The sequence below is a fragment of the Lathamus discolor genome, chromosome 2 (assembly GCF_037157495.1).
Source record: "Lathamus discolor isolate bLatDis1 chromosome 2, bLatDis1.hap1, whole genome shotgun sequence".
Classification (NCBI taxonomy): Eukaryota; Metazoa; Chordata; class Aves; order Psittaciformes; family Psittacidae; genus Lathamus; species Lathamus discolor.
In genome coordinates this window covers 91,077,643-91,618,405 of record NC_088885.1, presented here as the reverse complement: position 1 = coordinate 91,618,405, position 540,763 = coordinate 91,077,643, and the positions used below count along the sequence as shown (strand labels likewise).

The following is a 540,763-nucleotide window of genomic DNA, read 5'->3' as shown; positions in this document are numbered from 1 at the left end:
GTTGGGGGCCCTAGGACATGCAGAGCAGGAGCAGGCTTAGGGGCCATTGGTGCAAAAGTGCAGGTATAGCAACATGTTGCTCTGGGAAATAACATAAAAAACATAACATAAAAAAAACATAACATAACATAAAAAACATAACATAAATCCCCAAGACAATCCAGGCCTGCCAGTTTCTGCCATAGCAGGTTAACAACTCTGACACTGCGTGTGCAGTATTACGTATTTGCAGGTGAATGTGTACTCCACAGATGTGCCTGGCCACATTCTTAAAAGACTTTATTTTATTTCTCATTTATGGCATTGACAGTATCATGACAATTCCGCTGTTCAATGATATGTTTATGTGCAAAAATACTGAGTTGTTTCAAACCTGTTCACTCAAAGCTCTGTTGAATCCTTGCTACTCCTGCTGTTTGGGCAGTAGCAAAGAAAAATGGTTCTCTGCTCATCTTTGCATTCTCTCATAGGTTTTGGCTTGTATCATCTTAAGTAATTTTTCAATTGAATGATCCAAGTTAGTTCTTAGATGGAAGGTGCTGTATGCTGCTCAGCATGAGAGCATTTCTAGTGTTTATGTGAGCATTTCTGAGGAACAGCCTCACGCTCACAGCCCCTTGTTCTCATGGGGGACTTCAATCACCCTGACATCTGTTGGAGCGACGGTATGGCCCGGCACAAGCAATCCGGGAGGTTCCTCGATTGTGTGGAAGACAACTTCCTCCTGCAAGTAATAGAGAAGCCGACAAGGAGAGGTGCCATGCTCGACCTCGTGCTCACCAACAGGGAAGGGCTGGTTGGAAATGTGACTCTCCAGGGCAGCCTTGGTTGCAGAGGTCATGAAATGGTTGAGTTCATGATCCTCAGGACAGTGAGAAGAGCGTGCAGCAAGCTCACTGTCCTGGACTTCAGGAGAGCAGATTTTGGCCTCTTCAGAAACCTACTTAGTAATGTTCCATGGGTTATAGGCCTGGAGGGCAGGGGGGCCCAAGACTGTTGGTTGATACTCAAAGATCACCTACTGCAAGCTCAGGAGTGTTGCATCCCAATTAGAAGGAAGTGCAGCGGGAGGGCCAGGAGACCTCCTTGGATGGATAAGGAGCTGCTGAGGAAAATTCAAAGGAAAAAAGAGGCTTATAAAGGGTGGAAGCAAAGACAGGCAGCCTGGGAAGGCTAGTCCAGGAAGCTAGGGACCAGGTTAGGAAAGCTAAGGCCCAGTTAGAATTAAACTTGGCTAGGGATGTGAAAGATAACAGGAAGGGATTCTATAGGTACGTAGTGAATAAAAGACAGACTAGGGACAACGTGGGCCCCCTCTGGAAGCTATCGGGAGAACTGGCTACCCTGGATTTGGAGAAGGCTGAGGTTCTGAATGACTTCTTTGCCTTGGTCTTCACTGGCAAAGGCTCTGACGGCACCACCCAAGTCTTGGAAGGTAGATGCAGGGGCTGTGAGAATGAAGACCTTGGGCCCACTGTAGGAGAGGATCTGGTTTGAGACCATCTTAAGAACCTGAACATGCACAAGTCCATGGGACCTGATGAAATCCACCCATGGAGTGCGCCCTTAGCAAGTTTGCCAATGACACCAAGCTGTGTGGTCCGGTTGATACACTGGAGGGAAGGAATGCCATCCAGAAGGACCTCGACACACTTGTGAGGTGGGCTGATGACAACCTTATGAAGTTCAACCACGACAAGTGCAAGGTTCTACACCTGGGTCGGAGCAATCCCAGGCACGGCTACAGACTGGCCAAAGAAGAGATTCAGAGCAGCCCTGCAGAGAAGGACTTGGGGGTGCTGGTCGATGAGAAAATGAACATGAGCCGGCAGTGTGCGCTCGCAGCGCAGAAAGCCAACCGTATCCTGGGCTGCATCAAAAGGAGCGTGACCAGCAGGTCGAAGGAGATGATCCTGCCCCTCTACTCTGCTCTTGTGAGACCTCACCTGGAGTATTGTGTGCAGTTCTGGTGTCCTCAACATAAAAAGGACATGGAAGTGCTGGAACAAGTGCAGAGGAGGGCCACGAGGATGATCAGGGGGCTGTAGCACCTCCCATATGAAGATAGGCTGAGGAAGTTGGGGCTGTTCAGCCTGGAGAAGAGAAGGCTGCGTGGAGACCTCATAGCAGCCTTCCAGTATCTGAAGGGGGTCTATAGGGATGCTGGGGAGGGTCTCTTCATTAGGGACTGTCGTGATAGGCCAAGGGGTAATGGGTTAAAACTTAAACAGTGGAAGTTTAGGTTGGATATAAGGAGGAAGTCCTCTACTATAAGGTTGGTGAGGCACTGGAATGAGTTGCCCAGGGAAGCTGTGAATGCTCCATCCCTGGCAGTGTTCAAGGCCAGGCTGGACTATACCTTGGGTGACATGGTTTAGTGTGAGGTGTCCCTGCCCATGGCAGGGGGGTTGGAACTAAATGATCTTAGGGTCATTTCCAACCCTAACTATTTTATGATTCTATGATTCTGGCCTTCCTGCTGCTGTTCTAGAAAACACCTAACATCATTTCTTATTTTAAACATCACCAACTCACTGACATTTTCAGAGAACTGAACTGCCCACCTTAACTCCTACAGGTCAATCCTGAATCATGTTTCTGTAGCTAATAATTATGACTGCAGTTAGTGTCTGTCTCAGATAATATTTTTGATAATTCCATAAAATTATGCCTGTATTAGAAAAAATATTCATTTACCATACTCTTGGGGCATCCTGCAATGGTTATCCACCTTTAAAGTATCCACCTTTAAAACAGAGTATTCCTATAACCTTTCACACATCCAGTTTGTCCTCACCCAACAGCAGAAAGCTTGTTATGAAAAATAATCCTTTTAAAACTTTACAAAGATCTTTCTCCCTATGTCTGGCATTCAGAGAAGATGTCCCAGAGGTTTGTTTTCAGGCAATTTTCTTAATATTGGTTCTTAGCGAACTCTTCACTTTAAACATAAAATATTGGTGAGGGCAACGTATGAGTGTCAGGAGGTTTTTACTTGGATTCTATTTGTAAAATCACTGTACCATGAATGATTTTGGGGGACCTAGGAAGCATTTTGCAGAAACGCTTTTGACAGATATTAAGTGAGAAGCTGCACAGATCCCTAGAGAGTCTCTTTTTCTATCAGTTCATTTTGATCATTATGAGTGAAAGAACCTGTAATATATTGCTATTTTTGCTATGTACAGCAGAGGACAATGGCATTAAGTAGAACTGGCCAGTGAAGTAAAATTAAGACAGCTAACATGGATGCAAACATTAGAAACATGAAATATGAATGGTAATCTTGTAACTAACATTCAAATGCCATTTACTAGAGGTATATATTCTGATATTAGGAGGAGAAGCTTGTGAGCAACAATGGGAAAAGAAACATTTCTCTTATGTAGAAGAATAGATTACATGAAATTTTGGTGTTAAATCAAAAAAGATAAGGAGAAAGACCAGGAAATTGGTAGATAATTTTAGTAATGATTGTAGAAATTTTCATTACTGTTTCCTCTGCATGTTTCATCCCGTATTATCAGGACATTTTACAAACAAGAATAAATTGTCTGAGATAGATTTTTTCCAGTAAACAAATATACATTGTAATACTAAGAGAGTGATTTATCATCTGTTCATAACATCGTGTGTAATATACAGCAAAATTGAGATGTAACTTTCCCCATAAATCTTTGTAGCACATTTTAAATTTGTGATTGTAAATGTTTACATCAGTAATCTAATTTTACAAGCTATTCTTATCCAGTCAGTGAATGGAGATTTACCCTGAGACTTATTCAAAGTGAAGTGACTGTCAGACAGGAGGTATGCACAATGAAGGGTTCATTTGCTGTGGAGCTTTGAAAACCTTGGCTTTCATTCAGAAACAATTCATACATTATTCACCTGCCTTTAAAAAATTCACCCATGTCCACAGGAGTGGAGGTGCCAACAAATGGCAAGTTTCCTTCCACTCATTCCTGTGTACAAACTGAAATAGCATCTTTCCTAGGATTTCCAAAGAGTAAAATTCTGCACTGCTTCCCTTCTATCTGGCCACCATGGGTTAGTGGTAGTGCACTATGTTCTCCCACTCCCAGAGGACAGAGCCCAATGCGAGTGTAAAAGACAATGACTACAAATAAATTACATCATCAGTATTTTTGTAGAACATGGGTCTGGGAAGCTCTAGGTAGTTTAAAGATGTAATTACATTTCAGATTCTGGTCACCAAGAGGCTGTACCCCATCCTTACTTCATGTGCTGGTCACAGATTTTTTGTTTCTCTGTTCCCCTCTCTCAAGGACATCCAAATAATTTTTTTCATAAGAGGGGAGTTTATCCCTAGTAGCAATTGGAAGTTTAAAGTTCTGTTACCTTGAGGGAGACATGGAAAGTATTAAAACACGAGAAGGGCTAGTCTGTGTCTGAACTAGCAATGCTTATGGTGCAACGTAGGAAAGGTACAAAAAAACCCCCAACGAAACCAACAAAACACTTCAGTCCACATCTTTGCTTTTTCTCCACCAAATATCTGAGAATTTCTATTATCCAGTTTTAATTCACAGAAAAGGCTTGCTTCTACTGAGGTGTTAAGGCACACAGCATCTTGACTCTACTATAGGTCTTTCTCAAAAGCAGCCATTCCGAGCCATAAACCTGTATGTGTGCCTCAACCCCTCCAGCTGCGCATCACATTGAACCCTGTTTCTTAGACTGCCTGTCAGCAAATCTAGCCTCTGGTACTCTTGGAGGCGTAATCAAAATGAAAATGCCCCAAGACAAAGATCATGATTTTCTTATCAATAAGCGTTTGAAAGGTAAGACAACAAAAGATAATACAGGTTATTTTCTCTGAAACTGGCAAGAAAAGGAAAAACTTAAAATGAGATCAGCGTCAAGACAGATAAGGCAGATTGTCCCAGATAGGGCCAAAGGAATAGCAAAAGTGGCAGCTTGTGTTGGTTAACAGAGTCCCCAAAGAGGGAAAACAGGCAAAGCCACATGAACCTGGCCACTGTTTGTACTCCAGTGATCGTGCAGTTTAATGGGAATAGGCTGTTATGCTCTACAGAAAAGCACTCTCCCTGCCAAAATCAAGAGTTGTAGACTATGTCAAAAATACACACCATCTCACTACTCTGCTATTCACCAAGCCTATGTATCTCATTGCATTGTTTGTTGGTACGAACATGTCTTGCTCTCTTGAAGTACTTTTTAACTTTGATTGTTTCCTCTAGGGCACTCCTGATGCAAAGGGTTAACTGATGTACAAGGGAGTTAGGGTTAAGCTGCTTGCTTAACAATGTTACTGCTTACTGGTGCTTACTCAGCAAATGCCTGCTCAACATCTCAACCATGCTTGCTGGAACAGGGTGGGAAGACCAAGGCTATTGATAAGAGGAAGGAACAATAACTCCTGCTCTCTGGACCCCTAAACCAGCTGAAATCAGCTTTGCAGTTTGGACAGTAACTAAAACACCAGGGAACATGCACAGCGACTAGAGATGAAAAGTTCAGGGAAGACTTGTTTACTTCATCTTGAGACCCTCGCCCATGACCACCAGGAGACACTATGCAAGCAAGGACCTTTTACCTCATTATAATATGAAGCGGGGATAGGTCATGAATATGTATAGACATGTTGCATAACCTCATGAATATGTAATAGTTTAGAGGATAAATATGAAGGAGAACAACGCTGAGGTGCGCATGCCTTTGGAGGAGTGATCCCCCATGCGCCTCAGTGCTGAATAAAACATACCTACTTTACAACTTTAACGAGTTGTGGAGTCTACCTGCGTATCACCTCTGCTTCACTAAATTGTTTAGGAATCCTTATTTTACACTACTATACAGAGTAATCAAACAATCTATGTATACATATACTGGTTTACCAGTATGCATTGTTCGTCAGCCATGTGGGATTTGAGCTGAAACAAGCTTTTGCACCAGAATAAACCAGAGCTTTCTCTGTATGAGGCTGACCTTCAGCATTTTTATCTTTGTTTTACAGCTCTTTCTCAAAAAGTCCCACCCAGGAGATGCAATAATATTAAAGGAGAAATTAGATTTCTCTATACTTGTTTCCTGCCTGAGAATTTATGTTAGCCAGCATACCTACTGCTACCTGCATATCAGAAATACAACCCTGGCATATCAGTTCTTTCTTATTGTTCCAATGTCTGATCCATTCAGTGTAACAGTTTCTGAAGTTTCATGCTTAAAATTATTTTTCCGCCTGTCACAATATGCTTGTGCATCTCACAATGCAATTCTATGTAAATGATCCTACTACCCATATCCCAGTAATGGCATGAAAAATGGAGAAATGCAAAAAGAAGATGTAATTCCTGACTGAGAAGTGGTTATTCATCTAGGTAACTTCTTCAGAAACATTAAACCCTATTTGTTAGCTGTATAACAAGAAGCATATCCCTGTCAGAAATTATTAATCAATCAATAAGTAAATACTAATTTGAAACAGTGTGAATTCCTGCAGGCAGAGAGTAAAAGAGAGCTTTAATTGAAAGAAGCCCACTGAAGTAACTTACTTACAGGAGCTGCTTGCTGGAGCCAAAAAACCTCAGGGTGAATAATTATTCTTTTACATGAGTTCCTGCCACTAAGCACTTCACCTTTTAATGTAATTCATTAAAGGCAGAAATTATTTGCTACTTAGGAGATTAACAAAACCCACTTACTGTGACATATATATATGATCCAGCAAGGCATTCCCATATTTTATGGAGAAAGATAGATTGTACAATTGAAAACAAAACAAAACAAAACCTCTCTCGAATTTCTGTGATTTCTTTGGCCCTCTGTAGAGATGTAAAAATGTTTGTAGAAAGCCTTCCTTTTTTCCTCAGTCAGGCATTCAGCCAGGCAGCTCTGTACATCCAGCTTCTTCATCATTTTGCTATTAAGTGAAGTAATACTGTATAAACATACACTGTGATTAATATATGGATGCAATCAAGTCCCAGTTTTCCTTAGTAGAAAGAGTGCTGTAGCTATGCAAGAAAGCACTCTAGGGTATGTATTAATTCAGGTGTGCAGAAAGGCATGAAACATTAGGCTAAGTAATTTTAAACATCTGAGCAGTATATTAATGGATCATTAATATGTGGCCTAGAGTGTATATAGATCTTAGTCACAGAATAAAAGTTATAAAGCACATTCGTAACAATAAATAATGTTGTCTTTGCGAGGAAAAGGAAAATTCTGCAATGTATTGATATACTGGGTGAAGAACCTTCTTCAAACTTCTGAAAATAAAAATTCAAATTAGACTTCAAATCAAAGGAACTAGGCTGATTTACCTTTGTGATCCAGTAGAGGATGTGATGTACCAGAAACCATTCAACTGTAGGAAGCAGACACTGGATTTTTGTTACTGTGTACTCAGCTCATTGTTTTGGAGGTGGTGGCTGCCAGCATACTGTGCTGTACTACCACAAGCATAGCCAGGGGGTTCAGGGAAGCACTTATTCACCTTTACTCAGCACTCATTAGAACACATCTGGAATAATGCATTCAGTTTTGGCCTCCTCTAGTATAGGAAAAATATTTATAAGCTTGAGTAAGTAAGTCCAACAGAAGACCACCAAGATGGTCAGATGGCTCGAGCATGGAACCCAGGAGAGACAGAAGAAACTGGCCTTGCTTAATCTCACAAGTGGAGGCTTTGTCTAATACCTCTGAGAAAATAGAGTGATTCATGGACATGCATGATGAGTGGCTGACAAACAGTGGGAATAAACTGAAATGGAAGGTTCCAGCTAGATATAAAGAAAAAGTTTTTCAACACAAGGACAGTCAGACAGTGGAACAGGTTGCCCAGAAAGATTTTGCAGTCTCCATCCTTGAAGATTTTTGAGACTCGGCTGGATAGAACCTTGACCACCCTGGTCTGACCTTATATGTGACCCTCTTTGAGTGGGAGGATGGTGGAGTAGTACTCTAGATAAGTCTTTATACTATACTATTCACATTTGTTGAGCAATATACGTGTACAACTTGGTCTGTACTTGTATAAGTTCAAGTACAAATCCACACTGTAGGGCTTAGGTTGCTTAGCTCATATTAGTTGGATCCTTTAGTACAGAGGGTACTTGTCTTCTGGAGTGTGCTTACCCTCAAACTCCTACTGATCAATGAGCAGGCTGAGTGGGATGGAAAAGTCTGCTATTAGAATTGCTACTGCACAGCCACCAGCCAAATCTTCTACCTCAGTTATGTTGCCAAACCCATGAATTACTTCAGTAGCCACAGTTTCCCCTTATGTATGGGGAGTCCGTAAACAAAATCCATGTATTTTTTGATGCATACTAGCTCTTCTCTCTTTCTTACACTGAAAGTATACCTGAGAATTGCCAGCATGCTAGGTGGCTGTTCCCAAGGGATGTTTTTTTTTGTTCAGCCTAAAACTGTATTTTTATGCCCACTTTTTGAGGAAAAAGTGATAAATGAAGAGAGGATATGTAGAAAGGAAGATTGTGCAGGCAGTAGAGGTTCTTAGTTTGCTCTTGCAACATCTTCAGGAGCACGTCACAAGCACAGTAATTTTGCCAGTATTCGTTAGTGACACAGTCTTCTTCTGTACGTGTTTTCTGTGCCATCATTTTGTCATACCTGACTCAAAATGTAGTCAGAGTTGGTGATGGATAAGCAGGTGTGTGCAGGAGTCAGCTGTGAATGCAATGGAAAGTCCATGTTTCTCCAGACATCTGTGATTTATAAAGTGGTGACCAGACATGCTGTCATTGTCTGGTAGTGGTCCAGGCTACCATATGCTTTATCACTGTGTGACTCTGCTGTCCTGTCACATCTAGCCACAGCTGCTGCCCAGTTATAGTAAAACCTGTGGAATACCTATGGAAGTGGGATTCTTATTTCTCTTGGGAGATGGTGAGCTGGGGGCAGGAAAATTTGGAAGCAAGGTAAGGATACTGTAGCTGAGAGTGTTGTAGCAATGCTGGGAGACTGGCTGCCCATAGGCATTGGCAGACATTTCCCTTCTGGCTGTAAGAACCTTTATGCTATATCACATAGAATCATAGAATAGTTAGGGTTGGAAAGGACCTCAAGATCATCTAGTTCCAACCCCCCTGCCATAGGCAGGGACACCTCACACTAAACCATCCCACCCAAGGTATAGTCCAGCCTGGCCTTGAACACTGTCAGGGATGGAGCACTCGCAACCTCCCTGGGCAACCCATTCCAGTGCCTCACCACCCTAACAGGAAAGAATTTCCTCCTTATATCCAATCTAAACTTCCCCTGTTTAAGTTTTAACCCATTACCGCTTGTTCTGTCATTACAGTCCCTGACGAAGAGTCCCCCCCCAGCATCCCTATAGGCCCCCTTCAGACACTGGAAGGCTGCTATGAGGTCCCCACGCTGCCTTCTCTTCTCCAGGCTGAACAGCCCCAACTTCCTCAGCCTGTCTTCATATGGGAGGTGCTCCAGTCCCCTGATCATCCTCGTGGCCCTCCTCTGGACTTGTTCCAACAGTTCCATGTCCTTTTTATGTTGAGGACACCAGAACTGCACACAATACTTCTGTCCCCAAGAAATAGAATTTCTAAACCAACATGCTTGCCAGAGATTTGCTCTTGTCCCAAAAAGGAGAACCCAACCCTTCCCTGGACAGTCTTCCAGGGCCCAAAGTGTCCATATACTTGGCTTTTGTTTTAATTTGAACTGGGGCCAGTGTGACGGAAAGGAGGCTCATGGCCTTCACAGTACTCTAATGTCTTTGGAGTGCTGTAAGCAGAGCAGCGCAAGACAGAGCCAGCTCAATTGCACCTCTGTTAGCTGTGAGAGTAGGACTTGCGTGTGAGTAAGCTTCCCAAGAGTTCCCATCTGAGGAGGCAGATGGTAGCATTTTTAAGGTTGTCTCCATGCCCAACAATATGTACAGTGTGTGGACAGTCAGGGAATCAGTCCTCAATGAGAAATGAATGATTTAGCCTGACAGCGCAGACACACTTGGAAATGTTTCTTACAGGTTACAGCATCTGTGCCTTCTACTGAGAGGCCACACCTCCAAGCTCTGTGTCCTTTATTGGAGCAGAGATCTAATTCATATATTTTTATTATAGAGGTCTATTAGCTTGGTGTTTTGCTATCCAGAAACTTCAAATTACTGAACCTGTAGCATCATAATGGAAACTAACACATTTTCCTAACTTGCAGTGCTGATATAGCTACTGATATTTTTCTTGGAAACTAGGTGTCACTAGTGGTTTAGAAATAGCAGATACAGTTTCATTCCTATCTCCTTTTTTCCCTGCAGCTCATTTATAGCCTCTCAGCCTCTCCCTATGCACCTCCAAGAGAGCATAGGGCTGCCTTCTGTGTAACTGAAGACTGAAATTAGATCTTTCTGTAACCTTCTTTACATCAAGCCAAATAAACACAGGTCCCCTGTCTGCATGTCACCTTAACTGTACTTTGTGACACTTTATGAGATTTTCCCAGTGTTTTGCTTTTCTCTTTGTACTGAGGAACACAAAGCCAGCCACAGTTGCCCAGGCATTGTCTCATAAATAGAAACAGAGGGCAAGAACCTCTTCTCTTGACCTGGCTGTGATATGATAATACTGCCCAGTACAAGATGATCCTCCATCATCACAGGGGCTCAATACACATACATGTTCCACTTTCTGCCACTAGGACCTGAATGTCCTTTTCTGCAGAGCTTCTCCTCAGCCAGCCTAGCCCCAGCCCCACGATTCTGCAGCGCCTGCATTGCAGAATCCCAGCACTTGGCACTTTTCTCTTTAGAGCTTCATGGTGTTTCTGGCAGCCTATTCAGGCCCATCCAAATGGCTGCTCTGCCCTCCACTGTATTGACTGCCTTCCACCACTTCCCCATGTGCCCACCAATGTGCTGTCAGCTGCAAACGTGCTGAGGATATGTGCTATCTCCTTGCCTAGGTTATAAGTAGGCATTAACCATTATTGATCCTTGTACTGGCCTCAGGTCTCTCCTTCAGGACACACCTCATGACTGCCCATCAACTGGACTTTGTACCACTGACTGCAAACCTTGAAGCCTGGTGATCCAGCCATTGTTCACTAACAGTCTGCTTCTCTAGTTTGTGTCTTGCTTTGTTTGAAGAATTATATCTAATATCCTGAAATTTCCCGGATTCTTGCATCCTGTTGTGTTGCCCTTTCAGCAGGTACACAACAATAGCAGTACTATACAGTGCTGAAAATAAAAAAAAAAAAAAAAAACACCCCTCCATATAATGCATTCTTATTTTCAAGGTAGTTTATTAAAGGTCATTTAAAAATCAGAATGTGGAAGAAATCCAAGACCTGCATAGTCCTTTTAAGTAAGAAACTTGCCATGTGATCATTATGTACTTCGCTACGTTTCATAGTGTAGGTAGAAATCTGTTTTTTTAACACTCCTCAAAGAAAATGTGCAGAGTCAATAAAGTCTACATGATAGTGCTATGGACTGGATTATTCTTCTGTATGATCAAGGGGTGGGTGCACACTAGTGATTCACACTGTTAAGATATGTATAATCCGGTTTTTTGTTTGCAGAAAGGACCTCCACTTCTATGAAGTACCTGAAGTAAACTTCTGTACCTCCCAACAACTTCTACTATCACCTGGCTGTGATAATACCACTCTCTGGTCCAGGCAGAAAATGGCAGAAAGTATGTAAATTTAAGCAGTTCCTCACGTTTTCAGCTTGCACAGAGCGATGATACTGATCATCAACAATTCAGAAGTAATTTATGGATAGTCCTCTCATCTCTGTTCAGAGCTGAGATAAAAAACAATAAAAAAATTTAAAGCATATTTTAATAATTTAAAAGCAGTTCCTCGATGTATACTTCTTGGTTACTGCCTGGTATTTTGAATCAAACCTATTTAGCCTTGATCAAAGTCATTCTTGTTTCATGAATAAATGAACAAAATATTCCAGCTGTCTGACCTAGGAATCACTCAAAGCATTTTAAGAAGGAAGGATGACCAGCTGTATGTTTAAAGACAGTCTTTATGACCCAGATAGATAAGATTTTCTGCAAATACATATTCTAATAAGATGAAACAAAATTTTAGCGTAATATTGTTTTCAAAGTGCAACAATTGATCACATAAAACAGGTTATTTCTCCATGTTAAGACAGATCTCAATTTGCTTGTATTCAATAGAACATCTTTTCAGCATCCGTTCCCACGCTGGATATTCCAAAAAGCTCAAGAAAGTCATCTGGGCATTATGAATATGAAATGGCATCAGAAGAACTTGGCAGGACAGTGAGGTATTGATTGCCAGAGCTGCCTGTATTGCTTCTTTTATAAGGAGGGAGCTCCAGCACCTTTGAGCTGTGTCAGTTCCATTGGTCTCGTAAGGTACCTGGACTATGGCAATAGACTTCATATGATATGATGAAGAAATTTGGCTCACCCCAGGCAATCAATGCTTGCTTCCAGTTAGTGTATGATCTGTACTGAAAATGACCTGAAATCCCTCTCCTCCCCATTCAAGTGACTGCAAGCCTTTTTATGAAATCTGAAGCTTGTTATGTGCACTGAAGGTAACCACACACCATAGATAATTGTCCTGAGTTACTATCTCCCGTACCTCTATGATAAGCACCTCATTTTACTGCATAATACCTCTCATAGCTGAATGTGTGGCTGCCAAATGTTGTCATTCTGATGTGCTTGTCTTTGCCATCTGCAGTCACGGCATTTACTCTTTACCATTCACCTGTCAGCTGCACACTTGCACAGCTTCAAAACTTAAGGGGCCTGCTAAAAATTCCTAAGGGTCAACTCCTGTTCAGCATGAAAAATACCAGAAAGTTGATGCTGCCCTCTCTGTCTTCAAACTTTGAACTTTTAAAGTGGAAGATTTACCAGCCTAACCCGAATTTGCTACTTGGAGAGGGAATCACTCAGGCACTGAAACACGACTTGCAGGTCCCCTTTTCACCCTAACACACAGGAATTAAATTAAATTTAAAAAAGTTAATAAAGGCTGTAAATTTTATAAATCCTTTTGATGTTCCGATGCATAGCCAAATGCTTTTAGTCTTAGTAACTTTGAGGGCTGGTAAACCACTGAAAACAGCATTTGGTATCAAGAGACCATCAAGCTTGTGCCAGAACAGGGAAGATCTGCATTGTAAGTGAAATTTTAATCCGTTCTCAGCATGTCAAGGCCAGACTCAGGTCCCCGGTCACTTTTCCCCCTATCCACTTTTTAAATTGTAAACTCATTTATAGCAAAAGTGATTCTTATCCTTCTTATATTAGTACCAAGGAGGGTATATACCATCAGTGGCCTCAGCAGGCCACCAGTATGTAGCAGTCCTGCAGCAGTATTTGGAGTTCACCTTCAGTTTGTTCAGTCCATGCTTCTCTCAGTAATACCAGTGTACAGTCAGTCACTGGCAAGTGTGACTTAAATGCATATTCTAACCCATGATATTTCAGATAAAATGGAACTCAACCAACGTTGCTGGAGTTTTCCCTACACCCAAGATTATTATGCTGATCTGGACATGGATAAGCTTGTGATGCTGTGAACACTTCAGTGCAATGAACTGCACATTGAGGCACACTAAGTCTAGCTTTTGGTTTGGCTCAGGGCAGTACCTTCAAGGAAGTAGAAACAAGCTTTTCTAATGAGCCCTGATTGGTTTGAGTGATTCTTTTCCCCCTATTTTGCAGTTTCATTGTGCATAAACTAAGAAATACTTTCCAGAGGTCCAGATTACATAAAACTAACATTCTCTATTTTATTTTTTGGTCTTGATTACAAACTACTCTCATTTTAAAATATAGCTTTATTATTACACTGTCCCACACCACATCCTTCTTTCTAAATTTGAGAGATATCAATTTGATGGATGGACCACTCGGTGGATAAAGAACTGGCTGGATGGCCGCACACAAAGAATTGTGGTCAATGGCTCGATGTCCGGCTGGAGACCAGTAACGAGTGGTGTCCCTCAGGGGTCAGTGTTGGGACCGGTCTTGTTTAACATCTTCGTCGCTGACATGGACAGTGGGATTGAGCGCGCCCTCAGCAAGTTTGCTGATGACACCAAGCTCTGTGGTCCAGTTGATATGCTGGAGGGAAGGAATGCCATCCAGAGGGACCTTGACACGCTTGTGAGGTGGGCTGATGCCAACCTTATGAAGTTCAACCACGACAAGTGCAAGGTCCGACACCTGGGTCGGAGCAATCCCAGGCACAGCTACAGATTGGGCAAAGAAGAGATTCAGAGCGGCCCTGCAGAGAAGGACTTGGGGGTGCTGGTCGATGAGAAAATGAACATGAGCTGGCTTCAGTGTGCGCTCGCAGCCCAGAAAGCCAACCGCATCCTGGGCTGCATCAAAAGGAGTGTGACCAGCAGGTCGAAGGAGGTGATCCTGCCCCTCTACTCTGCTCTTGTGAGACCTCACCTGGAGTATTATGTGCAGTTCTGGTGTCCTCAACATAAAAAGGACATGGAAGTGCTGGAACAAGTCCAGAGGAGGGCCACGAGGATGATCAGGGGACTGGAGCACCTCCCATATGAAGACAGGCTGAGGAAGTTGGGTCTGTTCAGCCTGGAGAAGAGAAGGCTGCGTGGGGACCTCATAGCAGCCTTCCAGTATCTGAAGGGGGCCTATAGGGATGCTGGGGAGGGACTCTTCGTCAGGGACTGTAGTGACAGGACAAGGGGTAACGGGTTAAAACTTAAACGGGGGAAGTTTAGATTAGATATAAGGAGGAAATTCTTTCCTGTTAGGGTGATGAGGCACTGGAATGGGTTGCCCAGGGAGGTTGTGAGTGCTCCATCCCTGACAGTGTTCAAGGCCAGGCTGGACTATACCTTGGGTGGGATGGTTTAGTGTGAGGTGTCCCTGCCTATGGCAGGGGGGTTGGAACTAGATGATCTTGAGGTCCTTTCCAATCCTAACTATTCTATGATTCTATATATATTGTCACAGGATCATTGCTAGCAATATGTTTCTTCCAGTTTGCTGTAAAAAGATATACTTAGCTCCATAGTCTCTGTTTGGGCTGTAAAATATATCTGATAACATACTGAAAAAAAGAAAGAAGGAACAGCTGTCAACATGCCACTAATTATATTGGTGCCACAGAATAGATTTTAAGCCTTAACTTGGAAATAAAAAGTGACATAAAGGTCACAGTGAGAGAATTTCTGAAAAAAAAAAAAATATTAAAAAGACTGTGAAACAAATGAAGAAGTTGCACAGAAGTCAGAGCTGGTATCATCTTAAAAATGAAAAGAGAGAGAGCAGAATGTAAGCCAGGCAAAACAAGATTATATTTTGCAATTGTTTTCCCAGCTGATAAGAATAAAATCTGCTTTCCTGTTAGGCTTTCAACAGTCTCCAGAATAAATCTTCCCATTTCTACTCTTATTTGTATAACGAATGCTTTTTACTTCTGTGTGGGTGTGTGGTGAATGAGTGGTTCTGATGACACATCTAAAATTAATGCTGTGTGTCACCAGGTGCTACGCAGGTAGAACCTCAATTGAATCTCTGAGTTTCCATTTGATAAGTTAGATGTGGCCACAGGATTTTATTTTCATTAAGGAGTGCTGGATAGAAAGTTGATGTCTGTAGCAAGACTAGTTGGTGTTTCACTTTGTTCTGAAAATACTGGGTTTATAGATTGTAAATTTTACCCTTTTATCAATTATTTACCTTTTTTCATTTATAGGAAAATGGATCTTTTCTGGGTTGTGAGTGCTTTTCTATACTGAGAGAAAAAAAAAAAAGCATTGAAGAAAAAGCAATCTGCTTTATGCTTTCACAAACACGTATAAGAAACCAATGACCCTGAGATTAAATCAATTCCAAACTATAATTACCTTCACCAGTAAATTCTAGACCCTATCACAGCCATCCCAAAGCTTAGGCAAAATCTTGCAGCATACCTAGAAAGTCAATCCTGAATGCCTGTTCAGTCCAAGAGGAAAGTAGGTGACAAAACAAAGCATCCACCTCAAAAAAGCAGAGAAGTGAGCAGCTCCTGTAGTGGGAGACCACCTCTGCTTCCTACAGCTACCTGCATTCACAGCTTCACTAGGATTACAGCCTGTCCATTAATAACATCCTCTGATATAAACATCTCAGGTACAGCTCTACCAGAAGGTGTGACTTCGTTTCGTCCATCCTGTTCCAGCGGTAGCCAGTGCCAGTGGCAGAGTGACTGGGTGCCACTTCCATAATTGGACCTCAGGGACTCTCTCAACATTTGTGTCCTGGGCAGAGCAAAGCAACATTATGCTTTAAGAAAGGGAAAAGCTATTCTAGGGAAAAGATTTCATGCTGAAATGATAGAATAGTGCTCCTGAAAGCAGTCTTCCCTAAAGAAACAAAGAGCTTCCAAGCAAAAACCTGCTCTGGAGTCAGCAGACTGAAAAGCAAGGTTTTTTTTCTGTATTTTTTGAACCAGGGCTGTAATAGCTGAAGATACGTAAGGAATAACCATTCAGTTGAAAGCTTAAGCTACTGACTATTCTGTATCTAGGTTATTTTTGGACTATTTATAGAGATTTCTATGTTAAACTTCACTGGAATTGTGGTGGTGGAAGACCCAAGGGCTAGGCCAACAAAAGGTAAAAATTCTCAATTTGAGGTCTCTGTGATAGGGCTTTCAATTTATTCTTCCAAAAGGAACCACCAGGATAACTTAAAATTACAGTGAGGTAGCAATGCTGGCAAAGATCATGACAGGAAAACATCAAAGACTTCTTCTGCCATGAACACCAACTGTCAAGACTTGGTGGCATGTGATTGCCGAAAGGACAGCAAAAGTGCAAGAATTTTTGACATTTCTAGTTTTGGGAAAGGGTTACTATAAATGTAAAACTAAGCCTTTTTATTCTTTCTCCCAACCCTGGGGCAGTAAATCAGACTTTGCCTTTACCTAGCACGGCAGTGTTGTTGTGGTTTCGTACCAGAGGAGTAGGTCTGTTGGCTGGCTGTCAGTAGAGCACCTCAGGTTCTGCTCTGCCATTTCTCTGCCTTACCCTTCACTTGCCTCAGGAGAAAATTTTGCTCTTGCCAGAGACAAATATTCTCTGGCAGGACGGTGCCCGCCTTAGACAGGGCATGTGTAAAGTTCACTGTTTTTTCACTTCTCTTGAGGGGTGCAGTTAGCTACAGTATGTTTAGTCTTTGTTCCAGACAGAGCCTTCTCCACCAGTTCCCCAGCTGTTTTGCTTTCTTTTGCCTGGACAAGCTTCGCTGCTTAGTTCACTCTGGTCTGGATAAAAAGTTTACCAGGAATTTTAATATAAAATGATTTTTAGAAGAAAAGCCATGTGCTATATGCCAAGAGAACAATTAAGGAATCATTGTTAGACTGCAGCTGAGTTTGATGCTGTGAACATGGAGTGCATTCGCTTTTGTATGTCTGCAGAACATCATTAATCATGGTGTTTCTGGCTCCTGTGGCCCCATTCTTGTGGTGTTCCTCCTCTGCCTCTTCTGAGCAATATGTTTACTAATGACTAGCTACAGTGTGAGAGGTTTAAAGGCTGAGGGGCCAAGATCAGGACCCTGTCAGGTCACAGACTTTTATCATCTTCTCTGGGGGTTTGTTTTGCTGACTGTGTCTGTCTCTCCTCTCCTTCTCTGTCAACAACTGATTGAGCTATGAATTAGGCACCTCTCTTCTGACTGCAGTTAGGAATGGTCCGCTAGGACTTTCCCCTGACATCAGTATGATTGTATTTCATTTCCACTGTCATTTTCTTCAGCTTTCTAAAAAACCCCCACTCACACAGCTACCACCCACAGCTGCCTTGTGGTAGCTTTTACAAATTTCTGGGAAAAAAAATAAAATAGCCCCCTCCCAACCCCAAACCAAAACTAAGAATAAAGGGAATAAAATGGTAAAAGTCAGAGAGAAGAAAGAATAAGAAATATTTTTCTCTTTACGTTCAGTAGCAAATATGAAGAAAGAAGAAAGTAAAATAACCTGTCCCCAACAGGCAACTTTAAGATATATCTTCTATTAGATATTAAAAACAGTGATCTATGGAAATGTATGATACAAAAAACCCCATATCTAGCGTGAATTTTAGGAACAGCTATAATCTAGTCACAAATAAGAAATACATTTTCTTTATTAAAATAGTGTGTGCAAATACCATTTCAGTAACAAAATATTTCCTGTCTGAAGTTATATGCTTGTGTTAGATGCATTTCCTTCATTGAATTTTTCTAATTCCTTTCTAAATCCAATTTTACTTTGATGTCCACAATTATCCTTTAACAGTGGATTCCTGAGTTTAGTTTTACTTTCTGTTAAAAATTACTTCCTTTTGTGTGTTTCTAAGTTGCTGATAAATTCAGTTAATCACCCCTATTTTTTGGATTGCAAGGAACCACAAATAATCTCTTCCTACTTGTTTTCTCTCTTTCCACTGCTTGCAGTTCTGTTATCGCCACTCTGTCATCACTTTTCCAGGCTGGTAAATCCTGGCCTATATTCATCTGGTACAGCAGTTTTTGTCATAAAAACTAAAATGATACTAAACTTCTGTAACCTAAATAACTCACACTGCACAAGCCACCTGGAAGACTAATTCCAACTCATTTACACTTGAGACCCTAAGTTATTTTAAATAAGTCACTCCCTTTAACAGCTGCAGTTATTTAACCCCTCAGAATACGACCTTTTCTGTTTAAAAAAATGCTAATGCCAACATTATCCCAGGCCTGTAGTTCATTCCTGAACAGTAACATCATTTTAGATGCTCACACTTGCTCCCATGTTGCAACTGCTAGTACTCAAGATGATGTACACTGCAAGATATATCTGTCAACTTGAAACCTAAAGGTACAGGATGTACACTACAGTTATTCCAGAACAGTCAATTTGAGAGATAAATCTTGTCCTTGCTCCTAAGACTTTATGTACCTGAGTGGATAAAAGTGTGGCACAAAGAGGTTCTGCAGGGTTAGCATTGCTAGAGAAACTATCTTGGTAAAGAAATTTAGCATTAGCTTTCAGCTGAAAATATATATAATTTGGTAATGATGTGTTGAGTAATCATTCTTGTAAATATACTTGGCTGGATTTTTCTCTAGAAAAACAACAAGCAAAAATGTCATAGTTTTAAATGAACAAGGGGAAAAAATCCCTCCAAATTTTAACATACTTTAAAAATTGTAACTGCTTTAGATTAAATACTGTGTTTTGACTGGGAGAGTTAATCCTCTTCCTCTCTCATTCACAAGATATTCCTCCTTGTGATGCTGTAGTCAAAATATTCTGCCATTTGCTTGTGTGCAATTTCCTTTCATTTCAGTGAGACTACATGGAAGTGAAAAAGAACTACCTTTAATGCAGGAAATTTTCTGTTACACGCTCTACTTTCAGTGAGCACATCCCATCCTTGTCAAAGGCACATGTGTGCACAGGGTAAGTTGCAGAACATATTCTGCTGAACCACATTACTCACTTACAAACTTGGTTTTACCTGTACAGAAGATTGAGTGCTAGATCCTGCTAAGGTTACTTATGTGAATTGTATTACTGATTTTGTGGGTAGCTGTACAAAGAAATCTGGATTTAAGCTACTGTATTTTTAATACACAACCCCCCTCCCCGTATTTATCCACTCCCTATTAGTTTTGTTTTAATGTAAGAAAGCACAATGAAAAAAGAGCAGATAGTTTTTAATTGTATTTTTCAGACAGTGTTCCTCTCACATTTGAGGAAGAGGAGTAAGTCCTTTTCATTCCACATACCATGCTACCTGGTTCTCCCAGCACGTACCTATTCCATTGGAGGGGGCAGAGGTAGGTCAGGTCTCATTTAGCAGTGCTTTCAGGTAGGACTCCCACCCATGTGGTTACTATCTATGCTTCCTTGTTTTTCCAGTGCAAACCAGGATTGTCTTATGAGACAGAGATGGGCAGATACCATGCAATTCTCCTTTTATGTGAACGGTGCCTTCGGGTAAAGCTCAGGCAGTGACACAGCTTCACACTAACACTCTGGCTGAATCGTGGTCCCATCACATGCTGCTTACAACAGCTGTGGTTCTAGCACAGTCTTAACACTGGTTGTTAGCTATTACATTGAGCTAGGTAAATAAGATGAATCGTTGTGTTCCCAAAAAATGCTCTGGCACAACATGTGTTGTCACAAAATGACATTAAATGGACACTCAGGCAGTTTGAAGCTGTCTGCTAGGTTCATTGGCTGTGACTGATTTCAAAACATCACATTGATTAGCATTTACAAAGTAATTTGCAGAAAGCATTACTCAAAATAAACAGGAATGAGTCAAAATTACCTAGATGTGTAAGGCTTTTCATATAGCATAAAATTTAAAAGTAAACATGCTTTCATCTTATCTCCCTTCCTATATTTCCAAAGTATTATAATTATTCTTGGATAGCTGCCCTATAAACTGGGATAGGACATTTTAAACAACTTTTCTCTTTAAAAGAATCACGTTATTTTCATGCCTTGGCATGATTTCTCACATAGTGACTGGGCCAGGTGTTTCCAGTATAAAGGTCCAGCTGATGAGCTGACAGAATATTATCATGTCTTATTGGAGTCAAACATGGCTTGCTGTTAGAGCTCTGTATCAATGGAAATCCAAATCCTACAAGTGTTAGAAATACGTTTATTATTTACAAGAGAGAAAGAAGATTACAGCCAAAGTTATTTGCACCAAAAGCCAGACCATTTGTTTTGATTTCTAGAATGTTCTTTTATCATCTTTTCCCATAGATTTTTTTGTGTTAGACATTGTATTCAGAATTGTTTGCCTGTGCATTCCTATCAGGAATAATGATAAGTAACTGCTAACAAATTATTATAATTGTTATATGAGTTTTCAGTTTGTCCTTATGGGATACTACTGCCTGATGACCCTTCTGAAATGGCAGAACTCCAAAATCCTTTTAGCAATGAAAATACATGATTAGAGGCATTCCTGCCATCATATATACATGTAGCTTAAATCAAGCTAGAAATTTAGCTTGATTTAATTCTGGTGTTCATTCATCTAGAAAAACCTGGTTCTAACAGATGAAGTCTACACACATATTCTTTGGACTTTAATGGCACAGTTAATAGTACCTTTCATTCTTCATCCATTTCTCCGACTGTGGACCAATTCACAGTCATGAACAGTTACATTTTTGTGCAACTTTAATACAGTGAGGCTCCCTGATTCCAAGTGCATCTCAGAGTGAAATTCTTTCTCATTGGAGCACATAATAAAACGTCCACTGATTTCTTTCAGGTTCATGGACGTCACCTGTGTTTGTTTTATTAGGCTTGAACTGTGTAATTCAGATCTGGTTCCGGATTTCAAACACTGCAAAACTGAGGAAATCTAAATCCCGGGTTTGACAATTGCCCATCTTGCATGAATCTGTGCTCGTTAAAAAGGACATTTTGGGACTGAACACACACAATACTATTTTTTCATTAATATCTGGCTGGGAAGCTTTTTTTCTTGGATAGGACTATTCAGCTTACTGCTGTATCTTTATAATTTAAAGTAAGAGTATTTTAACATATCATCCACTCTGAAGTCCTGCTGGCAAGCTACACAAAAGATATCATACCAGTTTCCGGACACTTGCCCCAGCATCCTATTAACTTCTCTGCACGTAATAAGGCATAAATCATAGTATGATTCATACAAGTTCTCTAACCATGAAACATTACTACAGTGGTTGATGTGAGTTTTGTCCAGAATTGAACATTTAGTCCTGACCTGGTTCAAACCATGGAAAAGTCATTTTGCAAAATATGTATTGCCATTCTGAAATATCTTTTATCCTGAAGCCTTAAGAACAGAGACTTTAGTTTTTCCACCCGCATGTTTGTGACCTTTCAGAAAAGCATATTCAAATAGTTATTTTTTCCTGTTTCTACTTTTCTCCATTAAGTTTATTGAGTAAAAAATGAACAAAGATCAGGGTTTACTTGGGGTTGGGGGTGGGGGTGTGTTTGTTTTATTTTGTTGGTGGGTTTTGGTTTTGGGGTTCTTTTTCCCCAAAATACTTTTATTCTTTGCTATTCTACAGCTCTTCAAACTTGCTCCAATTCTAAAACAATTATCAGATCTGCACTCACATATTTTTCCAAAGGTATGAATGTGCTGAAAAATTCCCGGCACAGCAAAACATTGTGTAAAAATGAATCAGCAGAAGGAAAATGGTAGGCAATGATTTCTAGTATGAGGAGATAAAAAGAGGGTGAAAAAGAGAAGAAAAATCTTCTTGACAAATTAAATTTATTTCTGTGAAAATTAAAAAAGGAAAAAAATGAAGTATATTTTTCATTAAAAAGAGATTTTGTAGTGACAAGTTTGATGGCTTTGCTCTTGAGGCTGATGTTAATGAATCAGTTTCTCTAGAGAGAGTTAGAAGACCCTAAACCAAGCTTTGGTAGAAATCAAAACAAATACTAATAGTTTATTTTTGATATAAAATATTTTCTACTTAAGCATCTGACCACACTGTCTCTCCAGGATTCCTTGTCCTTTAGGAGAGAGATGGAGCTAGGAGGGTGATCCTCACTTGCCTGCTCAAGGCACCTGTACCCTACTTTGATTACCACAATGAGACTTGAGAACACAGAGGATTTGTTTCAGTGTTTAGTGGTTGTACTGGGAATCAGGAAAACTAACACCACTGTTAGTGACAAATTGACCTCTCCATATCTTGGATTCAATCATCATAAGAAAAGTTCAATAGCACTTATCTATGGTTACTCCTGTTACTGTGCTAAAACAAATCTGGAAAGATCAAAATTATGTTCTTATTTTTTTATAAACATGTCATTAATAATAACAATTTTCAAATTTGTTGTTCAAATCATAGAACCATAGAATAGTTAAGGTTGGAAAGGACCTTAAGATCATCTAGTTCCAACCCCCCTGCCATGGGCAGGGACTCCTCACACTAAACCACGTCACCCAAGGCTCTGTCCAACCTGGCCTTGAACACCTCCAGGGATGGAGCATTCAGAACCTCCCTAGGCAACCCATTCCAGTGCCTCACAACCCTTACATCTTCCTTATATCCAATCTAAACTTCCTCTGTTTAAGTTTGAACCCCTTGTCCTATCTCTACAATATACAAATCATTTATGCATTGTTATTGGATTGCATTAGAAGGATTATGCAATGCAATAGTTGCATCAGTCATTCCTCACACCTCTCTGTATAGCCCTTTTCCAGGTGTACCTTGCTGTAACTTTTTCCAGACACCTGGATACAGTGAGGAAGTTCAGCTTTTCACTCCTGCTTCAGAACATCACCTTGGAGATGAGGTGTTTATCATTTAGACAATGGCAGAGATGAATGTTTTATGATATTCACTCAGCAGGAGTAAAGTTAGTAAAGAGTAGTGTATGGGTTGTCATACCAGCTGAGTAAACCTATTAACTGCATAGGATAACTGCATAATACTCCAGTCACTGAACTGCTTAACGATACATTTATATTAGAAGCTCTCCCAGATGTCTATGTCTTAAAAATTATGCTTAAATACCAGATTTAATAGGTTTTGTGTTTTTACGCAAAGATAAAAGAAAGGAATGGAGGAATATAGTGGCTTAAAGTCTTAATTTAGCATGATACTGAAGCATATGCCAGCATAAGTATAAATAGCTCTGTCAAAATCAGTGGGAATTTAGGATCATTGTGGAATTGCTCTTACTCTGGAACAGCATGGATGCATCTCACAACGATGTAATCAGAATTCAGAAAGGAGAAGGGATGGAACAAATAGTATCAAAGGATAAGCCTGCTGTAACAGTACCCATTCCTTGGGATGAAGTATATCAGTGAACGATAAGTAAGCCATATTGCTTAATAAAGAGCAAACAACGTGTTTGCAAGGACATACAAGTCCAAATAAGATGACTTACTGTCTCAGATGCCCTCCAGAGTATAATGTGAGATGTTAATTTGATTCTTTTGCATACTGATGATAGTCTAGCACTACCACACAGATGCTGTGTGACAGAATATGGACGTGCCTTACTTACGCTGTTTCAGAGCCCAGAAAGGAAAGAATAGAGTTGGAGATTACTAAGACTGTTTAAATTCCTCTGTGCCAATCCTTCATAATTATGTTCCTCTGAAGTTTCTTTAAATCAGAAAATAAACTCCCCAAATTCTGAAATTAGACAATGCAGGGATCATCCTGTTTCCCCCAAATTAGCAGTGAAATTCTCTCTTAATTATAGTCTGAACAAGAGCAGATCCTAAAATGGCTGCTCCTGAAAGCGTTTAAGCAGGGAGTTCAGCTATACATATATATATTTTACATCTATGATCTTGAGTCACAGCATTCAGATTCTTTTCAGCTGACCCCAGAAGCTGGCACTGTATATGAAATTGCTGTTGCAAAGTTATGATGCCAGCCAAAAAGGGCGTTAGAAGGCTTTCAAACAAACAAGGAAAGGACAAAAGGTAAAATCAGATATGAGTCTTGGAGAAATAAAACTCACAATAATATCTGGATTCTGCATCTGCCCAGCATATGTAATTTCTGGCAATGAGTAACTACTGTTGGAGAAGTAAATAAAGAAGGATGACAAAAGAATCAAGCTCAACACCACGGCTGTTAAAATCAGACAGGGCCAAGTTAATAATGAAATAACATTGATGGGCAAAGACTGTTACAGGTTTTTTTTTGATTCTTCCTGTTTTTTAGAATAAGATTCAGCCTGCACATGCTGCAGACAGGGGAACGCTGGTATGCCACAGTTCACAAGAAAAAATGTATTTTTGTTTCACCAGAGCTAATTTAGCGTAGATATAAGGTGTCAAAATACCCAGGTAACAATCTCTTTCGCTCTGCTTAACAAGTTGTCATTTTAGATTGTTCATTTCACAAAAGCAAAAATGCTCTCTAGACTAAAAGGCATGTGGAAGCCAGACAGTGCCAGAAAAGTGTTTGCATTTGACACAGAGATGCAGTTCTTTCTTTGTCATGTGTATGACGTAAACATTCAGTTCAGAAAGAAATGCTGTCCTCTTGATTTATCTTTTTATAAAATTCTTCTAAAATTAATCTCAAAGATATTTTTCAGAGTATATCTGCTACTCTTTCAAGGCCCAGAAATAGCATTATGGGATACTATGGAACAGTCACATTATATTTTCCTAGTGATAGAGGATCATTTTGGCCATTTAATACAAACTGTCATTTGGGAAAAGGAAGAATTGCTTCATCCCAGAGGAGCAGTTATCTGCTAGATCCAGTCCTAACTGAGACTGAAAGAAGAGTGCCTCAGTCTTTTCTAAGACACTTCCCAAGTGTCCCACTTGAAGTCTTTTCTAAGAGAAAACCAAATGAAAGGAGTATGTTGTAGTCCAGATTATAATGACCTCTTTTTCTTCTGTATGGGAATAAACTGCAGAAAGTAGCTTCAGCACTGTGTGAGACATGCAGTGCACAGCAAGGATGCCGAATGATCATCTGTATCGTTCTGTGGTCATGTTTCAGGACCTTCACATCTTTCTAAGATGTTTTAGAGAACACTCTTAGATGCCTGAACAACCTAAGAAAAGATGACAGTAGGTAGCCAGGCACTTCATAATATTATCAGCCCTCATTCACCTAACTAAGCAGGCTCGGAGATGCCTGAAAAAAAAAAAAGCAGCAACTTCAGATAGATTTGCTATCCAATCCCCTCCGCGGCCCCAGGGTTTTGAAATTTGTTATTGCCTTTTATGCACCATCTTTTCCGAGACCAGCAGATGCTGATAACAGGAAATATGTTGTCCTAAACGTGCAACAGCTTCCAGAAACCCAGATCTGTCTTAACTTTTGCTATGTGAAACCTGCAGAATGTGTTTCTAGCTAATATGTAGTACACAGCATCGTAGGAACTATTTTTATCTTGCCATGTTCCTAACCTTTAACTTGTCCTTGCTGGGTATTTGTGAATCCTAACACCCCAGACACCTGGGAGTACAGCCAGCATAGAGCGTATTGGGGAATTTGCCACCTGTCCAACTGAGAAAGGCTCATTAAGTGCTTGGAAATTAAGAAGGCAGATGAAAAGATAATGTAATGTTATTTTAAAAAAATAAATATTTTAAACCAATCTGATGGGGTTTTTATATGATCTGGGGGCAAAAGAGGTCTAAACTATTAATTTGGGGCTGACAAAGCAGGATACAGCACATTCTATTCCAAACAAAACCAACACTAAAGCAAAGCAAAGACTGTTAAGTAGGAAGGAACAGCAGACTGAAGTTTGAAAACTCTGCTTTAATTCCAACCCTTGTATTTATGCATTAAAATAAAGCTATGCTTTATGTATTTTAAATTGAAATCAACTGAAACCAAATAGTAAGACTCACAATTCCCTGCAACCTGTAATTGTTTATAGAATCTCTCAGACAGCAGCTCTGAGTCCTCTGGGCAACAGCTGCACTTAGCTGTGAGCAAAAGCTCTTCAGTCTGAAAAAGTGACATTTTTGAGAAATCTCTGCATTTCCTGTCCTGGGCCTGCTGAAGAAGGTGTTAGGTCAGGACAGTCTGCTGGAAGAGAAACATTCATATGCTTTCCTTGGAGGAGGAGACGGGAGGAAGCTTTCTGAAATATCCTTGAGAAATTGAGGAGTGGGGAGGGAAGAAGGTGTTGAGTGTGTGGAAACGTTTATGAAACTCCATATTGATTTCACTCTCTCAGTTGGAATTTCTTTCACAGTTTTCATTGCACAGAGCAGCAGTAGAAGAAAAGTTAGTTTAAGCTCAGTAGATGTCAATCAGCTCATCATCTATGATCCTTCTGTAGTCAACAGAGTAAGGTGAAAAGTCTTCCAGAGCATGGCACTGGAGGAGCTCATTTTATGCACTCTGGGTGTTTCCTCATTGACTGAAGCACCTGGGGACTTCCTAGGCTACTAATTTTGGCATCTAAGTTGATTATCTAAGTTGATTACTTCATCAACGGTATGAAGTATGGAGGCATGATGTTGCCACAGAAAAATGTCTTTCCTGGAGGCTGGAGAAAGTTAATGGGTCTGGGTCTTTCTGTGATGCTCCATGTGGCCTCTTCCTTGCCATGTTTCCAAGAATTGCTATTTGTCCTCTGGAAGACAGTGTTACCTTTTTCACTTATTTGAATTGATTGGTTGACATAATCTGGATGGGTGCCAGAAGATGAACCCTACTGTCTGGAACTGGCTCCAAAGACATGTCTCTCCCCATTTCCCTCATACACTGGAGAATATGGAGGATCTTTACCCCACTGAACTCAGCTCTCATCCTAGTTCTTATCTGCAAACTCTGAAGCATCAAGAAAGCAGTAACTTGAGGTGTTCCATAGTTTCTGATTACAAATGGAATTTGCGAATCACTTTTCATCTCATTCTTATTTTGTCTTACCAAGGGCTTCTGGTGACTTTGGATTTTTCCCATGTCCATGCAGCCTTTGTAGAGGAGTCTTTTAATTTTGGAAAGCCGCCTTGTATAATTTTGTGTCTTTCCAATTTATTGCAGTAAAGGAGAAATGCTGGGAAAGGCTCAGCAGTACATTTTCAGTCTTTTCGTTGTTTCCTTAAAAAGTCTTGCAGCAACCTGACAGAGACATTGAGGAACAGAGCGCTCTCTTTCTCTGCTAGAATCTCCTGACCAAATGCCTGAACTCACTGCTCAAGAGTTTTCCATACTGCAGTCCCTCTCTGGGAAACTCTCAGACTCTTAAAGGTCCTTTTAGCAGGTTGAACATTAGCATGTGTTCTGTGCTGTGTTGATTACCTTCCACGTACAGAGGCATCCTAACAAAGCCAGTCAGCTGTCAGGCTTTAGGGTTTATAACTATTAGAACCAACAACACCCTCCTTTTTATAGAATTCAACCGTAGGAAGCTGCAAAGGAACAGGCACATGTACAAAAAAATTCTCATGGATGTAGTGTTTTCATGGTATTCGTGTTGTTGTTGAGGGCTTGTACTGATACATGCTGCAGGCTTTGCTATCCTGGCAAACAAGTCGATATGGAGATTATGGTAAATCATTCCTGATTTTTATGCCTGTCCCCTTCTTAGTTTGAAATCTTGTTTCATGAGAGTATTTTTCCTCCAGATAAAAGCCTCATCTGAGATTCAGACATATTTGGGTTTGAATTCCAGACACTGACTTGGAAAATCTTGCACTACACATGGAAAAAGTGATACCTGATTCTAATGGTTTGCTGTAGCTTTAGCATGCTCTCATCTAGTGGCAATGCTTTCTTAGCATACTGTGCTAAACAAAGCCCTCTTTAATGAGGGCCTGCAAATGATTTGCAAGCCTTGTGAGGAGAAGAATTCAGAAGTTTGCTTTAAACAGTTGCTATCAGAGCTGAACGCTAATGTGCTACAGTATGAAAAACTACTTTTGTACTTATGTACAGGGGTGTGCATGTGTGAGTATAAAGAAATTGATTCCTATATTCTGCGGATATTCCAAGCAAGACTGCTTTTTGGCCAGACTGCTGAATACATGTATAAATGTAAGCTATCTACCTTTCCACCTCTGTGCTTTTTAACATTCACCTACCCATCTCCTGCCTGCTTGCCTGTTGCTTTTCCAGTCTGGTTTCAATCAGGCTTGTAGCCAGTCAGCCATCCTTGGCGTGGGCAAAAGAGTTCAGAAACTGATGCATTTGCAGAAAATCACTTAGCAATCTTAATGGCCCCTGAGTGTCATTGCCCTGTGCGCTTTCTGGTTTTCCATATCCTAACCAGTTAAATGAATAAGATTTTCAAATGTTCTTAGAAATGACTTAAAAATATAAGGAATGGAGGTCATTTAAAGTGGCATGTGGAGGAAAGGAGAAATCATTAAATGAATGCAAGCCTAAATTTTTAGTTACTGAGGCCACTGCTGCAGTGCAATTTTTGGCAAATCAAATTTCTACTTAAAAATGTAAACAAGCGCTATCAGGACTTCACTCTTTGGATGATATTTTTCATGCGCAAAATGGGTTCTGCCAATATCTCTCTCGCATTATTATGGAGGTTTGAAGCAACATGTTCAGTTTGGAGTGGGGTGTCTTTTCTTTCCAATGACTATTCCAATAGATCAAAGGAAAAATCTCCCACAGCACTTGGTTTGGTCCCATTTAAAAGGAAAAATCTACAACCTTTATTTGCAATTTGTCATTTTGATCAGTGTCTTCCTGACAGAAAACAATAGCTGTTGGCTCAGGTGTCTAATGCTGAGGCCAAATGAGATTAGGGAAGGTATTATTAGCCTGCATATCCCACAACAGTTCATGGTTCATGATAACCATTGAATAACCAGGGTCAAATCAGTGTTATGACGCTACTAATTTACTGAAGAGCTCTCACAAAAAAACAGTTGTGCCAAGCCTATGATAAGCCACGTGTCTCAGCATTGCTGCCGAGAGAAACTAGAGAAACCTGTCTGTGCCTAAGTTTATACATCAATTGAATGGAAAAAATAATGCTCATTTATTGATTTTATGAGCCTTCTGCATGTTTAAGTGGTGAATATTTCTAAAGGATTAAACAACAAGAACTGTAGAATCTTTCCATTATTGTGACACACATTTAATAGTTTTCTTGGCTTTACTGGTGACTTTTCTTCCTGTAACCAATCACTTTGCTACAGGTATTCTGAACAGTTACATGCAGTAAATCCAGCTGTATGCACCTTTAGCATCTCTTTTTGAGTTTCATGTTGTTTGATTATGGAACCAAGTGTCACTTTAAATTGAACAAACACATATATTTGTTTTTAGTTTGAAGACAACAGTTTCTATTTTGCCGTCCTGTCTTCAGAATCTCAGACAATAGCTGAGGCTCTACTGTCTACAACAAAGTTCTGTCAAGGCTGTATTGCCTATTTCTGGCTCTGCTTGATCTCTTCAGTATGGCTGGGAGATTTCTTTGAACTTCAATGTTTTGTTAAATTTCACTTCTAAGCTGATGGTACTGAGTCATTGATTGCTTTTCATGGATTTGAACTATGTTCCAGTTCAAGACATGATTGGAATTGCTTTCTCACACCTACTAAATATTGCTCACTTACGGATCAACAACTTCTAGACTCGAGTTACTAATCTAGGCATGCAAATCCTTTAAATGTGGCTATTATTCTTCTTTTCACCATCCATATGTAGGTTTTTATCTGATGATTGCAGGCAGCCAAAAATGTCTGCAGCACATTTAGAAAACCTTTCCAAAACTACACTGTGATTCTTCCTCCCATTGCTATTCAGGTGTATGCTCCATTCACTTTGCTTTTTCAATGGCTTCATAGTCAGTCCTTCTTAACTTTTCCCCTCTACAGTTTGATAAAATGCCTACTAAAATACAGGGGCTCTGTATTCAATAGGATTATATTCCTTCTTCATTTTTCAGATTTATCCAGCAAGGTGCTGAACTGCTAAAAGCCCCTGTGTTCTGTACAAAAACTGTGCAGACAGAACACTTGAGTATCATCCATTACATCTTACAGTTTTGATGTACTTTCAGTCAGCCATTTTTGGATCCTGTGTTTGAGTCAAGACCCAGAAAGTCAAGATTTAAGTCTGGAAGGGAAAATAATGGCTCAGTTAATGTCATTGCAAATGTTTGCTTGAGTGATTTCACCAGTGGCACCTAAGCTTACATATGCTTTTGCTTTTGCTTTTGCTTTTTTTGTTATTGTGCAAAAGCAACCAAGAGGCAAGATGGGAATTATGGAGAGACTAAGCACTGGTATATTTATACAACAAGCTATAGTTGGGGAATAATTTATAACAAATGTATCTGATCAAAAAATCTTCTTTTTTTTTTTTTTTTTTTTGCTGCAGCATAGCAGTGATCTGTTCAGATCAGTATTTGTCAGCTCAGCCCCTCTTCTCATCAGAAATGTAGTTAGTGCTTTATAAAAATAATGAAGTGACAGAACTCTGTGAGATAGGAAGACGATCCCTTAAATCTATTTGTGGCTATCAAATACAGGCAAGGTTGCTAGTCATATTTTCTAAGATAGCAAGATTCTTAAAGATTCAGGAAGACACTGCAGAATTGTTGGATGCACATGGACACTTAGCTCTGTAAGATGAAGGTGGGCATAGAGGTCCAAGTCTATTAAAGAATGTGGGTGCTAACAGCATCTGCTACAAGAATACCCTCAAGCAGAACTGTAGTTCAAGCTGTGACTTTTCACTCATTGCACAGAGTTGGGAGCTTAAGATCAAGAAGATAATAAAACTTACCAATAATAAGGCATTCAGGCAGCAAGCCTTAAGTCCTTCCTTTGATGAGCTGCTCTTTTCTACTTTAGATTTATTAAACTGCAGTCTCTTTAAGACTGGTGTGTGGGGTCATATTTCAGAAGAACCGAGGACAGTCCCTCTTTTCTTCCAGAGAACGGTTATTAATTATGCAGGTGGCTTTCTGGGTACCTGTGAAGCTCACCTATCAGAAACCTGAGCACTGACAGACTTTTAAAGTCTAAACACCTACTGAGGATTTTGAGAACCTATACTTTAGACTCGAGTGCCTAAACCAATCTTTACATATCTCAGTCCTTTAAGGACCTAAACCTGAGGGGTATATTTTAATTTTTGTTAAAGCTTTGGAGTTCTCGTTATGTGCTTATGTATACTTTGAGGTAACAAAAGACTTGCAATGCTGGGTATGGTTAGCGTGCGCAAGTACTGAGTTGAAGCAGGGATGTGAACCAAAGGTCCTTCTGATCTGCCTAGTTACATATGCAGTCTAGTTTTCATGAACACTAATATGTTAGTATATATGACCTCGAAGATTTGTTCCCACAAACGTAAGTGCTGCTAAAACTCCATCGCTTCTATGTTTCCAGAGAAGTGAATGTAAAAGGAGTGTGAGATTGACCCATACACCATTTAAAACTTTATATGGTTATTTACATTAAAAATGTTCAGTATTTGTCCAACTGTAACTGTAAGTGTAGCTCTTAAAGTATCTGAGACCCTGGACTAGTTATTTATTGTTCTAGGAAATGACTTTTATGAGAGCAGCACAGAAACTGAAGACTTTTGATTCTAAGTCTAGACTAAAGCTCAGCAAATAGTCCAGAGACAGTGACTTTCTGACTTAGTGCCCAACGTGGAGAAACAGGTTCAGTGACAAAACGGCTTACCTCAGATGAGAAAGTTGGCTGGCACCTCTATGGGCTCTATTCTCAGAGGAAATACATGTACTGTAATGTCAAGCAAATTTCTCTGAGGTGGCTGCTGCCAGATTTCCTGATTTGGTGGCCACTATGTGCGGTATCGTTTGAGAGCTCCTTACCAGAAATGTTGCTTTTATCCTGCTTTTTAGGTTTTTAGCACTATGGAATTGCCAGAATCAAAAAGATGATCCACAAACAGACAACACTGATTGTTTCTCCAGTCCTTGAAAGAAATGGAGCAAGACATGATGTTATAAAAAGCAGCAAAGCAAACCAAAATGAACATGGAAGACAGAGCATACGGCTGGTGGTACAGCTTCCTTATGCAAGAGGACTACCATAACAGTGCCTGTCTGTGAAGGCAGGTAACATAAGACCATCTCTATCACAGCAGACCAGAAATTTGTCTTTTCCAGTACCCAATCCCTAATAGTAGCCTCCAGTGGATGCATAGAGAAAGGAGCACAAGAGCAGGACAAACACAGTGCTACTCCCTGCTACACTTTCTCCACCTCCTCTGGTTTACAGCTGGCTGCCCCTTTCTTTGGACTTCATAGCTTTCCATGGATCTTCTGCACATATTTCTTCAGTTATGTTTTCGAACTCATGCAGCCTTTGGCAGTCAGGATTTGGATTTTGAAAGTCAAAACCAACAAAAAAGCAAGTCATGGCTCTCTCAAATTTTGTGCCTGTTGTGGAGCAGGAACATGCTATCTGCTTAGAGTAGTACCCTTCAGTCCTATTTGATTTGCAGGTTCTCACACATTTTCCAGTGGAGCTGCATTTTGCTGTATAAAAAGTATAATCCTACTGATAATAGGCTTATTGTTCTTAGTTACAGCTTTTGGCTTAATGACCAATAGTCTGTGGACTCTCAGAAGTCTATGAACCTCTGTTTTTACTTTCTAACATCCCTAGGACATCTCTTATTAAAAAAGCCTGTTAATCTACCTTACAATTTTTTCAGAGATTTCTTATCTTTACATCCCTGGACCTTTATGTTGGAACTATTCATGTTTTCAAAAGACATTCCGGTCAAGCAATAATGTATTAATTAGCATTATCATCATGTAAGAATGTTATTCTTAAAAAAAAATAGTCCATTTTAAACTGAGTTTCTTAAAAATAATGTAACTTTTCAAAGCAAAGTTAATTAGGAATGAGCATGAATTTTCCAAGTCAATCTTCAAGCAGGAAGAATGGAGAAAGTCATTAGATTAATTTAAGAAACCTGTATTTTATTTATGATCTATAACAGCAAAAGAATTGAGTTGTTCCTTCAAGTTTTACTTTCTATATCCATAAATTTCAGTTGGAAAGTATTTGGATATATTAATAAAATGTTTTATATGAAGACTGAATACTGTTCTGCTACTTAGTTGGCAAAGGCATGTTCTATAAGCGTATCAAAATATAGGCATATAACACTTTCTATGGCAGGCTGAATCATAGCATAAAACTTATTTCTTAAGAAGGTCCCTACCAAATACTTTAGACAGAAATAAATTTCAAATGCAGAGGGCAGAAAAGCCTGCTCAGTGTTCCACAGCCATTTTCTGAAGTACCAAGTATTTTTGTTCCCATAATGTCTGGATATAATACTGAAACCATTCTTCTTGAAGTGTCAGTAATATGACAGTGACTTCCACAGGTTAATTAGGCATTGTGAAGATACAGGATTTCTTGAGGTCAAATGTGTTGCCTTCCCATTCATTGCCTTTCTTCATGTTCTCATGATGTTCTCCAGCAGGAAGCTGGAGGCATCCAGTGTACAAAGAGCATTCATTATTTTCTAAACAGTTTGTAACAGTTATCTACTGGAGCTCTTTTACTTTCATACTTGTTTGCAGAGTGAAGCCAAAACCAATATCCTGAATAGCAATAATATGTTTGGTTCTCTTCTGTAACTGAAACCTTGTTGTGCGGTTACAATCTAAGTTCTGTGTAAGTTGCCCACGAAGTGGCTGGGCCAAAGGGACTTAAACTTCACATTGTTTAGAGGAAAGCTCTAAAAGCTGCACCAGAAAGGGTTACTTTTGGTACTAAATAATCTGTATACTGTCTTGGTACTAGCAATTGTTTAGTGCTTGATTATCCCGACCTGGAAAGGGGAAAGATATAATCTCTGAGTGGGCCAGTGAGGTGGTACTGTGCCCTGGTAAGGAAAGGACAAACAATAAAAATTAAATAAAAGAAAAAAATGTACTAAACAAATGACTCAAAATCACATCATTTATTGGAAAGCCCTCTTCATTTCAACAGGCACATACACCGGCCAGCTATAACCTTCAGGAGAGGTAAATCAGCACATCCTTCCATTAACATGAGTTACCTAATGATGATTTAATTTATCTGAGGATCTGGTCCTAAGCATTCAGCTGCAGATTAGATCTGGTTTTGTCAGTTTTGCAGCCTAATTTTCCTGCCTGGATAGTTGGAACAACTTTCCTCTAAGTACATAGCGTTGTCTGTGTCATCATTTCAAACCAGCCAGCAAGTTCTGTATGGCACCAAAACCAGTACTGGAATGAGGCACAAGCCAGAGATCCCAACTCAGACAAGCAAATGCTTCTGCAATCATGAGCTCATTGTCCAGAGTTTGTGCTAAAGAACAAGCCCAGAACACCTGCCAAAAATCACAAGACACTTGTAGCAAGGAAAAGAGAAAAAAAATACCCAAACCCAAACCAACCCAAACCAGAAAACCCAACCTAGACCAAAATGAAACCCCGAATCTTAAAACTGTGCTGAAAACATTATTCTAAAAATGACACCAGCTTCAGGCAAAGAACCAGGATTATTTCTTTTTTCCCATCTAAAGCATCTATTTAAAACACACCAGCCCTCTACAATATTGTCTTTCATTATGACCTCTCTCATTTTTGGGCCAAGAAGCTTGAAGAAAAGCATCAAATCAGACAAATGGAGATGACTCAGTACTGAATGGGTTGCTTCCAAAGTGAATGCTCAAGGGTATTTCATGACTGTAAATTGTTTTGCTTTTAAACAAAGGCCTGGTGAGAATTTACATGACAGCAAAGCTGTTTTCATCTTGGACTATCTTTTCTCACTTCAAGTACTGTCATTTCAAGCTTATTTAGTTTAGAGCAGCTAGACAACTGCTGTAACAGTGCTTGCTTGGGCAAGCACCAGATACTGTGGCATCAGGTTGAAAGTGCTGGTGGAAGAAGGCTGGGAGTAGTGCCTCAGGTTGCGTCCTCCCTCTGCATGCAGCATGAGTGAGTTGCAGAAGAACAACCTGGATAAAATATGCTTACACATTATGTAGGAATTGTGACTGTGCAACCCTCAACGCTTTGTGGTCCTGCAAAACGAGGAGGGGTTTGGGTGGAATATGACAGTTAACAGGCACTTGGCCTTTGGTTGTGCAACACTATCTTCAGATCCCTGTTGGGCATTATATAGAGGGTTATAATCAATCAGCCTTTGACTAGGAGGCACTTTAGTATGATACTAAATAAGAAAGCCAGCCTTACTCTACAGAGGATTGTAGGCACTGTGCCACTACAAATTGCAACATCTAGTCTGGGTTTCTCAGATATTTAAATGTGTTATTCCCTTTTGACTAACCTCTTTCAGTGCAGTCCCTCAAACAGTGTAATTGCTGCATAGTAGGGAGAGGAAAGAAGCTGTGATTATCATCTGTAGGTGTGGATATTTTTCCAGGTGGGAGAACTGAGCAGTGAATAATTAAGGACAATTTGTAGCTCCCTGTTCCTAAGAAACATCATGTGTAAGAAATGCTAAATGTTTTTTAGGCACTAGATGTCAGAAAAATCTGGAAAACCAAGAGGACAACCGCCCTAAGCTAAATTGTTGAGGCCAGTCTTGTGAAATTAATAAATAGTGAAAAAGGAATTCATTTATGAAGGTAGAGACAAAAGATGGAACATCTCAAAGAGCCATCAGAAACCTATCAGTGACCTGCATCCATTGATGTGTTGATAGGTCAATAAACATAACACATCTAAAAGCTAATGATGAATGGAGAAGATGTGTCTGGAATTCATCAAGTAGTACAGGAAAAGCATGAAATTACACAAAACAGTACATTCAAACAAAATCAGCAATTCAGAGCAAGAGAAAAACTAAGACTTGTAAGTTTTTTAGAGAAAAAGTGATATTGATAAATGCCTTGCTTTTAGGTCATGTAACTATGGCAACAGAAGCTGTGTCAAGGCTCACCAAAAGAGAAAATTTCAGGATGCTGTGGGTTTTACTTGTAACTGATGGGAGTGAAGTGCAAAGTAGCACATCAAATGGTTTTTAAAACAAACCAGGACCAGAGGCAAAGAAAGATGAGAAGACAAAAATGAGAACACTATGTCTGGCAGAAACCAGTGCTAAGGTATAAAACTTGCCCTAGAGTGCAACAGGCATGTCCAGAGTAGAAAAATACAATTTTGCAAGATAGTGTTTACAAAAGAAAAATGTGATTGGAACCATTCAAGAAGAAGAAATGATATAAGGAAGAGAAGATAGGAAGCTGTTAAGAAAGCAGAGTTCAGAAGTCACTGCTAGTTGCTGAAAACACCTTCACTACAGACTACTGGTATGGTAACGCCACAGCTTAGGAGCAGTGAGGAGCTGAAAGAGGAATTAATTTATGAAGGCAGAGAGCAAAGATGTGACATATCAAAGAGCCATCAGAAACCTCTCAGGTTTTATCCAGTTAGCTTTGTGACATGAAAATATGGTGACAAGAAAGGAAAATGAGATTTTCATGTGATAAAATCGATACATAATACAATGTGCATAGCAAAGGTCAATATAGGCAAGTTTCTGCACAGTGGTTGTCAGGAATGTTAGAGCAAACTACATAAAGCAGATTTACAAGAGCTCATGTCCATCATATTGGCATAACAGCCGGACAGCAGGAGAGAAGCCTTGCTGACTGCCTAAGGATATTGAACTCTTAAGAGAAACCGAGTGTCCAACATAGCATCATATATACAAGCACTTGTGTAATCATATCCAGATCACTGGGAAGAGGAACTAATTACAGAAATACCTTGAAAGCCAGCTCAGAGAAAAGAGATTCTCACCAAAGCCAGATGCACTATCAACTCTCCAAATGTGATCAAAGCTGATCAGGGTTGTTATGTGGGGCAATGCAGGCCAACAGGCAGCAGAGAAAATCCAGACCAATACATCAGAACACCCTGCCTCCTTCTCCCCAGAACACACAGCATTCATAGCTGGCTTTGAACAAAAGTGAGAAATCCTCACTATTAATGCACATATTTAAGCTTTGGGGAATTAGACAAGTTGTCAGACACTCCTGCAGCTACCACTAAATAAAATATCAAAGCTTTTCAGCCGCTAAAGTAGCCCAGAAAGCAGGACCCAGAGGAATGTAATTCCAGTGAATTTGTACAGCTTACCTGTGAATGGCAAATCAGTCGCATCACATCACCAACATGCACAGATGGTCAGAAGGCCAAGGTGAGCAGACGGTTATGATTGTTCCTATGCTGTTAATGAGTGCTGAAGAAAAAAGTATCAGCAGCACCTCCAACATGGAGAAACATTCCCTCCCAAGGCATTAGAAGCAGTATGATACAGCTCATCATGTGAAGACATACATATAGCTTGATGCTTGTACACCAACAAAAGTACACAGGTACAACAGAAGCCATGCAATTAAAAAGCAGTAGCAGAACCTGCCAATCAGCAAATGAAAGACTTCAGCTACTACTAATGGGGCAGGGATAGTCTGAGTTGTGTTATTTTCACAGATCAAGCCATGCAATTGCATGGCAAATAGCTACAGAATTAGCTGATTATCATTATTATAACATAAATGATATTGTATGTATTTCCCTGGAAATTCTATCCTGAAAATACAAGATTAAAAGCACAAACGGGAAGAATGTTGAACAGTATGCTCCATCAAGCCTGGACAGTGAGGTCTGGAAGGAACACAGCATTGCTAGATTCATGAAAGAGTACAGTGGGAAAACAGGGAGAAAAAGGAAAACCCAACCTAAAAAGGTCTTTGGTCAGTATAAGGAGATTTCAACATACTCTTTGGAAGGTATACATGATATTTTGCATGACATTGCAGTGTGTACCTTCCAAAATTCTCCAGCAAATGAAGAATTAGTTAGTAAAGTTCATTTTCACCTTCAATGCTTCCAATCAATAGCTATATAGAATGTAGATTTAAAGATCTACATTTATGGGTTGGCATATTAAATTTACCATATATGACCACCATAACCCACTCTCTCAGGTAATACTGCAAAGAAAATGTGCTACACACAGATTTCCAACAGGGACTCTTGCCTATGACCGCATGGGGGACCTAGGAAGTGCTGGGTGAGAGGGATGTGGGTGAGAGGGTTGTGTTTATGGAAGCACGGGGCCTGGGGGACTGCTATAGAATTTTGAACTCAGGGTTGGTGCCAGATGAGTTGTGTTCACCTTGCTTTGGTTTCATCCCCTCCATAGGGGCTGTGTACAAGGGGGAGGACTGAGAATTGGGGAAAAAGTATGAAAGGGAGCAGATGGGTGGAGGCAGAAGCAGCATATGTAGAAACTGTGACAAAAGGAAACAACCTACTGAGCAGAACTTTTGTAGTAAGGTATAGAATACCAGTTTGGTCAGGGATGGAAGGTTAATGCGATGCAGAGCATAGTGAATGGAGTTTACTGATCATAATGTGGGCATATGGCATATAATCACATCCTATTGCTTGTATGAAACACAAATAGGGGTGCCTACACACTTTTTATCTACCTCCACAACCTTGGAGTATCAGCTGTGGCACTGTATGCCAAGTCTGCGTTTCCACATGCCACCGTGCCTCCAGGTTGCCATAAGCCTGCTGCCTATTTGTCCTAACTGAGCACCCCTGACTATTTGTGCAATTACCATGAAGTGAATCCAGGCTTGAAGACAGGCTGTGCTGAACTGAGTGGGAAAGTCTTGAGCTGTGTAACAAGAACTACAGAGCATCAAGCATATTGAAAAGTTATGAGAAAATGAAAGTCCCATCTACTCCATTTATTTTTGGCTAGTTAAAATCTAACTGTGGAAAAGTCCAGAAAGTCTAGTCCTGACCCAGAAAAGGGTAAATAGAGGAAATAGCTGGTTTGGACCAAGAGCTGAGCTTCCTGTGGAATAGGACTTTACAGCCTGTTTTTGCTTTGTAGAAATAGAAAGCCTGATTCTCTCAGTAAACTTTCTTGTTAGTTATTTAAAAATTAGATACCTTCATAGCAAATAGCCATGTTTGTATGTAGGCCAGTGCCATCCTGCCTTTGAAGAAGGTTTCATGTATATTAGCTCCTTTGCTGGGTTATCTAAAATGGCTCATGGAGGAACAAGCCAGTGTGTTTGATCAGAAAATATTGTGTGGGTTTTTTTCTGTTGCCCTATGTCCTATCCTTGGTTTCTGGTGAAGTGTTATCCTCTCTCCTGCTCGTTCTGCAGATGCAGTTCATTACCTAAGCTCTGGCAAGCCTGGCAAGCTTTGTTTGCTAAAACATGTTTTTTGCTCACCACACGGATTTTCCCAGGCTCTCTTTGCTCTAGTCAAAATATTTGCAGAAAAGCTGACTAGATGTCACTTCTGGCTCCCTTTTACCTTACATGACCTAAATTAGGACCTAGCTATATAATTCTTAGTGGTATAATGTGGTGAAGGCAATTCATGTGCCATTTTCTAGAATGTCTGGTTTCCATTAAAGAAACTAAGAGATACTAAAAGACCTCCAACTGGAGACATGTAATTTTATCAAGGAAAAGACCAAGAATCCTTGAAATTACATATATATATGTAAGCTGTTGCATATGGATGCATTTAAGCTTTTAGAGGACTAGTTCTTTCTTTACGATTCATGTGTTTCTATGGCAACAGCAGTACTTATTCTGGTTCTTTTTGACATTCTTGCTTTGATAGCCAAAATCATATTGAGTGAGTAGTTGGGTTTTTTCTTCCATACATCAGTTTGCTTTGCTGATAGCATTGAAAATTAAGAACTGAGTCTGGTTCTGTTCAGGTTTAGAGAGGTGCAAACTTTTTCTCCGCTGAAGGATTGTGTAATGCCATCAGTAGCAAAAATTGGCCTGTCTAAACGGTGTTGGCAAAATTATCCAGTGAAGACGAGTCCTTACCTTGCAAGCTTTCTGAAATGAGCAGCACCAGAGAGCTAAAAGATAAAAGTTCTTTAGCTTTTCCAGAAAACACATTTCTCTCAGTAAAGCAAAGCTCAGCCCCCCCTCTCTGTTCTTTGCAGAATGGAAAATAGTTTATGAATACTTGATTGAAAATGCTGTTTGGTATCACAATTAGATATTATCATATTCACCATTTTGTGGATAAGAACTTATGAATGTTCAGAGGTCTAACTAAACAGTTTGGGAAACAGACAGATAATACTTGGCAGCACTTGGTGATTAACCCAGAAAATAACTATTTGCCCCTGAAATGATGTTGATGAAACCAATTTGGCTATAGTGACTGTAATAAGCTGTCTTTCCATACTGAGAAGGTTTAGCATTCACCTAGAACAAAGAACAAGCTATAGAGAAATGCTGTAACTTCTACCTGTGCATATTTTCAGTGTTTGTGACAGATTTATGCAGCAATACTACACTTATAGTTTACCAAATAGTAATAATAAAAAAATCTCTAATAACAGCATAGAAAAAGGCATCTTTAAACATATCAAAACAATACCTGTGCATGTTTTTGTGTAATGTAATTTATAGGCCTTTTATTGACAACACAGTAACTCTTCATGTTTCTGGCAGAGCTTTAAGAATGCATAACGCATTATAGGAAACAGGTGGGACTGTAATTTAATATTCCTAGTGGCATACTTTAATATCAGAAGAGGCCACTGAGAGTCTTCAAGGAAGTCTCTGAACAAGAACCATTTACTGAGATCATATGTAGTATCTACTGTATTTTGCATCAAAGGATGTTTATAGAAGAGCACTATAAAAGAGGAAACCCCACCATTTTTATTGAGAAATCTATCTGTACAAAGGAAAAAATCCACCATTATTGCATTATCTAGGTAGCAGTGAGGAAGCATTTCAAGATCTGGGGTAAGTTTACAGAATAGTAGGTGAAGCATTTAGCCACATAGTTCACGTTAACACTGATGTCTGACAAGTAGCGCAGCTACCTACCAACTTACTGGAAAGTGATCTCTAATTCTAGAATTGTATTGAAAATCTTAAGACAAAAAAATGGTGAATTATTAAATTAATGGATGAGGAGATGGATACCAAGTTCCTGTTTAAAAACAGTGGGAGCTGTATGTGTGATTCCCTGCTGTAGTAGCAGTGCCACCGTAATAACGATGACTGAAGAATCTAAGTGATCCACATGTCAAAATAATATATTTGTAGGCTGTGAGCCATAGCTAGGAAAAACATAAAGGCTTTCGGCCTTTCATGCGTGCCTGTGTGGGACACAAATGCTAATGCTGCCTTTCAAGACAATATGCTTCCTTTCAACTCAGGAAAGTTTTACTTCAGCCTCAGTTTATACCCCTCTATTTGTTCTTCCCCTAAAGGAGGCCAGGGTAAGGACTCATTAGGGATCAGGGCTTTTATGAAAGAAATACACAGGATTTGTATCAGATACCCAGCTGAAAGGTGTGGTGGGATTCCTTTTTTATTTCCCTTCATTTCGTTCTTAGTCAAATATTTTCCATTTGCTTAATCAAGGCTCTAACCAACCCTCTAACCATTGACCAGGAAATACAGCTCCCAGTCAGCTCCCCCCGCTTAAAGATGAAGTAGGTCTGCCACAAACCCAGTAGTAGGATAACTGTTTCTGTGGTCAGTGCCTGTTACTGTCCTTTTTCCTTGATAAACAAGCATTTCTCTTGGTTTTGTCGCAGAGCCTTGCCTCATGCTGAGCGCTAAAACAGCCTCACTGTTACCATCAAGAGGGTTTGTACAGAGCTGCAGAAGCCCAGTGATAAATGTGACATTCAAGCATTGCTACTTCTCATCAACAATAAAAATTCTGTGACCAGTGAGTAACCATGAATTGCCAGCACTTCTGCTGCTGATAGGAAAATTGCTCAGCATCCCAAAACTGTGTTGCTCTTTTGCCAGATTAACAGGCCCATCCACTGTTACTTAAGCATTTGAAAAAATGTAGCTGCTTCTGTGAATACATAAAATAATAAATTATGGGAGAGAATAATACTATTTTACTCTTTAGGTTTCCTCTTTGGGTTTGAGCACAGCTTTAAAAGACAATCAGCAGCTGAACATTATCTCTGTTAAAAGCTTAATATACACAAAGTTAGGGCACAGCTCATCAATTTTATTTAAGCTCTATGGCTCCATGGTCCAACTAGTTACAATGGATCCGCAGACTGTAGCACTGGAGTATTATAGCAATCTCTCAAGCCTTCTGTTATTAAAATTTAGTATATACTTTTGTTCCATAAAAGCTTAAAGAGTTTAAAGGCAATGCTACAATTCAGGTTCAGTATTTTGTGGCAGAAAGGGGATTCCTACTCTAACTCTATATGAAGTTGGTAGAATTCACTTCTGACTTTTAGCAACTTCCCTTAGAAAGGCACATTTGCCAGTGCTGCATGATACCAACCACTATGGAACTTCAGAAATGTCGTTTTTTACTGGATATGTAATGCCATCTTGCTGGGTCTCATCTATGTCTGCATGGTACCTGCTAGCCAGTGCCAAGCAGATCCACAGCTAGTGCACGTCAAGGCTGTGCTGTTCATACTAGCTCAGTATCTGCCCTATTTGTCATATTTTTAGCCTTCACAATACAATAATGGTTTCTTTATCACCAATTTGTCAACTGGCCTTGGCAGGGCGTGGCTGTGGGAAGCTGGAGACCAACCTTGCTGCGGCATCACTGGGGAAGGGACTGATGGCTCTGGGGCCTGAGATGCGGTCCTGGATGCTTGGCAGGATGGGGGGAGCCCCAGGGGACAGAGACAGTAGGGTCAGCAGTGCCCTCTGGGCACAGTTTCTGGTCCATATGAAGCAGCAGAGATCTCTGAATCCAGGCTGACACACAGAGTTCAGCAGCATATTTGAGGAGTTTCGGATTTAGACTGACTGTAAAGAGAAAATCAAAAAAACCTGAGGCAAAGGTTCATTTTCAACATGATAGCCTCTCTTGCCAGACAGGATATTCTAATGATGTTCTTGCACTGAACAATAGGAAACATCAAACAAGTTGCTTTACAATAACATGGATGGATCTAACCGTCTCCATATGCACATTTTTAAAGCATCATTGTTCAATTAATGCTTCATATGGTTAAAAAAAAAAGTAACAAAAATATTTCATCTGGGAATATGATCAAAGATCCGTGTCTTGCTGCTGAATATTGTGAGTATATAATACAGGACATAAGTTAACTCTTTTTCCAAATGTCTTTTGGTTTAATACTTTGAAAGTCTTATGGCTTTTATTGCAAAGGCTGCATCAAATGCCAGGGAGAGGGAAATATATAGACATACATCTCAAATCATCCTGAAATGCTGCAAAGAGGGAGGGAAAAAATAGAAAATCATATTGCAAGATTGTTCTCAGCTTTAGGAATGAAATGAGCATGATGTCATATTGAATAGTTTATAAGGTTACTGTAGTAAAAAAGTGATTTTAAAGGACAAACTCCTGGATTTCTGGACTTTCAGCTGTTAAAATTATACCTTCCAGTAAAAAGTGGGAATATTCTATAGTCACAACAATAATAAGCCTGTATACTGGAAACATGAAAGTGCATTGTTAACATGAATTTTCGGCTATTTGTATTTCAATGAGGCAACATTGATGAAAATTATGGCAGAAAAACAACTCTCCATGTAGAGTTTCTTATACTACGTCACATTTCACATATACTTAGAGTAATACCCAGCTATGCTAGTGAATGATAAGGTTATGGCTATCTATAACTTCCAATGATACTGCAGCAGAGACAGTATTGGCTCTGTGTTCTTCTTCCAAGTGCAACAAAGACCTTGTGGATTAAAGGCTGTCCTGGGATTCCAGATTTCTGCATTCAATGCTCAGCTCTGTCATCTATGTGATGTGTTACATACTTTCTAACCATAAGCTGAAAAAAAAGATAAATATTTCTCTGTGTCACTGTGGTGAGATATAAAAGAAATAAAATATCATGCACTGGGAAAATGAAGAGCAGAGAAACAGACTGACAAAACATAACTGAACTTTAGCACATCCAAAGGCTGTGCTCACCTTTAGATGGTTGTAAACACAGAGAACCTGCTGCCTTCCTTACAGCTGCTGAAGCATGCATCACTACCTAGGCAAACACACTTTTTCACCTCACCCCACAGTTTACCCATAGAGCTCTGGGCTGTGCAACTGAGAGGTAGCAATAGTTTATGTCTCTTACACCTTCCTTTGCTGTATGAGGGTTCTCTGCTATGCCAATATAGGACAAAAGTTGTAGGAACTGAAAGGTCAGAGTAGCACATTAGACCTGGGCCTACCGTCACCCCTCCAACTCATCCTTTTCAAGTAGGGAGAAGAATTGCTACAGACATGTCTACTCTGGATTCAGTAAATGCAGGCATCTCCTTTAACTTGAATTAGTTCCTTCCAGAGAGGGACAAACCCATGTTTGAAATAAAGAAAAGACCATAGCTTTACAGTGCCACTTTTTTCCCTCCTGGAAGTCCACACAGTGGGAAGAAATATGGTGGGCTCAACAACTCTGACATCAACAGAGCAAAATAAGGATGATTTATCCAAAATTGTATCATATGATTCTATGATGAAAAGTCTCACTATGGTGAAAATGAGACAATATCTTTTAATATACATATGCAGGGAGTATATCACTACTTCCTGTCCCACTTGGTGTCTGTCCCTACTGAAGATTCATGTTTCTCAAAGCTTTTGTTTTCTTCTCTGTGGTTTTATAATTTTTAGTTTAGTACTTTTGGGGGTTTCATGTAATTCCCATTTATTTTGCCTAAGTCACAACTGAATTTCTTGTAACAAGAAGTGTTTTTTTGATATGTTATCAAAAATGCAACAGGGAAAGTTTTATGTTCTAACCACAAGCAAGATGCCAGATTTTAGTCTGCTGCAGACAAAAAATATGGGTCTAAACAGACCTGAAGAAACATTTATTTTCTTCTCCTAGCAAGCGTATGAATTCAGCTACCTATCATTTAAAGCAGTAGATTTGAGGTACCTTGGAATATAGCCATTTCGTGACAGATGCCATGTTCAGTACAGAGGCTATGACGTGCAATTTAAATGTCCCTTTACTGTGCTCATTCTAGACATATCCAACACTGAAACAAGGTCAGGGTGTCTAGAAACTGTGTGTATTCAGGATTTTTCATGTTTCACCTGAAAAAAAACCCTGCAATGCAAGAGCAATGCTCTTTCATTTCTCACCTTAGAGTAAGGTGAAGCAGAGAAAAAAAACTATAGCTGAATAATAAGAATACATTTATATGCCAAACATTTTCTAATTCAACTTTCTCTTGAATATTTCAGTATAAATTGAAAATTTATTCTCCCCTCTGAACCTTCTTGTGGTGAGCAATTTACAGTATGTGAGATATGCACTCCTCAATGCATTTCAAAATGAAGATTATCTATCTCTACTCTTGTGCCAAGCTTTCTGGCACACAAATCTGTATTGCACCTGTGTAGACACTTTCCTGCTGCCCATATCTGTCTGCATCTCTATTGCAGTAAATCTGGTAGCGTAAATCATGAATGAATGTCATGCATTTGATCTGCTTTTCAGCTGTGCATCCTTCAACTGTGTAATGAACACAAAGGTCATCAGGAGGAGACTGCAGCAAACTAGGGAAGAAGGAAGGTCTATACCAGTGCAACAGGCAATCTACTGTTGGCATCAGGTTAAAGAAGCCCTTCTAAAGGTGCCCAGCAGAGTGAGACAGGTGGGCAAAAATGAAAAACCTACAATCAGCATCATGCCATCCTTTCTTCTCCTTCAGCAGAGTCAGGGCTTACACACTGAACTTTAAAAGTTTGAAGACTTTAACTATTAAAACATCCTTAACTCAGCTAAGTATGGAACGTTATTCTTTAATTCATGCTCATCGTTTCATTTCAAAGACGGAGCAGGTAATACAAGTGTAATTTAAGTTTTGATGTTTTAAAGACTGAATACTGGGTTTTGCATCACCGTTGAAAAAAATATCAAGTCTCTGGTAGAAACTGAAGAGTGGCATCTGGTGTGACTCAAGGTGATCAATGACTTTCATTAATGACTAATGATCTTTCTAATGGAAAAGCATGCTTGAGCTTCTTATACACCCTGAATGAATGTAAGCACACAGGGATTGTCTGGCAGGTTTTGCTGCCGTTTTTCAACCCTTTTTCACACGTATGGCTTCAGATGAAGAAGACTATAGAAATCTTTTGCAATACACTATACAATAATCACAGAAGAAACCACAGTTTTCAAAGCAAGTATGATCTTAAAGAAAATATGTTGTTATTTGTTAAAAACCAAGTCACCCCTGTAATAATAACAGTTTCAACAAAACAGAAGTAGGATTTTTCCCATAACGGCAAGTTCTTCTTAAAGATAACAGCCTGAAGTGGAGTGGCAGGGAGCATCTGGACCACTTGAGGGATGTGAGTCTTTATTGACATTAATTTAACTGCTTAGTAGAATCAACCAATACTCTTTTTCTCTTTATGTTATTTTCTCCTCATGTTATTCTTATCACTTAAAATCAGGAGTTTCAGATATAGATTTTTTTTAGCACTTAAAAAATGAGACTCCCTACATACTGATAGAGTAGAATGGCCTTTGATGACCCTTACCAAATGTAGCAAAGGAAGTGGAGCAGCCCTACGGCCCAAAATTTGGTCAAAGCAGCTCTGAAATAATCTGTTTTCTGGATGAGCACTTCTTGCAAATACTTCCTTCATTATGTTGCTGTACAACTTACTTTCCAGATGGGGCTTGTCAAAGCAGAAAAAATACGTGGCTGTGAACTCCAAATGCTGTCATTCTAGCTCTGCTGTTAGTGAGAAGCAGAAAAGATGGTACATACAAATGTATATACAAATGGTTGAGCTCTGAAGCAATCTACTGTGTTTGCAATATTTCCCTTCAGCAGAATGAAAATATTGCTCTGCTGGGCAAACTTAACTAATACTAATTTAAATATGATTCTCCAAGGCCAAGCTGGAAGGCAGCAAGACCTTTATTCTTCTTGGTCTAGTCGTGTCATAGTTTAAACCCACAGCACTGTACCAGCTACCAGAAGGAAAATTAACTCTGCCCCAGCCAAAACCAAGACAAGCACCTCCCGTATGAAGATAGGCTGAGGAAGTTGGGGCTGTTCAGCCTGGAGAAGAGAAGGCTGCGTGGGGACCTCATAGCAGCCTTCCAGTACCTGAAGGGGGCCTATAGGGATGCTGGGGAGGGACTCTTCGTCAGGGACTGTAGTGACAGGACAAGGGGTAACGGATTAAAACTTAAACAGGGGAAGTTTAGATTGGATATAAGGAGGAAATTCTTTCCTGTTAGGGTGGTGAGGCACTGGAATGGGTTGCCCAGGGAGGTTGCGAGTGCTCCATCCCTGGCAGTGTTCAAGGCCAGGTTGGATGAAGCCTTGGGTGGGATGGTTTAGTGTGAGGTGTCCCTGCCCATGGCAGGGGGGTTGGAACTAGATGATCTTGAGGTCCTTTCCAACCCTAACTATTCTACGATTCTATGATTCTAAGTAACCTACTAAGGTGGTTTCCAGTGCTGATCTACATCCCCTGTTTACTTTAGACAGAAGTATGATAATTATTATAAAATAAAAATAAAGATGTAATCCATCTCTGAAAATATTTTTTGATGTTGCATTTTTATGGTGTTTCATACATTGCATACTGCAACTTTGAGTTACAGAAAAGGGCTAACATTTAAAAAAGGTTAGTTTTCCTGCACAGTATCTCATGTTATTTATTTTCAGATCTCTTCAGCTATAGCCTGTACTACAGAAGTGAAGACTTCCTTATCTGTATCACTCACAAGCACTGGCATGCCTTAATCCTCAAGAATTCCTCACCAGAGAGGTAAAAAGGAATTTAAATCACTGGAAAAAAATCCAGATCATTTGTTGTGTAACTACGGAGTCTCATTCCTAGCAGAAGCAAGGAAAATTGGAGGTGAGACTTTAAATCAGTTCTTTAGCCCTAAGTATATAAAAAGAAATGTCACTTCTCTGGAAGTGATTCATTCACTCACACGCAGTTTGTCCATTTGGACGAATGTGCTCACAATATCCACTTGATTGGAGCACTATCTAAAAGTTAATCAAATTGAACTGTGATTTTTGTGTATGCATTTTGTTGTCTTTCTCTTACTTGACTATTTCTTCTAATGTCTAGCTGTCTTTATTTCTCAAAGCAGCACTTGAAAGAGAAAAGTTTTAAAACATCTGAATCTGAGGTTCTTTTAGACCTACCAACGCATTGCTACACATGTGAAGACTCAACACGAGAATATGGCACAGAGTTAATGAAGCATTTACAGCATTTCCCTACCTTTGGAGATTTGAGACGCATATGGAACCATATGTACTACTTCTTCATTTTTTTATTGTGCAAGACAAAGTTTTCCTGTTTTCTTAACATATCCTATCAAAAACTACTGTAGACTTACAGGCCATCTGTATACTACAATATGAGCCTGTTTAAAGAGATGTTTATGTGCAAAACCAGTACATACCAGATTGTATGTGGGACGGACTTCAAATGAGCCTTCACCTTGTCCAGTGCAGCATACGGCTGACTTACAGCACAAAATAGCAGGTCCCATTGTTTGAAGTGTAGCTTTCCAGAGCTTCCACCAACTCTATCACTTATGTGCTTTTCCTTGATGGCAGGGCTAATGAGAAAAATATTGGGGTTTCTTAGTCCAAGGAGAGTGGTCTTTAGATACTGAGGGGAATGCACCATCTTCATCTTGACAGCAAATAAAGGTATAATAATGTAAGTTTGTCACTGGCATAACCCTCCAACTGAGAATAAGAGTCTGGAAAGACTTGTTTGGGAGGCTGTGACATCTCTTGAGACATGAGAACAGACTAGATACATTTCTGCCATGGATGGCTGAGGAAAGATTGGTCCTTCTGTGGGGCAGAGGATTAGTTAAGATGGATCTGAATGTTTTTTCCTATTTTCTGAGATTTCGTCTCCTGCTTTTAGACACTAAATCAGTTTTCTGTATGGGCACATAAAGGTATCTGAGTTACTTTGGCTGCATCTTGGTTTACTTCATACCACCATCCTACAACAGGGTACACACAAAAGAAATATTGAGATGAAACTTCACAAACTTGTTTTGTTAATCAATTGCTCATCTGGTGCCTCACTTCTACAAAATAGTGCTTCAGGTGCACCTTAAGTTACACTTCCATCTCTTTTCTCCCCAATTAAACTATAAGTTCCATGCAACTACTGCTGCTGTCAGATCTGTGATGAAAGTACCAAGAAGATGAGTTTACCAAATGCTTACATCTCCTATCCCGAAGTTTTCTAAGAAAGAAAACTTGTCTGTCTACAAATTCAGGAGGAAGCACACAGGAGGTTTAAATGGGAGAGAGAGATTTTGGGAGCGTTTTTCAGATTTTCAGTCATTTTAAAGAAACTGAGCAAATGATAGAGGGTACAAGTGTGCTGAGGTGTGCCTGAGCATCCCCGTTTTATCTCAGAGCTTTGAAGATACAATATGAAAGTGCTAAGCAAGGTTCCAGAAACCGCTGGCAGCATCCTGCGGTGTATTTATTTCCTTTGCATGGGTTTATTACCAATTTTGCACATAACTTGTGACCTGCTGTTTCCCTTCACGGCAAGCAACCAAAGGGAATGTAGGTCCTTAATGAGAAACAATCCATTTTGCAAATGGACTTCAGAGCAGCTTTTACAGGGAGCAGGATCAGAAGTGTTAATGCTGCGAAGATACCCAGGAAACGTGCCCCACTACATATTTTTGGGTGTTAAGTACTTAAAAAAAAAAACCCAAAAGAGACATTTGGGCTGTCATTAGGTATGAGCCATAATAAGGTTGTTTCTGCCATTTGTTGCTAGACAGCACCCTAAAGCTATTCAGTGAGATTATCTGAATAACTTTGTCTTTAGAAAGCAGCTGTTCACCAGATGTTGTGCAACCCATACAGCAAACTTACAGGTAGTTGTATTCCTTTCTTTTCAGAAAGAAAGATAGAGTACTGACAGATTTGAAATCTGGCTTCAACTATGCTCTTAATGTTGCCTTCTATAGTAAAATACAAAAAAACCCCAACATCTACAGCATAGTATTCATAAATGGTCACATACAAACACATATGATGCCTGCCCACGGCAGTGGGGTTGGAACTAGATGATCTTAACATCCTCTCCAACCCTAACCATCCTATGACTCTATGATATGTATACTAATTACTTTTAAATATGTTATGAAGATGCCTTTCATGATGTACAAGCTACTGTGAACATGGAACTGATTAATCTATGAAAACTCTTCTATGATTCCAGGAATATCTGCCTACGACATCAGGATTCATTCTCTCAATTCTGTAAAAAACCTCACCTTTGCTGTGTATATTTTTATTATGTACTGCAGCATAATTTATTTCCAAATTCTAACAGAAAAAAATGTTGAAGACATGCAAGTGACCTGAACACTTTTATATGGGTTTGTTTTAAAATAAATTAATGATTTATAAACAATCACAAGAACTGCGATTGCTAATTAGAGCAGTGATGCAGCATATAATATTAAGAAGGGTTTTGTAGAAGACAAAAGCCTGGCAGAAGTGGTTGGAGAGATGATTTTTTAGAAACAGAAGCTACACACCATACTAAGCTAAGAATATTTTACCCAGCACAATATATAAGGAGTGTTAGGAAGACATATTTGTTTGCTATGATTCAATTTTCCCCCTTATTTTATCTTTCTTAAGATTACTGCTGCAAGTCTGAAACTTCAAAGTACATCTCCAGCAAAAAGAAAGATCTGCAGCCTCTGAAAAGAGGCATAAAAAGTTGAGCAGTTCCTTGAAAAGGAAACTGAGAAATATGGAAAGGATAATTAAGCCAAATAGACAGAGATATCTTGTATCAATGAATGAAGCTGGCAGGAGGCTGAAGCAGATACAGGTAAGAAAAAGGCCCAAAGGATAGTGATCAACTCGAGTTGCTTATGGACTCATTAGGGACATTTCTGGAAGAATATCTTGAAACTGTTCAGAGAAAACTATTATCCTTACGGTGGGATGACAGATGACAAAGTGTCCTCCTTAGTAAGTCTTATGACAAGTTTCTACCATACCAGTCTCCTCTTTGTCTCCATGTTTTAGAAGTCAGGGCAGAGGGACTGACACCAGCAGGCAAAATTAGGCTGGCTGGAAATTTCTAGTTCAGAAATTCGCAAGGCAACCATGAAAACTAGGTGTCTGGTGGAATATGTTTGTTAACAAGAGTCCTGCAGGTGAAGCTGGGGGGAAATATACATTGCATGGGAAATCAAAGAACTCTCAGAAAATCTTCAGTCTATACTGACCTTTAAAGTGTTGAGCATGGAAAAAACTTTTGCTCCAAGGAAGTCTTGGCTACCCACCTGACAGAACCTGATGCAGCTTGAATGGGGTGACTACAAGGCCTACTTCTCTATACTGCACAGGTGTAGCTGGGAATCTTTGTGTAACTCTGTGTGTGTGTATCAATTTTTCCTAGAGGTCTGCAGTACCCAGGCATAACGTGTCATCATCTACTTACTGCCAAAAATAAGAAAACACCATAACTTAAAGTGAACGAAGTATAAAATATAAGGGGAAATCGTGGACCTTATTCATGTAGACCTCAAGATCAAGAAAACAGGTGCATGTCCATATTTACATCCTAGCTTTTATACAGGTCTGTTTTGCCACTAATCATGGAGTAAGGATTTGCCCTTCTGTTGCTGAAGTTACCTCCCGACCTCAAAACAGCCACTAACTTTACGTGAGGCATTAACTTCCTCACACAAGTAGCATTAAGCTGGATCATCTAGTGGAATGTGCCTCTACCCATGGTAGGGGGGTTGGAACTAGATGATCTTTAAGGTCCCTTCCAACCCGAACCATTCAATGATTCCATGATCTGTGGATACATTCACCATAGCCTCAGCTAGCTTCTCCTTTGATGGCTTGGCCCACGTGTACTTTCTTGTGGAACCTGGGCCTGCAGTCAGTTTCAGTAATAATATCAACAGAAATAAGCATTTGTCTGCGATCTACTAACATAGCAAGAACCAGCTTGTATGTTTGTCTGCCATCCAGAGAGTTAATTTAGCACCAGACGTTGGCACTATGGACAACCCTAGTTAAATGAGCAAGTCTAGCACAGGCTAATTCAGTTTCACAAAAGCCAAATAATAGCAGAATAACTAAGGACGTGTTTACTTGCTGAAAAGACTGCATTGAGATCATCCATCTGTTCTCTGAGGAAATTTCAAGGCCATCTTTCAGGCAGTTGAACAAATGGAAAGCTAAATCGACTTTTACATTCATTATCTGTTGTTACTGTCAAAATAGCAGAAAAAGAACATTGCAATATAACTGAACATTTGGAAGACTGTATACATGCTCTGAATTTCAGTATTCTTTTCCTGGTATTTTTTCTTCTTTGAGTGAGAATTTTAATAAAATTATTAGAAGGATGTAATAGAGTTTGCTGAAGATTAACGAGCCCTGGTCAGAGTGTATCACAACACAACTGTAATTAAAGAGGATTCCTGAAAAACTCCCAGATATCTGCTAGTCCCCAGACTTCAGGAACTCAAGGTTCTCTATATCCCTAGCATAAACCCAGAAGACAGTTGTAGGCTTGTACTTGTTTTCTGCTCTGAACAGTAACTAATAAAATGACATTTTGTGAAGCTCCTGCTTCCTTTCACAGTGACTGCTGTTGCAGACATGCTTGGTATTTTTCTCTCCAGCTGGGCTCTGAGGTGCAGACTGAGTTTTTTCAGTCTTCTATATTGCTACGACAGGAATGCGTGCGCTGCATTGCAGGGGAGGTTGCAGATGTGAAAACTGGGATGAGTCAAGGACATGTGCATGGTGTAGATCAGGGACCACTGGCCTTTCTCCTAGCAATTGTGCAAAAGAAGAAACTCCTGATTTTGAGCCTGATCAGCTTGTCAAAGAAGGAGATGCAGGCTGTAGCTCTACCTTCAGGACCCCTTTAGACATCCTCATAAGCATGACAATGCTTCCCACAGCTTCTAATGAGGTAAACAACACCCAGGTGCACACATCTGTAGTAAAGGGAGGTTATCAGGTGTCAAGCTTTAATGCTAGGAATACATACGACCAAAATGTCATTATGTCATGTATAACTAACAGTAAAAAGATAATTAAATACTTGTGTTACCTGGATAACTTCTGGTGGTCACTATAACAACCTGACAGAAGAATTACCATACAAAAAGAGGAACCAGTTAGAATATTTCAACTTCCAAATTTTTACCTTAAGTATAGAAATATATTGTCTTTAATGTGAAGTTTAGCAGGAGGTTGAGATGACAGCTTCCAGGCTACACAGCAGAGCTTTTTAAAAACTCAGACTTCTTATGCCACTAAATACTGATGCAAACATACAGAAGGGACAACCATAGTTCAAAAACATATAGTCTTTAGGGGTTAAGTTCCGTAATGCTTAAGAAATATGAGTTTACAAGTGGTGTATGTAGACCATTTTAAGTTTGTACATCTAAGCAACCATAAAAGAGGGGGAAACACCTCTTCAGTGGCAGGCAAGTAAGTGGATCGTGCCACTAATGTGCTGCAAATCAACACATGGGAGTCACATCATGGCATTGTTGTTCCAGAAACTCCTTCAATTTGCTGGGGCACTGCAGATAATAATCCCAGCAGCTTCATTACAAACAAGATTTACTACAGGAAGGGATAGAAAATAGTATAAACTGAAAGGATCTGCTTAGAGGTCACAGCAAATTAGAGACCTGCATAATGCTGCCTTAGCTATGACAGAATGAAAACAAACCCCACAAATTGTTTTAGAACCAGCAAAAGAGTGCATGAACATTTATTTTAAACACAGTTCATACTACATTTACGTTCATCTTACCAGCTGTTTATAACAGTCCTCCTTTCTACATATGGGGCCTTGCAAGTCTTGAGATCAGTATGATTTCCCTCTCCAATAACCATTTCTGCTCTGGAAAGAGGGACTCCTTTTGTTTTTGTCAGTTCTTGGGCTGTTGCCCTTCTAGACAAAATCAGTCCAATAGTCTCAGCAGGAAATCACGCCAGTGCTCTTGGAGCCAGTTGGTCTCATATTATTCTATTCCTGTGGAATGGCTTATCTTGAGTCATTGTTTCCTTACAGCCTCTTTTTAGATTTAATCAATGTACTCATACAGTGACTACCCTATAATACGGTCAGCAGTGTATTTGTACATTATTGTGACCCACTCAACATTCATCACAATAGCTAACTTGTCTGATTTCTGTCATTGTAGAGATGGGCCTTAGGCCCATAACTTCTTGGCTGGACTAAAAAATATCTTTTAGAAAGATACCCAAAGCTTAAACATTTTTTTTGGAAAATATGATCAAATACTTCATGAAAACAAATGTGTAATGAGGCAAAGAAATACAACTAGGAGAAAAAAGACTGGGTAGCCTTTTTTTCTTCAAGAGATGGGAATGTTAGATTTGAGACAATAAATAATATTAGAAAACAATTTCAACAACAAAGTCATAAAAAGGATCACGAAGAATACCCTGGAGATTGTTTTAGTAGTATCTGGTTTCAACATCAATTCATGAGTGCACTGTTACTACTCACTCCTGTCCTAAAGTTGCCCCCACCAAATAAGATGCTGCTCTGTGTAACCCAGTAATCCACCATATCCCCTCTCTGCTGATTAAGTAGCTTAAAGACGTTTATTTAGTCTCTCTAGCTTTCAAGATGAAAGGCTTGTTTTCTGAAATACTCAAGACCTGTAGATACAGAAGGTTCAAGCTTTGCTCCGTATGTTAGCCTGGAATATCCTTGGCCAAGCACACCCTCAGAATACAATCATCAGTGCAATGGGAAGTGCTAAAATGAGAAGGGACAGGATGAGGCTGCTTACAGTAACAGATCTTCAATTCAGGTCACAGTGTTTTGCTCTTGCAATACTGGACTCCAAGACAATGAACAAAAAAAAAAGAGGGGGAAGAAGGCAAAAGACAGCAACCTTCTACTTGGTTTGCCAGCTTCATCCAGTGTAGGTGAATATACAGTGGGAGATGCCACCCTCAGCTAAGGTTAAATGTACTAAGTGTCAGGGCTGGTTAGTATTTCAGTAAAATGGAGGTAATATTCATCCAAGAGCCAAAGAAGACTTTAAAGGCTGTCACAGATAGGAAATATCCTTTATTATGCATGTGTATTTCTCCAGCCTTGCGCTTTCTGGAGTACCTAACTCCAGAGATATAAGGCTGCCATTAAGGCAGAAAGATAGCCTTCAGTCTGCTCTGGCAACCAAGGAAACAGTGAGAACAAGCACCCTCCTCCCTCAGAGATGTTCTTTGGGTCATATGATGGAGGTGGACACCACCTCTGAGAGCCACAAGCTGAAAAGCCCAATCCTATGATTAATGTATGGGATGGATCAAAAGTCAGCAGGTTGTTATCAGCTGGGTAATAAGAAGTATGTTTTGGGCAGTCAGTGTGGTCAAAGGTAGGTGAGACAGAGTAAGTATTCCCAGTCTGGTGGTCAGAGGTGCTCATTTTCTGTTTGGACGATTTTGAGTGAGTGTGCAGACAGAAGGAAAGGTACAAAAGCAATCAGCTTATGAGCCAATTTATTAAATTGGCTGAGTTGCCTAGCTTGCCCAGAAGCCAAGAAATCTACTTGTCCTCAAGTGTTTCAAACTGCTGAAGTGTTCACTCAAAAAATTCAGAAAAGGAAAGGCATTTCAAAGCAAGTGGTAGAGTCAAGAGGGAGCTTTCAGCCTGGCAAGAAGCAAGAGTATTTGTCATGTTAGTCACTCCCCAGAGAGGTGCGTACATGAGCTGGCTGGCGTCCTGTGCATGCTTCCCACTAATGTCCCCACAAGAAGATGCTATTTCTCTTCCAGTTGAAGGCAAGATGTGCCAATTACCTCTGACAACAGCCAAAAGCTAGGAAAGAGTAAGAGAAGGGAAAGATGAAGGAAGCGATAAAAAACAGAGTGTGACAGAAGGAGGGGCAGGAGCAGGGAGCCTGGTTTTGTTTAAACAACAAGCAATGGGGCTTGGGAGCATGCAGTGGTCTGAAAGCACCTTAACTGGTGGTAGATGAACTCCCTGCCCTCCTTGACTGCAGTTCAGCGAGCAATGCAGGTTTTATTCATATTTCCTGTCTGGGGGCTCTGAAGCAAGGAGTCTACACCTGACCTGAGTCTTTCTCAGCGGAAAACCAAATAAGAGAGGAGGCAGCTACAGCTGCTTATGGCAATTGTGGGTCACTGGCTGGAGCAGGATTCTCAGCCACCATTTTATGGACTTTTCAGGGTATATTAAAAGGTTTTCTTAGGGTTTCTTTTTTTCTTTGAGTGGTTAGAAAAGTAGGAAGCTCATAGACACTTCCACATTAATAGCAAAATGAGTTCTAGGGTTCTAAATTTCTAGGAGAAGGAGGCTTAGACTAATCTAACCTACCCCAAATTGTTAAATCCCTAAGTCATAAGGAGAAAACTTCCTAAAGGTTCTTCCCTTTTATAGGTAATTTACAGATACAGGGATTACCAATGGAATAAGAGTTCTAATGAGAAGTGTTATTGAAGTAGTGATATGAACAACTCACAAAAATAAAACATTTTGGATTAAATGTGAAATAATCTAAGTTAGACTCTAGGATTTGATTTGGGTAGGTACAGTGCTCAAACATTAAGACAATATTTTATCTGGAGTTCCCTGGTCTGGGGGTCTGGGGAATGAGATGAGTGGCCTTCCCTAGTACACATGAATTTCTGCATAGGCAAACCTGGTCTATACCCAACAGGCTGTGTCCGAAAGAGTGTTCTGTCCTTCACTGGGCAGAAGCAAGAGCCTTACCTTGATGATAAGCACTGCAGTGGCATTTTTGAAGCAAAGGCAAGAGTGTCAAGCTTTAACTGCCTGCGTCAGCTCTAACTTATACAAAACTGCTACACGGAAACAGAAACTTGCTTTTAGCATGACTTTAACCATGCCTTCATCTGTTAGCAAGTAAAGACCATTAGAAACAGTTCTACTGTTCTGTGAGGGCACACTGGTACTCCATGAATCTGCTAAGCTTTTACTTTTGTAATTCACCTTCTCCCCAAGTCAATAGTCACAGAATGTATGGATCTAACTGGCAGGCTTGCAAATTGACTGGATGGAAAAAATGTGTAGTTACAGTGTTTATGATAGACAGGATGTATGTGGAGCCATATTCAGAAAAAGTGCACTGTGATTACTGACATTTTTATAATTTCACATTTTACCCAATAAATCTCGTAGTAGATAAGTATGGGAATTTGTTCAAGAACCTTGCCATGTCCGTTATTTATGACCATGAGTTTTTTTGGATTTTCACTGTAACTGCATTCCTCTTTGCCCCTATAACTTTCCAACACTTTCTAACTTTTGAACATTTTAATGACAGATAAAAATACATTAAATCACTGAGATCATAACCAGCTTCTGCATACAGAGATAATAGTTCTGTGTAATATTATTTTTGGTATTTAAGTCTGAAAAATTTCAAAGAAGGAAAAAAGTTACATGGAAAATTTAGGGAGAAAACTGTGAATGAAAACTTGAAGCTCTGTGAGAGCTGTTCGTTAGATAATCAGGTTTCCTGATTTTCCAGTGAGGAAAGTAGATAAGTTTGGCTAAAAGCTCATAATTTTTCTAATTGTAAAGTGAAATCTGTAAGGTGATAAATGTCAAATAAAAAGAAGATGACGATAGAAACAGAAACGATGACTAGCAGAGCTATAAATGTTAAGAAATTTGCATAGACTAGACATTAATCTTTGCAAAACTGTAGCTTATTAGCCGTTAATGTAGGAATGTTGATGGAGAAAAGGCAGAAGCATGTCATTAATATTTCTGTTCTGCATTTATAAAGAAGCAGAACGAGCTATACATTTTATAAGAGAAAAGTAAGTTTTTAACCACTCTGCTAAGTGGTATTCAGTAAGAGAAACAAGAAATAATCAGGCCCAAAAATGTGAGTCACAGAATCACAGAATCACAGAATCCCAAGGGTTGGAAGGGACCTCAGAAGATCATCTAGTCCAACCCCCCTGCAAGAGCAGGGTAACCTACAGTACATCACACAGGAACTTGTCCAGGCGGGCCTTGAATATCTCCAGTGTAGGAGACTCCACAACCCCCCTGGGCAACCTGTTCCAGTGCTCTGTCACTCTTACAGTAAAGAAGTTCTTCCTGATGTTAACGTGGAACTTCCTATGTTCCAGTTTACACCCATTGCCCCTTGTCCTATCACTGGATATCACTGAAAAAAGCCTAGCTCCATCATCCTGACACCTACCCTTCACATATTTGTAAACATTGATGAGGTCACCCCTCAGTCTCCTCTTCTCCAAGCTAAAGAGACCCAGCTCCCTCAGCCTCTCCTCATAAGGGAGATGTTCCACTCCCTTAATCATCTTTGTGGCTCTGCGCTGGACTCCTTCAAGCAATTCCCTGTCCTTCTTGAACAGAGGGGCCCAGAACTGGACGCAATATTCCAGATGCGGCCTCACCAATGCTGAGTAGAGGGGGAGGAGAACCTCTCTTGACCTACTAACCACTCCCTTTCTAATGCACCCTAAGATGCCATTTGCCTTCTTGGCCACAAGAGCACATTGCTGGCTCATGGTCATCCTCCTATCCACCAGGACCCCCAGGTCCCTTTCCCGTTCACTACTTTCCAGCAGGTCACCCCCCAACCTGTACTGGTACATGGGGTTGTTCTTCCCCAGATGCAAGACTCTACACTTGCCCTTGTTAAATTTCATCAAGAGTCCTGACAGTTTTTGCTGAGGAACTTTAGTTCAGGGAGATGGACTTTTAATAATACTTTGAATACCACCAGGGCAACAGAATACAAACACTGTGCAGGAGTCAGGGACGGTGAGGGGTAAACCTGGTGGACTTAGGAAATAAGTTTATTTAAACAAACTACAGATCATTGCTTGATGAGAAAAACAAGATTTGATTATAAGAGTAACGAATCAGATATAATCTATCCTAGGCATTCTGGAAGGCATTTAACTCTTTAAAATGCATTCTATTTCAATACCAGTGGATGCTATAAAGTATCAACCTAGCACTTGAAACACATCAAGAGCTGGTTTTCTTATGTGTCATATTCCAACAGACTGGGATATCAATGCAGCAGTGATTGCCACATTAGTGGCAAAATGAGCGTATGGATCTACACACGACAGCAAACCATTAGAATAGCATAGCCGTACCTGTAAACAGTGGTATCTAAAGCCACTGTCCTACCCACTTTGAATGTGAACCCTGTGATATTCTTTACTACATCAGGTTAAGGTGTGGTTGTAACATGCAAGTGAATTGAACCATCCCCTCAGTGCTCCACATCCAGTAACTGTTTTCCTAGGCTTTTCTGGTACAACGAGGGCAGCTGTAGTTGTTTGATTTCTATGATTCTGGTCTATTATGCAAAGGAACTGCATTATCAACTTTTTTCAACACATCAAGGCAAGAACCATCTTTGCCTTACTTACCTACACAGTGCCAAACCCCAAGTGCTGTTGATGCCTATTTACAAAGGTGGTTTTATGCATAACTATTATCTGCTGCCACATGTTAGAGGTTGAGTAGATGCAAAGAACAATATGAATCATAGAATCATAGAGTGGTTTGGGTTGAAAACGACCTTAAGATTATGTAGTTCCAACCACCCTGCCAAGGGCAGGGATGCCTCACACTAAACCATGTCGCCCAAGATTCTGTCCAACCTTGCCTTTAACACTGCCAGGGATGGAGCAGTTAGAACTTCTTTGAGCAACCCGTTCCAGTGCCTCACCACCCTCACAGTAAAGAACTTCTTCCTTATCTGTGCTAAGTGATGATTACCTGTTCTGACCTGGACTTTGAAAGGCACTAGTTTTGCCTTTCCTTCAGATGTGCATTCTTTGATTTTCTCAGGTCTTTGTGAGCTACTCATGTAGACCCACAGCAAAATTTAGTCATCTGCTTGTTCCTTGCCAAAGTGTGATCTGCATCATAAACAAGAGGGAGTGCTGCTCACTTTGTGTGAAATGCCTTTCAGCTTCATAAAGCCATGCTGAAGCGCTCCAGCTTGTCTCTATCAGGTGCTCCTCCAAGTGATGTCTGGACAACTTGAGATGTCCTGCCACCAATGTGAGATGAGGCATCAGCTCTGCTTTTAAGAAGCCTCCTTGATGAGTAGTTAATCAAACGTGCAGTATACTACAGTGTGAAATCAACCACAGTCCCTAGGAGAGCTTTCGGGACCTTCTAGAATCATTTGGTTTGGTTGTGCTGGGTTGGTTTGTTTCTTCATTTCAGCTGCACTGTATGAACACCTGGGCAAACAGGTGCTCAGATAGTCATTAGCATATTGTATTGAGATGCAACTGGCCTACAATTAAATACTAAACCCCTTGTTTACACACACAGTGAAACTGTAGCAGTTGCAACTAATGCAGCACACAGGTCAGCAGCAACCAGATCATCATAACCTAAAAGACACATATTTTAGATGGCAGATATATTTTGTAGCCTCATATACAAACTTTAAAGCTTTGGAGGTGACAGCTAGAGAATACAGTCATTAAAACATTAAAAAGGTCCCCAAAGCCTCATGATCTACTTCAACTCGAGTTACCCTCTGGGTATAACTGTATTCACGAGGTTTATCACAGCCAGAAACTTCAGCCAAAAGTTCTTTCCAAAGCTGTGGATGATGTTATTTCTGCCAAGTATAAGTAAAGACTTTGAAAACACATGCCACAGGGCAGTTATCCTGCAACCACTGTCCTCTCAGTTAAGAGACCTGAATTGGTTGGTTGCAACATTTGAAATGTTGACAGGGCTGCTCTTCAGGATCATGTATTTTTTAAGAGGTCAATTTCTATGATGTGGTACAAAGTAAAAACATCTCAGAAGAGGATCTATAGTGGAAAAATCCACTTAAGGATAATGTAGGCTTTAATGACAGCCTGAAATTTTCTGACATCAATGCACTCAAGATTGCATTCACATTTTATAATGGGAACAAGCAAAGATTTCTTCTTCCCCTTCTTGCTGTACCAAAGTGCCATTTTATACTGTAGTTATACTGAGCTCAAGCACAAGTCTGATTCAACATCAGGCTCTCTATCAGTAACCATGTCTAAGGGTTGTATAAACAATTCTGTATCTAATGGTGCTACAGTCTACTATGACATGCATTTACAGCTCCACATTGCAAAGATGTGGTTCAAAGCAGAGGAAGAAATTCTCTTCTCCACTGATTTGTTCTGTGAGGTCAAATATCAGCTTAAACCTGTAGCTCATAAAAGTGCAAGAAAATCTTGCTTGATATCAGAATAAATGAGTAGTAATTGAAACTCATATTATGTTTTCTGCTTATCTGCCAAGTCATCAGAGCTGAGTACATATAATTGCCTGCAAAAATTAATCCATCAACTATTCAAAAATTATGCATCCATATACATAGTCCAAAAACACTATGTCAGAGCAGAATGTTTTAAACTCCCTTTCTCTGAGCTCCTGAACTCTTACCATGAGCACTAGAATCTGATCATACTCTTTGAAACAGTAGTGTTACTTTTATAATTTTCTGTTGTCCCTGTTTAAGTGAAGAGATGATTTATGTTGAATTAAGATAAAGTTTTAGCCTCACTTGATTTTGATACTGGATTTCAACATCTGCAGTCTAGTGAACATAGACTTCTAATTTTGACGTCTTTTTCTTCCAACTCGAGTTTTTCTAGGTCTCAAATTCCCAGTGACATGTCAATAAGTAAGCTGCAGATAATAAGTAATTATTAATATACATGAGCAATTAATATTCCATTATGTCCTTATATCAATATTGACTTGGCTTTCCAATTTATCACCTCCATAACTTGACAGAAAGTGAATTTTCATTAACACCTTTGAGGTATTAGGACAGTCTCAGGGTCTTAATTGGTACAAAGAAAGTAAAAAGCTTCCAATCTTTTGAAAATTAAAATCTTGATTGTTTTCCAGGTTCTTAACACTTTTACATCAATCAGAATTTCAATACTAATCTATTTTCTGAACTTTAAAGCTGTAAAAGTTTTTATTCCAGGAGGGTCACCAAGACTGGACACCTTTCCAAACAGTGCTGGTTTTTGTTTCCTCATCAAGAAATACCAAATCCATTCTAGTTAATTTGATTTCCCAGACTGGATTCCATAATGTGTGTTGCTTCCCTTGTTTTATCTTCTGCTCCTTAACATTTCTGATGACTCTTACACTCAAGTTCTCCTTTTCAAAGTCTTTACATTTCTCTGTGGCAGTAACCATCGAACCCAGCCAGAAAATTTTCTGCATGAAATAGAAGAGAACATCATCTTATCTATCTTCATCACTTGATATCAATAGTTTCTGTATTGGATATTAAGCTGACATTAGAAAATGAGCATTTCAACCCAATGGGCCTGTATGTGATTACTTATTTTTGGATCCCAGGAAGGCAGCATAAAAAGGGATCATAGCGATATTACTTGGGACATTGAATGTTGTCAGGGGTCTGCTCTGAGGAGTCTGTTCTTGCTCCTGGGTCAGCACACTAGCGTCAGAGACCACACAAGGAAATTCATAGATCATGTGCAACGAATTCCTGGAACCTATTGTCAAAAAAACCCCCCAAAACCAGAAACAAAACCATAGGACAATGAATAACTGGAACCTTTACACTGATCAAAAAGAAAGCCAACCACTACCTACCTGGAGTTAGAAATGTTTTCCAAGGACTTCCCTTATTCTCTTCAGACTCAGACTTTGCAAGAAAACTACCCCTGAATACTGTAAAGACGGCAGTGTTGTCAGGAACAACATATCTTCTGTAAATTTTTTTTAGAGTTTCCTGCAAATTGTGGTCTGTATATGCAGAAAACATATACATTTTCTGCATTGGAGTAAGCCAGCTTTCTCTCCACAATTACACCCTTTTCACTGCCAAAGAGAAAGTTAAGCTGCTAACAGTCCGACTGGGGAGACCACAGAGCTTCTTGACTCGCATCTTCCTATTTCCTCTGATCAGTTTTGGCAGCTGGAGATGAATTGTGTTAATCTCTGCCTGGTCTCTGCTGACCCAAATGGTTTATTAGGTGAGATAACTTCATCACGGGGGCCAAAGAGTGACTGATAAAGGAGAAAGCAATCCCAAGTTTAACCAAAGGTTCTGTAAGTGGTATTTGTGAGATCCCTGGCTACAAAGGGGAGCAACCAACTGCAAGGTTTCATTGAGCATTCAGAACCGCCTCTGATTTCTGCTTGCATAGGGGAGGCAGTCATTTGCCAAATCCTCCCAGCTGATGACTGAAATGTTTCTTACCAAGGTCTTGCATAATTCAGCCGTCTCCACAATATTCAATTCCTTTGAAATGAGAGGCCTCTCTGTGCTTTCTTGGTGAGGTTAAAAGACTCTTTGGCATTTTGTCTGCAGTCTCCAGCTTGTTCTCTTCCTTGACCTCATCAGTTCTAGTAGCACTTATCAATATTTTAGTCATCCTAAAGGTACAAAATGTACTTGAAGGTGCCATAAGGCTACTTGATGTAAGAAAAGGGAAGAGTATCCTTTATCAAGGAGAATAGCTGGCCATTTCTATGCCCACTGCTGCTTAATAATAGATGTTGAAAACAGGAGAGTCACAGGCATAAAACTGACGATGATCACCCAAGGAAGAGTCCTGTACACTGATGCCAGAGGTTGAGGAATCCAAGCTTCTTTTGCCAAATACAGATGTGCAACACCAGCTGAGCCACAACTTACCCCATGTACCCCAGTCAGGATTTTACTATAGTTCAACAAGAGGTGATACCCTCACTGGCAAGCACTGAAATAATTTGTGATTGTCTGAAGGTAGAAAGGTCCAGAATGGTTCCTTTCTGTGACCGTTGCCTCATGTCGCATTTATATTCTTGGTGCTTACTGCAAAAAAGAAATCTGTGAAATTATCAAACTCTTTTAAAACAGATTTTGGATAGCCTCCTTAAGGCAAATTAGGAAACATATGATGTCCCCTTTCTTATGCTCTCTTTTCATGCACAGTGCCCTTGTCTCCTTAGAGTCACACAGCTCATAATCCATCCCCTTCTTGGTTTCATGTAGTTTAATTGATACACAACTTCTCTAAAAGTTAGCCTTTCTATCTTGCACATTCAGCTAATGCCTTTCCCAGCCTTTAGACTTACTACTGCATCTGGGCTTCACACAGTCCAACATTTGAATCATCTCTTCACTTTTCTTTCATGGGTTCACCTGTTTATCAAAATAAGAATCTTGCCTTTGTCATGAAGGCTTTCCCACTATAGGAAAGAATAACCCTTTTTAAAGATGGTGTAAGTTAACATTGCACGGAGGATGCAGGTTTGGAGAAGCAAGTATGACATCAAGGAAAATTGCATGGCAAGAAACTTCTTGTACCAGTTATTCTTAAGACCAGCCTTGAAGTCACTAGTTTCTAGTAACCCATCTACCATTGTTTGTCTGCAAAGGCATGCTAAAGAATTCTGTGACAATGATAGAGTTTCTGCTAAAATTTTATTTCCCTATGAGGAATTTTAATGGTTGTCACGTCCCATAGTGAAAAAAATAAAATACTGCAATTGACTGCTTCAGGTTGTTTTGTTTTCAGGCTTTGCAATTCTTTGGCTTCTAAAAAGACATAGAATTTCCAGACTATATAATTTTGGATGATAGCTGTGTTTCATCCCACATGCTTGTAATCTGAACACATTTGAGATAATTTCTCTGGAAACAAGGATTCACTCTTGTTTTTCAGGCTAGAGCGTGCTATCTGTACTTGAAAGAGAACTCCCCAGTGAAACGGGTGAGATTGAAATGATTTAGGGCCTTTTTGTCAGAGAAAAAATTCAATATTCCATCAAGTTTAACATTCTAATAGTTATCTTTGGGGGCTTGATTCAATCTCACTGAAGTCCATCAGGCTGTTTCCACTGCTCACAGAGCCAATAGCATTAAATTTTCATTTGGCTTCAGTCACTACTGCCTGATATTCAATATACTTTCTTTATCATTATACTCATATACATATAGAGCTAGCTTTATATAGATCATCGCTGCTGACACTACGATTATTTAGATTTTTGTTTATTAATCTGCACAGCTATACTACTCCCTATAGTTAAAGCAGCATTCTTGGGAGGTGTTCCAGACAAATCTATGTCAAAGCAGTCTAATTCACGTTCAAATAGGTATCTTGGCATTTTGCAAGGAGTTTCTTTCTTGACTTTGCTATGAGGTCAATAATTTTCCATAAGTTTATGTGGGGAAAAAGTTTGTTGAAATGATATCCAGGGCCTCTTTTTAACAATAATTTTCCTTTGCTGTATCTTGCCAAGATTATTTAAGCCTCCCAGTGCATATTTATAGGAAGCTTGGACAAGGATGGAAGGAGGATTCATTTTATTTTTGAGCTCTCGTTCAAGAGTCTGAGTATTTCATTGCTTTATTAGAAAGGAGAATTTCCACCCTCCAGTACCTTTTGGATACCTGCAAATGTGTTTTCACAGGTTACTCCAAGGGTTTTAGTACAAACATTTATATTCATTAATGCCAGTCATGGTGCATGCCTTCGAGGTGATGGATATGCTGCAGAGCCTTTGCCACCTGTCGGCCCTTCAGCTGAGCTCTGCCTGGTTCTGGAAGGGCTTTTGTGCTCCCTATACCAGGGAGAAGATTTTGAACCACTGCTGTTAAGCAAATGTGTGGCTCTTCCCAAGACAAGCTTAGCTAATGCTGCCTTGAGAAAGATCCAGTACACGATTTACTGGAGGCTATGACGTGGTTTTGACCTCACCTTTGCCTTCAAGTTTGTCCAGTTTCAAGTGCCGTTGGATCTCACTGATGTTTTCTTCTTCTTTGTTGCTTGTTAAATGCTTCTCTTCTTGTATTACCTTAAGTATGGATCAAACAAAGGGAAATCTATACAAAAGCTAAGACTAATCATTTTGTCTGTTGTCTAGGCAGAGAGAACTGAACACTCACCAAGAGAGGGCAAGAAACTTATTTTCAAGATTTTAATGTAAGCTTAAAGCATTTCTGGTCATTGGTGCAGAAATAAAAGTGCAGGATGATCCTGGGAGTCCTCTGTGGGACTCTGGAAAGGTCTCACCCTCCCCAGTGCTGGTACACATCTTCTGTACACTGCTCCATGGTGTTTTCGAGATGGAATAGTAATAAAAATAAACAGAGGGCTCTTGGTTCAGCTCAAATGAGAGAGCAGCTTGGTAGAGCAGTGACAGAAGGATGAGTGCTGGGAAGGAGAAAAGCCCTCTTTGATTCCTGGGAACTGGAAAGCAGTATCATACACCAGAATACCTCTGCAGCTGGGTAAGTCCTTCTCCTGCTCAAAAATCACTGAGGAAAGGCTGGGAAGAGAGGCCCTCATTGGCATGACACCTCACGTAGACTGTGTTCTGTCAGGATTTGCAGCAGAGGTCCATCTCATCAGACAGTGGACTAATGGAGTGCAGCCATCATTCCTCATTTCTCATGAAGAAACTTGCAAGAGGTAAAGCTTCAAGAACAGCCCTCTCCCTTTTCCAAACTGCGTTCCCATCAGAAAACTTGGAGAACTTATAATAGGAAAAAAAAAAAAGTATTTTTTTCTTCAGTTGTGTGTTCTCAGACTGTTCTGAAGGGTCTATAAACCAGGGCATGCAGCTGTGCAATGGATAATCTGCATACTTACTCGTTCCCTGACTACAGGCCAGAGGCTTCTCTGTGACAACATATGAGTTCTGACTGGGCACCACGTCTGAAAAATGTATGTACGCATTGTCATTGCACATCTGGAATTTAGAATTGCTAATGGATATGCTGTGATAGAAAAGAAAAGTGTCTGGCCAATAAACTTGGTTTATATATTTATTTTAAAAAGCATTACCACATTTCTGGCTAGTAGCCGTTCGTCCTCTAGACTTTACACCAGTGCATCTGGAATGCTAAGCAGCTCTTTCAGGGATGCAGCCGTATTGCAAAAGGCACCTTTTCAATTTGAAATAACTTTAGAAGCTAATTAAAAAGAAGGAAGGTGGCATTTTCCCCTATGGAGGCTTACATACCTAGCATTTTATATCAGCTCTCACAGTCTCATAAATCACAGACTAAAATCTCTCTCGGACTCTCAGTTAACCTACTTTATCTTCCAGGATGCTGCTATAAACACATGTAGCTGTCTTCTAATAACGTATTTTGACCTTATGTGCAATTCTAAAGAACAATTCCTTTTCGAGTAGCTTGTAGACTTGCAGTGATGTCCTGGGTTTCTGGTCAAAATCTGATCATTTTGAGTTTCGACATGTCACTTTGACAACCTCTCCTCAAAGTAGTTACTGAACCTGTGGGCAGAGCAGATGCAAGAGTCCCTGTGCTCACCCTCCACAGGGCCAGGGTTGTCAACTCGGCCTCCCTCAAGTGCTGGGATATTGTAAGAAAAAGGAAGAATCAGACATCAGCAAACAGAGAAAACTGCAAGACCGCTGCTTGTCCAGGTGCACTCATAGGTGCCACCAGAAAATTGCACACCACAGTGATGCAAGAAATGCATTTCAACCAAGATAAAGGCATGTTTCGTTTACTGGTCACCTTTACATTTATGAAGCCCTAGCAGGTATGGCGAGTGTTTCATGTCTTGATGCAGAGGCAATCCAAAATGCTCCCCTGCACACAGGTAGTCTTTCATTTTATTTGTATTTGCTTCTACAAATTTCATACCTTTCTGCAATGTGCTCTGTGCATGGAGTATTTTTAAGGCAGGAACCAACTCTGAGCCAGTGGCAGCAAGCAGCAACCCTGTATATTTAGTGAGGATTTGTAGTGTTGGATTACTGAAATCCTAGGGAACCAGAGACACGTTTTCATTTTCTTCACTCGAGGAATTATGCTCAAACTGTGAAACCAGGGGTAAAAGATCAGTATTTTATGATCAGACCACCCAGATGGTTTAATGGCAGCTGTTTCATTGTCCACATAGTGGCTTTGCAGGTACTTAGAGCATATGAAAAAGCACAACCCATGACCTGTTTTCCCACCCATTTCCCACCATGATTGGCTTCATCAACAAAACCAGAATCAGCCCAGTCAGTGCTTTATAAAGCTTTATTGCAAGATGTGTTTACATAATGCTGTAGAGGTGAGCTTTTTAACTACTTATATCAAGAAATTTTGGACACAGGTCTGTGGTCAGTTTCCCATATTGACCCTGCATGGCACAGGAAAAAAAAAGGAAAAAAATAAAAGAAAGGAAAAAAGAAGCGTGATTGCATCTTTCCAGACAGTAAAGTGGGGAGAGTGGGGGCAGAAAAGGCAGGTGAGAGGTGCATTAAAAAGAAACACACACCACTGCCACCTCCCATTTACACTAACTGTGACAAATGGCAGATGAGCTTTGTGTGTAATAAAACCATAAAGAGTAATTCAAGTTCTTTATGAAATAAAAATGAGAAACAAAAAATGCAGTTTCATGGACAATTAAATTTAACATAAAACAAATTCAGCTAAAATGAGAAAACAATAAACAAAACCAAAAACTCAACCAGAAGGACCTGTAGGCAATATCTCTGACCATGCATGGCTTGTTTTTTAAATTACAATTCACAGAATAACACTGCTGGAAAGCCTATTTTACACTATGCTACACAGAACATGAAAAAACCCCATGAGTAGTGACATTTACACAATTTTACAGTATTTCTCCTTCGTCTAAGAAACACGTCCTTTTCTACTTTACATTTTTTTTTACAATTCCCAGCTCACGAAAAAGGACACTATATGCGCAAAGACAGTCTTTAAAAAGGAGAAATGCTCCCAATGCTACAAATAAACCTTTTCTTTCACAGAAGCCTCTGTATTAGATAGTGATTAAACAAAATATATCTCTATCTGCCACTCAATGTGAAATGGACTAGTTAGAAATAATTTTAATAGTGTTTTTTTCTTTGCGTAAACATAAAACTATACAACATCTCTGAAACTCCTCGCATCACTTGCTATGTAACTTTCAAACCGCTTGCCAAAAACTTTTTGGGATTGCATCTGCAATGCTAGTTAAGCCAGTTGCTGCCCCAGTTGAAAAGAAGAAAGGTAGGCCTTACCTCTTGGTCACATGTTTGCAAATGATTTTCAACAGTTCCCTATAACCAAACATTTTTCTCTTTCAAAAATGCTTCAGTTTATTTTCTTTCAGAGCCTCTAAGTACCTGGCAGTTTTCCCTGCAGAAGAACATCAACAGTCATAGTCCTTGCAGCTTAGGCAAGTGTTTCTTGCATCCCAATGCTGGAAATACAAAGACATCATCCAAACACAGCACAGAGCCAGGCTTTGCCTATGCACGCACACACAACCCGCCATGAAGATGAAGTGGTACACGTGTAGTGAGCATAGATGAATGAAAAAGAGAGAGGAATGTGCTTGTGCTTCTCTCTGACACCATGTCCCTGTACATCCTTCAGATAAAGGCAGGCAGCATGCACGCTTACTTATCAGTGGTAAGGGGACGATAAAGGATGTGAAACTGGTAGGTTAGCACCTTGTCCCCATCTCATCTCAGTGAAATCAAAGCATTGTAAAAACAATACCTACACAGTATTGTTTGGTACACTTAAGAGCATAGCACACTGGGGATTTAAGGTGTCATACTGCCACATTGTCTAGTACCTTGAGGGAGAATGGAGCACTCTTATCCAGATATTCATGTGACTTTCTATTAAGCTAAAGCCAATGTCTTGTCTGTCTATAAAACTGATGTCTTATTTTGCTGACAGTCAATGACTGCAAAGATTCACAATAAAAGGCTGTCAAAAGAGAAAAAGAAATGTATTTTGAAAACTGCTTTTGATGCTCTTTCCAGTATTTATTGGAGCAAGAAAGACCCTCATTTAAAACAACACTTTTTGTTGATTTTGGATTATGGACAGGTAACTATCAAACAGAAGGGTCACATGCAGCAGCCAAGGGGCTATGAAACATCTGGGATCCATAAGCCTGGTGCTTGGCCTTACTGAAAGGTGAAGAGCGATGAATGCAACTTTCGTGAGAGATCTTTCACTCTCAATTGGGGCACACAGCATTCCCTAGGGGTGTTTCTTCACCGCAGCCACATAACTGCTACTGAAAGTTATCCCTCAGCTGGGAATGAGGGAATACAAAGTATTTGTATGCAGTCTGCTTTTAAAAACCAAGGGAGATGAAAAGAAATTAGGATAGCTTCCCTTTGGCAGTCATTTCATACGCTAAAGTTTACCTCAGCATCCGAATCAGGAAGGCGTTATGGTGGCAGATGGACAGACAAGTTATTGGCAGCAGATGGGTGTTGAAACGAACACCAGCAGCAACTCTGAGAGCTTGGTGGAGGTACAAAACTCCGGGCACTAAATTTGCAACTGACTGGTACTATGACAAAGAGAAGGGAGGCAGTTATTATGGGCACAAGTGTTTGAAAACAGCCTTCATGGAACTATAAATGAGAAATGGGAACATGTGTTACTACATCGTGTTTCCAATACCTTTATATTTGTCACAAAACCAATCTGTATCTCACACACATTTAAAAACAAGTATTACATCCTTACGGTGGGCTCTTTTGATGATGGAGGGGCAGGCAGCAACTCAAAATTTGAAGGTTACAACCTGATTAGACAGAGTCATGCAAATGTAACCAATTCCTCCATTTCACCTGGAATCCACTAGTTAAGTGAAGGGGAACAAATATTGTTCCCACAGGTAGGACCTGCTGGGAAACTCTGGAGGAAATCCTGCCACCTTACAGATTAGCATACCAGGCCACTGGCCATTTTTATCAGGAACCCAAATAGACATCTTTTCTGTAGTTATTGCAAGTTACTGTGTTTGATGATCTGGTTGCAATAAACGTTGAGGATGGTGGAATTAATCTGAGCTGTACACTACTGCAAAAATAAGACCAAGTTACTCTTCAGAAAAATGGGTATCAGTTTCACAGATAGAGAGAAGCACTAGAAAACCAAGCAAAATGGAAAAATAGACAAAGAAGAGTATGCTTCAGATGTGAGACACTTGCATCAAGGAAACAGGCTGTTATTTTTTTCCCTGAACTTATTCTAACACCATTCCCCAAATTGCATTTTCTCCTCCATGAAGAGCATAAGAAGTTTTGCAAAATTTTTGCACAATTCTTGGAAAATACATATGGCCAACTGTTAGTAATTCATCAGCTATATGTTATATGTCATATTTCAAACACTGATACTGTACTAATGAAACACAGATTTGTTTTCTGTTAGCAAGTGGTCACCAAGAGCCACCCACTTTGTACATTCAGCATATTTTAAAATATTCAGTTTTAAAAATGTGTTTGATTTTCTCCTTCCAATCAAATATAGGACCTCTGTCAGCATAGATGTGTTTTGTTGCCTTTTTGTTTCTTTTATCATTCAGCAAGTATCACAGTTTAACATAATCGTTACATTCTGGGTGTCTACCTGTCATTTCAGACTTCAAAGACCTCCACAAACCCCCATAACCTTCATTTCCTTGCCTTAAGCACCCTCTCTCTTAAAAGAGATTTAAAAAGTCCATAATGGTAAGCAGCACATAAAGATCCACTTTAAAACCCAGATGCTCCTCAGTCTTGCTTATTTTACAGTGAAATTTATTATATGCCACTTCCTTCTGTATCTTAACCAGCTTCCTCCTTTCCACAGCTTTCAAATATACATTTTATTAATTACACAACTACTGCCTTCTGCCTACCTGCAAAATCGACTTTTTAACAAGTTGAGAGGAAAACTATATCAAACTCATTGCTGTCCTTAAGAATCTTTACTCATCAGTGACCTTTTACCCCATGGACTTTGACATGTGAAGATCCGAGGCATCGGCAGATAAAGAATGAAATGTTATGATCAAAAAAATGGACAGCACAGATAGGATGTTCAACCACAAATCTCACTGCAGTGTTTTCAGCTACCTGATTCTCTCATCACTTGGATGTTATGATCAATGTGATGTGATGGATGACCAAGGTTTCAAAGTTTTATAGTGTTTGGTTTAACTACCCTGAACAACCTTCAGTGATTTTCCTCTCTTTAATGAGAGCTGAATAACTTGAAGTATCTGACCTAGCTTGGGTGCCAAAAGTAACACAGCCATGGCATTAGGAGCCCAGCATAGGCTATTAAACAGCCCTACTTTTCAAGTGTCTTTTGCAGCCAAAATCAAACCCTGTTACAATGACTAAACTGCTGCAGTTCCCTGGTTAACTAGCTTGGAGGAAGCCTCAGCTGTTACTGCTGTGCAGACATACCCTTAATCTTGGAGGCTAAAGCAATGGAAAGAGAATCGTGTGCACCCTTGAGGATCAATTGGCCATATACAGACTTTGGCTTTAAAAGTTCCCTTTTATATTGCTGTTGTTTGCAGTTCTCTTCAAAATGCTTCAACACTGGCTAGGGTGACTGTGTTCAATCCACTTTCACTGCTGTATCTGTCCCTCCACTTAAAGACAGATGAGTTGACTAAAAGTTCTTCAAATACACATGCTGAGGGAAGTTATAAAAGTCATTTATAAAAGAGCGAGATAAGGGCAAACATATTGGAGTGTTCACTGTGGTACCCTCTCCACTTGCATCAAAAATAGTCACAGAAATAAAGAACAGCAAAAACACAGCAGGCTTTTAGCAGGGACATTTCATATTCAGATCCATTAATTTGAAATAAAATCACCACCACATTATCTTGCAGCAGAGAAAAGCAGCATGAAGGGCACAGGCAAGTGAACAAAACTTCTTGATCTTAGCATCTGAGTGCATTTATCAAGTATGTAAAATTGTTGGCATAGGTCTCTTTGAAACTGTACAAATGCACAGTACAGCCATAGCTCAACAGGAGAGAGGCATACCGTGTCCTCTCCTTCGTGTGCATGCTGCTACGTACAGTATGAGTGCGTATTATACATATGAATTCAGGATCCTAAACTTTGCCATCTCCTGCCCCACAGGGTGAATCCCACTGAATAACACTGAGTTCCTATGAAAAGACATTCTTTTCCTCCTGTCCAGGTGGAACAGTAAGGCCCCAGAGTGAAAATCATAGTCCCGCTAGCTTCAGCAAGAGCACGATTTCACACCACGACTGTATGTGTATAGATACTTGCACATATATGTCCACACATTCATTCTGTACATATACAAAGGTACACATACATTTTTACATTCTTTGGTGGCAAAATAATAAAAAAAAACAACAAACCACAGGGTTGCACAGACTGTGCATCTTTGCTTAATGAATCTGCTTCAGGAAAACCGGGGTTGCTGTAACAGGACTTATTTTGCCTCTTTAAGGACTGTTTGTTGCATTGACAAAATGTCATACATTTACAATGACTAAAACAGGGCACAAGGTAAGCCAACATAAACACAGCTTAGATAATGACAGACAACTTGGAGGGAGCCCCCTCCTACCCACACCAACATATCATGAGAAGAAGCCGCCATATACTTTCACCTGCTTTCACCTTTCACTCAAACGTTTCCTCAGTTACTGTCCAGATGTTGTGCTGAGCTGCGGCACACCCTTCTTCTGCCCTGGCTGTGGGGTTTTGCTTCTTGTTGCTTATTAAAATCGAACACACAGAGGATGGGATGTTGGGAGCAGCAGAGGAGGCTGGCAGGTCAATGCCACACTGAAGAGCTGTCAGCCTGTGTGCTTCAGATGAACGGCTCTTCCCGTCACCACCTCCGGGATGTCAAACCTGCATCTCCGAGGTGCTGATGAGGCCCAGTGCTTTGGCTTCTTCTGGTGTTAGTCCGCTCTTTAGTGTCCTTCTCACTAGATAGTCATAAATTCCAAAAGAAGACAAAAAGAACAAAACCAAAAAAACACAGAAAATGCAATTAGAAGTGATTTTTATGCAAGGCTTTCAGATGGAAAAAAAACCCCTCTGTTAACATGCAAGCTGAGTCAAATCAAAAGTTGCTATGTACTCAGGGCTTTGAATTCAGAAACACTGAGTAATGCCCTATGCCAAATCCATGGGAGCAACAAGTACCCAGCAACTCCAGTCAGGAGAAAAGACATTTGTCATTTGACATTTAATCAACCACAACATTAAAGAAAATATACCACAGCATTTTAAGATTTCTTTTTTTTCCTCTGAAGTTGTATCAGTTGATTTTCAGTCCATAGGAGGTATCATTTGCCGTATTATTTTACAGTTTTGTATAGATTTCTAAAAGAGCTTTTGAATCTTTATAGGGCTCAACTGAATTTATCACTATTAAACTCTATGTGACCCTTTAAAGGTGTAAAAAAACCCCAACTCTAAAAGTTGAGAGATTAAAACTGTGACTAATTTTATAGTAAATTCAAATCATTAACACTACTGTCTTCATACATGCTACCCTTTCTTTCGTAAGTTTGCCCTGTCCTAGTCCCATGTACCTCATCTGCATCTGTAGTCTGCAGCATTTAAGTTGAATTTAGATGACAGATCTAGTCTATAGCCTTGCTTCTTAATTTTCTATGTGAAGTGTTCTGAACACCAGCCCCGACATAAAACTTTTTACATTTGCGATTGCCTTTTTTATTCAGAAACAAGTGACTACGTGACTGCACGCAATAAGCATTAGTGTCTTCCTCATTTTACGAGTGCCATGATTCTCAAGTGGATGGGTTTTAGTTCAAGACACAAATGGGGTGTTCACTTCACATACTGATGCTTCTGAAGTGCAAAATGCACATTCAGAAGTTTAAGCTGCATGCAAAGCATAAACAATAAATTTATGTTGAACAAAATATATTTGGAGCCCCAAAATAATCATAGAATCATAGCATAGTTAGGGTTGGAAAGGACCTTAAGATCATCTAGTTCCAACCCCCCTGCCATGGGCAGGGACACCTCACACTAAAACATGCCATCCAAGGCTCTGTTCAACCTGGCCTTGAACACCGCCAGGGATGGAGCATTCACAGCTTCCCTGGGCAACCCATTCCAGTGCCTCACCACCACAGAATCATAGAATAGTTAGGGTTGGAAAGGACCTTAAGATCATCTAGTTCCAACCTCCCTAATAATGAAGTTTAGAGGAAACTCTTTGAGAAATCATCTGCAAACAGTGGCTAATGACTTCTTGCACTGCTATCGTCCAGCACAATTAAGACCTCCAACTTATTGAGATATTCAAGTCCATGTAACTGAAACTGGGTGGTCACACTCAAGGGTCCAGCAGGAGGGAGAAGAGAGAATAGATCAGTTTAGAAAACAAGAGGGTAAGAGAAAAGGAAAACATGGTGTAGTTGAACATTTGAAACCATGCAGGTAGGACAAATGTGATCTATGTTTGACAGTCAAACCACTTTCAACAGTTACTGAGGTTAATCAAATGAGCTGGGAGTGACACAAGTATAATTGTTCCTCCATTATTAAAACCTTACTTTTTCTTCAAGGCTCACTCCTTCCTCCTGTTGTATTTGCATACTTATTAAACACCACTTGGCGTCTGAATGGCAGCCTTTTATGACATCCCTTTTTCCTACAATACTGATCAACAACATCTTCCAAGTTTAACAATGCTTAGCTTAAAGCAGTACAAGGTTAAATGCAACTGATAAACTGAGATTAAGAAAGACTAAAAAAGTCCTACCAGAAGGCAATACACTTCAAAAAAGGCTCTAGTGTCCATGATGCAGAATACCCAACATGCACTTCTGAGTCAGACCTCTTTGCATATTTCTCAAATTTGACATCCAAATGTCCATAGTAACAAAAGTTAATTTCTAGACATGAGCTATGAAATACCTTAGGGTCTTATGGTTTCAGTGAATCACCCAATGCTTATTTCTGTATCAAAATGAATTATATCAGGAATGAAAGAACAACTCCAAGAAAGCTGAAATAGAAATATTTCTGTCTTACTAACAGCAATGATTTTCCTGTGCAGTGCACGCACTTAGCTGCCTGCACTGCCTCTCCCCTGAACATGTTTTTTCTGTACCCTCTATCACACACGGCCAAACATAGCTAGTTTGGCCACCAGACAGTAAGATCATGTTAAAAAATACCCATACAGGAGACCAAATTTTCATAGGATGACTGCCTAGATGACCTTACATCTTCCCACTGAAGGAAAAAGTGAACTGGAAAAATGAATGTAGAATAAATTCCTACATTTTAGACACTTTTGCAGATCAAACCAAATGTATTCATAACTACTTTTAGACATACCCCAAACTCTTTCAGACCACAATCACTCGCATTTACAAAGTAAGCACAATAACCACTGCAAAACAAAGCTATTTTTCTTGTCAGATAGTAAGTCAGGAAGAGTGAGGGAAGAAGCAACTGCTATTCCTGTCTGTAAACACTTAATAGGAACTGGGGTGCTCTGCTAACACTGGTCAGGTACTGGAATAAGCAAAATTCTGGTCTTGTTTATGATAATGTAAATCTGAAATAACTTTCTTTAGGTCACTACAATTACTACTGCACAAATAACTGGGCTGACACTTCAACAACTGAAACGTGTGCCTCTGTCACTTCTACCAAGCAGAATACATTTGTTTAAATTCCTCCATCAGCCTCACTGACAGGATTACTAGTTTACTAGGAAAAGCTGAATGGATTTACAACAACATATAGGTCTCTTTGAAGAAAATTACAGGAGTTTATATTCAGAAGTCATAATCAGGAGTTAAAATACCACGGTAGAAACCATCTTCATGGAAAAACAAGGAGGAAAACAAAGGAGTCTTTACATAAGCAAGATTTCTTTCTGAATCTCCAGATGCCCACCTATCAAACATACTAAAGTCTTAATCTAAGGACCTTGTGTATTAACCCTTGGATGACTGAAAAATTGTAGACAGCACAAGTGCCCTGTTCTGGGTCTGCTGTCTGACTCACACAGTGGAGGCCAGCCGTGGGTTTGTACTTTTTGTGCCACTGCCAAATAAGTAGGAATGAAAATTTTCAGTGAATTGCTGGGACAAATGCAGCTGTAATGAAACGAAACAATCTCTTTGCAAGCCTCTGTTGATTATTCTGACTTACCTCAGCCCTCCTATAACACAGAGAAAGATAACTTGGATTTAAGATACTCCAGTCACCCAAGCTTTTAAGGCCAGCAGTTAGGAGAAAAGGACTCCAAACAATGTGGAACTTTGGTAGTCATAGCAAGATTGTCAAGAAACTAGTTAATAAAAAGCAAAGATGCTAAGAATCTTTTCAGTGTTGGAATGGCTCACATAAACACTGATGGCTGCTGACTTGTACAAACTAAGCATGTGAGGCAAAACACTGCAAAGTACTGTGACTACTGGAAAGATTAAAGTGGTCCACTATCAACACGCAACCGGAAGGGTAACAGCTGACAGAATCACAGCCCAGACTCAAATGAGTAACTTCTTGCCCCTACAATGCAACAGGCTAGTCTGACACAGATTAATCCACTTCTAGTTCAACATATTTTGTACTTATGGAGATGAATGTGGCCTGATAAAGGATCTCTATATAAAATTTATATCTAGTATATGAAAATTACAGTAGATTTCCTCATCTGAAGATACAGTGGATGAATGCAGCATCAGCACTAACACAAGAACAAGTTCCAACCCCACTATGTAGTGGCTTATGAACTATAGAGGCTTGTGGGTGGTGAAGCCGGCAGAAAGTTATTTACAGGAGCAGGGACTACTCTGGGAGGCTAGTGAAACATGTCTTGACATGCTGTTAAACAGATGTCCTCAGACATTTGTCTATTTCCTCATAAAGCACTTGGTAGGGGACCACTACCTTAGGAAAGGTCATGAACATGTTCAGTCATCAAAATTGAATGCAGAGAGATATTTTCCTTCCATGTTTTATAGGCATTGCAAAATTACATTTCTTAAACTAGATCTTCAGTCTCCCCTCCTCACTGAACTTTGTCGTGTCTCTAACTGGACTAGACATAATATCTTGGCTTGTAAAAATCTTGGCTTTCTGCAGATCACATTAAACTGAGTTATGGAATGTAATTTGGAGGCAGTGACAGTAAAAATAGGACTTTCAAATGACCTTTTAGGTTCTTTAAGCAATTTTTAAAACATTTGGTAAAAAAACACAACATAGAGAGAAAATTACTTCTACTCTTGTCACAAGCAAAGCCTGCTGAGACCCCATAACCAAGAAATTAAATGTTGTTTTTCTGGGTCATAGGGTATGATATTCTTTGTTAATCGGGATATCTAGAATTCTATTTGCTATATTGTTGGAATACAGTGTGCCTATGATGAACTCGATTAATTTGACTTTGCCTGCTGGGTCAAAATCTACACAGATACATAGCACTCACAGTACACTGGGAATGTTTTTAAAGACAGCGATTCCCTAAGTGTAGCTTTGTCAGAGAATACAGTGACCTGGGATTGCTTCTTAAAGAGCAAATAGCATTCCTGATTTCTACTACCCCACTTTTTTTTTTTTTTAAAGGTTTCAATAAACAGTAAAGATCAGCCTGGCTGGCACCATTTATTTTAGCATTTGCAATGGCTTTTGGCATGTGTGCCTACACTTGTATGGATGAGTCACTTGAAATGCAGAATAGCTATGGCCATTCTCCTGCTCAAGAAGTCACAGAATTAGTGTCATTCCTATTACAAAGATGTGGCACCCACAGAACTTTTTGTTCTAGCTGCAAAGGTAACGCAGCTGCTAGTTGCTGATTTGGAATGAAGAGAACTCCAGGTAGCTGTAGATTACACAGTGAGGACAGTCGGAAGGGCAGATTATAAGAGGCAATACAGGACAGCTCCATCACCTCATTTCTTTTCAGGTATCTCAGTTTTATTTTACCTATCCACACCCAGCTTGCACACTCAGTCTCTTTTCTGATATATTTACATTTAACATATTTTCTTGGACTTTACTCCAATGAGTCCAGCAATGGCAATTTTCAACTCAAAAGTTTAATTCAGAGAGTCTTGTTCATATTCTCTTATTTTACTTCTTTTCTGCATTTGTGTTTTTATGTCACTAGCTATATACGTTATGTTTAATTATACATATATCATTGCTTAATATGAGTAGGCCTAAATACTTGATAAAAATACTAAACCATTATGTGTAGAGATTTTCTTATGGGAACTTGTAGGTGAAAATTTGGATTTCGTCACATACTTCTCTGAAGAAGCAGGGCCAACTGAAATGTGGTCTTTGTCTGGGTCAGCCTCACAGAAAGCTCCATGTATTATTATTGCCATGCAGATTTGCTTTGAATTCTGTTAACACTTCATAGATGGCATAAGTCTCTTAGGAAATTCTGTAGCTCACAACCATCTCCAGGTGTAACTTACAGGGCTGTGACATAGACAGGAATTGAGCAGTGGAAAAGGACAAAGTGGCATTCTGTAAGGAAATCTTGTGTTTCATCTCCAGATGGCTTATGTTATAGGGAATAAAAGTAACATTGCTTTCATGCAGCCCAGAGAAGCTGGGCTGCATGAAGAACATACGGGTTGTAAAGTAATATTTAACATGCAATTGAAATTGTTAAAGTTTCCAATTTTATGTAATCCACAGATCGTAATTTACACAGTCCCAAAAATAAAGCGGAAAAGTAGATTTAACTCCTTCCTTGAAAACCTCCTATGACATAAACCCTCCAATTTTCAGGACTTCTGTGAGTTCCACTGTAAAAAGTTGCTACTAAAAGCAACCCTGCTGCCATCATTTCTCACACTTAATTTCATTAGTCAGAAGTGATTCCACTATTAATAGGTAAAGCATCTAGAGCATAGAGCTCACCAGCAACTGAGCCTGCATGTAAGCACTATTTTCAAGACCAGACTATACATCAACAATGAAAGTAAGCCATCTGACACAAGCGTTTTGGACGTGCAGCCTTTACATTCTACCTGAGATTTTAAAATGTCCCACTAAGGAGGTAGTTCAGGCTTATGAACACACAGAGCTGTCTGTTGGAGAGTGACTCGGAAGGGGAGTGTGACCATGTTTGACTGCCCGGGCTCTGTGGAATACAAATTAATTTTCCCCATTAGGAATCTGTGCTGGAAAATAAAGGCATCACTCTACAAGCCCATCAGATTAAAAATAACTGTGATCAAACCAATCTTGTAATTATTCTAATCAAGTGGTGCTATTCTGCCTAGAGAAAGCCATATATATACATACATATATTATTTTTTGACATAGTGCTGGGGTAAGATAAATTCAGAACAGCTCCCTGTCAAACATTTATGTTCATCTTGTAAGAGAGCCTTCCCTCCAAACACATTTGACACTAGGTGCAGTCCAATTCCTGCCTTCACAGATCCTGGTGCTAAACTCCTTCGTGGCAGCAGAGGGCTCTCTTTGGCAGCTGTGACACTGAGATGCTCCTCTGGAAAGCCCCAGAGGAGACCGCTTTTGATATTGCACTTCTTTTGTAAGGCAACTGGAAAAGCAACCCTGTAACTTCCCTGCCTTTTCCTGCTCTCAAATGAAGTGCTTTCCATCACAGCTCTGTGATCTTGTCAGCCAGCAACTCACTGCTGCTGATTTCTTACTGAGATGCTGAACATAATCATCTTTCACAGGAAGGAAGGATGATGTAAATAAGGAGTAAATTACTAGCAGGAGATAAGCCTGAAAACCCACATTAATACAGAAAGAAACCAAACAAAATACATATCTTATCAGCTTAGGGCTAGCAGTGTATAACTCAACCACATGTATATTAATGCTTAAAACTTACATATGCTACTTTTTGGAATGAATCCTGTGACAGACATTCAAAGCTTTGAAACATATATTTAAAATACTGCAACTACAATGAAAACAGAGGCCAGTGTAAATGGATTCACTGACATAGTGAATGGCAAACTGGTAGAATTGAAATTGAAAACAATTATTTGTATCTCTTGTAAGCTGCAAACAAATTAAGTAATTAAGTAAAATAAGTTTTTTTCTACAGAACTACAGTTGAAAAAGTATCAGAAGTATATACCATAATAACATTATTTATACAGAAAATGTCACTTGGGAATATGAGCAGTTTTGTTTCCTACTTATACTGACATCACTCGCTCTTTATCAGCTGCTCATCTCCTGCCAGTTTCTCTCACATTACAGAATCACAGAATCACAGAATCCCAAGGGTTGGAAGGGACCTCAAAAGATCATCTAGTCCAACCCCCCCGCAAGAGCAGGGTAACCTACAGTACATCACACAGGAACTTGTCCAGGCGGGCCTTGAATATCTCCAGTGTAGGAGACTCCACAACCCCCCTGGGCAACCTGTTCCAGTGCTCTGTCACTCTTACAGTAAAGAAGTTCTTCCTGATGTTAACGTGGAACTTCCTATGCTCCAGTTTACACCCATTGCCCCTTGTCCTATCACTGGATATCACTGAAAAAAGCCTAGCTCCATCATCCTGACACCTACCCTTCACATATTTGTAAACATTGATGAGGTCACCCCTCAGTCTCCTCTTCTCCAAGCTAAAGAGACCCAGCTCCCTCAGCCTCTCCTCATAAGGGAGATGTTCCACTCCCTTAATCATCTTTGTGGCTCTGCGCTGGACTTCTTCAAGCAATTCCCTGTCCTTCTTGAACAGAGGGGCCCAGAACTGGACGCAATATTCCAGATGCGGCCTCACCAAGGCTGAGTAGAGGGGGAGGAGAACCTCTCTTGACCTACTAACCACTCCCTTTCTAATGCACCCTAAGATGCCATTTGCCTTCTTGGCCACAAGAGCACATTGCTGGCTCATGGTCATCCTCCTATCCACCAGGACCCCCAGGTCCCTTTCCCCTTCGCTACTTTCCAGCAGGTCAACCCCCAACCTGTACTGGTACATGGGGTTGTTCTTCCCCAGATGCAAGACTCTACACTTGCCCTTGTTAAATTTCATCAAGTTTCTCCCCGCCCAACTCTCCAGCCTGTCCAGGTCTCGCTGAATGGCAGCACAGTCCTCTGGTGTGTCAGCCACTCCTCCCAGTTTTGTGTCATCAGCAAACTTGCTGAGGGTGCACTCAGTTCCCTCATCCAGGTCATTGATGAAAATATTAAACAGCACCGGTCCCAGCACCGACCCCTGAGGAACTCCACTAGTCACAGACCTCCAGCTAGATTCTGCGCCACTGACCACAACTCTCTGCCTTCTTCCTTTCAACCAGTTCTCGATCCACCTCACTACTTGATCGTCAAGCCCACACTTCTTTAGCTTATCTATGAGGATGCTGTGGGAGACAGTATCAAATGCCTTACTGAAATCAAGAAAAACTACATCTACCGCTCTACCATCATCCCTCCACCTAGTCACTTCCTCATAGAAGGCTATAAGGTTGGTCATACATGACTTCCCCCTCATAAAACCATGTTGGCTGTTCTTAATGACCCCCTCATCCTTGATATGCCTAGTGATGGAGTCAAGAATAAGTTGTTCCATCATCTTTCCAGGGATGGAGGTAAGGCTGACCGGTCTATAATTACCCGGGTCCTCCTTCTTGCCCTTCTTATAGATTGGTGTGACCTTTGCCATCCGCCAATCCTCAGGCACCTCGCCCGTTTCCCACGACTTACCAAAGATGATGGAAAGTGGCCTAGCAATGACCTCCGCCAGCTCCCTCAGCACCCGTGGGTGCATTCCATCCGGACCCATCGATTTACAGATGTCCAGTTTGCATAGCTGATCCCTAACCCAATCCTCATCTACCAAAGCAAACTCCTCCTTTGTCCTGACTCCTTCTGGGGCTATAGAAATCCGGGGCCCTCGGGGAGAGTCTGCAGGAGTAAAGACAGAGGCAAAGAAGGCATTCAGCACCTCTGCCTTCTTTATATCCTCTGTCTCCAGGGCACCCACTTCGTTCAGCAGTGGGCCTATATTGCCTCGTTTTAGTTTTATTTGCTATGTATTTGAAGAAGCCCTTTCTATTGTCTTTAACCCGACTAGCAAGATTGAGTTCCAAGGAGGCCTTAGCTGTCCTAATTGCCTCCCTACATCCTCTAACAACTGTCCTATATTCCTCCCAAGCGGCCATTACCTTCAGCTTGTTCTTTCCTGCAATAAAGAAAGTACCATTCGGCCAAGAAGAGATGGCCAGAGATATTCCAGCACTCATAAATCCTTGCTAGAATGGGAGCCCATGGGAGACTGCAAAGCACTCCCTTTTTGGTTCTCCCAATGCCAGAGACACAGCACAAGATTGTGCCCAATGGTCTGTAGGATCCTGCTGGGACAAAGTAATCACCTCCTACAAGGATGCAGTCTTTGCTGAGTGCATCTGAGCAGTGACAGTTCTGAGCAGTGGACACTTCTTCCTCCACAGAGCAGCACATCTGCATGGGCATTTAAACCCATGAGGTCACAGCCACTATAAACGGACAAGCCATTACAGCAACAGTTTTCTCCTTGTTCCTACACCATGTCATCTGGGCTTGGATAATTCAAACATACATGTGCATGTGAATGTCTGTGTGATGTTCAACATCTCTGTCCTTCCTCTGTGCACTGAAATAAACAGCGATAAAAAAAAAATATGGACTTTCTATAAACACCACATACTTAATTCTGACTTCTCAGACCAATGCAGTGATTTCCCACCTTTTTTCAGCTGCTGTATTAAAACAATGCCATTCAATTTTGAGTAAATACTAGATTGCACAGTATCTCTAAATACTGGTACAGGAATCCAATGCAAAGTTAAGGAACATAACCTACTTAATGGTGCAGACTGGGTTAATTTTATATCTGACTTCCCTTACATAGAAAAGATAAAACAGTTTCGAGCAGAGAATTTGAGGATAGGAGTCCCAAAACAAAGAATTTGTATCAGAATAAAACTCATTACAGAAATGACTCATTGATTCCCCTAAAACAGTAACTGGAAAATGAATTTAACCCTTTTTTAATGAGCATTTTTTTAACTGGATTTTTAAAACAGGCTTTCAAAATATCTTTTGTTTTGAAGGCTACATGTTGTAAAGCTGTACAGAATGATGGCAACTTCGCTTTCACAGTTCTAGGACCAGGCAAACATTCTTGAAACAGAACTTGAGATATGAAAGCTACAGTTTGAAACTCATGGAGACTGCCAACAAAATACACAGGTACTACGCAGTTGAACAGTTAAAAAGAATGCCCGCCCCTGTCTGTGAAGATCAGTTACTTAAAAGAAAGCTATAAAATATAACATTGCAACATGTAACAATGTAATGCAACATTGTAAAGTAGAAACTGAACACTTAAATACATACCTACTTAGAAATGGTATTAATATCAATAACCACAATTATATGTCGTCAATTACAATTGACAAAACTGAAAACATGGAACTATCTATTTAGCCTTCTGCTTCAAACAGATGCACTGAATTACAGCTATTAAAATGCATGATGAGACCTATAGTCTACTCAACTTATCCTACCTCTTCTGTGATTCTCCTACAGCTGCTGATGCTGGCATATGGCACAGATGAGACACGGGACTTCCCAGATCAGGTACATCAATTTCCACAGATCACTGTGATCAACTGTATTTATTATTCATTATTATGACTATTTTTTATTTATGATTTTATTTTATGTAGTGGAGATCATGGAGTTTAGTTTCATCATTTTATTGCAAAGATCTTGCCATCCTAAGGATGAAAGAATGTATTACTTGAAAGACATCCAAAAGACATTAGCTATCTTGGCATCTAATGGAGATAACCTTCCAGCTGCCAGAGTTTTAAGTGCTTTATCTCACGCTCTGTTTTCATTCAATAATCAGATTTTTATTAACTGAGTATTGACCTTTTGAAGGCTCAGTACTTCGTGTGAGGACAAACAGACTTTGATAGTGAATCTCATTTGTGATATATTTACTTTTTCTAAATGCAAAGAACTGTTGCTAAATGTGCATCACTAACCAGATTGCTCCCTCCTCTAACTTCTGATAGGAGCTACTCAAATTCTAAGTGAAGTTGCTTGCCTTTAAAGCATTTTATATAGACTTTCTGTATGTAAGGTTTTTGTTTTTTTAAAAGCATAATTTCCATTAACTCCTGCTTTTAGTCAGGCTATAAATACCAGAGGAACAGTCTCCCTCCTGGTATTTTGGCACTTCTGCATCTTTTCATAGCCAGAAAAAGTAAGTGGAGAGACATGAAAATGTGAAAGAATGAAAAAAAACAAAGGAAAGAAGAAGAAAAAGTTAACCAAAACACCCTATGAATGCCAAATAAAGATTACACACCTTTGGATTCAAATAGTCTCCTGTGTAGCATTTTGTTTACTTACAAACATGTTTATTCCAAAACAGCACCGCACATGTTACTAAAACTTGTCTCCAAACTTGTCTAAAGCTTGTCTCCATGCCTGGTCCTTTGGCAGAGCTCTTTCCCATGTTTTGGCACCTGATGACAGTGTGCTAACTCCTATTTCACTTTGACTGAAGGTGCAATTTCATATGAAATAGCCAACCTGGGATGTTCTGTTGTTAAGTTTAATCCACCGGCCCTGAGCGTGTTTGACTAGGATTCAGGTAATCCGGACTCAGTTCCTATCTCCTCCACAGTGTACTTGTATGAGCCTGACAGACTTCTTGGGAGGTGCCTCCCATCCATTTCTGCTTAATGACTATATGAAGTTTTTACTCCCTGCAAGTCATCATGCAAATATATCAATAAATCCTTATGAGATGTTTCCATATCTCAAGGGTCAGTCAGAAGATATATTATTAAGCTCACATGTGATTCCAAAGCCTAATAGAAGAACAAGGAATAATCACGTCTCTCCTCTCTCTTTTTTAAACATCACAAATAATTTTGATCGTCTCACTTGAATAATGGATAAAATTCTTATTCAATTATTACCTGCTCCAAACCCATTTCATACAGTCACAGAATGGCTAGGATTGGAAAGGACCTTAAGATCATCTAGTTTCAGCCCCCCTACGATGGGCAGGGACTCATCCCACACTTCTGTAACTCACATCTAAAGCAGATTTTCAATGTTAATAAAATATAAGATAAATTAAGAGTGCACACAGAGAGAGAAACATTCTGAAAACAAGCCTCTTAACTCTGCAACATCCACATGGAGTATCTCTAGCAAAATCCAATACAACCACGACTGTGCTACTCACCAACAAATGCTAGTCATGCCTGGGCCCTACCAGATGCAAACAGTGCTGTATAGTGAAGCCATCTTCAAAGAGCTATTTTCTTGGTGCAGTTATCTGGAATTTTTAAATTCAGCTCTCCGTATTAAATAACCTCCTTTCTTGGCTGTTTTTTGAATTCTCAGTGGTATCTCGTTCAGAGAGTTTAATATTTATTTTCCCACTGGTGCAATGCCTGTAAAACTGTTCTGTAAACTGCTAAAATTAACTTCAGCAATTTTATTAATTAGAATTTGGACTATCAAATAGAGTGATTCTTAAAACTTCCATATCCAGATTTTCCTTTGCACTCATTGTTTATTATGGCATCATTTGTGAAGGTCATCCTAACCCTATGGGAGAACCAGACAATCCTAATTATATTATTCTTTCTTTTCTAAGTTGATGCTATAAAATACTGTTATAAAAACCTTTCTCACAGAAAGCTGCCCTTAGTCTTGAAGAACAGAAACAGCGTGTTTTCAATCTAATTTGTATTTTATGATTTTAAAATATGCTGAACTGACATCTCCGGAGGCTGGGGTCCGTTGTATACACACAGAATAAGGACATTAGAGTGAAACAAAACAGCAGAAGCTTCTCATGGCAAAATGCCTTGAAACTGTCTTTGAACCACCACCTCTAGGGGTGACAGCATTTCAGTTTCTGTGGCTAATTCGATCCTGTGGCTTTCTGATGAGGCTTCTAATGAATGAATACAACTGTAAGATTGTTTTCTCATATATAACACCACTCCAGTACTTCTGGTAGGCAGGGCACTGACCCCCCATCATGAGGTAATGACTTCCAGTTGGTTACTGTACTTCTAAATGTCAAATTTTATCCTTAAAAACCTCCACTGTGTAAAGGTCTAGCACAGAATTAAGTTCTCTCCCTGCAGATCCTCACAGGAACTCAGTTGTTATGCACTTACTATCTACCTTAGCTTTCTGTAGTCCATTTCAGCTCCCACTGAGCAAATTCCTCCCTACTAGGTCTCAACTGACTTCAGTCATATCTGGATATATCAGTGACCCTTCATATCTTCAACAAACAGACACGGATGTTTCCATCTGCCTTGTGTTGGATCATTCACTGCCTTATTCCTCTTCCAAATTTATAGTTCTGCTGATTACTCTGAGAGTTCAAACTCTTCTATGTCATTAAGATGTAACTAAGCTCTCTGCATACTGGATAAAGTCATGCTGCTCAACAGTTACAAAAGGTAAAATGATTCAAATGATCACGTCAAAATGTCTCATTTTCCCCACTATTTCTTGAACTTAACCTTTTCCATATTCCTGTTTCTGGTTTCCCCTAGTTATAAATGCCCTGAGCATCCTTCTTCACTTCTGTCTTTTTTTATTATGGCAAATATATCCTTTGCCCATGAGAACCTTCTACTTGAACCACAGAAAATGTTTACAGTGCAATCACGTATGAATATTGTGGGTTTCTGAACATGTACCTCTGGTCAGGTTCACTAATATCTTTGCTAAATGCTAAGTAAGCCTGATAAGATTTCCAGTTCTGCACTGAAAGCAATGAGACATATGAAATATGACGTATAGTGAAAATCATCCCTTTCAGCTGAGTTGTGCTTTGGTGTCCGTGAATAGATTGACTACCAAACTCAAGGCGAAAGCCAAAGGATGTGTATGAGAGCCTGAAGATTGCAGGTGGTGAATCAAGCCCATCAGATAATAGGCTTTCTTTGCTCTGCAGATAATATATAACTGCTAACCTATATCATTGAATTATGCCTAAAAATTGACTTTCTAACAGGTTTATGGAGGACCTGTGTTGTATTTCTACCTGGAAGATCTGCTTGTTTAATTTGCATCATGCATTGACAAGGGCCAGCCTCTGTTCATTTCTTGGAGATGCCACATTATCAGTCCATTTGAGTGTATTTTAGAGCTAAACTACTTAATTTATTCATTATCTAGGTATACTGACAACCAGAATGAAAGAGCTCAGTCAAGATACTCTCTTTTCACACTGTCTTTCACCACACGTCAGCTGAAAGGGACACTAAACTACTGAACTTCATGTTTGTTTTGAAACTGCCTTTTAGTCCAGTTAAAAGTCTCATCCAGATCTTGAAGAACAAACAAGCAAAAGAACTGGTTTCTGTCACAGAATCATAGAATAGTTAGGTCATGATTAATTACAATGGAAATCAGTCCCAGCCTAAACATTTACTGAATGCTTAATCCCCATTAATGTTTTTACTGAATGTAAAAGCCAGCTCCATGGAAAAATATATCATATTCACGGAAAAATATATCATATTTTTATTATCATTATCCTGAGAATATATTTTTTTTGGTTGGTTGGTTTGTGTTTTTTTTTTCTGCAGCAAGTGGTTCCTTGGGAAAAAGGTACCTGGTAAAAAACAGAAATAAGACTTTTTGGTGTGCTTGCATGAATGTAGCACTGCTAACAGAAGAAATATTTCAGCATGGGATAAACCATGGTAATAGGCAAACATACAGGAGGTTTATTTGATATGCACAAGCCAACTAGGGTAGTCAGCCCATAGAGAATGCCAGAACTCTCTGGGGAAGTGGGTAGCAGCAGAAGGTGATGCCACAAAGAGGTACAGCACAGTGTGTGACAGAAAGACAGACAATCCAGTGTCAGCTCATTTTCCTTGCTTGGAGTCTGGCTTATCCAATCAAAGTGCCCACGTTGCTTTTGCTCTTATCACATGCAAGTTTCTTTCTTAGAATGCTGGGCAAAGTAAATATGCTGTCAGCACATTCTAGTTTATAGCAAACACTTCTTACACCAAACGCTTTTGATCACCCACTATGTTAGAAAAATTCCACAAAAAAAGGAAAATCTGTGTGATTTTTCACTCACTGTTGTTGTCTCCTCTTTGTCCTAACTTCCCAGAAATGCTAAAAAGATGGATGGAAAGGCAGTCAAAAAGCCACATATAGTGAATGACACTAAATACTAAAATCTTATGTTCTTTAGATACTTATCCTTCTCACAGTAACGGCAGTAGTCTCTGAACATAAGGAATAAAAAACAACCAGAAAGACCATCACTTCTTAAACACTGTATTTACCAAAGTGTGAAATTAAATTGCTAAAACTTGTGTACCGTAACTCAGCCCTGTGGACACTCTACCCTGCTGAAAGACCACCTTATAAACATGCTACCTTTTCTTCCCTATGATGGTTAACCTCCTTTATAAACACTTTTCATCCAAGCAGCAGTGGACATTTTGTTTCCAGGGCTGTGGAAGGATAGTACACAGCATGAGAGAGAAAGATTTTAAAATGTGAAATATCTCAGAGTACTTTTTGCTTTATGAATAAATTCTACTAGAGATACAACTAATCATCTTTATGCCAGTTTACAGTACCTTAAAGTATTTTAAGCCGTCTCCATTTGATGTCCTAATCTGACTTCTCTAGGTACGAGTAAGTACCGTCATCAGCTACAAAGCACCATAAACTATTCTTCTTCTTTTACTGCTATGGACATTTCAAATTCTGTAGAAGACAGAGTTACCCACTGCATACAACATAATTTAAGCAACAGTAAGAGGAATACACACCAATCATAAGTATACACTCAAGTTACTATGAACTACCAATATGTCTGCCTACTAAAAGCCTGGTCCTTACATGAATACACATAAATATTTGCACACTTGCTTATTTTGTGAAATTTAATAGCTGCATACTCACATGACTTCCTATTTGCTCGTGAACGCTTCCTCTCTCTAGGCACCGCTCGCTGGCTTGGCACTTGGGTGGCAGACTTCACAATGCGATCCATGATCTCATCTGCTGCATCATCTGTTGCATTAGGTGAATCGTCATTGCCAGCATTCCATGAACCAATACGGCCTGGAAAAGTCCAGCAAATTAATTGAGGGAAAAGAAGACACAGTCTCTTGCGTCACTTTGGTTTTGCAATTGGGTTTTTTTGGGGAATTACAGCAGGAAGCTCAGTCATCACTACTTCAAATTTGCCAAAGGAGAAGACTCTGCCTAACGGAGAACATTACTAAATAATACCCTAGAATCTCTGCTGTATCAGCAGAGAACAGAGAGCTCAAGTGCAATTATAATTTTCTATTCCCCTCAGCCTCAGAGTCTTATTCTTGACCAGACTGGCAAAGGTCTGCTAGAAACTGACTATAAACCAAGTTTTGCTACTGCTGTGTGACCAAGTTTTCTTCCACTCCTATTACAGAGAGACTAGCACACATGGCACATATTAGAGATTGATGCAAATCAGCAAGACAAGTCCTATGCACCAAAAGAGAGAAAGAATCAGTTTCTGAGCATCTGTATCACACAGCCTATGGCAAACACAACATGAAAAGGGCAAAAAGCATGTTTTGACATGTCTCATTGTCCTTTCCACAATGAAGAATTCACCTTCTCATCAGAAAGCTGTATGTGTCCTGGCACAACTGCGTGTGCTCTGTTATGAGCAGAAGAGCAAGAGTCGTTGGCAAGCTGAAAAGCTAAATAAGCAATTTTGGTTAAAACCACAAACAAACAAGTGAGCCATGTCTCCAAACCGAAGGCTCTGGCATTCCTCACTCCAAAGACACATCTTTGGGTTCCTCCACTACAGGCTACTGTTGCATGTGCTTTTTGGGTTTTTTTTTAATGTGAAGGCTAGTATGCAGTGTGAACACTGACAGTGAGCTTTTCGAAAGACTGGCTGTGGCAGAATTGCAAGCAGATAAAAATTCATTTGCAAGGCCAGTCTATATCAGGTCCCTGATACCAACAAACAACAGCCTTGATTAGCACTCTCCTGCTTGTCTCCTGACTCTCATCAAGAGCAGTTCTGTTATGACAGTGCTCATGACAAACTTCTGTCTGGCTCACCCGTCCTCTGCCTCTGCTGTTCTTCAGGTGAACACAAGCTGACTCTCATTATCAGGACACACTGCCTGTTAGCATTCAGTGGATTACTTCAGCTATTCAGAATGTTGCAGTGCAGTCTGAATTATTTCATCTTTGTAGTTTAAGTAGTTGACTTGCTTCTTAAACTGAGGCTGTGAAACCTCTAAATTAGACAGGATTGAGCCTTAATAAATTATACACACAGATTCAGTGGTGGACGGTCTGGTTGTGCTATCAGTGGTACCAGAAAAGAATCAAGAAAGTGTAAGGTCTCCAAATGCGAGGGAAAAGAAATACCAGAAGAGAAAACTTAAGACTTGGGGTTTTGTGCATCACATTTACTCTAAAACCATCTTTCTGGTATCATACGTATGGGAGGAGGTGAGGGGAAAATGAAGGAAAATAAACTGGTGAACCCACTGTCTGTAAAATGATTTAGCATAAAGAAAGCGGTTTAGTGGCTGCTTGAATGAAGAGGTGTACCAGCAAAATTATGTCTTGGACAAAACCCAAATCTATCTCATTGCCAAGAATGATTGTACCACAGTGAGCTCAGGTGTTGGAATCGGTGGATTGCTTCAGGCTTTCATTTCTTCCCTGTCATGCTGTGCCATGCTGACACTTGGAAACTGCAGAGCACTGTGGACCTCAGAGAAAGAGGCATCAGCCACGACAGCAAAGAGATGCAGGGCTATCCACCTCAGCTTTTTATGCTCCTAGTCTCCACTTAATCCACTACCTCTAGAGTTTAACAGGAAGGTGATTAAAAGATTCATCATCTTTTTCTTACCCATTTTCCTCTCCCCACTCTTTCCTAAATTGCAGCAAAGCCCTTTCACTTCAGTTTGAATTGGTACTTTTTACTTGCTTCTATTGAAAATAAAAAGAAAACCACACTGCAGATTCTCAGATGCCTCATTTTGCCTTCTTGATAAGAACAGGAATATATATTAGGGTGTTAGCTGGGAGGCATGCTCACAGTGGGTCGAGAGGCGGGAATTTCCGCAGTCTTGGACTCCCAATGTCCCCAGGCACCAACTGAGCTGCGAAACACATGTTAAAACTTCAGGCAAATCCTTCTACCTCCCTGTGCCCCATATCACCACTTCCAGCATGGAAACAGCACTGGTGTGTTTTTCCTTCCCCATCGGCCCTTTCTGCTGCAAGTGCTATGCAAGACAGCCATGACCCACATTTGGGCCACTGTGTGGCCACCATGCCACAAGAAATGTGGCCAAAGGAAACTCCCGGCACTTACCTCGGCTGGCCCGGCTTCGAGTGCGGACCCCAAGTGTTGTGGTGCTTTCCCCACCGATGGAGGAGGTCTTCAGTACAGCCTTCATGTTCTCATGCTCTGCAGCATCTTCAGCGTACTGCAGGCCCTGGGGCTGGCTCTGGCAGGTGGGTGAGCTGCTGGAGAACTTGCCGGACTGAGGGAGAAAACAGGTTTGTTGTTTTAACAGAAAACAGCATGGAGAATAGGCCAGAGATGTCATTGTGAATTGCAAGGAGTAAAGTGTCCCCCTGGGCTTGGAGTGCAGCTATTCCCCAAACACTTGCTCCTCTCCCAGGGCACAAACCCTGAGCAGAGATAAACTGGAAAACAAGGCAACAGCAGGGAGCAGATACAATCAGAGGAAAAACAGATGTATTGGCTTAGGCTTTAGAATTTTGACCTTCTGACAGTGTAAGGTACAAAGCAAGGACTTGCTCTGAAACCTTTCACCCAAGCTGGACCCAGTCTGGGGTCAGGTATGACACCGAGGGGAATAGCATGAGACCTGACACACATAAGGAATTACTTTTTTCTGTCCAATCACCTTTCAGTAACAAGGCAAAATGAGGAGAGTGGTCTAGGAAGAGACACCTTTTCCTCTCATTTCTCTGCAATGCTGCACAGAAAATTCCCAAGCTGTTCTAAAACACAAATATCCACAAGTAACCTTAAAATACATTACCAGTAACGCTGAAAAAATCCCCTGTCGCAAATCACCCAGCCAAATTATTTCATGGCCAACACACAAAAATTGCAGTCAGCAGTTAGAAGAACAAACAAAACCTTACAAGAGATTTAGGAATCTGCCCTCTGCTTCCCCAGCCCCCCCGTGAATTCACTGTCACCACGACTACGTGAACAACAGCAGCTACATTATCTGGGCACACATAGTCCCTGGATGCAGCAGCTCCACTGCTTACTGACAGCAGCCGTCTAGAAATGGATGAAAACAGCAGAAATGGATACTTTCTAAGGAGAAAAGCTTGCACTGCTGGGCTGCTGTCTCTTCCCGGTCTCAGCCTGTAAAGGGCTGTGATGTTCGTAGCTGCTTCACGGCTCTTAGCTACAAGAAAGGCTGAAGCATGTTTAAAATACAGTCCTGGCTGCAGAAAATACCATCTCTGTCAACAGTAAACAGGCATCAACAGATAATAATTCTCAGTCAATCAGTCCAGCATCAGAAACTGAAATATGTTTTCCTTTTGGTTTTAATCTTTCTCACTCTGGCCAATTCAGCACAGATGAAAGAACGTGTGCAGCATTCTGTTTTTTCCTTGCATAATAAACAACATTAATTATTCTCTTGATGGTACTGAGCCAGTCAGGTGAAGGGAGGCAAACTTGCAGAGCCTTTCTGTCTAACAACAGTAAATTGGAAGAAAAGACTGGGCCCTATATTCCTAGCTTTGCTTAAATCCCTGGGGCTGTCAAGGCTACAAATTAAAACTACTTAATCTGGAAAACAATGACAGGGTGATTCTATTTTAACATTATGACTTTTCCGGGTAGGATAGCAAGTTAACTGAGTAGCAAAACAATAATCCCTACAAGGCACTAAGATAAATATACCAGTGTAAGATTTATTTGTTGATAGTGAGAAGTTTGTTTTCTTCTTAAAATATTATCTTGCAACATTCTGATGCGGAAAGCAGGCAAGTGCTAGAACTTCATATGTGAAATTAAAAGAAAGAAAAACATTAGAGAGAAACTTCTATGAGAGTGCATGCCATTTTTGCATTAAGAATACTCTGTTATGCACCATGGGTTGCAAAGCTAATCAATACCATCTCAGGAAAAAAAAAAAACCCAAACGATAAAGCCTCCACACAACTGTTAGTTACTATTCACACAGGTTAGTTAAATATTGACATAAACCAGCTAATTCATGTAATTTTCTTCCTACGCCCCAAGCTATACTCAAATCATCACTGTGGCAGAAGCTCTATAGCTAGCCCTTTTATTTCATTTCCTTAATATTCAGATGCTGTAGATTAATGCCCAAACCCCAGACTCTTGAGCAAATGACTGCCATTATGACACAGTGAGCATTAAACCACATTGTTTATGTTTGGCGAATTGAAGAAAGCTGCAATGCTGAACAAAAAATGCATTGCACAATAGATGCTCCTCAAACCAATACATTGTTTTATTATGAATATAGATACCACATTATAGTTCTTCAGTTATTTATTCACTCCTTTATTCATTTTCAATATCACCTGCAGGAACTATTAGTGATAAAAGCATGAACTACTCCATGGCTCACCTTTATCATTCATACAAAAAGGATAACCATTACAGTTTGCTTTGCATCCCTATATCCTGAGGCTTTGGAAAACTTTATAAAATGACACCATTTTGACTTCCACAGCTTAATGATGAGTATGAAAATATCATGGTATTCCATGGCCTGAGGTAACTAATGATCCCCATAACATTTAGACCACTGTTTTGGGTAGCAGGGATGCTTTGCAGTTTTGTAAACAGACATTAAGGAAAAGAAATGAGGAAACTTAAAGTTGTTAAGGCCTCAGAGCAGGATATCCTTATCCAAGAGAACAGGTATGCTTATGGTTAAAGGTGACTGTAAAAATGCATTCTTATGACTGAGCCGAAAAGCTATGAGAAAAATATCATGGTTCCTAGTTGCAGTCGAGCAGATGGAGTTGAGCAGTCCATATTATCTGTGTTAGAAATTAGGTGTCACAGCACACGGGGGACATGGAAATGACATGCTTTTTCAGAGAACCATACCTCAGCATCCTCTTCTTCATCAGTCTGCCACCGGAAACAAAGGACAGGGTAGAGAAGGACAAATAGGAAGATTTAGGAAAGACAGTATGGTCAAACCACGACAGAGTAAGAGGTAACCATGGTGCTGTTTATGCAATTGTAAGAGGACATAAAAATACAAATTGTATAAGGAATTAATTCCTGAGACAATCAGCTTGCTTGTTTTTTTTTTTTTTTTTGTGAACAGCATGTAGAACAGCCTGTGACTGTCAGTAGGGTATATAAAAAATTGCTGATTTTTCTTAGAGAAATTATGAACTGAAATTTCCCCTAACCCATCCTATAGAGAAATGATGAACTGAAACTATCTTAACCCATCCTATTTCTTTCCCTTGAGTCATGAGGTTGCTTGCTCACTTTCTTCCCTGTGGGAATCAAGAGCACTAGGAAGGGTTCAGTCTCCTTTTTTCCAGCTCTATTCAGCACAGGGAGGTCTTGGCTGCTCTTCCTCCCAGTGCAGAGGTCAGCTTCTTGGCAATTCTTTTTCTCTACACTTAAGTACTTCTCCTAATTCCATTTTAAGACATGGCTTTTCAACTTCCAATTTAACAGAGCACTCAAATCAAATGCTTAGTAGTCTCTGAATAGTTGCTTACAGTTTTTCAGTAGCTGCCCAGTATCAGATCCTGGAAATTAGAGAGGTGCAGTTATCCTTTGTCATTCAGGGCTTTCACCCTCTGTGACAGCAGGAGTGTGAAACTATCTTGACAGTTACACTGCATAATGCAATGTACATGCCAAAATATTGTGGCATATGGAGTGCTCTTACATTTGGGGATTTACAGGGAATTAGGAAGATATTTAGAACTCTGTTCCCAAACGCCTGGGGAACTCTTCATTGGGTTATAAGATGCCCCACATGGAAGATTCCCAAAGTAGAACAGAGTTTCCCAAGTATCTGAGCTCCTTGTTTCCATAATTTTCATTTTCATTGCTTGTGAAGTACAAACATAGGCCAGAAATTCGATGCATTTTATATTTGTGCTTTTGTTTGTTTTTTTAGAAGAAACATTCCACCAATTCTATTCCCCTCCCCAGTGTTACTAATACATTTTTTTGACCTTATCTCCATCTCAACTATGATTTCTGTCTGGGCTTGATACATTCTGTTCCAGAAACATTCATCATTAAAAATGAAAGCCTGATTTACTTTGGCCCTCAGCTTAGTTTCAGCACAATCTCCATAAGAAGATTAGCTGCGAGAGTGCTGAATAGTACATTAACATTACTTTTTAAGGGTATGTTTTATCCAAAGAGTGAGATGCTTATTTTTCTTTGGACACAGTGGCACTGACAGAAACACGGGCAGATGTTTTGCAAAGCAACCTTGGCAGGTATGTTCCCTTTATATTAAAAAGATCCATTTGTTTCTTTCCCAGGTGGTAGGAAGTCACACCATAAAACAATTCTTCTTCTGAAGGCCACTGTTTGCTTTTTCGCATGAACAAGAAACAGAAGGGAGAATAATAGGAAGCAAGAACATGCTTGTACTCTAATCCATATGTACATCAATATAATTAATAAAAGACAGGAGGAGAGCAAATTAAGCTAAACAATATGCAAAAGGCACTCAAGGAAAGGTGAAACAGCAGAGTACACACAGTACAAAGAGTGTGCTCCAAACAAAAGTGTACGATATTATTACTTTACGTCAAGCTAGATTTGTACAGAGAAAGTTCTTATCTGCTGGCCTTCCTGCCCATTTAATTGAGCTAAAAGTGCTATGCTGTGGACTTAGCTTAGGGCAATGTGCTCCTCTCTGTAATATTACCAAAATTACTCAAAGAATACTGCTATAATGAATACTCTCAGGCACAAGATGTTAATTCTAAGAAAAAAAGACTGCTTGATTCTTCTGTCATCCAATACTGGATATTGCAGGACAATCTGAGATCTCCCTCCTTCGGTCTTATTTTTCCTTTAGGCTAACATTTCTATGCAGTGGATTTGCTGTTTCAAAATATTATTTATATTACATAGCAATTTTGGAAGTGAAACGCTTAAGTATCATAAAAAGCAGAGCTTCATAAATCTGGGATACAGATGCTTATATTACCCACTATTATTAAAATTCATTACAAAGCTCAGACTTATATCTATAATTGTGTTTTATCTTATTTTGCTTGATTGTTATTTTTAGTGTGCCTGAAGTGAGTGCTATCATTGGCCAAAGCCAGATATGAGGTTGCAGAGGCAGACTATTTTCCCTGTGAAACTGTGGCAACTCACTGTTCTCTTTTTTCCCTAATTCCCCCTATCTTTCTCTTTTGCAGACAACATTCACCAAGATTTAAACTGACAGTGCTCCATCCATTTCAGCTATAAAAGAGCACACAAACATACAGATCTCTGTGGTCAAAGGCTGAAAGACTAGAAATATTCCCATTGTCTTTCTCCCTACTCCATGTGTACAGTTGCTAAAGCTGATGCAAGTTCTCCACGCATGGAGCCAGCAGAGTCTCTCTACACAAAGAGCCAGCACCCCTCTGCCTTCCAAGTCTGCAGGGGGGACCACGGTTTAGGAGATATGCACTTTCTTGTTAAGAACTAGCATGGTTCTGGCTTAATCCTTTCCCATTTTTGCTAAAATCCCTCTTCTTCTGCCTAAAAGCCATGTACTATAAGGTGACAAAAATGAGATCCTGAGGAAACTTTCTAAAGGACAGGGAGGTAAATATCAAATAACCATGCAATCCTTCTAAGTTACCAATAGCAGAAATAAAAATTACACAGGACTACTTCTTATCTTATTAGAACTACTTTTTACTAAGTTTCTTTCCAATCTCAAGATCGAAAGTTTCTTCTACCAATGTTTTACAACTAGTTGAATATACTGCCAGTGCATTACTGATATCTCTTCCCTTTCCAATGTCTTCAAATATAAAACACTAAGAAAATCAAGACCAGATACAAACCACAGCCAATACAAAACTACAATAAAACTCCCCTGTATCATCATTCTTCACACATAAATATCTTCCATCCTGCTGAGTTGGAAACTTGTTTTGAGGTAGATCTAACTTTGAAGTTCACAAAGGAAGCTGTGACAAATAGTCTGATGCAATTTTAATTCTGTTTTACCATGCACTGCAATCAAATGAACTGTAAACGAGACCATATTGCTGGGCTACAGTTAAAGATTTAGGAAGTCCTGAAATAACCATACGGCCCATGAATAACTCCCTTAAAGAACATCTCCATGAGGGGAATTTTAAAGAATGTGTAGCAAAAAACGTGGAGCTGCCTTTCTGGGACCTGCAGGATATTTTTTGGTGGAACACTACCTTTCAGATGACATCTAATTATTTTCAAATCTCAACACTATGTTAAGACTGAACAATACAACTTCTTCCAACAGTATTTTTTTCCTGGGGAAGGCCTAGCTGTCTCCTTCCTTACATTTTCAGAATACAGCCGCTTTCCTGGCTCCGCTCCTCACTGACTCGCTGTCAAGCCTGAGCCTTGTGGCCTGAAAGGGTCCCTTCTCTCTGCTTCCTGAACTCAAATGCCAGTGATCAGATTTCCTTTTCCCTCCACATTTCCTTCAGCAACAGGACAGAGAGAAGCTTTCTGTCCTGCCACAGCCAATTCTTCTGTACAGGTAATACAGAAAGACTACATGATATGGTAGGAAAACTGTAACTCCTTCTCAGTATTGTTTAAACTAATACTTATTGTTTAAACTAGTAAGTATTGAAGCTATCTGAGGAAATGAAAATTTTAATTTATCAATGTCTTTGGTTTAATGCTATCTTTTAGTTCCTCTAGAATATGTCAGGAAAACCAAGAAATAATTGAAGAAAGTGATCTCAGTTCCCCACTGGTAGTTTTGAAAACTTGTATGACTATATTAGAAGTTTCACATAAAATAAGAGCCTCTTCCTTAACCTGAGGCTAGACCAAAAGGAAAATCTTCTGAGATAATAATACAGGTTTAATATTTTCTCTAGATGGGGCAGATTTCCAAATTCAAAGAGGATATTGCCAGGAAAGGTCTACAAATGATCGTGAGTCAATGGCTTAAATACAATCTCAATTTATATCAGTTTCAACACATATATATTTTTTTGACCCACACAGCCTGAGCCATAAAATTGCAATCAGCGTAGAGCTTTCCATGCCAAAGGCAGGGGTAGCTTCATGTGCAATGAACCACTCACATCTAATTGAGACTCCAGATTTGGATTTTGAGACAGCTGGAAACTTTTATTAAGTACTGGCACTTCTTAAAACTTTATTTGGATTGAGTCAAACTACATCAACTTAAAAAAAAGATAAAAAAATTAAGGGGATTTTAAAGTTTACTGTGCTGAGAAAACTAATCTTAGTTTAATTTATTCTAGCAGCATGCAATCATACTTGCAATCAAAAAGGTCTGCAAGGTAACATCTACTGTGGACATAAATCTGTTCGTTCTTTCAGAACCCCAGAGTAGTCTGTTCTCATAAAATTGGCTGTTCTGTCCTTTAAAGTTAAGAAGAAAATTGCTGTGTGTGTGTATGCACATATATATACACGCGCACTAAAAATAGATAAACCACTAAGATTAAGGATTATATTACAATATTCAAAATCAGAGAAAAAAATCCATTCAAATTCACTTGTAACCACTTAAATGGCTACAATGGTATAATCTAAATGCTTTTTGTTTTTCTTTTTCGTATTCTTGGTTGATCAGGTACACACAGCTCCTGGTGTCTTTTAGATATTTTGGCCACTGTCTGTGCAACACACAGAGATGCACTTTTTGGATGCTTAATTTCAGTTTACTCTTATTCTACAAATTGATAAGGAAGCAAAAAATATACACAGTCAAGGACTTGAAAGTTTTGTCTTCTAAGAGAGCAGAGTTCATTATTTACAGTAGCAGAACCTTTTAAGAATAAAAGAATAACAACATTTCACATATGACATTCAGTGAAAGAAAGTTTTAAAACCCTGTGCTGGGGGAGATATATTTTGCCACTTACATCTGTTATCATTTTCCCTCTGGTCTTGTTTCTTTCCCTGTGGTTTGCTCGTTTCTGTTTCTGCTGCAGAACTCGCTCCCTGGTGGTGCGGTATTCCAGGGCAAATTCGCTGATAATTTTGCAGAATTTATTGATGTTCACTTCACGTATTGCATAGGGAGGATGGCCCATAAATAACAAAAATGAGTGAAACCTGGAAAACAGTGAGTTCATAAATGCAAAGGGAAAAAATCTTTACTGATGGTTTCTGGAAAATAAATTAATAATCAGCAAATCATTTATTACTTTTTTAGCTCCCATCATTTCTTCTGTGCTACAGAATGTTCATGGATGCCTTGCATAACACTGGTATGTTTTATAATTAAAACCATGAAAGTCTAGTCTATGATAACTTCATCCCAGTCCACTTTCCCATGCTGATGCAGGAGATTAAGATGTTTATGGAACTCCATCCACTTTACATGACTAATTTGGCATGTGAATGGCCAATTTCATTTCAGTTATAGAAAAAATATTTATTAAGTTTCAATTCTATTTATTTGTATTAAACAACTTCAAAGAGGCTGTTAGGATGTTGGGGAAAGTCTAGACAAGAAGAATGCAGATTTACAGGCTAGCAAACACAAGAAGGAAAGAATTTCTGGTTCACAAAACCGACCATAAAATTATATTATCTACTAAGTACTTTAGTTTGGGATACTCTCAATTCACAGTTTTACTGCTTCTGTGGAATTCAGAGATTTCCACTATTTGCCACTTTTACTATTGCTTCTATACTGCATAATTTACAATAGCGCACTGAATGTTTAAAAATGCATGGGAATTCCTTTTAACTGCATCTACATCCCTGATAACAAAATGTCTTCCCAGTCCTAGAAAGATGCAAGTACATGGACACATTTTTTGAGAACTATAGTAGTAGCTTTAGGACATAACAGGAAAGTTAATTTTTTTCTTGTTTGTACAATGCATATATAGTAAACAGAACCAAAACCTGGTGAATTCATTTCCCTTTCACTGCAGTTGGGATTTCTGCTTACTTATGGTATAAAAACTAAGTCATGAAAATAATAAGGAAGAGCTGATTCAACTTCTCAAGCATATATCCACAAATATGTCCAACTGTGTCCAGTTCTGGGCTTCCCAGTTCAAAAGAGACAAGTTGCTACTGGACAGAGTCCAGTGGAAGGCTATGAGGAGGATTAGGGGACTGAAGTATCTCTCTTACGAGGAAAAGCTGAGAGAGCTGGGCCTGGAGAAGAGATGACTGAGAGGAGATCTTAATGCACACAAATATGTTAAGGGTGGGTGTCAAGAGAATGGGGCCAGACTCTTTTCAGTCATGCCCAGCAACAGGATAAGAGGCAGTGGCCACAAACTGAAACACAGAAGTTTCATCTGAATTTGAGGAAGAACTTCTTTACTGTGAGGGTGTCGGAGCACTGAATAGGCTGCCCAGGGAGTCTGTGGAGTCTCCCTTTCTGGAGACATTCCAAACCTGCCTGGACACATTCCTGTGTAACATGCTTCAGGTGAACCTGCATTAGCAGGGCTGTTGGACTAGATGATCTCCAGAGGTTCCTTCCAAGCCTAATGCTTCTGTGACTCTGTGAAATCTGGGATCATTTGGTATCCAGATCCTAATTTTGACCACAGCAATTTAGAAATTATTCAGAAGTTGGAAAATCTCTCAAAATGTCATTAATAAGCAGGTACATAGATACATACTCATAGATACGTACATATGTACGTAGGTACATACTCAGTTGACTTAAGCTATATTTGGGAATCTGAAAATAAAAAGCTCAGGTGTATTGCAGAAGTATCATGAGTATCTACATTTAAAGGCACTACAATTACTGTTAACTCCACCAGATGAAACTAAACCCAAGGGCAAGTTCTAAGGAGAGGAATCTGCTGTGTAGGTGTAAAACACATAGCTGTAGATCTTACAAATAGGTAGGAGTGGTGCTGCATATAGAAAAATTCATTACACGAGACTCATTTCAACCTCTGTATACGACAAATTTGTCATTAGAACTTAATTTTTTTTTTTTTTTCTACATCCTGATTTTGTGTATCACACAGTAAACCAAACCCCCATTACAAGTATTCAGGGAAGGACAGAAACTGTAGCAACCATAAAGCTGGTAGCTTCTGGAGTTAAAAGACCTGGTAACATTACTTGCTGGAAACACTTATACAAAAGCGTATTTATGATGTCATAATTTATAATTTTAGCAAGTCATTTTATTATCAAGATATTGCTGTCACTAATCTAATTCTGTACCTGTTAATTATTCTTCTATGAACAATCTTCAGGATTATAATTCTTTCTGCACAGTCTTTAAGGAATTCGGACATTTTTTGCTTTAGTGTTGGCTTCATTTCATGCTTTGCTATAGCCTTCAGGTGATCCCATGATGCTTTGCACCGCCTTTCCATCTGACACAAGTTTTCCTGGAGTTGTTCAAAGTCAACCTGAAAAATAAATAAAAGGAAAGAAAATGTAGCACTTTAAGCAAAAAACACTGTGGTAGCATCCTTGGGTATCTGTACAATGCAATACATGTATAAGAAAGTGTCAGCGCAGTGGTAGCACAACATTAATTCACATTATTAATTACTACTACTAAATAATTAAGAAATGGCTTTCTCCATTGCACTTGTCTAGACATGAAATGCTAGTAAGAAAAACTGAAAACAAATAAATACCTATATGCGTATAAATTTGGTTTCAGTCTTGGAGCACTAAAGGAAGAGACAATAAAATATTGTGATACGTTTTTTCCTTGGCTAATAACTTCATGCCTGTACCAAGCAACTGCATGACTCAGTTATTTCTGAGGTAATACAAATACTTTCTTTTTTTGTTAGTCCTTTTCTCTACTACTCATAGCTTTTTATACCCTGTTTACTGCTCACTGTTGTTCCCAGCCAACACTTCTCCAATTTAGGAAGCACTTGGATCTCTTCCCTAGCCATGCACTGACTTGTTAATAGATGATCTACTTCTAATCACAAAATTCACAGGCCAGAATTTTCTAAAGCTCTACTGAAAGTGTTGTGTAGTGATCTCAGCACTAACTTTCATCCCTTGATATACAGTACAAATTTGCTGGCTTATAGCAAGATCATATAATGCCTTTGAAAGCCTCTCAACACAGTTAAAATGAATGACTGCATCCAACAGTAACATTCATCAGTATAGAAGCCAATGCATTCCACAGAAGGTGAGAGAGAGCTTCTCCTTTATTTATCAACCAAAAAAGGTGTTCAAGTTGCAGCGGTCTACAGAAGACATTCAGGATGCGCTGCTAACAACTGGACAGAGTGCATTAATGACCCAGCCACAGCACACAACGGATGAAATAGTAAAAGTATTCAACATGTTCTTGAATTCTGAGGAAAAGTTTATTTTACAATACCACTTCACAGTTCAGATGAACTCAAGCTATAAAATACAGATTTAGCTCACAGACTCTAAACACGTCAGTGTTTGGGATGTTAGTCTGGTACTCCAGCTAATTCCTTAATGCTAAATGAAAATCAGTGTCAGAAACAGGTTTTATTTCACTCTTTCTAGCTGTGTGCAGCATCCACTGCTGAGACCTATACTGAGGCTAGCCATAAGAAATGCATTATTATTATTAAAAAGCTCCTGGTATTGATTTGATTTGTTTTTGCTGTGATTTATAAAGTGATGAATTTTTCCTCTTCACAAGGAAATAAAAACATCCTTTGATCCATTCTGCTATCCAGAAAAGCCCTGCAGGCGGAGCAGCTGTGGGGTTTTTGTTTTCCTTACATCCATATCAATGCATATGGTGTTTTCCAGGTCAGTATTTTCCCTGTTGATGACAAACACATTGCTGCTTTACAGATGGCTTATGTATATATACACATATAAAACACACATGGGGAAAAATACTAGCATTCCTATTAAGAAAAAAGAGCCAAGAGGAGGTATTTCTAGGTCTTAAATAATAAGGATTATTCAACCTGGTTGGGGAAGTCTCTCAGCCCCTACAGCACAGAAATGTAATTTTCTGATATTTTTTTTCTGACAGCTTTCACTGAAAACAAAATGGTTTTTAATCTATTAAAAAACTGTTAAGTTCAAGAGACATCGCTGGAAAACAACACATCTGCAGGTAAAAGATATGGCAAATTCCCTACCCCTTGAAATCTAGCAGCCAGAGCATTCCCAAGAGTGGGCAGTTCCAGCAAGGACTGGGGATGGCAGGTCGGGCTAAGGGATGCACAAGAATGCTCTGAGCACAGAAATTCAGATCTCTGGGGAAGTCCTAAGGAGACTGTAGCAAGGAGGATGCCAAATTAGTTCCCCTGGAACTGAGCGTTCCTCTGTGGAACGCAGGTTTGGCTGTGCTTGAGCAGAAGTTGTTAACTCCTGGAAGGATTAAAGTAGGAAATCCAATATAGGATAATGTACCTGAACATTCCCCACATGTGAAGTATTAAAAGGCAAATTTTTTCAGAGACAATCAGATACCCCACGTGTATTTCATGAAGTGCTATTTCACCAGTGCAAATTTTGCAGGTAGACACAGAATCTACTGCATTTCAGTCTGCTCCAGGTCTTACATGCAAGGAGTTAAGCGAAGCTTTTTCACATGGATATAACCATAAAACATCCCTGCCCTTTACCCAAGGTGTAGAAACTGCCCCCCCAACAGAGCACCACGCAACAAAGCTAAGTCTTCAAATCTTTCTAAAAACCCCCTAAGCAACCAAACAAAAAGACCAGCATTTATCAGCCTGCTGACAAGATTTTTCCTACTAAATCTTGCAGAAGTGAGATTTTCCAATGTTCAGGCTCGACTGGCTCAAAAGGAAAATTCTCAAGTTAAAAATATTTGGACTCTCTTAGCAAACATATCAAAACATTTGATAGCTTGCAGCTTGAGTACTACCTGCACGACTTTCAAACCACAGAAAGCAAGCTTCTGCCCCTTCTTACAACACCAATAGCACTAATGTGAAGCTCTCCAGTGGGAAACAGTGTTATGTGACAAGCACAGTCACCCTCACTGTATCTCTCCTCTCCTTAATTTACATGCCTTGCCCTCACGTTTCCTTTGCCAGCCCCTTTTTTAGTTCAGTGTTGATGCTCAGATAAGAAATTAGCCAAAAACCTCTTAGCACATTAAAGCCAAAGATCCACTGTGTGACCACTGATCTTCTAACTGGCCTCTCCTGCAATTGCAGACACTTGTACACAGCATCCAGATGTAAAAGCAATCACATTGTTCTGCAATATCCTCCTAATTTCTTTTTTAGTAATTTTTGATGTTATTGTTGTTCTGTTTAGAACGTCTTCTAATACTTAAAGACGTCTTCTAACATTTCAAGTGTTATATACAAATATAACAGTAACGATGATAAATGATCCCTCAACTAAGTGTTCCTGTGATTAGAAGAACTTGTGTGAAGCAATAATGACAATTATTATATCTAACATATACAGAGGAAACAAGAAAATAATACCATACTAACATAGATACATAATACCATACCAACTCCCTGCCAGTCCATACAGCATCCCCAAGGGATCATGGATTGCACCTTTTTATTTACGGGCTTATTTCCAACAGTTTCCTAAAAGAATGCTGCAAAAGGGTAGAAAGACATGATTCCTTTTAATTTTCATTCTTTCTTGAAAGGAAAAATGCACCAATCCTTGCCTGCAGCTGTGAGGTCACGCTGGGACTAACACAGAATTCAGACGAATTGTGGCTCCTCACCATAAGAGGTGCTCGGACAAGAACTGCTGTGGTGTTACTCTGCTTTGTAACAATGCTAAACTGAGTAAAAGGAAGTGCTGGATAGCAACGTACAGATACTATGTCTGGTCCCAGGATTTGGAGAAAGGTGGAAGTACATATTCTTCTTTTCCCTCAGTGCATATGTGTACAAAATACATGCAGCTTGCTGGTCCTGCTTACAGTTACCCTCTGCTACAACTTTAAAAATAAATCTCTTCTTTTTCCTCAGGCAAAAGAATAAGCACTCTTAGGCTGCTAAGCAAAATAAAATCTCTTTTCTTTCAGACACTATGTAATGTTTATTTTCATTTGTAAACCGATTTAGAAAAAGAAACTTTCTAAATGCTCCTGGGATATATTTGATATGTTCCTCCTTTCTCCTGCCAGGTTCCTCTCCATTCACAACCACACCAGCTGTAAAATATTCAGAGCTCTTTGTTATCTATCTGTGAGATCTTTTTCTAGGCCTTCTGAGAAGGGCCTTTGTAGACACTGCTGCATTGGAGTGGAGTAGCCAAAGACAGTCTATCCAAGTAGGATTTAAAGTCTAGTTTACAAGACACAAGCCCTGCAGGGTCAGCCTCCTTCAGGACACCACTGCTGTAAGTCACTAATGGGCAACTCTAAAAATCAAAATAAAAATCTGTGTTTCAATTTAATGCACCACCATATTTTGCACAAATAACATTCAGACCAGCAATGCCAGCACCCACTTTAATCCTTTTATATCATTATTTATTGCTTGCTACCATAGTAACAAATGACTCTGCCATAAACAACAACATGAAAAAGAGTTCTACCAAGTTTTCCACTTAACTGGGCTGAGAATCCAATATTGCACTATAAACCCATTGCCTAAATGACTTCTGTATGGCTAGTTTTCATCTGACTCAAAAACTACCACCACCATCAAACAGCTCAGCATTTACTTCCCTGCCCATTCAGGTGCCATGAACACTGCTCCTTTAAAAGGTCTGTTTGTTTCAAGTTCAGCTCCATGCTGTACATCCAGTATCACAGCTGCGTATACAAGTTAAAAACTTTCTAATTCATGAGATATTAGACCATGCCCCTGTCATTCAGGCATGACATATATCAGAAGCCTTTCTGGTCTTCGAGATGGGGTGTTATTTCTCTGTGTGGCCACAAATATCTGATGGCAACGTAAGAACTGGACTCAGTATTTGCTGGGGGAAGAGAAAGGGCTGCTTTGAGGTGACATTGGGAATTAAATGCATAGGCTCAAACCTTTTGCTATGTATTCCCTAGGGCACCATGTACAATTCCAGGTGTGCATGGATATAAACAGCAAACAAGTAAGCTGCTGTGAGATAACAGATCATTTAAGGTCATTCAGCATTCCCTTATCTGGAATGTGCTTTACATACTAGATCTCCTGCAGTCTCTGGGCTAAGTTCTACTGCTACTCATAGTACAAAACTGTCCTAAAGTCAAAGATGCTGCACCTGATCATGCTCACATTTCCAGCTGCCTGTATTTTCATTCAGCCCTTGAACAGTTTAAAAAATGTTACAATTGGATGGAAGCAAAAAAAACCAAAGCAGATAAATGAAACTGGTGAAGTTGAGGTTTCTGCTTAAAAAGCAATTCTTTTCAAAATCACTGTAAATTATCCAAAGTTTTGCTCTGAAGGCCAGTGAATAACTTGTAGCTGTAGCCTCAGTATCTTTGTATGAGTTTTCCATTGCCTGATACTATATTAATTATTTACTGCTACAGCTTTCTTTTAGGGCTGAACATATCAAATCCAGATATTTTCTAAGACCTGGATGTCTGCATTTTTATCCTGCCCACAAGGTGCATTAAACAGATGGCTGATGTTTTTACAATGGCAAAAGTTGCCTTAACTTCACAATAAAATGACAACTGTTTTATCACACATCATAGAAAGATATACTTAATCACAGACAAAATCTTTCTCTCTTCAAAGTTCAAGAGAGTTTCTGCAGCAGACCACAGCCGAGTCTGAACTGTTTATAATGTAGGGTCAGACCATTCATTCTCACATTATTACAGGGATGTGCTCTGGCAGGGAACACAAAATCTTCCTCTTTTCCTGAGTTGGTTCAAAGCCAAAGGAAATTCTGAGAATCGCTCCTTGCAAACACACTGTCATCTGAGTACAGCAACCTTCTGTGGCATATGTTCAAAACACTGCCTCCTCCAGCATTTCCACACTGCCTTAAGTCTTATGACACTCGGTGAAGCATCCCAAGACCAGTGTCAGTCCTGCTTGCACACTGTTGGTCACACATTTTAAGTGAAATAGATGCCAGCTCTCGAAAGCAAGCAAAATATAAAGGAGGCTCTGTCCAGACATTTCTAATTGTAGAGTAAGAGGTGGCATCCTGCCAAAATAATTTTGGAAATAAGAACACCTGCATCAACACACTAATTAAAAACTAAAGAACAGAGGTGTGACCAGATGAGTCTACCCAATTATATACACATCCCCACTGCATTTTAGTTCCTTAAGCTATCTACAATAAACATACCAATATGGAATCTTTCTGCAGATGCTGTATGAGCTCCCACACTCTGGGATGAAGAGAAGCCATACCAGTTAAGTCATGATATAGGTCCCTTCAGATGGTGTTATAGCACCTGCGACACTATTTGCAGTCATTTCACCTGGAACATTACTGAACCATCACAGTGCAGTCAGGCACACATGCTAAACTTCATTTGCCCTCTTTCACATAAAGCCTTGAAGTCTCATTTGCCACTGAAGCTCTTTCCCCTCACCCCAGTCTTCCCTGTAACTAGCAGGATCTGCCTTATCCTGCTCTGTCTTCATCTCTGCACCTGCTAGCTGGTGCCAGGAACTGGAACAGCTGTAGCAGTCCTTGCAGCTGGCACCACAAGGAATGATACAACTGTAAGAAACTTGCATCCCCCAACTTTTTTTTTTTTTTTTTTCCATGGAAAATAATTAGACTTTTGGCATTTATTTCTGTTTGAATTAGGGAAACATAAGGAAAGCATACTTGAATGCAAATTGCACACAAATACTTCCTGTGAAGTAAGACAAATCCTCCTCAATCAGCACAGGAGGCAGCATGATCTTCCCTCCTTTCTCTGATTTCCAGTGTACCAAGCAGAAGCTACAGCATGCCAGAATGGCACTTCTGTTTCAGACACTTCCTTGCTACCCTCCACTCTTTGCCAAGCACCTCAGAGGGCAGCTGCAGGCTTCCTTCTCCCTTGTGTATATCTTAGTCTTGTCGGGACTTCTTTTCTGCCCACAGACCTTGCCCCTTCCCCTGCATTGTTAACATTTCCTACTGCTTACTTTCAAAAGCTGCCTGCTTCTCCCCTGCCTAGTATCTGCAGATAATCAAAGCGTTTTGCTGCATGGGTTAAAAAAAAGCCAGAAGTTTGGTATCTTTTAGGTAAATGAAAATTAGGTTAAGAAAAGGACAATTACTAGTTTACTCTATGGAGCTGGTCAGCTTTCATATGCATGGGAAGATACTTACGGGGTAGAGAGAGATGAACTTTTTGAATAACAATGTATTTTTTATTATCTAACAAAGAAGAGACTAGTGCTGATGCAACCCCTCCTTGACTACTGATAAGGAAACTTCTAGGAACAATACTGCGTTTAACTGCAGAAATCTGGGGGTCTGCTTCAGTATTAGGTACATCAGTTCTGGTACAGCTCCAGTGAAAAAGCAACTTGCAATATGTTGGGGGGAGGGAGGGAGAGGAAAAGAAAAGAAAGAGAAGTGCTTTAAAACATGGCAATGCTAAACAATCAGTGCCCTGCACGATCTTATATACACTTATACAACTATGAATACTTTTTATTTATCTAGAATTCTTTTTTTTTGGTAATTTTTCCACTTGTGTCTGCTTTTCTTTTGCCATTTATGAGTTCAGTCCTTCAACAAAACCCATAAGTTTTGCAATAACTGTACCATTTTGTTTCTGGCCTAACTCCTTTCTGGTGAAGCAACCTATTTATGTTTTTTTTTTTTTCCATAACCTAAGACTCAGGAAATTCTCATATGTTGCGCATCTCAGGGGAAGGGGCATCTCTATTTATCTACAGGATGGAAACTGTTTAGCCTTTGTGGTTTCTGAAAGATGTTTGTAGACAAAATGGAGCTCAAAATACAGCCTAATCCACAGTGAAATATTACTTCTCCCTTCCTGTCAGCTTTCCTAAACCAAGATTTCGCCTCGTCTATGAACATTCCCTTGAAGAGGACAGCTTGGATGGCTTCCATGTCCTAACAATTTGATTTGTGGCAGTTAAGATCAAGTGGGAATAGAGTTTGTTACAGTAATCCATCAGTGGTATAACACATGCAGGAACATCCCAAGGAGGGAGACCTTGGGCATCAAGGGGAAGGTTAAGGCTATAATTTCTCTTAATGTGATTTTGTCTGGCCTTTTCAGAGTTTCATCCACTTTGGGCAGGGCCACTAGATCAGCAAACCACAGACTGAAAGACTGTGCTCAATCTTGCATGCTCTTAGACCTAAAAATTGTTTATAAGTGACAGCATTAGGTTAAGCTTTCTTACACTAAGAGTGAAAAACACAAGATTCACTTGAGAGTACACCATACACAGTGGTATGGATTTTGGAAAACAAAGGTTCTTCTTTTTTATGGTAATTTTAACGATTAACTTGGTCCCAATCTAAAATTAAAGTGAAATAACTTCTTAACAAAAAGAAGAAACAGGAAAGTAGAAACCAATATAGTGAAATGTTAAGAGAATAAGAATCACTCAAAGGCAAAAAAAACCCCACAAAACCACCCTTCCAAACATGAGAGAAACCAACCACAGTGAATGCAATAAAACAGAGCCTAAACATAGGCTGTGCAAGAGGAAAATTAGGCGAACAGAGATGGAATCCAAAGTGCAAATATCTAAGGATATAAAACAAAAGCCACAAATTCTTTTACAAAAAAAAAAAAAAAAAATATGCAGGGGGTCCTGCATCACTGGGGACAAAAAAAAAAATGAAGAAGACAAAAGACAAAAGACAGGGAAGGCCAGGTTGGATGAAGCCTTGGGTGGGATGGTTTAGTGTGAGGTGTCCCTGCCCATGGCAGGGGGGTTGGAACTAGATGATCTTGAGGTCCTTTCCAACCCGAACTATTCTATGATTCTATGATTCTATGATGTTGGGGAGAAACTTATTCTGGTACCTGATTTTTCTATATTTTATTTTTTAATAAAAGTGAACTAATAGCAAGGTTTGAAGACTTGATAAAAACAAACATGTTGGAGAAGGGTATCTTACAAAGCACTAAACTAGCAGAAGACAAGAATTCTGACATCAAATAACATGAAGAAATTGAACCGCTGGCTGAATGGGCATGCTCTCACTACACTTAATAACTTTGAGAGTCAGAGAATAACAAAGTTTCATCTATCTTTACAAGAGCAGCAAGTTTGATTCAGGAGACTGCAGAGCTCCAAGCTTTATCACTGTGCATGGTAACCTGGATGAATAACAGGAAATTAAATACATCAGTCACTACATTCTGAGTATGTTTATAAAATAGCTGACAGGTAAGAGCAAGTAAAGAAAATCAGACTTCTAAAATTTTACAAGACCTTCATGGAAGGCAACCTATGAAGTGTGAGGTTAAGAGAGCAAAAGAAAAGGAATACATATTGATTCTAATCTGATGACAGGGTGAACAGCAGGTGTCTCATCGTTTGTACTTTATAATTCACAATTATCTGGAAAACAAGGAAGCAGACTGAGAGAGTAAAATGTACAGATGGCAGGAAATTATTTAGATTAGCCCTGATTTAAGATTATTAGGGAATTGAGAGAGAAGCAGTAAATCTGCTTCAGCAGATCATGTTTGTTACTGTAGATCACAATGAAGAGCACACTGCAGGCAGTACCGAACTCCTTTGTGCATTGGCCTAAGTTCTGAATTGCCTGATCAGCTCAGAAGGCTGCCTGAATGTCCTTGTGAACTGCCCAAAGACAACTGGTGTCAAAAGGATAGCAACAGTCAAAAACCACAAAGAAAAGCTCAGGACAGCTAACAAAACATAGCACAAGCAGAACGGGACAATGTAGTAAGCATACAACATTTATTAGAAGAGGGTGGAATACTGTGTTTGCTATCGTTTAACGCATTCTAAAGAGTAAGATGGAGAAGAAGTGTGGAAATGATCTCAAAAAGAAAAAAAAAGGATTATTTGATATTCAGACACAGATCTGAGCAGCCTGGTTTTATTTCATCTTGCACTGAACAGTATGATGGAACAGATGACTTTCAGAGGTCCTTTCCAACCTAAGTTATTCTATGAAATAGAGTGATAAAAACCACTTTTGACTGTTCAATATATTCACACAGTAAATCCTGGAATTGGCAAATTCAACAGCAGCCAAAATTAGATTATGAATTCACTGTCATAAGAACTGTGCAAGGAACCAAAATAAGAATTAAGTTTTTACATTTTTAAAAAAAAATGTGTTATTCAGGATCATGCTGTTCCTCCTTTTCCCCCTAAAGCCAAACAAGGTGCTAGGAACAGTAATAAATCATCTGCATACAAAGCTGAGCCATTGACCAGCCATATGTATTAGTTCAGGGATTGCCACTTCTTAAAAAGAGGTGCTGCTACAAGTTTCCTTTGCTTTCATTTATCTTCCCTAACTCCTAATCACAGAAATTATTGTTAGGAAGAGGACAGAAAATGAGTTAAAATATTTCAACGGCATTTTAATTCCAAACCCAATTTTATTACCAAAAAAGATCATTCCTTCCACTTAGAATACAATTAGTATCTGCCTTAAAAAAAAGATCCCCCCAAACCACAGAATAAATAAATTTGAAGATACTGGACAGATAAAGTTTTAACCTGAAAATAGGCCCTAATAGTTACATACATTATTAATAATGTATATAATATTAAAAGGGCTGTAATAATGAGGCTGCCTGTTAGTGTATTGTTAAGGAAACTACCTGACAGAGAGAGATGAAGCTCAGAAGAAAGAGTGCTGGCGTCTTTGAAATTCAGTGGGAACAACACAATGAATCCACATTCATAAAAAGTGCTGTGACCAAAAATCAAAGATTAAAATAAAATCTTAAATATTTCACTTTAAAGTGTTTTTCTTAAAAACATATATATATATATATTTACCCACTAGACATACCTTGGCTGACCTAGTAATGGCCCCGATCTCTGAATAAAGATCAGTACTGTCTGGGAACTTTTCGACCACCATAGTGCAGACATGGTGCAGGAGGGACTGCTTATGCACTGTGTCCTTGACTTCTGGAACCTTCTCGAGGTAGCTCAACTCAAAAGCTTTGGCCTGTAAGGGGGAAAAAAGGAAGAAGTGAAAAAGAAAAATATTTACTCCTTCTCATGCAGATTACTAGACAAAAATGATTACCGAGTAGGGGCAGAGGGGAAGAAAGAAGAGGAAGAGTCTTACAGGAGAAGGAACTTACTGCTTTTACTTATTTTTAAGTTGTTGAAGAATAGGCCTAAAATCAGACCATCTGCAGTGAAATGACTCATGACACAGCTCTCACAATTAAAATGGGAAGCATCAATATTAAACTCAAGGGAGTTACACCAGAAGGGTGCCTAGAGCCACATTTCCTTCAGGTTATACTAAAAGAGGCAAAGAACAACCTGACACACAATAAAAAGACAAAATAGATTCTTTTTTCTAGACTAGTTTTTTAGTTAAAAATAAATACTGGGTTGCAACTGTCATAACGGTTTTGGCTTCTGTTTTTCTGAGGGATAAAGGTGCGGGTGAAATGCTGGGGTATCAGACTTACGTTGGTTCCATTCAAAAAATTGCCAATGGCTAGCAGAGTAGAAAGGATAAATCCCAAAGTTTTATTGTGCTCCAGTTGGTCCATTCCTTCCTTCAGGTCTAGAAGTGGCTCTGCAACTTCCTGCCATGAAAAGAGAAACAAGAAAGTGAAGGCTGCAGTTGGCTATAGCTGCTTTAAGTTTTTAATTCTATGGTTTAGCTTAATTACTGAAAAAAGTTCTGAATTGGTGTCTTGCAGAGTGCAATCTGGCCATGTGTGCTGGCTTTCTTCCATGTTCCAGCTAATAGATCACACACAAGGACAGACACCCTCTCCACCCCCCAACATAAAATAGTTTCCTAATGTTTTTTATGTATGCAATTGCCTTACTTGTTGTGGGGATTATTCTGTGATTCTAAACAGGAAAGAAAATCAGAAGGGGCTGCTGCATTGGAGTTTCATGCATGAACATCCCCCTGCTCCAACTGATAAAAAAGCTTCATATAAATATGGTTTCTAATCTTTGAAAAACTAATAAAAAAAAGTTAAACTTGGCATTTGTAGCCTGACCCTAGAACTTTCTTCCAATGATGCCCACCTCTGAGTTTTAGACGTGTTTTGTGCTTGTGTGACTTTAAAACTGAAAAAACCCCAACCCACTACTGTAAACATCAAGCTTTACAAGTCTTCTCATTTTAATCTTTGAACTCAATGCATCTTCCATTCACACATGTTATCTGAGTGTAGGTATGTAAACTGATAAGGCTTGAAAACATAAATTCTGTTCCATTACCTCGGGAAGTGAACTACACACCAGAAAGTTCAAAGGAAGAGAATAAGGGTAATTGAGTTGACAGAGCTTATTTCCATGTCTTTGTGTGAGGCCCAGGGTTATTTATTCTGTATGCACAGTAACAGTTCACATTGCTTCTATCTCCAAACACCATCCTAAGCATCCGTGAGCAGCATTCTTTTCCCAAATTGTTACACTCTTTATGAGCCAAGAAGCCAAAATTAAGCTGTCATTTCAGACCAAGAGGCAAAATAGCCGAGAACTTCACTTTCTTAGAGAAATACAGCAGGTCATTCAACAACTGCAGTGCTATTTTACCATAAATAAGAGCACAAAGATAAAAGAAACAGACATTTCAAGTCACTAAAGAACAATGCATTCCTTGAAAAGAGAAAGAAATATGGCATATTCAAGACAAATTAAGAGATGGCATAGTGAACAATGTAATTCTTATATCAGAGAAGAGGTACTAAATAATCAAAGACTTTATCAAGTTAAAACTAAAATCAATAAACTATTGCACATATTTCTTTGAACAGGTTTAAAGTCAGGGTTGATTTAGTTGTTTTGTTCATCACGGAGTTGAATCAAACTGTTCTGCATTTGTACTTTGAACATAGGCTTTTGAACTATTTTACTTGTATCAATTTGTAACCTGTTAAAAAAATCGCTCCTAAAAGGTTAATTTCAAATATTCTGAAGGTCAATAAAAAGATAATATTGAAGGCTTCCAAAGCAGGCTGTAGCCCTTCATTTAGCTATTTACATGCAAGTTATACAAGCTTAGACTATGTTGCATATAGTACACATTTATAAATAATCTTTATTTTCTATTTTATCGTAGCACTAAAACCCAACACAAACCAGTGTATAATCGGATGCAATACCTATTCTTGCTTCCTATAAAACTCACCTTCCATATAAAGAGGGTAGATACATACTGCAGAGCTACTGCATATCCTTAGATACCACGTATCCTTATTTATCACATATTTATTTTTCACCTAAAAATTATACTTGAATGAAATTTGAGGATTGGTGCAGAATTTCTGGCTGCAAGACATCTGATAATACCTGATGAATGCTTGATGCACATGCACAAATGAACTCAACCATATGCATGCAAAGAATCCACTGGTCCTGGGACAGGAAGGATGTAGCACACATGTTCTGCACAGCTGATTTGACATATGCACTGTTAGCAACCTGCTACACTAGTATAAAGTTCAGCTAACTACACCTCTATAACTTCATGTCTTGCTTTTCTGGAAGGGTAAAATCTTGGTTGGGATGAGAACTTTGAGATGACCAAAATGTAACTTACCATGTTTGCGTTTAATTAAGTCTGGCCTGCATAAATTATCGTACCCTTTTTAAACAACATAAAGTATCAGGATGATACTGTAAAACTTAAAAAGCTCTGATGCACTTAACAAATTTTCAGACAGTTCAAGCATCACCCAGAAGTACAATCTTTTTGAACACTTATTTCAGACCAAGAGGCAAAATAGCCAAGAAGTTCACTTTCTTAGAGAAATACAGTGGGTCATTCAACAACTGTAGTGCTATTTTACCATAGAAAAGAGCACAAAGATCACACAGCACACTGTCTCTAGGGAGACTGGAGTCAGGAATAATCTTTCTGCTCAAAAGAGAAACTGAAGCAAGTCTTTTTCTTTACAATTTCTACTTTTCTGAGTTCTACACCTGCTTATATTAATTTATGATCCTTTAAAGTTGTCAGCAATAAGGATATATTTGCTCACAGTGACCTTAAGAAAAAAAAAATCTGATTTAGGACAACTAAAGATTCTATTCCTTTTTCTAAGACCCTTAAATTCCCTTTGAGATAATGAAATTTGACATCATCCACATCATAAATAGTTTAGTACAAAGAACTAGTAGTAATAGAGTGTAAATTTTCACAGCAATCAAAAGTCTCAAAATGAAGATTTAAAATTTAAGCTCTTTTTGTCTATGCCTATAGCAAGAATAACTATTGTGCCACTGATAACCTTCAGTAGGCATACAGCACCTTAGGTACATATTAACGTTTTAAAACAGTATATGCGTTATAAAACAGATGATTGGAAAAGAGCTTGCTTTATTTTCTGAAAAGACCAAAGAATAACCATCCATTCAGTTCAACCCCTCACAGTCTGAGGCTGCAAATGTACTCTGACTTACTTTAGTTAATTAAATTCAGTCCAAGAAAGATTACTCCATTATGCACAGAAAGTTTTTCTGCAGACATGAACAACATCTCACTTAACCCTTTTCTTGAACAATTTCATGCTGGTTTTCTTTCAGGTTGATAGAGATGGAGCTAAGACCTGCTTAGGCAAAACTCTGTTCTCGGATGATGAGCAAAAGAGTCTCATGACTGAGAACTCTGGCCTGCAATCAACAACTCAGGTATTTCATGGTGTTGTCCATCTAAAATTTCCAGCTTCACAGTAATAATAGGAAGGTTCATTAAATTCTTACATAAAATATATGTGTGACTCAAGAAGGACTATGAATGCATTCTGAACTGTTTTGAATTTTCCTAATTTTAAAATAAATTTAAAAAAATCAAGCAGATGCTGGATAAAAAATTACAAAAACTGTGAAGCTGAGTGATTTGCACCTAAGGGTTTGCCTATTTGCAGATGGATCTTCTGCAAAAATGTAGATTCAAGAACAGAAAAAGTTAGCAGACCACGGGACTCTTTTATTATGATAATCACTAATGCAGACTACTTCATTTTTTAATTGAGTATGCTCATGGTACCTTATCTCAGTCTAAATAATGCTTAAACTTATTGGTTACCTGGAATTTAAACTCTGACTTTAAACTTTTGTTACTGGAGACACCCAACTGCACACTCTCTCTCTCTCTCTCACCTCTGATGTGTCATATCTTCCTCTTCACTGAACTAAAACCCAAGCTGTCTGTCCTATGTATACTTGTCTGCTAGGCTTCTTATCACATGCTCCTCTTATTGTATCACAGCTATATGCTATTTCTTGCACCATTTTATGGTAAGTCCTGTACTTTGGCCTATCTACCTTTCAACATGGTTAAAAATACTGGTGAGGCACTGGAATGGGTTGCCCAGGGAAGCTGTGAATGCCCCGTCCCTGGTGGTGTTCCAAGGTCAGGTTGGACAGAGCCTTGGGTGACATGGTTTAGTGTGAGGTGTCCCTGCCCATGGCAGGGGGGTTGGAACTAGACGATCTTGAGGTCCTTTCCAACCCTAACTATTTTATGATTCTATGAGTCTGTCTTCACTCCAGGTATCACTTCTCTGAGTAATTTAGGTATTTGAGACATTTTATACTAGCATCCATTCTACATGGATTTTAACTGGCAATTCATTAACTTTGTGGCATAAACATTATAGGATAAGCAACAGGAAAACTCAAAATTTCTTTGGCTTTTAGCAGTGTTCCAAATGTTATTTTCAACTGGGAGGAAGATAGATATTGTAGGTATACACACAGATTAACACCTACAGCTAACTCAGCTTATATGAAAGGAACACATTAGCCTTGTGGTAACTTCAAAGCAGAACAAATAGCTGTAGCAGAGTAAAAAACCCAACCATCCCCCCCCAAGCCCCTAAAATAGCCAACTGACAAAAAATACCCTAATGACAAAAAAAGCATTCAGGTTAGATACAAATATTTTAAGTTTTACAAGTCAGAAATATAAATGTCTAAGACGAAAATGTCACAACTGAAAAATCCTGAGTATTAGTGTGACTGCGTTTCCTAAAATCTAAGAAAATTAAGCAGAGGTTAAGTAATCTTGACACTATAGTCTGTGAGTCAATTCACTGTTGTATACCTTATTAAACAACAGTGGCGAGGTAAATATCAGGCATTTTCAGAAGCGAGTTCCACCTCTCAGAAGCCATATCACATATAGTTATACTGATTTCTTAATATGAACATATGTGCACAGACACACAAACAATATTACTATATACAGGAAAGAGCTGCTTGAAGAGAATGCATGGGCTATGCACCAGAAGTGCAGCCAGATGAGGTTCCTGTGCTAGACTGCTGAAAGAGCTTGTGGAAGTCAGCAAGCAGCTGAAATTGCATCAAAGTTATACATTGTCATTTTGAAATGTTTATCTGGGATTCATCATTCATGACAGACAACACAATTACATTGTTATCTGAACAAATGCCATGTATGAAGAAGGTGGCAAAAACTGTCTGTGACTTAACAGAAGACTCCTGAAGGTTGTCTTATCTTTTGTTTATAACTTTGATTGTGGGTTATAAGCAGAAAAAACTTTAATGGATGATGTTTTCCTTAGTTCAAATGGATGTAAGGTCAATACTCTCATTGTACGATATAAGCGTGAATACTGTAGTCCTCATTCAGTCTTTATCCAAAGAAAAATTCTTACTGCCCTGAAGTAAGAATTTCCTGAATAACAATATCTGGAGAAGATGTGGTAAAGATTTAGCCCTCTACTTTGTTTCGATGTCATTACTGAGAAATTAAAGGAAGGAAGACATAATCTCTGATTTTCTTTTATAAGAGGAACAGGTTATGAAGGATCATTTTAGCTGTTTCCTGGTTGGCCACTGAAACAGAAGTGGAAATTTACCATTTCCTCAAAATAACAACATTTCCTCATACAACAACAAGGTCAGGGAAAGATTAAAGCAAAGCCTCCAAAGAGTCTCCACCCTTGCCTCCCCACTTTTTTCTCACCTTTTCCACTATCTCGTAGTCCATCTTGAAAGCCCAGAGCTGGAGCCTGGCAGAGAGTTCACTGATGGAGGAGAGGGTGAGAAGGAATTGCTCGGCGCTGCCCAGGGGGACATCGGGGTTTGCCAGCTGTGCCTCCTGGATCTTTTGCTTCTCCTCCTCAGTTGGGATCATGGTCAGGATTTTCTGTGAAGGGAGACAAAAGGCAGGTGTTAGTGGAAGGGCCAAGGAGTGCACAAGGGCTGGACACTGGGTGACTTCATAGCAATAGCTTTAGAAGTCTTCAAGTCCCTGGCTGGTAAATTAGGACAGCGCTGTAGTAATCAAGAACTAAACCACTGCACAAGAAAGCAGAACAAGGCCTGATGTATCAGTCACCTGCAGTTTGCAGAAAAACACATCTGTATTAAAAAGCTTTTTAAAAACATTTGTGCTCAGTAGCATAATCATGGGATAAAACATGGAAGCAGACATAGGGAGACTGGTTGGGATTTCTCCCAATGCTTTCATATGTTTAAGTCAAAAGTGGCCACATTTCTGTAAAGTATATATGAAAGTGAAGGTAGGAGGAGTGCAACTTTGTGCCTTGTGATTTACAGTAAGTCAGACTAGGTATTAAGGTCCATTTTAGCCTCAATATCTATGACTTTCACTGCACTTGTAGGCATACAGAAATAACTCAAAGACTCCTGTACCTTGCTGCTATCAACATCTATTACTTTTTGTTCAACCTGTTTTGGGTTTTATGAAGCATAACAACTATTGCAGCTTATTAGGTCCCTCCCAAAAATTTCAGCTGAACTGAGGACAACTTCCCAAGGAACACACACTGAATTTCAAGTTGAATTATGCATTGCATAACATATGGCTTCTTTTGATCTGAGAAGCCTAAAATATTGACGAAAAAGGATCTCATTCTTTTCAGTTTCTGCTGTTGGTATGGCTGAAAACATTCAAATTTTCCCTTTCACTCTTGGATTTTGCATGCTGATTTACATGTAGCAGCTTTCCTCCTCAAAGTATTGCTCTCTATGGTATTACTTCTTAACTACGTTTTAACATAATAAATGCATTTAAAATAAAAAAGAAAAGCAAAGCATTATAAAGGTATCAGACAAGCGGAGGTCTTTACCCTGCTGATCAATACCTCATTAAAACAAAGCAGGAGATTTTCAACACAACTTATGTTTATTCATCTGAGGAGTGACAAGTTTTTGCTGTAGCCTTGCATAATGATGGCAGCTGTTTTGGAGGGGAGGAGAGAATAATAAAAATATAGCCAAAGACCTGCCAATCCAAACTACAGCCTTGTTCCAGAACTGGACATAGCCAATTGATCAAAGTAGCACAACTATTCCCTTCCCTTACTGCTATTCATCTGGCTGCTTGTGCAGCACTAGAGCTAAGCATGGAGAGCAAGGGACTTTTCCTGGTCAATCAGGCAAAGAACAAAGAGTTAAGCTAGCAAAGAATATTCAATTTGTTGAACTAAGACTTATTTAATTTCAGCCACAGCATTTGTATTGCTGTCCATCTTCTTACGCTGACTTCCATAACATAAATAAGCCTTTCTTTCTGTTAATGTTGGCTCTGCCTTTCAGTAAAAAAGAAAATTTAAAAGCGTCTCCTTGTTTGGATACTGCAAGCTTCTACCTTAATAAATTAACTTTCTAAGGAAAAAAAAAGAAGAGGAAGAAAATCGTTCAATATACTCTGGTGCTTTTCCTTCCCCTGTCAATGACTGTTTCACAGCACTTGATAGCTTTTAGTATGTGCTATCCATCCATTCATCCACCAACACGTGCTGAAATCTGTATATTAGGAGACGCCTAACATTAAACTAGATTTGTAAGTAGCTGCTTTAGGGCACTTCTCAGTGCTTGACCAATGCTCATCTAAAAAATTCATACAAAAGAGAGACTGAGTCTGAAACTCATAAGAAAAGTGGTTTTGCAGAGTGTCCTTTGAAGAAGTCAGGCCTCCTACTGCCTAATCCTAGCTTCAACAACAAGAAGCTGACACCCTTTCAGCTGAGCCTATGCAAATAGGATCATATGAACATCCATACATGGGAAGTTTAGCAGTAGGCATGTGATGGATGTAAAAATGCTTCTGATGCATTTTTGAAGGCTAACACTTCAGCAGTAATTCTCAATTACCTCCTACAAATAACCAGGACTTTTGGCAGCTACCCAGGGATCCCACAAGTATTTTGTGGTGGTGCAGGGCCTTCACTCTAGAGATATTGCACTGCTTTCAGGCATTTTAAAGTGAGCAGTGAAACAGCAAGCTTTATTTCCAAAGGGACTCTTCTCCTCCCTGAGCTTTATGTAAACACCACAAGCCAGATGGCAAAAAAAGCATTCAAGTCCAACTGCTGCAAGGCTGCTGTGCTGCATACTGTAGTATGTGAAACGTAAAATGCCAAGTGAAAGAGCCTGTACTTGTGCCAGCTGCCAAGGATCACCCCTGATGCTGAAAGCCCTGCTTCAATGGGACCAGCGCTGCTGGCAGTTCTCACACCATCCAGGGTGCAAACTCACCCCATAACAATGACCTACTCACTGGCACTTCTAACCAGCTCAGGGAAATAATTCTGAACCTGCTGGTCATCATCTTTGGTGTACAAGTGGCAAAACACTCCTATTCTTGATTTCCAACCTGTGACTAATTTAAGCCATTTGTTCAGTGCTGGAAACTGATGAGTACACCGACTGCCAGTTTATTATTATTATTTTTTAAACATCACTGACAGTAAAGTAGCATAAAACCACAGCAGGGCAGAAGGTTACTGGCACTTGGTGTGACGATTAAATCACAAATGGCTTTGAGTCTAATCATTAGTTCATAATGCTTTCCCATGTACAGCATTCTTAACACCAATTAAGAAAGAACTGGTTATCAACAAACTCTATGCTCATATCCTCTAATATGTGAGATATATGTATTCCATCTCCATTCATTCTCACACAACCATTTGGGCCAGAGATTAATATTCTGAAGAAAACCAATGCAGAAATCTTTTCATGCAGAAAAAGAAGCAATTTTTGGAGATCCCGTTTACATGAGATAATGGATCCTAACGCTCCTGGACTGCTGGACCCAGCCACTTGCTTGATCTTTCAACAAAGGGTTCAAACTGCTTATTTCCTGGACTCAGCCACCCTGATATATGATCTCCAACAATTTCTAAGAGGAAAGCCTTACAAGTGTCACAGGGCAAAATTTATAAACCCCATATGCCTGAGGGTTACAGGCCCCAGTGTGGGGTGCAAAGAAGCACCTAACCAGAGACTGCAAATAGGCTGGAGCCTCTGCTGAAATTAGGTGCTCAAGTTATCTCTTTCAAGAGACAACGGTGCTTCTCAGTGATGATGAGGCTGCAGGGGTGCCTTGGTTTTCATATTTGGTTTTCATATTTGGTTTCAGCTGACCTTACCAGGTGAACAGGAGCCTGAAAAAAATTAGTAAACTAAATATCTGACTGTTGTTGGGTTCAAAGCTTTCTGCAGCTTGAGGCCCATAACCAAATAAATACACCTTAGTGGGTACTTTGCTGGATATCTGATGGGCTTTGGCAGATGATTTCGCTCCAAAAAGGCTCTCACACTTCAGCTTTCCAGGCAGCTACTGAGACATGAGTGTCTGCAGAAACTCTAACAAAATATAAAAGTATATGAACGTCAGGACTCATGGCAAGTGAGGCTACCTGCACTAATTTTATTTCATTTCTCACGAATTCCCAGAAGGAATTTAATCTAAAATGCCTGACAGCCATCCCTGTAAATGGGGAACTGGCAGCTGTTGCCTTGGTCAGACTATTCCACTTCCTCAGCTCTCTACTGAAATACATGAACACACCATTGCTGATCACAGAAACTGTAGCAGATGTTTTGGTTTGCTGCAAGGAGTGCAAGTGTAGCTTTTTCCTTTCAATAAAGTCTGAAACTCGTTAGGGTAGGGATACGCTCACCATAGGTGTACAGCCAGCAAGGCACCATTGAGACCCCATCACACTTTATAAAGCTTCATCTAAACAAACTGGAAACTGCAGTTGCCAGCATACCACAGTGACTATCAGAACAAAACCTTAAATAACCATAACAGTTTCCAAAAATCAAATTTTGATTTATGTTAATACATGCCACCAGCTGCCTTTTTTTACCACCAGGCTCTCATTTCTTACCTTTTTTTCCATCTGAGGGCTACCTAGTCACTCCAGACACCTGGGCCTCAAACTACTTAACATGGAGGGCCTAGCATACTTGTCAAGGCTTTAATTTCAAGTAGTTTTACTAAAAGCTATAGCTACCTGTGCATCAATACTATGTAGGATCTCAAAGCTGTTAAGAACAAAGCAATCCACTTTAATTTCCTCACGGCATTACCCCAATTTTACTCTGCTAAATCAATCGTACCCTTTGGTATAATTAATTTGGACCCACATTCCCTGACTAAACAACACTCTACAGAGGGACTCTCTCGTTTCCTTTACTAAAGACAAGCGCTGAAGACTGGTTTGGTAGACCCTATTCTTGCTGTTGCCCCTGATACACTTCACAACAATTAGGTACCAGGATTTTAAGCTTGCCTCTTTTGTTTAGCTCACAGAATGCCCTCATCCATGCTAAGCAGGCAGTCCTTTCTCCTGCAGCAAGCTCCAAGTTGTTTAAACACAATGAATGCCAAGCTTTCAAAGAAAGGAAAACACAACCACTTTGGCAAATATAAGGTGGCAAAAATTTTTTAGTTGAATTGATGCATGCTTGCAGACACACACTGTGTATTCCTTTGAAAATAGGTTTCTAACAGTGCCTGCTCTGCATACTAAATGGACTACATCTGCCTCTCTAGCACCATGCTCCCATTTTCTGCCCTTTTTCAAAGCTACGGAGTACCTAACCACTTTAAACACATGGCCTAAAATTACACAACATACTTAGGTATAGAGGGCTTTAAAATACCTGGAGATTTTTTTTTCCTCCTATTTTAGTTATATATTTGAACTTAAAAAGCAAGTATGGATTAATTATGAGTTAAATGTCTAATCACCAAGGTCAGTCTTAAGATACCATTTAATATGAACTTATCCACCAAGGTGCAGACCTAAAGCCATGTGCACACTAACACGACAGTGGCAATGCTCCTTGGAAAGAGACATAGCACAGAGCTCACAGCTGAGGAAAAGGATGGCTCTGGTAACTTGCTACTCTGCTGGTGTCCTGCTCCATGTTAGATCTGCCAAAAAGCTTCACCCCTCAGGATGCAGAGTACATTGGCTCTGCTCCACCTACCCTTTCTCTTGATTTTAAGTAACTGAATAATCACATCAGGATTACTCACATCCTTGGCTTCAAGCTGTAGACTCAAAACTCAGAAACCCATTTTCTTTAGCACTGGGCAAGTATATCAAAAGCGTATCCTTTCCTGGTTTCTGAATTCTTCAATTTGAAAGCTACCTGCATACCTATTTTAAATGAAATTACAGGCTTTTGGCAGCTAATGGGAAGGCCACCCAAAACAGGGTGTGGTGGTACAAGGCACTCACAACTGTGGACATCACAGGTGGTTGACAGATGAACAGCCCAGCTACAGATGTTGGTACTAGAAAGGGTGAGCTGGGCAGAGCAGCTGAACTTCTGTTAAGCATGAGGGAGAAGGACACAAATCAAAAAAGATAATGCATGGAAGATGTATCATCCATTTTATGTTGGACTTTGTATGGCAACACCACCTACAGCACTGAGATCTAACTGGTGGTCTGTGAGTTGGGCTTGGCTGGAGTGGTACTTCTCTCCAACACTTTAGAGCTTGGTACTGCAAACTGCACTGGTAGGCATATGGGCTGAGTTGTGAAAAGCTGCTTTTTTAGCCTGATGTGTCACCTTGATAATATGAGTAAAGTATATATATAGCCAATAAATAATATAGCTCTGGGAAGAAACTATATTCTAGCAGGGATAAATCAGGCCTTGCCTTCTAGCTAGAATGATCTTTTTGCCTTAAGTACTTCTTTTGCATGTAACTGTTGGCAACTCCATTTCCACTCTAGCCAGCTTTCCTCATTTTCTTCTATAGTCAGCACAGTGAAGGTAGAAAGGGAGAAATCATGGAGCACAGCGCCAAACCACTGAAAGGTGACTATGAATCAATACACAACCTCTGCACCTCAGCTACTTGCTGAGATCTATAGTTGTGTAGATTACCCTTACTAGATGATATAGGCTTATAAAAAAAAAAAGATTTGACATGAATGCAACTACAATGAAAAAAACCAGGGGAGCAGCAGCCTTCTTTTACACTTCATAGAAGAAAAATGTTTTGATAAAAAAAAAATAATAAACAGAGCTCATCTTGGATCTTGTTAAGAATATCTGCAAAGTCAAAATGTAATGGTAAAAATTACATCATCTCTAATCTTTATACCAACTGCTTTTCTTCAAACAACAGTAACACAAAAATGCTATTTTGAGCAGAACTAGTCACTGTATTTGTTTTCCATTAGATATACAATCTAGAATGACTCCAACAGCTAGCTGGGCATGAACTTTATTAAACTCTGTACCACTTGCATCAGCCCTAGTAACTCCCTGCCTATTCTTGCTGCTATTTCAGTCAAGCTTCAGAGGAAGAGATAATACTCTGAAAATCCTGACAGGAATTAACACCATTGTTACTCAGACACAAACAGAGCAGACAGTCTGTGTTTACAAAGCATGCACAATCTCAGGTGAATACAACATGCTTCTGAGCACACTGCATTGATCTGACCAGTTTCAACGCTCAGTCATGATGTAATAAATCCCCTTTTCCCTCTTGCAAGAAAAGTCTGGCCTGCATCATGTACAACAAAAAAAAAAAAAAAAAAGAAACATTGAAAATACAGACTTGAAGATATTGACTATTCTTCCTTACCTCTATTCCTTCCTTGTTTAAGGCGTATTCGTCAAAGTTCAATATAGCAGTCTTGATAGTGCGGGGAGGGGGCAACACAGTCAAGCCAATATTAATAGCATTGCTTCGTTTTGAGTCCAATACAATGATCTCCTGTCGCTTCCCATCTGCAGCAGTTTTCTTGGTAAAGAAGAGAACAAGAATATTATTTCTCCAGCCTGTTTTAAGAAGAAAAAGTCACTTCTTTCACTAATGAAATCACCTACTCAAAGGTGATGATACTGGATGTAAAACTAATTCATTTATAGCCATCCAAAAAGCTGAATTCTTCTACCACATCCTTACTGTTACCAGCATGAGCTGCCAGTATTTAACCAGAGTGCTGAATGCAGTCTTGGATGCTGTGCAAAGCAGAGCTAGCCTGAGACACAGGAGTGCGTGCAAGGGCTGGGAACACTGAAGTTTGGGGCAGGAGTCTGTCTGAAAAAAGCCTGAAGCTGTCTCTGATGGGCAGCAGCTCTGCCACAGGGTCAGTACAGTAGTAGCTGGACAGCTGATGGGCTCTGGGGCTCAATTACCCCTTGGATGAGTCAACCCAGAGTGGCCACCGATCCTCTCTCGCCTGTGTAGCTGGATGGGAAACAGACAGTGTGGCTCCTACCCGCCTGCCAGTCATCTCCTCTGTTATAAATCCAACCTGGGCACTGGCAAAGGAGCTGTAGAGGCCTTTCTGGAGACATTGGGATGGTTTTCTGACCTCTGGCTGCCAGAGGAAAGGTATTCTACATTATGCTCCTGATATGTCTGTCAAAACCTTCACAGGTGCAGAACAGTTTCAACCCTTCTGCTTTTTTCAAAGTTCTATTTGAGACTAGACATAATCTTTGGATCTTACCTCCAGTATAAGCAACAATGAAAGCACAAATTCTCCACTTGTGCTAAGGATTGCTTTTTAGACTACGAAACGTTTTTCTCCACGTCCTTGGGGTCTGCACAACAGTCACCAAGTCAAAACATACCCTACTGTCAGGTCTACATGCTGTTTCTGCATTGGAAGAACTAAGGCAGCAAATATGATTCAACCAAAATACCTCCAGATGTGGGTCAGCTCATTATGGGAATGATGTTCTCTCATTAAAAAGATGCCTTTTTCTGGCATAGCTCAGTTCCTTGCCTGCACAGGAAGAGGTTTGCCCACCAGTCATAGCACCCTGCCCAGCATGGTGCGTGGCACCACAGCACTTTTATCATACCTACATGATTAATGTGGTACGATGCAAGTTCTGTGTGCAGATGAGACTGACAACAAGTGCACTTCACAGGAGCTGGGGACTACCACATGGCTATGATCTCTGAAAGTAATAACAGGGTTGGGTTTTTTAAAATTAAACACTTCTGCTGTAAACTGGGTAAGTTTTAGGAGAGCAAAGATAAAATTTGTTTTCAATTTTTATATTTCTGTTCTGTCAGAACTGCTCTCTTAATTCCTTAAAAGCATTCCTGAGCCTTCTTGAACCTTCCCTTCTTTGGGTAAAAAAGCCCTCTTTTTCTCAGGAGCTACCTGAAGGATCTGAGATGCAACTTCTCCTTTAAAGCAGTCACGTCTACTTTCAGGGCCATTAATCACATTTTCAGGACCACAGTTAGAGGTCAAGGCCACATAAAAACAAGTGGGGCTCACCAGAGACTTCTTCCTCTTGAGTCTGTGTTACACTAAGCCTTTTTCAAACTACCACTTTTTACCTTGTCCTTCTCAGCACAGAATTACACATCTCCAAAGAATTTATGCAGAAGGGAAAAGGCTGGGGAAAGGAGTTAAATTTAGGCTTCCCACATGTGGTATGGGTAAGTAAGCCTCAAATCTGCAGCTCTGTTTTTAGGTTCACAAGTCTGACAAGAGAGACATTCATTTGGGGGACATATGATGCTAACCACTGGGATCACTAAGATTGCAACAGCGCACTTGCTATTTAGCAGTGAGTTATGAAAGACAGATGAGCTGTACAGGGGATGTATGCATGTAGGTATTTTCCAGAGCTATAACTGCATAGGGAATATAAGATTTTGGGGTAAGTAACTCTTCAGAAACAGGGGCAGAAGAGATTTTAAATCCATTCTGGGGACAACGGCTAAGTTACAAAAAAAATCCTTTCGAAATAAATAAAAGGAAGAAGAAACGAGAAAGATTTTACTACTATGAACTTTATCACCCCACCACTAGGAAAAGAACTGCTTTTTGTCTGCAATTAAATTGCACACATGTAAGTGTCTGTTAAAATAAGCTACACCTATTAATTTCTATCACAATATTAGGTGACTTCAGACTGGGCTTTATAAGTTCATTAACAGAGAATGACTTCAAGTGCTTGAGGGAATATTGCACTAGTGCCCTTGATTTTATATTTTATTGTGTCAGTATGTAACGTAATCCCTGAACTTCTGAATATTATATTGTTAACTGTAAATGCAAAATGAATTACAAATATATCAAGTGGTATAATTTGTGGGAAACGAATGTTCCTCCAGCGCACTAACAATTACAATGAATCTCGATCTTTACAAGACCTAACTGGCCAGATTCTGTTCTGCTTGCCGGGTAGCCCAAATAGGTTACTTAAAAACTGCTATCATCCCACAGAAGGTGATTTGTGGTCTTATGAGCACATGGTCTAAAACAGGCCTCTTTGCTTTAACTAAAATAGGAAAATTTAAAATGCTTTTCCAGTGATCATATAAACCAAGTAATTATATATAAGCATCAAGTCAGAAATATCTCCATTTACATTTGTAGAACAACCTGCATCTCAGTAGTGCAGAAAAAAATGGGCAATCCCTTAATAGCCAGATGGCATTTTTTCTTTAATTTCTATCTCAATGAACAAGGATTTAGCACTATGAGTTTAAAATGGAATCACTCAGCTGCCACTGATTTTGTCCAGGATACATATATATAATCTTTTTCAGAATTTCTTGTCCACATTTATGACTTGCCGTGTCATTTATTCAAATTACAACAAATGTTTCCAAAAGGAATAAGTATCAAGACATGTATATACATATGCACATGAAAACATGTGTCTTAATTTTTTCCTTCTAATAGTTTCTATGTCTGTGGGCACACGATGGATCACTATATCCCACAGGGTATAGATGAATCAGCAAAACTTTCATGCACAACCAAGTTCTGAACAACCAAGGCTGATTCAGTAGTGTCTGTGTGTTTTCATTTCTCCTCACAGAAAAACAAACACTTTGAAGTGCTTTGTTTGGTGGAGTGAGAAAGAAAGAAATGCTAGACTGGCTTGGAGGGGATACCTGATTACTCTTCCTATTCACAAGCATAATGTTGTGGTCCCGTATTTAGAAAATAAGTGTTCCGCAACTAAAGGTGCTCCATTAACTATAATCATTGTGCAAGTTGTCCAGTGTGGCATAAGTTTTCCTAAAATCAAGAATCTCCCATCCCAGCCCTCCTTCTCCCCAACTCCCATATTATATCCTACAACTTAAAACCCTCTTTATTTTATTGCAGTCTATTGTGTTTAATGAAAAACTTCTCATGAGCCAGGAAGTAGCTGTTTATAGCTGTGTGTTGTGGAAATCACAGTGAAGGATTAGAAACTGGAGTAAAATTGGTTACAGCTGTATGAAAGACCATATGCGTAACACAGAGCCACCCCCACCCCCCCCACACATACCCCCTGACTTTGCTTTTCCTCTCATCCTTCTAGACTGTTACTTTTCCGTGCTCCTAATTCCATCTATTGCTATGAAAACTGGAGATTTGACTTTTGATTTGTTGCTCTCTGCTCTTTTCTTCAGCTGAACTGAGCTGTGAGTCAGACTTTACAATATTATAGAATAAACCTGTTTTGGATTGCAGCCATTGGACAGGAGAAACTAGACACAACGGGGAATGTACTCCCTGGAAATAAACCAAGCAGTCTGGAAAAAGCGAGAGCTATCCTAATTTGAGTGCAATATTCGTACCAAACCTCAAGTCTTTTATGGATCCAGTGGTCTGCTTAATTACTCCTACTCTCATTTGACCTAAGGATCATCTCCTACCCTTGAAGATTTGCTTGTATTCTCTAAAACCAGGCAGGAGTCTCAGAAGTCAGGGTAAACTTCCACTATGGTATTCCTTGGTCACCATTGTCTTCCCTCTAGAGACAATGAGACTTCAATGTCTGTGTAATGGGACAGGGTGTAAAGAGAGCCAAAAGCATAACGTCTCATGCAGAGAGCAGTTATTAGTCTCCGAGAGAAAAGCAGTCACCTAAATCATTCCTCAGACTTGCACTAATTTCAAAGAAACCTGCTCACTCATCTTCCAGCCAGAAGCCAAAAGCTGTGCCAAAGCATCAGGCAGGTTTGCGAAGCAAGTGTGAGGGAGGGAAAATGGCCAAAAGTAGTTTGGGAATGTGCACAGTTAATGACTGCAAAAGTGAATATGTCAGAATTCCAACAATTTAACATTTTATCAAAATCTTGGGTGAGAATAAAAGATTAAGAGTCAGCCAGAGAGATCCATTACAATACTGGCATTTAGCACAAAGCTAAACCTTGGAAATGGCAAATATGTCATCATTCCACATTCAATTCAAGGAATTAAATGTTTTATGGATCTAAGAAAATGCTCTCATTCCTTCCATCTATGAACCATCTGTGGCAGATTTGTATTTACAGGGAGAGAGATGAGGAGTAACACACCACGATGTCACCAGCATTCCTTCCTCAGCAGAAAAGGAATTAGAGAAAGAAATTAATCTCAGCCAAACGAACTATATGTGTTTTTAGAGCTGCTATGCCATACGTTTCAGACCTACATGCATCTATGTCAGGTAAGAACAACGGTGGCAGGATCTATGCAAGCCATCTATGTATGTACCTGTTGTTTGTCAGGTACTTAATGAGGGGCTTGATTGTTCAAATTACAATGTTTCCACTTGGCCAAGAAGTTCAAGAAGGACTATTAGAAAATTTTGAGTTAATAACCCACACAAGTGACATGGAGAACTTTTACTGTGAGACATCCAGTCTCCCTAGATGACAGCAAACAATAATATGCAGGATGGGTAGGACAGATAACAACTTTGCCAGCCAAAGAGAAGAAAAATATGCAAGGTGCTGGTGGGTTTTTATGTCACTATAAAACATACAGGCATACAGAGAAAACATATAAGTGATTTATTTAAGTAAGAGAGATTGACATCTTTTACTAGCATTTTAATTGGAAAAAAAAATTGCTTCCTTGATACTGATTATTCTGCTCAGAATTTTATGTAGCCATGAAAAGCAAACTTTAAGCTAATAACTTTTTAAATGCTACTTCAAATTCCTAAGTGTAACTATAAAAGGCTCCCTTTTGTTGTTGAGTCTAATGTTAAACAGCCATGTCACCCAGCCTTTCTGAATTTATTTTATAACAATACTAAGGAAGAGGGAACCCTAGCTACAGAGGTATTTCCTGTGCCAGCTTCTATCCTAAAATTTGGAGAGCCACATTGTACAAATTAAGGATCTAAAATAAGCCTGTCCGCCAGTATAAAACAAAAACCCAACACCCCTGCAGAGTTTAGCTGTAAACTTTGTCCAGCTGATAAATCGATCCCGCTGAACAAAGCACATGTGTAGCCTCTTTGCAGCAGAGCCAGTTTGGTATTCTAACCTTTCCACATAATGATTAGGAAAATATTACCAAGTGAGGAACTGTCAAATTCACAGATATGAATCATCATGCCGTGACCTTTACCTGACTGTAACAGAAAATATTTCAGATTTCAATACCTAGTTTGGCACTCAGCCATAAACAAGCTAAAAAAGAATGTGTTGGTATTCCCCACCTGAATTAATGTCCCCAAACCGACAGACCTGAGACAGGATGGCAGCTTGGCATGTACACCACCCTAAACTCATCTCCTAGTTTCAGGCCATGGAATATCATCCATCATAGGCCAAGTGAGAACCAGAATTTTCCATCATTTTCATACAAACAATATAAATCACGGAGATCTAACTCAGAACGAATACCAATACAACAGCAAAATAATAACAAGCTGAATACGCGCCGTACCTTTGTGACAGGCAGTTCCTTGGATTTAGACTCAAAGAGATGCTCCAGTTTGGAAGTGTCCACCTTAATGGGTTCCAGTTTCGACCACAGGAATTCTCTGCAGCGTTTGTTGTTTTTACACTGCCACTCAAATGGCCGTACCTCATTCCAAAACAGACGAATGGTTTTCTTCTTCTTTATAAATGCTGGCTGACCCCTAGAAACCTGGGGTGACCCTAAACCCTGAGGAGTGCTGAACAGCGGAGGAGGAGCCAATAAATTAGCAGAGGGTGGAGGTGGAGGCGGACATCCAAACAGCGGGGGAGGTGGTGGAGGAGGCAAACCCAGAAAGGAAGGTGGAGGTGGAGGAGGGGGAACAAGGGAGTCCCCGGGACCCATATCCATGTCCAACACATCTACATCGTCCTCCTCCCCCAAGTCTGTAAAATCCATGTCTTTGATTTTAAGTTCTCTAGGATTAGCCATGAGCTGATCCCAGATGTAGTCAGATTCCTTCTTCGGCTGTGCTGGAGTTTTCTCAGGGACCTGTTCACTGATTTCATCTTCAGGCACAGCTGTCCCCTTGGCCAGCTCACCACTGTTGAATTTTTCTGCAAAGGCTTTCACGCTGCCTTGATTGTCCAGATTTCCAATCTCCATCTTTTTGACGCTTTCATCTTTGGCCTGCTTTGTGGCCTGAAGGATAGAGATCCTACTGGCTAGGCTAGTGAGTGACTCCTCACTTTCCTCCGTCTCCTTTTCCTCCTTCGCCTCCAGCTCCTTCTCCTCTTCATCCTTGGGTTTTTTGTTATGCGCATACAACATGTCCAGCATAAACCGCTTGTTGTTGAGAATGTTGCTGCACTGTTCATTCACACCAGCATCCTGAATGGTCTGTGACCATGGACCTGCAATCACACACACACAGACAGAAAGAGTCAAGGGGAGGGAGCCAAAGCACCAAGAACACTCTTTAACCCACCAGAAAAAATGGGAGGACGCATGCACAATTATTCTGAAAATGGGCAAGCAGTAGCTTTAAACATCTTGAAGTAAATGAGAGTGCTGATAGATGGCCCAATATTGATGGGCTGGGAGTAATTCTCAACAAAGGAATAGGAGCTGAAAATAACCAGCATAGCCTGGGAGGGATTTGAACCCCAGAGCAGGCTGCATACCCACGGTATAGTTCTCAGGGCAACTTAATAAGTGTAAGCAAGATTTAAAAAGTTACTTCTAGGAACATGAGCACCTTTACAAAAGAGCTTTGGAAAATGCTGCTCATCATCAACCACTGTTACCCTCCCTGTGATATATAATGGCATTGAAAGCCTAATGGCCGTCTTCCCACATCACAATCATTTAACATCACTGTAATGAAGCTTCATCTTTCTGACTACTATTTTTCTCAACAATAATCTGCAAAATACCATGTTTGAGACAGCACCATAAATAACAAAGTATAGTGGTCAAATTGTAAAAATAAATGATGTAAGTGTCTCTGTGACTAAATTTCCTTTAATATAATGCTGCTAACCAATGTGGATAGGGTGTCTAAAAAGTATGGTGCTTCTTTTTCCAGTGGGCATCATATGAAATGATTAAACATGAACAAAGATAATTCTTCACACTTACTGTATTTCCTGTATGGGATTCCTTCTGTTCCCCATAGTCTTTGCACATTTTATTAATGTATTTTTTATAAACTCTATTTCTTAAACACATTTCATTTTGGTTGTTAGCCTGCCTTCTTTTTGGCCCCTTGTGGTTAAACCTTTTCCTTTATACCTATCAGTTGCCCTTTTTCTTAAACTTCCATTTTACCTGTGTTTCTCCTCTTTCTCCCCTTCTTCACCTGTTTTAATACTTTAGAGTTTTAAACATCTTTTATGGTTTCCTTCAATGGAGTTGTTTTTTTACTATCTATTCCTGTGCTCTGAGAAGTGTCCCCTTGGCGAGATCCACATCCAGGGCTCCACAGCTCTCGCTTACCCCTTACACCACATTAAGATGTAGGATGGGTCTCACAGCACAAAGCATATGGACAGCAATGACTCTCACCTAAGCCACATTTTAAGATGAGTCCAGAGATTTAACCCCAAACAAAAGAAAGACTCCTTTTTCAGCAATGGATGCAATCTCCAGAACTGTTTCTTTCAACTTTCCTGAAGAAGGATTGACTGCTTCCATTACCTGCTTATTCTTCTTCCCACCTTACCTATGGGATTGCTTTTTCACCAAGACTTGTCACCTGAGGTAGTTTCTTAGATTTGTCTTTGATGTAGTTTCGCTAGACAATGTGACAACTCCTTCCCCACACCACAAATTTTACCTGCTAAGCCTCTCCAAGGACTTCCCCCTACTCCCAGCTTTTCCTTCAAATATCCGTTCTTTAGATCCCTCCTATAAATCCCTCATGACCTACCTGCTCTCAGTTTCAGCCGCTGGGATCTTTCATGATTTAACCCCTTTGCAAAACTGCTCATCAAAATTCCCCCAGACAAAATCTCCAACTTGGGCTCTCCAAGACTCCTCCATGTGCCCTAGCTGATCAAAGATCAGTGAAGACTCTGGCTACCTTGCTCACCTCTTCTGCACTCATCTCCACAGGTAAAGCTTTGAAATATCAGTGGAGAAACATGGCATGTTGGAAGCCAAATTCAGCAGGCTAGCTAATGAAGGAAGAGCCAGGACCGAAGGCTTTACTCCTTTGCCCTTAATGCATCTGGGCAGAACAAATGGGCCACCTCATAAATGGCAAACTGCTTGTTGGAAATGTGAGAACTGCTGAAGAATGTGCTTTCTTTTGCTTTCTGAATCTCCTCACTTACTAGACAGCAAACAACCCACTACATGAGACCTCCTACATAGCACAAACTAGTAAATCTTTGGTCTACTGGTAACATAGGTCAATTTTAAGATGTTGATTTTTCAATAACAGTGTACATTTCTTAGCTTTTAACAAAAAACATGTAAGCACTTAGAGTAGTAACAGCTTGGTACCTGACAAGATGAGGGAAAAACCCTATAACCTCTTCTGCCTTATTTGCGCTTGGACTATCTTGGAACATGCCACAGTGTAACAACATCCTTCACCTGTCATACATCCCTTCTCTTTCCTACATACATATCCATCTACATTCTTTAAGACTACAGTAGCATTCTAGGTAACACAATCTCAGCGCTGGTTGAAAAAAAAATCGCTCTTAAATTTAGAATAAAATGATGGTATTAATTGTCTGTGCCATAAAATTTTTCCCAGGAAAGAAAACCCGACACCACCAGCAACAAAACCCCTCAGAAGTGATGGGGTTTAAACGTGAACAACACAATCTGACAGTTTATTTCTGTGAGGTAATCCTTGTGATTCAGAGTTATCCCTCTTCTTTCAGGAAAGATCAAAACTATTTCAAACTGTGAATTTTTGTAATTCTTGTTTTCTTACCTAGAATTTAGAAAACTTTGAACAATGCACTCAACTGTCCAGCCCTAAGAAAACTTGGAAACCAAATGCCCTAACAACATTAAATTCCTTCACCTCCATAGAAAAAGGGGAAAAGAATAATTAATCAAAGGTTCAAAATCTGCTTTTCACTCCCTCCCTGCCTGAGTTGGATGTCAAGCTCTAGTTGTCATTATCTCTCCAGGCAGAAAGCTGGCTCTTAAGATGACTTCTAGGCTGGACCTTTACAGGTGCCTGGTGGCACACCTGCACAGAACAACTGTTCACTGCAGAAATGGTCTTTTCCAGTCGAGGTCTACTTCATGTGCCTCCTCCACACCATCTAAAGATGGCCACATATCTTTAGCAGCTCCAATGTATCCCTCTCTGCTTTCTGAAACCTAACCAAGATGGGAGAACTGGAAGGAAGGAACAAACACTCCAGTCCTCATTGCTCTTTCTCTTCCACAAAAAGGATGAGAAAAAGTATCTGGAATCTCATGACAACTTATTTCAGCACAACCCCTTGTCTTACTGTCTTATGTGTAGAGGATTCTCTGGGAGCCAGAGATGCAATTTGCTGCAACACGATGATTCCACACTTAATATATTACCTTATGAGAAAATTGTCTCAAATCAAAGGAAACCTCATTTCATCAAGGTGTTACAGTCTCTCAAACATAGAAACCCCATTCCATCTGTGATTTCCAAAGAGAGAGTAGACCAAACTTGTCCAGGGTGAAGAAAGTCTTACATAGGTGCAAAGGGTTTGTTAGCTAATTTACACAACAACAGAGATGCTAATTAAACATTTTGTTACACCAGAAACCCTTCATTATTGAAAAAACTTCACTTTACCAGTTTCATTGTCACTGGTTAACTTGTCCTCTCTCTCTTCCCTCTCTAAAGTGCTGCTTGCTGAGGATATACTGGATGCAGAGCAGTTGTCTTTTTCATTCACTTCCTCATTCTGCCTCTCTTTTTCACTGAGTATTGCACTTTCTTCTGGCTCTCTTTCTCGTCCTTGCTCCACCTCACTCTCTGGTCCCACCTCTGTAGTCTCTATTTCCTTGGGTGTCTCCGTTCCCTGCTTGGCCTCAGCCTCCTGTTCTGGTTCTGTCTCTGTCTCTGGTTCAGGTTCACTGGCACTCACTGGTGAAGAGAACAATGGGAGAAAGATATTCACTTAACAATGGAATTATCTCAGGCTCACCCCTCTAAATGAGAGTGACTTGAAAGTTGTACAAGTGCTTCACAGAAAGAAAATAAAAAGCAAGTCCATGGCATGCTGAACATTAAGAGCAACAGACTGATGAATGTTGTGTGACGACAGCATTGCACGTGAGAGTGGCCTGGCAAACCCCGTTGCTTGCCAGCCTGCTATTTCTGTACATACTTCCACAGCTGGAGTGTTGTACACACATAAGGATTTGAAGCAACCAGCAGAAAATGGGCATCCCACCTGAGCGTGACTGACAACTCAGTGCCTAGACAGAGCCAGGAAGGAAGAGATCTTTTAAAAAGGGAAAGGAGGGAGAGTGTGGCTTTTGGTTGAATTTTCTTTGGGTTCTGGAAGAATTCTTTTCTCACCTGATGAGGAACACTTCAACGAGAAAGTACAAATATTAGTTTTATTAACACAGTTGAATGGCACAGTCTGGAAATGGCACTGTCACACTTTTGGCTGACAAAACCCATATGTTTTTCATGCACATTTACTTCAGAATAGCCACATCAAAAGTGAACAAAGTTTCCAACTGCTTGGCATATAGCAGAAATTCAGTTTCCAATTGGTTGCCATATGGCATACTTGGCTTTTTATCAGTTGGCACAAAGCAAACACTGTTGGTAGTAAACTTGGTTTCTTCTTCCCTGCTTTATCACTGACATTGAAATTCATTCACTTTTAGGCCTTTGAGCTTTAACAGCAGATTTTCACATGCAAATATTCTCTGCATGCTGCAAAGAAACTGAAAAGCATCCACACATATTCATTTCAAGCAGCTCACAATTTTCTGAAAACTGAAATGGCCATGCGAGAGTGATGAAAATGGGCATGCAAGTTAGTTCTGCTTACTTCCCAAATTCCTTCTATACTAAATTGTGTTTTGGGTGGCTAAACTACAATGACCAAGTCATACTTGTTTTTTCCTTCTATTAACTGTTTCATGCTGTGTGCCTAGACTCTTTTCTGAGACATCCCCACAAAGAATAATGATTTCTAGCAATATTTGTGCCTATCTTTACAATAACACCTATGTCTCTAAGCCAGCTTTCAGTAATGCATCTTCAGTACCATATTATTCCACTTCATTTCATATAATTTAAGTGTACAAAATTGCAAAAGCTTCTTTTGCCACCAATTTCACTGGAGCTAAGCTTCTACACTTTCACAATTGATTTTAAATGTTTAATGTTTAAATATTTAGATAAATAACCAGACATGCGTACCTATAATACATTTATATATGAGAAATGTACGTTTAATATACAGTTCATTCTCACTCAAATCCCTCTTAAGATGTTTTGAAACACTCCCAATTTGAAGCCTACCTTTCTTATACATAAAGAGCATCTAAAAGTCTAATTTTAGAAATGCAAGCAGCTCTGCACACACTTTGTCTCTCTAAATGTACCTTACCTATGGCTATACACTGGACACTGCCTATGAGAAAATCAAAATTATAGAGAGCTGGCAAGAAGCTGGCAGACACCCTGAATCCCAGTGGTGGTCTTCTGACCACAGCTGTCAGCGTGTAGGTATAGCACAAAACCAGTTTAAAGTCAAGCCAAGATTTGAATATAACTGAGATGGAAGCTTAGGAATCCTTCAGGAGTTCATGGAATTAACATGGTACTGTAGCATGAAATGCTGAGCTTGCCATGTTGTGATGGTCCATATATACTACTGCCATCATTTCATCCTGGAATAATAATGGTTTCATATGAATTTTATATGCTTCTCTCTAGAAATAGTGTCATGCAATAGCCAAAAACGTTAACTGTAACAGCTCAGGTGGAGAAAGAAACTGACTAAAACATGGTGAGGACTGTTAATGTTTGTGGCACCTTTATTGTCAAGAAGCTACACTGAAGATTCAATAGGATAAAGTAGGGGAAATGTAAGGAATGTTTGAGAAAAATAAAATATTCAAAAGAATTCTGGATACTCCTCAAACAAGGAATATTCCACACATACCAGAAAGATACAGTATCTTAGCAGAATCTAATATATAACAAAGAGTAAAGAGCAATATAGTGACACAGGCTGCTCTTTTGAATTCAAGGAGTATCAAAATCAAAGCACTTCTATAACAAAACAAGGATGTGTTGACACTCATTTTCATAGAATCATAGAATCAACTAGGTTGGAAAATACTTTAAGATCACAGAGTCCAACCATTATTCCATGTCACTGAGGTCCTCATCTACATGTTTTATGAATGTCTCCAGGGATGGTGATTCCACCACTTCCCTGAGCAGCCTGTTCCAATACCTGATCACCCTCTTGGTGAAGAAATTGTTCCGAATATCCAATCTAAACCTTCCCTGGCGCAGCTTGAAGCTGTTACTTCTTGTCCTATTGCTTCTTACTTGGGAAAAGTGACCAGCCACTTCCTCTCTCCATTTTGCCAGTCTCTCTCTTTTTAGGGATAATATCAAGCAACCCACCTATAACCCAAGTAACTTATAAATAGTGAGCTAAGTCCATTAGCGTTTCCCTTAAAAAGCAGTTGAAAAATCAAATCTGTCAGCAAACACTAGCAGAAGAACCAAGCCAGCAATCAAGACCTGTGTCCATTACTTGCAGTTCCACTTTGTAATCCATTGTGATGTGATAAGGACTTCTGAAGATGTTAAAAAATACAGTTCTCAGTGAATGTCTGGTGGTGGCCTACTGAAAATGAGCTGGGACTTTTAGTCTCTTATCTATGGGATCCATCTTCACACCAGACAAAAAGAGTTCAATAGTAGAGGCAATCTTTCTTCACCTGCAAATGCCATTTTTCACACTTCTCCCAAGGCTTAGTTTCTCCCCCACCTTAAACCAAATAATCAAAAGTTTCATTTGCAATTGGATTAATCAGGAGGAAGAAAACTGTATGTATATTTAAGGACTAATTTTTGACTTATATGCCCTCTTCTTTTTTAGCCAGAACTTAATCTCTAAAAATGCATAATTGGAAAAAAAAATGGAAAGACTTCTTGGAAGATTGAAATCTCTCAAGCACTTCATCACTAAAAGAGACAGTGTAAGAGAATGTGTAAAGACTTTGTTGTAAAAGAGACAGTGTAAGAGAATGTGTAAAGACTTTGTTGTTTTGAGATGTGGTGCAATCTGCATCTTCTGACAGTTTCAAGACTTGGTCATAAAAAGCCCTAGCAACCTGATCGGTTATGATCTGATCAGATGTTGGTGACAGCCCTCTTTTGAGGGAGAGGTTAGAAATGACAGTAAGCTGCTCTCTTCTGAAAAATTTGGCTACGGGCTTACATTATACAGGGACATGGAGAATAGTGACTTTCCTTTTGATACTCAACTACAAATAAACTTTGAAGCAGACACAAGATGTTGCATCCCTAGTACCTGCAGGTAAGACCTCAACCCCATAGTCCTATAAGCCCCTCAGAGAGAACAAACATTCGTCTGTGTCTACATCTAATCCCCTGCAAGGGTAACAGTAATTTTCTTAGCTCTCTACTTGGAACTGGGAGGTACATAGGCTAAGTTTCTCCTGAGGATACATACACTAAGTCTGAAGATGGCTGTACCTACCTGAAACTCTCTTGGTTCAACTGTTTTGGCATTGCTTAAAGTCTTGATTGTAATCTCCCTTCAGTTCCTCCAACACAGGAATCCTCTTGCTATGAATACATCACGGACTCTCTTTTTTCCTCCACCCCCACCCTTATCTTTTCTTCCCATTCCTTGTGATGATAAAAGCTAGCACAGAGTGATTACCAGTAGGGAACTGGCTCTTTCTTCATTAAGTCAGAAATTATGTTCCTTTGTCTCCCACCCAAGTTCCTTCTCTGACTTCCTGTACTCTCGCTCCTTTGGCTCTACAACTGGGGCTGCAATGGCCTCACTGCACCCTCAGACCCTGGTGCTTCTCCATTTACCGAAATGTTTTCACCAGTCATACTGTAGGCAGTGTTTAAGCTTTGCTCAGCTACTAATATGTTCAGAAGGCTTCCTACTGTCCACAGTGTGCGCTTGGGTTGGCCTGCTTACTTCCTCAAGTGCTAAAAAATCTGCTTTTCTGAGAGAAGGGTTCATCTCCAATTCCTTCGTTGACTGACTTCAGAGATGTCTTGGTTATTGTGCTTTGCACATGTGCTCTTCATAAAATATTCTCCAATGAAATTACAAAAGAGGAAGTAGCTCTCACAAAAAAGAAACCAACATTAAGTTCCACTTTGCAGTTATGGGATTGCCTTCATTTCCTCTGAATGCCATACCCCAAGTTTTACAAGAGTAAGTCTTACAAGGCTTGATAACTTTAGTGGAACCAATTGTTTTATACAAGAAAACACTTCAGCTCAGTAATTCCAGATTTTTATATTGGGTAATGATAAGGAGATGTTTCACAGCATGGGACAAAGTTCCACAGCCAAAATCCATTTCCTTCTTAAGTCCAGTAGATACTGGATGGCATAAAATAAATTTGACTCTGAAATTTTGCTAGTAAAGAACACACTTCCCGTTTGACTTCAGGTTCTGAATTCTGCAGATGAATATCACATACCCATTAACACCATTCTTGTAGAGTCTTTGGAGGGTCCTATGCCCAGAACCAAGGAAGTGTTTTGCTTGTGCAGTTTCATCCTTTCTTGGGAAGATGGTGACCCCCATGTTCAAAGCAACTGCTTCGGGTACAAGTAATCTCGATTCTGTCCATGGCTGTATTTCAGCTTTCCTACAACTTCCTTAAGCAAGTTAATGCCTCAGTTTCTCTATCTATTAAGTGGGATTCATAACATTTCCTAAAGACAGTAAAAGTCAAGATTTTAAATCATTATAGAGCATAAGGAACTTGGATAATAGTCTAGAGGCTATGGTACAAAATCTAAAAATAAGCCTGCCAGCTGTTGGCTGATAATCAAAAATCTGGTCACCTCCAGATGAGTGAGCCTGCCCTGCCTACACACTCATTACTTCGTATGTTCCCAATGGTTTTGGTAGGCCTGAAACAGCATCCTTCCTCGTGCACAGCTCCTGCTGAAGTATGCAGATTTCACGACCCTGTTCTGATGCCAACCTGGCTATCTGCCTGTAGCTGCCCTTCGCTGAAGGCTTACTCTGTCCTGTCCATACGTTCTCTCTTTGCTGTCAACTTGCAAGGTGCTGCCCTCTGATGCAGCTGATATTGCCAGGAGTTTTAGTAGTGATGTCCTGTCTACCCACGTGTTGAATGGTTTGCCATATTCTGGCTGCCTGAAGTTGCCCTGTCCACCTGCTCTAAATGCATTCTCCAAATGGATTGTGCTGCTCCATTTCATGCTGCATTTTTATTTTAATGTTTCCAGGAGAAATATGTTTAAATAATCATCATAAAGGAGATATTTGCTCCCTACCCAGCTCTGAAACCCTAATGGTGGAAAAATCTAGCTTATTTGCTTTAAAAGTAATATTGTACTTAAAAAAAGAGTATCTGGATGTTTCTTAATATCAGTATTACAGAAAAATGCCCATGTTTTTTAAGTTCAAATGATTCCACTGAGACTTTTAAGGTGCCAGACAAGAAAACTGGGAATATAATTGTGAAAATATATAAACCTAAATTAAATAAACTCCACCTACTTAGTACAGTGAGGATAAACATATGCAACATTCGGTATTTGTAACTTTTTTCTTAAATTGCCTTGCTTTATAGCATGCTACCAGCCATAACACTCAATAAAACCAAGCAGTGCAAGTTACAAATGCATTAATCACCTATAGCATGTAGCAGGAAATCAAATCAAATAAAAATGAATGATGGTGATAATTCACCCTCAACATGCATTCTAGCTCCCAATGTTAATGCAACATCATGTGGTGCAAATATAAATCTGTATGGTGGGTGTTTCTTGAGGACTGAAGGAGGGGTACATGATGCAAGTAGCAGAATGACGTGCACACACAAAAAGTATTGCTCTGCACACCAATAAATTATATGACAGCAAACCAACCATGCAAGCACTAATTATATATTCCTTTTTACTAATTGTCTGTGGTCTCTTTTAAGTCCGTTACTACTTGTGCTACAATTTTAAGAGTTTTTGTTGGTGTTAAAAATAACCAACACACCCTCCCTGCCTTCAATTCAAGACCTTCAGTTTGTCCCATTCAGCTTTTGCTCTGCTGGAAGGTTATTATAATCTTGGCATTCATCTGTTGCATTTCTTTCAGAGAATCCACATAAGCAAAATCTGTTGGCAGGAATATTATTGGTCTAGTATTCAGTAACTTCTAATATACAAGGAACATGATGCTAAAATTAAGACCCTCTGTATGCTCTATTTTCCAATTATTCCATTCTAATAGCAACAGACAATGGTAATATAAATCATAGCCCAATTAGCAGTGTGTTCGCTGCTTGAATAGACTAGAAGATATCCAAATCTATGCAAAAAACAGAGGAAATTAAAAAAGACAGCATGAAACAATACAAGATGACCCTTTACTCTGGTATCTCAGAGGTTATATTCTTGGACTCATGCATCTAAAAGCACTGCTAGCCCAAAAGAATCTGTGATAAAATCACTGCTCTTTCCCCTGCCCTCCTTTTCACTTACCTTCTGAAGGCTGAGGGGTCCCACAAGGGGTAGAAGGGGTCTTCAGCTCTTCCTGGGACTCTATGGATGCTGGGCTGATGCACTTGGGTACAGGTGAGGATGGGGCAGGTGAGGATGGGGCTGAAGGAGATCTCAGGTTCAAGGACAGCTCACTTCTGCCTCGGCTTACGCTCCGACTCTTCAGCTCCTTCTCATACTCCTCTGCTGCCAATCTCTCCAAGTATTTGTATCTGAAAGTTAAATTCCAGAGGGTTTCCGTAAAGAAAAGAAGTCTGTGGCTGATGCTTGTTTATGGATGAAACACCTGCAGAGAATGAGCTGACTTCCTGACACAAGGGGTACAGTACTAAACTGCCTGCCTGCTCTATCTGCCAAAGAATGCACACCAAAGCGGAGACTATTTCCCTGAAAAATGTTAAATTGCTCATGACAAAACAAAAGCAAAACCCAGCAGAGTTAAAGAGCCTTTAGATACAGTATTGTGTCTGCATAGTCCTTCTGCTTTTGGAAGCATTTGCCTGTCCTCCTTTTCACCCTCCTCCTTCACCCTCCTCCTCCCAGCCCTCCCTTTCCCAAAACAAAACGAGAGGGAATAAAATCCAAAAGAAGGAAGAAAAAAACAAAAAACCAAAAAAGGGCAAAAGAAAAAAAAAAAACCCTCCAAAGCCAGAGCCCCTTAGTACTGATGCAAACAGACAAAGTCTGAGACTTGCTGCAAGGAGAGGGTAACAGTTTAGTTTAGTGCAGCAGACAAAAACAGATCTCCCTGGAAATAATACCAATAATAAATGTTTGGATTGACTATCTAAAGTTTCTGAACCTGCTTCTATTTGCTCTGAGAGCAATGCACTGGAATTCACTTTGTTCTCTCCAGAGTCTACAATGGAAAGTTTTCTTTATTTTTTTTATTCTAAAAAATTTCTCTGCCGGACTTAGACATCCAATAGCTTGTACCTGACGTCACATGTAGTTTATTCATCAAAGTCACTTTAAAAGAACAAAGATACATCTGTTTTGCATTTTAGGCAGGCAGAACTCACTAACTGTTTATTAAGACCAGCTACCAATCATATTCTTCATAGTGTGCTTTATACATTTCGACTAAAATAACTTTGAAATATGTGCCTCTTCCAGATGTCTGCTAATTTTATCCACCATTATTTGCTAAGGAATAAATTCATGACTACAGCTGGATCGGGCTTTAGACTGTTTGTGTTACCCACAAGTGAACTGTTAAACAGGTTAATCAAGACTACTGCTTATGTCCCCAAAACACTGTAGTCATCCTCCTATAACCCACCATTGTAAACACTTTGTAACAGGGAACACCACTCCTCCCCCCTTCTGCCTCATTGACAGCCCAGATTAGGGTATAAGGGTGCATTAAAAGCAGGCAGGGAAAAGTCAGCCATATGTGGTAACAAACATGCTTAGTGCATATGGCAGCCACACACGCATGCACACTTGCAAACATCCATATAGAGCATAGAAACGTGCCTTTGAAGAGCACTCCTTGTGTTTTCAGAGGCAATTTGCTTTATTGCAAACAGCAATAATGAAGAACAAACTCATTTTCTTTTATTCGTCCAGAGGTATGCACAGGCTTTGAACAAATTCGGCAAGAAAAAGAACCCCTACAGACTCTGGATGAATATATAACAAGCCACATACTTGTATGGTTATAAAATAGGAACTGTTTACAGTTCTAACATGGAGCCAATTCTCTAGAATGATTTCTTGCCTTTTCAGTAGAGGAAAAAGCCTTTCACTGGCATCAACTTAGGGTTACAGTTCATGAAGCCAGTCTTTCTTTTAACATTGGTCACTTAAGTATTGTGTCTTCCCCCTCCCCACAGGTAGAGCATATGGGACTTCAGACTCATAAAGAGACATTCAAATCAATCACTTAGCTCCAACAGGTACAGACCAGCTGGCTGCCGCTGAGGAGGGTTTTCCAGTTTGCCAACAGAGTACAGCAGAAATCTGGATGGATCCTTCCATAACAGGGGGAGCTACAATGTTTTATAGTCCTCAGCTCTTTTTAATCTGATTTAACATTTTAGCTTCTGCAGCTGTATGCTGCACAGCCAACCAGCAAAGCATAAGTCTATCATCAAGATGTGCCTTCTCAAAACATATCTGTTCATTATACTGAAAGAAAAAAGGGAACCAGAACAGCAACTCTCATAGCAGCTCATCAGCAAAACTAGTTATCAAATGGACAGCCTAATAAGCAAATATAGCAGTATAGCCAAGAAATAAAAACAATTCAAGAATCATCTATTAACACTTCACACTTGATAAATGACATTTATTTAGGTTACTTTTTGTTTCTGCCTGATTTCTCTAACAATGAATGAATGCCAGCATCAAATACACAAGGTCTCATGAAGACCAAAACCTGAAGGAGTTGAAAGGATGAGCTACCATCCTGTACTGTGGATGTAGTTCTCCACTACAGGATTGACACATTGCCTGTGTATATACTGCCATGATCCTTTAAATCTTAGAAATCTGTTAACATCATCACAGCTATGCTGATTCTTCTCTAGAAAAGCTGGAAGTCTGTGGGCTATCCATTTGGTATACCTCATGAACACGGCATTCCACTTGTCATCTTCAAGTGGATGAAGATACCATCGTGAGATCTCTAGGTCTCTGAGGAATACCCTGAAGGTGATTCATAATGTTTATTTACTGACATAGTCACGGGGCCTAGAGCATCTGAGCTGCAAATCACACTAGGGAGTTCTTGGGAGATCACCTTTCTTGAGCTTATTTTTAAATTACCAATGGAAAACACCCAACCAAGCAAAGCAAAAATGGCCTCAAATCGTTGAATGTCAAGAACATGCGGAACAAATGGTGCTGAGTTACACTCAGACCCTTTGAAACTGCAAGAATCTTTCTCCCTCATATCAAGACCACTCCAGAGACACTGGGAAAGTGGATTCCTCTATTCTGGAGCTCCAGGGTGATGCAATAGCACACAGAATGCTCCTATGTGCTCAAAATTATCTCCTTCCACTTTTCCAAACTGATTCACAGGAAATGTGCAACCCAGACTTTAACTAGGTTTTTAAGACTTTGGCTATAGCGTTTTTTTTATAGTTCATATATTCTTTTAAGACAAGTCAACATGCAACTTGCTATAGGAAATGAAATTTCACTTGTGCAAAGGTGTGTGCTAAAAAGATAGCTGCAGAAGGCCAATGTCATGGACAATACGTGCAAGACTTCTGCAACTTGAAGAAGGTTTCTCCAATATATATGTACTGTCAAAGCAAATGTGTCTTTCTGCTTGCTGAGGAAGAACTGATAATTTAACTTTTCGGTTCAAAAGAACCCTAAGGATAAAGACACATTCCTACAGACCAGTGAAATTGCCTCACATTGCACAGCAGTGTTGTCTTGCTGGTGAACACTTCCTCAAAAGTAGTCCAGTTTACTTGGCATGTTCCCTTGCAACTGGAAAGTGCTGGAGAGCTTGTTTCTCATTTGTTTCAAATCTTGCTGACAAGCATGTTTGCTGTAAAAGCTTTTACTCCGCTATGATCTGTGTATGATGCTTACGTGCTCGGACGCGTTTCATTTCAGAATATGTTCTAAACTGTTTGTAATTGTTTTGGCTGGAAGGACAAAGGAAAGCCCATCCACTTATTGTTAAGAGATTTCAAAATCATTTTCTAATATTAGCTACTTCAGCCACAACAGACCAGACTTCAGTGGACAGAAACCAACTGCCTCCTGTATGAGGATTTTGTAGGGAAAAAAAAAAAAGGAAGAAAAAAATCCCAAACACAAAAAACCCAAACCAACAACCAAAAAGCCCCCCCAAAAGCACAAACTGAAAAACCACCCAAACCCAAACGCAGCAACACAATGATTTCTGAGATGGCTGCTCTCATACTTCGATAATGCAATTCCAGTTTTTTGTAATCCAAAAGTATCTCCAGAGCAAAATCTCTAGAGAACCATAAAAGCAGAACTGAAGCAATCTGGACGATTTTCATCTACTGTTTATTCAGTAACGCACATACTTTCCAGGTAAAAACAAGAGCTCCCTCCAGGGTGCAATTACTAATGGAGGTAGAGATGAAGCTACTGAAAGGCAAAGGTCTTTTGTCAAGTATTCCTTGAAAAATGTGCTTTCATAAGCACATAGTTCCCAGTCTAGTCCAGAGTTTTTAAACCATTTAATCAAATTTAATAAAAGGAAAAGAATACCCCAAACCCTCAGTCCCTTTAAATATGTTATTTAAATAAAACTAAAACAATACCCCAATGATAAACACTGCTAAGCTTTGCAATTGACTCAGTGTTGTTTAGAGAGCTTGGCAAAGAAAAATTGGCCCTGAAAGATAAAAATATACTGGGAGAAGGTCAGAACCATTTCCATCAGCTTGTGACTGCAGTTTTGCAATGCTTGTGACCCTAATTTCCTTTATCCTCAGCTGCCTTTTCTGACCCTCCAGAAAGCTTGGGATCCACTGGGTGAGAAAGACATGCTTATTCAATTTATAACGATACTAAATTTTGGCAAATTTCTGAGGCAAATGGAGTAAGCTTTTTTTTCCCCACACAAATAGATAAAAGATAGATCGTCAATCATTCTTATGCACTCCAGTCCCACTGCTCTTCATTTATTGCTGTGCTTACAGCTGGACTTAATTTTTCTCTTTAATGAAGAACTTTAATGAAACAATTGCTTTCTTATAGAAGTCTTTTGGAATAAAAGTGTTCTGTGCATGCAGAGTTAAAAATGTAAATACATGATAGCTCCACAGTAAAGAATACAGAAAGTGCAAACAACCAAAGGGAAGGATGGATGAATTATATACAAACCTCTCTTCTCTTGCTTGTCTTAGCTCTTCTCTTTTGTCTAAATAATCGCGGCTAGAAACAGAATTGCAGTAAATTGCAGAGGAAACCAGCAGAATAAGCTAACGGAAGTATAAGTACAGTATGAGAAACAGATCAATACAAACAAGCTGATCAGAAACAATGAAGACTATTGCTGATAAAAATGATTAGTTTGTTTCTGTAAAAGAGGCTGAAAAGTGTGTGTATACACTTATCCATGCATAATTCACAGGTATGTGTACACCAAATATGTAGTTCAGAAGATCTTTACATACAATTCTAAAAGAAACCCCAAAAGTGAAGAACTTGAAGTACATTTTGAACCCTAGTAACTGAAAGTTGATATAATTAACTCCATAATAAAATTAATTAAATCCATGATGAGCAGGTACTAGTGGCTATAAAATCAGTCCTCATCTGCTCTATCTAGAATGCCCCAAAACAGTGACCACAGCACTTGGCAAGCCAGACCAAGGCAAGGAGCACACCATATCAGCCTCTTTCTAATGTAACTTTCCTCAGTGTGTTTTAGTCGCCATGGCTGGAAATAGGACAGCAGACTGGCATTACCGAGTAGGACAATTCTTTGCTCTTACAAGGTGCATGCAGGATCACTGGACAGGTAACAACCTGTCACTTCTTTATTTTTCACCCTGAGTTTCAGATACAAACATCCCCGCATCTCTGGGAGGAGCTGCCCTTCTCTCAGCTCCTCAAGTAATTCATATATTTGGCTTTTGCCAGGTCAACTTTTTGGAAGCCTGAGCACTGTGATCTCAGACAGGCCTGGCAAATCCACAAATGTGGATGCAAATTTAACTTAGAGCACAGCAGAATCCCATGAACATCCAGCCTCCCTCAATATCACAGCAAGATAGCTCTTTATAATGTATATTTAATATTTTGTTGAATCTGATAGACAAAATTGATGAGATTTTTCGCCGTGTTAGATTCCTCCGCACTGTAACCTGAGAGTACCAGAAAGATTTTCAGAAGTATTCCATTTATGAATAAACCACTGTTTTTTCTCTTTAGATTCTGTCATCAAAGGAATTACTTTTCATCTACCATACCAAGAGATATCAAACATCTGCTTGCAAGTGCTCTTCAAAAGTCCGACAATAAGGAACATATATTACCGTTTCAGGCTACCTCCACATTCTTTAAATCCCTGACCTGGTTATACTTTTATCATATTTTCAGAGTATTCTTTGGAATTACAATAGCTATGGGAATAACTCCAAGATAAAAAAAAAATCTAGGAATTTTTCAGCAGGCATATTTTAACATTACTCTTTCCCCTTTGACAGCTTTCACCCTTCCCTACAGCTGAAGAAGAATGCCTGTATTTTAGGGCATTCTGTTCTCTACATGCAACAGGTAAAATGGTCCTTTTAGTGAGAAAAATGCTCATTATGTAAAGCATTCCTTTTTCTAGTAATAGCTTATGAAGCTTTTTGATACCTCTCCTAAACCAAGCTCTTTCACAACTGGTGATGCTCTCCTTTAAATTATCTTCAATTTGTCCATAATGGTGCCAGAAACTAGAGCAATGTTCTTGAGGCAAAGTTGGAAAGAATGAGATAACAAATGAGTCATGAGGGTAAATCTAGTACTGCTCACGAGTTTTAAGGCTGTGAATTGCAAGTGCTATATTTAATCAAAAAATACATCTTCAGAGACTGGTTTTCTAGCCAGACTTATATGATACTGTAATCCCAAGAACTCTTGCAAAACTGCCCATGACTACTGTGGCTTTTCCTCCTCCTGCCAGACTGTTTAATCAACTGTGGGATGCTGTCTGCCTGTCTGTGAAGTTTGGTGGCTTTAGAGACCTTCTACTCAAATGCAAGTTATAAGTTTGGGTGACTATGGAACTCAAATCTAGAAGATGAAAACACTGAGCACTGAAAAACTGTAATCTTAAATATGCAACACAGTAATGAAATTTAGTTAACCAGTTTCTGACTCGGGATTAATGTTATGAAGATGTATATTTAATTTTTTTTTTTTCTGACTTTAAGGGATCTCTTTTAGTGACACAACAACTACTGTACCCAATCTCAAGTGAAATGTGCAGATCTGTTATTCAAACAGGTCAAGCTGCCAAATGTCCTGGTGGCTTTTTTGGTCTGGAAGTTTCCTTTCTGAAAGATCATCTTGGCTGTCCATGGCACACTGTTGCAGCCTGATGATACCACTTAGAGGGAGATTTTTTGGAAGAGCCTTTAAGACTGAGACCTGATTGTTTGTTTCAGGAGAACATGGGCAGCTGTTGGCTGCCAAAGATCCTATTATGGTGCTCTCCCACCTTCCCTCTGCCTCTCATTTTCTTCTAAACTAGCTATCTTCTGGAGCCAGGAGAGTATCTCCTTCAAGCAGCCAACCAACCAACCACTAGTAAGTTACTCCTTTTTCCAAATTCACTACGACACAGACCATTTCTTACCAAAGAGATGATTACAGTGAAAATAATCCTGCATACTAATAAGGAAGCTCACATGAAACTCAGTGCCATGTTTTCCATAAATACCAGCTCTGAGGCTACAAAACATTTATCCTACCATTCTTTAGATTACTACATTATGTGTTCCATGTTTACTTTTCACCCTGTTTATAAGGAAACAAACTGGTTTCTTAGTGTGCACTCTTCAGGCAGTAGGCAAACTACTTCAGATACGGGCTCCTTATCTATCCTAAGACCACAGTAGTGTTAATGCCTGTGAAGGGATTTTCAGGCATGGATTTAACAGGAGGAGTGGGCTTGTCTCTTACTATCCTCAGGCAGCACACCCTGGGATCCCACAGCACACAACATACTCTCAGATGTGAAAATGGAGAATCCTACATTCATCTGGGGCCTTTGTCTGGCCACAGCTTGAGCAATGATTTGGATAATTGCCTTCCGTCAGTTGTTGTTTCCAGGAAGATGCATGTTCAGAAAAGTGAGAAAAAAGAGTAGTTTAAAAACACTACCATACATCCCAAGACAGCAAAAAGTTCTACTTTGCAGAACCCAAAAAGTTGGCTCAGTGTTGTCCCTTCCTTCCTTTTTGATACCTTCCTCCCACTGTTTTGTCTTCAAACCCTATGCCTCACTGAGATTTACTCTGAGAAGTACACCAGCTAATAAAACCTGGCCTCTGCAGATAACCACATAGTATAACTGGCAAATACAAAGCTGTCCTCAAAAAAATTGCTGGTTTACTAAATGCTGGTTTATTGTAATGTGTCCAATGTATCAGTTCTTAAGATACTTAGATCAAGAAAGGTATCTAAAGAGACACACAAACTATTCATCAATTCAATTATTTTGCAACTGGATGTCTCAATGATTTACAAATCCATCACACATTAAAGCAACAGACTGACAGCAAATTTGGTTCCTACTTGAATTTGTTTCTTTCTTCACGTTCTATCCTTTGCAACCTTTCTTCTCTCTCCTTCCGTCGTCTTTCTCTTTCTGCTGCCAAGGACTCCTGGTGCAGCCGAAAAGATGATGTAAGAAGACCACCCAAAGCTGGCCTGTAGAGAAGGAAGATCGGATTTCTCAGTGTCACTTTTATTGATTATACTGGCAAAAAATGAGTAGCAATCATTCAGCATGTAACACAATCCCAACCAACAGAATGACATCGCAATATTTATGTCTGGATGCTTCAAAGCACTGGCTAAGTGTCTTCTTGCTGAATTGATTTGAGATACTGTGGTGAGCTTAAGAATGACAGATAGGGTAGGCTTCTTAAATTGCTAAATTTCTGACAAAGTACATGTAAGAATTCTTCAGCCTATTTCAACTGCAATATTGTCTCATTATTTTTTTCTTACTGTGTAATCCCATTAACTGAAAAGCTAAAAGAAAGGCTTATCTACTGTCTAGCCTATATTTCTGTGGTTTTTTTTTGCCATTTAGACCCATTCATTCTGTCCACACTGAACAGAAAGTTTACTGCCACCTGCGTTATGGCTGAGCAAGAATCAGTCCGGACAGTCAGGGACTTTCTGTGCAGCCCTCTGACCATAACTATAAATTGGATGCTCCATGGTAGATTACTATGATGAAAAAGGCTCAATGTTCCCCTCAGCAACGTATATCAAACTTCCAGCTGCTGCTCAGGAGGCTGTTAAGATGCATGAGAGAAAACGAGCAAATGCCCAGTCAAAAAAAAGGCAGAACTTTATTTTGTCAGAAATGGCAGCCTTTATAGTAAAGACTTCTCAAATATGTAGATTATTTTTTTCTTTGAGATTAAATAGCTTCAAGTAGCAAATACACTTTTAAAAAGCTACGTTTTTATTCACTTACAGTTTGGTCTTGACTTTTTACTGCAAGGTCTTCTTTGTCTAGGAGAGTGGCTTCTCTCTTTCCCCAGACATGGTGGTATTGTACCACCAAGCTCTCACATGGCAACCAAGTGACCTCAGAGTAAACATGTCTTTCTTTCTGTCTCTTAGACAGGAAAAAACTGCATTGTACAGGGTAGCTTTATACAGATGTAAATGTATCCACACTGATTGAATTAGACTGATAAAATCAAAAAGACATAACACATGCAGAGCGGTTTCTGTGCATTGTTGTAACATGAGTTTTGCAATGAAAGGATTAATAAGAGAAATATTGCCTTTTCTGAAAAGAAACTAAACCCAGTCTAAAGGAAGGTTCCCAAACCAGCAACACAAACCTGAATAATGTTTTGTTATTTTTAAGAACTCAGACCCTTTCCCTTATTTATTTACATGCCTATGACCACACAATGTAGGCACTTAGTGTAATGGCACCAGTTCACCAGTGAAAATAAGTGCTGGAGAAGACAAAAACATTAATGCAAACCTATCTTCCCCGAGTATCTATGTCTGTGCAGGCAGGAATGCCACAGAACAGAGCTATTTCAGCCCCACTGGCAGTAAGGCAGTATGAATATAATTTCAATAATTTCAATGAATTGAATTTCAATATGTCATATCCCACCCGCATAAACATTACATAAGATGGTATAAAACTTGATATTCTGTAAGCCTCCCTGCTGGCACTCCTCCAGAGCTACAGTATCAATGCTGGATTACACTCAAACCCATAAAAATCCGTAATACGTCTCAGCACTAAGAAAAGCAAGAAAAAAAAAATCCTCAAGCCCCGACAGTCAAGTACGTGTGGTGAATTTTCCCTTGAACATATTTCACATTTATTTTAACTTTTGACCTTTTAGTGCATGTTGCAAGAGAAAGCTTTTGGCAGAAACAGTAGCACTGCTGTACTTAAGATTCCAAAGCTAGCGCTACATCCCTGTGGTAGCATGAAAATCTGCATCCATAAGGCTGACTATATCATCAGAAAGTGCTCTTGGAAGGGGAAAACTAGATAGTGCCTTCACATGAAGACTCTTGGGAATAAACTAGAAGAGATGGCAGAAAGAAGGTAACTCATACCTGCTTTGTGTATTTAACTTCCTATCCATCCTGACCCAACCCATCCAGCTTACCTGAAGTCTGCAAGCTCCATTTGGAGTCAAAGGAAGTTCTGACATAATAAAACCTGAAGGAAAATCAAGGGGAAGGATGGGGTGATGATGAGAGGCCAAAAGAGTGACTTCAGTTCTGCACAGCATCTAGCAGGTTGGAAACCTTCAGCTCTGGCTAAGCTTTCTGGAGTTCCACAGTAAATACACATTCTTATCCAAGGGATTACAGGGGAATGACATGGAGATGTGCAGCTCAATCCTGCAGACAGGATTCTAACCTGACCGGTAGTATAATGTCTCCACATTCCAAACCACCTTGTTTGGAGGTGTGATCTAGCAGTTTGGCTAACATTGCTCACTTGGCTAAAATCTGCAGATGTCTGAACAGCAGCCTCACAATCTAAATGAATGTTCCACAGCCATATAGCCAGAAAACAAGCCAATGTCCAAGAAACTGAAAATGAATATCCATGCACCATATTAGTTTGCCACCTCTTGGGAACTAATCAAACCAATAATAATTAGCCAAAACTTGGTATTTCCCACTGGTTACTTTATGAAACCATATTTCAGCTGAGTTACAAGCTATAGTGCAGCGTGCACACACATACCTGATCCAACTACTTTACCCAAACACAGTCAGTTATGGACTGCCAAATTGCATACAACAGTTTATTGCATGAAATGGTCAAAACTAACATTCAAAGCTGCAAGAAAGTTCTGTTGAAACCAGTCATAAGTGAACAGACAGGAATATGATCAACTGGATCCTTGTGTGGCACTGACTTCTTATAACACCAATAGTCAGGGTTTCGGTTTTCAGTCACATTTAGAAAAGGACAGGCACAGAAACAGAACTTCTGTTGCTGAGCTAGTGCTTGCTTAGTGGTTAGACCCTGCAGTGTCCAGCCCACGCGATTGGACACATCTCCCGTTGGTGAAGACCACATCTCACACCAACTGCTGAGACTGTTTGCTTTGTGAAACTTCATAAACTTCACTGTTACTATCAAACTCTAACTCAGCTGGCATCTGGGTGCATCAATACTCTTTTTAATGTGAACTGCACATGTAAATGAGCAGATTTCAGTATCTACTAAATTCTATCCTTAATTTTCTACTTGTGTATAAACTAAATCTGGAGGAAACAGGTGTTACTTTCAGTGTGTGCAAACCTGTAAAACAGCCAAAATGAAAAGCAAGTGGTAAGAGGTATTCCTCCAATACCCTAAACAATTTGAAAAGGGATTGGTCTATGTTTGGTTTGTCTTCAAAATCTGATTTTTTGTCTTTTTATTCCCCTGGCAATAATGATTAAACATTCCCTTTTGCTGAACTCATACTTGAATTGCAAATAGCAGTGGGACTGGCCAAATCAGCTAGTGGGAAGGCCTGACCTGAGCCTTCAGGTAATTTTGGTGCTTTGATGCTGTTAAAAGTGACAGTACCTTCAGGTCTCAGGAATATTTAAGTCTTACTGCCACAGGATGCATTTTAAAATGGGTAAGCAAGGAAAAGGCTAAAAAAAATAAAATCTGGCATTGAATCAAAGATGGTAAGAAATTTTAACAGAAAAGAGTATGCGAATACTCAATGAAAACATAATAGAGTGATCACTCACAAGACGGCATTACAGCTAATACATGCCAGCATTTTAATGCTGGTGTCATATGTTACCAGCTGGTAATATCAGCCATTTGTTCAATTCCACAAATACAATCCAGAAGGATGCTTACACTGACTACTATTTTTAGTCTTGCAGAGAACACAAAGCTATTAACAATGGTCTGCCAATATAAAAATATTAACAAAAGCTTTCTTCTGCCTGCTGTTAAAACCAGCAAATGCCAAACAAGCTATGTTATTACACTCGTTCCAGAAAGAAAACACATGAGAAGAGCACGTTTAATTCTGGGGATTTGTGAATATAGCCCCACACCATGGCATTAGGACCTAGGGTGAAGCCAAAACATTGATTGTAGGCCAAGACATTTCTCAATCAAAATTCAGCTAACCTCATCTAATGCATTTAACACAGCACTGAATTAGTAATCATTATTAAAAGCACAAGATCAGGGAGACACAAGATATGTTTCACCTTTTTGCAAGTGTTTGTAGTTTTCTGGCAATATACCTGTCACAGACTATATACTGTGATGGGGAATGTGTGACCTGAATGACTCAGATCTTGTTGAAACTGAAGAAAATATTTCATCTTACTCAAAGCCACTTTGTTCAGCAAAATTGTAATCATGAAATTCAAACATTCTTCATTCATGTTAACTATGAAATACTCTTCTTTTATTGCTGTGCTTTCCTCTGTTGAATTTTGAAAGTTTGCTAAACGGAAATGGATATCTATAGCAAGAATACAAAACACAAATGAATATTCTTAGGAGCTATAAAAAAATTAACATGACTTATGAGAGGAAATCCCTTTAGGTCATAAGGTTAATATTCAGGATTTACTTTAATATCGCAAGGGTCAGAACCATTAGTAACCTTAATAAGGAAGCACTAATTGCCCATTTTTCCAAAGTGCTCCTGCCCCAGCAGTCATGGGAATGCTACAGAGAAGGAACAACAGTCAGCAGCTCCTACTCAGGCCTTAAGTAACTCTAAATGTCTCTTGGCTTTAACAAAATAAATCCACTTTCCAACTTAGAAAGAGACAAAAAAGGAGGCAAAGTTGCCAAGAGCCATATTGCTTTTCACAGTTAAAGAAACTCTCTGTGTGTTATGTCTCCCTACATGACACGGCAAATTCAAAAGCATGTTGATATAAGATTTTGCAAACAGACTAAACATTACTTGAGGAATCTTTACAAAACTTCTCTCAAAAATAAACACAAAATTGAGAGATAAAACTACTGACTAATGCTTCCTTTGAGAAAGAAACTTGAGAATGACCGAGAGAAGACTGATTAATGTTAGACTGAGGGGCTACACAAAATAAAGCTTATAGTGGGGCAGAGCTGCGCAGAGCTAGGACTTTCCACATACACACTCCTCTCACAGCATTATGTGTACAGGTTTTGTGCTGTGTTTCTGTCTTTCTCCAACCCACAGCTTCTCATGCTTGTACGAATCACAATTTGCCTGGTAGTGGCTTGCAGAGCCTGCCTATGGAACCAGGCTAAGGTACGTGTCCCCTGAACATCAGCACTGCACACTGCATGTTCAGCCAGCAACATGTTGCGATCAGAAACCATAATAAGGTTAAGCTTTCTGTTTAAACACATGCAATCAAGAATACTGCTTGCACAGTAGTTCAACAAGCAGCTAAGCCAGTGTAAACCAGCACTGCTTCCCAAAATGTAAATCATCGAGCAATTCCTAAGGTCGCTTCTCCTCTAAAAATCTCAGCAGTAAAGTTGAGGCTTTTGCACTGGGCCACCATTATCAACTACTAAGCTATTCTTCCTCATCATGTAATTCAGAGTAAAAGGTGTGCTTGGCATTCACCACAATTAAAAATGGCCACTGTCTCTGGTATGAGAGCCCAGAGAGACCAGTCAGTGGTGGACACTAAATTCGCAGTGACTGCTCATGAGGACTCAGAAGTGGAGCTTTGCAGGCTGAACTTTCTGGTGTTTGATTTAACAGCTAGAGTAAGAGAATGGTGACCATGAAATCCTGCTCCCTTGGCATACAGTGCCCTGAGAAGACAGCTTTTCTACCAAGGCTAAGTGCACTACTGTTTGACTATTAAGCCCAGTGGGAACTGTCTCCTGGCAAATGCATTTGAAGAAATGTAACTTGGCAAACACCAGCAGGATTTTTTTTTTCTGGCAACAGAATGAATTAAAGCTGGTGCTGAATTCATGAGCTCTTGCCTTAGAAGTTAGACCCCTTCAGGGTCTCCTCTAACTATGGCCGTGACCACCAATGCATACACTTCACCACCAAAAACACACTATGAGGGGGTGTGAAGCTTTGCAAGTAATGAGATTGCTGTCCAGCTACGGACAGCTCCAGGCTGCAGCTTTCAATTTGAGTGACCATCTTATATTCAGAGTCTGAGAAGACAATCTTTGGCTAAATAGAACTAGTCTACGTGTGAGCACAAGCCATGGAAATATAGAAGAGTCTTAAACTACCTTCTTCTCCTAGGCAAGGAAACAACTTGGAGGTACAGAAAAATGCTTTCTCCCTGGTGTGCTCCAGCCATGTCTTGCTCTTCCCCTTTGTTGCCAAAATTTATGAGGTTAAGAAACCGAGATAGATTTTTTATTTCTTCTTTAGGAACTGAGAGAGAGTTATTAGTGATTTAAGTCATAAACAGTGTGAGCAGTGTGTTTATTCAGTAAAGCAGTCTTTAGCAGCTGAAAACAGGACTGGGTTATCCTTCTTATGCATTAGGAACAAATTCCACAAGCAGAGACATATGAGAGAACCAATATCCTTTTTTTTTCTCTCCCAATGAAGAGCTGAACAGAAAGTGCCCTGCAATTTGCCCTACTTCAGCAGGATTCCTAAGGCTGCAATATGCACTTCAGAAACATGCCTCTCCACAGGGGACCCAGACAAATGAGAGAACACAACAGTATTGCAAGAAGTTGGCAAAAGGCTGAAGCTGAATTTAGAAACCAAGGAAGAGTCAAGTAAGCCTTTTCTTCTGCTGTACAATCAGAAGTATATACATTATGTGGATTTCAAAGAATAAAGTCTAGCTACTTTGCACTCAATTATACTGCTTTTGGATTCCCTACTGATTTTAGCCAAAGAAGGTTTTAAAAGTATGAACATCAAAATGTCAACCACACTGCTTCTTTCCACCTAAGTTCTACCTCTTGTTTACATAAGCAAAATGCAGCCAAGAGGTTTGAAAGGCCTGTCAGGGTAACTGAGTGCAGCATGAATCATTTTGCTGGGTACTGCTCTAAATGATGCTTCTTCCTTCCTCCTCATTCTCGAAGGTCAGATAAACAGTACCAGGAACTGCATCTGAAGCTGTTCCCTGCATGATAAAAGACAGGAATCTTTCTGCAGAGGCTTTGGATAACTGTAATTGTTTACTGAAACCAGAAAACTCACCTTGGAGCTAACCATGTATATGCATCTGCTTCTTATCAAGTGTCTTCTTCCCCACTTTTAACTATTTTTTGTGTTTGAATCCATGTAAATTTTTACCATGAGGAGATAGGAAATAATGTTTACATAATCTAAGGGAAGCACCATTAAAAAAAGACTGTGAAAACTTCCACAATACTAATTAGTGCCAAGCATTGCGTCATGCACTACACAGCCTACTCCAATGAGCAAAAACTCTCCGTGGACCTCTGCATAGCATTTCTGCAATGCATGTCTTTCAGGAAGATGAAATAAAAGCAGGCTTCTACTCTTCAAAGCAGTCACTCCATTAGAGCCTGCTGAACTATACAACAGCAATGTCAGCGTATTCAAAAAAAACAAGACCAAGACTTGATGTAAAAGGGCATCTGAACCTGCAAATTTGATTAACTTTCAAGAACTGCATCTATTCTGCAGGCAACATGCCTGTGGCGTACACACATATTTCATCTCAGAGACTAATGTACAAAAAGCATTGGGCTGTAACATCCCCCAAATACAAAAATTCAGAAATCCTGGTAAGTTAAACCACCACGAACAGCAAGCTGCACATTTAAACAAGAGTGCAGATTTCTAGTCATGTGAGGTGGAAAGCGGTAAACGTGACCTGAAGGAAGGACAAAGATTCAACTCTGACCACAGTTTTCAGACACTTGAAATGTACGAGGGGTCTCATAGTTAAAGGCAGAGCTCTTTCCAGTTTCACAGAGTAAAGCAGGAGTAGGCGTAATGGCTCGAAGATGCTGCTAGGCAAACTGGCCTCAAAATACGAAATATTTTTCTAGCAGTGGTGTTGAACACAGGAATGTTTACTGTGAGAGTTCATGCACTGTCACTTGAAAATACATGAAGGTACGGGGTCTTTCATTTAGCTTCTGTGAGACACACAACAGCTGATTACAGAGCTCCCTTATGACCTGACTTTCCATAAATCTGTGAATATTACAGCTCAGCTTCATCCTGCGAGGCCAAGCATTTGGGTACCAAAGCAGCAACGCACTTCTGCGCATGCTGCAATGAAAGCTCGCTTCCTTTACTGGAGCAGGGCTAGAGAGATCAATCTCTTGCAGGACAGGCCCAAAGATCTTTAACCATCTCAATGTTTGACCACTTTGGGGTTTCTTTGTTGCAGCAGCAATTAGAAGCCTAAGATAGAAGGGGCTTGGAAACCTGAAACTTCAAAAGCAGAAGGATACTTTAAATCCTTGCTTATCTTGCATCTAATTTGATGAGGTAAAAGAGGTTGAAATGAGTTTTTTATTATGGTTTCACTATGCAATAATGTAACTCAGATAAGGAGAGACAAATCGAGGCAAGTTATTCTAGGAAGATGAGCAAATGAAAAACAATGCCTTTATCCAAAGATAAACTTAATGTAATTACTCACTTAAAAAAAAGGGATTAAATCAATACCTCATGGCTACAAATACAAGCATGCTGGAACAGCCTACAATGAGTAGTAGACTGGAAAGAATGTGAGGCATTAGGTAGGCTCAAACATATACATACACACACAAGCACATATAGGTGTATGTTCTATAAACAGGTAGAAGTAATAATAATAAAAAAGAATAAAAATTAACTGTAATACAGAGAAGGGATCCTGAAAAAGTCTTCAGTTCTAAAAAAGGGTGGGAGATGGTATTTTTATGAATTAGAGGCTAAGTCAGGAACAAACAATCAAAAGCCCATCTGGTCTAACTGGAAATTGTTTATTTAAGCTATTATATTAAATTATTTAACTAAAAACTTCTACCTTTCCTCCGTAAACTCAGCATGGCATCCTTTGAAGCCATCGTTTACTTTCAAGTTGTAACACTGAGCTCATTTCTGATGGTCCAAATTTCTTGTCAAGAAGAATTTCTTTCATGTATCCATAATATTTTCCTATCTTCTGTCACTAGCATCTTACATAATTCAAAAGAGTATTCTGATTCTTCTAAATACTACATTTTTGCTGTTGATGTGGTGTGTGTCCCCCCCCTTTTTGTATGTTTTTTTCATATGTTGCTGTTTATTTTGTTTTGGTTTTCCCCCAAATCAGTTATCACTGAGCTGATAGCTGCTGGGTTACTGTGAGATTGCCTTATTTACAGCAAGAAACGTTTTGCTCTTGATAAAATGCAATTAGATGTGTCACGTATTTTAAAGAAAGGACAAAATTATGGCCTAGGAAATTCTGAGCTAAACATATTTCTAAGATTTTATAGCTGATTTCAGATGATAGAAGTGAAAATAGATCTGTCTGAATGCATTTATTTTAATGGAAAGAAATAAAATGTGCTTTAATTCACCTTTTAATACTTAGCATACATGTGAAGCAACTCTGTTTTACTGATTGAAGTGAAAGAAGCAGAAGTGGGGCAGAAAAACATCCAGCCTTTAACATCAAGTCAGAGAAAGGCTTGAATGGGACATGAACACACCTAGATTTTTGTCCATTTTCTTTCCAATGTTAGAAAAGATCTGGCTAGAAGATATTTCCAATAAACATTCAGAACACTTCTCTCCTGTATATAAAGGAACTGTTGTGAAAACACTGATTAATTTACAAACCTGTCAGATTTGGTCTCTTGAGGCGGTGAAAGAGTTGTCCCATAACGAGAAGTGGGTGTTGCAGGAGCGCTCACACCAGAGTAAGGTCGCGGAGAAGAGTAAGAGCTGCTGCCATAGCTATTGTATCTGAAAAAAAGGGAAGGTAGGAGAAAGGGAGAGACAGAAAGAATCCATCAGCAAGCAGATATACAACAGTAAATCTTGTTAGGGGATGGCAGTGATTCCCTACCCCAGAATTTCTTAAACCTCCACCTTCTGAAAATATTGCTCTAATCCTAGCTTCAGAATATGCAACCTATCATCTCATTTTAGTATCAACCATGTCATGGACATACCTAATTCACATAGTGAGCTATTGGTATGGAGAATAATGAGAGATTATAATGGTTGTCTCAATTGACAACTCAGAACAGGAATAATTAAATCACTACTCAGTTACTCAAAATTATTAGCTGCTTTGGGAGCCGATACTCAGCTATTAGAAAAGGGATCAAACCAGTCCAAGTCAGCAGTATTCATAGGTAGTGAAATTAAGGAAAACAGCGGCATTCCCTAGACATGATCTGAACATTGACACCCATTGTTTGACAATGTTTGCATTATAAAGGGAAAGCATCTACATTCTTTTCAATTAAAGCAGGCAATATATTTGTTCCCCACCCCCAGTATTGCGTAGCTTGTGTGCCGTTTCTTACAATAGCTGTAAAAAATTACCACCATGGTTAAAAAGGCGTACCTCTGGAAGCCATTCCCTCCATTAAAAATAACCCACCATAGCCTTCTTGACTTTAAGCTTGCTCATCAAAAAGAAATTGTTTCCACAGCTCCTGGAACAACCACCTCCCTGGAGTCCCTTGTATCAATGTTTTCACCCTGGCTACTGTACTGAATAGAAAAGGTAGTCATGCTGCTTTGCTGTGCCTTCTAACCATTGTACTTAAATAGCAAGTCAAGAGGGATTCCTGATTTGGGAAAATGTTAACTTGTCTATTCACATGATATGCAGATGATACTGTTTTTCACATGGACAGCATATGATGCTCTGTAGGTGAGTACTCTGCAAGGCCAACTTACCCAAACATCAAAATCCACTTCAGGAAAAGGAGCAACATATTTTTTTCTGATTACAACTCACAAGATATAATATACCCTCCTTCACTGTATCTTTTCTCGGCTGCTTCTTTTCTCATACACATCAGCAGTCAGTAATTTCAGCCAGCAAATTTCTTTGAAAAGGTTGGTTAGTTTCCTTCAGCTCCATTTAGCACACTCATCTAGCCATGCAAAAATTCATTCAAAGTTTCAAGCTTCATTCCTTAGGGTACAACAGCACTGCTGCCTGCCAAGGCCCGTGTTAAAATCAAAGCAGATTTCAGTTAGGGGGTTTTATAATGGAAGTATTCATCCTTTAGAGAACATGCTGCCTTCGGCAACAATTCCTGGCTCGGGTTTTAGAAAACACCTTACCACCACCATCTGTTTTTGAGACACCATGTTGACTGCCCAGGAACAGAAGAACAATTTTGGAAAAAAACACTAATACGCCCATTTCTGAGCTAGAAAAGGAATTTTGCAGGAAATAATTGCCCTCCTCGCATTCCTGCCCTACAAGCCCCACTGCCTAGTGGCCCTGTGGAAGGCTGTGTAGATGGACAGCATGGGGCTTCTCTGGCAGCACAGACCTGGCATGGGTCTTCTGTATTCTGGCTATGCCAGTACTGAGTGAGCGATGAGAAAACTGCTGTCCTGACAACAACTCTGAGCTCATTTGGTATGTTCCTGACACTAACAGAAACCTTGATTTCCATTTCAATCAATGAAAGGAAACCTTCTTATCAACCATTACATTTGCCTTTCTTCTCTTCCCCATGAAAAAGCTGAAACAGCTTTTTCAGAAGAAAAAGAATCCTTTTTCAGACTGATTTCAATTAGTCCAGAGATAACTCTCATTCAAATGGAGAGAACATAACTTCTATGGACCCAGACTACGAGTATTAACAAAATCAAATTCAGAGGGACTAGCCTGGACATGCCATCACTAAATATCAAATTTAGAGGGAGACAAATGCTGGAGGAGTAGCAAGGCAAAATAAGCACAACAGGTAAGTCAGTATCCTGTACACGATGTTTATCTTTCTAACCTTCCTCTGCTAGTGGTTATCATTTCCACCTTCCCTTCTTGTCTCACAAACCAATGCAGATGCAATGGTCTTGTCCCAGGACACTTCACTCTGAAGAAACCCCAGGGATTTGCCTCTTTTATGAACACATTACTGCTCAAACTGTGCAAGCTTTGCTCTCCTGTTTCTTCAGGTAGCCCCAGCAAAATCCTCCCCCACACCATGCCCTCGATCCTATGTGGTGACTGGAAGCACAAGGATGGGCAGAGGGAAAGAAAATCACTGCAGAAATACTAAATATTGCAGGAACAGGAGCTATTGCAGGAACACGAGGTATTTATAAATCTACTCTAAAAAATATAAAGTGTCAATGAGAGCAATAAATGAGTGTGGAGGCCTAAGGGAAAATTGCACTAGGAAAATGTAAATTTAGAGGAAACCCAGTGTTCAAGCTGCAGGTAAGGCAAGATGTGCGAACTAAGTCCCTTGCCAACATCTACTTGGATTTACAGGTTTTCCAGCAGAATGAAAAAAAGGCACAAACCACCCACCTATTAGAAGAGAAAGATCAAAAATTAAAAGGATCAGAGGAATCAAAATGTTTGTTCACATGCAGAAATTCAGGACTTCTGGAGAGAGGAAGAAATAAATACGCTCATAATATACGTGTACCTTTTCAGCATGCAATTCAAAGAGCTCTGACCACTGGGAAAGACAGCTAAAAATTATCAACCTCTTTTTAAGGTTATTCTTTAGCATCATAGGACTGAGCATACGTTGTGGAGCGAAAACTGTCTATTCTGAGTGCTATATTCTCTTTATAGGGTTTAATCTACTTCTTTTATTACAAGCATGAGTTGAAATTGCACATGACAGGGATATGCACTCTAGACAACAAATTCAGGATCTGGCAGTTCAGTCTTTGAAGCCAGGATTTCACCTCTGAATTCCAACTGATGATCTTATCTCTTTTTGTTTTATAGCAGAAAAGCTCCATTAATTTTCATGAAATAACGCCTGCAAATTACATTGCTGTAAATGAGAGCAAAATGGTGCTCCTTTCTGTGATCTTCCAAAACACAGGTTATTTATCTACTGCTGTATAAAGGAAGCCAGAATGCTTATTAACTGTAGACCTTTTAAGAGGAGTAAAATGAAATGAAGGCAACAAAGGCAAAGGGAGAATATCAATCATAGAATTAAAGAATAGTTAGGGTTGGAAAGGACCTCAAGATCGTCTAGTTCCAAGCCCCCTGCCACGGGCAGAGACACCTCACACTAAAGCTTGCCTCCCAAGGCTTCATCCAACCTGGCCTTGAACACCGCCAGGGATGGAGCATTCACAGCCTCCCTGGGCAACCCATTCCAGAGCCTCACCACCCTGGCAGGAAAGAATTTCCTCCTTATACCCAATCTAAACCTCCCCTGTTTAAGTTTTAACCCGTTACCCCTTTGTCCTGTCACTACAATCCCTAGTGAAGAGTCTCTCCCCAGCATCCCTATAGGCCCCCTTCAGAAACTGGAAGGCTGCTATGAGGTCCACACAGCCTTCTCTTCTCCAGGCTGAACAGCCCCAACTTTCTCAGCCTGTCTTCATACGGGAGGTGCTCCAGTCCCCTGATCATCCTCGTGGCCCTCCTCTGGACCTGTTCCAGCAGTTCCATGTCCTTTTTATGCTGAGGACACCAGAACTGCACACAATACTCCAGGTGAGGCCTCACAAGAGCAGAGTAGAGGGGCAGGATCACCTCCTTCAACCTGCTGGTCATGCTCCTTTTGGTCAGCCTGGGATACAGTTGGCTTTCTGAGCTGCAAGCGCACACTGCTGGCTCATGTTAAAATACAGGCGTACAGGACTAAAACTAATAGAGTATGTTCTGGAAGTAATACAACACAAAGTGCATTATTAACACTATAAAACTCTTGAAAGGCATTATTAATTTATCTAAAAATTAATGTCAGCTGTATAAAATCTACCTGTTTTCCCTCATCACTTCTGCTTCCTTTTCCTTCACAGATGCTGGAGTCTCTTCAAAGTCATACGAGAAGAGGTGAAAAGGAGTATGTGGTACATAAGGTAATTTCTCCACCGTTGGAGATGCCTTTGGAGTAATGGATGCTGATGAATTTTGTGAAGAACTTAACAATGCTGCTGCAGGTGAAGGTGGTGATGAAAGGACAGAATTATGATGAGAGACAGATGAGTCAGGCACAGAAGAGGAGCCGCTAGGAGAGCTCTTTGCTCTAGAGCAGGAGAGAGGCCTCTCAGCTGGAGAAATGGCACTGGAGATGGCTGAAGAACCAGAACACCATGAGAGGTTTTCATTCACAGCCTCCCACGCACCTGGGACCCCACTGCAGGAGGAAAACATTGTGAGAAAGGGAAGGGAGGGAGAGAAAAATGGGGAAAAGAGAGATCAATAGATAGTACCACTTGGAGGAAAAACCCTAAGGTCAAGGAGAGTCTGAGAAACAAAAGCTTCCAAAATTTAGACAATCATCTCTTTTTAAATAAAGAAAACTCACATCTTTGTATGCCAGCGGGATTCTTCTTCGAGTTGGAAATACTGAGGAATGGAAGCAATTGAGCTTAAAGAGAAGGAAGGGATTTAACCCACAGACTTCAGAACTAATTTTCATGAACCTTTTCACAACCATTTTCTGAACGATTTTCAAGTATTTCAAGTTAGGTTGTAAGCATTGCCAGAGCAGTTCAAAGCAGTTTCAACACACAGGAGAACATGGTCCACAGAGTATATATGCCTCAAGATACAATCTGCATGTCTGCCTCTTGAAGGCCAGATATCTGATTATCATCCTCCCTGATGAGCTGATATTTTTACTAAAAACGCTCATCCACCAAAGATGAAAATAAAAAAATACTCAACCAGCATTGTTCTGGCAAAATTAAGGTTTAGCATTATTTCAAAAGCAAAGCCTTACGAGATTATTTGTCTAGGTATGAACACACTAATTTCTCTGAGTGTCAGCATCCCATTGTTAGTGACTTGAGCTGCATCAAGTGCAACAGAAAACACATCCACTTTGCTCTAGTGAAGGCAGGTGCTGGTGAGTGACAGAAGCAACAAGGCATGTGAAAAGCCATGGGATCTGAACTCTGAGATATCTGTTTTCACTAGCATCTCCAGCATAAATTCTGTGCATGGGCTCTGGGCTGGATCACTCGCAGGTGGCTGATTTCATTCTCACCTCTGCAATCCATCTACAGGCATGAAAAGCACGGCCCTTATCTGAGGACTGTGGGTTTGGCACAGCGTATGCAACAAAAACATAATGCATGTTATAAGCATAAGGATATTATGAATTTATTCATCAGGTATATACCAGGTAATCATTCTCAGAACAGAAACACCATGGGCAATCTGGAAACCTTCCTGTATTGCACCAGCTGTGCATGACAGAAGTCACTGAAGCCAGGTTAGTCCTACCAATCCTGACAGCATCTAACACAACCAGGGCACAGATCATTTTTGTTATTCTATGGTGATAATGAAAGGAGTATTTAGAAAAGCCATGGGAATATCACCCACTTATCTCGAAGTGACTGTTCTTTTAAAAGTTCAATAACCTAAAAGCACATCACACCCTTTATACAACTCTTCCTTGGTTTTTGGTTTCTTTTAACAGTATTTAGCATGTTCATGTGATCTAATAATAAGGTCTGTCTTAGCTTTGACTGTTAGAGAATTGGTTTTGAGGAAATTATCACTTAATTTCAAAATTTCAGGCAGCCATTGGCAAGATTTGCAGACTGGAAGACACTAATAACAACAGCACAGTATTTTCTTTGGAATTTGCACATTAAACAGTTTCCTTTCTCCCCTCCATGCTGTACAGTGTCTGCATGAATGTGGTTTACTTAAAACAAAAAAATCCAGTTTCATTTGCCGAGTTGCAAAGCCAAACAATTTAACCTAAATCAAACGGCTGTCTGGAAGAAAGAACATATTTTCTTTCTTCCAATTTATTAGGATAAAGTTGCCAGATGCCAAATCCATATATACCTCAGAAATAAGTGGAAAATTTTACATTAGAATACGTTTTTGAGAGGTGGTTTGTTTATATCCATATATACACAAATAGGCAGGTATGTATAAAATGATATATATGCATCCATCAGCTTTCCCTCAAAGTAATTATTTCCTATTAAAACAAGAAAAAATTGATAAAAATCATAGGCAGCATTCAAAAAAATGTCACTCTTCTTTATAGTGACAGGTATTGTTAATAAGGTGGTATCATGAATCTAGGGACCCAAACCTAAGAAACCAACCAACTACCTCAGCAAAGAGGTTTCGGTTTCACCTTTGCCTTAACTGAAAAGATAAACTCAATTCATGCTTAGAAGTCCTGCTTTCAGCTAAACCTTTTAAGATTTGTAAGCATTACTCATTTTGTACAACGGGAGTGACTGGAGACGATTCTTACTGCATGAAGTCTATATAATTAAACATTTTTCCATGAACACACACACCAACGAAGCTTTAAATTGCAGAAATATATCCTTGTGGGGTGGGCCTTAACAGGTGATACAGGAACGTGAGTGAAAGGCAGATGCTGCTGCACACGGTGCTGGTGAGTTCATGCCAGAGTCCAACAAAAAGGTGGAGGGACAATGCTAAATCCCAGTACCTGGCTTTGACCTGCCTAGAGGCCTCTTCCTCCCCCTCATCCTCAGTATTGGGTTCTGTGACTGGCTGTTCTTCATCCTCCTCTTCATACTCTTCCTCCTCTCTGAGGTCAGACCAAGTAAAGAAGCATGCAGTGGGATGGAAAGAGAGAAGGTGGAAGAGAAAACAACATGAGTCCCCAGAAAAGGAAATGCAATGGAGTTAGAAATGGAAGGAAAGCAAAGCATGGCAGGGAGGGGGCAGTTATGGCCACCCGATGTTAGACAAAAAGCCACCTAAAACCTCCTGCTAACTATTTGTTGGTGCAAAGGTAGCTACCAATACAAAATTTTTATCCTTTCCCCTATTTACATTCTTCATTGTGAGTTTTTAAGGCCCCAAGGATGCCATTGTTTTTTCTTGAGCTTGACTTTCCATTTCCTGCTGCCCTACCTGCAGAGACATTAATGGAAATATTCATGACAGTACCACCTCATTAGCCATTAAGCTATGCCTGTTTCGCTTAAAGGACAGTACATGTTGTGCTGGCATGGGAGAGCTGGCACTGACCATCACACTTTCTAAATAAACACAAATAAAACATCCCTGTTAAGCAACCGATAGCTCAAATGGAAAACAAAACAGGGTGAACCATTAAGTTAGAAGCAACAGAGGCACCAAATCAGTTCAGGACTATTTGCAAATAGCAATATTTAAATTATTGATGCCAGTACATGAATTATTTCAGTAAAGAATAGTTAGTATGGTCAAAGCAGGATTTGGTTCAGCAGTAATTCTGTCAGAGGGGAATTTTAAGACATGCATAAAGCCTCCATAACCTACAAACCACACAAGTAAAAAAGAAAACTGTATTGAAACAAAAAAGGCTACACTGCCTCTTTTCATTTACGCTTTTTCCTCCTCAAGCAAACAGACTCATGGAAGATTTAGAGAATATTCTCTCTTTGGACTTATTTTGCATTTGCAGTTGATCCAGTTCTCCACTGATACAACAATGAGATACAACACTGTTACAACACTAGGTTATTCTCCAGACAAAAAATGAAACACACAAACATTATTAAAGTTTGTAAGACACCCATATTCCTTGCATTTTCCTGAAAGCTGGTTTTCTTTTCCCTAATTCTGAAGTGAATCTATGTACATTTTTCTTCCCATTTAGAAATAGTTTCTGTGTCATAAGAATAATGAACAGTGATCAATGAGATCATGAACTCATGATGTAAAGGTCAACCCAAAATTTGTTGCATTTGTATGAAGTTAGTTATGAAATAATCAGGAAAATGGCAGCACCTGGAACTTTTCCAACACTCTGGCGAACATCTACAAGGGTTTTCATCTACATCCTTTCAACCATTCCTAAGGCATCACAGTGGCACGACTATCTCAGCATCTCTCCACCTCCCTGTCCTCTCCACAAATATATACCTCCTCTATAGAGACACACTTCCCAGCTTCCACACATATAAGAAAAAATGAAGCTGACCAGGGAGTATTCACATCATCCCTTCTCCTTACATGTGAGCAGCTCAAGACTATCTTTGTTATTCTTTCGTGTAAAGGGCAAACGTCTGCATCTGCCAGTCTCACAGCAATTACATTGAGTAAATAACTCATGAAGCTCTGTGAGATCATGGTTCTCCGATAAGACCATAATGCTGACAGCATGGCTATTACTTACAGGAACAAGAATGGCCCTGCTATTACTACGCTTTAAGCTTCAATCAAGTTTCCAATTTGATGATGTCAAATTCCTCACTGACCTCAACTGTCTCAAAATGCTCAAAACTGTAAGTGAAATACTCATCTGATATAGTGGATCTCATAAATTTGGAAGGGTTCTTTGAGATTTTACTTGTTCACACAAGTGTGTGGTAGCAAGGTCAGGAGTTTATACAGTACTGGTTGAACTGGGAACCACCGAGTTCTAATTGCATTGAACAGAAAGAGAAGCTGAAAACAAAAAAGCATTCAGAATCAAAAGAATTAGCTCACATTTAAGGACAACTTCATAACACAGGATCATCAGGTGCCTAAACTAACAGTTGCCAGGTGAGCAACCCATCCAGGATATTTTCCTTGAGATTTTTCCATCCCATTTTTACATCTTGTGTTTATAATCCCGAACCTATGGTCTCCAGTCTTGATATCAAGTCTTTCATATACCAGCAGTGAAAGCTGTTCCCTTCCTCACATTTCAGAGTTTTCATAATCAGTGTTTATCAGATTAGGATCTTTAATTGGTGCCTGAAGGCCTGAATCTACTTTTTCTATACAATCTATTTCCCTAGAGCCATCTGAAGCTTGGAACTAAACAGAGACTTACTATTCTAATTTTAGGTATCTATTTTTTTAAAATGCTGGGCTTCAGCTGTCAAGTGAACCACATATCAAATACTACAGCTGTGCAGCAATCAATTAAAATACAGCCTTCTAGGGGTTCTTACTGTTGTGCAAAGTATTGTTCTAATCCATTACTGGGAAAAAGAGATTCCCATACAATTACCTTAATTATCAATACAAGCACACTCTAAATTAAATCTACATATAATGGCCTTCATAAAATTGGGATATATGACCAGTGTCTCACAAAAAATTTACTACCCTGGAAGAACTAGTTGTGTGCAAAAAGTCTTGAAAAACAAGGAGGTTTTAGAAGTACAACAGAAACATCCATATAAGCCCAGGTTAACAGTTGAAAAACAAACCAGTAAATGGAACTGTGATATATCAACTTCCAGAGCTATCAATGACATATTTTCCATAAGCGCTAGCATCCCCTTAAAGCATATGCATATGCTTGCACTAGCATATGTTTAAAGGACATTAGCTTTTTACATACATGCTTCTTTCTGGTAAGATATGAAATACATTCGTGTGCTGATATTTTAATCTTTAAGTCAGTTACTGGACTGAAACTCATTATCACCTGAAGACTAGTCTGGGACATGTAAGGTTTTGCTTTCAGTCTATAGGTAGAGATGCACTCCGCCTATGAGAAACAGAACTTGGACCAGGAGGTGATTTGACCTACGTGGACCTGAATGGAATGTTTACCCCTTGTCCTCCTTCATGATGGGTCATGAACTATTAATAATGTCACATGAAGGAAATACTTTTGTCTGCTGTGATGTTTATCTGCAATTTCATCTCAGGAAGCAAAAAGTGAAGAGCCTGCTTCTCAGATGTTATGACTTGCTGATCTCTAAAGGAGCAGATCAAGAGTAACAGCCCCTTAATTTGTATATTATTTGAGAATATTATATTTCAAAAGAACTATGCATGTGCAGAAACCCTGTGTGGCAGACTTTCTTCAACAGTTTATGATCAGACATTGACACGACCAGGATAGGCACTCTTTCCAAGCTGAATATTTTGTTGGAAGTTAGTCTCTTACTGGCTTTTGCACATATATCTGAACTGTGGATAATAACAAATAAAACTGAATTAACTGGGTGGGCCCTAAGAATTGAGCGTATGCAAACTACACAACCCTCTGTCTGCTAAGAGCTCATGGGAGTACACCAAACATTAGAGTGACACAGCTATCAGAGTGACTGCCTTGGTGGACTGGCACTTCCAAGGCTGCTAACAGTAGACAGCAGTGCCTGCTTGACAAGAGCCAGCTGCTGAGATTCGAGATGGAAAAAATAATGAAATTTAGTTTATTTACTCCTGACCCCAAAAGAGGACCTCTCTAATCACCTGACAGCTTTTCTTATGAAAGGCTGGAAGTTAACTGGCACTTTTGCATCCCTAGGAACTGTGAAGCGGCTCTGTGCATCCATTGCTTTACCTTAACTGGTGGATTAATTTCAGAGATTCCAGCAAGATCATTCTCATGTCAGGCCAAGGACTCCTTCCTCAAATCTCCTTGAATTCTAGATCAGAAGCTTAATAGAAGCTTTGATTGAAAAGCTCTCTTCCTCTGCTAATATTAATTCTAGCAGGCCAGCAGGCAATTGGTTGGAAAAGGCAGGAGCTGGCTGCACATGTGCTGACTGCAGAGGTGACTGGTGCTGTGCACAGAAGCAGCACGCTCCCCAGCCTGGGGGAACCAATTTGATCAAGGGAAACTTGTACAATGGAAATAAGTGTGTGCTTGGAAGAGATGCTCAATGCTTGGAAAGTCCTCTTTCATTAGCTTAACTCACAGTTTCAGACACCTGGACTCTCCCCAGAAAGTGGATCAGGCGCAGATCAGAGGAGAGGGGGGAGCTCAGAAGCAGGAATCACGTGTGCTACTCTCAAGTTGAAGAGACACAAACACAGACTGATAAAAGGAAATGATAATCAAGGGACTTATCCACAGGTTTAGCTGAAGGCAGGGGCAAAATCCATAATTCATGTAAATGATGGCATTAAGCACACTGAAGACAGCGACTCTCACTCCACAAGTACCCAGAGCACCACGAAATGCTCTCCATTTTACTGGTCCCTAGAGCTGAACAATGTTGTGCAGTCTCTGACCTCTCCAGGCTCTCCCTAACCTCTTCCCTTTGCAGAGTTTTGATGAAGACAGCTTGAAAACACTCTGGCTTGCTTTCTTCTATTTTGTAGCCCAGAAACACAAATTTCCCACTTCCGCCCCCTCCTCTCACCCCCTCTGAAAAAAACCCCAAAACCCAAACCAAACAAACCCACAATAAAAAACACCGAAGGTACAGCCAATAGAAAAATCAAAGGCTGTGTTGAAGCAACAAAACCCCCCCAAAGCCAGAAAACAAGCCTGAGCAGAGAAATCCATTCTGCTCTGCTTGGTATCAAAGGAAATTTTTAAAGTGCAAGATGTGTTTTAAACCATCTTAATTCAGGAAGAATTTGACCACTAATGTTTGAATATAGAACAATAAAAAAAGTGATGGTCTAAGCCATAAAATTAGGCTACCAATGTTTTCGTCTGCACATACAATGCACATAAAAGTTAATTCATGAGATAAGAGCACATTAAAGTGTCTCCCTTTTGGTATGATGCCAATTTGTATAGGGCTCATTTAACCATTACCAAAGTCTTACTAAATATTTCCTTTTTAATTTTGCAGGTTATTAGACAAGGCCTTAAGTGTACTTCTGGGCCTTTTGTGACCATCCAAAGAATTATACAGAAATTGCCAAGAAATGTGAACACATGACTTCAGTGAAAAAAGGGTCCTAGGAGTTATGCAGTGACTCAGAAATTAAAGGACTGGGGAACTATAAAGCTATTGGCCATTATTTCCACACTCTCTGAAAATCACCTTATGCGCTGTTAATTACTGATGAGGAATTTTCTCTCTCCCTTTCTTTTTGTAATTAAGCCTGTGCTTTTCAGTTTAGCTTCTTTAAATTACTTTCAGTTACACTTTCACTGCCTTTCAGTGGAGCAGCTCCCAACTAGGAGGCCTACAGGCCACATTTGGTGAAGTTAGACCATCATTAGCCGTTCCACAATATTATTCTAAATGAAATACTACTGTTTATCTCACAATTTTTTCTTTCAAGGTTTTTTTTGTCCCCCCTTTCAAACCTGTGTTGCCTCTTGAATAACACTTTGAAAGCTGCTTCCCTGAACCCCTCACAGGTGAACAAACAGAAAATGAAAAATGTTCCATCAAAGAGAGATCTTTACAAGTCACAGTGGATGTAATTTTGTTTTCTTTTTCAATCGCTTGCCATTGTCCTCAATTTATGAGTGAATTTCTACTTTCACAGGTTAGACAGTACAATTCATAGCCAAATTCCTAAGTCCTTGTAAAGCAAACAAATGCTTTGGTACATTTCTGCTGCTTCACCTTTTCTTCTATCCTAGCTGCCAAAACAGATTCCACTAGTCTTTTATGTGAAAGCCAAAAGTGGTAAAACATTAAATTTATCATTCATTATTCTGTATAAAGATACAGCAATGTACTTTCCTCCCCTATTAAAAACAAAACTAAAGAAACCACCTATCAACTCCCCTGCTCATTTCCATTCCACTGCTACATGTGATAGACCACTGTATTTGGTGCAATTATGTGAAGATGAAGATACATGAATTCATATGGATAATAACTTGCTTGCAAAGCCTCAAAACTGGGCCTTCTGAACTGAAGGGAAAATAATTTGCTTAATTACAAAGGACAAAAAGCAAATTATCCTGGTGTTTCTGCCCTAAATAAAGAAAAATGTTAAGAAAATATGTTGAGGAAATGACAAATAACGTGAAGCACGTGTACTGACTATGCCTTCTTATTATGCGGTTCTTGAGGTTGTTGTTCTTTTCTTATCCTTAAAATATGATCACTAACAACATTTCACACCTAAATAATATCTAGGTAACACCTCCACGCTTGTTTCATTGCTGCAGTTGGTTTATATAGGACACATCAAAGCAGAATAAGACAGCAGAGTCTTGCTTAACATATTGGCAAGTCTTTGCAAAAACTTCCAGCTTCCAACCAAAGAATCCCAACTCTCTGATCATTGAACAGCATCGCTGTTGATACATTTGTATGAGCAGAAAGGTAAAGAAACAGAATCATGATGTAGAGAGACTTTAGGAGTAATAAATATCATACCAAAACATATACAGAAAGAGAGAAGAAACAGTGTTTTCAGAGTTTGGAACTGCATACTGGTTGACACTTGAAGGTCACTGTGATTGCCCCTTACTTCAAAGGGAAGGATCAGGAAATGGCATCCTGCCAAAATGCTCTCTTTTTTTCCCTCTCATCACAGGGTATATGTAAAAAAAAAAAACCACTTTCCTGGCCTCAGAGGATCATGTTTACAAATACTGGGAACATACTGTGGAGGTAAATTTTCTATAGCATGTATAGTCCAGTCCATAAGACATTAACACGGACCTTCAGAGAAATGCATTCACATCTTGGTTTGACATTCTGTTTTCTCAGGTAGTTCACCAAAGCTACAAACACAGTGGGAAAAAAGTAAAAAACTATTAGGCTAAGTCAGGCTGTGCTTTGATTTGCCATGCAGCTATAATCTCATTTACGTTTCAGTGCTTTCTTCATTCCTCTTGAAATTCAAACTGTGAAAATCTACCATTGCCTTTACACCAGTATACAGTGCTGTCAATTGGATTCTGTACATATACCAAGTGTAAAACATTTCCTTTCAGCAAGACCCACTACCAGCAAAATGTATCCCTACTACAAAACCTTACGTTTCTACAGAGATATTTTAATTCACATTAAAAGTGCTTATACCAGCCTGAGGCAGTACTAGGACTTGTAACTCCAAGTAATATGGAAAGCACTGAAATGAAATAAAATAAAGTAAAATAAAATAAATAAAATGAAATAAATTGAACCCCCATCCACCACTGTAACCAGCACCTTGATTTATAGCTAAAGTATTTACATAATAGAAACATTTCACACAGTGTAGTGGAAAACCATTAGAACTTGAAACAGCATGACAAAACCCAGAATTTTGCCACAGTAAATGCTAGAAAAAAATCAAAAATCAGTTATGGTTTGGGAAGCTTGAAAACATGGAAAATCATAATAATAACAAAAAAGTCTTAGCTGTATTTTAGACAAACCACCCCTGCAGGCCTGGCTCTACATGAAGCAATTTGAATAATCAGTTAATGGGGCATAATAGCCAAACTAAGGTTTCTGCTGTTGGTTGTTAGAAACTTGTCAGGAATCTGAACTTAAACAGAAAAAATGCTTAGCATCAGAGGCTCAGCTGTGTTCATTGTTTTCTGGTAAAACCAAAATAACGTCACAATCTCTTCCTGCATCTTGACAATCCTCAAGTATCAGAAACATGTATTTTCTAACAAACAGATCCTTACGACTTCTCAGTACAGCTTTCCTTTATATAGACAATAATTTTCCAATCCACACTGTAAAGGGTGTGAAAGCCCCTGAGCCCAGTGTCCAGCAATGTTCAATGGCACTGTGTCCAGCCACCTGTGAAATTTGCGGGGAACTTTGGAATTCCCTGTGCTACTCTTTGCTCAGAGGAAGAGTCGTAACAGCCTTCCAGGCAGGACTCTTAACAAAAGCACAGTTCATGCGTACATAAATCCCTGCTGTGTTTTTGCTCTTCTGCTGCTGTTTTCCTTATCACCACAGTTCTGAAGGTCAAGTTTCTTCGTCTTCTTCATACCTTTTTAGCCCCATGGTCTAAAAAAAGAGATAGCTTTTGAAATCCAGATTTGGTCTCTGATTCAAGATACATGCCCTGCTCTGATGTGTTCTTAAGAAGAAAGTCAGCTCTTCCACTTGTTAGGTTTCAGACACAGGAATGCTGACAAGTTGTAACCAAGGCCTTATTATCTCTAGATGAACATGTATAGTGTTATATGATCAATCTTAGAAATTCTTTTGTAATGTTTGATGATATAAAGCATATAAAGCAAATCAAAGCTATAAAAAAGCATAAGAAAACAGACCCTAGTAAAGTGAGGTAGATATCTAACCCTAGCTATTCAAAACTTTATAAACCTCAGTCTTCAATTGTAACTAATTCCACAAAGCTTTAACAGAGCTATTCACTCAAATGGTGGTACGAGGCATCAATGTAAATCTCATAGATGGGGATGGTCACTGTGCAGTACTGAAGAAAGGGAAATGCACAGCAAAATGTGAAATACATTAATTCAAAAAACTCAGAGAAGTACTTGTTTCTGGTCTGCAAGCACAGGGCTCCTGCAGAGTACCAATTCACTGTCAAGACAGCACTGAGAACTTCTGAATTACCTGCCTTCTACTCCCTTGAAGCCAGACATGACAAGACTGAAAGACAGACAGGCAATTTGGTTTTTAATGCTTATATAGCCAGAAATCACTGCATAAAATAACACTCTCGATCTAGTGCAAGTTCCATGCCACTCCTTGCATTTTTCCCTGACCCTATCCATTGTGTGGTTTGAAAAAACTAGCTTTACTTAAACAAAAACAAAAACAAACAAAAAAACCAAACCCCAAAACCATTGAAGAATTTGTTTAAAAGTCTATCACTTAAGAAACAGCATGCTAGACCACAGACTGAGAGCACTCAATTTGGACCAGGGCAGAAAACCTTAGGAGATGCCATCAGTGAAGCATTTAAAACATCATGTTAACAGGACTGATGCTCCCACCAGGCTTTTTGGTGCTCTATGCCACCATAGTAAAAGAAAGAAGTTTTGAGCAAAGCAAACCTGCTGGTGGTCAGGACTGGCATTTTAAAGTACCCTGCAGCAGCTACATACCCTTAAACCAATCTTTAGCCTTTCTTGGTCAGGAGCTGTTATCAACTTACTTATTTAGTAATGGACATATAAGATTGCGTTTCGCTCTCCGTGAAAACTATTTTAACACAAAGCAGATTTGGGTTCTTATTTGTTTTGAACCACAGGCAAAAAAGTAATACATATAGTTTGAAAGAAGTTTGCCAAATGGATGAAAAAGGCCTGCAAGTCTTCCTTTTGGTTGCCCTTAGCATTTACGGTCAACTTTTCCCAGCTCAAAACCCAAAATCTGCTCTCAATTAGCTTGGCATAGATCAGAGCAGCTCCACTGACTTCAGACAGCTTTTCTGGATATAGAGCATTGTGAGACAGAACAGAATTTGGCCAATATTGTCCTTTTTTGTTTTACCGGCATCATGGATTTTAGTCTTTTTGGAAGACCTATCGGTTGACAAAAAGCAGATGACTGTGGACAACCTGTTTGATGTGGTAAACAAAAGCAAAGTAACTGCCAAACCAGCTGACAGAGTTAGAAAGAAAAGAAACATGAACATTGTGGGAAGGAGAATGTTGAGGAAGAACTCAAACCTTCCTTCTACTGATTTTGGCAGTGAAGTCCAAAAATAACCAAGAATATTGCCCTAAATAAAATTTAGTACAGTATAAGAGTGTGACTTTAATCTCTAAGTATGTCCATCAAAAGCAATTCCACTGAACTTGATGGTGCTGATCCACTGTAAAACCAGACACAGGCATCTACAACCACACACAAAGTTTAGATATCAGGAGGAGAAACACAGTAAGATTATCATATTAATAGAGTTAAATGTTTTTTATTGGTAAATAAAATGTAGTGAAGGAATAAAGAGACTGAAACCCATTTTACAGACTATTTTTTATAAAATACAGCACTGCAAGGACTTATTGCAAGCTTTTCTCCTTCCTCAAGAGGGACTAGGATTATGGGCAAAAAGAAGAAGGTCTTTAGGAGAAGACAAATCTTTCCTGGATAAAGAAAAGTTACTTTCAGCTCAGAGAGGTAATAAGTAATTTTTATCCATTTGCAGGTTCCTCTTTACAACATTAACAATGGAAGATGATGGGACACAACATGCATTTCTTTTGAAAAAAAAAAACAAAAAAACAGGTGATGCCTGCATCATATTTCAACATCTGATTTTAAAATTTCATTAGAAATTGCACTAATTCCTAAACTTATGATGTTCTATTAAAATCCCTTAAACCAATCAATATGTTGCATCACAGACCAAATGCTTCAATTTGAAAATGTAATTCCAGTAGGAATTCTGCAGAGAAAAAAACTTCTTTCCACTTAAGACTAATGGAAAATTTATAAATATGTAAAAAACTCATATGGATAATTCATTTTCACTATTTCTCTGTTTAAACATCAATGAATGGAAGCCATGAAGCTTTTACTTTATTTTTTTTGTCCCAGTTTAGCTATTGGGTGTCGAGATACTGTTGCATTCATCTGGACTATTTCACTGAAAGCTGAGAGACTCACTGGGATATGATAAAGCAGGAAGGCTGGTTTTCTTCTTCCTACCACAACTACAGATTTGGGCAGATAATGAGACTAAAAATGTGAAGGATGGAATCTGCTTTTCTGAAACGCTTGTTTACCAGAAAGCCAGTGGGATTTATAGAAGAGCCAACATTTAATTAGCATAGAACTTGCATCTTTGGGTACCAAAATATATTGTGTGGTCTGTAATCTCCGATAGGAAAACACCTGATTTGTTACCTGAAAGTAATACTGCCTTGTCTTTACCTGCTGAATAATGAGGAGGCATGACATGTACAAGATTTTTATTTAACTAATATGTGAAATAAAGATCAGCGCTGCATACATTACTAATTGAATGCCTCATTCCTTACAGAGACAGGTGAGCAAGTTAGAGATTCCAAACGGAGTTGAACAGAATTTAATTATTTTCCTACAGAAGATTCCAAGAAAAACTGCAACTTGAAATTAAATTTGACTGCTTAAATGTAGACTTCTTTCCTGGTTTTAAACTTAAATTATGCTTTAAATTATGTTGCTGTGAAAGAGGGTGTGGAGCAGAACTGGATAAATATTTCCCCTCCCCCCAAAAAAGTAAGATAATTATTGAAATTATGCTATGTTGCTGAAAAAAATGTCAAAGAACTTACAAAACTAATCTGACAGGGTTCTACTCCTCTGATACTAAAAATCAGCTCAAACACAAATTCATTAGGAGTTACTGAAGACTGCAAAATAAAGCTAATAAGCAAGCATTAACAGTGAGAAAGCATGTTGGTATAAGCTGTTGTCCTGCATGACTTGTTTTTGATTATTACAGTAAGGGAATTGACAATTTCTGTTGAGGTGAAGCGTTTCCTCACTTCTAGTACAAATTAATCAGTTCTAAAAAAAACAGTGATATTTGCTCCACATCTATGGATACAGATCTCCATTCACACTGGTAAGTCATGAAGCAGGGCCCAAGATCATGCACAAGGTATCCCACACACAGCAGCTGAAGCTCCCAGCTGTACTCACGCTGAAGATGCTTTAAACTCAGCCTCAAATGCACTGTCATCCATGTCATCCTGTGAGACCACAGGGCTCTCAACCTCCAGCCCACTAAAGACCCGGCAAATAGGTGGTGATGGAAAACAAACATGAATGGGTTGCTCAAATGCAAGAAGAAAAAAAAACCAAACCCAAAGAAGCCATTATGTAGTATACAATATGCCAGTGGTGTTTAAATTATCTGGAGTCTTGTATTTCTGTACCGCCTGAAGCCATTAAACTTTTAGTCAACTCTGCTTTGCAAGAAGGTCTATTTCACATGTAATGCAGGATCTGAAGACTCACATCTAGTGTTAACCAGCAGAAACTTCCAAAATGTTATGCTAAACACAAGATATGCTCTTCATGGAGCATGTTTTGGTTTTGCAAATTGCACCTTCAGCCATGGGAGGAAAATGTCCAGATTTAGTTATCTGCAGCTTGTGCATCTCCACCTGAGCTAGCCAGCCAGATTCCCTTTATAGTCAACAGAGAGAAAGAGCTAGTTTCAGAGCATGACTCATCTTGGTTGAAATTTCAGGCATGTAGGATACGTTATCTAACTGAAGGCCTACCAGCACTTGCTGCACTCTATGGACATCAAAGGGAGATGAGCTGATCGGACATCTAGCTTAGGCAAAATTAATTCCAGCCCTCTTGTGCAGTAGTCAGACATGCTGAGTATCTGCAGCTCCCTTTTTCTTAAGCATGCATGGCCCAAACCAACTATTATGGGACTGGCAAAGACACCAGCTTTGACTGACTCCACTGCTAGAGACTGCTGCTTTACTAGTCTCTTTCACTAATTATAAAGCATTAGATATATTCACTACTACAGTGTAGCCTCAAATGAAAATATGCTGGAATGCCAATTGCAAAGGGAAAACAAAACTGAAAAAAAATAACTGTAACATATACAGGACGAACAGCTCTGCATGAATGTGACTATGCCCTTGTTACAATCTCTTATAATGTGGGTATACTGATTGTAAAATCTGTCAATAGATCAAATTATACTTGGTTAGTTCCCACATTAAATGCTCTACGTCATGTGGTTTGGATCCATTTACTTAGGGTAGATGGTGCCAAAGAGCTTAACTATGTAGGTAAGTCACCTACAAATCAATTTTTTATTGTTTGTTTTTTGAACCCTAACAGAGGGAAATAAAGAAAAGTGTGTCAGATTAATAAACTACATAAAAACAAACACAATGGAAAGTAATAGGGGAAAAGGAAGGAGTATTTCTCCAGCTTACGCACTTACCTCTCACTGAGATCTTCAACGTGCTGTCCATGGCCTAGCATGAAGCTAGTGTTTGCCTGACTGCACGGGCTCGCAGGGGCTGATAAAGTGCTTTTGACGTTCTGTACCGAGTGCCTGCGGCTCCGTCTGCGTTCTAGCCCCCTTCGCTCATTAGTACCAAGACTGGCCCTTCTCCGGTCCTTGCGCCCACTGGGAGGGAGGTCAGCACTTTCATCTCCATCCTCATGTCTCAGTGTCATCTGAGAAAGAAAGGAAGAAAGGTGAAGCTTCTGACACAGTTCCTTTAGGTAGTACAGGTCTTCAAGTCTAGGCTTTAAAAGTTAATGGATCTCAACAGGACTGACTTCTATTAGCATCATAATTTCTGTAGCTAACCCTGTAAGTTGCTGTCTATCCATTAGTACAGTGTAGCAGCTCTAATAATGGAATTATATACTGATGCTTTGTACAGAACACTACAGGACCTGTAACAACACATGTATATATCTTCTAATTTGTTTGGTGTTTTTTTTTAACTTAGGACTTAATTTTCAAGGAAACTGAGCTGTGTTGGACACCTAGCTCTATTTCCTTCCAAAATACTTAGGTGAAGTCTTGGCTGTAGTGAAATCAACAGAAAAACTCTCATGCACTGAATGATTGAACATCTCTCCATGTTCAGACATGACACTTGTAAAGTTTGAGTGGAAGTTGCTGTCTGCTACTTTAGAAAGTGTTTTAGAACAGTGCCATCATTTGTTCCCAGCCAAGGAAGAGATCAGCAGATGTATACGTAACTACATTCTCCTCTAAAAATTTCCATTCTGACAGATCTCCCTGCAAAGAAAACAAAGGAAAAAACCCTAACAAACAAAACTATTTCTGTGCACTGGTACCACAATGAATTAAAAGAAAAAAATGCAGACCACACATCTCCTCTAAGCCTCCCAAGTTTTAGCTGAGTGTAACTACTTTCACGTATGCCTTTCAGTGGAAAATTCAATATTTCCTGCCAGTTCAGAAGCATTGTCAATACAAAGGCACATATGTATAATATCAGAAAAGAGTGATGTTGACAATAGCGTGGCCACGGTGACATTTGGCATTAACTTCTGACACAGGCTCATCAGTTGGAAATAGCAGAGAAGTAAAATACAGGTGACACACCCAGCATCTTGAACTACGGCACACTGCTGACACTCCAGTGTGACATACCTCTAGCAAGTGCCTACCTCAGGGTATACGAGGAGAGATATTACTGGCAAACACAACAAAGTTACTAGTGGTTCTCATCTTAAATGCAGCATAACATCCAAGTAATCTTTATATGAGAAAGTTCCAAATAGACAGAGTTACGGAAAAGGGCAATGTGGGTGATCAGAAGAATGTGGATCTCCTTGTTTCTATTAGTCTTGTTACTTTGATAATTCTTGCCAGAAATGACTTTAACAAAACAAAGGCAGGGGAAGTGTGATATCTCCCCTCAGGGCATAAAATGTATTTCAGGGGGAAGAAAGATTTTTCAGATAAAAAACATTGGCAGAAATAAAAAAAAAAAAAAAAAAAAAAAGGAAAAAAAAAAAGAGCATGAATAGGCATGTCTAAAATCAGTCTGGTCATCAAGAAAAAGCTGGTACCCAACTAAGCCTACTGCTGATTCTGCAACCAAGTCTTTCACTAGACACAGCATGAGCAAAAAAACCCCTGCTTTTAAGATTAATGACCATCTTTTAAAAAGGATTTTATGAGCTGATGCCTCTGACAATAAAAAGAACATGGAACTCTCTCATTCTTATGTTCCAATTTTGGCCTCAGTCTTCCTGCAAACTGCTATATACAAAACTTAACTGCCGAAGTTAGTGAAATGACATTGGTAGAGAGTTAATGAAGAAAATGGAGAATAAATCTACCAAATCCTTTGCTGAACCTAGACAGAGATACAATAATTTCATTTCATCACATCAGAACATGGATTGACATATACATTACATTAACTTCAGCCTACACCTCCCTGCTCCAACACTTACCAAAGTCTGAAAAAAGGCTGATTATTAAGAAACGGATATCCTACCCTTACATATAAATACTTCAGAATCAGTTGCTTTATACCTAGGTGGTGAATGTAGTCTCACTCATTACTCCACTGCTGCAAACTGTATAGGATCTGGTCCAGTGTAAACTCTTAAACAAGGACTTGCTGGGTATTCAGCTGCAGAATAAGTAGCATTTGTGAAGCTGAGCTCAGCCGAACCTTTTTCATGAGCTGAATACTTCTGCATATGGAAAGAACTTCTACTTACTTCAGGATGTGTAACGAGCAGTCTGAGAAAGTTTTAATTGCAGGTAGAACTGCCTCTAAGGAGGCTAGTAAATGTGCTTCTTTGCCTTGGAGTATGCCCCAGCTTTAGTACGAAATGCATTTGCATTAAACCCAACTATGTACCATAGCAGGTCATGTACATGAATGTGTATACTACTAGCAACCAGATGTTTTTCTTTTAAAATAAAAGAGATAACAAAATTTCACCTAGGTTACATTCCCCCGTCTGCCCCCCCTTGGCTTTGAAGTTTGCACAGGCTGTAAGATGCATAAAACAGGGCATGTTATGTTACCTCATAAATGTTAAATTGCTCAACTAAGTCCAAGTCTGTTCCTTTCTTGTTCAAGTGTCTCTGTGAAATAGCTTCAATGCCTAGCTCCTCCAGACAGTCCACCACGTCATAGAAAGAGTCTTGATCTGGCAACCCCGACAGCGTCTAAGAATCAAAGGAAAACCAGTTAAATCTGTTTGTTTTGAAAAGAATTAAACAAAGGTTTTAAAAGCGGGTGGCAAGTGGTGCAATGTATGATTTCAATAAAGTTAAACCCATGATGTGGGATTAGAGACACCGCTAGAAAATAAAAAACAAGTGGCACAGCTTTTAACAAACAAATCTGTGCATGGTGCAGAAAAATGAATAATTGGCAAAACAAATCAATGTTGTTATTTCATACAAAAAAGTATAGAAAATGTGGGCCTTTAAAATACACAGTTGGATTCTTCCTGGCTTCATTCAAGTACAGATTTAAAGAACAGAGAATGTTAAAGCATCAAACACAGGGATAAAAGCAAAGAGAGAGAGAGAAAAAAAATGGTTTAGCTAAAACCAGTTAAGCTGATTTCCTACTGATTTCTCTAAATTTTTGCCTTAAGAAGAAAAATGCACAGCTGTGTGATGTCAGGACAGCAGGAAATATCCTGCACCATGCGCCTACTGTCCTCCACACCTGCAGCAGAGGTCATCCCCCAGTGCACAAATTGTTGTATATTACAGAGATACTGACTCTCCTCCTCCCTCCCTCCAACTTGAAAAGTCTCATTAAAGGTGCACTACCTCCTTAACTCCTAGAAAACATTAGGAGAGTTACTAATTCCTGGTTGTGGGGTAAGCTGTTATCAGTGACACTGGAGAAGAGCTTTTGTACACTAGAAAATAAAGAATGCCAATAGTAACAGCTACTGAAAATGAACTGTTTGAGTTTCAGAGCTTTCTATGGTAACTGCTCTATGCTCAAAAGAAAGCCCTTTTCTTACCATAGTCATTTCCCACTTTTTTTTTTTTTTTTTGGTGAATCCAGAAAACCGAGAAAAGGAAAAGGGTCTTCTGCAGCAAACCATTTATACCATAGTATGCCACTGCAGCGTATGCAGCAAAAGAGACTAAATCAAACCACTCACAGCTTTATTGCAGAGTGATGCGTGCACTGCACAACTGTGTTCAGAGCACAAATGAACTTCATCCACCAGAGTCTTGCAGACATTCACAAGGACAACAGAAAACGCTGCTATTTTGGCTTGCCACTGATTTCTGCTCATGCTGATTTTTTACTGCTCCTTATGGATAACACAGAAAAATTAATGTAATCCTGCGCATGCTGAGCAGAACCTACTGAGCACACTGCAACCTACTTGCAGAGCAACATACACCTCATTGCAAGAACCAATTCAATTTGCAGAAACAGCAGTTTCTGCAAAATACACGACAGTGAAAACTGGAAGCAACAGTTATTGTTGATTATATCACCAGATATGCTTACTCTGAAGTAGCTTCCTATCTCCTATTTAATTAGCAAAGTAACTTATCTTTACTCCCAGTAGAGGAGAGAAAGAGCAAGAGAGAGAGACAGCACATACAAAAAGCAGGGCTCCACCAAAAAGTGTTTCATCTTCTCATGTCCGGAATGAGATGAACTGCACTCTGAAACTCTTGCTTTTCTGAAGCCTGGCTTTTCCAAAGAGGCTCTGAGTAACAGAGTGCAGGAGGGAGCAGCCCTGCTAACTAACTCTGGGCTGCTTCCCACACCAAGAACCTTTACATTCAGAAAAAGTGGTCTGAATTATGTGACTAACAAGAGAGAGGAATACACAGCTGACATACGGGTTAAAACTTAAACAGGGGAAGTTTAGATTGGCTATAAGGAAGAAGTTCTTTACTATTAGGGTGGTGAGGCACCGGAATGGGTTGCCCGGGGAAGTTGTGAATGCTTCATCCCTTGCGGTGTTCAAGGCCAGGTTGGACAGATTGTTGGGTGACATGGTTTAGTGTGAGGTGTCCCTGCCCATGGCAGGGGAGTTGGAAGTTCATGATCTTAAGGTCCTTCCCAACCCTAACTATTCTATGATTCTATACCCTGCCCTGTTAAAGTGTCTGATGTCTGGTGAAGTCTACCACAACAGAAATACAAACACCACTAAAGTGTTAGGAGTATACATTCAGGGTTATATGTTTAGGCTCTAATTAAGGATTTGTCTTGTCCAGGACAGAATTTAAGTCCCTGTTTAAAGCCTACTGAAGACCATGAAACTAAATTTTCCTGAAGAGTACTGAAAATAGGTACCATGTATATTTTGTTCCTTCCATCAAGCATTGAATAAACATTTGAAGATTCAGCAAATGAGGCTATCACACTGTAAATTCAATGGAACTTTAACACAGATATGGAAATACTATGACACGAAGCAATGTTCAATTATCTGTCTTTCTCTTGCTTTAGAAAGAAGCAGACAGCAACTACGCTGACCTAACTATCTTCATGCACAGTAAGATTTGATGTCTTACATGCAAAAGGGTGGACAAAGAGCCAGATCTGCACAGATCTTAAAATAACTGGAGAAGGTCTTAATGTTGAGATGCAGATAACTCATTTTCAGATACAGCTTTTTAAAAATCTGAGCTAAGCCAGGCCGTAGACAGGGAAAACAGCAGCATAAGGTAGCATTTACCAGCAAACCCTACTTTTTGTCAGCAGCCTTTTATTGGTTAATATAATTTTAAATCACACAGTAGTAGAAATCCAATTTTCACTGCATACTACTGGCCAGAACTGGGCAACTGAAGTCCCAGGTGTAGAAATCAAATAGTTTTCTTTTGCATAGTTTGTCATTAAATTCACAGACCCATTTTCAGAGCCTAGTGCATATCAAATTCAATTTCTAACATTAGAAAATGGGATGTAAAAGGGCACCACTGGTGTCACAACAAGGTCAGTTCAGTCTAGCACACAAGAAAGATTTTTGCAGTAACTAAACACAATGGACATAAAGTGCTTGCATAAATGACTAACAAATTCTGGCTTGTGATATTAGAAAACAAGAGTGGGTCCCTATTTTCTTGGTGGCTTTATAAAGGAAAGAAAACTCACAAACAGCAGAGTGGAGGGCATAAATTGGGCCGGTCTTTACAAGGTCTTTGCTCCTTCCTGAGTACCCGATTAAGTTACAAATGATACTCCAATACTAAATACACATACAAGTTCCACATAGTTCCTCCTGCTCTGAAGGCTGAATCTTACAAAAGGAAAACCCATCTAGAGAATTAAAATTGTGTGTTTAAACCATACTGTGTGGTTTGCTTGCTGAGTTATTTTATGGTCTTACTCACTTAGACCAAAACTGGGATTTCAAATCTGAAAACATCAGAACTCAGGCATGCAAAGGAAGCATGAATATGAATGTTAAGACTCATTCATATGCCTCTCCAATTTTGGATTGAGGAAACATCCCTGAATTAAGATTTTTATTTGTTTGTTGGGTGATTTCTTTCCCAAGCACTTGTGGGAAAGCCTGTGCAGGTCTGACTTCTTCCCTCTCAAGCTGCTCTTTTGGAACAGTGAACTAAATTAAAACCAAAACACCAGTCCAAGAGTTTTGAGCCTGATACCTTTGCCTACCAACATTTTTACCAAAGCCCACACAATATGTTTCATCTACTAATAACTGTAACAGTCCCAACAGAAAGAAAGGCAAGAAAACTAATGAAGTTGTACTGGGGATAATAAAAAAAAAAATAGAGTTTAATGGGAGTGTAACAGCCAAAGGCTTTCCTAGATGATAAAACCTATCAGACAACATACTCAACTGGCAATAGCAAAATATTCTTATAAATACATATCCTCAGTTATGTTTATGAACAAAACCTGACATAAATTAGTGCTAGGCTATGTGGGCCTTCAGACCGGAAGTCTCTATTTGCAGTTTTTTAAATGCATGGCCCTGGATGATACTAGCTGGCAAAACAAAAGTTTGGTGTCATCTACAGAAAAATCACAGTATAAAGCAGTGGTGCAAGGAGAATACAGACAACAGAAAGTCCAATTGGTGTGCAGTGCTTTATATGCAAATCATAGAATTGTACTGCTTTGGTTACTAAACAACCAACAGACTGGGCTTCACTAGAGGGCCCATGCACTAGACAGACATTAACTAAATCTTACATGCTACAGCAAAAAAAGCACTACACAGTAAACAAACATGCTCGAGAGCATTGGACAGGTTTTCAATTACTTTGGGATAGGAAGAAGCCTGTCTCATGTATTTGTTTTCTGAGGAACCACAACTTCTAAAACATCTGGTACAGCCAATGTCAGACATGGGATATAAGATGATAATTTTTTCCACTGTGGCATTTGTGATGTTCTTAAGGCAGGCCATCTAAAACTAATATGCCAGCTTTAACATTAACACCACAGTGCCCTGAAACAGCACTTTTTCAACTAGAGCTGATGGATGGATGGATGGCTGCTGGCTGGTACTCTAAGCTCCCGTTAGTAACCACTGGCCTGGAAGCTTAGTGCTTAAATTCTAGCCTTACACAGGACCTGATAAAAAACCCTTCAGTTCTTAATCCGACTATAGTAAAACATATGAATTTTTATGTACTTTGTAATTATTTTAATCTATTTTTAATGTATTTATTATATGAGAGAACATGCAATATTAAACACAGGTAAAAAGAAAATCAACAGTAATCTTACACCTTCAAAGGTTCCAGCGTAATCTCAATAATGAAGAGGTTTTATAGCAGTTAAATAGAAAGTGAATTGAACGCAACACAGAATATTGTTCCTGAATTTGATACATAGGTTGTGTTGTTTTGTTGGGTTTTTTTTTTTCAATGAAAAGGAAACACAAAGGCTTTTATCTGTCTGGAATTCAGTAATAAAATGAAGAAAGCAGAGATTAGAATAAGAAATAACAGATCACAGGAACTAACTGAAGGAAGATAACAAAGGTTATATTGGAACTTTACATAACCAGAAGTATTTGTATTGGGATTAATGCCATTTAAAAGATTCATTAATGCCTAAATCCCACGAAATTAAGAGAGGGTTAATGAAATGTTAGTATAAGTAAATTGGTTAAGCATCAAAAAAAGACATGGAGAGGATAAAAGGATTGGAGCAATTCTTACGTCTGGGTAGCTGTGTTCTCTGCTCTTGAGCAGGAAGGAAAACAGTCTGTATATGTATACACAGAGAAAGAAAAAGGAGTAAAAGTATGCTTCCTTAAGAGAAATCCCTCATGAGGACTCTGCCTGCATTGAAAACTTTGACATTTCCTCGCCTAAACAAGCTGAAACCATCTGATCCTTCTTTGTATTCTCTGTGGGGTTAAAAATTACAACTGTGACATGCTGCCTGCTGTTTTCTCTATAATTATGAAAAAATCCCATTAAAAACATCATAAAGCTGTCCATAAGCCAGATCATAATTATAAGAGTGGCATTGTGGGATTCCTCTCTTCCTTGATCTTCATAACTGCTTTGCTCCTTTGACTGCAAGATGCTTTTTCGTTTTGTGTGTATTTGAAGAACTACCTCCTCCTAAAAATAGCTTTAAATGTAGCAAAAACCTCAGACTAAAGGAATCAACTATAGGATAATAAAAGAGTCAACAGAACAAAATTTCTGAAGAAGTCAAACACCAAGTAGATTACAAGTGCAGAAATGATGAAGAGAATTACCTCACAAAGAGGAAGCAGTACGTGAAACAAGGTATAAAACTGAGACTTTAAAACTAGTCGCCTCGGCTTTAATAGCAGCTACAGACAGAAGTATATAAAGCTGGTGGTGCCTTTCAGAAAGAGTACATCAGTGAGGTAAGGTGGATTTTTAAAGTCAAGAGGATCTTTACTATCATGTAAGCAGAAGCAAGGGCAGTATGATACTGTACTGAAGTACAGGAACACCAGTGATGGCACCAGGAGAGGTCAGTCCCCCTTGGGCATCTTTCCTGGACAATATCTACCATAAAGAAACTAATAAAGAAAAAAACCCCAAAGCAACCCCAGGCCCCAACCATGTGGCCATAAACATAATAAGCCGGCAGCTTTATTTATAACCTCCACCAACAAACTCAGGATCTTTAAATGAATATAATGAATAATAATAATAATATTCCATACTACTCTGGCCTATTAAGTACAACCATAAACACAAGCTTATTTTGATTTGCTAGTAGTATATTGATCTTTTTTGTGCTTTTAAAAGAAACTACTTTAAATTTTAGTCATCCTAAGATTTGTTTAGGACTAGACATTAATTTTAAAGGATTTTATACTAAGAAATTTCTACAGCACAAGAGAATACTTTGGAAAACATTTGATTTTACTGCAAAATTACTACTACTAGAAAATGAAAAAAGTAACCTCATTTTTTTAAGCAGAAACACTCGTACTAGCACTCAGACCTGTTAAATTCATTGTATTTGGTTTGCAGGAAAAAAAATTAAATTATCTGAACCAGAAAATTATGCACAATGCAAGCTTATGTGAGCATGTGATCTTTTCACCAGTGCTTGCTTTCTTTTTCCCTTTGGATAAAGTATAGAGTTAGTTTGCTGAGTTTTGTTTTGTGCTGGGTTGTCAGTGTTGGGAGAGGAGCCATATCGTAACACATTTCTGCACAGCATTTAGCAAAATACCAATTCTGCTCCCAGCTGCTGCCTCTGGATGACTGCAACAGAAGTAACAAGAGTACGCTGATTGTTTGTCCTGCAGCTTCTCCGGGACAAGTCTCCTTTGTCATATATTCTCTACAGGGAAGACCATTATACAATGGAAAATACTAGCATTATTTCTACCAGTTATGCTAATAAAGTAAACAAACCTTGTTAACCAAGGTCATGGCATAAACCAGTAGTTCAGTATCAACCCCATCCTTCTCCTCCAGGATCTCCATGATGTTGGACCACGGCTTGGCTCCTATAAGAAAAGCAGAAACCATTGGTGATGGTGATCGAAATGGAAAGCTATAGCATCAACATTTATCCAAGATGTAGCACAAATTGGAATGTTCCCAGTTCAAGTGGAAAGATCCAGCTCCCTCTACAGTCTCCCAGGCTTCACAGAGAGCAAAGTCGATGAAGCGAAAGCTACACTGCATCCTAATGCAGGGATCTAAAATATGCCAGGTGGTACCTAGAGGTACCAATTTCTCTGCTTTGATGATGAAGGAAGCTTTGTTAGACCAGTTTGATTAATCCTGAACTTTTAAAAATCAGATTGGAGCAATTTTACCCTACCTGTCATAGGTTTACATAGGCTTAGATAAATCTTAAACAAAAACCTATAAGCTATGCTTTCAGCGTGCTTGTTTCTCATATTCCTACTGCTGCTACTGAGTTACATTGCATTAGGATCAATCCTTTTAACAAAACAACGTGGCAGAGAATGACAGTTTTCACAAATTACGGCTTGTGTGTCTTGGTTAAAATAAATGATCAAATGAGGAGAAAAGATTTTTGCTGTGGTTCTTACTCAAATTATTTCAATACGTATTCCCTCCACACAACTTTCAGAACATTTCTGTAATTTTTCCACTAAGGTAAAAATTTGTGCTTCTGGTTATGACGTAGTTGCTTCCTCCTGCATGTTGATTTGCATTTGCTTAGCTATCTGATGCCTAAACCAAGTGGCTTAGTGAGTTATTGTGCTGAAAACATCAGAGAGGCAACACCAGCAAGACTCAAGATAACCTCTTGCGTGGAAGGTGCCTTGTAAAACTGTCCTACTTTATCTGACTAAAAGGCAGATAGCTGCATTTACTGAAGGAACAACAACAACAAAAAACCCAACAAAAAACCCCCCCACAAAAAACCCAAACAAAACCACAAACAAAACCAACAGAAAATTGTTTTATCCAGGAAACTGAAGTAAATGATGGACTATAATTCAGTGTTTTGTTTGGCGCAAAGCTAAAGATGAGGAAGATGAAGCAGAAGACTAACCCTAACCTCGAGATACTCAGCTCAACTATACAAGCATCATTGTGAAAGTCTTTGAATTTCAGAGGGAAACATGGAGAATATTACAATAGCCCACATCCCCTAATCACTATAGGGATGACCATAGTTTGAGTATAATCAGGAAGTAAAATGCAAAAGTTTCCTCACAACCACCTGTTACTGGCTATCAGTGATCCTGAGGTTAGAAATCTATTACTCTCACAGTGGCAATGACCACTGTTTATTCATGCTGATATTTTGTTATATACATATATATGTGTGCTACACAGACATCAAATCTCTGCCTGCCCAAGGGTCTTCATTTCCAATGCAATTGCCACACACTGTGTGGAAAAACCTGTCTGTTACTGAATGCACAGACAGCTATATTTCTCCTGTTTTCGCTCCTGCTCTTTTTGAGACAGTCTCCGATCGTTACTACTGAATAATAAATCAGAGCTTCCTTATCTTGTGCAAAATCAAAGAAAGTGGGTGTTCACTCTTGGCTCTGCAGATGTATTTATATGCATTGCTAATTAAATACTAATTCAAATACATGGCTGTAATGAATATACAGTCGATACTTCTTTACCAGATTCTTTACATTACCAGACGTTTTGTGCGGTACATGTTCAAAGGACATGTGGAACAAATTCACTTTGCTCACAAATGATATATGATCAGAAGGAATGATATCCTCACTACAAAAATGTCTTCCTGTGGTTTCCAGTGAAAAATGAAAATGGAAGAAAAGAATAAAAAGAAATTAAATGGGGGGGGGGGGGTGTCGGAACTGTGCCAGTCCGACTTATAATGATGCCATTTGGAAACAAACGAGTTGACAACAACATAAAAATCATTTAATCCACTGCATTATTCAGTGAGAGTCCTTCTATGCAAACGTGCCTTTATTTTGCAGGCAGATTTTATTCTTATTGGATCAATCCTGTTTTGTTTTTAAAAGACAACATCTTAGTGTTTGATTTTTCTTTTTCCTGAATATCTTGATACTTCTCCATTATCATAAAAGAGGATTTTCAGGATCACTTTGAAGTTTTCCTGCAAGGATGACATATCATTTTTTTCTATTCATGCGGCTTCTCCATTTCAGAACACATTTTTCAAAAACCCTGTAATAGCTCATCCATCTTTCAAAGGCTTTAACTAAGGTGCTGCTGCTAAATCTAGGCAATTTCCAAAATCTACCCCTGAATTTTAAATTCTTCATCCATCCCTAACCAAAATCAAGAGGAAGCAGTGCTATCAAGTGACTTTGACAGAGCTACTCCAATTTGTACCAGATTAAACCTTTATTTTCATATCCTGTTTTCCTCATTATGATCTCAGGCTGAACAGTGAAGAAGTGAACACAGAAATAACTGTAAGGCCATCTACCCATGCAGGGACAAGGCAGCTCTGGTGCAGAAGCTGCACCATGAACTTACTGCATTACTATACTTAGGTTTAATATTCCTTGCCAATATATAATGAGAGCCTATAGTTTCCAACCTATGATCCAGACAGCATGGAATATAGGCAGATGTAGAGCAGGTGTCTGCTCTCATCTACTCCAATGCCTTGATTTACAAATATGTTGCTCCTGGAAAGTCACCATTTAAAGAGACCACAGGCTGATGTGATGAGTGATGAGGCTGGAGTCTACACATAAAAAAATATTTTTCAAGGCAATATTTTTGTAATGGTAGGCAAACAGTGGAAAACTCCCTCTCCTTTCAAGCTGCATAGAAAACTCTGTGAAAGACACATTGGAAAACCATACAGTAAAAAACTTGTTGACTTTCCTAAACACATTGGCTGCTGTAGTAAAACAACGATGTTCATAACAAGAGATATGAAAAAATATGATGCTCAATTTCTTTTTTCCTTTAAAAGGCTAAATGTATGGTGGAGAATGCTAAAAGCTCTCCAGCTTTTAATGGGGAGGAACCTTAGAGGAAACTATTATGCAGAGCTAATTCTACAGCTCCCATTTTCAGTGTATTGGTCAGACTATTACAAATCTTGAAGTAATCTAAACTCAAATCTTAGTTTGGCAAAGTCTATGTTTAAAACATAAATCCATTTAGCATTTGTATATTACAGAGTTCACTTTTTAAAGTAGTAAGTATAACCATTTACACTTGCTAATTCTCCAAAAGGTTTACTTTCCTGCCTGTCTGCTTCACCTCATTGTGATGTAGAAGAATGACAATGTAAAGGAATGGTGAGGTAGAATCCCAGTGATTCTTCTGGGAGCACAGGGGGATGTTCCCACAAAGTTATGATTTCCATGCAGAACTCAGGGCAAAATTGATGGGAGTGATGAAACAGGCTCGCTGAAGTAAAGCAGCAGAGGTCGAGTTTTGTATGTGTTCTCCTGCCTTCTAATGGGTAAAACGAGAACTGCTCGACTGCCTTTCACAGGCAACAGCTCATTATCATGGCTACTCTCACAGGAAGCCGGGAACCTCAGCCCTGACGCTACTTGCAGCACTCTGAGTAGTCATGCATGGTGCACAAACACAAGAGAACTATGGGGTTGCAACAATTAATCCTATACTAAATTAATATAGTCTAATTAAGAATGCTGCCCACTGTTCAAAGTCTCAGTCTTTTTTCAGTTTCCCCTTTAAATGTTTTTATGTATTTAATTTAATGCTGTCATTCATGTTTTACACAAAGTCTTGCCATCACAACTACTCAGTATGTGCACAGTATGCATAAAGCATGAAAAGCTTTGCATCAGGCCAGACTCATACATAAGAACTGCCACCAACTTGGACTGCCTGCCTCTAGCAGCCATCGGATGTAGAGGTAGTAATACTTTTGGAAAGACCTCAACATTTTGAGCTCCAGGCCATTTAAATATGAGTGAACTACACATCATACCTACAAGCATGAGCATTCATTTAGTGGATATTAACTATGTGTGAAATGGTAGGAAAAGTGGAGAACTGATGATGCAGCCCATTTATAAACAATATAACAAGTCAGGTAGCAGAAACTCAATTCACTAACAGTATGAGACAGTGTCCAGGTCTGCCACAGGGCTTTAATCTGTCCTAAAAAATGCTTGTGATAAAGGAGACCCAGAGAACAGAGCGCAATGCTATCTCTACTTCCCAGAGCCTGCACAGTCCCAGTATGCTTAAAGTGAAATGAGATCAAGTTCTCCTGGGGCTCTGAAATAAGAAACGGTGAGGGGAAGGGGAATCTAGACGGAAATATAAGTAGCAGCTACTTCTTGTACGATGAGGGCCATGAAGTTACTCATTTACAGTCTGCTTGTATCGAGAGTAAAGCCTGTACATCCGTGGATCTCTCTTTGCATATGGATGTATTCTCACGCAGAAACCACAGATGGGATTGCTTTGAAACCAGGCTGAGTTAATATGGGGTTCTTTATGTTAATCATGTGTGGTACACATGTTGAGGAATTATGTCATATCTCATCACCTTGTATGTACATGAAACGTTGGACTTTTTTCAAAGCAGTGCTAAACTTAATTATATACCTGCAAGATTCATGAGAACATTTCAAGAAAAGGCACATTGCTTTTTCTTCCTCTGTATTTCTGTTCCATTAAATCAGTCATTAAAAGCAGGTACTCCTCAGTTATAAGCCACTAATTTCAAAATATAGCACAATAGAGCATTCTCCTGCAGAAACTGGCTGCTCATGGCTTGGATGGGTGTACCCTTCACTGGGTGAAAAACTGGCTGGATGGCCAGACCCAGACAGCTGTGGTGAATGGAGTTAAATCCAGTTGGCAGCCTGTCATAAGTGGTGTTCCCCAGGGCTCAGTACTGGGGCCAGTTCTGTTCAGTATCTTTATCAGTGATCTACATGAAAGGATGGAGTGCATGCTTAGTAAGTTTGCAGATGACACCAAGTTGTCCGTTAAGTGCTGATGTGTTGAAGGTAGAAAGATCTGTAGAGGGATCTGGACACACTGGATTGATGGGCCAAGGCCAATGGTATGAGGTTCAACAAATGTAAGTGCTGGGTCCTGCACTTGGGCCACAACAACCCCATGTAATGCTACATGCTTGGGGAAGAGTGGCTGGAAAGCTGCTTGGTGGAAAAGGACCTGGAGGTGCTTAACGATGGAGTTGAACATGAGCCATCTTGTGCCCAGGCAGCCAAGAAGGCCAACAGCATCTTGGCCTGTATCAGCAATAGTATGGCCAGCAGGGCCAGGGCAGTGATCATCCATCCTCCTGTACTCAGCACTGGTGGGGCTGCACCTCAAATCCTGTGTTCAGCTCTGGGCCCCTCACTACAGGAGAGACATTAAGGTGCTGGACCGAGTCCAGAGAAGGGCATCGAAGCTGGTGAAGGGTCTCCAGCACAAGTCTGATGAGAAACAGCTGAGGGAACTGGGTTTGTTCAGCCTGAAGAAAAGGCGGCTGTGGGGAGACCTTATTGCTCTCTACAACTGCCTGACAGGAGGTTGCAGTGAGGTGGGTGTTGGTCTCTTCTCTCAAACAACAAGCAACAGGACAAGAAGAAATGGTCTCAAGATTCACTAGGGGAGGCTTAGATTGGATATTAAGAAGAATTTCATCACGTAAAGCGTCGTCAGCGTTGCAGCTGGCGGCCCAGTGAAGTACTCATCATCCTTGGAGGTATTTTAAAAGTGTAGACGTGGCAATTAAGGGATGTGGTTTAGTGGCGGCCTTGACAGTGCTAGGTTAATGGTTGCACTCAATGATATTAAAAGTCTTTTCAGCCCTAAACAATTCTATGATTCCGTTACATTATGACATAAAAAAAGAACTAAATACAAAACAATGTAAAAAATAATCTTGTTTGTAGCTAAGTGCAACTGCTTTAAAAATAACAATAACAATAATAAACGACAACTGGATATTTGGGGCTAAGTTATTTGCAAGAGTTCATGGGACAATGTGCCAACCCACAGGTATGAAAATCATATAAATCCTCTCCTCATGCTCCTAACACGTATCCATCTAACTACATGCATCACTTTTGCCACATTTTATGTTGCTACTTAAGTTGTTTTATTTCTTTGAGGCATGTAAATGTTTGCCTAAGGCTATTCTAGATACAGAAGGGAACAGACAGCGCATGGTAGTGTGTTTAGGGTCTTCTTTTCTTTGTTTTTTTCCTCAATGATGTTTACTAGCATGTGAACAGATGGCAATCTGAACATGTTGAGAATACCAGTGAGTTCAGGGAGCTGAGGAAATACTAAGAATGACTGTAAAAATACACCATAGTGCTCACAATTACATTAATATTGTGATTACATTTATGCTTATGGCATTGTAAGGTTTATTGGTTTTAATTCACAACAGAAAACCAACATGAAGACTCCACTGTTTGAAGTGCTATACTGTTTTTTAATTGCCCCTGCCTGCTCCCCTTCCAGAACAGACAATTTAGAGTTTTTCTTTTCAATGTACTCATTCTGATAGCTGAAAGCAAAATCTGGCTACTTTCTTCAGTTTCTGGCACCACCTTTCTCCCCATCCTCCAGCATTTTTTGTTTCACTTTTACCATATCAAGTCACTCAAACAAGTTCAGCACGGAGGCAGTTGCTCCGCAGAGGGGATCTTGCTTTCAACCTCCATGTGTTTGAGACCACAACAATGGCTCTCCCAACCTCAAAAACTCTCCTTGAGGCAAAGGAATGTTTTCCATCAAGACAGAATGCCCCAGGAGCTTAGCAATGGCTTTGTGGGAAGAACAAGAAAGAACCATTTTTGTTCTATTTATTTGTAAAAAATACAGTATACATATTCAAGTATTTTTCATGAGCCTGAAGGGTAACAGATTTCATAGTATAATATCTGCTCAAGGGCTTTATTTTAATGTAACAACAGATGGTTTTGCTTTTACTATAAAGCCTGTACTATTACTGACCTCGTCTTTCTCTTCAAAGGGATTACACTGATTAGATATCATTTTCTCTTCTAAATCAGACTGCTGCTTCTCAGAAGGAAGTGGAAAGACGGCCTGGCCTGAAGGAGCCTCTGAGGTTGGAAGATGCAATGAGGCTTATTTCATATGTGGGTGCAGGGAAAGGGCAATGAATGTAGTGCCCAGAAAGGCAGTCAAGTTTCTCAGCTTTTTGCTCTTCACATTCCCACTGTAACTCATTCCTCAAAGCAATCTTAAATTGCATGAATACTTAAAACAGGCTTTTTTAATAAATAAAATGAAGGGCATGTCACACAAAGCAGGCATCATGACAGCAATTCTAGAACCACTGAAATCAGTGACGAAATGCCACCCTGATCTCAGTGGTGCTGGGATTTTGCACCCCTAAAGTAAGGCTACTTACCTCTCTTTTCATCAACGTTAGATACTGCCTGGATTAAAAGTGGTGCATTGGATTCGGTATACTCCACAAACACCAACAGCAGCTTCAGTGCTGTCTTTACCACCAGGCGGAACTGGAAGAAAAAAGTGAGACTTGTCATTCAGCAAGCCACAACATTTCCAGATGTGCTAAATGACATTGGGCAAGACGCAAGCGCAGTGATCCAGATCTGGTAATAACATGTGAATGGAAGAGATTAAACTGTGCCAGAACCAAAAAAAAAGGGAAGGTAGCCAGCTGGCTGAAAATTTCATTCACGGGATAGTGCTCTCCTAGGGAAGTCTCAGTAGCCAATGAATCCAAATAAAAGCTTAACACTGCCACATACAATAAAAGGTTGAATATCCCACCTATGCATACCCCCAACATTGCTGTCCAAAGCTTGATGCACAGTGAGCCTACTGTGCTAAGAACACATGTATTTTTTTGCTTCTCAACACATTTATTTCCCCCTTTCACTGCGAGCTTTTAATCCTGTCAACCTGCTGTATGATAGAATTATGTTTGCCTCATGCTTTCTTCTTTTTGTATATTACTATTTAATGCTTAAATTATTAAATAGATCTATTTTTACTATTAAACACAACTTGGGAGAAAGTGTGTTTAATCTCTGACTATCCCACCCTGTCACAAAATATGTGACATCGTGGAATTGAGCATTTCGCCTCCAAGTTTTCAAACAGTTTTTTGTACATCCCCATGAGTGTGAGTTCAGCAAAAATTCAACATTGGTAAAATGCACCTACTGGAAATCAACAGCCAACCTGTCACTCTCATCACACATCTCCCATTTCAAGAAAGGACCATCTATTAGATAATTTTCCAAGTGCTGAGTAAGAATTTTTAGGCAATTGCTTAGCATGCTCAGGTATGTAAAAATCCAAGGAATATTTGGAGTTTTTAATAAAAGGAAATGTGAAAGAGAAAGACTTTGTAATAGGCAGGTCTCTACATACACACCTCAGAGGACTTTTACTGAGAGAACTTATTCTAGGTCAGATCAGCTATATTCTCAACCTAAATCATGGATTTAAAGAAAAATAAGAGGTGATACACCACTGATCCCAGATCAGTGTTGATACACCACTGATTCCAACCTACTGCTATTGAATCAAGCTCCAGAAAAGCAGGTATTTGTAAGCTTACTGTATTTTCTGTTACCTTGTTCTGCGGCATATCTATCCAACAATGTGTAAGATTTTACTGCTACAGTAATGCGGTCATTGCTCCTCTGCTATTGACAGATTTTTAAATTGACTTTAGGATGCAGTCATGTAGACATAAGCCAAGCTCCTGGCTCCTGAAAATCCCTGTCTGTGCCTCATTACATTAAGCTGGTAGTCACTCTGAAACATAACCACCTATGGGGAAGGGGAAAAAAAAACATTACGGTGTATTGCTAAATCGTTTCAGAGATATATATAGTTTCTGTCAGTATTCACTCATACCCATGCCCTCATTTTTTCAAGTCCTCTCAACACAACTCTCCTAAGAGACAAAGAATCACTATTAATCATTTCATAGATGCACACAAAGATGGTGACTGTGTCTGTATTCTAAATAAAGATTGCAAGTATAACAGGCATAGACTCAAGCTATTGCATTCACATTGCCACTCACAGAGATGTTGTAGAGCTCACTTCAAGGTAACAAGCTAAAATGCAATGTGCAGCTATAAACACACACAGAGTGTAGTGTTAAGAGTGACCTAGGTATTTCCCTGTTTTCTTGGGGTTTACTTGCTCATGCTGGTTTGAGCTTGATGCACTGCAATGATACTACCAGCAATGCAAAATCTTCTGTGGTTGAATCCAGACTCTCAGACTTGATGTATCATCAAATCAGCTACTTCTAGGGCTGATGGTCAGGAAATCCCAGTGACAAACCTGACCAGATCCCTTAAGACACTTGCTTAGCCTTGGTTAAAGCTAAACTGCCTTAATCAAGGTTTGACTACTTTGCAGTTGTACTGCTGCAGTGGTGCTTTACAGAAACATGAGGTAGTCAAATTAAAGGAAATTGAAATCTGATGACACACCTACAAACTACTTCTCCACGATTGCACTGGACATCTGTGTATTTGCCTGTCAGGACAATACCACACAGTTTCTGCTCTGCAATGACATTTCCCTTAGCAACCAAATTCAGCTGCTTAATAGAACATACTGAAAGGATTTCCAGCAAGTCTCCACTTGCTTTGTAAAGTAACTTTGTAAAATAGGAGTTACCAGATTACTGTAAACAAGTCTAGCATTGATTTACTTCCCAGCTAACCACTTGTGTATTACCTACTAACCTGGTCAGGATCCTTTCCCTAGAAAGGAAATTTGGATATTACTTTTGATGATTCTTAAAACCTCAAGGCTTAATCACATGGTGACAACGGGATGCATTTACACATACGTACTCCATGGCAAAGTTCCCATACATTTCCACTTGACAGCAATCAGTGGGGGACACATCGGGCTTATGTCTATTTATGCAAATCTCTTTTTATTCCAGAAAGAAGGACCTTCTGCAATACCTCTGCTCTCACTGTTGCCTGCTGGCCATGACAGCTGCTGTAATCGGGCAGATATGTGTAGTCCCCACACATACCTGCTACGCCGCAAATCCTGTGAAGCCTCAGGACAAACCACTGCAGTCGCACCAGACCAAGGCTCCACATTGTGGATTGTTCGGGTGCCACCTGCAGGTGTGAGCCCCCTGTGCTTAACAAGCTAACAGATGACAGCATAAGGAATAAATACCACCCAGAAGCAGTCCTGAAGAAAAGGAATTATTAGAAAAGCTGTTTTGCTTGCCATTTAGCTATAGCAGAAGACACTTAAGTTCAGCTCCTCAAACTGTAAATTTTCAGGGCTTCTCCAACTCCTCAAAATAGCCAATCAGCACTGGTAAGTGGAGGTGTCTGTAGGTGAAATGGAGGTATCTGTAGGTGAAAGTACATACCATGGCAGCTTTCTGCTCATAGTCCTCACAGCTACTAGCTTTGAGACAAACAACATTTAAAACATGCTGTTTCCTGCTCAATAGAAATAGGATTTGAGACTGCTGTGGGCACTCTTAATCTTGCATGGTGCTTTGGACACCTTGCGCAAGTACAAAACCAAAATACTGCAGCCCTAGACTAAGCACCACAATGCTTACACTGGGGACTTAATAGCTACCTGTGTCCCATACAACCTGCGCACACATTCCACAATAGGGCTTTTTAATACTGCTTTAATAGTGATTCTTCACAGAAACAATCACAAAGCAGCTTCACTGCCCCTTGGAAGCTAAGTCTTTAGCCAGCCAAAGCATCTCTAAGACATCTGATAACCTATCGGGTAGCCAGACAGAAGGGCAGTCCAGAGCCTGACATGCTCACTAAAATCAACTCTAGCAATCCATCATGGCACAAAGAAGCCTCTGAAAAGTCTCTTCTAGGGATACTTGCTGGCAAGACCCATGTGAAGCATGTTGCACATTTATGTGGCCTCTAATATGATGTCCTACCCATTAAATGATCTCTTCATGATTGCTGCCTGTAGCATCTCACACGTGCTTAAGTGTTAAGTGTTGGGTATCACAACAGGAAGAGTTATAACCAAACCAAGCCTGTTTCAAGATGTTCAAAATAACAGAGCTATTTAGAAAGTTTCCATTTGTGATTATGATGACTGTCAAAGTGAGAGATCCTTGTATCTTCATGAGTGAACTATAAAATGTGCTTGCAGGGCATGCCTTTTCAATTATTTATATAGTAGACAACTACATTGCAAATAAAATAGTTGAAAATCTCAAAACTGGGAGATTGCTTAACAGGAAAAAAGAACAGCAATTCATCAACTTTCTTGCCTCTTCATGGAAGCAGGAAACCAGTCACTGGTATAATTTCATTTCACATGATGTACCCAGATGGCACAGCAGTGGGAGCATAGAAACAAGTTTCATATTTCATTCATGAGTAGGCGAATTCACTATTCATTTGAATCACTGCTAAAAACTTCAGGAAGGTTTTTATGGCTGTTTTGGGGATTTATCGGGCTCTTATTTAGTATTGAAGATGGTTACAACTGCTTGCTAAATCAGCTTCAACAGCATCACAGTTGTTAAAATCCACAGCAAAATGACACTATTACTTCAAACAGGACTAGATATCATAAGAGCAATAAAAGAGGTAGACATATACTGTGCTAGCTCAAAAAAAGTCCCGGTATCATCACTTTGCAAGCACTGGTTATTGCAATTAATTCCAAATTTCTATCCTAAGTATTACCACTTAGTTAAAAAAGAAGGCTCGTTGAGGAATATACGCACTCACTGGCTTGGTAAAGGGATGTTTGAACAGTTCTGAGATTAAATCAGGATTCTTGAATGTCAAAACATTTACGAAATGTCAAAATTTTTCTTAAGTTAGAAAAGAAAGTCATTGTGCTTTTGTATCACCTGCGAACAAATTTACTGAGAGGAAATTATGTTAGCATCTTCTGGCTAAAGATAAGATGTAGCCAGCAGTGTAAAAGGAGGAAGAATAATTGTAAACCTTTTCCCTCTGACTTGCTTTATGTTATACAGTAGAGTTTGGCAGTCCCTTTCCTTTTTATCTCTTTCTATTTAGACAATCGGAAACGTGTTACAGACCCAGTTAAAGATACCACACAACTAGCTACAAAACCCATGTCTCATAGAAGGGCTTGCCTGAGTTGTTAATCACTTCACAGGAAAGGCTGTAGTCTTTACAAGGAATGTTGTCAGGAAGTTCGTTGATTTAGAGACCAAAGAAATATTTGAGAAGTACTGATTTAAAAATTTAGGATTTTTTTTTTTTTTTTTTTAAGGAAGAATGCAAAAGCCCAATTGAGTAAAAACTTCATATTTCACTGAGGGTGATGTAGTTGCTTTGGATTTATGCTATTCAAATTTAAAGGAGAAATGGGTTGGATTTTCAACTAAAGATTTACCATGGCCAAAACCTCCAAGGTCTAATCCAAGTCCAGACATGGCCTTGTAGGCCATATACTTATCCTGTTGACATGGCACAGCCAGTCAGAGCTGCAGCTAAAGACACATGCAGTTTAACCAGTGTACAGTCCACTGGTGAGAGGTGCACAGAGAGCTCAAACCTGTCTTTCTTGTCTGCTGAAAAGATGCCCCCAACTTTAGATCTAGGGCTGTAGGAAGAGCCCGCTGGCATCCCACTAGCACCAGCAATGCACCTCAGTTTTATATTTTACAAGCAGTTAAAACCACCTTCTGTTCACAAAAGGAGGAAAGATCTTCCTGGAATGGAAGATTTTTTTAATATATATTTTAATATGTATATATATATAACCATTTAAATAAACCACACAACATATATTTAAACACAACATTTACAATAAAAATATAAAAAGAAATATTTTAGATGAAATATAATAATAGTATATTATTATGTATAATGATATATTTTAACATAATAATGTATTATTTTCCTTTGTAGTAAGGAAGGAAGTAAAAGGAAGCACAAATAATGAGCTTGAAAGAATCTTTGAATAACTTAGGTTGGAATGGACCTAATGGCACTTTTCTTCTCATCTTAGGTGAACAAACCCACTTCCCTCTTCCTCATATATGATGTGCTCTCACCTCATGAGGGGGCAAGGTTAAAACTGAAACTAAAACCATAACTTTTCCAAATTATAATTTCTGATTCAACCACAGTTTTGTATCCAGCTTTTTGGTTTCCTGACATATCTGTTGTTGCTAATAGTTCAAAAAGCTCCTTCAGCACGTGGTAAAACTACAAATATATGCACACACACACTTCCATAGAGACAGAGACTAGTACATATGTTAAAAGAATATAGGTACTATACTGCAAGAAAACCTTGTTTTCTTTATATACTTGTTTGCTACCAGCTTACTATTTTACTGTCGGTTTACATAGCATTAGAAGCCACAGATTGTACTTCAGCACTACTGTATATGAACAGTAAGAGCTGTCTGCTCATACGAAAGAAGGTTTGCCTCCAACAACTGCACAACACATTCTTATCTTACTAATGCTCTAACATAAGGTAGTCTGTATTTTGTAGCAGTTCCCAGAACCGCGTCTGTTTCTTTGTTTGCTTTCTTTTCCTGGAAGATAAAAAATGCACCTGGAATATGTCTGCTCTTGTTCTCAGAGAAACATCTAATCTGGAAATCAGACTGAAATCAGAAATCTAATATTGAAACCAGATGATGATGGGGAAGAACAAATTTATAATCTTATGTTGGCATTCCCTTGCAGAGCACAGCTTCAGTAAAAATTAAGGTATTTACAGGCGGTAAGACAGGATGCGTACAAAGTGAAAGGAGGCTCTCAAACAGGTAGTCAGTGTCAGCTATGTGCATGCATGACATACAAAAGCCCTTTGCCAAAGATGCATACATGTAGCCAGCCTTTTAGAAACATAATTACCTGACACATACAACATCCCAGTATTTTCTGATATACATAGGAAAAAAAGGTAACATTGACAGCTAGAACAAATAGCTTTGTAAATGTGTTGTACAGAGCATTTATGTAACCTGAACAAAAATATACCAGAATGGGGGTGTCAAACAAGTAAGGAGAGAGATATTAGGAGGTAAAACATTTAGAAACCTCTACTACTAGATTTGCAAATGCCTTACAGAACACAGAAGCAAACCAAGTTCTTCCTATTCTGTATCCTGCCTGACCAATTTGGTATCCTGCCTGACCAATTTGGTGGCCTTCTTTGATGGGGCTACAGAATTGATGGATAAGGGTAAAGCAGTTGATGTCATCTACCTGGACTTGTACAAAGCATTTGACACTGTCCCACACGACATCCTTCTCTCTAAATTGGAGAGATATCAATGGGATGGATGGACCACTCGGTGGATAAAGAACTGGCTGGATGGCCGCACACAAAGAGTTGTGGTCAATGGCTCGATGTCCAGCTGGAGACCGGTAACGAGTGGTATCCCTCAGGGATCGGTGTTGGGGCCAGTCTTGTTTAACATCTTCAAAGCTGGCATGGAGAGTGGGATTGAGTGCGCCCTCAGCAAGTTTGCCGATGACACCAAGCTGTGTGGTCCGGTTGATACGCTGCAGGGAAGGGATGTCATCCAGAGGGACCTTGACACACTTGTGAGGTGGGCTGATGCCAACCTTATGAAGTTCAACCACGACAAGTGCAAGGTCCTACACCTGGGTCGGAGCAATCCCAGGCACAGCCACAGACTGGGCAAAGAAGAGATTCAGAGCGGCCCTGCAGAGAAGGACTTGGGGGTGCTGGTCGATGAGAAAATGAACATGAGCCGGCTTCAGTGTGCGCTCGCAGCCCAGAAAGCCAACCGTATCCTGGGCTGCATCAAAAGGAGCGTGACCAGCAGGTCCAAGGAGGTGATCCTGCCCCTCTACTCTGCTCTTGTGAGACCTCACCTGGAGTATTGTGTGCAGTTCTGGTGTCCTCTACATAAAAAGGACATGGAACTGATGGAACAAGTCCAGAGGAGGGCCACGAGGATGATCAGGGGACTGGAGCACCTCCCGTATGAAGACAGGCTGAGGAAGTTGGGGCTGTTCAGCCTGAAGAAGAGAAGGCTGCATGGAGACCTCATAGCAGCCTTCCAGTACCTGAAGGGGGCCTATAGGGGTGCTGGGGAGGGACTCTTCGTCAGGGCCTGTAGTGACAGGACAAGGGGTAACGGGTTAAAACTTAAACAGGGGAAGTTTAAATTGGATATAATGAGGAAATTATTTCCTGTTAGGGTGGTGAGACACTGGAATCGGTTGCCCAGGGAGGTTGCGAGTGCTCCATCCCTGGCGGTGTTCAAGGCCAGGTTGGATGAAGCCTTGGGTGGGATGGTTTAGTGTGAGGTGTCCCTGCCCATGGCAGGGCGGTTGGAACTATATGATCTTGAGGTCCTTTCCAACCCTAACTATTCTATGATTCTATGCTTCAACCTTCTCCAAAACTGACATATGAGGTCAATTGCTTCATTCCAAAAAAGGGTGATAATTCTATTTAGTAATCCAGTTCCTTTCTATTCATAGCTCCTGAATGCAAGAATGATGAGAAATATGAGATCCTTCTGCATCACCTCAGCCAAGTCCTTCTAGTCAGCTTAATTTTCCATTCAAACTTTAAGTCAGCCTCTTTTAAGGAGAACGATGAAAAATGTAGAATTCGAAATAACCTACCACAAAACTTCTAAAATGAGTGTAATCACCCTTCTCCAGAAGGGAGACAGAGTTCATACATGCTGGAGCCTTATAAGCTGTTTTCTAGGCTTCAATAGACACATATTAAAATAATGCTAGACCCCATTTTACTATTCAGCCATTTTCACTCACATCTTCAAAGAGGGTTGCTTAAATAAGGCAAATTAACTGTTGTTAAATGATTTGCAGGCTCAGGACTAAAGGCACAGACATGGCAGAAAGGACAGTTAGAGGTTTAAAAGACTATATGCTTAGATGCAAGATGCTAAAAAAATATCAGTTAAACAACAGTTTTTTAATCTGAATGTTTCTTTAAAATTTTCTTTCTGCAGAGTGTATAATGCTAGGCATGGCAGAGAAATGCATGCATTTACTACTTTAAAGATGACGTTTCTCAGAACTTTGTACATGTACTGCATAAAGATTATAAGGTCTGCGCACTGTTACATATGTGGTGTGCTTCTGACATTTATCTGTGGTGAGATTTCTGACATGAAGAGAAAGAAGGCTATTAAAAAGAAATTCGTCTGGCTTACCAACAAAACACAGGGATGAGCAAGTAGTGATTAGTGACTGGTCAACAGGAAAATAAAAGGCTCATGGCTGGAAATGATTATTTACATCAGCAATCATGGGCCAGAAGCAGAAGGGGTAAAATGAAAAAAATCTGTGCACAGAAGCAGGCAATTCATACAACAAATCAAAGCATATTATAGACCATAGTAGCTCTCAAATGGATACATGCGATTGTGATGGGAGCTTTAAAAGAATATGTCGGGGGTAGAAATCAGCTCTGTGTTAAGCCATTTGTAAAGAACTAATGATGTAGCTACATTTCTGATGCAGAAATCACTAAATCATACATAGATTTACAGAAATCACTATGTCATACAGACCAGTGCTGTAGAGCCTGGAATGAGACAGGAGATGCTACAGGGGATTTTGGGCATTCCCCTCTCTCTTTTTTTGAACATCAGTGGAATATCACAATCTTCCTGTGAGGTGGGAAGTGATTTTCTCATCCCATTAAATAGCCTAAAATGGCATTTTTCTTTGTTTTGCAATAGGATCAATGGAAGACGAAACACAAAGTGAGAGCATTATCTTGTTTTCCTCCTCCGCAATCAGACAAATCCCCTTGGTTTCCCCTGCGAGAACTGTTTGTTGTCTGAAAATTACATATAATTATTCAGCCGGAAAGGACATCAGAGGAGGGCCTGGAGTTTATAGCACATAAAAGGATCAAACTTCTTTAGTCTCAGGTGACTCTTGAGGTGGTGTCATCTCACATTTGTGAAAGGCCCCAACCACAGATTTATTAGCTATTCCCCAGTTTTAAGTGTCTTTCTCTTTTGCTCGTTCAGAAACTGCTGAAACAGAAGGGTTTGGTTTCAATTAAAATTTTAGCTTTTCCATTGCAAAACACAAAACAAAAATATTTCACTGGAAATTTGCCACCAGTTCATGTCCAAAATAGGAATCATGCTTCACTTGTAAAGATTCACACTAATATTTTCCTTCTCTCCTCAAATTGTTTTGTTTCATTGCATTCAACCTGTTGATGTTTTTTATTAACCCTTCCCAAATGCTGGTATCTTCTGGGACTCAATTCAAGTGAATACCACCAGGAAATGTAGACGTGCCTTCTATGTCTGGATAAAGATTGTGATTATATTATCTTAGATAATGTGTAAAATACTTAGCTTGAGAGAAACCACAGTAACATGAGAAGCAATTTCTGCTAAAACTCATGCTAGCATGTAATGTGCTATCAAACAGCTTTTGATAAGGAACAGATCTTATTTCTTCTCTGTTTTCTTCTAGAAATATACACCTTAAATTGTTAATATAGAGCAAAGGTCCCTAGCATTTTCATGTTACGGATCACAGAGTAAGACTGTCTAGTAAAGTCTGTTCATTTCACTAGACAACATAACCTTGTCTGGGTACATAATAAACTAGCCTCATGCAAAAATAAAAGAAAACCACTGTGACGTGTATAATGTCATTCTAATGCAACTTAGCATCTGGAAACATACTGTCTGACTAGGCGATTTTTCGGTAGTTACTGTAAATTCTTGACCCTAAAGTCTAGATGTCCCATTTAATGTAGTTTAAGAGTTTGTCCCACCATTAAAACAAGAGGGGATTTTAGGATTGAGTCATATGTCTATTAAATAAAATGTGCATTCCTGATGAGCAGAATTAATGAAAAATAACCTTGTCTCTCTTGAATACTACCCTGATGATCAATTCACCAACAGAAATAACAGTGATCTTTCATGTTTTGGGAATAGGAACGTAAGTCAATAATAAGCAACAAGATACGAAACCATAGCGGATTAGAATTCCAGAAAATAGATGGATCTGCAAACTAAAATCAATTAGAAGAACAGCGGGTGTGTGCCTACATAGGAGAAATTATTAAGGCCTTTTGGCACCATTTCCTTTTTCTTCTTATAAACAGCTGCATGCCGAGCCTTCCCACCAGCCCTCTACATTGATATATAATGTTAGCCTTGAACTACTCTGTCCTCAACAGATGGTCATTGGGCTGAACCTCTGGCAACAGGAAAGGTTTGGGAATGGCAGTTTCAGCAGCTTCTTTTCCTTGGGCAGGGACAAGCTGATTATTTCCTTAGCTGTGTTCCAAAAAACTGGAAGACAAAAAGAGTTTGTATGAACTTAATTGCAGACAGGACTTTATTTTCACTCCCCTCTCTGAAATCCCCTTCATACCACACTATTTCAGCTTTTGTTATGTAGCTGCTGATTGACATCTTGGTTTTTAAGGCATCTAATCTTGTTGCTGTACTCAGTATACTCATTCACTGTATCCAAGACAAAAGGAAACTGATTTTAAAAGACAAGGGTTACTGGGCACAAGTTACTCCTGGTGAGATTCCGACTGGACACGAAAGCAAGATTTGTCACAATGAGAAAAAATAAGCCCTTGGAATAATCTCCTGAGGGAATTGATGGATTCCCCAATGTTGGATACTTTAAAGATTGGGAAGGACAGGTACTGGGGAAGGATAGGGACATGTACCCTAGGAAGGATATGGTACTGGGACATGTACTCTGCCTCCTGCTAACCTAGAAAGGTTGGACCAAATGATCCTTGAGGTCCCTTCCAGCCTGGTATTCATAGAATCATAGAACAGTTTGGTGTTGGAAGGGACCTTCAAAAGTCATGCAGTTCTGACCTCCCTGTAATGAGCAGGGACATCTTGAACTAGATCAGGTTGGCCGGAACCACATCCAGCCTGGCCTTGAGTGTCCCCAGGGATGGTGCCTCCACCACCTCTCTGGGCAACCTGTGCCAGGATTTTACTACTCTCATTGTAAAGAAATTTTCCTCACATCCAGCCTGAATCTCCCCCTGTTAGTTTAAAACCATCACCCCTTGTCCTGTTGCAGCAGGCCCTGCTAAGAAGTCTCTCCCCATCTTTCTAATAGGCCCTTTTTAAATACTGAAAGGTGGCAATAAGGTCTCCCCAGAGTGTTCTATTGTATGATTCTATGAACGATCCAAAAGCCAGCTACAAATAATCAAGTCATGCAACAATTCTACGAAGCATGCTGTGATTTATCGCATTTTACATATGGTAAAGTTGAAGTACTGTGAACTTGCAAGGCAAACAGAAGATGTAACATTGAATCTTATTTTATTTTTTTAAGCCTCCAAGTAAATATTTTACTAACGTATTTCTGAAATATTTTACATTGCAAATGCAGGCTTCATATTTAAGATTAAATCACTACTGTATCATTTTCATGAGTGATTAGAAACTATGTGGAAGAAAGTCTACCTGCCCCACATCAAATTTCCACACCAAACCAGTTCTTGTTCCGAGACCCACCTCCTATTATAGCTAGACCTATGATTTGCACTGGCTGGTCCGTAAGTGATGTAAAAAAAGAATTTCTTCATAACAGTGGTAGAGAGTGCCTCACAAGCCACAGATCTGCAGTATGTTTGATACAGGAATGCTATACAGAGCAGCATCTCATAGCTTCAGCATCTTCATGAAGTTAGTTTTCCTCCTGGCCAATTCACAGAATGGCCCAGGTGGAGCTCTTAGGTGACCCTGTCCCTGCTTGTGAAAGTCCTCACCAATAAAACGTGTGTCTGGCTTGGATGAATTATGATCAAAGACAGGAAAACAGAGAAATAAGGAAATTACCAGAGTCATTCTCTTAGAGTCTCCTTATAAGATTAAGCCCACTCAAATACACGATAGTCATGAGGAGCACTCTATTTTCAGCCTTCTTAGACAGCTTAGACAGCTGTGCTGTCTCTCCTATTGTCCTCTTGTAGACTAACTCTTCTGTGTAACTATGCCACCTGCCCACTGCATTCAGTCACATTTAACAGCAATTAAGCTATGTTCCTACCCAAATAGAAAACTGCATTACAAAAGAACCTAAGTCAGCATTCTCATAAAAGAAAAAGCAGTTTCCAGGCATTTTTCAAGGGAGCCAGCCAGAAAATTAGTCCTCATGTAGCATTCCATCAGCCACACTGAAGGCTGCCAGCTGTACCATAGACAGGCATGGGACACATGGCAGAACTGATGGTACTGAGAGCTTGTGGGATGGGAAGTTAAAAGCAAGGAAGGAGAAGAACAAAGATAACAAATTGCTTCATTAGTCCTACTGCTCATGAAACAATTTGCTAGAGTTAGTAGCCTTGGCGATGTCCTGTTTAAATAATATCAAGGTTGAGTTCAAGGGCCCTAGGGGAAAAAACTATTTGAATCTGCAAGTACAGTGGAAAACTACTCTGTTATTATTCTGTGGTTTTATGCACGTGAAATTTGTTCTTTCAACAGTTCCATTAAAAAGTACTTATATTAAATACCAAAACTATGGCTGGGTTTATACAACTTCACCTGAAAACCCCTGTAAGTTTAATGATATGGTTGGCAGTGCTTTCCTTACACTGAACAATCTCATAGACAACATTTCAATAGCAAAACTCAAAATCAAGACAACCTATGTAAAAATTGTGTGGAAATGGTTGAAGACAATGTGCTAACAAAGAGTCCAAACTATGATATATTATCTATTGCGACATCTTTCTTAAGCAAATAGTTGTTAACAGGTTATCCTTTTTAGATACTCGAAAAAGTAACATAGTAGTGGTTTGAACTACTGAAATAATAAAACCGTTGAAAGAGCAAATATCATACATAAAATCATGGAACAAACCCACCACAAATTCCTCTTGAAAAAATAACCAAAGTAAAACTAGAGAAAGGAGATATATGTGTATATATATCACTTATTACTGTAAGAGTACTAGTATTTCACTGTGTGTATAGACTGTATTCTCAAACTTCTGAGTATTATCAGGCACAAAAAGGAACTCAGAAGAAGTGGTTTGACTGCAAAACCAGACCCATTTATGTACCTTTGGACAATCTGCCAAATAAAATTAATGAATAAAGCTGCGTTCTGATGAGCATCTAAACAGAAGGGAAGCAGTCATATTTCTACAGCAACCATCTATTTATCACAGCATTCCCAATTCTGGAAAAGGTGGCTATTCTCACATCAAATTCACTTCATCAGTATAGTCTAGATACTGATTTTCCAAATTCACAGGACTCCATGATGAAAACAGAAACGTAACTAAGCTCAGACACGCTGTGGGTTTCTGAGCTAAGTGGCAGAATCTTCCAAACAGCTAGCATTTTGAAGCTGTATTTATGAGGGCACAAGTTACTGCGCAGTAGGTAAGGCACTGCTTAATTATACAGCCCTTCCAATTTCACATTATTCTAACTCCCTTTCTACTGAAAAAGGACACAAATGGAGATATTTTACATTTTGGTTTTCATAAATGCTAGCGGGTATGCAACTTCTGCATACAGCTGGAGAAGGGCAAGATTACATAATGTTATGGTAGGCAATAGTACTGTCATATCACAGTAATAGCTATTTTGTAAGAGAAACACATTTCAGTATTCAAGGAGATAATGTAATTCCTCTATCTCAAGCTACCTCTTTCCTATGACTTGTATGAACCAAACTCATCACATCCACCCTCACTTTTACAACAATCAAACAAACATAGATGTATGCCTGGTTTGCAATCAAAGAAAAGAGGTTCAAAGAGACCCCTCAGACTCTTGCTTTGATAAAAAAAGTTGAGCTGTTTCTATATAGCTTGGGAAAACGAATTAAACCTAATATTCAGGTACTTCACCATGTCCAGATCCCATCTGCAGTTTTGACTAAAAGCAAATTTCTTTGTTAAAACTCATAAAAAAGACCTGGCTTTTACAGTTTTCTTCAAAGTATAAGGCATATGTATGTGGGTACCACTCCAGCAGAAAAAGGAGAAGGAACTTTGAGTAATTCTCAGAAGGCTTGACATTGGAAGGGGCCTCTCTGGAGGTTATCTTGTCCAACTGCCTGCAAAGCCACCCACAGCTAGTTGTCCAGGACCATGTTTAAATGATTAAATGTGACTAAATAATAACAGATATGACAAGAACATGAATAAAAACAATGAGAGCCCAGGATTTTTATTTTAAAGCACGCCTTATTTTTCAAAGCTTGGCACCTGTAACTTATTTCCTGTCTCTCTTTCACACACCCATACCACCCCACAAACACACATATACTGAAGGGACATGAGGGTGCAGAAAGATCCATAACATCTGTTATTTTCATTAGATCACAGCATTTACCTAATTTCCATGTAACGGAGGAGGTCCCACATGCATTAAGATTCAGATGCCCATACATATATCCAAAATGTATTTTCCAGTTCACAAATCACCTGTGACTTTTATGCAATGATATTTTGGGAGTTCTCTGTACACCAGAGCGTGGTCTGGGATTACAGTAAACATCTGTGATATTGTAGAGTAAGTGACTTAAGAAGCACTTAAGAGAATACTGTATGGCTTGCTAATGAACCTCCTATGTCTTTCAGAATTTGTGCTTCAGTTCTCCAGCAGTACCATGGTGATAGCAATCCTCCATTTCAGCCTAGTTCAACAGCTCACCAAAAGGGTTAGAAACACGTTTTCTACACAGCAGACTCAGAACATGGCTATGACAAGTATTCTAGACTTGGAAACTCACTTCCCAAACTGACAGGAGCAGTAAGGCTTCTGATCTCACACACATCTGCTTACTTTCCTGGAAACCTGGATGTACAGCTCAAAGATGAGCCTGAAATAGGCTCATTATCTCCAAAGTGAGATAGCAGAGTCCCAGAAGTACCACAGGGCAACCTCCAAACTCACCTGAAACACGACCATTCTTGCCACAGGTATAAATTACCAAACAGCAATGTACAATAACTGAAACCAAATATATGTGTGTATATTCCCAGAAGGCTGCAGCTATCAAGGTTTGCAGAAGTGGCAACCAGGAGAAGGGATCAGATTCCCTACTCTGAACCTGAGGACCAAACACATTTGGTCAAGCCACTGCAGAGTCAGACATGCCTTTATTGTGGCATTATTTAATGCACAGTTCAGTTTCCTTATTGTCAGAATGAAACATATTTGAGATGTAGCATTTCAGAATTATTCAGCATCTGGGACTTGTATAGGTTTTAGCCAAGTAAGTGCTACGGTCATTCAAAGAGCTGAACCCACAGAAGCATGAGATCATAATCAGCAGTGATTTGACTTGCATTGTAGATCAGTTTTAGGCTGTAGTTTCAGCTCTTTGGGAGCAGTACATATGGAAAGAGAGAGAGTGAGAGAGAAGAAGACAAAAAACCCCAAGCCTTTCTTTTCCCTGAAGTAACCACAACAGATTACTTCCACTTTTTTCTGAAGTCAAGAGTAACTGGAAGCAAAATCAGTAAATACAGTGATGCCCTAACGAGGGGCAGCAGTCCACAAAAGCAGTAAAATAAACTGCTGCAGAACATGATCCTTTGTATCCCAGAAAGATCAACTGAAATGCACTGCGGTAGCTGTGTAACGTCTGACGGGAATAGTTCCTATGGATTTAGCGAAAAGCAAATGTAACTGAGATTTGACCCTTTCAACTCAGTAGAGACAATTTTTGAAGAGGTGACTTTATTGAGAGCACTAAAATCACACTGAACTATTACTTTCGGTGTTATTTTACCTGCTTATAGAAAATATGTCATTGTAGGCTCTCACTGCTCTTGAAAAGGAACGTTTACTTAAACATCTAAAGAATTCCATAAAGAGATGAGAAGTATCATGGAGCAACTGTGTGAAGGTCATGAAAGATATTCCCACACTGATCACGGAAATACCAGAAAAAAAAGTTTGTGGGTTTGGCTTTTTGTTCGGTTTTTTTTTTTTTTTTTAATTTTCCAAAGTACTGAATAGGCACGTTTCCTTTCATTAAAGTAAAATGTCTCACGATATCTGAAATAATGTTTTAGGTATCCACATACAGATGTAGTTGCTTAGCTCTTGTCTCTGAATAATAACTATGATGATGATGATTAGTAGCGTTATCATTACTATTATTAAATGCTACAGAGAAAATTAAGAATCTTGATAGCCAGTTGCCCACTTTGACCAGGAAAATAAGATCTCTGAGCCTGGAAGGAACCAGATTTCAGTCTTTCTGCCAGAGATCTTGCTGTACTACCTCTGAGTACATGCATAACGCCAACTTAAAAACCTTTGCAAGCTGAATATCCTACTACTCTTTCCTACTACTGAATCACAATTTTTGTAACGCATATATCCACAGTACAATTCATAGGAAGATCAGTGCTGCTCTAGTTCAGCATAACTGACTACAGCATGTGCTCTGAAATCACTTCTTGAATCGCAGCCCTTTGAACTCCTAGATACCCTCTCCCAGGTGGGAACTGCTAGAGCCTTTCATATCCACCTGTCTAGGGTAGCAGGGTGAAGGTTGAAAGGCAATTTAAGGTATGGAGATGAACAAGATTAATCAAGTAAGAAAGTAAAGGCAAGAGGCTGCTGCAGTTTCACAAATAAATACTTTGTGTTTGCAGCCCAAAAGCAAGTTCGTGTTCTGTTCCCTCTAGAAAAGCAAACACATCAACCAACTAATTTTAAAAATGGAGGCAGCCAGCAGTTGTAGCTTAACTATTTTCTAATGTGTTTTCCCCACCCATGGAAGCAGGACAGTGCTCAAAGTCTGGGCTCTGGCAGTATTCCTGAACAGGCTGCTGGGTGATCGGACTAATGCAGAGAAGAACATAATTAGCAAGAAAATCAATGCCATCACTCTGCTTAAGCTAGGTATGTTAAAAAATACATGGGGCCAAAGAACAGAACTTCAGAGTCAAAAATCCCCAAACATACTGAAGATGTATTTAATCAGCTATGCAGAGAGACTAATTAGCTGCATCAGGCTACAAATATCCGATAGTAAAGGGTAACAGCTCCATGAAGGAAGGACGTCACAACTCAGCTTGAATCAATGACCTGCACTAGGTGTTAGTTGGAACAGCTGTTTTAAAGCTCACAATCCTGCTCAACACTGTATTCTCCAGTAGCATTCTGCTCCACTCTTTTCCTCAGTCAGCTTATTCCAACCCGTCGGTGTCTGCTAGGTGGTGCTGTGGGATGGCTTTTCTAAGGCAGAAAGCTTGCTTTTTTGTTCCCAGCACTGATATTTTTTTTTTTTTTCCTTCTAGATGAGAACAGCTGCAGTGTTTTCTGCATCTTGGTTGTACAAGATGTGTCCTGTCTAGTCTCCTTTATTGTTTGTCACTTGCTGCAGGCATGCAGTGGTCACCACTGATGATGCTGCTTCTCCTAAGCAGTCAGAGAAAATGCGTGTCAGTGTTCATCTGCATGAGTCCACACCCATGAAGGAAAGCAGGGACCTTGGATGGAGGCAGGAGGTATTAATATCTACTATAAATGTTTCCAAATTTTCATTTTCCTTTGGTTCTAAAGATACAGGACATTTAAGCAAATGATTTTTTATTGACAAAGCCAGATTTAAAATGAAATCAGTCATGTACATAAAGAGCATGATTTCAAATGAAAGGGTAAGTCTAAAACCTCCTGAAGCTTCAAGTGAAATATCTCCCTTTATTCCTCTCAAAACACAACTCACTTCCATGAGGAAGGGCAATGTACTGCAAAAACTTTAGAAAGCAACCCTCTGAAAGGGGAGGTAATGGGAAGGATGCTTTTTTAGGCTTCATATTTGTACTGGAACTAGAGAATAACTGAAATGGCAGGATGCTTTAACATCCATAATACTGTAACTGGTGCAAACTGACACTGAACTATTCAAACCTGTCAAAACATGCTGTGCTAATGACCTGTAGGTAAAGGCAGTCTGGTGACGTCCATCTGTTCCTCATAACTCTGCGTTGGTTTAGCCAAAAATGACGAACAATCCCAACCCACCCTTCTGAGCAAAAGGGAAGAAAAACAAAACAATCCCCTAGATGAGTAATTGCAGTAATACTACATCAGGTGATGACATCAGGAAAATCTTGTGCTCAGTTTTGAGATTCTGCAGCCCAATGCCTTGAGACACCCTCTGAGCACTTGTCTTTCCTATACAAAACCCACCCTAGTAAATGGCAAGGTTATCCTCTGACATAATTCTACTTAGCGAACTGACATTTTCTGTCCGATGTTCTGCTCTGAATGTAGATGTTCCACTGTCAGAAGCTGAACTTGGACATTCACATTGCATTCGCACATCAGAAGGGGATAAGAAGGGAGGAGAAGGGACATCGTGCAGGCCAGTAACAAAAGCTGAAGTATATCATGGTCGTAAGCAAGTTTGGCACAAATCTCACTATCAGATCCACAGCTGACCAAATCAAAAGGCAGTGCAGATCTAGAAGCAAACATATCTTCAGGTGGGCTATCACATCTTTCCCTAGCAGCCACACAGAATCCTTACTACAGGGGGGTTCTATAGTTCCACTGTGCACAACAGTGGCCCAACAGACACCAAACAGGAGAAGAGCATGTATATGGGGAAGCTAGACTGCAATGAGAAAGACAAAAATGAGCAACCTGAGCATAAAACACAGCAAACTGCAGAGAGTGAAGGTGACACAGAGGAGAAAAAATATGAAGCAGAATTCTATTCTCTCTATTTAAAGGAAGACAGGGTGAACAGAACCACATAAATTAACAACTCTGAGGCAATTCCATAAGTTAATACCTGCAGGGGTCTCTTGTCCCATTTCACTGTTTCAACTTACATTCTGCAGGAAAGGCTGTCATGTATAAAGCTCAACTGGGGAAGCATTAGCAAAGCGTTGCATTTCCAAAATCACAATAAGGTGCTTAGACAACCACACAGTGAAATCTAAAGTGCGGTGGAGAAAAAATAGCTTCTGAGAGGATGCTTTAATTGTATTAATAAACTAAAGAAGGAAGGAGCTACATGCTGCTGGAAGCAAAAAAGACAAAGCATACATTTGCTATAGTTCTGTTATTTCGTAAGAAACTCAAAAACCTGTCATGCTGGCTGAGGTATTAACAGCATTTTTTTTCTACCAAATACCATATATTTTTTTTTTTTTTAATTAATGTGGTTTTCAAAAAGAAAAAAGGAGGGTGAGGAGCAGGGTGTAAAACCAGGAAGCATCTGAACTCCTTGTTCAATTGCTGTGATCAAAGAGGATCAGAATATGGAAAGGAAGTACACAGCACATCCAGATAAGACTCGTTTCAGTGAATCCTCGAGCCAGCTACAGAACTTGCTGGTGTGCTGGAAATTATTCTGAAATCTTCATATGTATAAACTACTAGTAGAGGACTGTAGGGGGGAAGAATAAACAGATCAGAGAACCTTTCTATTGATCTTGATCTTATGAAAAGTAATCGAAGTCCACACAGGCATCTTCCTTCCTAAGGATTAGTTCTGTAATTGAGAATAACATGAAATCTGTTAGGTAACCATGATGAGTCCTAGGGCAATAACCCAGTGAGGAACATGACCCATTTGCAACTCAGAGGTTCCTTGGGGTCCACTACCTGCTGCATATGAAGCCATCATATATGTTTTGGTGGGTTCCATTTTTGATATAGTGTATTTTTTACTGTTATCCAAGTACCTTTAGCTAGTAGCTGTTGCTTTAAAGAACAACTATGTCTAAATAAAGGAATGACAAGCATTTTTGAGTGATGCCAGAGGGACAGATATGGTAACAATTAGTATTAGGTTCAACTTTCACCTACGTATGTCTTCAACACATATAATCTGTCCTTCCACCACTCCCTCATGTTCTTCCCTCGGGGCTCTAAAATCTAAATACCAATTTTCCAGATGAAGGACCAGGGCACAAAGGGATTTGGAAACTGGTTCAAGAATGTGCCTGGAAGCTGGATTCAGGCTGGGTCTCCCAATGTATGGACTCCGTCCCTAGCTGGGCCATTCTTCCAGGCTAAGCTACAAGCAAAACACTGGTATATTAACTGCTGTGTTGGCTGAACTGTCTCGGATCTGGTTTACATGACTCTGCGAAAAATGTTGGATAGCACTTTCTTTCCTGTAGGTAGGATTCCACTACTGTATTATATATACATAAACCAGCACAGAGACTGACTTAAGAACAAAATTAAGATGAATTTAAGAAGGCAATGCAGTATTCATTAATTCAGTTTCTGTCTCAAGGAGCTTACAAAAGATAGGATATTAAAAAAAACCAACAAACTGGAGAGAGAAGATCAAGCAGCACAGCTCTGCAGAAAAAGATGGACCCTATACACCTCACATCAGCAGAAACAAAGTACACAGTGGATTCAATTCATACTTTTAGAGGAGCATGAGATCCTTGCACAGCCAAAAGTTTGAACAGACTGTGTGGAACTTCTTCTGTTGTTTCCCCACAGACTGCACTTGCATTTCTGCAAAGTCCTGTAAAACGGATCCATACCAACAATGCAGGAAAGGCTACCTACAAGATAAGGAAAGGCTACCTACATTCTTCAAATCCATCAGAGGAAGTAAAAATTAACCACAGTTACCTTTTTAACAGTCATAACCCGCAAAGTATTTAATATACACTGAAGAATGCAAAAGGTTGACTACCACCTTTCTTCCTACAGAACTGGAACTGCAGCACACACAAGTGTACATCCCTTTGCTTTCTGCTGGCAGAACAACCAAAAGCTCTGTCTAAAATCCGTACATGTAACTAAGCCTCAGGAGATCTGGATGCCAGGTTTGTTTTTTATACTGGTCTCACTACACAGAAGGAAGAGGAACAATATAACAACTAGGCAATAACTACAGGTGAGGTACTAGTACTTGGCACTTTCTGGAAACTTACCCATTCACTATGCTGCATTTTCTTAGTTTTCATAATGATCTATCTCATGTGCTGCATGTCGCATATACATGGGCCCTACTCCCCATCATTAAAGGCCTTATTGCACAAAAGTACATCTGCTGATCGTACCTGGAAAGACTTGCCCAGTGGCTTACTGAAATGGGGATAAGAGGACAGAGGACAAATTATATTTGTTACTGACATAAGCCTATGACTTTGTTTTTTGACACCCATTTACTCATTAATATAAATATATAACCCAAAGTCAGTCATCCAACAGACTGACACAACCAGTAGTTTAGCATACAGCCATCTCTGATAATGCATGCCATTGTATCAGATTGAAAATGAATTCCAAAATCTTCTTACAATGCCAGAAGCTGTTGAGTTTGGCAGTACTGGTCTTGGAGAACAGGGCTTAGGGGAACAAGAAAGGATTGTCAACTGGCTTCCCACCAGGATGGCTACACTTCAGGCCACATGGAGGTGCCTGCATGAAGAGGCAGTTACTTGTGCAGTTCTGCAACAGTGCTAAAATCACCATGTAACTGGACATCAACATGACTGAGTGGGTCAGACTAAAGAGAAGTTATTATGATAAAAAAAAACAACAAAACAAAACATGGGGACATTCAGAGGAAGTAATTCATTATGAAGCTTTATTTACCTGGACTTTTCACATACACTTATTTTAACTATTAAATAGATTAAACAAAGTACATCACTTGACCTCACTAAGCAAACAAATTTGAGTTTGGTGGCATTTCAACAACTGACTATGTACCACAAGAGCTTTCCCTGCTCTTCACCAAAACTTTCTAATAGCCCACATGCCCTCTACCAATCACCATAGCCACTGCCAGAAAAGATATATCCCTGTATCACCTAAGAGAAACAGAGCCCAGAAAACAAGCAACCCTGCAAACTGAAGCATTATACATCTGAGTTTATGAAATAGTGCTTCCAGAAAAGATTTAGACATAACTGCTTATTTTAATTTTAAATCACTTCTTAAAATGCAGCTCACTTAACTCCTGACTTAGGACTAATGGTATTTCTACTCTGCAAAATGATAACTCAGCTATCCCAAAAGGTTTGGCAAAATGACCATAATGTGTTCTACACCGGCCAAGCTGATTTCTGTGTTTAGAATATGCAAAAAAATGTCAGTTGTGTACTATAAGCTTGGATTATAACCAGCTGCTTTTTTAGCCTTGGAGAGACTACTTCATATATCTTCACTCTTTTCCATCTGACAACTTGAGATTGAAAATTTTGTATTTTTCTTCATCAGGCAATTGATTTTCTAGTCAAAAAAGTTTTCACACTGGTGGCTTCAAGCACACTGGAAAAAGCAGGCTCCATTTTCTTCAGTCTCATCTCTCAATAGAGACAAACTTTCCAACTATGCCCTCTCACAGCAGTGCTGGACACAATGCCTGTTAGAAAACATAAGCAGCTAATAGAAAATGCACAGTAATTTGCTCACAACTGTTACCATTCACACTGGTAAGCACATATCTGTGACACTGAACTACTGCAGTGAGAGAGACAAAGGTAATTCTAAAAGCTAGTACTGACTTCAGGTTGGTTTATATGTTCTCCCTCCTCTTCTCCCCAATACTAGTATAACACTTGCTTTTTTCCTTCTTCATGCCTTTCCTTCACAAGAAGAAATCTGTACATCTGCATAGATGTACAGTATTTTCTGGAAATGCTTGGACATATTTCACTCATCGCTACCACATTTGCTCATACAGATTTAAACACATGAGACTGAGTTAAAAGGTGGGCCTATATATTTGCCATGCTGTTGGCAGTTAATAATTACATTTTCCCATTCTCTACTTCAAACGAGCTGAAATCAGATCTCTGATACGATATGGGGGAGCTATGTGTTTTCTAGTATCACCTTAATCTACAAGAGCTCATTTATCCCTTCAAAATACTCAGAAGTGAATGCAACAGATGGACCTATGGGAATAGCTATATCTGCAGGACTGGACTACTGCAAACTCATGTTTGATGGACTGACTTTGAAACTCACCCACAAATAAGGTTGGTAAAGAGCAGCAGCACTCATAACAGTCTGTCTGCTGAGCTGGACAGACCAAAGTGAGTGTATAACGTAGTCTGCACTGGCTGGCGTATCATATTCCAAGTTTATTGCAACATCCTGATCTTTATCTTCAAAGCGCTAATTAAATACAATTCAAAATAAACTCCCTTCATGCAACAGCGGCATTACAGTTTCTGAGTGAAAGAGGACGGAAGCTCTCAGGCTGCCCGGGTGAGCATCGGCTCAAGCTCTTGAGAGGCAGGAAGTAGGAAAGTTACTATAAATCTCAGATTTTGTTTCTTCCTCATACAATCATTTTCATAACAACAGTTCTGTGGCCAAATGCACAGAAGATTAAATTTAAGAGTCATGACATGAATGTTCAGAGTTTCACTGAACTCAAAGAAATTGTACCTCTTCCCCACAGCTCAGGGTCTCAAGCGCAGGACAGCCCATGGATGGGACCCCACTGACTTTAGGGCTCAAGGAGAGATCTCAACTTTAAACTGAACCCTTGCAGGAAGCAAAGGAGCCCGAAAGCCTGTAAAACTGACATCTAACTGACATTTCTACCTGGCGAGACTTGAAAACAGAATAAAACCAGAGACTTATGAGAGTTGCGGCTTGAGGTAAGAGACACAATACAATCTGAATAGCTTGCACGTTAGCTGTAGGCAGGGTCTTATTTGTCAGAGGGTGCAAGAGTTTGTTAACTATCAAGGCAGCAGATTGAGAAGGCAACAACCTGTGGAATTAATCACAGTAGGTACCCAAGTTGTGTAACTTTTCCTGGCTGCTTAATTCTTTTAACTGGCCACTTTTTCTAGATCACTTCCAAACCTCTTAGGAATAAAGTGCAGAACAATTCTACAACACAACCACCAGCTCACAAAGGTCAGGCTGTATAATCATTCTCATCATCAAGGCAATGTTAACTAAGACTAGGTCATCCATACACGTGATATGATACCAGAAAAGTTAATGAGATGCAAATACACTGCATTTCCAGGATTCTCAACAAGAGAGTATACTGTATAGTTTTGGTAGTGATTGAATCCAACATGCTTTGGGCTTTGGCACTATTTTAGCCCTATTCATTTCTGTTTGGCCCTTTATAGTTGTAACTTTCCCCATGACTACAAACCATTATTTGGTATGTATTTGTAGACGCACTTTAACATCCACTTGCATAAGATTTGGCAAGAAATTTCCCAAGGAAGAGCACAAATTCAAGTTATATGGTACTCTCTGCTCTGCTTATGACTTCAGTTGAACACATACATAAATGACTTGCGAAATGGAGACAGATCTAATCAAGTTGTTGAATAAAGTATTTATCCCTGCATACCTTAAATGATTCACTTGTAAAAACAACTTCGGGGCTTTTTGTGACTTAGAATATTATTTCTCTTAAAATGACTTACCAGCCACAGGTGTGTTTTAACATGTCACTGCTGTGCAGCAAAAGCAGCCCTCCTGGACTTCTCTTTTGAAACCAACAAATTCTCCCACTATAACCATGTTCTGTTTCAATGTTGAGGACTTTTTCCTTTTGCTTTGAAATAGATTTTTGCTTAGACTGTGTTTTGTTTTGTTATTTTTTTTATTGAATTACAATTTAAAACATTCAAAGTGTCATTACTTCAATAGCGAAGGAAGCAAAAGAGTCACACAAGGCTGAAGGAACAACTTGCTAGTTAAAATTTGTATTTAACCTCGCAATCTAGGACCCAGACAGAAGCAAAGTAGGAGAAAAAAAATTAAAACAATATGTGAGATAGGAATCTTTAATCAACCCCGCTGTATCAGCCTGGGCCCAGCATTCCACCCTGTCTTCTGAGGTTACCGAGCACCACTTTGAAAATGGATTACTTTCCACTGAATACAATGCCAAAAAGGGGCTTTAGCTCCCCTGGGGGAAATTAGAACAGCCTGGATCATCAAATGGGAAAAAATAATCATTATCAGTAGCATTCAGAAATGGAGGGAAAGAAAAGGTGAAACCACACTCAGGTTTTGGACTACTTAATGCCTTAGACGTGCCATTGAAGATTGAGGCAGAATAGCAAAAGCCTGTGGGTTTGTGATGCAAATGAACATTTGCTTCTCTAGTAGAAGATAAAAATACCTGGGATTTTTCCAAGATCTTTGGTTCAGAAATGCACTTTTTGTAAACACTCGGTAGTTATTCCTGGAGAGGATAAGGCACTGATACAGTGCTGTATGCTTTCTATTACCAGGTCAGGGGGAATACCAACACATATGAAAGTATATATATATATTACCTCATAGATGTTAACAGATGAAAAATACATTAGAAGGACTTAATATGGTTTAGTGCATGTATGTCTTTAACCTGCCGTCCTTTGCTTTGGTTAAGATAAATTTTCCAGCAGCCCTTGCCATCATTATCAAACCAAGAGTCTACCTGCAAGTGATCCACCATAGACCTCCACAGGGTTATGTGGTGCCAGCTGCCAGGGTAAACAAATGCCTCAGGTCCCTTTACAGCCAGGTTAAATATAACTTGCAATACAACACAAAAACTTAATTCCAGCTTCAGCAGCAGCAACGTATAACTGGCAGAAACACCAAGAAAGTGGTGAAATATCATTTCCCAGATGTTGTGAGGTTGAAACATGTCAGTGAAGGCAACATCCTGGGCAGGTTAGATTACTCATTTCAGACAGAAAAAATCAAAAATTAAGAGCACTTCTGAAAGCACTATTAACTAACATTCATTGGCTCCTATGTTTCCCTTTTAAAAAGCAAACTATCTTGCATGAATGCTCCATGCTCCCAATGAATGCTAAAAGAAAACCCAGTTGATGCATATATTTCCTATTTACGTAACTTCTAGCTTATGTAAGATTGTCAGAGCCTTGGCCCTGCTATAGCCCTCTTCTGCACTCCTACAGCAGTACACTGCTGAACTCAGTTATGTATTAAAGTTCACTGGAAGCCAACAGCATGAAACCATACACCTATAATTAAGTACATACTTGAATGTTTTGTAAAACAAGGAAAGACTGATGAATTAGTGCCTAAATAACTAATGATGAAATAGCAGTGATGTACATTTAAATTGGGATTATGCTGTAAATGTTTTATTCCAGGGATGTATTAACCATTGATGATTGAAAAACAGCCCACAGCCAGACTGTGTAAGGCCAGTGGCAAACACTGGTGAGGTCACACATTTGGATGTGTCTTGCAAGGAACCAGCACTGGCCCAGAGATTCTGGGATGTGCTGATAATGCTCTTCTCTGTAAATAATATGGCAGAAGAAGAGTACTGTTATCTTCAAATTTCTAATCTAGTGCCCATATAATACCAGAGAAGACTCCTTCTGCCCACTAAGAAACGAGTCATTTAAGATTAAGATTACAAAAGTTTTACCGGACACATGCAAAGTGATCTTTGAACTGGGTACCAAATTATAGCATATTAAGCCTTGTCAGAGCTTTTGAGAAGGGGAGAAAACATGTCACAGTCATGGCAGCAAAATGATTATATTCCTCCTGCATCTTATCAGAGAGATTTGTCCCAGGACTTAATTGGCCATTTCACTATTCATTTTTTGTTCAGCAATGTTAATATGATGTTCCACCAATTTTGCTGTGGAGAAAGCATCAGCATAGCAGGGCTGCACATTATACTGTAGAAGCATTGCAAATTCCAGGGGCTCATTTTTCACAGAAAGTCAAAACCACCTTTAAGTGCATAAAGCAGCTGTCCCACCACACTCTGACAGTAAACCTGCCATGCATTTGGTTAACTTCTGGCATACAAACAGGGACTTAGATCTCTTCCAAGACAGCCGAAGAATAACGAAAAAGCAACTTTGATGCTACCTGAAACCAAACTATTCAAAGCACATTGCCTGCATTCCTCAGCTGCAGGCACTGAGCCAGGACATGGAGATAATCATTCTGACTGGTGGTGGGGGAGGGAGAAAGGAGCTTAAGGACCCAAGAGCTGAAGTACTCTGGTCAAGAAAATCCAGACAGAATTTAATCTACAAGGTAGCAAAGCAGGTGTGCTTCTCTCCCATCCCATTCCCACTAGGTGCATTAGAGAATTAAAATAATCATGGACATGGCAACACTTTTTTTCCTTTTTTGCTTGTTACATAACTGTAATTACCTTACTTTTATGTTTCTACCAATATAGGTGAACATAAATCAAGATAAATCAGTCCTTTCAATATCACAGCATCTGTTCTCTGACTTGATAATCTGATGCAGCAGTGAAGTTTGCATATTGTAGAAAAAAAAATCTTTTGTGGTTAAAAAAGGTCCCTGGAACACCGAGCTCTTTTCTCTCCTTGTGTTATAAAAACTATCAGGGGAAAGGGGGAGAGCAGTAGCACATCTGTTCACTACACTATCCAACAGCAACTTTCTGCTACTCAGCTACTTGAGGAAACATTTCTGGAAATTTCTTAGCAATTTTTGAGCTGCTACCAATAGCTAACATACCATGTTCTGCCTATTGGTTCACACAGATCTATCCCAAGGAAGTCTGTATGGCAAGAGCAGCAGCACTCCCTGCAGGCCTTAAACTTTCTAAAGCTGCAGGGCCAACAGACTGGAGAATGATGTATTTGTGGGTTTATCTACCCTGTGGCCCTCCAAGATGGTGCAGCAGCGGATTTTGTATTCTGCTTTCTTTTTGACTTCGAGCAAAGATGACCTTCAAAGTGGGTTGTGCACTATATAAATCACTATTGCACTGGAGAAGACAAACTCAACTGGCATATATTCTGGCCTTCAGCTTTTGCCTCCTCGTAGGTAGGGACCAACAAATATTCTCCTGTAGACAGTTACCAGACTTCGTCTTCTAGAAGACATTAAGAGGCATTTTTTTACTGAGAGGGTGGTCAAGCACTGCAGCAGGCTTCCTAGACAGGTGGATGATGCCTCAAGCTTCTCAGTGTTTAAAAGGCATTTGGACAATGCCCTTGATAACATGCTTTGACTTTTGGTCAGCCCAAACTGGTCAGGCAGTTGGACTACATCATAGGTGTGGGTCCCTTCCAACTGAATTATTCTATCTAATTTTGTTCTAGTCTAAGAAGGAAACCTATCCTTCTCTGTTCTGTTCCAAGGAAGAAGTCACTCTGAATTGTCCTCCCTCAGTGCTCAACAATGGTGAAACTATGAAAAGTACTTGCATTCATAAAATAGAAAGGTGAAAAAAACCCACCCCCAAAAATGGTTCCAAAGAACATCTTGGGAATGACAACAGCAAGACTAAAAAATCTTTTCCACGGTCAACTCTAATGGCAGCACAGACAGTAATGAGGGCATCTTAGGTATATAAGCTTCTAAAAGCAGAGTATGTAGCAAAAGCACAATAGAGTATAAAATCAGTCAAAAAGAAATAACAGCTCAGTGTGCCCTGGTTTCCATGAAGAGTGTTATGTACTCATTTAGAATCTAAAGGCAGTCTGTTTATACCCTAAATGCATATTTAATACAAATAAAATGCATTTAAAGAACAGCAAAATCATATAAAAGAATAACTTTGGAGAGTGTCTTACCTTCGACCCAATAAGTGTGTACAGCCACTGGATGGTTTCATTATGATTTATTACTCCATTCATGCCATCGACATAGAGCATGATCTGTCCCAAAGCTATTGTAAAGAAAAGAGATAAAATGCAAATCAGACCTGGTGAATAGTTTTTGTAATCCTAAACATTGCTGGCAATTTTCTGTAAGCCAGGTTTTCCAGAGACGTGGGGAGCTCAATTAAAGAAACATACATTGGGCAAGATTGTGCTGGATGAAGTCCTGGGCAACTGCAGTAACTTTACTGACTTCATCTGGATGATATAAGTGTGAATTTCATCCAGGGACGAGTTCAGGCACGTGTGCTTTCCTAGAAGATACCACATTTTATTGCCCCAAAATCTGCAAACAGTATTCTACACACTGCTTATTGCTGCGGAAGTTCCATCAGCTACAATACTCTACACCTTGTGAGCCAAGAGTTTTTAATTATTTATTTCAGGACCATATAATATTTGGAATTAATATATTTGGACTGACTGTTTCAGTGAATTCCAATAATATGAAATTAAAGCAGGGCAATTAACACCAATAAGGACAGCAAATATTCACCACTGCAGTGCTTTCTTGCCAGTTTTGCATTTTAGGAAGAAAATTCAACGAACAAAGCCTGGTTAACAAAGAAGCACCACTATTCATCTATTCTAAAGCACATGCATTTCAAAACATGCTAGTAAAATATTTCCTAGCAGTAATTCCACAGTTTGCAGTTCTGATAATATGAGACTTTCTAGAGACAACAGCTATTAAATCTTTCTTGACTGATAAGGACAGACATTTTTCGTAAGGATTATGAAAAGTGGATTAGCGAAATTCATCTATCATCTTCAAAAGTTTCCACTGTTAGATCTTCTGCTTTATAGCATGAGATCAAAGCACAGTGGGATGAAAAAGAAACCACTGATGTAACACCTTTCAGCACAGCCTGTTGGCATAACAACTCAATTATCTAATGCACAACCTGATGAGTCTCTAGTACACTGCTTTATGGGGGGAAAAAGAGAAGGAAAAAACCCACAGGGTGAGGAAAATTATGATGTTATTAATCTTCCAAATACATTCCAAATGTTTGCTAACTTTTGCACAGGTTGTGCACAGTGCAGCATCACTTTACTAGGGCAGACTTTTCAAAGACATAATTGTTAGGCAAACCCTTAAGTACCCACTATGGCTAAGCAGCTAACTCATTTTTACAATCTCTCCTTTTACCTTTGCTTTAGTTGGTTGACTTAGAGTTTAAAAAAGCCAGGTACTAATTTTAGGTACTTATATTCCTTATCTAATCTGTTACACCAGGCTAGAAACAAATTCATCCTACACAGCCAATGGAGATGGAGAAAAAGTAAGAAGAGGGCTACAGCAAGGAGATAACACTTATCTTAGGCAGGCCTCATTGCCTCTCTACAGGAAGCAATGATTTACTACCCTCCAAAGACGTGTGTCTCAGGTGAATAAAATCAGGTGGCAGGGACACAGGCCCAAGTGTTTAAGTAAATTAAAAGAGGTAAGCTAGCCAGTAAAAGGAGATAAGAATTACACTGCCTGAATTAATGGCTGCTTTGAAGCATTTCCTGGCAGGTAGAGGAAAGAGAAGAATACTGCTGTCCCAGTGGTAATCAGAGAAAGTTTTAATTCTTGTTTTTACTTCCTTGTAATGCTAAAAAGTTTTGGCCGTTGATCAGAATGAGATCCAGTCATGACAAGGTCACTAACTTCCCTTTTTTTTTTCTCTTGCAAATTTTTGGTTGGGGGTGAAGGGATTTAATTTGAATTTGAAACAAATGTGAAACAAATTTTACTATTTGTGCATGTTTTCCAAATTAATATAGAAATCAAAGACAGCAACAAGTCTGCTTTTAAAGGGAAAACATGCACACAATACAAAATTACTCCACTGCTCATACATAAGACCAGTTAGACTGAATGCGTAAGTGAGATCTGGGATGCATTAGTCTTCAGCCTCTTAGATGTACCTTCCCCCTCCCCCCCAGATTTTTAGGGATTCTTGACAATTTTCATTTGCTAACGCTAATCTTGCACCTTCCTTTACCCTCCCCTTTTTATTATGATAAAAAAATATATGGCAGTATCTCTACCTTTCCAGCAACAAGATGGGTCTTCTGGATGAAGGTGACAAATTAGTAACACATAAAAAAACTCCACTACTGCTGCCTCCTGAACAAGTAACCGATAAGATTTATAACATAAAGAATTGTAAAAGATGGCACAAAATGAACAGCTGGAGATAGGTTTGCTGTGGAGTCATGCTGACCACATCCAAGTGACAATGATCCAAGTCATGACTCCAGTAACTATCTGCCATACCTCAAGTTATCAGCTGCTGAGAGACCTTAATGCGGAACGTATTGCTATGTCCTGCCTTCAGGGGTCATAAAAATGAAAGTAAGACATGATGAGCAGGGTTGAGAAGTCAACTTTCATTATAAGGAAGAGTAAGTTAGGGAGCCTTTGGATATAGTTTGCACAAAGCCAATCAATGCCTTAAAAATTCTCAGTAAAAGAAATCCAAGAGAAGACTCAAACGCGGGAGAATGTTGGTTTTCACACCATGTCAAGTGTGTGTGCTGAGGAAGAAAACGTAACACCTAGTAATCAGAAAACAGTGGCAAAATGGAAAAGGCCATCAAAGATACTTGTGTAGGAGCAGGCTAGTTGACTGGAGGCTCCCAGGTTCTCCCAGGGCTTGGGTCTGGCTGAGTAGGACGGATCAGTTTTGCACCAAATGTAAACAGACTTGCCACAGGACACTGGTCTATATTCTTTCAATTGCTCTACCCAGCTGATAGCCTACCTCCCAGACCATGGTCATAGTCTGCTGAAATGGCTGTGGCTACAGTGCAAACTCCACATACCCACTGCCCTGCACGTGCAAGCTGGCATGCATGCATGCCCAACATGCAGAGCCTTGCCAAGACAGGGCACGTTACTTTGTAAGGTGATCTGAGGTTGTTTGGAAGGCTAATCTAGTCCAAAATTATTTAAGTTTGCATTTGTACGTGCCTGTTCAACCAAACTTCTTTTTATCTCTTTTCACTGAAAAATAAGGAGGCTATTTAATCCACTTAATCCCATCTCTCAGTTAACTGGAATTCTTTTTGGAAGTATATCCACAACCTACTTGCATTAGGAAAGCTTGCTATTGTGTAACAGGGGGCTGGGAGGGGGGTTAAATATGGAGCAGACTTAATTTGGAATTTCTTTGTTCCCACTACCCTTGTCAAACCCTTAATCATCTATGAAAGTAGCGTGTGACTTTACCAATAGCTATTTTCAAGTGGAAAATTGCTGGATTTCTTAGGAAAGGCTTAGGCTACAAAGGGATGGACCAGCCAGAAATTTCACAGATTTCTGGGAAATAAGAGGTCTAAGAAAGCCTCTCAAAATTGCCAGTATTGGCACTGATACTCTCCTGGGATCTTTCCTGTATAAAGTTAACAGGACCAAAGAGGAAAAACTCTTTCACACAACATCATCACAATGAATACCGCTTTAGGTAAAAGTCTGTTTTTCCCACTCAGAATGTCAAAAGTTTCAAAGCTGTTCCTTGCTTCACATACCTGCTTCCCCAACCTGCTCTATCTACTTTGTATACTACCACAAAGCTAACTTAGAGAAAACAGCAGCACTGAATAAGAAGAAACACTTTTCTTACAGTTTCCTATGTACAGGGTGAAGCAGGACCAAACCAGACTGTTGCCACACGTTTAAGCTCCTGCAGAGACTTCTGGCCCAAGTTCATCAGGCACTTCATAACCAGCACCCATGGTGCATGTAACACTGTATACGACAATGGGTGCATGTGAACGGCAGACAGAACTGTGATGCAACTAATAGGGAAGAGCCAACTGCTAAAAGTCAGCTTTCTCATTGCTAGTTAAAATCTGATCATCATCAAGGAGAAATTAGGAGTCTGTGTGATTGCTTTTATTCCATCTGAAAGCAGATTACCAACTTACTTATGCTATCCCGGGCACTGAAAAGGTGTAACTCCATCAATATAGATGTCCCACTGAAGAACAAAATTTCAGTAACCGTCGAGTGAGAGGTCCCAGGAGAGACATAACAGTTGTTTAGCATTCTGTTACAAAGCGCTAGGTGATATTTCTGAAGAAAATAAACTTACCTCAAACTTCTTTCTCTGTGTTTCCTCACTAGATAGAGGCAAGAGCTCAGGTACCAAGCAGGACTGCCAAGAACACAAAACCCCCAGCTCAGCTGAGCCCTTATACACTCAGCGTTGGAAGCTTCTACGTTTGCTTGTAGCACATTCCTACAGACAGTGCTTGCATGCGCACCCTCAGGGAAGAGCTTACCATCTCCGTTAACACTCAAAGATATTGAACAGCGTTTTCCCTGATGAGATATCATTATTAAATACCACTTCTGTACCATCCAGCTATTGAAAAATAACAAAATCGCAGCAGAGTTCATTGCTTCTAAGAGGTGACATCAGATAAAATCGATAACCTGGCCTCTCCACTGCTTCTGAAAGGGGATCTTACAGAGCAGCACTGTGCCAGACCTTATGACTCAGTCATTCCACAGGGCTAGAACCAGCTAAAATTTTTAGGTTTGGGGTTTTCTTTGTTTCCTGTGTTACTACATGCAAGGGTTGGTTTTAGCTTCAGTGAAAAAATTGTTGTTTATACACCTATTCCCTTTTCTTTACTCCTGTTGCAGTTATCTGTAACATCATCTAGGAAGATATAAACAATCTTATTCCTGGCCACAAATGCATGAATATTTTCTTAACAAAGCTTCTTTAAATCCCAGCTCTTTTCTTGATCTTGCCTTTTTGCCCTCTGTTCATTTGTTCTTTCCATTATCGCACACATCATTGTTGAAACATGCTAAGAAATTATTTTCAGAACTCCCGTATTAACCACGTTCTGAACTTGTCATGAACTGTATTAACAAAGAACTGAACATTCTCACAGAAAACCACATCACAGAACTAATGTTATGAACTAAAACTGCAAAGACATTTCTGTACATTGCTAATGTAAATCGGAAGTTCTTATGTTAGCTGACACCATTTAAAGTCTAGCTTTTAATCCTTCACAGTACTTTAATAGCTCTTAAGTACTTGGAAAGTTCTGTATGCTACTTCTAGATCTAACGTATTATTCAAGGTTGAGATCTTTTGCAGAGACAGAGTGTTTCTAGATTGAGCTTAATCTTGATTTTCTCCCCACCTACTTCAATGGCAAAACATACAAAGATACAATAAAACTCAGCTGTTTTTTAACATAAGTTAAAAATAAGTGACAGTAGTGACAAACAGATTTTTAGCCTGGTTTATAGGCTCAAGAGAAGCTGCCATCCAGAGGTCACCCCTGGGCAAAGCCAAACAAACCAGGATGGCTGGACACGCTGCTCCCAAGCAGTCAATACAGCTTTCTGCAGCACACTCAGGCCCTGCAATGTACATTGCTGGTTGTGGTTATAACTGAGTGGGTACAACAGCGGCGTGCTGTAACTTGCCCTTAAAAGAGCATCTTATTTAAAAATCAAGGTCAAGCTCACCAAGGAACAAAAATCCTTTCTTTACTTAGCAGCTAAAAAATGCCTTTGCTGCTATTTTAATTCTACAGAGCCAGCACATGTGTATTTGGACACTTATTATTTTAATCAGTCCGTTAAAACTCTATGCTTGACACTGGGCTCTTAAATGGCACAGCCTAGCAATAGTTTCCACTGTCCACAAAAGCAGTCAGGAAATACTGGATGAGATTTGTAACTCTGATATTCCTGGCACAATGGAGAGACCTTTAGATCTGTGTTATTATTATTACTCCGTACTACCTAATTGTTCATCTTTAACAATAAGCTTAGTTTTGGTGAACCCTAGGGGCTGCTAGTAGAGAAATGCCTTTTCAGCGCTGATTACCTCATGAAAACGAAGGGAAATAGGCTGCCAGCTCTGGACTCCGAGCAGAGCTTCAATCGACCCAGAGTCTGGGAAAACACATGTTTTGAAGCCTCGATGACATTTACAGTCATTGTGCTGCAGGTACTCAGAAATCATCCACAAAGAACGTAGGTAAACATTTTTGGTCCTCAGAAGCTGATTGTTAAGAACACCTTGGCAGTAAAGCTGGCGTAGAGACCACAGAACATTTACCAGACTAATTATTCACTTTGAAAGCAGATTGTCACTGTGGTTTGGGGGGTGGTGGAGGAAGGTAGTTGTCTCTTCCCATTCTTTTTTTTCAGGGAAAGATACCTGCGTTGTCAGCGCTGTCATAATTCCCTATTCTGAGGCTGCTTAACTAGAAGGGCTCTAGTTACCATTTCAACCTCTCACACACACCCCCCTTCTCTCCCTAAAGCTTACCTCCCAATGGTTCTTAGCGTGCCCAATGTTCAAGCAGAGAGAAATGTAGCCCTTCCCCAAGGAATGGGCAACACATGGCACAGCAATGACCACATAAAACTCTTACAGTAGAATTTTCTCTTCTTTATGTTTCTCTGCTACCCTTTCCCTCCAGTGTTTCTCCCTTTAAAAAACAGCACACAGAAGAAGTCTCAGACAGCTTTAATCAGCTCAACAGTTCCAGCAAAAGCTGGTCCCTCATATATACCATGCAACACCTCTGGCATGGGACAAGCCCCCTAGAGCCAAAAGAGCACATCAGAATTGCTCCTCCTCCAGTGTTTCTTGTGTGATTTTTCTTACAATTTACTTGCGTGTAAAGAAAGAATAGACTTACACTTGGCTCTGCCAGCAGTTAATCTGCTGACTGCCTTTTCATCTGAACTGAAATCTGGCTTACATAGATGCATTATAAGAGCTTTGCACACTAACTCATAATTGTTTCAATCATTATTTTATGTTGCAGTCCCCACATTTTAAATGCACTATATTACAGCATACTTTTTACAAGATCAATAACACTTACCAACGTACAATAACCTGTGAAATGCTTATATAGGAAAAGGTAAAAACATTTCCTCATTGAAAACAAGTAGGTAATTAAAATACCTTATCAATAAATGAGCAAGTCTACTCCAGTTTTAGAACACTATATTGCAAGCTGACTAGAAGCATTAAAGAATGAAAAATAAGAAATGAAAGATTTAAGAAAGAAAGCAAGACAGGAGAAGGGAAAAAGACAAAAGAAAAAAGAAAATACAAAGTTAACTAAATGATTTTTAAAAAATCACCATTCAGCCTTGGTGCTTCCTAAAGCAAAATTCCTGTGGAAAATGTGTGGTAGTCCTGAATTAAGATGATATGCTATAATGTGTGCAGGTAGAGCTGAATTAAGGCAGCTGCTTCTTAACAGAATCAGTGCAGGCTGTAACACTGAATAATGTTATTCCAGCGTGTGTATGAAGTTAAGTATTTTTCTTAAGACTTTCCGAGGAGACTTCCACATTTCTCAAGAAGCCTTTGCACCTGGAGCAGAGAAAACTGGTGGAATACATAAAACAAACTTCTTTTTTCTATTATACGCCAATAGGATCTGCACTGACTGCAGTCAGGAACTTTTTTGTGATTATGAATAAAAGCACACTGTCTTGGGTCCCTGCCCTAACTGGAAATTGAAAAGAATCAAGGGGCAACACAGCTTGGACTATTTAACAAATGAACGAACACTAGAACAGAAAAAGAATGTACAATAAGATAAAAATGTTCACATACTGAGCATTTTTAGTCATCAACAGTATTTCTTATTAATGCGACAGTAAATCAGGATGAAACTGTCAGTTTTGAAATGAACAAATGAGAATTTCTCAACGACTGTTTTTTGGGTTTTTTTCTGGTTTTCTTGAAAAAAAGCACCACACTTCCTAATATTTACATTTTTCCTAAACAAAAAGGAAGATTCTTGGGAAGAAAAAAAACCCTCAAAAAACCCACCAAAAAAAACCCCGCAGGAATTCCCAGCATGATTGTATAATAGGAGGAATAGAGGGGGGAAGAAAGAAAGATAAATTATTGTGCCTGTTGAAACCTCAAACATTACTCTACCCCACAGAATATAGCACATTGTAAGCACAAACGTTGATCAATGATCTTCTGTTTTCATGTAGTAATATGTTACTGCTGTCATAAAGCGCAAATATTTCCCAAGACTGCAGTTCCTTGTTTTTAAGCTCAACTTCATTCTCCAAGGTGCTACACTGGGCAGGTAAACGTGGGCCCAGCTTAGCATTCTGAAATAACAGCATTGCAATTGGTAAGGCAGCAACACAAACTTGACTTTGGTAGGGAAGCTCACAGGGTCAAAACGATTTCTGTAGGCATGTAAAGTTACTTCTGCTACTCAAAAGCCAAAATCTCCAAAAGTCGTATTACGCACAATAAGCACCACTTCTAAAAATGATACACACTATATTCCTGAAGAACAAAAAAAGAACGCAAACCAAGGTGAATGACAGCCACTGAAACCAGTGTTTAAGTCCACTTCCCGTGGTGGGTTTTGCAAGAAACAAAGTATGCTGCCAGAAGTGACACTTAGGTAGCCATTCAATTTTTAGTAAAATTCAAACACTGTTTATTGTAGCTACTAGCATAATGTGTGCTTAGGGAACGCCATGGAAGAGCTACACTGAGAACAAGAAATACAAGTAAATTTCACTGGGTATATTCTTTTTATATCAAGCTGGTCTTTAATTCTCACATACTTTCTTCACCTGGCTATGTATTCCAAATGCTGTTCCCTCTTCTCTCAAAACAAGAGGCCAAGTGTGAAAAAGTTACACAATAGAAGAAACATGACATGAGGATGATCAGGGGACTGGAGCACCTCCCATATGAAGACAGGCTGTGAAAGTTGGGGCTGTTCAGCCTGGAGAAGAGAAGGCTGCGTGGGGACCTCATAGAAGCCTTCCAGTATTTGAAGGGGGCCTATAGGGGTGCTGGGGAGGGACTCTTCATCAGGGACTGTAGTGATAGGACAGGGGGTAATGGACTAAAACTTAAACAGGGGAAGTTTAGATTCAATATAAGGAAGAAGTTCTTTCCTGTAAGGGTGGTGAGACACTGGAATGGGTTGCCCAGGGAGGTTATGAATGCTCCATCCCTGGCGGTGTTCAAGGCCAGGTTGGACAAAGCCTTGGAAGACATGGTTTAGTGTAAGGTGTTCCTGCCCACGGCAGGGGGTTGAACTAGACGATCTTAAGGTCCTTTCCAGCCCTAACTATTCTATGATTCTATGATTACTTTAGGAAGCAGTACAAAACACTCTAAGTAGGTATCACTTCTAACATTTCTCAATACTTGTTGCTAAAGTGACAATGCCACAAGATTTCAGACAAATACGAAAGTTCCTATGAAGGGATGCACTGACTTTCTTCATCTCAACAGGAATGCAACAAGTGAACAGACAGCACATTAAGGTGCTTAATATATTAAGGGCATTGTGGGACAGCTTAGTAGTATTTGCAATGTTAGTGGTTCTTTAAAATTACGCTTTTCGATATAAACAGTATCTATTCAATGCTTTTGTCACCTTGAAACCAAATGATTTAAAGGGCTTTGTAGAGGAGCAAAGAAAGTAAATTTTTTCCTAACTATATTCTAAACCATCTAAAACTGTGGATGAATAGCACAATAAAAGCTTCCACCCCTGCTCAGGAATGATCGACTCATCAGTCAGATAGGATAACTAAGAATTCACTATGATTTAAGTTCAGCAACTAAATTAAAATAGTTAAGTGAAGAGGGAGAAGGAAGTGCGTCTGTTTAAAGCAAAGACAAGAGTGGAAATAAGGCTTCCAGTCCTTCCTCCTTACCGTATAGTGCTGGCTACAAGACTCAAACTACACATCCTGAAAATAAAAGCTGATTGATTGAAGCAAGCTCTCTGTGTCTTTGCGTATTGAGAGATGCATCCCAACATCAAATGATTTTCTTAAAAAAAAAAGCATCTGTCACGTTTATCCACTGAGCCACCTTAAAAAACAACAGCAAGTATATCCTCCTAATTTTCTTCATCATGATTACACAGTGATGGATGCTGAACCTGAATTCCTGATAGACTTTTCAAATATTTATTGCTCTTCAGCATGCCTAGCTTGTCTTGAATGTTTCATAGAGACCCCACCCTGCAGTAATGTGCATGCCATTAAAGAATTCACTTTCATCTCCTGAATTTATGCTTGTTAGGGCAAATTAATGAAAGAATCTATTCTTTAAGTACTGGCTAAACAAAGCCAAAGTCAGCACTAGAAAGCAAACCGATACAACACTTCATTAAATGTGCTTTTTATTCTTTTTGTTTCAAGTATGTCTGCTGCTATGTGAAATTTAGGGTTATATAGTCTGCTTTCAAATCTCACAGTAAAGAATGTGCTCAAGTCACAAGTTCATATCTCCCATTTGAAGTGGACTTCCTGTGAGAAAAAGGTGCAGGAAAGAGACATCATTACAAATCCCTAGAAGTACAGAGCTCACTCTTCCAAAATATTGATTGAAAATGCTGTTGTGTGTCTCTGTTCATTCATCTCAGATAATAAGCAAAGATTCCTACCAAATTAACTGTAATTCTCTCCTAATCCCTTTATTCTTTTTTTTCCCTTTAGTACAGTGAGAGCAAGAACTCCTTTAAACACCGAATCCCACCTTATAGCAATACTGACAGCGAAACTGCAAAATCATCTTCATCAGTGTCACGCTCAAGCTTTTCTCTTCTGACTGAATCTACATAGGTGAATATCTAAGCAGAATGCATACCAACCCTATTTTCTCCCCTTCTCAAAATTCTCAGGCAAAGATACAAAAATGTATTAAAACCTAATTTCTGATTGACAGAAAGTTTGCAGAATCACTGCTTTTCACTTTATTTCCTTATCAGAGAAATAGTGACAACATTTTTGTAGAACAAAAGGAAAATATTTGGGGGCATAACCTTCATTTGACCTAAAAATGTAAGATCTGTCACTGGTGAGTAGCTGTCACCTGTGTGGCAGCAGGCAAAGACAATCATGTACTCTCTGAACATGAAAGTGAAGGTGGTAGGCTTATTCAAGTTTGATGGTCTACATAACTTATTTACCAGTAACTGTGAGAAGCACAGTTGAACAATCACATTATACTTCCAAAAGCATTTGGGGGTGATTTTATTCTATTTTTTTTTTTTGGTATTTATACAATTCAGTGACCACACAATTATTTATAATCTTCAGTATGAATGCAAACATGTTTCTCTGACTGTATTATTGGTCTGCACCCCATTAGCAGGAATTACACAGGAGTGGGATCCTGGGATAATACTAACATTGAAGAAGATGGTGCAGAGGTAAATTGGAGACAGGGAAGTTTAAGAGATCCTCATGTTAGACAGTTCAGAGTAAGGTTGCTGAGGTTTGTTCTTTGAGCAATAACCTTGGGCTCTGCATGGAAGCAGCTAAATTATTTCCAGACTCAAACCAGCCCTGTAAGTATCACAGACACTTCTGCGCAACACTCTGTTGGTGTGTGATGTGGACTGAATCCAAACCATCTGTGCATAACTGGTGTAGAAGACTATGCATCTATGGCGTAGTTAGTCCATGATGAAGACAAATCCACCATGGGTAATTAATGGTTTCTGGGTACTTAGAAGTTAAAAGAACATTAAGCATACAATATTCAAGCTCTTGAAATTTAAGAAATGACATAATTAAGATTCCTGTAGAAAACTTCGTTCAGCCTACTTTATGCTAAAGCTTAACTACATGAAAATTAATTTCAAGAAACATTATTCCTGAGCTTTGGAGTACTACCTCATTCAAAGCAAATGTTGTCTAAAAAGCACTTTCTCAGTGTGTGGTCCCAGGAATTTTTTAGTGCAAACCTCCTGTGAAGATGGAATATTTCATTTCCTGCAGGGTTTTCTATGATGTTCATCAATACAGTGAACGCTTCACAGATCTGAATACATTTTTTGCATAGCACACTGATGAGGTAAAGAAATGATTCTGTTTTGCACACAAGTCAGAGCTTCCACCAGCTCTGGATGCCACAGCTGAGATATGATAAGCTGATTTTTCAGAATACCTTTTAATATAGTAGTGATTCAAATATCCGCACAAGACTGGCAACCCAGTTAAGGTTCAGCTCTGTGCAGTGTGGTTTCAAACTAGCCCCCCAGAAAATAATGAACACATGTGAATGGGGAACACAATGGTGCTTTCTTATAAGTCAAGTTGAAATTAGTTGCCTAGAAGGTAGATTTGCATACTAATACTGGTTTCCCCCATGTCAGGAAACTTAATAACACAAGCATCCTTTTTTCACCCTTAATTTTGAGGACTGGCAAATTTATTTCCCATACCTGTAAAAACTGGTTTTCCCAAGTGGTATGAAGTTGCTAATTCATCACTTTTTTTCTTTGTGTTGCCATTTAATTTAACTCAATACATACTTCTCCTATTAACTATTTACACACCCTAAAGCAAAAAAACCAGCAAACCTACAAACCATCTCTGGTTTATAATAAAAGCCACTTTGTCAGAAACTGGCTCACCAGACATGAAAGTTTAGGCCATCATTGAAACAACAGCTGCGGTGTGAAGAAGCAAGAGTTATTTTAGATGGACAATAATTCAGCTTGATACATCTAGAGGTACTTTGCAGATCAAAGAGTTTTGATATCCCTGAGCTACTTCCTACTTTCCACAAAATGACACCCACCATCCATCACGCATAGCTTGGTCATCCTCCAATCTATTCTGGCTTTAGGACAACTCCTCTCTTTATCCCTGTTTCCTGAATAGCAGCACTGATAAAATGGCACTGAACTCCAAAACTTTTGCATCACCCCACTGAACTCTTAAGAGAATGATGAGCACTTTGCTGCTCTTCACACCAAACTTTGGCAAGTGAGGATTATGAGATGCAGAGAGACAACAGACCTCTGATCTCCTGTGAGCCATGGTTCCTCCAGGCTAGTATTCCTACAGCCCCCTCTGCAAGCAGCAGAATTGGTAACACTTTGATCATCATTGCCATCTAGAACAACTTCTGCTTGCAAAATGAAAGGTAGTCCAAATAGGGTCAATTATTTATTTGTGCCCACATTAAACTAAACTGTGAAGCGGGTATCTCTCTTCAGCTCAATGTGTTCTTGCTCTTCCCAAAATGATCACAACTATGTCTAGGGCTTTTAATTTTGTTTTATAATTGTAGCTGGGAATTAGTTTTCACTAATCTCATCCCTTCTAATTGCTCAAGGCAGAAGGGTAGTTTTTCATTTTTTGTGCAGTAGAAATAATAAAAAGTTAAAAATCAAATACCTGAGTTGCTTTATTGATGAAGACAATAAAATGGAACTAAAATATACTCATTTTGATTCACTGCTCAAACCAAAGAAATTTGTTAGCAGAAAGTGCAAAAGCAACAGAATAGCTTGAAAGCCAGTAATTCATATTTTGCGGTCAAATATAAACAAAAAATATAAACAGTAGCTATCAGTTAAATAAGGACAGCTGCTTTCTACTGTGTAAAATAATCTCTACGAGCTTTACAAAATCAACACTGCAGCACCATAGCTGATTTACACCTGTAAAAAATTATTTCACAACCATTACATATTAAATGTTAAACTGTCTTACATCTTCCCAAGAAATTGTTCAGACTCCAAAATACTGCTCTGTGTGGACCTCCAAGAGCTCTTTTTTTGCATATCAACTTGTAAGAGAGCTTCTAACTTGGTTAAATCAGTTGCCTATAATACATCCCAATTCAAGAGACCTTACAAAATAAAATAAAATATGAAGTGGCGAAAGAATCAACGTTGCTCGTACAAGCATTGAAAAAATAGTGTCTCTCCTTTCCCACCTTCCTTAGTCTCATTTCAATTTTAACATATAGAAAGGCTCAGAGCCAAGACACTTATCCAAACTAGGTAACTATATAGCCCTGTCCCCATAAAACCTTCTGATTCTTCCTGTTGCTGCTTTTCAGCAGCACAGGTTAGTAGGGAGCACATCTTCCCTTAGCAGATAGAATCTCCTTCCTTCCAATGTCTTTATTAAATGAAACAGGAATGGAAGCCAGCCCCTAAACCCGCAATGAACCCTACAGCAACAATGTACCCCACACCGCTGATGCAGCCGACTGTGAGAAAGACAACTGACCCAATTAATTCCCTTATTCCCTTCCTGAATTCCTGAGCAGGGTCAGAGGAAGGGAACACCATTTACCACCATGCAACCTATTTCAGGCAGCTGGTCCAGTTTATAATGTAAACATGGTAACACCTTGGGAAGGTCACTCAGAGGAATGGTAGCATTAGCAAAGCAATTAATTTTGAGGTTGACTACATGCATTCTGCCTTTTCACTTTACTTTGTTCCTTTCCTTCCCTCACCTTGTAGAAGGAAACACAAGGAAGAGTTTTCACTCGTTCTTTGAACAAGAATTTTCACGAGCTGGGAGATGGGATTTTCATGAACACTGAGTATGTCTTAGTTTTTTGGGATGTTTTCCAGCATGATACTATATTAATCTGTTGCCAAAGGAAACACTTTATAGTTTTCTCATTAGAGAAAGGGCTTTTGAAACATGTTTGAAGGAAATGATCCAACTAACAAAACAAGCAAAACCTTTCCATGCACTTCACATGCTCCATGAAAAGTGCCTGCTTCATGGAAACAACACCTGTAGAGCTAACTGTTCAACCTGTTCAACGATCCCCTTAAAAATCCTTCTTCATAAATGCACGTCCTCCATGTTTTTCTATCTTCTGACTATTAAAAAATTAAATTCAAGGAAATAAGAAAAAGAAAAAAGATATGCTTAAATTCACTTGATTCGACAATCAGCTTTCACTTCTTTGAGTGTTTAATTATATGACAATTCATAAAGCTGGAGAGTAAAATGTAAAACAGACATAGTGAGGTACCAGAGTCCCAGGTGGATTTTCAAGTTCACACTAAGCTTGCCTGCCCTCAGAGCTCTCAACAACTAGAAAGCTGAAATCAGATCTTGCTGCATTTACCTCCTCTTTCATTCTTTTTTTCTTAATCTAAACAGCCAACTTTAACAAGCCTCTGTATACAGCATACACCTTACATATTCCTCATCTAATTTACTTGAAGAACATAGAGTTTATAGAATTAAGAACTCAAAAGCTAGCTACACTTTATTTTCTGTTTGATAGGCTGTCATGGTGCTTTCCTCTTGCAACTTTTCTATTGCTTGTTTCCTTTCACAACCAGTCACAAACACTCTAGCAAGGTCAGTCGAGGCCTATGCAAAGAATTGTGCCTTCTAAATAGGATATTTCTCTTTTAGTTTTCCAAACCCACCTACATTAGCACTTACAATTATGATTAAGCAAATAAATTTCAGAGAGCTAGAAGATTAGGAAATTACTAATTGCAGATTAAATGCACTATTGCAGTATAAATTACATCTTCCATGTCTTTTCTACAGTCCAGCAAGGTTTTGGGTTCTTTTTCTCTGGGTATCTTGCAGTAACACATATTTGGATTTGGTATGCTTGCGGACATATTTTTGATTATAAATATACATTATGTATAAGATGCTTATCTGCAGGTGAGGATATTTAGCTATATGTATCTACGTTCACACGGTCCTCTCTCAAAATTCAAGTCCCACAGTATCATAAAAAACCCAAGGCCATTTCGTGATAAATGTCTTCATGTGTGTATAAGCTCAATACAGGATTCCTGTTTATTTGCACAAGATCTTTCAAATCATGTTTTCAAAGTCCAGACCTTCACAGTGGTTTCAGGATTCTATATGACAAATTGCATGCTACAGACAGGTGACATTGCATTGTTTAGGGTCCAAGATAACGACGTACGTTGAGAGAAAAGCTTATGTTTCACATCACTTCCATCACTGATGCCTAGTAGAATATCATTTCAGTAATAGGGTTACATAAATTATACAGAAGAGTTAAATGGCTGATAAAGAGGGAGATCCCAGAAAGCTCAAGAAAATTTGTTTTCTAAACCTAGCCTTTCCCCAGCAATCTAGAAGTATCTTCCCACTTTAATGAAGTTCAAAGTTAAATTTTATATCACTGTCTATGGCATCTTAATAACATTTAGTGAAGGAACAATTGTTCTGATGCTTTCATTTTCAGCATTTCAGTACAAGGCATCTTATTAGCCTGAATTTTGAAGAACCAAAAGTCAACCCAATCAAAGTCACAACAAATGCTTCACTCTTAAAAAAGTAAACATAAAAGGAACTGCCACAAGAAGTGTCTGAAGCCAAACAAAGGAATATAAAAACACGTGAGCAACACCTGTGATTTCTTACTTTAAAGAGGCCTAAATGATGGATTTTACCACACAACTTTCTTCCGTAAGCAGGAAGAACACAGTTTGCAAAGATCTCCTAAAAAGCAGAAGTCCGTTATGCATAATTGAAGAGCAGGAAAGCCAAAGAATAAGAAAGATACTGGAAATCTAAGTACTGCTGCTAGTAATAGGCACACACATACAGAGAGACTTTATAGAAGATTATATTAATTTAGGACCATGTTTGGTTCTACCGGCTAAAGCAAGCATCTGATTAATGGATTAATCATTAGAAAAATAAAGGTGAGCAGAAAACTGAAGTAATGCATATCATCTCTCTGTTCCGGACTATTTCTGAATGACTTACAGAATAGCTATAAAAAAACCCCATAAAGGCAATGTCAGAAGTGTAAACAGTATGAGTCTACTGCTTCCTAATAAATTGAAGAATCTTTTCATTAAATTTTATTTTCAGGAGAGAGAATTATAGTAGCAGAGCTATACAGACAACCCAATTTACCTAAATTATGGCAGTCTGTTACTATAGCAGAAAACAGATTTCCTGCTGAAGAGGGACAGGCCTTTCCTTTGGACAGTTTCCAGCAGTTATTAGCTTATGGCCATTTCTCCTCCCCCATCCTTCGCACATATCAAGGAAGCAGGTTCTTCCATTGGATGTCACAGCCACAGTCCTAAATTACCTCTTCACTTCCATGAGACAGAAGCTTCATTGACTGAGGACACAAATTAACTAGAACACCAGAAGAGGCTGACATTATAAGAAACCACACCAAAGTACATGCAAATAAATTTCACTGACAGCACTGACATAAGAAAGGCACTGTCACACCTTCACAGGCCTGGTAAGGGTGCCCCAGTGTTTTGAGGTCAAGACCATAATGAAAAATCCCACTCTACATTAATTTGCAAAGATCAGCCCTCTTCTACTTGTTGTTTTTACTAATGAAAGGGACAAACTAGTTAATTAAGGCTGCCTTTCGCTTAAGTACTCCGGACGCCACATGAATCTGTTGTTAATCTCCCAACATGAGATATCAAGTGACGATTGCTCACTGCAGTCTACGTGACTTATTAGCTCTCAGTGCTAGAAAGCTGGAGTCCTGTCTCATTGGAAGTAGGCATCCTGGCAGGATAGAGGGTAACAAGAACAGAGAATAGAGGGATGCTGGGGAGGGACTCTTTGTCAGGGACTGTAGTGACAAGACAAGGGGTAACGGGTTAAAACTTAAACAGGGGAAGTTTAGATTGGATATAAGGAGGAAATTCTTTCCTGTTAGGGTGGTGAGGCACTGGAATCGGTTGCCCAGGGAGGTTGTGAGTGCTCCATCCCTGGCAGTGTTCAAGGCCAGGTTGGATGAAGCTTTGTGTGGGATGGTTTAGTGTGAGGTGTCCCTGCCCATGGCAGGGGGGTTGGAACTAGATAATCTTGAGGTCCTTTCCAACCCTAACTATTCTATGATTCTATGAATAGAGCACTAATAAACACAATTTTCATTTCAGGGTAATTCAGTCTGGTTCTTTTGTTTTGAAGGGCAATACAAAAGAACAGTCTGAAGTTTTTCAGCTGCCATTTTTATAATTCACTTTCTGTTTAAGGGAAAAAAAAAAAAAGATTATTAAAGTAAGAGCCTTATTTTGAGACTTAAAAACCAGGAACTGTAACTCAAAGAACACCAGTCATACACATACCCTTGGAGAAATATTGCACAACTCTCCAGCCAGTACAGTACAGTGCTAGTTGCACCAGGCTTCGAAACAAAACCACAGGATTTTGTTTCAAAAAAAAAAAAAAAAGGCAGGAACCAATGGACCCTCCACTGAATTAGGAATTCCCAGGAGATAACAAAACCTCTGTTTCTTAGGAGGCAAACAGAGCACAGGTGGAACCTCTCTGAAGGGACAGGATTGGTTAAGCATGGCAATCAGGATGGTGGGAAGGGAATTTTGCCTTCTTTCCCAGCCAACATCTGTAGTGCATTAGAGAGCTTCTCTTTCTTTATATTTTACATCTCAACCACCTGAGTAAAACTGGATTCAAAGAAAGGGTGTCAATTTTCCTTTATCTTCACCAATAAGATTCCATTCAAATACCATTGCTCCTGAATAAATTACACAGAAGAATTAAACGGCAAATAACGGAGACATTGTAATCTGTGTCTCATAACACAAATTAATAAGTTTTGAACTATTCCATTTTAGTCTGATGTAGGAAAGCATTCCTGTAAAAATTTTAATCCTGCTTCATATATGAGCTCTTAAAAAAAGGGAAATGAATTCCTATGGATATCCACCCCATCCCCTCTCTCTGACACACTCTAATATAAATACTATGCCTATTTTGCATTGTGCCATAATTTTGAAAGCATTTACAGGTTTTCTGGCATGCTTTAGAGGAATTCCACACTTCGTTTCCAGCACTTGTCTCTTTAAGTATCAGCCGGCTTTAGGCACAACAGTTCCTAGTCTCCTAAAGTAGATGAATAAAAACCTGGACTTTGCAGGGCTCTCTTGAGAAGTCTCAGTCTATCAGTCATGCGATGCCCCTAGGGAGGTTAGCTTCTTCATTTAGCTAAATTAGGTGTGCAATGTTGAATAGCATGAATACTTCATCTCTACCTCTTTTTTTTTTCAAATAAAAGAAAAAAAACCTCACATTAACTTAGACATTCTCCTATCTTCCCTTTTTCTACCCAGTGTCTAAAAACCCAGTGGCATCTTTCTGAAAAACATAGTGAAAGCACACACCCATTCTACAAGCACTTTCCTAAGGCAATAGAGTTTGACTTTGAGGGGTTAAAAGAGCCACAGCTTGTTGCTTCCCTGTGCTAAAACAACTCCAATTGGCTTGGACTGTAGAAACAAAATGAAAAGGGAAGGCTGAAATGGTGGTAGCTGTTACTGGGGATGTAATTAGCAGTAGCAACCATCTGCTGCTCTCCACCATCTCTTCTGGAGCAATAGCAAACAGGGCTCTCCAGGTCACTTCCCAACTCTCTCCAACTCAGCCCTGAAGTCTTCTCCATGCATGTTCAAGAAAACATTGTGAATATATAATTTTGCCCACAGACCTAGAAAAAAAAAAATCTCAACCCCCTACATAATTAAATATAATAACACAAGATTTGACAGGTGGTCAAACTGAAACAGCTGGAGTTAAAACTGCCTTGCTTAAGATCAACCCACAGGCCAGTAAAAGAAGAAAATAAAGTTGTTTCAGTCCAGTCACTGGAGCAAAAATTTCACTCACACTTTGAAAAAGACACCACCGCCACTGCAAGGTGATGGCCATCTCCTGCTCAAGGGAGCTGCTTACCCGTGTGCTCTCACATGAATAACTGGATCAAGAACTGAAAGTCCAATTGACATACCAAAACTAAGCAACCAGCAGATTTTAACACAGACCAACTCCACATTCCAGACCAAAGGTGTGAATGCTGTGGGATATGGGAACAAACAGCAATAGTGCGTGAGGGCAGGGAGGGACTGGCATTTTGTTCTGGGTTTTGTTTTGGAACAGGAAAGCAATGCTTTCCTTAACTTCTTCTAGCTAGAGCAGAGGCAACAGAAACACCTTTTCACTGACAGACATATATAATAGCTTACAATAGCTTTGGCAATGTTATTCCAAAGGAATGCTTAACACCTGTTACAGTGACAATATTCCTCTGTAAAAGCAAAGCTGTCTTTAGAATTTTGATTTGCTAGATACTATCTGCTGGCAGTAATGGTGCTGTAAAGATGATGTGAATCAAGGAGAGGAAATTAAAAACTGAAAATTTATTTTCTCCAACTGAGAGCATTTTGAGTTTCATTCGACTGGGAAAAGAACACCCAAAGAAATAATTTCTAAAAATAAATGCAATTTTCTTCATTAGCACCAAGAACATAGATTTAAAATTCTTTTAAGTTATTAGAGCATATAAAAAAGCTCTCAAACACAATGTGGTTTTTGTTGGGAGCATACCCGTATGGGAAAGAGTAGAAATGTCCCCCCATATCACTGTATGTAGAGAAATCATAGTCCTATGCATCTTATAGGAAGCATATAGCAAGACATCTACTGGCATTTCATGATGTACAGTAATGTGTTTGTGATTTTCAGAGGATAATCCAGCAATCAGCTCTTTTAATCTTAAGACTTTTTAAACTTACAAATAAACGTGAAAGAACATTGTTGAAAAATGAGTTCTTCAACTAAAGCAGCACTGCATTACCTTGAATATTTTTAATGAACTTTTCCAAAGCTCTCGTGTTTCAAGAGAATGAAAATGGTGCATTGGAATTAAAAAAGGCCAGTGAATGTCAATACAAGCATGCAGGATAAAATAAAGATTAAATTTTCAATATTAACATAATTTTCAGGATTACTGTGGCTTTGTTTGCTTGAACATTACAAGTGACAGCAAATAACCACAAAAGAGACTTCTACATTTTTTATTATTTAAGAGTTCTGGACCCAATTTGTCTGTTTCACGCACATGTCAAGAGTTAACTCCTATTTGTGTCAGCACAATAAACAAAAGTGCAGTCAAGCCCACCAGGTCTTAAACTAGTTTGAAATAAAACTTCACAATTCCTGATGGTAAGAACCATCCTGGTTTACGACATTTAAGAGAGCTGCGCCTGCTCAGTCATGAGGCACATGCATCGTGGCTCTATTCAGCAACAGCAGCAGCTGTTTCAAGGGACATTCACACTCAGAAGGAACTTTCTAGCACCATCCCCTGATAAAAAGCAGTTCCTGTACTCCACAGAAATCTGTTCCTGTTTTAACTACAACCTCAGGTCTGGAGTGATGTCATTAGCTGAGAATCTTCTCCAAGTTTCCCAGTCTTTTGACTGCAGAGTAAAACTGAAAACTGTTATACCTCTGATGTGCAGAAATCAGTCTGCAAATGCAAAGAAAGCAGTATGTTTTATTTCTAATAACACAATGTTATTCGAGCTTGTTTTACAACCTCAGAGCATTGGTATTCATCATGCTGTCCCCCTAAGTCTTGCAGGTAGAAAACCTGCTGCTGAGAACACATGCTGAATCAATGCACTCCTGAACATCTGGGCAATGCACCGATATATAGACAAAGAAGTTCAAAAAACCCCTTTATTTCTAGAATTCAAACGGTAAATTCAATTATTCCAGTAAATGCAAAATAACATGACATGGGAACTCAGGGAAAACCTAGCTCTGAGCAAGTTTCCCAGGAACTTACTTTCACCCTAATTCATACATATGTTTAATTCAAAGACCAACATTAGAATTGTCATGCCCATCCAATAAGCCTGGGGAGAAATAACTTTTTCTGGCACCGTACCAGAGACCATGCACTGATTACAGTGCTGAAGCTGTGCTCAAGTATGGATCATTTCCCCTGGATCCACCATGACTTGATGCATGGCTCTTTACTACATCATGCACAAAGAACGGAGCAGCCATAACACTCCTTATATCCCCTGACAGTACCAGTGGGGAATAGGGGAAGAACACATAAACCAAGGTCAGAACATGTGCTGCCTTATTCACACTGACAACATACCAAGAAATTACATATTCCTGAGAGTAACCTTGAAGTTCTTTAAGCACCTTCAGCATTGGTATCTGTACACTTCCATATCCTTATAGTGCAATAGGAGTAAGAAGCTTCAACCTCTCAAGTTAACACTATTTTCCTGACCCAAATGCATCATACTTTTCTTTGTACCTGGTCTTGTCTGAAGAAAGCAGATGATGTCAACTGCTGTTGTTGAAATATTTTAGGATAGGAACCCCTCCCCCCCCCAAATAAAGCTAGTAAACCAACCAACCAAAAAAGCCCCCAAACCCCAACAAAACAAACCCCCAAACCCCAAATATTTTTTTAATCACAACCTTTGCGAGTGCATGCTTCTAAGAAAAGCCATCTATGGGTAACCTCAGCCAAACTGCAACCTGCATACTCTGGCTGTAACCAAGTAATACATTCTGTTATACATCTGGAAGAAGCATGTCAATGTTTCAGCTACAAGTTAGCTCACATGAAGTTATATTACCACTTTGGGACAAGGCTGCTTAAGATCACAGCATCACTCTGGTCAAATGAAGTATCATATAAAAAGTGCAGGCCATGACTTCCTGAAACTCATTCAACACAGAAGGGTATTCAAAAGGGTTTTCTCAGCACAAAGTGGGAAACATTCTTGGAGAGGACTCCATGAACACCTGCAGCACTTTCTCAAAGTTTCAGGCTGGAGTAGTTTCCTTTATCTATCAGGCAGAATTTTAAGGGCCTTGAATAGCCCTGGACCAATTGCACAGGATGACTGAATCTGGAATGCCTGTGAGAAAAAGCTTAAAAGGGTTTATCTATTGCACATGTTATTAATAATAACTGATTTGGCACTAACTGGGCAGCCTTACAAGACCTTCAACAATGCTGCCCTGTGCAGATCGTCACAGAGCTGCCCCTGTCCATGGTACTTGGCCAACCATGGGCCACAACATCAATGACTGGCTCTAGGTGGCAAATCTGACCTGACAGCTGTTACGTCGGGTTTGGACAGACATGCTCTAAAGTTCTGTTGGCCAAAAGCTGGCTTTGTTGGCATGGATTAGTGATCAGGATTCAGGTCTTCTTTCCCAAAAGACCTACTAAGGTCTTAGCTCAACCAAGGTGTTCCAGAGATCGAGGATTCCATGTGAGAGAAAACAGGAGACAAATACAGAACTCACAACTAGTTTATTAATATAGGAAAATATAGAGATAGTACAGTAAAGGACACTTCTGATGCTTGGTTGTCTTATCAACCCCAAGGACCCTGTGAAGATGATCAGGAAACCAGTTCTGAAAATCACCATCACAGTGCGAGAAGGCAGCTTGAACCTTAGCGGGTGTCCCCATGGAGGCAACGCTGACTTGGGTGGTATGAGGTTCTGCCTCCCGCGCATGAACATGAGGCTCAGGCTTTTATACTGACCAAAATGCACACTCATTCTGACACAGCGGGCCAGCCTACGTCGGAAGAAGTGGCCAGCAATATCTAGAAATGTCTCCAACCATGGACCACGGGGTGGCATGTGTCAGGGACAATAGATAATGGTCCATGGTGAAACACACAAAGATAGAAAAGTACTGTTTGTACGCTTTGCCTCCTCTCTGGAAAGTCCTGCTTTGGCTGCTCCCTGGAAAGTCCAGCTTTGGTTCCTAACTGGAGAGTTCCATTTTAGAATGCTCTGGAAAAGTCTTGACTGTTGGAGACCTTTCTAGATATTGCTAGCCACTTCTTTCGATTTAGGCTGGCCCCCTGAGTGGGAATGAGTGTGCATTTTTGTCAGTATAAAAGCCCAAGCCTCATGCGATGAGGTGGAGGCAGAACCTCATACCACCCAGGTCAACGTTGCCTCTGTGGGGACGCCCGCTAAGGTTGAGCCTACCACCTCGCACTGTGATGATGATTCTTGGAGCTGGTCTCCTGATAGTCTTCACAGAGTCCTTGGGGTTGGTAAGATACACATTCTTTAGAAATATCCTTTACTGTATCTGTTAGATTCTCTATATTTTCCTATATTAATAAACTAGTTGAGAGTTCTCTATTTGTCTCTCGTTTTCTCTCACCTGGAATCCTCAAACTCTGGAACGTAAGGCAATAAAGCTAAAACCCCTTGAAATAGCAATTCTGTTACCCATGAATGCCAGTAATGAATGGCGACTAAAGCCAGCCTTTGAAAACAAAGGGGTCTTAGGTGTCATTCAGCTCCAGTGGAATCAAACATATAGCATGAGTCTTTTCTGACCAAGTCCCATGGGGCAGGCAAAATCCTGTCCTGAGCAGCCTCACAGTCCCAAGCATATCAGGACAGTTGTATATCAGTTCTCTGTGGCCCAAATGTCCTTCAGAACTTGCTTTTTTAGAATCAGCATGGCTAAAAGGTATGTGCATAGGGATGGTTGTTTCTATAAAAGACTAGAAAGCTGGCTCCTAATCTTATGTTCTTTCATGCATTCTATTTCCTACTTGTCTATAGAGATCTAGGGAAATGTGACATTTACAGTACATAACATGGACTTCAAATACAGGAGCTTAGTCTTCCTGAGATGTCTCTAAAATCAAAGAGAAAGTTTTGCTCTTCTACTACATGATTCAGCGGACCATGACACCCACTAAACACATGAAGGTGCCATGGCTTTTTATAATAAGCATTGACTATGATTATCAATTGCAGCAATAAGCATGTCACATCACTAGGATTCCCAAAACCTGAAAATGGTAGTCTAAGATGTTTATACACTCTGGGTTCAGGAGCAGGTTGACAGGGGGTTTGGGTGACATGGTTTAGAGCAAGGTGTCCCTGCCCATGTCAGGGGGGTTGGAACTAGATGACCTTAAGGTCCTTTCCAACCATATCTATTCTACAATTCTATGATTCTTCCTAATCTCATTCCATCCCTCTCCCCCCCGCCCTTCCAATTGCAGTTAAAACCACTGAAGGACGAATAATTTTAATCAAGCTAACTATAAAACAACTTATTCAACCTCTTCAAGAAGAGAGAGACTAGATTCATTGTTTGAGGGAAACGACCATGTATATTCATACCAAAACATTCTCCTAGGCAGGTGATAACATATAGAAGGAGGGAGGTTAAGCAGGAGGAAACAGGATATTGCCCAGTATTGGCTGAAGTCTTTAAGACCTCACCTGCCATTTAAGTAAATCCACTCAAGACACACTATAGATATACTAAATCCTGAGTAGCTCTTCAGTGACTCAAGTCCATCTGTAACAACAAAGGCATCTGATGGCACTCCTGCAGTAAAAAGCGGTATTTTTAAAGACACTCCATTTCAGGGAACTGTGAAATGTCAAAAGAAAAAATACTAAACTGCAAAAGAAAGTCTGTCCATCCCAAGCTTTCATTGAAGGCAACCTTTAGGATTTGCTCTTAAACAGTAATCTCTCCTGTGGAATGTTAACACTCCTTGGCTTCCCAGCAGCAGAGAGATCTTTATGGCAATATCTCAGTAGACAACATACTCTTTTCCTTCCTTTAATGTATCCTTGTAGGCCTGATACAATGTGAAGTCACTCAGTTGCGAACCTTAAACTCCTCCTATTGTCTTTCATCCAAAGATTTTTCAATTACTGAGCAAGTTCAGCATTAATATGCTGCACCACTCCTACAGCTTACTAATTGCTTTCTGGAAACACCAACCTGAGGGACTGAAACATTCCAGCCTTAGTCTTAAGTCTACAGGCCTGTGGTCTTTCCTGCCCCGTATGCCCTGAACACCTCCTCCATTTTTTTTAATCACTTTCGTCATCTGCAGGAGAGTGTGTGGAGGAACCAAAGTACTTACATGGGTGGAAGAGGGAAAAATATTTGCTCTCTTTCTGTCAACAAATTAAAAGAGGTAAAGGAAAAAAAATGTTTTAACTTGCATGGTACCTACATCAGTAAAATCTCTTCACTAAAATCTCTGGAAAGAATCTTCCAACGAAGTGATGAATTATAGAAACCTCCATCCTAAACAACAGAGGTACTGTATTTGTAGCAACTAGTGCAACCTGGCACTCCCATCTTGGAAGGGATCTGGAGCTGGGCACAGCTTCATGGCACAGGCTTTAGCATCAGGAATTTAAATGGAAAAGCTGGAAATGCCTCACACACTGAAACCAGGAAAAATTCCTTCTTGCCTGGAAATATGGTGAGAAAGAAATTATATTACAGATAATAAATTCATAGTTTATTAGTCCTCACTTTTTGTGAAAATTTGGATAAAACCCCACTAAGCAGGCAGAGAGTCCCAACTACATCTTTTCTCCCTTTGGCTTGCAGAGGAAAGACACAATAACCTGTCTCCTTTTCCATGGCACCTCTGCTCAACCCCTCTCCGCGCATCTGCTGACAACCTTCATGTTCACTAGAGGAGTAGGAGCATGCCAGACCACATCTCCCTCTCTTCACTCCAACACCCCCATCAGTGGGACCAACCCTGCATATGGGAAGTGGTGGAGGAAGAGAGGAGAAGGGCAGCAAGTTGCACTGCCAGTCAGTAAGCTGGTCCTTCTACTTCATTATAAAGCAGCAAAAAGGAGGTCGACCTTTTGTCATTCGACCCATGTAGACATGCAGCGATTAGCTACTTCTTTCCCAAGGGGCATGTACTACTCAGGGCTACGCAGAGGAACAGACAAACAGAAACCCTCCATAGCAGCAAACAGAAACTTTAATATTCCTGTATGCTCACTAAGATTATCCCTCCCTGTCATCAGCCTAAGAATATTGTTGTTCTTAGACACGTATGTATGAACACAGCCTTTATGATAGGTATAATAATGGATGCTGTACTAATACATACAAGTCTTATGGCTCAGCTTTTAAATTCTTGGATTGTCTGATTGCAGTAGCAATCAGAGGCATAAAGTAAGTCGTTACCTCATGATAATGAACTATTTTAAGAGTTCACAGTCCACTGCTCCTGTTTTCTTTTGCATCTATAAGAACATGATTGACAAAAATGCATATGCATGCACATTTGTAAAAAACACAGACAGGGCTAAGATGTAACTTAAAATAATTCATACATATTTGGGTATTGAAATTAACCCTGAGGACATTTGAAGAATCTCATTTTTGACACGTCCTTATGTCACACAATAGTCATCTTCATGAAGTAACCATCAGCACTTTCAAATTATCCTACACATTTGCCCCTACCTCCCCCTCTCCTCTTTTAAAGTCCTTAATTTTCCCTGCTTCTGTATCAGGATAAAGCACTCTGTGTAGCATCATCACAAACAGCTGTGGAAGCAACTATTCTTGAAATGAGAATAATCAAGCTATTTTCCAACCATATTTTACAGTGTTTTATGTGCATATATTCAAACCAAGTTATTCATAATGAAATTACCAGCAGCCACATACTTTGTGCAAGCGTTCATGTCTGTGCCGGCTTATGACTATCTTTATTTTATGCACATTTTCTCCCTCTAATGGATCAGTTTTTGAATGCTTTCAGGCTACAAGATTACTACAAAAAGTCAGAAAAACTCTGTAAAATGCTTCTACCAGTTGGAATCGGTACATTGTTTTCAAGACTACTTCATGAAGTCTGAGTAGTTAAATCATATAACGTCCACAATGGCTTTAAAGGCCCCTGGGACTACTTCCCAAGTACTTATTCTTTGCTTAGTAGTTAAGGATGTGCATTTTTCATGGTTCAGTTCCTCATTTTACGCAGGGTCTGCACAGACCGAGGTGTCACATTTCATGGGAATTTCACGAAGCATAAAAAAACCTGAAGATTCATTTTCATGAAGACAGAAAGCAACCCAAATCCTCCCAGCCTCTGTCAGCTTTAAAAACAAGGGAAATCCATAATTTTATGGTGGTGTTATTCCTGAATTCCATGTAGACCATGAGAACCCTATATCCTCCTCATGAGCAGTCCCAACATGAAAGGCCATTTCATATAACGCACAGAGCAAGGAAAAGCTCAGTTTATTTGTAGATGTGTAAATTACTATAGGGTGGTTAAACTTTTGAACTCAAATTTGCTTCAGTGCCAATTCCCATCCCAGACTGGGAGGACTTGTACTGAAAGCTGTGTGTGAGGACCATCTGGCTCTGCTTCCAGATGGACCATGGATCAGAATCACACCCAAGGAAAAGGGAGGGAGGAGGAGGAAAAAGAGAAGGAAGGGGAGGGCAGTGGTTGCTCCATAAACTAAGGGAATGCTTAAGGTTATGGTTGGTAGGAAGCTTGGTGTAATTCGTACACAGATCAAGTCTAATAAATATGATTTTTTAAATATGCAGATGAAAAATGGAGAAAGGAAACACTAGAAGCATAGAGAGGATATTTTCCCTCTTTTTAAACTGCATTGTTTCCCAGGTCAAACTCTTCTAGCTACCCTTGTACAAGTAAACAAATGTGTTTAGTCTTAAAGAGATAATTGCAGAAGTAAAAGAGGATTCAGCTACTGAGCAAAGGAGGTTTAGTGTTGGTATTATTAATCATACTATAATGAGCCCCTTTTTCTGGTACAATGAAGGGCATTGTAATCTCATTATTTCTAATCTAAAGAGTTCATGAATCAGGATGCTAAATCCATTTGTATTTTATCATTCCATCACTTTTCAAGACACAAAAAGAGGCACATCTTGAGGTTTCTGCAGAGGTACTGAACCATCAGGTATATTTTCCGGGACCTTTGATTATTTTTAATACCTACTACAACAAATAGCACCTACAAAGCTCACTGATGGAAAGCTGGCAGCATAGCCCATTTCACAAAGGGACCCGGCGTGGCTGCATCACAGTGATGCTTAGCAGTGCTGCTCATGAATAGGTCTTATTAGCACAGGGACACTAATTTGCTACTAATTTGCAAACACAGCTGTGGCTTGTTTGGTTTGGTGGGGTTTGTATTGGGATTGTTTGGTAGTGGTGGTGGAGGACCTAGGTTGTATCCCCATGTGGAGCTTCCCCATACTATGTGGGTATAACAACTTCCATGTGGAGTTCTGTTGGTATGGTTTCATGGGAACTGCAATGGTTTCATGGGAACTTCACTCAGACTTCCAGCATAAAATACATGATATGGATGTTTAAATCCCCAGAGGACAAGTGGGGTTGAGGGAACTGGGGGTGTTTGTTTGGAGAAGACTCAGGGGGGACCTTATCACTCTCTACAAATACCTGAAAGGAGGCTGTAATGAGATAGGGTCGGTCTTGATTTTCACTACATAGGGACCACAGGTTTGATTTTCAGTGCATAGGGACCACCTGCTCCTGCTTTAAGTATTACATTCTTGAAGAGTGTCCAGCCTTCCTGGACCCATTTGTCCTTCAGTAAGGTTTCCCAAGGAATTCTGCCAACCAGCATCCTAAAGAGGCCAAACTCAGCCCTCCAGAAGTCTAAGGTGGAGGTTTTGCTGACATTCTTCCTGACTTCTCCAAGGACTGAAAATTCAATCATTTCGTGATCACTTTGCCCAAGATGGCTTCTAGTCATCATCCTCTGTTTGCGAACAGCAAATCTAGGCAGGCGCCTCCCCTAGTTGGCTCACTGACCAGCTGGATTAGGAAGTTACCTTCCACGCCCTCCAAGAACCTCCTGGATTGTCTCTTCTCTGCTGTGTTGTACTTCCAGCAGACATCTGATAGGTTGAAGTCCCCCATGAGAACAAGGGCAAGCGACCATGAAACTTCTCCCAGTTGTTTGAAGAACACTTTGTAGTTTCATCCTGGCTAGGTGGTCTGTAACAGACTCCTACCAGGATATCTGCTTGGTTGGCCTTCCCCTTAATCTTCACCCACAAACATTCAGCCTTCTCACTCACAGCATTGATTTCAAGGCAGTCAATGCACTCCTTGACACACATCACAACCCCAGCATTTACTGCAGAAAAGTGTGCTTCCCCATGCTAAAGGCTTTGTAATACCTAACCTTGAATGCACAAGGTCAAAGCCACATAATCTATCAGAGCGAGGGAGGAAAGTTCAAGAGCACTGGAAGCATTTGTGTCCTTGGAGTAACAAGGGGTCTTGTTGACTAAAGCAGCCAGCAGATTCCTGGAAATGGATCATCCCCCTGTTACAGACAGCACACTTGCAAACCCCAAGCATTCCTAGTAGCAGTTGGCTCAATGCAGAAATGCCACTGGCTCGTTGATAACTTCATGTCTGGCTTTCAGAACAAAAGGGTTATCAGCAGCAGCTTCCACTGCCTGCTTGCAAAACCTCACCCTCACCTTCAACTTCCTCTGGCTCCTTGACATCTTTGGGCACACAGTGTCCTGGTGACAGACAGTAACCAGATGGTCTATTACCGTCCTGCATTGGGTCGCTTCAGGAATTTAATCTGATTTCCCAGAATATGCAGCACAGCCCTTCATTCTAAAGTTGGTGTGCAGGTGGGAGCGCATGCCTCTGGCTTTATAAATAGACCTAACCACTGGTGGCTTTGGTACATGTCTGTGATTGAGCTGTTTGCCTGTCACTTTAGAAAACCTGACCCCTGCCTGGGCATTCATCGGTGGTTCTGACTGGTGGCTCCTGGGCACATTTGACCATCCTGTCAAATACCTTGGCACCTCCTAATTCCAATGGCAAAATTGCTTTCTGCTTTGCAACCAGTAGCTTTTACAGTGATTTATTTCCACTTTTTATTGTTTTCAGGCAAATTATAATCATTAATTTAAAAAGTTGCTTTTTTTTTTTCTCACATTCCCAACAGCACTGGCTAAATAAACAGAAAACAGGAAGACTACCATAATTCTATCAGTTATTTAATTAGCTGGTGCTCAGACATGGCATTTCATGTATTGCTTTCTCATTCTGTTCAAGAAACAGAAGAGCGCAGAATTATATCCAAAGCATCTTCAAAATTACAGTGAGATTTCTATTAATCCTCATCAGTTGTAGACATTTTCATCTATCTTTCACCCATTTCCATTTATTTTTGAATATTTAAGCAACATCCACCATACTGCAATATTGCAACTGGGACAGGAACTTTTAACTTCAGTGCTATGAGTGAAGCTCACCAAAAGTCAAAAAAAAGAAATAGGGGGAAGGAAAGCAAGCATGTTTCTGTGGGGGGAAAAAAACCCACCTCAAACCAGTTTCTTTAGATATCCATAATAATTAAAAGGAGTGTAGAAGAATAAATTTAGGCTGAAGAACTAATAAGTAAGGAGGAACAAAAGCTGTTTTCTAAGCTAATCTTTCAACAGCATAACTCTCAAGAGAAGCCCTGGCTACTGTTGGTTTAGGACCAATAGGCTATACATTGACAAAAGGGAATGCTCTGGGAAAGGTACTATCAAGCAGCCCTAGTTCAGGGAACCCCAGCAGAAATATACAATGACTCCTTAGCACTCGACAATAAACCGTCTGGATTTCTCAGTATTGCATGCAAAAGCCACACTTATCTTCTCTTCACTTACCCATTAAAGTAACTAAAATTTTCATGACTCATATTTAGTCATTTTTCTGGCAGCTCGGTCTGCCTTGAACCAAGTTAAAACCACTAAGCAGAAATTCACAACCAGGAAACATTAGAGTGAAACAACACAGACCTGTGGAAAAAGCAAAGCACTGTACTCAAGAAACAACTTGTAGCTCGAAACTCATTGAGCCACCTACATCCCTTACACATATACATATATTTCCAACCTATTTTCCCTCCGAAGTCCAAAACTATTACTTGAGGAGTGCAGGCAAACAAGTTCACAGGAAACACTCGGAAATCACTCAGGCTGATGGGCAGCCCCGTATGGGTGAGACATGGATGCAGAGGAGGCAATTGCTGTACCTAAGGCTGCCATTTACTGTCACAGGCCCTGAAAACTGGGTTAGGATCACAAGAGGAAAAGAGCGAATTGCACCAAAGGTGCTGGAGAAATGTAGCCAGAAAATGGAATTAAGGAGAAATCCTATCTCTCTATGATTCAGGTTAAATGCAGTGAAAGCAAGGAATATATATTCCACTCCAAAAGGATCTGTTAAAAAAGGACCATGACAGCAGCAAGGCACAAAAAGTCTAGACAAAGATGTTTTTGGGTTTTTTTTGGGTTTTTTAAATCTTTGTAACTTAACTCTGAGTTTAAAGCTTATGGGACTACCTCAGTCCTAACTATGACGTATCTTGAATAAAGTTGATTTTCACCTATTCACCAGTACTCCAGGCTTAGTAAAATGCAGCGCTGCAATAATACACATGACACTCACAGAAAGAATCCAACCAATCACTATGGCGTTCCAAAAATAATATACCAGAAACACTCTTACATGACGTATTTAATGTTTCTTTTCAGCACTCTCGTCAATGTATTTGGATAAGATTGTCTGGCTACACTGTACTTTCAAACCTATCTTTATCTCATTGCACATGCAGACCTATTCAGAAAGTACACACTGGCTCCTGGAACTGCAAACCAGCTGACATAATCTTGGAGTTGTAACAAGCTTTGTACTTCCTGAAAGACAATCAAGACAAAATTTCTGAAATAAAACCCACATCACACACAAAAATCATGCTATTGTAAGAGATGCCAGGATACACTACCCAAAGAGAAACTTCAGCTTCACGCACCAGCAAAACAGGGGGGAAAGTACCAATACCTAAAACATTTTTAGCTTTACGGCATATTTCTACATGGTTACTTTTTGTTGTTTTATTTGTTTTGTATTTATTTTCATCAAGCTGTCATCACTTGTTAATAACAATGCAACAAAATGAGGTTGCAGTTTATTTAGTATGATGCCATGGATATTGGCACTAAGGCTCTGTTTTATCATCCACTGTGGATCCCGTGGAAAAATCTCTAACTTCAGACCGTGCACACTGAATTCTTGAGAGCCAAGAAATACAACAAGAAACAGACCACTGCCATCTCCCTGAATTCTGGATGCATTAGGGTACGTCCTTAGTCATGTAGATAACATTTCATTCCTGTTTGTTTGTTTGGGTTTTTTTAAGAGAAGAAAAATTAAAAAAGCAATCAATGTTAAAGGGAGTTTTAATTCTTCTCAATCCATACCTGGGTGATGTCGTCAAGATCTCAGCAAGAAGATATATGCAATACTGTGGTGAGATCACTCAGATGTGACTGATTTCTCTGGTATCAGTAGATCATTGGGTCACCGGTGAGGCTGAGTGCCCTGGACCTTGTCTGTCACTGGAGCACAAGAGCTGCAGGGCTATCCAGATTGTAAGGCCACTTAGACTTTACACTGCTCAAGTAGGCTAAACCCCTATCAGGCTTCCTTGTTTTCAATTTTCAATATTTGGCTGCAAAACCAGATGAAGGGCAAAGACATCATCCAGCCACAGTAGGTCAATACCAAGATGATAAAGGAATAAGCCACTAGACTGAAGGCCAGGCTGTCCTATACAGCCCTTTTATTTTGCTCTGAATTTTCTGAGAGCATCCATGTCCAGTTTTCTCCAAGAAACTTTTTATTTCAGCTGTAAAGAAAGTATTTTTTCTTTCATATGTTCCTGTGTTGTGGTCTAGTTTCAGTGTGGTCAATATTCTTCTACTTTTGGTAGAAGCTACTATGCAAGTGCATTCATACCACTGCACAATTACTGACTTAGCACATAATTTCCGTGGTACTGGTTTGGTTTCTTTCATAGCCCGAAAAGCTGGTATTTCTGCACGCTAATCTTGAAGTTCTTTGCATGAAGCCATACTATTTGCAAACTTACTTTCTAGAACTCTTGCATTTCTGGTTCTTACAAGATCCTTCTCCTTATTTTTGTATTTGTCTGACTCCTCAATTTACAGTTTGAGTTTTGGCAGCTAAATACATCAAAGTGACATTTTTAAAGGCAGCTATATATGTCAGTCTAAGAAAATTCAAATGAGCAATCTACCATAACTATGCATCCATTAGCACTCTATTTACTACAAGATCACCCAGCAGCAAAGATCCCTTGGTGTGACTGTTCTCCCCTTGCTCGTAACCCCTTGAAATACTTTAGGAACTCTTGAGTTTGCAGCCTGGGTTTCCTGGCTAGATAAAAAGCTATACATATTCATTTGGGCCACATTACAGTAAATCAACATTCTGTTCCAGAGACACACCTTTTCAGCATCACTCTCCAAACCCTACCTTTGCCAAGTTATCTTTTAAATGCAGAGAATAGAGTGTAAACCTCTGACTATCTGTTTAACTCCAAAACACAGATTCAAAACTTGTTTTCAGCCAACTGACCTTAGGATATGACTGTCTCACTGTTTATACCATAGCTATTAATCACACTCCGGGAAGTTATTTCACTTTGTGCCCTTTGACATTTACAATTATCTGGTGAAAGTTTTAGAACACCTTTTCCTTCTTAGAATTATGGATTTGCAATATGATCCACAAGAAAAGCTAGGTAACACAGAGTCTATCAATATGGGCTTGAATTTTCCAATATCGATCCTGCCCCCCCCCCCCTCCATTTTCCTACATAACATGCAAGAATTGGGACTAAACTGAGAAAGATATTCCAAAACATTTAACACAGATGTTGCAGCTGACCTCTGAGAGCTTCACAGCAATAAAAACAACTTTGGGTGCACTTCCTTTACCTCTCAGGATGTAGTTCTGGTAATTCTGGTCAGCTTCTGCTCCCACTTTGATTAAGCAAGTCAGACCTTCAGCAACAACAAACTCATGAACCAAGTCCTTGTCATCCTGTACAGGAGAAAGGAAAAACTGTTAGAATTTTGAAAGATAAAGACACAGGATATATCATAATGTAGAATGAAATGCATGTCTGCAGAACTGACTTTATGTTTCAGTTGATGCTAGTTGATATGAAGATCTATTAATGACCAAAAGCAGAATCCTGAATTTTAAAATCAGAATACAAAATGCAAAGCAAGAAAAAACAAGCTTTTACCTTTAAGTCAACTACAGAAGACTAAAAACAGTAAAACATGACTTCTGACTTTTTCATTAAAGACTTGCAGACATTCTCGTTGATACTATAAATCTCACCGTACCATACAGATAGATATCCCTAAAGTATTGGGATCAACAAGAGAAGGCCATCTCTATGCCTCATCATAATTCCAGCTTCAGTATGCTAAATGCCTAAAGCAAAACTTTAAAACTGGTGTTTATCACAATGTGATATTATATTCATTATCTTAATATTCGTTATATTTAGAATGGGAAAATATAGTGTCGAATATAACACCACTAGTAGATAATATTCCCACACTATAATGGAAGACATGGCAAATGTAAGAGAAAACACTTCTTGGCATTTCATGGGAGTTTACACTGGTTAAATTGACTCGCTTTTTTTTAACCATCAGTCCTTTGCTCAGTGAAGCAGAATGACCCCATATCACAGGTATATGTGATACCAGGGAGACGGAGGCTTTGCTGGATATTACATGCATACTACTGTGACAAGGGACTACAGAGCACATCCTCTTACAGAAGGTACATGCAGCCAAAGAAGAGGCTACTAAAACCTTGATTAAAGAGCACTTAATGAATTAGCCATGTAAATTAGCACAAAACCAATTTAAAATACTAATGGAAAAGAGCAAATTTGTGGACAGTCATAGTTGACAAGTCCCCTCAAGTATTTTTAATAAATGTTTTCATACACAACAGTGTATTAGATCTAAATTTCAGCTTTCCAATAACACAGCCCCGAGAAGCCAAGATCCAGACAGTTTTGTTGAGAGTGGTTTCTGAATTCACTGGAAACACTTAGAAAACAGCCAAGGGAAATAAAAATAACGAAGTCCCTTTCAGTGTGACAGTTCACATACTACAGATTACTTTCAGCCTGACAGTTTATTTCTAATGAATTTCCTTCCTTCACCAGAGCTGTTACGTAATTCTTAAAGGCTAACCAAATGGGATATTTAAAACTGTAAGGTGAGCTAGCAATTTGTGAGAAATTTAGAAATTTTGAGGAAAACTTCTGTTTAATGTTTCAGAAGGTCAAATTTGTTAAAACCATTTCCAAGTACATTATACAGTCATGCACAGATATGCAAATTTATCACATTATCCTTTAAGACCTATATAGAGAAGACATACAATTATTCCCCACATCTTTGCAGAAGCATATCATAAAACCCAAAATGCGTAAGATAAAATTCATCACTGTGCACACTTGAGATTAAAATGTTACTTTCTTGTTAGCCTAAATATGTTATCTTTTGAGAGTGCTATTTTTTCTGTAGACAGATTAAAACCTTGCTAATATTTTCTGAAGAACTAAGAACTTTACAAATTCCAAAATTACACCACGGCATTACAGATACAAGCACACAATTTTATGAAGACAACCAATTTTCTCTATCCATTTTCCATACTCAAAAGCTGGTGGGACTGTTAGTAAAGCAGAAGAACGGTACACTGACATTCTACCTGTTAATACAGACGACACTAACATCCTGATTTCCTGTTTTATGTAACAGTGTTTTAAAGGTGCATGCACAGATCCCCTCTCCACTGCAGCCCACCAGGGAATTCCCTTTGGTGTTCCAGAAGAGAGCTGAAGAATTAAGATGACTGTTTACACTGAGCAGCTAAGGACATCTTTACAGCAGGGGACCTTTGGCTGGCATTGAGGTTGCTGTACATTTGTCCAAGCTGCCAACCTAAATAGCATGTCCCCATTGAGTTGTTAAGCAACTAAAAATACATACATAAATAAATAGGTATGCATGCAATACATGAATCCAAATCACTGGATAGCAAGCAACATTAAAGCTAATTGTTGTATGATGAAGGGCCACTTCCAGCACAGTAGAGAGGCACAACCGTACTCGGGGGCCCCAGAGGAGTCCTCCCTGGTGCACCAGGCAACTGCTCCCTCCCACATATCCTTTTGTGTGTGGTGGTTTTTAACTCGAAGAAACTTGAGTAACCTCGTGTTCTTCAAGAATTTTGAATCTTTTTTTCCCCTAAAATTGAAGAGAGAGGAACATATCCCCAGAATTTGTCAGCTACGCCTAAAGTGAAGTATATGCAGGGTTCAGGTAAACTATCACTACATGTCATAGCAATTCACAAGGACATTGTATGCCTAGAAGGTAAGTTACTCTGCATGTTAAGGTAAATGGTTAAAAACTCCCTGTTACTGAAGAACAAAAGTGACAGATTACCCCTACGCAGAGTGGGCAGTGGTGAGAGCAAGGACAAGGAACAGAAAGGACAGGAGCATGCAGAATTTAGAAAACCTAATAGGAATTGGTAGCACAACGCAGAATCAAGAAAGCTGTGGGGAAAACACCCTCCAAAAGACTTTTTCTACATATGACAAATAGATGCATCTTCTATTGGACAACACTGCTGTCTAATTTAAGAGAAACCAGATATACAACAAGATAAATTATTGAACTAAATAACCACAATTCCTTTTTTCAGACGGCAATGGCGTCCTAGCTCAGAGCACACTTGCTTTTATTTAAATACCCTTTTATTGATACTTGACACTTTGATTTTGCATCAAGTGCGTTTGCATCATCCTTGAGCTGAAAAAAAAGAAAGAAAAAAAATCTATCCTGGACTGACTCAGACTGAAATGAGCAAGACTGGAGAAAAAAAAAAAAAAAAAACAACAGGAAAAAGGAGGAATAACTGTGGTCAGTGGATTCAGAGGTTTTTTAACAGACCTAACATGCTTGTTTGGGAAAAATAAAAGACTTCTGGATGATACAAAAAAGCCCTGTCCTGTGCTAATGAAGTTAACAGTAGCTCAGTTTGAGAGACCCTCAGATTAAACCAAAAACTGAAACAAAACTCAACAGCAGATAGCTGTTGACATTCAAAGAAAGGTAAAAACTGAAATACCCATTGTAGATTTAGGATGTTCCCCATAATCTTGAATAGTGAATGCATATTAGGGTATTACCTGGGAAAAAGCTAGCATTTCATTCTCAAAATACCTCATGCTAAAGATCTGGTTTATGTTGGTGAATTTCTATTTATTTGTTTATTTAAATTTTTAACAGGGACTATGCCAAAGCAAGTTGTGAGATCTGCCTTCTGGAACTCTTTCAAACCAGCTGAAGGAGTAAACCACTAGAGCATAGAATCACCCTTGACTGAAAGGAGATATATTGCAGGGGAACAGCAGAGGAAATGAAGGGCATGAGGGACTCTAACCAGACTGCTTTTGGAAAGCACTGAATAAACAAATCAAACCTGAATTAAAAAAAAAGGCCTTTAAGGTACTTCTCCTTTCCCAAATAAAAGGGAAAAAGAAGGTGTAATGAAGTGGAGTACAAACACATCATGCTCTAGACATAAATCTGAACTCAGTGCATTATCTATCCCATCATGTATATACGATGAGAGGAAAGAAACAAACATCTGGAATGTGCAGCAAAAGATGAAAGGCAACCAAGCTCATACATTCTACATTGAAAGGAGAATGTTTACATCAATTTTGGTCTAGGATAATCTTTTCAGACCCATTAACTCACTGACTTGCCAAGTTAGGTGACCTCAAGAGTAAAGGCTACTCTCTAGCAGCAGTAAGAGGTTCAGGTTTCCAGGAAGAGAGCATCCATTGTATGGAACATACTCCGTGTGTGTGACTATGATACGTGTAAGTAGCTGCCGCATGTGTGTAATAACAGTTAAAAGGAGGCAGGGGAAGGTTGTCATTTGCTATGGAAATGGACTCCTGTGCTAATATTGCAAAGATTTATGACCCCTTAATCAGCAGGCATGAAGGCACTGATGAGAAAAGCAGCAAAACACAGGCAAAGCTCTCTAAGCTTCCTGCTAAGCTCCTGCAACCATAAAAATTGTGCAGTTACACAAAGGCTGGCTACTTAAAGTCTTTATGAAAAGTTACTGTTGGTCTTCTCAGCTATTTATATTTTATGCGTTCATTCACAGACTTGGAATAGATCATGTCCCCTTTCTGTAGGCATCTCAGAGGAAATTAAAAAAAAAGCTAAGGTGTGTCACTTTGTAACAGAGCTCTATTTTTGTTCAGTGTATAATGAAAAAGACATTAATTATATTCAAAATGGTGAGTTTAAAGCTTGCTTGTGTGGTTGATGAAACACACAAATCATACTTTTGCTTCCATAGCTCAGCCTGGCTGCTAAAAAGACCCCACAAACGTTATTATCAAGCAGTCTATAAAGTACACCTGTTTGCCACTAGCAAAGTAAAAAGTGTAGGTGGGATTCCCTTCCATCTTACTTGTTCTCCAGTCTCTGTACCATTTGATATATGCTCTAATGCAGTTTTGTGGGGTCTTATCTTAAGGTGGAGACTGAAGCCTTTTTTTCAACGAATGGTACTTGCAAGAATGCATCTTATCTGATGTGCAGCTTCCATGTGCAAATATAAACTGTTTGCAAACTGCTAAAGATAATAAATCTTTCTGAAACCTGTTTATTTCTGTGGGCCATATGTTTGAAAACTTGTACCCAAGCATGATCATTTTTATGCCACAAGAAAGTTGCTTCGCTTCCCAATAGGAATCAAGGTTTTCAAACACAGCTTCTCAAGGGGATTTTTCTTGTTATTTATTTATTTATTTAACAAGTATTGCTGAAAGTTCTACTCCAACTATTTGGGGAGACTGGGTTAGTAACTGAATATTCACATTTGGATGTGCACATACATATTTCTCTCTTACGTAGCTAACAGCTGTGGAGAGTACTGTCTTTTCAAGGAATCATAACAAGATGCTTGTCTAGGAGATTTCCACCAGGGAGAACTTCATTTTTATGGGTTTTGGTGGGTTTTTTTTTAACTTTCATAAGATATCCCATTGTTTCTGGTTGCTTGAGCATTCCCATATTTAATCCTATGCTGTACAATTCTCTCCTGTTTCTGTTACAAAAGTTAAATGCTGCACATTTTATGATATTCATTTCTTTAAATAAGGAACCATGGGGCTCCCCAGCCTGTGCTTGCCACATGACATGTTACTGAGTGAGCCAGCAATCACATTCTGTGCCGACTAGGCTTTCCAAAATGAAAAAGTTGCTATAATCCAGTCTTGAAGTGAGAGAAGCACAAGCCGACGGGGTATCAGCCATAGCCACAAGAATCTTCTTTCTGAGCTTTACCAACAGGCTTACAGGAGGGGACTGCACTCACACTTGGCTTCAGCAGTTGATGCACTTCATCCTCTGTCTCAGGAAGAGCTTCCTGCTCTGCTCTGTCACTCTATGACATTCCTGTTAGAACATTTAAACTCCAGCTCTCAGACCAGCTCTGATTTTGTCTGTAGACCAAAATCAGCAACTTCACAAAGATATACTGCATTCACATCTTAACACTGTAATAACTCACCTAGGCAAAAGATAAGATGAATACAGCCAATTGACTGTGCAATGCAGTGTACAAGGAGAAATGTAACCGTTGCCAGGTTCTAAGAGAAGGAGCATCCTTCTGCACTGCCTGAAATCTTGTGGGACAAGATGCTGGCTGCACAACAATCAGTGTCCTATGGGCAGAAAAGGCTCATTCATAGAATCATAGAATACTTAGGGTTGGAAAGGACTTCAAGATCATCTAGTTCCAACCCCCCCTGCCATGGGCAGGGACACCTCACACTAAACCATCCCACCCAAGGCTCCATGCAACCTGGCCTCGAACACTGCCAGGGATGGAGCACTTACAATCTGCCCAGGTCCTAAAGTAAAAATCATTGCTTTTTAAGAGGGGGAGCTAGGGAATCTTCACTCGTTGCTATGTTCATCTATGAAATTGTGTGCTGGGAAAGTGTGCTATCACCACTCCACATTAATACATCAGAGCAAGGTCTCCTCAGAAACCCTGTTCCTCGATTCCCCTGCCAGGAATATGCACTGCACACAGCAAGGAGGCAGAACTGAAACAGAAATCCCAGATGATTATGTTCAATGTGAAAAAAAAACAAAACAAAACAAAACAAAATGAAGGAAAAATACACGGATCACTTCAATGCCAGTGTACTCACAGAAAGCACTCCTCCCCTCCAAAATAAATGACGGAATTATGGCCACTCTCTTCAGAAGCAAAGACATTTTTTCACCCTTTTTTTTTTTTCTTTAAATCTCTTGCAAAGTCAAGATAGGATCACAAAGTTCATCTGGTTTTAGGAGGATTAAGGTTTAGGGATTAAGCTTCATTCATTTGGGGATGTAAATTAGCAGCAGAGGGACAGCAGCTGACTGTTGAGGAAAGGGAGGAAGGAGGAGGCAGGTCAAAGAGCAAACCATGAGCGACTGCAGGCTTTTGCTGGCATAAATCTCAAATGACAATACATCTGGTGCTCCACCACAAGAAAGTAAAATGCAGGACTGTTGCCCAATATACTTGAAAAGCCGCCTCTGTTACTAAGCAAAAAAGGCAGAAGGATAAAATCTGGGTTTCTGTTAGCAATAGCATCAATGATGGGCAAGTCCTTATTCGACCCTTTCTTCTCTTACTAGTGCAAGGAAAATAGAAATCTACTGATCTTCCTTCGTAAGTATTCCTCTGGTTCTGACAAACCCTCATGTATACAAAAACCACTGAAACAACCCCATAGTGTGTTCCTAATGAGACTGCCCTGGGCAGCAGTAGCAATGTGGCTGCACAGGACTATGACTAGAATGCACTTCCACTACCTGAGAGACTTCATGTCCACAGGTTCCCTATATAATTTCAAATGCTCTGCCCCCATAGCAACTGAAAAGCAACAGCCAATTCCTCCTCAAAGTCTGCATTAGAAATATACCACAATAAAGTCTCCACAAGGATATTTTTAAGTATTGCTACCTGCCTTCAGTATGCATTGCATCTGCTTAAGTTACCAGCAAAATTATTACTCCCACTGACAAGACTACAATGATGAATTAATGTAAGTGTTATGCCGTGCTGTATTAGCAACAGAAATCCCAGACCATTCCTGGAGTCCAGCTTTGTTACTGGCTAAGCAACAGGTTGCATTTTATAGATCAAGATTGGCTTGCAATGTTTGCAGTTAGAAAAGCTCTTGTTGGCTTGGAAACTGAGTAAACATAGTCAGGAAGTGATTGAAGGAGCATGGACCGCCAAGATATAATTTACAGTTACTTTCCCACACTTTAAAGTTCTGTTCTTTGGACTCCAAAATTATTGATATCATTAAAACACTAGATTGCCAATCCAGAAGTGTCTGATACTCTCTAATTCAAATGTTACTGTTTATTTCAGTCCATTTTAAAAGCCTAGTCATCTATTGCAAACAAATCTGGAAAGAAATTATTCCAACAACATATACACACGCACATATATATATTTACAGATACATACATAAACTTCAGTGCTATGAGTCCCTTGAGACTGTATGGCCATTTCAACGTAAATTATTTAAGCAGCTACAAAACAACTCCAGTGTGGACCAGATGAGCCAGTGGTAAAACAGGCAAGTCGTGTAATAAACCATGAAGCCTCTGCTGTACTTCGAGTCAGGACACTACTTTTAGAAGATAAGCCAAACTCAGCTCTCAGGGGTAGCAAGAGGAATGTCTTCTCTGTCACAGAGACCACCTCTGTAAGATGGCAACCCAGAAACTACCCCAAGATAAGGATGCTAGGCAAGGTTGGTTACTGTATTCCTTCCACCAGCACATGCAGAACACCTCCTTGAGAACAAGGGTGCCCTGGCACAGGATATCCCAAAACTGCAGTCAGCTGCTAGAGGTAATTGAGGCACCGGCAGAAGCATTTTAGTGGTGAAGGGCTTAAAGGGGATCAAGATGCCAGTTTGTCCCTCAGAGGAAGCTCCGTCCCCTTCCTATCTCTGTTGATTGTAACTGCACTTCAGCTGCTCCACTGTCCTCAGTGGTTGTGCCAGGCCTTCCACTCCTTTGCCCTGTGAGTTTTTTCCTACTCTCCTCTGTACCAACACCACATTCCTTTGCTTCTCTCCCCCAGCCTTTACACCTACCCAACTCTTTACACATAGAAGCATGACCTTAATGTGATATAAAACATTTTTACATTATATTACATTTATAATAATTGGTATTTTGACATTATTGCCTTTTTTTTTTCCCTATTCTTGCATCTATTTACATGAAGAAACATTTCACAGCATGCATGGAAATGAACATACCTTTTTACTTTCAGTGGGGTAATATATTTAAGCAACCTGCAATGCAAAGTCCGCCTTCTAGTGATGATTGCAATGAAAATTTGCCCTCAAGTATCAATTCCACTGTATATCTTTACCATAAGTCAGTTGCCTAAGTAGCAATCACCAAATGTCAGCAAACTTTTTGCCAGCCCTTTAAGCACATCTGTGCCAGCTAATTATAACACTACCATTAAAGTATTAAAAAATAGATTTTCTTTCTTTCCAAGATGAAACATTTCAAATAAAGACCAAATTATTGTTTAGTATGGCTTTCCACCTTGGCACCAATAAAGAGATACAGAAATTCAACCAAAAGTATAGTGTTTGATTTACAGCCATTAATCTCCCACAGTCTCCCTTCTGAAACACCCTCAGGCTGGGAAATAAATATTCTGTTGTTTCTCAAGGCCATGTTTTGTATTCCGCTAAAAGTACCAGGAAAACAAATACAGCATTTGCTGGTGTTTCCTACTATCAAAGTAGAGAAGCTGCAACACTTAATATTTCACACCTCCTTTACACAGGGACACATTTTAAACTGTATGGATTTCTGCAGTTTCTTTCGGATAGTTAAAAGAATACATAGGGACAAAATAAACATTTTAATAGTTAGCATTATTTTACAAATTGAAACTCATGAAAACCTCCAGTACTTAATATCTTGAAACAATTAGGCAGTTCTCTTCTGGACAGAATTTCTGTAAACTCGAGGATACTGGGAAGTAACTCCAACCCAAAAGAGGTTCAGACGTCTCTGGATTTTTTTAGATGTGTATGAATTTTTAAAAATATATAAAACTTGAAGCAAGACATTGGTATGAATTGCCAGTAATGCAAAGACCTCTCAAAGTCTTTCTCAAATTCCTCAAATGACAGACAGGCAGATACCTCAGATATCCAGCACAAGCCATGTAGTTATCCTAAGTAGCTGTCCTGTAGTGTATGAAAAAATATCTTGGGGGGAAATAAAGTAATAGATAAGAACCAAAAGCTGCTTTATTAGATTTGTTGAGATTCCTCAGAGTCAAATCAGTGTTAGACACGGTTAAGGTATAATTACAGCATCAAGTTCCAGACAACCAAAACAGAAGAAAAAGCATGGCAGAAGGTAGACAGCAAATGCTGCCTACATTTATGGAAAGATTAAAATATTTTAAAATTTCTGAGCAACTCTGATTTTTTTCATTAAAAAAAACTCAATCTTGTCTGATGGAATTGTTAGAATACTTGCTCTTTAATGGGCATCCATGAAGAAAGTATAAATTTAAAACCTGAAAACTTTCAGTTCATATTTGTATTTTATCGAGATCTATTCACTTATTACTTTTTCTTCCTTGGTGAGATGTGTCACATTTGTATCTGAATAAAGAATTGAATCTTTTAGATTTTGGGTTTCCCTTCATAAAGAGTTTTTTTTCCTTTTGGGGTACACACAACAAATTCTTTGAAGATCAAGGAGAAAAAACAGCTTGCAGCATTTAATGTTTAAACTTTTCTGATAGAGAATCTGCCTCTAAAACATACATTTGGGCATTTACATGTAGGGAAAGAAACAGAAGCTTTCACTGCTAAGATGAAAACAAGGTATCTTCAGTGGATGTAACTGAGATCGCCAAAGAACCACTCATAACTTAAGTTGATTAAAGACAAAATTTAGAGAGGGAACAGTGCTTAGCCTGTACAGCAAAGTTGCTCCCATAACACACTTCTGTTCTTACTTTAAGCCTGCTTTCTTCAGTTACCAAGATCAGATAATTGTGATCCTACCTGGTGTTCACCACCATCTTGTCCAAGAAAGTTCTGGTTTTCCTATACTCTGAATATGGAGTTTTGCTTCATCAGTGACCTGGTCGTTGACTTCACTATTTTCATGTAACCTGCCCAATTCCTGTATCAGATGAGGAGGCTGCAGGTACAAAGTCATCTTACTGTGACACTATAATACCTGCTTCTAGTGCTCTCACTGCACATAACCTCACAGTTGCATGATGCCACATTCACGTGAGAAAGATCCCAGAATTACCATCAAAATCTACCACTGAAGAATTGTACAGAGCAATAAGCTGATGTATTCTGTCTTTTGGGAGAAGGAACTCAACTGTACTACAATTCTTCAAACTGGTTGAAAGAATAAACATGGAAAAGAAATTATTTCAGCAAATTGAACCTTTTTTAAGTAACTTTCTGCTTTCAATATTTTATCATTTCAGTTAATGAAGAGGATCTTTTTTCCTCAGAGAACTCTTTTTTTTTTTTCTTCCTGTCAGTGCAAGAGGCAAGCAAGCAAAAACAAGTCACACTTGAGTATCAGATTAATTTATATAATTATTAACCAGAAAAGATTTGGTTGCCTCTCCCTATAAAGACAAAGCATTTATCAGTAAATGAACAAAAAAGTACTGCTGTGACTGTCCCTCTTTGCTACATACAGTCCATCTGCCTGTACACACTCAATCACCAGGCAAAACTAACATTGAAACTAAAGACATTCTCTGTCATTGACTTGATGGGAACAGAATTTCATCCTTTGCACCTTGAGTAGACAGCAGATGCATCAATACATTGTGGAATTTTTCCTCCCAGTTACTAGCAGAATTGAAAATTACTAGAGAAGGCACCTAGACCAGACTCCACCAAGATATTCCTCATGGCAACTAAGCAACAGATCAAACAATGTTATGCATTTTATTGCATACCTGAGCAAGTTAAAGTAACTAGGCCCCAAACAAAACAAAGTTTTCTGATTCAATTCAAAGATTCACACAGATTAGAGAATGAATAGTGTTGGCTTCCCAAGTTTTTAGGCTGTCCTAAAGGTAGAAGTTGTTCACGTTTTATAGTCTCATTAAGAACTGTTTACATCTCAGGCCATAACAATGTCTAGGCATGAAGACAACACTATTTGCCACTGAAACTGAGAAACTGATTTTGATATTTAATGTGTCATATCTCTCTATTTTTTTAAAAATCTCTAAACAGTAATGAAACATATCCTTTGTAAAACAGGATTAAACAGATATGTAAACTGCCATGTGGAACTATGGTCAATTCAATTTAGGAAGGAAATAAAGGTTTCTCTTTTTCATGACTCAATCAAGAACCCTTCCAAGAGGGCTCTTAAAGAGGAGAGGCTCCCTGTCTCACAAGTGATGACAGCAGCCCCTAAATCAAGTGTCACACAGCTTCAAACCCTATGGAGTCATCATTCATGCTTGCAAGAGGGGAAGGAGCAGCCTCCTTCCTTGAGATCAATGAGGCAAATACAGAATACTCCTTCTGCTCTCCTAAGGATGATTGATGACTCCTCAGCAGCTGAAGTGTGTGACATTTGATTTCACTCACTGATAAGATTGTGTCTATCCAAACACCTTCTATTTAATGTTTCCAGGGTCCCTACAAAGCTGTTCTTTGTGACGTTTTACACAAAGCTCAATTGTTCAATGATTAATGATTTTTTCAGCAACAGAAGAAAATTTTGTAACAGAATTTTGTAACTGTGCCCCTTGATATTCTAATCACATCACAATATAAGCATCTAGGCTCCTCAAAAAAATAGTTTAAGATCTTCCTTAATTTGTCAGATGACACTTAGCGGGGGAAAACAGTCAAGGGAAAAAAGCCAGTTTTATTCTACAAGACCTTAAAATACACCCCTTAGGTTTGCTTTCCAGAAAACCTAATGGATTGCTTGATTAAAAATATTTTCCAAAACTTTAAAAAGCAGATTTGCATGATTACAGATTTCAACAGACATGAAGCATGCTTCATAGTGTTCTTATTTTTCTTATAACACCAAGTTATTTCATATTTTGAAATGATGCAGTCAGCATGATTTGAAACTATGCTTTCTAAATACAAAGCCCACTTTTGTTTATAGGTTCTAAAACCTACCTTATGTTGCAACTAGTCTTAGCAGAGGTCTTGTTAAATAAAATTCTTTAATATCACGTAAATTACACAGCACTATTTACACCTATTACAGAGCTCATGCTCATTTTTTCTGCTATTAGGATTGATAGTGAATTAAATGTTCAAAGCAGCTGTATTTTTATCTCCCTTATGATATCACAATCAGGAAATGAAAGAATGTTTTGAGACCCTGATTTGGTTAAGTGCCATGTTCAGCTGGATTCTTCCATGGATGTCCTAGGGAGCTTTAGCACTTTGCACAAAATTCATGAATCTCTGATAAACACAAGAATTGGGCAACTCAGAAGGCTGTTAGAAAATAGTCAAAGGGAGCTAAACTGTACTCCAACAGCTTGTCATTTATATCTGTATGTCCTTTCTTCACTTTTTTTAAGGTCAAGTGCTTCATGTACTTCTAGCGTGAACATTACTTTCTTACCCTGTAAGTTTGTTAGTCAAAAAAGCATACTGGTAAATCAGAATACTGCAGTACAGCCAGAAAAAGATAATGAATGTGGCTATCCTAAGCCTTCAGAACAAATGACAGCAACAGAATGGCACTACTGTCAAAGAAAAATGCTCCACATAACCTTTATCATTTTGCCAAAACCAGCCCACCAGAAAAAAACAAACAAATTCCAAGGTTGGACTTGCCAAATGTATCTTTCATTTAAATTTTGAAACAAAGGCATTACTTTTGCCAAACATCGCTGAACTTAGCTGAGGCCTCACGTGAAAAACCAAGGGTTCTGACTATTTGGAATTCATATTTGATGTAAAACTTGGGATGGTTCCCACTTTATGCAAATAAGAGACTGCACGTTACCTTGAAGCTTTTTAAATTAAAAATGATACTGACACAGAGCTGTGCCAAATTAACTCAGCGATGATGAAATGATTATAAAAACATGGTGTTACAAACTGTCTTGGCACTTAAAGACATGATGAAGTCTCATGCTAAAACAAAAATAAAGACTGGTTTTGAAGTCAACATTGTGTTTTTGAAATATTATACTCTTAAGGAATTTAAAAATAATTAGATACAAAATCAACAGATATTCATGTTGAAAAATATATTTATAAAAAACCTTCTAACATAATGATAGATTTCTAATGCTGACAAACTTTAATGTCATAGACAAAAAAACCCCCACCCTTAGGTATGACCTTTTTGACAATAGTGATTGGTCTATAATATAACCTTATAATATTAATTTGTACTTTTCTTTACTAAGAAAAAAGAAATAGCTTTTCTTTCTAAAACAGATATAAAAACCAACTTTCTTCTCTCTCTTTGTTCATTATGAGATACATTAAAATCATGCTCGAAAGATGTCCATACTCAAAATTATGCCAGTAAATGTTTTTAAGGACATCAAAGTTGACAGGTGAACAGGAACTTACATAAGGTCTCATTTTCCAGTTCGATGTGTACTGCCTCAAATACTTGAGCATATGACATGAATACTCTCCAGCTTAAGGGAGACTTTTCCTCAATTTTCCAGTAATGATAACCTGTACTTTGGGAGAATGTGAAGATTTTTTGAAGGCTATGTTTGCTCCACAGCCACAGTTCTACCGAAAGTAGTTAACTAAAGTGGTAACAGGTAATTCCCAAATTCCTTTCAGTATCACACATACAAGGCAACAGGGGAGTTGAATTCTTCAAGGAAAATTACGTTCTGAAACTGTCAGACAGGCTTTACTTAAAAACTGAATTCATACATAGATACGGGTTTGCGTGCATCACTTTCCCTTCCCGCTCATTACTCTTCAATGAAGTCGACTCCAACCAGATTTATTAGGATAAATATTTAAACAACATTTCCATAAAAACAGCTGATCATCTGGAAGATGGAGAACTTACTGGTGTGCGCACTGAAAATACTGAGCACTACGCGCTCGGAAATAGACTAGATTTCAAATAACCTACAGGGAAGAAAACACTTATGAATGCCCACACTGGGAGAAGTCATGATGGGAGATATGGGAGGCACAGGATGGGTGGGAAGAGAGGCTTAGCATTCATTGCTAAATATGCATGTGAGTGCCTAGACTAATCTATCGAACACAAATTCAGAGAAATACAAATACTTCCCAGAAACAGTTGAAATGAACAAAAAGAGAAGAAACCAGAGCAGACTCTTGGAAACCTGCCAAATTTCCTCTAAGCATACAGTCCACCCACTTGGCAAGTTCACAGGGAAACCCAGCTTGCATCAGTGTGACTGTCAAACAGTCCTTCCCTGGGAATGCCTTGAAGAGACAAAGTTTTTTCCAATCTGCGGCCATAAGATGACCAGACTATTTTGCAGCTGGAACTCCTTCTTTGTCCAAAAATTCAAGGACTTTTCTCTTACCCAGAAGGCATCTTTAGCTATGAAAATTTTCCAATAAAGTTCACCCTTCACCATCTGCTACTGTTCAGAAAACCTTCATTTTAGCATTTTCTAAAGTTTGAATGCTTAACTTTGAAACCCTGAAAAAGTATTTTGTGTTTTGGAAATCTGCAGTTCTGCAGTCTTGCAGATTTGTTAAATGTTGGTATTCTTCTTATAATAAATGTCTATTTAAAACAAATCAAAAAGTGCTAAACTGACAGCTTGAAAGCCTTGCACCTACCTGTTGTTTCTGAAAAATGCAGGTTGTCATCCTCCATTTGGATCCATTACTAAAGGAGAGACATGCTTTTTTTTATTGATTTCACTTACATTTACAGATAGAAATGGAATGCATCACCCTAAATTTCATTTTAAGATCACACTGGCAGTATACTATAGTTCTCACTGATATTTTCTTGTCACTTTTCCTGACCTGTTCTCTCCAACAAGCTTCCTTCTACTCCTGCAATTTTCCTGAGTCCTTGACTTATCCAGTAAAACCAATCTGAAATCCAAGCTTTTCATTAAATTCATTTTATTACCATCCATACCACTTGTCTATCACATTGGCTACTTCACTACAGGAGCCCAAATCATGCTGATTTCAGGCCTCCTACATAACACTCACATTCAAATCCATGCCTTTCCTTAAACTGATCAGCCACTACCATACCCAACCTCAGCTCTACGAAGCAACTTTTCAGCTATCAATAAAACATTTCCGCTGACCTTCACAGCTCTCCCTCTACATCTTGGTTCCCATCAGATCTGTCCAATGTCTCTCACATCCTTTATCAGTTGCTGATGTGGCTTAAAACCAGACTATTTGTCAATTATTAGGGTAATGTGAGGCTATGACCCCAACCCAGCTCCAACTCCTCTTTGTACATCTTTTCCAGTCTTTCCAATACAGAACTAGGCCACTACCACTGTTTAATGAGCAGCTTAAGTTTCCATCTAAGAGCCACAATTTACCTCTCTCCTTTCCTGGCAGGTTCCAATCACCCAATCTGCTATTACACCATATCTGGTCCTGACTTCTTAGAGACTGAAGGAACAAGGGAAGGCCTGCAGACCATACAGAGAAAAGATCCTAAGAAACAATTGGCTAACTGCACATTACAGGTGAAGACTTAAACTTCCGTTGTGCAAGAAACCATAAGTTATTCCCTACATCAAAAACATAAACTCAATTCATGTTCAAACCAGAGAATGAAGAGTCACCACTTGCTCACCTGAAATATTTGTTTCAAGGAGAAAAGTGCTCGTCTCAGCTCCCGTCCATTGGAATTGTAAAGTTTTTCTGGGGTGGGGGAAAAAGACAACAGAAAGAAGTTAAGAATAAACAAAACTGTCAACATGGCAAAAAAGTAGGACAGATTTCGAAAGAGCTGAAGAGTCATAGTGCCCGCTTCCCATTAGACTGCTGTTAAAGAAAGCAGCTTTATTTTATTATATATACAGAACTTATTCCTCAAAAAAGTGCACGTAAAACCAGGGTTCAGTTGTCCATAACTTACGATGGCATCTCCCAGGTAAATTCACAATAGCTTTAACAAGGTTAATAAGAAACAATATTCGAAGGAGTTTCTGTAAATGCCTACTCTTTCTACATTAAGATAAATTTAGGGCTTATTGAAAGCACCAGATAAGTCTCAAAAGACTCAACTGAGAGCACTCTTTGCTTTTGTTATCAAAGCTAGAGCCACTGAATCCATCCTTGACTGCCTTCCCTCTAGACATTCTTTTCTCATGCTCTCATCTTTCTATTGTTAAATCCTTTCTCCAATGGCAATGCACATTAATACCAGAAACAGTCGGACAGTCTGTTCTAAGCATAATTCAAAACAGTGTTTTATTCTCATGAAAACTGATCTTGATCTTTTTCTAAGTAGAGCAGAAGCCTTCTTTTCATCATCCAATACTGATATAGATTACTTCATTTATTCCCTTACTAATGCATACTCACAGAAATAATTTAAAGTAGATGAAAGCATCTCCTCTGCTTTCTGAACCCTGCCACAACATTTGTGCCTTTGCAAAAAGTCTTGGACTGTACATGTCAAGTTTATTATATTTGGAAGTGATTTTTGACTATGCATGGATGGAGCAGAAGGTATGCTTTAAGTCCTCCTGCTCTATTATGTTTTGCATATCTGATAAAGAGAGACTATACGCAACACTTATACAGTCCTAAATTCAATTATATTACACTAATGTACTCTGAGGACAATCACAAAGGAAAATCAAATCTTTATGGTCACCATGACACACTTTGCCTCACACACAGATCATCATGAAAGGACCATCTCTCCAGTGACTAGCAGGTCACACAATCAAAGCTGGAGTGCCCACAGAGTGGGAATATTCTTATGAGAAAATGAAATACCAACCCCAATGTTTTATTTCTTACTTTCCCTTGTCTATTTCTCTTTTAATTGCTACTTTACACTACAAAATCAAATTAAATTTCATTTTATTTTACTTCCTTCTCTCAGAAAGTTACAAAAAAGGCCTGGCATTTCAGGATTCAATGCATTTGTAAGTCAGGAACAAGATTTTACTTCAATAAAAGAAAGATTTTAATTTTAGAAAAAACATTTCTTATTAGCAAAAGTCACCTTCAACCGAAGGAAAAATGTGAGGTAAAACTTACACTTTTTAAAAGATTTTGAAAGTAGTTTTGTTCATCTCCAATTGCCTCTGATTTCAAAGGCAGAATGTGTAGGATTGGCAAAATTATTGTTGTTGTAAGTTGTCTTGTTCCTTGCACTGTTTATAGATTCCTGACAAAACATTGGAGGAATGGATTTCACTTCAAGCCATAAACTTAGAGGCATACTTTAATTACTCTTGCTTAAAAACTCACTGGCATGTGAAACTACATTTCTTGGCAGGATAAAGAGCAATTTTGTCAGGAAAGCTTAAAGAATAATAAAGGTCTTTTAAGACCCGGTCTGTCAACTTTACATGCCATATTACATGGAATATTCCTCTTTGAAAGATACCTCCATCTGGCAGTTGTTATTACTAATTTCCCTCTATTCATAATTCCCCAGCATCATTATGAGCAGAATGTCTTGAAACAAGGCAGTGCATTATCATCTTAATTAAGAGAGGCACCACTTCTTAAAGTGCTGGCAACTTTGTACATAAATATCAATGTCCTAACAAATGATGTCTCTTGGTTTTGGTCTTAAACAGGAACAATCATCATCCCAGCCCTGAGTAAACTCCTAACGAACCATTGTTATGATACCATAACAATGGTTGCTTTCATTGGTGCATGCAGAGTTTTGGTATGCCTCAAAGGAACAATGCTGAACATTTTTCTTCTTGACCATTTCACAGAGCATAACAACGTCCTTGGCAATCAGAACAAGCAATGCTCTCCCTGCTCACATGTGGCAAAGAGGACACAAGTTATCATTAAAGCTGAAGAATCAACAACTACTGGAAGCATCAAGTTTGATAATAGCAGTGACAACAAGACAGCATGTATTGCAAACGTTTGAACTGGTCTCACACCTCTTTTGAGGATAAACAGTCATAGGACCATAGAATAGCTTGGGTTAGAAGGGACATTTAAAGGTCATCTAGTCCAACCCCCCTGCAGTGAGCAGAGACATCTTCAAGTAGATCAGGTTGCTCAGAGCCCTGTCCAACCTGACTTTGCGTGTTGAGAGAAGTCTTCTCACTTCCGACATCTACTACCAGGGCGCAGCAATCTGCACAGAAATAATATACATTTGCACACCCAAGTTTAAGCTAATGTACTGCATGGGTCGCCATATACCTGATTATACTTTTACTGCATTTCTGTGTTCTGTTTTTCAGAAAATAATAAACACACATGATTAGACATACACAAGATTTTTTGTAATAAAGTCTTTTAAACAGACTGAGAAATGGCCTTCCACGCTAAAGCACAGAAGTGACTGTAACTCACATGGTGCATCTCTGGCAGTCTTTAACTGAAGCAAATGATGCCAACGGCTTTGAAACAGGAGTCCAGCCTGCTACCATCACTACGAAAATCTCCAAGGTCCTCTTAGGAAAGCCCGAAAGACCTACCATCTCAATGCTGTGTTATAACATGCTGCAGATATGCTTGAACACATACATCAGGACTGTCATATGTCAGAAATTGAACTTATGACCTTCAAGCAAGAAGAGTCACTGCTATATTCTCCCTGAAACTTCACAAGTCTCTGGCCCTCTGGTAAAACACATTCGCTGGTCAGGTACAGGTTGAAGACACACTACACTCACACACTTCGAGATTAGAGAAGATAAAACAGCTCAGGGAGTTTGAGATATCTGACTGTATTTAGCTATTAATGGCTGAATTTCTCAGTCATGTCCTGATAAGCTATGCCATTTCAGTTCTTTTTTAATATGCTTCTTCAAGATAAAAAGCTGCATCTGTGGCTGTGAAATAGATTTAATTCCAGGTATCTAGATGACAGAAAATTCTCCTGGTGGCTCCCTCTGATGTTAAGTAACACTAGAGGGCACTGCTTATTTCTTTATTTTATGAGAGAAAAGTCACTCCCTGCATCCCTGGGCTTCCCACTGATCGAGCAATACTGTTTGTGAAGCCAAGTGGGTACTTTATGAGCCTTGAAACCCTGCTTTTTAGTCAGTAGACTGTAGGACATCCTGAGAAATTAAAAAGCATCAGCACTGCCAATCTCACACCTTCAAAATCAGTCAAGTCTTTCGAAACTATCCAACAGAAAACCAGCTACTGGTATGGGTTTGAGTTTTATGTTTGTGTAAGAAGCAAGAGTCACATTTGTTAAATTACCCTTTGCAGCATAACAGGTAGCTGTATATCTTTGAAAGCCAAAGAAGTTCCCTTAGTTCACCAATCCCTTCTACAGGCAGAGCATCAAAGTTAACCGGGCTTGTGACACAGACACACATGAGAGGTACCGACCTACAAGTGCCTGTTCTCTTGCAAGGGCAGGACTTTGGTTGAGAGAAAGCTTCACACACTAAAAGAAAGCATTTATTTATTTATTACTCCAGGGTTTTGTTTGCTTTTAGTTTCATAAAAAATCAATTCTCCTACAGAGGAAAGGAGAACAACTCATGCTAGCTGTAAAGGGATTTCTCCAGCTGAACTCGGTACAAACGTGGCAGTGGAGAGAAGGCAGTTGGGTGTACAATAGGCACCTTCTCAGAAAGCAAAAGAAGCCTTTAAATATCTTCATTTCACTGGACCACTGTTAGCTTTCAAAGAGGATCCTGTATTTTCAAAGACGACTGTCAGAGGCTCAGATTTCATTGGGTATTCAACTCTTTTGACTGCATGGGAAAAGGGACTTCTTTAAGAAAATAATTATTGGTCTTTATATCCTTATTGAAAGTATCAACTTTTCTTTTGCTTTCTATGGCAAAATGAGAGTTTTCAATCTGCAATAATAAAAGAAAAACAGAACTGGCTGAATATTGCTTAGTTCAGTCCCATGTGTTATACCTGACCTCTGACCGACAGGGTACTATCCTCCTCCCTTCCTCTTCCATCACACCCATTGAATTAGTCCCTGGGATATAGTAATTTATGTAGCATCAGCCTTTTGAGCTATTGGCAAAGGCCCATGAACATCTGGCTGAGCACAAATGGGAGTTGCTCTGCTTCACTTGCTGCTGCCTGAATGACCTCCACGTCTCCCATCCATGCCTCTTTTCTTAAAACTATAATTTCAAGATGAAGCTCCTTTCCTTACAAAAACATAAAAGGGAGATTAAATCCACATTTGATTACATTAGCAGGGTACCTGGTGCAGATCTAATTAAATGACATTTTAAACATTTCCTGCCATTCATTCCTCAAGTCTTTGCACGGGTCAGAAGTAGCAATATTCTCTGGCTTCCACTAGCCACTTGTAAATGGGCTAATACTTAGAAACTAAAAACTTAATTCTTGTCTCTGCAACAATGAATAAAACATTATTTTAAGTACTCTCTAGGAAGAAGTATTAGTGATGGAAATAATAATCATTGTCTTTTAGAATTTAAATTAACTACCTAGGCTTCCACCAGCACAAAGGGGAGAGGGAGGGGAAAATAAAGAACAAAGAAAAATGTTTATAACTATAAAAAAACCCTCTTTCTGCAAATGCCAAGTACCACACTTCCAGATTTATCACTGTACCACTCCAATTTTAAATGAGCATTATTCTATCTGAATGAATTTACAGAAATGTAAAACTGGGTAAAAATTCGAGCAGCACAGCAAGAAGTCAGGCATGCAGGTCCGGTCCTGTGAATGGGCTTCCGGAAGCAGCCTGTGGCAGACTTCACTGGGTTACTGAAGCAGGCCCATGGCTACATATAGTCCTGCAGATCCATAAAACAACTGTATATAAAACTAATTAGTGCAGTGTGCCAGCCTTTCACTGTATGTCAAACAAATTAAAGCAGTCCTCTAAGAAAAGCCCTGGTCCTGTGCCAAGAACAGGCTCTCCTTTTAATTTTGCTTTTGTCCACGAAAGCTAGTCATAAATGTGTTGGCCAGACAACACTCTCCTTTTCCTCCCAGACCCCCTAGGAAATACATGGAGAAGGGATTCATTCGCAGGCACATTGCCCACTATTGCATTAACACAATTGCTTCTGCTGAAATTACTTGGTTTTGCATATTGCAAACCTTCCTTTTTTTACCAAACCTGATCTTATTATCTTCCTATAAACAGTTTGTGATGCATTAATTAATGCAACACGTTACATGTGAATTCAAGCTATATATTCTTCCCCTGATCCAGGGATAAATGATTATCACTTAGCACAAAAAAAAGGAGTTTTCCCATAAAAAAAGGGCCCAAGGCCAAGCAAGCGGTCCACACGAAATCTAACAGAAATCTGTATGAAATGGCAGAGATTTTGGGAAGCCTGGCATGGCAACACCAAGCCCATGTCACCGTCAGCACTGACTGCTTTGGAGGAATGTGCAGGCTGCCTCCAAGGAATGCCGCGCCAGCTCCCCATCAGAGCAAAACCTCCCTCCCCTCCTTTTCATTCAGACACACAGCAGCTGCTTAGCTAATTATCTGGGACAGTGGGTCCCCTCAGTAAGCAGGGTCCTTTGCCCCCGCTGGGAGAGGGGAATCCTTTGTGGGGAGAGTATCCTATTACGCCTGCATATGAGAAGAGCTGCCCTTCAAGCCCACATCCTTATTCCCTTTCTCCGTAAAGGACCCGCAGGTGGGGAGTGGGAGGAGGGAAAGCCACAAAACAGCTTTGGAGATCCTTTCCTATCACAAACCCTAAAGCCACGCTAGCAAAGGCTTAAAACAGAGGGTGCAAAGAGCCACCTGCAAACCCCAGGAAGCTCATGGGTTCAGACAGGCAAGCAGGGAGAAATCTATGGCGGAATCTCCACTGGAAGTGAAAAATACCTGCTACGGCAAGCACTTCAGAGCAATTCTGTACACTCGCGCTTAAGGAGTTTTCTGCCTCCTCAAGAGAAGGAACATGTTTTCCTGCTGCTGCAAGGCAACAGAAATAGTCCCCTGGATTTCCACAGGGAGAGAACACAGGGCAGAAATCCTACTTTGGGAAGAAGAATTGGAGCTAACTTTTATTCACTATTTCTCTGAAGCAGCAAACATCCTAATGTCTATCACAAGGGAAGGAACATAAAAGTGTCAGCACAAGAATGACTGTACATTTAAATTCGGTGACAAACGTACCCCCTCCTCCCGGGGGAAGCGTCCTCCCCATGAAGCATACCCTGACTCTTGCTCCCCTATTTCCAAGAGATGTGAAATGAGATTTCAATCATTTGCGGGACAAGGAGTAACAATACGAAAACCACAGAGAAGAATGATGACTCTGAGTATGAGGAACCGGAGACATGCAAATAACAGGGAAACAAAAAGAGAAGTACAGAAGAGGGGATTCAATAAGAAGGAGAACAGATGGCAGGAGAGGTGAAGGTCTGCAGTGTCACTAACATGAAAACAATAATGCTTTAAAAAAAGCAGTAATGCTTACTATCACCTACAGAGAATTAAACATAAGGAAGCATGGGAAGACTGGGTGAGAAAAAGAATAATGTTTAACAGAGAGAGAGAAATCATCCTTTCAGGGCAGGTTCCTTTTATTCTGAACACATCATTCCTGAACATCCTGGAGACTCCCCCACTCTTGCTTCCAGGTTTTAGTCAGCGCTTGAGATTCATTACCAACATTGCTGATAACCTACAGCAACATCTAAGTAATTTAGTAAGATGTAAAGGGAAATATTTTTCCTTTTACTACCAATCATATAGTTGGTAGAAGGGACTTTCTAACCTTCATCATACTCCACTCTGAGCGCCTAACAGTTCTTGACTGTTTCTACCAAACCTCTCTTTATTCTGCTTGGCTTCAAGCCCTGTGTCATGGATAAACCATTAGCCACAGTTTCCCCCTCTCAAAGCTCTAAATTGCTATCCCTTTACTCCTGTAGAGCCATCCACATGCATATGGAAGTAGGAAAAACATTTGTCACACTATCTGTACAAACTATGGCAAACAAATTTCAATGATTTATCCTAAAGGGAGATGCTAAAAGGTAGCAAGTGTTTACAGAGTTAAGTGCAAAAGGAAAATTAGTTTTCATCTACTGGGTTTTGGAGGTTACAGCCATGGAAGCCGGTACTCTGTATGTTGTACTGCATTATGCTAAGATTGAGATCTTAAAAACTGATGGTGTCTAAACTTCCTTTCACTACTGCCATTTCTAACTCACTTAGTGTATTAAGTGTCCCTGCTTACTCAAAGCCAAGCAAACGGACCCATAAGCTGATGTTGGCTGAGAGAAGGATGATGCTGGCTGACATAAAGGGCTAATACTTTTTCCCTTAGTTTTATACTTCTGTGCTCGCTCCTGTTTTCCCACCTGTACAGTAGAAACCTGTCTCAGCTGTCTTCTGTTGCTGTGGAAAAAAAGAATGTAAGCAATAAAAAAGCCCAACAGCAGGAGAACACAACAGCAGGTTTTACTTAAATTATGAAGTAAAAATTAGAATACGACATTAAAACCCAGAGTCAACAAGGAATCACTTAACTGCAGAGAAAGCAGAAGCAGTCTGATACCTACTGATAACTTTGGACACATGGGGAAAGCCTGCTATTGGAAACAGTGGCAGTGAAGCAAGTACACTGCGTAGGTCCATGGACATAATACAGTTCTAGAACAAACTGCTGAAACAGCTCAGTCACCCTTCCTTGACATAAAATGCAACACTAGAAAGGCACAATCGAAAGTTAAAGCTTTGCCAACATATTAACAAAATAAAGATCCTTTGCCTCTTCAGCCTGTTCATTCCAGCTACAGAACAGCCACCATAGCGTACTTCCCTGCAATGATTTATAAATAAGGTCTTCTCCACTTGAATGCAAAAGGCAGTAATATGCTCTTTAGTTCTGAAGTGCAGGAAATGGTACTTTGTGTTGATAACTTCAAAGAAGCGCACTTCTTCATGTCCAAAAAATGCTGTGACTGCTCTTCTGTAAAAGTCAATGGGCTGCAGAAGGGAAAAGGCTGCAAAACAAGGTCAATATTACAGCACCGTATTACAGCAAGTGGTGATGGAAAAGACTTAAGAGGTCATCTTGTTCATCCTCCTACTAATGCAAAATTGTTCCCTGGAGAGTAATACAGTAGGAAAGTAGTTGTTATACTAAAATATAGGTTACATAATTCAACAGAATGGGGCCAGGGAAAATTGCTAGAAAAGAAAATAATATAGAAGATCTTACTGTTTTCTTTAGAGATTACTGAAACCAATCTGAGGCTAAAAAATAATCATAAAAAAAGCATATGTTGAGGCCAATCTTTAATGTTTGTTTCAGGTTACAATTAGGTCTCCAAATTGCTGACCTGGATGTTTGTGCTTGAACAAGCACATCAGTGCCTCCTGGATTACAAGTACTTACTAACAACATGCTAGTCCTGATTTGAGTTTTCTGGTTTTATTCCATTTTAAATGCAATGCCAACATGCTGTCCTGCATGCTCCATTGGTATTAGTAAACAAAGAGCAACAAGCAAATTATAGCAACCTATCACCAAAAAGAAAGGACAAAGTATTTAGGCACACGCCCGCTATCCCAAGAGTTATGGTTGCCTTATCTGTACTGACAGCTTGGCAAAAGGTAAAACATCCAAGCACAAAGGCATCACAGGTTTGTGCCAAGAACATGAATGGGCTCCTGAGCTTCAAGTTCAGACCAAGATTTACTGTTGCGTAAGAAATGAACAAAATATGTCAGAGGCTATCTCCAAGACCAGGTTGTTCCAGTGATCCCAGTCCATCCTCAGGAAGCACATCAGGATTTAACTAACCTTTGGACTTCAGAGGAGGCAGCCTCCCAATTAACTGCATGCCATCGATGGGGTCCATCAGATGCCATTCGGAAATGTAGACAGCAAGTATGGATGACTCATTCACCAGCAAGGCAACAGGCAAAAGGTCACCAGCAACAGCTGATGCTGAAAACCTCATAAAGCTGCTTTTCCTAAGACTGCTTCTAGCAATTACAAATGTGTGCATCTTTAAATTCCTGGGCCTGCACTGCTTATGTGCATGTGAGACTTTTCAGTCTCACAGCTACACTGCTGGGGGTAACAGCTTCCAACTCAATGCTGGGTTTCTTTGACCATTTGGAATAGCCAAGGCCCGGCATCCACTACAAAATCCCCTCATAGAAAAAATAATAGATGTGCCTGCGACTGACACACAGAATACAGATTAAGGATTAATACTTATTTGTACTTCAGCATCGCACAGAAGAATCAGTCACACAGTCATGAAGATCCTCCTGGAACGCTTCTCTAGAGGAGGCACCTGAATCCAGTGGAGGTTCATCTACAGGATTTTTTCACCAAAATTAATTAAAACACAGTACAAGCAAAGAATTCCAATTGAAATGCCACAGCATCTCAGAGATATTTATTTCAATATTTCAGTACATTTAATGGCAATAATATTGATTCCTGAAACTTTATTTTCTATTTCAAATTTAATTTTCAGATCTTTCCAGTCTGCAAACTCTTGCAATGTCTCTATATGACACCCTCTTCCTTACATTAAACAACTTCACTTGCATCTCATATTTCCTAAACCTCTGATAGTTCTTGTGTGCATCCTCTAATGAATTCACATCTCTAAATGTCCAAACCCAGCCACAGCAACTCAGCTGCCTAAACCCAGACACTGCAAGTCAACTAATTTTGCGTAAAGAGGAGAAAGCACTTCAACAGACAAAGACTTGGTTTTGCTTAATATTAGAGGCACACAGGAAAGAACAATCTCTTAAGTAATTGTGTCATAGTTCCTAGCAGACGTGATCTCAGTCAGAAACATTAGGCTAGTCAACCAGCTTTGTTCAAATAATTTGATCTGTCTTTTTCCATGTGCCTTGATGTGTTTTAGGGTTCTTGAAGGATGCTTCCTTCTTTAGGATATTTGAAAAATATATTTAAATTAACACAAATTAAGTTAGTGAATGAAGAAATATCAGATGTACAGAAGGACAGAGTGGAGCCAAAATACTTTTAGCAGATGTCAAAGTAATTCAGGGTCAGCAAGTTTCCCATCCCAAATTGTTGGGACACATGAAAAATGCGCCATTTTGGAAACTGAAAGGAGAAGAAAACCCAAGGAGTAAATTGGAACTACTGAGATCTCAAGCTAAATCCATGCCAACACATGAATCTCATCTGTACCAGGTCAAGCATGTGGCTAGTGCTCATGCAGTAGCCTGGGGAGGCTTGAAAGTCTCCACTGATGGACAACTCACCTCCCAGCACTTCTAATGCTGCTGCACTATATGCCTTGCCATCTCCTGGGTCACGTTGGCATGTGTTGGGCGCAAGTGGCTGGCACATCACAGCCTTACAGCAAGAGGTACATGAACAGGCATCCCAAGAATGTGGCACAGGCAGTGTGATAAGCTTAACACACTAGGAAGGGAGGTAACACCACAGAGGAGCCAACAGTCTCAAGCTTCACACGCCTCACCCAACAGCCCTGCCAGAAAGCACTGCAGTTGCTGTCCTTTACTCCTGCGTAACTTATTTGTCCTTCAATTGCTATTTTTTGTTGCTATGCAGGTTGGTGTGAATCTAAAGGCTTCTCCAGCAGTGGGGACAAATGTTTATACTCTTTTAAGGACCTGTCCATCAGACTGCAAAGATTTGACACTGGAAGTACTTAGGTACTTCACATCCTCATAAAAACGAAGTAAAAGCAGGTCCTGCAACTAGGATGAAGGGATGTACCCAAAGCCACACATATTAAAATCAGGAAATTACTGATAAAAGACTGTGTTCATCAAGTGGGAAGAACGCTTTTGGAAATTCTCCCCCATTATCACAGGTATCAGAGATATTCCAAGAACCAGATGTATGATGCTGGTCAGCTCTACAGTTGGATGTAAGAGCGAGACAGAATACAAAGCAAGTACCTGAGCAATCATTTCGACTCCATTAACAAATAAAGCAAATAAAAAACTCTTTGCTAAATGCTTCTCTCAGTTGCACCTGGAAATCAGTGAGTTTGCTTAAGAGCATTAGCCGCACATAGCAGCATGAGAGAAGCTTACATACCAAACCACTCACTGCTCTGGCAACAGATTTACCCTTCTGAAACAAAAGCTGACTGATGCCACCCCAAGCAACGGTGTGCTGCCCATTGGTGCACCAGCTCTTCATCTCTCTCACTGTCTGCAGTGATGGTGGCCAGCCAGGCCCTGAAGCATGCCTAGCCTCACTTACACTGATTTCCTGCTTAAGCTTTCCCTCCAACATCATCCATGGCTTTTCTTACAGTTTAAATGAAAAGTGACTCAAGCTATTGGGTTCCTTTCCATATGGTTCAGACCTGTACTGGTTCAGGGCAGTTTCCAGGCGAGTTTGCAATGGGTACAAAACACCACGTTTGCAGCTTAACAGCTGAACAACCCAAATAATTCTTTTTAGTGCCAGCAAACCTCTATATTCTTCTTGGTAAAAACAGTAACAACAATAAAGTTATTTCTGAAGCACCTAAGAGGAAAAGCTAACTCCCCAACAGGAAAGGCTATCCTCACAGTGCCCTCCACATACCACCTACCATCCATTTATATTTTCAAACATTCCTCAAGTGTAATTTCTGTTTACCATACCACGCGGCACTTGGCCTGAACTTGTTTAACACATGTTCACGTTATTTATCCAAAGTCATCCATCACAGTTGTAAAACATCTGACAGACGATGGAGGTTTTCCAGTACATATCAGGCCTCTTGCTTAATTCAACCGCTGATTATTTCCACCTCTAAGTAATTCTACCAAAGCCACACAAAAGGGCTCATCTATACTAAATCTTTCTCCATTTGTTAGTAACTCAGTCACTAGCTGTAAAAACTTCTAGCTCTACTTACCTAATTAATCAGGAGACTATCAACTTTATACTCACACTATATATACACACACATAACATATACGCACATTAGTTATATATAATATTACATATGTTCATACACACATGTGTTCTATATATTAGTTATACATATTCTACACATATAAATGCAATAGTTTCTTTTTAGGAGGACCATGTGATAGGAAAAGCTCAATTGCCACATGGATTGGAAATTGTCATTTGTAATATAAATACAGCTAGCTGCTGTGCAGTGTTTCTCTGTGCAAAATGTATGGTCCTTCTACATTGGTGCCTCCCTTTCCCTAATGTTTATGGAGAGCCAGAAGATCATAGTGAACCTTGAAAGCCACAGCTCTGGTCCTCCTGCTCTGCTAACCTCATCTAGGGTATTCTCTACCCCCCTTCTATCTGCCAATACTGATAAATAATTTTTCTTGCAAGGCAACCCCATATAATCAGCAATTCACTGTGAAGCAAAAGTCAGTCTTGCAGTGCAGAACATTTGTAGTCCCTCTATTAACACATGAATAGCTTCCAATTTTCTGCTGTTGGTTAAAAGCTTACTGCTATGGGCATCAATGAGTTATCGTTTACTGTAGCAGGAACAGGTCTCATTGCAAGGGGTTATATCAAAAAGTTACCCATATTGTTAGCTGGACAAATACTCAGATTTCCTTATTTACATCCCTAAGCAACCAGCCAACAACCCTCAAGCACACAAAGATGTGGAGGTTTTTACCCTGGCTGTTTCCTCCTGGTCAGGTCCTCCAAATTCTGTCCCATCTCATAGAACAGGCACTCCTGCCTTAGCTATGAAACTAAATAGTTCTATGATATATCTTAGGGTCATGAAACTATATGTCCTATTTCAGCTGCAGTGTTACACAAACTTAGCAACTCCTCACAATCGGATACGAATGCAGTCATTCCTGAATAACAAAGCTGACTTGGCAAAATAAATAAGGAGTACTTGGCACCATGAACACCAGACAATTGCTCAGGGTTCACCCTTCCCAAGTGCTCGTGGATTTGCATAGCCCTCACAACTTCACCAGCAAAATACCATGAGAAATTCTATGTAACTTTCATGCAAACAGATTTATGACAACGGTGTGCATAAAGGTACCATTTCTTTTCCTGTTTCCTATCAGCTCAGCTAAACCAAACATAAGGACAAGGACATTCTATAAGAGCATGCAGTGATAGAACAAGGGATAATGACCTCAAACTGAAAGAGGGTAGGTTAGATATTAGGAAGAAGCTCTTCACTATGAGAGTGGCAAGACACTTGAACAGGTTGCCCAGAGAAGTTGTCCCATCCTCGGAAGTGTTCAAGGCCAGGTTTGACAGGGCTTTGAGCAACCTTGTCTAGTGGAAGGTGTCCCTGCCCATGGCAGGGGGGTTGGAGCTCGATGTGCTTTTAGGTCCCATTCAACCCAAACCATTCTATGATCCTATGATGTATACTGTATATAAATTAAAACAATCAACTAGCTCTAGAGTCTTTAGCCTTAGAGGTCAATACCTGACTGGACAGTCCTGAACAACCTGCTCTGGCTGACCCTGCTTGGAACAGGGGAGCTGGACAAGATCATCTCCAGTGGTGCTGTCTGACATCAATGATTGTGTGAATAGTCTTTAAACAGTTGTGCAGTTTCTCATCCGGTTGACAAAGCTGATGCAGGCACAGACTACAGCACACATCTACACACATTTCGCTACATAATGCAAAATTTTTGAATTCCAAGCCATAGGGAAACACTGTAACATAAAATCCACAAATTCACAAATTGACTTAGTATAAGCATCGTGTGCACTAAGTCTACCAAGTCTAGCAAACTACTAATGTAGTTTAGAATCAGATCCTGCAACTGCAGGGTAAAAACTGTTCTGCTTTCTGTGATTACTGAGCACAAGCACTGTATTGCTTTTTACTTCTTGTCTCTTGCAGAAAAAGATCTTTTATTATTCCTTTTTTTTTTCCACCTATACTTTGCATTGTTCATTAATCATACTGACACAAGTCTATAACCATGAAACTAGAAGCAAGCAACCAGCAAGGGTCTGCAACATTAAAAGGACCAACTCCTCCCTTCAGTGTTCCTAACAAGCTTCCCAGATTAAAAAACGTATCTCATATGTTACTTCTTTTTTTCCCCTTGAAGAGTTGTATAGAAAAAAACCCATTATGAACTACACCATCACATTTTCCTTTGACAGTACAGGTTGGTTAGTAGGTTACTGTAGACCTCAGGGTGAATAAATAATTCCCTATCCTTTCCCACTTCAGGAATCCTATGCAAACATACTTCTTGTCAGACTGTATCTGAAAGGAATGCTGGATTACTTCTGGGTTACTTTTTTTTTTTTAAAGCAAATAATTAGTTTTGTACAGTTATAAATTTATGTTGTGTTGACTTTAGCTGGTGATTGAGAAATACAGAGAGGAAATTACACACGATATAAGGGACTCTTACAAGGACAGAAGTGTCCTGTGAGAGCAAGGCCCAAGGAAAAGCCAGACAGTAAACTGAGAATGAAAAGTCTCCACTTCTCTTAAGTCAATGGGATCTTTGCCACTGCCTTTGAAAGCCTTTATGATCCAAAGGCTAGTACGGATCTGACCCCTTTGCCTCCCTCCAGCCCGTACCATGTCATTATTTTGAAAGTCTATACACAGCCACTGGAAAATAAGGATGATGACAGGGAATGAACACAGAAGGCAGCTCCAGCAAGAAAACAATAGGGTTTATACATCTGATTATATTCTATTATATTCAGAAAACAGGAAAATGTGGTTTCTTAGAAGAAACTCAGGAGATATTATTACTACTGTCTGCAGAAGGAAAACCATTAAGAAATAACCAGTTGCTCAAGGTTGCCTTAGTGGTACTCCTGGACTGCAACCAGTACAGAAAGCAGACAGTGAAGCTGAAGAGACAAAATGCCATAAAGAATACAAAATAATTTTATTTGACTGAAGAACTAGTTCTTGCTATACAGTTCTTTTTTATTGTTCTTAGCTAGGCTTTTTATGCAAATCAATGCCCTACAGTTTATCATCATATGCTGTATATAAAAGAACCTCTCATGTGCATAAAGAAAACTTCAGCTGGTGCAGGACATAGTAACTTGCTTGTTAAGTAGCGTTTTAATTCATAAGCATATTAAATCTGTGATGCATAATCTGCTTGGGCAGCCTGCTAGTTTTAAGGTACTAGTCTAGACCTATAAAGCCCTAAGTGCATTGGGACCTATTTATCTACGAATCAACATTTTTGGAGGTTTTCTGATACAACAAAAGGTATAGTGAGACAGTGGCAGTCACTAAGTTGGAAAAGCTGCATTTAAAATCTCTTTTAGCCAACAGATTTTCTTTAGATTCAAGACAGAATCCCATAGAGGCTCGCCTAGACCCATTACAGCTGAACACCCAGCAAGGATGTGGTCTTCAGCCCTAACTTGGTGCTGCGGGAAGCTGTGGGGCTGCACCATGGTGAGGCAAATCAGATGGGAACAAACTCCAGGTCCCATGAGACTGAGAGCTCTTGAAGCCCAAGCTGTGCTGCAGGCATCTCAGAGAGCCTAACCTGGAGCCAAAGTGCCCCCCAAATGAGAAACCTTCATTTCAGCCACTGATTTAAGGAAAGAAAGAAAAATAATTTGTACTCAAGGTACCTTTATTTCAATATCATTTTTCTGCAGAGGTATTAGGATGGTATTTCCTGTGCAGTTTCCGAGCCATGTCACAGAATATTGGGTGTGTTTGTGAAAGCTGTGTCACTCCTTGCTCTCTGCAACTTCAGGGCTTTGCATGTCTGGAATAATCTTATTTTTTTCCGGTGTTTCATTAGCAGCCCCTTTCTGAGAAATGCCAGGTGGCACTGTGCCCAGAATCGCTTGCCAGCTAATCTCAGAGGATTGGGCATTACGCCATTTGAATTAAAAGAGCTCAGCTCAAACTCACTGATAACATTTAGGAATCAAACCAATGAAATGGGGAAACAAAATGAATACAAACAATCTCTAAATGCATGCAGATTTACTGAAAATGAGAAAGAAAAAAGGTAGCAGTGGTCTTTTCACCAAAATTGAAACAGCATTCAAGTGAAAATAATCTGCAATTGGTTTCTGAGAATGGCAGAAAGTAAAAAGGAATTTGCACATTTAGCTACGAAAGTAACATCACAGGGTTCCCTGCAACAGGGAGTTCAAACTTCAGGCAAGCTGTGCTATGCCACTCACCCCGCGAAGTGCAGAGAAGAAAGAGGGAAAAAAAGGATTTGCATCTGAAGGGAACAATGAAGTTTTCCTCTCAGTCCCTTCATTCTGGCATTCTAACATGTCCTTCCTAAAATAAAGATGTTTAATTTATGGAGATCAATAAAATCATAAATAGTCAGTTTAAAAGTCTACATAATCCTCTCCAACATTGTCCGCATCAACAGTAAAACATGGCAGACTCTTAGCATTTGCACGTAGATGAGCAGGCAGGAACAGAAACTAACAATTCTATAAACCAGAAACTGTTTTTCTATCACAAGTTTTTAGGTTTTATAGCCTAGAAATTCCCACGTACAACACAGCCCATAGCAGTGTATGGGAAGGAAAAACACAAGGCTAATAAGGATGTGACCATTAGGAAATAAAACAATTCAAAACCATTTCCTATAACACAAATAAAGAAAAATATGGGAGGTAACTTTGGCTTACTCTGACTGCTGTCTTTATAAAGCATATCTGCATTATTTGCATCTTTTCCTCTGTTCTTTTGGAGACCATGAGGCAGTAGGAGACAGTTATGTTTCCTGCCACTTCCTGATGCGTGCCTTGGAAGGTCAGCTAGCCTCCCTCTTAGAGTATTTCAGAGTTTAATTAACAGACAACGGCTAATCAAATTAAATAAAGCATACAGAGAAAACTGTCCTTCTCCTGTGACATAACAACATCCAGGCATTTTTTATAGGAGAAATAACCACCAAGAGGGGAGTTACCAGGTCTCTCTTCATCTTACAGGTAAGACACACTCCACAGCATAAAGCAGTTTTAATTTTGGTCAGAACAAACCCCCACAGTTCAGATAGCTGGAGGTCCATATAAGTCACTTGCTTTTTCAGCCCTGTTCACAAAGCATGGACATTAGCCATAGACAGGCATATTAGACCCTTCAAACAGCAATGGAGATTTCAGAGAGCGTGCAACCTTGTGTAAGATGCCTGCCCTCTCCCCACCTTCACCCCTCTGCCTGTGGGGAGCTGTGGGGATCTGCTCCCCTGGAGCTCCCAAAGGCAGGAGGGGACAGCCAAGAGTCTACTGAAGCTGTGCTGTCAAAACAGAGGTGTCCAAAACATGCCCACAGCTCTTCCGCTGCCCAGCACACTGCTTTGAATGTCAGCCCTCAGCTACCCTCACTGCTCAACATGGCAGCTTGCAGCAGAGGACAATGCTCCTCCAGCCTCCCCGTGGCTCTGCTGGACTGCCACAGGGGGCAGGTCCTGCCCCAAAGTAACAGCATTTCCATATAAACATGCTGCCCTCCCTGCAGAGAGGCCTGCTGGTGCATAAGGAACATCCATTCCCATGTGGGAATGGCTGTTCTCCTCATGTTTTTCCATGTGCTGCCCTCACGAGTGATTCCCAATTCACTCTCAGCTGACACTGTGCTTTCCAGACTAACTTGTTTCCCCACATGGCACTATCTCAAGCCACCCAGCAACCACCAGGTACCCCTGGGACACTCGGCTGGGAACAATCCAGAGCAAACTACCTGGCTGCTGCGATGCAGGGGTCTTGCACCTGGGTACTGCAAACCCCACCCCACTCTGCAAGCCTTGCCTCAAGGTGCTAACACTTGCCTTGAGGGAGCAGAGACCTAAATCAAGGCTTGTTGTAAAACCCATTGCTGCCCCCTGCGATCCACATTTTTCTCCTGCAGGCATGTGCTGACGGAGCAGGGGAAGAAGAGAAGAGCAGAAGCAATCCCCGCAGCACTCATTCCTTCACCCTTTCTGCTGGCATGGCTTGCAGAAACAACCACATTAAAAACAAGAAAAAAAGCAGAACACTACTGAAACACAGAATTTTATATGTATTATTTTAATTCCGAACCACACATTTCTGTCAGTGAGAATCATATCTGACGTGCTATTGACACTTTCAGAGGGAAAGGGACTAGCTTCTGAGGTACTATCTAAAAAACTTATTTACTACCTAATTCGTTAGCTGCTAATCATTCATACTTTAATTTCTGGGATGCTTCTTCAACCCTCAGCAAAGCTGGCTCATGACAAGGCAGGCAACACAGCAAAACCAGGACTAAACCTTACTCCAGTGAGAGCTGAGCAGAGCAAACCTAGAAATTAATGAAGCACAGGAAGCATAATTACAGATGACACTTGTATAAGGTCACTTCCCATAGCCCAGCAGTATGTTTTTATATTGACGTTTTAGCTGCTGTAGGACTGGATTAGTTACAGTGCTTACACTGCCAGAGATAGTCAGATTTTTAAATACTTCCATTCATACATCTCTTTCGAGGATTTAACACACCTTACAGAAGTCCACAGGACATCAAATGCTATAGATAGGCAGGAACTACCCAGATTTGTGCTCTGTGTCAAGTCCGCTGTCAACAGTAAACAACCAAGTAAGATGAATTTCCAAGAAATATTTGTGGAATGCTGAACATGATCACACATACAAATGCATGCAACTAATCGAAGTATATTGTGCCATTCACACCTTCTGGTGTCCTCATTTTAGTCACACTTCCAATCAGGATACACCATTGTTTTCCTCTACCAATAATAGGGCTGGTAATTTATCAAAGACTTGAATACCACAAGAGGCATTTCACTGAAAAAATTACATGCCCCAAAAGATGTAAAGCAGCACCCACTCCAACTGCTTTTACTTTGACATGCTGGCCTTCCTCCCAGCATGAACGGATGTGACAACAGGGAAATTAGAGTTTACAGATTGTAAGTAAAATACTCTGGGTAAACAAGTTGGTTGGTTATACTCAATCAGAAAGTAAGCTCACTTCAAACTCTCTGAAGGTAGGAAACAGTAATGGAAAAAATGAAATAAAGTAAATAAAATCAAAGTTCCTGTGAGAAACAGCCCAGGACATGAGCCTCAGATTCAATTACCCCTTGAGCCCTGGAATCATAGATGAGCCTGAACGTGGTAAACGTGCTCTTTCTAAAGACTATCAAAACAAATGAGACTTTATTATGCAATTAAAATCAAGCATTTCTGTCATTACATCAGAATTTGCCTAAAGATATCATCATTCCTGAAGCTGGAGTACTCTAGCCATACTACGTGTGCTGTCGGAGGCAGGTTAAATCAATCAGGAGCTGCCTTTTATCTGGCTTCAATTTTCCCTGGCAGTTAGTTCCCTAGTGTTAAACTACATTAAATCAGTACGCTGCAAGGAATATTTCCTTTCCTTTTTGAGATGCTGTCCCATGAAAATCTTAAGAGTAGAAGAAACCTTTTGCAGGTAGATGGAACTTGTTTCCCAGGCTACAGCCTGAGGAGCATCACTGCACTACCTACCCACCAAAAACTTTTGCCACTTAGATAAATGTTTGTTCACTGCCTTGTCACATTTTTGTCTTCTTTCAGACTGCTTTCTTAAGGGCAAAGTAAAAGACTGCAAATAGATTTGTGTAAGTGCTTTGGCATGGGAAGAACTTCACCCAGCAGCATTTCCATACCACTCCAGTGGGGTAGCACGACGCTGGTCCAGCAGCACAAACCGATGTTGTGTCAGTTCATGCTGTCTGGAGGCAAACTGCTCTCCCTTCTCCTATACACCAATCCTGCAGAATCCACAGACAAAGCTCTTTCCAAATCTGAAGAGATTAAGTGAGGGGGGAAAAAAATAACTTTTTTTCCATCCCTCACCTACAGAACAAGCACATAACCCACTGAAAAGCTAATGTGAGTTTAGTAAAGCTAAGGTATACACACACACCATTTGCACTTTCCCCTCTTTATCTAAACTTCTTAGTCAAAAGTATGACAAGTCCTTGATTGAAATCCTTGAAACTTCCACTCATTTGGTTCACTTAGAGGAAAGCCCAGAACATAAAAAACTTTTGTTTCCACGCCATCCCCAGCAAGCGGAACCGAAGCAGACTTGATGGCTATTTTACGTTTGAAATATTGGCTTCAAAGCAATGGGGACAGCAGAGTGTGGGTGGGCCTGACACTACAGCTGTCTTAAAACAAAGAGCCTATATATCAAAAAAGTTCACAAGAGACAGGATTTACCCGGAAAGAATTACAGCCAATGGAAAAGAAGACAAGGAAAAAGATATGCATGTATGCTGTGTCCAGGGAAAGCCAGGGTGAGAAGAGTGATGATGCAGTTAAAAACAAAACAAGAACATATTTCAGAATGTTGTATCTGATTCAGCTGTGTCCATTTACATGGAATGTAGTTTTTACAAGCGTTCTGACTGCATTACGCTATCTGCACAATACCATGTAAAATGGGAATAGGTACTTGAGCTACTAATGGGGAAAAACACTCTAAATGGGAGTCACTTTCATTACATGTCTGTATTCAAATAAGACATCCCATGCATCTACAAACCAATTTGGAATAGCAAGGACCACACCATTAGTGAATAAAATTGCTGATGATGTGGCTAAAGTTTAGCTCATGCTTTTAATCTGTTTACTCCACTGCAGTGGATTCATCAGGGTGGGTTTGCTGTTTAAGCAATGAGAATCAGCAAATATACTAAAATCACACCCACACAATTCTTGTCAGCATGTATTACCAATGAAACAAATAGGCTAATTTTAAAACCATAAGTAAACCAGGTGATGATCATGAGGACAAATCATTGCCACAATTCTCAGTGCCTGTGCCTAAGCCTGCAAACAGAGCTTATGACAAGTGAATATTTAGATTGCAGTTTAAGACATATGACAGGTTTTCTGGTACTGGGAGCTGTAACTTCCCAGAGCCTAGCTTCTCTCTTCTTACTGTTCTATCTGCCACAGTTAGCAAGCATGTTCACACACAGCAGCAATATCTTCCTATGCCTGCCCCATCAGGAAGTCAATTGGCTCATTTCTGTCCCTCCCTCCTGGGATTGCACAGGACAACACAAACAGCTGGATGGAGCCACCTCACCTCTGAAGGATTCACTGTGCAAATGAAAGATGATGAAAATTTCACCCACGGTTTTGGAAAGGCCATGAAGGCGCCGCAGTCCACACACTGTGCTTGAAAATGGTGTTTCATCAGCATCTCAGAGGTGAGTTGGTTCACCTGTTGGCCACGGACACTGCAGATTTGAGAAGACTATAAAGGCATACACCCAAGTGACACTGGAATCAATACCTCAACACTCCCACTTGGAAAAGACGGTACTCTGGATTGTGCTGCAATGTGCCAGACAATACAAGAACCTCTCCCCTGCAGCTGAGAGCTTAATGAGCCCACACCACACTTACCTGCCACTAAACAGCCTAGCTGAGCTGTGGTTTCCGGGTCAGAGGATCCATGCAGCCAGCAGCAAGTAATATCATCAGCATGGAAAGGAGCACCATTTTAAAGCAAATCCGGATACCTCTGCATTATGTCTAAATGCACAAAAAACTTGCTATTCAGCAGCTCTTCATTAGAGTGATTTGTGTGTAAAGCTGGGACCCCTCAAGTAAGAATAACCATTTGGTGGGGATAGAACTACTTGATACATACAGAGAGAGGACATTCATGGCTCCGTTTGCTTCCAATAGGTCATTTCACTTCACAGGCCCCCATGTAGATGAAAGCTCAAAGTCTCTCTTGCAAACCTCCCTTTGTTTTGTTTTTTCCCTTTGCCAACTATGACGACTCTAGAGTCACTGATAACAAAAGCAGATGTTTACAGCCACATGGGAGGATCTTCTGTATACAGTGGCTACTGCATTACATCGCATTAGTCACTCTGTGACATCTACCATATACATCACGTTGATTAGTAGGCATTTTAAATCCTATTGACAGTGGTGGGATTAAATGTGCACAAATATTAAAATGTAGACTCCTTCCCCATATGGTGATCATAAAAACAGTTCTCTAAACCACTGGTTTCCTTCAGGATTCTCCTTCCCTCAGCTGAAAACTGTGCAGCTGGTTGCATATCTTGTTGAGAAAAAAATGAGGATTTCCTAGTGCTTAATGTGATTGCAGGATCTGTGATAAAACCTTCACACTCTGTGATGTATTCTAGAAAGCAGAATTTGTCTTCTATTTTGCATATTTTTGGAGACAGTGCAAACAGCTCTGTCATTCAACACAGCTGACAACCTACGTAGTTTCCTGTTTTATAAAATGCAGGAAAGGGCTCCTAGAAGAAGAAACAAACATCTTCAAAATGACTCACTGATATATACTGCTCTGGCTGGGGAAACTCAATCTGCAAATTGCTTTCTATCATACAGTTTTTTTTTCCTCCCTCCAGTTCAGGATGGATTAGCGTATTAGTCTGATTCAACACCTGCCTTTCATCTGACACCCAGCCACTCCATTCTGACCATGAGCTTTGCTTTCATCTGTGCTGAACCCAGAGCTGGGGCACCCCAGTCTTCTATCAGCTCCGTAAGCATTATTTTAACTAAGGCCTGTTAACTCTAGTAAAATTGCTAGGCCACTTGGAAAATTTATGGGTACAATTGACGGGCTAAGCATTTCCCTGAATTGCAAGTACGGCTTTAAATTAGTAACTCACGCAAACATCAGTGCATTAAATGGAACAGAGTTACTCATCAGCTGGGACCAAGACATCCACAAGTAATTTGAATTAGATATCAATACACAGCAGAATCTGAATATCCTATCTGATGAAAGCACAGATTTCAGCTATCAGATAAGGATGCATATAACATGCAGAACTTTCCCGGCCAAGTAGCTCATAGACTACTTTGTATGCTGCCTAGGATTTGGCATTGTTACAATAAAGTTTTCAGGCAGTAGCTTTGAAGAAAATATATTTTATAAACATTTCCTATTACTGCACCACAGATGCCAGCAACTTGAGGGAAGGAGAAGGCATAGCAGGGATCAAACAAGCTCTGGGGTCCTGTCCTCCAATCACAAACCCATTTTCTATGCAGGCAGAAATGTGAAATTTCTCCTTATTATATGGATATAACTTTCAGGGATGCTGGAATTCAGCTATTGTAAGTAGTGAAGCCCATTTTTAGTGTTCATTTACTGTCACAATGAGAACAAGGTGTTTTCTTTACAAGGCTGATTTCATGCTCAGCATGGTCTACTGCCATACTTTCAAGTAAGGAACACTAAAAGTAGATAAAATACCAGATAAAATCCCTAACCAATCCTACAACTAACTGAGATGCTACAAAGTCAGATAAAAAGCATGTTGTGGGTTTTTTTCATTAAACACTGTGTAACAAACTAGACACCCTAAGACAGCCTTGTCCGTTTGCTGCATTGCAGCACGCATTGTCTGCTAGGTCTGCTTCCAAGCTGCCTCTGGATCCAAGCTCTAATATTAGTGACAAACAGGGCAGTTCCTGCTCAGGCACCATCATGGCTTGGGGCTTTTGGGACACACATGGTGGCAGGGCTCCAGGAGACTCTGCAGCACACTGGGGACCTGGGTAGACGAAACCCCCATCTCCCTAGTAAAGGTAGCAGCAGCTATGCCATTTGTGTGTAGGGGTAATATACAATACAGTCTATAAATCTTCTTTCCCTGTTCTCCTCAGCCCAAATGTGGGGAAGAAGATGAGAGGAAGAAGACAAAAAAAGCCAACTTTGCAAATAAATATGTATAGTGATAGCTTTTTCTTAGCTTTTATTAAAGATATTTGTGAATGGTCTTAAGAATCCTCTCAAGCTTTTAGTAGGCTGACTTCACTGTCACTGACTTCCCTCAAACTGATAAGCAGCCTCAAAGGTTTATCTCCTCCAGTATCCCCTTCTCCTAACTTCTTGCAAAGCAACTGTTGGGTCTACAAACTTGATCTTGTGTTTCACCTGATCATCTCATTTTTTTGCCTGTGCTATATGAAGTAGTAAATCTCATATTACTGGTATTAAATTTAACCACAACTCTCTTAGACAGTGCTCTTTGTGCAGTAAAAGATGGGAGAATAGAGGATTTACAGTCAGGAACATTTCCTCTAATCTGGGGCAACTTGGGCGTCGCACGACAAAACAGCACTGCACAAAAGATAGCAACTATGGCTGAGACAACGCATGAGTATGCCAATACATTCTGGATAAGTTCTGATTTCACACTATATTGCTTGTGAAGTCTAATGGGGACCTTCCCATTAAGTATCAGATCTGATAGCTTCTGCCAGCTGCAAGCTAATCCTGTCAAGGTAAGCACTTGCTTAAGCTTTCATGTGAGAGAAGTAGGAGATACATCTGGCTGCATGCACACATTTCTTCTTACATATCAACTGCTGCCTCCCTGTTTATACCATAAGTATCTTCACAGTCATTTCTCCCAGACCAGAAACAACAACAAAGTGATCTTGGAGCTGAAGAACAGGTTTCCAGTCAGACAACCCCAATACAATCCTATTCCTGCGAGACAGCTATGCCTTGACCTAATAAATTCCTCAGCTTTTGTTAATTGTGAATAAAGCTCAAGTCAAAAATACCATTGGTGTGCAGAGTTTAAGTATCAGTCCAGCAGAATCTTTGCTCAGCTGTTTTTTGTTCCATTTCTCATAATTCAAAATAGGCAGAATAGTATTTTCATACTTAATAGAAATTTGGAACAGACTACTGGAAGGTTTGTTTTTTTATGATAGATTTATAAGCACAAGTCAAACATAAATAGACTTTCTTAACGGACACAAGACAGCACCAAACATTTGTTACATTCAGAACAGATTGGTTTTAATTTAAAGGGCACGGAAACAAATCTGACACATCCTACAGGATTATGCAAAATGTCAGTCTCCAGCCCGAGAGGTATGTGATTTGCTGCTTTGAACCATTTACACCTGGGTTTTCAAACGGCTGGTTAGTGGAGCCAAATGACTTCACAAATTTTGTTCCACTTGGAATTTGACTTAGCTGCATGGCCAGCAATTTTCTGGCTATTCAGGCACAGATCAGAGACCTGAATGGCATCTTGCTTTATTACTCAGCACATTTCAGACCTGAAAATAATTTCAGAGTAGCAAGTGGGGTGGCGCAGGGGGAGTTGTCAAGATGCTTTAGCTCCAACAGTCTATGAGCTAGGGCTTCAATCTACGTTTGAACAGCATGATTCCCACACAAGACCAGCATGAGAAGTTGAGCTCTATTGTTCCGTGGCACTGCTCCTTCCCTGGCAGCAGAAGCTTGGAAACTGCAGAAGGTGCAAAACCCAACTGACTCCGAGTTCTCCTAAACATTAGAAAAACATGAATCTCAAGCTTGCAGCTGCATTTTATCAGATATATCCATATAAATAGACCAAACCCAAAGTGGATCCAGACCTGAACTTTTCACCTTGTGTCCCTCTGTGACGAAAATGTATCTCATTTTCTTACTCAGACCCCAAATTCTTCAAAAGACTTGTATTACATTTCTAGCTAAGGAATGACGATCTCACCAAAACCCTACTGTGCTATGGTGCCTAAAATAGTTAGCTCGCTAATACTGTCCAGGTTTGGAGGTTACATTTTGAACAACATGTTTTGACTGAGCAAGGGGGTTTTTTTTAATAATCTTTTCAGCTTTCCCCCATCATTTATCTTCTTGGAGCGCAAGTCACCCTGCGCCTGGACTGGTTACAAATACCAGTGAAGAGAACACTACTCTCCTGTGGGCATTACCAGAACACCATTAAGAGAGGAAGTGCTGCTCAGGAGGATATCACAAGTCTTTTGTCTGGTCTTCAGCATATTATATACCTTGGAATGTCTCTTATAACTCTTGGATAAATGTCTCCAATAACGCATAATAAAGTTAATGATGACTGATCAACTATCCTGCTTCATCGAACTGTATCTGTCATCAAAACCAGACATTTTCACAGCCCTGAAGTGATTCTTTCCCTAAACTTAATCCCAAGACATCCCGCCCCACCCCCCACCCCCCCACCCCCCCCTCAAAACTAGCTTGCAAAATTTGGGACATCATTAAAAAAATATAAATATATATATGTACATATATAAACCACATGGAAGTCATATGCACTAAACACAAGCATTATAAGTATTAAAGGTTGGGGTTTTTTTGAGGGGAAGGGAGGTTAGACCTCAGAAGTTGGGATTTGGGGGTTAAGTAGCATATTTTGCTGGAGTCAACTTTCCTCTATTTGTCCTGGTGTGGAATGAGGAAGACACTGATTTTCTTGTTAAAGAACAAATGTGGATTATGTTACTGCTTTCGGAGCTTTACCTCAGGGAGTCAAGCTCAGACAACTTTATGCCACACTCATTACTGCATTCAGTGTCAAGTTAACAAGACAAGACAAGACAGCAATAACTGATGCTTGAGCTACTGCACCCCACTTGACTAAAGCCAGGCCATACAGAGCTGGTCTAGGGATCACTGAGCTGGTAACACAATCTGATTAGTTTGCTTACAGTAACAAAACAAGTTGATTTTACCTAGTTTACTCAATAAATATTTATAAGCAGATGTCAGGTTTTCAAAGGTGTTCAGATGCCTAAATTATTCTAAAGCATCTCCAGGCAACTTCACAATGCTGAGGGACCTACTTCCCTGACAAATGAAGGAAGGTAGGTAGCTCAGTACAGAGGTACTGCAAACAAAAAGCAGCACCAGAGCCTATCATTGCTACTACTGTCTTCTTTGCTGCATTTAAATGGAGGATGGGCCATGATGCTCAATCACTCTAAGTGGGACAAATTTATTTTGATATCAGTGGAAGTTGCAAGTGGATGGCAGGATTCAGGATCTCTTCTCTCCCCCTCCCCCTCCCCATGTCTGTTTTAAACCCCATCTGATTCAAAGCTTAATTTTCATTATTTAGCTCAGTGGAAACAGATGACCAGGTTTCCCAAAAAGCATCAGTTGTGATGCTTAAGAAGTGATTGAAACAGACTGGTTTTCACACAGTCCTCAAATGTACAATACATACACAAGTGGTGCAGAAATCTGCTGTGCAAAACAGTATTCCCAGTATATCAATAGGGGACTCCTGATCCCTGATCCATCCCTGTTGCAAGCTAAATTGACACTGGTTACACTGCTGTGCAGCATACTCGCAAGTCCTACTTGGGTGAACCTACTCTCATGTTAGCCCACGAATATGCACCATGAAGATAATGGGATTAAAATGTCTCCACCATAAGTCTGGGTTTGTATAAGCCACAAGACAATTTTAAACTGGCTAACTGCACTGAGAATCAAGAAACCAGAGCTCAGTCCTTCACAGAGGTTTTCTCTCTTGTGGTCACTTTTGTGCTGCTGCAGATAAAATAGCAGCATATACTGCTGAGGGGCAAAGGAAAACAAGGAAGCACCAGATTTATGCCATGCCAAGAAAACTGGACTGTCTCATAACAACAGATCAGCTGTGTCAACCAAAAGCTCCTCTAATCATCATCTTTGTGTCATCTGCCTCTGGAACAAACCTTGAACCACCTTAATTATGAAGTGCCATGGTTTCAGTTTGTCATACCTCTATGAGCGATCAAGGTGCAAACATGCTTCTACACCCAACTTAGCAAAAAAGTTATAGAGTCAAAAATAATTCAGGTTGGAAGTCAAGGACATCTGGCCTGAGCCGCCACTCAAAGCAGGGCTCTGAAAAACTATATGTGAGCTGGTTGCTGCACTGTGTGCAGTAAAACCACAAAATGCCATGACTTCCAATTGCAGCATTCCCTTTAATGGGACCACAATTGGCTACATCTAATTGTGAAGTCCCCATTGCCCTGAAGAAAGCTATCAGATCCTTCTTCTTCCACTGAATGGCTCTCAAATGCAAGGGACAAATCCAAGGGCTGTTTTTTCTAGCCAAAGACATCCATTACACTGAAGAATCTGCAGCTGTTAAAATTGCTTGGGCTCCTACACTGAAATAGCTCTGCCTGGCTACTCAAACATGTTGCTTAGAAGCAAAGGGTGAGACACTACAGACAGCAGTGAAAAGGGAGACCAAATTTACACAGAAGGGGAAAAAAAATACATACACTAAGAATCGTGTCATGTGAGCTGAAAATTAAAACTGACCAGAAAGCAATTATAAATAGATTTTTGGAAGTGAGAGAATAAATGTAGGAGGTGGGTAAATTACAGCTGAGAGACAAGAAGTGGGAGATAAAGAACTAGGTATCATTCTGCTTTCTCTGAAAGCAATGGACAGCTTCACGTTTGCTCCAAAAGGTTGTACACAGCCATGAATCTGTTTTGCTTTACTGGTCTGCCTACCCTATTTGCTTTAAACACTTTATTGCTTTGAAGTTTTCCTTCTCTCTGTCCTATAAGAATATTTGAGTTCTGCCTGAACCCTGGTGGTTATTTCATTACTGTACTGCCATTTACTCTGTTAACAGTAGATCTCTTTGCATCTCAAAATAGATTTACTGAAATAATCTATACTCCTTGCTTATTACACCAACCAATATTGTATTTCTCACTGCAGATGCTTTCCTAAGGTATCCCTCAAATAAACCATATAATTACAGTAACTCTATGGCTCCTTCTACCACAGCCCAGACTTCCTGATGCCTCTCTCACCATTCAAGTGTCTGCTATAATGAGGGCAACAGACATTCAGCCAAGAGCTGCTTTGCCACAGGGACTATATCCTGGCATGAAGGACTTTGGGGCGGCTTCCAAGCAGGGGGTGACACAGACTGTAACTGAAACAAAAAGCCCACATCCACCTGTTGTTCTGCTTATGGACCTTGTGGTCTCTAGTCACTGGGATGGGAAACTTCACACACAAAACCAAAATTCCAATTGTATAATTCCTTACAGAAAATGAGCCTGTGGGCACTTGGATTTAGCCCCATCAAACAGCTGTCAGTGAAGCAAAAATAGATCAACACTCCTACAGAGCATGAAACAGTGGATGTTACCACACAGTGTTGGATCCTGAGCACCACCAGACGAAGTGAAACCAGAAATGCTGCAGTAACACCTTCGGTGAAAGAGTATATTCAGCCATAATAAAGCATCAAAACAGAATGCTGCTATTTAGCTATTGTTTAAAATGTCACGTATTTAAAACGCCCACTTTTGAAAGGTCTCCTAGGGGCATGATAAAAGGAGATCAAGTGTCGCGCAATGAGGTTGCAGTTAGGATGGACAAAAGAAGAAACACGTGACTATTGGCACTTAGCTATTTATACATAACCATCAGTCCCATCATGAAGCCGATACCTCCCCTTTTCAGTAAGCAAGGGTGTTGTTTAACAGACTAACCTATGAAGAAAATGTCTGGTTTACCTGACAAACTATCTGGGTAGGCAGATCTGGATCCATGTTAACAGTAAAAAAAAAGAGCCACGTTTAAGTAAAACACTTGCGTTTAGAACCTTGCAAATATCATGACTTGTTACATTTATGACATCTTTTCAGTTTAAGCAGTTAAGATTTAATGTCATAAAATGAACAGCTCACATCAGAACTTATTCACAACCAAGTTCTTACAATCTCATATATACCTGTTACTTACCAATCTCAGATCAAACCTCTGTTCAAATTCCATTGATGAAAATTCATCTATGAAATTCTCATGTGGCATGAGAATCTGAAATCCTTCAAAGGACACTTCTTTTATTTGGATTTATATATATACAAATATTCCAGTAAGTGCATAACCCAGATTAACCTGCAATGGCTTACTGTGACAATCTGATTCTAGCTCTTACAGTCTTAAAGCTATAATTGGTGTCCTAAAGGCAACACAACTTTCCTAACTCTGAAATAGCCTGTATAGACTCACCAGTTGAAGCTGTTGCTTCATTTTCTAATCCTGCAACTACAGATTTTCCATAGTAACATCCTGTAAGTTTCATACTTTACAGCAACAAATCACTAACAGTTAATACAGAGAATCCAGAAGCTATTTTGGAAAATGTTTTCAAATACCTTGGCACTTAAAGCAATAATGAAGATTGAAAGGTGAAGCTCTCCCAAACCAAAAGCAAGTTTTTATAAATGTTTAAAACTTCCTCTCTGCCAGACCACTTCTCTTGAAAACAAGAGAGACCCTGCAGCAGCACAAGCATCCTGCAGTTGGGGAGCTGAACTGAGCCTCCTAAGCAAGCTATGAGTATCACCCAGAAACTTCAGGTGATTCGGCTCTTGAAGACAATGATGAGACACACATTGCATCTGCCCTTGCATTTCTTCCGATACCCAACTGTGTTTGTATGTGAACAACACTGCCGTTCTTACACCTGAAGTTGTGCTAACACTGATCTGCATTCAGTATACATCCCTAATGACATATTTTTAGTACTGTTGAAAGCCTTACCAATCCTGCTCTCTTCTGCTAGCCATAGCATGGTACCACAAATAGCCTGGCAGTTGGCAGTGCTTTTTATGTCTCAGGAAAAGCTACTTCTGATCACAAACCAGGATTTTCTATACATACCAGTCTGTCTAAACAGACAAAACAATATGGGTTTAACACTGTCTTTCTGGTCAAATATCCCAGATATAATTCAACTTTCTTTTGTTGTTGTTTTTCATAATTTGATCTGGAATTGCAGCCTGAAGTATCAATACAGAATTGCACCAGATATTTTGGTGTCATTTTTTAATCTTGGCTTATACTGTGCTCTTTAGACAAATCCCACAACAGGGCTAGGCATATAATTTGTTCTCATCACCCTTTAGGCTCCAAGAGTTATTTGCAGCACCAGATCAAATTTTTAGTTATAGTCTTCTCCAAAATCACTGCCTATCTGTAACCAGCCTTAGGGTTGAAATATGGTCTGAAACCCCCCTCAGATGCAAAAGACTGACAGGAAAATACTGCAAAACTGCACATGCACAAAACGTTACTGGAAAGTAATCAATCTTCTCCTTATTCCTGACCCGTTTCTTTCAGGCCTCAGTTACACTCAACCTTTTGTCTTCCCCACCACCCGCAGCAGAACAAAGCCCATGCACAGTTCAGCAGCCTTTCCTAGAAGACGGCCTGGGGAAAGCTGCTCCTACAATTGGCTCGCTGTTCAGAGAAACCTGTCTTGTAGCCATCATTGAAACATATAATCTGAAATAGTCCCAAACCCATCAGCCTGAAAAATTCACTGAAACACATCTACCAGTAAAATGGCAAAATATCCCAAGATGTGGACGTTGATTATATTCCTGTGTTCTCCAGGTATGGAAATAAAACCCAGACATCTATTTAGTACAATACAAGAATACATTGAGGAAAGTTTTACCTCAGGGCTATAAATTATGAAAAGAGATTTTGCACAGCCTGGGAAAACACTTCAAACTGGCAATGCTTTCTCCGGCACTACGAAAACGTGAAATAAGAGGACAGTCAAAGGGGAGGCTGTGGGTGGGGGGATTTACAAAAACACAAGTATTTGTGACTCCACTTTCCCACATCTCTTCCAGCTCTGATATATTGTGTTAAACTTACTAGAAAAGAACAAGGAGTTGTGTTATCCAGAAGGCCATAAGGTAAAGAGCTATCTGGGCCAACTCCAGTACAGACCAGAAGGAAGAAGAGGCTTTTTCACAGACCAGCCACCTACCAACACAATGACTGCTCCAACTGACGAGAAGTAACTACTTAGTTAGTGCTCTCAGAATATAGGTCAAGGAAGAAGTACCACCCACGGAGCATGAGATGCCTACACCAAGGGCCAAGAGTCACCTCTTGAGCAGAAAGCTAGCTGCCAAATCACATTGCCAGGATTATAGAATCACAGAATAGACTGGGTAGGAAGTGACTTTCAAAGGTCATCTAAGTCCAACACCCCTGCAATGAGTAGGGACATCTTCAACTAGATCAGGTGGCCCAGAACCACATCCAGCCTGGCCATAGCCTGGAGAATCCTAGTGCTTTTGCAGCATTCAATATTCTAGTGACAAGCACTTCATTCCCCAGAGGCAACAAGTCCAGAAATATTACAAGCTACTCAAATCTTTAAACAGATCTTCATTTATAAACTACTTTTTCCTACGCGCCTCCACTGCCCAAATTTAGTCAACAAATATCTAAAAAACTCAAATGGGTATAAATATTTTAACCTTGTACTTATCAAACTCCTACTTGTTTCTATTACCTATTAAAAGCAAAACTGACAAACTGACAGTTTATCTACAGTTTCCCGGATTTACCAAAGGCCAATGGTATAATAAAACCTGACTGCAGGCTTCACGACAACTTTGAAAAGCAGTGAAGTGACTTCACAGCCGTAGTCACACTTTGAAAAAGTGGTCTAGGATACGGATCGTTAGCGCTTAAACAGCGGTACCAAAGATGTAATTTTTCCAAGCTAGTGACAGAGCATGCTCATAGGGAAGCTGAGTCAGCTCCTGGGGCTGGCACCTTTCTCCAGGTGCTCCGCAGCACTGGGTCTGCTGAGCCACACAACATCTACCCACATACTTCTGCTCATGCCCAGCCTGTTGATCCCAACTTTGGGCATGTCTGCAGTGAGAAATGGAGACTCCTGCATTCACGCAACTCTGCTGCTTTCAGACAGGAGTATCATCACGAATTCATTGATGCTTTAATTGATGCGTCAAAGATGAGAGAAAGGCACCCACATTCAATATCTGCCTTGCTCAAAATAGACACCCCTAAGTTTGCACCCAGCCCCTGGGATAAACTTCCATGCTCCCTTTCTGCTGGATGTGGGACTTCCAGTGCAGTCATGCTGCACATTATATTAAGCCTGGTCATTCTAGTGTACACTTTACAAACTCATGCTCTTGTTCATTCCTAGTTTAGAAACTGCTTCTTTAGTGACACCAGACAGTTGAAACAAATGACAAGTTTTTCAATATTCCAGTCTTTTAGTATTGACAAGGGGCCTATGAGAAAGAAAAGAACAGACTTTTTAGTAGGGTCTGTTGCGATGGGATGAGAGGTGACGGTTTTAATCTAAAAGAGGGGAGAGATTCAGGCTGGATGTGAGGAAGAGATTTTATATGAAGAGGGTGGTAAAATACTGGCATAGGTTGCCCGGAGAGATGGTGGAGGCACCATCCCTGGGGACACTCAAAGCTAGGCTGGACATGGTTCTGGGCAACCTGATCTAGTTGAAGATGTCCCCGCTCATTTGCAGGGGGGTTGGACTGACCTTTGAAGGTCCCTTCCAAACCAAACTATTCTATGATTCTACATACCACAAAAGATTATATAACACAGGTGGAGATGAAACAGTAAGCAAAGTTCTTCACCTCAGATTAGTAACGAAGGGGACACGGTCCCCACAACCCGCCCCAGAAACTACACAGGTCCACATGGAGACTCAGGGTAAAGACAGTCGCACTGCAATCAGGGAGGGGGGAGAAAAGAAGATACCCCTCAGAAAACAAATGAAGTTAATACAGATTACCATTACCGCTGAGTAAAACTGACACACGAAAAGCGTCCCAAAATATAATAGACAATAATTTGGTGGGTTGTTAGTAATTATAATTACAATTATCATAAATGTTTCACAGTTATACTTTGCATTTATGATCTGGTTTCACTAAAACTGTGTGAACATATGGCTTCAAAGACTGCAAAGTAATAATACAGATATTCTTGAATAATGAGATTTACAAGTATTTATTTTATTTGTCTCTAGAGAATTAAGTCAAGGTAGTCTTTAAACAAACATTGAAGAAAAGCAAGGAATCTGTCTGAAACTCCTGCACTTCAAAATTCAAGAAAATACATTATTCTAGGATCAAGAAATGCATACAAATCCTTAAAAATGGATGCTGCATCTCAAGTCATCTGTTCCACCATCACTTCACACAGAAACAGACCTTGGGTTGCCTGAGCAGCAGTCACTCAGCTACGAGCCAGAACTTCTCAGACCATAGCTTCATGCAGAGAAATGGGCTGCTCAGGTCCCACCACAAACACCAACTTGAACAGATTACACATGTAGATAATTCCTGTTAGGAAATTATTTTCTAACTCCATGAAAACTTAAACAGAGCTCTTGCTCTGAAAAATCAGACAGGGCCGCAATGCAGGTAAATACAAGAACGATGGCAATGCAAGTAAATACAAAACCTGAAGATTTTGAGGTTGAGAATAAGAAAAGAAGATAAACTGCAAGACACAGTATTTTGCCAAACAAATGACAACAATAACAAAACAACCCACCAAAGAGTATGGGGCATATCTGTATTTTCTGCCTCTGGCTTTTGCAAAGCACCCATTTTCAAGACTCTTTAGAAAGTCTCAGCCCACTGACTTGCAGCTAGTATTTAAAACAAAAATAAAGTAATACATTAATAATGTTATTTTCATGTCAAGCAAGTTGAGCACAGATATTCTGCAGAAAGACCATAAAAGGAAGAAAGGAGATGAAGATCATAGCTATTTTCTAATTGAATTTTAGCTATTGTTAAACTCGTTTTCTGGCACTTAAATGTTTGAGGAAGAACAATGCTCACAGAAAAGCACGAAGAGCTGAACTTATTCAAGGAATGCTGCTCAGTTTACAAATCGGGCTTTCCCTCTTGCTGCTAGAAGACACACTGACTTGCGAACAGATCGGAAAGGGTGAAGTCTGTCGAACCCAACTCAGACAACTCAGCTCTTCACAGATGTGGAAATTCCCACTTGCAAAGAAAATTAAGCCTAGATAGATAGTCTTATTTTGACATATTGTCCAACTTTCAGGTTTTTTCTGTTTGGTTGGTTGGTTGGTTGGTTTGGGTTTTTTCCCCACAGTATCCAATAAAATCTTTAAACAAAATAAGATCAGGGAATTTATTTCCTTTCCTCCTTTACTCATTGATACTTCTTGTTAACAAAAAGTATTATTTAATAATACTTCTTGAGTTATAGACAAAACATGGTAAAAATCTCTTTCCCCTTTTGCCTGGTGTTGCTATATTTGCTTTGAAACAAATCACAACCTCACAGACTGCATCAGTGGGACAAAAACATAATGATAATCTTTCTTTTATGTTTCAACAGCTGTTTAAATTGCTAGGATGAAAGTTACATGAGATTTTAATCAAGACTAAGCTGACTTACAGCAGTAGAGGTTCGTGATGGTAATGTGGCAGGCACTTGAGAACTGCATAGGCCAAGCTAGGCTGTTGTACCCTCTATCTGCTGAAATCCGTTTCAGCCTCCAAAAGGAGAAAGAGGGCATGAAGCTTCTTTGTATGCCACACTCTGTATTGCATACCCATGGCTTGGTTGCTCACATTAAGATGGAGGATAGCCCTGTTGATGTCAGCATTTTTCAGATACATGTCTATCCTGAAAATCAGGTGGATACTTGCCATATTTAAGGCAATACTACACAGGAAAAGGAAAAAAACCCTTGCATGGCCCACAACTGTAAAGGCTGGAATCAACATTTTGAGCTGTAACAGGAAGCAGCTGATAAACTCAGTAGTGTTTGGAGCAATGGTGGAAACCAATTCAAGAGAATCATGGGATACATTTAGAATAGATAGGCTCCATTAGCCAGGCTCTTTACAGTGGTATCAAGTGACAGGATAAGAGGCGATGGGCATAAATGGAAACACAGGAGGTTCCATCTGAACATCAGGAACCTCTGGGGATGACGAAGCACAGATTACCCAGAGAGTTTGTGGAGTCTCGATCCCTGAGATGATCAAACACCAACTGGACGTAATCCTGGAAAACCAGCTCTTAAGCAGGGTGGGACCAGACAACTTCTAGAGGTCCATTCCAATCTCAAACATGCCGTGATTCTGTGACTTCCATTCCCCTGTGTAAATGCTATGTATACCCTTCTGGACATGCCGAGGATGACTGTGGTTCATGCAAAAATTAAGGCAATAGTAGATGTAGATTAAACACCAGAAATGCAGTTACTAAGTATCATCAAACCTAAGATCCAGGCTGCAAATACATGGAAAAACCCAGAAGCAAGCACTGATAGTTGGATATGAGGCTTCATTTCTCAAGCTTGGACCAGGGCCCAGGCCAAAGAGCAAGAGTTAATATAATTCCTTTTCAATGTAAAAAATTAATGTAATAGACCACTGTTCTCATGTGAAAGAGGATATAAGGCAGACTTTGTGAACCAGAAAAAAAAGCCTTAAAAGTGTATAAAAATTACCATTGTGATCTAGACTAAGGGAACTCCAGCTAAGAACTGGCTGACGTGAGACTGACAGACAAAACAGTGAGTGGGGGGTGAAATACGGGCAGAGCAATGAAAAACTCTGAAAATTTGAATGCACAAGGCTTACTAAAAGCACCCATCCAGACTCGCATAAATGTACATTTACTGCAAGAACCTTATGCACAAACTGTCCTCTTGTGCTGCAAATGTCAGCTGCTTGTTGGCAATTCTATGTCAAAGAAATACAGGACAGGAAATATTTAGCCAAACCCCACTTGCTGAAGCAATTACACAGTGCTGCAGGGCTCTGCAGCCAAACAGACATGGTCCATTAACAAAGAGTTTCAAGATTCATTCCCTAATGTAGCTAAAGCCTGACATAAAAACAATGCCCCAACAGGCCATGAGCACAGTTATCTTAGGTACTTTAAGGATAATGCTCTCTCTATTACCAACCCTATTATACATGCTGCATTCCGTAAGCTTTTCCAAAAGGCTGTATACAGCAACACAGCCATGGCTGCAGAGCAGCAAGGCTCCCACCTAGGACACCGATCACAAGCAAAATTGGAGCAAAGGAACCTTCTGCCCTATCCTCTAACACCCAAGAGGGATCAAAAGCAACCCAGGACCAAAAGTTTCCTTGCAAGCCCTCCTGGTAGGATTGGAATGATTTTTGCCATGTCTATGCGATTCTGTGAAAATGAACAATTGGCAAGTCACTACCAAAGCAAGAATTCATGTATAGCCTTACTGTAAGGCTATTTTGAGGGTGAAGGGAAGGGAAAAGGAAAGCAAAAACCTTACAGAAACAAAGACTGCCATCACCCAAGGGTCATTCTTTCCAAAAAAAGATTCAAGACTATATTTGTAATGGCAACAAACACTTCAGTTATGTTCTTACTGTATTTCAGATTAGCAGATATTTTAGCAGTCTGGCATATAATAGCTTCAAGGGCCAAATAGTTTGCTCAATTCATGTATCTATTCCGAGATCCACAGGAGGAGAAGTTAAACAATTTCAGCCAAGTATTTGTGTTAAATACTTATTTTGCCAGCACCCTAAAGAAAATAAGCAGAAAAATCTCAAGTTGCAACTTCAACAAGAACATCTACTACTGTTTCCTTGCGGTCTATAAATCTAACCTTACTGTCCATACATCAGACTTAGCCATGCCTTCTGCAACTTCTAAGGTGTCCTCTTTTCTACAAAGTCTTAGCCTGCATTAGATTTTCTTCTTCAAGTGTATTTGAGGTGCAAAGCAAGCCTTTCCTTCCTGCAATTATGTCTTTGAAAGACCTTTCAATAGCTTTGATTTTCTCCTTCTCCTAATGCAATACATGAAAACAAATCAGAGGAATGGTGTGGCAGCTGTCTTCCGCTGACTCTGATGATCAGCAAATTCATCACAAAGCCAAAACCAGAGAAGTTCACAGTGAAAGCAATTTCAGAGGCAAAAAGAGCTTCCATCCCTTCCTAAAGCTCTTCAATTCTGCCAGTATCAAATTACCAAGAGATGAAAATTGGTTTTGATGTTCAAATACTCCTCGATTTTGAATTTTTTTTCCTGCAGTGTTAGCCTTTTAAAGCCAGTTTTAGTTAAAATAGATAGGTCTCTCCAGCTGCTGGACTGCCACTCCATAGAAGAGTTTCCATAGAAAACTGTTTGAAAAGTCTCTCCTAAGGAATATAAGTAATGGGGTTTTTAAAAGTGTTAAATTATCTGTCTAGCATATCAATGTTCTGTACTTGTCTTTATGAATTTATACATCTTATGCCATTATTTAAGTGCTAATCATAGAATCATAGAACAATTAGGGTTGGAAAGGACCTTAAGATCATCTAGTTCCAACCCCCCTCTATATTTTAAATATTTGGGAAAATAACACCAAACTCTAGCAATAAAAAATACAGACTACTTAGCATCATTCTTAGAGAAATAAATTAATAATGAAAAAATAGCCTATAAATTATGAAAACAGCATCAATATGACCACATATTGCATCTTTAGCTGTATCGTAACTCTACAATCAGCCAGTAATAAAATTCTTTTTTCACTTTTTTCCAGGCAATGTTTTCCTGTGGTCAATAAAGAGTACAGAAGGAAGGATTAGAAAGCTATATCCCACAGAAAGAAGCATGAGTGCTTATTAACCTCAAAAGACTGACTCAGAGGAAACTAAATCCAAAGACTTGACACATCCTACTTCTTGCATCCCAACCAGCTCTGTGGTTTCCACCACGACTTCTCCATTCTCCAGCAAAAACATCAAACTATTTGGAACCAGATGCAGTTCAGACAGTAACGGAGATCCCAAAACACAGCTTTTCTGAGCCATGGTCAGACATCATCGTCCAAGACTGGGCTTACACAGAGAGGCATGGTTAAATACAGATGTTATTTTACTGGAGATGCAATGGCTTTGAAGTTGTCCAACTCATCTTAAGAAAATTGCTGCACAGTAAGAATGCTGTCATATGCAACAGTGACACAGCTGCCCACAAAACATCCATAACCCCCTCTTCAAGTCTGTATGCCTGCACTTAAGTCAGCAGGATGGAAGTAGGGCATCCATTTTTCTGTATTTCCAAGAAGTTGAATAATAAGAGCAAATTCGAGTTTTTTTTCTAGGACACTACAGTCCAGACTCCAGAGCTGGTAATATATTTTGGAGGCTTCCTGCTTACTACATCTAAAGCATTAAAACCAATATGGTTTATCTTAAAAAACATAAGTCATATCAACAGAAGACTTATAAGAAACCCATTAGTGAATCCTCTTAACAAATACCAGTGTGAGGAAAGTTGTCAGACTGGAAGTCAATCTAAAAATCCTTCAAATAAAAGTACTTCAAAACTGTTGAACAACAAACCCAACAGAAGATATCTGTATATTGAAATACACTGTTTAATAGTGTACCATCTGTCCAGCAGCTGCTTACGAAAAATGTCTCAAATCCTTCTGATGATAAAAATAATTTCATATTTCCATGGAATAGCTAGAGAATATATCCAAAAATAAACAGATTCAGCTTCCATTATTTCTCTAGTAGGAGCAGGAAATTCTCAACAATGAAGCTACAGATTGTTTATCATGGCACACACATACAAAATTCACCACATTTCTAGAATGCACACACACACACACACAGAATCACACAGAATCCCAAGGGTTTGAAGGGACCTAAAAAGATCATCTAGTCCAACCCCCCTGCAAGAGCAGGGTAACCTACAGTACATCACACAGGAACTTGTCCAGGCGGGCCTTGAATATCTCCAGTGTAGGAGACTCCACAACCCCCCTGGGCAACCTGTTCCAGTGCTCTGTCACTCTTACAGTAAAGAAGTTCTTCCTGATGTTAACGTGGAACTTCCTATGCTCCAGTTTACACCCATTGCCCCTTGTCCTATCACTGGATATCACTGAAAAAAGCCTAGCTCCATCATCCTGACACCTACCCTTTACATATTTGTAAACATTGATGAGGTCACCCCTCAGTCTCCTCTTTTGCAAGCTAAAGAGACCCAGCTCCCTCAGCCTCTCCTCATAAGGGAGATGTTCCACTCCCTTAATCATCTTTGTGGCTCTGCGCTGGACTCCTTCAAGCAATTCCCTGTCCTTCTTGAACAGAGGGGCCCAGAACTGGACGCAATATTCCAGATGCGGCCTCACCAAGGCTGAGTAGAGGGGGAGGAGAACCTCTCTTGACCTACTAACCACTCCCTTTCTAATGCACCCTAAGATGCCATTTGCCTTCTTGGCCACAAGAGCACATTGCTGGCTCATGGTCATCCTCCTATCCACCAGGACCCCCAGGTCCCTTTCCCCTTCACTACTTTCCAGCAGGTCAACCCCCAACCTGTACTGGTACATGGGGTTGTTCTTCCCCAGATGCAAGACTCTACACTTGCCCTTGTCATCTTTTACTTGAAAAATACATGCTACACAGTAAAAACTAACAAAGGAAGACCACATTATGGAGGTCAAATCATGAAATATTAAACAAATTTCATGATGTACTGGAAGATTTCCAGCTACTTCAAAAATGGAAGATCATCCTTATTCATTTTAGACCTGATTCAAAATCAAATCATCCAAGTACTCTTGGGATTGGAAGTTTGGTATTTAGAAAGCTAAAAAAATCATGTTCATACTAGCAATGACTGCCTTCTTTACAGTAAACATGTACCGCAACCTCCCATGGCATCTAAGCCATGCTGTTAACCACAGACATATGTTGCATATTATTATTTGTGGTAACAATCTGTTTGCATTCATAGTCTCTTATTCTGGATTATCAGTGGACCTCTGTCACACAATGCTTATTAGCAACAGTGGTTTTGATTTAATTAAATCTTCTCTTTGTTAACTTGTTTGCTCCAATTTTCTACAGTTTACAAATACAAAAACAACCCTCAAATATTCAAAGTTATGAAGTAATTAATTCAATATGTAGAAGCAAAACTATGCTTTGTGAAATTTCACATAACCATCATTTAACACTCCTGGTCTCACTTTAATGCTCTCAGGTCCCTGGATATTCCAGAACATAGTTTAGAACAGGTTTTGCATTTTTACCTGCATAACCTGCCACTTTTTTTTTTTTTTCCCCATAAACATAAGTTTAAATAGTTGCTTGGTTTTGTTTTTTTTTTAATTAAGGAAAGGAGAGAGAACTATTTGCATACCAGTTAAAAACAAGCATCAATCCAGTCCATCCCTTTTCATCCTTCTAATGAATTGACAATTCACTGATGCAAACAGTCCTCTTTTCTGCTTTCCCAGTGAGGTCTGGCAGAATCTGACTGCTGCTTTGCCACGGTCACCCAGACTTGATTTTCCTGTCAGCAAAATGCATGTTAACTGAATTAAGGACTTCTGACTGAAAGCTAGCCAGATGATTAAAGCTGCTCCCATTAAAACAATGAGAAATACTTAACTGCTCTAAATCAGTACCCATAACACCAGCCATGGAGTCCACCATCATTTCAGCCAAAGAGATGAGATGCAGCACCATCTACTTAAGTGTGAGCAAATAGCTATCAGGGGGTGGGATTGGGTCAGGAAGCAGATTTGAAAAAGGGAGATGAGGATGTAGGTGGAAAAAGGGTCTGCCTTCAATTCTCTTACTGTGTTCTTGCCAAAAGCTTTGACCTGGAGAAGGGACAAAGTCAGAAGTCATTCAGACTATCAGCAACTGGTCACCCTGCTGCTTCTTTGAGCATAAATGATAAGCACTTTTACCACCACTTGTGCTGAAATTAAAACGAGTGATCCTTCTTTTGATACGCTCTTAATTTTGAGTTTAATCACATTCTACACATTCACAATATCCTTTTCCATTTTACAGAGATTGCTTCCCTCAGCTCTTCTAACAGCATTGCTTTTGGAAGCAGCACAAGGTAACCTGGATGCTGTCCTGTTTGGCCTGCTGGGCTCTTGCAGTAATTTGGAGAAAAAACACTGTGTCAGCACAATTCTAGAACTTGGGTTCCTTTGCAAATCACGGGTAGCAAACAAATCTGCAAGTTGGCAAGGCATTAGAAGGGCATGCACCATAGTCAGGAGTGCAGCAGTTACAAATCACACAGAAAATCTGGAGGACAGTGAGGGCTGTGTTTCCAAGGGCACAGATATTATCACCACAACCAGAGAGCGGGCAGGCTTAGTGCTGCTTTCTAAATGAGGGCCAATGGGATTTTTACATCCTGTCACTCAACATTAAAGAGCTAGCAAACATTTTAATTGATCTATTTGGTAGTTCCCATCCTTCAAATAACCTCTGTTGACCTATCACTACAGGCTGTATACTGCAAACTTTGTGCCTCTGCTGAGCTCTTTGTTAAAACACTGCTAGTTTCTTCTGCAAATGAAACAAAATCCTTCCACCTGGATTTTAGGCAATACAGCAGCAACAGGTGGGGTATTTTGTCAACAACCTTTCACAACACATACTTTTTTCCTCTCCCAGAAAGTGTTCTTTTAATCAGAAATACTACACCTTGCCTTCAAATCCTGGAAAGCGTTCGCCTTCCCTTTGCCACCACAGTTCATTTATCTTGCGAGAAGTTTCCAAGTGCTTGCTACAGAAAGAGATGAAGAAAAAAGGCAGAGACAGAGAGAAAATCCATGGTGGCTGATGTTAACCTCTGGACCTGACTCTGCGCACAGACTGCACTATGAAAGCTTGCACTAAGGCCATTACTGGAGTCACCTTTTCAATGCAGAGGATTTTGCCCCTACTTTCACACCTGCCATCCAGGTGCAAACAAAGGCACCGCAAAATTATACACCTATTTTTGACCAGGATTTAACAAGTCTTCCTCCATAGAATGGCTTTATGTTTTCCCACCCCAACATACAGAAACTTTCAAGAAAGCACCTAGATACAAAAGACCTTCTAAGCTGAAGTTATATAGAATACGATGAGCACATCTGGACCACTGTAGTTTTATTTGGTTCGTTGGTTGAGGTTTTTTATCTTCCTCTCATATTCACCTTAGCCTCATCTTTGAGAATAGAAATCCTTGAAAATTAGCCATTTCCAATAAGTACCAGATATGTATGTATTAGTTCTGTTCAATCTTTACAAAGTTTGCTCCTTAATTTAATTCAACTTTAAAAACAATATTTAAATTTGAAAACCATTATCATTTACTTCTACATCCATAAAAGAGAGTCTGCAACATGTCATTTGCTACAGCAAAATATGTGCTGGTTAGGTATGCACTACACTGCAATGTTTCTATAATAACTAGTGTTTATTCTATTACAAGAGAGGGGGAAAAAAACAGGGAAGTGAACATACCTACAAATTATTTCTCTTCTCCAGAATACTCTTAAAACATAGCACCAGCCATCCAGCTCTGCCAGACCAAATTACTCAACTGCTTCCAGTGAGCCACATAATTTTTTCAATCATTTCCTGTTCTGTTGAGCGAGTTGCTCTTTTCTAACTGTTTCTGGCCAAACAGGTATTTACAGAGGTCTTGTTCTGCAGCATGACAATACAAGAAAGCCTTTACAAATGAAAGCTGTTTGGTCACTGATTATCTGGAAAAGGGTTTTATTAATCTACTTTTTTTTTCTTCACTTAGCAGCAACTTCACTTTGCACCAGCAAGCCAGCCCTACCACCCTGTGAATCATAATTCACTCATCACCAAGCACAGGCAAATCTAATCCTTATCTCCTTAGTCAGTACTAGTTCCCCAGCCTCATTTATTACTTGTTCTGTCTGAAATACTTAGACACTGGTTAGAATGAGGAATTAGTATGGGGAATTTTCACAGATGCACGTAAACATTTAATAAGACCAAGTGACGTGAAGACCATGGACTGGATCCAGTTAATTAGGGCCAATGTGTTGGTGTCTGCAAACTCTCAGCATGAGTATTTGCTGGTTGAAGGGGGTCTGTTATGCCTATAAAACACATTCATTTTCAGAAAGCTCAGGGATATTTCAAACTCCTACAGCTAAAATCTTTTCTGCAGTCTGATATCTGAAGGGAGGTGTTTTTTGTCCATCCTAGTTTTAGACAGCCTTTCTTGTAAGCATCACCTTTCCACCTGAGACAAAGCCAAATGAGAACAGACACAGATGGATGCAACAACACGTGCTACTGGGAAGCAGGGTAAGGTGAACTTGGCATGTCCAGTGACTCAGTTTCTGATCCCACACTGGCATCAGTCTGCTGGATCACCTCACTGTGGGGCAGACTGGAAACAAACCTGAGACAGGGAGCTTGGCTTCATATGTAATCCTATCCTATTTCCCTCCCAGCAATGAGCACCATACAGATCATAGGATGGATCCTCAATGAGTTTATAACACGAATGTGTATAGCTGACAAAGGATGAAGTAAGAGCAATAGTACCAGTGCCCATTTCTAAAATCAGCAAAGAAACTGAGGTGCAGTTGGCAGCAGTGGACCATCTACTTGGACAAAGCTTTCCCCATGCTTGCGCGGTGGTGTCCCTAGGCTGTATTCCATGCTGGTGGTTGGAGGTGGCAACAGGAAGATACTTCCCTTGCTGCACAGGGAAAGGGTGCAGGCAACTGAGATGGGAACACCCCAGAGCCCATCAAGATTATTTCTGTCTTTCTAACTCTTGGTTTTAGATCAGTGAGGGAATTATATTTGTTTTCTTATTTAATTTTTTCAGTACAGGGATGGACTTGACCAATTTGGCTGGCCTCTGGAGCGTGTTACCTTCCAAAGGCCCTGGAAGACAACAGATACATATTGACAATGTGTATAAGTGATTCAGAACGCATATAATTTACGAGATTGATTTTTATCAGAAGGTTTTGGCAAGAACAACAGCCACCTTGAATGAAGCAACTACAAAATTACAGCAACAACCACCCTCAGGGGGATTTACTATTTCTAGAGTGAAGCATAGGGAAATTAAAGAAAAAAACTCATGCAACATAACATGGGAATAAAAAATGTTTTAGGAGGGATGAGCAGCATACAAAATTTCAGAAAAAAAAACTTTTTTCTGAATTTGGAGCTGGGGTGAAATGTCTTCCTTCCCATTCATATAAGCCAAAGGTGAACAAGACATAATGACAGAAAACTAATGTACTGAGAGTTTACCTTTCAATAGATAAATTTAATGATAACAATAACCTGAAAGAAAGCTTTCATAAAAAGATTTCATAAGATTTAGTTGCTTTAGCTGCACCTTAAACGTGATCTCAAATTAGAGTATGCATCTAAATCACCAAACTAAAACATAAATAACCCAGCTAGGATTATTTAGGAATGATAATTTCATCAAATATCATACACCTGAACAGAAAAACTAGTCATTCCAGTGAGCAATGTTGTGAAATCGGCTGATTAATTCAACATGCTTTCTCCTGATCTTAATTGTTACAAGGGTGACTATGCCATTGACTATTTGATAGCATCAGGCTCTGGCAATGGAAAGAGCTACACTATGCTATAGCATACTGTCATATATTAAACTGTACACTATGATACAGTATCATGTTGAAACTCCTATCCTCTGAAAAGACATCTCTTCCCAAAGTGTTGGTTTAAGTCAGAAGAGTCAAAACTTCTATTAAAATATATAAGAATCATTTGTGAGAAAAAGGTTCTTAGTTCTACAATAAGAAAATGACTGTACAGAACCCCCACAAAACCCAAAGAACCAAAGATTGCTTAAGGTTCAGCACCCTGTTCAGCCTCATACAGCTCTCATCGAAGCAGGCAGGGATTGTGCATCAGCAGCTGAACCATGAGACTGGGTCCAGGAAAAGCCACTGTGTGCAAGTGGGGAAGAAAAATAAAAAGAGCAAAGAAAGAAGATTAATCGCCTCTCAAAAAAAAAAAGCCCAGAACACAAAGTAAGCTACAGAACAGAATGTCAGTTCCAGAAAAGATAAGAAGCCATTCCTTTTTGGTTACAACCAAAGCTTAGTCTAAGGTTTTCATCCAGCATATAGTTGCAAAAGAGCCATATAAGGCAAGAGAGTAGAATATGAACAAAATGCTCCACTAAATAAATTTCTAAAGGTTTCATGAACTAAGAGCTATTTAAGAAAAATGGAGTACTCCACAGTACAAGAGGCTTTTGCATCAAGATGCCGCATGTAAATAAGATAAGATTAGATTCTGAAAACTAGATTTAACCTTCTAGTTCTTATCATGGAGTTTCACACACTGACATGGTGCCCTGGCGGGGAATGCACACAGGCTGCATCCCACGGGGCTTCTCCAGCTTTTTCTTCTCCAGATAATTGTGTACTTATTTCTTAATTCAGCTGTTATTGCCTTAATTGCTTTTGTTTTGTCAAGGAGCACAAATTCTGACTTGCTAAAAATAGTAATAATTGTTACCAAGGAAGGAAAGCAGCACATATTAAAACACTTCTCAGGGGAAGACATTGTCCCTGTACAATCTGAAATGAGACCCAGCGAGGGAAGCACTTAATGAATGTTAATCGAGGTCCACTGAGTCCCAGTCCAGTGCCCATGGGTTTGCATACATACATCAGTTCCACTAAATTACACATCCGTGCTCATCTATCTTAGGTAACAGCAAAGATTTTCTCTTAATCATTATGCTCCTTTGGTGAAAGTCACATTAATTTATGCAGATTTACTTTGTATTCAAATTCCTTCCACTATTTGTCTAACGAAATTGAAATAAAAAATACTCTGTAGATCATACATGCAAAATAAAACAAGAGCAAAAAAGCACAACTTCCACACAAGGCTTGACATACTGTGCAGGAACACAAAAATCAGAGACAGCAGTAGGAGACTTTCATTTTCACTCCCTTTAAAGGTGAACCAAAGTGGTTTTATTCTTATAAACAAAAACCTGAGGACATTTACTTTAACTCGACTTTCACACGCTCTTCAAAAGACAATGTGCAAATGTGCTTAATAAACACGATTTCAGGGGCCTTATTTTTTAATACCTGCTGCAACTTGAATCTGGGGTATGTATTTATCCTGAAGCAGTAAGGGAGAGCGTGCTAATGCCTCATGCAATGTAAGGAATGCTGCTGTCTGCATAGTTTACGTATGAATGGGGGGACAGCAGCTCCTACCTGGAAAGCAAAGACTGCAGAGCCCATGCCTTGCACTTGGCACGTATACATACAAAAACGTTTGACCTTGAGACATGCTGAAACCTCAGCAAGTACTAGTGCGATCAATGATGGCTGTATTTTCAAGTGCTCAGAAACCAATGGGCCACTGACACACAGCCAGCTTAGCTCCTTTGAGAAGGGGTCCATTTAGTCCAGGCTTTGAGCAGTACTGGAAGAATGAGCTCCAAGAGCCAGTGCTGCGAGGAGTCACTTGTCAACCATGACAACTGAACTGTTATCCTGAAAAACTATCATCAGCAGGCATTTTATCATATCTTTTAGTGGTTGTCCTCTACTTTCAAAATGCCCTCCATACCTATCCAAAGCATTTAATTAAAAAATAAATGCACTATGATACTCAATTACTGACTATAAATTCCCCAAAACCACAGCAAAAAAGCTAGCCAGAGGATTTCTTGCCAGCTCTGTAACAACCCATCGAACTCCAGGTCCAACTTTGTTACAGATGTTAGTGACATTTTATTTCTGAAACCCCAAGTTCATTTAAGTCTTTAATCACCAATAAAAAATTCATCATGTTAGACATGGCAGGGCACAGTCCTCTCTTTCAGCACATGTACTTCCCCATCATGTATGCCAGGGTCATTGAGTAAAGGCTATATCAAAATAAACATATTCTCAGTTTTTATTGTAACATTTCTTTACCTTCCAGGTAGTAAAACCCTTCAGAGTTCAGCTGATCACAGAAATGAGGGTTAACCTTGTCTCAGGGCTCATTCTCAGACATTTCAGATTGACACTGTCCCTTCAACACATCTGTGATAAAGACAGATTTTTCAGGCTGGCAGGTACGTCAAGGATTTGGGTCATGTGTATGAGACCACTCTGCTGAGACACCTTTAGAGAACACAAGAGATCCCTCACACACAGAACCTTACCTTAACCCTGCACAAAGCACCATGATCTACTCACATGGTGAGCTTCATGAACATGCGTAATCCCCTTTGGTGGTTAAAATTAAGCACCTGCATATATCTGTTTCAGATTTAGACCTAAAGTATTTGTTGTACAAAAAGGGAGAATAATTTAAATTACCTGAAGTTTGCAGAAGCACAATACAGCACCACAGAAAAACTAACAGGCTTTTTTTTAAATAATATCTATCTTCTCACTTAGACACAGACTGACAGAAAAATCCATTTCATATTGTTTCCAGTAACATGTGCTGTTCTGCTTAGACATCCTAGAAGAGTGCTTTACTTTCAAGAACACATTTTCTGAACTCCAAGACTTGGAAGAATCAATTATCCGCTATCCTCTGCAACACGGTAGAAAAGCTGAAAGAAACAACTGAGCAGTAATGGCTTCAGTTCATCAAAATCCTTCAGTGTGATCAAGAATTATCTTCAGCACGGCATCAAGAACACCACATATGCTATGAAGCTTAAGATTAAACAATGACACTCTAGGACACAAGCGTATAAACAAACCCACAGTTTTATGACACTAAGACAAGAAGGTCACCATTTCTAGGCATGGGAGTAGGGCTTTCCTGCAGACAAGGCAGTCTGCAGCATGCCAGCTGGTGTGTGTAACACAGCAAGCAGCAAGCCTCTTGCATCGGAGGCCTGAAAGGTTGAGGAGCAGGTTCATCATGAGGAAATTCAGACTTTGCCACTGGGAAACCCACTGATCCAGGCACCGACCTCCAACTAATCATCTCCTAACCACAACACCTTGTCCCAACTTCAACACTCGCAAAACAAGCTGCATTTTTACTTGCATGCTGTTACAGTATATAGGTGAAAGCATGTCTTACTCCTATCAATGTATGTATATCAATGATTTTCATGATCAAGCCCCAAAAATTTCTTCTGGAGGACAAGAGAAATGGAAAAAGGGGATGTTGATTCAATAATTGGAACAGATGAGATCATTTTGCTCCAGAAAAGTCTTATATCCTTTTCATATCCTTACTCATTTTATTTAAATGAGGCATTATAATACCGCATTAAAAATCAAAATAAAACAAAATTGTAAGCTAGTATGCACTTGCCACAGTCTGCTGAAAACTATACTGAGATCAGTTTTATAACTGAAGTAAGATTTTAGGATTTTTACTCTTAATTCTTGAATACAGAGCAGACTTCCTTCTCATCGCTGTGTCACTGTGCTCTTTTGTTTGCTAAAGAAGAAGTTACATTCCCAGGAATCTTCTGTCAACACCTGGAGAAATACTCCACTGCTCACCATTCTGGAATACCTGTGGCTGATAAGAGTCAGAAACGGAGTATATTTCCTTGAAGGGGAAATGCGGACTTCGCAGGGGAAGCCTCACATAGCACTAACACTGCAATCCAAAGTATTCATTGACAGACGCAAGTGTAACACAGCAAAATACATTTTCAAAAACAGTATTTAGGTATCAGCCTGTTATACTTTAAAATGTTCTTCTATGGGAAAAAATAAAACTTCTCTATTAACTTGCAACACAATGGGTATTTCAGCTCCTCAAAGTATCATATTATCTTACTCTTAAACAACCCACTCCCCCCAGCCAGTCATGTTAAATATGGGAGTAATTTACAGACCAGACTTTGGGTCTGGTTCTACAAAAGCAGCCCCTTAGCAGGTAGAGAAGGGAAAGAGCTAGAAAGAAAAAGGGAAAGAATTATTTCCCTCAGTATTCATAAATGTTTGTCCTCATTTCATCCACATGAAACTTTTTCCCGTCTCCTCGTCGTATGCAACACTCAGTGGGGAAAAAAAACCAAAACTGTGACATAGTTTGCATGCTTTGAATCTCCAGGAGGATTTGAATGGAAAGCATAGACACCAGTAGGGTTCTCTTTCCAGTTTACATAGCCACGACCTTCTCCTCATCTTGTCACCCTTCCTAACAGCCACTGACAGAGACAAAAGATGCACAAAACACAGCAGGCCCCTAAATGCAAAAAATGCAGGTAAGCTGGAGACGGCTGGGAGATTCCTTCCTTTCTTTCAACAGTCAGAAGGGCCACAAAGGACCTTGGAGACCATCCCCAGTGGTGCCAGTCACCTCCAGCCAGCTCTCAGCCCTCCTACTCTGCTATCACATCCTCTTCTACTGATGTAGCTGAACATGGATTTTCTGGGTTAATTTTCAATTGATTTGGTTCCCTGTTGCAGCTCACCATGTGGCTGGACAAACACTGCTTTCTGGGAGGAGAAGGAAGACAGAAACAGACACTGCATCCCCTCAGATTAAAGCAATTCTGGATCCAACGATGCGTTACCAGGATTCAGCTGTGCCTGCAGTCCAAGCGCAGCCAGGCACAGAGAGTTTTAACTTCTTTCAGTGAACCAAGGGCATGCCCAACTTTGACATGTTAGAAATCTGATTCGGGTTACCAAATATAGTTGCAGGCAGACACACAAAACAAAAAAGCAGATATTTTCATTGTAAGTGATAGTTAAAGAAAAAAAATAATATTGTTCAGCTGTTACAGCAATTAAGAAACAGATGGGAAGAGAGGGTGGGGAAGACAAGGGCTGCCCACAGCGGGAACACAATGTGTTGTCTTGGGAGTTCCTCTGAGAAACCCACACTGAAATGATAAACCTCCAACACGGTAAGGAGGATTGCTAGTCAGATCTCTGCTAACTTACAGAGCCAAAGGGCCAAATTAATTCCTTCTGTAACTCCAGTGACTTCAAAGGAGTTAGCCCTGAGATGAATTTGGCTTAAGGAATTTTGAAATGGACCCTGACCAATTCCCCCTAAGTAGGATTCAGGTCTGTGGCTTCTTGTGTTACAAAACTGCCTTGGCTCTGTAATGTTATTATGTCCTTTATCAGCATTTTTACTCATACAGAATGACTAACGAACTCCAAACCAGTAGCACCACCTGATTAATATCAACCACTCTTCAAAGCATTTGTCTTAACACCAGGGGTTGTTGTTTTTTCAAGCTGGTGGGTCTCAGAAGTGAGGACTTCATTGTGTGGTCTGTCTGGTCAAATTTGCTGCTGAAATCCAGCCTTTCACAGCTGAAGGGCAATATTTTAACTTAGTCATGAGCAGGGTTTGAATGCTAAACTTGACCTCTCCACCTTTTCCAGTGTGTGTATTTCTGTGCTTCCTCTGCAGCCTCTGGATGCCCATGTGCACTTTTCTTCTTCTGGCTGCTGGAGAGACAAGATTAATGTTGCCTTGTCACATATCGATAGCCAGCAGTGAAACATAAACAGCCAAAAAGCTGTTATGAGTTCTACTTACTATCTTTGTATAAAATGGGATTTATGGTGACTGATCACATTTCCAGCAGCCAAAAGATGTGTAAAAAGTGGTTATACAGTCTAGTCTGACTGCTTCTCTCTGCTTCAGCTGTAATTACGCTTTTGGGTGGCTTGGACTAAGTACACCATTTTTACACTTCTATCCCCTAAATGTTCAGAAAGCATTGTTTCTGCCAAAACCCACCTCTGCAGCCAAAAATATGACTTTAATATTCATAAATGCATTGAAAAGTTCTGCATTGTTTCAGTAGCCCCAGCAACTCAAGTGGGGAAGAGAGGTGCTACTCAGCATAGCTTAGAGCATTGCTGTTGGGCCCACAAGCATCTACACAGCCCTCATAATATAACCGATAACTTTTTCTCCAAAGGTCTAAACAAAATCTCATTAATTCCAAAAGCTCGGTCTTTCCCTCCTGAAGCTTGGCTGTGACAGTGTGGGTGGCTGAAAGAATTGTTTGAATCTGCTTTTTCTTCCATGTTGCTTCTTTCATTGCAATTTTTCTGTGTCTCTTACAGGATACGCTGTTTTTCATCAAACACAGACAGGCTTTCAGACTGGGTTGCTAAAGCCCGAGTCAGACACGTTTTAGGAGAAGAAAATACAGATTTAAAAAGTGGTATGAAGGTAATACCCTTGTTAACAACATCTGTTCCTGGCTTAATTTCAAATTTTATCATGCACCTTTTACCACTCTCCTTATATAAACTTATTCAAATTCACAGCAGTGACTATGAGCAAAACAAATAATTTAACACAGAGCAGAAGGCATACAAAACACTTGGTTTCTTCTGTGCTCGAGTGTATGCAAGTAGGTAGTTTGTGTGACAAAAGATCAATTTTCTATCTTGTTAATAAATTCATTACCTCTGGCTCATTGCTTTCATTAGGGAAGTACATCTGGCTGCACTAAAGAAAGCATAATGAGTATTTTATACATGACTTTGCTCATCATTTCAGAATTAAATAAAAATCTGTTCCTGATGGAAGGCAAAACTGAAACTGGGGAAGACTGAAATGGCCATATTAAATCAGGGTGGAGGCACTATCCCTTGACAGCTGCACAGCCCAGCTGCTCAAAAAGCCAGGGCTTCAAGACCTCCATCACAGACAGATGTGGGATAATCAGCCAGCATCCTGAGGCACATCTTGATCTCTAACAGATAAGCGATTGGATTAAGACAAATAATGGTTTACTATATCTTCATGAACAGTAACCAGACACAGATTTACAGGGGAATGAGGAGGATTTACGGAGCGGGAAGAGCTTTAATCCCATTCCTTGGGTATTTCCATGTGTCCAAAAAGCAAGGAGACAGGCATTTCCTCCCCTCTCCCCTCCATTTCAGGTTTGGAAGAAGCATAAGAGAGAGCATCCTATAAATATGAGGATGTCTGGGAACTCACTATAAATTGAGAAGCATATATACTCATATCTTACTCAGGGATATCTCTGAGACCTGTAGAGGTTTCCTCTTCTCTTGACATGCTCTGAAATACCGAGGGAAAATGAAGATTATCTTTAGCAGTGAGCTGGAAAAAACCCAACATTCTTCTCTTCCTGTCTCACTAAAGCCATTATCTGAAATCACTGTCTAAATTAGAGGCCTGCATAAATAAAAATTAACTGTAATTCTCACATACCTCACTAGGAAAACACATATGTGCCTCATTTCATGACTTAAGCTAATCATTTATCAGTTGCTGTACTTCTGTTATCTACTATCTAAATGACATGGAGAATTACCGCTATCAGTGTCCTAATGCTGATATATTATCCCTATCAGGAGTAATTATTTGCTTTTGCATGTAGCATTTCAGTCAGTATCTGGGGTCTATGCCAACAGGCACTCAACATCAAATAAAAGGGCAGTCATGATATAAGCAGACCTTTACAATTCTTAACGATAACTACCAGTAAATCTCTAAGAGACTTGTGACTTTTCTCTAGGACTTTTAGCAAGACATTCTTTAGAAAATAAAGCAAAGGCGGGGGGGGGGGGGGGGGGTGTGTGTGTAAGTCTTTCCAATGCTTATAAATTCCTCAAGAAAGCTGAGGCTTCTCTTTCAAACTAGGTACCTAATCATTCATGGTCTCACCAAACAAAACTTAGAGTGATTCGTTTCAAAACACTGAAGTACCTTAGTTCTTCCTAGTGTCCAAAATGAACAAATACACTAGCAAAGTTTATCATAATACTATGAACTAAGAATTTCTCATGTGATATGCAAACTGGAATGCCTCTGAATTCTTCAATTCAATTAGCTTGACCTTCTGAGATTCCTGAATTAGAGCGATCAATAAAATCTGTTTTCCTGCAAATTCAGTCTTTCACTACCATCTACTTTGAGAACTTATAAGGGACAAAGTCAAATCTGGTTTAACCAAATCGGATTTGACAGCTGTAACTCTGCCTTCCAAAGTCACAGGAAATTCACAGAGGTCTAAATCACACAAGTTTTTTTTTGGGTCTGCGTATTCTGATTGGTTGTTGGCTTGGGGGTTTTTACAAACAAACAAGTAACATTTTAAAGCTAACCCCCTCCTCACAAATAAAGGTAACTAAGACATCTCTCAGGTCAGCTAAGGGAATAGGACTTCAGCTAAATTGACTAAAGAAATCTGAATAAAGCAGATAGAATGATGTGTCTGTGAGAAAGCTGCATCTCAAGTGACTTAGGAGCAATGCCAGCCTGAATTTTATCTTTTCAGCCAAATTTGCTTTGGGAATTGTAAGGTAGGGATGAGCCGAACCCTGTCCCCTGATTCCCCCAGTCTAGGAGCAAATACTAGATCAAAAATTCCTTTTCACATATAGAACTATTTTATTTATGCTAGTAAAAAAAACGGAGGAAACAACTGAAGAAACCGAGTGAAATCTGGTACTCAAACCAATGAAACAGCCTACTGCAAAATGAAGCTTTTCTTTTTCTCTACTTGAAAGGATTCCTAGGGTATCCTCAGCTATTGTGAACACAAAAATAAAACGAAACATGCCCACAACTGCCCCTGTTACCAGACTTCAGAAAACCAATCAAGCTGAAGGACAAAACGCAAGTCTCAAGAGCACGCTACTTGTCTCTTATGTATTTGGCCCTCCAGGAAACAAGCACCGTGTAATTATTTCCCCAACTCTGAATTGCTATCTGTGAGTTACACAAAGCAATCCAAAGAGATAAAAAGCATGATAAGCATGAAGTTGTGAATGCTCCATCCCTGGCCGTGTTCAAGGCCAGGCTGGACACTGGGTGACATGGTTTAGTGCAAGGTGTCCCTGCCCATGGCAGGGGGTTGGAACTAGATGATCTAAAGGTCCTTTCCAACCCTAACTATTCTATGATTATCATCCTAGATATTTTGAATACATTAGGTTCTAGAGACTATTTAGTGTATCTTAATCCTTATCAATCCTCTCATAGCAATTTATATTACAAGATGACAACAGAAGTACTTATGGTTCTGAGCTGCATTCATACCAAGATCTTCACCATAGCACCACCTAAGCCAGTGTCCCAGTTCTGCATCTATATTCTGCAGTGCTATGAGTTAACATTTCAGCTCATAGCATTTACACTTTGCTACTCTCTGCTAGAAGTCTTCTGTCAGCTCCTCAAGAGGGTCAGCGCTCAAGTATAGCTCCCTTTATGAACTCTCACTGCACATAAGTGAGATTAAAGTAAATATTTGACAGGCAAGTTTCATTAGTTACTTCCATGGAATCCTCACCAGGATCATTGAGAGCACTGTATCCAGAAAATTAAAAGTTAAGAATTTAGTAACACAGAAGTAGGGGGGCCCAGAGGAGAGAGACTGGTTGGGAGAAGACAGAAAGATAAAGTATAGCTCATATCCTGTGTGATTTACACATTTTACTTCTAGCAAAATGGTCCTCCACTCTGGAAAGCTTTATTAATACCAACTTTCCAGAGAGGCATTAGATTTTTACATTGCAAAATAAACAGCAGTGCTCTAAAATAGGTAAATACTAATGTTCCTAGTCATTAGTAAATAGAGTACGTATTTTACCACGCTTGGAGAACTCCACAAGGTTAAGATTCAGAGGGACGTACTTTAAACAGTGTTAAGGAAAACCTTTTACTGAGGAATCGTGTCTCTGCAAGTTCAATCTTTCAAGTAACTTATGTTAAAAGACCACAAAGGCATGGGTGTACACTTATAAGTAATGATGGTATCACTTAAAAAGTGACACATTCTTCAGTGATACCTAACCAGCAGTTCCCAAAGTCCGACAAAAACAGAATGGCTGTTCCTGAAATATGATTTATATACAGGCTTTACTTGAGTGCAAATGTTTCATGATTAATGCATGTGCATATGTATATGCAATTATGTCACGTGTGCTTTATGTATGTATATATGCACATGAACACACATTTTGTTAGCAATAAATCATATACCTTTTACAGTAAAGCAAAGTTGGGAGAGGGGGATTTGTATTTTCTAAGGGAGTTGGTTGATTGCTTCTGATTTTTAAAAGAGATGGCAGCATATTGCACATAGTCATGACTGGAATATCCAGGAATGAAATACCTCATACAGAATAAACCACATAAAATACTATTCCAGTTAATGCTTTCCTAATACAAAAAGCAGTCTCCAAAACCCCTGAATAATATATGCTGAATAAAACCACGCACACAAAATGAAATTCCCCAATGTGATGTAAACTCTCCCTTCTTTTCAGCTGAAGTATTTTAATGGGAATATTGTTTCTATTGCAATTTGCAAGCTACTCATTAATTTACCACTCTCTTTTCTTAATTGTAAGCAAGATCTAGGATTGCTTAAGCAGCAGAATGCCAATGCCCTGGTTCTATTAACAACTACATAAATTTGGGAACAGGAAGGATGAAGATCATATTTTCATCTTATAACAAAAGAGAAATTTTGAGGAGCTGTATCACCTGTATCATTTCACATCAAACATGAAATGAGATGAAAACATAGCACAATACTTCAAACATAGTGTTTAAGGAAGTCTTTATTTTGCAGGTCTTGTAACATGTGCCACTTTGTTACTCAGGGCTGTTCAGCCTGGAGAAGAGAAGGCTGTGTGGAGACCTCATAGCAGCCTTCCACTACCTGAAGGGGGCCTATAGGGATGCTGGGGAAGGACTCTTCGCCAGGGACTGTAGTGATAGGACAAGGGGTAACGGGTTAAAACTTAAACAGGGGAAGTTTAGATTGGATATAAGGAGGAAGTTCTTTCCTGTTAGGGTGGTGAGGCACTGGAATGGGTTGCCCAGGGAGGCTGTGAATGCTCCATCCCCGACAGTGTTCAAGGCCAGGTTGGACAGAGCCTTGGGTGAGATGGTTTAGTGTGAGGTGTCCCTGCCCATGGCAGGGGGGTTGGAACTAGATGATCCTGAGGTCCTTTCCAACCCAAACTATTCTATGATTCTATGATTTTCAGTATTATCTCTCTCTCTCAGAAGTTCTTTCCATTCAGTAAAACTGCTGCTGCCCCAAAGACACAAGTGATCCTACTTGATTTGTTCACTCCAACCTGTACATATATATAGATTCAGAGCACATTTTGATGGTGTCTCACCAAGGAAAACAACACATACAATTTCTGATATTTAGGCAAAATTAATCTTTGTTATGCAGTCACTGGACTGTGTCTAAACTGCACTTACTCTCTAGCCCTTTATGCACAAAACCTTGCCCCCCTCCTTACTTTTAGTATATAACTTGCATCTGTTACTCCCATTTCTATATGAAGTCTCCCCTACTATGACTTCTCTCCATGGCTCCTCTTGATGCTTCTCTTTGTTTCCCTGTCACTGCATTCAATTTGCTTGCTTCTCTCTGCACTGAGTGTATCCCATAGCACATGGGGGACTGAGGACACTTCTCAGTCTCCTTTCTGATTTAACTGCCCCAGCTGGAGGTAGAGGGAAGTCAAGGTGAAGGGAAGAGAGGTCAAGGAGCTGCCCTCCACTGTCAAGGGAAGAAGCTGAATTCGCTGCATCTACGACTCAAAGTACCATCAAATGCAGATTCCAAATTAATCATCCTGAGAGCTGCTTCTACGACTGAATTCATAACTAAAAAGCCTGATCAAAACATTAAATAGATCTCCTAACTCCTTGATCATCATCCTTGCTTCCATGAGTGGGTCCTCCTAGTTGACAGGACATAGCTTTTTTCATCGAGTTTCCTATTTATGTGGCACTTGAGGCTTAATCTACACAGTGAAATGTATTACATAGAGAAATAACATCCACAATTTTTAAGCGTGTAGGGAAAGGGAGAAGACTGGTCAAACATGGGAAGACTTTGTAACAACAAAAATGAAACTACATGAATCCTTAGGCTGTAAGTCCAAAATCCCTTCCACAAAATTTAAAAGAGAAAACGACCAAAACTAAGTGACCCAACACCACCAGGCTGCCCGTGACAGATGTAATAAGCCACTGAATTTTCTGATCTAACTACTGTACTACATATAGAAAAAAGAATGGTGTTTGTTTGAAATTCTGTGAGGTAGATAACACTATAAGTCAGAAAGTAACCATACAGCAAAGGTAGCAGGTATGGGTACTTCAGAAAGACCTGTGCAAATATTGTCTACTGTAAACTAAAAGGTCGCATGCTCCACTTCAGAAGGACTCAAATGGACATGGGAATTCATAGTTTTTTTTTTCATTGCTGAACAATGCTCAAAATAGGTTTTGTGTGGTAATTATTTACAGAATAGCAGCAAAATTAAATACATCTGTTAACCAAATGAAAGTCAAATAAAATAGTAAAAGCTCTCACACAGTATCAGGTCATTTACCCTGACTACTCCTAAAATGCTTATGCATTTGCTACTGGACACTTATGTCAGCAAACATTAAAAATCAATGAGAAGTAAGAACAGTTTGGCTTCACACAAGAACCAAGTGGGATGGCAGCTGAGTTCTCTCAAAAGGAGCTGAAGTGGAAAGCAGTAATTATTAACAAAATGAATGAAACCTACACCAGTTTCTGTATGCATACTGATGATTTAAAACACATGCATTGATATAAAACACAAAAAAAGGTGAACTTAATGAACAAAAAGAGTTAATTTCACGTTCATAATTTGGCAACACTGACATTCATTTATTAAGGAACAAGAGATTAGGTCCCAACTCCATTGCAATTCCAGCAGTAAGGATTTGCCTGTATTTCTAGTAGACCTGATATATATTCTTCAATTAAATTTGCTTTCTTTTGCTGCTTGTATTTCAGAGTCCTCACAACACAAAATGCATTCAAGCAGCAGAACTGCTGGTTTGTGGTTAGAACACTAGCGCGCATTTTGATAGTCTGTTACTTTGGAAATTTTGTCTCCTTTTTAATTTCTTAATGCCATAATACTACAACCATGAAAACTGAATTTATTATTATTTTTAGTCACTTTACCTAACATGGGCTTAAACAGACTAACAACAAGTTATTTTAAAAAGGGATTTGTTTTGCACATATCTGGATAAAGTCATTTTCCAAACCAAATTTGTTAACTTGACAGAGAATCTTTGCAAGGAATAAAATAATTATAGTCTAAAGATAAAAATCAGTGGAAAGTATTAACACAAAGTTGCTCAGAAAAACGACCCAACACAGGTGCGCTGCCATAATCAGCACGTGTTATTGTAACGCTGGTATGCAGTCGGTTGCAGTTGGGTGAAAACTGAGGAATGTGGATTAAAGCAATTGCAGATCAGAATTCCATTTTGCATTAAGTAAACTTTTGTTAACACCACTGGACAAATACGCCTGTCACCTCAGCCCCCACATGGCCAAGAAAAAATTCCTCCAGCTCCTGTGTTTGAGACTGCAGCTGTAAAAGAGCCTTGGCCTGAGAAAAATCAATGATCAAGATCGATTTTCTTGGATTTCAGAAACATTTGTGACTCCTAGGTGACTCTGGCTAGCCCCATAGCACTCCCCTACCCTGCAAGCTCAACAGGCATGGGGAATTAATACGATTTTGGATGATGGAATACCACTAACAGAAATTTGGTCTCAATTTGACACTTGGTGATGCTTTGACTTACTTGGCGAAGTTTTCACTTACATTAATGAAGACAAATATTAAACAGTGATGCACAGGATGAAGAGCATCTTCCCCAGCCCCCATGGCTGCAGTTGACAAGTTGGAGGTCCAGAGCTTCCTGCCCAGTCCGACATACGCATTTAGCTTTACTTTTGCTCTTCTAGGTAAACAGTAACATTTAGAAGATTTGCAGCGTTAGTTTTTCAAGACTAGAACCAGAAAAGGTTAATCAAATAACTGAAACATGTCACCTATATATGCATAAATGGAAAGAGCAGCTATGAGCCATGTTTTTGTACAGGCCTCTATCTGCACGTCTGACACTCGATCAGAAACTTGGATTCAGTCCTGGTCTGATTTGAGAAAAAAATACAATTAAAAAATATCTGAGACACCTCTAAAGTTTCCTCAGACTCACAGACCTTCAATATTTCCTTCAGTCTCCTGTCACTCTCCTGGCCCCTTCCAAAATGCCTGAAGGCCTTTGGCACATGGTCAACAACCTCAGACTCTGCAGGCCTCCTGGACTGCTCACCTGGTCTTCCTGTGCACTTCTCAAAGACTGGGCTTTAATTTAAAAGCTCTTTTTTCCTTCCATTTTCAGCCAGCTACTTCTCCCTCTGTGCCTCAAAGGAACTTGATTTTTTCACCCCTCTGACTCAGAAGTGGAGTTGTATGAATTTCTAAGGGGAACTGGCAGTTACTTGTACCTTCATCGGACCCCCATAATTCAGTAATTTTACACAGCTTTCCTGGTTCAATTTGGTTTGATTTCTTAACTGCATTTTCCTTTATATGCAGTTGGATTGCAAAAACAGTCGGCTTTTGCAAGCCAAGTGGCAATATCAGTCCCACCACTGCTTCACTTGCTCTTGCCTCAGGAGACTTGGTGGAAACATTAAGCATCCCACACCAATAAACAAAAAATGCTCCCAACGTGGGGACACATTTTCAGTACTAAACAGCTAGGGGATTTTTGATACTTTCTGGCATCACTGTGAACCTTTGATACGGTTGCCCTCGTTGTTTTGTAAGACTACATTAAATCCCAATAGGCAGCAAGTCCAAGAAAAAATATGCATCATTGAACTGTATTTCTCCCACTTCAGCAATTCAAGTATGCTAGTTTCAGAAGACAATATCTGGACACAAATGAAACTGAACTATTAAACAGGTTTCAAGGCAAACTCAAAGATAAATTTTACTTTCATTGCAGTCAAAATGCAATGAGATACTGAATGGCAGGAATGAAGAAGAAATTGTCTTTGCTTCTCAGTCATGAAAAAAAACCAAGGCAACTCTGAAATGTGGTTAGAAGGAAACAGTAGGCATTGGTTCAAGCCCTGGAAGTTGAATCAAATCTTCTTGTTGCGCTTCTTGTTACGAAAAAGAGCAGATTCACTTTATGTTGGTCCTAGATTTCAGGAACAGAAAATATGCTTGTTCAAAAGGATCCAACAAAATCATAACATAAATCTGAGCATGACAAAGAACACTTCTCTCTTCTTTTCCATCATTGTCTTCATAAGTATTAAATGCAGAGCAATGCCAACAGCTGGAACAGTGAGTGATTAACTTCAGCAGAAGAGTAATGCTGCTCCAGCCCTACGCTGTATAGTTTACAGCTTTTTGCCTGTCTAGACTCAAGGGAGTATAAGATTTATCATAGATTAATAAAGCTGCTGCTAAATCTGGCATTGCTGCAGCTCAGCCACACAACACCAAGTTGTCAGAAGAATGTTCCCACATTTACAGCCCCTGCTTTCTCTCTGAATGTGTGTTAACTCTGAGACCAGCCATGGGCTGTGGCCTCTTACCCTTGTTTTGGATAGAAATACATGACAGTGAAGGTATTCAACATCTTCGAAGTTTGCCATTACTCAATGCTGCCAAACTCAGCTGCTAAAAAATCTTGTGAATTTAAAAAAAAAAAATCAAAGCATTTAAATTAGTCAACTGGAGATTGTTTTACTTTTCAAGTCTTAGGAGACATTTGGAAACATTTTCACATGAGCCTCTAAGACCCTGACAGTTAAAAATTTCCTTCGAATAAAAATTTACCCCAAATTTTCACCCTTGTTTCTGAGACCAGCTTTATTAAGAGCAACAAGCTTTATTAAAGGACTTGTTAATATCACCAACAATGATAGTCAATGCCTACTTGGTGTGTAGGTGGTACACGTACAACCACAGCTTTTGCCCCAGAACAAAAAACTTCGATCACCCATCTCCGAAATGCCACAGATGAACAGAAGCAATCACAGCTACACACAGAAGCCCCTGGGCCAGGGGCAAGGACTGTACTCTGACTCGCTTCCCATCAATAGCACTTCAGTCCAGGAACAGTTCCTAATAGCAAGTCAGATACCCATGATGCGAGTCTGAAGAGTTTAAATCAATGAACTCTGAAGTTACTCTTTCTGTTTACTGCAATTTCCAGAAGAGTCAGAAATTATAGAAAGATGAGATAGGTTCAGATTTCACTCACACCCTTGGAAGCCTGGCATGATTAAAGTCAGTGCAAATTCTCAATAATTTCTCAAATAGAAATGGTAGCAAATCTTGCTTTAGGTGTCCTGATCACTTAGCCAAGCACACAAGAGATTTCTGAATGCAAAACTCAGTCTTAAACTATAGCAACAAGATACCCATCTTCAGCTGTTGGTCAAGAGGCAGAGGCCCATCCATTACAGTGACCAGTGAAAGTGAGAACATGGTACCCCACAGCCAAAAGAAAGCTTCACATGTTACAAAACAAAACAGTATGTGAAGAACATGCACGTGGAACACAAACAAAACACTTAAAACCAAGCTTCAGACAATGTGTTGAAGCACAGCAGCTGCAAAATTGCTATATGTAAGGAAAAACCTCCCCGAGTGTATTAACAGCCTGATTGACAGCTGCCAACAGGTTTCTGGCTCTACAAACTACTGCTCAGAAGTGGTAGCTCGGCTCTCCTTCAATCATCTTTCCATACAACAAGAAAACAACATCCATACTCAAATGAAATGGGAGCATAACAAGGAGGCTGTCAGACAGCAGCCATGGAAGTTGAAGGACAGGGAGGATGCTTACAATTAAATGGGGAAGAATATGGAAATTAACACTGACCTACATGACATGGAGCTCATAAATACTATAAAAGTAATAAGCCCATAAATATCATAAGAGCTGCTTGTAAATAAATATTCAGGAAAGCACAAAGAGGTAAGCTCTATCAAAAAAGGAAAAGATAAAACAATGCACTACAAATGCCAGTGGTTTTATCTTTGTTTTTAAGAAAAAGGTATTTCAAATTTACATGACTTAAGTGAAAAGGCAATTTTTGACAGGCTTCTATATACTGCATTCTCTTTGTTTCTTTTGTTGCCATCCTTTCTTAGGAACTTATGTGCCATACTGGGCAACTAACACAAATGTTGAGCACTGATCTATCTGCTTTGGCTAAGATGTCAACGTACTCCACTAAAACTTAACCTGACACAGATGCAGTAATTTCTGTATGATCCACACTGCTTTGACCCATTTTAGTTCTACCAAAAAAAAAAAAAAAAATCAAGAAATGCCTGTTTTATACTGATTTAAAGGACAAGTCAAGTCTGCTTGGAAATCAACATTTCACACATTTTCATAGCTTCACATAAATGTGTATACATATAAAAATAAAAAAACCAACAAAACCACACACACACAAAAACTCCACCACAATAACAATAAACTACACCAACGCCCCACCAAAACCCTGAGGATGTTCATTAAGTGGCATTCTGACACACATACTTGACTCGTTCCAGGCAGAGAAAAAGCTTTTGCAAGGAAATATCAAGTAAAATATTTATTAGCCTTCTCCAATTTGTAAATTTCCCAACCTCCCACATTTTGTAATGTCAGGAAACTGCTACTATAAATGGCCTACATCTGCCAAAAAATAAGCATAATTGAAGCCAACTAAAGGAAGGCCAAGCTTCTTCTCCATCACTCCCCATCCCTTGGGAGGTTTCCTGTCATGAGGACAACTTGCCACACGGACAGGCTGACTACAGGCACTACCTTGGTACAAATGGGGCAGCCAGGAGCCTGTCGTATATCTGGAAAGCCACAGAGTTGCCCAATCTACCCATACATGAGTTTTGATTCTTCAACATCAGGTGCAACATGACTTTGATTATCTTAAAGACAAGAATTAAGAAGATTCTGGTTTTGAATTATTTTGATTTTGTAGCTAACTTCACCTCTAGTTCCAGGTAAAGGCAAGAAGAACTCCAACCATTTCATCGTGGCTTCTTCAAAACTTCAAAGCACGTAAGCTCAGTGGCTTTATTTACTCAATAGTTCAAAGTTTCATTTCGTATCAACATTGTCCCAGACAATTCCTTTCATTATTTTATGAAAAGCTAAAAAAAGAAATTTTCATATAGCCTTAGATTACTGGGGCAAGGAATGGCATCTCTAGCACCCTGCTAACACAGGCGCTTTGTTAAAACATGGATAGGAAAAGGGAACGCAACAGAATTCTCACTGACTCCTCGCTGGAGCTATTTGGGCTGGCAGCAATGTTCGACTGACTGGGCAGAGGCTTCTCTAAAGACGAGACACTTGTAACGTACCAAGGGCCTCTCACACAAAAGACGCTATGTTAATGCCAATCAGCACTCCTATTTTTTCCTTTCTCAAGGATCCTAAGTCAGGCCAACATTTACGCTTACCACAGATGACGAGAGACTTCTTTTCTTTTGGAGGCAATTACCCTAAAACATGTTCTCCAAAAGGAATCTGCTGTAAGGCAACTGGAAGGGTCCCAGGAAGCTGGCTATGCTGCCCCTGGCAAGGGACAGCCAAAGCTGGTACCGAAGATCAGAACAGACACTGGGACTCAACACAGCATCTATGCCATAATACATATTTTTCCAAGTGCTCAGGTATCAGTCATGGAAACTGAAAAGATCCTCAAACCAGAAATTTGATAAAGCTTTCCCTCAAACAGAAATCCTGGGAACAGAGAGGAGTCAAACCTCTTTCTGGGCCTCACCTTGCAAATACAGTAATATTTATTTCCGCTCCATAGAACAAATCCTCTATAATACATAATAATTTATTTGGATAGCTTAGTCTAAACATCTTGCTACTTCTGTTTTCAGAAGTTACGCTGGATACCTTATCCTTTCTTGAGTAGCAGACTAGGGAGTCCTAAACTACCTGCACTTTGCAAGTCAACACCAAATCCCAGATGGTGCTCTCTTGTCTCAAAGGAGTTTATGACTCCCCACATGCTACATAAAAAGTAGTTCTGGATGCTACAGCACCTCAAAAATTATCCTATTGCTACAATTTCATAGGCAATTCAGAAAGTCTGCCAGTGTGTGACAACCTAGATCTGATCTCCTTTAAAAAAAACCCTTTTATTTTCACCCTTAACCTTGCAATTTAATTGCCACAGGTGATACAGAACTTGAACTCATCACATATTTCTTGTTGGTCTCTTACAGGGAAATGTTACTTATACAAGCACGTTATTTCAATGGAGTATGACTGAAAAAAAAAAATCAGGTAAAACAGTCTTTGAGTGAAATTATATTAAAACCTCTTAGTTATCAATAGGCCGGAGATGCTGGTTTATACAATCATAAGCAACAACTTGATTACAAGTCTCATTTGCTCCTGCCTCAAGCTTTGCCTAGAACAACCACATCAATACACCTTAGGAAATTAATTTTTCATCTTCAAATGCCTTTACAAACAAAACAGAAAGCCAACATCAACAAGCACAAATGCACGGCAACTCAGACACATCAACACAATGCACTGCTTCAGGATTTAATAATGATTTTTCTTTCCCTAATACTGATATCCTCCCCCTGGGCTTTCTTTGTTTCTCACCCTTTCCTGGATGTGCAGTCTGCTACTGCTAGCATCCCCTGGGCAGCAAAGGAAGTGCCTGTGAGGCAGGTGGATGGCCAGGCCACACACAAGGTCTGCAGCTTACCGGCACGCAGAAGCTCGGCTTCCACTCACAGACAGCCCCATCTCCACATGGCCACTCTTACGGCAAATTGCTTCTTGTTTCAACTCATCCTCTTCTACATCATCTTGTTATCTTCGGTGCTCTCCCACTACTCCTTTCCTCTTATGGTTTGATTTAAAGCTGCCTCAAGTCCCTAAAACCAGCACCCATTCATGTCAGTGATTTAGAGGCTCAGCTGTGCTTCTAGCTTGCAGGCTTTATGAATGACTCTGAAAGCACTGTGTACTGATTTACACTGCACCTTTCACAGCTTTTTATAACTAAATCTACATTTTTCTATTCTCTATCCTAATTCTGTAGAGACTGCTATGAAAAAGCTCTGTAAGTAACAGAAGCAGACCACAATGCTCTATATTGTATTAGACAGCAGCCAACATAGCTTCAAAACCTTCATTCATAATGGAACTAGCTGCAGGGAGCTACACAGTGGAAAGTAAGAGCAAAGGACATGTAGCAGATTCACAAAGGAAAATGCAGGAGAAAGTCAACAATGGGCAAGAGCAACACAAAAACAGGTAGCTGGGCAAAGTACACAGCTGCATGCAAGACAGGATAATTTTTGTATGAAATTTCTCCAGGAAACTGGAACTCTGCAAAATTCATCAGTTTAATAGAATACACAATGGAAAATAAAATGAAAAAAAGAGATTTTATTCCTACAGAAAAAAAAACACAATACAGATTTGGGCCATAACACCCCAAAAAGAACAAAGAGGGTTGTTTTTTTTTTTTTATATCAGAAGTGCCTACCAAGTTACAAGATTTCTAAAAAGAAGGCGATTAAAAAAAAACAACTTTTAAAATAAGAAAAGGCGGCAATTTGTTTTGAAACATGAATCCAGCTGGCTTAGCATCTGATTGAAAGAAAATTATAGATCACAGTAAACATTATGGATAAAAATAAAGAGTAATCAGAGCTGCTCTAAAAAGAAAAAAAAAGTTAAACCAAACAGGCTATCCATAAAACCAGTAATTCTGAGCCACTTGCATGCCAGCTGTAATTGCCACATTGCAAAATACATTTCTCAAAAGATACTCAACTTCTTTGTGAAGTTTGCCAAATAACTATTGGAAAGCAGAAAGAGCAGAACGGGATCATCAAGAAAGTAAGTTAAAAGTGTCATTGTAAAAAGTTGTTTTATCTTGTGGAATTCAAAATACATACCACATCAATGTTAAATGTTACAGCAAAAAATGATACAGGACCATACTGTCTTTTTCAATGCTGAAAACATGTAAAAATGCCCACAGTCAAATTTCAAGCTTACATAAAAAGCTAATGACAATATTCAAACCTGAACATGCTCCATGTGCCTTTAGCACGCACAGGTCTTCAGAAAGCACCACGTGCTGTCACCTGGGGGAGGAGAACTGAACCCATATGCTACCAATTAACTTTATGTTTCCTCTCCTCCCAGTTTCAATCAGGCATCCTAAATTACATCAGAATCATGTAAACAAATATAAAAATGAAGTTTTCTTTCTTTCTGAAGGTGTATGGTGCAAAACCAGGCTGAAAGGACAAACACTGCATTGTGTATTTTTGCTGTGCAGCATGAGAATCATACAGCATCAAGCTAAATTGTTTGAACCAAATTAAGACAGAATGTAAATTAGACAGGAGTCAGCAGCCAGCACTTCTTGGCATGTATATAGTCTACAGCTTAATTTCATATGGCCAATGGCTGATTTCCATATGCTATCATCAGATACCATAAAGCTATGCATTAGCATGTGACCTGCCGAGGAGTGCTCAAAAGGCTTCGCTAGCCCTTAGTAAAGGAGCCAGTTCCCTGCTCCTGGCATACGGCATGTGGCAGTAACCATGTAAGTATCAACAATTACAAGTCAGCAAAGCTGGAGAAAGAATTTCATGCTCCAAGTAACATACATACTCCACACAAGTCCCTAGAATACAAATTATGCAAAAAACCAAACCAAAACAAAAAAAAACAAAGCAAAGCACACAAATAGGTATATCCTATCAGGTTCAAGCTAGAGTTGATATGCATTATATTATATAAACATTTGCTGGACATTTAATCCTCTTTCCCCTGCCCCTAATCTGTCCCTTTCTTCCCTGCCCTGACCTTCCCATAGTATCAAGTTTACAAACCAATTTTAGAGCACTCTTTAGAGTCCATTCCCTTTCTGTGAAAGGACATGTAAAATATATGAGGTTCACCTAGAAAGATGCCCTTCACATGAGAGCTTTTTTAAAAATCTGTTCTACTGCCAAGATTTTGCTCCTTCTCTACAAACTGCTTATGGTTTCTTCTAGGAAGGAAAAGGATGGGATAGGATAAAATGAAAAGGGGCAGAAGGGAAGAACAGTGCTGGTGCAAAATTTCCCAATCAGATCTTTCATTCAACTCTTGCATCAAGAGTGTGATAACAGTCACTTATTCTGCACCCATCACCATTCTCAGTCCTCCAGTGGCAGCATATCACTTCCTTTTTACAAAACCTGCAGCCAACAGTTGAGTGTTCTAATAGCTTAATCATGCACATTAGGTACACAAAACACAGATCAGGTAACACAGAGCAGACCGAGTCTCAAGATCTAGATTTACCATTTCTTATGTCTGAGGTGCTCAACCCCTCGGTTTAGAAAAGTCTAGTGAAGGGAAACAGCTTCACATCTCAGAACTGGGCTCAGGTTCTGGTGGTGGTGAATGTCTCCAGCACTTCAGCTAGGACCTGTCCTCAGCTGCAAATGAAACAGCTGGAATTAATCAGTGTCTCTTCATATACAAGCCTTCATCCCCACAGAGGAGAAGGAAAAAAAGCCCAATCATTCAGGAAATCCAGCTTTTGTGTTTGTTCACAAGGCAGATAAAATGAGCTGTCATCCTTTCTCACAGCAGGAAAGAGTAAGGACAGCTCAGATGAAAGCGCTGACAGGCCTGGCAGCAGGAGCTGGGTGATGCGACTCTGAAAGCACTGTATGTTTGCAGAAGACCACCAGCCACCATAATAAAGCATTGTTTAACATCAGGTACATTTACAATGATTAAACACAACCAGTTTACCCAGCACTGTTCAGCTCCAAAGAATGAGTTCATTCCTTTATTTTATAGGCTATCACAAAAGAACAACTATGAAAACAAGAAAATAAAAAGCTTCGTGTGTTACTGATGTGCTCTCTCATTCTTTATATTACCTCATGTTTTAGTGACCAGGAATGAGTTACAGGCTGAACTGCCTTTCTGAGCTGTTGCACTACTTGTGCGCAGGGCAGTCTTGCTCTGCAGTGCCAATATAGCATAAAACATAACCAAACATGGATTCAAACCAAGTAAAAACATGCCAGAGCATTAGCTCGCAAGTCAGTATCTTCTGAGCTAGTCAGACTTTACATGGACTTTTTACTCAATCATCTGAAGAAGTTTAGTTTCTGTTGCTAGAAAGCTTTGAGGAGAATATTCATCACTGATGGTTTGGGCCTGAAAAGTCTGGAAGAGAAAATCGTCTTCTATCTCATGACATGAGAAGAGAAAGTAGTGACTTAGGTTCCAGAAAGCATCAAAGAGTATTTCATAACTATAGAGAAAAAAAATCAAATGTCAGCACCTACGCCAGCATATAAAGAATAAAAACCAAACATAAGTGAACAAAACCAGTAAACACGCATATTAGAAGAAAACACGGCATTAAAACTCAAGCTAAAATTTCACAGATTATTAAAAATTACTAGCTGTTTACAATCTATCTTTTCAATCCACACTGGATTATTTTAGTTCCTTTCTGAAGCTTTTGCTTAATTTAGGCAGATCAAAACATGAAGCTGCTCATTTAAAAAAGCAAATATATGAAAAAAACCCCAATATATGAACTTATACTCCCACTCAAAGCTGAGCTCTCCAGTAACAACCTGTGATTCCATGAACTGAGGTTTTAGGAACTTCAGTTCCTCAGCATTTCCGACTGAATGACAATAAAAAAGAGGAGGGAAGGTTTTGAAGTTGAAACAAAAATTAACCAAATCAAACCAAAAAAGCTTGAAGGAAAATTCAACCAAAATTTTCAAGAAATGAGAGGAACTTAACATTGAAACTGTAAGTGTTTGATTGACCTGGGTCACAAATTACTGTCCCTAAATACTCTTTCCTCTTCAAACTAAACAATGCCTTCACAAACAAAAGATGACCAGTAATTTCAACTGGCTTAAAAGGGAAGTTAAACCACAATGAACCTTTCTGCTTTTTGGGTGTTTTTTGGGGTTTTTTTTTTTTTTTTTTTAGCAAAGAGAAAGAAAACAAACAGAAATATACAACTTTCGGACTCCTTTGCAATCCAGACTCAATTCATTTCTCCTGTAAGAAGCACAGACCTTTTACAAAGAAATACTGATAGCTGAGGATAACAAAAGTTCCCCACACAAGACCTCTTTCCCATAATTTTTAATATACTAAGAAAAAAAATATGCTGCAATGCTGAGATGCCATAATGTCTGCTGCCTCCTCTGGCATAGAATCATAGAATAGTTAGGGTTGGAAAGGACCTCAAGATCATCTAGTTCCAACCCCCCTGCCATGGGCAGGGACACCTCACACTAAACCATCCCACCCAAGGCTCTGTCCAACCTGGCCTTGAACACCGCCAGGGATGGAGCATTCACAACATCCCTGGGCAACTCATTCCAGTGCTTCACCACCCTAACAAGAAAGAAGTTCTTCCTTATATCCAATCTAAACTTCCCCTGTTTAAGTTTGAACCCATTACCCCTTGTTCTATTGCTACAATCCCTAGTGAAGAGTCCCTCCCCAGCATCCCTATAGGCCCCCTTCAGATACTGGAAGGCTGCTATGAGGTCTCCACACAGCCTCTTCTTCTCCAGGCTGAACAGCCCCAACTTTCCCAGCCTGTCTTCATACGGGAGGTGCTCCAGTCCCCTGATCATCCTCGTGGCCCTCCTCTCAACTTGTTCCAGCAGTTCCATGTCCTTTTTATGTTGAGGACACCAGAACTGCACACAATACTCCAGGTGAGGTCTCGCAAGAGCAGAGTAGAGGGGCAGGATCACCTCTTTCGACCTGCTGGTCACGCTCCTTTTGATGCAGCCCAGGATACGGTTGGCTTTCTGGGCTGCGAGCGCACACTGCCGGCTCATGTTCATTTTCTTATCGACCAGCACCCCCAAGTCCTTCTCCGCAGGGCCGCTCTGAATCTCTTCTTTGCCCAGTCTGTAGCTGTGCCTGGGATTGCTTCGACCCAGGTGTAGGACCTTGCACTTGCTGTGGTTGAACTTCATAAGGTTGGCATCAGCCCACCTCACAAGCGTGTCAAGGTCCCTCTGGATGACATCCCTTCCCTCCAGTGTATCAACCGAACCACACAGCTTGGTGTCATTGGCAAACTTGCTGAGGGTGAACTCAATCCCACTGTCCACGTCACTGACAAATATGTTAAACAAGACTGGTCCCAACACCGGTCCCTGAGGGACACCACTCATTACCAGTCTCCAGCCGGACATCGAGCCATTGACCACAACTCTTTGTGTGCGGCCATCCAGCCAGTTCTTTATCCACTAAGTGGTCCATCCATCAAATTGGTATCTCTCCAATTTAGAGACAAGGGTGTCATATGGGACAGTGTCAAACTTCACCTGACTGCCATGATTTTTCAAATATGATGGCCAGTGGCTTAGCAATTTCATTTGCCAGCTCCTTCAGGACTCACAGATGGATTTCCTCAGGTCCCACGGACTTGTGTACGTTCAGGTTCTTAAGATGGTCTCAGACCAGATCCTCTCCTACAGTGGGCCCCAGGTCTTCATTCTCACAGTCCATGCATTTTATCTGGATGATAAAACATTCTGCATGCTGCACCAAGATTTGGGTGGTGTGGTCAGAGCCTTTGCCTGCAAATGAATCACCAGGTAAAGATGACCCTTCTCCTTCCTGTCCTTCAACACTGAGGTGCAGCAATATTCACCAAAACTCCAGGCACAACAGGTACTGAAGCTATTCAGACCGCATTGCTTTCTGTTTCACTGCATGGCTCCTTTACTGAGGTGCCACCAAGAGCTGCAGTAGCACTCAATTATAAGCTGTACATCTTGTCTGTACTACTTAAAGATAAAACTTGCCAAATCTGTATCGGTGGTATTTTAACAGCCAACATGCAAGACTATAAGCCAGTTGTCAGCCAAAATGCGTATTATCCTGTCCTGGGTTTAGCAGTAGCAGTTATTTTTTTCCTTCCTGGTAGCTAGTGCAGTGCTGTGTTTTGACTTTTTGGCCTGGGAACAGCGCTGATAACATCAACGTTTTTAGCTGCTGCTCAAATGTTTGGTCTGGCCAAGGACTTTGTGAGTCTCATGCTCTGCCAGGGAGGAGGGAAAGCTGGGAGGAAGCAGAGACAGGACACCTGACCCAAACTGACCAAAGAGGTATTCCATACCACAGCACGGCATGACCAGGAAGTAATGGGGAGTTACCCGGAAGGGCTGAGGGACTGCAGGGTTGGAGGAGGTATCGGTCAGTGCTGGGTCAGGTGGGGTTGGGCGAGTTATCAGTCGGCTGGTGTTGAGGTGTTGTATTCTTTCCTCTTGTTATTTCCTTTATCATTATTATTATTGGTGGTAGCAGTAGTGATTTGTGTTATACCTTAGTTACTAAACTGTTCTTACCTCAACCCGTGTGAGTTGCATTCTTTTCAGTTCTCCTCTCAGTCCCTCCGGGAGTAGGGGGAGGGCAAGAAGGGGGGGGAGCGAGTGAACGAGCTGCGTGATTTATGGCTGACTTTGTTTAAACCACGACATACCCAAACTGTATAAAAACTTATAAGACCACAACCAATAAAGTATAATTAATAAAGTGTAAATACCCATTACTCCAAATGGTTTACGTTATTACAAATCATAGATTTAAAGACACTGATCTTCACAAGAGCTTTTCCAATGACACACAAGCACATCTTTCCTTGTCAGCATCTACAGAAGACAACTGCGCCAGGACCAAGCTTTCTGAAGAAAGGCAGAAAGCACACACTTTGAAGTTTATTCTATGGAACCCTCTACAAAAAGCCATTATTTGCAATCTTGAGCTTTATCCATGAATATTTAGAATATAAACACATTTTTGGTGGATGCTTCATTGTAACTGCTGGTGTACAGACTCAGCAGGCAATCTCTCTTGAGTAAGCTTAGCAGCATGGCAGAGTCCTCCCTCCTCCTATACGCCTGGCCAGTAGGAATTAAAAAGCAAACAGAGATAAAAAATGGTTTCAAAACCCATCTAAAAGTCCTGTCCTTTCCTCCCTAGGCTGAGGAGTGTGGGGCAAAGGCAACTTCTGCCATCTGTCAGCCAGACGTTCCACAGGGCTGGGGCTGCTGCCAGCCAAGGCACATGACACCCATCACCCCAATACTGCTCCACTCCTCCCAACTCCCTCGCCACCCAACACAGAGCAGTGCCAGGTGAGACACTAGGACAACTGCTCTGCTTCAATCCCACCTATCTCATAATCTTTCAATCCTGTAAGACAGCATTTCCAGCAGAGAGAGCTCCAGATCTAAAGGCAAAAGTGGTTTTCAAAGTGGAGATCAAACACAGACTGCTACTTGGCTTCTGCACTGGCTCTCAGCATCTTATCCTGACAGCGTGAACACTGATTAAATCAGTAAGTTGAAAGGATGTGGTAAAGCTATGAAAGCCAACAATTTGACCTTTAAGTTAGATGAAGGGAACTTAAAACTTTCACCTAATTTTTTAAATCTTCTCAGTAAGATGACCTAATATTTGCTTACAGAATTTCTAGTGTATATTTATTTTGTTCCAGTAGGAAGCTTGCACCCGCAATGCCCGAGATCAGGATTCTGGCTCCTTTCATTAGAAATCTACCTCCCTATCTTCTTTACCCCTTTCACGAATTTTCTGCCTTCTGATCCTAATAAATCATAATTAATTCAATTAACAGTTCACTTTTGAGAGGATGATCAAACACTCTGCATGCTGCACCTAGAATTGCAACGTATTCTCACAATTCAAGCCAGCTAAGGAGAGGACTGACTGTAGCAAGTTCATACGCTTCAGGTGCTTATTGCAGGGTATAATCTGAAACCTACCCCTAGTTATGTATTTTTTGATCTCCATATTATTATTATTTTTTATAAAGGAATCAATAGTTTGACGTGCAATTGTTGCACTACTTTCAGAAGTAGCAGACTGCATGAGTTTGCCTTGCTTTTTTTCTTTCCCCAGAGTTTATGCGCAAATTCCCAACTGCATTAGGGACAAAAAGGAGCAAAAAATCCACCAAAACTATTTCCAATGCTTATTTGGTTTTAATGTTTTCTTTTGAGGTTTCTCTAGCTGGCTGACCTGAGACCTGTTTCCCCTCTAGAGCTTGTGTTGTGGTGCCAGCCCTTTTATTGCAGCAGGTTCACATCTAGCAGTGAGAGCGAAGGAGGAGGAACTGCAAGCTCCCTGCTGCTGCATTTGGTTAGCAACCTCCTCCACCTCCCACTCTTCAGCAGATGTTTCTGCTGTCTTACCGCAACAGGATCTTTATATACCCTCGATTCCTTAAAGCAAACAGCAGCCAAAATCTGAGAACCTATCTCCAGAGAGCTACAACAAAAGCAGTGACCCACACAACCACCATAATACAACTGGAACAAAATCCTTGGCCCCTGGGAGAAGACGAGGTTGTACTCAACGTCACAGGGCTGGTGACTAATCTTTGGCAGCTCATGTGAGAAAGTCTTGAAGTAACTGTAGTGACAGAGAACAGCGTGAAAACAAATGGATGATTCAGACGTGAATAATATTCTTTAGAAGTGATATTATCAGAAGCTCACATAAAACATTATCCAATCTTTTTACCATTCGGAAAAGCCAATGGCATTCACAGCCGTCTTCCAGATGTTGTGGGCTTTCAGTTACATGTGTGTCTGCGTGCATGTACATGAAGTCAGTGGGTTCAAAACAGGTGGGATTTCTAGCATCTCCATTTTTAAACAAATTCCTTGACACCACTAAACGTACATCCCACAGTGTAGGACAAATCAAGCCTCAAGCAGTTCACTCCGTGAGGCTCTTGCAGCTGATGATGAGTCTACACTAGCAGTTTGCTCACAGCAACTGAATCAGATTCGGTGAGTCTTGGTCTCTTTAAGTCTGGCTGGCAGAGGAGTAAGGAGATTCATTCAGATTTAAGTATAGCCTTGTATGTCAACTAGTTAAGCTAGACTGACTTTAAATTGCTGATGTAGCTATATGAGGCTCTGTATCATGATGCCATCAGGGGTACTTGCTAGTTTATCCCTGTTCTCTGCCCTCTCTCCCCAGAAGTCATCTAAATTAAGCCTTACTTTCCGTAGTAAGTAATATTTAGTCCTATTTGTCTTCTTAATTTGTTGGATGCAAGTGAGTTGTGGCACTGCTGTGGTAAACGTAGCAAATGCTACATATCACCACCATGCATTTACTGTCTGAAAGCATCTGCACCATCCAGTTCAGATAATAAGCAAAGCTGTGGTTGTGAAGCTAAGATCTTCGCTTGTGCTGTACTGCTACTATTGCCTGCTTTGCAGAAGCATGTGAAATACTATGAGGTGATGTGTACATTAACCAGACCTTCCATCTGGTTTTAAACACTCCTACAAGTGAATGCATGCACATGTGTGCTTGTACACAGATGTTCAAAGAAACTGCACAGCTCTGGTCATAGGTCTGCTTCGTTGCATATTCTGCTGCCGTGATTTCCGCTTAACACATGAATGACATTGATGCTATGCACAGGAGCTTCAGCTGGAACTCTGCCCTTTCACTCCTTCGAAAATCAAAGTCCACTTGCTCTTAGCCAAACACCTACATTTCTTTAGATACCCAGTTTTTTCCTTATTATTCCATAAGTACCTGCTTCACTGGTGCCCTGGCTTTCATCTATCACAATAGCAAGGAATCATGTTTGGGGAAGAAAAGGAACAGCTCAAGATGCTCTTAGCAGAGAGCATCTGGATGTCAACAGCCTCTACAGTGAAGAACAACTGCAGATCAAAAGCACTAGTTTCTTCCTGCTCTTCAACCTGTACATGGTTTAAGGGAAAATAAATTAATCTTGTCCTTGTTCTAGTGACATTCTGGAAATCCTGTGTAACCAAAGCTATCTTAGGTGAAATCTTGATGAGCCTGAAGTTGAAAATAACAGTGGTGATGCCACCGACAGGGCAATAGAAAGGATGATTTTCACAGCTTCTGCTGAACTGTTCCACGGATCACAGAATCACAGAATCACAGAATCCCAAGGGTTGGAAGGGACCTAAAAAGATCATCTAGTCCAACCCCCCTGCAAGAGCAGGGTAACCTACAGTACATCACACAGGAACTTGTCCAGGCGGGCCTTGAATATCTCCAGTGTAGGAGACTCCACAACCCCCCTGGGCAACCTGTTCCAGTGCTCTGTCACTCTTACAGTAAAGAAGTTCTTCCTGATGTTAACGTGGAACTTCCTATGTTCCAGTTTACACCCATTGCCCCTTGTCCTATCACTGGATATCACTGAAAAAAGCCTAGCTCCATCATCCTGACACCTACCCTTCACATATTTGTAAACATTGATGAGGTCACCCCTCAGTCTCCTCTTCTCCAAGCTAAAGAGACCCAGCTCCCTCAGCCTCTCCTCATAAGGGAGATGTTCCACTCCCTTAATCATCTTTGTGGCTCTGCGCTGGACTCCTTCAAGCAATTCCCTGTCCTTCTTGAACAGAGGGGCCCAGAACTGGACGCAATATTCCAGATGCGGCCTCACCAAGGCTGAGTAGAGGGGGAGGAGAACCTCTCTTGACCTACTAACCACTCCCTTTCTAATGCACCCTAAGATGCCATTTGCCTTCTTGGCCGCAAGAGCACATTGCTGGCTCATGGTCATCCTCCTATCCACCAGGACCCCCAGGTCCCTTTCTCGTTCACTACTTTCCAGCAGGTCAACCCCCAACCTGTACTGGTACATGGGGTTGTTCTTCCCCAGATGCAAGACTCTACACTTGCCCTTGTTAAATTTCATCAAGTTTCTCCCCGCCCAACTCTCCAGCCTGTCCAGGTCTCGCTGAATGGCAGCACAGTCCTCTGGTGTGTCAGCCACTCCTCCCAGTTTTGTGTCATCAGCAAACTTGCTGAGGGTGCACTCAGTTCCCTCATCCAGGTCATTGATGAAAATATTAAACAGCACCGGTCCCAGCACCGACCCCTGAGGAACTCCACTAGTCACAGACCTCCAGCTAGATTCTGCGCCATTGACCACAACTCTCTGCCTTCTTCCTTTCAACCAGTTCTCGATCCACCTCACTACTTGATCGTCAAGCCCACACTTCCTTAGCTTATCTATGAGGATGCTGTGGGAGACAGTATCAAATGCCCTACTGAAATCAAGAAAAACTACATCTACCGCTCTACCATCATCCCTCCACCTAGTCACTTCCTCATAGAAGGCTATAAGGTTGGTCATACATGACTTCCCCCTCATAAAACCATGTTGGCTGTTCTTAATGACCCCCTCATCCTTGATATGCCTAGTGATGGAGTCAAGAATAAGTTGTTCCATCATCTTTCCAGGGATGGAGGTAAGGCTGACCGGTCTATAATTACCCGGGTCCTCCTTCTTGCCCTTCTTATAGATTGGTGTGACCTTTGCCATCCGCCAATCCTCAGGCACCTCGCCCGTTTCCCACGACTTACCAAAGATGATGGAGAGTGGCCTAGCAATGACCTCCGCCAGCTCCCTCAGCACCCGTGGGTGCATTCCATCCGGACCCATCGATTTACAGATGTCCAGATTGCATAGCTGATCCCTAACCCAATCCTCATCTACCAAAGCAAACTCCTCCTTTGTCCTGACTCCTTCTGGGGCTATAGAAATCCGGGGCCCTCGGCAAGAGTCTGCAGGAGTAAAGACAGAGGCAAAGAAGGCATTCAGCACCTCTGCCTTCTTTATATCCTCTGTCTCCAGGGTACCCACTTCGTTCAGCAGTGGGCCTATATTGCCTCTTGTGTTAGTTTTATTTGCTATGTATTTGAAGAAGCCCTTTCTATTGTCTTTAACCCGACTAGCAAGATTGAGTTCCAAGGAGGCCTTAGCTGTCCTAATTGCCTCCCTACATCCTCTAACAACTGTCCTATATTCCTCCCAAGCGGCCAGCCCCTCCTTCCATAATCCATAGATTCTCCTTTTCCACTTGAGTTTGCCCAGCAGCTCCTTGTTTAACCACGCCGGTCTCCTAGATCCCTTACTTGACTTCCTACTCATTGGGACGCTCCAATCCTGAGCTTGGAAGAAGCGGTCCTTGAATGCTGTCACACAGGAAACTCTGCCACATTTCAACCAACTTCCAAAGTCTGACAATTTGATTTCATCAATTAAAAATACCTGAAAAGTTTGTCAGATGAGCTGTTCTCTCTATGACTAAACCCAGAATCAACAATTTTTGAAGGATAAAAACTTTTAAAATAATACTGAAAACATTTATGCTAAGTTGTATTATAACATCATGAATGATTATGGGAGAGAAGGCTTATTCAAACAGGCTCAAAAACACCAACCTTACACCAGTTGGGTCTGCTAGTGAACACTTTGACGGTTATTTTCTGAAAAGAAAAGAAAAGAAAACCCCGCGCGGTAAGTATTATTTTGAGAACTTCTGCGGAGGAGAATTTTGAGAGCAAATATAAATATTTACACTATAAATGCACTTTAATCTACTGACTTTTCCTTTGGGGAACAGATCAGAGTACCACCTAATCCATGGGCTTTATTAGAAGTCAACACCACAGCATGGGATTTGAAATACTGCTCTTTGCAATGGCAGACAACCTGAAGAACAAGCTATACAGACCCTGCTTGTGCTAAATAATTGAAGAGTAATGTAAGTAAGAGAATTGCAGTGTCAACTATTTTTTACTGCATAAATTCTTTCCAGAAGATTTCTTAGTGTACTAATGGAGCAGGAGCAGAAAAGTATGTCCACCACCAATAAATATAAAAAATAATGAGAAAACTCAAAAATTACTTGAGGACTCATTAGCACACAGAAAACTGAACTGCTAGATAACAATGAAAACAGTGATTTGCATTCAAGGTACAACCCATCAAGCAGGAATTCTTCAGACTTCTTTGGAAAATTTGGTTAATCAAGAAACAAAGCCTCAACCTTTACTCAGAGATTAGAATAAGAATGAAAACCTGTTGTCCAAAATTCAAGTTCTTGAGTCCAGCATATCCCTTAAGATTTTATTTTTGAATGGGTTGTGTTTCTAGATTACTGAATTGGGTTTTTCTTGTTTGGTTGGTGGTTTTGTTTTAGCCTGTTTTCCAAAATCAGATAAAGGCTCTTTTGGCACAGCCCTCACCATGGATACAGTTACATTAGCGGTACAGAGACTGAGGTTGGTCTGGTTCATTCCTTTTCAGTAAGGAATAACACCTTTTACAGACTGATAGTATTTCAATAAAATTGTGGCTACATTTGACAAGGTTTTACCACACTCGGGCAGTTTGCGCACTGGGGATCTTTAAATTCCTGACAGAAAAGAGGAGAATGGTGTTAGAGAAGGACTCAACTATTTGTCTTTATGTATGCACCCTACACATCTATACTGGGCAAGACTGCTAGCTCCAGAAGGTAGTTGAGACCTTTACTTTGGACACCTGAAATTAGATTGGTGGCCATTTTGCTCAAAAGATTTGTTTCAGTATGATTTACATTTTAAAACTTGTTTCAACTGGCTTAGACTTGACAAAGTTGGAAAACTAAGTGATATTTTAAGCACCCGAGTTTTAGGGACATACCTCGCTGGAATCAGGCTCTCAAAAGCAAAACAGTTAAATTTTCTGAAAATGAAACGCTTACGATTTCTGAAGCTTTTTTTTTTAAATCACAATTATTAGTGATTTTGCTGTTTTTTCTTTAAATGGAGCTTACTGTTCAAAACAGTGTTTGTAGAGAATGACAACACAGCAATGGACTCAATTAGGAGACACAAGGAAATGCAGAGGCAATTCAAGTGCTTCTTTAGGCCTAAAATAGAAGCAGCAAACTTCCAAGATAAACAGCTCGAGAATAACTGCTTCAAGTTTAATTTGATAAACAGCATTACAAAATGACTTTATAATGCTCAGCAGTTTGACAGCATGGGAGATATCTGGAAACATAGAAATTCTGAGCCTCTCATGAGAAACCTTCCTGCTTTTAACATTGTAAATGATTAAGGAAAAACAAGGCAAGAACCCCTGATATTATACTTTACATTCCATCTTAGATACAATATCCCACTTCAGCAGTGATTAGTAAATTGTGGGTAGCAGAATATGTGGTAATAATTTCAGAGAGATACCAAACTGCATTAAAACCAGTATATTTTAATAAAAATATCTGCATTTGCTGTAAACAGGGAATTTTTGAGACTTGTAAATCCACTGCTGCATACTCACAAAGTCAGCCTTCCCTTTCTCCATATTAAGTTACGACAGCATGCAGCCTATCTTTCAGATCTAGCATAATGGTATTAAGGCTGCTTAACCACTCAGTGCTTTAAAGATCTACTCAAAGTTCCTCTAAATACATATTTTGTTTCCTATACTTATATCCCTAATTTCTTTTAATCGCACTGTGCTACAGCATATTTTTCTCAATACAGCAAAACACCGTTAACTGCAGGTCAGTTTTGTAGATAATGTTAAAGCATCACCAATTAAAAAACAAAATCTGTACTTCTGCCAGACCTGAATCAGACAAAAATTTGACACATGCACAGCTCCTCAACAAGTTAAAACATTATAAGGGAAACAACTCAGTTGTGGTACAGCTCAAACTTAATTTGAGAAGTCTCACGTTACAGGAGATGTAGGAAAGTCCCTTGCCCATTCAAGACTGATGCTGGCACCAACACCAACTAAACATTTACACTTGGGACTATGTTTCTCAAAATATCATTGGTTCCTCAGTTTTTTGTCTATCTAAACCCATCTCAAGTACCTTACAATTGAGAGGTATTAACCATCAGCTTTTTTACAACCTCAGCCAGAAAGAGACCTCAGACACAAGGCAGAAGACAGTACAGTTTCATTATTTGATATGATCAGCAGTAATGGTTTTAAACTAAAGGAGGGGAGATTCAGGCTGGATGTGAGGAAAATTTCCTTACAATGACGGTGGTAAAATGCTCGCACAGGTTGCCCAGAGAGGTGATGCATGCACCATGCCTGGAGACATTCAAGGCTGGATGTGGTTCTGGGCAACCTGATCTAGTTGAAGACATCCCTGCTCACTGCAGGGGAGTTGGACTAGGTGAGCTTTGAAGGTCCCTTCTAAACCAAACAATTCTGTGATTCTATTCTATGATAATATAAGGACAAGCTTATCTTTAGTTATGAACATAACCACAGCTCAGCCTAAAGAGGCTGGCACAAAGCTGATTTGGGTACTGTCTAAGTGTGCAGGAGTATGGGCACTCTCACAGTGTCTCTACCGCTCCTAAATGCTACACGTAAGCACATCCTGGCTGGGTCTTTGAGGACACATTCAACACTGACACATCTGCTATTGTGTTGTTTTAGACTGTATTTCTTTAATTCAAACATACCAGTTCAAAAAAGCTGCTAAATGAAAAACTAATAACAGCACATTTTCCCAAATAAGAACCAAAGAACATCACCTGGATAATGCAAAAAAAGATACATGGTATTTTAAGAAAGTACAAATATGTTATCTGAATGATGAAATTCCTTCAGTTGTGATCAGGTTAGGCATCTTTCTTTGTTGCCTGGATCTCAGAAGACAGAGCAAGTGAAAGTACAAAGAATAAATAGAAGTAGAAAATGCACTGTCACAAAGAATTAAGGCACAGCCAGTACCCTATTCTGTATGATGACTGATGCAAGTAACATGCAAAATGCACCCGAAGAAAATTAAAACTGACAATAGCAAGCCTGCATTTTTTTAGCCATTCAGCTACCTAAGACGTTAACTAGTTTCTTTAGTACATCTCCACTGTTCATTATTTTAGCTTATTCTTTTCTATGCCTACCTACTATTCACTGAACAGCAAACAAATGCAATAGCACACAGGAAGTAGTAAAACACAAGTCCTTTTAACACTCACACCATTTTCAGCACATGCTAGGGCTGAACAGAGTGTATTGGTTGACAACCCAAACCAACTTTCTAAAAAACATAGCAGAACAGCGTCTCATTTTGAAATTCAGGAAAGTTAAACCTTGAATGGGGATGGGAGAAAACCACCAAAACCAAAGTACTGCCACAACTGGCTTCCTTTATTTTTTCTTTATGTCAGTGTTCTGAACCTTCAGTTCAATTTTCACAAATAGCTTCACAAGAGGCATTTAACAAACATTTGCTGTCAATTCTGTTCCCTGGTGTTCCTCTGCTAATACTGACATTTCTTGCTATTTAATCATTCTTGCAGATGAAGAGCTATTGCAGATTGCCTGTTTGCTTTCCAGGCTGAGCTCAGGCAAAACTCAGAATCCAGCCACACAATACTCCTCTTTCTTTCTATGCCAAAGAAATTAACTGATAGGTGCATTCAGCAGTCACAGAGCTGTTTAGATGTTCATTTTGCAACTATTTTCAGATATATGGCTTAATAACTTCTTAAAAATAACAATAATTAAAAAATCCCTTCTGGAAATATTGCAAAAACTTACAGGTGGCAAAAAGCTCAGGATTTATTTTTTTCAGTTTCTGTCAAAGTGGAAGCATGGTCCATCAATACTGCACACACTCCCAATGAAAAAATCTCAGACTTCATAAGAACATTTTATGACAGGCCGAATTTCAGCAAGTATGATTTGAGAGTATTTATCGGTTTGAAACTAACCCATCATAAAAATCCCTCTTGCTGTCTATACCCAAAAGCAACAATACCGAAAGGCAGTTAATAGAGCAGGCACTCAATTTAGGTTGCCAGCCTGCATAAAATGCTTTACCCCTGCCCAGTTCTGGCTACAAAAGCTGTCTTGTCCCTTGCAGGAGAAAATGTCAGAGTCAGGGTCACACACTGTCACAGTTCTGCTGAGTGAAGTTACAAAGAGAAAGTAATTTGTGCACTACTTTTTTTGTGCACTACTTTTTTAAGAAGTGTTTTAACAGATTCGTGAAAGGCAGAGGGAGGAGAAATGGAAGAAAACAATTCTTTTTTCTTAATTTCTGTTACAGATCAACATGCTTTTTCTTTTTGTTGTTGATTTAAATTAACACTATCAATACAACGAAGCAAGTACGAGTGGCTTCAGATTTGGTTTAGACTTTTTCTCCTTCTCTGTTCCGCAGCCATTCTGCAGGCAATAGCTGAGCACCAGCACTGCAGGTCATACAGTAGTTAGGGTTGGAAAGGGCCTTAAGATCATCTAGTTCAAAGTCTCATCCATACTTTGGAAGGAGCTAAATTCCTTGGCAAAATCATGGTGGGTTTTGGACGAACAAATTTAAGAAAACTCAAATGGTGATATAGCTCAGTACCCACCAAATCAAGGCAGAGCAAAATAGAATTCAGCATTTAACACAGGACATGTTAAAAGCAAGGTCTGGCCAGGAAAACTAGTCACTCAGTAAATGGTCCCACCACATTCCCAGTTGTGGTGCAAAATGCTATTGCAGGCAAGTAGCTCTGAACATATTCCATAATGTGCCATCAACAGAATTAAAGAGGTTTGGGGTTTTGTTGTTTTGTGAGTTTGGGTTTGGGATTTTTTTTTCCTAATTTTGTAGCTTAGTTTTGTCATTTTAAGGAACTTTAAAAAATAATCAAATCCACCAGTGAAGTGGACAAGCCTATTAAACTATGGTATTAAAAAACATTTCACAAACAGATAAAATATTAACACATTGTTTTGTTTTAGCAGAAATGTTGTCTCACATTTAACCCCTAATATCCTAACACTTGGGTGAGGGAGAAATCAGGCAGAAGTAAAACATGTCTCCAGGGGGAAAAACAAATAAACAAGCAAATAAACAAAAATCACAGCAACAGTAAGCCACAAACCATCTTGTGAAAGCAAATTCAAGCTCAGTAAGACTACTTTTATTAAAGCAAGTATCAGGGGAGGGGAGGAGACACTTAGGAGAAATGTTTGTTTAATCCTAAGAACATAAACAATTTTGTGGCAAGGCATATAACCCACCTTCAGGTTAAAGATATACAGCTCTGTTCACAGTAGGCACTCAGCCAATACCCTCCCCCAACCTGTAAGGAGGCAAAAATATATTCCACCTGCTGTCTTTATGCCAGACTTCCTCCCCCTACAATCACACCCCAACCTCACCTCCCTTCCCCTTACTGGTTTTATATAGATAAAAAAGTCACGTTGCAAACCAGCACGTGTATGTTAGAGGCATGGAGAGTACTACCGCAAAGCCTTTAACTGAATTATGGTCATGTGTTTCAAATAACAAAGAACTGGAGTGAAATACATGGTTAGGCTCCTAGCCTCTTGCCATAAGCATGAGCAGAGCATGAAGTATGGCATCTATGTCTCTCCAAGACTATACACGAACACCTAGGATGCAAGGTATGGAGAAGCAGTTCAACTGGGCCATGTAGACCTGGCACCCTCCCCGGCTGGAACCACTGGAAACCTCCTGGTAGACCTGCTTTGTCACTCAGAAAGCAGTGCAAGGGCTGGGCTAAGGGTTCTTTGACTGACTTCATACAGACTCACAGAAAAACAGCAGCAGCATTTGCCCTCCCACCAAAAGGGAGACATATGGAAAATAAAGGGATGTGTAGCAGATGGCAATGACATTTCTCCAGAGCACTGGAAAGCCAGCTATACTGAGAGCACCTTGAATTCACAGAATGTTGAAGCAAAGTTGGCTGACATGCAACAGTAAAGCCTTTTTCAAGAAACACAGAAATGATCCTGGAAAAGAAATTCTGTAGAGAACGAGCCTCACAAAACTCACATGCTTCCCAGTGAAGGGCAGCTTCAAATATATATATATATATATATATATATATATATATATATATATATATAGCGAGCGAGTGAGCGAGAGAGAGAGAGAGAAGTGAGCTTCTCCAAAGGCAAAGTCTTCAGTGCATTATGACTTGCTGAATAAATTATTCTTTTCACCTCAAATTAGTTTAGAACCAATGTCAGCCTCTCAAAACACTTTTTGTGGCAGCCAGTCAGCCTGTGCAGAAAGCCCAGACATAAGCTGTGCCAACCCATCTAAACACTTCCACATCAGCACATGAGTAAAGGGGAGGGTGAATATCTAACACACATACAGCAGCTCCTTCCTTCTTGTAATGCAAATATATGCAGTAAGAGAAACAATAGGAAGAAGTATGAAATACTACCCTATTTCATAAGTATACTGTAACAGATGCTAAATAGTGTCAAGAGATCATTCTTTCTCTCTCATACATACACGCAAGTTACCACTAAAAATCTGCGGATAAGATACTGCTTATATTTTGAACTCTGGTCTCTAGAAATATGTCAGAGCACTGACATTTAGTAGAGCTGCAGTTTGAAAATTTACTTTCAGGAGTGCTTCATACATCATATATTGTAAATCTCAACTATGTGTCAAGCTTTTCAGTGGACAAGTATTTTCTGATCACTTCCCCATAAGCAGTGTCAGAAACAAGAGAAGCACGGCTTCTCAATATACCTTTCTTTCTAATGAAAAAGAGGTGCAAGCATTCATCAGCCTCCTTGACATGCAGCCACGAACAGGGGAAAGGACATCCCCACAATGTTGCTGAATACCTTTCCCAAACTCCCTCTCTTCTCTCTGCCTTCACAGTATTTCTCATCAGCTATATGGCAGGCTACATGGCAGGCTACATGGCAGGTTCATCACATTGCCCAGTTTTATTCCTCTCTTTCTTGCCAGGGAGGGAGAGCAATAGCGACAGAGTTATGATGTGTCAAATCCTGGCACATAATAATTCATTTTCAAGAACTGCTTGAAACTGTAAAACACCCCTATGGTTCCCATTATTTATCTTACTTGGGATTTGCATCTTTCTTTCTGCATGACAAGCAGACACTGAAGTTTTAAAAAGCCCAGTTGGATAAGCAACTCTTAACACTGTTCCCTTTCCCACATCAAATTACTGCAGGCAGGAAGATGCCATGATCAACTAACAAAGCGAGTATTCTCACTTCCTGGCACCACAGAAATAAATGGAGCAAAGACTTCCAAGCTTTTTTAACTAAATCACTGCATGTGAATAAACAGATTTGAGATTTTATTATCAAAACATAACCCCTTCCTCTTATCAAAATGCATTTACAAAATGTGATAAGCCAAGCGGGAAAAAACACAGCCAAATGGAGGTTCACTACAATCACTGCAGGATCATTAGTGACTAGTATTTGCGTCTAAACACCTAGGAAGTAAAGCCTAACAAAGTACCTCCTGATAAATGGGAGTCAATAAAAAAAGAGTGCAACATAAATAAAGAGGATAAAACTGAACAATTGACAACAGAAGATATTTTTTCCCTCAGCAATTTGAAGTTTTGGTACTTGCCATAATTTCTAGCAGCCAACACCACTTTCAAAAGAAATTACATGTTAGTCAAGGTTATTTCTTTAACTAAAGTAAGAGAATTACTGGAGAGACATGGATTTGACACATGGGCCACTCAGTAGACAAGGAAATGGCTGGACGGTCACACTCAAAAGAGTGGTCAATATGCTGCAGCAAACGAATGCTATCCAGAAGGATCTTAACAGGCTTGAGAGGTGGGCCAGTACAAACTGCATGAAATTCAACAAGGCAAAGTGCAAGGTCCTGCAGCTGGAGCAGAGCGATCCCAAGCACACATACAGGTTTGGTGGAGAATGGATTGAGAGCATCCCCAAGGATGGGGGTGTTGGCTGATGAGAAACTTAGCATGACCGAGCAGTGTCTGCTCACAGCCCAGAAAGCCAACTGTATCCTGGGCTCCATCAAAAGGAGTGCGACCAGCAGGTCAAAGGAGGTGATCCTGCCCCTCTACTCTGCTCTTGTGAGACCGCAGTTGGAGTTCTGTGTGAAGCTCTAGGGCACCCAACACAAGAGGGACATGGACCTGTTGGAACGAGTCCAGAGGAAGGTCATGAAGATGATCAGAGAGCTGAAGCACCTTACATATGAAGACAGGCTCAGAGTTGGGCTTGTTCAGCCGGGAGAAGACTCAGGGAAGACCTAATAGCAGCTTTCCAGTATTTAAAGGGCACCAACAAGAAATCTGCAGAGGGATTTTTCATAAAGTTCACATAGTGACAGGATAACGGTTAATGGATTTAAATAAAAAGAGCATAGATTTTGATATTAAGAAGAAATTCTTCATTGTGAAGGTGATGAGACACTAGCACAGGTCACCCAGAGAAGCTGTGGATGCCCCATCCCTGGCAGTGTTCAAGGCCAGTTCAGATGGGGCTTTGAGGAACCTGGTCTACTGGAAGGTGTCACTGCCTGTGGCAGGGGAGTTGGAACTATGACATCTGAAGCAACAACTCCTAATTATCTTCCCACAAAGAAAATAAATATTCCTGGTATTCACAGTAAAAAAGAACTCTGAAAACAAACAAGCTAACAAAAGATTCTACCAAAATACTTTGCACAAGTGAGTCTAAGCACCACATTTCAGAAGTCCTTTAAGCAGCCCTTTGCTGTCTGCAAACAGACTAAGAAAAGAAATGGCTACTTAAATGTTCCCTGTCCTTGCTAGTAAATAAACCTTCACACTAAAAGGTTACACAGCCCATGCAAAGGCCTGACAATCACTTCTCAAACTTTTTGTTTATTCTACAGATGGTGTAATTACATACATGCACCTTGCAAACACACCCTGCCAGTTTGCAGAACATGTTGTAAGTGTTGTAAGAGCAGCCTTGCATTAATTGCAATTAACATAATTGGAAAGGCATCTAACACTCTCAAAGAGACAAAAATCCTTACCCAGATTGTCACATTCTCTTCCTGGAGATTCAAATTAGTTATCACAATTTCTGCTTCTTCGTGCAAGTATTTGAGAGGCATTTAAAGAATAATGCAATAATACAGCACAGTCACCATGGGTTCACAAAGTCCTGTTTAATTTTATATCCTTCTGTGATAAAGTCACATGGCTAGTGAAGGAAGGAAAGGCAGCGGATGTGTCTTTTCTGGACTTCAGTAAGGCTTTTGGTACTGTCCCTGACAGCATCCTTCTGGACCTGTTGTCTGACTGTGGGATGAGCAGGGTCACAGTTTGCCGAGTAAACATCAGGGTTCAAAGGGTTGTAGTGAATGTGGATACATTTGAGTGGTGACCAGTCACCAGTGGTGTTCCTCAGGGTTCAACTCCAGGGCCAGTTCTGTTCCATATATTTATCAATGAGTTGAATGCACCATTAGCAAATCTGCTGTTGACACCAAACTGGGAGGTGTTGCTGACTTTCTTGAGGGGAAAGATGCCTTGCAGAGGGATCTAGATAGAGTGGAGTGTTGGGCAATGACTAATGGGATGAAATTTGATGAGTTGAAATGCTGGATTCTGCACCTAGGATGGAGTAACATGGGGCACAAGTATAAATTGCAGAGGAGTGGCTGAAGAACAGCCCTGCAGAAAGGAATCTGAGGGTGTTGGTCATCAGTAAGCTGAATAGGAGTAGGCAGTGTGCCCTGTCAGCCCAGAGGACAAACCACATCTGGGGGTGCAAAGGCAGCACGACCAGCCAGTCAAAAGAGGCTATTAGCTCGCTATATTCAGCATTGGTGTGGCCTCACCTCAACTTGGGTGTGCAGTTCTGGGCCTCACAATTCAAGAATGTGAAAGTCCTTGAATGCATCCAGCATCTTAGTGAGTGCAGTACCCCTCCGAGGACAATTAATCTTCAGGAAAGGCTGTTTGGAATCACTCCAGTTGTCATTTCACAAGAACAAGCATACATGATGCTGACCAAAAAGCCAAACTTGCACTTCATAACAGGCTCAAATCTCTGCAAAGCAGGACTAAATTAAATGACATATCCACAAGCTACTCACAGACAAACCTGAAATTCAGGCCCTGTGGCTGTCACTGCAGACAAGAAGGGAAAAGACACTTTACTGTTAACACAAGCACTACTGCAAAAATTACTGAAGGAAGTCAACAACAAAAAACCCATTCTTGTGTACCTGGGCATGAGTGATACACCTACGACCAATGATTACTGCTCACTAGCACAACAGAACTTCCCATGGTTTGTTTTATTTTCCTGTTATGCTTGGATTATTTTAAGCAAATATGGGGCAAAAATGAGATGAGGAAGATAAAAAGACCTATGTGAAAATACCACGAAAGCTATACATACAGGACCAGAGGATGGAGTGATACTCATGGTACTAGAGAGATGACTCTGCAGCGTGCAGTCTGTAATCTGTGAAAAGTGATGCTTTTTTCATGAAGCATCCATACGATCCATATGCTTCAGAACCTCTTTGCAGAAAACCACTTTCAATGCCAAAAGCTCTGAAGGCACGGGCTTGATCCTGTATTTACGAAAGGGAGAATATAACACAAACCAAAATACATAAACAGGCCTAAAATTATCTTACTTCATTATCTCCCCCTTCCCTATGAAAACAAACTACATCCTACACTTCAGCACTGACCTTGTGTCTTCACTGTAACCTTTGCTCACAAGCACACTCTGAAATAAAATCACATAAATAGCATCTGCATTTCTCTAAGAAAGATTTGTGACATGGAAACATTGGTTTGTGATATATCCAAGATCTTAATTACAGAGAGGCCAATCCGATCAAAAGTGTGACCATTCCCACAGGAACAAGAAGAAACCCTTCCTATTAAAATAAGAGCAGGAAAATAAAATGGAATTCATTCTTGTTTCTGGCAAGAAAGGCATTTTCAAATCCCATTTGGTGTTGTATTTCTAACAATAGCTTCTTCTTTCAACACTACACTGAAGCACATTTATTATCTTCCCAAGACTCTAGCCTCTTCATTGTCTTGAATATATTTATACATGTATTTAACAGAAGTACATCCACACATACAAACATCCTCCCCTAATTTTTGTTTTTACTTAAGTTATTCAAATAAAGAAATGGAAATAAATATCAGAATAAGCTGAGAATTCAAACAGCCTTTAAACTGTGAAACAAAACCTGCTGTTACTTCATCAAATAATGCTCATGACCTAACATTTCAATCCCCACCCTTATCTGACTGATGCTAATTTTACACTGGCATCTAAAAAGGTCATGATTTCTGTTAGAAATCACCTAATGAGATTCTCTTCTTTCTGGGAATTGAAAACACTTGACTCCTGACTAATACAAACACCCCAAAATTGTCCTGCCTTTTGCACCACCATGACTTCAGCTCCACAGTCAACTCAATTGACCATTATCAGGCAGCACTCAAAAAGCATTCAGTATAAATATGATTTTTTATTGTTCAGGACAAAAGGGAAGATTTTTGTAAAGTGAGGCTCAGCAGAGAATTAGGAATACAAAGCAGTGCATAATATTCCAGGGCAGACACCTGCAAGCTGTTGCAGTTTTATTTACTTTTTTAAATTACAGACTAATATGCTAGAAATAGAGTAAAAAGGAATGTATGATTTGTTTCATTTTGCTCTCTACTACAGCTTCACAATACTTATCAATGAAATGACTACTCAGAGAACACATAGGACGTTTTTATCTGCGGCTGCCTTCAACTGCTTACAACATTAGCCTACAGAACAATTTCCAGCACATATGTTTTTGTCATGTCAACGGTTTCCAAAGATAATAAATGCTCTTCAGTATCATGCCTGGCATAACTAAGCCTGTGAGCAGGCTGCTAAAATTACATGGAGAATGTACAAGCGAGCTCTTCAAGCAGCTCTCTAATGACTTCAACCCAAGAGCAGCACTCCAGTGAAACAGAGGGATTTGGGCAGGAATGCAGACTATACAATAGTTAGCCATAAATAGAAACCAAACTTCGTCACAGCAAGCATCTGAAGCGTGTCTCTGTGTTATGCTGCACAACACAGGCTACACTTCACCCAGCTCTAGCCAGCATTTGCAAGCAGAAGCACAGCTATGCTACACTCTGCTGCATTCACATCCTACTGCAAGAGCACTGTAACTAAAGACTCCAATATTTTTATATTATGCTGGCGATCTTGAAGCTTTGGTCCACAAACTATTTCAAAGGGGTGTGCAAATGACAGCTATGAAAAGCAAGGCTACCACCAAGCTAAAATTCACTGTGCAGATTACTGCTCTGGGCTCTGTAGCATCTTCAGACTGTGAAGACTGCACACAGTTATGGCACAGCTTATTCCTTGCCTGCAGTGAGGTAACATGTTTTGCAGGTGATACTAAAAAGTTTAACTTACACATATACTAATTATGAAAGAACATAAACCTATCAATTTAGCATAAAAAACCACATAGGCATAAAATGAGTGTGTTGACTTGGAATCATAGAATCATAGAATAGTTAGGGTTGGAAAGGACCTCAAGATCATCTAGTTCCAACCAGGGACACCTCACACTAAACCATCCCACATAAGGCTTTATCCAACCTGGCCTTGAACACTGCCAGGGATGGAGCACTCACAACCTCCCTGGGCAACTCATTCCAGTGCCTCATCACCCTAACAGGAAAGAATTTCCTCCTTATATCCAATCTAAACTTCCCCTGTTTAAGTTTTAACCCGTTACCCCTTGTCCTGTCACTACAGTCCCTGATGAAGAGACCCTCCCCAGCATCCCTATAGGCCCCCTTCAGGTACTGGAATGAACAAGAAACTTTTACATACAAACAACTGTACCCTTGGACAAGATTAAAATATAGCTAAAACTGGTAACATTGCTATACACTGAATCATAGTATTGCACTCTTGAGAGAATATTCTTTCCTGAAGATCCAGCTCCTATAATCCAGAGATTGCAATAATTTTGGCTTTCATCGTAACAAACCAAATTTTAGGTTAAGGGGGCAAAACCCCAAACACCTCAGTCACTGAACCACTGAGACTGAAGATGTTTAATGTACTTCTTATAACGTGTAAATTAATATCAACCACTCAGCCACTGTGGAAAATGCTCAAGCATGCCCATGTGCATGTTATACACGACTTAGTCCGAAGCCTCGAACTGTGTGTCCAAGGGGCACTCTGGTCCCATGAGAGGTCTCATCTCAGGGCTGAATTTGAGCCACTGCTGACAAAGAGTTCCGAAAGAGCTTTCTCCTCTGACAGCATGGTCTCCTTGACAATTTCTTAAGAGAACCCAGAAATGCGACTTCTTGTATTCAAAGCTTCCTCAGGTTTAGCCTTTCTGAAAGCTGATTTTGGAGGGGCTGATCGTATGCTTAGGGAAGCAAGTGGAAAGACTCCAACTAACTTCAGGAGCCTTTGGATAGGGTTTTGCAATTGCAAGAGCTATTCCTCATTAGGTGTTATATTAAATACAACATATGTCATATCTTTATACATATTTACATGCATGTATAAACATATTTAAAGCTTACAGAAAATATAAAATATATTCTTTTTTCCTTTTTTTTACCTTCTATTCCTTGGCAAGCAACTCCACTCACCATTGCTTCTTAAAAATAAAAGTTAAAAAGAAAAATAGAAAGTTAAAATGATCTTAAGAGTAATGCAGAAGCAGCCCATATTTTACATTCCAAAATTCAAATTAATTGAAGTCAGTGTGAAGTCTTAAAACACAGAGGGTAATATTTGAAACCACTGACAAGTTTTTCCACCTTTTCCAGAGAATTACCAGCTATGCTCTTAAGTATCATATGATCAAAAGCAATCCATCAGAAATACATTATTACATATTGACAGCAGTGCCAAAAACTCATTTAAGTTGCTACAGCCACTGAAATACTCCTCTTAGGAGCTTTTCCACCTGCAAACTAAGGAAAACACTCTCTTTAAAAATAAATGGGATAACTGGCCTTTGCCTCCATCCAAGCATACACAGGGAAGCAGCATTTAGGCCTCATCCCACCACAGAAATCTGTAAATATGACACCACCAATATCATTCCTTCATGTAAAAATTTTACACAAAAAATAATCAAACAGAGCACCATCAGGAACCGTAATACCAAGAAGCAACTTCTTAGTGCATCTTTCATCAGACAGAGCTGTGAGTACTTGTTCCTCTTTATTCATTAATCCTCAGTGCTAACCCAAAAGCACCAAACAAGGAAATTGCACTAGATGATACAGGCTTGACCCACAACATAGGCAATGCTGTATTACTTAATGAATATAAACAGATGAGCTTTTAGGATGGTTGACTAGAAAATTAAGTTTTAAACGAGACACCATAGCAGCAGTAAATACAGGTAAATAATTTGACCTCTACACATAGTTACTCAGAGGATGCAAGCTCAAGAACTAAAAGCATCTCTTAAATTCTGTTTTAGAAAAAGGCATCTCTCAACATTTTGCTTGTTCAGATTCAGTGGAGATGCATCAGCATGTCAAATGGCCAAATGCAGAGTTTATAGGATTTGACTCCTATAAACTGTGAGCATCCAGTGAGATAAATTGTCTAAAACTAGTCTTAGGAAATAACAACTTGCTTTTCTCTTTATAGGATGACATTTCATGAAAAAGCTTGGAATACATTGCATTAATCTCACACCAGAAATAAAATAAGACAAGTGGAAAGACATGTTCTTCAAGCTTTCATAAGTAAAACTAAACCACTGAAAGAAGATTCTTCATAAAGAACATCCCTAAAACACCTGAATCACTTTTGCTGTGAATCCAGAAACATTTTAATGGTAACTTAACATACTCCTCATTGAACAGGTTTTGACAGCTAAAAATCTCCCAAAGCTTTCTGAGAGCTAATTGAAACTTTAGAAAAATTGTTTCTATTATGCAAGGCAGAATGCCTGCCTTAAGGACTATATTTTGCACAGGAACAGCTCCCACTGCAAACTACAGCCAAGCCACATTTCTTCAGTCTAACCAATAACTGCAGATGAGTACAGGAGTGATGCTGGAACTATTTTCTGGTGGACTTACGCAGCTGTCCAGACACATAAACTTACCTATATCATAGTTCTGCTATGATATCTGAGTAATAGAGCACATTCTACAATGATACATGTTTCCAAAGTCTGAAATGTGAAGTTTCCGTGATTTTAAGTCTTATGGAATTATGTAAATGCCTGTTGTTTTACTGTCTCAGTTTCAAAATAATTGAAATATTAGTGGCCCAGGCTCTGCAGCATTTACAAGTAGGACTACAAATGAATAATAGCCCATTTGCAAACCGAACTTATTTTTAAAACCACCATTAATAAAGCATATGAACTTGATGGAAACATTTATAACTACCTACTTTCTACGAATTTTATATTCATCTGGTTTCAGTGACAGTATAACTTCAGCATGGGGAAAATCAGTCCACATGCTGATCTACGTGCAATATTTCTCAGGTTGCCACCTTTTTGTCCTTAGTATGGTTAGGTGGCTGCTGACGGGGCTCAGGCTTTAACAAAGCCAGCAGCACAAAGCCCTAACTCCTCTCACTGGTTTCCCACAACCCTCAGTGCCAGGGGTGGCAAAGGCCTCTCACAGGGTGCTCCAGGACTCCCAGCTGCCATTTGACATGCAAATGGACTCGAAGGTCTTTCAATCCCACCTCAAGGAGGGAAGATAAAGGCAGCAGCTCCCAGAGCAGCATCCCTGCATCTCTTCAGGATGGTGGTACTGCTGCACAGGAAGAAATCATCCTGGAGGTTATGTGAAAGGCTTAAAGAAAACAGGTGAGCAAGTGAGGGGAATTAAGAGAAAGTGACTCCAGGCTACAGCAATTCTTCTCCTCAAACATAACTGAGTATCTTGAAAGCTTCACTTTTGTCTGCTTCCCAAATGCCTGAAAACAGGAAAAAAAAATATAAAAAGTACAATGGAATGAAGGCAAACTAAGGAGACAGAAACAGATGGTAACAAATGGGCCCATACACTGACTCTGCATGAAGAGTAAAGCAATTTTGCTGGAAGTCAAATGCACCTTAGTAATTCTGATGCACCAAACGTGTTTTTCCAAAGACCTTCAAAAGTACAGCTTTAAAGGAAAACCTTTACAGTAACTTCTCAATTAATACGCAAAATCCCATTATTCACATGCACACAAGCATGAATATTTGATGTTTTGCAGATAGATTTAAAGGTCTAATATTTAATGGCAAAAGGGAAAATTTAAATTTAAACCACAATAGCGAACTAGTTACAGTAGTCTATTGCAGGCATTGATACTGTGAAGAGTGAGAAGTACTGATAACTAAAGATGAAAGTTTCGAGCACTTCCTTGTTCAGTATATGCTTGCTTACTTTCAAGTGTTTAAAAATTGTTCTCAGCATATGAAATGACTCTTTCCCTTCTGATATAAGCAACTAGCCTACAGACAAGAAAAATCCCTCAAGTAGAAATAGCAGCTCTGAAGATGATTATAATTTTCTCACTGACTTGACTAGGGTAAGCATTTCACTCTACAGAATCTCCTGAACTGCTGAGTGTATATAATCCCACCTATCGAACACCTGTAGCATAACTTTCCTCCAAAAGGCATGGTGCTGAGAGTGCGAACACCTGTGGTTCAAAGACTAAAACCTACCAGAACTGTTAATTTTACATTCAAAAAACACACAGCAGACTTCACATCTTTCTCACAAAGAAAAAAAAAAAAAAAAAAAAAAATCAGTGTTTTGCACGTACTCATCTAATACAATACAGTCAAGCCACTCCACATTCACAAGAACCTGCAAGCACACTCAAGTGTCTCTCACTATGCAGGCCAAATTGTCACCTTTCCAGGGCAATGCTCTTCATCTCCACTCCAGCAAGTAAACAAGCTACCCCATTTTTGCCTTTGAAAGGCAGTACTTACATAATTGCTAATAAAATAAACTGTTGATCAAGGGAGGGAGTCAAACGCAGGACAGCTGATACATGTCCTGTGGACACAAATCTAAACTGAACTGAACCAAAATCCAGGTCTTCCCACAAATAAAAAAAAATGGAAAAAGCTCATTACAGTTTTCTTAACAAGTAGGATGTCCCTGCAAAGCACTTCTGAACACAAAAGAAATAAGAAAATAGGAAGCAGAAGTTAAAAAAATAAAATAAAAAAAAATATTCCAAGAATTTGCAGAAGTCTTCTTGTTTCTCCTAAATAGTTCTGTCATGATATGTGTAACTCCTCATGTATATATATAATTACAGCTTTCCGGCACCATGCAAACAGATATACAATAGCATAAACAACTTTTAGAATTTGCTACAAAATACGGGATTCATAATTGCCAAATGCTTACTCAGTAGCAATTTAATTATGGTAAATAAATTGTAAACATAGCTTTATTATGCACAGAATTTCAGCACCATCTATTTTGAATGTTAATGAGTAGGGACTGCTTGTCTAAAATTTGAAGACAGCAGAGAAGCCACACTCTTAGGGAGTCTCGCATGAGCACTGAGCAAACCAAAGCAGCAACTCAGAGCAAGCATAACTATGCAAGATCACACACAAGGTAAGCACACAAGCACCTAGGCCCTTGTGAATCACAGGCATATCTTCAGTTAGCTGACCCACAGCAGACCGAAACAGGTGTCTTCAACATTAAAAAGCAAAAGGGGAATACTTTTAATTAAAAGAAAAAAAAAAACAACAAAAACCAAAACACAGGCACCAGACATGCAAAGCTCTCTGATGTTAACTGTGACAGTCTGTGCAAATGGGGAACAGAGACAAATCAGCATAGTATGTGAACATCGTACAACGGCTGGCTTGTTTAGCTCTGTTCTTTAATCATGAATTATTTATTAATGGTAAACATGAAAGCTGGTAATTTAAAACAGTTTAGTTTGTTGATAAAAAAATGGGAGGCCTTGCTATGATACGGTGAAATTGCATATGTCATAATAGCAGCATTAACATAATTACAAACATGAAATTCTGAAACAAGTGGAACAAAACCATTGAATTAAGACATTCACAGAGTCGCCACTCCCACAGCTGAGTTACAATAAGTTGTATTCAGGTGGGTTATTCAGCTTTTTATTTAATTAGTAAATAAATAAAAAATAAAAAAACACCAAAAAACCCCAAACCAACCAACCAAACAAACAAAAAAAAAAAGCACCCCAGGTTTTGCTTAAAATACCTGAAATATTTGAAGAAACAAAAAAGGTGGTTGAAGTACTGCAAGTATCGTGTGTAGAGGGAAAATAAAATAGTAACATTTCTTTCCATCTATGGTACCAAACTTCTTTCCATCTCCAGTCTTAGAATGAGCTCAGTTATGGAATCAGTATATGAGTTAACATGCACAAGATTAAAGTAAAATAGCACCAAATTACCAACAAAAAGAAGTTACAGCATATTAAAAACTTGAGTGCTATATAAGCATTTTAACCCATATATTAGAAGTATTTCTTTTTGCAGTAAATACACACAAATTCTTGACAATGAATAAAATGGGTAATATGAAAAACTGTATTCTTCATTACTACAAAGTATGCTACACACCACTTGGGTTTAGGTATTCAAGAAGCAATACTTCTCCCTTGAGAGGTGCAGAATTATTGCAGTTTGCTGGTATGTTGCCTCCTCCGAGACCCTGGCTCAAGGAACTGTCCAAGGAATTGCAGTGTAAGAATGCAGCAAGCAGAGCTACTGAAGTCAGTTCATATGCTTAAAGTTATTTATATGCACTAGTGCCCCGATAGATCAAGCTTCTAACATAGTTCAGTTGCAATGTCTCTAATTATATAATCATAGAATCATAGAATAGTTACGGTTGGAAAGGACCTTAAGATCATCTAGTTCCAACCCCCCTGCCATGGGCAGGGGCACCTCACACTAAACCATCCCACCCAAGGCTTCATCCAAACCTGGCCTTGAACTCCGCCAGGGATGGAGCATTCACAGCTTCCTTGGCAACCCATTCCAGTGCCTCACCACCCTAACAGGAAAGAATTTCTTCCTTATATCCAATCTAAACTTCCCCTGTTTAAGTTTTAACCCATTGCCCCTTTTGTCCTATCACTACAGTCCCTAATGAAAAGTCCCTCCCCAGCATCCTAACCAGGCCCCTTCTCAGGTACTGGAAGGCTGCTATGAGGTCTCCATGCAGTCTTCTCTTCTTCAGGCTGAACAGCCCCAACTTTCTCAGCCTGTTCACAACTAGTTCACATGGAATATAGAACCTTTGGGGCATGTTCACTATAATTAACCAACAAATTTCTGTCTTCTGGCATAAAACTGAAAACAAATACCTCTTTTTCCAAGTTTTTAATCTTTTATTAATGAAGTTGAGGTGAAAATAGAAACACAAAATAAATTATGTGCTATGTTGAGAGACTTTTGCTGCAACTCCTATGTTAATAGAGGAAAATATATGGAAAATAAACATACATATTTTTAAGAGATGTGCTCTGCTGGATACATATAGATTCAACACAAACATGAAAAAAAAAAACCAAAAAACAAAACTGACCCACAAACATGGACTTTAACACTGCTTTCAAGCATCTGCTCTAGCACAGCCAAAATCAGAGAACAAACTGATCAAGTTTACCAAAGACAACTTACAAAGATTAAATTCCTATGGTATTATGAAAATAAACTAGTTTAAAATACTCTTTTCAATTGCTACTTGAAATTAGAAGTATCAGAGCTCTTACTGCTATCATAAACCACCATTTATTACCCACTAGCTAAGCAGAATACAACTGATCTTAGGTTTGTTCAATTCCCTAGTGCCTGCTGGTTGATGTTAACATGTTTGTAGAGGGTGAGTGCCGATAGACACCCAGGTTGCTTTTACATAGCACATTAAGCATGTGGGAAACAGCAGCTCTGCAGTAACACTCCAGCTCATCTACTTGCATTTCCCATTGTGTTGCCTAACCAGCAAACACAACTCACTGCCACAGATCCCTAGAAATAACAGCCTGGCACTAAAAGTTACAGGATCTGTTTGGTCTAGAACCTGGCAACAGCTGTAGCACAAATGTAAATAAGCAGCACTTCTCTATTTCACTCATCCTACGGCATCACCTTTAAGACAACAATTACAAGTTTTCTAGCTGATGGCAAATCATTACCATACCCCCAGAAGGAGAAGCACTGATGGCAGTACTTTGTTGTACTGCATTTATTTTTAATTTGTTACATAAGCGATGCTGCTAGACACGACAGCCTAGATGGAAGGCTACGCTTCCATCAGCTGAATTTCTGGAACCTCTCATGGGGGCTAAATTAACCTCTGGCAGCAGCTGCAGTTATTTCCTTAGGGCAGGAGGGGTGGAATAAATCCCCCACTCATTCCCACCAACCATTAGTTAGTTTGGTTTATGGAGCAGTTTTGGGGCACACTAGCATATTCTCCTTTTAGAGATAAATTAAACTGGAAGCCTCGCTCCAGCAACACACCAAATACGTTCCAACTCCTAAGGACAATATAAAAGTCCAAATCAGTCTTTTATACACCTGTGAGTGATGCACATGCTAGAGTGAGACAGCCCAAGGAATAGACGACATACAATTTGAAGACTCCAAGCTGCATATAGTATAGAATTAGAGGTGTCAACACCAACCACATCAGTGTCCAGATTTGACTACTGCAACATTAATTTACACATAACTAGCATCTAGATTCTAAAGACCAATATGTGCTCAAGCAGAAGTCAGGACTAAGTAACTCCTGCCTTTTAAATAGAATATCTTAAGGTATGTCATATACGTACTATCAGAAAACCCTCCTGCTCAGATACTCTCCAAAACTTATCGATGGTTCTCAAAACACAATAGGTCAAGGTTTGCTGAAGTTTGCCCCAAAGTTTACAGGATCGCAACTTTACATTTTAAATAAACCATATAAACAGAGCAGAATTAATCAAGGAATCTACTGCGATACCAGTTGTGTGACCACTCAAAACTAATTCTACAGTGGTACGCAGAAAAAATAATCTAATGTACAAACTTTGCTATCGCTTTATGAATATGACAGTTTCTGGTATCATAAAATAGCAATTGATGAAACAATCATTACCACAATGATCAAGGACAGTATATTGTGCCCGGTATTATAGAAACACTTGCATTTAAACATTAGCTCATTAATCTCTAAACAACAAAAGATTACAAAATCGCACTACAAAAACTTTCCATTTTTTTTACCTAAAACCTTGCTGGCACTGAGAAGAAACATGCCATGGACTACAGATTTCCCCACGCTTCAGAACACTACACCACTTCTCATTTTCAGCAGTGCAAGCAAGCCAAGCGAGGTCAGAGTTTCTGTAACACAGAGGACACATGTGTACTACATACTACTGAGAGCAGTAAAGCCAGTATCCCCTCTCTGACAAGACTCTACAGTCTTGTAGACTGCACAAGAAACTTGTAACTTAAATTTTAAGTTCCTGCTTACTCAGGTCAGTACTAATGATCTTGAAGTACTGACCACAGGAACAAGGAATGAGGGTCACACTCCAAGGATTCCCTCTTCCCATGTTAGTGCGCAAGAAAACATGCATCTGCTTTAATTTCATAGAAGTGTCAGCTTTCATGGAATTTGTCCAATCGACCCCTGCACATTTATAGTGAATTCTACAGTTCCTGCACTTTCCATGTCCCATTTTTGGAATCGCTTGGGGAAAAATCGTAACTGTGTATCCCAAGTGTTAAAAGGTATGCCCAGATACCCCCAATTTCTTAAACCTAAAGAAGAAAAGAAGCAAGCTCTGAATCTGTTTCCTGAGAAAAACTGTGTAGGAAACACTATAAACTCTTGGCCAAGTCTCCTGCTCACAACTCTATAGCTGGACTCATGCTACCAAAATGTCCCTGGGAACCCTCATAGAAGTATATGAGGACTGTAACCATGCCAAAACATGTGCCATGACAGACTGCAACTGTCCCCTCATTCCACCCCATTGGTAGGTCTTTCAGAGCAGAAAACATACACATTTAAAAGTGAAAATGTTAAATGTGAAAATTAATAAATTAAGGATAATTAATTTATTATTAATTAAGGATAGCTTCCAGCTAAGTTTTTTGGGAAAAGGCTTGATACTACCACCACAGTTGGGTTTTATGCAATCCACCATCTATTCTCCAGAGGAGATACAGATTTAATTTTGTTTATTTAAAAAAGGTACTCAAAGCATCTGAAACCCCTTCAAAACTGAAGTTTGGATGGGGATTTGTAGCACTTGGACAACACAGGGCTGTCCCAACTTCAGCTCAGGCATTATTATTGGTTTTTAAAACCTTATTCTACCCTTTACCTGATTTCTTCAGATATGATTGCTGAGTACAAGCTCTCTTATCAGTTCTGTATCCTTTTGAGCTTTGAGAGCAGTTGTACCTGTCAGGTTTCAGTGACTGTTAATACCAAGGAAGAAAACAACTCCCTTTTGTATGCAGACCACCTGCAGAACCTGTTAACCCTTACAGAAGCTCTTCTACATACAAGCTTGCGAATGGTCACAAAGAACAAAACTATTATAAAGGACAGACACAAGACAACACAAGGGCAACATCCTATTTTAGCTATAATTACACTTTCTTCCATCTTGACTTGTTTCTGCTTACGCAAGAGGAAAGATTTGATTTCCTTTGACAGACAGATCAGCCCACTAGGACCCAGCTAAATGCTTCAGCAAGGAACCAAATCTGATTACATACATTCACTATCCAAATCCTAGGAAAGAAAAAAGGGTTCAAAGGAGAAAATGTTGTATTAATTTGACTGCCTCTTTCTGCTTACTCTAATCCAGGATATATTTCACTAGTCTTCTGAAAAGCTAGTGAGGGAGGAAGCAATTTAGCTGTAACAGGACTCTCTTGAACTTCAGCAATACAATTAGCAGGTAATTAGGATGCCTGATATGTGGCAATGACAAAAAATAATTCCACAATAGTTTAGAAAATCTACCTGTTGAATTTTTACAGAGCTGTCAAAATAACCCCGAAAACAAACCAGCAATGCCACTTCTTCACTAGTTCTTCTAGAGGAATATCCCATGCAGACTTTGGTTGCTCAGCAAAAGCAAATCAGCTTAGGGGCCCCCACCTTCTAGGGAATGACAAAGAAAAAAGAGGCAACGACCATTCCATCTTCAAATACTAAGATTTGATTGACATCCTGCCTTGTTAATTTCTTTCATGACTGCCCTCTTCTGGAAGCAGGAGTATAATACTTTCCAGAAGGCTCAACCACCTCCCAGTGCTGAGCATGGCTGTACAAACAACTGTGTATGCTATGTGCATACACAGACCTGTGTGAACAGGTGATCCTTTTTTAAATGTCACAACTCTTCCTTTAGGTGGATAAACAAAAATGCTTCTTCAATGACATGGAACTGCTGGAACAAGTCCAGAGGAGGGCCACGAGGATGATCAGGGGACTGGAGCACCTCCCGTATGAAGATAGGTTGAGGAAGTTGGGGCTGTTCAGCCTGGAGAAGAGAAGGCTGCATGGAGACCTCATAGCAGCCTTCCAGTATCTGAAGGGGGCCTATAGGGATGCTGGGGAGGGTCTCTTCATCAGGGACTGTAGTGACAGGACAAGGGGTAATGGGTTAAAAGTTAAACAGGGGAAGTTTAGATTGGATATAAGGAGGAAATTCTTTCCTGTCAGGGTGGTGAGGCACTGGAATGGGTTGCCCAGGGAGGTTGTGAGTGCTCCATCCCTGGCAGTGTTCAAGGCCAGGTTGGATGAAGCCTTGGGTGGGATGGTTTAGTGTGAGGTGTCCCTGCCTATGGCAGGGGGGTTGGAACTAGATGATCTTTAGGTCCTTTCCAACCCTAACTATTCTATGATTTTATGATTCTATGACTTTGTATTTTCTACATGATTCCCAGAACATGATCCATAACTCCACTACATCCTACAGCCAAAGGAACTGAAATTAGAATACCATAATTAAAGTGTGCATAACATAGCATAACAGTTTCATTATCAGTTGTCTCAGTGTAATGTAAAGTTGTGTAAGCAGCCTCTATAAATAGAGCTTGGGGATCCCCTTTCTTGTGGAGTTTGGTTTTTATTTATTTTTCCTTAAGTTGTTAAGACAGAAATAACACGGGCAAGAAAAGAACACTTCTTGGAGGCAACTACAGAAACTTGTGTGCCAGCCAGACTGATTGTACATGTCCCCATGCTGTCAAGGTGGTCCAAGACGACACTTAATAACATGATGCAACAGCCTGCCTCTGAGGTATGTACTCATCTGAAGAGTAAGCGGTAGCTCAGTACACAGCAGCTAACGCACTACATGCCACACACTTAGAAATACCATTCAGGAACCTTCAACAGGCTGCCAGTCTGGTCACAGTAATGCTTCAAAGCTTCAGTCCAGTTCTAAAATCTTTACTTACCCAAGCTCGTGGAAGACATTTGCTCTTTCAAAGCACTTTCAATAGAAAAGCAGCCTATGCCAGAAGCAAGGAACCAGCCCAAAGGGGGTTGCACAACGCAGGAATGGCAGGACAGCCATAACAAATTGGTCTTAACAGTGAAAATCGTGCTTTGGAGAAGTAAATAGGCCTCATAACGCCTGTAACCATTGTATTGCAATGCCTGGTTTGCACTTCTCCCAGCCTCTTTTTAAGACTTCTACTTAAACCAGTTCTTTGAAGGCTCCATAAGTAAATCAAAGTAGAAGTAAAAAGGAAATGGATGCACACACTACTGTGTTCACCTCCTGAAAAAAAGGGGGGGGAAAGCTGAACAGATACTTTTTTTCTGAAGAATCAGATACCTAAACATTTACTGAGCTACAAATACATAATGTCATCATACAGGGGGAAAACGGGGAGAAGAAAAAGAAAATCAAAGTAATAAAACTAGGTCAAATTTAGGTTGCAAACTCTTTAGCAATATCATCTATTAACATTCAACTCTAGGATCACATGCACAATTTCACTCAATTCATTGTAAGTAGCAATAAAGACTCTCACCTTCCAAATGTTTTAGCCACCTCTAGAAAAGGGCATGAAAAAACAAACATATGATATTTTAAATATACCAGATCTCTACTCCTGGCTGACTTGCTATGCAGAAAAGAATTTTCATTATTTTTTTATTTTTTTAATTCAACTGTAGAATATTTTGACTGCCTTTTTAGTGTATCAATGATAAGAAGAAGCAGACTTGTAAACCTGTTTAGACTGTGGTTTTATCAGTGGGGAAGGGCCGAGGAATGGAAGAAGAAAAGAATTAAACAAGGTTAACCTGAATGGACCTCTGAGATAGCATGCAACATATACAATAGCCATGTAGAGTAGCAATTAGGAACACCATAGTCCACAATCCAATGTTTGGCAACTGAGATGCCATTGTTTTAACAATGTTTCCTGCAATACACTGCCTGCTGGAGGTACTGGCAGTCACACGTGGTGTATCCCCACAAAAAGTCCTTGGCAACATATTCAAACAGCTGAATGGGATCTTGAAAGTAGACTCAGAAAAATAGCTCAAATTTAGCTATTGCTAAAGCTTTTCTTGTGCAGCCTTTCTACCCAAAGATGTAAATTATCCCAGAGTAACTACTTTCCTAAAAGTTAAAAGGGGGATGGTGATACAACAACACACTGCACCAACCAACTTTGTTTCAGTAACAGAAATGTAAGAAAGTTAAAATTGCATCTGCTTAATTGTTAGTTAACAAGAACCTTCTCCCTAGATATACACACTGATTTAAGAAGCAGCTGTTTTTATCAGTCATCCCTGGCAACCTCTGAGTGACATTTCTGGCCCAGAAAAACTACAAGTCAGTCTGATAGCTTTGCCTCTTGCTAATGTCACCTAACACTTGTTATTGTAAGACCCTACTCTTTCCCGTTTATTTTCTTTAGCCAAACTTTAGCCATCTGGTCTGTTGCCTCTCCCCTCTTCTCTCCCTCCTGGGAGGGAAAAAGGGAGTAGAAAAAAGATAAGAAGAGAAAAAATGGCTCATTCATGGAACAGAGAAACATTGCTTTGTCCTATTTTCCCCCCACCAGTAGCTAGAAAATCTAGCTACTGATACAGAAAAACTTGTGGTTTCTAGAGCAAACTCACTCCTGCACCTGAAGTTAAATCCAACCTTATCCATGTTAACATACTTTTGATGTTAGCAAATAACAGAGAAAACCACTGGCAAAACATGAGTTCCTGCAGAGGATCTCAACCTTCCCCTGCCATCTGTTACGGCAGTCCCAGCAGTGCCAAGAAGTCCACAACAGACACTCCTCTAAAACTCCCCAGAAGCACTGCACCCAGCCTTGGGTGCCACACTGCAGAATTCATCAGAGTCCTTTTCACAAAGCTTTGCAAGCTGAACACAAAATTCTCTAATGCTTCTATGTCATATTTAATTAAGGAACATGCAATGCCACATCTGGGAATAGCACTGTCCACTATCACTCAACAGGCTGTGATTACACCTTTCAATACTTCATTGCCACCAGTCAATTGCCTGCAGGATGGTGATAAGTGTGCCATGACCCACAGCATGTGTTTTACAGGTCCTTCTCACCTACCATCTAACACATACAGGGGCCTGAAGTAGCAAGAAGCTAAGCTTCATAAGGACATATCCCCAGTCAGCCTTTTCTTCTACAGTATGCACGACCAAGAGAAGAGAAATGCAAATAAAAGTCTTGAAATACAGCAGAATAAAAGCTTTGAAGTCTACCGTAATTCCACTGTTTCCTAACTTTTAAGGGTTTAACTCTTAACCCTAACCGTTTCAGATATTTCCTGGATGTGTAATTAGGCATTTAAATTACATACACTTTCCTTATTTAGTTTCCCTTATTCCCCTTCCCTTAACCTTTGTCTACGTTTCTGTAGCCAAAATCCAAATGCTTTGAAGAAGGGATTATCCTTTTCAAGTATCTGGAAAGTACCTTGCATGTAAATGTATAAAAGAAATCATAACAGAAATAGTGCTTTGTTTCCACTTTTATACTCCTTCCTTTTGGTGTTACAGCCAAAGACCTCCAGGAAGGTAACTTGATTCTAGCCCTAGTCATGTATGTAATGTCATGCAATACGTTTGTCTCCTGCCCTAATTACCTTACTGTATTTCAGACTCTTTCCCAGGCAACTCTCTGTCTGCTACAGCAGTATTTTACCTCTGCTCAACTGACCTGTCTTCTAGGAGTGAGCCTGTATTAACTCAGCTTCATTTGAGCCCAGGTATCTGTTTACAGCAGTACCCAGGGCTTCTCAACGAGCCCTGTTACATCTTCCCCCAGTGACACCATCATTTTTTCTTAACACAGTGAGGAAATCCAAGTGTCTATTCTGGGTATGATGGGGACCAAGACAACTGCAATGTATACATACATCCACTTACACATTCCTCTTCTTCAGAAGCAGGCATTCCCTTAGGGATTAGGATGGGGGGGAAGTGAAGGGTTGGTTGTCAGTTTGTTGGGGTTTTTCTTTGCCTTGAGTTAGCTTAGTAATCTTGAGAGTACTTCTGTATCCTCATATTTCACTGTTGGTGCCAAATATCCTACTGTAATACCAGTGAAGGTCTTCACCAAATTTAACCGCCTTCACAGCTGCTCCTTTGGAAACCTGCGGAGTATGCCACACAGCAGCATGCAGCAGCAATCCCTGACAGTTTCCTCAAGATAAATTGCACAGATGCAGAAATTCAAAGCTCAGCTACCAAGTTAGAATCTCTTCCTTCCCACCACTTTAGAAGTTTGTCTACGCATTTCTAAGTTGTCAATATTCAATGAACAAATGCCACATACAATGCTCTGTTGTTTAAAATCAATGCAATGAGAATGTATTCAGCATAAAACAAGCTCTGCCAAATCCCTTAAGGAGAACTGCTCCTGAACAAAAATGTCCAATCTGAAATTTCAGCATGACTCTTCGACTGTTGATATAAACCCTAAGCATGTTTATATTGATTTTATACCACCCTGAGATTCCACCTTAGAAGCTCCTTGCTGCTTTGAACCAAGAATCTATAGAGCAACAGCAAAGCACAGCATAAATGTTGCACATCTATACGCGACAGAAGTGACATACAGCCTTTACCAGCTTCTCAGCTGACTTACAGGAGAATTAGTTTGCATGGACTGAAGGTCTGATTCAGCACACACAGCTGTTCCCAAACTTGGATGCCAAGTGAGGTCACCAGTAATTAAATCCCAGGCTGCATGACCAGCAAAAATCCAATTTTATCCAGGACCTACAGAGTGAAATTAGCAATTCATAAACTTGACTGAAGGCAAGAAAAAAAAGTGGCTATTGCTATGTTCACGTGTATTAGGTAGCAACTTTATAGAGAAGATTATGTAATAAGGGCTGGCAAAGGACTGCTTTCGGTGAATGTCCTTTCCAGTCTTAAATCCCTGCATAGCGACTATCAGAAAAGAAATACTTACCTAAAGTGGACTTTTACTAGATGTGATGTAGTAAACTAACTTTAATACAGAACAGTGCAAAATATCCCTGATTTCCCAGAGCACATTCTTTATAGCACACAGTTTTGAAAACATGCACGAGTTTTCAAATTAACATCCATAAACGCCCTCGTGCATAAAAACTAAAGCTGCAGAGGATTTTTTTTCTTGTGGATAGCAAAGCTTATACCTCTTGAGTAGCTTTATATTTCTGATATATGTAGCAGATTTGCAGAGGCTTTTTGTGGGTTTCCATGGTAAACTGATATCTGCATACAGCGTGTATCAGCTTCCCTCCCTCCCCACTTACCAGTAATTGCCCTCAACACCCTCATACATTCCCGTGGCACTGTGGGACAGATTTACATATGAAAACAGACTGTGCAGCTTTGGGGTTTTCAACCAATTTCAAATGGAAATTCACAATTACTGAACAACTAAGTAATAAAACTAAAGTTATCAGCACATAGCTTGCTGGTGAACAAGCACCAGCAACTGAAGTGTAGCTCTAGAAAACTGCAAAGCAGAAACACAAAAGCAGCTAATCCCAAAAACATGAATATTTGACAAATCAAGGGACTGATTTTCAGACAGGCTAAACACAAGGAGCTTCAACAGAAATTAATGCAACTGTTTCTGGCTGGAAACTTGGGAAAAAATTGTTCAAAGTGTTCAAGTAACAGGAGAACAGAGAGATCAGGAGATTTTAAATGTGTTGGATAAAGCAGGATACAGGAAAAAAATCAACAGAACATTTTTACTGGTTTGAATGACACACTCTCAGTTTGCACAGGTGATGTAGGTTGCTTTTTCCTAATCCTCATAATTTCAGCATCTACTTGAAAAACACTATCATCTTCTAAAACAGGAAGCTCATCTTCTGTAGTTGAAATTGAGGAGTGCATAAAATGTCTTTTAGCACTATCAGAACTTCACTATAAAAATAGTCCTGCTGCTTAGAAAAGGAAAGGAGATTTTCTGTGGTTTTCTACTGTTCATTTCGGGACTCCTTATGAACAGCTTATTCGTTCTACATGACATTGGTGGTTAAGACACCACCCTGACCCTTAAAATCCTCTTTATAAAACATCACCAAACAAGCACACAGAATTGCTGGCCCTTTCCAAACACAAAAAAGCTTCTGAGCAAATGCCTACAGAAAATTGCTGCATTCAGGCCATACAAATTTACCACCATATGAAGAAGAAGAAATCACTCCTGCAAGGGCTGTATCTGCAGCAGTTCAAGAAAAGAAAGGGAAGAGTGTAACAGAGAAGTGGTGTTATTTCTGATAAGGTAATAAGCTCATACAGCAAAGACCTGTTTTCTGTCAAATTATAGTCATTATTCTTACTAGGTAATATAAATTAAAACTTACTGGTCATGTTCAAATAAGTTTACTGAGAGGGAGAAAAATGATCTCAAATTTCAGCCAAATATACCAAACTTTTTTCTTGAGTCTGTTATGGATCCTTGAAAAACCCGTGATGACGAACAAGCAGAAAGAGGTATTAGTTACATTTTGATTAGAATGAAAAACAGATGTGTGGCGATTAATCACATTCAAGTTAAGACAAGCCCTCCCTGGTACAATGAACATAAGGGTTAGTTCTGCTCCTTCAATACACCTGAATATGTGTCAGGTTACACCTTTGTTTTCACACCAGAATAGATATATTAGAGCAAACTCAGTGCTTCATTAACCCCTCAGAAAGTCCAGAGATTAAATAATATCTAATTTATACTTAGAAAAAAATCAATTCAGAGTCTAGCTAATTGAACTGACGCTAATCATGACAATCACGAAGAATGTGAATAAAAACAGTATACAGAAAGAGAGCAAAGTTCGTCCATTCTCAGCTGCTCAAAGCAGTTAAGAGTAGTTCTAACAGCAAAGAAATGTTAAAGAAGCATCCAGTACTGACTGAATGATAGAAATGACAGAGTTCAGTGCAGAGAAGCATTACATGTTTGGCTTGGTTTCTTCCATAAAATTATAGCCTTGAACTGAATTTTACCACTCAGAAGGTGCTCAGGTAATAACAGTTCTGTAGCAATTCTGCTTTTTAACTGCTCCAGAGCAAAATGATCCTAGTAATTATCTTAAAAGGAATACAAAACAAAGCAGAAAGCATCATTACAATAATGTTTAAAAAAATTATGTATCTGTGTTTTCAATAGTGGGTACATCTCAGACTCCCAGTCTCAAACGCTATATGTAGCAGAACTGGAAAAGATAGGGAGAACAAGGCTGATTAACAGCAAATAACTGCTGCAGTGTTTTAAGTAAGCTTCACACAGTGAAGACAGTCCAGCTTCCACTGGAGGAATGGCCACCTAGGTCATTCCTAAGCCCTTTACAGGGATTTCTATCCTGTAGAAAGGTGACCTAGGGAGAAGGTGAGGAAGGAACTGATAGAGAAAGATATTGAGCTTTCAGCATAAGGCAGAAGGTGAACTAGGAATTCCTTTTCCAATACAGCTACAGGGAATTAAATTGAAGTTTCAAGTCCAAAGCAACCAAAAAGAGCCACTCCCGCACCCAGAGGCAGCTGAACTGTTAGTACTCACACCTGCGACATTTTCTTTACATTGAAAGTTTGAAGAGTGTCAGAAAAGCAACTGGGCAAGTTCCTGGAAGGAGAATCCAGAGGGTGACCAGCTGTGAGGACATAAACTCACAGTCCCTGAGGTACAAAACTGCCAGAGGCTAGGAAACACTCTGGTCAAATACTTGCACTCTTCCTTACATCTTCACTTCAGCAGCTGTTATCAGCTGTTGAAGAAAGAAGCAGGAAGGATTGGGGAGCTGTCCTAGAGACCTTTGATCTGATACAGTAAGGCTATTTTGTTATATGGCCCATCTGTGACCCACTTCATGCTTGCCCATGTTTTTTAAGGGGGAAGATGAAAATCTTTCAGAAGTTATCCACTGGGAATAACCTAAATTTCCATAAAATCATAAAATAATCCTCTACAAATTAAAGCAATCACCTTCACAGTTTATTTTGACCATTCAAGGTAACATAAAATAGCTCTGCACTTACTTGCACTATACCTGTTCACCACACGTGCTTACAAGTCTGTATTTCATTAAAGCACAATACCAAGACAATGTGTACATACCTTCCCTACAAATAGATTCTTCCTGAGGATGCTCAGTTATTTCCCACTAAATTATTACCTATTTATTTTTTCCAAATCTGCAAACCCATGCTGCAAGGGTTGGGTAGAATATTATTCTTCCTACCTAGTTGATAGGGATTAGGAAATAGTTTCACTTGCTTTCCTTTTAGAAAACAGAGCAAGTTTGTATGTTTTTATCTCGCTATCAAGGAATGCTCCCACATATCCTGCCCATAGACTCCCTGCTTTCTACCTGCATCCTAGTCACCAGGCAAGAAACACTAACATAAAGGGTGGGCAGCCAGGAATTCAAGCTCTTCATCCTAACTGTGCTACTGTTTTTCTTCCTAGAGAAAGCAAGCTATGCCTGATAGGAAGTGATAAGACTGTAATACACGTCAATACTATCAAAGAGGCAAGAAAAAGGGAAAATTAAAAATAGTGTTGTCACGCACGTGCAAGCACTCAAAGAACAGTGGTATCACATAATCAAGGCAGAACTGATAGGTGAAAGTCCCAATTTCACTATCTACCAAGAATCCAGCATGAAAGGGGCTCATTCAGACATATGCCACAGCCACCTCTAGTAAGGTATTGCATTTAAATACCCAAGATGTGCGGCTGCCCTGAAAACAGATCCCTTGTTTTCTTGGCAAAGGGAGAGGGCAGGTACGGCTACAGCCCACAGAGTGACTCTCTCCTCCTTTTCCTTGTTATTCATAGGAAACACAGAAAAGATCTTTCCAGCTGGGAGCTTAATGCCAAAATACAGCTGAGCTGACCCTCAAAGGGAGGGATGGGCAAGAGCCTGTGTGTGTGGTGGGCTGCCCACTGGCCCATCCATCAACTGGCAGCAGCTGCCTCTGTAAACTGCCGGCTGCACAGCCTCAGGCTCAGATCAGGCAATATGAAAAAGTACAGCAGCAACAGGAGAGACAAAAAGAGAAAACAAATCCTCCTCCTCAACGTTCACAGCTTGGCAACATGACACGGCAGGCTCTGCAATACGGGAAGCAGCTCCCTTGCTCTGAGGGAGGTCTTGCCAAAAACACCATGCTGGGAACTAGAGTAAAACTGTAACTTTCCCTTTTCTCCTGAAAAGGGCTGTGCCTACTCATCAGAACTCCAGGAAACAGACTGGTACAGTACATCAAAAAGCACCATCTCATTCAAGTGTTAAGATGGGTGCTCCATAAGGGTAGAAGGGACCAATTCTCACACAAAACCATCTTACGGCACATCAGAATTTGCCCAGAGTCTTGTGCTCTAACATCTGGAATTTCTGCCGCATCCCAGCAAAGATCTTGGCCATAACCAGAGCCTTAGAGCCAATGGAGGTAACTCATAGCCTGGATCCCTGACTCTTACTTGCTCTTACCAAAACTCATTCCAGCACAGAATCATAGAATGGTTGAGGTTGGAAGGGACCTTAAAGATCACCTAGTTCCAACTCCTCTGCCGTGGGCAGGGACACCTTCCACTAGACCACGTTGCTCACTTATGGGAGAATGCCACCTAGAGCAAGGATGAATCCATTAATTTAATTCAACAGAGATAAAAATTATTGGCAACAAATAATCCTTCAGGATGTTATATGAAGTTTGTAGGATGGAAGAACTATGAATAACTTCAAAGGAGTTATTCCAATAAGTAAATTTACATATACAAACCATGTAATCCTGATAGGAACTAGGAAAAAAGAAATTAGTGCAACTATATTCAGAGCTTGGCAAAGAACCAAATTTCACTAAAAGCTGCCATCAAACAAGAATGACTATCAGGACTCTGAAGATAGAAACCAGAAAGTGGCAACGGAAGGTACATGTACCTCTCAGGCAGGCATCTCCTCTCCCTAATCTGTTTCTCTTATGGTCAACAGGACAAGAGCAATTCAGGGCAGGAGCATAACAGAGATGCTCTCAAGTGCCCTCCAGACAGACCCTGCCCACTGATGACAGAAGGAGCCTAGCAGCTAACACAGCCAAGCAGCATGTCTGGCGTGACTAAGAGGCTGACAATATGCAGTGATACAGTGATACAGCAGTAAACCTTCATCTAGAGACAAAGTTATTTTCCTCCATGTCCCACCATTAAGAGCAGCTTGAGAAATATGAAGAACAACTACAGCTAGTGCCTTGAAGCAATCTGCTAGTTAAATTAGCCTTGTAAGGCCCCTACTTCTTTTCTGCAACAAAGATGAAAGCAGAGAAGAAAAAGAATATGGGTTTTCAGTCTTCATGAAAGAGATGTAATTACAAAAATCCTGTGTAGAATGTGCTTTTCCGATTTGTTTTTTTCCTATAGAGAAATTGAGGAATTGTTTGGGCATACTTGGATTGCTCACACTTCCTTTCCTCCACAACAAGCATCCCTAGGTGCCAGCTGGAAAGTGTAGCTGGCACCTCAAGGTAACGGGCAGTTAGTCAAACAGGCGCTGCCAGCGGTCCTCTAGGTCCTGTCAGCTGCCACCAACTTTACATGTCTTTTACTGGCTTTAATACAAAAAGATTCAATCTCATAGCTGTTAGGCTAGGAAAACTCCTAAAGTCCTAGTAGATATGTAAATGACTGAATGTTGACTAAGGAGCCTGAAACATGCAGCATACAAAACAAAACACCACACACAACACCTGAAGTACAGATACACAGCATAAAACAGCAAGACCATGGTGACAACATGCAGACCACTAACCTCAGACTGAAAATCCAGAAGAGTGGGGGCACTCACAGCTGAATGCCCCACAGTGTGTCATCTAGGGTAACCACAGCTGCTTGGGTACTCATCACTTGTACTAACCTCTGGACAAAAGCACAGTGTATGCTCACACCCAGGGAGCTGTTCAGAGCATCCATGCGGCTCCCCTTTCCCAGGGTACACCACCCCAGAGAATATAACAGTACCTGGATATTCCAGGAAAGATATAGGGAGGATTTTATTTGCTCACCCACTTTTTTTGGATCTCAATATTTTTCATATACTGGGAAATGTACTACATTAGGATTAATTAAAAATTATTAATTTACTGTTGTTGAAACTAAGAGCAGTTCTGAAGGCAGAACTCCTCCATGAGGCTTTTAAGAGTTTTAACACAGTATGTGATTCTGTACCTTTCATGCAAACATACCCACGTTTTCTACAGCAAGTTCTTTTTTCCCAGTGCAACACCAAGCATTTCAGCATGACAGACAGCAAAAAAAAAAAAAAAAAAAAGCAAGTAGGGAAGCCTCCTGATGTGTTTCTGAGGCAGTTACAGGGAACTACTCATGCATGTGCCTCTAAGCAGCAAGAAGCAGAAAAGCAATGACAGCTGGCTGTCATATTGCCGGCATCATCACCACTCCCCCGTGCTCAGAACAGCTCATCTGGTCCCCACACCCTGCAGAATAAACTCTACTGCTTACAGGCCTAAGGAAAACCCCATCCCTCAGGCATGGGTGAGATCAATCCCAGGCCTCCTCCTGTGCCCAACCTGCCGAGAAACTTTCCACACTCTCAGCTGTCCCTATTTCACACAAAGTCAAGTGATAAGCAAATCTCTCCAGTGGCATTTGATGCTGAACAGGCTCTTACATGGATGGCAAACCTAAATTTAGGATTATGGAAGTAGTAAGGAACACATCCAACATTTGTATTTTCCCCCACAGCACAGCAACAAGTTAACTGAATACACCAGTTTTAGGCATTCTGAAGTTATAACTGGTCTTTAAAGCTGAAGTGTAATCCTTGTCAAAAGTCACAGGGAGAAATAAACCTGCAGAAACAGGTATTAACAGTTGTTTTATTTTAAAGCATACAGTTTACTAACACACTCCTCTTCATGTTCTAATAGTAAGGCCAGAGCTAAATATTTAATATCTGAAAGGTTAAAAGAAACCTGATACATAACTTCATGCATACCAGACTCCTCTCAAACTGCTAAATATGAATTGACAGAGCTTATGACATCCTACCACTTACAATAGCATGTAGCACAGTCACAGTAGCTTCTGCTGGCATTTTAAATTAAGAGGTTGTAACTTTATCTCTTTGGAGCCTAACTTTTTAGGTGACTTGTTGAGTCTTAAGCAGCAAGAGAGAGACTTAAAGGAGCTGTTATCGCTATTAAAATACAGACGCTCTACATAAAAAAAGAAAAAAAAGGCCCCCAAACCCAGGAAAAACTCAGAAAACGGCAGCTTTTGATTAAAAGTAACACTTGAAGACATGAAGAACTGTGAAATAAAGGAAGTCTGTTGCATTACATGATGTTTAATAACATTAATGATACTGACAATTAAATGCTAAAACAAAAAATCCCATCTGTCTTTCCTTTTTCGAGACAGAGATACAATGATCTCCTTAATTTCATCAAGCTCATACAAGTACAAAACCATAATGACAAGGAGTGGTGGGATTCCTCCACCACTGATGACCACATCTGACCATGGCACGATCTGAGCCCAAGTTGAGCATTTCATTTAAATTCTTAAGGCACCATCACAGCATTTTGTATTAAAGCTCACATTTTCTTCTTGGCACTCAGTAGAATTTGTGGATACCTCCCTTAAAAGTCTTAACAGGAGACTACATGAGGGAACTATGCCACCTATTTAAATAAAGCTCCTAAGTCTTTGGAGTATTTCTTTTGAGAAAGAAATAAATCGAGAGGCGCACAATTTACAAATTAAATCATCTTAATTTCTACAGAAATAAAAGCAGCTGCACATGAAAAAGATTAAAAGGATATAAATGAGAGAGGAATAGGATAGCTGAAGGCAAGGAAAGAACAGTACACATTACTTGAATGCCACAATGAAAATGCGATACAAAGCAACAATTTCTTGGCTGCTGAATTATGAGAAAGTGCATTTCACATTACATATAGTGAAAAAGTTAATAAACCATATTAAAAAAAAATATCAGTCCAACGGTGTTACAAAACTGCATGTATTTTATATCACCTTTCACTAAGGTCTTGAGATGGTAACAAAACTCAACCCTCCATCTGGTAGGTATAAGTACTGAAATGATAGCCCTGGTCTGAAAAGATGATGGCTTCACAGTGAGCTCACAAAAAGTTAGCAAGTGGCATCCGTCTGAAGCATGACTCACCATGAATTTGCTCATTTTGCTTACCATTTTTGAAGATAAGGAGACTGAAACAGACTGTTAATGTTCAAACATGCGCCTTCCAACCTTGTTTTCCTATGGCATTCTCTTTTTTTTAAGCTAATATCATAAGGCATGTGGGACTATGCATTCATCTGTGGCACATAGTAGTCAAGTAACAGATCGTAAGTGCCCATTAGGGAGCAGAAATCAGACATGCAACGAATGAGAACAACCTACCATACAGTAGAGAATCCAGTGAGGAAATGTTTCCCTATTTATTCCACAGCAGCGCCCACAGTAATTGACAGGGGAAGGTGGAAGGAAGGAGTGGGAGAAAGAGAGGGAGGAGAATCAGCCCAGACATTCTCTAGACATGTAGAGGTTTTGTTAAGTATTTTGCTAGCGCTAAACAGGGTATGCAAGTTTTGTCTTACGCCAAAACGTCTTCCAGGCTTCCACTCAAAAGCATTACATGTAATGGATTCATTTTGAAGAGAAACCTCCTTTCCACAGTAGCATAAGTCCTTCCTTTATGAACTAACACCATTTCTGCTCTTTTATTAGACTAGAAGTACATTATAGGAAAATAAACAGCACTAATCCAGTTCTTTCTTTATGCAAAAATTCTGGAAAGTGAGAGCCACAGCTTGCATTGCAGCTGCTTCCAGGATCATTATGTAGCTCCTTACATTTCAGCAATCCAGAGTAAAAATCTATAGCTAAGAAAGATGAAGAATGTCACATTACTAAACATATAAGCTAGAAGATAAAAAAATATATATTTAATGCTAATGCAGTCTATAGTATACATGCTTAGAGACTGGCAGTAAATCAATGCAAATTTTGTCCACGAATCTTAGAACATCTTAGGGAGGTAGGAGCCATATTTACCCTAACTCCACTTGAGCAAAATCAGCATCCCTCTGCCTTCCTTACAAATCAGTGGCAGGGCTGAGAATGACACCCCAGAGAAATTGCAGCATTTCCTGTTCCAAACCCACAGCTTTTAAGTAGCAGCTCCTAATTTCTCTTCCATAATTTAGTTGCTTAATTTTGTTTTGTTCTAAAAGATTTTGCAGAATAAAGTTTAAAACAGGTCTGAGTGCTGTACGGTTTCAAGAGAACTAATCTGAATGGAATTATTTGCTCGGTTTGTATCTTCTGGACGGCACAGGTTTAGATGGAAGCAGGAAACCAATCATTCTGTTCTCTTCCAAGTGTAAAGTTAATTTATGTGAAGATATTTGATATGAAGTTAACTTTTCCCCCCTAGTTATGGGCTTGAAAACATGCTGTGTTTTAGCCTACAGCAAAATGAGTTCAACAGTCTGAGCACTGACGTTAAGAGTAAGAACTGCTTTGTCTGTCAATATCTATAAAATAAGCAGGAAGTGCAAATAACTAAAAAAGGGGAACTACATGGAAACTAACAACAGCTACTGATGTAAGAGCCTGCATGAAATTTATTTTATTTTCCTTTTATGGAAAATACACAAACTCCTACATTTCATTAAATTTAGGATATCCCTTTGAAAATTTGGGGTCTGTTATGATCAAATAAAAGCAAGTTTATCACATTCATACCTAGGTATAGAGCAGTAATAACGGTTTCTATAGATTTCTACCTTCCCAGGATGGCTACAGCCACCCCTCAGCAAGCCACACAAGTCCCAGCCAAGGGTCATGAGCTGTGATTCAGGAGAGACTAATGCCCAGACAACTCCCAAAGTGAAAGAATGGATGCATTAAGTACAAGTGATGCTGAATGGGAGCTCTACACCTCAACATATACCTGCAAAGTCCCACTCGCACAGCATCATCAATAGCAAAACAAACTGATGCTGCTGCCTTGATCATTAGGTGAAAACAGGACAATCATGAAGTTTTCCAGCTCTGAAATAGATGTGATTCTTCTCCAGATCCTCTCTACCTGCTGCATACACGCAGAGTCCTTTAAACATTCAACCACAAAGAGCTCCAACAGGTGACAGAGGACCAACCTTTGTTCTCTAGCATTACAACTAGAGACAATTGCTAGGCAGCGCTCATTTACTGAGCAAATAATTCTCAAAATCTAACTGAAGAACATGGAAGTTGTTAAAAAAATGCCCAAATCACAGAAAGGTTTGCGTTGGAAGGGATCTTAAAGATCACCTAGTTCCAGCTCCCATGCTGTGGGCAGGGACTCCTTCCACTAGACCAGGTTGCTCAGAGCCCTGTCCAACCTGGCTTTGAACACTGCCAGGGATGAGGCATGATCAATTATTTGCTTACTTTTCTTCAAAACAAAAAAACACCACACGCTAAAATCCTCCAATCAAATCCACAAAGACCTTATCATAGTAGATACTACTGTTATCAGTTATTTTCAGAGGAGTCCATTTTAGGAATCCATTAAGGGCAGTTATAAACAATTTAAAATTTTACAGTATTTTTTCTCATTCATCTCAGATGTTAAATTAATAACTTTTCTTTCTCTTCAGATTGCAAAAGAGGTTGTAAATCTACTCCTAACAATAGCAACATGACTCTTTTTGACAAAGAAATTTTTAGAAACCGCAACTGCAGAATACTGCAGTAATTTCAAGTTAATTTGCTAATTAACTTAGGACTTCCTTTTTTATGATATTTTAGCCATCAGCAGACATACAGTGTTCTCAAAGCACTGGATAGGTGGTAATATGCAAAGAATGAAGGCATATTACCTTTTAAATTTCCTTTTGTTAGATTTTTTTAGTATTCAAAAAGACGTGTGTAACCTAAAACAAATCTAAACGGGCTTGTGTTGGGGGTTGGGGAGCAAAGTGTCATACTCCCTATTTATACTTCTGGCTTTTACAAGGAGATTGTTTTCTTTAAGGTACCACTGAAGATGATTGAGGATTTTTGTTTGCTTTTTTAGAAACAAGATTTGTTTCAAATCTCACTATGTTTTAAGAGACAAACACAAATTCCTTCTCCCTTGCAAATTTTTACAATCTGTAAGAAAAGGGAATTATGGAAATCTAAGTTGTCAGAATTTCTGCAGAACTTCTTGGTGCAAGTCCAGTCAGATAAGCTTTCACATTTTAACACAAAGCTTCCCATCGACAAAAAGCATCCCACTATCACACTCCACAGCAGTCCTTTCAAACCTGAAACAAGCCCCTTTAAAGCAGGAATCCACCACTTTAAAGCAACAACCCACTGCTAATGGAGCCTTTATCTGATCCACAGCTTCTTGGTCCTTCCTGCTACAAAGCCTATTTTAAGGATTATGATTTAAATTAAATACGCAGAGACAAATCTTGGAAATGTCCCTACAGGATGGGACCAGAAGTTTCTTGATGAGGTCACAGAAGGCAAATCGCAGGTTATGAGGATATACCACAAAGGAGGCTGACTAAAGTATGCAGAAGGAGTACAACAAAAGTCTAACATTTCAGTTTAAAGAGGTGTACATTTTTAGATCAAAACCACAAGTTATTTATACAGATAGATTTTTCACAAAGTAATCTGATCTGGGAACCGGGGAATTTTTTTCCTTAGAGCATCTGTGTTCCACATTCTCAGGAAAGAGCATTCAAATAATCTTAAAAACCTGAAAAGGTATTTTTATCATGGCCTTCACAGTTATTTCATGTTTCACTCAAATTAAAAGAGAGCTGAACCAGGAACCGCCAATCACATCTGGAGGCAGGCCCCAGTACTGTGTGTACCTCCCTAACGAGAACTCAAATTATTCTATTAGAAAAAGCCTAACCCTTAAAAAAAAAAAAAAATCCCCCCCCCAAGCTCTGCCATTCCTTTTCACATTTTTTCAATTTGCGTGATGTCAGTTTACATCTAATAAACATGTTGTTTATTATCTTCATTTAAGCCAGAAATTTAACCAAGTTACAGCAAGAGTCATAGGAAGCATATCGTGATTACAAATCCATAACGCATGCAGGGTCGCTGTGCAGCACTATTAAATCCATTAATCACTGTCTTTTCTGTCCCAGTTATGCTAAGAAGGTATTCGATAAAGCAATTTCAACTCACCTCTCTCTCCTGTTACAATCAGTGCAAAGAAGGCAAAACCACAGTGCTTCCGACAAATTCTCAAGGCACCTCTTTTGTTCCCTTTAAATTAAACCCGAATTGGTTGCACGTTTTGCTGAACTGCTAATGCTCTCCACATGTTCTCTCTCTCAAACTGAAAATGTTTTTTATTAGCAATGTCTAACACTGAACAGAAAATTGTAAAATGCCCTTATAACAACCCAAAGTACCTCTCTTCCTTGATGCTTTAATTGGAACATACCAATCACTACTTGCCCAAAAGAAGAGACCATAGTGCCACAATTAATCTTCCTTTAGGAAAGTCTTCCAATTAGATGTTTTCTCTCAGTGCATTCAGCAACTCCCTTATCAAAAGAAAGCTGTTTATATTAAATTCAACAAGGTATTCACTTAAATCAGAAAGTTTTAAAGTATGAACTGCAGGAGCTTCACAGTGCTTTCTCTCCATGGCTATGAGAACTCTACTGCAGCACTCAGCACACCACAAACACATATATGCCAGCCAGATGCAATACAATAATGATATTTGCAGGGAGAAGCTTCTCAAGTGAGACAGTACCAATAACACGGATTGTAGGCACAAGCTCCACTCTGACCTCAGAGAATGAAACATAACACTCATGTTTCCTTAACGAGAATTGCATTGGCTTTTCTACACTTAATACTATTCTCGTAAGAGGACAAACCACATTTTTTCCCCAGTTCAGTCTATGCATCTTAACTTCCCTGCAACAAAATGCCATATATAGCTATAGACTCAAGACACAACTTTGTCTTCGTGAAATCAATGTGGGAAAGAACTTGCATCTCAAGCACCTGGAAGGACAGGTCCTACCAGCATGTTCAATAGATGCATCAATATTTGCAGAACCTAATCATATCTGCTGTAATACATGCAACAAGTCTGCATAATGGATAACAGAAGAGAAAACTATATGGAAAAGAGAACTAGCTGCATACTTCCGTCATTACAGGACAAATCAAAACAGCCGGCTTCTAACTAGCCTCCTAGTTACAACTAGCTTACAGCTTCATTCACAGTACTCCACAACAAAAGGGGCTCAGAAAGGTATTTATGGCTACATTTCACAGAGGATACCTTAAGAATGAGAAGATGTCAAAAAAAGACAATGCAAAAAGCTATGTGGAAAGGCTGGGCTATTGCTACTAACACTGCGGGTTAAAGCAGATGCCTTAATAACAGGGGCTAGAAAAAGCCACCATGCAGCATGGCAGCTATTGTGTCACATACTTGGGAATAATCCACTGCAGATTACCCACTGAAGGATGGGGAAAGGTGGGCACGCTGTGGATCACTTAAGCACCGTACTCTGGTAGATCTACAACTACCCATGTGAAAATGCCAATAGAACAGTATTGTTAAGTAGTTACAAAGACTAATAAGCTATGTTCTATGTTCTGTGTTCACCAAGACTTGCAATAATATACTTGCACGCTTGTTAGGGTTCTCACTGGATCAAGCTATGAAATGTAATGCACACAAATATCTATACAAATTATTTTTAATATATAGACAGATAAAAGAAAGATATTGCATAAATACAGAAGGGAGCTATAACCATACAAAAATGTAATTTTCTAATGGAAAACATTTTAAATAACCAATCGAGGGCTGTGTTTTGGTTTGTTTCATTCTTAAATAAACTGACACAATGGAGAAGTAAAATTTAAAATACACCTTGCAACATTTGCTGACCTTCCAAGCTACAGTACTCTGAGCAATCCCAGGCCAATACATGTATTCAGAATTACATCAACCTTAGTTATTTGCACTCTTCTTGTATTACATTGTATTAACACCTGAAGCTTATGTCAAACTTATTTTGGCAGATTCATTTTAAGTCACTGTCATGGGTCCCTGTCCAAAACTCTTGAAAGCAACACTCCCAATTCCCCATCATACAGGGCATGCAGTTCAAAAAAGAACATGGGACTGTCTTGGGCTACATAGTGCATCCAGATCTGTAAGAGTAAATCGTGCCTTTTCTCTCAGAGACCACCTCAGATTTGGAGGGAGAACTACCAAGAAGCAACAAATGGACAAATGAGGTGGCGGCCACAGACATAGCTGCCCAAGCAAGGAAATCATGAATAAACCAAGTCATTCTCCAGAAACAGTAGAGCTTTTAAAGAGCTTTAAAACTTCACTATCAACAAGTTCCTTTGAAACCTTCCATTTAGTTTCAGGGCTAAAGTTTTTGGCCCTGTTGGTGTTCACCCTGTAAAGCTACATGCTCATTTACACTGGCCCTTATCAAGGCTTTATCTAAGCCCTGCAATTGTTCAATACTTACAAATTAAAATTATGTTAAGACATAACTAAATACAAACACGAAAGTCATAAGGTTGCCCAAAATACCAGAAAGACTTTTCCCACAGGGTATTAACTCACAATAAATCTAATTTGAATAAAAGGTCAAATATCACAGCTTGAGATAAAAAATAAAAACCCAACAATTGAAACTATTTAGTGTCAATTTATGTGATTTAAGGATTGATCTTGCTCCACTAAGATCTTTTAACATCAATAAGTTCAAAAGTACATCAGTAATTTACAATTAGTTATGTCTCTGAACAAAACTGGTGTCAGCAATAGTCTTTTGCTATTAAAAAACCGCAAAAATTGCAGGTTGTAGTCAAAGCACATTTTATTTTTTTAAATTATCTCTTAATTAATCCTGACAATTTAATCAGGATCAAGCCAAAATGGGAAAAGTATTTAGGAGACATTTATATGTATATAAATATATATATATTTTTAGGAGATGATATTTAGGAGAAAATTTGTTCTTCCGTGCTGAAAGTCCTTAATGTGAACATAAGACAAGAACTCAAACTGAGACGGGGGAAAAAAAAGAAAGGAGTAATGCATTAAAGATGCTTAAGATTAAGATGCTTAAGAGCAACTAGCATGCAATAGGGCAGAAAACAGTGCTCTAACTTCCACACTCAAGTTATTAAGCTGTATTCCTTTCTTGCCTTGCTTAAAACAAAACACAAAAAAACACGCACCATCGCTCTTGGCATGGGACTTGTTAGAGCTTCCCAAGTCTCAAAACATTGGCCTGTAGTCATTCTCCGACACTAAAGCCCAATGGATTTCCCAGAGATATGAAGTCACTAAAGATGGAAAACTTTATCTGGACATCTGAACATAAACACTTGTGTATTTTCCACAGTTTAAAAGTACAACATGTGAGGAAGAAATAAAAATATATACATAAATTGGTCTCCCTTCCAAATGGGAGAGTTTATTTTATGACAGGAAAGCTATTTCTTGATGCCTTTTAGCTGCTCAGAGCAAAGTAAAACCTTGAATGAAAGGATGACAGAAAGCTCTGTGGCAAGGGTACTTCAGAACAAAACATATCTCAGAAAGCAGTCCTAAGCTACCTACTGGGGACTTTGCAAATTCAGTAACATTGCTAACCACAGTGCTCTCCATGGATATTGTGAAGACTGAAAGAAGACAGTCAAAGCAAGATGGTTTCATTCCATATGACACGCTTTCAGATTGCTCTAACTCCTGACTTCTGTTCCAAATGCACGGCACATCTTTTAACCTCTAAACCTAATGTTTTTATTTCCAAAAAGACATTAACAGGCAGCTGATGTGAAAGTACACACAAAAGGAAGAAAAGTACCCACTGTGCCAGTAGGTAACAGCCCTCCTATCCCATGATAAGTTAAACTGCCAGGCACAGGTCATCAAGCAAGGCTAGTATTGACAACCACAGAGTGTTCCTGACCCTTTCAAACTATCCCATGACAAATGTGCATTTGATATGTAAAAATGAAAAAGAAGAGCGAAGAAACTACATTACATCAAGCTATGGGCTGAAATAAAAGCTTACCCTAAAAAACTAAACGTCAGCAGGGGGGTTGGAAATCAGAACCAGATTTTGCATTTGGCTTTTCTGCCTACAACAAAAAAAGCCAAAAGCCCATATCCAAACACACCTCTGCTTGAGGAGTTTGAAATCTGGACTTGCAGCCTGGCTTCCTCTATACTCACTGCTGAATGCATCACTGCTGCCAGAGTGAGCTTGAATGCAAACAGGTAACAACAAAGCAACCAACACATCGAAGCTCAGAACCTGGTGTGTTCCAATTCCTCGATGGCTGCACTCTGGACAAAAATATTTACATGATAATTGTTTTTATAAAACCTCAGTCCAGGAAATGTGCAAACTTGCCTTGCTCCACTGGCCTATTTTGCCAAGTATATTCCCAGACCTAACACGAACAAGTTTCTCCAAACTGTTCTCAATTTCATTAGACTTTGAAGTATCTCTGTTTCTACTCGAATACTTAGCACAAAGGCTTGTTCTACTGTTCTTCCTCAAGTTAATGGTAGTAGAGAAGAATCTATTCCTGCACGAGGCAGCCTAGAAGTCGCTCTCAATGGGAGGTATTTGAGGAATTCTGTAGGTTGCTTATGCTCAGTTCAAATTCCCAAGAAAGGCCATTTCATAACATGTCCTGGGGGCAGAGGATAGAAGTTTAGTTGTATTTAAAGCCTGAATCTTCCAACAGCAGTAGCACTGTAGAAATAATACAAAACTCTGACTTTCCCCCCTTTCGTTTAAGGAAAATATCTATGTTTCAATGCTTCAGCTATGATCTCTTGAAGCAGCAATAAGCTAAACATATTAGGGTGCAGAATCTATTATGGAGAAGTTGAAAACAAAACAGGCAACTGTGGCACATACATATAGGATTTTCTTTTATTTTTTTTTAAACTAGCCACTCATAACATCTGTCATAATATCACCAGAACTTGAGCATTACCTTTGCCACTAACAGTCAGTGAAACGTTCTGCTCTGCAGAATGTGGGAAAACATATTAACATCATCACAGCACATCAGCCTCTGTTTATGCAACCTCAAAGCTCTTGCAACACATACATTATGACTTTCATTAGACTTCTCCTCGTGACAGCATTGTTTTAACCAGGGGTTTTAAGACACTGACACTGTGATAATGACAAATATGTGGCCAAGATCTTCAAGATGTGAAGCAATGAACATTACATGCTATTAAAATGCACAAGTTAGCTGCCAGCCAACAATTTTTCAGAACCGCTTCCCAATTCAGAACAGTCTTCAGGCACACGCAAATGCTCTGACAAGACAGATATTCCAAGATTCTCCAAAGCACACCCAGCCATCTCACCCCACTGTCAAATGCTATGCTTCCCTCGGCTGTTTAACATACTTTATGAAGGGTAATGTAACTAATACCACCTAATTTTAACACGCAACAAACATAACAAATAAATCAATTTACTGGCCATTATCCTCAACTTGGAACACAGCAAGTCTGATTCATACTCCTCAGATTTACTTCCCAGATATTGATTCTGTTTATTTGCTCTCTTTCACGCATGTGGAACTTCACTTACCAATGCAGGCATGAACTCTCACCGACAGCTGGGTCCTCAGAATTATACTGTGCTTCTTGCCTCTCCTAAAAAGAGAAGAGGGAAAAAAAAAAATTACATCAAGGTGTAGGGAGGACGCAGAAGAGTTGGGACAGAAGGAATGAATTTGAACCTAAGAAAAAAGGTTGGGGAGTGAGAGAAGGTATTACGAGTTGTCCTTGTTTCTCATCATTCAGCTCTATTTTCATTGGCAATACATTAATTTTCTGCAGTTCAAGCCTGTGTTGCCTTCCTTTGACAGTAACTGATGAGTGAGCTCCCCATCTTTATCTCAACCAATGATTTTTTTTCATCATCTTTTCCCTCCCTTCTGTTGAGGACAGGAAGCAAGAGCAGTTGGATGGGCAGTTGGCCAAGGTCAACCCACCACAATGACTCACTCTGTAGAAAACCATGGTAGAGAAGTATCAAATGATGACTGCACATTTTAATTTTCACACAAATATTTTAAAGTTAGGTATAAGTTTAGCATAAAAGACAATGCAAGATTGAGCAAGACACCACTTACTCTTTGACACATTTGCTCATTTACCTTGATCAGTCTTTAACTCACAAAGACAGATGCATTTTTCATGTACAGAGGCAAAACTGAGTAGTCTTTCATTCTGGCTCTCAGCTCCATCCCAGTCTTAAATGGAATGACTCTTAGTCAGCTGCTACATTTCTCATTTTTTTTTTTCAAATTGAAGAAATGCAGTTAATACTAATCTGGACAAGAGCACTATTCTTGATTTCTATTGTGCTATACCTGCAAACTGACATGAGGATATGGCTAGTGACCTGCCCCTGCACCCAAGCCTCCTCACCTGGTGGAAAGTGGGAAGGTAAGAAAAGCCCTCATGTATTTTCTATTTGTACAGCAGCACATTCTTCCTCTTTTCCCTAAAACTAAATATGCAGTTGCCGGGCAAGCAGCTCTAGGAGGGCTTGCTTGAGCAGGGAGTGTAGACCAGATAACCTCCTGTGGTCCCTTCCAACTTCAGCTATTCTTTGACTGTGAATTTATTGTGGGAAAATATAAAAGAAGCAAAAGTGGTTTCAGAACACAGGTGCAGCTTAGCAGGTATCATGGAAACCCTAGATCCACTTGTATATACAACTTACAGGCAAATTTTAAACCAGCACAACCTCTCTCAGTTATATACTTTACAGCTCTGCAAAGAGTTTCAGGGCAAAACCCTTCACAAAGACATTCAGAAGAATTTTCCACTGGCTGTAACTTGATTAGACCAAACCCACTAAATTCCAGATAACAACACAGGTTCCTCTCCACCTGTTTCCTGCCCACAGTTGTTTAGAGGAACAAAAATATTTCTCATTATTTACTACAAAAGAACATGTTTTATATCATCTCCCTGAAAAATTTATAGGGGAATGCAGGTCAGTGAGGTAGTGACAGATATTTTCACAAAAATATTGTTCTCAAAAAACACGGGAAAAGCACATTAAGAAACTAAAAAAAGTAGTTAACGTGGAACTATGTACCTGCGTGTAGAGGCCGTAGTTACAGTTTCAGGATGGCAACCTTTCTCTAGAGAGTAAATAATTAAAAAAAAAAAAATCTAAAAAACTCTAACTTTAAATCAAATTGCTCTTTAACGGGCCTGCTTGAACATCAGCAGTACAAAGGAGGGAAAGCGCAAGCCTTCTCACTTCTGTCTGAGGTGCAGAGCAGCAACATACTATTCCAACCAACAAGAGCTGCCTGCAGCCTGGATTTTAAAGCTTCATGGAGCAGTTCCAGGTTTAGGACTGCCCACCTAAACTCCTCCTGCCACTCCGGTTGGACACAGCCTTTCCCTGTGCTCTCTCCTGCAGATTTTTAACAGCTGTCTCTTCCCACTGGAGCACCAGGCCTCCTCCGGAATATTTAATTTGCAATTGTTGCACAGGGTACCAAATTGAAAATACCAATTGTAGCTTTGCTTACTGATATATAGCCTCACACAAGAGTCATTACTGTCTTATTGCGGTACACTGTAATTCTTTGAAAGGCAATAACAGGTCTCTAAACCTCTCCCCCTCTATTAGTAGCTAAGACAAAAGGAAGAAATCTCTCTTACAGAAACAAAAGAGGAAGAACTCAGGGTTTAGGGTCTCCACCTGGAAAAAAGAATGAACCATTTTCAATTTCCTTTTTGCCACAGCTTCCCTGCACAGCTGTGATCAAGTAAACCCAAGCCACCAATGTGTCAATGTGCCACATTAAAAGCCAGGGCTCAGCTACTCTGAGGGTGTGAGCTCAGTTTCTTCTGCCCCTGCACATGGAAGGTTTATCTAAAACACAACAGTGGCATAGTAGCCTGCTACTTTGTAACAGTGACCACTGAATTCCCTCAGTGTAAAGTTGCACTTCCTAGTATCTGCCATTTCTAATTGAAAACAATTTTCTTACAGAGATGTTCTTGACATGCTTTTTTTCATTTAATAACAGTAGTATTACTTACACTGAGCAAGCATAAAGGATAAGAGTTTTGGATCTTCCAGTCAGAAGTAAACCTGTTTATGTTCCCTTTCCCCCCACCCTTGCCTAGGTAAGAAGTGTGAAGAAAGAATGGCTGATATTTCTGTTTTTCCTCTCCCAAGATTTAGCTTAGAAAACCAGTTAAGCCAGTAATATAAAGCTCATCTCTTCCAGTTTCACAGATTATTGATTAGGAGCAGGCAGACTATTTTCTAATTCCTAGTACCACAGAGCAAGCATTAAGGATAGAGTTAGCCCTGGCATGTATTCAGGAAAGCAGAAGAACATATGGAATAAGTAAAAAAGCTGATGTCCCTGTAGAGAGATGGGGAAGGAAAAAGCCCAGTGTTCTGCAACCTGTAAATCCACAGATGGATCCCCAAAAGCCAGATATGATATTCAATACTTGACTTTCAAGGTTCTGGTGTGAGATATATAGAAGAGGACTTTATTCCAAACCTTTAGCACACGCAAAGGTATGCTTTAAAGCCTCCCTGAGATGTGGCCATTATGCTGAAATTCAACTCTATGAACCACTGGTCATCCTTGCCCCTGACTACATACAATTCTTATTTGTAATCTATCACAAACCCATCTTATCTCCAAATTCAATACTCAGCTTTAATTTGTCAATTAATTAAATACCAGGGTTATCAATAGGTACTTCAAACTTAAAAAAATAATGATTATATATCTACATATATACACACACACAGAATAGTGCATCACTTGTGGTTTCATTTCAGTTTGAAAATATTTATAGTCAGAATCACATAGGGTATTCCATTATTGCAATGACTGGAAAATAAGAACAGTATTGACAACATTTTGATTGATACTTCCAGTTAATAATAAGTTCTTGACAGCCTACCCTACAACAATTCTGCATCTATGTCTTCCTGATGTAACAGCCTAACCATTATGAAAACTTAACACAGATGCTGTTCTTCATGGAAGGCTTTCAAAGCACACATTTAACACATGCTGCACATTTTGTTACAGCCTCTCACAGCACTCAGATTTCTTGGTGGACCATCAAGCTTCTCCAATAATCACATGTGCGTTTTTCCAAAAGGAGTGGCTCAATGATCATCCAACAGCAATCCCTAAGTTCAAGGAGTCACTGACTCCCACAAGAGAAGCCTGGACATCGGATGCCACCAGAAGCAAATGTGTGGCAACAGACACACTCTGAAGTGCTTTATTTTTGCAACTTGCTTTCACATTTTCCTTTCAGCACTCATGCATTTCCATCTTCACTTGCACACATCCTTCATGGAAAATGCTTCTACAATGGCATATTGCCTCACAGTCAGTTGCTTCAGTTTAAGGTGCTCCACATCAGCAGTGAAAAACAAACTATTCCTTGTTGAATGCACGGAGATGGAATTTTTGCCAGATTTCAAGCACTTGAGTCTATCAGGTTTTCCCTGAAAGAAATCTGCAAGCCAGCACACACACAATAAGGAAAGTGTTTCTTAACCTGCTGTTAATCAGACAGCAAAAATCCAAGGCTTTGATTTCAAACCTGTTAAGATACAGTTTGACTGCAGTTTCAATATGATATGTTTCTCCATTCAACTACAGATTCAAGAGATGCAAAAAAAAAAAAAAAAAAAAAAATCTGACACTTAAAATGTGTTGTATGAAAGCCAAGTCTTGAAAGAGAGAGAGAACGCACACATGTGCATGGAGAGAGACATTAAAAATCTCTCTGAAAATCTTACCCAAACAAATAACCTTTTTGAAGCTCTTCACAGACCATCATCCAACAATCCATCTGTCATGCTCAAGCTCATGTTATCCTCATTGAAGAAAGGAAACAAAAGAGCTCAGGAAATAAAATAAATATTAAAAAAGTCTTTTAAGTGCTAAGATTCCTCTCCAATACACTTCAATGGATGACAGCACTTAGTAACCTATTCTGGCACATGACAGGCAGTTGAAGGCAAACACATACACTCATCTTTAAATTAAGTCAGTGAACTACCCTTTCTTACCTCAGTTTTTCCATCTAAAAACGTTGTGTGAAGTCAGAACGTGTCTGCATCCTGTTCTTGCAATACATCTGCAATTCACCTAATTATTTAACATAGTGATTTTACTCTGAGCATTCCTGGACCATAACACATTTACTAAAGTAACAATCACTTGACAGTAGTGGCTAAAAATAAATAGACACTATTCAGATGCCTGTTCACTCTTCATTGAAAAATAAAAATAATTAAAGCTTGAGTAATCCAGGTGGCAATAATCCCAATGGCATATTCCCTAACTGGGCAGGCAAAATGTTGCAGGTTATTAGTGTAAGCAACAGCATGCAAAGGAACAAAGCATGCTGAGACTTGTGGTTTTTTTCCCCTGTGGATTATTTCTATATTATATTCTGTGTTTACCAGCATGAATTTAACAACTAACAGGTAGATGGGGCTTGGACCAATCTGGTCCAGTGGGAGGTATCTCTGCCCGTGGCAGGGGGTTGGAACTGGATGATCTTTAAGGTCCCTCCCAACCCAAACCATTCTATGATTCCCTACCAGCTACCTATATGTCACACAAAAAGTTGTATGTGAATGCCAACAAGAGGAAGAGCACCCTGGCCCATGTAACTGTGCAAATAAGGACTATATACAGACTGGCACTGAGGTGCTGGGTTTTTACATCCACTTGCTCTACCCAAACACAACATTTACTAGGCAAGGTTTTCATCCTTTCTTCCTCTTTTAAACTAGGAAAAAAAAAAAAAGGATGGAAGAAGAAGGGGGAAAAAATCAGAAACTCAAAAGGGGTCAAGTTAAACATTCAAGGGATACAGCAAGTATGCGTTATAAGACACAGTAGTAGTGCCTAATTACTTATTACTAATGTATTCTGGGTACATGTTGGTAAAGGTCTGGGTGGAGTCTTCTGTGCACCTCGCCACAAGGCAATAACTTTTGCCAAAAGACAATGAATCGCTTTCACACACTGTGAAATGCAGCCCATTAAATGGTGGAACGTTTGATCTATTTGTACTTTTTAGTAGTTCGTGTGCAAGCAAACCTCAGAAGCTGGAAAATGTGCATCCCTTTTTCCCACCCCCTTCCCTATTTTCTGATTCATAGAATCACAGAATCATAGAACAGTTAGGGTTGGAAAGGACCTTAAGATCATCTAGTTCCAACTCCCCTGCCATGGGCAGGGACACCTCCCACTAACCCATATCATCATGCTAGTTATTTTTCTGTTGTTAATTGTTCAATTTTTACTTATTAAAACAATAAACTTTAACAGCTCCTAAAATATTTGAGCTGACTTCGGCCTTCACAGTCAGCAAGTAACCATTTTTCAAGAGCAGGCAGTGCTCAAGGATTGGATGGGGCCTTGAGCAACGTGGCCTAGTGTGAGGCACCACTGCCCACAACTGGGGGTTGGAACTGGATGATCTTAAGGTCCTTTCCAACCAAAACCATTCTATAATTCATTAGCAGAGATGTGTCCCTTTCCACCCCAAAAGCTCACCCCACATAAAATTGTTTTCAGCAGGAAGTTCATATTGTTGTTTTGTGAAGCACCAATAGCATGATTAGTTAAGTCTCCATCTTATATATTTGCATTAAGAAAATAGACTGTATGAGCTGGCAAATGGTGAAGATATTTGCATTAGAAACGCTCTATTAACAATAATACTGCTTCTGGGTAAAACACAAAACCAGAAGATTCATTTCCTCACTTCTTGTGGACCTCACATCACATACTTCAGAGATGACACATCAGTTGACCAATGCTTTCCCGTTCTTAGGTTATATATTTCCCACTGCTGTCAGTAGCTCTCAGACTTGGGGTGTACATTCCTTCCAGGAACCTTTACAGTGGGTAATTTCTGGTCATTTGGTTTTGCTATCACCTGCACATTGAAAACCCTCTTTGCACTTGGAAAACCAGATGCCTTGAAATACCAGGACTTCAGATGGATCACTTGATGCTTCTTCCTCTTCAGAAAAAGTGTCTCTCTGGTGCTCCCAACAACATCATGGGACCCACAGTTTCAGCTCCAGGAGAACAAAGTACCAGACCAACTCTGTTAGAAGTTCCACAGTTGCAGAGCAAAAGGAAACTGAACCTGCATAATCATTTTCATTCTCACAAAAGCCCCTGACAGCTAACCTGTGACTTATAGTACCAAAAGAGAGCTCTAAGTTTTTCATAACTGGAGTAAGCAAAAAAAAAAAAAAAAGCTGTGAAAAAAATGGGTTTATGATTTTCCAGCTTCTTTGATGATACTAAAATAAATATATATATATTATATATATATATATATATATATAACCTGAAGAAGAGATTACCCGAAGTGACATGGAACACATTTCAAAGTGATTGGCTTAACTGGCCAATTATGCTCTTTCTCATGGTGTGATCAGTTTAACCAGATTCAGCAAGCACTATTTTAAAACTGCCCTACTTTGCAGTAGAACATGTGTGTCCATACGTAAGTACATAAAAACAAACTCTGCTTTGCAATGATCAACATACTTCTTTGGGTCTCTTTCTGCTTTCTGGAAGTTTTCCATTAGCATATTTCGCAAGGGATCCTTCTTCCTTCATAACCTCTACATCAAGCTTTTAACTGTCCTCAGGCCAGTTATTTCTCCGTATTAATGCTTCCAACCATTAATATGCTTTTGCTACCAAGCACAGTTATTGAGCAGTAAACATGAAATAAATCACTTTTGTTGTACTGCCATGGTCTTAACCCTGGCAAAGTCACTAGTTTCCACTGCTTCAGTACCAGAGATGGCAGGCTAGTCAGAGATTTGCAATGGTTTAAGCTGTTAGTTCACAACTGAAGGTTAAATTAGAGACACTTTTATCAGAAGCAGATTATTAGTTTAGTCAGTAGTAATACAAACACACACACACCCCACACACACAGACAGATGAACTGCCATGAGATAAACAGAGTATGAGCTTGATTATACAAAACTCCCTTGCATTAACCACGGAGAAGGAGCACAATCACAACTAGTTGCTGTGGAATAGGAAGTGTAGCAAGTTCACAGCTTTTACTAATTACACAGCACAAACTCACTCGGCTGCCCACATGCTCCAGGCAGTTACTCTGCAATACTACACTGGTTTGTAAACTGCACTGACAGATGGTGGGTGTGCGCGGTGCTGCTGTCGTTCAAGGTCTAGATCCTCAAATTAATAGGTTTACTCACAACATGAGCTGAGTTCAGAGCAGTCCTCCAGTGCTTTCTGGCCACCCCACCTGAAGCCCTACAGGTGATCTGTTTATGGCGAGGGGATGGGAAAAGCACTTTTACTGCATTCATTTGCCTGTGGTAATCACTATAGTTCAAAACCAGCAAATTTTCAAATGTTTCCACAGATATGCTGGCACAGATGTAGATTTTTCCCTTGACAACAGCGAGCTGTGAGTAATTTCTGGGGCAAAGTCGGGGAGAAACTCAGCTGTTTTGGTATTGACAACCACAAGCTATAAAATCATGACTCAAGCTCTAAAACAAAAAATATTAAAGATCCCCACCAGGCTCCATTGCTGTCCATTCTGTCTGAACTCAGAATGAACAGCAGCACCAAGAGGGAAAAGGTCTGGCATCCAACTTAACCTGGACTCACACAGCCAAAACGGCTTGGGACAGGGTGTCTAAAAGGAATGCAAAGACATCAGAGACGATTTGTCAGAAGTACTTTAAAACAATCATTCTGCTGAACACAAGTCTTGAAAAAATATTCCCCAAAGAAATCTCCATTGCTGGCAACATGCCACCTGAGGAAACTTTCGTGTTCTGAGGTTTAGAACTGCATCACCTTGTGAGCCTTTTTAAGACATGCCCATAAAAACAATTTGGGCAATTCTATGGTAACTAAAATACATAAACCTCTTGATAATTCTTGCTGCTCCATTTAATGACAAGTAAAAAAAGGAAAAGAGCATTATCTGCTACAGGCACCTCAACAAAACAGCCAGCCCATCTGAACTACCTCCACATTACCTCCTTACACAATTAAGCATCCCATGTAGCTTGTTGGGAGCAAAGAAAAAAAATAATAATCAACAAAGAAAAAAACCAAGGAAACGAGCAATGAATACATGCTAGATTTGAAAAGAATGGCAGTTTTCCTACATGTGCTTATGACCCATTTCCTGGTTGTGACACCTTCTGCAGGACCAGCCTCATTGCCTGGCCAGCTGTTCATCCTGACTGTCATCATTGCCCCCCCCCCAAAAAAAAAAAACGTATAAAGATGATCCTATTATCCTGAATCCCACAGCTATTCCCAAAGGTGCCAACAACAGCAGCAAGACTTGCAGACACAGGAGAACAGTCCCATCCATGTCCATGTTTTGCTCAGCCAGCCCTAGAGGTTGAGTGGGCATGTATGTTGGGTTTTCCCCTTCCCTAAATGGAAGTTTAGATACTGCTGGAGTGGATAGCAACTACCAAAACCCTCTTTTCACCATATTCAGTAACAGAAGAGGATTCATGTAAATTGCATATGAGTGCATGTGTTTCTTATACCTGTTATTTACAGATAAACATCATAAACCTCCAACCTACCATCATCCTCCTCTTTCTTCTTAGGGAAAAATCCTTCTAGCTTTTCCAACTCATCCAACCCATCCAAGAGAAAACAGATGCCTGCAGCCTCTCACATAAATAAAAAGTTGTAAAACTGTGTTTCATGCATGGTTTATTTATAAGTCTCCTTTCAGCAGCGTGTTTAAAAACCAACCAACCAATCTTCATCCATCATTTTGTCTGGGCAAACAGGAACATTTGGCAAAAAGATGCTGAAAACAGCCAGACTGCAGGACATTCTGGTCACTCTTAACAGGAGTTTCCACAACTCAGGATCAGAAGTTGCATGAATATCCAGCTACTAAATCCTTCATTCAGAGTTCAGCAAACTTCAGTGACCCTGATGAGCGCAGCAGCCTCAGCACAGTGAAAAGGCAGGTCTTGAGGTAGCCTAATCTTAGAAAATTAAAAGCTTTGAAGATTAAGAGCAGGACCTTGAAATGACCCAGAGAGAAAAAAAGCAAAAGACTAAGTGGTTTCTGTGGCCAGTCTCTCCCAGACAGCGGGCTGCTGCTAAGCCCCAGTGTTTGCAGCCAGCAACTCCATCTTAGGAGCACAGGAGTACTCCAGCTCAGCACCCTAGGTCTCTACTGGGGAAAGGATCAGAGCTGCAGGGCCCCAAAATAGAGTATACTAGAAACCTGGGATGGAGACATTACTGGCTGCATTTGCTATCCTATGTCTAGAATATTCTGTTTTTCTGGATAACATCATGAGTTGCATTTACCCCAAAGTGACGATGCTACCAAATCATATGGTAAAGCTACCACACAGATTTCTAAAGTTCTGGTTGCTCTGTATCATCTTACTGTTCTCTTGCAACAAATTTCACAATTAAGATGATGCCTGCACACACACTCAAAGTACACAGAAACATAACCTGATTTTTAAGCTCAAAACAACAGAGAAGGGAGACAATTCCAAGCAGCATGGTTAGTTCTACATGCTTTGTTTCATTTTTCTTTTCCCCCTAGGATAGCCACCACAGAGAAAACTAGAATCACATTTCAGGAACAATTCATGTAATTGATTTGATGTGCCCAAAGGAGGCAGAAAATAAAACAAGGTAGAAGGTAGCTTGCTATTTTCAAGTGCAGAGTTTGCCAGGAAAAGCAACAACTGATCTCTCTCTTGCCAAACTGCTTAGCAATGCCAATGGAGGTGGGGGGCGGGATCAGAAGCAATAAAGTTAAAACTACTAGAATTATAGCAAGGAGATATTGATGCATGCTACTACTACAAAAAACTATCAAAAGAAAGTTTTTCCTTCATCTTGCTGCTTTCAACTAGTTATAAAGTTAGCTGGAAATAAGAACCTGCTGTTCTTTGCAACAATTTTTATCACCTCTACATAAAACTGAAGACTAGATCAACTTCTTTACTCAATGCTTCTATGGTATAGGAAGGATCAGTTCAGTTGTATTGGCTACTATGTCTATTGAAGAACTCTCTTCCAAATAAGTTTATTTCTAACAGAACTGTTTCTTTATCTGCCAATACTTACAAAACATGCTCAAAACTGGTACGTATGAGGACATACACAAACACACACATAGGTATCTCTGGCATTTTATTGAAAATTCTCCTCTATAGAAAATAATCTTCAGAGGCACAGTTTAAATTTATAAGAAGTATTCAGCAAACAAAAGCAAGACAGCTATCACAAAAAGCAAAGAAATCAGTATAAGCAAAAGGGCTGCATCTCTTAGTGTTAACAAACCCTGACCAATTCACAATACAGTTAATTTCCTTCTGGCACAGCTGCATTACTCATGTGCATGAAGTCCATGCCCAAATGCACCCATAAAATTAACTATAGCTATCCAGTCCAATATAGCAACCAGGAAGGAAAACTTGTTCTAGACTGTTCATTTTATTTCTTAAACCAGACAATCACCTAAAAGGCCCAACACAAAAAAAAAGAAAAACACAACCCAAAAACTATTCTAAAAAGCAAATTTTATGCATGCATTCACACAGATACACATTGATGATAACTGTTGTTTTCACTTTCACTTCTCGGAGATACACCCTGGCTGGCTAAATCAATTCCAGGAGTAAAAAAGAAATTGATACAGGTCTTTTCTCCAATGTAAGAGGAAGACTTAAATCCCAAGGCACAAAGAAACTGAACTTACAACTTCAGGAGCAATACTCCAATATCATCTTCTACACCAACAATTATATCGGAAAGATCTCAGAGTTCTCAGAATCAACTATCCTCATTTATCAAGTTCCAAAGAACTATAGAGGTGTTAGACTAGTCAAGACATTCATCTGGACAGACTTCTTACAGTATGCTGTCTTGTTTTAGAGAAACCGTAAGAGTGAATGTAGATAGAAGTCATAAAATTTTTAATCTCAAAAAGGGGAGACGTATGTGCATAGAGGAAAGACTTTTATCTTTTCTGTTTTTGTGATGACTTGAACATACCATGTTAACCACACACTGAGACTTCAACCCTTATTTACCTAAATTTAGTAAACATTTACATACCCAGCATCCTCCTGGAAGCCTTCCAGTTCATCTCTTTGTTCTGCTAGGGTGGATTCTAGATCCAGATAGGTACCATTGTGAGACAATTGCAGGGTGCAGTCATCAAGCTGTAGAAAAAGATTCAGATCGTTAGATTATAGCAGTCATTCTCTCTAATATGCCTCTAACATGGCCTTCCCATTTTCTAGGTACCCAGACAAGATGTCCCAAAACCAAACCATACACTGGGAGTCCTTATTCACTAGACCTTGTTTGGTCACAACAATATCAATACAAACAACAGACACAGAGAAATTTATTTATTTCAACATATAGGAGAAGACTGGAGGGGCTCATCACAGTGCCTTTAGAATCCTGCGAGCAAAGTTAAGTTCACTTAAACATGGTATTTACGATATGAATTACTGTTTTCTGTTCTTACAGTATATTTAGCTAGAGTTTCTGGACCTCTGGATGGAGGTGGAAGGAAGAAGATGCTGTTTCATATGTTACTAAACGTCCTTAACAAGGAAGGATACAGCCAAGGGACAGTACAAGGTGTGCCAGCCAAGAGATAGGGCGCTGCAGTGATGAGGAATGCAGTCAACCAAAACCCAGATTTTCTTATTTTCAAGCAATGCACTAACCAGCCTCAGAGGTTGCAGGGAAGACCTTCTGAGGCACTGGGGAAGGGACTGGAGACCCCTATCAACTTCCTACAAAGGTACTGAGTAACCTAAGACCAGACCTGAAAGCAGGAACCTGCCTGCAGTGACACTGAAGCGGGGGAGAGCAATTAATAAGCCCTCTTTATTTCCATCCTGTCTTCCCTTATCTTTGAGTGTTCCAAAAAAAGCCAGGTGCAATCAAAGGCAGAAAAGACATTTTTAATGGGCAGCTAGTCACAGGAGAAGGCCTAGGAAGATCCACTCTAAAACTCATTGCATAGGAATTCAGAGTAATTACTGGATCGAGAGGGGTAACTGAAGAAAGAGGGAAGAGCTAGAAAGTAACATGAGCTCCTCTCTCACCATCAGATAACCCTATGTCAGATCACAAGTTATGAGGAAAAAAAAGCCTTCCCAGGGCAGGGAAACAAGAATACCTTCACCAAAGGGCAGGTGAAAGTCCTACCTTGCCACTACTGAGATAAGTGACCATCTTCTTATTGAACCCATCTCATAAGCAAAGAAACTGCCATCACTAAGCCCACTGAACAGGCTGCTCTCAACCTTTGTGTATCAACACAGCATTAGGCATCCTTTTGTAGCTGGTTCCAAGTTCACAAATATTGTAAGCCCCAGATGTGTTGTGCTACTACATTCAAAATCCAGTACTGTAGCCAAGCAGGCTCAGACTGAGCTGCCAAACAGAAGATGTTTCATTCTTCTGGATTTGGCAAAACAAACTGACAGGTCCTTTGCATGCCTCAATCTACCAAAAGGCAACTGTGGTATAAATGCCACATTCCTGCTGCAAAGGCCACTTTGGGAATAGGATGGTTTACACTATACTTCATACCGATCCTCTGCCACAGCTGGTAGTCAGCAGCTCTCTGAAGCAAGGGCCTGGAATGACTCAAGGAAAGGAAGTTACAAACCTTTTATCATAGCCATGGATTTTTCTTTCTGCTCTTTTTAACACTAGGAAAGAAAATCAATTGAGAATCCATCTTTGATGAATTACCTCTTTTAACTTCACCTCAAATTTATGGTTTCCAGTACCTGTTCAGAAAAGAATGATAAGCAGCCACACTTCTTATCTGGCAGTCAATACCAAAACTTAGTCACCCAGTTTCCTGTCACTGATTTATATATGCAAGAAAATAACACAAATAGGCTTTGATTATTCTGGATTAGGTACATTGGAAATCCTACAGTAGAGCCCACTTGTAATTAGCAAGTGATAGAGCGTGACTTTTGGGTTAGTCCACACCACTGTGTTTTGCACTGCTTGCAATCTAAAGAAGCTTATCCTCTGGAGAAAGGGTAGAGGGTGAAAGTAAAGTTGTATTTCAATTGTGTTCTATTCTTTCTTCCCCCCATGGGGAAAGAGTAAGTCATCAAGTAAGGCAACATAAGTTTTTACTCTGACTCCTGGGAATTAAAGAAAGCAAAGAACATCCAAGCACAGCCCTCTGTCACTAAGAATAACAACAGTATTACTACTCTATCTTTCTAGTTACAAAGGATATTATTAACCTATGCTAATTCAAAATACATTCTTTAGACAAGAAAGACTAAATACTACTCTGGGAAACTTTTTCCCAGTAGCCCAGGGTATCTAATGAAATGCTAATTTATTCAAAGTAATGCCAAAAGGCAAACTCCAATTAGATAAATGTTCTGCTGTCACTATGGAGATTAGGAGATTTGCCCACAATTTCCAATTATACTGAATAATTAGGGAAAAGGCACTGTGCTTTACTAGTATCTTATGACTTTAGTATATAAAAAGCACAAGAACAGGAAGAACTTCATGTACAAAATAAAGAATAGCACATTCTACCTATGTTCATCTCATCTCCATAGTTTCAGCTGCACATAGTATTCATTCAGGCTACAAAGCACCGCAGGTTTTACGCTGTATCCATTAACAGGAGTTTGGGGTAATGGGAGAAACACAGTATCTTTTATTTCCATTACTTAAAACTGAGTCTTGCCAGAATTATTTTGATTCTCACGCATGTGTACACACAGAGACAGAAGGGACCAAAACAACACTTTTTAAAGGAGCACAAGCATTAAGGCAATGGAACTCAAATCCTCCTCATACAGGATCACTTTGCTACTTTCCTCTAAGCTTCATTTGCACAGGTTTTACAGGCAGAATACAAGATGAGAAGCCACCCTGTGAATTATTTTGAATTAGTAAATTGACGGCCGTTTTCAACACAAAGGATGGCTGACGTTCACTCATTAGAGCTTATTAGTAACAATTCAAGATGCTGGTCTCTCCCCTCTGGGCAACATTAATGGCATGTTTATCTACTATTTCTCCCATCTCTGGAGACCCTCAAAAATGGCCTCATGTAGTTCATTCATGACACTCTTCCCCGTGATAGTAACTCAAGTTAAAATTCTCACTAACACCATCTTTTAGGACAATCAAAAGGCAGAATCCATAAAGACAGTCTTCAAAGAAGAGTTAACTGAGCTGTTTTCCATAATCACGAACGAGACTGCTATTAGATTTTTTTAGAAATTAATCCTATTTATTTCACTTTGTTCTTTACAATTCTGTTTAACTCTTCAGTATTTCACTTGTTGAGGTAGGCCCTCAGAAGAGGACGAACAAGCTTTGCCTGAGAAGCCAGAGCCAACCAAGTGTAGATATATGGCAGAACTTCAGGACAGCATTATCATGTCTGTAATCACATGTACTTCTCTCCTGCAGATTCCCGCTTCGTTCACTTCCCAAACATCTTCAGGAAACAAGACAAGTCCCACAACATTGTGCAGGAAGTGTTCAGAGCAGAACCACCCTATACTTTCAAGATATGTGATTGTATCACTACTGACTAAATCATACTGTATATGTCCACATCAGGGAGAGATGGTGTTGCAGAATCACAGAATACCAGATTGGAAGACGCCAAGCAGGACCTAGACTAAAAGGCACAACACCCTGCCCAGGCAGATCTTAAGTGTTCAACACTGGGGAACCCACCGCTTCCTGGGGAGATTATTCCAATAGCTAATTGTTCTCATTATGAAAAATTTTCTTGTGCCAATCTGAATCTCCCCTGATTCAAGGTTGCATTCGCAATTTTTATTTTGTGTACAATAAACATTCATCTTAGGTGTTGCATTCATCGCTATGTAAATACTTAAGGGATTTTTTTAAAGTGAAACTGATAAAATTTCTTCTGCTGAAATTATTAATGTCCTTGTGACTCCTTACCACAGAAACTCTTTAAATAACCATGAAATCAACTTTTCCCACAGAAAAATGGAAATGTAAGAAAACATAGGGGAAATGTAAGAAAAAATGAACAGGAAGTACAAAAAAGGCAAAGTAATATTAATACTGTTATAAATTTATACTTACACTGTTATAAATTTCACTGAGAAGTTGAGCACAATTAAATTTAACTGTTGAGCACAGTTAAAATATCAGAACATTTAAAAGTAGAGCTTCCTACTGCCTCATCCTTTGCTATTTAACCTGTTACAGAGTGAAACCATACCACACAAGAGGAGAAGGGTGTCCTGGATTCAATTATAACCAGAAACAGGCAGAGCAAGGTCAGAGGTGCAGAGCTCGATTCTTTGCCCCACCTCAGGGGTCATCCCCACCTCACCATCACCCGCAGAGCCCTCAGCGTCAACACGGTTGTCTGTCACATGAACACACAGGCTGGGAAAAGTTAAGCAACCAACTCATGCAAGTGTTCCTTTCAGGCTGCCAGGTACTCAAGAACATAGGGCAGGAGCTCAGCAGTAACCAAATCCAGCCAGTAATGGCTAGTCCCTGAACCTTTAGGGTCAAAATAATTTGTACTACAAGGCCATCAAGCTTAAGAGGACTCAAATACTTCGATAACAGTATACAAGTGATGACTTTTTTCTCATTGCAAGCACTGACCCACAGAAAGGGGTCATACCCATTTCTCTTCATAAAGAAGCCCTTGTTGCTGTGGAACAGGAAAGCTCATCATTTCTCAGTTTCAGAGTTAAACCATATCACCAAAAGGAGCAAGGAACAGCAGGGGAAACAAAGAACAGCAGCAAGAAAAGGTGACTGTCAGCCAGTTATCCAATGCCAAAAAATGACCACTGCCACTTTCAGAAACTAGTTAGACGAATAGAAAGAAAAAGGAAAAAAACCCAACCTGAATTCAGTTATTGTTTTAATCTGCTGTATTTAGCATCCTATAATACACAAGAAATGCCTATAACCAGAGGGCAGCGGGAGTGAGGAGAAAAGAACAAAACATGATTCCAAACACATGCAACCTACACGTCCACCCACAGACTGAGTACAACCACCTGCTCCTCCTTTCACATACTTGTGAGCACCCCACATAAACACTAGCCTTCTCACTTCGACAGCCCAGTGGGTAGCAATTCAACACAAAGGCAACATGCACCTTACTTTGCCTATACAAACTCTAGCAAGTCTGTCTTCTCTTCCTTGAGAAGGCTTTGCCAGTTTAACACGCGTTCAGAATGGACTTCAGTTTGGCTTGGTTTAACTTCTCTATCCCAAGGCAGCAGTAAGCTGGCCAAAATTAAGGGAGAAAAATGGCAGAGGCACCCTCCTGCCTTTTCAAAAAGCACAGCAGAACCACAAGCCATTAGGAAACGTTATCCTCTTCCCTATTTGCTCAAAGACCACATAGTTGTATTTTTCAACAATCGTGGGAAAACGCTCTTTCCTCACTCCCAATCCCCGGCCCTGAGAGCTCACCCAGAAGAACCTATTTTGGACAACTCTCATAAATGTCCAGAAGGTGCTACCAAGTCAGCAGCAAGTGTGTGCAAAGATAAAGCCTGCTATCCTCATAATTTTCTCTTCTATTTCACTACAGGTAGGCGTCATTCAAAATATTCAGTTCGGTTAGTGATCAAGGATCACATTCATAGGATGCAGGGCCCTACATTACAAGATAGGAGGATACACTTGTTTACTGATATAAACCACCAGAACCACTCAACTTTGCAGCCACTAGCTGGAAGTACAACCAGCTCTCACCAGATTTCCAGTAATTTGAGCTATTGCTACTAAAACCATTATTTTGCTCACTTGTTGTTTCTAAAGGTACAGGGAAACGGAATGAGAGGGAGAGATTAAAGTAATCCAGTATCAAGATGCAGACATAAAAATCCCTCTTCAATTCTAGCTTTTGGCACAGACTTGGAAAATCCTTATTACTCAAGTGTCTTAGCTCATCTTTCATTTTAACATTGTTGGGTGGCGATTGCTCTCATTAGTGGTGGCATACTTCTTATTCACCTACAGCATGCTTTGCACAGTAGGGTTGACAAGGGGGGTAAAGTTCCTTTATACTCAGTTTTTCCTTTCTAAATACTAAGCCTTGCTTTGCTTTATGCATCACAAGTCTGACACATTTGCTCGCTCCAACTACAGAGTTCTTAAACATGCTCCCTTCTAGTTTAGCTGTTTCAAGCCCTATGTCCCATCCTGTTATCAAATCCAACAAATACCAGTTTACCCTCTGCATTGCCATCTTCTCACTTCTTTACCAAAACAGATTTCTCCTCAGGAAAAAGGAATAAAAACAGCTCTGCCTGCTCACCAGCCTAAATATGTTTCATATTTCTAAGCAAACTGCAGAAACTGATTGGTGCAAATGAATATTTAACACTGTTACATTCAAGGCCAAGCTACATACTGAGAATGACTATGCTATTTTCAGAATGCATCCTATTTTAATGCTTTTGAAGTTTTATTACAGATCAGCAGATGCAGATTTTCTGCACTGGCACATGGCTGGCCATTTAAAGTATAACAGGATTGCTGTCACTCTTAGTTCTCCAAGTAATGGAAAATGGTGATGGTCTAATTGCACCCCACGGATCACAGCCTACTCACCAGAATAATTATCTGGCTTCAGAGCCACCACCAACTGCCCTCTTGACAACAGCCACAGTCTCTCCCTTTTCATGCGAGTAGGTACTACCCAGTCTGTGCCATGGTTATATATAGAATCATAGAATCATAGAATAGTTAGGGTTGGAAAGGACCTCAAGATCATCTAGTTCCAACCCCCTGCCATGGGCAGGGACACCTCACACTAAACCATCCCACACAAGGCTTCATCCAACCTGGCCTTGAACACCGCCAGGGATGGAGCACTCCAGGCATCATTATTTTGAGCAATATCATGAAGAAAGACCAAAGCAATGTAGCCCAGGAGTTATGCCACATGACTCATCTGAGGTAAAAGCTTGACATTAACAAGATAAAAGGAAACCAAGTAATCTGTATGTATTAGAGCCCAAAGTTAACAGTGTACACTAAAAACTGTTCTCATTTTCAACTATGACAGCAACCCAACATGACATACAGTCACTGTGTCTTGACCTAAAAGTCCTATGCTCCAAGAAAGTCCACTGCAATTGCTTGTACTCCTCGCCCCACGTACCTTTCTTCTTTTAAATATAGTTTTGTAATTCAGAGTATTTTCTTAAAAATTATTTTAAAACTGCAATAAACCAACTACATTTATGAGGTCAGAGTTTTAAAAGTAAGGTCAGAATTTTAAAAGTAAAGTCAGGCACGGGCTCCATATAGAAGGCAATTTGTTGTGAAGGTGGCTATGCCACCTTCAGTTATCCACACTCACAGTAGTCAGCAGGTTTCTGAACTCTAGCATACTCACTCTTACATACTAATTTAGAGGCTGGAGGAAAAAAATTGTAACTTTACATTAGAAGTAGTAATTCTGCATGTACTACAGTATACCCCAATTTTGCAGCACTTCAGGAGTGACGAGCACAGCCTGTAGTAGTTCTTAATGCTAATGCACCTCTGCTTTATTTTTAACACAGTGATTGCTATTGACAAACTCCTTCACAAGCTTTTCACAATTTGCAAAGCTTATATTCAGTTGCATTGATGGAGCCGTGCCTACACACACGTACAGTCTGCACAATTGGGCATAGAGGCCGTTGGAGCACAATTACTTTAAAAGGAACTGCTACTCTGATAGGAAAATGCTGGTATTTTGAATGTAGCCTGCACTCCTAGGCTGCAACAGCAGCTTTTATCTCTGGCCTGGTAGACACCACAAGATACTCCTAGGGTCAGGTAATGCAGTGCATGAAGTGAAACATAAATGCCACATTAGATCCTCAGGAGCCACTGGAAAAATACACTGCCAATAAAAATATTCTGCTGAAATAACAAAGACATTGAGAACAAACACAGCAATCTGTTGTATTAATATTATGGGTTTGACTTAAGAATAACAGAAGGAAGTACAGAGTTCAAAATTCTGAAACTGCTATTTCGGGGGTCTCTGAAATCCAGGCAACACACCACTGTGAAAACGTAATGTGTAGATGCCTACCTGTTGCTATTCTTGGCCAATTATGTCACCGACCTTCAGACCTTTTGCTTGGCAATTCTCTTGAAACACAGTGTTCCACAGGGAGCAATTCAGAGTTTACTAGCATATCTGTGCCCAAATATGACACCATACCTTCCAACAGCAGCCACACAGTCATTGTTAGAAAGCATGAGTACTCAAAAGGTTGGCAACCATGGAACAAGAAAGCCAAATAAATTCATCTTATAGATGGGGGTTACTGCAATTCTTAGTATGAACTAAAAAAAGCTACCTGAAATCATTAAAGTAATTGAATTCATGCAAAAAAAAAACTGTGCAGAACAGCAGGCTGCATAGAGAACTAACACACAAGGTCTCTCCCCTCCCCCCTTCTAATCGAATCATCTCAAGTTAAATTAGTTGAATTTGAGATGACATGCAAACCAAACAACCAACATAACTTTGTGAAGTCAAATTTAGACAAAAAAGACTCCAGCTCTTTAGTCCAAGAAACCTACTGTATTTTTTAGTTTTCTCATAGCAAATATAATGAACCTGTATTTTCTAATTTTCTCATAGCAGACATAATGAACCTGCAGGATGAGAATAACCTAACCTCTGCATTCCCTCATTAACTTTCTGGCACCCAGATTCTTCTATTCCTTTTCCCCATTCGTGTTCAGCTCTTCCTAACTAAGATGAAGAAGAGCTAGCTCTTCTAACCTTCGTGGTTAAAATACATCCTCAGTTGAAAAGAGAGTGATCGTAAGAACAGAATCCTTTACTTGGAAGTATACACAGCTTTTTGTCTGATACACAGAGGATGCCTCAGATGACACACTCTCATAACCATCTGGTTGGCCTTACTGTGAAGGTACTCAAGGAAATAAAAATAATCTTTAAGAAGGAGATACATCAAGAAAAGAGAGGAGGGGAAAGAGTCAGCATTGATGGAGTTTATCTTCTGAGAAAGCTTTTGTTCAGAGCGTGTGTATCTGTGTGTACAAAAAAAACCCAGAATTAAAACCTCAGAAATCATTCTTTCAAAGGTAAGTAGTAGTCTAGGAAAGCAAAAATTAAAAACTACTTTGTGACAATATTCTCTGGTTTCATTTGTACTTCTGCTGTTAAACTGAAAACTGAGAATTACTTTATATTTGAGAAAAGTTTTTTGAAGTGATGTAGCAGAATGAACTAATGACCTGCAGCCTATTATTCTCAAATCATGTCCCTGAAAACAAGCTTTCTATTAGTATCCTCCACCTTGCTGGAGCAGTTAAGACACATCGCATGTTCTAAGGATTGCATCACCACTATTCTAACCGCATTTGGGATGTTGCAGGTTGCCCATTACCCTATCACAGAAGTAGAATACTGGACTACTGCAGAACCACCCGCACTGTTTATAAAGGGGAGATTTAGAATTGATGAGAGTCAAAGACACAGTCAGTAAAAAAAAAAACCAGGAAGCCCAGGGTAAATTGTCTTATAATCAAAACTGGACTCAGAGGCTTCTGCTTAGTTAAAAACAAAACCAAAAAATAATAAACCAAAATACTAGCACAAACACGTGTTAAGATACGGGAAAATACACATTCACACCAAGGGTTTATGTGAAATACAAAAGAAAATAAAGCATAGCAGGATTACCAAAGAGTACATCATACAGTTGTCAACAGAACCATTTTTCAGACACAGCCTGAACCTTGGAGGTATAAATGAAAGATTTCATCTACTAACATTATTCTAATGACTACACTCATCAACTCTTCCTAATACTTAGACTGCTTCTAAAAGGTTTTGTGGTTTCAAAACCAAACATCAATTGGGAAGTCATTAAAAGAGCATGATTTAAAAGTTTAAGTGAATGAAACTCAATACAAGAACACTAAAAAAATAGTGAAAAATATATGGAACCCTGAAGACTCTCTTCTTAAGTACTACTGCTACTACTAGATTTTTTTATGAAAGCACAAGGAATTTTCTACCCTTGAGCAGCATTTATTTGGCACTTATGTTTCTCTTTTTTTTCTTTTTCTTTTCTTAATATCTCATTCATTTCTTCCTCCTTTGATTAGCTGCCAAGCAGTTTCAACCCCCAGATTTAAAATAGTTGTCTGGACTAGAATAGGCAAACAAAAGAGAACCGCATCATTCATTAAGATCACATCTGAATAATACTGAAAAAGAAAACCACACTCTCCAACTCAGTTACAAATAAAATATCAGTTTGTAAGGAAAGAAACAATGCAGCTTACCAGCCACATCACCACAATATTCATTCCTTGCTTACACTCTGATTGCCTTGTTTCAAGGGGCACAGAGAGAAAATAACTAGAAACAAATGACTTTATTACTAAATTCCTGGTCTATTTTCCCTGGCAGGGGACAGGCTCTAAATGGTATCAGCAAGGACGAGGTGATGCCATGAGAGAAAAAAACAAAACACAAAACAACAGTTTGGGAAAGAGCAAGAGAGGATTGTGGCACTCAAAAGCAAAGGAAAAGGAAAAAAAAATGCTCTTAACAATTTTCAGAACAAAGGAATAAGTAAACGAAAGAAATACAAAACTGGTTAAAAGTGAGCCTTAAATACAGTACATAACAGGCCAATAAAGCACCTTAATTAAGAGTTCAAAGCATAGAGATCAAATGCAATTAAATACTTCTAGGAACAGGAAACCTAATTTCTTCCAAATTAGGTTCTAAATAAACCATGTATGTTTCAAGCATCAGTCATCCAATATCTATTATTTATATTGGTCCATTAGGGCGCTACTCAGGTATCATACAATGGTTTGGGTTGGAAGTGACCTTAAAGATCATGCCTTCCCTCCAGTGTTTCAATAGCACCATACAGCTTGGTGGTGTTGCTCCTGGCCCCTTACATGCCTTGTCAGCCACTCTCACGCAGCTGCCAGCTCCTGGCAGGTCTTGGTGCTTCCCTGGGGTGTCCCCCACCTCGGGACCCACCCCCCCTTCCTGGTATGCCACTATCCCATGTTCCAGTGTGGAAAGGGCCTGCACCCATGCTGATTGCCTCAGCAATCACTCTAAACCACCTGATATTAGCTACTGTAGATCGCTGCTATAGTTATCACTTCCTTCTATGCACAAAAGGACCACAATGTACCTATACACTGCTATAAGCATTACAGCTTATGTAAACCAATCCACTTGGGGCCCTTGTTTTTAGTGCTCGCTCCCAACATTAAAAACATTTGAATGACTACAATAAAACACAAATAGCAGTTTTGATAGGTAACATGGGTCAAACTCATTGGGACTGAACATGTTTTTCTGCAGTACTTGAATAATTCAACTGACAGATGTCTAGATGTCAATTCCAAATGTCAATTCCAAATTGCCTGCAGAAAAGATGCAAAAAGCATTCACAGACACCTGCAAGACCAAACATACATGGCACCTTTATGTACCTAAATGCTATGCCAACTTTAAGCAAATAGCTTTGTGTACATATCCTAGTCCCCTGTCCAGCAGCTGCAACAACTTCCTTGTGGTTATAGATCACTTTGACAATCTACCTTACAACAAATGGTTGTTTCCTTGCAATGCAACTGGGCACCAAGCTATTCAAAAAAGAAGCAGCTGGTCGTGTCTGATGCAGACTTGTCGCCAAAGCCAACGCATTATAGAAGAACTAACCTTTAGATTTTTGAAGAATTAGTGAGGAAGGGAAAGATGTTGTGGACATCTTTTAAAGGCTAAGCTGATAAAATCATTTTGGAAATGGCTGTGGTTATTGGGGGTCCTGGCCTTTAGGAGCATGCTCTTAGGAGCTGGCCTATTCTCAAATTAATTGGTGTAACATTTTGTACTATTGATAAGCCTTGATAACCATTGGCTGAGTACAAGTGCTCCTCACAACTGCCTGTAGCAGTGTAATTTGGAATACCCTGTCACACACACATATGCCCTGAAGCTGTATGGTCTAGCTGGTCAGGTATTTTCCAGAAGATGCAGGAACACCATACTTTCACCTCACAAACGTAGGGACTTCCTGACCCTGTGATGGAGGACCTCTTTGGGAAAACAAACAAAGAAAAAAGCTGCAATAAACACCCTGATTTATGGTTTTGAGTTGAATGAGAAGGTGGATGTCGTGTATTAAGGGAATGCAACTGCGTGTAAGGAGACACTTTTATTACTGAAAGTTGAAAGAGTTTGAAGGTTTTCACATGGAGAAACATGCCCAATACTAGCATTTTGGAACAAAGCTAGGAGTAAATTTAAAACAGTGGGAAGAATCACACTTCCCACAGCAGAATCAACCTTAAGGTGGTTAACCCGCAGTCACACAGCAAGCTTTTGGCACATTCAGAAAGAGTGAATGTTTGCCAAAGCCTCAGATCAGCATTTGTCACAAGCTCATCCCTCCTCTCCAAACATGGCCTTTTGGTACTTGCTGCATTCTCAAAAGTCTAGAAACAAAAGTATGCGCTTTCTTTTGACACAAGAATTAACTGTAGATCACCTTATGCTAGAAAAAACATGTTAACCAATGCCAATTAATAAAAAAGGTTTCCCTTCCACCAAGTCCCTTTAATCTCATTAAAAAGCATCTAGTTCAACTAAAATGTAAAACTCTCCTGTCGGATAAAAACAACATGTATTTTGAGCAACTGTTAGGAAGGGGAGAGACAGGTATGTCTCTCACTTTCTTTATTGCCTCTGTCATCAGGATACTTTTTCTTCACTGACTTAAACGAAACAGTAGCACAGCCCTAAAACACAGAAGCAAGTAACACCACATTCAAGAGGAAGAATAGCCAATAATCTCTCTAGTGTCAACTTTACTATGAATTACAGCAAGAACAAACTTATTTTCAGCATGAGCTCAACCACTTTTATACCACAATAACATAATTGAGTTTTACCTCAGAACTGTAGCTGTTCATCCTTCCAGCTTCATTCATTACAGGCAAATGTCTCACATAGCTCACAGACTGCAGCAAGAGCTAGCTACAATCAAAAACTGAAATATGAAGCACAAAGCTTTGTTTTATTCATGGTACTTCTGTTTGCTAATTAATTTGAAATCAATTCTTACAGTGAGATGAGTAGCCTGGCTTGATTAAGCTGCGATCTTATACTACATCGTAAAAGGGCAGAGGCAATATATATTATAACAAGAAAAAAATGGGCACAAAAACAATTGCAGTTTGCAAAGCATCAAGGTCTTCAGTGCCATTCTAACCTCACATGTATACACCAGTGTAACTTTATCAGCTCCATAGGGATGGTATCATCTTCTCCAACAGCATTTCAGTGAAATAAGAAACAGGTCCTTTTAATGTGCAAGAAGACCCAAACTTCTCATTTCTTTTTTGTAGAACCATAGAAGTGTTAAGGTTGGAAAAGACCTTTAATAGAGTGCAACCATTAACCTAGCACTGCCAAGTCTACCACTAAACCATGTCCCAGTGTGCCATGACTTTTAAATACCTCCAGGGACAGTGACTTAATCACTGCCCTGGGCGGCTTGTTCCAATGCCCAACCAGCTTTTTGGTGGAGAAACTGTTCCTAATAGCCAGCCTAAACCTCCCCTGCCACAACTCATCCTATTGGTTGGTACCTGGGAGAAGAGACTGATGCCCACATAGCTATAGAGAGCAACAAGGTCTCCCCTCAGCCTCCTTTTCTCCAGACTAAAACAACCCCAGTTCCCTCAGCCTTTCCTCACAAGACTTGTTCTCCAGACCCTTCGCCAGCTTTGTTGCCCTTCTTTGGGCCTGTTACAGCACCTCAGCGTCTCTCGTGTAGCAAAGAGTCCAGAACTTAACACAGGATTTGAGGTACAGACTCACCAGTGCCGAGTACAGGGGGATGATCACTGTCCTGGCCCTGCTGGCTATGCTACTTCTCATACAGGCCAGGATGCTGTTGGCCTTCTTGGCTGACTGGGCACAAGCTGGATCATGTTCAGCTCTGTCAATCAGCACCTCCAGGTCCCTTTACCCCCAGGCAGCTTTCCAGCCACTCTTCCCCAAGCCTATAGCATTGCACGGGGTTGTTGTGGCCCAAGGGCAAGGCCCAGCACTTCCCCTTGCTGAATCTCATACACTGGCCTCGGCCCATCAATCCAGCTTGCCCAGATCCCTCTGTAGAGCATTCTTATTGTCTAACTTGGTGTTGTCTGCAAACGTACAGAGGGTGCACTCGATACCCTCATCCAGATCCTTCTTAAAGTTATTAAACAGAACTGGCCCCAACACTGAGCCCTGAGGAACACCACTCATGATCAGCTACCAATTGGATTTAACTCCACTCACCATAACTCTTTCAGCTCAGCCATCAGCCACAGTCTTTTCACACAGGGTTTGGCTTTTTTTCAGTGCTCAAACCATCCCCTCTTGATAAACTAGCCCTGCTCTATTCAAAAAGGCAGAGGAAGAAGGATTAAGTACTGGGGATGCATTCAAAAGGCAGTCCATGAAAGGAGTTCTGAAATGCTCCACAGGCACTTAGCTGTTGTAGTTGGTTAGTGCATGGCCATGGCAACCCTGGGCACCCAGGCCCATCCCTGTGGCTATGGAGACCCACGCTTCTCCTGTCTCCAGTCTCTCCAGATGACCTTTCACTTCCCAGAGCAAAAAATAAACTTCAGAAAAAGGCAAGAGGCAACATTCAAGCCCATCTTGGCAGTGGTCCAAAGCAAAAAGAAAAAAAAAAACAAAACAAAACCACAAACAAAACACAAGCCAACAACAAAGACCCACAGATTGGAAATCTGCTGACAACCTAAGTAGTAGGAAGTTTCTGATGATCCAAAAGCCATTGTGAAGCCCAATTGAAAAGAAAACAGCTATGGTTGTTCAGCTTGGCCAGGCAAGGAATAGCTGACTCAATCATCCTAAAACAGGAGAGGAATGTACCTTTTTGTCATGCATGAAGAAGGTTCAAAGTAAGAAACTAAAAATACACTTTTCTGCTAAAACAGATACCAGAAAGCATTTTCTCGGTGTATAAGAGCAATCACACATTCAGGAAGACATTCTTATTCTTTCTTCCTTTTTTGAAAAATATACTTTAATTTCTACAGCAGTGATATTTCAGGTTGAGGTTTTGGTGTCTTTTTTTTTTTTTTCCCCAAGGCATTGCATTGCTCTATGCCAGTTGAGCAAGCATCCTGCTAGCTTTTATGTTTCGATACATGCTTCAAGCATTTTTCAGGTTATTTGGTTTGAGACAGAGAAATAAGCCCCAGATGTTTCACTGAGGTTTTCCACCAGGAAATTCATGGCCCTTCCAGATGTCTCATATCTAATAGTCCAAACTTATTTTTTTATACATGACAGCCATGAATATTTTCTTTCCAACAAGTTGCTTATGGGATCCCTGGTAGTGTTAAAGGCCAGGTTGGATGAAGCCCTGGGTGGGATGGTTTAGTGTGAGGTGTCCCTGCCCATGGTGGGGGGTGTGGAGCTAGATGATCTTGAGGTCCTTTCCAACCCTAACTATTCTATGACTCCATGATTCTATTATTATAAATGTATCCATAAGTTGTAGGTGCACGCTGCACCAGGTGGATTTAGGATCATTTAAAATCTAGCAGCAATTAAGTCTTCTTAGGTCTTGCACCCTAGAAGTATTTTACAGATCCTCTATCCTTGCTTAGCACACTACAGCAAATTTGACAGAATGAATATAATTTAAGAAAAAGAGCAATCTGTATTTATAATTACATGAAGTAGGTTTCCATTTCTATGAGCCTTGTAAATTACTATTTTGAGTGCACAGTCCTGCTGCAGTTTTAATTGTGTGAAGACCTATAAAATATCTTTTACCTAGTAAGATGCAGAATCCTTGATAGTTAGGATTTTTCAGCATCCAGTGTGTCACATCTCTCTCTGCCTTCCTTCATCAACAGGCAACTTTCCAATGTCTTGTAGGCAACGACTGCTTCCTCTTTCTCCCAGCCAGCACAGGGACTAACTACTTTTGCTAGCATTGTCTCTGTACCACGGTTATCAGCCATCTTCCCTTTTAAACTGTGTACTATGTTAACATGATCCAACTAAGATACCAGCAAGTGTTCCTGACATTCAGAGCAATGAGCTCCTACTTCTATTTCAGATGAGAGGATAGGCTCACATACACATCTAAGAAAAGAACATTACCTGTCTTTGCAGCTTTGTTTCCTCAGAGAGAGGCACAAGAACTCTAAGCAAGCAATGCTGAAAAGAAAAATTAATATCCCATGATTTTTCTTAAATAAAACGTCGGTTGCCGTCTTGGGCAGCACTGTACAAGACGGGGTTTGCACCTGGGTTTATTTAACATAATCTTGTCTGATTATTCTAGCAGCAATACCTCCTCTCCTTATAGACAGACAGGCACAATTCTCAAAGAAGATCCCGGGTCTCCACATGGCCATCTGTAGGGACACAGATTCTGTGCACACAGATTTCTCAGACTGCCAAAAAAATACATCATGAAATAACAAGCAGGAAAAGATGAAGGTCCTGATTTGTAGGGAGCAAACAAAATAGTAGGTGAACTCCCTCACTGGTATGAGAGTCAGATCTCATCATAATCATGGTTATACACTGACTTCTCATGCTCACCATAAGCCCAGCTCTTCCACAAATCTGCAGGCACAGTCACATTCAATACCTCCTGTGTCTCAGAGAGAAGTAGGAAACTCTGGCATCTTGGCTTACAAGGATTTACTTAAAGCACATAATTCTGTTTAGCTCTGAAGGCAGTTTATTCTCAATCAGCCATTTTCCCTGAACATATTCAGAGACAATAATCTTTAACAGAACTACATCTTCAAAAAAAAAAAAAAAAAAAAGAAAGAAAAAAAAACCAAACAAAACCCACAAAACCAAAACTTGACTAATTGTAAGAAGTCATATCTTTGGATACATTAGCAAAAAAATAAAATGCAATTTTAAACCCCTTGATTTTATGTTTACTGGGGCACAAAACACTTAGTACATGAATAAAATCTATTTTTCTTTTGTTCTCTTCTTTTCCAGTTAAACATAATGTTTATGATATGAAATTGCACTATGTTTATAGAAAGAAATTGCAGTGACGAGTAACTGCAAACCCTACGCACCAACAGAATAGTTAATACATGCAATTTGGTTGCCCTGACTGCCCTTCCAGAACTGTAGGAAAATATTGACTACTAGTGAATAAACACAGTCCTTCTTTAGAAGCAATTTATTAAATAATCAGGGTGGTGATAATGAACAGCCTATGGTATAGATCTGCAGTCAATTTCTACTATACTTTGCAACTGTATATATGTGGCAACTTTGTCCTTTCACTGGAGGGAGTACTTAACACAAAACTGAGTACTGCACAGAAAAACCAGCAATGCTGTGAGTACATGACAAACAGAAATCCTGAGAGTGAAGCATTCCTATTTAAGCTTATGTAGGATCTCTCTAGCTCAGCATTAGGCTCCCCGCATTAACTTTGACAATGCTGGCCTTTCTGTCTGTAGTAGACCAGGGGAGCAAAAACCCTCCTACAGCGTGTCTGCAATCCTGGCCACTGCAGGCACTGGATTCTAAGTTTCAGCACCTTGCCTGGTCTCTGCCGGCCTGACTCACTCCTCCTAACACTGCTATACTCAGTCTATAAAGATCTATAAAGAGACCTGGCAGCAAAGTGAAGGAGGCAGCCCACAAAAGCAGGGTGTAAGTCTGCATCAAGCTAAATAACACTGACATTTCTGTTTGGGTGGGTTTTTTTTTTTTTAATTTCAGCAAACTTTCTCCATTAGCGTGAGATTTCATTTAAGCATCTGATGTGGCCCCAGTGACCTCCTGTCAGTTCTCACAGGAGAGGTGGTCAAAGGCCAGATGTGCCACAACCAGCAAAACCTCTGGCTCCTATAGCATCAGTGGATTCAAAATTTCAACCTTTGAGCATATGTAGTAATGTTTTTTCATCCCAAAAGTACTGAGATGGTCTCCATTTTAAAGATACTTGTGCACCTTAATGGCCCTGGGAGCTGTGGTAGGGAGCAGGGCTCCCTGCTAAGCAAAGACAGTTATCCAAGCAAGCACGACAGAAAGAGCTCTTGGTCACTCAGTTTGATGAGACACTGAACCAGAAGAAGAAAGCTGACATAGCTTTAGGACACAGAAGGTCACATTGCATAAAGGCATATAAGAGCATCTGAGCATATAAATAAAAACATAAGACTTCAAGGGCTAACCCAGGCATCGCCACTTCCCTCCTGCTACAGCCTTGGTTGGAATTCAGCATCAGGTGACACAAGTCACACTTGAGAACAGTGGCACATTTAGCACAAAACATTCAAGAGATTCTTTTCCCTAGTCATAGAGCTTTTCAGTGTACTAAGATCATCTTCCAGCAAGTGGAATCAAGTAATTCAGTAATTTCCATTCCTGAAGGGTCAGCCCTGATTGCTAAACAACAGTGTCACGATGCTAAGAGAAGTGGTCAGGAAAAGTGTCAGGATGCTAAGAAAGAGGAATTCATTACTGTCATTACTATATTCACTACTGCCTGTGGTTAAACTTTTTGCTTAAAGTTTCTCAGAGGCTGGTTCAAAGCATAACACTTACTTCAGGGAAGCTGGAAAGCCTTCATATATTTTATTCCAAGCAACAGACATAATTCTTTAACCTTATTTTCTCCTACAGAAGCTTGAAGAATCTTAAGAGAGCAAAATAATTCTCCTGCTCCCAAATGCTAAAATAAGAGAGTAAGTACAAACCTTTCTTCTCCTGGACAAGAACAAAACAAGGTGCCAATTAAAAACCCGCTCATCAGCTTAACACTTTGCTTTGTATGGCTTTAGGAGACCACACTAAGGGAACAACACAACACTCAAAGGAAAGCTGCATAAACAGAATGTTAAGTCCAAGTTCTGCCAGCAGCAGCACTGGCTTTTAAACTTCATGCCAATTTTGCCACAAGGATACATTCAGCTGAAGAGCTTATCCTGGAAGCCCAGGCGCCGCTCTCTGCCCACCCATCTGCTCCTGCTCCCAGAGAGCTAAGGGTCCACACTCCTAAACCTCTCGTGTTTCTGGGAAAAAGGAATGGCTATTGTCTAAGAGCTAAGACAAGAAAGACAATATTTACTGCACATTTCCCATCCTGCCACAAATGTACATGAGCATCCAAAGGCAAGGTAAGCGTTGTTTGTATTACAAGGGATTTGTTTGGCTTTTCCTTTTGCACTACTGTGGTAGCTTCACCAGTCTTATCCTTCTGCATATAGAAGGGCTTCAGAGTCTTCACTCAAACAGAAGCTCTTCACTCAATGATCTCAAAAAATGACAGGTCAGCTTTATCTTACCCAGTGCAACCATCTCTGCAACTAACAGTACATGTTTCCCAGTTGTAACTAATGGATATGGGCAGAAGCACACAAGGCTTTCAATACTGGATTGTAATACACAGCTTAAATGTAATTTCATTAGTAGTTTATCTTTTTATTAGCACTGCAGGTTACAGCCACACCCTTTTCGTAGATGGCCCTCCAGAAATTGCTTCTGAGAATCGCAAAATCACAATACTACTATTTCCAACTTTTAAATAAATGCTTTTCTTGGAAAAATACAGCCTTTCTCTGGCTATTTTATTTCTACTGTTACCTGCAGTGGAAGAATGAGACAGTTGCCCCATGCATAAAATACACCCATCACCATGGTTTCATCCGTCAAGAGTAACAAAGTGATTATCATCAATGGCCAAAATTTGCTTCTGTGAGGAGGCTCACAGCAACCTGCAAACCACCATCCCTGTAAATTGAGCTTGCGCCTCCTGCTACAGTGCAGTCTTCAACACTGAAAAAAAGCAAGAGAAAGGGTAGGAAGAGGGAGAGATGCAACAAACATCCTTTGCTACACAGGCCTTTGTAGTTGCCTAAACACCTCGGCATTACTGTATAAACATTCTGTGGCCAGGGATTTGCACTCCTCTCTCCTTTCTCCACAACAAAAGCAAACTAAACACTGTAGTTAGCTTCAATAATATCTGATTAAGTAAACAGGTTTTCCCCTTTCCATTAAGGCAGCTCATAAAGGCTGACACTAATATGAGCACCACTCAGGTCATTGCCCAGTGGTGACAGCTTTACAGTCAAGCCAAAATAGGTTTCAACATAACAACAAATATGAGAGTCAAATTCCCTGGTAGGACAGTCACAAGATTGTAACAACTATGCTATTACAGGCGATGGTAAGAACAGTCATGCCAAATCACTCGTATACTTCTCCAAGCAGCTAATTACAATTTCTAACAATGAATCCTATCAGTATTTAACAGAGATACCCAAAAATAAACAAGGGTTTCAGTTTTCTGGAACAGATCCCCGTGCAAAATATCTGTTCACAAAGTTACAACTGACAAAATGCAGTCTACAGGAGATACCAAATTTGGCTAACAACCTGCTCATGATTGTGTCCTTGTCTGTGGTCCAGGAAAACTTTACAGACCTTCCCTCTTTTTTTCTCTTCACATGCAACCACCCCAACTCCATAAGCCTTTGGTTCTCTCAGAAATCTGCCTTCAAGAATAACTCAAACCATACGAATTTTTAGTAGCCACACAGAAATGCAACATGAGATCAGTCACTTTTAAATTGTCAAGCAGCCAACTGTTAAAAAGTAACATGCAGGCATGACTCCAATACTGACCTCCTGTGACTCACTCACAGAGCACACTTCAGTCTTACAACTGAAGGCTTATTTAGAAGCCTTCTTGTCCAAGCCTTACTTGGACAAGTAACCAACATGAGAAAACAAAGGTAGGTATAAAAAAAGCAACTTGTTTTGAAAACACTGTTTTGATTGCATCTACATACGCATGCAGTGGTCCAAGTAATTGTAGTTTATTTTCCCCTTCCCTGATTTTGACATCTAGGAGATGTTCACATTTTAACAGAGACTGAGCACCTGGCAGCCTGCATTCCATGCTGGTTCCTTCAGAAGAATTCACTAAGGAAGAAGTTGGGTTTTTTCATTTTAATATTTCTCCAAACCATATTTTATGAGTTGGTGCTTAATTATGTCAGACATTTAGATTACTGTTTTTATTTCAAGAAATCTAATTTGGTGGATGAAGAACATGAGTGCATAATTTTCATCAGTCTCCTTGAGACTTCTTAAAATAACACTAGCTGATGACTACTAGCAAGATAACAAGCTATTCTCCCGTTGTCAGCTGCATATATCTTTCTGAAATATTTGCCGGAATATCAGTGACAAACCATAACAACATGAAGGAAGTAAATATAGCTGAACTTGCACTTCACTGAAAAATGCTTCTAATCTCCTTTTTGTCACTCAAATCACACCTAGCTGTAATGATTTCCAAATGCTGTGGTCTATTACCAGTGGCTTTCCCACAGAAGCAACATCAATCTAAAGAATGGGTTTAAGGCAAGGGCGTTCTTTCAGCAGCCTACCAGAACTATCGAAGAACAATATCGTGAGCCACTTATTTGAGGCGTATATACTAGCCAACTTCATCAAGTTCAGAAAATACCTTATACAAGCATAAAATCCTAGAAATCACTGGCCAGCATTCTGCATATTGCCTTTGTCAAATATTAAGACATATTACCGACAAACTGCCAAAGCAGAGTGCAACTGATAGCATACAGTATGTCTGAATAAAGCCTATTTTTAGCCTGCAACTCAATCAGCACTCTTACAATGGCTAGGATTAAAGCCCAAGACAGCCACACTGCTGTATATAGGCCAATGCAATTACATGTTGAAACATGTTGAGAGAACATGACGGTAAACTTGGGTCAACACTGGGAGGAGCAGCATTGGACAGTTACTCTGTGCTACCCGATGTCTTTACTGGCAGAGTGTACACTCATATCTCGCCTGTCTTGACTGTCCACAAAGGAAAACACTAAAAACCAAATAAAACACAGTTTTACTTCAATTCCTACCAATATGATCTAATGCTTATGAAAGACAGACAATGTTTCGGCAACCTGGAAAATCAATATCCTTTTACCTTCGTTGGCAGCTGTCCAGATGACTTAGCTTTTTCAACACTAAAGGAGCCCACTTCAATCCTGCCTTGAAAATACTGCCTGTGAGGAGACAACTCAGTCCTTACTCTGTGTGCTCTTGAACTTCTGTGCCGAGGTAACAGTTACAAGACCTGCTTTGAAACAGCACTTGCAAGGATGTTTTTAAATACCTGTACTTCATAACACACAAAATAAATAAGTAACTAAATGAAATTTCTTCAAGCCATGAAGTTCCTATACATTCAAGGGTAAACACTTTACTTAAAAATGTTAAGCTCTAGCTGTCTTTTTAATCTTCAGGAGTCACATTTTCCCCTGCAACTGAGGACCTATAGAGCCTAATGTTTTAATACCATCTAAACAAAAGGAAGTGCCACCACAATGGGACCACTTATCCTCTAGGATATAGCTGAATGAACTATCAAACAGCAATGACTTTCATAAATTAAAACTGAAGCTGAATCCTATAATCAATGATGTGAGGAAGAGTAATGCTGTGTTTCATTACCAGGTTCCCAGGACCATTAATATTTTTATATACAGCTTCTGAAATCCAGCCTAAACAGTATTCTCTTCATCTTTGTATATACAAATATTAGGTGATGCCTCCTTCAGTGATCCCTTGACAAGAGATAAAGAAAGTCTACAAGGAGCATGTACATGTTCTGAAGACTTTCATGGTCAACACATGTATCAATTAAGGCACATCTAATTAGCAAAGAAAGAATATCTGCATCTTGAGATAATTCCCTCCATTATCACAAGCTTCCAGATTTCAAGCTGTGCTCATTTCTCCAAAGAGACTTTCTTGAGCGCTGATCACTACTCTTCAGCAAGTGAAATAAAAGCACATAAAAAACTGCACACATACCCTAGGCTTAACATAAGTTCACATTCATAACTGGTGGCTTTTTTCATCCACATTCAAAACCAAGCAAAAATGTCCATCAGGAAGACAGAAAGCCTAAAAGCATAATTCAGTGACAGCCTAAGTCTCAGAAACTATACTCCTTCACCTTCTAAAAGATCAGGATTTTTTCTACAACTTCTCCCATAGCATTCAGCTTCATCAGTAAAAGGGCTCGTTTTCCTTCCTAAGCCAGAATTCAGTCTAGAAAGTTTCGTAACTACAGTTAACTTCCACCTAAAGCAGAAGCCCAGTAAACCCAAACATACAGCAGCTGAAACAAAACTGCAGACAAGTTAACACTGTAATTCGGCTTAAAAAAAAAAAAAAAGGCAACAGTTGAAGTCAGCATCTAAACAAGGCCATGTTATCATCTACAAGGAAGTAGGATAACTATAATTTCAAACTCACTTTCTTAATTCAATAATACAATAATTCAAGCTCACTTCTCAAAAATATGGAAAGGGGACATAAACAAGCAAACACAACAACAAGTACTGCAATATAAAATGATAGCTGCATAAGACAGGAAGGGAATGCTTGAGTCACTGGCAAACAAAAAACTGGATACTAAATTCAGAAGAGTTGCATTTCCTTCTGCCTTGTACAGCCACAAGACAAAAACATCTCATCTATTATAATCCAGCCAGAACAAAAAAATTCACAGTAAAATCAGAGTCCTTCAGCTGTGACTGCAATGATCATTGCAATGCATTAATCATTTAGAATACCAACACAGGCTAAATCAGTCACGTCTGTCTGAAATAAAATGCCATGTCCAACTTATACCCAGCTTTTCCACTTGTGAATAAAGCCTGACAACTTTACTTGTGACCACTGGAGGGTTACAGGCCTCCTGCAATTATAATTGAAGCTTGAATCAACTGGTAGTACAATACAGAGCACTTGAAAGAAAAATGAAAACAAGCAAGAAACACATCTGGAGACTGAAATGCACAAATAGTGTAATTTGCCCTAGCATTAGCTTTTCTTCCTCAGGCAGTTTTTCAAATCGCATTACAGTTTCCTATAATGATACGTAAAGGAAGGATTTCAATGAAGTGTCCCTCATGAGGGAAAATCTCTGAAATACAGAAGGTGCTAATCTTAGGACCCACTTCCATAACAAGACATAAGTCAGCAGCTCACCTCCCTTCCTTGGCACCTGCTACTCATCACTGTCAGACTTCTCAGTCCTTGTACCCTTTTGAAAGTGGCCAGAAAAAAAGTGAACACCAAAACACAAAGAAAATCCCACAAATTAACATACATTTGATAGGCAACAGTCAGCCACAGAAGTCCTCACTAACTGCAAGACAGGGTGGCACAAATGAACCTCACAATTTCAAGAAACTTCCTTTCCAAAGGTCACAGGAAATAGCACTATTTTCTTTCTCCCCCTTATTGGTCTCCAGCTGCTCATCACCTTTAATTGTCAGGCTCTGCAGATTGCTGCACTTATCAGGTGCAAACAGGTATCCTTAATTCCCTGCCTGGCAAACCTGGGTGGGTCTCCCCCACCAGAGACACGAAGACCTCCCACAAAGAGGACTCAAGATTTCTACAAGCCAACTCCCTCACAATGCTAAAGACGAAGAGGAAAAACAAAATCCCTCCTTCATGGAGCCAAAGGTCATGCTCCAGGGACAGCTGCTGCAGTATGGTAATAAACAGAGAATAGATATGTGGTTCTTTCAATTTCTCCACTTCCCAAAAAATGCCAAGTGTTTCCGAGTACTAGAAGTCTATTTATGTCTACCCCACAGCTAGAATGGGGTCATCACTGGTGCTTTGGAGAAAATTCAGAACTTCTGTTCTGTTCCACTCTGACAAGAAACAGGCTCAAGTCCCCATTTGGTATTTCACTAGCACAGATGATATTACTGTTGAACTGCTGATTGCATGTGCTGCGATTATACTCTTTCCTTGCAAACCTTGCTGTGAAATGTCCTCGTAGTAATGAAGTAAGGAAACAGGATGTGGTATTTCAGCTAGCCTTACCTTGCGTATGAGGCTTGGATGAACAGCCTAGCTACCACAGGTACCCCCTTTCCCAACCCCAAATCATGCCAGGCAGGTCACAACAAACATGCTGAGCAGCCCCACCAGAGTGGGGCTAGGAACTTAAGCTTCTCCTTGCTAGTCAATACATAACCTAATACAAAACACCAGCACATCAAGAAAGTATTGAGCACTTATGACCTGTCACCATTAAAAACCTGTGTTAGAACACTGCCATATACTTAAATTAGAAAAATTAAAAAGCACCATTAACTTGACCTAATACCTTGCAGTATTGGTTCTCCTTGCCATCAGAAACAGCTGGACACAAAACCCCCAGGCAGCTCACCAGCAGCTGAGGCAATCACTTTACCACTGAAACTGTTACCCGTGGCTGCAATAGTGTATTTAAAATGATAAACAAAATACTTATTTTCTCAATTTAACAAAGGTTGATGGGTGCATTATTAGATGTAGGCATACTGTTTCAAATAACAGCACTGTAATGTCTCACATTTTTATTTTTTAACCATTATCAATGTTACCTGTCTTTTTAACTGGCATAGTCTGTAGCTTCTAAAAGCGGAAGAAAGCATAGAAACTAAGTTGAAGGCATAACTTTCTTTGCTAAATAGGGAAATACAAGCTATCTGCAAGCACATTTTACACCAATATAATCATCCATGCTATGTACAAGAGGAAAACTGTATTGCTTTATCTGTGTCAGTAAATACAAACAAGCAATACAACCGGTTTGCCTACACAAAGCACAAGGTACAGCTTAGTATTTTTGTGACTGATGACCATAATGTTTCAAACCACACACACGCCCATACTACTGCATATAATCACACACCTAACTTGACTTTGTACTACAACTTGTTTATTTATAGAGCTTTTTCTCATCTTCCTAATATCAAGAGTTTAACTGTCAGTAAACACAAGGCAACACTGTCCAAGTCTCCTGTTCCTGTTTAAGGCAAGTATATACACTTTGCCTTAAAAACTGCTCTAGAACTATGACTAATAGGAAATGAAGCTGCTTTTCTAGAAAAAACAACCAACAGCTCTAGAACTATGACTATAAGCAGATGAAGCTGATTTTCCAGTCACCCTACTCTTTGCTATTCTGCCTTTTAAGCACTACGACATAAAATGATGACCAATATGACCAAAAAATTAATAATATCATGTTGCCCTTCTTTAGCAAATAGTGGCTTGGCATCCAGGATCAAAATTAGCAATTTTCCACTCTGTAATTCAAATAAATATCCTACCCACAAAATGGATATAGGATCAACTTAGAAGTATAACTACAGAAGTCAAGGAGTCATAGTGAAAGTAAAAGGTCTACCTCTTTCTTTTCTTCTTTAAGCATTCTTAAAATGCTGGGAATGACAGAATTACTTCTTTTTAAGTGTTTGGAACTGGAAACGGAATGTCTTTTTTTTTTTTAATGTATATGTGTTAAGCTGCTGACGTGTGGAAAGTGAACTTTCAAGCCTCACTCACCTTGACTTCAATAGTTTCATGTGCCAGATGGTTGCAGGTGTTTCTAGGTAGCTGGGCCTACTAGAAAGCTCACTGCTACTTTTGTCCCAACTTGTTCCTCTGCTAAAAATATGTAACAACATTCCTTGCTGTCTTATTAATAACTGTAATACAATATAAAGTTAATATTAATGTAATGCAATCCAGGTGGTGTGGAAAGTGATGACAGAGGTATAGTAGCTGGCACTCTTTCCTCTAAGCTGGTAATAAAGTAGTATCTTAGCACAGGGGTACAGCCTACTGAAACACTGCTTACCAAAGAAGGTGTGTATAGCCCCAGCCCAGACCACTCAGGGTCACTGAAAAATACATGATACTTTCAGACTAGAGGTACCAACCTGTCCTGGCAGAATAATGGCCTATGAAGCGGACTGAAAAGCAAAGTAGCACCACAGGTGATATGATGGATGAGTGACTTACAGCCCTACTGCCTTGCATACAGTTGCACAAGCGATGTAGTACTCTTCCTTAAAACCCACTGAGTGAGATCAAACAGAAAGAAAAGGGACTCTCACTTAAACCCTAATGACTGGTAAGGTAAGATGGCTGAGCAGGCAGAGGAAACAGAAAACTCTTCTTGAAAGTTTTTAAAACTTCTGTTCTCATTTTGGACAGTACAGGAACAAAAGGAGATTGCAACATGCCAGTTTCCCCCTTTTTTTCTGACCATTCCTCCACCAATATACAGGCTGAAACAGTCTTCGTCTCTTGCTAACTGAAACCATTAGCAACCTTCGTACAACAATTTCAAAAGGATTTGGAAGAAAGGAGGTATCTACAACTGGTTTTGAAAGAAAACATCCAAATTTTTAACTGTAAGCACAAGATCTGGGGTACAATAACAGGAAGGTCTAACTTCTTCCTATTCCATCTTCTTTGTCTGATTCCAAACCTCCAGTAAACACATGGTGATGCAAGTTTTCAGAGGCTCCACCTGACCAATCTGTGATTTCAATTCAGCAGCACCTGGAGAATTACCAGCACACTCACTACCACCATTCTTTACACAGAGCTCTATGAAGACTCTTGAGCTATGAGCAGCCATATTGAGAGACCTGCGAGTGACAAGTGTCAAATTCAGGAATTAGTTATACAGGATAGGTCTGCCCCCCCCTGCTTTTACAATATGGCTTTTAAGCCTACATCAAGCAACTGAACTATAACTTGCCCAAACTATAACTTGTCAGAAGAACCTTGCGAGAACTTCAAAGACCTCTAACATTAAACAGCCAGAGATAAAGCCCAGCATTTGACAGTTACTTTGTATCTGGTGTACAGGTATCTCTGCTCCTTTGAAGGTGCACACCACAGAAGACAATAAGCTGCTGGAGACTGGAACACTTTTCACAGCTGTGCCTTTGGGCAGGTGTTTATACTCCCCCAGGAGAGTGTGTTTCACACAAGACTCCTATGTAGTTCATGCTTTCCAGACAGAAGACAGAGCTGGGTCCTACTCCCCTGCCCTTCCATAGAAAGTTCAAGCACACAAGGCCACTACATCACCAATCTCTTGAAGGCTTTTGTCAGCTCCAGAAACACCAGATCCAGAACATTTCAGAAACCTGCTGGAAATAACCATTGTGTTAAATCTCCTCTTAGAATCATAGAATAGTTAGGGTTGGAAAGGACCTCAAGATCATCTAGTTCCAGCCCCCATGCCATGGGCAGGGACACCTCACACTAAACCATCTCACCCAAGGCTTCATCCAACCTGGCCTTGAACACCGCCAGGGATGGAGAATTCACAATTTCCCTGGGCAACCCATTCCAGTGCCTCACCACCCTTACAGTAAAAAACTTCTTCCTTATATCCAATCTGAACTTCCACTGTTTTTTAACTCATTACCCCTTGTCCTATCACTACAGTCCCTAATGAAGAGTCCCTCCCCAGCATCCTTATAAGCCCCCTTCAGATACTGGAAGGCTGCTATGAGGTCTCCACACAGCCTTCTCTTCTCCAGGCTGAACAGCCCCAACTTCCTCAACCTATCTTCATACGGGAGGTGCTCCAGTCCCCTGATCATCCTCGTGGCCCTCCTCTGGACTTGTTCCAGCAGTTCCATGTCCTTTTTATGTTGAGGACACCAGAACTGCACACAATACTCCAGGTGAGGTCTCACAAGAGCAGAGTAGAGGGGCAGGATCACCTCCTTCGACCTGCTGGTCACGCTCCTTTTGATGCAGCCCAGGATACAGTTGGTTTTCTGGGCTGCGAGCGCACACTGCCAGCTCATGTTCATTTTCTCATTGACGAACACCCTCTTCTCTTGAAGGATGAAAAATGGACAATGTCCACCTGCCTCAGGGAGAACTTGAAAGCCCTAGGCATCTTAACAGCCCTCAACTGAAATATTCCCCAGTCCTCAGCAACCACACTTTCAGAAGATATCAGCCAATTTCCCCTGTCTGTGGCTTCATTTTCCCTGGGACAATGAAGATAATCCAGTTTCCATTTTATGTTCTTCAGCTCCCATGAAGAGGATAATGACTAAAAAATGTTCTCTTCAGAAAACACCTGCTCTATTTACCACTGCCTCCAGAAGGATCAGGAACTAAACCATCCTCTCTTCTGTGTAGCTTCTGTGCACCAAGGCATTTAGTAATGCCACTGTGCTTCAAGGAAACACAGGGAAAAGGAGCCAGTTGGTACACTTCCTGCTCTCAGAAAACCTGAGGTTGATGCCAGTATACAGACTGGCAGTGAGTTCAATGCCAGAGCTGAGCTCCATGCGAGGACACAACCCCATGGCACAGCCTCTGGTATCAGTTTTCATCACACCATGCCCAGAGTCAGCCCTGGCTTTAATCTAGGGCTAAATCACAGCAGCTGAACATGGAAATCTGGATGGTTTCTTTATGAATGAAACTCCCAAATCCCTCTAGTTCTCATTGCATTTATTTGCCTGTATTACTGTTTCTTGAATGACACTATTCCTAATTACAAATTCTTGCAAGAGATTTAAGCACGGAAGTCGTCTTCAGTGTTCTCAGAGGGAACAGGAGGTCAAAACAACTATTCTTATCGCACTGTATCTCCCCTTTCCATCATGACCACCAGTACACCATATACACTGTGAGATTTTTTGTTGTTTTATATTATTACACAAAGTATTGCAATTACATTTTCTCAATAAATTAGACAGTGTGATTTTCCATATTATAGTAAATGTGTATTTCTTACAGAACTGCCCCAACACTGAACAGTACTGTAGGATGTGAAAACATAATATGGCAACATACTCAGCATGCTGTAATTATATGAATAAATTATAATGAAGATGATCTCTAAAAAAAGCATACCACTTGACATCAACCATATATATATGTGTATATATATCTCCACTCTCCTGAATGACCCTGTGTCAGCAAGTCATAAGTATCAAGTAACTCAAAGCAATTCAAAGCCAACAAACCCAACTTACCAAATTAGATTCAAAGCACATTATTGGCACTTGGCCTGAGCCACAAATTTAGATTCAGTTCTGAATTTTCCCAAGGTTCACAGAAACAGGCAAAAGGGACATCTGAATTCAGAGTCCAGACTAGATCCAGTTTTTGTTCATACAACAAACAGTAAGAGAGCCCTAAAATACTCAGAAACAAAGCAGTAAAGATTAAATCCAAAATGGCACGTTGGGCAGTCAAATCAATATAAGCAACTAACAGAAGTTCTACAATGTGGATGAGTTACTCAGCAAGAATTTGTAGTTGTGGCTAAAAATCCCACAACAGAATTTATGGTACTTCATTGCGTCAACAACTAAGATGGCATTGCACCATCTAGCACCAAGGAACCTGAACCCATAGGGGATACCCAAGGTAAACATTTCCTACAGCAGTGCCATGGGGAAATAGGGCTCAGTTCAGTCTGTCTGCATGCCACACACACAAAGCAGAATTGAGTACAACCCAGGATACAGCAAGCTGCTCCATCCAGATACAGATGTAACAAAAGATGTGTGCACAGACAGAAGTGTGTGGGGGGAAAGATGAGGGGGAGGAGGTTGCAATTATTTAACTAATTCCAAATTAAAAAAAGGATTGAAGACACCTTTCTTGTCAGTTTTCCCTGTCAACTGGCTTAGGTGCTCCACCTCATCCAGATGCTTGCTGCATTCACGGCAGTAAAGCCCGTCCTGGCCAGTGTTCATGGAACTTGATCACCTAATTTCACTGTGCTCCTCCACAAGGATCTAAAACCACTGCCTCTCAGGAGACACTTCATAGATCTAGACTTGCATCCAGATTTAAGTATACTTGTATGTTTAAAAAGAGTAAGTAGTAAACCCAACATATGAAATCAAGAGTTGTACTTCAAGAGAACTGGACTAAACAAATGGTGCCCTTTGCAGTCAAGCTATAACATTTGTTGGTTACAAAATAAGCTATCAACAACATACTGCAACAGGTCAGGATGTCAAAATATTTTTCATTTAAGTTTTAAATGTTTTTCTTAATAATTGTTTATAATATTTAACTTACAATGACTTGCAATGCACAAGTTATTTTAACTACAAAAACACCAATGTCACTACAAATTTCAACTCGGTAATGGTGAAATCTTACACCCACTGAAGTGAGCTGCTACTAACTTCACTCAAATACATCCCACAGCAGTACATTGTCTATGAGGAGATGTACAAACCAGTGATTTGAAGGCAGCAAGCTGGCAGCACTGTTCAGAGAATAAGTGAATATTCATCCCAGTCAAAAGATGGTAACTTAAAAACTGATGAAAGAAAACTAGCACTGATCATTTGAACTTGCTGGCAGAAAGGCCACATGATTTCAGGAATGATTCAGACATAAGCATTACTATGTATTTGAGCTATTAACTCTTTAAATCTACTCCAAGATATTTTGCTTTAGACACCATCAAGATACTAAATGAACCATCAATCCATTAGCTCACTAATTTTCAAAGTAATTAAACAATGAAGACCCAAATGTGTCAATGTGAACTGACACCTAAATTTCAGCCTACACTCTTGGCTTTGACAGCCACATTCCTCTGAGATCACAAAGTTTGTCCTAATCTCTGGGAGAAGTGGAGCAAAATCTTCTATAGATCAGGTGAATACAGTCTTGAGGAAAAACTACAGAAATAATATCTCCACCTCCAAAAAAGAAAATGGAAAAAACCTGTGCTTAAAAAGCAACACAATTAATTAGCTCTACAAAATTACATACACGAAGATGTAATGCCAAACGCAGAAAGTAAGTGCAAGTGCACACAAAGAACTAAGCTTTCAATGTAACTAGTAAAGGTAAACAAATCTAATCAAGCTTTCTTTTTTTTTTTCTCCTTTTTAGAAGATAAGAGAAGAACAAGAGGCCAATCAAGGCACTCTGGAAGAGGCCCTGGTTCTGCAAACAGAAAGGTAACTGTAACCATATAAGCAGATTCCAGTGAGCCTGCCCACATCATTACAACTGTGGAAACAAAACGCTTGCAAGAGTCAGAACCTCAGATTAAGTGTCACTGGGCCAGGACTTCCTTTAGTAGAGTAGCTATCTTTCAATAGCCAGGTTTACAGCACCTCTAGATACTCAGGCCATCTTTCAACCGAAGTCTGCAAGTCCAGTTTCCAAACAATCAAACTTGATAAACACGCTGCACACTGAAACACAGGAGTTAAATGTATAGAAGTGGCCATGGATTGTAGATGGCTCCTAAAACACTAAATGGGGAAAGGAAAGGGGATAAGGGTAGTAGGGGGTGGTTCAGTACTCAAAGCAAAGCAAACACAAAGCACAGTGGAATACCCTTGAAAATCAGGCTGAATTAACTGTAAATCCAGATTTTAAACTATCTCTTTATTTACTTCATTAGGTGTCGGAATCCTTCCTGCACTTCTTTTAATTAGCTCTGACTCCAAAAAAAAAAAAAGCCTCCCTTGAAAACAATGGGACCAGTCTCTGAATTGGGGACAACTGAGCACATGAAAACAGAATTGACCCAGCACACCAAGACCTTCCAAAGGTTTTGTGCGCCAGGCAGAGCTCTGTTCACTGGATGCTGTATCCTTGGCAACTATTATGCAAGAAACCCTTCTACAAATGCAAAACTTCTGTCTGCTCCAAGAGCTTTTCTCTGAAATACTTTTATGGGGGTTTGGATATCCTTAAATCTAAGGGCACACACAGCTCTTTGTCATCTTCCCGCAAGCTCCCAAGAGCAAGATAGAACACAACAAATGATGTTAAGAGAGTATTTTCTTCCCACTTCATCAGACAGCAAATAAAAGTTTTACAACTTTAACTTTGTTTTCTTCTGCGAAGAAAAAAGAAGTGGGCATTTTCCCTTTTCTCTTTGGTGCGCTCTGCAGAACTAATGTGCAGATGCAAGATAATAATGAAAGGACATTATTATTATGTCAATCAATGGCACTGCTTTGAAAACTGAAAATTCAAGGATCATGCCCCGGTGCCTGACTTCAAGGGCAGAACTGCAGATGCCAGCACATGTATTAGAAGAAGTATGCAAGAAGAGATAGGCAAGATTCGTCAAGGGCCATGGCAGTAACATGCTGCAGCTCTTCGCAGGAGGCACTAGTAGCACCAATTGTTCCAAGGGCAGCAGACACGCTGCTGTTTTTACCAAAGCCCTGGCTGCTGCTGCCGAGCTCATTAAACCTCACCACAGCAGAGCTCGGATCCTGCCCGCGCACCCATGCTCCTCACAGCTCGGCTGTCCTCAAACAACACGTTATTCCTCAGTATCCCCAGACACTCAGACATAGCTACCAAGGGGCAGGCATGTAGCATTTAATACCCAACGAGGGCTTTGGTTTGGTGAGCGTTTTTTTCTCCTAAGGAAAACCGTACAGCAGCTACAGCTAACCAGAAATGGTAGCTGCTCCTGAAGGCGTTTGGGAACGCAGGAGCGCAGCCCCCGCTGGCGTCCCCCCGGGACTTAGGAGAATACTTATACTGCCGGACCGAGGGTTAGCGCCGGTGGGGCAGGAGCCAGTGGGACACGGGGACAGGCAGGGCAGCCTCTCCGCCGGGCGCCCTTCCCGCACTGCCCCGCCGGGCTGCGGAGCTCCGGCTGCCTCCGCACAAGGTCCGAGGCCCGTCCTCACCGCAGCCGGGCTCCCGCGGATAAGCCGCTGCCCTTCGCCCGGTGCCCCCCACACATACCCCCTTCTCTCCCCTCCCGCGGTACCTTCTGCGGGGCGCGGAGGAGGCGGTGCACCCCGGCCAGCTGTGTGGCGAGCGGGATGTCCTCCCGGAACGTGTACAGCGGAGGCCGGGTGGGCTCGGGGAAGTTGGTGCTGTTGAAGGGGTCTGTGTCATCCAGCAGCTGCACCCGGCACACCAGCGTGGCCATGGCGCATCCATCCACCGCCGCGGCGGGGGCGCGGGCGGGGGGACCGGCACCCCCAAGTCACCGACACCGAGGTGCTGCTCGCCGCCGGCTGCAAGCGGCACTCGTTCCCTCCCAGCCGCAGCAGCAGCAGCAGCCTGGCTGGCCCGCCGGTCGGCAGCCTACCGGCTACCCAGCGAGCGCCAGCCGCCTCACTGCCGCCGAGCCTCAGGGAGGCGGCCCATAGCCCCTTCCCCGCCGGGATCCACGAGTGCGGGCACGCTTCAGGCCGAAGAAGAAGGAGGCGGCGCCGGAGCCGCCGGGCGCGGGCAGAACAGCGGCGGCGGCAGCAGCAGCTCCTCCATGCCCGGCCGCTGCGCGCCGAGCGGGCAGCGGGACTGCTGCGGCAGGGACACGCACACCGGCGGCACCGGGCGGAGGCCGCCAGCGCCCCCCCGCGGCCACAGGCGGCGGCACCGCCCCCAAGGGCGCGCAGGCGGTTCCCCTCTACCCCCGGCCTGAGGAGACCTCCCGGCACCGGGCGGCAAGGAGGGTGCGCCGGGGATCCTCAGCAGGCCGGACCGTTAACCTCTTCTACAGCGGCGGTGAAGAGGGAAGGCAGCATGTCCCCGCGCAGCGCCTCTCCCCTTCCCTCTGCGGGCTGAGATGTTCGCTTTAGGGCGGAATAACGGCTGCTGGGGGGGGAGAGGGGCTGCGGCGGTCAGCCTCTTACAGCGCGGAGGGGACGCGCAGGGTCAGTCCCCTCCTTTAGCAGTATGCTTGTACCTTGCTGTCACAGGCACCCCAGGTGTTCTAAATCTTTAGTGTAATATTTACACAGTTTAAAAAGGAAGCTTAAAAAAACCCGAATGATTAGAAGCTGACCTGAAACCTGGGCTTTCCACCAGGATTATTAGGTGGGTTTCTCTGTATCTGTACAAAACCCTCTTTGCCATTATGGTTGTATGAACTCAGAGTCCTTTTGGCTTTCCAGCACTTCGGGCCTAAACGGTATCTCTGTTCTGGGCAGGACGCACCAGGAGCTGCCAGGTCTCACACCCTGCTGTCCTTTTGCCTTAGGCCTGCTCTCTCCTCACAGGGGAAGATCGGGATGAAGCATAGGGGCAGGCACAGACCCCAGCATTGCGCTGTCCGAGTTGAATAGGTACTGTGCTGCCAGGTCTGCAACCCCACCTGTGGGAATTGGGGGTGCACGTGCCCTGGTGCAGTCTTAGGGGAATGAGGGGGGGTAGGAGAGGGACCATGAAATAAGTTACAGGTGAAATACAGAGAATGAAGGGTCTCACTGTTCTGGGGGCATGGCTGAATTTCCACAAGCTGAGCATCTATCTGCCCAAGAGCATGTGCCATACTTTACAGGGTTCATGATTGCCTGTCCTTTGATCCTTCACAGAGAGGGCTGTGGGACAGGAGCTGTAGCACTGTGAGAAACAGGGGATTTATCACAGATATGTGTCTTAAGCAAGAAAGCATGACCTCTAGATCGTAGTGTTGGCATGAAGCAACTGTTTCCTCCCAAAATGATTACTGGTATGGGAGTATTGGTCAGCGCTGGGAGAAAAAGGGGATTTCTGTCCACACGTGATCTGTCCTTCTGTTTCTGTTATTCTGGGGACTAATTTGTCATTATTCAGTTTGGCCAGCAGTTAAGCATATTTTCAGAAAGGAGCATCTAACATAAGGACTGCTAAAGCCAAGATGGATTTTAAAACTCTGAAGCTATCCTGCCATTTCAGACATTTCACTGCCAGTCTTTTATCCACTCCTTTCTTTTTTTCCCTCAGCTCTGACCCAAAAAAAGGGCCTATGGGTTGTGTCACGCCATTTCTCAGCAGCACTCCCCTCTCCCTTTCCCTCTCCTTTCTCTTTCCCTCTTATTCTTCTTTTCCTTCTCCCTTCTCCCTCTCCATTTCCCTCTTCTCACCTATCTCTTGCAAAGTTTTATTTATTCAGTGCAGCAGCTAAAACAAGGCAATTGGGCAACTTGCCTTCTTGCTGTCACCCTGCAGCCTTCTAAGTGAACATTGATGGCTTTCTAAAGACCTTAACACACAGTAAAATTCAAGCAAACAGCCAGATACTGCCTGTCAGAGGTACACAGCATGAGGCACTACGGGCATTGCATCTGGAAAGACAATCAGAGACATGACAAGAGCAGTATGTGTGGTTGTCCTACCCCATTCCTCCTCACAGAAGGTGAGGCCTTCTCAGGGTGAGAGAGAGCATTTTCCTCAGTCACACTGAGCAAAATCAGCATTCAGGGGCTCTGGGAATCCAGGCTGTTGTCCTTCTGCCTTCAGTCGTATCATAGAGTAGTGAGTCCCCTTCCTGGGGTAGGCAACTGAGATGGGCTGCGTTACTTCCTGACCTTAGGATCCTTGAGTCCATCCCACAAGCCCTTTCCAAAATTCAAAGCCTGTGCACAATCAAGTAAAGTTCACAGTTTTCAGCTCCTAAGTTCTTTTTATTAAAAAAAAAAATAAGGGGGGGGGGGGAATCCTTCACACACACGCATTTTCCAGGAATGAAACATAACTCAGGAGTTTTCATTTAAGGTTGATTTATTCTTCTTAACTCATCCCATTATTGGCATTAGTTAAAAATACATTGTTGAAGGAGTTCAGATGCTGTGTCAAGCTTAAATTTGAATTTTATAATTGTTGAAACCTGAATGTTGAAATAACATATTTTTTGTCTTTAATTTCCCCTTTTTTATTAAAAAATAAAAAATTTATTTTTGATGGAAAGTTATTGAAAGCATATTCTCTAACCCAAGGACCACCCAGACACAACGTAAATATGTATTTAAGCAGTTTTAAAAAATTATACTATGTACTGGAGCAATTGGAATAGCTCCACAGGATTATTAGTTTTTTCCTTTATAACATCATGTCAATACAAATCTAGATGCATGATTGTGAAATTACAGTGTAAGCATGTGAAGTGGCCCATCCTTTATCTTCTTTATCCCTCTCTGTCAGACAACTTGAAGTGCTTTCCAAATTTCATTCTTTCAACTTCAAGCCAATTTCAGTTATGGGAGAACAAAAGCAATTTTACCTTCCATGATTTATTTATTTAACATTAATAAAGCTGAAAAATAGCAGTCTGTTGGTAACAGTAATCAAAATGGGCTTGCAAACCACTGGAATTAAAGTGTGGTAATGAAAGTGCTGACAGATCCTTTACTGTAGTGATGGGAACAGTATTTCTGCCTTATCCACACTATAACCTGTAAATAACGCTTCGTTCTCATAGTGAAGTGTGGAGCGTGATTTATCTTCATTGTTAGCGTGGACAGGCAAATAGCCTAACACACTTCTCAAAATAATGGTGTGCAAGTGAAATCCAGTCTGTCACGAGACCAAGAATAACAATGTGGATTTCAGCCTCTTTCATCCAAGGATCTCAAAGCTCTTTGCTGCCATTAAATATTGCCTGCTTATTCCTGCCCCAGAGATGGGGAAACTGAGGAGCTGGCAGATCAAGAATACAGTTCTAATACAAAATTTTTGTTTACAAAAGTGGTTTTCTACTGTTTGCAATAGGAACGGAACTGCATATCACATGATTGGATAGTAGAAAATGTCCACAGAAGAGCCTACCTTGACAGGAAACTTTTACTTTGGGAGCTAAGGACTTGTGATGGCCCCCAAGATTGTCAGTGGTCTGAATCAAAACTTAATTGGGGAATCACACATTCAAATTTTTTCTTACTGAAAATTGTTCTCTTTGGTGGCTGGTAAATACTGTATGTGAAGTAATATAGTATGCTGCTGACACTGGCTAATGCTGTAGTTTGGTAGTGAAGGTGAGTTTGAGGTGCACAATTCCCAGATCCTTCAGCGTGCAAAGATCCTGCACAGATCTGTGAAAATCAATCCTTAGATCTATGGTCATACCACCCTAGGAACATTAGATACTCTGACAGTTGTCCTACAGAGTTTACCTTCTTCTGTGCGAGGTCTTCCCCTAAGGCAGCCAGGTCCTAAAGACGTAGCCACTGGTGAAACGGTGGAAAAGTGAGGTTTCTATCACGTGCACCCAGCACAGTGCTATTCAATACAGTCTTTGGTTTCACAAGCACACTTGCAGTCTCTTAGAGAACTCCTGCCTCCGTCGGCGCAAAGGCAAGGGGACTTAATTCATGCCACAGTTATTTTATTTCACCTTCACCGTTTAATGCTCAAGGCCTCCTGCCATATCCATTGCATGCTACTTAAACCCTGTTCTGATGACAGAACTAATTTCCTCAGGAGATTTCCACCAGTGCTCAGTACTGTAACAGATGAATGCTTCACAACTATTTATTAATTTATTGTCACAATGCTCCTCTGTGGGGAGGAAGTCATTTTACCCCCATTTTATGGATGTAGTGTTACCAGACATGAAATAAAGTCAAAAGTAACCACCACTGTTGGCTGTGCAAGTCCAAGCTTCCTACAACCAGATAATTGAAACCTCTAAGAATACTAAGTGTTAAGAGCACAGCTGACAGTGACCTCAGCTTAGCTTGGATAGATGTTCTATAGCCAACACCAGGCTGTGCAGAGGAAGAGGAAACATGCACAGTCAGACTCTGAAAAAGTTGCAGGGCTGACTTTAGAGTTGCAATGGAATTTTACTGTGGCAGCCTTTACAGGGCTAAATCATGAGATCTCTCGTGCCAGCCCTTAAGCCACTGGATTCATTCACTTTTAAGTGCCTCAGCAAGTAAGAGGTGAGCCTGTATAAACCAGTCTTCTCTCATTCTAAAGGGCATGCTTCCTGCTGTTTACTCTTAATAACCCTACACATTAAACTTCCAACCAAGGACCATCCGTGCTTTATCAAATTCCAGCTCTAGCTCTCTAGCCCATTGTGTCAGTGAGGTCACAAACATGCCTAAGGTGTCTGAGGACATAGGTGTCCTGGGGTTTGCGGAGGACACCAGGCATCACAGAAGAGCTATTTCTGCTTGCAGGATCTTTTACCATTCGTAATGTTATCGGACTATAACCATACATGATTTTTGAAACAATGACTGATTCTCCAGAGCTGGCCATTAAAATCAGACAGAAAACTGAGCTTCAAATCAAAGTCCTCCTTTCATTACTGTGATGTGTCTTTCATAGATTTTCTGTCCACTTTTCATTAATCTCCTTTTAAAAAGCAAAAGCTGCGTGGATTCCTGTAGGGGACATGAATGCTGTTCCTTTCATGGAAGTGGCTGGTTAGGATGAGAGGGAGGAGTTTGCACAGCTTGAAGAGTATGGCAAGGCAGAGAGTGAGGTGCACAGGAGAGACCTCAGATCCTGCAGATCATGCTCAGAGGGAATGAAAAAAAAAAAAAAAACCCCAAACCCTCATAAACAGCAGATAAGCACAAATTTCTGCTTATACTTTTGATATAAATTGACACCGATTTTATCAAAGATAATGATATCCTGTTAGTGTGATATTTCACCATAAAATTCAGCTGATCAGCCTTTCTTCGGAAATGTGAATACACTGCCATGGATTACATCCAGCAGTGTATGCAGTGAGCTAAGGACTAGCAAGGCCTATATTATTTAGCAAACAAATTATATTTTCAGATGCAATTTATGTCACTGCTCTTTCATTAATTTTCTTCTCAGCCAAAAAGCTCATGTTTCACACCCATTTGTACAGAAACCTTCTATTGTTAAACTGTCAAAGGACTAACAAGAAGGAAATGGTGACAATGCAACCTGCTCACAGACATGCTGTAGCTGTGGTGACCTTTATTGCTTTTACAGTCGAATAGAAGCAAATGCCAGTGGGCAACAGCCAAGAACGTGGTAGCCATTTGTTGGCACATCACCATAACTGAGGACTTCTGAAAAACTATCAAGGCACAGTTCATTTTCTAAAGTATTTTCTAATGAAAGTAAGAACATCCTTCCCTTGAGGGAAGCAGCGCACTTTAGTTTGAAATCTGGGCACCTGAAATTTGCTTTAATTTATATCTTACCATCAACATTAACCCACCAATTAAGTAATACTTATCACCTCACTTTATATCTCCTAAGGCAGTACTGAGTTTTGCCTTTGTGATTTGTATAAAATAAACTTTGAAGGAGAAAAGCCAGTTTGCCATTTTGCATTTTGGGTATCCACTTTGCATTGGAGATGCTCATTTCATGCAAGTAGATCTAGAAATTTGGAAGGTTGAAACAAATGTGTTTCAAGGGTAAAAGTGTTTATGGGAGAAGACCACAAATGCTTGAAGGTGTGCTTGACAGTTTATCAACAAAGTGAGCTTCTACGGCATTTAAAACTCATCTTCGTAGTTGGGTTTTTACACCTTAGATTAATTAGCTGCTAAGTAAGATGCTAATTAAAATTTGCTTTCCCCACTCAGTGTATACACATCCAACACGTGTATTCCAAGCGTGGACCAAGAATAAATATTTGTGGTTTGAAAAAAACTCCTTGAAAAAAAAATTCCTATCAACTTCTATAAACATGTGAAGTGACTGTACATAATACAGCATCATTTATGTTGACATAAGGGGTCCTATGCTGATATAAGCATACCCAATGCAAAATTACATGGTACTAAATGTTTACATATTTGCATGTTTACAAAAACACAAGGTAATAAACAGCTTTCTGTGGACAGTTATGTCAGAAGAATATTAGGCCTAGTTACCAATATCACCTACTCCAGCGTGAAGAGCGAGAAAATTCATCATAGGAAAAGGCAAGATAATTTGTACATATTATTTTAATGATACAAACAATTTAGAAAATGTTTTTGTGTTCTCCACAACAGCTTTAGTTTTAAATGCTCTTCTTCAATACAGTTTTCTAAGTCCCTATGTTCTTATATGAGTGTAATCACTCCTTCCTTTCTTGAATACCGGGATACATGTGACCTCCCTGTGGTCTCACAGCAATGAATACCACAAGCTAAATATAATTTTGGGACTCACCTATTTTTTATTTTTTTTAAATCTTGCATTGTAAGACAACTACATATACATTAATATTTTTCCTTTTTTACAGTATTCATTGTTTTCAATAGTTCTATCATCTTCATGTTTATTCACTTCCTTTGTAAAATAAACAAATTTTATTCCTCTCTTCAAGTAGAAGCTTTACATTCCTCTGCTGTTTTTTTAGTCTATCTCTGAACATGCTGTAGGTTTGGCTTATATTTTGGGGAGTGGAAAGACAAAAATTGGACAGAGAACTGTAAGAGTAAAAAGAAACAGTCTCCATAAAGCCATTGTAATGTTTTCTGTATTACTTTCCATCCCATTGTTTATGCATCCAAATGTTATTTATTAATTTTTTGCCTTTCCAGCCCCTGGTGTACACAGAGCAGGAGTTTCATCTAACTCTTCAGAGTCAAATCATGATATGTTCCTGGAATGGACACAGTTCCTATAGAACATAATAGAACCTCTTCCAATGTATAGCAGATACACATTGCATATTTTAGGTTTTCTGGATAATTTGTTGGAAAGACTGGTCTTACCTCATCTCTCTTGTGTACATCAATGTGCACATAAATGTGATCATAAATATTTGTATGCATAGGCAAACAGAGAACTCATGCATATCCCATGCTTATGGGAGCAATTTAATGTGTCACTTGGGCTGCAGGTGGCCATTTTGAGCATTGGCTTTTTGAAGACCTGCAAAATAATTCCTCACTAGGATTCTTAGTTAAAATTTCCTGCTTGAGGGATGAATAGCACAAGAATGCTGTTGCCTTCAGGCCAGCCAGCTGTTTTCTGTTTTGCGAATTTAAAATGTCTTCTACCTAGGCTGTATCCTGAGGTTGTGGCTTGCAACTCAGAAAATGTCCATTTCTCTTTCCTTGAAGAAACAGGAAGGTGTCCCTGTGTACTCCGAATGTATAGAAACCTGTTGAACTGGTTAAAGCTAGTAGGCCTGATACTCAGACGTGTGCCACTTGAGACCAGTCAGCTATGGAGTTTGCCTTCTGATTTTACTTTTCAACTCAGTCCTTTGGACTTCTTCGAAGTGGCAAAGAAAAAGAAAACTAACCAGCAAGCCATCACAGAGGTTGCTTGTGTGTCTCCTTGAGGCAATGGCAGTGCCAGATGGTCACAAGCAACAGCTTCTTCCCCAACAGGCTCTTCACTCTGCCACCCTCGTCTAGGGTAGAAGGTGGCACATCTGCCTTCTTGACACGAGCAGGAACTCAATATCAGAAAGCTTCTGGTATGCTCTGGGCCCAAAACTTGGGACTACTCTATTCGTGTGACAAGTCTTTTGTCCCAGTAGACTACACAGGCTTTGAGCTAAACGTGGAGGCAATGTTTGTAGTATTAGCAATGATAAAATTTAACTTTTAACAAGGAAGAGTGATAGCAAAATCCAACTCATCTGAGCATTTACAAACAGAGGTTATCTCACTTTGAAATTAATGTCTGGCTTTTATCATATAGTCACAGCACTTTTAATCGAGAGAAAGGCAGCCCCTAATGGAGCTGTTTGTTTAGTTCATGCTATTCGTAAAACTCCCCTGGGTACTAGCAAATCCAGTTTACCACTTGAACTGTTCAGCCAGAAGGCATTAAAACCTATGGTTCAATGTGACACTGCTTCCCCCTTTCCACCCTTCCAAAAGTACCCCAAAACAAACCTCCAATATGTAATGCTGCTTGGCTGGTCCTCAGCCAGTAAGTGCAATCTGCTGGCATTTGAGGCAAGGGGTACAAATGGACACACCTAATTCAGGAGGACATTTTATTGTCATGAAACATTTTTTTTTTTAATATTTTATTATTAATGTTGAAAATGTCCTCTGGTTGGAAACTCATTTACGTCAGCATACTGCCCTCTGCTTGTTAATCCTTCGCTGTAGAAGGGTAATTCTCAATCTTATCTCTATGAAAAGCTTTTAGGTTTAATTTCTTAACTTTTGATTTTCCCTTCATTGGCTGCTGAACAGTGCAAATAACCTGTAGATCTCTGCTGAGATAAGGGAGTTTTTGCTCAAGGTCACTGTGTTCAAATAGACTTATGCAGCTCCTGCTAAACCATGTAATCAAGATTGAGAAAATGACCTTGCCCTACCTCTCCTTTTGAGCCCCCCAAGTAAACGCATGTGAGGCTGTGAGCATTGGAAGTTAATGAGGCTGCAGCCAGAGTAAGTCTGTGAGATCACAGATGAAGCACATATGGCTGAGGAGGATCACAGACAGCTTTCCTGTTAAAGGAAAAGCCAGCAATGAAGTTCAGCTAAGACATAGATAAAGACAGGGATAGTCCTGATTCCCAGCAGGATACATGACTTAGGCTGATGAACTCAGTCTATCGGTCAGCACGAAACTACTCACGTTCAGCACTGCGATAGCCATAAATACTGCCCCAACATCTGCACCCTCAGTGCAGTATGCTGCTGCAGTCAGAACATCTCTGGATATTCCCAGATGAAGTATGATACTTGCACAGTGTACAGATTTAATATGGCTTAGTATGTTACACAAGGGGAAAGTATTGGGTTGGTGACTGATACCTGCAACAATGAACCAGTGTTTTGTGGTATTCAAGTCAATAGACAGTCCGTCATTCACGTTTTATTAATCAAAACCAGTTTGGAATACTGGAATACCCTCCTTGACATGGCCATATTTCTTCCCCAGCACCAACCACCCCTGCCCCCCCCCAAAAAAAAAAGTTTTTTCAGTGTTGGATAGGTGAGAATTTTCCTTCTTTTCTTAGGGCAGAATCTCAGCTCCATGTTGGAAGGATATCTGCAGTCATGATTCCATGCAGATTCCATGACAGCAGAGTTAAGCCCCGAAGGGAAAAAATAGGAGCTTGTGCAAACCTGCTGAGAATTACTTTGTTACAAAACTGAAGCAAAGCAAAAAAAAAGCTTGAATATTCATATAAAAGTGATGCAAATCAAGAGTAATAGCAGAGTATGAATATGATTGTTCTGGGACAGATAAATTCTTACGCTTGCCCTACCTGCTGTCTCTGAAAGTAAAGCAAGGTTAAAGGCAGCTAATACCCATGAAGCTAAGGAGCCAAGCTGTCAACTGAATGTAAAAGTATGAGAAAGCAGAGGCATTGTATTAAAACAATTAGAAAATCCATGGTGCTTAATCATAAAGAATATCCTTATATCTGAGCCCATGATCAGAGAGTATCGTTGTGGGATCTGTGCAATCACACAGCAAGCAATACATCCTAATGGGCTTTGTAGCTAATGAGGAATGACACAAAATGCAAATCTCGTATTAATCTGGATTAAGCAGAGAAAACAAACTTGGTTTAAAGCTAGCCTTGAAAACAGAAGGTCTAATCCTGAGCCTGCTTATATGGGAGTGTTAAACTAAATACAGTAGGAATGGGGTGTTTGTTCAGGGGAGAACAAAGCAGCAGGCAGCCCATTCCTGGGGAGGCAGCCCTACACACTGCCAGCAAGAGTGTTGCTCCTTGCAGTGAAATATGGGTCATGGGATCGCACACACACACAATTAATAAGCCAAAACCAACACTGGCGGGGAACATTAGGCTCATTTGTTTAATTATTCACTACAGCCAAAGTCTGTTGTTCATTTGATTTCAGAATCTGGGCAGCACTGATTTGTGCTGGATTGGTCCCCATTCAGATCTGCCTCTAGACCAAACAAGGGAGTTTCTGATCCAAGCAATGGCCACATCTAAGAAATCTGGATAAAGTAGTATTTAGCTTTTGTCTAGGAGTTATGAACAGTCTGCAAGGTATAACGGCTTAAATTGACACATGCCAAAAATCACTAAGCTTTCAACAGCTGTATTATGTATCAAAAAGCATTTTTATATGTAACATTCATGAGGAAAACAATAACAGACTAAAATCAGATTCATTCAAACACTCAGGAATTCGTCGAGAAGCTTGATTATTGTTTTTTTGAAGAACATTGATGTCATTAAAATATGCCATTTCAGATACATGGAAACATCTCATGCAGATGTGTCAGGGCTAACAGCAGTTTAAAAGGAGTATTTTGTCACATCGCATATGAAAATTATGTAAAGATAAAGAATACTTTGATCATCAGAATTTGTGTGGCTGGAGAAACTCTCATTCCGTGATATTCTTCCAAAGAGTTGTGTTCAGTCCACTGTGAGCAGAAATAGATGCCCAGACTTCAAAACCTGTAGGGGGGTGAGCAGTAATCCATCAGCCATCCCAGCAGGGGTCAGAAATTGTTTTGCATGGAGTAAAACTAAGGTATCTTATCTTTTGACCAGGAGACACAGACTGAGTAGAGATCAACTCTGAATTTTATTATTTGATTATTTTCTAAAGGAGAGGTGAAAACAGCTGGTGCCCCTGGGGTATTAACAGTGGGATCTGGCCACCAAACTGACTCAGTGCTTGCATGAGGAAGATGGAACTGATGGAGAATGTCAGGCATCAGCTTTTCTGCAACAATAAAGTAAATAATGACCATATAGCTAAAACTGCTTCTAAGCCTAAATACCCAGTAGGCAGAATATGAAGAAAAGACTCTGTGCTATGTTCCTGTGATCAGACTCAGGCACTTAGTGCATGTCTGGACATTGAGGGGTCCTGACCTCTCTCAGCTGGTCTGTGGATTTCAGTATCTAAGTAGCTGAACAGGAGCTTGCAGGCTCAGCACTTTCGTACATCAGGCCACCTGTTGAAGTATCTAAATATAGTTCTCCAAGCTTGACCTCAGGCTTGACAACCTCGGCCACTACCAACTGCTGTTGCACCTCCAGCAGTTATTCAGAAAACAGCTTGAGGATCCAGTGGGTCAGGAAATTAGCAAGACAACCCCAGCTCTCCCTGTGCAGAGAGAAAGGCAAAGCTGAATGCATTAGCAAAACAATGCAATGAGATCTGGCAAATAACTGAAGCATGAGGAGCCACCACGTTATCGCTTAGAACTAAAGCTGGTGCCTAGCTGAAGCTTGCTACTGAAGAGCTAATGGAAATTGAGCTGTACATATTTCTTCTAGTGGCTGTATCATGTTCAGGGTACCAAAGGATAAAAAAAACCTAACTGCTGTACATAGCTTGAACGTGGAAACTTGTATAGGTTTTCCAATACTGGATGCGTATCTTTGCCTCTCCGTGTAAACACTGATTTGAGAACCTGTCAAAGTGATTGGAGAACAGATTTTAGTGCTAAAAATAAATCAGGTAGTCTCTAAAGTCAAAAGATGTAGCTATTATGCACAGGGATACTTGCATGCAACCTTTTGCTTTTCAAACAAGATCATTGCAGCAGCATAAGTGGATAGATCTGTGTATGCAGCTGTAGTACTGCTGAGAAGACTCACACCAGTGTAGTTATTCCATTTCTGCTGTAATGACCACCTCAATCTTCAAAAAAAGTCTTTCACATTGCTAGACCTGCAGAGACCCTGTACTTCTGTGTATAGTATGTAAACAGCACTGTTACCATTTCTGTGAACACAGCCCTTGGATTAGTGATTCCACAAGATGATCAGGCAGCATCTTGTCACTGGGATTAGCACACCTCATTATCAGTGTAAGAGAAAAAGCAAAGATCTGGGTTCTTAGCACACTTGGTACGCATAAACAAAAATACTACTGAACTACAGTCCCTTCTCAATTGAAAACCTTTTTCTGAACACCAGAGGACCCGCTGAGGAACACACGACAGAATGAATGCCAGGAAACAATGTGGTATTACAGAAGAAAAAGCCAGTGCAGTTGCAGTAGTTGATGTGCCTCTCTGCTGGGGGGTATTAGTCAGAGACCATGAGTTCTGAAGATCGCTTTCACTGGTCTTAATTAAACAAACACTGACAGTCCAAGTATCGAGAGCTATTTCTAGTGAGATCTTTGAACCTTGTTTATGGCTAGCTGGCCCCCAACAGCAACCACCTGACAGTTGGTGATACCCCCCAGCTACTGCTGAGCCCTCCAGCCCTTCATACCACTCAGCTGGGGAAGCAGAACTTCCAGCCAAGATGCCAAACACCACCATCAGCATCGGGCGCTAGCTCCCATACAGTGCATTCACAAACAGTTATGAGCCCCACATGCATCTCCACCATGTTATTTCTTCAGACCAGTTGCATACAATAATGTTGGTTTTACACCCTGGAAATCATTATAGCTGGAGAAAGTTACTCCTCGAGACAGTCTGTGCTCACAGACAGATGCTGGACTGTTATAACTTCTTTGCTACTGACTTACAAATGCTAATGTTTTTCAGTGAACCTTACGCTTTAAATAGAAATGATGAGGGTCATGTCAAGTCAGGCTGCAGGACTTTTTCTGTTGACTGATGGATTGCAGTATGCCTGGAGTGAAGGGTTTGGTCCTATTTTACCTCCAGTTAATTGATTACCAATTAACTTGAGTTAACTGAACTCAATGCTAAGTGCTGGTCTAGACATGCCACAGATGTTTGTTCCAGGACATTCTGAAGAAAAACCACAAGTATTTGAGTGCTGGAAGAAAAAAAATGTGTGGAATATCCAGCACATTCGCAATTGTGCTATTAGGTCAAGTTAGCATTGCAATTAATTACCACGGAGTTAAGGGTACTAAAAATGCTGGCACTAACATTACTTAATGAATTTGGTGTTCCAGATTGCCACTGACAGAAATTAATTCTTTTGTGTCACTTGGAGTTGATACGTGAGAATTCACTGGTCTCAGAGTGCAAGGTTATAATAAATATGTAAATGTTTTGGGTAAAATAAACTTAGTTACACAAATAGTAGCAATTTTCTTGTTTGCAATTTCTACTTAAAATACTAACAATGTATTTACATTACATCTTTGCTTAGGTATGTTAATTAACTGAAGCTTAACAGTCATAAACCACGAGGAATGTAATGAAGAAAACTAGTATTTGCTTTACTACCTTTTTCCGTACTTTAAAATATTGATGTAAGCCCAGTTTTTACATTCTTATGCTTTCCCCCATCTCTTAAATCACCCCCCTTTGTCTTCTTAAATCTTTGTTCTTCATGGGTGGGAACAAGCAGCTCCACATCTCAACCTGTTCCAATTAAAGTAACACAAAAAACAACATTGTAATATTTTCTTTGACTGACATCTTCTGGAAATAAGTGTTAAGATCAAATGATAAGCCAGTTCCTGCCCCATGCACAGCACATTTATGTTCTTAGTTGCAGCCTCCCACAGCAACACTGCCAGCCAAGTGGGATATCTTGTGGTATTTGCAGTTTGTACCTAAAATTTTATCCCCTGCCTTTCCACAGGCAAACCTCTCAGCTTCCTTGTGTTAAGTGAAAAAGCAGTAAGCAGATGTTTGGCCTTTGGCTCTGCCACAGACATGTAAATCATGGAAGTCACATGCAGGACAAGGAAGAACTGGCATTATGTTGCTGTCTGGGGAATGGGCCTTTCAGAGAGTCCTTTTTAAGTACAGGGCATGAAGAATCCCAACAGCAGGCACAACAGAGGAGTAAAGTACCACCCTTCTACCACCCCACGCAGCGCTTGTGGGGTGGGAGCCAACCATGTAAGTCACATGTACACAATACATGAACCTATGGGTTTGGGAGGGGGAAGCTACCAGAGAACATGCCTTGCATGCATAGTGACCTACAACAGATTAACTCACACATAAAGATACCACCTCTAGTACCAGTTTCTAAAACTTGCTTCAGTCTCTGGCCTATACGTAGGACAAACACTTAAGTCAAATGTCTGTAAGAAACGTATGACAGAATTCATCAGTCAGTGATAGGAACAAGCTAGGAACTGAAGGATGAGCCTAAACCAGAGACAAGTCTTACCAACAGGGAATAACTCTTAAACAGGGAAGAAGCAGAGAATAAGACAGCCACAGGCTTCTCCCACACCCCACTGAACAATAGTAGGTGAAATTAGAGGTCACATCCAAGACCAATTCAAGAAAACCAGCACCAATTTAGAAATCCCCGCAGGCAACCCTAAGAACAAGTAAGCCTACAACTCAAAGGAAGTCAAATAGCCCCTGACCTTAAATAGACACCCCAGACTCATGGGCAGGGACTGGGGGCAGGTGAGCACAGTTAGGGCCATCAAAACCATTTAGTGCCCTCTGGGCCCTAACTGGAGGCTCCCTTCCCATCTGAGGGTGGGTACCTCCTTATAAAAGCGTGGGCTCTTAGGATACTGGTTGATTTTGTAGCCCTACCAGCTGCTGAGGTAGTAGAGTTTCTGTTGAAGTAATTTAGAGCAGAAAAATATGTTGTTGTTAATTTTTTTGTTTCTGTCTAAGGTTTTGGGGTTGTGTGAACCAGATTAGTGATAAACAGTGTCTGAGTGATAAGATTTCAGTGTGGAAGTGTAGAAGAGTTAGATGAATTTGCAGGGACTGTTAGTGCTCGAAGCAGTTGGTTTCTGGCTTGATATGGTTAATGGTGGAAAGGACTCCAAGTGATATTGGTTGTGTTTGGCAGATGGTTGAATAGACAAGACTGTATTTTATTTTTTAGAAAGCTAAACCTGTCTGCCTTTGGTAGCAATTGGCTGGGAATACCTGTCTGTCACAAATACCTCTGTCTTTATTTATGAAAAGAGTATAAGCCTCATGTAATTGTGTAAGGAGGCTATAGAAGTGTGGGAAAGAGCTGGGTTACTTTAGTGGTGGGAACTGAAATTGGTAAAGGATGGAGTCTGTGGTATGAGTGCCTGGATGTTTTCATTGCATCCAAAATTCTGCCTGTTGGAGGAGGTAAACTCAGCCATCCCAAAGAAAATTGGTGTGATGCTAGAGGTCTTGTTACAGGATTTCATTCACTCTTTCTGTGAATGAAACAGAAATTAAGTAAAAAGCAGTCTGTTTGCCAGTTGGTTTCACAGAGTGGTTGAGGTTGTTAAAGGACTTTCGGGGGTCATCTTGACAAAACCCTTTGCTTAAGCTAGTCTACCTAGACCTGGCTGTCTAGATTCATGTCCAGATGGCTTTTTAGTATCTCCAAGAAGGAACATAATTTGAGGTTGATGCAATGAGGACAACTGGGTTTACACTTGTAGGAGACCTATGATTTCTTTCAAAAACTCTGGCTTTAGTCTCCCCAGCAACTGGTGTTTATTAGGACATCCAGGGCCCTGGCAAGGTTCTGGTTTTCCCCAGAGTAAACTGATAGCTATAGAGGAAAGATAAATGTGCTGCTGGCTCTTCTTTTTTTCCTGAAAGTCAACTGAAAACTGTCACCTAATGTTATTTAGAACTGTCATGTTTAAACTGTATTTGTAATCTGGGTGATTCTTCACCTGCTGCCACCTTAGAGCCTCTTGCTATGTTTCTGTAACTTCAGGGAAATTACCTCCTTTGCATTTTCTTAGTAATAGTTTCTCATTCAAATGTGAAATTTAAGCATGTTAGTGTCTTTTGCTTAATTTTATGCTTTCCATTTGATACTTATTATAAGGCTGGAATAAAAGGGGTGTTCTCAAAAATTTACTCACAATGTCCACAAACATGGATAAGCTTTGACAGCTATAATATTATATAGGATAAGTTGCTGCTTTCTTCTTAGAACTTAATTTAAGGTTGGTCTGCAAAAGCTCCAAATGCTTCATTTAAAATAGGGAGGGTGAGTTTCTCATTGTCATGCCTCTTACTGTGTCCAGATTGGGTTACCCGTTGATAAACTTTTCATCTTGTCAAATTAATAGCTCCAGAAGCCTTCACATCTCTTCCTTTAAATACATTTGCTGCTGTGTGTTAATGGTATAGCTACTTTTCATTGAAATATGCCCTTTTCAGAAAAAGAAAAGGGACTTCATACCTTTGCATGTAGCTTATAAACTTCATTCTCACCCAAAGTTCTTATTCAGCGGCTGTTTGTCATCTGATAGCTGTGATTCCTGGAGGTGTTGCGGCCATATACATATGCTTTCTGCTTATTTTCTGTGTGACTTTTTTTTTTTTAGACCCTGAATAACATGTTACCAGAGTGCATTCTCACATTTTTATATGGAATTTTATTTCCTCAGATTTTCTTTTATGTATAGAATGGTCTTCAGATGGACTCATTGTGAATGTTATTTTTTTGGGGGGAATAGCAAAAAAGAAAAGTTATGGAAACATCTTATTTTCCCAATGAGGTTGTTATTTATAAACTTGTCATGATTAGCTTCACAATAATGCCTAGAATAGATAGGGAACAGGATCCCACTGCTGTAAAGCTTTTTCCAAATACTTATTAAGGTGTCTCCACCAAAGTGATGACAATATAACAGCTGAAGTAAGCACAAAATAGAAAATAAAATATAAGGAAGCAGATGATCTTTCTGGACTTGGCAGACATGGGAAATCGGCATGCAAAGGGGGTGCTGGGGAACTGTTATATGCACAGGTAAGTACTGCATGCTGCAGTACTCTGCCTACCCATGAGACCTGCCAAGTAGCCTCCTTATTTAAACTGCAGGTGATCTGCCCTCTAACCATATGGAGGGATATTTTTAAAACATGGATGTTTATGTGAAGGTTTAGGTGCTCCCAAATCCTCAACTCCAAGTTCACAGGCTACAGCTTTATTAGCCTAATGAGTACAGCTGTTACAACCTAGTGAGTAACACTGAGGGTAGTATTTCAATGCATGTTGCTTCAGATGAGTGAAGCTTGTAGAGTAGTGCTGCATGTGAGAAGTCTGTAATAAATTCTTCTTTCTTAGCTAAGCATCCTTATTTGCTATTTAATGAATTAAATGCAGGCTTTAGGCAGCTACTGTGCTGGGAAGGAAACCAATGAGGCCTGACTGTGCAGAAGGTGATGGATTTCTTTACTAGGCGTAGGGTGCCACCTGCAGTACCAAGTGTGCAGCTTGAAAAAGAGGGACAATAAAGCCATAGCAATAACTGAATGTAATTTTACTAGTTAAATAGCATAACAGACAAATGTACAGAACTGAAACTGGAGAACATCTTAAAAAATTGAGGTGTCTCTTATTTGCTTTTGAACTCTCACTGAGAAGTTAATGGATGATCACAATGAGTAACTGATAAAGCCGGTGCTTTGTGAATTTTCAGGTGGATTATATCCAGAAGCACGTGAAAAGGCCTCATGAATATCAAATATATATTTAATTGCAATATATTTTAAGAAGCCTTCAAGAATCCTGTAAGACTTCTTCAGACTTGGAAACTTTGATTACTATTAATTAAAGTGTATTTGCAAATATATCAACAGTATGCATCACTGAAATGGATAGAAACTCCTTAATTCCTAGGTAGTTGGATGGCATCTGAGCTTTTCAATAGTTTTCATAGTTGCTTGTCTCTTTATGTGGACAAACTGCCATTATATATTTCAATCTGAGGAAATTGCAGCCTATTACAGACCCAGACACTTTAGGATAATTTAAAATTAACTTTGGAATTATCACAAACAGATTTTGCACTTGAACAGAGTCAATTAAAATCATCTGCAGATGGAAGCTGATCTTTCAAGAACTCAGAAGAACAAATAATCTGCAACTGAAAAGAAAAAGGCAGATGGTGGTAGCAGCTCTGGCACCTTTAAAGTAGTGCCTTGCAACCATTGTATCTCTGGCTTTGGACGCAAAGCTGGGATGTGCCTTAGAAAAGCAAGGAAGAGCACTAATGTACTCTATGTACATGAGGCTGCAGCTGTGGCTCCCAGATGTTGGCAGTGTATTGCTAAGGATCTACACAAGAGGCTACAAGGAAACTAGCATGTTAACCTAGCAAAACCCTGGTTGCCTTGGGAATTGCTCTAAGCAATTTTGTTTTACTTACTACCAACCTGAGCCGGAGATAATGCTGTCTAAAGGCTAGAGGTTGTTTTATTACCAAGGCTCAAGGACAAAGTGGAGGGTATTTTAGGACTGACTGGAATCACCATTTTAAGCAAAACATCTGCTGCACTCAAATAAAACAATATCTGAAAGCGGGATATGATAAAGCACTTGGAAGTACTCCATTTCAGAGGCAAATTGCAGCTTTGAGGTTCAAAGATGTTTGTAAAAATATTTGTTGTCATCTACTAGCTTGACTAATACTTCACAGAAGTTTCTAATTTTTTTCTGAAGTACCTTTTTTCAGGATTTTTAAAGACAATAAAACTTAAAAAGACAATATTCCTGCTGGATTCTGGGCTGATTAAAAAAAAAAAAAAAACATCTAAGCTGAGGAAAACAGTCACCAAGATCACTTTGGGAGCCAGGTGTTGTGGATAACTCGGACACTGGGACTTGGGTGTTCTTTTCTTTAAGAATTTATTTTTTCAAATTGAGCAAAACAAATGGAAAACTAATGGAAAATTAAAATGGAAGTATAATTAATGTCTGACATGGACTGTTTCTAAAAAGTGTCCTCTTTCTTAACTTTACTAGGCGCAGCCAATTTACTCAAAATAAGCCAGTCACAGTTAACATGGTTATCAAGAATAGAAATGCTAAGTCCAGTTAGTGAAAGGATAGAATGAAGACTAATATTATGGCAGTGTGATATCATATTGCTCAAAGGAAAAAGTGGGAAAATAACTTTTTCTGGTTCATTTGTTCTGAAAAAAAAAACCTTTGAAATAGGAGTGGATTTTCAGCTAATACAAAGTAGTGTAGCAACTTGCATTTCTGACCCCTTAACAATGGTTTTCAGTTTTAAAAATTCCTGTTGTGCAGTAAACGTAGATTTGCAGTGGAAGATTGCAACACTTACTGGGTTTTCTTTTTCCCCTTCCTGTGTTTGCAGTATTAGTGTAATGCTTATATATATATATTCTTGCATTATGTAGGGTAATATTTAAGGAACCCAAAACTGCAGCGTTGAAAGTCTAAGATTAATTATTCAACTCTAAATAGCTCATAGTAGTGTTATAGCTCAACGTCTTACACTGGTGGTAGAAAGGGGTGGGAAGAGGACAACAAATGCAAGTTGGCAGTCTGTGACTGGAAATATCAACAGGAAAATACTTGAGGAGACTGGAAGGAAGCCCCTTTTTGAAGATGGATTCCGAGGTCTGCTGCTGCTGGTAGCAGAAGCCCAGCCCAGGGTCTGGTTGCTGGGTCTCATCCAGGGCAGGTGACAGGCAAGCTGGGAGTAGCTGCTGCCTCTGTGTATCCTTGCTGTGGTGTTGGCCCCTGTGCTGGGGTGCTGGTACCAATGCAGGTGAGCCTGCATTGTAAAGTCAGTAGCAACTGGGTACAGCTCGTGGACTTTCGGGTGTTCTGTCTGAAGTGGGACTTGTGAAATTCATCCTTAAGCTCCTGAGGGATATTTATGAAGGGGATTGTATGGCATAATGTGCCCAAAACACCAGAAATCCCTTCTTAACTCCATGGGACCTTACAGAGAAACACCTGAATTTGTCATAAGCATATTTCAGTCATATCTGACTAGGGTATGATTTGAACACTTGACTTCAATTCCAGTTTTCTCTGCAGAAAGGCAGTGACTCTGAGGTGGGCTAGCAACACAGCAGGCTCTTCTGTTTCTCTTTCAGAAGATGCATAGTTTAAGGACTGTCCAGGCAGGCTTGGGTAGCTTAAGCCACTTGGGTCCATGCACCTCAAATGAGGAATAATTGGCCTTTGTGCCACTTGGCCTTCCCAAACACACAACCGGTCAGCAGTGGTGGCCCTGTCTCTTCTCTTTTGCATTACCTGAAGCACAAAGTGTTTGCAAGTGTGTGTGAGATGGAGCCAGGAATTGCTGCTGCAAGGAAGTTTCTTGTCTGGGTTTCCAGGGTAAAAGAAGCATCCCTCAGAAGAGCTGATTTTGGGTTAAGCCTTAAAATAAGAAAATCTAATATTAGAATCTCCACAAGAGGGCACATATAAATATTAAAATATCATTATTTTCCAGGGACTTCTGGGGCTGATGGCAATATGATTCATCAGAGGCAATGTATTTTTATTCAGTTTTTCATAGGGCTACCTGAGTCCTGAGGTGAAAGCTCCTTAGTGTGAGATAAAGGCAGTGACAGGCAGCAAATATCAACCCGCTGTTATCTGTAGACCAGGATATGCACATGTGCTATTGCCAGATCCCCATCATCTTGGTGGGATGCAGAGAAGATGATGAAATGAGATCCTGGGGGTCAGTGCACCACAGAAATTAACCCCTGCCCAGTAAATTACATGAAACTCTTCTTAATATTAGTTAGCCTGTTAGAATTTAATAATTTACTTGGGTATAGAAATATATACTTGTATAGCTCATTGGGCTTGCACTCAATAGGAGAGCAGCAGGGGAGTTTGATCCCATGTGGCAGGAAAAGCTAGAAAAACAAAGGTAAATGGAAATAATAATTAGGAGAAATAGACTGTGAGGTGTGGAATGGGATTGTAGGAAATCCTGAGCAACCAAAGTAATAGGGGACAATAAAATCACTGAAGAGTGGTTAAGAGAGAAGTACGGTAAGAACAGGTATCCTTGTTATTCGTTATTGCCGCATACAGAGCAGTGACCTGGCTTGTGCTGTGCTTGCACCAAGCGGTGTTCAGTGATGGGCATGGGCCCCGGCACAGGGAATAAGGTCATCATGGGTCCTGTCAGCTTCCTGATATTTCACAGCCCTGTGCCCTTCCATCCCACAGGCTCCTGTTTATTTGCTAGGGCTGTGCGTTTGATTGTTACTCCTGGTAGCTCAGCCGTGTCAAAGGGCAAGAATTTGTGAACTGGAGGGAGAAGAAACTAATGGAAATGATTATAATAAAAACCCTCTCCCTAAAGGGCTCATGTTTATAGAGACTTTACAATTCAACCATATGGTGACTTCTAGTTGCATCAGATGTTTTTTCCATGTGATAAAAGTTGCTTAAAATCAGAAAACTTTAGCCTGAGATCTGTCACAAAGTTTTCTAGATGCAGTATCTTTTCCTACTAATGTCATGCTGAAAAGCAAAGATGTGGAGCCAAGTGACTTTCCCCTAAATATAAACATAAACAACACAGGGCTGCTCTCTGCATGCAGCTTGTTGATCTGGTGATTTCTTATTTAGAGTACAGTTAAAGCCACTAATAGGCTCTCAAAATCTGAAGGAAATGTTCCCCAGATCCCATATCACAATGTTATATCCAGTTGTGCGGAAACAGCTGCCTACCTGACTTTGCTATTGAGTCTTTGTTAAAATACTTCCTTTTTCATTTTATTTTTATTGCTCCCTCTCCCACCTGATTTGTTTGTTCATTTATTTTGTTAACTTGTAGGATTTAACAGCTTCTGGTGAGTACATAGGACTGACTTGACTTGCAGTAATTATTTTTCAAATGAGTTTTCATGCTTGAATGATCCCCTCTCACCAAGAGCTTCCTTTGGTGCTTAACTTTTTGTTACTTAAAACACATTGGAAAAAACTTTCAAGAAATGATTGCACCTTTCAAAACTGCTGTTGTAATAATGCTTCTAAAAAACTTGCTATGGAGGGAAATTTTTTGTATACTTCTGAAAGAATTAAGGTGTACAAACCAAACAGGCATTCTCTTTAATGGGAGGGGAAGGATAACACTTACGACCCTTGTGCTCTCCTCATGATCTCTAGAGAGTGCATCCTGTAGCCACAGCTCATGTTCAGATTGTTACAGAGAGGGGTGAATGGGCAAACAGGGCTTGGAGGTGAGATAGCTTCAGCATCTTCAAGGAAAAGATAGGGACAGATCCATCCAGAGGAGAAACCACCACCTTGGTTCTAAGCAGTCAGTCAAAAAATCATTTTTAAAATCATCTTAATTCTAGAAGTGTAGTAAGAGGCAGAAGTTTCCCTCTGTAGGTGAGCTCTGACAACAGCAGGTTGGAGAAGGACACCAGGGACCCACTGGGCTGCTGCAAAGAAGGGTTTGTAGCCTTGCTCTTGCTGCTCTCCTCCCCCAGGGGTACTTGGAAGTTGTGATGAACTCTAGAACTGCTTAAAGAGTAAATGTATTCTGCCTTCTTTTGCTGGTCTTGCACAATTTTTGGTGTCAACCCTAGCACCTTGTTCTCCAGAGAACATCTACAGTGTCTACAATTTCTGAAAAGAAACAAGTAAGGCTTCCTGTTTTTCCCTTCCAAATATGCACTTTCAGTTCAGTCTTTGATATCAAGTGCTGAAGTTATTCATTCTTGTATTAAATATTTTTCTACACATAAAATGTTGCAAAGGTAACAATAATTCTGCAAGGTTTCTAATGCAAGAGGAAGCAACATCAACATTTGAAAAGGAAAAATCTAGCTTAGTGATGGGATTTGTTACTTGGTTCTGGCTGTGGCAGCAATCATGTCAAACTGGACTTTATGAGAGTTCTCACATTTGTATGTAAACTTATTCTGTGCCTTTTCTGACCATCTCTAAGCACCACTGTTTGTACAATAACCTGGGCACTGAAAGTAGCTGAAGGAAGCAAGAAGTGGTTCCAGAAGTCACCTTAAGCACCTGATCCTTCACTGGTTTTCTTCTATTCACTGCTTACACGTAGCAGTAACAATACATTGACGGTAACTTGGAACTACTCATGTATAAATTTTAGTTAAGGCACATAGCAGAAATAAGCCTTTGGCAATTACATCACTCATTCACTTGTTACCATACTAGTAGCCTTCAGTGATATACGTTATTTCCTATTATACCTATGATGCTCAAAGGTATAAATATATGAACACATACAAATGTATTTAATGTCACACCATGACTAGTCTCCACCACTGAATCTTTTTCCCAGGGTGGTAAAAGATAGAGTCACCAAAGTGCAAAGGCATTCATATAATCGGTGTGATCTGCTGTGCTTGGAAGCATAGTGGCAGGTGGTGCTGGCAGGCTCCCTCGCAGTAGCCCAGCACTGCCAAGGAAAGGGCCATGAGGGTCATTAAACAACCCTGAGGCTGTGCCTTCAGAGATCTTTATTCTTGCTTTCATATCACCTACCTGCTAGATGATTTTGGAAGGTTCTTACTTGGTTTTTTTCAGAAGGATGCCTCAGTAGGTGCAGACCTGAAGGTCTGTCTCAGGAGCTAGTTGCTGGCTATGTGAGCCACCTTATCAACTTTGCTAATGAAATCACTCTCTGAGTAGCAATGATGCATAGTTTTACTGAAGGGGGTTATACATGGACCCAAGTGGTGTTCCTAGGTATTTTTCTAGGCTTTCCTAGTATTTATCATCTGAGCATAAGATGTGGGTATGAATAGAGAAATTAGCAAAAACATTGGAGTTTGATTGTAAGATGAAACAGTTATCTGTTCGCCAGTATAAGCTAAAAATTGGAAAGGACAGGAGTAAATTGCAGAACATGGACCGTGACATGAGCTTCCACTGAGGTAAATCTGGTTTTTTCATTGTAGCCATAGAGTCCAGTAATAAAATTCTGAGTTGTATCTGGCAGATTTATCTTCAGCAAAAGGTGAGAGTTGTGGTTAATTCAAACAGTTTGGGATTGAGGGAGAAAGGAAGGTTTTAGTTTTAACAGACATTTTATGGGCTGTAAAATGAGGCTCAATTAAAAAGTGAGAAAACCATAGCAGTGACAATAGGTGGCAGTGCTGCCTTAGAAAAATCCATTTCTTATTTTCGTGCTTTAGGATTTCCTTTCTTAAGGGGATGGGAAGGAATAATAACCCTCTCACTGTGGAGAGCATCAGGAGTCAAAAGTCAAGACTATTACTAGCTTTCATCTGAGGTTAATTTTCTTAGCTTCTTTTTCTGCCATCATCTTGAGGATTTGTGTGAAGATTTCCTACTTGGACTTGACCTTGAATCCTACAAGTACAAATGCAGACCAAAAGGTACCTTTTTAATACTTGGTCTGTATGCTGGGACTTGAAAGCCTAAGGGGTCTAATCATCTAGAAAGCAATTCAATTGATTAAGGGATGGGTTTGAAGTGGTTTAGGATGCTCTGCCTGCTTGTCAGCTATTCTGGTGATTCCTTATGGTTTTATATTTCCTGGCTTTTCAGACAGCAACCTTTTCTCCCCTGCTGCAGTGTGAGACCCTCTCAAGCAACAGAAGTGGCAAACGTTGCTAGGCAGGTGAACAAAACTGCTCAAAGTTGATAAAACCTGAGAACCCCCCTTCCAGGCTTACAGAGGTAAAGATTTCCTTGTCATTCTAGTTATAAGGCTATAGCAAAGTGATGGTCTGCAGTTCTGAATGGGGCTTGGGGTGTCACAGCAACTTATGGTATTGCAGATGTTTTCTTGTGTGACCTCTGGCAACTTGCCTAATCCCCCCCCCCCCCCCCCCCCCCGCTTAGTCTGTACAATGCTGATAGCAGCTTAATTTGCCAGTCTTGAGGGTAAAGTTTGTGTCTCACTCTGCTGTCCTCTGCAAGAGGAGTTCTGGTGTTGAATCAGACTTGATAGTTGTGTAATATAAATAAAATTAGCAGTATTTGTTTAAGAGTTTCCAGGTTTGAGGGGAGCAACAGAAGCAGAGTACAAGTAGCACATGGGTGAAGTGAAGCAGGACCAGGATGACCTGCTCCTGCACTGAAAACCAGCAGTTAGAACACTGACCTAGAATTTGGCATGATCTATATTGAATTTTCTCTCCTGCCAGACAGCATTTGAAGTCTCCAACTAACAGGAAAGGGCACTTATTTGCAGGAAATGGGATGTTTATGGGAAAACAGGACTTGTAATCTGCTAATACTAATTTTGTGTACAAGACAGTGAAATGTTTATTTCCATGCTCAGGTGCACAAATGAGTAATAAGAATTGCAGCACAGGTCTTACCTGCTCAGGCTAACATTAAAGAGAGCTGCTCATGGCCAGGTAGCAAAAGCACGTACATGGGGTTGAAAATCCCCTTTGTCATCTCTTATCGGGCAAAGAACTCTGCCTGGGTTGCCTTCCCCTGCCAGTTCACTGCACAAGGCTACACTGGGTAAGTTCCCCCTGCCTTGTTTTTCTCCCCAAAGAACTGGAGCACTAAATTCTGTACATATATATATATTAATAATTTTTGCTCAATATTACCATTGGAACAACTGTATGTTTTTTCTAGGTACCTACTGCGTTGGGGCTAGGGTTAAGGTGCAGTCTCCAGCATTGCCCCTCAGGTATGTAAGAGCCTCTGCTTGCTACCTCTTCTGTACTGCACTCTCGGCACTGGACCCACAGATGGTATAGAAAGCCCAGGTATTGACGCTGCTATGATGGTGCTCAGCCACTAGCAAGCACCGAAGGTGTTTGGATTCTGAATTTGAGGTGGGTCTTGCTTCACTGGCTGACCTGGAAGTTGTAAAATGCCGCCCTGCTCCTGCTGTGAAAGAGCTACTGATCTACTTGGAGGCTTCTTTTATGTTCCCCCTGCCAGGTTCCTGAAGCTGCTCAGTGTGCAACGGGAATTAAATCTCACTGCTGACGTGTTTGTTTTGAAATATCACCCTGTGGAAACTCATTTGCTATGTGATTAGATAAACTCTGGGCAATAATTGAGCTTTTCTCTGTCTGCAAGTGTGCACATTTGTTACTTTTGTATGTTTACAACTGATCTGGGAAATGCTTTGTGTGGGGAATTAGCATACCTTGGTGGAGGAAGCTGACACTCCTGTGTCACCCACAGGTTCCACTCTCTGGATCATGCATCATCACTGTGCTATTCTTTGCAGGAAAGGAGTACGAATGTATGAGAAGTACAAGTGTACAAATGTAAATGCCGTTGTAATTTGTAAATGCCTTTATAATTGTTGCAGAAGTAGCTCATTGGTAGTTCACTGAGGCATGCAAGGGAGAGAATTCCTGTCTGCCAGAAACCTGGCACACAACCTAGGACAACAAACCCATAACAAACATGAAGAACAGAGTTATATAGCTACTACAAACAGCAGTGAAATGTGGGTTGCTGTTAGAAGAATAGAATCACTTCTTAGCTTATGAATTTTGGACAGCTAGTTATGTACTATTTTAGATATAGTATGATCATCATCCAGACTAAACAAATATTTCTCCATGCCTGATGCTTATGGAAACTAGCTCCTACAGATAGGCCTCTGGAGTATTTGCTTCGTTTTTATCTGCCTTCCCTGAAATCTGCAAAGATTCATTGGGTGGTGACCATTGTCAAGAGTCCCTGAAATATGGAAATGCTTAAATCCAAGCCACTGAATTTAATAGGAATTAAGTACCTAAACATATGCCAGATACCTAGGTTCTCAGAATAGTATTTTTTTTTTTGGTTAAAAATCACAGGTATAAATCTTCAGATTAGAATTAATATGGAATTAATATGAAATTAATATGAAATCTATGTTTGATATGGATTAACATATGAATTATGTGATATATAGTTATAAAAACATACTAATATATTAATATCTTGATTATAGTTACATATGACTGTGGTATAAATGAATAAGAAATCTACAGCTAAATCTGCACCAAGCTCCACTAAGTCAGGTAGCTATAGAGGTAAGAGATGTATTTGCCCTATTCTAAGCAGAAAAAATGGTAGCAGAACATAAACTGTGAAAAGGGGTATTCTCTGGGTCACATTTCCTCATCTGCTGCTGTTCAGTTTGTGCTGTTTTGCTTTCCACTGGGGAGTCGCTGCTTGCAGAGGATGAGCTATTTTCCTGAACTGTGTTCTTGTAGAGCACTACCTGAAGAAGTGGAGATGGGGAAGGCTCTCCCACACAGCTCTGTCTACATAAATGCTGTCAGCTATTGAGAGGAGTTAGATGCTCAAGCTGGCTGCAGCAGCTTGTATGCCTATGACATATTCCTGCTGCATAGCACTTCTGAAGAATTCTGTGGGGTTTATTGGACTAGAAAAATGGCAGTAAGACAGCACAAAGGTGAATTGCTAATAAAAACCAAACCCACCTCACACCTTTAAAAATAGCACTACAAGTAATTAAAATGATGGTCTGGCACTAGACAAATGAATTATCCCTTCAGCGTTCAGTTCAGTTCTTTCTGGCCCATTCTTTTACATTATTTTTTAAGAACATACTTTTCTGCTTTTTTGCTTTTTTTTCATGCAAAGTTTGAAATTGTTTACTGTACCTGTCAGAGTTGGCCTGGAGCACTTCTATCCCTATTTAAAATCTTTATAAAGGGGAATGTAACTTTATTATACTTTCCTCACTAAGAAAAATGCCATTTCAGGTTTTCTCTCCCTTTTCTTATTAAGATGGGGGGTGAGCGGAGAGAGGAGAACCAAACTCTTAATAGCAGGTTACATTGTGACGTGTATTAAAGCAACATAATTCATGTTTTACTACCTGTTCTGTTACTACAAACACATCTTTCAAGAACTAAATAAAGGTATTCATAATACTTTATTGGACTAATTCTTAGAAATATTGGTAAATGATAGAAATGTTCCCTCATGTAGTTCATAGTGCTAGCTGATAAAACTTGGAAATCTCCTAAATCTTCACCTACTCTCAAGGGAAGTATTATTGTACTTTAAGCAGTGAGCCTTTAACTGTAACCTTCCCTCATTTATTCCTTGCTATGGTGACAGTTATACCATAATAACTCATTGTATTTGGAAAAGTGAAATAAATAAGGCCGGTATACTTCTGTCTATGTGCAGTTACTCTATTAACGCAATCAGGAAAAAAATAGATGGTAAAGCTTTAAGTGATCTATGTGTAAAATCTAAGTGGCAGATTTTGTAAAATTAATGTGTAGGTGCTTGTATTTCAAGAAATTAATGAGGGACAAAGAAGTATCATTAAAAGCTAAATGAATTTTTCCAGACTTGACATGTAATATTTTATGTTGTGTCTGAGCAAAAGCATAATTAATTATATGGTCCAAGCTAGCCTATTTTGAGTCCAAACACTGATTCTTTCAGATCTCTGCATGTCCCCTTGTTTCTTCTGATCTACAAACTGTAGTTTTCCTGTCAAACTACTTTCTACTTAGCACTTGCTTAGCAATGGTTATTTCTGTACCAAATTTATTTGCCAATCTGAAGTATTGATTGGCTAAATTCTATAGAAATCTGTCTAAAAGGCCTTGCTGTAAGAATTAAGAGCAAGAGTCTGAGTGCTGGAATAGCCAGTTCTACTCATTAATATTTCATTACCTTCTGAGAGTATATTATAGATATATGAAGTAAATAGCTAAAACTGTAATTTCAAGCCTGAAATGCCTCCAAATACAGTTAGTTCCAGGAGAAACTGCTATCAAACCTGACTTGCACGTACGAGTCAGGTTATGTTGTCTGTCTCTTGCAAATACAGACTTCTTCATTTCCATGCTGTTTGTGGTCCCTTTTTCTCTTGTTTGCTTATGAAATGATGCAAGGTGTCATTTCAATCCAGTAAGCTTTTAATATAAAAGAGTGTTCAGTATTTTGCAGAAACAGGTGATGACACTGGAACTGAACTACCCTGCCTCTAAAAGATAAAATTTAAATAAAAGAGGAATACTGGCTTCTAGTAATTGCCAGTTCAGGCCAAAACCACCAAGAAGCTGTTGCAATTGTTAAATGTGGTATTTATATGTATGGATGGGGATATCGTTTTTTGTTTCTTTGGACAGCTTTAACAACCTCACTGTTTTCCTTCACCCCAGCCCCCTTCTGAATGCTTTTGAAGACGTACGAGACTGTTGCATTTATGTTTCTTTTCCCGTCCATCCCCCCTCATCAGCAGAGAGAAAAAATGGATTTCCTAATGGACTAAAGTGAGAAGAGGGGAATCTGATTCAGGAAACAATCTTGCTGTCTGTCAAGCTTAGTAAAATAATTTTAAATGGCCTTGTATATGAATGCATGCAGATACAAAATTACTATTTTGTTCAAAACTTGGTTTTTGGGCTATGAGGTTTTGAATGGGACCAACCTTATAGCCTTCTATGAGGAAGTGACTAGGTGGAGGGATGATGGTAGAGCGGTAGATGTAGTTTTTCTTGATTTCAGTAAGGCATTTGATACTGTCTCCCACAGCATCCTCATAGATAAGCTAAGGAAGTGTGGGCTTGACGATCAAGTAGTGAGGTGGATCGAGAACTGGTTGAAAGGAAGAAGGCAGAGAGTTGTGGTCAATGGCGCAGAATCTAGCTGGAGGTCTGTGACTAGTGGAGTCCCTCAGGGGTCGGTGCTGGGACCGGTGCTGTTTAATATTTTCATCAATGACCTGGATGAGGGAACTGAGTGCACCCTCAGCAAGTTTGCTGATGACACAAAACTGGGAGGAGTGGCTGACACACCAGAGGACTGTGCTGCCATTCAGCGAGACCTGGACAGGCTGGAGAGTTGGGCGGGGAGAAACTTGATGAAATTTAACAAGGGCAAGTGTAGAGTCTTGCATCTGGGGAAGAACAACCCCATGTACCAGTACAGGTTGGGGGTTGACCTGCTGGAAAGTAGTGAACGAGAAAGGGACCTGGGGGTCCTGGTGGATAGGAGGATGACCATGAGCCAGCAATGTGCTCTTGCGGCCAAGAAGGCAAATGGCATCTTAGGGTGCATTAGAAAGGGAGTGGTTAGTAGGTCAAGAGAGGTTCTCCTCCCCCTCTACTCAGCCTTGGTGAGGCCGCATCTGGAATATTGCGTCCAGTTCTGGGCCCCTCTGTTCAAGAAGGACAGGGAATTGCTTGAAGGAGTCCAGCGCAGAGCCACAAAGATGATTAAGGGAGTGGAACATCTCCCTTATGAGGAGAGGCTGAGGGAGCTGGGTCTCTTTAGCTTGGAGAAGAGGAGACTGAGGGGTGACCTCATCAATGTTTACAAATATGTGAAGGGTAGGTGTCAGGATGATGGAGCTAGGCTTTTTTCAGTGATATCCAGTGATAGGACAAGGGGCAATGGGTGTAAACTGGAACATAGGAGGTTCCACGTTAACATCAGGAAGAACTTCTTTACTGTAAGAGTGACAGAGCACTGGAACAGGTTGCCCAGGGGGGTTGTGGAGTCTCCTACACTGGAGATATTCAAGGCCCGCCTGGACAAGTTCCCGTGTGATGTACTGTAGGTTACCCTGCTCTTGCAGGGGGGTTGGACTAGATGATCTTTTGAGGTCCCTTCCAACCCTTGGGATTCTGTGATTCTGTGATTCTGTGATTCTGTGAATGGTGTATACTTTATCCTTGAATTGAGTCTCTAAGTTGCATGCAGAACTTGTATAAGAAGTGAAATGGACTTCTTATACTGCAGCACACATAAAGTTCCATGTGTGACAAAGAGGTGAGGTACTGAAAATGAGCATTTTATTTTGCAGGATTATTTTAATTTCCTTATTGTAAATGAAGCTCTTGGTATATCAAGAAAGATGCTCGCAGTAGGGTTCTTCCATGTTTTCAAAGGCTGCTCTCTCCTGCTGTTTCCTAAACAGCTATTCTTCGAGGCCTTTCTTGAGCACCTGTGCGAGAAAAAAGGAAAGCTGATTTGAGATTTAGTTTCCTGTTCAGTGGGGAATTGGAATAGAAGGATGGGAGGGGGAAGGAGGGATTAGTTCTTGTCACTATGGCACTAATGAAAGTATGCTTCTCCATGAAAGAAATTTGTTCTGCTTTGAAGTCTGTAGAAAGGCTAATGACATGGAGTTCACTAGTGAAGTGTAACACAATGCAAATGTGTGTATTTTCAGCTTTAAACTGAAAGTAATTAGCGTCTTCTGTCATTTCCAAGGAGGTATTTTAATACCACCTGCTGTGGATATTGTTCCCAGCGCATCCCAAGTACACATAACACTTCACGCTAACAAAACCCTTTGGTCTGAGCATGGTTCCTGCAGTCCTAAATTCTAGTATGTGTGACTTTTCCTACAGAATAGAGTTTGGATGAGACTAACAATGTGTTGAGCAGGTAATATTCAGGAGAGCATTTTTGGAGTCTTGGGTGTGTATCTTCTCTTTTGTGGAGATAGCCGATACCAGTCAGAACGCTTCAAGCTTCTGGAAACACTAGAGCAGGAAAAAACCTTCACTTCCATACCAGTTTTGAGGAAAATCATCTGAATTAAAAGGCAAAAAGAGACACTGCAATGCAAAGTGTACTAGCTGTGTTTCTGGCACACTGTGGAGCTTTAACCAAATAGATGGATATCTGCTGATTGTCTCTTGTTTAGTGAGCACTCCCTCTGTTCCCTCCACTTCTTCCTTCCTCATTTGAATGACTAATTACTCCCTGACTTTTTATATTTGCTTCTTGATAGAGGTGCCAGGAACACTTCACTCTGAACCTCCCCTCTCCATCACTTCTCCCCCCCCCCGCCCTCGCCCCCAGCAATTTTCCTACATATCTATATGTTTCCCTTTTTGTTTTGGGATGAAGTGTTTTTAGATCAGTCACCTAGAGGGTGATTTTATCCATGCACAGATATACAACTTGTGGTTTTCTTTAAGTGTGACCTTCTGGACTTTCTCTGAAAGCCTTGCTTCCTTTTCTCTTTAGTACAAATTCCAAATAATTCTTTATTGAATTTAAACTCTCAGCTGGGCCTAAGTTCAAACAGGCTTATGTGACTGCCTTTCTCATATAAATGGCTTTAGCAAGATTTTAAGGGGTTTAAACTTCCCCTACAATGGGGAAAGAAGAATGAATTCGGAAAGTCTAATTGCCTTAGCTAGACTTGAGCAGCCAAAGAGTACTTTGGAGGTAAAGCAAAGAAAGATGACCCTTTGTCTTAAAGAACTATATGCCCTATGCTGATGGGAACTATAAAAAGGGGGATGCAGTTTCCTATGGGTTTTGATGGATTTTGCTTTCTAACTGACTACAGCCATCTTTTTCATGCCTTTTCTGTAATGGGCAAATGCTTCAACTGCTCTTGATAACTAGTTTTTTAATGCTACTTTCTCATACATTTTAATACATGTTTTAAAGAAGCACATTTGTAGTATTTCAGCTGCGAAGCTGTTTAATGCCAGCTTTTATGTGAAAAGGTTTTCTCCTCCCAGCCTCTGAAACATTCATTCTAACATGTTAGTGTTTCCACTTGATATTTTACTGCAAGTAGTTTGCCAGTCTCTAGATATGTCCAGGACACTTTCTAGCAAGATCTGTACCAGGGGAATTGCTGATTTCTGGAAGTTTTGAGCAGCCTTAAAGGAATAGGGAGCAGATTTTGAAGGTCTAAGGTCAGGAAAGTAAGGTAAGGAAGGAAAGAAGCCTAAAGAAAAGAAGACTTTAGTCTCTGATTGCTGCCAACCTGTGTTGAAGAAAGGTAGGATCTTGCAGCTCCTTGTCAGCTCATAGTTTCTGTCTGTGGTTCTCAGACCAGTGGAATAAATACTCCATCTCTGGCAGTGTTCAAGGTCAGGTTGGATGGAGTCTTAGGTGACAGGGGCTAGTGTGAGGTTAGGTGTCCCTGCCCATGGCAGGGGGGTTGGAACTAGATGATCTTAAGGTCCTTTCCAACCCTAACTATTCTATGATTCTATGAATACAGAAACTGAGCTATTATTCCTGGCACAATAGAGAAACATGTGAATTGCTCTTGCACATGGCAACTGGGGTGTTGCACTTGAGGATGACAGCCAGATTTATACCCAGCAGCTGCTGTCTGCCTAGGAAGCATGTTGGAGGTGCCTGTTTGCATAGCGAATACGTTGCAGGCATTTTGTCTGCATCTGGCAAGGGATACAAGCAAGTGACTAAAGCTCCTCCTGCAACCCAGACACTGCATGGGCTGCCTGGACATGCAGATGGGAGTTGGGTGTCTGTAGCCACAATGTACCATCTGTAGTTATTAGTCTTCAACTCCTGTGAGAATAATGACTTCTCACTAGTTGCCACCTGACAGATTGTTGCTGTGGCATCTCCTCAAGATAGTACAAGCTATTATAATAACTCCTCCAGAAAGTTCCTAATTACTCTTAGGGGTGTAAATGAGTGTTCTGTTTTCCAGGAAGGTCACTAATCTGAGACAATAAATCGAAGTTCTTGTCTCTCTGAGTATTGATTTAATAACTCTTTTCCCCTCAGAGTAGCATCTATGGATACAAATTTCATACTGCTCCCTTGGAGGTGAGTGTTTGCCACTTGTTTTGCAAACAAGACAGCAGAGAAATTGGTTTTGCCTTATGGAACTAGAGATAAAAATTCAAGCTGCTGCCAGAGGTATTCCCTCTCCACAGCAGTTCCCAGCTGAGTGGTGGGAAAATAGGTAATTTGAACTGTCAAAACTTAAGTATATTTCCTACTGCTGGAACCCCTGTGCTCATAATGGCTTTTGAGGCAGAATCACCCCCATTCTCTGTAGTTCTGGCTGTTTCCAAATATATTGGACTGAACTAATTTGGTTTGCCAGGAAATCAGCGCTGGTTACAGACACATGTGATGCGTGGAGCATACTATTGCTAGGTTATATGCAGGAATGTAAACTCCTGCCGCTGTCCTCAGATTTAATCTGTCCGATTCCTCAGATTTAATGTTTGGCAACCCAATTAAAACATGTATTCATGCAGCTTGAAATTAATTAAGACTAATGTTTTAATGCACTGTCCCACCCACTCCTGTAAATGTTAAATATCTGAAAATATTCTTGTAGCTGTCTATTTCCATTTTTCACTCTGGCTGCGCAAAAGTAAGTATTTTTTTTGTAAATGTGGGACTGAGTTCAGATCCTGCTTATGCCTGGTGTAAAGACAGGGTCAATAAGGGGAGATCCCGCAGTTGTGTTGAGAATGGTGCATGCTGCTAGGAGCAGTGACTAATGTAGGCATTCAAAAAGCAAACCACTTTATCAACACTTGTTTTATGTAGTGTATACTTACCTATAGTATCACTAAAATAATCTTCAACAGAGCTGCCCATCAAAAGTCTTATTCTTTTGCATCCTCCAAAGGATTAATTTTTTTCACACATAAATGTTTACCTTCACACAGCATGCATCTTCCTGGATGGGGGGTGTGACGACAGTCTTGTGTCTCTTCCAGTAACAGTCTCAAAGCTGCCTTCTCCAATACCGGTGTAAATCAAGAGCAATGCAGAGTGGGTAAAAGGAACTGAGTCCCAATTCTCTGACTATTATGCCCTCTCTAGAATCACTTTGCAGAGTTATCATCAGTCTAGACAGAACATCTAGCAACCAGTGCAATGTGTTTACAATGCTGTTAATGGGCCTATGCTGTAACCTCGTGGAACTGTTGCACAAGGTTTCTGACACAGCAGCAATGCGGACTTGCTGGCTGGGGGTACCTACTTGATTGCCTTCTTTCCCTCTGGGGGGAAAGTTTATAGCCTGCTGCTTGTTTGTAACATGACAGTTTGGAAATGCCAGAGACTGAAAATTGGACCAAATATGCCATTCACAGAGTTACAAATGGGAATCGTTTAAAGCTCAAAACATCTCCTGCTTTTCCTCCCCTCTGTCTTTTCTAAAGGTCAAGCTATTTGTGTAGAAACATTAAGCCAGCTGTAGAGAGGTTGCAAGACCATTCCAGCTACTCTGTAATGTGATTTTTATCTCCCAGCCTAACAGGCAATGTCAGTCATAATTAGTGTTATACATAAATTCCTCACTGGGATGCTGGCTTCACATGATTAAGAACTAAACTATGTAGAGTGCTGCTCTTGTGACTCTGTAGTTTCAATTAACAGATTCAGGGGTGAAAAAAACACAGTAAGAGATGATGGCCGAGGTCAGAGAGGTTATCTTTTTCTTTTTTTTAGCACTTTTCATCTTAAAGGAGAAAACAAAAATGAAAGGGGGTTTCATTAACCTGACTAAGGGAAATGGCTGCCACAGATAGTGTGTCAGCTGGAAAAACATGGTCAGAACAAAATCCTTTCCATGGCCTTGATCACTGCTATAATCATCCTAATCCCCAATGGGTATGGTAACGATGCACAGCACAAGCCCTCTATAGCCTAGCTCTGTTTCATCAGTGAAGCGTGTAAGCAGATTATTACTGGGTGATCAGTGCTCTTGCCAATCAAGAAACTCTTGTTATTTTAGAAAGAAGAGCAAGAAAGCCAGACGATGAAATAAATACTATGCAGTGCTGGGCAGAGACAGAAATTCACCATTGTAGTCTATGAAAGTGACCCTGGATTTCTTCCTTTTCTTTCAAGGGGCCTTTAAGCTCCGGAATCCCATCCTGGGAAACTTACAAGGGGTGCAGCATTTAAAAGAGGAGGGTAAAAAAAAAAAAAAACCACATCATAAAATACATTTAAAGGACAGGGATTATCATTGGCAAAGTCAGTCTGTCTGAGGTAGGAAACTGTCAGCCGTAGCAAGAGACCTACAGGCCTGCTCCATAGCTGGTCTGTGCCTGAGCTCTAGGGAGCTGGGTGAGGTGACTTGCCACAGAAAGATGTTGCTATGGAACTGGCTCACCTTTGAAAACAGTGGTTGCCATCTTGCTCCTAAGGCCCTCAGTAGTATTGGAGTTCGCTGTTCCTCTGGCCCTGTTGTGCCTGTTTAGTGCCTGCTCCTGGCTGCTTGCAACTCTGCAGACTCTCAGTCTAAGGGGAAGACTGAGATGGTCAAGATATGGAGCAAAAACTATCTGTTTCTGAGCAGAGTTAAGCCAACCCTAGGCTCATGGATTTTTCTTTTTCACAAACAGGTTTACCTTCATCTTGCAAAACATTAACCCTATTGTAATGTTTATCAAAAGGAAAATGGAGGAATGGCTGGAATAGCCTTATCTGAATATGCACAGGACATTATCCCTTATGGCAAATGTAACCTTCTGGCTCAGTGCTTGTTGTTAGCCAGACTCCATTGGAAACACAAGGGTTTGTTCAGGGAGAGGAGCCTGTTTCAGAGAACAAACAGCTTGAGAAGCTGGATTTAGAGTCTCTCCCTGCGCTGGAAGGAAAAATTCCTGCAACCCAGATCATACAGGTTAATTTGACTGTCTTGATGTGCTTATTTAGCATTAGTACGAACAGTCACCAAGTCTAAGACTAGAAGGATAATTTCAAGCTGGAGCCAAGAACATGTTATGGGAAATAAGGCTTAGTTGCCCCTGTGAAATATGTTAGAAGTGAGGAAGTTCTCTATATGCAGAGTGCTCTTCAGAACCAGTGATATTACCCCTTATGGCCAGCATTCTTTTCCTCTTTTGGGCATGAAGTTGCTGACTTGACCCTTGAGTCAAAATCTACCAAGAACAGCTTGGTCTTATGAGGGAACAAATATATTCTACTTCTGAGCTGTTTGCGTAGCATGGGGCTCCTCTGTGGGACAGGATCTTCTGCTTGCCATTTCTGCTTCCATCTTTTTCCTTTGTCAGACCAGGAGAATGTGCTCACTGGGGGAAAGAGATATTCTGTCTTGATTTAGGTACATAAGTTACAAGGGTATGGAAAATAAGTTATTCATATGAAAGTTGCCTGTGTACTATTCGAGAGGGTCTTGGACCACCAGGGAAGAATAGATAGTAGTTTCTTGTTCAACAGACTCCTCGTTGCACACATAATAAGGATATGGATATCTCTGCATTCAGAAATCACTTTTAAGTTGAATGTTAAATGGAGGGGGAGAAGCATAAATTCCATCTTCCCCTCAACTCACTGTTATACACTGATCTACAATCAATGTCACCTAGTGCTGGCACAGAGTGACCTTCATGTATGCAGATAGATCATAACTTGAGCTGTTCACATCTTTAAGTATTAGATCTCATCTGCATCTCTAAATGTTCACCTTGATGACTGCTCTCTGTCACATGCTTGAAGTGGTCTGTAGTTCTCAGTCTGCATAGTCTGGCTCCTCTGGTTGATCTTCAGTGCTATTTCCAAGCAGAATGCCTATGAAATAAGGTTATAAAATGAAAGATCCCTCTGCTTTTAACAGTGATGTGCAACCTTTAAGCAAAAAAACACAGACGAGTTTTTTTTTCGGCTTTTAATGGCTACTAATAACTGGACAGGAAAAATAATTTAAAAAATATTGTAGTTGCTTGCAATTTAAAGGAAGATCTGGATTGTTCTCTTCCATCTTCCCTCTGAACACCCTTACTCCTTATTTGGTTCTCATTAACAGCTGATCTTGAAAGGCTGTCAGTTCTCAGGCAGACTCCTAGCACTTGATTCCATTCGATCAGTGGGAATTAATCACGTCTCTAGGGATAGTGAGAGCTAGATGGATTTTCTTCATAGATCTGGACTGCTTGTGCAGTTCACATTGCTTGTGCAATGCAGGGAGAGTGTTAAAACCAAATTACTTATCTGCAGCCTTCCTGACTATTAAGAAGCATCAACCACAATACAGAACAGAGCTGAAGTTACAGGTAGGGAGCTGTTTTCATTTGAGAGTAGCATCATTAAAAAAAAAGAAGAAAAAATTAAATATTTGAAATGCAGTTTTGGAAAGCTAGAAACAAGTGTGACTTTTCTAGTACAATTGCAAGGAATTATATCAAACAAACTCTTTCAAGCAGACAGCATAATAGCCTATTAATGAAACACAATGTCACTTGTAGGTGGCTGGAAGTACAAAGAAGGAAGATGATAGCGTCACTAAAAGCTTTTTGTAAATTGCAAGCATGGGTGTTCACTGAAATATTTTCTGGCTGAGTAGAGATACAAGTGCAGATAGATGGGGACAGGAGGAGGCAAGAAGGCTATTTTCCGATCAGCCCCTTAATGTTTATTCTGACTCCAGCATCCAAAATCTGTGGGCTCTCTACTGAGGTTTTAACATCATTTAGCTATGAATAAATACCAAGTGAACATAGAGACAAGTATCCATGTTTGTTTCTCTCTTTCTCCTTTTAAAGGAGTGATCAGAATGCTATAATTTTGCTATCATTATAGGGCAGACAAAACCTGCAGATTCTCTTTTCTGGTGTGTAGAGAAGAGTTTTTTAATTATATTTTGGCTGGCACTACAGAAAACTAAGCATATCTATAAGATGTGCTGCAAAATGCAGCATAGCTTGGCAATGTTTCTACTAATTTAAAGGACTCTACTTGAAAAATCAAGAGTTATATAGCTGTCACTGTACAGTATTCTGCACTGACTAATATTGCTCTGCTATTTAAGCAAACTACTCATTGAGAGTTAACTTGGTAAACGCATCGCCTTAGCAACCAGAATATTAGCATACTACAGCAACCAAGTATAGCTAGCTTATACTTTGCTTTCAGGCACAAGAGTTTGGGGTGATATATATGCTATAGTGATATGCAGTTGGGATAAAAACTAATGGTAAAGCTAAAGAAGAATCACATGTAATATTTATTGCGTATCTAATGCCTATGCAGTTGTGGTGACTGGAGTGATTTTAAAGTTAAAAAAAAAAGTAAAAGTAATACATGAGCTAGAATATATGGGAAGATAACTCCTCATTCTCTTTCCACTTCTTTGCCTTACCTTCTTTAATTTTACATTTTATTTCATCTTGAGCAAAACCTGTCACAAGCTTTTTAGTACCCCTTTTTTTTTCCCTGTCATACATGCATTTCATCCAATATGCAAAACACTGCATAAATGGAAATTACTTTTGAAGCAGCAAATATGTCGCAAGTGGCAGATACCTGGATGACCATAATCTAAGAGAATAAGTAGAGCACTTAATTTGACTGACAGATATATGGATCTGAAGTAGTGAGAAAACCACTACCAAATGCAATGTTGCCAGTAAAGACAGCTCCGATTCACCATGTTTTAATGCTTGCTGCAGCTGTAGGTGCACTTTTCATTACTTCCTGAATTTCACTGTGCCCAAGAAGTATTTTAAATGAGGCACTGTCAGAAGTGAGAATATACAACTATATCCCAATGCTGGGCAGACTGTTAGTTCCAATGCAGGTGACCTGTCATTCCTATCTCCAGCTTTGGCCCAGAGATGTGAGTGTGACTGATTTCCATTTGTGTAAGGTGCAGAAAGCTACCCTTATGTCAAACTGTTATCTCGAATTTTGAATCCACATGCAAATCAAAATGAGTGTGAGCAAACTCTAAAGCACTTAAATGGCTGCTCTAAAGCCATACAGAACAGATCCATAGAACTCCTCTGCTAATCAGTTTTGAGGCAGCTTTATGTTTCAGTTATGTTTAGTACAGATCTTCGGAGCTGTGTTCTAAGAAACTCACTCTTGTATTATATCATCAGAAAAAAAGTCTTCATTTGCTTCTTATGAAACAGTTCTTTCTCTATACAGACTTCTGTACACTTCTGGAGGCTTGGATCCTGCCTGTAATTTCATTTAAAGAAAATGAAATGTGGGTTTGTTTTTTTCTTGGGGTTGTTGTTTTGTGTGGTTGATTTTTTGTGTGGTTGTTGTTGTTGGCTGGGGGTTTTTTGTTTTGTTTTTTTTTTTTTTTTGTTGTTGTTTTTTGTTGTTTTTTTTTTTTTTGTATTATTGTTTGATCACTCTAGTCTCAGATACAAAAACCAAGTCTTGGATTATGATTGAAGTCTGTCTTAGTGTATGCAATAGGCACCCAAAAACCCAACCTAAACACTACCTCATGTATCAACAGCCACTTTAATACTGTGTTCTCATGATACCCACAGAAATTCAGGCAATTTGAAAAACCTCTATAAGATCAGCAACAGGGTGCAGATTTTCACACACAGAAGCAGATGGGAAACCGACTAGCAATTCGGGGAGACAGGCACCAGGAAATTACAGCTATGTCAGAAACTAAACACTTAGTGCCAGTGCCCAGTTTCTTAAGTGAAGCAAATCTCTTGTATGTCATGGTCACTGTATTACGATAAAAAGGAGGAAAAGGACTAAATACTGTTACAGATGTGCTTATACAATAACTGGGTCAGTAAGCTCTAAATGTCCTACAACAAGGTTTTTCTGAACGGTTAAAACACAAAAAATACCAAAAAACAAAAAAAACCCACCCCTCCCAAAAAAAAAAAACAACCCCCAAAAAACCTCAAACCAACAAAAATCCTACCCAAATACAGAGTTTGAAATTATTTTCTTTGGAAATTTGCGCCCTTCCATGTTCTTTAACTGTTTATAAATGTGACTAGCCACTTTGCTACTGTGGAAAGCACTGAATGTGAGACCCAGAGGGGCTGCCTGGGAGGCAGAAATTACAATGAGGAAGTCTGCAGGGTGTGTTAGAGAAGCAGTTTGATGGAGAAAGAAATTATTGTCCTACCAGTATAAAGTAGCCTGGAGATGAATGCAGGTGGGACGTAAGAATAAGAGGTGTTTCATACAGGTTTTCCAGCTCACCTGATAGTACATCTTAAATAAGGCATGTGTTGGAGCAAGCATTTCATTCTGAAAGTAACAGGCAGATCCTAAAGGAAGAAGTTGACCTCATTGCTTTCGTAAGGCCTCACTTGGAGTACTGTGTGCAGTTCTGGTGTTCTCAACATAAAAAGGACATGGAGCTGTTGGAACAAGTCCAGAAGAGGGCCACAAGGATGATCAGAGGGCTGGAACACCTCCCATATGAAGACAGGCTGGGAAAATTGGGGCTGTTCAGCCTGGGGAAGAGAAGGCTGCGTGGGGACCTCATAGCAGCCTTCCAGTATCTGAAGGGGGCCTATAGGGATGCTGGGGAGGGACTCTTCACTAGTGACTGTAGTGATAGGACAAGGGGCAATGGGTTAAATCTTAAACAGGGGAAGTTTAGGTTGGATATAAGGAAGAAGTTCTTTTCTGTAAGGGTGGTGAGGCACTGGAATGGGTTGCCCAGGGAAGCTGTGAATGCTCCATCCCTGGTGGTGTTCAAGGCCAGGTTGGATGAAGCCTTGGGTGACATTGTTTAGTGTGAGGTGTCCCTACCCATGGCAGGGGTGTTGGAACTAGATGATCTTAAGGTCCTTTCCAACCGTAACTATTCTATGATTCTATGATTCTATTGTTTTACTTTCTGTGGAGCTATTTTCAGGAAGGGAAGGAGAGAGAACAGCAGTTTGAAGGTAAGGAAATTCCTTTCATGCTCCTGCTTTAAATAGTCGGACCCCCAGTCCTGGCCATCTTTCATTATTTTTCTCTGTCTTAAAAGCATATTCTTTGTCTCATTCCTGCATCATCAGAAAGAAGGTCCCAGTACTGTCTCAATTCTTGCAAGTGCACATGGTTTACCTGTACTTTTTCCATGCAGGGCATGTAGTATTTGGCACCTGTTGATGTGCAGCATCTGCTTGTGATGAACAGCTTCTGGAACCAGTAGCAGCCTTCAACTGTCTTGGATGCTTTCTCTAGTGTCAGTCAGACCACTGATCTGATGGAAATTCTTTGCATTATGCTAATCCCATGAAAATCTGGCTGAAACTAATTGAAACATTTATTTTGGGTTCAGGTGGAGGCGAATTCCCAGACATCATGCACTTTTCATAAAGTTGAGCAATGGTGCATTGATGTACAAACAGGATAGTTCCTGCAAGTGTGATGGTGTCAATATTTTTCCTTTTTTTAGGACTTAATTTTCTAAATATTAAGAGCTTTTCCTTTTTTTTTTTCCCTATTTTCTCACCCAATGCTCATTCCAGTGGAAGGCCACCAGAAAAACTATTTCATCATTTCTGGAAAATACAACCATTGTACTTCCGAGGTTCTAAACAGTTCATCTGCCCACAGCCTGGAAGCAGGGAACAGAGTACAGACCAGCATAGCTGTGATTTTATTGATTTCATTTTTACAGAAGCATTAAAATTAAATGCTTTGCCATGGATTCTTAGATCATCTACTTGACAAGAGTGATAGATTTGCTGAAATTACTGCCCATTTCTTTTTCATTTAATGAGTTTTATAACCTGATATATATTCCTACTGTGACACCGCTTCATTGTATGAATGTCTGGCTTGCAATGAACCCTGAAGATTAGGGTTCTGTATATCAACTCACATTCTAAAAACAATAGCTCTAGCTGGAATATCTCACAAGCCAACAGCATGGCTAATTAGTGATAAAGAACTATTTATTCCTGTGATAGTCACTTAAGCTCTTTGTGAAAGATATATGATAGCTGTCAAACTCATTTAGATTAGCATCAGTCTATTAAACAATGCTGTTGGTTATTGAAATGGTTTTATTATTGGGAAGCCTGGGTATTTCCCTCCCACACCCATATCCATCTCCTACTTTTCCATGTGGTTAATTTACTTTGCAAAGAAACTGCATGAAGAAGCAGTAAAGGTGAAGTCCACCTTAAATTAGTATATTCTGTTAAATGTTACTCTGGCATCTCTTCGTTGTGGAGTAAAATAAGTGTGATGGGTCTATACCAAGTTAACTGCTGCCACTAACTATCTAGAAATACTGAAAAAAAAATGCTGGGGAAAGCGAGATGGAAAGGTGAAGAAAACTCCCTTTATTTTATGGATGACTCCAGTATTTTCCTTCCCTAGAAAGAAGTAAGTAACACAGATTCTGCAGAATCAGGTGCTGCTTAATCAGAATCAAAACCTAGAAAGTACCTATAGTTGAAAAAATCTAGTGGACTATCTAAGTTTAATGGAAAATTGATTATGACTTAATCAGAATTAACAGAACAGTTTGACCATGTCCTCCTGTTTGTTCAGGAACACACTCCAGATCTGTAGGTGTATATGATAAAACTTTGTATAAAAATCATACCCGAGTGAACTCCATAGCTCTAAGCCAAATCGTGGATTTCTAATTACTGCTGGCATGGATTTATGAATTCATTATCTACATTTAATCATACAGAAAGAAACCTTGATCTGTGTGATTCACAGCTTCAGTTTCTCATCATAAAAAAGACTTATACCGAGAGTGCGAAGCTAAAACTCTTGAAATAATAATCTTTGAGTCTTTGCCAATAGCCTCTGCTCAGATTATCAGCTTTGCTAAACATGCTGATGTGTTAGGTTAATATTTTGTAAAAGGATAATGCTTCTTTGCATGTTATTTTATTAGATAATGAATTGCTTTGAAGCACGATCTTAGTTGATACCTGTTCTTTCTAAAATATATCCCCCAATTTATTAAAAAATTTAAAGATGCTTTATCTAGTCAGATGGCTATTTCTAGCTGTGCTTTTGGAAGTAGTTCTGTTCTCACATCTCTTTCTTCTTTTATCTTTAAATGTATGTACTTGCTGTTTAAAGTTCTATGCATGCTATGTGGAAGGTGTTTAATTTCTTATGAGATCTAAGTCTGTATCTGAAAGATATGAGTCCAAGTAGGATACATTTGGGGCCTAGTAAGCTTCAGAATTTCCCTAGGAACAGTTATGTGATTTACAGGCACATTTTATATTTACCATTGCTCTCTCTGATTGTCTCTTTTCCTCTCTTTTTCTCTCTATCGTACTGTAGTCTAACATTTTAGCTGAGGGGTTCTGTGCCTTTATAATGTCTCAGTGAATTTACCTGTAAACTTACCTTTTTCTTTTTTTTTTTTTTTTTTTTTTTAATTTGATGTAAAATATCACCACAATGGTGGTGAAATGGTAAATTCTATAGCTTACCTACACATTGTGTGCAGAATCAGGCCCTTATGCTTTTTCTGAACTAGGCAACTGGTAACCTTATTCAAGGCCTGCAGGAGCAGGGAGCAATTGGTTCTTGTCTAGTTATTCCTATCACTATACACAGATTTTACAGATCTCCATCATGCGCTTCCACAGTTGTCTCTTACCAGCTGAAAAATGTTAATCTGTTCTTTCTTTCTTTCTATTGGAAGCCATTGCATGCTTTAAGTCATTATGACTGTCCTTCTCTGAACACTCTGGAGGGAAAAGGGAGGCCAGTGTTGCATATAGTGTTCAGTCATGATCATGCACAATTTGAAAATGACAGCTTCCATTTTGCTATTTAATCCTTTCCTAATAATACCTACTATTTGGTTTGCTTTTTTGGCCACTACTGAGCATTGAGTTCATAGTAACCCCAACATTCTGATGGCTGGAAACCTGGTGTTCTATGTATTATTATAGGACTGCTTTCTCCATGTTGCTTTAACTGTAATAAAGCTATTTTATTTCTGAGCAATTTTCAGGAGAAAGCTGAGATATGCTTGTTTTTGTTTTAAGGACTGAAAGTCAACTGTAGGAGAAAATCAGAGAGGTATCCTTCAGGGCACAAGAACTGACTTTAAGCTGGTTTTATATTCTGTAATCTCCAAAGGGTGTCATAGTAGGAAGTCTATTTTCTTTTCTTTATTTTTCCTCTTCTCAAAACTCTGAACTTTTGTTATGCATCCATGACGCTAAATAGTGCCTATGGGTAAATGTCAATCTCTTGCTGCATGTTTGTGCATTAAATTTTATGTAGTTAGAGGTGAAGTGGTGTCATTAAGAGTAAGCAGTCTTTCTTTATAGTGTACTGGATACAAAACACAGAAAAACAAGGAAGCAAAATGAATATTTGAAAAAAGACAAAGGATTTAGGCTGTGTTAGCAAAACCTCTGCTGGGCATTCAACCTTGTCCACCTACACCTCTGCTATTTTAAATAAAGTCTAGACCTTCAGCAGTGAACTCCATGTAGCACTGAGCCTTGCTTTGTAGCACACCTTGTGTAAAAGACAGATTTTTGTGTTTGTAACATCAACAAATCTGAAAAAAAAGTTATTTTGAGGGAGGCAGACACACAACGCTGCCAGGTGTGTTACTGGGACTGTTCTCGCACTCCTAAAAGTTGATTTGCTTTATCAAAGCACCATCCATGTTGCAGATGTGTATTTTTAAAGTATAGGGAAGAAGAAGAAAAATAAGGGAAGACAAAACATTTTATTGGCTTCCGGAAGCAGACAGACTTTTATAAAATCTCAAATAGTTCTGTTCCCAGTATATGGACTTACAGAAAGATTTTTTATTTCTTATTCTTGCTTACAGACATCTGTTCCCATTTCCTGTTGGGAATTCTGGGTTTTAAATAGCCATCTGCTTCCTACTGTAGCAGCTCAACAACAAAGGAAATTTTCTCAACTACCAAGTAAAAATCTTTGCCTAATATAAAGGCACTGTTAAGAGCATATGTTACTTTTTCCTTTTCACCTTAGTCAATATATTTTTCAGCCCATTTAGATTACACCAATTCACTAAAACAAACTAAGTGAAGTGTTCAAAATCTCATGAAGGGAGTTGAAACTCTAAGTAAACCTTCGGGTGTGCTGCATATTGTGTGTTTGTGCATAAGCACGTTGTTAAATTCTGCAACCTAATAGATGAAAAAACTCAGTGGGGCTGTACTACAAGCTTATTTGTTTGAACAAGATAGTGGTGGTGTGGGGGGAGGTGGTAGGGTGGGGGAGAAGGATGTGGCTTTTACAATGCAAAGCAAACCATGCCCAACCTGCTTAGGAATCTGGAAGCTGTGAAACTATGTGTACTGTTCCACTTAAACCTAACTGTTCAGCATGACATACGAGGCTAACAGAGCTAGACAGTTTCTGATGCCAGAGCTTGTCTCCCCAATAATCAGAGTAGACATCCTTTATGGTAGGTTTATGGACACTGTTGTGTATTAACTTCCTATAACTGGTATTTACTAAATATAATGTTAAAGGGGTCAGTCTCCCCCATTCCCCTTCTTCTCTGAGGATATGCTGAGTATTATTGACACTGCTTTGTATTATGTGAATAATCATATCATGCTTCCAAGATATAATCCTTCCCTAGGCACTAAAGAAGATCTTCAAGGATTAATTCTGGGACTGATCTCCATTTAAAGTATGTAGCATATGCATTATATATATACTTAATGAACTGAAATGAAGTTGGAAGTTACTGTCAATACAAAAGAGATTAACAGAGAAGAGCTAAAATGACCTAGAAGAAAAAAAGTGATAAAAATGGGGTATAATACAAGGTCATGAGCAAGAGCTTCTGCCATGAGGTAGGCATTTATTAAATAGAAGTTACATACATATTCATTAAAAGATTCTGATTCTTGGATGCAATTTTACGTTGTACCCAGACATGTGTTTCTACTGGTCACATACAGGGCACCTGTGAGCCTTGTAATGTAGTGTATATTGGTTTTGTTACTGCACTTGGGAAAGATGTTCCAAACAACCTAGAGAAGAGAGAGAAGGCTAGTCAGAATAGTGGAGCCTCTGACTTCCAGGCAAGATTTAAAATTAAGTTAGCACTGGCTAAAAGGAGGTTAAGAAGAGGTGAGTGTGCTGTCCATAAATTCAGGAAGAAATAAGCAGCAGGAAGAGTAAACTCTGAAGTAGTCTGAAAGGTGATGGTGGCTCAGGCTAGCTATGAAAATAATTTATAAAGGATATTAGATTCTGGAATCACTTTTCAGTGGGAGTGGTATGAACAAAGAGCAACAAACTTCAGACAGACTTCAGATGGTTTATGGATGGGATTAAATAAAGTATTTCACGACATGACCCACAGTGGTTTCCTGTAAGAATCTGGGGGGGGGGGTGTCACTCCTCCTCTGCTCTACTTTGGAGAAGGACTGGGAAATTCTTTGTGCTGGATCTCTATCACAGCTTCCACCCTCCTCCCCCCACCCCTTTTTTTTTTAACCTTTTTGCAGGTTCTCTTTGTTGCTTATTCCTACATTTGCAGTTACTTTTCTTCTCTCCAACAAACATTATGAGGTTTGTTTGACGCATGTGTTGTAAGAGATCTATGGTACCTCTATATCTCTTTCACTTCTGAGCTACACACATTCAAAGCTACCATATTAGACACCTGGGGACTAGTTTAATGTCTAGCTAAATGGTGATTATCTAGATTTATTCTTGGCTTTAAAAGACTTACAGAGGCCAGAAAAACAAAAAAAACAAAAACAAAAACAAAAACAAACACAAACCAGAACAAAAAAAAAAAAAAAAGAAAGAAAACCCAAAATACTCTCAAACTAAGAAACCAACCCAGAACCCCCTTGTGACTATGCTGTTTATCATTTTGCTACGGATTTAGAATAAACTGCAGATTGTCTATCTCCAGAATTCTTACATGGATATTGATATTCTTAAGACATATGTCCTGTTATCATGAGGGGCCAAGTCTCCTGGTGCTTCTTATTACATGTCCGTAACAGATTTTTCTCTGGGTAATTCTGGCTAGGGAGTTTTGGGGACCAAGGTTTCTACCATATTGAATTTTACACTCATGTTTTGGGTAAGCTTCTGTGATACAGATCCATACTTCATCTTACCTACACTTGGTGTTGGTCCAAAAAGAAAAACTGAAGCCCATCTTAGTATGCCAAGTGTTAAAAAGTATAAATTCGTGTAATTATAAAGGCTAAAACCTTCACGGTCCCCCATTTGATAGACTTGAGCTTGGCAAATATAATCCACTTTAGAATCTCAAAACACAGTGAATGTTATCTAAATAAAGTACTTCTTTTCATGACAAATTCCAGGAATGTGAAAGGTCAATGGCAGCAATTTTTTTTGCTCTCAAATCCTCTATGGGCAGGTCATGCTGTAACTTTTTTGCTGCTTCTACATCTATATAACCAGGTAGGATTTGGTTGAGGTTTGTGTTATCACTCCAAAACGTCTCACTGCTATAAACTCCTATTTATGGTCCTCTTTCCAGACCTACTTCAGTTATGGGTGCGACTAGTTCTACATGATTAGAAGACTGCCTCAGAGAAGGGCTATGCCTATTGTAACTGAAAATGGTCATGTTACCTAGAGTTTTGAAAGTAGCTGTTAACTTCTGAAGAGTCATCTGTGATTTTTAATAACACTGACTCTTTCAGAGATCTGCTGTTTTCCTACCTACAAGACACCCAGATATCATTGTTCATTTTTAAATCTTGGCCACTGCTATTCAGAATTTATTTTCCACACTGTCCGCACAAAACCTTATTAAGATACTGAATTATAACAACTGACAGAGCTTATCCGTCAGAAGAATATTCACACTACAGTCACTTAAAATCAGTGAATGTTGGCCAGAAGGTCTCAAGGATACAAGGGAACCACCCTCATTGGTATTAGAGGTAGAAGATTAAGTATGTACATCTCTTGTCCAAGCTCTTTGTGTTGGGCCTGGGGAGAGGAAATGGGAAAAGTGACCTTTTTACCACACATACAACAAACAAAAATATTTAGGAGGGAAATGATATGCATCTGTTCCAATAAGCAAAACAAGACAATTAAAAAGGGGAAAAAAAGGCCCAAAAGAATTAAAAGTTCCATTAGATGAAAGAAGTCCAAGATGCTGCTGGGATCCATGTACATGCACACAGACCCTGACACTGAATTCTGAGTGGTTACTAAAGATTAACTGTCATTTCAAAACCACTAAAGTTGTCCATGCAAATCCACATTTAATATCCTACTGAGATGCATTTAAAACCCATTAGCAATTTAATATTCATATGCCTCATAGAAAGGACATGAAAAGAGTAGATTTTTAAAGAGATGAATTCTCACCGATTTTGCTGGGAGCTTGCCTAAGGAAGGGCAAAGAAAATCTCTAAGCAAGGGAAGTCTGACTCTCTCTTACTGGTTTGTTTTTGATGCACCAACTCAGCACGAGGGTCTCTTACATTTTAACTAGTTTATTTGCTATCACAGTAAGTCTTGCTTGTCTCCCTGAAGCCAAAGGCAACTTGCCCTCTACTTTGTGCATGTGTTTTTCGATATATCACTTGTTATACTCTGCTCCTAACTACAGCAGTCAGTTTCCATGGGAAAAAACACTTCTGTAACTGATTTCCCTATTTCGCTCTTGCATTCCTTTAGTGTTTGTAAGTATTGTGCTATCTCAATGTTATGGTCGCATTTACTTTATATAACCAGCATCCTTGCCCCAACACAGTTTTAACACTTCTCCAACAAGGACCTATTCTGATATCTTTCTTCCAGTTATTCTTGCCCATCTGAGTGTCTGACATAAGAAGCAACCTTCCTTCCCTCAATAAAATTAAAATGAACTTCAGGAGTGACCTGGACTTTAATTTTACTAAAGTGCAAATAGAAAAAATAGTGTTACAATTGTTAGACTGCAAAACATACTTGGGCTGCTACAGAAACATAAAACATGCTCTTGACACTAGAGCTTCATGAAAAATTGCTGATGTGGCTGGTTGTCTGTTTGACCATTCAACTCAAACACAACAACAGAACCCTACAAAACAAAACTGAAATTTGATATTGTTTAGAAATGCACCATTCCAAGCCAGGGAGTTGAGAGAAAAAAGGGAATCAGGGTTATCTTCTTGGATTCTGGGGTGGGAAGGGGGCTCTCTCTACACTTTTTCCTGTAGGCCAGGACCATGGGAGTTGTGCAGGATCTTGGATGAGCACCATAGCTGTGGGCAAGATAGTCTTGACTTCAGGAGTTTCGCTTAATGCCAACTAAAGGACTTTACGTTACCGATTGAAAAGAAACTAGGATGATAAACAGTTAAAGACTTACACTAAAGAAATATCTTTCTTCTTCTTTCCTCAGGGTCTGTTTCAGTCCTCCTCCTTTTCTTTTTCTTTATGTTTTCGTTGTGAGTTATGTTCAGTTCCCTCTCAATTCCCCCTGTCAGGCAACAGGTGGTGCTGGAAGCTGGGAGTCAGTGCAAAATGGTTTATTTCAGCTGCTTTTTGCTTCTTAAGCCTTTTCACCTCCCCTGCTCCATGCATCTTACTTACAAAAACCAGCACCCGGAAGGTTGCAACAGCTTGAGTAAATTTCCATGACAAACTCCACCTCTTATTTCTACACACTGGAATACATAAAACATACTAGAATCCTTCCTTCCCTCCATCCCTCCATTTCCTTTTCCTCCTTTCCTTATCCTTTCCCTTCCTTCCCTCCTTTCTCCCTTTGTCTCTGTACCCACTCCAGCCCTTTTGGTGAGGGAACGGGTGGTAGCTTCCTCCTGCCATGTCCTGCTTCTTACTCAGCTTGGGTTTTTTTTCTCTCCCCTAATGGGGCTTTTCTGCTCCTGCTGCCTGGTGTGGGTCCTCTATGCACCATGGTCCCTCAGGGCTGCCCTGGCCCCGGCTCAGGGTGTCAGTTCTCTGCGTGTGCCTCCCCACACACCCCAGCCAGCTCTTCAGAAACCATGTAGAAGAGGCCCTCAGTGACATGGTTTAATGGTGGTCTTGGCAGTGCTGGGCTAATGGTTGGAGTTCATGATCTTAAAGGTCTTTTCCAACCTAGCTGATTCTATGATTCCAATAGGGGGAAGTTCTGAAGCTGAGTCAGTGGCAAGTGGCTGCAGTGGGTGCAAGGCTGCGCATGGCTTCCCAGCAGTCCCCATGTAGCAGCTGTTGGTGCCGAGGGTCTCCAGGGAGTGCTCCGTGCTCCCTGCAACTGGGTGCTCTGCCGTGGGGCTCTGGCTATGGGCACTGCACTGCCTGCAGGAAACACTGGCACGCTCATTACTGGAGAGGTGGTGAGCCAAACCACAGGTGTCCTTGGCCATGGGAGTTGGGGGAGCCTTTTTCTCCATGAGCCAAGCACGATCTGAGAGGAACTGAGGGGGTTGACAAGTGTGGGAGCCCTCACTTGGCAGCAGTGCAGGGTAAGGTACAGAAGACCCTCACAGAAATGACTGGTATAGCACAAGATAAGAAACTGCATGCGGTGACTAATTTCAGAGTTGGAAAGGGAAAAGTTAGCCAGCAGTGAAAAGAGAGGGGGAACATTAATTGTTTTCTTTTTTCCTTTTTTTTTCCCAAGTGAAATAAATATGTGTTTAGGAACAATGTATACTGTGTTCTGCAGTTTTGTAGTTATTTTTGTTACAGTTTTTAGATGGCAAGATATTTTCGTTACTAAACCTATGCGTTGTTGGTAGCTTCTAAGTGATTCCTAAGCTGAGTGCTCCTTTGAGACTACAATACAGACTGCAGGGTAGTTCTGTGCAGTTTTGTCTCCTGTCTTGGCTCTTGGAAAGGCAATGACAAACTTGTTTTCTCGACTTGGCTAGAAACAGAATGGGATCCTTACTTACCAAGAGTGATGTGAACTTTAAAGTTGTGCTCTTATTGATCCTATTAGCTTTCTTAGCAATTCATGAATATTTATGCCAGCATACAAGCCACACAGTTCACCCAGTTCCCTCAGAGAAAGTTTTATTAAATTGGACATAGTTCAGTCATTTGCAGGCATCAAATACTGTCCTCCAAGCTCAGGAGCACTGCATTCCAACAAAGAGGAAGGCAAGCAAAAATGCTGGGAGGCCTGTGTAGATGAATAAATAGCATCCGGACAAACTCAAGCACAAAAAGGAACCCTACAAAGGATGGAAGCAAGGACAGGTAGCCTGGGAGGAATACAGAGAAATTATCTGAGCAGCCAGAGATCAGGCTAGGAAAGCTAAAGCCCTAACAGAATTAAATCTGACCAGGGACATTAAGGGCAACAAGGAAAGCTCCTCTAGGCATGTTAGGGTAAAAGGAAGACTAGCGAAAATGTGGGACCCCTCCAGAAGAGGGAGACCTGGTGACCCAGGACATGGGGAAGGCTGAGGTACTCAATGACATTTTTGCCCTGCACCAAGTGCTCCAGTCACGCTGCTCAAGTAGCACAAGGCAAAGGCAGGGACTGAGAGTATTAAGAACCACCTGCCATGGTGTAGAGCATCATGTTAGAGAAGATCTAAGGAACCTGAAGGTGCACAAGTCTGTGGGACCTGATGAGACGCATCTGTGGAACTAGATGATCTTTAAGTTCCCTTCCCACCCAAACCATTCTATGGTTCTATGTTTTTAACTTTCATGTATGAGTCTTCAAGTAAATATACAAGTGGCACACTTTATTGTCTTTTCTGTTTTCAGTTGCTTAGGTTGCTTAGAAGTGAATTTGCCGTTGTCTGAACCTTAGTCAAAGTCTGATTTGCTTAATGAAAACTCTATGCTGTCCCATAGGGAGTCTCCAAGGATTGAAAATGGAATGAATTTTAGGCATGCAGCAGGTTTTCACTACTGTTGGAATAGATTTTTTCTTTAATCCTGGTATCTTTTTTGAGAAGGATTTCAGTTGTTTGAAGTCTCCAGGCAATAACCAAAGTGGGGGCTAAATCCTTAAACATGTGAGGAGATGTCACACAGCTGACTGAGGGCAAGGGTTGTGAATGTGACTCAAAACCGTTCCTGTACACTCCTGATCCTTGTGCATCTTAGAGTTCAAAACATAAGATCTAAACTGAATGGTTCCCCCTATATGCAGCACTTGGATCAATATGCCCTTCTAAGTTTCAGTAGGCTGCTTGATTTGCATGCAGCTTTAGAAAATAATGTAAACTTCTCATACATGGGAGCTGTAGACTGAAGCTTGTAAAGTGTGTCAAACAGACTTCAAGCTATGTTACAGATGTCATTTTGAGTACTGAAGATACTGCTCCACATACATGCTGCAAAAATAGCAGCAGCACTTAGTGGCATCTGCACTGTAATGGCCTTTCTGCTGTTAGACATGCTCTCATGTCTACCTGAACACCTCTCCCATCAATAATTTTTGCTGGGGTGTGCTTTCACAGACATCTGCAGTTTCTGTCACAGATGGTGCTGAGGCATTGCCTTATGAGTTGTAGTTTGGAGGTTTTAATTTGGTGTAGGAATTTTCTGCTTAACTGCTGAGGCTGAGCTAAAGTGATTAAAACTACACAATTAAAAGGAAGGGATAACTGGGAATGCAGATTACAGAAACTAACCTGCTACTGCAGTGGTTTCACAGCTGACTGCGTAAGTGGATATCTGACATAGCAAATGTTGCTTGGAGCTATCCACTGAGCCATGGCAGTGATTCCATGGAGGCTTGCTTCTGGGCCTTTATTATTAGAGACTTCTGATGAGAAAAATTAAACCAGAGATTTTCTGACTACTCAGAATCTGCCTTTGCAGAAACGAAAGATGTAGTGAGGCGATGACTAACAGGGAGGGGTGAAATACTGGGGATTACTAAAGTGGTCATTTCTCAGCAAGCTCTCAAACTCTGTAAGAGGCGTGAAATCCTAAAATGCAGGGAATTTTCAGTGTGTTTGTCCAGTCTGTGTTTTGTGTCTTAAAAGTGATCTTCAGGGGTGGAATGGTGAAATGGTTATCCAAAATGGGAGAGAAAGAAAAAGGAATAGACACTCACCTCCTTCCAGGCACCCAAACTTGCAAACTCTCAGATGGCTGAAAAATGTGCCAAAGTCTGTCCATTAAAATTAAATTTTGCAAAACCCTCATATAGCTATACAGAAGGTTTAAGAGAGTCCAGGCTAATAGCAGGGAATTCAGCACAGAGTCTGAAGGAAGTATTAGCCTGGGAAGATGAAGGAGTGAGAGGTGATGGTCTATACTGGTGTTCTGAAAGAAGAATAAAGAAGACACCGCAGATCAGTTCAAAAGATAACAGAAAAGCATGAAAGCTCAACATATTTTACTTGTTCAATTTATTTTACTTACTTTTACCTAGGTGTTATTAGAAGTAAATCTTAATCTCACCCTTTCTGAGGTCACAGCGTATCATTAGTCTTGAGAGTCCAGGTCCGGGCACTGAAATGTTTTCTACTTGTCCTGCCACAGATGTTATGGAATGGCTTTTCTGTGGACTGTTGCAAAGTGTAGTGGTGCCCGTTAAAATAATTTCCTACTATATCACAACAGATTAAAAACTCAGAAGACTTTCTGACCCTCATAGAGAGTAGATTACAAGCACTGTTGTCTGCAGAACTGTTTTGATATTAAGATGAAAAATAATGGGGCTAGCAACCTGAGAAAAGACTTCTTGTCAGCCTAGTGCAGAAAAGCACATTATAGACGGGACAACAAAAACTGTTATTTTACATGGGAAACAATCCAATGATCTTCTTACTTTGTTTTTCCTGAAGTAGATAATGGTAATCCTTTTGCCCCTTTTTAAGTCATTACTGCATTTGCGCTTATTCTTAATTATGTATTTTGAGCCTGTGAATCTGTCTGGCTAATACTGAAACTGTCGCTTTCATTAGTGGCAGATGGAACTTATGACCCTTCACTTTCACAGTGAGCCTACTTCAATATTAATTCAAAAAGGATTTTGAACTTTTATCAGGGGAGATATGGAAAAACTTGTCTGAAAGCAGAATTTTAGTAGCTGTGTGTGTGTGGGTTGTCAGATGGTAGCTTGCTCTTGACCTTTCACTACTGTGAGTACCTGCAAGTGTAGTATAGTAGTTCTTTCTGTCATACATACAGATACAAAAAGACACATGGGCAAAATGGTGTGAGGAAAAGTAGTAGAAAGCTATTTCAAAGTCAGACCATAGACAGTCCATCAGTTGCTAGAGTTATTTAAGGAAGTGTTGACATAAATGCTGCATTTGGCCTCTGATCTTTTAATGCAAGCTCCTTTAGACAGAATTTAACCACCTTCCTTTCCTTTTCAGTGTGTGTATTTATGTGTTTTGCTCTTCTTCTACAGTGGCTTGGAGAGTTTTTTTTCTCCCAGGGATGGAAGTCACTACTTCATTCCAAAAAGCCTAAAGGAAGATCCATTGCCATGAGTTTTTGGACCCAGATACATGGTGGGAGAAAATCAGGTTGTAGGAGGGGAGAGAAGGCTCAGAAGTAATTAGCCTCCTTGAAAAAGTGTCTTCCAGGGATTCTTAAATTAGATGCATAAAGTGATCCATTTTATGAAAAATGAGGCTTCTGTGAATACTTATGGCTAGTTGGGCTCTCTGGGCAGTGCTGGTCACACTCTTTGATCTTAGAGATGGAACAGCCAGGAAGCTTTGCCAGCTGGAACACCAGGCTGGTGAAGTCCTCCTTTTCCCTGTACTGGGAAATGAACTGAGGCAGCAGAGAGGAGCGCTTTGGTTTAGACAAAGAGAGCCTTGGCACTGTGCTTAAGATAGCTTTTTTCTTTTAATTTTCCTGGCAAAACTAAATACAGCACAGCAAAACAGTACTTTCTGACAGGTTTTGGGCTAAGTTCACAACTACAGCTCCAGTCTTACTGCAGTGTAACTTAACTGATGATTTCCAGCAGTGTGGTAGTGGAAAAGTTGAAGCAGTTAATTGACATGCTAATAGCATACAATTATATAACCTAAGGTTCCAAAAATGTAGCTTTCAGGTAGGTGGAGATTCTGGAGTGAGGGTTGCCTGAAAGTCTTGTCCTCTTACTGCAGACTGCATAATCTGTAGCAAGAAATGGGTCCACCTTCTCCAGTTTGTTTATTATAGATTTCTCCCCCCAGACATTGCTGATTTTAGTGCAGTATCAAGAGCCACTGTTTTTGCTATGCTGTGCTCCTTAGCTTGATTACTTTGAGCGATCTGCTTGTGTATCCGTGTTTTTACAATCTAGCTGGTTTTTGATGTAGATGCTTGAATTTCATTTTCCTTAAAGGTAGAAGGTATGGAGAGCAACGGGAAAGACGAGAGCCCTGAGGAATTACATAATGGAAAACTGTCATGGTTTAAACCCCAGCTGGCAACCAGATACCACACAGCTGCTTGCCTGCTTGCTTGCTCCCAGCCTCACACCCCCCCCCCCCCCCATGGGATGAGGATCAGAATCAGAAAAAGCTAAAACCTGTGGGCTGAGATAAGAACAGTTTAATAACTGAAACAGGTAAAATAGAACAACAATAATAATAACTGTAATTAAAAGGGAGATAACAAAGAGAGAAATAAAACCCTATAAACAAGTGGTGCACGATACAATTGCTCACCACCTACTGACTGATAACCGGCCTGTCCCTGAACAGCAATTAATCCCATGTGGGTAACTCCCCCAGTTTATATACTTGGCATGATGTGCTGTGGTATGGAATACCCCTTTGGCTAGTTTGGGTCAGGTGTCCTGTCTCTGCTTCTTCCTGGCTTCCTGTGCCCCTCCTCACTGGCAGAGCATGAGACTGAAAAGTTCTTGATAGGGGTAAGTGCTACTGAGCAGCAGCTAAACACATCAATGCATTATCAGTGTTGTTCTCAGGCTAAATCCAAAACACAGGACTGCACCAGCTGCTAGGAAGAAAATTATTAACTCTCTCCCAGCTGAAACCAGGAAAAAACCCAATGCAGATTGGCACAAGCTCAGGATGCCTTGGTGCACTACAAACCTTCATTGTGTGATGCTGTATAGAGCTGGAAGGATGTGATGTGGTTCTGGACAGTGTTTCAAGTCTGTCCTATGTGATTCTGATTTTTTTGGAAGACACCAGAATGTCAGCTGATTTGTCTATTTTGGAAACGTTGTGAATATAGATATCCGACATTGTTTCTTTCAGGTTTCTATTCTCTCCAATTTCCTATCATCTTCCGACTGCTTATGCAGTCTGGGTAGGGTGACTGAAGCAATATAGAGATTTCAGTCTGAGGAAAAACCTTTAAAATGGCTAGCAATTCTGTGAGGCTTTGAGCCCCATTTGCTTCTACAGGGAGGATTTATCATCTCTTGTCAATTGGACTAGAAATCCTGTGATACTATCCTTGATGACAGCAAGCTGGTTGATATCCTTATTGCTTTAGGTAATCCTCAGAGCTCTCTGTTTGTGAGGAAACAGCTTGTTGAAAAACAATTAAGTAAAGTAGCTCATCCTAACATGCTATTTGTGAACAGGATCATAATCTAGTGGATATTTCAGTTTTGCTCTTGGGAAACATTTTGGGGATGCGTAAACCATTCTTTCGTAAGGAAGCTTATGCTTTCACCTGACTATAACCAAGGATAATTAAGCTAATGATGGATTGCATCTTAATGGCAGCTGTATATCTGTCACGAAGCACTCCCCTCAGATATCTCATATCTTTTGTAATCCACTCATTTTTATCTCTTTTTTTAAACAATTTATTACACCTGTCACAGCGCAACCACCTTATTATGGAGTCTAGTCATTATTGCATAATTTGAGATATCAATAGGGTTACACAATTATGTCTAGTTTTTCACTCATTATACTATTAGTATAAACTCTGGAAAAAATATTTTTTTTTTTAAGGCCAGCAGGTTGTTCTTCATGCCTACAGCCTAAGTTTTATAATGTTAAAAAGTTTGTAACTACTTCAGACTCCACAGATGATGATTGCAACAGGGCTTGGTAGGTAGCTGATGAAAAATCACCCTTCTTGTCACAACTCCCATTTCTTCTCTTCCTTCACCTTTACAGTTTGTGTACGTCTTTGTCTTGTGTGTTGAGGGAAGCAGGTTTTGAATAAATACAAGCTGATGTATCAGTATTTTTAGAGCAATTATTAGCTAATAGATGGAGCACTAGACTGAAATTCAAGAAATGCAAAGTGATTTACAGTGAAGCTTTACAATGGAAGTGGTAAAAATGATTATGTATTCCATATTTATTGTGTTTGATTTTAGACAAGGTCAAACTGGTGTATTAATTTCCACATCATTGCCAACATCAGAAATTTCCACTGGCAAGGTTACATATCCCATGTCCTCCACATATACAGCCCTGATTATGCAAATGAAAGCCTCATCTATGTGTTATTTGTGGCTTTATCCATGATGTTTGTTTATTCTATGTACTATACTTTCATGAAGAATTAGCAGCCTATAGCCCTGGGCAAAGAACTACAGAGATCAGAGATGAGGCACACTCTCTTCCTGAACTGTGACTTCTGATGTCTTAAGTAGCTGCTGTAGGTGTTTACCAGGTTTAAATTACTGCTGAATGGCTGACTTGAATGCAGTTGGGGTGTCATTAAAATGTACTAATGACTTATGATTTTCATTGTGTGGCAACAAGGTGTATCACTAGAATGCCTATGAGCTGGGTTATGTCCTCTGCAGTCCAAAGACTACTATAAAGACTATTTTATAGACTATATAGACCATTTTATTTTAATATCATTTTTTTTTAAGCTAGAGTTTAGGGTAAGGTCTGAAAAATAGACCTAACTTGTCTCTGCCTGTAAAAGATGTCTAATGCAGAGCAGCTGTTGACTGTTTATACATGACAGGGCCTGGCAGGGTGGAATATCCTGTTTTGAAATTGAGCCCTGTTACACCTGTAACTATGACTGTGAGTCTGCACAGATGCACTTAATTGTCTTCAGTGGGACTGGAGTTTATGGTTTGGCTCAGCAGGTGAAATTGAGGCAGTGTGGTGATGTGTCAGAATTTACATGTTCAAGCAAACAAACCATGCTTTCTTTATGTGTAGATATGCTTTTCAATGTATACAGGAGTAGAAAGTATATCAAGAAGTCAATTCAGCAACGATGACTCAGAATGTTCTTGGAGAATAGGTATGCAGTGAGCGGATGCTCTTTTTACACAGTATAATTGTCTTGCATGGGAATGTAAGGTTAGCTTTGCTGAAGGAGAAGGTAGGGCTAAGTGTTCACGTTGCTTCAGCATTTGTAGCTACATTGTGTTTGCAGCTGCAAGTATGAGAATGTGCAGCCTGCTGGTGCTTCAAGAGGGTGGGAGTTTTCATCTATTTAGCACTAAGCACTCTGGGCCGTGGGGTTTGCTTAAGAGCAGAAGTGCACATGTGGTGTGGTTTGCGATTGCAAAAGGGCAGGCAGTGTTTGTGTTTAATTTGTTAAAGGCTCTTTTGGGTGGAGATCTAAGGTGAGTTTAGAATGAAACCTGGCTGAAAGGATTGTCTTGGAGCTTATTTTGGAGAAGGTAGGAGGTTGATGTTTTTGACCTGTTTTCATGAGGAAGCCATTAATAAATAAAAGTTAAAAATGATGGTTTGCTGTAGGAAGCAAATAATCTCTTGCAGTTCCAAAGTCTCCAGATTTCAATATCTGGAAACAAGCAAAATAATTAAGTAGTTGGTGTTTTTTATGTTTGTTAATAAGGGAATTTCACCCAAGAAATTGCCTTTTTTTTTTTTTTTTTAACCTTTTTGGGAAGAAGTCTTGCCAGCTGACTTGAGGGGGGATCCATTTTACTGTAGCTCTCTGTGTTGCTATTTCTTGAAAGCTGTCATCGAAGCAGGAAAGACTGGACTGTTTTCTGCTAGAGATGGGAGAAGAGTTGATGGTTATAGAGATGAGATGATATGATGTGGTCTGCTAACAGTGATTTCTGTTGTATAAGCAGAGTGGTGTGGTTTTGAAGGGGAAAAAAGACTAGGCACAGACAGTTCTTCGCCTTTCGTTAAGAATGATATTTCACGCGTATTCTATCGACTCAAAGCTACTCTAAAAACACTGTAGATGAAATAATGTTTTCTTTCTCTTCTCTTCCCCTTCTCCCCCCCCCCCCCCCCCCCCCATTAGTTAAGTAATGAGCCCTAGGCTGAGAAACTCTGTAGGTGCAGGGTCATGTGGCTTACCTGGTAGATCTGTCACCAGAAATAGTAGCCACTTTGTGACTAGGCTCACTACATTAAAGAAGCAATGGTAGGTGAAGCCCTTCTCTGTCAGAGTCCCTGTATGTTTGGAGTGGAAAGCATTCCTCCTGCACTGACTGGCTAGTTGGAAATGGAACATAGTGGCTTGGGATGCTTAGCCCTTCAAGACACTGATGGTGAGACTGACTTGGTAGCCAAATACCTGGGCCATTTGCTTAGAAGAATAAAAATGAGTGCCTAATGTTTAAGATCTTGAGACACCCCTTGTTTAAATGGCATAGGTCAGAGTCTGTAGAGCTGATTAACCCTCTCTGTTCTGATAATAAACCATACTATTTTCTGTGTTAAAGGAGACTAGATATTGCTTACTAATTCTACAGAATGTGCAGAGGAAAACAGATTTGCTGTGGTTAAGATTCAGACTTGCTTTTATTGAGTCAAGTGCCTGTAAACTAGTGTTACATTTGTTTTAGACTGTTGCTCATAATTTCTGTGTATTTTCAATGAATTAGTGTGTAGCTGTCTCCTCGCAGTCTGTACCAAAACTCACTTGTTCTCTTTAGAACTGAAACAGCAGAGGAGTGCTCAGGCAAGTACAGCGAGCAATTCACTAAGCATGTTCTCAAAGTATTGGTACTGTTTACAGCTCTTGATTCATCAAGGAAGATCTTGGTCTTCCCTGGAAACCTAACGCACCCTTGGTATTCTGTTTAAAGAAGGTTTTCAGGTACTGTAGAAAGAGAACAAAGCCTCTGGAAAGGCTGTGAGAAATTGTCTGAAAATTAAGGTTCGAATTCCAAGTTAAATGGACATTTGTCTTGTAGAGTGAATATGCCTCATGCTAGTTATTTTGAAGTCCTGCTGCATGTGCATAATCCTGAGCTGTTGAGTTCAGTGCAGATGAATGATGAATGAAGGTAAGCTACTTGAATTTACAGCTTAATTTAAACAGAAGTACATGCATTACTGAAGGGAATAAAAAAAAAAAAGCATGTGAGTTTATATTCTGGAAAACGGTGATAGTTATTTTACATGAACCCTCAGAACTTGGCCAATGTCTGACTTAGATGGTGAGTTTGCATTCTACAACCCCTCTAATTTTGTTGTACTAGGCCTGAGTTAAAAGAAGTCTGAAGTGTCTTGGTTTGTTTGGGGTTTTTTATTTGGTTGTTTTTTTTTTAGCTCTGATACTGCACACGTGTGACAGCTTTAAATCAAGTAGCCTGCATATGGATAACGATTTAGGAGATTATAAAAGTACTTTGCATGTTTGAGCAAATGGTGGGTAACTTGTAAAACTCTGTAGAATTGGTGCTTCTGTGCTCTATGCCTAAGCTGATTTGTCAAATTGCACATTTAAGAATCTGGCTAAATGCCAGATGCAGCCTAAATGTAGTGAGGGGAGACCTCTTAATGTCTATAATCTAGCTGTTTGCAGCTTTTTAAAACAAACAAGACTGAAGCAGGAAGCTGTTTTTTGCAAGTGAGTCCTTAGTTTTTATCCTGAATAATTCATGGTCATTTGTTTAAAGGATACTTTGTGAAAGTGATTATTTGTTAGATATCTGTAGAAAACAGAAACATTCTGGAAAAACTGCACTGAACAGACCTTATGTGCAAAGAGGTGTGATTGAGGTTAGACTGTACAGCTGTTGGCCATTATAAAGGCAAACTGCTTAAAGTACCTCATACACAGAAGGTTGCAGAGGTGAGGGAGTGCTTTGTCACTGGGCCTGTGGCAACTTTTCACAGGTACCTTTCTGAAAGCACTGTTTGGCTGCAAAGAGTGTTTTGCAGAATGGCTTTTCAAGGAATATAGATTACAAAGATAAAGGGAAGTAAACGTGACACAATCAAATGTATGTTATGACTAGCATCTTATATCAATTAATGTTGAAAGAATGATGTTATGCAACTTGTGTAGATGAGACCAAACACATTAGACTTTTACTTTTTCCTCAGAATCAAGCATTATAGAGCTGTATATAATTGTTTTGTTAGTGTTTTAACTGGTACATATTTGTACCTGAAACTGTCCTCTTGTAAAATAAAAGTTTATGTATCCAAATGTTCTCTATTACAGGAGTTATCTGTTAAATTGACAATTTTTGTGTGTTTCTAAGCTGGAAGGAAAGAAAAAATATCAGTGATGACATATATATAAATCTCAAATCATTGGCAGTTTATTCTAGTGTTATGCGCAGTTGATATGGAGTCAACACATGATAATTTAAAACTTCTAAAGAAAATTGTAGCACTAATTTGTGTACTGAAGCAGCATACCTTGCTTGGAGATATATAGAACAAAGTTTAAGAACTCAGCAGTACAAAGGATAGAAAACCTGTAACGTTGTAGGATACAATTTCTGAAAAAGGTCTCAAGAGATACTAACAAAGAAAGTAGTGAAAACCGGAGGCTGCTAAAGCCTGATATTGATGACACAGCCGCAGTGGCAAGCACGCACGCTCCACAGTCAAAAGCTTCTGTCGAGACTTTCGTTCTCTCTCTGTTCTTTTTTTCTTTTTCTCCTGTTAATGCTTTTCAAGGGCATGACTATCAAGTTTCTAAAGTCATGGCCTGCAATGAGGGGACTTTGGATCCCATCCAAGTCTTTCATTTTATTTAGTAAATGAGCAAGGTTATCACTTCTTGGACTTGATGGTTGTATGAATAACTGAAGAATGTTTACCCTGTTAATATGTATTTTGTGTGATGATGCTTTGAAGATACAGGCAATTGTAACTCTGAGACCTTACACACATTATTCCATGGGACAGATGACTTGTATGGTTTAGCAGTTTAGGTACTGAAGGCAAACAAAATACTGTGGAGACTACAAATGAATGAAATTTGACTGGGACTCAAATTTCTCAGGCTCAAATTAAACATGGATTTTAACAGATGGACAATCCTACCTAATAACTTGGACTTCTTCCCAAATAGTGTTGTCAAGGAATAAATAAACGAATAATGTAATTTTTGCTTTTTTTTGTGTGAGAGAGCAAGCTCTGCAAGGAATGTTCTCCAACTTTTCTTTGTAATTGGAAACTTTGTACTGAAAAAAGGGTTGCTTACCTAACAGTTGCTCTTCAAAATCTGGAACTTTCAAAAAAAATAGACATATACCACCAAATATAGGAAGTGTCATGATAAAAGCAATGTAACATTTGACATTAAATAATCCCTTTCTCTGCAGCTGTTATGCACTTGACCTCCTCCCTTTGAAGTTTATCTTGAAACTTTAAATGGTTTGTATGGAGGAGTTAGAGGAACACATCATCCTGAGCAGGACTGAGACATATTCCCCAAAAACCTAATCCTTGCCCTATGAATTCTGTATAGTTTTTTTCTTTCAACTGAAGTTAGACCAATATTAATTTTCTTTAATCATTACTTTTCTATATATATGTAGTAAGATTTCTTATATAGCTCTTTGTTGTTATGCAGAGTTTAAATATTACATGTTTGATTAGGCCACTAGTTACTCTCTCCAGTTGTTTGAGATGAGGTTGTCTTTCTGGCCTTACAGTTTTTGTGTTGTCTACAGTTTATAAAGCTTTCACTAAAATAATTCTGCATTCTTCCAAGGTGTATCATAGTCAGTCTAGTCACACATATCAGAGATAAGATGTTAATTCATTTAGCAAGTAGCTGTTTTTTTGAGATGCCAGTAAAATCATATGTCCCTTGAGAAGAAGGATTTTTTCCTTGATTTACTCCTATCTCCTCCAAGCCATCCAGCTCTCTCCCTACTTCCGCTAAATGTCAGGAGCTAATGTGTACTCTTAGAGAGACACATTGACCAACTTGGCAACTGTAGACTGGAAAGGAACTGTCTACGGTGGAATTTACAAAGTAGACATTTACAAGTTTCCCTTAGTTATGATTTCTCTAGGTGAGTATTTCCAAAGAGGATGCCTCCAACACCGGAGCGAGGGGAAACACCATGTCTAGAAGTCTCAATTCTGAGCAGCAAGAGCCACCAAGGCAGCCTTGGGTCCTTGGCATGCCTTGACCAGGAGCTCGCAGCTCAGCCCTGAGTGGGTATAAATTATCAGTGATAGGATAAGGGGTAATGGGTTTAAACTTAAACAGGGAAAGTATCAAGTAGATACAAGGAAGAAGTTCTTTACTGTGAGGGTGGTGAGGTACTGGATCAGGTTGTCCAAAGTGATGAATGCTCCTGGCAGTGTTCAAGGTTAGGTTGGATGGAGTCTTGGGTGACATGGTCTAGTGTGAGGTGTCCCTGCCCATGGCAGAGGGTTGGAACTAGATGATCTTAAGGTCCTTTCCAATCCTAACTCTTCTATCATTCTGTGACTCATTAGATATGAAGAATATAAGACATTGAAACCTTCTAGGGTGTTTGAAGGAAGGGCACAATGTGTGCCCAGCAACGAAGTCACGGTAGTTACAACCTTAGCTAGGAGCTTGAGACAGTCAAAGACCCCCAGTATTGTAAAAAGCTTACTATAAGTGAATGCTCAATTCCTACAAAACTGTTCTAGCTAATTTTGGCAAAGTTCTGCATGGGCAGAGAGATTTTACTATTTGTACATATTGCTAAGATAGGGAATCAAGAAGTGTGTATTTCTGACACAAGTTTTAAGGTAATGATAGCAGGTATAACTAAACAATTCTGGGAGTGATTTTTTTTTTTTTTTTCCTATCCCATAAAAGTGTTCACAGAGTGACAAGACATTCTCTCTTAGGAAGCTTTTTTATTTAAAAAGGCGTTCACTTAATTGTGCCAGTAACCAGCATTATAGCTATTCCCCTTGTTGCTTAATGACGCTTTAGAGTGAGGCCACCTTGAATGAAGTTGCCTGTGCCAGATTTACAGAAGCTTGCAGAACAAAAGGAGCTGATGGGCTGAGTTCTAAATAAGAATGTTCAGCTGGGGAACAAAAATAGGCAAAATATGACAAGGAATAATGAATGAGCTGGAAAGTAGTTACTGATATTTAGTGCTATAGAAATGTTTGAGATTGTTTAGTGACATAGATAAAGGGAACAAATGCCTTAAGAAACTGAGGGAGAATTCTGGGTAAGACTTGAGTAATATCAACACCTCCTTTTAATGCAATACAGATTGCTTCAACATGCTTGTGGTTAGCCCTTGGGTTTTGTTTTCTGTTTTGTTAAGTACTGTTGCTTTTTGCTAAGTGACCAGCGTATTCCTAAGGAGTTGCAAACCTTTCAGTCCTTCTCAGGAGGGTTTTTTTTTGTTTGTTTTGTTTTGGGTTAGTTTGTTTGTGGTTTTTTGTTTGTTGGGTTTTTTTTTAATTTATTTTTTATTTTCCTGTAGATTTTGGCACTTCTGTAGCTGTATGGATGGGGGCTGGAAGGAGATAGTGGATTATAGGGCTCTGTACCCTGAGCTGGAAATGTCCCTGTTACACATACTTTTAACTTTTTCCCAGGGTTAGCCCATTGGTCTAGCAATAAATAGTCTGCACTGCAGTTCCATTTGGGGGAATCCTGCAGGGAACAGTCCTCCCAGCAGGAACAGTTTGGTTTGAGGAGTGATTATGGAAACTCTTGCCATCCTATCATGTTAGTTCACAAAATGTTTTGCCAAAGGCATTTTTCACTGCTGAATTTGCACTCTGAAGCTGATGGATGACTGGAGTATCAGTTCATGGAGATTTTTTTAACCCCTTTTGTTGTCCTTGATTATTTGTGGAATCAAGTTTTTGCTAAACTGCTATCTTCAAAAATGCGATGAAGATAGCCACCACTCTTCGCCACCCTTCAGTTATTCTAGCTTGTGGAAAAATCGCATCTTTCCATATTGATACAGCTCAAGAGTTACAATGCAATAATTATCAGTGTCTGTTTTCTCCCTCACTCTGCAGCTTGCACTGATAAAATTGATATGATCTTATTTTTGTTATATCAAAGGCTTCCACATGACTCATAAGAGTTCAGATTTATGGTAGAAAGTTATGATAGACTGCTGGTAGCCAGCCTTTGTGTCAATGTGTCAATGTGGTAATTCCCATTTGCTGAAATTACTCTTGACTGCTTCAGAAAAGTCTGCTGAGTACTGCATGTCTCAGTTTTGTGTTCTAGCTTTGCTAGAACAGCTCCTAGGTATAATTTAGGTTGAGATTCTTAAGACAACTTGTTACTTTGGAACCATTTCAGGAAACAGCTGTGTGGAGCTGCCCAGATATTCTGCAGGTTGCAAAGTGCTGCTTTTCCTAGGATTAACCCTCCCCAGCCTTTGAGGTGGGAAGGGTGGAAAATAGCCAGGTCTGTGTTTCTAACAGTGCCCAGCCTCTGCTTTGGTTGTTCATGGTCCAGCCAGAAGCGTACAGGTTAGATCCTTTGCCTTCATTCGTTTGGTATCCTACAACAGTCTATGCTGTTGGTGTTGTGGATGAATTGAAATGTTCCTGTGGTTGATGAGTTTGTTTTTCATGGGGTGTTTCAGAGTCGAATGAGTTCTGTTACCTACAGAATGGCAGTACCCTGTGAGGCACATGTTGTGCACTGTCTGAGTAATGAGTTCAGCTAAAAAGCCTGCATATTAACTGCTGGTTCTTTTTGAGTTCATTAATGTCCTTTTCTAGGTTTTAGCTTTTCAAAGTTAATGGCTTTGACTGGAGTGATTAGCACTAACCTTGGTGCCTGTGGCAAAGTTAAAATGACATAAAATGTTTTGGAACACAAACTTTATCATGGTCCTCATTATGTGAAATATCACTGTATAAGTCAGCCAAGGACACCTTGATTAGTCTGTAATGTCCTTCTATTAACAGTTTCCTTCCTCCCTTTCTCCCCCAAAGATAGGTATTTATTAATACAAGGTATATAAATGAAGATTTATTTCTTGTGGAAAGCTATAGACATGCTCATGTATTTCTGATTATATAGCAATTTTTGAACCACTGCAAAAGACTAATGACCTGAGGAAAGACATGTGGAGATTCAAAACTTTGCCAACTCTGAATGTATACCATGGTGCTTTTTATGTTGGTTCTACATGAATGAATGTATAATCATGTATTTAATGTGAATATCAAACATTACTCTGGGGTAATGAGGTTTTTTTATTTTGAAAGTGTTGCATAAAGAAATGCAATCTACATTTTGTGTTCATTTCAGCTAAGGTTTTATAGATACTTTTCTGTCTTTTTTTTTTTTCCTTATGAAAATTTAGTAATCTTTGTGTATGTGAAGTACATATAAAAACACATTTATTAACTTTGCATGCATCCAGACTAATTCTAAAATTTGAGCTATAGGTGTGCAAATTAGGGCCTGAAATACTGGATTTTCTTGATGCAATTATAATTTCTGGGAAATGAAACACCTTTACCGTGGATAATAACTAGAGTAGAAAATATTGTATCTATTTATTCTACCCCCCAGCCCCCTCCCCCCTATTTTTTTTCTTAAATGTTTTTTCTAATTGTTTTGATCATACTTGTATTCAGTACACGCTACTCGGAGGAAGTGGGCACAAGGGCATAACTCATACTTCTATATCCAGAGATAACTAATACTTCATAAGGATCTTGTCTAAACAGCAGGAACTGAAACTGGGGTAACAGACTGAGATAGCATTATACAAAAAATGCTCTGTACATGAATTTCTCTATCTTTTTTCCTGTGTGGGAAAAAGACACCATGTAACTTCGGGAGTCACTTTTACTTATTTGAAGTTTCATCTTTGTGTGGACTTCCTATGCTTTTTTTCCTCCGGTTCACTGTAAAGGCAGACCCTTTCCACTCGGTTAATTATTAGCATGGAATACCTTTCCTTCTATTACCTTTATCTATACCTGCATACCATTTTTCTGTGCTTGGGCAATTAATTTGTCCTGCAATACAAGTGTAAGGATCATATAGACAAAGACTCTCCTCCTGTGGATCCACCACCCCCTGCATTGATCAAATGTGCTGAGCACAACCCAGAACTTCTAGGATAGGCTGTATCCATTTATTCCACGCAGGTGATGTGTCTAATGCCAATCTCCAGTGAGGGGTGTGTGTTGTGGTGGGGGTGTCATGTGTGTGAAAAACTTGTTGCTGTAGTTTTCTTGCATATTGAAGTAACTGGTTTGCCACTGCTGTTTCTATTTTCTAGAAAATGCACTACCACAATCTTCATAAAGACCTACTGGGGAGAGGAAGGAGGGGGGCAATGAGTTTTAGAGGACATAGTTCAACAGAAGCCTGAAAAGTGATTGCCACTCAAACAGTGATTATGTCAAGCTGCTAGGAAGTTTTTCTACCTTCTTGTTACAAACCCCACTTTTTCCAGTTTTTAAACAGCTGTGTGTTTTTAAAAGCTCTGGCATAGTTTCATTTTAATTTTTATTTTCTGTTGCTGGATGGAAGAAATTGTATCCATTCTTTTTTCAGGACTCCTTCTAACCTCATAATGGCTTAGTTTTATTAAGAAAGTTCAGCTCTACTCTCTTGTGGGGTAACTTTCAACAACTTTTTTTACATTTATATGCATTCTTCTGTTTTCAGTTCCTGAAACCTATCTACTTAAAATTTAATTGCAATTCTGAGAGGGGCCTTTCCTAGCTTTGTTATGTTAAATATTCATAGCTAATAAAGGGAAATAATGTAAGAAACAGACAAAGCTGGGATTGGCTATCATTACCAAATGGTACCCTGGTAATGCAATGCATAAGTCAGATGTTTAATATGAAAGTGACTGATTTCATTTCTGCATCCTTAGAATCTGTGTTTGATCATGTAATTTTTCAGTAGTTAGCGTAAAATGACTGGTGACAATGCATTTGTTATAAACAGAATTTAATTTAGAGGTAAACAGTAAAATACTGAATGCTGAGGAAGGAAATTAAATTCCTTTTTCCATCTGCTTCTGTGAATTCTCACAGCTATGTTGGGAGTGCAGAAGCATGAACATAAATTATGAGTAAAATGTGTTTATTATTTTAAGTAACAGGTAGCAGTCAGCTTTTAAGGGAGAGTATCTGGTTCTCCTTTTCAATATTAAATTCAGTTTTTGAAAGCATAGAGACTTAACTTTGGGTTTAAAAGTAAAATAGGGCCCATCCTGTATTTCATCCTAACCTTGTAAACCCTAATTTTTATTCATAATGAAGTACCATGGAAGTATAATACTGAGTCTTTCACTTGCTCTTTCTCTCAGCCTTATTTTCTCTCATTCCTTTTCCTGTTCTATAGTAACTGTGTGTGTCTTTGAGTGGTTTGAGTTGAAGCAGCAGAATGAGTGCAGATCATCTTTCTTTTCTTAGGCTCCAGTCTGATGGTGTGGTTCTTGGAATGAAGTAATACGAAAATTGCAATGACAGCAGAAGTGGTACCTTGTGAACAAAATTATGTCTGGTTTTCTATAACTTTTGGTTTAGTGAAACAGCACTTCCCTAATAATGGCAGAAAGCATAAAAATTGGGCAGGAAACCATCTTGACACAGATTTTTTTGGGATCTGCTTTTAGCGAGTCCCACCTTCCATTGACTTTTTGTCTTGCCTGGTCAAATGGGAGGAAGGTTCTGCTTCAAGGATTAATCTGAAGTTTGTGTTGATTTCCACTCCCTGAAACTCTCTTCAGGAGTCAAGACTCAAGGCTGCTGCTTAGGAAGCTTTTTGTTTAAGCTTTCTCTGAAGAGCTAGTTAAATATTGCATATAAATAAACCTGAATTGAACAAGAAGCCTTGTGCAATGTGTCAAGCTTTTCAATTGACCTTGGTTAGCTGCAAAGATAAAATTCTGCTGCTAACTAGATGCCAGATTTCTGCTTATAATACCTTCTTCCTGCTCTGATGACACAGTTTGAGTGTTGTAATGGGATGACTGTAAACACTGCCATAGTTCTTTACCTTATCCTTAGTGTATGGAAAGACACCATATGAACTACATCTTAATAAGAAAAAAAAAAAATCACTGTATGTTTTTGAATTTTGGAGGATTTTAATGTTTCAACATGTGTAAGTGCAGAGCATGAATAGTCTAGACCAACTTTTATGGAAATAATCTTGCAGAGTGGTGAGAGTGTGTTTCTGGACTGTCACAGTTCATAAATGTTTTGTGGCTAATGAATTCCCCAATACATAACCACCTCATACTTCGTATTTCCTGCTTTGGATGGAGAAACCTCCTGAGCACTCCGAGGTACAGAGGGGTAAATAATTTACTGGCTCTTCTCACTTCTAGTTTTGTGGGCAAAGGAGCAAAATACTACTTGCTGTATAAACCCAAGCCTAGATTTTTCCCTGAGTCTGTGCTATTCAAGCAATGCTGTTTGCTCTATCACAGAGAAAAGAAAGAAAGATTTATTTTCAGTGCATTTGGGGAAAATTGTAAGACAGATTTTCATATATAAATGTAATTATAAAAAACATCTCTCCTATAGTGCAAATTAGCTTCTAATAGCAAGTCAGACAATGTGCTGTGACTTGGAAGTATCCTTGCCTTCATGTCTTCACAAGGATCTTATCCTAAATCATTGGAAACTGTAGTTTTATTAACATCACAGTTCTGACCAATACAATTACCTACATTTCTTCTTATCTACACCACAACAGATTAATTTGAAATCTCTACCTGTTTATATTTAAGAATTCTGCTAGGGAAAGGGAGTGCAAGCAACAGTGACTACAAGTAGCTAAAAGCTAAAGAGTGGCTTGTTTGCAGTGCACTTTTTTTCAGTCCTACATCTTTTGAAAAACTTCTAATTTCAGCTTTGTTTCTACTCAGCTTGAAAGGCATTAAAAGTAGAAATTTACCAGAGTATGTGGGGAAATGGGGAGGATTGAAAATCTGGGACACTTCAGAAAAACTCACAAAAGAAGCTTTTCTCATTAAAAATGGATGTTATCTAAAGCGCCTTTGTGAATGAGTCCTAAACCCTTATCTATTTTTTTAATGAAAAATAAGCCTCCTCCGGATGCTTTTGAAAATAAAGCTATGCTCCTAAATTGCTTGACACTTGATGGAAGTCAGTTTAATTGAACACAGATTATTCATAGTTCCAGACCTTCATCATGAAGTAGGAACATGGAGAGCAGCACCCCTGCTACATAAAATCATATGCAAGAGGTGCCAAAGCTATGCGAGAACAACTAAATGTGTGCATAAAGTAGCTATACTTAAATACATGCATAAAGACAGTATGTTCTATAGAGACTTTTTACAGACTATGAACTTGGACAATGAGCAGAAATGTTGTCTTCCTAAATATGCAGACTTGTATAACTTTTTGGCAGAATTCTGTAGTAGTTAATAATAGACATTTCCTTTCCTTACCCTCCCCTTTCTCTATCATTTAGCGTGCATTTTCAAGTCATGAGGCCATGAAAGTCTGTCACCAAACTTTAAAAAAATGGTACATTTTGATGATAGTTTCATAGTACAGTTTGTGTTGCAAAGGACCTTAAAGATCCTGTAGTCCCAACCCTGCTGCCATGGGCAGGGACAATTACTACACCAGGTTGAACACTTTCAGGGATGGGACATCCACAGCTTTCCTGGGTAGCCTGTTCCAGTGCCTCATCACTCTCTCAGTGAAAAATTTCTTCCTAACATCCAATTTAAATCTACCCTCTGTTAGTATAAAACCATTCCCCCTTGTTCTGTCACTACATGCCCTTGTAAAAAGTCCCTCTCCAGCTTTCTTGTAGGCCTCCTTAAGTATGGGAAGGCTACTGTAATGTCTTCCTAGAGCCTGCTCTTCTCCAGGCTGAACAAGCCCAACTCTCTCAGCCTTTGTTCATAGGATAGGTGCTCCAGCCCTCTAATCATCTTTGCAGCCCTCTGGACTCACTCCAACAGGTCCACATCCTTCTTGTCTTGCGGGCTACAGAGCTTAACACAGTACTGCAGGTGGGGTCTCACGAGAGCAGGGTAGACCGGGAGAATCACCTCCTTTGACCTGCTGGTCACGCTGTTTTTGATGAGGCCCAGGATACAGTTGGCTTTCTGGGCTGCAAATTCAGATAGCTGGGTCATGCTGAGCTTCTCGTCAATCAATACCCCGAGGTCCTCCAGACTGCACTTGGAACCAGGTGTCTATCTCCTCCTCAGCTTCCCTGATGCTAAGCATCCTCCTCACCACCTCCTGCAGCTCAGCCACCCTGCAGGAGGTCCTGTCCTTCGTCTGGACACCCCTTCTGCAGGCAGGTCAGCTGCCTGTGCTGCCCGGGAGAAAAGGTCTGTGCACTTCCTGAATCCCAGGGTCTGTCCTACAGCCTCTCCCTTAATGTGTAACATTTTTCTCTTGCCTAACTAGCTTATATAGGAAGCTTCTTTTTGTATTTTGAATAGAAAAGAGGTAAGGATAATATAGTATGAAAAGCTTACAACTAATACTCCTTCAACTTTTTCTTTTTCGTTTTTTTTTTTTTTTAACTAAAATTATGATGATCATGTAACCTCTTTTTTTTTTTTTCTTAATGTAGACAAAGTCTGCTCTTTATTCTGTGATTGCTTTGTCCACATGTTTTGTGTTGTTTTCTGTGTGATTACACCTTGAAAGGTTATTGCAGAAGTAAAATGACTGTTGTCTTGCAAAAACCTTAGGGAAACCTGCAGGCGACAAATAACAGTTAAAAGCATATACTGGTGCTCTGCCATTAAAGAAAAAATGTAGAGTGCTACTGAAAATGTTAACAAGATGAAAGAGGCTTTTCTGTTCCACCAAGCATTGAAGCTATCATGTCTGTGCATATATTCTTAAAAATAAAATTAACTTTGAGGAAAAAAAGCCTCAGTAAATGCAGAACATCAGTCTCTAGGTAGAGGGTTGTAAAGACCAGGAGCCACAGATGTTTTTATAAAGTTGGGAGCATGAGGAAATCGTTTCTGGGCTTTTTCTTTAGCCAAGGCCCGTGACTTAGCCCTCCACAAGATTTAATCTTAAGTGCATCAGTGCATCTCTGAAAGTACTTTTTCATTATGATTTTCTATGTCTCCATATAAAATCTACTCACTTTCTTTGCCTCCCTTTCCAGTGGCTTACTATGGTTGCTGCACTGTTAGCATGATGCCAGAAGGGAGGAGTATGTGGTCAAATGTGTCCTTATGGTTAGATGTCATGTTTTTGAAAACAGAGGAAAGATGTGGAAACTCGTAAAGGAAAAGTTATGGCAGCATTGCCTATGAACTCACATAATTCAATGCCCTCATCTATCTGTTTATTTATTTAACTGTAGTTTGGGGTTTTTATTGGCAAATCCACAAATATTGTAAAAACATGTTTTTATTGTTGGTTTCCCCATCCCTCAGTTTATTTAACAAAAAATACTGGACAGCTCACCTTACATTTATCATACACTTAAATGTGTGTTGAAACTCTGATCCAGATAGAATCTGTTAAAAGGGTCCTATTCAGTCCAGTGAGGGCAAGACTTTTGCTGGTGCTACCCAAGTCCAGAAAGCCTGCAGAGCAAGACCCACAAGAGATCTGCAGTTTGAGGAGGGGATGTCAGTGTAATGAGACAGCCAACAGATGCAGTAGTTCATGAAAATGGGGACAAAGTAAGGGACACTCAGTTAAAATAGTGCCACAGTAACAGTCTTAGATGTGGTGATAACACACCACAGAGCAGTTTCTGCCCTGCTATGGTAGAGGCACTGACATAGACTGAGCTTTAGAAGGAGGATGCAGCTTTTGAAGTCACAGGCTGCAGCGAGTGCCTGGGGCCTGCCTCTGATACCAGGAGAGATCCTGAAGTGAGTTGAAAACTAGCCGAATGGCCAGTCCCTGAGGGTGTCAGTCCTTGGGGATAATTCAGAAGCCATCTTGATATGGTCCTGGGCAGCTGGTGTAGGTGGCCCTGCTTGAGCAGGGCATTGGACCCGATTACCTCCAGAGATCCCTTCCAACCTCAACCATGCTGTGTTTCTGTGATATTTGTGCATAAATAAAACAGAAGTTGTACTCTGAGGCCTACTGGAAAGGTCAAAAAAGATAAATGTGAATGAATCAGAGAGTCTGAAAGAGCCACAGAACAACCAGGGTAACTCAAAGTCAGAATTTATGGCAGGATTCCAGAAAGAAGACCGTTTATTATGATCCCTAATGCTTGTTCTTTTCTGTGTCCAACTGGGAGTCTTCCCTACTATTTGTTGTCTAGTGCAGAAGCTAAGCATGAAATTAGTCATTGTAAACTTCCTTTGCTCAGTTCTTAACTTTGACCTTCTGCTACTTAAAAGTGGTAGACATAATGGTTTACATGAGATAATAACAAAAATTGATTGGGCATAGTTTTGCACAAAAATTGAAATTGGAAATCTGCAAGCTCTGGAGAATACTGGAGAATCCTGTATGAGTGTGTTCAACACCCTCACCTCCTCTCTGCACCCTACTAAACAAAAATCCCAAACCCCACATCCTAGCAATTACCTCTGCTCTTTACTGTAAGTGGTCTGGCATAGAGAAAATTGAGTTGGAAGGCAATGGCAATCCATTCTCTTCTTTCAGCAGTGTCACTCTTAACAGCAGGAAGAACTTGGGAATTTTATACTTCGAAATCTTCATTTGAATTAATCTTTGCAATATGCAGAATAGTTGAATCCCTTACAAGTTGCATTGAGTAAAATAATTGCTGACACTCAGACACTGACACTTCAGGATTTTATTGGAAATAAAGCAATGCTTTGGCTGCACACAAATTGGTAGGTCTTCAATACACCCAGGAGAGATATATAATCTCTAATTAAAAAGAGATTTTTGAGATAAAGACTTCCAATGTCAAACTGTAGATTTATGAGATGTATTGCATGTAGCAGGACAGAGTATTTTATGGTTTTGGCTGAAATTAATTATAAGACATTTTCATACGGTACAATCTCAGGTGTTCCAGTCTGAGGACAAGTGTTCTGTGGAGCATTGCCAGCTGTTCTGCAGGGCTGCTCCTTTCCATGGGGAAAGCATCTGTCAAACTACAAAAGCATCACTTTCTGCTACTAAAAACTATATTTTGGATGTGTGTGCATGCATGTACTTCTCTGTTCCTTAACCTTTTTTATGACCACGAAAAATAGAGAGAGAACACCAGTAAAGAAACTGGCAGGCTATTGGAATTCTAAACGAAACAGGAGTGTTGGAGTAGACCTTGTGGGAATGAGTTTTAAAGAATGTTTATGCAGTGAACTGAATGAGATAATGATGTCTTAGAAGTAGTTAAATTCTCTTTGCGGTGGGCACTTGCACCTGGTTAAAGGTATATGAACAGGTGCACAGAAATGTGCTTTGGAATGGACTGACTGACTTTGTCTCTATTTTTGAAAGCTTTTAACCTGCTTTAAGAAGACAGTGAGGTGAAGTTAAACAGGTCAAAAGTAGATTACACCTTATAGGTGTAACCTATAGGTGTAACCTTACAGGTTTTAACTATTGATACATATTGAAAACATAATTTCCTTAATCTTTACTGTTGTAATCTGTGGTAGTGTAAAAGAATGTTTCCTTTTTTTATATATATATCGCCTCAAGAGCGTCTAATCCAAGGATAGTTTTGAACCCCATTGCAATGACATGAATGATGAACCATGGGGCAGTGTTTTCAGGCTTAGCAGAAATATGAGTGAGCTAGAGACCATAAGCATTGCAAGCAGCTGTGTTTGACTGGATGGCTAGGAATGACAGATTTATTACAGGTAAGTTCATAAAGGTCTCCATGGTTCTAACACCAGTGTGAATATATTGGTTGTAGGTGCTGTGTTTCAGAGACATAAAGAAGAAAGACTGTGTTCTCAAGAGGGATGAGAGAACCATAATGTCATATGCACAAACTGACTGGCATTTACAAGCAAGGCTACAGATATGTCTTACTAATGGACTTACTCAGATATGAGCAAAACAGTACTACAGACAAGATGTGAACCAGAGCAGATCAGTTTCAGTGATCATTAAAGCTGAAGGAAAACCAGGAACTGACAGGTGTATGTTTGGAGAAGTGATGCACAAGTTTAATTTTATTAATTTGTTATAAAGTGGACAGAAACTTTTGGGATGCTGTCTTTGGGGAAAAAACCTTTCTCAAGCATTTATTGAATTAATTGGGAAAGTAAACTGTTGTTTGTTGTTTTTTTTGTTTTTTTTTTTTTTTTTTAACATTGATTTTTACTTTCTAGTATCTTTACTAACCAAGAGCTGATGCTGATGTCTAGAAGTCCTATTCTTAGCCATTACAAAGATAATAGTTATCTGAACTGGCCAATTACAAGGAAATAAGATTTTTCCACGTCAAGAGCCCTGGAAAATCTACACCACAGGAGCATACGTACTAGGTCAAAGCAATGTCCAGTATTTTGCACACATAACACACTTAAGATACTTGAACATCTTCACTGATGGCTCTGACTTGGTTAATGTGGAAGAGGAAGCAAGATAGGAGAGACAATGCAATACATGGTGTAGATCAATTAATCCTTCTGAAATTTGGGCCATGTCAGCCTGTGCAAATCAATGTGGTGTTTCTCATCATCAGGAATAACTGTTTCTGGTAGTTCAGGGATGGGAACTACTCCCTGCTTTTAGGAATACCCTATTTTTTGACTAATCTTCCTTACTGGAGATGATTCATGTCACCAGCTGAAGGCAGATCTGCACTGCTTACTGAGAATGAAGGGTGTGTCTGAACAGGTACCTTAACGGGACTTCTTGCGGCATTACCTAACCTGCGTTTCTTCTTGTAAGAGTCCAGCAGGTGTGTGAAGGACTAAAAATGAATCCTTATTTTATATTTGTGAAGAAGTCAAATCAAATAGCTCTCAGGTTTTTGTCACTCTCACTTCTGTCAAGCAAACGATGAGGTTTCTTCGGTTTTGGGTTTCCTTGCCTGCTGCAGAGAAAGCAGCATTTTATACTATTGAAATCATGTTTGAGGCTATTCTTGGTTATGGATAGTGCAAGGTGGTAGTAAGTTTATGAAGGACAGAGCCTAAATCTAAGCTAATTAAGGAAGCATGCTTTCTCCTATTGTCTTGTTACAGTGGGAGTGTTTACCTAGATTTTTAGTAGTTTCTCTGCTTTAATGAAACAGATGGTATTCTACTGTGGTTGTAAAATCAGAATTTAAACTTGAAATGTCCTGGGATGAGATTTGTTTTTTTGCTGGTTTTTTTTGGTGTTTTTTTTTTTTTTTTTGGGGGGGGGGGGGGTTTGTTGGCAGTGGGCTGGTGGGGTTTTTTTTTTTAGGTTTGGTTTTTTGGTTGTTTTTTTAAGAAATGGGTTATGATTCTATCTGAAAATACAAAAAGATGTAAATGTGTCTGAAGCTTTTCTTTTTGACAAAAGCTGTTATTTCAAATCAGGATGAATTATTAAGTCTATAATTATCAAAAAGCCTCTTTAAACACTCCTGTTTCATTCAACAAGAACACTTGCATGACAGTGTTATTTTACAAAATCTGAATTTAAACCATGCAGAAATACGCAGTAAAACTGTATACATAAGATAGCTGTAGGAATCTTCATTCAGCTCTGCAACTCATTTTTCTGTAGATTGGAAGAAACTTTCTGATGTTCTCTCCCTCCAGTGAATCTGTTGTGAATACATGTGTGTGGTGTTTTTTTAATTCATTAGAAAGTCTGATTTTTCATGAAGGTCATTCATTTTCATGAAGAGCCAAGGAAGTACAATCATATTAATGTGAATACCTGAAGTTAAGCTTAACAATATAATGCCGGATGATGTAATGCAAATCTTCAGAAACCTGGTTTTGTGCCCAAACTAAAGTAGCAAATGGTAATAAAATGTAATCTCCAGTGATATTTCAGCATGTCTCCTCTTTGGCTGTCTCAAAGTACAGCACAAGACCTGTGATGGATTTGCAGTGGGATATTGTAATTTTTCTTTCTTGGGGTGTGTGTGAGAGGAGGAAAAAATTCTTTTCTGGTCCTGCTGTATTCTTTTACACAAACCATCTTCTCTCTTGCTAATAGAATCATGGAATAGTTTGAGTTGTAAGGGACCTTCAAAAGTCATCTAGTCCACCCTCCCTGCAATGAGCAGGGACATGTTCAAGTTATAGTTTTCGTTGTTATCTCAAAAAGTGGTTTAGTGAAAAATCACTTAAAATAAAATCTGAACTGTATTTTTCTGAACTGAATAATCTGCATGTATTCCTTCATATCCACTACTTAGATGATTACATTCAGGCATATGTCTTTTCTATGCATGGCTGATAAAAAACATTTTTTTTTATGGAGAGTCTTTCAGATGGAAAGCATGAAGCTGCTTCTGAGCACAGCACTTCAGCTGTGTGTTTCCTGCACAATTACCTGTTTGGTTTGGGTTTTGTTGGGTTTTTTTGTGGGATTTTTGTTTTTTCTTTATTTTTTTGTAGTTTGCTGCCCACTATAAAATGATTCATGGAAAGCTTTGTCTGACCTTTTTCCCAGCCAAAGAAGTTATGCTTTCTCAGTGTCACTAAGTTACAATGTATGTTGAACATAATAAAAAGTGAAACAAAGTGATGGCTTCAAATTGCTTTTCCTTAGTTTGAATTGGCTTATATAGGGCTTTTATATTTCTGTGTACTTCCAGAGGTTTGTTTTCACTGCTGTAAAGAATCATGAAGAACCAGGTAAGCAGATGACAGATAGACTTGTGATCTGCAGTTGTCTGAAGAGCTCCACTTCGTAGCACTGTGTTTTGATGCTGGAGAGATGGTCGATTTTCTTTCTTTTCTTCCTTTTCTTTCCTTTCTTTTTCTGTTCCTTTTCTTTCTGTCAAAGTACAGTTTTATTTTAAAATAAAAAGGAATATTACAGTGAAGTCACACAGTGCCAAATCCAGAGAATAGGAAAATATTAGCTCTTCCAACTTTAGCTCTGGTAATCATAGAAAATGTAATCCAAATTTCAAAGATGGAAAACGATATCGACATTAAAACACTATCATCTGATACTACCTAGTAACTGATTAGGTAGATTGCTCTGGGTTATAAAAAGTGAACAGCATTGCTTTATGTTGAGATAGTAAGTATAAACTGCACTGTGGATCTCAGCTTATTATTGCAGGCACACTGGACAATTGAAGCTCCTCATGTGAGCACTCAGACTTTGTTGTATTCTTAAACTGTGCAACACATCTATTGTGCCAGGAGTGTTGACCTAGAAAAATAATGCTGTTTTCTGTCAAGTCTGTTGCTACTCTTCTTCTCATATGAGAACCTCTCACTTTGTTTTCAAGATAATTCACAGAACTGCAGAAGCACAAGACTCAAGCGTACCAGGAGGCACTGAAATCCTCAACAGGTATTCTTAGCTTTGCTCTGAGACAGTAGCTGATAAAATAAATTACTACTGTGCTTTCAGTTACTTCCTTTCAAAATGCTGTAGTTGTAAACAATTGCTACGTAAGGTCAGTGGAAATCTATTGGAAATATTTCAGAATTTAGTAGACCTAGAGAACCAAGGCTCTAAACAACATAAACTACTTCAACTGCTCAATGGAATTCCTCTGGTGACCAAAAGCATTGTTAACATAATAAAGGAGGGTGCTGGGGAGGAGCTGGGTATCAGGAGCTCTCCATTGCCAGGGGTTTCTCTGGAGTGGGAAGTTGATCTGTTTCCTCAGGGGCTTTCTAGACCTTGGAGAAAACTGTCACATCAGGGAATAATTTGACCAGAAAGTAGACTTAGGGAATTCACTAAAAAGTAATGTGATGTTACTCATGTAACCTAATGTTTTTGATCTGTGAACCTGGGATGTCTGACTATTTGTTTGAATGTGGTAGTATAACAGAGATAAGGGCAAGCTGTACACTAGCACTGCACCTTTTTGCTAGCAAATCTCTAAAATTTGTCTTTTCCAACTGAAGATTTTTTTCTTAATTCCAAATCAAATGTAAGGGGCTTAACTAGAACACTTACAATAATTTTAACTACACTGAATTAGAATCGTAGAATCATAAAATCATAGAATAGCTAGGGTTGGAAAGGACCTCAAGATCATCCAGTTCCAACCCCCCTGCTATGGGCAGGGATACCTCACACTAAACCATCCCACACAAGGCTTCATCCAACCTGGCCTTGAACACTGCCAGGGATGGAACACTCACAACCTCCCTGGGCAGCCCATTCCAGTGCCTCACCACCCTAACTTAAAACCTAACGGGTTTAAGTTTTAACCCGTTACCCTTTGTCCTGTCACTACAGGCCCTGATGAAGAGTCCCTCCCCAGCATCCCTATAGGCCCCCTTCAAGTACTGGAAGGCTGCTAAGAGGTCCCCACGCAGCCTTCTCTTCTCCAGGCTGAACAGCCCCAACTTCCTCAGCCTGTCTTCATGCGGGAGGTGCTCCAGTCCCCTGATCATCCTCGTGTCCCTCCTCTGGACTTGTTCCAACAGTTACATGTCCTTTTTATGTTGAGGACACCAGAACTGCACACAATACTCCAGGTGAGGTCTCACAAGAGCAGAGTAGAAGGACAGGTTCACCTCTTTTGACCTGCTGGTCACGCTCCTTTTGATGCAGCCCAGGATACGGTTGGCTTTCTGGGCTGCGAGCGCACACTGAAGTCTGCTCATGTTCGTTTTCTCATTGACCAGCACCCCCAAGTCCTTCTCTGCAGGGCCGCTCTGAATCTCTTCTTTGCCCAGTCTGTAGCTGTGCCTGGGATTGCCCCGACCCAGGTGTAGGAGCTTGCACTTGTCATGGTTGAACTTCATAAGGTTGGCATCAGCCCAACTCACAAGTGTGTCAAGGTCCCTCTGGATGGCATCCCTTCCCTCCAATGTATCAACCGAACCACACAGCTTGGTGTCATCGGCAAACTTGCTGAGGGCACACTCAATCCCACTGTCCATGTCAGCGAGGAAGATGTTAAACAAGACCGGTCTCAACACCGATCCCTGAGGGACACCACTCTTTACTGGTCTCCAGCCGGACATCGAGCCATTGACCACAACTCTTTGTGTGTGGCCATCCAGCCAGTTCTTTATCCACTGAGTGGTCCATCCATCAAATTGATATCTCTCCAATTTAGAGAGAAGGATGTTGTGTGGGACAGTGTCAAATGCTTTGCGCAAGTCCAGGTAGATGACATCAACTGCTTTACCCTTATCCATCAATTCTGTAGCCCCATCAAAGAAGGCCACCAAACTGGTCAGGCAGGATTTCCCCTTAGTGAAGCCATGCTGGCTGTCACCAAGCACCTTGTTGTTCTTCATGTGCCTTAGCATGTTGTCCAGGAGAATGTGCTCCAAGATTTTGCCAGGCACAGAGGTGAGACTGACTGGTCTGTAATTCCCCGGGTCTTCCTTTTTCCCCTTCTTGAAAATGGGGGTTATATTTCCCTTTTTCCAGTTGTCGGGAACTTCACCTGACTGCCATGATTTTTCAAATATGATGGCCAGTGGCTTAGTAACTACATTTGCCAGCTCCTTCAGGACTCATAGGTGGATTTCATCAGGTCCCATGGACTTGTGCACGTTCAGAATTTTAAGATGGTCTCGAACCAGATCCTCTCCTACAGTGGGCCCAAGGTCTTCATTTTCACAGTCTCTGTGTCTACATTCTAAGAACTGGGTGGTGCAGTCAGAGCCTTTGCCAGTGGAGACCGAGGCAAAGAAGTCATTCAGAACCTCAGCCTTCTCCAAATCCTGTGTAGCCAGTTCTCCTGAGAGCTTCCTCAGGGGGCCTATGTTGTTCCTTAACATCCCTGGCCAAGTTTTATTCTAACTGGGCCTTAGCCTTCCTAACCTGGTCCCTAGCTTGCCGGACAACATCCCTGTACTCTACCCAGGTCGCCTGTCCTTGCTTTCACTTTTTATAAGCCTCTTTTTTCCTTTGAATTTTCCTCAGCAGCTCCTTATCCATCCAAGGAGGTCTCCTGGTCCTCCTGCTGCACTTCCTTCTAGTTGGGATGCAGCACTCCTGAGCTTGTAGAGGAGTAGTAGCAGAGGTTGAAGGCGTGTGGTGTAGCACTTTTTAATACTTGTTGACTTACAACTTGAGGAATACAGGATGATTGTGAAGGTCTACAGAGAAGTAATAAAGACGGTAGGGTGTTCAAGGAAGATGTGAAGCAGAACAAGACAAAGATACTGAAGCTGGAGAAAAATCAAAATTCAGATCAAGTAAAAACACAGTAAAATGCATTATTTTATAGTTACATAACACTGCATCTGAAATATTGCAAAGAAGAAGATAAACCTGCTAACCTGGGGTCAATAAATAGATTTCTTTAGAACAGATAAAAACCAAAAAGTTCCATAGTCCTTGTAGGAATATCAGTCTATCTGAATGACATTACATTCTTTAATAATTGAAAGTGAACTAAATTCCCACAGCAGAAATATGTTTAAATTCTCTAGGATAGGATTTTAGAAGTTATGTCAGACTTTATTTTCCTTCTAATTCAAAACTGAAGTTAAGAAATGTTTTTGAACCTTAATGTTTCAACTGTTAAAACTTCCTGTTATCTGTTTACATGAAAACACTTATTGTTTTGTGTTTCTATGCCTGAGGTTATATTATCTGCAGCATTTTACTATCATCTGCTGTTGTTGCTGTAAAAAGGAGAAGGTTAAGATTGTTCTAAAAGTATTTGCACAGGGAAGAAAACCTCAGTAACAAAAGAGTATTTCAGTAAGCTCTAGGCAGTATAGAAAGAGACAGTGTCTCAAAAGTGAAAAAGTAAAAACCAAACAGGCAAAAAGCAAATAAACAACAAAACAGTAAACTCTTGGAGAAAATGAGGCGAGTTATGAAAGTTTCAGGTCATCCTGATTTACTATTATTTCCTAAACAAACAAGAGCAAGGTTCTGATTAGAATAAAGAAATATTTCAGGGGAATCTTTTCACCTAGTTGTGCAGGATATGTGTGTGTGTTCTCCTAGCTGGATAGGAGGAAATATCTCCTGATGATGGCATTTGAGATTTGGAAAACTGATTACATTCCTAGTCTTATCATGTGCAAAGTAGGGTGAGGGTGAGGAGAAGGAAAACCGGAGTCAATCTTTGTCATAGTTGACAGAGACCTTATTTTTTAACCTTTAGCTCACAGATGAAAGACAGTAACTCAGGGTAGCTAAAGCCACCCATTTGGCTACTGCTTTATATTGCTGTATTTCTTTGATGTTTGGTATCGTTGCTAGGTTAAATGTGATCACCTCTGCCTGTAGGATGTTAGTAAATCCTGTGGCTGGAATGAAGTCTTAGATGTCTCTCCCTCCCTCTCCCTTCTTCTCTTCCTGCAAGAAGCACTAAAAACACTATTCTTCCACAGTTCTGTTGAGCTGCTCTTCAGAGAAAGGTGTAGATTCAAACAAAACACTTCTGAGGGTATTTTTTGTTTGTTATGTTTGATCCATAATGAATAAATAATGGTTATATGCAACACGACTAAAATGACGCAACTGTATTGTCATCACTGGAGCTCAACAAAACAAATTTAATGGCAATACCTATGTTTAGATTGCAGAAATGTTTTGTGCTTGAATATACACTTTAATAAGACTTGGGGGCTGTTTTTTGGTTTTCTTTTTTCTTTCTACCATTGCTCCCCTATTTTTGCTTAATACATCATTTGGTAAGATGTGATTAACTCAAACCAATAGCAACTTATTTCTGTGGGAAACAATAGGTATTTGAGATTTTTACTTATACAAAACTACTCCTAATGCTCATCCAAGTATAAGGGAATATTTATCTGGAAAAAATAACACCTTATTTGAAGTACTAATACTCAAGTAGTTCAAGACTGTGGCCTCCCCTTGAGCCTTCTTTTCTCTAGGCTGAACCCTGTCTTCCTAGGAGATGTGTTCCAACCGTTGGATCATCTTTGGGGCCCTCCGGACTTGCTCAAGAAGGTCCACATCCTTTTTATGTTGGGATCATCACTGACATCATCACTGTGGTGATCTTGTGAAGAGGTTGGTGCGACAGCACAAGCTTGTGTTCTACAGGGACCAAAGGCATGGCTGGAAAGCTATAATCATTTGGATAGGGCAATTCATTTAACACTTCTGCATCAGGATCTGTCCTATTTGTGCTATGCCAGTATTTCATCAAATGGGCACAGATTTTAAGTTTTTATAGGTAAAAAAAGAAAAATCAACAATGTGAAGTTGATCTGGAATTTAATATGAAACAGTTCAAGACTTTGTGGCATTATGGAGAGATTCAGTGTAGAGCTATTATAGATCTTTGAAAGCAGTGCAAATTTCCACTGCATTTTCAGATATATATTATAGTGCTACCCTTGTTTTGGCAGTTGCTCTCTAGGGACATATAAATAATGCTACAGAAAAATATTTTTCTGTTAAATGCATAATGGAAAAGCACACTCAGTGGTTTGCTGACAGAGATGAGGACTGATACAGATCCTCCAGTAGCTGCAAGTGGGCTTATCTCTCAGTGAATGCTGTGGAAGTGACAAAACCTGTAGTAGCTCAGGAAAACTTTTACTTTTTTATCAAAATCTCTTTAGCTTTGAAGGAGACCTGGGGAGTCTTTCAATGTGTGCAGTTTGTGTGTAGTTAGATATGTTTTCAAAATGTCTACCTAGTGGAGAACATCTAGTGCAGTTGTGCCAGGTAAAAAATCAGACCAAGCCAAAATTAATGACTAGAGAGGTGCTTTCACTGGAAGGTCTGTTTTAGGCATGCATTTCTCAAGAGCAGTGGGCTGTGTCAGTTGCCTTCACCACTGAAAGAACAAGTGAACTCTGCTGAACTGAGCAGTATCTTGCTGTTGCTCTGAACCTTTTGACAGAAAGGTCTATGTTTTGACTAAGCTTGACTGATTTTGGTTTTTTTTTTTCATGCCTGTATAAAATTTACTTTCCTTATCTGTCTTTTTCAGTTGCCTCAGACTATTCAAGTGATGTGACTCTACCGGTTTTGGCTGGTATGGAGTTAATTTTCTTCATAGTAATTCATATAGTGCTATGTTTTGGATGTTTTGGTTATTGGTGGGCAGTGCTTACATAATGTCAACAACCTTTTGTTTCTCAGACTGCTCTTCTAGCGAGTAGGCTGGGGAAGCACAAAGAGTTGGGAGGGGACACAGCTGGGGCAGCTGACCCAAGGAATATCCTGGACCGTATGAAGTTGCACCCAGTGATAAAAGCTGGGGGAGTAGGAGGAAGAAGGAACATTAAGAGGAGAGGGTGACACTGGGAGCAATTGCGTTTGTTTTCCCAAGTAACTGTTACACATGATGGAGCCCTGTTTTCCTGGAAATGGCTGAAAACCTACTTGCCCATGGCAATGATGAATGAATTCCATGGTTTTTGCTTTATCTAATAAACTGTCTTTATCTCAAACTATGGGTTCTTGCACTTCTATCCTTCCAATTTTTGCCACCATCCCACAATAGGGGAGTGAAAGAGCAGCTGGGTGGTTCTTAGCTGCCCACCGGGCTTAAACCAAGACAGTAGTTCAGTCTTTCATACTGTGGATGCAGTATCCCTACTCAAGCAGTGCATGAGAATGGAGCAAGACTTTTGGATATAGACAGTGTCTGTGCTAAAGCACACATGCAATAATGTGCCTGTTTTTTACTGTCCTGCATATCAGTTTCACATTGTCTGCTGACATTTTTATGGGGAATTATATTGGATGACTGTGGGAACCGTGTATTGTATTACCTTCTAAAAGTGGTGTCATTATTTATGTCAGGGTAGCTCACTTTGTAGTCTGGACACATTCTTTAGTGGCTAGAAAGCTAACGGTTTAAAGATCATCTTATGTTTTAAAAGGGACTCGTGTTTATGCCATAGGGAAGGTAGTGGTGGTCTCTTTTTTGTCTACTGGTTTCCTCTAAGGCCTACATTAAAAAGCCTGAGACACTAAATCACATTTATGCCAAAGGAACCAAGCACCTAACCTTACTCCTTGAGATCTTATGTGAAAATGATTCATTTTTAATGATCTGGAAAAGGAGTCATGTGAAACAGAAGTTACTGGCCTGCTCTACTTGAATGCTAGTTGACTTTGTAACTAGCCAGCCATAAACAGCAGGCTAAATATGAAGTGTTCCAGCTACTGCTGTTTCTAGTTCTGGGATACAGTCTGTAGTTAGCCCAAAATTTATTATTAAAAATTACTTGATCTTTGGTTTGCCATTCTTTGTGTCTTCAGAGTAGCTGTGCTAAAAGCATACAACATGCTGTATAAAAGCCAGCTGCTGCATTTGTTTACTTGCATTTGTCCCAGTCTGTGCTAACTCCTGTTGTCAGCCTTTAGGAGCATGAGAGTATTTCATCTGTGTGTGGAAAAAAATCCCCAGAAAAAAATCCCCAGAAAAAAATCCCCAGAAAATACCATGTTATAATCAGACTTTTAAATAAGAGCGTGAACACCTGCTGGTTAGGTTCATTACAAAGTGCAGAAATAGATTTTGATGTGTTTTGTAGTACCTGGGGAAGGAAGGAAGGACAGTGACACATCTCACCCACTGTGAGTATGAACAAATAGCATGCATGAATATGGCATACACATGTGCATGTTCTTCAAATTCATTGTTACCACTTGAAAAATTGTAAACCTGGTCGTGACATTTGCTTGAGGTGGATCTTGGGTCTATAGGAAGATTGTGGTGACATCTTTTGCTGCAAAAGACAGCACTGAGGTCTGGTTAGGAACAGCATGAGCACACAACACTGCTCCATCTCACAAAATATGTAGGTACGGCTACCTGAGATGGTGACATTGCTGGTTTCCGTACCATTTGAAGCTGTTTGGCAGCATTGTGGGAGTCTCGTTGACTGTAGAGTTTGGCAGAACCCAGACACATTATTTGGGTACTAGTTTGCCTAATCCTTACCAACTCTGTGACTGCCTTCTTTCAGTAAGTTTTCTTCTAGGCACTTTGAAAACTAAAATCTTACTCCTATAACTTTCTAACTTATGTAATAAAACTTTTGAAAGCTTACCCTGGAAATGTCACTTTTCTGCTTGAGAAATCTCGTTTCTGGAATTTCCAGCTCTGGAGTGTAGAAGAAGGATTTATGCTTGGTGACAGAGGTAGTTACTGAGGTGTGGCAAAGCACCTTTACGTAAAAATTCAGCATTTTTTTCCAGGTAAAGAAATAGTACAAATAAATGAAGTAAGGAATGTTTATGAATTAGATGTGATATAAAGAAATGAATCTCTGACTCAGCAGCCTGAATTGCTGCAAATATTTCTATATTAGTGCTGAATGTTATGGGTGCCCTTGTCAATACTAAATCCTATCTATAAACATTATGTCTTGCATATGCATTTAGAACATTGTGCATTCTTCAAAGGAATTGAACTAATCTGTAAGCAAGCATGATCCGTTAAAGATTACATGTGGTTGTGTAGGCTGTTCTTAAAGGGACAAGGCAAATAACAGGTGGCTTCTTGTAGAATTTTAGAGTGAGCTAGTTATTTGTTATTCATTTGCTTTCTGCTTCATGATTACTTACATTATCTTTGCTACATGTCTGTAACACGTTAATCCCATTAGTCTTACTGGTTGACTCAAAGGCAAAAGTGCTTGTGCTCTTGGCCAGCCCCTTAGTGTGTAAAGCATTGGGAAGGTTATGAACCACATTTGACTCTTAGTCTATCATCCATTTCTAACTCTTTTTGGATATGGCATTATCACTTCTTTAGAGGTTATATAAACTTTGGGCATGATACCATTACAACTGCAATGTCATTTAGTATTTTTCAGGAGTTCTTAATCCTGTAACTGGAATGAATAACAGTAGTTATTCTTCTCTATTCTTGAAAAAGATTTAGACAATTGGTTCACAATAAACTCACTAATGGTGAAATTTATCTGGTCCTGTAATCAGTTTGACACTTAAAATTGCAACTGAGAGAAAAAGTAAAATTTCACTAGGAGAATTAAGATGAACACAACTTCTCTTGTGTTAGATGAAGGCAAAAATCCTTTTACAACATTGTTCTATTTTGTGTTTAAATGTAAGAAAATGGGTATTTGATCAGCTCTCCTTTTTTTTTTTCCTAGTTTTTTGGGTTTTGGTTTTGTTTGTTTTTTTTTTTTTTTTTTTTTAGATATGATAGGCAATAAAAATGTAATACCACTTAACTGGATGTTATATTTTTCCTCAACTTGTCTCACTGCACTCCAAACTTCTAAGTTCTCCTCGCTCCCTCAATTCAGTATTACTGCTTAGATAATTGGTGCTGTTGGATGGAATCAATAACTCATTATTCTTCTCTTTTTAGTGCACCTGCATCTTTCTGAGAGATCAATTTTTAAAATATGAGATCCAAGTGGAAATGATGATTGGTGTGTTAAATGTGTCAGGTTGGTGGGGAAGATTTTCATAAGAAAAAAATCACATCAAAATATGAGGAGATGGTTGGGCAAAACTGTTCCTTACTGACGCAAGTAGAATGTATGTCTGTCATATGATGGTCAAGCATGAGAAGTCCAGTGGTGTCCTATTCTTTTTGTTTTGAAGTGGATCATATTGCATGTTAATTGTTGGGAAAAAAACCCCAAAACAACCAACACCAAAATAACAACCCCAAAACCAAACCCCTTAACATTCTCTTCAGGAGTTGACTTTATCTCAAATTCATCACTTCCTGATACAATATATTTGTGTTGTCTTACATTTAGGCTAATTTGATGTCAAGATGATATGTGAACACTTAACAAACGAAACTTAGAAAAATCTTTATTGAAAGAGTAGCTTCCAGGAAGGAAAGGTAGAACTACAAGCTATTCTAAGAGCATTTATTTTTAACTGCCATCTCTGTAACTAAGGTTTTGTAATATCTGGAGCTGCTGTCTTCAGCTTGTTTTCATTTGTGGACCCTTATGTGCTTTTTGGTTGTTGTTTTTTAATGAGGATCATGAAGTTGATGAGTCTGAAAGCAGTGTTCTTCCTATGTATATATTCCTCCTTAAATTCACCCTGAATGACTGAAAACTGGGAAATGGTTAAGGAGGACGGAATGTTGTAAAAGCAATCAGCATAGTGCTCTCAGTTGCCACGTATAGCCCTCTGTAAGTACATGCCAAAGGTCTTGTAAAATTAGAAGAGTCAGTTTTTAAGATAAAGCATATTAATATAGAAAATAAAAATCATAATATTAGAGTGTCACCTTAAAGCTAATTAAACCTAAGTGTGTACCAATTTTGAGGTAAGAGGCAGCAATAGTGGTTTACCTGTTCTAGTAGTGATCTTACTACATTTTGGGAAGGACCAAAACTTAGCAATAAGGATTTGCAAATAAACAGGGCAGAAAATGCAAATAACTTGTAAATAATATTTGCTAATTCTACTTCTTCTCAGACTGAGTTACATTTGTAACCATAAATGTTGGAGATGTTTCAGGCAATTGGCAAAATTGCTTTAATGAAAGACTTCTCTTTCTTTTTCCTGCATCCCCTTTGGTTTTACATGAAATATTTCTTTGACATTTCTAGAAAGAAAATGCAGAATATAAGTAAGGTGATTTTATGAAGAGCTTGGATATGTTTCTTGTCTTCTGAATATAGAATGAAAGAGCTAAATAGAGCTTAAGTATCTTAATACTCAGCTCTACCATCCCCAAAGAACAAACGCTGTCTTCTTTCTTGCTAAAAAGAAGAATTTGTGTCTTAGGACTTTAACCAGTAGAAGATTTACTTGAAGGCTGTGCGAAATTTGAGGGTTAATTAGAAGTATTGACTTGAATCACTTTGAGGCGTACTTTACATTAAATAGGCAGCATTCGAATTTAAAGGTTTGGGTTTATTTGTGTGGCTTTTACTGCCTAGTTTGTACCTGCATAAGTTAGTTAAATACTAGATTTTGTTGTACTTTCCAGCTGTAGTTAGGGTGTGCTTTTTTTTCTTATCTTATGTATAGTTTAGCTGAGAAGGCACTTTAAAGAGCTAGCTTGTGTCAGTTCTGTTACAACTGGTTACAGAATTTACCTCGTTTCTGCATCTTGTGAAGACAATTTGGGATGAATTAATTTCACGCAGTGAATAACTATATATCATGATTCATACAATCTTTCTAACAACTCAGGCTTGATTTCAGTGTAGGATATTATTTCTAGATAACTCAGACATAATCTGCGTGAGTCACTGTCAGTTTCCAGTTTGGTTAGTGTTGTTTTCTTCTGATTCTCTCTGCTATTTTTGTTGCTATGCTGTCATTTTGTCTCTTGCAGAAAAGAAGAATGCTATACTGCCCTGCTACTGAGAGTGAATAAGCATTAATTCTAAAAATTCGTAAGACTTTGGGGATTTGCAAGTGTCATTTGTACACAACTTTCTACTACAACACTCCTAAGTAACAACAAATAAACAGCTCTGTGAATCACAATAAAAATGTCAATGCTGGAATGAAAGGATGCTGGTTCTTCAGGAAGGAAAAGCAGGGAAGATGAAGAGGGGGTGTTGCTGTCTGTGTTAATGACCAGTTGGAGTGTGTGGAGCTCTGCCTGGGGATGGATGAGGAGCCAACTGGGACCTTAAGGGTCAGGATTAAAGAGAAAGTGGGAACAAGGGGATACTACAGTAGGGGGTCTGCTACAGGCTACCCGACCAAGAAGGCTGCTCCAGATAGGAGGTTTGAGGCCTTCTATGGACAGATAATTGTGGCCTCTCGTTCAGAAGTGCTGGTACTTAGGGGGGGGATTTCAACCTCCAATATCTTTTGGAGGGACATGCAACAGGGAGTAAGCAATCCAGGAGTTTCCCGGAATGCATTGATGATAACTTCCTTCTCTAAGTGATAGAGGAAGCTAATAAGGAGAGGTGCTATGCTGGACTTTGTTCAGACCAAGTTGGGGCTGGTGGGGAGTGTGAAGCTCAAGGACAGCCTCAGCTGCAGGGACCATGAAATTATGAAGTTTAAGACTGTTGAGGCAGAGCAGAGGGTGCACAACAAGCTCACTACCCTGGACTTCAGGAGACCAGACTTTGGCTTCTTGTGGGATCTGCTTGGTAAAATACCATAGTGTAAAGGCCTGGAAGGAAGAGGGCCCCAAGAAAACTAATTAGTATTCAAAGGCAATGTCCTCTAAGCTCAGGAGTGATGCATTCGAATGAAGAGGAAGTCAGGCAAAAATGCCAAGAAGACAGGTAGCCTAGTAGGAATACAAGGACTTTTTACAAGGGCCTCTAGTGATAGCAGAAGGGGTAATGGCTTTAAACTGAGAGAGGGTAGATTTAGGTTAGATATTAGGAAGAAATCCTCCATGATGAGTGTGCTGAGGCACTGGCACAGGTTGCCTAGAGAAGCTGTGGCTGCCCCATCCCTGGCAGTGTTCATAGGCCAGATTAGACAGGGCTTTGAGCAATGTGGTCCAGTGGAAGGTGTCCCTGCTCATGGCAAGGAGGCTGGAACTAGATGAATTTTTAAGGTCCTTTCCAACCCAAACCATTCTATGATTATGTTATGACCTTGTGGAAAGTGTCTGTTTACTTCTAATATCTATTTCTGCAGTGCATCCAGGCAATGATTTTTCTATTCACTGGTGCTTGGTGCTTCTCTATTTCTTTGTATCCATGGATTTTTCTTTTTCTTTTTTTTTTTTTTTTTTTGTTTTTTTGGTTTTTTTTTGTTTAGAGCAACAGCTGCTTGTATTGTACCAATGCTGCCAAAAGTCTCAGTTAAACACTTTTGTGTAATAGACAGCTTATTCAGAAGTGCTGTAGCATATTTTATCTTACAACTTAAACATCTTTGTATCTTTCCACTAGCTCATCACTGAAAAATTTCTGCTGAGGTGAGTAGCTCTGGAGAAGATGCTTTCAGCACCAGAGTGTGGGGAAAGCACAGCATCCAGGAATCTCTGAATGGCAGTAGCCTCGAAGGGATCCAAGGGGAAAGCGTTGTGGAGGCACTTGCCAAAACATGACAGTAGATGCTTCTGCAAATAAGGTTTTTCCAAAGTAATCTGCCTGAATCTGCTCACAAAAGTATTAAAGTTAAAAAGCAGAACTTTTAATCAAGTATGTGTACCAATATAATGTGTGCCATAGAAGATGGTAGCTCTGGCTTTATATTGTTTTTATTCACTCACCAGTGAGTAGTACCTTTTTGTAAAAGTGATGTCATAAGAGTAGGCAAGAACTGATTGGAAAGATCTTCTGGTAAAACAAGAACTACAGCCATCTGCTTATTATTGACATTCTCCTTCCTCTCTCAAAAAGAAAACCATTTTTTTTCTGTCATTCTCAAATCTCCATATATATTGTTAAGGGTAGCCAAATACATTAGCTTCAAGACCCAGAGGTATTCCTCCTGTCTTTGTCTGCTAGTTGTTTCCATGTGTGGCTGAGCATGCTCTTCCAGTTAGTACGCACACATAATACAGACACTACTGGTTGTAGAGATATTAAAACAGATGGGAGAAAAACCCTTTTAGGGACACCCATTGAAACACAAGCAGCATCCACATAACACCTGAACAAAACTACTGGCCTGATCTGATCCTCCTCTCTAGCTAGTTGGGTTTAACATGTGTTTATGGAATACGCAAATATTCCCACTCAGCTCATAAACATGGTATTACTAATGGGATTATGTAGGTACTGCTGGTCTGGGAGATCTACCTCAAATAACCCCCCCTTAACCATGTGTCAAATCTGGCTGTCCCTTATGGTGCTTTCAGTAACATGTGTTAGCTGCTTGATGGTATCCATTTATGTGCAGCAATTCCTTGTCACCTCCAATAGTTTCCCACATGCTGTTCAATTAGCTAACACTTGGGACAGGGAGTAGTCATCTCCATGCAGACTTAAAAAGATTGGTATTTTTTCTGGTTTTATGCTCACTTTTAAGTATGACGCCAAAAGTTTTTGCCTAATTGTAGGCAGTTGTTGAGGAATATCTCCCATGTGAGGCTATCTTATTTGCACTACTATGTATCAAGTAAATACCACCTGCAATACTCTCAAATTTTGGTTATATTAAATTATTTAATTTTCAGATATTATGTTTATGGGTTTTGTGCTGCCTGTCAGTCTTAAATGAAGTGTGTGACTGGATGTGGAAAAATGATATAATTACAAAGGTAATGGAGACTACTGCAAACCATTGGATGCCTAGTTGTAACCAGGGGTAGTAGAAACATAGAATCATAGAATAGTTAGGGTTCGAAAGGACCTTAAGATCATCTAGTTCCAACCCCCCTGCCACAGGCAGGGGCACCTCACACTAAACCATCCCAGCCAGGGCTTCATCCAACCTGGCCTTTAACACTGCCAGGGATGGAGCACTCACAACTTCCCTGGGCAACCCGTTCCAGTGCCTCACCACCCTAACAGGAAAGAATTTCCTCCTTATATCCAATCTAAACTTCCCCTGTTTAAGTTTTAACCCGTTACCCCTTGTCCTGTCACTACAGTCCCTGACGAAGAGTCCCTCCCCAGCATCCTTATAGGCCCCCTTCAGGTGCTGGAAGGCTGCTATGAGGTCTCCATGCAGC

At 39.9% G+C, this 540,763-nt stretch overlaps 1 protein-coding gene and 2 long non-coding RNA genes across 10 annotated transcripts; 1 reads left to right on the top strand and 2 right to left on the bottom strand.

The window, feature by feature from the left end:
• Window positions 1-68,527: 68,527 nt before the first annotated feature.
• FHOD3 (formin homology 2 domain containing 3) lies at window positions 68,528-447,885 on the bottom strand. 6 transcript variants are annotated; one of them, XM_065667732.1, is made up of 30 exons: window positions 447,383-447,885; window positions 413,748-413,854; window positions 402,161-402,225; window positions 277,732-277,799; window positions 261,703-261,808; window positions 227,357-227,451; window positions 198,264-198,375; window positions 190,835-190,929; window positions 184,022-184,165; window positions 181,430-181,668; window positions 180,154-180,237; window positions 168,441-168,542; window positions 165,765-166,142; window positions 161,668-161,793; window positions 151,970-152,104; window positions 148,562-148,612; window positions 143,717-143,946; window positions 136,793-137,086; window positions 132,514-133,400; window positions 126,459-126,617; window positions 119,547-119,729; window positions 114,058-114,177; window positions 113,418-113,579; window positions 102,759-102,949; window positions 100,469-100,661; window positions 95,460-95,483; window positions 92,688-92,859; window positions 90,251-90,412; window positions 89,412-89,449; window positions 88,685-88,931 (listed from the first exon to the last, which is right to left on the bottom strand). In XM_065667732.1, the coding sequence occupies exons 1-29, from the start codon at window positions 447,545-447,547 to the stop codon at window positions 89,433-89,435; spliced, it is 4,866 nt and encodes a 1,621-aa protein (XP_065523804.1). In that variant the 5' UTR covers window positions 447,548-447,885; the 3' UTR covers window positions 88,685-88,931; window positions 89,412-89,432. The 6 variants fall into 6 exon arrangements, with proteins under 6 accessions (XP_065523803.1, XP_065523805.1, XP_065523807.1 ...); XM_065667731.1 differs by lacking the exons at window positions 88,685-88,931; window positions 89,412-89,449 and adding an exon at window positions 68,528-74,249; XM_065667733.1 differs by lacking the exons at window positions 88,685-88,931; window positions 89,412-89,449; window positions 180,154-180,237 and adding an exon at window positions 68,528-74,249.
• Window positions 447,886-459,494: 11,609 nt separating this feature from the next.
• Window positions 459,495-462,453, bottom strand: LOC136009305 (uncharacterized). Of its 2 annotated transcripts, none has more exons than XR_010610477.1 (4): window positions 462,296-462,453; window positions 462,121-462,206; window positions 461,395-461,532; window positions 459,495-459,645 (listed from the first exon to the last, which is right to left on the bottom strand). It is a non-coding gene; the product is annotated as an uncharacterized LOC136009305 (long non-coding RNA). The 2 variants fall into 2 exon arrangements; XR_010610478.1 differs by having other exon boundaries at window positions 462,136-462,206.
• A 44,137-nt stretch (window positions 462,454-506,590) lies between these two features.
• Window positions 506,591-532,593, top strand: LOC136009304 (uncharacterized). 2 transcript variants are annotated; one of them, XR_010610475.1, is made up of 4 exons: window positions 506,591-506,678; window positions 526,568-526,632; window positions 531,137-531,255; window positions 532,187-532,593. It is a non-coding gene; the product is annotated as an uncharacterized LOC136009304 (long non-coding RNA). The 2 variants fall into 2 exon arrangements; XR_010610476.1 differs by having other exon boundaries at window positions 531,117-531,255.
• Window positions 532,594-540,763: the final 8,170 nt, after the last annotated feature.

Coding starts and splice junctions, on each gene's coding strand:
- FHOD3 (XM_065667731.1), bottom strand. CDS start 447,547: ATGGCCACGCTGGTGTGCCGGGTGCAGCTGCTGGATGACACAGACCCC. Junction 161,794..165,764: donor GAAGTGATGAGGGAAAACAG/GTAGATTTTATA, acceptor CCTTTTTTTCAG/ATACAATAGCTATGGCAGCA. Junction 133,401..136,792: donor AACCAGTGACAATGAAACTG/GTAAAGTGAAGT, acceptor GTGTGATTGCAG/GTCCATGGTCACAGACCATT.